The following is a 499332-nucleotide window of genomic DNA, read 5'->3' on the forward strand; positions in this document are numbered from 1 at the left end:
ACCACCACCACCCCTGCAAAGCAACAAAATAAAGGCCATGGCCGTAGGAAGCTGGGGAAGCTGTTCAAAGAAAGATGCTGGGCTACAAACGGGGTGGCAGTATGGATCTGTTAGGCCAGATGCCTTTTGAATGCCGGCCAAATGGTATTCGGGTTGCGCACAGAGAAGGGAGAAACAGCCTGCCCTTCACACTCCATACTTTCTGCACCCATATATTACGGTTTGCCACTAGATCCTAAACTGGCTCAGCGTGAGGAGAGCAAAGAGACCTGCAGCTCTTGACAGAGAAGAACTGTTGCAGCTATAAGTGTAAAATGTGGTTCCAGGTTTGGAAGAGCAGAGCGAGGGGGAGAAGTTCTTGGGTTAGTTCTTCGAAAAGGAGAGGGAAAGGCAAATTGGGATTCATCAGTGGAAGGCAAGTTCAAGTGTGGGACGGCGGAAGATTGTGAGCCGGGTCGAAAAGATGTGCGTTGAGGTGTCACCAGTACACAGATGATACCCAGCTTTATCTCTCTTTCCCATCAGATGCAGGTCAGGCTGTGGATGTTTTGGAGCGCGGCTTGGGTGCGGTAATGCGCTGGATGAGGGTGAATAAACTAAGACCTAACCCAGAAAAGATGGAGGTACTGTTAGTGGGTGGTTTGTCTTCCCCCCACCCCAGGTGAGTGGCATTCAGCCTGTTCTGAAAGAGGTTGCACTCCCCCTAAAAGGATCAAGTTCGGGCTCTTTATTGATCCAGCGCTGTCGTTCGGGGGTTAAGCAGTCTCTGTGGTTAGAAGTGCCTTTTATCAGCTTCCACAGATACGCCAACTGCGACCATACCGAGATGGGAACTGTGGCCAAGCTATCGCCCACACTCTGGTAACCTCCCCCTTGGACACTGGATATGGGGCTGCATTTAAAAACAACCCGGAAACTGCAATTGGTCCAAAATAGGGCTGCAAGATTACTAACTGGAACTGAGTGTTCTTCGATCATATCGCTCAAGTGCTTATCAGCTCCATTGGTTCCCAGTTTATCTCAGGGCCCAATTTGAAGAGCTGGTTTGAACCTTTACGGTCCTTACTGGCTTGGGACCAGGTTACCTGACAGACCGCCTTCTCCTGCATATACCCACCCAAACCTTTGGGGGCCTGTTCAATGTGTGGTGAGGCGGGTGGCTACTAGGGAGAAGGCTTTCTTGATGGTGGCACTGTGACCTGAAAGGCTCACCTGGTGTCTTCTTTGTGGTCTTTTTGGCAATAGGTGAAGACCCTTTTATTCACACAGACCTTTAAATGAACTTAAGTTCCCCAGTAGTATATTGGACACCTTCCGACCTGAGGGGCTCATCTTCCGGCGTCATCTCTTTTAGCCTTGTGATACGTTCCATGGGGTTTTCTTGGCAAGGATACTGGAGTGGGTTGTCATTTCCTTCTCCAGCGGACCACATTTTGTCAGAACTCTCCGCCACGACCTGTCCGTCTTGGGTGGCCCTGCACGGCATAGCTTATGGCTTCACTGAGTTACGCAAGCCCCTTCGCCACAACAAGGCAGTGATCCACGAAGGGGAAGTTTCAATATTCCCCCCCCCCAATTAAGACTCTCAACAGATGAGTTGTGTTTTATTTTAATAACCTGAGCTGAAAATGTGGTTTTATTTTCCTCTCCTAGAAAGAAAAGGCTTTTATGCTGCATTCTGTCATATTTCTTGCTGCATTTTAATTATTGTCCTTTAACATTATATTTTGTATTTTAATATGTATTTTCTTCTTTGTTCTGTGAGTTGCTCAGACAGCATATGGGCAGCCATACAAATTTAGTAAAGTAATAAACAAACCAAACGGAGGAAGACAAGAGCATGAAGGATTGAAGCATTTGGCCTAGGTGTAGGAAAACTGCTTCCATGTGTGAAATAACACCCAGGAATTAGAACTTTGGTCAGGAAAATCCAAAGGCCAGGTGAATCAGAAGGCTGCGGTTCATACAGAATGTAAGTGTGTTCTCAAAGGTGCCAGTGAAGAAAATCAGGGACAATCTGATGGTGTAAGAGAGACAGCCACTATCTTTAGAAGCAGGCTTAGCGTTTTCCTAGAATTTGGATATGTAAGATTGCCCCTGAAGCAGAAGCTCTTCATTGGATTTTTAAAAAAATCTTCATTGGCACCTTTGAGAACACTTTCTCCTTTTGCATTCAGTCTGGTTTTGGTGCTCCCCTTCTGGGTTTTGTGGCCGTTCATGCAAGCAAAGCAGTGAACTATATTAAAGATTCTGGCAGGAATTATTCAGAAGTGAAACACTTTGATCGCATTCACATGTGCAGGAATACACACTATCTGCAAATTTGTGTGTATTTCAAAAGAATAATGTGTGTATTTTATGTGTGTATTTTAAAAGAAGAATGCATACCTCAAGTGTGTGAATAAAGTGAAGGACAGACACTGTTAATCTGACCAGAGCTGCTGCATTGAGAGAACCAGTGTTCTCGTCTCGTGCCGTCTGTGAACCTCTGGAGCTACTAACTACTCTCATGTTTCTTCTCTGAACAGGTTTGTTTTTGTACCTAGTACATACAGACTAGTATGTAGCCAGGCTACAGTTCTCTTCAGCAGGGCTGGGTAGAAGGTAGATTGGGATCTACTGGTAGATCTCTGGGTGATTTGCAGTAGATGAGCCAGGGCTTTCTGACTCCCAATCATTCAACAAGAGGAACAACAGAAAGTCTGAGGTTGGGTGGGAAAGGAAAGGTAGGAAAGGTTCCTCCTGTGCAAACACCGAGTCATTGCTGACTCCCAGAGGGACACTGCTTTCGCTGGCGTTTTCATGGCAGACTATAGCGGGGTGGTTTGCCATTGCCTTCCCCAGTTGTGGCTACCTTTCCCCCAGCAAGCTTGGTACTCATTTTACCGACCTCAGAAGGATGGAGGGCTGAGTCGACCTGAGCCGGCTACCTGGGACCCAGCTTCTGCTGGGATTGAACTCAGGTCGTGGGGAGAGTTTTGGTTGCAGTACTGCCACCTACCACACGAGGTTGGGTGGGGCAGAGGCTAAATTAGGCTACTAAAATCACTAAAACTAGTGGGAGGAGAGAGCAGGATTTGGATTCGGGGGTGAAAGGGTTGTGAGCTCAGTTCATAAAATCTGTTTCTCGGGCCAAGCATGTGCTCAGAGACACTCATGTTCTAAATGTATGTCCTCTCCAACCCTTGCACCACTATTTTGCCCTTGGCTTTTGTCAGACCTTGGGGTTGTAGTAAAAAAATGAAGTAGATCCTAAAGTCTGTCTGCTCCAGCTCTACAGTACATTCAAGACAAAGGGACAGGTAATATTCAGAGAAGGAAGGCTGATTCGTAAAGCAGAGGGCTGGGAGGTCTGACCTGTATGACCTAGGCCAAGTCACATGATCTCTCTAGGTTCCCGTTCTTTCAAAGGGAGAGGGTGATGATGCCAGAAGGAAGGAAGGGGTTAATGTACATAAAGAGCTAATGCTGAGAATTACACATTGCTGTATGATACTAGTGCATGGAGAGTCCCCTAGCGTAGGAGGTCCTCTGGCTAGTCATCTCATTCTTCTCTGACTGTACTTCCAACCTCGGGGACAGAGGTGACACTGGGTCTCTGACACACAACCTGAGCCCATGATCATATGAACCAGAGAAAAAGCGAACAGCCGCATCCCATGATGCAATGGGAGGTCTTTAACAAATGAACCTGAGACAAGTCTGTACCACCTCCTGGTTTAATTCCCTATTCCTGCCACCCCATTCTCCACCCCATCCCCTCCTCTTAGCTGAAAGGAGTGGGAGCGGTTGATCCCCTCCCTTGTTCTGCTAGCTTTGAGGAGCAGAACCTGCAGCACAAGCGCCCTCTGGTGTCTAGCTGAAATTGCTGACGTACAAAGCGCTGTTGACATTTCGCTCCCTTCCTCTTTTTACCATAAATCTCATTTAAATCCTCGCATGTGCCCTGCCTAGAACCACTGGCACAAAAACGTATAACTCAAGTTTTTGTTGACACGCTGTGGTGTGACCATCCAGCACTCTTGTTGTCTTGAGATCAGTTAGGATAGGAAACTTTCAGTTTAGTACTGCTTCTGCCTTGGGGCCCTCCTGCACTACTAAAGCCTTATTTTACCACAGTCGGGTGGATGTGGCATTAAGAAGGTGGTTCCATGCAGCACTTAATATAGCACTATTTTCCTCATTAAAAAAAAATCTATTAATGCCCATCCCCATGGACAAGATCCATTATATCTTTATTCCCATTCAGCAAAGGTCCCATTTCTCCTCACAACCATCCCTTTAATTAGGCGCTTCCTCCTTTCTTTTAAAGCGGCAAATTAGTTGCATCCAGTATACTCAGAGGACATTCCTAAAATGTTCCTTAATTCCTCTTCCCTGCACAGTGGGGGTGGGGGTGTCATTAATTAATAGAATTGCTCACTAACTTTTTAATTTTTTTAGTTTTGTAATTACAAAACTTAACGGGACCAGACTGCAACAATTTAAATTTGAAACTGAACTTGGAGTGAATGGAAAGAATAGCTGCTTTAAAACGAAGAGGCGGCAAGGATCAGTAGCCCTGAGAAACCGAAATAGGACCTTACCAGTCCACAATGGACAAGGTGGTGCTGCAAATGCAAGACCAGTAAAAATAAAAATCAAATCAAATCACAGATCGAGTCTGAGGGGGGAGAGCAAAAGAGAATATGCCAGAATGCAGTGAGTTGGCAATGACACAATGTGGATTGCGCACAAAAACTGAGTAAATGAAGGATGCCCGTTCCAGATTAAACGGCTGGTGGAAGCAACTGTAGTATCTACGCAGTAGAATTTAATATTTTAAAAGCAACTGTAGTATGTTGTTATTGTTGTTGTTCAGTTGTTAAGTCATGCCCGACTCTTCAGGACCCCATGGACCATAGCACGCCAGGCCTTCCTGTCCTCCGCTCTCTCCCAGAGTGTGCTCAAGTTCATATTCACTGCATCGGTGATGCTATCTAGCCATCTCATCCTCTGCCGTCCCCTTCTCCTTTTGCCTTCAGTCCTTCCCAGCATCAGGGTCTTTTCCAGGGCGTTTTCTCTTCGCATTAGGTGGCCAAAATATTTCAGCTTCAGCTTCAGTATCTGTCCTTCCAATGAGCACTCAGGGTTGATTTCCTTTGGGACTGACTGATTTGACCTCCTTGCAGTCCACTCGTAAGAGTCTTCTCCAGCACCACAGTTCGAAAGCATCAATTCTTCGGCGCTCAGCCTTCCTTACAGTCCAGCTCTCACAGCCATACATTACTACTGGGAAAACCATAGCTTTGATTAGACGGACCTTTGTCGGCAAGGTGATGTCTCTGCTTCTTACTATGCTGTCTAGGTTGGCCATAGCTTTCCTCCCAAGGAGCAAGCGTCTTTTAATTTCATGGCTGCAGTCACCGTCTGCGGTGATCTTGGAGCCCAAGAAAATAAAATCTGTCACTGCTTCCATTTCTTCCCCTTCTATATGCCAGGAAGTGATGGGGCCAGATGCCATGATCTTAATTTTTGTAATGTTGCGTTTCAAACCGGCTTTTGCACTCTCCACTTTCATCCTCAACAAGAGGCTCTTTAGCTCCTCTTCGCTTTCTGCCATTAGGGTGGTATCGTCTGCATATCTCAGGTTGTTGATAATTCTCCCAGCAATCTTAATTCCGACCTGTGATTCATCCAACCCGGCGTTTCTCATGATGTACTCTGCATATAAGTTAAATAAGCAGGGTAACAATATACAGCCTTGTCGTACTCCTTTCCCAATTTTGAACCAATCGGTTGTTCCATATCTGGTTCTTACTGTTGCTTCATGACCCTCGTACAGGTTTCTCAGGAGACAGGTAAGGTGGTCTGGTACCCCCATCTCTTTCAGAATTTGCCACAGTTTGTTGTGATCCACACAATCAAAGGCTTTAGCGTAGTCAATGAAGCAGAAATAGACGTTTTTCTGGAATTTTCTTGCTTTCTCCATGATCCAGCGAATGTTGGCGATTTGATCTCTAGTTCCTCTGCCTCTTTGAAACCCAGCTTGTACTTCGAAACCCAGCTTGCTAAATGGCCTTATTAGGCAAACTACACTTCTCTTCTTCAGTTCTCCATCTGCATTATGGGGATAATAGTTCTCGGTTCTCGATTCACATGATGCTGAAGCCTAGCTTGTAGGATTTTGAGCATAACCTTGCTGGCATGGTTATGAAATGAGCGCAATTGTACGGTAGTTTGAACACTCTTTGGTGTTGCCCTTCTTTGGAATTGGAATGTAAACTGACCTTTTCCAGTCTTGTGGCCACTGTTGAGTGTTCCAAATTTGTTGGCATATTGAGTGCAGCACTTTAACAGCATCATCTTTTAGGATTTTAAATAGCTCAGCTGGAATACTGTCATCTCCGCTAGCTTTGTAGTTACTAATGCTTCCTAAGGCCCACTTGACTTCACTCTCTAGGATGTCGGGCTCAAGTTCAGTGACCGCACTATCATGGCTATCAGGGACATTCAGATCTTTCCTGTATAGTTCTTCTGTGTATTTTTTCCATCTCTTCTTAATCTCATCTGCTTCTGTGAGGTCCCTGCCTTCTTTGTCCTTTATCATGCCCGTCTTTGCACAAAACATTCCCTTGAGATCTCCGATTTTCTTGAAGAGATCTCTAGTCTTTCCCATTCTGTTGTTTTCCTCGATTTCTTTTCATTGTTCATTTAAGAAGGCCTTCTTGTCTCTCCGTGCTATTCTCTGGAACTCTGCATTCAGTTGGGTATATCTTCCCCTTTCTCCCTTGCTTTTCGCTTCCCTTCTTTCCTCAGCTACTTGTAAAGCCTCATCAGACAGCCACTTTGCTTTCTTGCTTTTCTTTTTCTTTGGGATGGATTGAGTTGCTGCCTCCTGAACAATGTTACAGACCTCCGTCCATAGTTCCTCAGGCACTCTGTCTGTCAGGTCTAATCCCTTACATCTATTCCTCACCTCCACTGTATATTCATAAGGGATATGATTTAGGTCATACCTGAATGGTTTAGTGGTTTTCTCTACATTCTTCAATTTAAGCTGAAATTTTGCAACAAGAAGCTCATGATCTGAGCCACAGTCAGCTCCAGGTCTTGTTTTTACTGACTGTATAGAGCTTCTCCATCTTTGTCTGCAAAGGACATAATCAATCTGATTTCGATATTGACCATCTGGTGATGTCCATGTGTAAAGTCACCTCTTGTGCTGTTGGAAAAGAGTGTTTGCTATGATCAGCGTGTTCTCTTGGCAAAACTCTATTAGCCTTTGTCCTGCTTCATTTTGTACACCAAGGCCATGCTTGCCTGTTATCCCGGTGATTTCTTGACTTCCTACTTTAGCATTCCAATCTCCTATGACGAAGAGGACATCTTTTTTTGGTGTTAGTTCTAGAAGGTGTGGTAGGTCTTCATAGAACCGATCAACCTCTGCTTCTTGGACCTCAGTGGTTGGGGCATAGACTTGAATTACCGTGATGTTGAATGGTTTGCCTTGGATTCGTACTGAGATCATTCTATCGTTTTTGAGATTGTACCCCAGTACTGCTTTTCCCACCCTTTTGTTGACTATGAGTGCTACTCCATTTCTTCTAAGGGATTCTTGCCCACAGTGGTAGATACGATGGTCACCTGAATTAAATTCGCCCATGCTTGTCCATTTTGGTTCACCGATTCCCAAGACATCGATGTTCAATCTTGCCATCTCATGTTTGATCACCTCCAGCTTACCTTGATTCATTGATCTTACATTCCAGGTTCCTAAACAATATTGTTCTTTACAGCATCAGGCTTTCTTTTCACCACCAGACACATCCACCGCTGAGTGTCCTTTCGGCTTTGGCCCAGCCGCTTCACTCTTTCTGGCGCTACTTGGAAATACCCTCTGCTCTTCCCCAGTAGTATATTGGACACCTTCCGACCTGAGGGGCTCATCTTCCGGCGTCATCGCTTTTAGCCTTGTGATACGTTCCATGGGGTTTTCTTGGCAAGAATACTGGAGTGGGTTGCCATTTCCTTCTCCAGTGGACCACATTTTGTCAGAACTCTCCACCATGACCTGTCCGTCTTGGGTGGCCCTGCACGGCATAGCTTATGGCTTCACTGAGTTACGCAAGCCCCTTCAGTATAAGCAGTAGTATTTTATATTTTATAAGCAATTGTAGCATCCAAACAGCGAGCTGGGACACCTCTAGGTCAAATCTCACTTCCGCCGTGAACTCACTAAGGGCAAAATCTTATGCATGTTTAGACAGAAAAATGTCCTACAACTCCATGCTGGGAGTTGTAGGGTGTTCTTCTGTCTAAATACGCATAGGATTGTGTGCTAAATGGCCTTATTAGGCAAACTACATTTCTCTTCTTCAGTTCTCCATCTGCATTATGGGGATGATAATAATACTGACCTACCTTTACAGGGCTGTTGTAAGATTTACTGAGATTATGTCAGACTCTTTGAATATTTGAAATGGGCTTTATAAATGTTGGAAGCATTATTATGAGGCTGAAACCCACCGATAAAAACCAACATGTTTTCTTACACTAAAAATACTTTTAGCTGCATTGACTGCCATGAGACTAAACCAGCTTAAGTGTAGTAATGTGGATTGCAGCCTCAGGCAAAGAAGCCATCCCCTACAGCTACAGCAATAGGAGTAAGTATCTGTAGGGATTGCATGGGGTGGGGGCAGAAGGGGGGATAAAGATCCAAAGCTTTTCTGTCTTAGTGTTTCAAAGTGAAAGCTTCTCATCACCAGCTAGATTCTCCATCAATTTGTTGTTTGATGATGAAAGAACAAATCATACACTGAGCCAACCCCTCCCTACCCTTTCATCCAGTTTCCTCCTCATTCCTTCCTCCAAACTTCCTCCCTTTCCTCTCCCCTCACCCCAAGGATGTATTCCACTCACATATTCAGAAAACTTTGTAGGCTGGTTGACTGGAGGTCAAAAACAGGCTGACAGGAGCCTTTCTCGTGGGATGTGACAAAAGTTCAGCCTGCCTCAGGACAGGTTGCAGAGAGCAAAAGTCCTCAGCCACTGGAGGCCTGACCCTACGGTCCACAGGAGAAACGGGTTTTTGTGTACTTGTCAAATTAATACTTTTAAACATTTAGGGCATGGCAGCTGGGGTGTCTGTTCAGTGGAGCTGGGATGCTCTGGCTTTAAAGAGACATGCAGTACCGTTTGCCCCTGCAGTGGGCTTCCAGAATTTAGAGGTGCCGAGCTAATGATAAGCCCGATCCAGGTTTGCTTACGAGGAGTCTTGATTGAATATTTATTTATTTATTTCATTTCTATACCGCCTAATAGCCGAAGCTCTCTGGGCGGTTCACAAAAATTAAAACCAAAGAGCCCACGATAAAACAATGCAAAATATATAAAACCTTAAAACCACAGTAAACAATACAACCAGAATAAAACCTAGCAGCAGTGCAGGGATTTAAAACGCAGATTTAAAACAGCAACGCTAAACGTCTAAAGAGCTAAAATGCTAAAATGCCTGGGAAATGCCTTACAGCGCACAGGCGTACCCAGTGGTTGGATCAGACAGCTTCTGTGACCACAGAGCCGAGGGGTACAATGGGTCTTATACCATACATGTGAGCAGTGAGGCAGCATGACAGCAGCACGCGTTAATTAGCGTTCATCTGTAACTTTCCCAGCGTAGGCTAACAGCCCCACGTCAGGGGGGAGGCAGTCAGAACGTTCCCAGCCCAGACACCTGTAAACAAGTACAAATAGGGGATATCTGGGACTTTACTTTTTCCCAGAAGAGCCAGACCTGTCTTGTGGTGGCTGCACTTTCACTCCAAGCCTGAAACGTTAGGGAAGTGGAGCTCAAATCTGCCAGGAAGTTGCACCCGCTCCCCTGGAAGCCCTTATTTGCAATCCCAGTTGTATTTGGGCTGGTTGTGATTATTCGGTTGTGACGAGCACTCTGCCCATGTTTAAAAGCTCTCAGCCATTCCAGAGCTGAGCCCCCACATTCTGAGCCTCGGGCGAGTCTCAGCTCAGATTACGCTCTGCTGAAGACCTTATCTTAGCCCTGCCACAAATAATTACACAACACAAAAGATGAGAGTCGCTCACCGTTTGGCTGATTTCATTGGGCTCTCTGCTTTAGTGGCAGATTGGGAAGAGCTAGGGAAACATTTTAGGCGTCACAGAAGGTGCAGGAAGAGTGATGTGGAAACTTGGCGCATAGAAGACGAAATCAGGAAGAGACCAGAACTGAAAATGGGCTACATCACTGTGGCCAGAAAATCAACAGAAGTAGAATTAAAAGAAGACTCTGTCTACATTGGCTGCAATGAAATCCCCCTGTCCCCTATTCCAGCCTTGCAGTCTGCTAAGGGCCAATTTAAAATATTTCATGGTCCCCACACAAAGGCAAATGATAATACTAAACAGAGTGTTCAAAGCAGTTCACATACTGGGTTCACACAGCACAACAACCCAGAGTATGGGTTGTCATTGAATCGTGGGTTGTTGTGTTGTGTGAACCCAGCCGTGCTATCAAACCATGGTTTGTTAACCACTAACAAGCCAGAGTTCACAACCCAACAAACGATGGGTTTTCTTGATGGGGTGTTTGTGGTTAACAAACCATGGGCTTGTTAGTGTGGCTGGGTCCACAAAACAACCCACGATTCAACGACAACCCGTGTGAAAAAGTCCTTACAACAAGCCAGTATTATTAGCCTGCTTACTGCAGATGGGCAGGCAGGGGAGACGGGCTAAGAGACTACAGCTTGCCTAAGGCCACCTTCATAGCTAAGGCAAGATTTGAATAGGGCGTTTTTTGGTTTGTAACTCACGCTCTTAGTAATGCTACACCAGCTCTCTAAAATGAAAATAAATACAAAAAACAGCATTTGATACCATATTAATTTGACCATACACGTCAGTGCAATCACATAGAAAATCATGCCAGTGTCGCCCATTCTTGGCAGTGGCTTCTGCTGTCGGGGAATCTCTCCATGTGGTTGGGCCAGGGCACGTGATAAATGAGAGGTTCCAAATGCAGCAGAAACAAATCTGAAATGGAGAATGTGAATTTAAATTTGAAAATGAAAAAAAAAAAAATCCAATTTCAAAAACTGAGAAATGAATCCTAAACCGGGCAAGAATGGCAGCCTTCAGCTTTCTGCAGTGAAGTGCACGATGAAGAGAAAGTGCTAGAATCCAACACAGAAGTTGAAGGTGCCTTAGAGATCATCTAGTCCAGCCTTCCTCAACTTGGTGCCCTCCAGATGTGTTGGACTACAATTACCTTTTCCAGACATGTCTTGTGGCTACTGGCTGGGAATGATGGGAATTGTATTCCAACACATCAGGTTGGGGCGTGGATGTATAGTTTGAAGAACATAAGAAGACTTCTGCTGTTGGATCAGACCAAAAGCCCGTCTAATTCAGCATTCTGCTTTCAAAAGTGGCCAACCAGCTGCCTTTGGGGAAACCCACAAGCAGGACATGAAGGCAACCGCCCTCTCTGAGCTAGCAGCCATCAGCACATCTTGTGGCAATGAATTTCATAAATAAATCATAAAGTACTTTATCCAGCCTGTCCCGAATCTACTGCCAGTCAATTCTATGCGAAAAATTAAAGTGGCACATGAAACGACCCAAGCACAAACATTAGCGATATTTACAACAAGGCATTCAATTTTTACTTCACGTAGAAGATACATGGCCCAGACTGGGTTCAAGTTCTTCTTTCTGCATATGAAGCAATTTACACTTGTATTTGCTTTCAGAATATAAAGAAGAAAAAGTCTAAAATTCCAGCAGGCATTCTTTCTAGGGAGGTAATCACCTGGGATACCTAGGGATTAAATGGTGGTGGGGATGCTTGCAAAAGAGTGTATTTTAAGGGGTATGTGTGTAAAGTTAATGCTTCATTTTAAATCAGAAGCGTTCTACGGAGCTTGAGTGTAGCTCGGCCTTTGGCTGAAAAGAGGCATAAAAACAGACTGAGAGCACAATCCTATGTGTGCTTAGACAGAAACAAATCTTACAATTCCCACCATTCCCTAGCCAGCCGTGCTGGCTGAGGAAAGCTGGGAGTTGTAGGGCTTTTTTTCTGTCTGAACAGGCACAGGATTGCGCCCTAACCGCCCCTTATTTCTGATTCTTTTGAATGGCTCCATGTTATTTTTTTTAATGTATTCGTTTTATATGCTCGTGTCTCCCCCCCCCCCATGTTGTAAACTGCTTTGCACACACGCTAGAAAAGGGGGATATACATATTTATTTATTTTTTTATTTATTAAATTTATTAATCGCCCATCTGACTGGTCACCCAGCCACTCTGGGCGATGTACAACCCCCCATCAAACAATTTAAAACAATAAAATTTTACCATAATTTTTTTTTTTTTTAAATACCCTAACCCACCCCAAATGCCTGCCTGAACAACCACGTTTTTAATGCACGGCGGAAGCTCATTAAAGAGGGGGCATGACGGAGTTCCCTAGGGAGGGAGTTCCACAGAGTGGGGGCCACCACAGAAAAGGCCCTCTCCCTCGTCCCCATATTTACAATAAATATTTAAGAAATACTGGATTAATCAACCAGTTGTCCTTTATTTCAAGGCATCGCACGGCACCGAAGTGCCCGGTATGTAAAAGGTGTGTTTTGTGCTGAATTCGACGGCTGAGAAAGGAAAGGCAAGGGCCACTCTGAGGGGGGACGCGCTTGGGCGCCATATGGTCCTCTCGCACTGAGGTAAAGGCGCCGTGCCTCGCTCCGGCCACGCCAGCCAATCAGCGCCAAGGAAACTTCGCCCTAACGGTCGTCCCCAAGCGCGAGGCCGGCGGCCGTTGCAGGGCGAAGGATGAAGAGACCTCTCGGAACGCTACAGCGCGCGCGCACGCGCGCTGATGTCCTCGGTTGATGGTTTAAAAAAAAAAAATCTTCCACACTTTCCCGCCCTTTCCATCCCCCCTCCCCCCCTTTTCCATCCTTTTAATTCTCTTCTTCTCGTCCCCGCCTTCTAAAGCTAAACTACCGCCCCCCTCCCTTCCTCTGCGCACGCGCTCCAGAAGCCTCGTTTCCCTACCTTCCGCCCTCTCCCCTGCCCACATCCGGCGCTGCGCATGCGCGGGCGCGCCCCTCCCCTCTCCGCTCCCCTTTAGATGTTTCCCACCTCCACGCTTGTGCGTCAGGTGCTGTTTGGCTGTCCTTTTCTTCCCCGCCGTTTGGGACCCTGCGCAGGCGCAGTAGCGACTCTTCCCCCCTTCTCCCTTTCGCCCCCCCCCGCGCTCTGAGGATCTCTGAGGAGGCTGTGGGGGGGCTCGTAGTCGTCATCACCATGGGAGTGAGTAAGGCCGAGACTCCCCGAGAAGGGGGTCTAGGGAATGAGGGGCGCACGTTTTCTGAGGGGGGGGACTGAAGCAGGAGGGGAAATATGTTTGGGGGGAGGAAAGTTTTGTATTGGAGGGGGGGAAATGAGAGGGGTCAGTGGTGGGGGGTGCCAATGCAGTTATGACAAGGGGGCTATTTGGGGTGAGGTGAGGAGGCTTAGAGGTAACACTGAGGGGGATGGAAAGCAGGAGGGGAGATATTTTTGGGGGGTGGGAGGAAAGCTTTGTATTGGAGGGGGAAAAATAAGAGGGAGTTGGGGGTCATGCGGGGGCTTAATGTAATTATGATAAGGGATATTTGGACTGAAAGCAGGAGGGGAGATTTTTGTGGGGGGAGGAAAGCTTTGTATTGGAGGGGGAAAAATAAAAGGGGTCAGTGGTCTCAATGCAGTTATGACAAGGGGGCTATTTGGGGTGAGGTGAGGAGGCTTAGAGGTAACACTGAGGGGGATGGAAAGCAGGAGGGGAGATATTTTTGTGGGGTGGGAGGAAAGTTTTGTATTGGAGGGGGAAAAATAAGGGGAGTTGGGTCATGTGGGGGGTTAATGTATTTATCATAAGGGGACTACGTGGGGTAAGGTGGGGGGCGTAGAAGCAATGTGGGGTAGTGGAAAATTTGGTTTTGGGGGAAGAAAAATAAGTGGGAGAAAGCTGGGAGGGTCAATATTAGTAATATTAAGGTAGCTATGGGGTTATGCGTGTGTGGTGTGTGTTGTCTAGATTAATGTAGCCCCAGTGTCAAGTTAGTGGGATGGGATTAAGGAGAGGGGTTTGGGCGGGGGGCATGGCTACCATGGGGAGGATGAAAAGTTTGGAGGGAGGGAATTAAGTATGGGAGGGACTCTCGTGGTGTATTAAGGGAATTATGCAGGTGGGGGAAGAGCTGATGTGTGGGGGCTCATAGTTAAAATGAGGGTGGTGGAAAGTGGGGATAGTGTGGGAGGGCTCCAATATCGATGGTGTTAAGACAATTACGAAGATTTTTAAGAATTGAGAATGAGTGTGTGTGTGTGTGTGTGTGTGTGTGAGAAGTTTAGTATAACTAGAGTCAGGCTGGAGGGGGTGGGATTAGGGAGGCAAGTGCTAATATAGGGGAATAGAAAGTTTGGAGGGAGGAAAGTCAGTCGTGTGGGAAACTTGTATTATGCACACAGAGAGAGAGAGAGAGGAAGATTTGGAGTGGGGAGGGAAGAATATATAGATAGAGAATTTGTCAGAGGGAGAGTGAAAAATAGGTCAACATTAAAAGTATTACGCTGTGAGGGGAAGGTCTGGGGTCAAATTGTGGAGGTTTGAATTGTGCGGGATGTAAGAGGAGATTAGAAGGAAGTGTGAAAAGGGTTGAAGGCGTGTGTTAAAAATTAATGCCAGGAGATCTGGCATCTGGGATTTGAGGGTGAGGAGGAGTATGGGGAGGAAGGTTAAGGTCAATTTGAGGGAAGGAAGAAATGAGTAATTGGGGTAAAGAAAAGGAAAAATATTGGGGAGCTTATAATTAATTATCCTGGAAGGGCAAAGATTGGGGGTTGAAAAAGAATTAGGAAGGAGGATCAGTGGCAGGTCAACTTTTCACAGTGATTATCCACATTTTACCAGAAGATGTTTAATTTTTATTTAGAAAGGGTTTTACATATAGAACATAACAAATAATGGTGTCTTTTTTTAATGCATATCATTATCCTAACAAATGAAATGTGCCCGTTTCCTCCCATTTGGATACCATGGAGTTCCTCTTCGCTAATAGAACCAGCATCTTTTTGAACCAGGACACTTCTCACACCTGGATCCTGCCCTCCCATGCTTTCTGGATCCAGATGGCACATTAGGGGCTTGACATTGACACAGATGCATGTGAAAGCAACTATTGTCTGTGAAGCTTTGGTGTTTCTAGCTTGTTGGTGTGAATTTTCCTTGTTTCAGTAGCTGGATGACTCCAAGAGTTTGGAACACAGAACCAAGGTTTGGGGGCAGGGGGGGGATTAGATATTAACATACAAAACATAGTATGATTTTTTTAGGAATCAAAAAACAACTTTTTAGATGCCATGATTGGGCAGGGATAAGAGAGGCTGTAGCAGCTAAAATTCCATTACCTTTCTTGGCTCCTAAAGGTGTAGGAGCCCTGTCTTGAAACATGCCATAGCTCAAGTTTGCCATCACTTCTTGCCTATCTCCCTGTGGTGCATAAGAGTTGCCTGCAGACGACTGTTGGGTTTTTTTGGGAGTGAGGAGGAGCGAGTTTTCCTCTCAGGCTGCTGGCATACCGCAAATTACATCCATTGGTATGTGTGAGCAGACTGGCTGGTACCTCTTTTGTGCACTTACATTGCAAGACTGCAGTAGGTGAAAGAGAGTTCATGTCAATCAAATGCTCTCTCACCCTGTCCTCCAAGCAAGCTGGAGTAACCGCCTCCTTACACGCGGAGAGTAGCACCTGCAAGGGATCTTTTTAACCAAATATATTGTGCACGCATGTTGATTCAAGCCAGAAGACATACACAATTTATGTTCTAATTTGGCGAGGGCGGGGGGAGAATGGGGCTTCAGGTCCTGTTTGTGCCAGAGCGATGCAGGCACTGTATTCTGCTCCCATCTGCTTGTGCGTCTCTCTGGCTGTCACTCTTCCTGCCCCACTTTTTCCCTGGTAGGATCAGACTCTGAATTGGCTTCCTAGCCAGCCTCGCTTGGTGGGGGGGGCATCCTTGCTTGAACTTTAGCGGGGGTGGAAGGCTGCGTTGAGGTTAAGCTCACGTTTTTGGCTCGGAACTGCTGGTATTCACTGACTCACCAGCCTGGCAAAACTTTACAGCACTTCAGAAGCAAGTCTTTTTTTAAAAAAATGGTAATACTTCCAAGTCAGATTTTTGTTGGCTTACTGCAGTGAAGGTGGGAAAAACTGGCACAGTTTGGAATGCTGTTTCCTGAAGTGGGAGGCCTGTGTTCTGTTCTTCTGGGGTTTGGTTCCCTGTGGCTCTCAAGGCTGCATTACACACTTTTTAAAATTTCCTAGGCAGGAGCAATCTTAATATAGGACAAACTGTAACACAACCTTCCCCAACCTGGTGCCCTCTAGCTGTGTTGGACCACAGCTCCCATCATTCCCATGAAATGATAGTAGCTGCAGTCCTCACACATCTGAGAGAGTACCAGGTTGGGGAAGGCTGCTGTAACACTTGATGAAGCCCTCGGTCACCAGTCAGCTGGATGTTCTTGGCTTTGCCCAGTGTTCCTAAGCAGCGCTCTTGTGGACTTGCCAAGACAGTGCTTAGTTAGGAAGCACAGCATGAAGTATTCACCCGTTCATTCACAACTTTTTAAATTATGTCTGCAAGTCTTAATTGGCTTAATTGACAAAAGGTTTAGTTGATGAAGCAGTGGGGTTGCAGATCAAGGCCACCTTTGTCTATTTTACTCTGTTGTCTTGCTCTAATAGGGAATAGCTTTCCCTGTTTGACAACATCATCTGGTTTGGCATAATCCATGGGTCGGCCCAGGTGCATCCTGCTGTAGAGTCAGTGTTGTGTACACCTCCTGTTCTGTCCCTGTTGTTGCTTGCAGCGTACAGAACCCACCTTGCACGACATAAAGCAGTGCTTGCTGGGATGTGTAGTCCCCGTGGAGGAAGTCCCACTTAATGCTGAAATGAGTACATTTCAGCTGTGTTACATGTCTTGATTCAACATCTCAATCCCTCATATTTCAGAGGAAGTCAAGTAAAGGCAAGGAGAAGAAACAGAAGCGACTGGAGGAACGGGCAGCCATGGATGCTGTTTGTGCCAAAGTGGAAGCTGCAAATAAAGTGAGCCTTGTTTTCTCCTTCCCCCACACCAACTTATTGGGAGAGCTGGCATGGTGTAGTGGTTAGAATGTTGGATTACGTTCAAGGATACCCAGGTTTAAATCCCTACTCAACCATGAAGTTAATTGGGTAGCCTTGACACAATCAATTGTATAAACAACCTCATAAGGTTGTTGTGAAGATATAAATGGTGTGTGTGAGAGAGAGTGAGATGTATGCTGCCTTGAGGCTTCTTGGAGAAAGGGCAAGATCAACATGTAATAAAATACTCTTGCTTTAATTTATTTTCATTTATTAACATTTATATACAGCCTTATCAGCTAAAAAGCCATCAAGGTGGTGTACAACAACAGAAAACAATAAAACCTTGCAACAAGAAAAACAAGCATGTTAAAAAATAGTAAAAACATTTAAAACACATTAAAACCCCATTTAATGGGTAAATACAAAGGAACTCCCTAAAAGGAGGGTAGCTGCTCCATATAGACTGGCTGGGAACAAAATTTTCGCAATCTTAAACTTTATTTCCCCCTTCTGACATTTTAAAAATGCAACTCCAACACATTTTGAGTTGCAGCCTTGCTTGGGATTTACAATTTTTGCTTTAAGCTCCACAACATTTAAACAAGAAACTTCACTTCTGGATGCACTTTTTTTCCTTGGCAAGCTAAAATAGGTCTCTCGCTCAATCTCTCTCAAGAAGAGCAAGTGACAGTTCTTGTATAAAAGTGTGTTGTGGAAAGTCATATTTAATATGAAAGAAAAAAGACTATAATCAACAGCTATGGGTTATTATATTTCCCCCCTAAAATCATAACACACAGCTTTTGTGAAACTTCCTTGTCTAGACACTTGGAGGTGGTTATTACTTGCCATGGGCAGCGAGTATGATATATGATAATGCAGGGAAGAGCAGAAGATCAGGTTCTACTGGTAGATCTCTTAATGACTTGCGGTAGATCAGCAAGGGTTTCCTACTCCTAAATTAGGCCGCTGAAATCAAGAATGTGTGGAGGTGGGCAAATAGAAGCAGCCCGTGGGTTACTGGAGGGTTGTTTTCCTCTCCAACAAGCCATGCCACCCAGTTCAGGAGGGCACAACAAGCTGCACCTGGGTGGTGATTATGGATATTGTGCCTGGCACATGTGTGTGTGTATGTGTGTGCGCGCGCCGCTCTCACCCATTACAAAATTGTGAGCAAGGGATTGGCTACAGCAGAAAACCATGTTCCACAGTGAGGGCTAAGATAAGGGAATGTGGTGGCTGGGGTGTAAGCCACTCTGAGGCTCTGATGGTTGAAAAGCAGGCTATAAAACAAAGAATACAAATAAGGAAATATTTCCAAAACAGAAAATACTAGGAGAACATTCCAGGTAAGAAACTCTTTCAGGAGAAACCATCCCTACAACCAAGTAAAATAGATCTGCTCATCCTCTTGTTACTCATAGCGGAAAAAACACACGTTTTGACGTCTAAGATAAGGCAATAGAGCTTCCCAATATGACTTGAGTTAATATAACTGGTTGAAACAGTTGTATTTTCTTCAGCCCCTTTTTGTCTACTTAACAGCCAAACACTTTCTCTCCTTCCCACTTTGTATTCATGGTGGACTAAAAGAGAGAGACCTTGTTCCAAAGCATTTTGCCGAAGTGAAACTTCAAAATCTCTTTGCCTGCCTGCTCTGCAGGCACCAGTCTCTGCTTTCTCTAGTGATTGCCTCTCTTTCTGTAGCTTGGAGATCCCTTAGAAGCCTTTCCAGTGTTCAAGAAATATGACAGGAATGGGTAAGTAAAATGTCCTGTGCTATTGTTTGAGGCCAGAGGGATTTAGACCCAGATCTTCCTGGTCCATGCGTAACGGTGCAATCCTATGCACGCTTGGACAGAAGGGCTCCCTACAACTCCCAGCATCTTTCCAGGCAGCCATGCTGGGAATTGTAGGACTTTTTTCTCTCTTAAACATGCATAGGATCGCACCCTTACTCTTTAGCCTCTGTTCTCTGTGATAAGTAGCTTGCAAGAGCCACCTTTCATACCCATGGCTCACTGCTCCCCAATACAAGTTGTACCTGGCACCTCCTGCTTCACAGCTGAGGGATTCAGCCAGCAAGCAAATTTTTCCACTGCTCCTGGTCCTAATCGCATCTCTTTTCCTTCCCTCTTGTATTGTTGCAGGTTAAATGTCTCCATCGAGTGTAAACGAGTCTCCAGCTTGGACCCGGCCACACTCGACTGGGCTTTCGAACTAACTAAAACAAACATGCAGACCTTGTAAGGCCCGAGGGGTACTTTGGGGTAGCGGGAGGCAGTGCGGCGTCATCACTAGCAGATTGGGAGATGGGCAGGAGTGGAACATGGGTCCTCCCACCCCCTAACAGAGCACATGCTTTGTACAAAGAAGGTTCCAGGTTCAATCCTTGCCATCTTCAGCTAAAATGGTTCAGCTGCTGGGAAGGAGTATCTGTCTGAGAGACCTTGAAGATCAGCTGCCTGTCAGTGCGGGCAAGACTGGGCTAGATGGACCAGTCGTGTGATGCGATATAAGGCAGCTTCACTATGTTCTGTGGGAGCTCCCATCATAAGCTGCTGCAAGATCTTCCCCCCTGGAATTGAGTCTGAGTAGCTTTTCATGACTCCTTCTTTGATAAGGATGTGGGTGAAAAGAGGGGGAACTGAATAAGCCAGGCAGCCTGCAGAGCACAGCAGGAGACGGTGCGTCTGTGTCCGTTGCAGTACAAATGCAGGTGCAAGGCATCCAAAGTAGTTTCTTGTCCCTCTAACAGCTATATAGTTGGGTCTACCTTAGACTTTGCCCAGTAGCAATCCAGATAGCCCAGATGGAGAAGGGGAAAGGGTTCCGAACATGGCCCAGTACACAGTGGTTTCTTACTTCTCCTAGGTAGCAATGCAGGCCACTTATTATGGTGAGTACTGTCTCCAAGTGGCTGACCTCTTCTTGAAAGAGGGGGTTGCAAAGCTGCCATTTCTCCCCACTCTTCTTGTGCTTTCTTCCACTCCCGAAGGTACGAGCAGAGCGAGTGGGGCTGGAAAGACCGGGAGAAACGGGATGAGATGACAGATGACCGTGCTTGGTACCTAATTGCTGTGGAAGAGGGCTCCCTTCCTGTGGCTTTCTCGCACTTCCGCTTTGATGTGGAATGTGGGGATGAGGTCCTCTATTGGTATGTCATCCCACTTGGCATGTTAACACTTCTTTTCAGTGTGGGGTGGGTGGAGAAACAGGATTGTCAGAGTGCCATAGAGTTCCGCAGTCAGGAACGCCTAGTGGACCATAGCTGAGTGACAGAGCACGCAAGTTGGAGTATGTAGTGGTTCTGTTTGGTGTGCCAGCCAGCAGTGCCTTCTCTTGGAATATTTCATTCCTCACCCACCCCAAACACCCAGCATTCTGCGACTGTTATTTTGAGGTCTTCTCCCCTTTATTTTTTTTTTTAAGACTTTCTTCTACTATGCCAAACCTTGGGGTTCTCTAGAGTATGGTGATGTCTCCCTCTTGTTTCTCGTTAGCCCTGTTTTGGCTACATGGCTATCATAATTCAGCTCCTGAGTTTGCTATTAGTATAGATGATGCTTTGCGTACAGAAGGCCCAGTTTCAATCCCTCGCATTTCCAACTAAAAGCATCAGGTAGCCAATGATAGGGAAAGTCCCTTCTCTGTCTGAGACTTTGGAGAGCCACTGCCAGTCAGATTGGTAGGCCTGGTATAAGAGAGCTTCCTATGTTTCTAAATCAATTATAGAAATTAGTTTTGCTTGCATAAATGACTGTATTTCTTTCAGGTGCAAAACTTGGAGGATTCCAGAATTTCGGTTTCTGGATCCAGGGTGCTGTCGCGCTCATTTAAATTTCAGCGTGTTCAATTTCAACACGTTCATTTTCAGGGTGTTTTTGCACACGTGTCCTGCTTGTGGGTTTCCTGTGGGCAGCTGGTTGACCACTGTGTGAACAGAATGCTGGACTAGATGGACCCTTGGTTTAAAATAAAGACAGTTTTCAAGAAGAACTTCATGGCAAAGGGAAGACTAACCTGGCCCCGACCATCAGCCAGTGAAGAGTCAGCTGTTCCAGTAGTTGCTTTCCTCTTCCCTCCCATTCCTTTTTGCACCATGTCTATTGAATTGTGAGGTTGCAGGCACAAGCTCTCTTACCTTTCATTATCTGTGCAGTGGTTAGAAAACTTCATGTGTTCTACAAGTGTTAAATAATAATGTATATAGTTCTTGAGTGTTTGAAAGCTCTTCGTATATATTATGGATAGAGCTTGGTTGAAGCTGTAAGGAAGTACTGAGCTGGGAAAACTTCCCAGTTTGGAATATTACAGTTCAAAGCAAAACAGCAAATATCATGGAAGGGTTTCAAGTCTGGGGCATGGTTGAATGGTATGTATGGTGATGTTCACACTTCTCTCCCCTCCACTAGTTATGAAGTGCAGCTGGAAAGCAAAGTGAGAAGGAAAGGTCTAGGCAAATTTCTTATACAGATACTGCAGCTCGTGGCAAATGGGTAAGTGCAGCACTCATGTTCTTTCTGGAGTACAAATCCCTCTGGGTCTAAGAGCGCAGTCCCAAGCCTGCTTACTTGGAGCAGATTGCATGGGCATTGACAGGCTAGGTTCCCAAGTCGAAAAGTTATTGGAAACCAGGCCAGGCATTACATATTCAATGTAATCTCAACTGTGAGAGCACCCATAAGATTTCCCTTTTTTGTTCATTTTGCTTTGTTTCTTTATATGAAAACCGCCCAGAGAGCTTCGGCTATTGGGTGGTATAGAAATGAAATAAATAAATAAATAAATAAATAAAAACTTACACCTCTTCCTTCTGGTGCCTATGCACCACTCAGGGCAGCTTACAATGTGTATAAACAGCTAAATCACCTGTGAAATACAACATTCCGCTTATGAAATAGGATTGCAAGTGTTAACCATACTTGGAAGCCCCAAAACTGCATGGCCCATCGCATACTGCTCAGCCTCAAATTCAGAACCCTGCATTCTGTGTCTTAAATTATATTTACCTTGGATACATATATTTATAAATTCAGATGCAAGCTATAAAGGATTCTGCATGGACCAGATCATGACTCCTCTGAAGGTCCTGGGTTGAGAGATGGGTTCCTGAGTAGCAACAGCCCTTCTTGTCCCCTATTTCTGACCCTTAACTGGGCACTGCTGACACATTTCTAATCTCTTTCTTTTTGCAGTCATAAGGACTAGAGACTTGCTTCTTAAACCAAAAAATGCACATGCTCATTAACATACAACAAGTATACATGAACACAAGATAATTGCTTCCAAATGCACACAACAACCATACACTGCCCTGTTGGCTTGCTGTGCTGTCATTGAGAATGTCTGAACTTCAAAACTTCGATTTTGTACTCCATTTTGCCTATTTAATTAGTGCTGAATTGGCTTTGCTGAAACCTGCTAAAACTCTGGGGGGTAAAATTCTGTGCCAACAGCGCTTGTATCGTCCATGTAAAGGAAAGACAGCCAATCCTGATCATATAGGCATGTGTGTGTGTAATAACCTCCCTTTTTACATAGAATTAGAAATTAATACAAATGATTGATCTTCTAGAGAAGTGAGAGAAACTTTGAGCTTTTTTCTTCCTGTGTCTTGCATGTATGAAGTTGACCTTGGCCTCTCCCTGACTTCTCTTAGCACACAGATGAAGAAAGTCATGTTAACAGTATTTAAACACAACCACGGGGCCTATCAGTTCTTCAGAGAAGCTTTACAGTAAGAATTGGGCTTAATTCTTTTCCTCCCCCAAATTAAGAGGTGGGAAAGAGGTGGTTGGGGAGATGGGATGGGAAGGAAAGGTTGTCTCTTTGCTGCCGGTGAGAGCTCACTCCTAAGCTGCTCACTAACTTAACCATATTGTAGGCTAAGGCAGGGATGGGGAACCTGGGCTCCCCAAGCCCCACCCACTGTGGAGGCTGATGTCGGGGCAGGGCCAGGCTGCAGAGGGCTGGGTGGGGAGCTATATAGCCCCGCCCCAAAGATGTTCCCCACCCCTAGGCTAAGGAGTGTGTGGCATGTTGCTTAAAAAATAACTTCAGTCAAAAAATAGCTGCCCACACTGAGGTGCTGTTCTGAAACACCCCCAGCTTTGGACTCTGCTGCACATCCAGGGAGAAAGGAGTTCGTGAAATGCGGCACCTTCTCCTTACCGTAACTCAGCACTTTGACGCCAGGCAGACGAGCGGGGAAAAAATGGGAATGGGGAAAGTGGAAGTGATAAGCGGCCCTGAGTTCGTAAACTACGAGCAGTGTAAAGGACCAGTTGCTCATGTTTCTTCATCAATTGGAAGCTGGTGGGGACACCTTGGTACCTTAATTTGAACTGGGGCGCCGTCCTGGGATGTGTGAAACGGCAGCAGTTGCCTGTGAGCAAGAGTGCCCTTCCACCTTGTGTTGTGTAATCACAGCCAGTACTGTGGGGCTGTGGAACAGAGCATCCAAAAGTCCGAGGGCCCTGGCACATCTCCACTCCCTGTATCAAGTTAATTTCTAAGAACAGAAGTGAAGCTTGTTGAGGAGGGGAAGGGACATTGGCTGTCAGGAGAACCTTTCAGCATGGGGATGTGGCAGGGGAAGGTGTGGCCTAGCACTTGCTGTGGTAGTCATCTTGTGTCTAGGCTGTACCACTTTAGACTGCGGATGGGGGCTCGCATGACGTAATGATCCTCCACACTGCTAAAACAAAATTTCTGCACAGAGAAGACAAGCGGGTCACAGAGAAGGCTAGACTAGAACTCTTCCCCCTGACATGCTAGTATTCTGCATGTGTGTGTTTTCTTTATTTGTTTAATTGCATGGAGGAGCTTTCAAACATGAGCCCTCGCCTCTGGACTGAAGTGGTACACAGGTTTGCCCACCTCAGTAAAGCTGTCTGTTGTTTGGCTCTTGAACATACCAACACCTTTGTATGCCAGCCTTGGGCTTCAAAAGCTTTGCCCACTCCTCCTGCATGCTAAGAGCAGGGTGGAACATGAAACCAAGCACAGAGGTTGCTATTGCTTATGAAGCTCTGCCAGTGCCCATTTCCAGCCACATGAACAGATTGATACTGGAGGCCCTTCTTTATATGCCCCCCCCCCCCGCACCCACATGGAGTTTGAAGTATGGTGAATGGGCTTTCAGATTAGGGCTTTTCTCAGACAGCACCACAACCACAGAATGCTGACTTGAGGGAATCCCACCTGCCTCTGTCAGTACTGCATAATGGAAGGCAAGGAAAGATGCAACTCTTCTGCAGGGCATTTGGTGGAGGGCCTGTCAGGTGATTCTGTTCTGCTGGCTTATGCGAGGTTTACTGTGCTGTGTATCCCCAGCCTTCCTCAACCAGGTGCCCTCCAGATGTTGGACTAAAACTCCCAGAATCCCTAGCTGGAGGATTCTGGGAATTGTAGTCCAACACACCTAGAGGGCAACAGGTTGTGGAAGGCTGATGTGTCCTGTTCTTGAGTTGTGCTAAGAGTGGATTAGCAGCTGCCTCAGGGGTCTTTAATATAGAAAGAAGAGATTTTGTTCAGTCGTTCAGTCGTGTCCGACTCTTCGTGACAGACGCATGTGCTATCCTTGCATGAGCAGCGCAGCATCAGATTTCAGCTTGCTTGTTCGTAGAAGGTGAGTTTGCTCTCCTGACATTGCTCTGTCCCAGCAAGTAGACCACTCATGTGAGCAGTTACTTGTGGTGATTAGCTGGCCCAGTTGCTCAACAGTGTTGTATGTGATGTGGCTGCATTTCTGGCACTGATGAAATACCAGCTGATGGTCTCTGTATGGTCTACCATTTTTTCCCTGACCTTGTAGGTTTGAAATCGACGATTCCTCGCCTAGCATGTCTGGATGCTGTGGGGATGACTGCACCTACGAAATCCTCAGCCGAAGAACAAAATTTGGTGAGAGCCAACATGCTCATCTGGGCAGTCACTGTGGAGGCTGCTGCCATTGAGGTTGTCTGTTGCGCTCCATAAGAACCCGGGTCTCTCTCCACGTAAGCCTGTCTTTCTCCTTGATTTTTCTCTGCCTCATCCTGCCCCTGCCTTCTACTTTTTGCTACACTCCCAATCCAGGACATGCGGACTCCTCTATTGCATCCTGAATCCCAGGATGAACGATCTTCCTCCGTATGGGAGGTTCTGGAAACTGAAGTCAAGCCTAATCCTCGGGTCTAGTTCTAGATCTTGCTTACCTGTGGCCTTGAACTGAAGGTATGAATCCAGGCAGCAGGGTTTTTTTTTCTAAAGTTCACATTTCTGCAGCTAAGGAAATGGTTCTTGCTTAAAGCGAGTGGCAGGGATAACTCGCTCTACAAGCTTAAGGGTGGATGAAGAATTGGCTTTTTGTGAGTTTTACAGGATTGTTATTGGAGTGGCAGATCCAGATATGTGACTTCTCTGCACTGATCTGTGCCTCTCTCTTTCTCTCTTCCTTGATCATTGCAATGACTGGGACTGCTGCTTTGCCAGAGAACTACAGTGTGTAGTTAATTGGGCATGATTCCGTGTGTGGGGTAGCTGGGAAAACCTTGTCTGATTCCAGCCTGTTTGGATTTCTCGTGGATGTGTGTTGAGACCAGCTCTTGCAGTAGGATGGGGTAGCAGGGAGCACTTCATACAGATTTTTAGAAGCAGATCCTGTGTAACGTTCTGCGTCCATATGATGACTCCTGGGGCTTTTTCCCTTTGTCACGTCTATGTGGGGGAAAGCATTGATGCAAACGGTTTGCCCGTGCAGCTTGCTCCTAGTGAATCCCCAAGTCTGCACCATTACGGGATTTTACAAGTTGAATTAAGCAAGCTGCACAGATGACCTCTGTATCCGTCCACAACCGGGAGCAAACTGCTTGCACATATCAGAAGCAATATGTCAGAACTTGCTGTTATGGTGTTTTGCTCTGGAAAGGCCCAGTTGAAGGTGTGCAAGAGCAAGTTCACACACCATGAATTCTTTGTTCAGTATGCCCTGCAGCATCTTTGGTCCGCATTTGAAAGGTACCTAGCTGGGGTGGCATGTATAGGTCTGTATATTACGAGGCAAGTGGGGTGTGTGTGTGTGGTTTTTTTAAAGATGTTTTTCTGAAACGTTGGCTTTACACTGCCCTGAAGCTTCTTTGGAGGCGGGGGCTGCCCCTTAGACCAGTTGCTCCATTGAAGCCCTTGCCCTTCAGTGGGGCATGGCATTCTCTTCCCACCTCTGCGAGATGCATAACGATGACATCTTACTCCCCTTTTCGCCTCGGTAAGGTGCACTGAGGTACAAGCTCCATTTGGGGCCCAGCCACCAGGTCTGAGACCTGCTGTTTGGGATTAACACCAGCAGATGTGTCCTGCTGTTACCGCTGCCCCATCAGCTGGACATCTCTGGCTAGCTAGTCCTTGCCATGCCCTTCTCACCAAGCTTCCCAGCAGAGCCACGTTCTACCTTCCAACACAGAAGCAGTTTAGGAGCATGTCTGTTTGCTGCCAGCCAATCGCCAGTTGTTTTCTTCTCTCAGCACAAGGACTTCTGGGAGTTCTGACTAGCTACGTGGCCCACCAAACCCCGCCAACAGCTGTCCAGGTCACGTTTACTGATGGTGGTCCTGCTCAGTTTGAAGTGATGCTGGCAGTGAGACTGACCTCCTGTAACCCCTCTTCCCTAAACCGAGTCTTTTCCACCAGCCACAACCTCAGGATCTTACTTCCATCTCAGGGTGTGTCTCTTTGCCTTTGCCATTCCCTCTAAATGGAGGCAAAATGGGTGCTCCTTGTCTGGCATCACAGTTTGCCCAAGTTTTTTTGTGGGTGAATGTAAATGCCAGCTAACCTTGCCCCTGTGCTGTTTGCTCCTTTCAATACCTAAAGCCTTTAAAAAAAAAATCATGGCCCTGGTGGTTGAATTGCATCTCAACAAATACAGAGTGTCTTTTCCCCCCCCTCCTTGACGATTGGAGCCCCACAAGTTTGGACTTAGGATTTTTATAAGAATTCATGTCTAGGGCTAAGGAGGGATGGGGGGACTTCTTCTATGGATGGCTTTTCATTTGGGATTCAAGGGAGAGGGGTTGCTGAGCTAGCTGGAGCAGGGATGGCCAACATCTTGAGCCACTGGGGATCAGATTCTGCATGGGGGCTGGATCTCCCCACCCCTGGCCCTACATCGTCATTGTTGTCTTCCCTCTCCTCATTGCTAGCTCCAGAAATTGACAGGGAAGAGATTGCTCGCAAGGTGAGAAATGGGGTCAGTGGAGAGTCACCTGCTGCTACTTAGCTTGCAGGAGTCCCTCCCTTGAGAAGTAAGGGCTCTTATGTTGCTCTCAGCTGTCGGCACTGTGGAAAGGCTGAGGACTGATGCCGACTTCAGAAGCAGCACATGAGATTGCTTTGCAAGGGCCACTTCCGTTCTGCCTGGCATCCCAACCTCAGGAAGAGCAGGTTGCTCAGTAGGCCTCTGAATTATCCCAGAAGTTCCTGGGGCAAACTCTTGTTTCTCAAGAGAGGGCAGCTCCAGGTTAGGAAGTGTTGGGCAACTCTCACAGACCCTTCACCGATGGCACCTTCCGGGAAATTTGGTGCATCTTCCAGGCATGAAATGGTGCTAAGAAAAGTCAGATTAGCTGGTCCAAATGCTGCCTCTGGGTTAGACCACCCTGACAGGCTGGGCACCCATAATAACGGACACTCGCCCTACAGCGCATGAATCTGAGCCCTTGCTATTTCCAGCACAGTTGGCTCTGTGTGTGGATTGGCACCACACCCCAGAATTTTCTGCTACATCACAGTTGGAGGTTCTTTAGTGTGCTGTCAGTTTGTACAGGGACATCCCTGCCCAGCATAGGCCAGCAGGAAACCTGGAGCCCAGCCTTATGTGACTTGCTCTTAATTTGGTCTGCTTCTGCTGCAAATAGGACCAAGCTGAGGCAAAGGGAGTCTTGTATGGGGCATCTGCTCATCTTGGGTGTCTTTTTTCCCCCTCAAATTAAGCCTGTAGACCAGCCTTCCCCAGCCTGGTTCTCTCCAGATATGTGGGACTGCAACTCCCATCATTCCCAGCCAGTATTGGCCATGCTGGTTGGGAATGATGGAAGCTGGAGGGCAACAGATTGGGGAAGGCCGCTTTAGATGGTTGCCTTTTATTTTCTCACCAAGAGCCAAGAACCACCGCTTCATCCAGACCCCGCTCCACAGCCTGTGACAGGGTATGGAAACAACTGGACCCCACTTAAAATGCATGTGACCAGGTCACTTTTTTGTTCTTAATGTATCACTGAATTTTTTTTAATGAGTTTTCTTAAGTAAACCTGTTGCTTTATTACCAGGGCAATATTGCTGTTGGTTTTGTATTTTTCTTTGAAATGCTAGGATGGTCTTTGAAGCTTCCAGCTCAGTCATTTGAACTGTGGCTAAACTAAGAGTTCTGGACATTTGCCCCCATACTAAATATTCTTTGAACTAGCAATTTGATTTATCAACCTTTAGGACTTTTAGTGTTCCTATAAATGGATTCCCCGTCCCACCAAATAAATCAAGAAAAGGTGGTTTAGCATGGCTGACTCACCTGTATTTTTATCCCCTCCCTCCCCCCAATCTGGCATGCTTAGTACTTTATATTTTTGTTGTAATAATTCTGCATTGTATACAATTGCGCATTGTATGTGTGTGTTTTTCCTTCATCTACCCTCTTTGGTTTGCATTTTTTGTTGGGTTTTTCTCCATTTTTTTAAGAATACACTTTAAGGTATTTATCTTTCTTAGCAAATACTTTCACTGGAATCAAAGGGAACAAGCTGACTTTTTAAAAATGTTTTTGTTTTATTCGTCAGTTAAAAATAAACACTTCGTTCAATCTCTAGCAGGTCATGTGTGTATGTGTATATTAAGTGCAGTTGTGTTTGTAGTGTCACTCTCTGCCTGTCTTAGGATATTAGAATCAACTTGGGCTCTTTTGAAAATTAAAAAAAAAGTAATTTTATAGCATACTCATTAGTTCAACAATCCGAGCAGTTTCCAATCTTTCCCAGTTTTCATAGTATGGACTCTGCACTTAAAGACAGTTTGAATTCCAAGTCAAGAACGGCAAATTCTGCAAAATTGTTCACTCCATGCCTAACTTAGAACAGCCTTCCCCATGCTAGCTAAGGATGATGGAAGTTGCTATCTGACATATCTGAAGGGCACCAGGTTGGGGAAGGCTGACGTAGCATTTTGCATAATTCATTCTCTGCCCGTAGTGCGAAGACGCAAGGAGCATTGCACCCTATCCCATCCCCTCCTAGAATTCGAATTCTGTAGCTCCTTTGCCTTTTTGATTTTTTTACTGGGCATTAACCCAGAGGTGGGTCAAAAGGCCTCACTCCGTCCAGGGTAAGCTGTCCAGGACTACATGCTGGTGGTGGGTGAAGCCATATGTTGGTGACAGGCAGCAGGGAGGCCCACCCATTTTCTCTCACTCTCTGCCAAAAGCTTGTACAAAGCTTTTGAAATCAGGCCAAGGTTGCCCACCCACTCTTGTTATTTCCTAGCGTATCATCACTTACTTTAAAAATGTATGCTCTGCTTTTACATCACGTGATTCTCCAAAACCGTTTGCAAAGGACTTAAAATGATGCAACAAGTGCAGCTCCCCATCTTGGCAGTACAACAGAAAAGAAAAGCAGCAAGCTTCTCCCCACCTCAGTTTTTCCTTTTGCTGCTCTTACACAGTCCACCTTCTTGGCAGCTATATGAAAAGGAGAGTAGGGGCTGGCTTGTTTGAATGAGGGGTTGTTTGTTTGAATGAGGGCTGTTACCCTGGTTAAAGATGTGCTTTTTAGTTGGCTAAACCTGCATGTGGATAAAAGCAAAAGTTCTGAAATGCGCTTTCTGCGTCTTTAGATGACGATCCCTGCTATGACTTGAGCATGCATCTTAAAAGAGGCATGTCCCATTCTGAGGGAGAAGGGGGAATGCCTGAAGATGGTGTTTGCCATCTATTTTTTAAAAAACACTTATATTAAAAAATATATAAATTAAGGATCTACTGCTGAATTGAGGGGACTGTTTTAGTTGATCTATGTGATCATTGGAATCCTTAAAAAGTGTGTGTGTGTGTGTGTGTGTGTGTGTGTAAGTAAGCCAACACTTGCTGGATGTTCATAGGGGACTGAAGCTGTGGCCCCTTGGAAAACTACTTTTGGCCCCTTGGAAAACTACTACTGTGTGTTTTTCCTAAACACACAGACACACACCCCTCCTCCCTCCTGAGATTACCATATGTTACGGGTGGGGAACATTTTTCCTATGCAGGGTCATTGACCCATGGGAGAAGGAAAGCAGGGGCAGCAAGTAACAGTAGACAGAGCCAGAATCAAAAGTGGATGGTGTTTGCAGCTTTGCAAAGCTCTTACTCTCTCTGTGCCACCTCATCCCTTCTCTCCCCTCCCCCTCTCCCTCTCCCCTCTCCCTCTCCCAGTCTCTCTCCTTCCCCCCCTCCCAGTCTCTCTCCCTCCCCCTCTCCCAGTCTCTCTCCCCCCTTCCCCCCCCCCACACACACGTGTGTGTGTGTGTGTGTGTCATACACATTCCCGAGCAGGAAGAGGAAGCAGTTCCCAGAGCGGTGGTCCAGAGTGCAAGTGTGGGCCTGATGTCAAGGGCTGTAGTTCCCCATCCCAACAGTAGGCCTTGCTGCCACCCCACAAGCCTGTCTTCACTTTCATAGGGACCAGAACCTTGCTTACTTTAACAGAAAGCAGAGATTCTTGGGTTTTTGTATTCTGTGGATTTTCCGCTTGCGTGTGGAATTGCATAGCCCTGGCTATGTCATGCACTAGTAATCTCTTGCTGTAAGTTGTTCGACATGTCAAAGTGACCTGGAATCTTGTGTGAGCCATGAAACAGAATTTCCTCATGTACTATTCTGCTGTAAAATCTCTCCTCTTTTATTTAAGGTTTCATGTAAGGGAGGGGGGGCAAACATTTTAAAGCTCAATTTTTAAAAAGACGCACAAAAGAATATTGGAGAGTCTGTGTCCGTTGTATGCAGAGGCAGCATCCCTGCAGTAGAAATAAGTCCCTGAAAAATACCTTCTGCAAATTTTTTTAGTTATGAGGACATTTCCTAACGAGGGGTTTTGGTGGGGCAGAGGACGAGTGACTCTTGCATCATGAGCTGATTTGGGGGAGGGAGAGAAGGTAGCTGGAGCATGAAATGAGAAGCGGAACAGTGAAGATAACATTTAGAAGCACTTCCTGTGAACAATGGATGGTCCTGCTTCATCGTACTCCTGCTTGCTGATCCACATTTGCTGGAAGGTGGAGAGAGAAGCCAAGATGGAGCCCCCGATCCACACGGAGTACTTCCGTTCAGGAGGAGCAATAATCTGAAGTGGGAGAGAAGTTACAAAAGATACATACAAACACGATCATCAGACAAGGTGCTCATGATGGTTCTACACGGACCCGTGGTACGTGTCTGTAGGATTGCACTGTTAATTTATGAGATGGAGTAATTTAAGATTGGTTGACACTGGCCAGTTCGTACAATTGCAGGGTGATTAATAAGCCATGGTGTCTTGTTAACTACCCTGTGTGTGTCAGCTGGATTTACATAATTACCCTCACTGATGTGGCTTGTTGTGATGTCTGAACCTGGTGAGGGGGGGAGTTCAGGTGGGGTTAACAGACTACCCAGCAACCCTAAAACAGGCCATCGTTTCCGGGTAGTTTGTTACCCACCCCAACCAGCACTTGCCAGGTTCGAGCCACGCTGCCTCAGGCAATTATGTAAAATCTGTTGGCACACACAGGATGGCTATCAAGCTAATGTGGCTTATTAACCATCCTGTGATTGTGTGAACCAGGTCATTAACCGAATGGACTGAAATTTGTGAGGAAACCCTTTAAAAAGAAAAAAATGTGTTTTAAGCACTTCGGGGAATGTCTTGATGTTTTGATTGTGTACAGAATTTTAACATTTTCTGTCAATGTCTACTGTGTTTGTTGGATAGCCCTTAATAAGACCTAAAATGGAGGGTGTGTTCTGCTGCCCTTCTGAAGTCCACTCAGAGCAGAGCCTTCAGTCTACTGGCTCCATCCGTGTGGAACTCCCTGCCTGTTAATGTCAGGCAGGCACTGCCATTTTGTTTGCAGCACCTGACTGAAGACATTTTTATTCCAACAAGCCTTCCCTCATTGACCAGCCATGGTTATATTGGTATAATTTGATTTTAAATACTTCAATTCCATATTTTTGTCTTCTTTTTACCGTTCACTGCTCGGGAATCTGTTAGATATAGAGTGGTATATAAATCCTGTAAAGAGAGAGGGGGGTGTAGGCGCAAAACTGCCCAACAGCAAAGTAACAAGGAAGCTCTGGATCCACTGTGGATGCAGTCTTAAGGTAAAATATATAAGAAAGAAAGACTTAACAGAGTATTTAAAAAAATAGACTTTGAGCTAAATGTTTCATGCACTTCCGCTAATGTGGTTTATTTAACTGAATGTAAAAAAATGGATGTCGTAGGGAAAACTACAACGGACCTAAGAACAAGATTCAGTAACCACAAATCTGCAATTCTTACCAAAAAAAAAACCTGGAGCAGCCTGTTGCAAGACATCTCAACTCACCTGCACAGTCTCTCTGATTTACAGTTGCTTCCAAAAGAACAAACGAAAGACACTGATAAGCTTGACAAAAGGGGAAACCTCTGGATCTACAGCCTCAGAACTCTTAGCCCAAATGGCCTTAATCTGGAGGACAATTCGTAAGCATTGCACCAGTCATATCTCTGTCGTCCCCCCCCCCGTCCCCCCCCAAGGAACATTCATCTCTAGGCATTCCAAACTGCTACTCTTGGTATCTATTTAACAGCAGAGCTGCTGATGAGGGCAGAAGCCGAAACGTTCAGCTCAAAATATATTGCTTATATATATCAACACGTATATACTACCTCTCTGACCTAGTGGTCAGGCCTGGTTATCTCCCCTGGAGTTTATTTCCAAGCAAGTGCGCACTTGGGATCACAGCCTTAGGGTGCTAGCAGACAAATGCTTCCATGGTAGCACCGCTAGGCCAGGGCCTTGGGTGACCTTGACTGACTTGAGACCTAGAGTGTGTTATTTAACCTTGGCTCCCTGATGCCAGTTGGTGGGGCTTGCCTGGAGGTTGGAGGGCCCATAGATCACTGGTCAAGCACGTGCTTGGTATGCAAAAGGTCCTAGGTGTCACATTCCTTCATCCTCTCCTTTTCCAGTCAACATACTTGAGGAAACAAGGCTTCAGGCTACACTATTTTTTCATGACTAGCTTCTTTACAAATGCAGATTCTAGGAAACTCTCAGTCTGCATAGAACCAACTAATCCACACATGTACAAATATCAATAGAGGAGATGAAGTGGAAGTTACAGAAGTTGGCAGCAGTCTGGGCATAAGCTTCACTGCCAGACTTGCTTTGCAGGGATGCCCCTCCCTTAGGGTGGCTCCCCCCCTACGTCTGCTTCCACGAGTGGCCAACCTGGTGGAGCATCTGCGCCCTGCCCCTAACTTTTTTGGCTTCTCTCTGCCACAGACCCTAGCATCCCTCGAGTCATGCCCCTTGCCCTCCTCCTCCTCCTCTCCCTCCGAAATGTGAGCTCTCATGGTGGAGGAATGGGGGAGCCGTTCAGGCTGGGCCATCTGTGTGTCGAGATCTTGGGAAGAAAGTCTGGCTGTATCTGGGCTCACTAGGTGGGGTGCCTCCTCCTGTTCTTGCTGTTCCCAGTCTGAGCTGCCAGAATCTCCACACGCTCAGATTCATTCCTGACCTGGCATGTCCAGTCAAAAATGAGAGCCTCTCCACCTGAGACCATGGGAGCTGATGCCTGCCAGAGTAGACAATACTGGGTTAGATGGGCAAATAAGCTGACCAGCTATTAAGGTTGGAACCAAAAGGTCCTGTTAACCAAGCAAGGGTGAAAGGCCCAGTAAATCAGGCTTCTTACTGACTACCAATAGAAAGAGCATGTGCATGTGTTTTGAACAATCCTATTCCTTTCTGTGCCCGTAGAGCAGTGGTCCCCAACCCCCAGGCTGCGGACTGGTACTGATCCGTGGCTTGTTAGGGACTGGGCTGCAGTAGGGGTGTGGGAACCCCCCCTTACCTTGGGTCCGTGGGGGCAGAGAGGCGATCTGTCCCTCCTCCCCCTCTGGAATCCTTGCTGGCCCTGGCCGGCTCTGCGGCGAGTCCGCGGAGCTGCTGGCCGGCTCCAGCCACTGGGACGCAAATGGCATCCGCGTACGTCCCTGTTCAAGTAATAGACTACGTAAATCTTTATGCAGCCTATTACTGCAAAGAACAGGGATGCAAATGGCGTCCCAGTGGCCGGAAGTCCGCCCCCAGCCAGAGCTGGCCGGCAGCTCTGTGGACTTGCCGCGGAGCTGGCCAGGGCCGGCGAGGATTCCAGGGGGGAGGAGGGATGGATCGCCTCCCCCCCCCCACAGACCCAAGGTAAGGGGGGTTCCCACACCCCTACTGTGGCCCGGCCCTATCCCCCCCCGTCCATGGAAAAATTGTCTTCCATGGACCAGTCCCTGGTCCCAAAAAGGTTGGGGACTGCTGCCGTAGAGGACAATAGCCTCATGTTTAGCCCACTGAATGGCTTTATCAGCACATTTATATAGCTTGGGAAAAAGGAGTAAGGGGAGACATGATCAAGGTATACAGAATTATTCATAATGTGGAGAGGGAGACATTTTTCTCCCTCTCTCAAAATACTAGAGACTGGGGTCATCCCATGAAGCTGTTTGGTGGGAGATTCAGGACAGATAAAATACTAGTTCACACTGCATAGTTAAACTATGGAATTCACTACTGCATGATGTAGCGATGGCCACCAATTTGGATGGCTTAAAAATGGGGTTAGACAAATTCCTGGAGGAAAAGGCTATCAATGGCTACTAGTCTTGATGCCTGTGTGCCACCTCCAAAAGCAGAGGCAGTTGAGCCTGTGTACACCAGTTGCTAGGGAACATGGGTGGAAGGGTGCTGTTGCACTCATGTCCTGCCTGTGGGTTCCTGGTCGGCCACTGTGCGAACAGAGTGCTGGACTAGATGGACCCTTGGTCTGATCCAGCAGGGATCTTCTTATATTCTTATTAAACAAGAGAAAACTGGTGCCTAAAGATACATGGAGAGGAACTGCCCTGGGGTGTAGAGTTCCAGCATCAGTGCCATCCCTGAGGAGGCCCTGTCTGACATACCAAACTGGGCTTGCTGCTTTTCAAAAGAGTACAGCGGGAACTTGGAGGAGGCAATCTGTCAGATTACAAACAGTTCAGCCTTGCTGAGATAATTCAAGCTACCAAAGTCCTGCTGGTGTAAAACAGTGTATGAAACTGCACAAAACAGCGCGTGCGCGCACACACGCACACACACAGGTAATTTCTGCATTTCTAGTACAGCGCAGCTCGCTTTCAGAACTCCAGCAGTTACAATTTGACCATCTGTTGGTCAATCTCACCTTGATCTTCATGGTGCTGGGGGCCAAGGCAGTAATTTCCTTCTGCATACGGTCAGCGATGCCAGGATACATGGTGGTGCCACCAGACAGGACATTGTTGGCGTACAGGTCCTTACGGATGTCGATGTCACACTTCATGATGGAGTTGTAGGTGGTTTCGTGGATTCCCGCAGATTCCATGCCTGGGCGGAAGGTAAGATCGTGAAATCAATTATGACATTTTATGAAGAATTTCATGCTAAATGTCTGGTATGCAAAGCAAACGGAAGCGTGATTGTATCCATTCAGAACCCCTGCTGTTAAGCCTTGGTAGGCTAGTAAAAAACAACAACACACAGTTCAGGCTAGTAACTTCTGGTCTTACATACAAGGCTGTTCTTGTTGATGAAAAACAATTGTAGGTAATCATGTTGGTTCATAGGGGGGAAAAAATCCCCAAAACACAGTCTGGTAAAAGCTTTCTTAAGACCAACCAAAATGCTGTGAAGTTTTGGGCTTCTGCTGTCTGCCGGTATAAGGGACCCAAAGGTTCCAATTAGGGCTGGAGACAGAACCAAATCAGTCCTATGGAAATATATATATATATATATATATATATATATATATATATATATATATATAAAAATAAATAAATATAAATATAAATATATATGTGAAAAATAGCAGACACCCAGTATTGCTTCTTTGCCCCATTACCCTCAGCAGGGGATGCATCTTGCAGTATACCATGCACCTCCCAAAGTTAATCCAATTGCGTCTGTATATCTCTTCCTGCATTCAACCTTAAAACACTTAGAAACAGCAGACTTTGGGGTGACAACATGAACGTCCAGCTTTCTCTCTTTCCCACCTCCCTTATTTTGTTTCACATCCTACCGGGTGAAGAGTTCTGGAGACCTCCAAACCTTGTTCATGACTGTCATGTTTTGGTTGGTCCTCTTGTTGATGAGCATTAAGAAATGGGGTGCAATGGTACCTGTTGCGCACTGTTGCTAGTCCTAGATGCAGACTAGCTCCTGATCCAGTAAGAAGGCCTTCTTGCCTTGTGGCTCTTGTCCCTGAGTTTGCGCATCATGGTAACCCATGGTTTATTTAACCCCGGGCTTGTTGTCCTACCCAGGGTTTGGCAGATGATCAAACAACCCGCGGGGATGAGGAAGAAGTGAACCTTCTTTTTCTATCTTGTGTTGCTACCCAACCATCATTCTTCCCATATTTCGTAAATCTTTGGCCAGACCCCAATTCTCTTTCCACTAGCATTCACATGTCTCTGTGGAGTGACTCCTCCTTGACCATACAAGGTTGCTGCAATGGGTGAAGGACTTTGAAGAAAGAAAGGTGCCCCCCCCCCCGAGGCCAATAAATCTTTAAAAGGAAGGAGATTCACAGAGAATCCTTCACCGAGGGCAAAAGCCAAAGGATTTGGTGGCAGCCTCGGGTTACAGCAGCCGCCAAAAGGAGGTAGTGCTTCCCCCTCTCTTTAGGAGAAGATGTCCTTCCACTGTCCTGGAATTTACAGCCTCCTTGCCTATTTTGGCAAGAAAAGGAGAAGCAAAGAACCTCAGCTGTCTCTCCACCCACTGTCAAAACCTCAGACCTGATCCATAAGTGGAATGTCTACCTGATACCCCTCTGGTCAAGCCTAGTCTCCCACTCTGTTGGATTTCCCTACAATTCTTGATGTGTGTCATTTCAGTTTCAGCTGCCAGTGCAAACCTGTGGCATTTTTGGCAGCCCTGGCAGAGGATGTTGACCTTTCTGCTGCCACTGGTGTATCTTATCTCTTGCACCTCTTCTAATTGCCACCCCAGTTGGCAAACATCCGTTAGTTGACACTTCCATAGAAGACAGCTTCCCTCATAAAGATATTGACTGGAATGATGCCAGTCAAGGTACAAATTGTTGGGGGGAGGGGGGATTTAGCCTGAGAGGAGCAAATGATGGGTAAAGAGAAAAGCATGGAAGGGTTCTGTGTTTGTTATTTGTTTTTGTTTGGTTTTTTGTGGGCCCCACTGCTGCTGCCACCAAATTTGCCATGGCACCAAAAACAGCAGCAATTTTACTTCAAAATAAAGTGTGTGAGGAGCACACAGCCTATATGGAAGCAAAATCGTGCTCCCATTGCACCTTTTTTTGAAGCAGAATCGCTGCATCTTTGCTGCTGCTGAATTTTGGCAGCAAATGGTGGGGCGGGGGGGCAATGTGGCCTCCCGACCCCAAGAAGTTGTCCATACCTGATTTAAATCATGTGTAGAGTTGGGGAGAGGAGGAAACCAAATGTATTCCTTACCTTCAAAAGTACAAAAACTGTTGAAAGTATCTGTTGAAATTGACAAGCAGCTGGCTTCACCACAAACAAGCAAGAGCAACAAGAAACCCTTCAGGCTATGTTTAACCTGGGGCACTCTTTGCCACAGGATGTTCTGATGGCCAATAGCTTGAATTCCAGAAGCATTAGATACATTAGTCTGTTACAAGCCAAAAAACCCCAAGGTCTTGTGGCACCTTATAGATAGGTTCGTTGAGGCATAAGCTTTCATGGACTAGAGAAGCCTTCCCTGATATGTTTTGGATTACAGCTTCCATTAGCCTCAGGCAGCATGGCCAATCATTGAGGACTGTGAGAGTTGTAGGCCAAAAGATCTGGAGGGACCCAGAGTGGGGAAGTCTGAACTAGAACATAAGAGCAGTCCTGCTGGAACAGATTGGAGTGAATCCATCTAGTCTAGCATTTTGCTTCCAAAAGTGGCCAACCAGGTACCCCTTAGAAGCCCACAAGCAGGACATGAAGGCAACTGCCCCCCGGAGCTCATAGCCAGCAGTACCTCTGGCAACATGGAATTCCATAAATGTAATCACACGCTGTGCAAAGAAGTCCTTCCTTTTGCTACATCCAGTATTAGAGGCAGTCTGCCTATGTACACAAGTTGCTGGGGAACATGGGCGGAAGGGGGCAGTTGCACTCTTGTCCTGCTTGTGGGTTTCTTGTGGGCAGCTGGCTGGCCACTGTGTCAACAGAGTGCTGCACTAGATGGACCCTTTGGTCTGATCCAGCATGGCTCATCTTATGTTCTTTTGTCTGTCCTGAGTCAAAGGCCAATCAGTTTAATTGGAGGATCCCAAGTTCTAATACAATGCAAGACATCTGCCTGCTTTATCCGCACCATTTATTGTTTTATGAACTTCTGCTGTTTTCCCCACCCCACCACCCTCCAGCTACAACTCCCAGCCAGAAGAGCCAGTGGTCCAGGGATGATGGAAGTTGTAGTCCAACAGCCTCTGGAGGGCCACAGGTTCCCCACCCCTGCTGTGTAAATAATACTGGACTAAACAGACTTGGTACAACTCAGCTTCTGATGGTCCTGTGAAGTTTGGGCAATTGACTTCTGAGGCTTCAACCACTTGTTCTTCTAGAACAAGTCCTACAGTTGCTCTAAACACCCCGTCCCACCTATAAGCCCACCCCCTCAGTTCTATATCTAAAGACCTCCTCTCTTACCAATAAAAGAGGGTTGGAAGAGGGTCTCTGGGCACCGGAAACGCTCATTGCCAATGGTGATCACTTGCCCATCAGGTAGTTCATAGCTCTTCTCCAGGGAAGAGGAGGAAGCAGCAGTGGCCATCTCGTTCTCAAAGTCCAAAGCCACGTAGCCCAGCTTCTCCTTGATGTCGCGCACGATCTCCCGCTCGGCTGCAGGAAGAAGGAAAAGCACTGACCTGTTAAGTCATTGCCTGGCTGTCAGAAGAAGGGAGCCTCTGGGTTCTATCGCAAACAGCGGAGCTCAGCTAGAGTTATTTTAACCCCCTTACCGGTGGTGACGAAGGAATAGCCGCGTTCAGTTAGGATTTTCATCAGGTAGTCAGTAAGGTCGCGGCCAGCCAGATCCAAGCGCTGGATGGCATGAGGCAAGGCATAGCCCTCATAGATGGGCACGTTGTGGGTGACACCGTCCCCAGAATCCAGTACAATCCCTACAGGAGAGGACACCCTAGTTAGTAGAGAGCTGGGGAAGGAGCTGGAGAACAATATAAAAGGTAGACAGAATGGAAAGACTGCCAGATGACCCAGAGGAGTCAGCTTCATGGGGCGGGGGTTTCTCCTACATCCTCAGATGGCCCTATTCAGTGGCACTGATCTTTTTATCAGGGCAAGGTAGCCACCACTTTACATTTCCCAGTGTCCCAAAGCAATGTTACATCACGTGCACTGGGGAATTGTGGGATATTTAAAATGGCTTGCAGCAGCCTGTTACCTGGCGGTGCAAGCATCAGTACCAGCCTCAACAGCCAAAGCCTGTCTACCTAAAGTTTCTCCTTCCACATTGTTTGGAAGGAGAGTCAGTCTGGTGCAGTCATTAGACGTTTGGACTGGGAAGACCTGGGTTCTAGTTCCCACTTGGCTGTGAAGCTCCCTGGGTGACTGGGCCAGTCACTGATTCTCAGCCTAACCTACCTCACAGGGTTGCTGTTAGGATAAAATGGAGAGGAGGATCATGTAAGCCTCCTTGGACTCCTTGGAGGAAAAGGTGGGATATTAATGCAACAAACAAACACAATCCTGTCCCTTGGCCTACTAATCTCACCTCGCTTCAAACTATGGACTGCAAGCTATGCACTGGTTAGGGAAGCCCGCCCTTAGTGGCAGAGGATGTTACTGCAGGTTTCAGCCATGCAGACACATTTAAATTAATTGAAATTAATGTATGTTTAAAACAAAATAACCCTGAAGTGCACGCCTGTAGGGCCCCCTTGGTTTCAGGTGTCTGAGTTTCACAGTCTTGGTGCTAAAGCACAGACAGACACACATCCCTTTTATTATTCTAAATTAAAATATTCAAAACATGCTTCTTAGTCCCAGAATGAACTACCCAACTCTGCAGATTCTACCCCCACCCTGCACTTACCAGTGGTACGGCCAGAGGCGTACAGGGACAGCACGGCCTGGATGGCCACGTACATGGCGGGTACGTTGAAGGTTTCAAACATGATCTGGGTCATCTTCTCCCGGTTGGCTTTGGGGTTGAGGGGGGCCTCGGTCAACAGGGTGGGGTGCTCCTCAGGGGCCACACGCAGCTCGTTGTAGAAGGTGTGGTGCCAGATCTTCTCCATGTCATCCCAGTTGGTGATGATGCCGTGCTCGATAGGGTATTTCAGGGTCAAGATCCCCCTCTTGCTCTGGGCCTCATCTCCCACATACGAGTCTTTCTGACCCATGCCCACCATGACGCCCTGGAAACAAGCAGGAACAGTTGAGGCACCTCCATGCGGTGCTGGCTCCAGGATTGTGAGGGCCCTTCGGCTGGGTTCCCTCCCTGAGTCTACCTTCCTGCTGCCATGGTCACCGGCTTCTCTTGCTCCTCATTTTCATCATGGCTGCCACTTGCTTGCTTGACAGGCAGAGAGCCAGGGAAGCAATGAAGCAGCGGCATCTCCCGCTCCTCTGCACCACCTCCGTTGTCTGGGCCAGAGCGAGAGGCAGGCAAACAAGCGGGTTGCAAGGATGAAGAAGAGGAGCAACTCCAGGGGGCTGTTGTCAGTTGGGGCCTGGGTCCCCGGCAGCTGCCCGATCGTGCCTGTCCTTGACGCCGACCCTGCCTTCATATTATTCTGTGCTTCATTTGTAGCAAAAGAGGTGTTGGGGCTCCAGTGTGTTTGAAAGCGTTGCCCTCCTATCTGGAAGCTGTTCCCCCGATCCCCGATGTGTGGACGCTCCTTGTTACTCAGTGGTAAGCGAAATACACTCTGCACCTCCTCAGGGACACTTTTCTTGGACCTTCACATTTGTTTCAGTGTTGACACCCGGCACTGCAATCAGATGTCAGGGTCCGGAGTCTTCATATCTAACAGAGGAAGCTGCCTTATACAGAGTCAGGCCGCTGGTCCGTCTAGCACAGTTTTGCCTACTCCATCTGGATGTATGGTAGCTTCCTGGCTGATTTGCAGCAGTCTGGCAAGGATTTATGACTCCAATTATTTAACAATAAACAGCGAAATTATTTCCTACCCACCTACCCTAAATTATACTGTTGAAGTGAAGAAAGGTTGGAGTATTTGGGAGCGGATTTCTGTGAGGAAGGACTGTGGGCGGCATATGTGTTCAGTACCAAAACTGAAGGTGGCGTGCAGCCCTTCTACTCAGAATTCCAAGTCATTCCTGGGCTCAGAATTCTTTCATTCTAAGCATGTATCTTTTGCACGAGGCACTAGTTGGTAGATTTCAGGGATTGGGGAGGGGGGGAGTAGATCCTGCAAGCCTGAAGTCCACCCACCACTGCTCTACTCTGTTGTCAGTGTTTTTTGTAAGTTCTTGTATTTCAGCATAAACCTAAAAAAAACCCAAAACAATAACCTCTAAACACTTTGCCCTGTTCACAGTCAGGGTGGTTAAAAGTTTCTAAAAGGATGGGCACCTTCACCCCCCCCACACACCCTTTGATGGCATGCTTATTGCCAAGCGGAGCTACCAAGAAATCACATCAGACTTTGAAGCTTTGGGAAGGAAATTCAAGAACTTTGGGGCCCAGATAGTTTTCTCATCCATCCTTCCAGTACTTAGAAGAAGGATAGAAAGGGAAAGAAAAATACTCCGGGTGAATGACTGGCTCTGAAGGTGGTGCTGACGAGAGAGATTTGGATTCTGGGACCACGGGCTATACTTCCTAGAAGATGGACTGTTGGCAAGGGATGGGTTGCACCTCACAAAGGCTGGGAAGAATGTGTTTGGCCACAGCATGAAGAACTTTATCAGGAGGGCTTTAAACTGAATGCTCCGGGGAAGGGAGACATAAAGTTGGGGGTAACAATGGATGAAGGCTCATGCACCGCAACGGAGAGAACAACTCTAATAGTGCCCAATAATAGTCTTCACAAACATGTAGGAAGAAAGCAGACTATGAAGCACATGGTCTTTGATGCCTATATACCAATGCCCAGAGTATGGGAAACAAACAGAACGAACTTGAACTCTTAATACAGGAGGGAAATTATGACTTGATAGGTGTAACTGAGACTTGGTGGGATGACTCTCATGACTACAATACAGCAATTGAAGGACTTGTTCAAAAAGAAGAGGAGGAACAGAAAGGGAGGTGGGGTTGCACTATATGTGAAAAATACATATCTCTGTACAGAAATACAGGAGGATGAGCTTGGTAGCCCCATCGAGAGCATCTGGGTTAAAATAAATGGAGCAAAGAATAAAAGGAACCTGGTGATCGGAGTCTGCTACTGGCCACCCAATCAAGGAGAAGGCAAGGATGAAACTTTTGAAAAGCAAATAGTCAATGTTTCAAGGAAGCATAATGTAGTAGTAATTTGTTGTTCAGTCATTCAGTCGTGTCCAACTCTTCGTGACCCCATGGACCATAGCACGCCAGGCCTTCCTGTCCTGCGCTCTCTCCCGGAGCGTGCTCAAGTTCATATTCATTGCATCGGTAATGCTATCTAGCCATCTCATCCTCTGCCGTCCCCTTCTCCTTCGATGTTCAATCTTGCCATCTCATGTTTGATCACCTCCAGCTTACCTTGATTCATTGATCTGACATTCCAGGTTCCTAAACAATATTGTTCTTTACAGCATCGGATTTTCTTTTCACCACCAGACACATCCACAGCTGAGTGTCCTTTCGGCTTTGGCCCAGCCGCTTCACTCTTTCTGGCGCTACTTGGAAATACCCTCTGCTCTTCCCCAGTAGTATATTGGACACCTTCCGACCTGAGGGGCTCATCTTCCGGCGTCATCTCTTTTAGCCTTGTGATACGTTCCATGGGGTTTTCTTGGCAAGAATACTGGAGTGGGTTGCCATTTCCTTCTCCAGTGGACCACATTTTGTCAGAACTCTCTGCCATGACCTGTCCGTCTTGGGTGGCCCTGCACGGCATAGCTTATGGCTTCACTGAGTTACGCAAGCCCCTTCGCCACAACAAGGCAGTGATCCATGAAGGGGTAGTAGTAATGGGGGACTTCAATTTCCCCGATATTTGTTGGGAGACAAATTCTGCAAAACACGGCCCCTCCAGGAAATTCCTGACTTGTGTGGCGGATAACTTCCTCCTACAGAAAGTAGAGGAAGGAACTAGAGGATCAGCTATCCTTGACTTGATCCTAACCAACAGAGATGACTTAGTGGATAAAGTAGCAGTTACAGGAACTCTGGGGGAAAGTGACCATGTTATACTTGAGTTCTTGGTTCTAAAGGAAGCAAAAGCCGAGTGTAGCCAAATGCGTACCCTGGATTTTAGGAAAGCCGATTTTAATAAACTCAGAATAATAATAAGTAAGGTCCCATGGCAAGCGACTCTAACGAGAAAAGGAGTCCAAGATGGGTGGGAGTTTTTCAAAAAGGAAATTCTCAAGGCACAATTACAAACCATTCCAACAAGAAAAAAAGGTGGAAGACAACAGAAGAAGCCAATGTGGCTTCACAAGAAGCTTAGAGATGACCTGAAAACAAAAAAGCACACATCTAGGAAGTGGAAGGAAGGCCAAGCTACAAAGGAAGAGTACAGGTGGGTAGCACAGAATTGCGGGGATGGTGTCAGGAAAGCTAAAGCTGAGAATGAGCTGAGGTTAGCAAGGGATGCTTAAAGCAACAAAAAGGCTTTCTTCAGCTACGTGCATAGTAAAAGACAGAGGAAAGAAATGGTGGTTTAACTATTAAATAAGGATGGCAAAATGATAACAGATGACAAAGAAAAGATAGAAATGCTCAATTCCTACTTTGGCTCAGTCTTCTCCCAAAAGAGGGTCTATGACCCCCCCCCCCCAGCAAAGGTGAAGTACAGGCTGAAGGGACAGGATTGCAGCTTGAGATTGATAGGTGTATGGTCAAGGAACACCTAATTACTTTGAATTAGTTCAAATCTCCAGGGCCAGATGAACTGCATCCTAGAGTAATAAAGGAACTGGCAGAACAGCTCTCAGAACCACTGTCTATTATCTTTGAGAAATCATGGAGGACGGGGGAAGTGCCAGATGACTGGAGGAGGGCTAACGTTGTCCCTATCTTCAAAAAGGGTAAAAAGGAGGAACCTGGGAACTACAGACCAGTCAGTCTGACATCAATCCCTTGGAAAATTCTGGAGCAGATGATAAAGGAATCCACCTGGAAGCACCTTGACAACAATGCAGTGATTACTCGAAGCCAACATGGATTTGTCAAGAACAAATCCTGCCAGACGAATTTGATCTCATTTTTTTGATCAGGTAACCTCCCTTGTGGACTCTGGGAATGCTGTGGACGTAATATACCTTGACTTCAGCAAAGCTTTCGACAAAGTGCCCCATGATATCCTGATGAGCAAACTAGCTCAAAGTGGGCTAGATGAAACAATGATCTGGTGGATCCACAGTTGGCTACAGAATCGGCCTCAAAGAGTGCTTATCAATGGGATCTTCTCAAACTGGGGAGAGGTAACAAGCGGGGTACCGCAGGGCTCAGTCCTGCACCCAGTGCTCTTCAACATTTTTATTAATGACTTGGAGGAGGAGGTGCAGGGAATACTGATCAAATTTGCAGATGACACCAAATTAGGCGGGATAGCTAATACCTTGGAAGACAGAAACAAAATTCAAAGTGATCTGGATAGACTGGAGTGCTGGGCTGAAAACAACAGAATGACATTTAACAGGGATAAATGCCAAGTTCTGTACCTAGGAAAAAGAAACCAAATGCACAGTTACAAGATGGGGGATACTTGGCTCAACAACACTACAAGTGAGAAGGATCTTGGAATTGTTATCGATCACAAGCTGAATATGAGCCAACAATGTGATGTGGCTGCAAAAAAAGCCAATGCTATTTGGGGCTGCATTAATAGAAGCATAGCTTCCAAATCCCGGGAAGTACTAGTTCCCCTCTACTCAGCACTGGCTAGGCCTCATCTGGAGTACTGTGTCCAGTTCTGGGCACCACACTTTTAAGAAGGATGCAGACAAGCTGGAGAGGGTTCAGAGGAGGGCAACAAAGATGATCAGGGGACTAGAAACAAAGCCCTATGAAGAGAGACTGAAAGAACTGGGCATGTTTAGCCTTGAGAAGAGAAGACTGAGGGGAGAGAGGATCGCGTTCTTCAAGTACTTGAAAGGTTGTCACAGAGAGGAAGGTCAGGATCACTTGTCGATCCTCCCAGAGTGCAGGACACAGAATAATGGGCTCAAGTGACAGGAAGCCAGATTCCGGCTGAACATCAGGAAAAACCTCCTGACAGTTAGAGCAATACGACAATGCAGCCAAATCCCTAGGGAGGTAGTGGGCTCTCCCACACTAGAGGCATTCAAGTCGAGGCTGGACAGCCACCTGTCAGGGATGCTTTGACTTGGATTCCTGCATTGAGCAGGGGGCTGGACTCAATAGCCTTGTAGGCCCCTTCCAACCCTACTATTCTATGATTCTCTGATTATTGGCTGGAGCTGGAAATTTTAATCTGCAGCTCATCACTTTGAGAACTGGGAGGTGATGGAATCATATTTGTGGCACGCAAATGTGAGTGTGTCTCACCTGAGCAAAGAATTGTGGGGTAGTCAAATTATTTTTAGAAAGGGAAATCTTTGGGCAAATTATTTTCAGGGGTAACTAACTTGGAAGCCCTGCCACAGTAGAGGGGGATGACATGAAATGAGAACAAAAGTGGATGTTGTTTGTTTGTTTTTGTTTATTTAGGTTTATATACTCTGACACAACAAGTGCTCCCAAGATATGTCGCAATAAATGAATAAAACTATCCAATAACCTCATAAAATCATTAAACAGTAATATAAAACAACAAGACATTAGCCTTCTATGTTTAAGTGACATAACACTTAAAACTGTGGTTAATTTTAACTACGGTTAGTGAAAACAAACCCGCTTTCATAAACTATGGTTTGAACTTGGTGCTTCCACCACCAACTTTAGTTAAGATGAGCCTCTGTTTCCTCAAGTTTGGATAACATGGCAAGCGAAAAGCAAACACTTTCGAACTGCCTCATGGTGGGGAGGGGAGGGGCAGGGCAGGGGAGCATGGAAAGCCAAGGGTCCCTGTGGCATATTCTCGGAAAGCTAAACCAGGTGTGGGCAACTCGTAGTCCAAAATATCTGGAGGGCCACAAGTTGCCCAGGCAAGTCATGGGCAACTTGTGGCCCTCCAGATGTTTTGACCTACAAGTTGCCCACACCTGGTTTTTCCACATCCTTCCCCAAACTGGTGCTCTCCAGATGTTTTGGACTTCAATTCCCATTAGTCCTAGCCAGCATGACCAATGGTCAGGAATGCTGGGAGTTGTAGTCTTAAAACTTCTGGAGGGCACCACGTTGGGGAAAGCTGGTTTAGCATTATATCTGATACCAGTTCAATAAAATACAGCAGATCTATGGCCAAAATGGTTTTAAAAGTCTTAATAGGCTTGTAAAGGCTTTATTGTTAACTGCTGAATCCTGGGCCATATGGAAACAGATTCTTTACCAGGGTGAAAATATATTCGTGTCTGGAATTTGTGGGGGCACAGCAGCAGGAATGCTGTTTCTATGTAAGGATTTCTTGCTGCTGCTTATAGTAGAAGCCACCTCTGGGGTGGAGCACAAGGGATGTATATAATTATCTCTCTTCCCCACACCCACCCCTATGCCCCACTTCCAAAGTGGCTGTTGGCTTTTAAAGTATGGCCTAGCTGGGAGCAGCTGTTTAAGAGCATAACTTTACCTCAGGGGAAACGTGATCCCCTCAGAATGCAAAGAGGCAAGTTATCTCTTAATTACCCTGCTTGGAATTTCTCAGGGCCACCCCCTGCTGTTGTGGGGCTGATCTTTACTGGCCTCCCCGGCCCTTCAAGGACATAACTTGGCCAGCGTGGAGAGGCCAAGGCAATTGGTCGCATCCGTCTTTTGTGTTCCCACCACTGTCACCTGGCAGGAAGGAGTTTGGGTGGCAGGCTCTTCACAACTTTTGAAAAACAAGGAAAAGTGGTGGAGCTGAGCGGTCGTGGTGCCAATGCGACTCTTGAAGCTGCATGTAGTGATCCTTGAGGGGCTTAGTTGCAAAATAGAGAGGTGTTCAAGCCACCCCCTTTTACCCCTCCCTCCCTCCCCTTCCGCATCCAGTGCCCTGCTGGGAGAAGCACAAATCACTCCTGCCAGAGGTCTGAACTGATCACTTGCAGAGGGCTTTTGAAATGAGGCAGAGGGCAACATAAAATTAGGCTGATGGCCACAGGTTGCCTACCTCTTATCTAGGACCCCTGGCCTAGATCAGCTCACAAGAACTGCCTTGCCAGAGCAGACCAAGTGTCTGCTTTAGCCCAGCACTCTGCATATGCTCCAACTCTCCCAGTTTACCTGGGACAGCCCCCAATTGGTAAATCTCGGTCCCTGTTTTGCCTGGTTTTTGCCTGTTGGGGATGCCTCATTAAATACATATTGTTGCGAGTTGTGAGCATTATCCTTTTTCAGGTTCCAGCTCCTTCCTCCAAAGTCTCTAGAGGTTAAACCTCAGCGTTAACAGGGGGTGCACACTGTCGCTAGTGCACAACGCATATAATGCATGCGTGTGAACTCGAAGGCACCGCACGGTGCATAGCCTAGTACGCTGCAGCTACCTAGGTCTGCTTTGAACAGGACAAAATTTTGAAAGACAATTCGTTTGTCTTGTAATTATTTAGTACTATAGATAATGTACTGTAGTACACTGGTACACAACGCGGCACCTGTGGACATCATTGCGACCTCAGGCACATTTCTTGGTGCCTGTGGAGGTGCCCTACCCCTCCCACTTTTTTCTTTATTTAAAAAAAAATGTGTCTCACTGCCAATTAATACAGTCAATCATCCATCAAAAAAGCAATATAAGTTAGTAAAATTACAACATAGGCGTACAAGATACTTCTAAAAAAATACTTCCCAAGCTCAATGATTAAAGAGTGCTCTCACCACAAACTTAGGGGCTAGAGACCTGAACAGGCCATAAGAGACTCGCACAAAAACATCTTACCCCCACTAGAAGAATGAATTGGTGCTTCACCATCCTCCCATTCTAACTATTCAGAGGTTCAGGGTGAACAAGCAATTGGTCTAAATAACTGACTGGGTGTGTGGAGGCTGGTTGTCACTATGGTATGGTGCTCTGTACATGCCTGGTCTTTCTAAGGTTGGCCCTGGCTCTGCATATAGTCTCTGAACCTCTGCACTGACCGGTGCAATTCAGGGATAGCCCTATGGACCAGCATGTGCAACCAGTCGCCCTTGCTTTGATGCATTTCAGTGGCCCCTGGATATCATTGCTTTCAGTCCATCCCTCCACTTAAGCCCTGCTGCAGCCATGGCTCCCTTACCTGGTGTCTTGGGCGTCCAACGATGGAGGGGAAGACAGCACGGGGGGCATCGTCACCAGCAAAGCCAGCCTTCACCAAACCGGAGCCATTGTCACAGACTAAGGCGGTGGTCTCCTCGTCATCACACATGGTGTCGGCTCACTGGGGATAAGAGACCAGAAGTTAGGGTTGCATCCCAGAAGTGACCCATGCTGGCCTCACCTGGCTCTGTTTTCCTTCCCTGACAGAGCTCCCTCTGTCCCATGTCACATGTGAATATGGGATGCAAGGAGAAGAGGGTAAGGACAACTGCCCAGTGGTAGAGCACCTGCTTTGCTTGCCAGAGATCCCCCTTGCCGGAGATCCCACTTGCTTGCCGGAGATCCCACTTTCAATCCCCATCAGCTCCAGTTAAAAAAAGGATTGGGTAGCAGATGATGGGGAAGAATTTTGGAGATAGGCAATCTAGTGCCCTCCCGATGTGCTTGACTACAACTCCCATCAGCCTACCCCACATGGCCAGTGATAATGGGTTATGGGGCTTGTAGTCCAAGACAACTGAAAGGCACCAGGTTACCTACCCCATAGATCAGGGGTGTCAACCCTCTTTCAGTCTGAGGGCCATATTTGATTTCAGAGAAGCTGTTTGGGGCTGCATTCCAGTGGTGGGTGGGGTCAAAATAGCAGTATATTTTAGCTTAAAGCTTTTACTTCCCGTAAAAGCCTTCAGAGATGCCTTTCAACCTGTGGGGGGAATGTGCCAAAGCCAGGAAACCTGCAAAAGACTGGCGGTAGAACAGTAACGCTGGAGTAAAACAATGAAATAATGTCTTGCCGATCATTCCCCATTTTAAAAATGAGTGAACAAAAAGAAAGCAGTTCTGGAACAAACTGCAACTAGTGCAGAAGCAACCATGTGAAATGCCGGCTGTTAACTGCAAAACTCTTTTGAACCATCACACATACACCAGCTAATGTGTTTTAACAATCCAGATTCTGACAAACTGTTGTGACTACAGATTCTCTGTCTCTCTGCTCCCACTTTCAAGGCACATTTACAAATGAGGTGTGTGTGTGGGGAGGTGGCGGGGGGATTAGTGAGGATGAGTACAAAACCTCTGTGCTTGGTAGTTATTTCAGATTAATTAACAGAACAGAGTGATTTGGAGGGACACTGCCCATTGTTCTGTTCCCCCCGTTATGCAGTCTCTGCCCCAAAGAGCTTACAATCAAATCGAAGTCAAGTGTACTCACCAACTCCCGCTGCAGCCCAGGGATAGGAAGAAGAAGGTAGCTGGGGTTTGGCTGCCTTTCAGTGATTTATAACCCTGACCTCCCTGCAACCCTGATACTCCTCAATCCCTCCCTGCTTTCCCCCCATGGCTACTCCCACACCCTGCCTGCCCCTCCAGGGGTTGAGGGACACTTCACACATTCCATATTTGGACACGTTCCAGGCCACCTGTCAGTTGTGCCTTTCATGGGCATTCATGGCTGAACTGTCAGAGAAGCCAGAACCCACCCACCCAGCTCCCTGCAGTCTTAGCCCTCTCCTCCCCCCGCCACCAATTCCTTATTTTGCAGGCCCTTGTAAGGCCAAAAGGGGAGACCCCCTCCTTGAAGTAACCATGGCAAAAGCCATTCTTCAGCCATATACAGCAGTGACACCCTTGCCTGGGAATTTGCCTGCATCCAGACAAGCCCCAAAGGATCATCGGCTTTCTTCCGCTTGTGGGAGATGGAGAAGAAGCAGCTGAGGTCAGGGTTTTCGTTCTTAAGACAAGAGAGTAGTACAAGAGTTCTAGCACTGGGGCTTGTATATCAGGATGCATGAAGGACACACTGTTAATTAATAATAATTCCATTGGTATTAGAGCAAGAAGGATGCACTGCTAACCGTCCTGGTGTTCTATTGTGTGTGAGAAGAAGGAAAGAGAGGTTTCTGCCCCCTAAGAGCTTGCAGTCTCTAAATGCTGACAACAGAGTATAAGGAGGAGAAAGAGGAACATTAAGATGGATAAGCAAATAAAGTATGTCCTTAGACATGTTTACAATTGGGGGATGAGAATTAAGGGAACATCCCATGCCTGGGGAGTGTGTGGCTTCCAGATGTGGGACTCCAACTGTTATCCCTAACCACTGCCCAAGCTAGCTGTTGCTGATAGGAGTTAGAGTCTAGCAACATCTGGAGGACCACAGGCTCCCCAGCCCTGGGCTAAACCAAACATTTGGGCGAAAGGGATCTGAAAAAGAGATGGGTTGCCCCTATGCCCGGAAGGCGAGGGAAGGGCTTCCGGGCATGATGCCTGCTTCCAATCACCAGATTTACATTCCTTACCTTGTTTGCCCTCATGATAGCCCTGCAACGTAGGCATCTGTCTTACAGATGGGTAACTGAGTATGTGAAGGACAGTAAACTTAGACTGTGGTGGGGTAGCAACAGCTGCTTGCTTTTTCAAGAAAGGTTTAGACAAATGAACAGAGGATGTCTATCGGTGGCTATTAATTGTAACAGCTACAAACTGCCGAGTCACAGTATAACTTGGTTCACACGTAACGACAACCCAGAGTATGGGTTGTTGTTCAATCATGGGTTATTGTTATGTGCGAAACCCTGCACTATGGTTTAACTATAGGCTGTTAGCCATGAACAAAACCATGGTTTGTTGTTGGGTTGTGAACTCTGGGTTGTTTGTGGTTAACAAACCATAGTTAAATCATAGTGCAGAGTTTTGCATGTAACAACCACCCACGGTTCAGCTATGCAGTTGAGTTTCCCGCATATGGGGAAATCGCAGGGGTCAGCACACTATACCTCCGATCAGATGGTGTGCAGGGGGGGAAGGGCTGTCCCCATCAGGCCCTGTTTCTGAATTTCCCAGGATGCACAAGGCTGGCCAGAGTTGGAGAAAAAATGCTGCACTAGATGGATTTTGGATCTAAGCCAGTAAGGCTACTAGGATATTTTTTTATTATTTATCAGTTCTGCCCAGTGCATATATAATATTTGAAAAAATCTTTGAAAGGGTTAGGGGAAGCCACTGTCATGGGTGGGGACCCACAAGCAGCACACACACCCTAGTTAAGGCGGAAAAGAGGATAGCTGCACAATGTCTTTTGACTGGTGGTGCCAGGACCTGTTTGTCTGGACCAGCCTTCCCCAACTTGTGCCCTCCAGCTGTTTGGGACTACAACCCCCAGCATTCCTGACCATTGGCCAGGCTGGCTGGGGCTGATGGGAGTTGAAATGCAAAACATCTGGAGGGCAGCAGGTTGGGGACTGGTCTGGATGCACCCACAGACATAACTTCACTTTGGGGAGAAGGCATTATTTGCATGTTTTCTTCACAAAACAAAACATAACAAGCCATCTGTCTTCTTTTCAGAGTGCGGGAACTGGGTTGCTGACAGAATACAGTTTGAGGCATGATGACCTGAATGGAAGCTTAGGCACAGCTGCTTGGAACGTCATCTGGTACAGAAGGCACAATATGGCCTGGATGTTGATGCACCTCCACGTTTCGCTGCTCTCCTTGCCTACCCGATGTTGATCACATCAGTTGGAACCAGAGCTGTATCCCTTTCCCCCTAGATGTGGAGGTGGGTCACGGACAGGGCAGGCATCAAGGGTAGGCATGGTTGGGCACCTGCCGAGGGCCCACACCCCAGCAGGGGCCCACTGACAAGAGCCCCCTGGACTTGCTCCTCCTCTTCACCACTGCATCATTCTTGCATTTTTTCCTCTCGCCCTGGCCCAGACAACGGTGGTGGTGGTGAGAAGGAGGAGAAGCAGATGCCCCTGCCTGCTTGCTCCCTGGCTCTCTGCCTGTCAAGCAGGCAAGTGGCAGCAATGATGAGAAAGAGGAGGGGGAGCAGCTGGTGACCATGGTGGTGAGATGGTAAACTCACTGAGGGAGCGGCCCGTTGAGGGTGTCTTGCCCAAGGGCCCTTCGAAACCTAGAGCCCTGAGAAAGCTCTCCCCTCCTAGATGTTTGGCTGGGCCTAGGTGAAAGTCTCTCAAGAACTGTTAATCCCGCTCTTTTCATCAAGGGATGCCTCGGCTGGTCAGCTGGCCTGGGCTTCTGCTGTGCCAGCATTTTTTAAAAGAGCAGAATGGGGAGAGAACAGAGCCTGAGAAATGCAGCATCCACAAGGCCTGCTGTGCAAGCAGTGTTTACATGGGCCGCAGCCAATGCTACGGCCGCCAGCTGGTGCCAAGGAATGCATGGGCTCAGCTGCAAGGTTCTCTTCTGCCCCCAAAGGGGGTGCAGCAAATCGGTTACCTCCCACTGCACCTAGTAGGGAGGCGGGGGGAGGTTGTGCGGAGACACACAGAACAAATGGCTGAGGGTGAAAAGCCAAGATAGTTGCCTGGAGTGTCCCAGTGAAACCAATGGCAGAGAACAAACCAGGAATAGCTAAGGGGCCTCAATGAGATCCAGCCCTTATGTGGACAAGCGTTAGGGTGGCCACTTTTACATGTGGATGGACAACTTCAAGGCCTCCGCTCTGCTGTGTCTTGTTATGGTTCATTGACTTTAAACCAGACTTGGACTGGACATCCGATCAAATAGAGGACACCTTCAAATAGAGGACTGTCCTCTGCCAACTCTCCAAAATAGAGGATTGTCCTCTGTAAAGTAGGTCATCTGTCCACCCTAGGCTGGCTGGGGCTTACAGGAGTACGACGTCTGGAATGTCACAGGTTCCCCACTCCTAGGTTAGCGTGTCAAACTATGACTGGGAGGCCTGCGTTCAAATTCCGACTCAGCCATTAAGCTCTTACTAGACCAGTCACAACCTCTCGGTTTAACCTACCTTACAGGGTTGTTGTGAAGAAAAAATGGAGTAAGAATCAATCACCCATCTAATTCAGCATCCTGTGTCTGTCAGGGCCAGATGTCCCTCTGGGAAACTCACACTCAAGGCATGATTACCCAGAACACACTTAGAATACTGCGTACAGTTCTGGTCACTGCACCTAAAAAATGATACTGTCGAGTTGGAAAAAGTGCAGAAAAGGGCAACGAAACTGGTCAAGGGGCTGGAGCAACTTCCCTTATGAGGGAAGGTTACAGCGGCTGGGATTGTTTGGCTTGGAGAAAAGGCGGGTCGGGGAAGACATGATAAGAGATGTACAAAATTATGCATGGTGTGGATAGGGAGACATTTTTCTCCCTCTCTCATAATGCTGAAACCCAGGAAGCTTGAATGGTGGGGATTCAGGATAGATAAAAGGAAATACTTCTTCACAGAGCGCATAGTTAAACTGTGGAATTCACTTCCACAGGGTAGTGTGATGGCCACCACTTTGGATGGCTTTAAAAGGGGATATTGAGGAAAAGGCCACCAATTACTACTAGTCCTGATGGCTAGTCAGGGGCAGTTTGCCTATGTACACCAGTTGCTAGGGAACATGGGTGAGAGGGTGCTGTTGCAATTCTGTCCTGCTTGTGGATTTCCCATTGGGGCAGCTGGTTGGCCACTGTGTGAACAGAATGCTGGACTAGACGGGCCTTGGTCTGATCCAGCATTGCTCTTCTTATATTCTTATGAGTGTCTGGTGACCATGCGGTAGACTTTTTAATAGAGAGGCTCAGTTTTTTGCTATCGGGATAGCAGCCATGATAAGATCTCTCCTCTATGAATGTTTGTGTTAAAATAGTGATGTGGCAATTAAGGCCGCAGTCCTTATACATACTTACTTGGGAATAACTCAGTGGGGTTACTTCTGAGTAGACACAAATAGGATTGCATTGTAATTCCATGATAGTTTTGTGCTGCATTTCCAAAATTCTACAGCAAAGTCAAAATTACTCAATATAGCGTAATTTCCAGTGAATTCTGTCAGAGGCCTTTTCACCGTACAAAGAAGCAATAGCAGGCTGGTCCACTCCATCAGTGTTGAAAGCTGTCAGATAAACAACTAACCCAAGGTTATCTGCCCCCTGTCTATGTTTAATAAATCCCACCTGATCTGCTCGAACCAGTGTTGTGATAACATGTTGCAATCTATTGGCCAGAATTGCCTTTAGTATTTTAACATGCTGCATGAAGGAAGGTTTTCCTTGTTTTTCCTCTTACCTGGTGGTGAGCTGCTGAGTTCTAGGTCACAATCCAATGCAAATTCACCGCAGATTTAGGCTAACTGCTTCATATGCATGTGTGTATCCAATGCAATGCATTATGGGTAGGAGGCAGAGGAGAAGTGTCAGCTTTGGCCATGTGCAGGTTTACACAACTCCAGTACATTTTGGGATTGCAAAGGAAGAGAGTGGCCACCTCGAAGGACCTTCTGCAACCAGGTGCCCTCCAGATGTTCTTGCCTACAACTCTCGTCATCCTTGACCATTGGCCATGCTGGCTGGGTCTGCTGGGTCTTGTAGTCCAATACATCTGGAGTGCACCAGGATGGAGAAGCCTGGTCTAAACACTGACTGAACAAGACCTTAACCACTCAGATCCCAGGCAAGTCCAACCTGGAAGTGGCATCGCTTTTCCAGTCCCCGTTGAAGCTGTCCTGCCACTTCCACCCTTCTCTTTCCCAATTATTAGCCACAAGGGGGCGCAATCCCACCACAGTCCTGGTCTGGAATTCATAGAATCATAGAATGGTAGGGTTGGAAGGGGCCTACAAGGCCATCCAGTCCAGCCCCCTGCTCAATGCAGGAATCCAGGTCAGAGCATCCCTGACAGATGGCTGTCCAGCCTCGTCTTGAACACCTCCAGTGTGGGAGAGCCCGCTCAAGGGCTCCTTGGAGGGCTCTCTCAGTCTAATCCAGTAGCCAAGTCCAGACACAGACAAAGGGATTCTTTTCAAAGCTTTATTCTTCTTTTACAATTTAACAACTCTACAGGTAGTAACTAGATCTGAGCAGCAGCATCCCTACGCCCTAAGTTGGAACAGTTGGTCCCCGTTTGAAAGGCAATTACTGGCAGACCCCTGCATATAAGGACTAGGGAGAACCCCTCCCCTTTTCCCTTGGATCCTCTGGGCGCAACCGTTCTTTGAGCGCGAACCAGGCGCTACGCCTCCTTTCCGCGCCCTCCATTTGGCACCGCTCTCTGCGTCTGCGCCGCGCATCCACCCAGTCTGCTATCTGTGCTGGGTCACTCCCTGGACTGCTTTCTAAACTAGGAATGTGGGTGGGAGGAATCTCCGTCAGCTGTTGGTCCTGGGAAAGAGGAGCACGCTCCTATCCCAGGAGCGACTGCTCTTCCTCAGCATCAGAACTACTCTGGGATTCTATGGGCTCAGTGTCCACCCTGACACCCGCCACCTCCCTAGGGAATTGGTTCCATTGTCGTATTGCTCTGACAGTCAGGAAGCTATTCTTGATGTTCAGCCGGAATCTGGCTTCCTGTCACTTGAGCCCATTATTCCGTGTCCTGCACTCTGGGAGGATCGAGAGGAGATCCTGGCCTTCCTCTCTGTGACAACCTTTCAAGTACTTGAAGAGCGCTATCCTCTCTCCCCTCAGTCTTCTCTTCTCAAGGCTAAACATGCCCAGTTCTTTCAGTCTCTCTTCATAGGGCTTTGTTTCTAGTCCCCTGATCATCTTTGTTGCCCTCCTCTGAACCCTCTCCAGCTTGTCTGCATCCTTCTTCAAGTGTGGTGCCCAGAACTGGACACAGTACTCCAGATGAGGCCTAACCAGTGCTGAGAAGAGGGGAACTAGTACTTCCCGGGATTTGGAAGCTATGCTTCTATTAATGCAGCCCAAAATAGCATTGGCCCTTTTTGCCGCCACATCACATTGTTGGCTCATATTCAGCTTGTGATCGACAACAATTCCAAGATCCTTCTCGCTTGTAGTGTTGTTGAGCCACGTATCCCCCATCTTGTAACTGTGCATTTGGTTTCTTTTTCCTAGGTGCAGAACTTGGCATTTATCCCTGTTAAATGTCATTCTGTTTGTTGAATGGTTTTTTTTTCCCCCACCCGGTTTACCAATGCAAAGTTATAGAAAGATACTTGTGGAGGAGGGGGGGGGGTGGAGAAAGAGGAGGAGGTCACCATAGAGATGCGAAGTGTTAGAGCGGTGCTACCCTGCCTGTCCACATGGCTACGACGGCGAAGTTCCAATTTTATCGGAAGTTGTGTTTGCGCGTGTCACTCTGTACTTCTCGTATCTCTGCGGCATCATCACTTTGGCCAGCGGCGGCTCTCGCTCGGATTTATAACGGAAGCTCAGGCGTTCTTGTGCGCTCTCTATGGTTTGTCGGCTCGGCCTACTTCCGGCTCTTAGCCGCCATCTTGTTCCGGCTGACCAGCGGAGGAGGAGGAGGGAGGTGACGTCCTTTGCCCCCATCCGCATCATGTCCTTGCTGTTGCTGAGGAAGGCGCTGAGGCTGCCCAGCGTGGCCGCCTGCCCCGCCAGGGGCATTGTTTCCAAGCCGGCCCGGGATCCTACAGGGCCGATGGTAAGGGAGGGAAGGGCATATGGGGCGGTGGGCTGATGGGGCGGGAGGGAGACGCGGGGCGGGAGGGGGCTGGAGCTGGGGCCTGGTGCTGAGTTGAGAGGAGGGAGGCTGAGGTGGGTTGTGGGGCAGGAATGCTCTGGCGGTGGGGCGGGTGTCCATGAAATCTGGGGTATAGGGCCGTTGAGGGCTCTTCAATGGGGGAGGAGGGGTGCAGACCCTAGGTGGGTGGCGGAAATGCCAAAGGGAGGACAAAGCGTATTGATGGGGCCAAAGGAATGGGGATGCTGGGGGCTGGCTTAGGGCGCTGCGGGGTTGTCTTGGGCAGGGAACAGATTTGGCCTTAGGAATGATGCGAAGTTGAGCAAGGGGTTGTGGCTGGGGGTGGGCAGATACCCCTCGTGGGCTATGACATAAGGGGATTGCAGGCCCCTGGGCATCTAAAGGCCAGGGTGGGAACAGAGGGAGCTCACCTTCACCGGATGCTTATTTATTTATTAGATTTCTGTGCCGCCCAACAGCCAAAGCTTTCATTTGAGAGGAGAGCTTCTATAGAAAGCCCTTATGGAGAGCCTTTTGAGGCTACAAAGTAATCCAGTAATGGTTTACACAGCCCTGCTTCCCACACCGAGCGAGCCTGTGTGCCAGTTCTCTATTGTGACTTGTAGCTGGGGCAGGATGTGTGCGTGCGTGTGTGTGTGTGTAATTTGGCGTGTGATGACTCCAGCTGAATGGCTCTTTTGCTTCTGGGTTAGGCATTTTGGGGATCAGGTTTTGTCTAGGAGCTTTTGTTTGCTAACCCCTAGCTAAGAGTCTTGGGGCCGGCTGAGTGTTACTGCTTTGTCTCATCTTTTGTACAGGAGTCTGTCATTGGCCTAACAGCCTTCTTTGTGGTGTTCTTAGCACCATCTGGCTGGATCCTGGCGAACCTGGAAAGCTACAAGAACAGAGAATGAGAAGGACAGAGGGGACCCATCCTCAGCCTGATGTGCAGGCACAACCTCCTCCCAGATGCATGACTTCCTCCATTCCAGGGAAGGGGTCTCTCCCATGCCCCCACTCCATGAGGACCAGTGTCCTGAAATATATTCTATGCTGCTTCCTAGACCACAGAGGATATAGTTCATGACAGAAGCTCCTGGGAGACTTTAAACAATCTGTTACAATAAATTGTGTTATGAACATGTACTTCTGGCTGGTGTCTTCCTTTTTATTTACCCTTCAGGACACATGTAATGATACACTGAAAATCCCGCCCCCAGCAGCAGTGTTTATTGAAGTTTTTCCATATGTTTCATCTGAAGAACTCAGCTAAACTTAGCATTTCTATATCACCACCCCGGGTTCCAAATGCTTCATCGTATCTGTGATCCCTATAACAGTCATGTAAGACAGGCTAGCATTTATTATATCTATATCCCAGTTTCCCCCAAGGAACTCAGGGTGGCATAAATGGTCTCCCTTGTTTTATTCTCGCAAGGATCCTGTGAGGTATGCTTGGCAGAGAGAGACATCTAAAGTGACCTTGGGCCTGAGTGGGGATTTGAACCTGGTCTCCCTGGTCCTAGTCTAACACTATGGAAACAGAGAATTGTGGTTTGCTCCTAAGGCAACCTTGTAGGATTTTGTTGCTATTGAAACAACTGGAAACTGAAAACCCAGGCAGATCTACTCCAAGTCACTACCAGTATATCCCAATCTCCCTCTTGCCAATCCCCTGCTTTAAACTCCTGTATACTTATGTAACCCCACTTTATTATTTATTTGGAGAATTTTTACCCTGGTCTTCAGCTGAAAAGATTCCTGAGCAGCTTACATAAGACAGTACTGCCTGCAGGCTTCCAATCAGAGAGAACACCAAAGGAAAAAGGGATGATGAGGGAAAAGGAAAACAAACTCAGGCACCAATGTTACACATAATAGCTCTTTTAATGAGTAGCCCAGATGTTCTGGCCTACAGTTCCCATCCTTCTCCATTAGTTATGCTGGCTAGGAATGATGAACTTGTAGGCCAAAACATCTGACAGGCCATGTTGCCCACTTGTGGACTACCTGGAATGGAACAGTCTAGGGAGAGGAGCCAAATGGAGCTGGTGTCTCAGCAGAGCAGATGGGTGGTACTACCTCCCATCCTTTCATCTGTTGCAGCCTGATGGAATGTTTGGTGCCAGATGAAATTGAGGGTGAGGGGAGTCCAATGGAACAGGCCCTGGTTTCCATCTCTCCTGCTGTAGCCACTTTGCTGTAGTGATGTAAAATCAAATTTGGGTTCAATTAGGGGTAACAGCAGCATGAGCTGTATGGCACAGTGGGCTGTAGTCCATGAATGCCTATGTTGCAATAGTCTTTTAATGTGTCACAAGATTCTCTTGTCCTTGGTATGAAAATGTATCTCTTCTACAAAGGCTGACCTTTCCAGACTTCTGCCCCTCTGGTCCTAACTATCACTTCACCACCATTCTACACTTTCAACCTCTCTTTTTTGGTGGAATCCAACAGGTCAATTTATTCTGCAATCCTGTACACACTTCCCTGGGAGTAAGTGCCATTGAACTAGAGAAGGCTTACCTCTGGCTAGATGCATAGGACTGCAGTAGTGGTTAAGACACTGAACTGCAGACCGGAAGGTCGGCAGGACAGCAGTTCGAGACCCGAGTGCTGCGTGACGGAGTGAGCTCCCGTCTTCAGTCCCAGCTTCTGCCAACCTAGCAGTTTGAAAGCAAGAAATTGCAAGTAGATAAATAGGTACCGCCTCGGCAGGAAAGGTAACAGCGTTCCATGCACCTCGGTGTTCAGTCATGCCGGCCACATGACCACGGAAGCGTCTTCGGACAGCGCTGGCTCTTTGGCTTAGAAACGGGGATGAGCACCGCACCCTAGAGTCGGACACGACTGGTTGGGGACACCTTTACCTTTACCTTTTTATTTTACCTATATGCCTGGAAAATCTGATGCATGCATTCTTTTAGGCGTATGCTGCAGAAAACAGTAGAGGACCAGTATTTCCTCATGTGTGGAAGATCCACTCACTGTCCGTACTGTGCTTTTGATGTATTATGATTGTGTTTCCTGTTTATTGCTTTGCATTGTATTGCATATTATTTTTTCACATTATGTAATCTGCCCAGATAACTTCTGTTATTGGGCAGTTTAAAAATACAATCAATAAATATTTGGGAGTAGATCTGTTGAAATCAGTGGGACTTAAGTTGGCCCAACCTATTATTCTGAAGTCCTATTGATTTTGATGGAGCTAACTTTCAATTAAGCATACTCAGGACTGCTTAGGATATATTGACTGATTGTCAAAAAGAGAGTAATACTTTCAAGAAACAGTAATGGAAGACAGGTGGAACCATTTGTATACGGGAGAGGCACTTGGCACTACCAATGCATATTTGTTTGCTGGGATATTTGAGCAACTACTTCAGGTAATGAAGAAATGGTATACTATTTCATACTCAGCACTCTTTGGTGGGGAAATGAACGACTTTCGTTCCCACAGTAAAACTACCAATAAAGAGCTATTCTGGGATTGCAGCTGTTGGATCATAACCTTAAATGCAGGAGTGCCGTATTTTGAGTGTTTTGGGTCCTGCCTGTTTTAGCACTTGACCCTGCCCCCTGTTGTATTCAGCCCCACCCACCACTGGAATGTGGCCTCCAAAAACTTCTCTGAATAGAGTTCAGCCCTCCAGCTGAAAGGGATTCTGCACCCCTGCATCAATGGCTCTACAAATAATTTAATCCCCACCTGACCTAATATCAGGATGAACCCATAGCCTAGCTTTTTCTCTGCTCCACCCCTCTGCATCAAGTGCTAGGCCCCTACCAGACTCCATCTATGGGGCAGGAAGTAATCAAACGATCCAAGGCAAAGCCAAGCTGATTTGACCTTCTTTCCAATTGGTAGGGCAACGGCAGTGTGGATCTGATTGGCTGGCTAGTTAATAAAAACAAGCTGGGCATCACACCTTAATGCTATTTAAACAGTGTTTGAATACGCAGCTTTGTTGAAGAAGTGTGGATTCTAACGTAATTTGTGGTAGGTGTTTTGTTTGTGTCTAATGTTCCCCCACCCCCTTTTTTCTCCCTTTAATTTTTGTTTATAGTTTCTACTAGCTGAAGACAGACCTTTTCTTTGAGGGCTACATTCCCTCCAACTACTAGGTAATGTTACCTAATGTGGCTAATATTTTCTCTCTCTTAATTTAAGGTGGCATACTACATAATCTACAGCTTTGTTAATATAAAAACTGCCTGGTTTCTCTGTGCTTCTGGTGTCCATCTACCAAGGAATCTCAGTGTTTTGCCTAAGGGTGGACACAGGGACAAAGTAACAGCTGGATTTTATTTTCTCAAAAATTGGGCTATGAAGTATTGCATGTGTCTCTATTCCAGCAGCTTGAGGGGCATTCTTAGGTACAATGAGAAACCCACATAGTACCTGGCAGACTAGCAACTATTCAGGCTTTCCCCTCCCATGGTCCATTGTAAGACTGTGGCTAAGTTCTATTTATTTAATACATTTCTTGGCCACCTTTCAGGGCAGAAGCCCTCCCAAGGTGGCTGACAGCAATAAAATGCATAAAAACAGTTAAAATATTAAAAGTGATAAAAACAACAATAAAACCAGCAACAACGATAAATGCAGACAATGTGATTTCAAGATCTAGCCAACTTTTCTCCCACCATGCTTCTGGGGTGGGGAGCCTTTTTTTAAACATCAGCCAGTCTTAACAGTTTTGGAGAACTCAAAGGCTTGCACGCTACTTTGATATTTGGTTCCTCCTAATAAAGGAATTGTTGAACTGTGGACTTGATATTCTCCATCCATTCCCTGATTAATACAGCATCTTTCGCTTTTTGTTCTTGTGCTTCTCTTACATACATTTAAGTTTTTACAAAGGATGACTGGGGATTGTAATTTTTGCATTTTACACAGCTGTTTGGGCCCAGCCTTTCACATTGCCCTCCCTTCTGTACCTGTGTGTATGAATTTTCCAACGGATGATAATGCTTAATTATCTGTGGACACTTTTGCCATAATTACATCTGTTAATCTTTTAAGCTGCTGTTAAGACCCTCTCTTCCTTTTTGCTGCAACAGATTTAACAGTTACCCTGCCCCCCTCTGGAGGTTAATCAGTGGTGGAATAAGGGATATTTTTTCCTCTTCTTTGCGACATTTGGGAGTTTAAAAGAAATAAGGAACAGGGGATATGGCCAGATGACCTTCATGATAGCCCTCTGCTCTTCTAAATCTAAGTATTTTGCAGGGCAGGCTTGGAAACCTTCAGTGAAAGAAGTGTAAAACACACTCTGCAGGCCTTTTGGATGGAGAAGCAGCTGCTTGTACTGTGTCTTGTCTCTTAAAAGTTAAAATCAGTTAAACTTCTTGGAAGTGCCTTGTGTCTTTAATTGGCAGCAGGCGGTGCTGTTGCCTTGCTCCTTGGCATAAGGAACAACATCAGCTTTGCTTAGTGGGCACAAATCTGTTAATACCTGTTAATGTCTGCAGTGCCGGCTGCAGGTCTTTGAGGGCCCTCCGTGGGTATACACCCTCAGGGAGTCTGCCTTCTCGATACCATGGTCACCAGCAGCTCTTGCTCTTCTTCTTCCTCATTACTCCCGCTTGCTTGCTTGAGAGGCAGAGAGCCAGGGAGCAAGTTGCCAGTGGTCTCTCCCCCTCCTCCTCCCCACCACCGTTGTCTGGGCTGGAGCGAGAGGCAGGCGAACAAGCAGGTTGCAGTAGTGAAAAAGAGGAGCAACTCCAGGGGGCTCTTATCAGTGGGCCCCTGCTGGGGTGCGGGCCCTTGGCAGCTGCCCGACCAGGCCTACCCTTGACGCCAGAGGCCCTGAATGTCTGTTTAGGATTTATTACACTTTATATTCTATCTTTCTTCCATTATGGAGCTCAAGGCAGGGTCTGTGGTGTTCCCAGGCAGCCTTCCATCTAGGGAGATGGGACCCAGACCCAAAGTTTGCTGTTTCATGTCCTTTTCAGATCCTATCCCTGGGATCTAGTCTCTTTACAGCAGGGTGGTGTAGCAGGCAGAAATCTTCCTGGCTTTTGCATGTGGGCTAAGGGTGCCTTAGCATACGCTCTTTCTGTCCTGCTTTAAGAGAAGGTCCCTTGTGGCCTTGCAGGCCCTGCCCGTTCCGTATGACAAGGTATTAACTCCACTTTCTCTTCTCTCCCCCCCTCCCCCCCTCTCTCCCCCCCTCCCCCCCTCTCTCCCCCCCTCCCCCCCTCTCTCCCCCCCTCTCTCCCCCCCCCCTCCTTTTAGAAAGCGTATGGTCTCTCTTTCCTGGCAACAGTGGTGGCAGATTTCTAGTGCAGCGATCAAGATGGTAAGTCACTCCTGTGCTGGTGATCAAAGGGTGAGAGCCCTGCTAACTCCTATTGCAAATGGTATATCACAGGAAAGTCCCATTTCCTTGTGCTATACAATACCCTGGTTTGGTGAGTTCCCCATGTTAATACGTTCATTGGTGTTGATTCTTTTTCCTTTTCTGTGGATACTATTGCCCTTTCCTGCTCCGTTAAGGGGAAGGCAAAGATACTAAATGTTCACTTACCTTCCTTCTTGTTTCCTCCCACTTTACCCTCTTCCCAAGGATGCGATTTTGGGAGCTGGTGCTTTGGTCCACGACATCCCAGATAGTCTTAAAGTGATCCGGACGCCTCTGAGAAGCCATAAAGAGAAGGGGACCATAGAAGAAAGACTGGGAGTGTTCAGCCCTCTGCCTAAGAGGCGGGAACGCCTTGGGTTCTATATGGCCCGGTCTGTCCCTTCCAAAGTAGATTGTTTCTGGAAGAAGAGGCCTGTGGACTGACTCGCTTCTCCTGGTCTGTTGGGAAATTTCAAAGGTATGGAAGTTTCAGCAGGTGTTGCCGTGAACTGAGATGGTTTGGATAGATGCAGCCTTAAGTCTCTCTTACTCCCAAGGATGGTTCTGCTCGGAGCAAAGGGTGCGTCTGAGAGACTTCAGGCTGCAACCCCATGCACTTGGGAGTTAGCTCCCTTGAGCAGTGGAAACAGTTCACTGGGTTGTGCTGTAAATCAAACTGAAGTAGATGAATTGATGAACGAACTTGTGTGTTCCACCCCAGTGGAATCCAGAGTTCAAAATGGGATCCGAGAGATTTTTGTCTGGTGTACCAACTGGCTAGATGAGTAGCACCGTCCTGCGGTGGTGTAGTGGAGTCGGAGTTCATTGGGATGCAGTGCCAGCACTTCTTGGTTAGTGGGGGCGCTGGCGTATTCTGTCATGCACGCACATGCACCCTTCAGATTACCCTGCTCCCTCTAAATTTAGCTGCAAGCCTCACAGCAGCTACGGCAAATAAATTCTCCCAGGTAACAGTATCTTGTTCCATGCTGTAATGCAAAGTATTTGGGGGTGGCTTTGTCTTGAGTGGGCAGTTCAGACCCATTTGCTTGACAAAAGACCTGCTCCACCTGGAACTGGTTTGTTGATACGGATTGACACAGCTGCCTGGATTTTTGGACCTTCCTGGGGGGCATGGCTATGGGGACTGAAATGACGAACGCCTGTGCTTTGAAAAAGGTTCCACTACACTGCTGCCTCTGTGTAGATCATGCCCCCTGAAGGATCTAGAGAAGACCATCTCCTGTACAAGCCTCACTCGGTCTTGTGGCCATCAGAGGCGCGTTTAGGGGGGAGATGAGAAAAGCAGTGGAGGCTGGTGGCTCCGATGTCAGTGGAGCAGTAAATCCGCTCCGGGTTTCAGTTAGAACCCCTTTGAATGTTTTTAAGCAGGAGTTAAGGACTATTTTTCCTGCAGGCCTTCCCTTTTTAGAACTCTTGTTCCTTTGGTTAAGACGCTGAACTGCAGACCGGAAGGTTGGCAGGTCAGCAGTTTGAGACCCGAGTGCTGCGTGACGGAGTGAGCTCCCATCTTCAGTCCCAGCTTCTGCCAACCTAGCAGTTGGAAAGCAAGAAATTGCAAGTAGATAAATAGGTACCGCCTCGGCGGGAAAGGTAACAGCGTTCCGTGCACCTCGGTGTTCAGTCACGCCGGCCACATGACCACGGAAGCGTCTTCGGACAGCGCTGGCTCTTTGGCTTAGAAATGGAGATGAGCACCATACCCTAGAGTCAGGCACGACTGGCTGGGGACACCTTTACATTTTATACTGTTTTTAAGCTGTGCTGTTTTATTGTTGGATTTTTTCTCTTTTAGTTCAAAAGTTGTTTTTAGTTTGTGTGCTTTTCTGTAAATGGCTTTTAAACGTTGTCTATTGTATTTCAGTGTTTTAACTTTTGTAAACCGCCAAGAGAGCTTTGGCTATGGGGCAGTATAGAAATGTAATTAATAATAATAGTGACATTTAGAGCAGGTTTTAGGGCACAAAAAGAATTGCTATAAACGGGGCGTGATTGAGACAGCCCCACTGTTGGCCCAAGTGGGGCAGTCACCTCAAGTGACAGAGGCAGGGAGTGACGGTGAGGTGTTAGAGGAGAGAGATGTATGTGAACCTCACAACCTGCCCTGTGTCCCCTAAACCAGCTGTCCTGTTGAGTAGTGGAGGCATACAGCCCTGACGGAAAATTCAATTCCCAGTCTGGTCTGCTTTTGTATATGGCAGGGCTGGGCAGAAAGTAGATCTCCAGATGTTTTAGACTTCAACTCCAGCATTCCTGAACATTGGCCATGCTGACAGGGACTGCTGGGAGTTGAAATCCAAAACATCTGACAATCTACTTTCTGCCCATCCCTGGTATATGCAATATAGAGATGTCCCATTTTGATCTTCACTTCAGGCAGCAAAATGCCTTGGGCTGGCCCTAGCTTGAGAGCAGAGGGAGAGGGGTTCAGGGGTGGGGCGATGGAGCAAGTCACGGTAAGAGAGGGAGGGTGAATGGGAAATAAAGACCTCATGGAAGCACTTATCCTGGGACTTCAGGTTTTGGTGAGGGCCTTTAAGGTGACAAAACTTGGTTAAAAGGTCGGCAAACAGTAGGGAGAAACAGAAGAAAGAATTCCAGCTGAGTCATGGACCATTTGGGAAACTGATAGGGGTTCTTAAGTCTGCGCAGCTTGAGCTTGATGCATTGTAGGCAATAAAAAGCAGCAGCAAAAAATCGAGTTCGCAAAATTTCTCTTCCAGCATCCAAGGGAAGGTTCCTTGGAGAAGAAGATTCTTAAAAATCAGAAGGTTGTAGCCCTCTTTTTATTCCTGTTCCTGGCTTTAATGAGCTATATCTAATTAGGGATGTGCATCTGGTTCAGCCGACGCTGAATCAGGCCCCTCAGACCATTTCTGGCGCTTCCGAAGCGGGCTTCCCTCCAAAGTGCCTAGAACTGAAGCTGGACCCTGCACAAGGCTTTGTTTGGAATATGGCTTCAGAAAGGCAGAACGTCTGCCTCCAAAAACAGTGTCTTTTGTTTTCGTTTCTGTAAATGCTGGTGAGGCAGGGAGTGGGGCTGAGTGAGTGACAAATCTGCCTTCTAATCACAGCATACTTTTCACCAGGGGCATTCCAATCACAGTGCTTTAGGGGAGGGCAAGGACGGGACCGTGAAATGGCCATTCTTCCAAAGCTACTGGGCTTTGCTATGAAAAAAAGCTTTAAGTTGTTTTTCGGTCATCATAATTCTCTATTCCCTGCCCCTATCCTTTGGCAACTTTGCAGTGTTCATTCTTGTAGATGCCTACAGGAACACTGAGGGATAGCACAACCAGGACACGGAATAATGGGCTCAAGTTACGGGAAGCCAGATTCCGGCTGAACATCAGGAAAAACTTCCTGACTGTTAGAGCAATACGACAATGGAGCCAGTGACCTAGGGAGGTGGGGGGCTCTCCCACACTGGAGGCATTCAAGATGAGGCCATCTGTCAGGGATGCTTTGACCTGGATTCCTGCATTGAGCAGGGGGCTGGACTTAATGGTCTTGTAGGCCGCTTCCAACCCTACTATTCTATGATTCTATGAAGGCCTGCTTTTTGCACAAAAATTCCTGCATCTAGTCATCTTAAACTTGGCAAGCTCGATCCCCTCAGAAAGGGCAAATTTCCCCTGTAAATTTTATTTAATTCTGCCATAAAGTTCTCAGCAATTCCCTTAAAAAAAAAACAAACTTCAAAATATAAAGGTGCGTAGCACAAAAACCATTGCAACCTATTTTTCTGACGTTTGGCAAGCATAATCCCCTCCTTTGGAGCTACCATGCCTGCAAATTTCATCTGCGTTTGGCAAGCAGAAAAAATTATAGCCATTTTAAAATTTCTTTGCATAGTCAGAATGGGAGCCTTGGAATTTTGAAGCCTGACTTGGGTTTGGTTACCCAAGTTGAAGCAGGCTTCCTCCAAATCAAGCAGAATGAGGCCATTTTCCAAAGCACTGAACGGGGGCAATGCTGAATCTTGTGGTCGATGCACACCTCTAGAGTGAGTGTGTGTGTGTCTCCATTTCCTTACATATTATTGGATCTTTGATTAGAATGTGGAAAAGGATTAAAAGAGTGTCATCTGAAGGGGAAACTGACCTTGTGGTTCTTTAAGTCTTGGTATTGATTAGAGAGAGGGGGATTTCTATTCACATATAAGCAGAATCTGTTCCCAACCAGGCGATTTCTCCATTGGAGGGACCATGTTCAGGGCATGCTTGACTTTTTCTTTTTTTAGTAAGTACCATTACTTATGGGGAAAGGAATGATGTAGCCAATTAAGCACGGAGAGGTAAACAACAGCCAGATCTAGCCAGAAGGTGGTGCAAAACGTGTACACAAAGCATAGAGTCTCGTGTGCGATTTCGGAACCTTTGCAAATGCAATGGAAAGCTTCTCTTTGCCTTTTTGAGACCGGACTGGAGTTTCTTAGTTCAGGGCCTTGTTCCCAGTTCAGAAACAATAGGGGTGGATGGGTAGGGGGTTGGTACATTTGGCAACAAAAGTGAAGATCCTAATCCATATTTCTCCAGTGTGGAAGGGTGATTTATCATTAGGTTGCTTCCCTGGGGGCACGAGTGTGTGCACGCATACAACTTGGACTGCCAGAGATTGGAGATAGGGGAATGAGTGTTTACTATAGGGAACTCTGCAGTGACTTATGACTGCCTCCCCCAACTTGAACTACAACTCAGATGGGAACTGTAGTCCAAAACTTTTGGAATGCACCAGGCTAGGGAAGGCAGACTTATGATCGTGCTACTTACTGTATGACTACATATTTTAGCAATAGCATACTCCCTATTTTCATTTTTTTTTCTAAGTGAATGAGATGGTTACCACCTTCTGGGAGCTTTGTCAGCTACTGAGCAGGCCAGGCAAACTTTATTACATTTTATTTTGGCTCTCTGTCCCTAATTCCTAGTTAACCTCTCTGGATTTTGACATGCTGCATTTGCTTGTTTTGAAATGCGTTTTGTTTGTTTTTGTGACGTGTTGTGGTAAAAATCCAAACTGGACTTGGAGGTCCGTGCCCATTTGCCCCCCAGTTAAGCTCTAGACATGCGGGTAAGATTCAACTCGAGTTTATTCGTGTACAACGAAGGCAACTCTGTCAACCCAGAGGCAGCCCAGATCAACACTCACCAGTTACATTTATAATCATAATGTGGCTAAATAAGTGACATCAGCCAAGCCTAGTGCGCATGTCTGCTCATTATCAATTACACTTTTACTGGACCATCACTCCCAGCCCCTTCTCTCAGCACCCTGTAACTTTTTGCAAGGACGACGATTCATAGGCCTGGGGTGAGTTGCTGTGGAAACAGGATAACTTATCTCTACTGTCCTAACAGTTTCTTCTTCAGTTCAGAAGGAACAAAGACAACAGTTCTGGGCTTTTGAGGAATCTGCCACATTTGCACAAAGAAGCCGATCAACATGGCCTTGCCTTAGTTATTTTCCACAGTGTCTGGGAAGTGTGATTCATGTATCTGGGTTGAGCAGGGAGTGCCTTCAAATATTTATTTGAAGACATTTTTATGCCGCTTCTCAGCCAAAAAGATTCCCAAAGCGGCTTACGTATAATCAGTTAAACAAGACAGTCCCTGCCTTGCAGGCTTCCAATCTTAAAAAGTCGTGACACACAAGGAAAAAGAAAGGGGAAGGGAAGAGGGGAAACAATAGTATTTCAGCAGCGCTGGTGGAATGGCTCTGCTTGCCCTCTCATCTCCCCCAGCTCACCCCAAGAGAAGACTGAAAACTCTCTGAAAAGTAGGAGATATGGCCACCCTAACAGCTTGTCCCGAGTGGCCATAGGAGTTCATGGCTGCCATGACAACCATGGGGCTGTCCAGTTTGACTTTGGTCCAACACATGATTATGATTTAATAGATCTATATCCCGCTTACCCTATTTTTAAAAATGTCTCCTAAAATATCTCTGCCACAAACATATGTGGGAGGTCACACTCCTGACCTGGTATTTGTCTGAGTAGGTAGTTAGTGATTTGGCTATAGAGGCGTTTTCACTGATCGGCATGATCAGGTTGTGTCCTAATAAGGCTTAGACTTAATGGTGGCTTCTTCCCATCATAGTGGTGGTGGACGTTCAGAATGGTCCGTTCCTGGAGGTTGATGGAATCTGAGGGATTCCCGAAACTTCCAGGTTCCAGTTTAATTTTATGTATTTAAGGGATGTATTGGTTGCCTGTTCAGAAGGTAGTATTTTCCCAAAGTGGCATACCAAGTATATAGTGAAATTAATTTTAAAAATATAACATTAAAAATAACACCACAATGCTGAGCAGAAAAAGGAATAAACTCAGACCATTTCATTCAATTTTCATTTCATTTATGTTAAGCATTTTTACCCCACTTTTCAACAGAAATAAGTCTTGCTCTTAGGGCAGCTCATAAAGAAATGCAATGTGACACTCCCTGCTGTTGGGACTGGGGGCTTCATCACACGGAGTTTTTATCCTGCGATGGAGATTGCTCTGTCAATGGAAGTTTGCGGGCTCTTTACATGATGCCGTGACCCTCCTGCACTAAATGCCCTCTGTTCAGTTTTTAAATAGATCGCAGATCATGAGCCATCAACTTACCCCGGTTATGTTCCACTTCAGTTTCCTCCGTGAAAAGGGTTAAAGTGGCAAGAAAAGGAGCGAGATCAATTAAAGATATGGAAGACTCAGATACAGGGAGGGAGGGAGGGGAAAGGGGAAAGGAAGCACGTGTGAAGGGAGTGAGTTGTGATCCTGCATTTAAAACGGAAGCAGAAGGCCCCATTTTAAATGCAAGATTTTAGGCTGGTGTACAAATGCCCTTATCAGGGTTGGCGGAAGATAGATCTCCAGATGTTTTGGACTTCACCTCCCAGAAGCCCCTGCCAGCATGGTCAGTGGAATTGTTGTTGTTCAGTCATTCAGTCGTGTCCGACTCTTCGTGACCCCATGGACCATAGCACGCCAGGCCTTCCTGTCCTGCGCTGTCTCCCGGAGCGTGCTCAAGTCCATATTCATTGCATCAGTGATGCTATCTAGCCATCTCATCCTCTGCCGTCCCCTTCTCCTTTTGCCTTCAGTCTTTCCCAGTAGAATACTGGGAGCTGAAGTCCAAAATATCTGGAGATCTACTTTCTGCCCACCCCTGATCTAAAAGATATGACACAAGAGGAAAAGGAATTGGGAGGAAGGTGGGGAAAACGATTGAGCAGGCATTAGTTCTTAGTTTCAAAGACTAAAATTTGAAACAGCAACAAAAATCACCAGGAGTGCATCCAGATGAGAGTTTTATCCTGCGATTGCCAGTGGTTTCATGGAGCCAGTACTCGGCGGGGCACTTCTTGATTAGCAAGGATGCTGTCGCCACTCGCCTTCACAGTTCCCTGCCCCCCCGAGCTTAGCTGCAATCCTCACAGTAGCTGGGGGGTTCGGGGAATCAATTTCCCCAGAAACAATGTATTACATTGCATTGCATTGTTCCTTTTTTAATTTATTTCATTTCTATACCACCCAATAGCCGAAGTTCTCTGGGCGGTTCACAAAAATTAAAACCGCAAAGCGCAGCATAAAGCAATATAAAATATGAAAACTTAAAACCACTATATAACAGTACAACCAGAATAAAACCTAGCAGCAATGCAGAGATTTAAAATACTGACTTAAAACACCAGAGCTAAAAGATTAGGAAGCTAAAATGCTAAAATAGTGGGAGAATAAAGAGGTCTTCACCTGGTGCGGAAGGAGAACAATGTAGGCGCCAGGTGAACCTCTCTAGGGAACTCATTCCACAGCTGGGGGTGCCACAGCAGAAAAGCCCCTCTTCCTGGTAGCCACCCGCCCCACTTCCTTTGGCAGGGGCTCGCAGAGAAGAACCCCTGAGGAAGATCTTAGGGTCTGGGCAGGCACATATGGGAGGAAGCGATCCTTCAGATGCAAAGTATTTTGGGGTGGCTTGGTCTTGAAGGGTATTTATGTCCCATTCACTTGACCAAAGACACGCTCCCAGTGAAGATGAAAATGGCTAGAAGTGGTTTGTTGATATGGATCCGCACAGCTGCTTGCGTTTTTGGACTCTCCTCGGGGGTGTGGCTGTGGGGAATGTTGCGATGAGCGCCCGCACCTCAAAATTTACCACCATCCCACTTGCAATCTCCCTGATTCGAACGCAGAATGTTTGTGGAGGGGCCCAGCCGTCATCGCCTTCCATTTGTAACCTTCCCGGGTTTCCGGACTGTTTCTTCTGTCGCTCTTTTTGCTGTTGAAAATCTGTTAAGGAGCGAGGGATCCAAAATGCCTGCGCGATCTCTTGTGAACCCCTTCCATCGTAGTCAGCGAAAAGGAAAACAGAAAAATCTGCCTCCCCCATCACCGCCACCTGCGCTGGCTGCAGTAAAACGGCGGGGCGCAAGATGCGGTAGATATTGCAGCAGCAGACCTCTTCAGAACATGAGAAGTGCCCTGCTGGATCAGGCCAAGGGTCCATCTAGTCCAGCATTCTGTTCACACAGTGCCCAACCAGCTGCCCCAATGGGAAACCCACAAGCAGGACAGGAGTGCACGACTGACTCCCTGGCCGAGGTGCTTGAGGTGGTCTCTGATGTGCGTGTACAGTCCCCTAACTTACTGGTGTTGGGGGACTTCAACGTACATTCGGAGGCCATCCTCACAGGAGCACCTCGGGACTTCATGGAGACCATGGCCTCCTGGGAGCTGCACCATATTCTAACTGGGCCCACCCATGTACTCGGTCATGCACTAGACCTTGTGTTTGTTTCTGGAGAAGCGGGGAGTGATCTGGAAGTCGGGGGTATATCCACCACCCCCTTGTCATGGTCAGATCACTATCTGGTGACGTTGGACTTCTCGGTTCCACAACCCCTCCGCAGGGGTGGAGGACCCATTAAAATGGTCCGCCCCAGGCGTCTTATGGATCCAAATGGATTCCTGAACGCGCTTGGGGATTCTCTGGGGCATGCCAACAGCCGCTCGGTCGAGACCCTGGTGGGTGGCTGGAATGCCGCAATCACTGGGGCATTAGATCGGGCGGCTCCGAAACGCCCTCTCCCCCTGAACAGGGCTTGGACTGCACCATGGTTCAATCCGCAGTTACGAGCCCTGAAACAGGAGGCGAGACGGCTAGAGTGCCGGTGGCGGAAGTCTCGCTCCAAAGACGATCAGACACGGGCTAGAGCTGTATCTTCAGCCTATCACGTGGCCGTGAAGGCAGCAAAAAAGGAATATTATGCTGCCTCTATCGCGTCCGCAGAGTGCTGTCCCAGGAGGCTGTTCCAAGTGGTCCGGAGCCTGGTCGGTCCAGTTGCTCCGGAACCGCTGGAGCATTCTAAGGCCTCCTGTGAGGCCTTGGCAAGGCACTTTGCAGATAAAATTGATCAGATTAGGTGTGTTACTCTGCACGCTGTGGATACAATTAGTGAGCAAGAGGCGGCCTGTGGCAAACCGGTTTTGTGGGATCGGTTGCAGCTTCTTCCTCCTGATGAAGTGGACAAGGTGCTTTCATCGGTACGGCCGACCACCTGCTTACTTGATCCTTGCCCATCTTGGCTCATTATGAGCTGCAGAGAGAGACTGGGTGAGGGGATCAAGGCGGTGGTGAACGCCTCCCTTGAGGAGGGAGTGATGCCATCAGCCCTCAAGGAGGCAGTGATAAGACCGCTCTTAAAGAAGCCCTCCTTGGATCCTCAAGTTCTGAACAACTTTCGCCCAGTCTCAAATCTGCCATTTTTGGGCAAGGTGATTGAGCGAGTGGTGGCGGTGCAGTTGAAGGCACACTTGGAAGAAACTGATTATCTAGACCCATTTCAATCGGACTTCAGGCCTGGGCATGGGACAGAAACGGCCTTGGTCGCCTTGGTGGATGATATGAGGAGGGCTCTGGATAGGGGTGAATGCTCCTTCCTTGTTCTCCTCAACCTCTCAGTGGCTTTTGATACCGTTGACCACGGTATCCTCCTGGACCGCCTGGAGGGGTTGGGCATTGGAGACACTGTATTGCGGTGGTTCCGGTCCTTCCTCTCCGGCAGGTACCAGAGGGTAGCACTGGGAGAGGAGGTTTCGGACCTGTGGCCACTTACTTGTGGGGTGCCACAGGGTTCCATCCTCTCCCCAATGCTATTTAACATCTATGTGAAGCCGCTGGGGGCTATCATCAGGAGGTTTGGGGTGCAGTGTCATCAATATGTGGATGACACGCAGCTCTACCTCTCATTCAAATCTTCACCAAGGTTGGCCGTAGAATCCCTGTCCAAATGTCTGGAGACGGTGAGTGGCTGGATGGGGAGGAATAAGCTGAAGCTGAACCCTGACAAGACCGAGGTACTTTTGGTGGGAGACAAGAGGAGGTTGGGGGATGTTGACCTGGTGTTGAATGGGGTACGGCTACCCTTGAAAGACCAGGTCCACAGCCTGGGGGTCATTTTGGACTCCCAGCTGTCCATGGAGGCTCAGGTGTCAGCTGTGAGCCAGACAGCGCTGTATCAACTCCATCTGATATGGCGGCTGCGTCCCTTCCTTCCCGACCATCTGCCCCCTTCGGTAGTACATGCCCTGGTCTCCTCTCGTTTAGACTACTGTAATGTGCTCTACGTGGGGTTACCCTTGACGACGGTTCGGAAGCTGCAGCTGGTACAGAACGCGGCGGCTCGCCTGATTAAAGGCAGCCGCCGGCGAGATCACATCACTCCAGTGCTGAAGGAGTTGCACTGGTTACCAGTTGTTTTCCGGGCCAAATTCAAGGTGTTGGTTTTGACCTTTAAAACCCTATATGGTTCCGGCCCAGCCTATCTTAAGGAGCACCTCCAGCAACACCAGACAGGCCGCTTAACAAGATCAGCCTCGGATGGCCTTCTCTCTATCCCATCAGCCAGGACAGCTAGACTGGTGGGGACAAGGGAGAGGGCCTTTTCTGTGGTGGCCCCCACTCTGTGGAACTCCCTCCCTAGGGAACTCCGCCATGCCCCCTCTTTAATGAGCTTCCGCCATGTATTAAAAACGTGGTTGTTCAGGCAGGCATTTGGGGTGGGTTAGGGTATTTTAAAAAAAAAATTATGGTAGAATTTTATTGTTTTAAATTGTTTTATGGTATGTTGTACATTGCCCAGAGTGGCTGGGTGACCAGCCAGATGGGCGATTAATAAATTTAATAATAAATAAAATAATAAATAAAAGGAGTGCAACAGCACCCTCTCCCCCATGTTCCCCAGCAACTGGTGTACCTAGGCAGACTGCCTCTAATACTGGAGTTTTTGTCTGCAGTCCTATTCATACTTACCTGGAAGTAAGTTCTACTGAACCGGCGGTGCTTACTCCTGAATGCAAAGACTCTTCTCCAGGCAGCTGAAATCCAGTAAGTGTATCATTTTAAATTGACTGCGTGAAGTGGGGGTCGCATCAATTAGGGGAAAATGGCTGTCCATTCTGTCAGCGACTGCAGTGGCCATGGACTAAAAAAGAAGAATCAAATTCCACCTTCTGTTCCCCCAGCCCTGTTTTTAATTTGGATTCTTTGCTCCAGTTCTTTAGCACAGTTGATGGCAGAGCAAGCCTTCTTCCTTCAAGCCTTCTTCCTTCAGAGAGGCTAGCTTGATTCCCTCTTTCTCCACACCTTTTGAATTTGAACTAATCCCTCAGAAACCATAGTAAAACGCCAGTTTCCTGTGGCACCTTAAAGGCTAATTCACTTATTTCAGGGTAAGCTTTCACAGACACTGTCCCACTTCACCAGATGCATGAACTATTAACCTCAAATTGGCCGGTATATACATATACTGGGGTAGGGAGAATGTAAACTCTGTTGTCAGAAGAAATTGAAATGCAAAAAGTACAGACAGTGCTGATTATCTTAATGGGTCACAGATATCATTGCAACAGTGAGCCAAATAACATATGTCATGTGATATATATATTTTAAAAAACTTGTCTTTATTCAAGCTTCAGGAACTAGATTTGAATCTCTAGATGAATTGTACTTCAGCAAGTTTGTGTTGATATCTGCCTTTGAAGTTCCTTTGTTCAAGGATGGCCACCTTAAGCTCATTCACACTGTCCTGGGAAGTTGAAATGTTCCCCTACTGCTTTCTCATGGTTGCCCCTCCTGATGTCACATTTGTGACTTTTATTCTTTTGCAAAGAGACTGGCCTTTTGGTCCTACGTAGAATGCAGTACAGGGGGTAGATCTCCAGATGTTTTAGAAGGCCCTGCCATTGTGACCAATGGTCAAGAATGCTGGGAGTTAAAGTCCAAAACATCTGGAGATTTACTTTCAGCCCACCCCTGCAGTAGAGCATTGCTGACAAATAATGGCATATATCACACTGGAAGATGAGCATATGTATGAACCTCTGATGATGTGGATGCCATTATTAGGTCCTATAATAGTGTTGCCAGAGTACATATGGGGACAGCGTTAGCATCTGTGTCTGCCCCAGGGTCTGTATCTCAAAATGTAAAAGCCCTATGATCGCCTCATTCACGATTCACTCGCCAGAGGAGAGGGCGGGGCGAATTACTGTAACCCTCCTGGTGCAGGGATGTTGAAGCCCTTTCAGCCTGAGGGCTGAATTGCATTTCAGACACACTCTCGGGGGGCTGCGTTCCAGTGGTGGACGGGGCTGAAGGCAAAAGTGGCAGGGACAAAAATACCAGCACATTTGAGCGCAAAGCTGTTATTGCCGGTAGCTAAGCCTTAGGGGAAGCATTTCAACCTTTTTGGATGGGGGAAAACTGCACAAAAGCCAGGAACGGTCGGTTGGGGTAAAGGCAGTGGGGCCAGGGGCAGGGGGCATGGCCGCCTGGGCCCCTGGAGCGGGTCAGATTTGGCCCCTGGGGCAGGGCGGAGTGGCTTTGTTGCAACGTGCTGTATTTTAATTCCCAAAATCCACAGCCATGCAATACCTTTATTGGGACCAGCCAACTACATACAAAATTGTGCTCAAGCCTTTGAGACCTTCAGATCTCTTCATCCGGCAAGATGTACAACAGGAAGCTTGACCCCGGCAGCCGGGGAGAGGAGGGGGAAATGGCTGACTCGATGTTGGAGCCAAGGAGTCTGCATGGTCCGTCTTAAAATGGAACGGGGGAAGAGTCGTAGACTTCAGTGGATCAGCTCTACAAAGTGTAATGAGCTGGCTCCAAGTCTTGGAGCGCCCTTGGGCAAGACGCGCCCAATGGGCCCCCTGCCTCAGTGAGTCCACCTCCCCGCCGTGGTCCCCAGCGGCTTTTCCTCCTCCTCCTTCTCGCTCGCTTGCTTGGCAGGCGCAGAGCCAGGAAGCAAGCAGGCCGTGGCATCTCCTGCTCCTCCTCACCAGTGCTGGTGTGGGAGGCAGGTGAACAAGCAGGCTGCAAGGGTGGAGAGGAGTGGGAAGTCCAGGGGGGTCTTGTCAGTGGGCCCCCCACTGGGATATGGCCACTCGATAAGTGCCCAAGCATGCTACCCTTGACACCAGCCCTGACAACGACAATGTCCTGGTTGTGTAGGTGTTTGATTTCGGGCAGCGCAAAACTTTCTTCGGGGTGCACATGTCTGCTTTATAACCATTCTGCAGACAGCGGCCGTATCCCAAGATGATGGGCAAACTGTGGGGTATAAAATTCTGGCAACCTAGATTGCAAAAAAAATTCAGCATTTTTTTTCCATTGAGAAACACCCAGTTGCCATCAACACCCTTGCAAAAAAACCTTCACTGGATTTTCTAGAGGTTTTCTTCTCCAGATGAGTGACTTTTCAATTTTTTAAAAATTGCTCAGTGCCTATGGAGTAACTGCTGTATTGATCTTTGTCTTGAAATGTCAGTTTCCCTAAGTGTCCTTGTAAAGAAGTCTCCCACCCCGCTTAATTATTATGTTTGGTTACATGTTTGCTGTGATACTAAAGAGGCAGGATTTTAAAAATCTTTTAGATCTAATGCAGATTAATAATTTATCTGACCTTAATAGCAACACTTACATGGTGTTTGCACGTATCTTTCATCCTTACTTCCATTTTTCACTCGAGTGTTGCTTTAAAACAGATTGCCTAAAAACAAATGGTAAACAACCAATTTATGTACAAAGTGATGGGAGGTGGGGATGGGAAAAGGGTATGAGCATGACAATCTGAATAAATGTTTACTAATTACAGATAACTCTGCATTAGTTTCGTCTGACCCCCCGGTTAATATGAAGAAAAAAAAAACCATTTTGCACGGCTTCGAGTTGGCTGTGAATAAGCAAATTAATGAGTGCTAATGAAGGCTCTGATCTGTTGCAAAACCAATTAACACAGATCGGAACGTTGTTAAAATCATTTTTTGGAGGGGGGAAGGAAAACCCTGAGCCGCCTTATCTGTTTCGTGAAGCAAAAATGGGCGTTCATGCCTTTTGGAAAATGGCAGATATTGAGCTGCTTCATACGTTTCCCCCAGCATCGGATGTTGCGGGTCAAATTATTGGCATGGGGTGAATGGTTGTGATGAATTGTAATTGACTTTGTCATTTTTTTTAATGAAGTAACAGCAGTAAATCAAAAGGGCAAGCCACAAATGATTTAGTATTGGAACAAGAAACTGATCTGGTGATGGGACGATCAGGGCAGCAAAGCACTGTGACCCGTGGGCCAGCTGTTAATCTGCATACTGTTTAGGACCATGTCTCTTTAACCACATATTGCAGACAGATTAGGAAGAGGTGCCTGGTAGACATGGCTGCAGCTGTTTCCTACTTATGAGTGCAGGAGTAGGCAACTTGGTGCTCTCCAGACGTTGGACTACAATTCCCACAAGCCCTTACCACTGGCCATGCTGTCTGGGGCTTATGGGAGCTATAGTCCAAAACACCTGGAGGGCACCTGGTTGCCACCCCCTTTAGTAGTGGTTAGTGTGTTGGACTCAGACTGCAGAGACCTGAGTTCAAGTCCCCCCTTGGCTGTGGAGCTCACCAGGTGATTGTGGCCTGTCACCATTTCTCACCCTAGCCTACCTCGCAGGGATGTTGTGAGGGTAAAATGGATGTTGAAGGCCACATTCCCTCAGGGGCCATCTGTTGAGAGCTGTATGTCAGCAGTGGGTGGAGCTGAAGCCAGCAGTGACTGGAGTTAGAGCCAAAAGTGGGTGGGGTTACACCCTCTTTTCTCTCTCTCTCTCTCTCCCCTTTTTGCCACCCCCTTTTCTCTCTCTCTCTGCCACCCCCCCTTTTCTCTCTCTCTCTCTCTGCCACCCCCCCTTTTCTCTCTCTCTCTCTGCCACCCCCTTTTTTTCTTTCTCTCTCTCTCTGCCACCCCTTTTTTTCTCTCTCTCTCTGCCACCCTTTTTTTTTCTCTCTCTCTGCCACCCCCCCTTTCTCTCTCTCTCTCTCTCTCTTTGCCACCCCCCCTTTCTTTCTCTCTCTCTCTCTTTGCCACCCCCCCTTTCTTTCTCTCTCTCTCTCTCTGCCACCCCCCTTTCTCTCTCTCTTTCTCTGCCACCCCCCCTTTCTCTCTCTCTCTGCCACCCCCCCTTTCTCTCTCTCTCTCTCTCTCTGCCACCCCCCCTTTCTCTCTCTCTCTCTCTCTCTGCCACCCCCCCTTTCTCTCTCTCTCTCTCTCTGCCACCCCCCCTTCTCTCTCTCTCTCTCTCTGCCACCCCCCCTTCTCTCTCTCTCTCTCTCTGCCACCCCCCCTTCTCTCTCTCTCTCTCTCTGCCACCCCCCCTTTCTCTCTCTCTCTCTCTCTGCCACCCCCTTCTTTCTCTCTCTCTCTCTCTGCCACCCCCCCTTTCTTTCTCTCTCTCTCTCTGCCACCCCCCTTTCTCTCTCTCTCTCTCTGCCACCCCCCCTTTCTCTCTCTCTCTCTCTGCCACCCCCCCTTTCTCTCTCTCTCTCTCTGCCACCCCCCCTTTCTTTCTCTCTCTCTCTCTCTCTGCCACCCCCCTTTCTTTCTCTCTCTCTCTCTCTCTGCCACCCCCCTTTCTTTCTCTCTCTCTCTCTCTCTGCCACCCCCCTTTCTTTCTCTCTCTCTCTCTGCCACCCCCCCTTTCTTTCTCTCTCTCTCTCTCTCTCTCTCTCTCTGCCACCCCCCCTTTTTCTTTCTTTCAGCCACCCGCTCTTTCTTTCTCCTTCCTCGCAGAGTGGGCTGCTGGGGAAGAGGCAGCGCACTCTTACCAGAGACGTGAGCCAATTGCTTACAGAGGGCTTTTGAAACTGGGCCGCAGGTACTAGATGAAAAACTTAAAATTAAGTAAGCTGGAGATTGTTCTTAAGGAATGTCTGCTTTCTGAAAAGGGACCGCTGTTAGAAAGCTGTATGTGTGTGTGAGAGAATTCTGCAGAGTGTCTCCTGCTAAACTGTTGCCATCTTTCTCTTGTAGTTCTGTTCTGTGACAGGCTGTGGTGCAATCTATCCATTCATGAAGCAAGCATTATCCTCGTTGTGATAACAATGGTTGGCTTATCCAGAGACTGCTGCTCGGATGTTTTGCCACATTTGGGAGCATCAGCTGGACTGTGTTTCTTATGTCTACCAGGTTGCTGTTGTCTCCTCCCTGTACCATACTTTGCATCTTGCTCTTCTTAAAAAAAAAATAAAAATGAAAAAATTAGGGGGCGAAACCAAGAAAAGAAAAACGTAGAGAAATGGTTCTAACCCTAACGGCACAAACTCTCATGCTGGCAAGAAGTATTAAGTTGGGGATGGATATGACTTCTGCTGTAAAATAATCCTCCCTCCGTTTGTCTTGAGCTTTAACACTTACATTTGTAATAAAGGATGTGAAACTTCTTTCGGCGTTTTGTTTAACCTTCTCTCTCCCTTTTGTTGTTGCGGTGAGAGAATTAAGGGTTCGTCTTTATACTGCAGTCTCATTAGGCTCATATACCACAGTTCAATGACAATGATCAGGCTGACCTACTATGAGAATCGAATGTCTCACAAAAACATGATGAACAGCAGAATAAAAACCAAATTAGATTGCAGACTAAAACCAGTTTTAAAATGTCAGCTATTAAAAGCCTGGGCCTTAAAAGATAACATAGGTGTCAGGAGAGCCATGCAGAGAAGAGAGTTCCATAAATGGGATACCATCACAGCGAAGGCCCAAGTGCTCTCTGGGTATCAACCAGCCCTACGTTCACGTAATGGTAGGATTGTCTCATATCCTAGCTTGTCCACAAGGTCCCCTGCAATATATTTATTAAGTTGGTATAATGTGGGCTACACATTTGACTCGGTTCACCAAACACGGGCAGCCAGCCATGGTGGGTTGTCGTGTTGTCTGAACCCAGCACGTTTTCCGCAGGGTGGCTTATCTTTCTTGAACCAGTGAGAATCCCTGGCTTGTTGTAGGGTTGTTCATACCCACGGTGGCTTGTCATGTTGTCCAAACTCAAGAGGGCGCTCTTAGTGTGGGTTGCTACAGAGCTGCTTGGCAAGAGTGGCAAAAAAGCCTGTGGCTAGAGGACTGAGGTGGAGAACAAGCCACGGCAAGCCCACTCTTGTCATGGGTTGTTCTTATCCCCTTATCCGCATGGTGGCTTAGCATGTTGTGTGAATCCAGACAGAGCTGTTAGGTGAATTTATATTTGGCTGACATATATCTAAACAGTGTTCATCGACGTTTCCCTCTAAGGTGGAAAAACCGTGTAGTGCAGCAGGATTCTGTCCTGGGCTCGGTGTGTCGTTCAGCATATTTATAAATGTTGAAGAAGTAGAGGAGTGGCTCATTAAATCGGGAAAGGTGGTTAATGCCTTAGAAAAGGAGTGGGGAAACTTTTTCCGCCTGAGGGCCAAATTCCAATCTGGGAAAGGTCTTGGGAGTAGCATTCCATCTGTAGGAGGGGCTAAAATGATTATTATCAATTTTAAGCGTATTCGGAAGTAAGCAGGCTTGGATCACTCAGTGGCACTTTCAAATAGCATCTCAAATACCAAGCTGCTGCATGTCTACTCACAAATAAGCAGGCCTGAATCACTCAGCAGCTCCCTTCCCAGGCCCTGCCTTTTCTCCTCTGTAGGGAAAAGATCTCATCTCCCATCAGCAGCTGTTCTGCACCCCTGAGTTAGAGTTGGTTGGTTAGTTGGTATGGTATGACAGAAGGACTGAGAAGGTGGATAGCTGATCCTGGAATATTAAGCTGTTCATTGTGTGATAACCATATGTTGCTGGTGAAGATCAGGAGTAGTGAGCAAGAGCCTATGTTATTCTAGGAGGCAGCCCTATGTACAGATCTTACCAAAAGAAAGTTACACAAGTAGGCATTAAAACCAGATAAACTATCCAAGCAGCCAATAGTAAGTACGCTAGGAGGACCTTTGGCATCAGAGAAAAACTGTACCCAAGAGTTGGACCTGGCTGTGTCTGAATTTGGCTGGGGTGGAGGTTTAGGGAATTTGGCTTCAGGTAAAAAAAAAAAAAGTAATTAAGGGTGCAATCCTATGCATGTTTAGACAGAAAAACATCCTACACCTTCCAGCATGCCCCAGCCAGCATGGCTGGGAGTTGTAGGGTGTTTTTCTGTCTAAACATGGATAGGATTGCACCCTAAAAGGCTTGTATCAGCAACAGTGTCTTTCAGTCTTTAAGAATCTTCGGTAAGCATTTTTTTAAACCCCAAAGTAAATATCAGTATTATCTTACGTACAAAGTATCCCTTTAATAAATCAGCTCGTTTAACAGTTCAGACTTGACTCTAGTATCGGTGCCCACCTCATGCTGAAGCTTCTTATACCAAACTACTAGGAGGCTTGTAATGCAGGAGTGCAGAACCCCCTCAACCCAAAGGCTGAATCCCATTTTGGAAAAGCTCTCAGGGGGCCCATTCCAATGGTGGTGGGGCTAAAGGTAAAGGGGTGTGGCTAAAAATGTCAGCATATTTTAGCTTAAAGCTCTTATTGCCTGTAATAAAAGCCTTAGGAGAGATATTTCAGTCTTTTAGAATGGGGGTGCACAAAAGCTGGGAAACTACGAAAAGACTGTTGGTTAGGGGAAAGGGGGTGGCCTTCTGGGGAACCTTGGAGGGCCGGATTTTGATCCCTGGAGGGCTGGATTTAGCTTCCTGGCTTGAGGTTCTGCACCTCTGTTTTAAAGTATTCTAAGAGAATTGGTCGTGTTAGAGGAAAAACTCCTTTCCCTCTTGAAGAACAATGCTTCAAAATATTGTAGGTTTGAGCGAATGTTTATTGCTTAAGACACCAAGATGTGGTGCAGTCAGGAGTGACTAACATGGGCCCTCTGGACTGAACCCAGAACAATAGGTGACTTTGGTGTGTATACAAACAAGTCAACAAGGGGGAGAAACTTCCTTACAGGGTTTTTTTCCGGTTTTCAGAGACAAGGGTGCTGATAGGCATTGTGACTCATGTGCAGTAAGTTAATCAGCCAGTAAGATAATCAGCCACCGTCCTCTTTCCTACGTGACTCTCAGCATGCAATATACTAAAAGGCATTTTTCAGTGGCAGCAGAAAAGGCTTGCCCTGTGGAACTCTTAAGTTATAGTGGCAGGGAATTCCTTAGGCCCTGAAATATAAAAATTGCTAAAAACAGAAAGAAACCCCATAGGTGGGATTGTTGTCCCCACAGCTGGTGGATGTTAATAGTGAGATACCCAAGTGAAGGGTGAAGCCAGCTCCCCGCAATTAACAATGGGGAAATTGTGGTCATGTTACTGTCTATTACAAATTTGTTGTTGTTCAGTCGTTCAGTCGTGTCCGACTCTTCGTGACCCCATGGACCAGAGCACGCCAGGCCTTCCTGTCCTGCGCACTCTCCCAGAGTGTGCTCAAGTTCATATTCATTGCATCGGTGATGCTATGTAGCCATCTCATCCTCTGCCGTCCCCTTCTCCTTTTGCCTTCAATCTTTCCCAGCATCAGGGTCTTTTCCAGGGAGTTTTCTCTTCGCATTAGGTGGCCAAAATATTTGAGCTTCAGCTTCAGTATCTGTCCTTCCAGTGAGCACGCTAACTCTTTCACTGGTTTAAACTTCAGAAAAGAAAATGGACCGAAAAAATTTTCCGTTCTGATTTAAAGCCATTTCTGTTTGGGAGTTGATCTAACAAAGAAAACCGGTGATGCGAGTTTCGGAACGGTACAGAATGTAATGTTTCAGCAAGTTTTGGCCAACAGTTCCCTCAAGTTCCGTGGGAGTATTTGTGTTCGCCACCGCTCCACAGGAATTGGTGTATACTCCATCCCTGCTGCCCTGTCGAGCATAGAATGACCACATCTGTATTTCTTCTTAGAACAGCAAGGGGCATTTGCCATTGAGGTTCTTTGTTCTTTGCGGCAACGTGGAAGAAACAGGCACCTGATCCCACCGCGGTATTTTTGTCACATGAAAACAAGTGACCTGGCGTAGGGATGACATCGGCACTACGAGGGCAGCATTATCGGTCGTGCGCCCTACTGGCCCCCGAGCCTTTTTACAGCCTTTTCATTACGAACTGCCACGCCCCCCGAGGGGAGGGAGAACGCGCCTCGCGGAATAATGCGCAAGCTTCTGGGTTCCGGGGGACGCTTCTTCACGTGGGCCGTTCGGCGGGGAAATCCAGCCTGCGGAAGAGCGTCGGCCCTTTGGGGAGCGGGAGCGCCTGTATGCCGCGGTGGAGGCGCCCTTCCCGCGGGCCCTTCCGCTTCCCCTGCTGCCCCGCACAGCCAGCCAGCCAGCCGTGCAAGCGCGCCTTTATCGCAGCCCAGCCGGAAGAGCGGAGCGCTGCGCTGCGCTGCGCAGGCCGCGGAGCGACGGAGGCGAGGCTCCGGCCGAGGCGGTGACGTCACGGCCCCGCGCACGTGCTGCCCGCGTTGTGGTGACGCCACAGCCGGCGGGGTGACGCTGCGGGCCGCGTTTTGGGGGGGCGGCGGGCGGGCGAAGGCGAGCGGCCCCCCCCCGCATGTGTGTGAGTGTGTGTGTGTGTGTACGTGGAGGGGTGGGGGAGCGCAGTTGCTAAGGAGGGGGAGAGCGGTTGCTAGGGGGGCGAGAGGGGGGGACCAATGCGCTTCCGGCGCGCCCGGCCGCAACCCGGAAGCGCTTCCCCGCGGAGTCGCGAGCGCGAAGATGGCGGCGGAAGAGCCTCAGCAGCAGCCGGAGCCCCTCGGCGGGGACACGGATGGTAACGGCGGGGCGCGGCCCTGGCGGTGGGTGGGGGGGGGCGGGGCGCGCGCGCGCCGGGTTCTGTCTCCGTGGCGACCCCCGCCCCCGGCCGGGAGCCGTTAGTCTCCATGGGAACGGCCCCCTCGCCCCACCGGCCCCCTCGCCCGGGCAGGAGGGAACGCGCCCCCGGCCCCGCCCGCCCCCGCCTGCCGGGCCGCGCGGTCTCCTTGGCAACGGCGCCCGCGCGCCTCCCAGCGGGCCCGGCCCTGCGCCCCCTGCCGCCGTGGAGACGCCCCCGGCCCTCGCTGGCCGCGCCCTCCGCCGCCCCCTGGGGAGGCGGCGGCGAAGGCCCGGCCCGGCCCGCCCCCCCATCCAGGCCTCCACGGAAGCGGCCCCCCCATCCGCCCCCCCAGGAAGGCGCCCTGAAGGAAAGGGGGCGCCTCCGCTTCGAGGATTTAAAAACAACGCGGCTCCTGAGCCCCCCAGTGCAGACAGGCCCCCCCTTTCCGCGCCGGACGATGTTCCCTCACATCCCTCTCTCATCCGTCGTCGTCGTCGTCTTTATTAATAATAATAATAATAACAATAACAACAACAACAACAGCGCCCTCGGTGCATATACGCATTCAAAGAATGCAGGACGCGTGAAGTTTGCCATCCGAGGCAAACTTTCCTAGTGGTGAGCCCCGCTGAAAATAGTGGGGCTGACCACTGAGGGAGTGTGCATAGGATTTTGCAGTGTGAGAGTCCAGTTGCACCAGTAAGGCTAACCAAAAGTGAGTTTAATTGAAAAAGCTGGAGGTTAGGATTGTCCTGAGAGGATGTGGACCGTTGAACTGAGCGGGTGTTATTCTTTGAGTGCTTAGGATTGTGCTGGGAGGTGTATTTGTCATGGTTCCATTGCCATCCATGCACACATTAAGGCTAGATGTCCTAAACAAACTTTCGAGGGAGGCAGCCCCCACTGAACATAGCGGGACTGGCTTCTGACGAGACATATGTGGGAGTGTGCTGTGCGAGAGATCAGTTGCACCAGTAAGACTAGCCAAAAATGTTAATTGAAAAAGCCAGAGCTTTCGTAGGTGGTTACCTACTTCATCAGATGTGGCCATGTGGATTTGTTCCAGCAAAATCAACAAAGGACCTTGAATATTTATTGTGCACAATGCTTAGTGTTGACACGTTGACATGAAGTGTTATCCTCAATTGGCAAATGGGTAAATGTGAATGAATAAAAATTGTAAACGGTGGAGTCAAATAGCCGTGAAATGTGATGGGAATAGTTTGCGATGTTTCTTTGTAAAGCTGAAATACAAGTTGACCATTCATAATCATGCAATCACTAGTCTTCTTAGTTTTGTTACACTAATTTACCACTGTTAGTGACAGATAATCCTGGTCTTGATTGAGCCCTGGACAAATAGAATCAAACTTGCTGGCTTCTGGACTCTCCCCTCCCCTTTAGTCTGTTTAAAAAAAAATCAAGACTAGCATGACCACCTTCATGTAATTTGTTGATGTTCATAGTGCTAGACAAGTTTTTAATAAAGAAAATAGAGGTCTGTGGTCCTCTAGAACTTACAGTCTACGTTTTGACAATGGAGAGGGCAACAGAGACAGGGTACACACTCCACCAATTTTTTCCCAATAGGGCTGCAGCCTATCTCTCTCCCCCCGCCCCCCAGCCTTTCTTCTGTGCCTTTAACAGCAGCCTGATGTAAGCAGAAATGTTGGAGACGAAGCCCCCCCCCCCCCAACACTTTAGCTCCATTCCAGGAAAAGCTTTACCTGCTTATTTTCTGCCGCACCAGCCACTGATGGATGGCAATCTGACCAACAAATAAACCCCACCCCACTAACCTTTTTTTAAAATCCCTGGGCGGGCTCTGCCTCCTCCATCCAACTTTCCATCCTGAGTTGGGCAGGCTCTGACTTAACCCCTCTACATGCATGCACATACTCCATTAAAACTGCAGCAACCCTTGTAATTTCTCACCACGCTCTGATCCATGGATCTTGCATCACCAGATTCCAGCAGTTAAAACAACAACTGCCCCTCTGTTGAAGACCTCTAAACTTTCCTCCTGCCTTTTTCCGAAGATGATCTAGGGGAAAGTTCCAGCTAACATTCCCCTGCAAAAGAGGGCTCCTTTTGTCCATGAGCATACTTTGTCCCACTTTGTACTGCCCCTTCCTGTGTTCCCTTTGCTACTCTAGGGGAAGGGTTCTCTCTTGTGTTGCTGGCTCAGGAATACCTCTTTCCCAGTGGAGAACGTGTCCCAGTGAGTAGAGAGACTTTCAGAGTTGTGTATACTTCCACCTAGTGTGTGTGATCCTTCTGTGCCGAGCACTCTTTAATGTGTGCAACTGTTGTCTCTAGGGTAACAATGTCCCGTTTGCAATGTTAAGTACTTGCACAGTATGGTAGAATACATTTGTATGGTGGCGGCGATGGGGCACTGACAAAGGACCTAATGAAGAATTGGTGCCTTGTGTTGAACTAAATTGGCATCACATTGGCATCCCAGCCTCCTCTGCTGTATGGAGACATTCCAGTGTCTTTAAAAACAAACAAACATGCACACAACTAATGAAATACACAGGCTGCTGTGTTTGAGAGCATCTGATGGAATCCCAGCCTGATGGATTTTACTTACTTTTTATTTAAAGTGTTCTTTAGCCACTTGTACCACACAGCCAATCACAGATTCAATTGAAGGTAGCTTGAAACAGAAAGGTATTTACTGCCTACCCGAATGCCTGCACAGAAGGAGCTAGGCTCATGTCAACAGGAAAGGAGTTCCACGGTGTTGGCTACTTTCAGGCACTGCCAGCTAACGGGCACCACGTTTAACTTGATGCTGCCTTTTCTGCAGTAGTCTCCCAGAGTGATGCTCCCTCTCCCAGTAATAAACTTTCCTCTTTATCCTCCAGTTGCTTTTATGGTTCCTTTTGATGTTTCTCCCCCCCTGCCCCCTCCCTGTTTAGTGTACCTGCCTTTCCCATCTTTAAAAGCGGAATTTTGATTTGATTGCATTTTAATATATTTTGTGTAAAGTGCCTGAACTGGCAGTTAAGCCTGGGGCTGGTTGCCAACCTTTTAATAGCCCTGCTCCTGTGCTTCTAAGTGGCCCTAATACTCAGAAATTAAGCAACCCCAGCTTTCCCCATCATTTTTTATCTCTGTGCTAGGAAAAGCTTCACCTGCAAAATCTCTTTCTGTCAGGGATGCATTTGAAAGTGCCTGAGTAGGGGCCAGTAAAAAGGTTTGCAACCCTAAGTGGTGGTTTTGGGAGAGGGGGCTTTCTACTGGTGTGGATGTGCCTGTGTTGTGGGCTGCTTTGTTTCTTTATTCTGTTTGTGCCTCACTGACTGTAAATAAAAACCGGAATGTTGCCTGCTAAAAGCTCTGTGTGCGTGTGGAAAAAGGCCTTGAACCTCCCAGCTTCTTCCTCCTGGGTCTCAGAGGCTCCTGCCCATCAAGGAGTAGCAAGCCTTTTTCAGGCCCTAGATCAGCCTTCCTCAACTTGAACTTGGTGCCATCTAGATGTCTTGGACTACAACTCCCATTATGAGGGGAGTTGTAGTCCAACACATTTAGAGGGCACAAGGTTGGGGAAACCTGCACTAGAAATATTTGGCTATTCTTCCCTGCTACTATATTGGACTGCCACCTGGCATTGCGGTGTCAACTGTGTCTGACCTAGTTTCATGCTAAAATACATTGTCATCCCCCCTTTCTTAAAGGAGTCTTGCACGTAACTCCTGTGCTTTGAGGATACTTTAATGCATCTTTAGCCAAGAATCTGGGCTGAGTGTTGGCCGGTCCAGTTGTGGAGGGAAGTCCCGGGTGGAGTAGGTTCAATTTCTCCACCCTTCTGTTCCCTGGGAGGGAGGGAAGTGTGTGTTTGTGTGTGCGGGGTGCAGCCTACAGTCCTAACTGCAGGAGAGGAAGTTGCAGTTGTCTGTTCCTGCCTCACTGCGGTAGCATCCCAGCAGGCTGGGCTTCAGGACACCTCTCTGCTGATGATGTATGATATGGAACGGCCCCAGGTCAGGTTTCTCGGTTTTCTGCAGCGTTGGCAGCTGCCGTGAGCGAATGATGCCAGAGGAAGTGTGCGAGAACCGGCGTTGGTCTGTGTTGCAAAGCAAAAACACTTGCATGCGGGCTGTGTTTCTGTGTGCATGGTGCGCATATGTGTGCTTGGTTTCTGCAGTAGCCAAGTCCGGATCTTCAGATGGATCCTCCCCTGGAGCCCTGCTGTAAAAGGGCAGCAGTGTCCGTTGTTACAAAAGCATTGTACCCAGCGCAGCTTGTCATGCTAATACAGCGGGGGTGGGACGCTTGTTCAGCATGGGGGGCTCAGTGCCCTAAACGTGGCTGCAGGCACAAGCGCTGCAGCAGAGGTGCGACTTATTCAATGTCCTCAAATATAACTGGCGTCGCTTTCTTTTTCTTTTTTTCCCTTTTTTGGCGAGGCCAAGCTTGGGAATTGATGATTAAGCTGTGTTTTTCATTTTCGAAATGGTGGCCTTCAAAGGTTTAAAGCATATATGAGATGATGTGTTCATGATTGTAAAGTGCTCTGTATGATGAAAGAAGCTCTATATTGAACAATAAAATTAAGAATGCTTTACATATTTCAAAATCAATTAGAGCTGAAAACTAATGGATTTGCGCCTGCTTTTTAAAATTGTCATTTGCTGCCTTGTTTCTGATCCTCTGGTTTTGCTGCCACTATATTTTTCAAGCCTTATGGACTAAGAAGCTAAGTTTCATTTTGTCTAGAAGAGCAAGTTTATCCCTAGGTTTTAGTGCTGGGAGACCATTGTAAATAATGTCAAGATCAAGCTGGTGCAACGGGACGTTTCTCTCAACAGCATTGTTCTCTTCTCTTTCAGGAGTGAATTGCTTGGCCTACGATGAAGCCATAATGGCCCAGCAGGATCGAATTCAGCAGGAGGTGAGCGCTGGGAAATGCAGAGGTTGGTCTGCATGTCTGCTGCTGCATGAGACTAGCAAGGAACCATCAAAACTGCACCTATTTATTTTAATTTGCCTAAAGATTCTGACCAAGTATACAGATGCTCCAGAATTCATTGTACTGCCTCCATTGTTCCATCCTAGGACAGGTAAGCAACTTGGTGCCCTCCAGATGTTTTGGACTGCAACTCCCATGAGCTCCAGTCAGCATGGCCAGGGGTCAGGAATCATGGGAAGTATAGACCGAAACATCTGCAGGGCCCAGAGTTGCCTACCCTTCCAGAAAGCCCATATCTTCGTAATGTGGCGATCCCTGTGTCCCCTGGGCTATCCCTGCCTGAAATGAAGGGCTGGTTCTCACGTGGGTGGGCATTCTTTGATTTCTCAATACTTGATAACTGTGGGACTGACTGCCCTCTAAAAGTGTTGCATGTGAGGCAATTTCCCAAGCTCTGCCTGTGCCGTTGCACCTGGGATGGCCCGTTCTCATGTTGCAAGCAGGGACAATGGATTGATTCAAGCCACTAAGATGAAGGGCTGATCTTAAATTAGTAATTTAAATCAAATTTCCACCTTCCTATTTCACGTTTCCTGAACAAGCGTGCCCAGGGCTGGTTGCTTTAACAGCTGAATCATATTTGTTTGCCACGAAATTGAGCCCAAGTGTGTAGTCCAGAATCTTTGGCTCTGCCTTTTTCACTGTTGAAGAAGAAGATCCATGCTGGGTCATGCTTATCTAGTCCAGCATTCTGTTCCCACAGTGGCCAACCAGATGCTCCAGGAAGCTCACAAGCAGGACTTGAGTGCAATATCAGTTTTCACTCATGTTCCCAGCAACTAGTCTTCAGAGGCATATTGGATAATAGTCCTCATGATGTGTAGCTATTGATAGCCATGAATGTAATCTCCTTTTAAATATGTCCAAGCTGGTAGCCATCACTATGTCCTGAGGTAGCGAATTCCACGGTTTGACTCTGTGCTGTGTGAAGAAGTCCGTCCTTTTTCCTCTCCTGAATCATTCTGTTCAGCTTCATGGGGTGACCTCTTCAAATTCTAGCATTATGTGAGAGGGAGAAAAATCTCTCCTCCACTTTCTCCAAGGTATATATCATTTTATGTGTAAGTTTAGGAGAGCAAATGTGAAATTAAGGGTTTCTATTTGATTACTTCCTTGAAACGTGATCCCAGAACTCTCCAGCAACAGGGACTGGTACTTACTAGTTGGAACACAGTTTCTCTTTGATGGGAAAATGAATGTCCTTGCTGTTTGGGTTCACTTAGGGAACAATCCTATGCATGTTTAGACTGAAAAACATCCTACAACTCCCAGCATTCCTCAGCCAGCATGGCTGGCTGGGGAATGCTGGGAGTTGTAGGACTTCTTTGTGTCTAAACATGCATAGGATTGCACCCGAATCTATAATTTGAGCAGTAATAAATTATATGCATTGGGTCATATTTGTAATGCTTGATCTTAAAAGTTCTCTAGTTTTGCTCCTGGTTCACTGTTTTCCATGGAAAAGCAGGCTTCAGCTCAACGTGTTCGGTAGAGCGGTCTGTATTCAGAGACTATGGGTGCAGCCCTATCGATTGGGTCCTAGGGGACTGGAAGCCCCCAAACCCGAAGGCATCCAGTCATTCGCCTTCCCACCCTCCTGCCCTGCAGATTTTGCTGGATGGGCTTTTTAGCCTGTCTAGCGAGGGCGTTTTGAATGGGGAGGAAAGGAGGTTGGAAGAGGCTCAGGATAACTCGCATTGTGGCCTGTCCGGTCTCCTCCCCTTTCTGCCCAGCAAGACGCCACTTTTCTTCCTCCAAGATCACTGTTCCAACTTTGGAGGGCAGCTGTTGCGGTTTTTTCTGTGCCAGCTGCCGGGGTGGGGGAGGTCAGGTCGCTGACTTCTGAGGTTGGAAAGAGGCATCCCCAGTATCCCATAGCCCCTCAGACAATGCTTAGGGACCATAGGATTGCCCCCTCCATGTGTAGGACTTAAATTCAGTTTCCAGCCTTGCTAATACAAAGACTACCATGTTTTTCTTCACTTCTTTTCTCTGCCTCTGAACGGACCCCTGTGAGTTCTGATTAGGGCCGGAGCCAGAATCCAATAACAAACAGATGGACACTTCCCCTATGTCGCACCCTCCAGATGTGTTGGACTACAACTCCCATCAGCCCCAGCCAGCATGGTCAGGGATGATGGGAGTTCGGAGTCCAACAACACCTGGTGGGGCCACATTGGGGGAGGATGTCCTAGATTCTACATTTTCAAGGTAGAACAGCAGTTCTTGTTTCTGTGTCCCTTGGTGCATCCTGCAATATACCTTGCACTTAGCGAGGCTAACCCAGTTACGTCTCCATAACTCCTCCTGTGTTCTATCTTAAGACTGCTAACTAACTGCAGGCTCTCGGGCGGGAACAGCCTGCCTGGCTTCTCTCCCCTGCGCCCCCATTCAACATCCAGCCTGATGAAGCATTCTGGAGAGCTCGGAAGCTTGCTCATGACTTTGGTTGGTACTAAAAAAGGATTTACCCCACTTGTGGCTCTCCTGTGTTTACCTTACCTTCAACTAGCTTTTAAAAATACTTCTTTGTTTAAGGAACACTTGACAAATGAACTGATTTTTTAAAAAAGTGTAAGGAAAATCTGTGTTAATAGATGATTTAAAAAATAGTTTTTATCCACCCTGAGTTCAAGGCATCGCTTGATGTTGTAGTCCTCAGTTGACAAGCATGTGTGTGTCAACCAGTGTTACGCTGTCAGTCATTTCTTAAAATTGCTAGTTCTTCATTGTAACGTCTGTCATCTCCCTGCTCCACCCTGTAGAAAAGTCACAGTTATGTGCAAACAGACCTATAGCTGAGGGCTGCAGGGAAAGATGGAAATTCCGTGGCAGGCTCCCTGGACTGGGCAGTGGCAGGGGCTCCTTCCCGTTCTCAGAACTCACACATGTTCCTTTGCAGATCGCCGTTCAGAACCCGTTAGTCTCCGAAAGGATGGAATTGTCGGTCCTGTACAAGGAGTATGCTGACGACGACCACGTCTATCAGCAGAAGATCAAGGTGAGTGCGAAGGCGGAGTTGCTTGTTTTCAGCAGCCTGTATTGCGAAGGGCAGCTGAGTGGACACAAGGACTGGAGCAGGCCCCAGTGCCAGCTCCAGGATTTGGAGGGCCCTTGGGCACGGCGCCCGCAGCGGGCCAGCTCCATCAGGGAGCCCAGCTTCTCCCTGCCACGGTCACCAGCTGCTCTGGCTCCTCTCCCTCTTCCTTGTCATGGCCACCGCTTGCATGCCGGACAGGCAGAGAGCTGGCGAGCAAGTCACCAGTGGCAACTGCTGCTCCTTGCCACCACAGCAGTCTGGGCCAGAGCGAGAGGCAGGCGGACACGCATGTTGCCATGGGGAAGAGGAGGAGGAAGTCCAGGAAGTTCTTGTCAGTGGGCCCTGCTGGGGAGTGGGCCCTTGGCAGGTGCCCAGTCATGCCGACCCTTGATGCCGGCCCTGCAGGCTTCCCCACCTGGGCACCCTCCAGATGTGCTGGACAACGGCTCCCATCATCCTCGGCCAGTGTGGCATGACGTAGGTGGGATCAGCAGGAGGAGAAGCCTGTCGGAGGCTCTTGGCCATAAAGGTGAAATGGTACCTCCCGGTTCAGAGGCTGCTTTTCTCTGAATACCAGCTGCTGGAGGGTGGGCACAAGCTGGGGGGGGGGGGGGCGTGGCACTCATGCCCTGCGCCTGGGCTTCCTGGAGGCATCTGGTTGGCCGCTGTGGGAAACAGGATGCTGGACTAGATGGGACTTTGGTCTGACCCAGACAGCCCACCTCTTACATTGTGAGGTTGGGGGTGGGACGAGAAGGAAGCAGTGTGCAGAGCAAACTGGGAGAGTGCTCCGGAGAGCGGCGTGCCCCCCCCTGCTGCCAGGGGAACACTGCCACCATCTTCAGGTTATCCAGCTGCTGGTTCGTGAGATCCGCCCCTCCTGAAGCTCTGCGGGGTATGGAGTGCTCTTGACTTTTCATACAAATAAAGGGTGGACAGACTATAGCTTGGGAGCTGACTGGTTTCAGTGTTGTTCCAGATGTTAACGTGCCCCCCTCAGGCCACACGGAGAAGGAGTTGGGGAACTGAGAAGCCAAGATCAGGTTAGGGGAGCACGGCAAGAGCTGTGTGATCGGGGCTTTCTTCTTAAAATAGGAAATGCACAGATGGATTATATGAACTGACTTGGGTCTGTGCCGGGCAAGTCTTACCATGCAGGCATAGGAAGGCATCATTTTCTGTTTCCAGCGATTGGCCACCAAACCAACTGGATGCTAACCCACCTCCTCCGTTCTCCTCCTTTCCCCTGCACAGGATCTGCTGAAGAAGTATTCATACATCCGGAAGACGAGGCCGGATGGCAACTGTTTCTATCGGGCGTTTGGCTTTTCCCACCTTGAGGCTCTCCTGGAGGACGGCAAGGAGCTGCAGCGGTAGGCATGGAAGGCGGGAGATGGAGGAGGATAAGGGAGTGTGGGACTCCATCTTCCCAAATAGAGTGGTGGGACGTTGGGTGTTCTCAGCCCATTACTGAAGTTTGGGCTCCTTGGTGTTTGCAGTGGAGTGATTCTGGCGGTGTTTTTGTTTTGTTTTGCTGCACGTAGCTTCAAAGACGTGGCTGCCAAAAGCAAGGAAGTGTTGGTGTCACAGGGCTTCACGGAATTCACCATCGAGGACTTCCACAACACGGTAAGACCTGCTCCCACCCAGTGACACCTTCGGGCAGCCTTCTCCAACTCCCAGGAAGGATGGGTTGTTTGAAGGGAAGACGGGGTAGAGGAGATTTGAGGGCAGGAACCCTGGGAGACATCTTGAGGGCGGAAGAGTCAGGGAATAAGGACGACTTTTGAAAATGCAATTCCTATGTTTTAGTCAAAGCCCAGGAATCAGTTTTTTTGTGATAGGCAGTGTATAAATATTTTCAAAACAGAGACCTATTGCTGTCATACTGAAGCACTCAGAACCATTCTTTCTATTGCTGAAAGGAATGTGGTTTTGGAAGCTGTTGGGTCTCATGTCCTTTCCCCTTACCGGGTGCTCTTTGTGCCTATATTGCACCCCTGTTGTTGTCCAGGATGCATGTCCTTTGCAGCATGTGATCCCTGTGGAATAATACCCAAGTTATCAAAGACGTGGGCACAGTGCTGAGATAATTTTTCTGACCTCTTAAACATGGCGAAGAGCTCAGGGGCTCCTTTCAGCTGCTTGAACTCCCCCCTCTCCCTCCCTTTCCGGCACCAACTATAGTCAGCGCAGGCAGAGTGTGGAGTTGAATACTAACTGTAGCAGGTCCCAAACTCTTCTTTTAAGGATGACTGGGGATGGTATTAAAGACGCACAGACATAACCCTTAACAAAGGGCACACTGCAGGGTGCACTGAAAAAGGAATGGAGGACAGCAGGCACTTGAGCAGGGCTCAGAGCCTGGGAAACGTCACATCTGCACAAAGCGAAAGCCCCTGCTCATGTGTCAGTGTAACGAACCACATAAAAAGGATGTTAAAAAGCCGTAGTAGTCAGGAACATCTCGTCAATGGCAAAGCGGGACCCAGTTTCATGACATTCCCCTTGTCATGAAACTGGATAAAGGGTGTGAAGAGAGGGGTTTATAAAGTGATGCACCATGTGGAGAAAATGCATAGGGAGATTTTTACCCCATCACTAAAACATGGTGTTGCCCAGTGAAATTTATTGGTAGTAGATTCACGACAGACTGCCCCGCAAGCAGGGCGGGAAGGCAAATAGTCCTTTCCTGCTGTTGTTCCCCAACAGCTGCTATTCAGAGGTAGACTGCCTCTGAATCTGACGGTTCTATACAGCTGCCCTGGCTAATGGCCCTTGATGGACCCTGCCCCCCCCCGTCCTGCATGAGTTTGCCTAATTTGCCTTTAAAGCCCTCTAAGCCATCATCTTATGGCAGTGAATTCTGTAAATGAATCATGTTTCGTGTGACGAAGTACTTCCTTTGTGGCTGTTCTGCACCTGCTACCAGCCACTGGGTCAGCCCCATGAGTTGGAGAGAACTTCTCCCCCCCCCCACTTTCTCTGTACCATACACCTTTAATAACTGCCCTTTTTCTAAAAAAACAACAACAACAACCCCCCAAAACAAAACACCAACCCATTTAGCCTTCCCTCACAGGAAATGGCACGTAAACGAGCCTTCTGGTTAGTGGCACCCACTGTCCGGCTCTGCCACATGTGGTCTAAAAAGTGGCAACTGTGGCGAGCGTTAAATGTCCCTTGAAGACTTACCTGTTTACTTATCTGTTTACCTGGCTTGTAATCAGACTGCAATATTCTGGTTGTAACATTTCCCTGGGGAATGCTGGGAGTTGCAGGACTTTTTTCTGTGTTTCTTCAGTCTGCACATGCATAGGATTGTGCCCTTGACGTATTTGTTCTTTTGTATTGCTTTTACATTGGTTTTTATATTGTATCTTTTTTGTAAACCGCTTAGAGATCTTGGGATATCAAGCGGTCTATGAGTAGTTAAAATAAACTATATTTGTTAAAAAATAGGGAAGGTGCTCCAATCCCGTGATCTTTTTGGTTTCCCTTTTCTGTGCCTTTTTCGGTGAAATTATTGGTTCTTAAATGCACGCGTGCCTCCAAATGCCTGCCCGTCCTCCCTGGTCCTGTTTGTTCCTGGCAGTCAGTGGCTCCTGGTCATCTGCCGTTTCAAACTTTTGCAGTGCCCCAGAGTGACATGACCCCAGGGCATTCTGGGGAAATTGCTGTGGCAGCTTATTGCCACCTCTTGTAGATTGCTGCACTGCTCTTGCTACCACCAAGCTGGCGGGAGGGCCGGCAGGCATCGAGCAGACCAGCAGATGGCACTTTACTGGGCCGGAGGTGGGGGGGGGGGGTGGCGTGGCCCTGCCTGCAGAGATGTGAACGATTTACATGGCTCACCACTGACACCTTGTCCTTTTATCCCAACAGTTCATGGACCTGATAGAACAAGTGGAGAAGCAGATCACAGTTTCAGAGCTGCTGGCCTCCTTCAACGACCAGAGCACCTCGGATTACCTGGTGGTGTACCTGCGGCTGCTCACCTCCGGGTACCTGCAGCGCGAGAACAAGTTTTTTGAGCACTTCATTGAGGGAGGACGCAGTGTAAAGGAGTTCTGCCAGCAGGTCAGGAGTGTGGCGCTGGGGTGTGGTGGCGCGGCAAATCTATCACCAGGGTGGGATGGGTACGTGGCGGGGGGCTCCTAGTCTCCTCCCTTGGCTTTTCCTTGGCTCTGAAAGTGGCCATTCCGATTTGGACAAATAGGCCATTCCCACCAGCATCTGGAAGTCTTCATAACTTCAGTTTCCGTCTGACTGGCGTCTCCAGTGTGGCGCCTGTGGGCTCCAGTGTGCCCGTGAACACTTCTCTTGAAGATCACCCCACTCCCTGCCCCTCCTGATTTTTATTTTATTTTTTAAGGATTCTTTAATTAAAAAAATAGCTGGCATGCTGCTAAGCAAGATGCAGCCCTCCAGCACCATCTTTATTTGGTTTGCAAAGAGTGGCTTTGTGCTTGGGCGCGTAGACTCCCACTTTTCTCGTGTACTTAGCTTCTCAGGCAAGTTACTTTTCTTCCAGCTTCACCAGTTTGTTCTCTGCGGAATAAATGTTCTGTGACTGGTTGTGACCCCCATGGCAGCCATCTTCTGAGAGCGCCCACAGCACTTCCTCAGAATTCCAAATGTGCCCACCGACCCCCCAAAGTTGGGGACCCCTGCCATATGAAATCTTTAAACATTTCAGCGTTCCTTTTCCAGAGTTTCTAGTCCTGATTACATAAAGAAGGGCAAGAAAATTTGGCCGATGTCCACTGAAGGGAAGAACCTTAGGCAGGGTTTACTGGTGCTGAAGGGTCAGAGCCTTCTGTATGCACACGCTGACTCTCCTCAGCCCCTTGTTCCTTGAATGCTTCTCCACTCCTTTCTTGCCTTCTTCCAGTCTTAGGCTACATGGTTTGGGAATCCCAATATTCTAGGGGAGGGGTGGGCAGAAGGTAGATCTCCAGGTGTTTGGGACTTTAATTCCCAGAAGCCTCTGCCACCATGTCCAGTGGTCAGGAATGCTGGGAGTTGAAGTCCAAAACATCTGGCGATCTACTTTCTGCCCACCCCTGTTCTAGGGGTCCTCAGACATGGCAATAGCGAGCTCCCAAAGGAAAGATGGCAACTGTTTTGGCCTAGAGAATTGTTTGGTGTTGCTTGCCCTCTTTACAAAGAGCAGCTCCGAAGAGGCAGGCGTTACACCTCAGGCAAGGCTAGGAAGCAGCCTCTGCCTGTGGTGACTACCCTCCCGTTTTTCAGTCACAGAGTATGTGTGCACAGAAGGCTTGCCTCTTCAGCACCAGGCAGTCCTGCCCAAGGCTTTTCCCTTTAGCAGACTTTGCCCACATCCGCCCCCTGCATCCCTGAGGCCAGAGGCCTGTGGCTCATAATGCCAAGGCTATGAGTTCAAGCCCCACACCACCCCATCTAGAAGCAGGTGAGGGCCTCTCATTTCCTCCTTTAGGGAAGGACCATAACTCAGTGGCGGAGCCCCTGCTTTGCATGCCGAAGGCCCCTGGCTCGATCCCCGGCATCTCCAGGTAGGGCTGGAAAAATTCCTGCCTGAAACCCTGGAGAGCCGCTGCTGCCAGTCAGTGTCGACAACACTGGGCTAGATGGATCAATGGACTGACTCAGTCTGGGGCAGCTTCTTATGTTCCTATGAGTCCTGTTGTGTTGAGTATAACGATGCTGCTTCACATAAATACACTCTCTGTCCAAATCCTCCTAACTTTGCATAACAGAAACTGCGTAGCTTTACTTATTCAGCGTAGACATGAAAGCGGCTCAGTGGTTGTGTTTAGCACAGAGTCTATCCAGCCTTTGCCAAGGGAGGGCCTCTGGTGTTCACCGCAGCTTGCTACCTGGCTCAAAGAGTAGGGGGAAAGCTCGCCTATACACAGCGCCCAGAGGGATTAGCACCAAGCATAGAGTCAGCTACCTGGTGGTCACACTTGGCAACCTAGGAATCTCCGCGTGAGCTGTTTTTGGCCCCCGTGATTACTGGGGTGCACGGGCCAAGACTGACAGAGAATTCGAAGTTCAGAGCACGGGGCTGGTGGGCAGGCTGGGGGCGGCTGGCACTTCCGAGCCTCGCGCGGCTCCTCTTTCTCGCGCGGCTCTTTCTGCGGAGGATAATGCTGCCTGTGCCTCCCGTCTCTTTTCCAGGAGGTGGAGCCCATGTGCAAAGAAAGCGACCACATCCACATCATTGCACTGGCCCAAGCCCTGCACGTCTCCATCCAGGTGGAGTACATGGACCGGGGCGAGGGCGGCACCACCAACCCCCACATCTTCCCCGAGGGCTCGGAGCCCAAAGTGTATCTACTGTACAGACCGGGACACTACGACATCCTGTACAAATAGAGGAGGGGCAGCCTGGCCGGCGAGCCAAGCACCCTCCCCTCTCTCGCGCGCGGTCTCCGTCTCGCCCACGTCCCCCGCCCACCCGCCGGGCAGTGTCGTCTGTGGTTGTAAATGGTGATCGCTCTTGCTGCCAATCTCGCTCACTTGGTTTGTTATAATATTTTCCCCCCCTCTCTTCTTTTGTTGTTACGCTCACACTCGTCTGTGTTTTATTAAAGGGGATGCCGGTGAAACAGTCTCCCTCACTTGTCGCCTCTCTCTGGTGCTTCTGGGGGCGGAACCCTTCTCCTTCCCTGCCCCTGCCAAGCAGAGCGTGTGATCAGTGATGCGTGTTGTCATGAATACCCACCACCCCTAAAAAGTATGCAAGCGAGCGATGGACTTTTTAAAGAGTCAGCGTAAGGAGTCAGCATCACAGTGCAGAGTCTGGCAGCCAGTGGCAAGACCCTAGCCCTCACGGTTGCGTTGAGTAAATTTTAGGGAAGATATAGGCAGCGCCTGAAAAAGACTTGGAAATCGGGAGGGCGGGATAGATGGATGGGCTAATCAGGAGTCACCCATTTAAGTGCTTTTGCAAAGGTTAGTCTTCCTCTTGGGTGTAACGTGGCTCCCCCAACCCTCCCTTGTTGCATCGAACTCCGTGCCGTTTTTTTAAATGAATCTGCATCTATTTTACCAGAAATGGACTGAACTGTCAGATTTTTTTTCAGCTCAGGATTTGGATTCCCTGGCACGGAGCCCTGCCCTTTTTAATGTTTAACGTGACGACTGAGGTTTGTCGGCAGGGCTGGGCATTGGATCCTGTTTAGACGGGTGACCCAGAACAGCAGCTGCCGCTGTTGCGAAGGGCTCAGTTGGGGCCCCCCACAGCCAGCCTCAGCAGCTGGCTTGGTGCTTCGTTAAGCGACTCCAAACGGAGCTTCTCATTGCAGGATCGGGGAGCTCCCCCACCCCCCGCCCTTGCGTCTGGTGCTGTGCTTGCTTGCTTGGCAGGGAGAGGAGCGAAGAGAAGAGGGTTCCCCACTGCGGCGTTTTGCAGCTGCCTTGGGGAGTGGATCAGGAGCGGGCACATCGGAGCGTTTGCACGCGTGCGCCTCTTGGCCTGATGGGGCGCAAATGTGTAAGAGCCAGGAGCAGCTGTGTGTGGCCCAAGCGTTCAGAAAGACTGCATCGGGGAATGCTTCCTGGACTGTATTACTCCAGACCTTGTGGGTGTTGTATTAAAAGTCTAACTCCCATATCGGGAAGAGGATTTGGCTAGGAATTTTTCTTCTGATGTGGGAAATCACAGACCTTAGGAGTACTTTCTTTCCTGACTAGATGGAGCGTGGCACCGCTCTAGCCCTGCTCTTCCACTTTCTCTGCTTTGTGAACTGCCAGTAGGTGCCTGTGCTCTACAAATGCCCCCTGCAATTTCTGCATGTTGCATGCGCTCCCTCCCCCCACACACTTCTCCCTCCCAGCTGCACTCTTAAGTTGATCCATATTCTATCCATGTCTCTTCCTGCTGCTAGTCTCTCTGCGGAGCCGTGTGTGACAAGGCATTGCTGTTTGGATCCTCCTGAAGAGATAATGGAGGAATTAATTAATACAGCCCTGCTCAGAGGCAGCCGGGGGGCGTATGCCTGTGGTTTGCCTTTTCCCTGCTGTCACGTTGCAGCCCAGGCAGACACACTCGCGGTTACTCTTGCATCATTCCCCTGGTGCCCTCGTTTGGCTGGTTGCCAAAGGGCCCTGAAGCCAGGGTCCTAGAAAGCGACCGGCGCTCTTTTGTGCTGTGCAGGCCACTGGCTTGAGCAGAAAACCTCCACTTCTGTTCTTTCTACTTTTGTTTTTAAAGAAGGAAAAGGTGGTTTCCAATCTCCTAGGGGACAGATAGCAGCATCCAACAGCATTGACAATTTTCTGCAAAAGAAAAGGTTGTGGAAAATATGATGGTGATGATGACGCAGTTGGTTGGTCTTAAGCGGCTAGACTTAAGTCATGTTATGACTATCAGCCCCCAGCCCATGTTCTCCATCTCCCTCAGAACTCCCTTGTAGTGTCTCCCACCGTTTCATGTGTGTGTGTGTGGGGGGCTTGCCAAAGGCAAGTCCAAATTCCTCCCAGACAAGTAGCATCCCAGCCTCGCTACTCAAGCTTCCCTCATGCCCATGGAGGTTTTGTGCAGTCAGGTAAGTGGGCTGGTGTATTTTGTTTGTGTTTTCTCTGCGAGGCTCTCGACACCCCCGCTCTTTACACTCCCCATCTCCCCGACAAGTCTCACAAGGTGTGCGACTGGATTGCGTTTGCCTGGTTTTATTCCAGAACACAGTCGTTTTTGGATGGCGTGCTCTCCGTCGGCTTTTCCCAGCTCCTCCTCCACATGCGCACGGTGTCCCTGGTGTCTTGTGTTTGCAGGGGTGGGATGGTCAACAAGTCAGCGAGCTCAGAGACGTGAGGGTGGGGGCCCCCCGCAGGCATCTGGTGGGAAGAAAGACAAAAAAGTCAGAGCTGTCAGACAGAGGCTGCCCCCCCCCCCCCCCCCGGTCATGAGCATGATCCACATTGCCTGCAGTATCTCCGTGAAAAGCGCGTCTTTTGAAGCGTGTGCTGGGACAGCTTACCCCCACCTGGCGTCCACCAGCTGTGTTGGACTACGACACCCAGCACTCCCCAGCCAGGGATGCTGGGTGCTGTAGTCCAACACACCCGGAGAGGGCCAGGCTGGGGAAGGCTGTGCTTGCGGTATGGTTGGCAATGTGCTGGGTGGGGGAGTGGGGCTGAGAAAGATGGATGCAGAGGAGAACTTTGCCAGTGCTCCGTGATGGAGGAGCACGCGCCAGACCCCCCACCGCCAAGCCTTTGGTTAGCTCAGAGGGGAGAGGGTCGGCCTGCCCTCCCCCCATCCATCTCCTGGGCTTCCAGGTCTGGGTTGCGTTGATGCTCCTGCCTCCTCAGTTCCCTGCCTTGGCTGCACGCAGGCGTTTCAGGCCTTCTCTGATTGCCCTTGCCTTGCAGTTTTGCAGCCGTTATGAGCTACGTTCCTCCCTGAGGGCTTCCTCTAGCTTCCGCTTGTACACGATGGTCCCCTGCCTCTACGCTCTTCTGCAGAAAGCCTGCCCTCTCCCAGCCAAGAGTAGCTTAGGGCACAGTCCTGTGCAGGTTTAGACAGAAAAATGCTCTACAATTCCCAGCATTCCCCAGCCAACATGCTGGCTGGGGAATGCTGGGAATTGTAGGGCTTTTTTCAGTCTAACCATGCATAGGGTTGTGCTCTAGGTCTCCTGAATCCCCACCTCACCTTCCAGGGCTGCAAGTACTTGCCTCTCCCTGCATCCCCCTCTGATCCTGAGTGGCGCTTTTCTTCTAGGGTAGGAAGGAAGCCAGGCAGCCTGACTCGCTGCCGCTTCCCTTTGTGGCTTTCCAAAGCTCCAGTCACTGCTTTGCACTGCTTTCCCGGGACAGTGAAGAGGACCCAGGTGTCCTGGCTGGGACAGCCTCTTAACCTTGGAGGGCTCGTGGAAGCGTGTGTGTGTGTAAGGGCCACAGTACGCAAGTCGTGGGAGATCTGTGATCGGATCTCCCGATCTTTCCATTCTTACTTAAAAGCAGACTTGTGGGAGAGGAGGGGGGTGCATCTGTGTGTGTTTTCATGGATGGGATGCACCTCCACCGAATGGTATTTCCCATGCTTGGGAAAACATACAATGACTGACCTGTATTCATATTCTCTCCCCCCTCCCCCAATAGTAGCTTCGGGGGGTGTGCATGTATATGATGGGGAATTCAGAAAAATATACAGAGAAGAAGGGTTTAGCATGCCACCCCTCCAACTCCGAGCCACCGCTCCATTCAGAGCTGGAGCCCTCCACGGCTGCTTCAAAATGGGGAAAAAACTAACATCAGGAGAGCTGCTGGCCGATCTCCTACATCACGTGCAATTTGGCCCTGAGTAAATGGGCATTTAGCGACCGAGGGACAGGTTAGTAAGTGTTGGCTGTTGCAAAAGCAGCACATGCGGACGCCCTGCATCCCTTTTGCACTGCACACGGTGCTGGGCAGCTCTTACCCCTTTCAGAGCCTGAGAAGTGTGGGTCAAGCTGGAAACAAGAGGAGGGAGAGGTGAGAATCCCTGCGAAGAGCTTTTCCCTCTCAGCCTGCCGACACCCCAAATAGCTGGAGCTCTGCGGAAGGCCACAAGAGGCTTAGCGGAAGCATCCACCTTTCTGGAAAAGGCCCATGGGAGATGCTGCCAGGGACTCACCGACGGGGAAGAACTGGGGCAGCTTCTCCTTGTAGATCTCATCATCCTTCTCCAGGAAGACACAGATGATGAGTCGGTCGACCTGCCAGGGAGACGAGTGGAATAGCTGAGGTCATGTCCGCACTGCTGAATTTTCTGTGACTTGTTCTTCTTGCAGCGGGTGTGCCCCACCCTTAAGAATGTATCCCAGCATTCCCCCAGCTAGTGCCCTCCAGATGTGTTTGGACTACAGCTCCCAGCATGCTCCAGCCAGCCATGCTGGGGCGAAGTTTGGGGAGGCTGCTGTATCCTGTCCTCAGCTCTACTGCTGGCTCTCTTTAGCTTTTCCTTCCAGCTGAGCCTTCGTTCTGTCCCTCTTTCACCATCTTTGTCGGGGCTTTATAAATACCTTTTCTTTGGAGCTGGTTGTGCATACACCCAACCTATTGCCCGCTCTTAAATGTTTATTTTTTAAAAGTTTTGTTTAAAGCCATGCGGAACTTGTGCATGCCTGCCTATTCTGCAGTTTGTTAAAGAGGTACCTTGTTTCTCCCCAGGGTTTCTCCCCCTCGGCTCTTGCAATTTTTAAAAACTCCAACAAGGTGAGCAAAGCTGGTCATGCTGCACTGGGAAAACCTGAGCTCTGGCTAGTAAAGCCAAAAACGCCCGATGCCTGGCTTTCCGGCATGCGAGAAGTAATGCAGAGCGCAAAGTGAGGTGCTCGGCAGCAACCAAACCTAGTAGCCCACCAGCCCCAGCTGGGCATGCCTTCTCCCCTCACCTTCTCCTTATTTTGTTCTAGCCACACGTGCAATGTTTTGAGCACAACTTCAGCAGCGGCATCATTTGGGTAGCCTATGGAAAATGGAAGAAGGGTGGGACGTTGCAGAACGGACTCCACTCTGTTTCTTTCCATGCTGAAGGATCGAGCCCTCTTCTCCCCCTTCCCACTGGCTACTTACCAAATACACCTGTGGAAATGCAGGGGAAGGCCTGGGGGGCACAGAAAAAAGGGCGTTAGGGAGGGTCTCCAGGTGTGAGTGTGCGTTGAGCTCTCGGTGCTTAGTTTGCGCAACAAGAGGCCTGGGGCCTGCTGAAATTCCCTCTCCCTGTTCAGGAGCCCTGTCCCCTTTTTGCACATGGCCACCCTAGCTTCAAGACGCGTGGCTGTGGAGGTGAAGAGGGCTTATGCGCAATGGTGATGAGGAATGAACTCTGCGCTTGCTCAGGGGCCTCTGCTGTAGTCAACTGCGCGAGGGTAGAGAAGAACGAGTCTGGTTAATGCAAGAAGCAGAGAGGCCCCATGGCCCGGCGAACCTTAGTGCTTAAATTTTGCTAAAGTGCTGCTTTTTTAAAGGTTCGCTCAGGTTGGGCAGAGAGCCATCCCAGAGGACTGCATGCCTTGACCCTCACGTAGCTGACAGGCATAGAGACCCCTGCCTGAAAGCGCCCCATCATCTGACCTAATACAAGGGTGCACAGAAGGTAAATCGGCGGACATTTTAGACGACAACTCCCAGCACTCCTGACCACTGGCTTCTGGGAGTTGAAGTCCAAAACGTGGGGAACTACCTTCTGCCCACCCCTGTCCTAACAGCCGCTTTTTCTGGGCTCTCCCTCACAGGGTGACCAGAGGCGATGAAGGGCAGCTGTGCTCTTGCACCTTCAGGAGTCTGGGATGGGAGAATTTGAGCAGGTGTTGCTGCAGGAGCGGGAGGGAAGCAGCTGCTAACATTTCGCTCTTCTACACAAATGTATTAAAGACATAACCAGGCAAGTCTGCTCTTTCATCTGGCCCTTCTCTCTCTCCTTGGTCAGACCCTTTCCCCTCCTCAGAAATGCCACCCCAGGCCCACCTACCCCAGTATCCTGTCTCTGCCAGTGGCCAGCTCAGTGGCCCAGGAAAGCAAGAGCTCTTTCTAGCCACCCTGTGTTCACTGCTCTGAAACTGCACAGGACCGTGGGGATTGAATCTTGGCTATTGTAGCTAATAGGTAAGCTAGGCAGGTAATTAAATTAATTTGCTTTAGCCACAGGTCTTGGCGATAATGACTGATATAGGTAATACAATTACAAAGCAAGGGAAGTCATACAATCAAAATATAAAATCCTTCTTTGTAAAATCCTATTCAAGCCAAAGTCGCTGTTAAATTAAATTACCCTTTATGCGCTTAAGCTCTTGTTTCGGAATCACTAAGAGGACGACAGCCTTCCCCTCGTGTTTATCAAAACCACTTTGGGTAGTGCCTCGGACAACACGGAGGTCTCAATTTTAGCTGCTGTGGCTCATAGGCCTTGGCACATCTACTGTCCAGGAACTGAGCCAGGGTTTGGCCAAGACATTTTGCTGCCTGAAGCAAGGAGAGGCGGCCCCTGCCTGCCCATCCTGTGTATGGAAGGCTGGCAGCTGAATCTTACTTCAGCACTGGAGAACAGGGCAGCATCCACCACCACACCCAGTGGCAGCAGGACAGCCGAAGGGGTGGTGGACAGGCTGCGTGGCACGTGCAGGTTTGTCTTCCAGCGCCTTGCCACCGCCCTGCCTAATGGTAAGGCCAGGCCTGATTGAGGCAGCTCTTCTTCAGCTGTCCATCCTAAGGTCCTGGAAGCATCCCCTGGCAAAGGCTTCTGTCTGCTGGGTTCTTATGCCTCGTGTAATGAAGAACTCAAACCTATGTTCCAATCACTTTCATTGGGTGGGGCCAACATTCAAGTGCTTTGACAGAGAGTAGATAATTCCCCTCCATTAGTGCTCGGAGCTTTATCAATCTCCCTCTCCTCTCTTGCACTTTTCAGCTGCAATTAAATTGAAGGTTGCCAACTTTTAGCTGTGCCTTTATCAGTAACTGTTTATCTTTGTGCAGTGAAAAAGTCACCTGACTTCTGCACATAACGTTGGTGTCAGTGGCACAAGAGCAGGCCAGAGAGCCCTCTTCTGGTCAGTTGGCAACCCAAGTAAGACCCTAGCTACTTGAGTGTCTTCTTCATAAGGAAGATGCTCTGTCCCTCCTGCAGTTCCAGCCTCCTGCAACCTGCTACTTCATGGGCAAAAAATTGAGCAAATTTGCATAATTTTTCATAACTAAATTTGGGTTTTGCCAATTATGGGGGTGAGGCAAGCCTCTGAATGACAGGAAACCTTGCTCAGTTACTCTTGTGGCTTTTGAGACTTCAGCAGGCCCATTCTTGCACCCATAAGGACTAATAACTTGCTATTTTTTTAAAAAAGAAATGCTTTTGAAATTGTCAGGAAACTCTTTGGCAAGCTGCTCTTTTTTTCTCTCTACTGAAAAGTTGACCCAGCTCTGCCCAATTACCGTGGAGGAACACGCATGGAAAAATGGCACTGGAATGGGACATTCACGCGGATTTTGCAAGACAAAGCAAGGGGCATCAGCCAGAATCTCTCATCTTCCATATGGATTTTTTCCTGTGAAATCTACAAGTCCCTTCCATTCCAATAAGACTAATTTCAAAATACTCTTTGTAAAAGGGTAAAAAAACCAATACATTGTCAGCAGCTCTACAATACGTTGTCAGCGGTGCTCAGGAAAAGTGCTAGCTGGCTTTGAAGAAGGATCTCCCTTTAAAAAACAGCAATCAACAACTATCTTTGTGTAAATTCAATAATTTCTTACATGGCTATTCCCACAGCTGCTCACCTCTCCCCCAAATCCCACAGCCCTCTTTGCTGCCCACTCACCACAGTCCGCAGCTTGTTCTCTGCCACAAGTTTCAGGGTGTTTTTGTAGCAGTTGCTGAGTTCGGTCTCTTGCGCAGCGCTGGGTTCCCCCTGTGCAATCGGCCCCACTGTGTGAATGACAACTGAAAGAGAGGGGGGAGAGACAGAGACATGAGGGAAACGGCAGGGAAAGTTCTCTCCACTTAGTTCTCTTGTAACCTAGTTGAGAGACACTTGCAAGAGCTGCGCTGCTGGACTTCAACCAGAACTCTTTCCTGCTAATTCTCTGAAACAAGATTGTCTGGCAAGCTGATTCCTTCCAAAGACAGCAGAGCCAGGATTATTTTGAGACTGTAATCCAGGTGCATTTATAAATTATTAAGTGACGATAACTTATTTTTCTTTATTTGTTTTAAATGTACACTGCTGCCCTTTGGCTATAGTGAGGATCCCCAGGTAGTATACTCAGAATGATTCATGTTAGTATATCACCCTAGTGTCACTTTTTTTTTGGTCATTAGGAAATAAAAACCTAACGAGAAATTACCCGTGGCCATTAGCGTATCTTCTGCCATGTCAGAGAAAACGGGGGGACTTCGGTGCGATGCCCCTATTGTTCTAGCCTGGATAACTTTGGGAGCTACCCCACAACTGAAGCATTGTTGAAGGCTTTGCTGTACCTGGTCTTCACTTTGCTTCGCACCCATTTAAAAGCCAAGGGTTGTTTTTTTTCTTGTGGAGAGAGAGATGAAAAACAATGTATGTTTTCCATATATATTTATGAAAAACCAAACTATCCCACCACCTGTTATCATATTTGTTATTCAAATATATATTGAAACAGGGTGTGAGTGAGTGAGTGAGGGAAGGAAGGAAAGAAGGAAGGAAGGAAGGAAGGAAGGAGAGAGAGAAATGGCAGGTTGGTCTATTTAGTGTACATGCACATACACTGATACGCATGTGCGCTTGAGACGCGATGCATTAATTCCCGTCTTTGTGATCTGACTTCTAATGATCGGGGGTGGGGGGGTGCGTAATTAAATGAATATGCAAATATTCAAATGGGTCCAGATTTATTGGGGTCAGCTCCTGCCAAGATCAGGGATGGCAAGCATGAGAGGGACTGCGGGGGGCTTTGCAGGGGGTGTAGAAGAGGAGGGGGAGCTGGGGGGGGCAAGCCTGCAAAGGCCATTTGAGGCCCTCCCTCTGCATTTTCAGTAGAAGCCCCTGCTGCTCATAGGCGCCCACTATACATACCAGGATGAGTCGCAGCCACCAGGGGGTGATGTTGAGCCAGCAATCATTGTGCGTAAGGGCTGGGAGCTGTCGGCGCACGCCCTGCACATTCGGCTGCAGGCGGTCATTTGAGCCTGGCCTTGCCGTGCAGCCACTTCCCAGAGCCTGAGTGCAGCCACTTCCCAGAGCCTGAGCCCGTGGAGATGACACAGCGTGGGCTGCTAGGTCGTGGCACTGATACCTTGTGCAAGCGGAAGCCCGTCTCCCAGCCCCTGCCAGAGCTTTGCCCAGGTCTTGCTGTCCTGAGCTTTACGGGGGATCAGCGCAGGCAGGGTCAGCGCTGCCAGGCATCTGTCAAGGCCCACACCTCAGCAGAGGGGCCCACCAGCAGAGCCCCTTGGTGCCTGCTTGCCCCGCCGCGAGCTAGCGAGTGGGGGCAGAAGCGAGGTGAGGGCAGTGCTGCACCCCCCACTGGCCTCCCCGCCTGCCGGGCAGCACTGAAGACTGGGCTCAGGGGGGCAGGGAAATCGGGGTGGCAACCTCAGGGGGTCCAGGAACCAATTTCTGACCTGTGAAACCCACCAGCAGCCATCCCCAACCACTGAAGCAGCCGCTGAAATTCTGCAATTCGACAGTGTCAAAAAAGCCGCATTTTCACTTTATAACAATTGCGCTCCTGGAAGCCCCAGGGGAGCGCAAATTTGCATTAAAACAAGGCACGCAGGGTGCTTTTAAACTGAAAAGGCGTCTTTTACTTAGTCTGTATTATGATGGTGCATATATTCGGCTTCTCTTACAAACATCACAAACTGGTATACAATCTCAAAGATTATAATAGTGTACAATGCATGTGCATCTCCCCCCCCCCCGTCCCCGCCTCCTCCAATCACTCCATTAAAACAGCTTGCACCATTAAGGCAAACGAGCAATTCAGTTTTACGGATTAAAAAGCTTTTGCCTTACAGGAAGGTTGCCGGCCTGCCCCCCCGAGCCTGTTGCAGTGGGAAGGACACCCCGGTTGCTGTCAGCCGGTGCGGGTGGCAGGCGGCTCACACATCAGCACAAAACACCTTGATGCAAGTCGCCCGACACGTTTTAGTCAAACGATTCAATTTAAGTATGAATTCATGAACATTTAATTTAAAGAAAATTGGAACCTAAGTGGCTAAAGAAATAGGTGGAACGTGAGATTGCAAGTCTATCACCCAAGGGCCTTTGCGCCCATTGGCCCGCATGCTGAGGGCGGGAGCAGGTTGACTTGTCGGGGTCAAGCGGGAGGAGGCACAGGGGACATGGGGCTGCGCCTCTGGCCGCTCCCGTGTTTCACTCAGCACAGCCTGGATGGGGGACTAGGGTCAGGACAGAGGTGCTAGGGAGGGGCGTTTCAGCTCTTTTCCTCTGCCCCCCTTTTCCAGTCTCAATTACAACGCCCACCCCAGGCTATTTGCCTTGCTGGGCAAAGCACAAGGTGATCTGCGTCTGGTCTAGTTGTGCCCTTACTAAGCAACTGGGTGGAAGCCTCTTGTAAATACTTCACACGGCATCCAGTACAGGGCCTCGAACGTTTCGGGGCTCTGCTGCTCTTCAGGGCCCCACAAAATATTTCCCCCTGCCAACGTTTGGTAACAAGGTTTATGCAATCATGGAGTCGGTGGCGGCCACGTAGGCCGTCTAGTCCAGGGCTGCAGAACCTACTTCCATTTCAGAGAAGCTCTTGGGGGGGGGGGTGTTGCATTCCTGTGGTGGGCGGGGCCAAAGGCAAAAGAGGCAGGGCCAAAAAGACCACCCTGTTTTAGCTTAAAGGTTTTACTGCTGGGAACAAACCTTAGGAGAGGCATCTCCACCTTTCAGGACGGGGGGGGGGGGAAGAATGGCAAAAAAGCTCGGAAACCACTAAATGATCTGGGGTCAGCAGAAAGGGGGGTGGCCCTTTGGGGACCCCGGAGGACCGGATGTGGCCCCCAGGCATGCCAGGCTTGTCCCCTGGAGCTGTGTGCCCCTGGGGCTGTGTGCCCCTGGGGCTGTGTGCCCCTGACCTAGTCTATCCCCGTGCTCAGTGCAGGAAATCCAGCCTCCGTCTCAAGACCTCTAGCAAGGGAGAGCCCACCATCTCTCTAGGGCCCAGAGCCTAGGAAATTGTGGCCCTTACAGCCAAGACATTCCTCCTCCTCTTCAACTGAAATTCCCCTCCTGTAACTTTAGCCCCTGAGATCTAGTGCTGCCCTCTGGGACAGCAGCAGGGAACAGGCCTTTGCCCGCTCCTATTTGACAGCCCTTTGGGGATTCGGAAAGTGCTATCAAGGCGGCGAGGGAGGAGGAGCTTTACGCCAAAGCAGAGGTGGTGAAATCCAGGGGATGGCATTTATTCCGGCTCAATCCAGATTTGATTGGGGGGGGTGTCAAAGAAGTGTGATGTCTTCAGCCGCCCAGCCCCTCTCCCAAAGGACTGAGGAGTCCTGCCTTGGTGCCCCCGCCTCTTCCAGCCCTCACATGCTGCCAATTGCTGCTTCAGCAACTTGGCAGCCAGATGCCACCTAAACTCCGTGAGTGACTCACTGACCCAGGGGATGGCTTGGCTTTCTTTTAGTGCCCGGAGGCAGTTTGCTGGCGCACGGCCCGCCCGCCCGGCTCCCGGGGCGAAAGCCCTCGTCCTGCTGTTAGAAGCAATCTGGAGTCCCTGCTCTGCGTTCGCTCAATAAACAGGCGATTCCCTGCCAACATTTCAGGTTTGGAAGAGGCTCAACGGGGGTGTTTTGCTCTGATCTCCACACCGCTCCCTCCATCATGCTCCTTTCTGTGTTTGGAAGGAGGACGCAGATCAATGGGGGAGAGCACCAGAGTTACTGCAGAAGGTTCTGGGGTTCAAACTCCAGGAAAAGGGATCAACGGTGGCAGGCAGGACTGAGAAAGACACCCTCCCCCCTTTGCCTGGGACCCCTGCAGAACTGCTTTCGGTCAGAGGCAGCTTTGTATGATATGGGCCTGGAAAATCATATGTGCAACAAGCCAGCAGGCAGCTCTTATTGGCCCAGTTTTCGTTGACTGAAAGGGTATGCAAGTTTTCAGGTTATGCAGAGCTCCTAAGCCTAAGTGGAAAGACGGGGGTATGGATATCCCAGAATCCTATGCAATCCAAAATGTAGCTCTGAGCGGCAGATACCTTGGGTTGGGTGGCAGCAGAAAATTGTGGTCCCCCGCCCCATCAGGCCATTTTCTGGGTGACACAGCACCCCCTAATGGAATGGTGAGGGTACAACAGCTAGTCAAAGAGAAAACCAAACCCCGTTTCCAGTGGGATGCTTCCATTTCCCTAGCCTCAGCTTTGCCTGAGTGCAGAAGCAGCAGGAGGGTCCTACATCCTCTCCGGGGAAATGCAATCAAAATGCAAATCTCCCACTGACATGCCGGCGCTGGCCCTGGTAATAAAGACAAATCGGTCGTGCAAACGCCACGGAGCTGCCTGCCATAAATCAACTTTCCCTGGTAACCTGCACAAGGGGGTTTCTGCTCACCCGCTTCTGGGGCTGCCCCATGGAGGAGGAGTTATCATTTCCCCCACGGGCCCGGCCCTCTCGTTGAGCAGAGCGATCTGGCCCGCCTCAGGCAGCGTGAGGGCTTAAGAAGAACCCTGATGGATGCGACCAAAACAGGGTTCAGCATGGTCAACGGTTGGCATGTTGGGCACCTGTCAAGGGCCCTCAACCTGCTTGTTCAGCTGCCTCTTGCCCAGATAATGGTGGTGGTGAGAAGGAGCAGCAGTCCATGCCTCTGCCTACCCACTCCCTGGCCCTCTGCCCATCAAGGAAGCAAGTGGGAGCCATGATGAGAAAGAGGCAGGGTACAAGAGCAACCGGTGACCATGGCCATGGGAAAGTAGATCCATTGCAGGAGGGGGCCACGGAGGGGACCTTGCCCAAGGACTCTCCAAAACCTGGAGCTGGCACTGGACCACAGGCCCATTTAGGCCAGCATTCTGTTTCTGACACTGGCATCAGCTGGCTGCTTCCAGGAAGCCCAGAAGCAGGGCATGAAGGCAACATCCCCACTCTGTTGTGGGCAGGCAGAGTGCTATGGCAGCTGCTCAGAACTCCTGGGCCTTTAGTTAAAAGTTTCCCGTTTACAGGTCCTGCCTCTTTTCTCATTTCCTGTTGATTGTGCCTGGGGGATTAGTGCTGAATGGTTTCTTAACTGCCCCTTCAATAGCCTCTCTTCATTGCCCTAAGGTCAGTTTCTGTTCCTGTTGGAACAGGAAGCCTCCCCCTCCCCCTTCCCCTCCCCCTTCCCCTCACCACCTTGACTTTACTGGTTTCCTTGCCTTTTTTTCTTTTCATTTTTTTAAATGAAAACTGTGCTGTTTCACTATTTAAAAAAAACGAAAGGGGGAAATGCAAGGAAATCGATCATTAAAATATTCCTCTCCCCTTTCATCTGGAATTGAAACTGATATTGGAGCAACAAAGGAGGAATTCATCACTAACCTCCGCCTCCCCCGCCCCCCCCCCACTAATATCAACAGGAAGCAATAAAACAGGCAGGACCTGGAAGCAGGACTTGGAAAGGACCTTTTCATTCTAGGTCTGGTGCTCTCCTCACACCTTGCTTACACTGGGCAATGTGCACATATTTGGGGCACAGGGGAGTGGATTAGATAGCCTCTGTGTTCTTCCCAGCGTGCTACAGATGATTTCTTTCACAAATCAAGACTTCAATCCCATCCCTGGGTGGAGAGAGAGAAACCTTCAGAATGATGCTGTTGGCTGTGCTTGCTTATCGCTCTTGGAGAGCTGCGATAAGAAAGAAAGAAAGAAAGAAAGAAAGAAAGAAAGAAAGAAAGAAAGAAAGTCCCAATTAAAAAATCCGTCTCGTTGATCCGCCGCTTGTGAGCGAATCGATTTAATCATGTAGATTGCTGTAGCCGCCGCAGCACTGGCTTCCAGAGAGCACGCGAAGATGGAAGGTAGAACAAAACAGAAAAGAAATCCCCCCTCTGCTGTCTTGCAGCGGGAGAGAGAGAGACAGAGAGAGAGAAAAGAAATTCGCAGCCAAAACGTTAGTCAGAGGCGGGCACCCAGCCTGGCGTGAAATTCAATCACAAGGCAGGTAGGTGGAAATGTGAGGGGCCTCAGGAAGGCAAAGGCACGGCTCGGAAGCAGATCTAGCAAGGAGTTAAAATTGAGCAGAGAGCAAGATGCGGGGAGTAAACGTGGGCTCCTTCTGGGCCCAGGCTCTGCCCCAGCGTGTTTTCAGTTCCAGGGCTTAACCCTGAAACATGCAAGGCAAGCATAAATGGCAGTGCCCCTGAGCAAGTGCAGCGTGCATTTTTCTCAAGGCAGAGCGAGAGAGAGAGTCCCCACACAGCTGGAATTAGGGGAAGCATACTGCTGAGCCATGAGAAGCAGCACTGTCCTATTCGGATTTGGGTTTTCGTTGGATGAGGGCACACTGGGGACCCGGGGCATCCTCACATTTGCTTTGCATGCGCACACGGAGACAGCCTCTCCCCTGAGCTGGGGGATGGCGAGAGGATCGCCTCCCCCAAGCTCAGATCCAGCCTCCCTCAACCTGGGGCCCTCCAGTGGTGTTGGGCTACAATTCCCATCACCCCCAGCCAAATGTGGCTGATGTGGGCTGGGGATTATGGGAATCGGAGCCCAATACATCTGAAGGGTTCTAGATTGCGGGTGCGGGGCTTCTCACTTAAAAACACAAGGAGATTCCCAACTACCTACTAACCATTGCTATTAACCAGCAACGTGCCTAAGGAAGCACAACCCAACAGTGGGAATAATGTGAACAGATGGAATGGCCCTGAGTGCAGGGGCACAGAGGGAGCAGAGAGGGGGAGGGCACAGAGAGAGGGAGAAAGAGGAGAGCAGGGGGCGAGGGAGGGAGAGAGGGCAGAGAGGGAGAAAAGGCTGAGAAAGAGGGGAGAGAGAGGGCAGAGAGGAGGGAGAGGGTACAGAGGGAGTCCTGACATGTCAGGAATCTGGAGGGTTCCAGGTCAAGGGGCTCAGGTATGTTGTTGTTCTCTGGGGAGCGGCAAGAGAGTTGCTTGGGAATTTCTAATGGAGAATTCTCTGCAACCTCGCCAGACCACAAGTCCCGGCATTCTCCGAGGAAGCCACGGCAGAGAGACCAATCCTGGCTTGTAGCATGGGCTGGCCAGATCAGGAGGGCAGCCGGTGGCCCTGCAGATGTTGGTGGACTGAGTCTCCCATCAGCCGTAGCCAGCGTAGCCAATGGCGAGGCATGATGGGAGCTGCAGTCCAACCACATCTGGAGGGCCACCAGTTGCCCACCACCGGCCCAGACGATCAAAGAGTGGAGATGGTCTGAGAAACACACGAGCCTCCTGCAGAGAAGGGCTCCCCCCACTTCGGCTGACCCTAAAAACCTGATGGGGCCCTGTGCTGCAAGACCTAGACAGTGAGTCCTGGCAGTGGCTGACCGTCACAGAGGGACATGTTAGTGGTGGTGACTGTGGAGGCTTGGAGAATGCCATCTTGATCAATTCAGCGCCCCTCGGGTGGACGTGTGTACCAGAATGAAGTGACCTGCTGGGTGTTGCGCTCGTCTGCACACTGCGCTGCCGCTCTCGGCCGCTTCCGCCAGCCTCCGCCACCTGGTGCCCTCCAGGTATCCTGGACAGCAGCTCTCCTCTTCACCACCCCCGGGACACTTCGATGCACCAAGCGGCTTGTGCGCTTGTCTTGCTGCGACACGGAAGAGCCGAGGCGCCCCACAGCCCCTCGTCTGGGTGATTTATGGCTGCTCGCCTGGCCGTGATCACCGCTCTGTGTCCGATTTGCTCGCAGGCTGTCGATAGTGGACGCGCCTCCGTCCCTGCCCTCTGCCGAATGATTTAGAGAGAGCTGGCATTTGCCGTTAAAGAGGTGGTTTCTCTATTAGAGCCAGGCGCATGCGGGGGGGGTGGTGGAATCGACTCCCGCGGATGTGATTTACAGCGGGACGGGCCCCTGGCATCCGGCAGCTCTTATTGACGCCTGCCCCGTGCCGTCCTTCTCCCCTGACAGCCCGATCAATAGTGCTTTGCATTTGCCGTCTGAATCTATAATATCGGCATGATAAACGGCAGCCTCTGAATGCCCAGGTTGGTGCTGCAGCCCGGGCTCTGGGTTCCGTCCCAGGTGGGCTGGGGTGGTGTCAGAAGGCTGGATGCAGCCGCCTGTGCACTGGCCCATGCTGAGGGCAGCGGAACTCCCTGTACCTCTCCAGAGGTGGCTCAGGTCGCCTTTTGGCGTGTATGTGTGTGTGCATCTAAATATCAGGGGTGCATGGCCCGGGAGTCAAATCCAGTCCCCCTGGGGCCCCAATCCAGCCCCCAGGGGTGGGCCAGATGGCAATGCCCACTTGCCTTGACTTCACCCCTTTCCCCAGCCACCAACTGTTTGGTAGTTTCACGGCTTCTGTGCAGTTCTAGAAAGTTGGAATGCCTCTGCTAAGGCTTAGATGTGGGCAAGAAAAGCCTGAAGCTCAAACTGGCTGGCATTCTTGGCCCTGCCCCTTTGGCCCCGCCCACCGCTGGAATGTGGCCCCCAAGAGCTTCTTCGAAACGGAACCACGACATGGGAAGTCCTCTGAGCCCGGCTGGTGCCGGGCCTGCAGGAGTGAGGCAGAGTCCTGTCATACCCCAGCATGGGGCCCGCGCAAGACCTCCCACTGGTCCCTTAGCACCACCGCAGAGTGACCAGCCAAGGAAGGCCGCTAATTGCCCAGGAGAGACCCTCTCCCGGCTCGGCCCCTCCGCCCTCCGCCGCAGTTTGACCTGCAGAGATCATCAGGGGAGGCTTTTCACGGTGCAGAGAGAACAGGCCGATCCCTTGCTTGTTGTCCTTAGAGCTGCTCTTAAAGGAACAGCAGCAGCGGCCAGTAAAAAGGGGGAGCGCGAAAGGCCAGTCCCGACAGGCAGAGGGAGGTGCCTTGTGGCAGTGGAAGCTGGGAGCTCCGGCGTCAGCAGGGCAAGGGATCTGCTCTGGGTTTCAGTCAGAACCAGGCGCTCACCTTGGATAGCTCCTTTAGAGTTCTGGCTGGTTCTGGAGCCACCAGCCTCCACTGACTTGTGGCCCTCCAGAAATGGTTGGAATACAACTCCCACCATCCCTGACTATTGACCATGCTGGCTGGGGCTGATGGGGGTTGGAGTCCACAGGCCGCCCATCTCCAAACTGTTCTGCTGCACCTGTCTAATTGCTTCCAGCCCGCTCCTACAAGGGAGGAAGTCCCACTGCGTCCCTCCTGGGCCGGTTTACAATCTCTTCTCGGCATATAACCGTTTACTGCAGGGGTGTTGAACCTCTTGCACCCAAAGGGCTGGATTCCATTCCGGAAAAGCTCTCGGGGGCCGCAATCCAGTGGTGGGCAGGGCCAAAGGGAAAAGGGGGCAGGGCCAACATCCCAGAACGCCAGCATATTGTAGCGTAAGGGTCTTACTGCCATGAACTAAACCTCAAGGGAGGGGCATCTCAACCCTTTAGAATGGCGAAGAAACGTCATAAAAGCCAGGAAACCCCCAGACAATCGGTGGAGGGGAGAAATGGGGTGGGGCAAGGGAAGGGGGCGTGGCCATCCAGGGAACCTGAGGGCTTTATTGGGGTCACCAGCGGGCCAGATCAGAGCTTGAGGCCCTGCACCCCTGAGTGATTGGTATGCACCAACCTCATATCAAACCCTGCTACCTGAATGGTACAGCCTGTGCACGAGGCCAGAGCCTGAGGAAGGGTGGTTCCAGGTTCGGAGAGGCCCTCAGCGAGTTGCCATTTGGTGTCCCCCTCCACCAGGAAGCGTGGTGGCGAGGGACTGGGGGGCTGATCTCCAGGGAGAGGGCAGTCCTGCTGCCACCCAAAGAGAAAGAAAAGGACACACAGAGAGAGCACAGATGGTGACAGCAGCTGCTACACAGCAGCAGGTCAGGGGTGATCAGTGGGCCCTCCTAGGATGCTTGCGCCTTGGCAGTTGCCCGAGGATGCCCACCCTTGATGCCGGCCCTCGCCTGGAGGCCAAACGAAGGGGGCCGCTTCATCATCATAATGACTGAGGACTCACAGGAGGAGATGCCCACCGTTCCTTGTGCCCGTGTCGGAACCAACGTTGTCATCAGATTGCACCCATGCTAGAAAAGCTCACCTCTGTGAGATGCATTCCCTGAGAAGCTGAACTCTTGCACTGGCCTGTGGCTGGTATGGGGTTTGTGTTCACCAGTTGGGAGTGAAGGAAACCTAAGAAGAGCCCTGCTGGATCAGACCAAGGGCCCTTCTAGTCCAGCATTCTGTTCACACAGTAGCCCACGGGAAACCCACAAGCAGGACATGAGTGCAACCGCACCCTCTGGCCCATGTTCCCCAGCAACTGGTGCATGTAGGCAGACTCCCTCTGATACTGCAGGTAGCATATAGCCATCAGGACTAGTAGCCATTGATAGCCTTCTCCTCCAGGAATTTCTTAGAATGGGAATCAAAGGCACATCAGAGCGACCGCACGAAGCAGAGGCTGAGAGAAGGGATGTCTGGCCAGTTGCTAATACCAGGGGCAGTGGAAGTAAGTTCCACTATGTCCAGAGAAGTGTGCACAGGATTGCAGCCAGCCTGACGGTGAAAGCTCCCCATCACATCTGTACGTCTGATAGCTATTCAGGCGACCTCCTAAATAAGCCCACCAAGGTTCCTAGTCTGCCGCTCTGGGAGACAAGCATTGTCTGGGAAAGCGGGATAAAAATGCAGGAAATAAATAACAAAAGGTTCTGTTTATTTTTTCCAGCTTATCACAAAAAGCCAAAAGGCCATTGTGAATTAAGAGTAGACCCTGCGATGGAATTGTCCTCTCCAGAGCCTTTTCAGGTTCAGTGTTATAAGGTGGTGATTACTGGAGTGGAGTCTGTATGGCAGAACAAGCTTACAGCTGATGGAGCCATGCAAGGCTTGGGAAATTTCCTAGCTCCAGAACGTTTTCTGCCCAGGCATATGGTCCCTTTGCCGCTGCTCCTTCACCCGTCTGAAAGACCAGGCAAGTCTCGGGGGAGCGGCTGTGGAGCAGGGCGAGCTACAGAGCTGCCCAACTGTCCTTTGGGGCACGGAGGGTTCTAATCCTGGTGAGTTCCCAGCTGGAACCTGAACCGTCTCCACAGAGTATGGATGGACGGTGCAGCCTTTTTCTGGTCCATGGTCCTCCCTAAATCTGTTCCATCCCATTTCTGCATTGATCTGAGATTTAGTTTTAAAATTTAAAAAAGGCACCACAAAACAATGAAAACGACAAAGTGAGCGCCACAATAAAAACTAGCCAAAGGATATGAGAGGTCGATTAAAAGCCTAGGGGGAACAGAAACGTTTTTGCCTGCCACCTGAAAGAACAGAGAGTGGTGCCAGCGGGGCAGGACTTTGGGGCAGAAGGATGAGCAGGAGGGCTCAGAGGAGGCTGGAGACTGGTGCTGTGCACCTTGGAGAGCTCCTTTAGAGTTCTGACTGGTTCTCACTGAAACCCAAAGCGGATCCACTGCCCCACTGACATCGGAGCTGCCAGCCTCTACTGGGAGGCTCCCCAAAGTGTGACGTAATACACATTCCTAACTAATGGGGGTGGGGGCAGCATAAGACCATTTAATCCAGAGTCTAAAAAAATTACCCAACCTCACGACTGAGAACAGAGCTGGCGTCAAGCGTGCTTCTGAAAAAGCCCGCTCCTGGTCACCATCCGCCGTATATCTGATGGAGGGCGAACCCAGAGGAGAGCCTCCATGGCAGATCTCCACATCTAGGCAGGCTGAATGTGGGCGTGAGCGTTCCTTAGGCGTCGATACCTGATTCCCGAGCTGTGCATTACGATGATGGTGATTGCTAGGTTCATATGGCCGCCCATCAGCATATGTTCCCTGGGCGGCTTTAAAGGTCAGAACCAGCAGCTTGAATTGGGCTAAACGAAGAAGAAAGAACTGGTAGTCAGCGAAGCTCTTTCAGAACAGGCAAGATACTGTTAACCCAGGCAGAATCCAAGCAGCCGCATTTGGAACCAGCTGCAGTTTCTGAACCGTCTTCAAGGGCAGTCCCGCTGCAGTAGCCCAAACAGGAGGCTACAGATCATGGATCACTACAGCAGGAGTAGGATACTGGCATGCCAGATACATCTAACAAGAAGGCGTGGCAGAATGCTGTAATGACCCAACCACACCGGCTCACACGTGCTTTCTCTTCAACTCCATCACTCTTCCCATTAGAACGGGACAAGTGGCAAAACGGTACAGTGTAGTGTGCTCCTGTTCTGGTTCCAGCCAGCCATGCCCTCGTCTAGAATACGCCACTGCCGACCCCCGTGGTTTTCTGAGTTTTCACTCCATCACCAATGGGCAGTTTGTGGGGAGAGTTGCCCCCTTAAGTTGAGTTTTCTAAATATTTTTTGTATTTGGTGGTGGTGGTCTCCCTTTTGTTTCTCGGTGGTCCCTTTTGGGCTACAATCCCGTCGACCCTCACCACGTGAGTTTGCTATTAGATGGAGCGATTTCCTGTTCAGAGAGACCACCTGAGGGTTCCGTGAGACTTCTCTCCAGCCCCCCCCTCCCCTGGCTCCCACTCCACGCTCTTTCCCTTGCCCACAAGGCAGCAGTGGTGACTTCTTGAAGCTGCTGTTGGAGGAAACTGCTGCTGCTTGTGGTGAATGCTAAGCAGCTGCTTAGGATGTGACTTGAATACCACATTAAGAGAGGAGGGGAGCACGGGGGAGACGGGCGTGTGCCAGGCACGCTCTCCCAAAGATCAGCATTCCTGGAACAGAACCATGGGCCTAGTTGTTGAGGCAGGAAGACTCCCCCCTGGCGGGGGGGGGGGGGAAGGTTTGTGCCCCTCCAAGAGCGGGAGCGAACTTTCTCCATGCTTCATATTTAGGGCCTGGGAATCGTTAGGCCTTCTGCGGGGGAAAAGAGACTCTCCGGCCTGCGTTCACTGTTAGATTTCTTGAAGGGGAACAGGAGGGGGGCAGGATAGGAGAAACAGAATTTACCAATGTTTAAAAGTCCAAATGTTTTTAACGTAGAGCCCTTCCACTGCAGCTCTTTCGATTTGCCTTTCTTGAGCCAGCACACCATAGTGGTAAAGAGCATGAGATGTGCGTTGGGTGTCTTTGGTTCAAAGCTCAACTGAGGATCCAATGAGATGGGACGGTGGTACGCCTGACCTTCTTTTCAAGCATCCATCCTATTCAGCAGTTCATTAAGAACCTTGTAACTAAGAGCTAGTGCCCGAGTTTGCCTTTCTCCTCTTCCCTCCTCTTCCCTTTTCCTTTTGTGTTGTGTCTTTTTATATTGTAAGCCTGAGGGCAGTGGCTGTCTAGTTTTGTTTTTTTAATATCTAAACCACTCTGGGGGCCTTTCTTGCTTGGCTGAAGAGCAAGGTAAAAATAATTTCAATCAATAAAGGCGCACACAAGGAGGAAGGGTAAGTGGGTGAGCAGATTTTACTTCGAAGAGTAAAAGCAATGCGTTGGAGAGGGGATGCCAAACCCTTCCTCCTCCTGTCCCAGACAGCCACTTCACCATTCCCAGCTTGCTCCTGAAATCAGAGCTGGGAATGGGGAAAAGTGGAGCATGTAGGGAGGTCAGGCATGGACGGGGAGAAGGGGGGGGGTTCAGCCTCCCCTCTCCAGAACACTGCTTCCAGCCCTGAAGTTAAATCAGCCTCCACTCCACTTCATACGTGACTGTCACATCCTGACAGTCCCTTCCGTAGCCATGAACATGCTGGGTTCCCTTTCCCTTTTCATAAGGTTATTGGTGGCTACTAGTCCCGATATGCCTCTCAGCGCCAGTTGCTGGGGAACGCGAACAGGAGGGTGCAGCTGCACTCATGCCCTGCTTGTGGGCTTCCCTTTGGGGCCCCTGGGAACAGAACGCTGGACTTTGGCCTGGTCCAGCACGGCTCTTCTTAGGCGCTTAAGTTTGCTCACTCACTTTACTCACCTGTTGTTGTTTTTAACCTTGTTGTTAATTAACTTTTGGCCATGGTCCAATTTTGGAGGGGGGAGAGGAGTCTTACCCCACCCCATACCTTTTGTCACAGCCCTATTTTTAGAAGGCCAGAGGAGCGGGATATGATTTGGGTAAAATAATCCGAGCACTGATTTGGGGTAATAATTTTTCAACAATGCAAGCAATGAAACCTAGCCATCAAGAGAGCATCACGAGTAGAGATCCCAAACAGGAACAATGGGATATAATGGGAGCTGTAGTCTAACACATTCAGATAGAGACTCAGGAGAGGGAGCTAAGCCCTGATGAATTATTGCACTGCCAACTCACACTAATACAGTTTTAACAAGGCATCTGCCAAAAGATAAAAAGAGGGAACAAACAGGACCAGTGATCAGAAAACAGAGTTGGAGCTTATGTGTAGCACAGATTTTTAAAATTCCATGAATGAGGCAGGGCGAATGCACTATAAAAAGCCTCATCTGGAACCATGGAATAGTTTGACCACTCTAAACTACTAGGGCCTTTCTGGTGGTGGCTCACCAGCTCTGGAATAATTACCCCAGTGAGGCTCACCAGGCACCTATGTTTTGGTCCTTTTGGCACCAGGCAAAGACCTTTTCATTTTCCCAGGCGTTTTAAGATAAGACCTCTTAAATCTTTTTAAATCTGTTATTTTGGTTTTATAGTTGATTGTTGTGTTTTTTTATATATATGTGCTGTAAGCCAGTCAAAGATAATTCTTTTGGGTGGAATATAAATAAATAAATGGTAAATAAATGAATAAAATAATTATGCATTATTTATGTATGTCTATACACACCCTGGGGCTTTTTTCCTTTTCTTATAGGCTACCGCAAATGGCTAGGCTTTATTAGCCCCATATTACAGGTGAGAGGGCTGAAGCTAAGAGGCAGAGGCTTGCCTTTTAGCAGGGGTGGGCAACCTTTTTTGTTGGTGTTGGGGTCTGCATGCCGGCACTAGGTGGGGTGAAAGCTAGCAGTGGGCAGAGCCAGAGCCAAAAATGGGCAGGGACTTTCCTTTTCTCTCTCTTTTGCCACCCCATCTCTTTCTCTTTCTTTGTGATTCCCCTTTCTCTCTCTCTCTTTCTTTCTGACACCCCTTCTCTCTCTCTCTCTCTCTCTCTCTGCCTTCTACCCAGCAAGCTTCCAGGAAAGGGACAGGTTGCTCTTGCCAGAGATTTGAACTTATCACTTGCAGGGGCCTTTTTGAAATTGGGTTGAGGGCTGCAGGTTGCCCACTCTTGTCTTATACTCTTCTGGTGAGTTTAGGGGTGATGTAAGATTTGGATAGGGAACTTTCCATCTCACCTTTTTAGCCACTACTCTGCATGAACTCTCTTATCTATGAAGTGCAGTTCAGACAGCAGACACGAAAAGAAGAACTGGCGTTGATCTGGGGGTTAGACTGGATGACCTTTGAGGTCCCTTCCAACTCTATGATTCTAAGAGAGAAGGCTCTAAGGAGGCAGAAAGGGCCTAATTCGTAGTTCATAACAGATGTTACTTATGGCAGAGTTTAATCAGTTTAGAAATCAGGCAAACATGAAGCAAATCCCAGTCACTGTCTGTCTTCCATCCATCCAACTATACATTTGTCTGGGATCCGCTGTTTCTCTAACAGATGAAGCCATTCTCCATTTCCTCACTTAGCGATTGATGAGCTAAGAGCTGTATTTATGGGCCTTTGATTAATATGCCACTGTTTTGTTTGCTTAATTATTTTTTATTAAGAAACGCTAATTTTGAAGAGAGAGTGTGCCAACTGTAAGTTTTTAAAGGAAAATGCAGTGGGAGAGCTGGTGGGGTGGCAGAAGGACTTTTATTTGCCCCCTTTTACTTTTCTGACATTCTGTCAATGGCCTTAAGGTGGCCATTCTAGAACAAAGCAGTTTCAAAGACAGATATCAATGAGGAAACTGCTGAAGTAGCATTCATCAAGAAATTCAACTCTATTTCGTGTGGTCTGAATAAGAACAAAGGTTTTATTTATCATACTATATATATCAATCGGCAAACCATTGGAATCGTGCCTGTGTTACCACACAGCAAGGTTTTCATCACTGTCTGTACTTTTCGCATTTCAATTCCCTCTGACAACACAGTGCACAATCTCCCCACCTCTGCATATATATATAAACCTGCCAATCTGAGGTTAATACTTCATGCATCTGATGAAGTGGACACTGTCTCTGAAAGCTTTGGAGTCTTTAAGATTCCACAGACTCTTTGTTGTTTATGTTTCTTTAAAACGGTAGTGATTGCAATAAGCAGATATAGGCTTTGGATTTAATTGTGGGTTGCTGTGATGTTTGGTATCTTTTTGTTTGATGGTTTGATTTGTAACCTGCCCTGTGGCACAGAAATATTTTAAATCAACAAATAGGGGCCAGTGTCATGGGGCTGAATCGCAACAAAGCTAGGAGAAAGTATTGCCAGTTTCACCAGAGAACAGAAAAGGAAGGGACAGTGAAGGAAGTGGGCATACCTGGGAACAGACCTGGTTTCCTCGCTCTTGCCAGTTTCACTGAAGAGCAGAGTTGGTGAAGGAACACTGCATCCATGAAACTGACAAGGTTTACACCCTACATTTCCATACAATAGTTAAAACAGGGTGGGAAAGCCATTCCTAAAAGTGTACAGAACTATGTAAGAAAATGGCAGGTGAAAGATTAGAAATGCATCTGTTCACAGGTGATACACACCATTACTGAGGTAACATACACATCAATTTTTTTAAAGTCTGATGTAAGTGCATTTAAAACCGCATTCCTGTCTTTCTGACGTGCACACCGAGTGTGTGAATGATCCTAAAAACAACTTTCGGTGGCATGTGTGAAATCCTTCTAAGTTTCCAAAATAAAAGTGGCAGTGCTAAGCATGCTTTTCCAAAAGTATGCTTAATGTAATGTGTAGTTTGACTCTAAGAATGACTTTCTTCTGGTTTCTGCACTTTTAAAGACGGTGTTGCATGCATGCTTCCAAGTCTATCTTTGCAGGCATATAAGGTCTAGAAATGTGCTTTTTAAAAAAGGAAAGGAAGTAGAGGACCTCAAGATGTTAAGGTTTTTTTTGCCACCCCCACATCTTGCATTGCATGTGTGCAGACCGCATGCGGCCCTGAATGTTCCCCCCAAATCCATCAAAAAGAGCCGCCTACCCAGACCCTCACCCATATCCACCGCAGCAAAATGTGTCTCTCCGCCCGCCGCCTCTTTTCTCTGCTCCTCTAAGTGTCACATTTGCACGTTATTGTTCTCGACGCGTCCTCCACGGCTGAATTATCAGCCTGCATGTGTGAGAGCAAGGGCTGCGCTCTCCCATGGCAGGTTTCATTAACACACTCCATTCCCTCCCAGACAAGCGTATTGGGGAGGGCGTAGCAGGGAAGAGAGAGGCGTAGGGGAAGGAAAGAAAATTGCAGATATTTTGGGGAGGGGGCAGGAAGGAAGACGGGATGTGAATTCCACTTTTCCCTTCACTGTGGAGATTAAACCAGGCAATAACTAACCATTGGGTGGAGAGCACAGTTTTCTCAGAGTTTGGAATGGGGGAGGGACGCATGTCCCAATCAACCCTGTTTTTCTTTATTCAGGCAGGGAAGTTTAAAAAGAACGCAGTGTTACATTTATTCATCCCTTCTTCGGAGGGAGCTCTACAAGCCTTGTGGTGACCCTGTGGAGCGATGTGGGGGGCTGCCCCACTGCCCAGGCACTTGAGCACTTAGGCATGGAGACACCATGATGAGAAAAAAAACAAACAACCTTCACCTGTTGAATGTATGCCTGCTAGGAAGGGGTTGAGGCAGGCTTCGTCAACCTGGCGCCCTCCAGATGAGTTGGACTATAAGTCCCATCATCCTCAGCCATGGTGGGGGACGGCTGTGTTAAGGGCATGGAGCAGTTGTATAGTGGGTTGGACCGTTGGTCTATGCAGTCTGTTCTGTTGGTCTTTGTCTGTTCTGGCTGGCATGGCCATTCCAGGATTCTCCTACCCGAATTTTTTAACTGGAGATGCCAAGGACTGAATCTGCCGCCTTCTGCATGCAAAGCATGCGCTCTACCACCTGGTGATGCACCTCCTGCTCAATTAGGCAAATATAATGTTGATGCAAAACCTCCTAGAAGCTGATCCCATTGGCTGAGCTCCCCATGAACCCTTGCTACCAACCCTGCCATAACTTGGCAGCCAGATCTTACTTACATTTGGCCGGGAGACGGTACCCACAGCTGATTTTGGCTTTCCCGGTCTCGCAACCGTTCAGGGCCCGGCATTCCTCTTTGAGCAATGGCCCCGCAGCTCGATGGATGCACCCGTCCACTGCAAAACGGATTTAAAAAGCACCCGTCAATGGAATGTTCAGAATGGGACTTAAAGGTACATACGGTGCGGCACGTGCCTTGTAGCACGTTTATCCATCCATCTAGCCTGCTATCTACCTGACTGCCACCAGCTCCCCTGCTGCCTGATCCATTATTATACGTTATTATTCAAACATAATAAATAAATCAGATAAAATGCATCGGAAATCACATCTACATGACCAATGTTATTATTTATTTACAAGATTTATATACCGCTCTACATCCAGTAAAATACCTGAGCACTGAACAATCAAAAGGATGACAAAAAGAGCCTTTCTACAGAAGGCTTTTATTGTGCACTCGTGACTGCTCACTCATGGTAGTTTGCAGGTAGTTTCCGTGGTGACACCATCCTCCAGAGCCTCTCCCATGTTTTGCAACCATTAATGCTTCCCCCGTGCCCAAGGAAAGTCTAGTATTATTTAGAAATGGCAGAATGAGAGTCTTGTGTAATTGCACAATTCCGCTATACCACAGTGCCATCTAGTGGTTGTATAATGAAACATAGAGAAAGGCAGAGAAAGAAACCCCCCGGAAAAAAGTACATGTAAAGGAGCCAAGCTTAATTCTGCAAAGAATCCAGAAGCAGAAGGCTCGGTAAAGGTGTGGGATAAAAGCCTCATGTAAATATACCCAAAGAATCCAAACAAAAGAGTTAAAATCTTTAAAATCAAATTATGCTAATATAACTGTGGCTGGTTAGTCAGGGGAAGCCTTGTTTAAATTAAATTATCTTCAGCAGGTGCCAAAAATGAAATGACGTCGGTTCCTGCCAGACATCAACAGACAGGGAGTCCCACAGAGAGGGAGCCAATGCACTGGAGGCTCTACTCCAAATGGACGCCAAATGGGCCTCAGAATACACACTTCATTTTAAGCTCCATTAAGTCTATCCAACAAATACAGTAGACATGATTTTTGACATGAAATGTTAGCATTCTTCACACCAACAAAACATTAAGACATCCCTCCAAAATGTTATACTTATTTAAGACATATTTATTTGTTTGCTTCTAAAGGGTTTCCTTGCAAATCTCAAACCATCCAGTTAAAGTTAACCAATCCTAAACTACCTAGTCTCATAAAATAACAGTGTAATCCTATATGTATCTACTGAGAAGTCAGTCCTACTGAATTAGATGGGGCTTACTCAAAGGTAAGTGGGAAAAGGATCACAACCTAAGGGTGCAATCCTATGCATATTTAGACAGGAAAAAGTCCAGAACTCCCAGCATTCCCCAGCCAGCTGGCTGGGGAATGCTGGGAGTTGTAGGACTTTTTTTCTGTCTAAACATGCATAGGATTGCACCCTGCATCTTAAAACACAGAAATGTTGACGGGCAGAGCAATGCTAAGTGGGGCTGAGGACGAGTAGAGGGGCAGATAACCGCTGCAGCATCCCAAGTCCTTTTGGCTCACACTGCCAGGGTGGAAGGCGCAAGGAGGCAATTTTGCCAGGCTCTCCAGCCTGGTGGATCTTTGCATTTTAAATCCACCCTATTAAAAGCAATGGGGGTGGGGAGGGAGTAGCTACACCAGCTTGATGAACAGGGGAGGACCAGAGTGGCTTTGGAGTCATTAGATGCAAAGCTGGCTCCTCTATGCTCCACCACTGGGATGCCCCATTTGGGGGGCTTACATCAGCAGGGATACCAACAGCAGTCGCTTTTTGCCCACTGAGCTCTCAGCCTTCATTAACTAAACAAAGGGCAAAAGCCAGACTCTTGTCTTTTCTTTCCAGTTACAGAAAAGGAGAAAAAATATGACTACAATCTTCGTTTGGCCTGGTACTCCACAAACCTTTAAAGTGTCGGCATTCTTCTTTAGATGTATTTATTTTACATCTCCCTGTTTTACCCAAAGGAGCCATACAATTTTAATCAATGCTGCTAAGTCCCATAACTTAGCGTACTATTCAAGGAATTTATTTGAGGAACTGGTTTTTGTTTCCAGTGTTTAGCGTACAGGAGACGTCCTTTAAAACACACACACACGGTTTGAACCTGGGACACTCTGCTGGCAAAGCTGTGCCCTTTCCTATAGAACACTGCCCCTGCGAAGTCTAATGCTTGCTTCTTACGTCCTGGAGCTCAAAACAAATTCTGTGACTGAGCCCCCGGTAAGCTCTAACTCAGATTAATTTCTAGAAATCTCTTCCTCACTTGTATTTCTTGGAGGAAAATGTATATATCCACTGCCATGCCAGCACAATTGATGTTCAATGCAGCTTACAAAGGTTAAAAAACCCCAATGGCAAGAAGCGCAGCAGGGTAAAAAGATCCCAGATCAAACAGCAGAACTCAAGGGGACGGAACCCCTCGTGACAAGAACCCGCCCAAAACTTTGCTAAATGAAATAGTTTTAACTGGCCTCCTAATGAAAGTTAAGATGGTGCCAGGCATATATGCTTGGGGAGAGCATAGTACAGTAGCGGTGCCACCTCAGAGAAGGCTCTGCCCTTTATGGCCCCTCTCTGAACTTCCAGAGACCAGGGCATCTGCCGATTATCTCAACAAATGGGCAGATTTATGGAGGAGAAGGCAGTTCTTCAGACATCCATGTCCAGGCTGTTTAGGACATGAGAGGACACAACTTTCGGCTGGCAGACTGGACTGGAGAACAGAAAGGCCGGGCAACCAAGAGCCATGGGAGGCTGTGCCCTCTGCTTCCCAGGAAGAACAGCATGAAATAGGGGAGACCATCCAGACCCTATCCATTGGCCAGAGAATGAGCAGCTGGAGGGAGCTCACTTCCCACTCCCTTGCCAGTGTGACACAGGACCAATATGAAGTCATTGGTACTATGGAACAATGGCCAAAGAGGAGGGAAAGGGAAAACCCTGGCAACAGTTGCTAGGGGGATGGAAATTTGAGAGGAGGGTGGTTAAAAAAGGGCCCCTAGAAAAGGGAGAGGAAAGAAAAGGGAGAGGGAGGAAACGAGAGGAGGGATAGGGTTGTCTTTCTGAAGAGGGAGTTCAACCGTCACAGCCGATAGACTGGGCCTCATCATCAAGAGACAGGACGGTTGCGAGGGGCAGGCACGGCGCAGGAGGCCTGCGAAGCGGAGGGCACCAGAGATGCCCAGCAGCTGCAGTATGTCATCATCTTATTCCAGCTATGCCATCGTGTGCATACAGAAGGACTAGAATAAGGAACCGACAAGAAGGGATAAAAGAGTGACATAATTTTTAAACCGAGGGTAGGAAGGAAATTTAATGTGATTGAGTTTCAAATAGATAAAACATTGTTGTTTTATCCAGGTGTTTGTTTGGATGCTTTAATGCCATCTCAGATTGCTGTTTACACCAGGGGTGGGTAACACGCCATGCCCCAAAATTAATGATAGATAGATAGATAGATAGATAGATAAATAGATAGATAGATAGATAATGCTATGGAACAACTAGGCAGCACTAAAATGGACAAATGGAGCTTGTTTGTTAGTGAAATGTGTCTATTTTAGTGCTCCATGGTTGCTGCGGAGTGCTAAAACGGTTAAATTTAGCTCACAAAGCCAAATTTAACCTCTTTCACGCTACTGAGTGCTCCGGAGCGGTCTGCTGCTGAATTTCAGTGGCATATTGGTAATGAAAAATAAAAAAGAACATGCGCGTTTTGTTTTAATCTGTGCAGTCCCCGGACCGCCCTTGCAAAAATGGCCCCTGGACCTCCCACAGTTGCCCACCTCAGGTTTAAACAAACCTGTGGTGGTTCCAGCTGCCACAATCAGCTTCAACTGCCAGTTGGAATTGGGACTGTGGAGAAGAAAGGAAGCATGCTGGGTGATGCAGCTAGGTCATTTTAGACCCTGGACATACTGGCATTACAGGGGCGGCATGTATTACTTCAACTGTGACGCACACAACATTTCTCTGCTTTGCTTTCCTCCTGCCATTCCACACTTAATAACTGTTCTATATTCCTGATATGTCCAAACAATAATGACAGACTGTTTGCCAGCTCTGATTAAAACAAAGCAAAAAAATTTATTAATTATTTATTTGCAGCATTTATATACCGCTCCACATCTAAACCGATTGTGGAGCAGTGAACAATAAAGGACAAAAGGGCACAAAGATTAAAGAAAGAAAACACCATATTAAAATGGTTATTTTTAAAAAATGAAGTGCCAGTAAAAACCGTAGCTGGTCACTCAAGGAAGGCTCCCAGGAATGACAGTGTTTTCAGGAAAGGGGGCCACCACACTGAAGGCCCTTTTCTGGGTGGGCTCCAAGCAGGCCATAGGTCTATGTGGAGCCACCAGGAGCATGCCATCTCATGACCCCAGTGACCGGGCAGGTTGATAAGGCAGAACTCAGGTATCCTGGTCCCAAGTTGTTTAGGGCTTTATACACTAGTATCAAAACCTTAAAGGCGGCTTGGTGGTGAATAGGCAGCCAGTGCTGTTTCCTCAGCCATGGAGTTGCATGCTGGAAAGGGGCAGCTCCCGACCACAGCTGAGCTGCCGCATTCTGCACTAGCTCCAGCTTCCGGAGTAGCCTGAAGGGCAGCCCCACACATTGTTATTATTATTTATTACCTTTCTATACTGGCTCAGAGCCAAAGCTCTCGAGGCAGTTTACAGAAGTTAAAATATTAAAATACAATATACAAAGATGATGATGATTAATTACATTGCAGTAATAACAGAGTTCCTCCAAGCTAGGCTTCAGCAGCATGCGAGCTGAGAACTACCGGAAGTACAAGCTGGGTTTCGAAGAGGCAGAGGAACTAGAGATCAAATCGCCAACATTCGCTGCATCATGGAGAAAGCAAGAGAATTCCAGAAAAACGTCTATTTCTGCTTCATTGACTACGCTAAAGCCTTTGATTGTGTGGATCACAACAAACTGTGGCAAATTCTGAAAGAGATGGGAGTACCAGACCGCCTTTCCTGTCTCCTGAGAAACCTGTACGAGGGTCAAGAAGCAACAGTAAGAACCAGAGATGGAACAACCGAGTGGTTCAAAATTGGGAAAGGAGTATGACAAGGCTGCATATTGTCACCCTGCTTATTTAACTTATATGCAGAGTACATCATGAGAAACGCCGGGCTGGATGAATCACAGGTCGGAATTAAGATTGCCAGAAGAATTATCAACAACCTGAGATACGCAGACGATACCACCCTAATGGAAGAAAGCGAAGAGGAGCTAAAGAGCCTCTTGTTGAGGGTGAAAGTGGAAAGTGCAAAAGCTGGTTTGAAACTCAACATTAAAAAAACTAAGATCATGGCATCTGGCCCCATCACTTCCTGGCATATAGAAGGGGAAGAAATGGAAGCAGTGACAGATTTTACTTTCTTGGGCTCCAAGATCACCGCAGACGGTGACTGTAGCCATGAAATTAAAAGACGCTTGCTCCTTGGGAGGAAAGCTATGGCACACCTAGACAGCATAGTAAGAAGCAGAGACATCACCTTGCTGACAAAGGTCCATATAATCAAAGCCATGGTTTTCCCAGTAGTAATGTATGGCTGTGAGAGGTGGACTATAAGGAAGGCTGAGTGCCGAAGAATTGATGCTTTCGAACTGTGGTGCTGGAGAAGACTCTTACGAGTCCCCTGGACTGCAAGGAGGTCAAATCAGTCCATCCTAAAGGAAATCAACCCTGAGTGCTCATTGGAAGGACAGACACTGAAGCTGAAGCTCCAATATTTTGGCCACCCAATGCGAAGAGAAAACTCCCTGGAAAAGACCCTGATGCTGGGAAAGACTGAAGGCCAAAGGAGAAGGGGACGGCAGAGGATGAGATGGCTAGATAGCATCACCGATGCAATGAACATGGACTTGAGCACGCTCCGGGAGAGAGCGCAGGACAGGAAGGCCTGGCGTGCTATGGTCCATGGGGTCACGAAGAGTCGGACACGACTGAACGACTGAATGACTGAACAACCAAATAATAGAGCGCATTGCAGTAATCTAGCCTTGAGGTTACCAGCACCTGTACCACTGTCAATATGTATACTCTCAGCATGTGCAGTTTTGCACTTTAAACTCAAATCACAGCATCATCATGCCTACAGAAATGAAATGGAGTTTGCTTCCACTGCCCTTATCACTTACCACTCTCTGTGGGGCGGGGGCCATTTGGGGGGTGGGGTGGTGGGTTTCCAGGGCCCTGGACTTTGTAGCTGCACCGCTGCCAGCCAGGGGTCTCCGGGCTCCTGGCTTATGCATGCATGTGTGTGAGTATTTCTTTTGGGGTTTCCCAATTAAAAATGGTTTTGAGTTGGGATTTGGCAGAGACAAAAGGAAATATTTCTCGTTAGGGATGCACACAGATTTTGTTCAGGCCACATTTTTAAAAGAGCTGCCTGATTTTCACTTCCTGGACTAATACGTGGATCAGAATCCAGTTATCCATTGGTTTCCCCATATTTCTGAATGTTGCAATGTAGTGTTATTTTGTACTGTCCCGTCATTTATTCTTTTAACCATTTGTACTGTATTTTAATCTTTTAACCATTTGTAAAGCCCAAAGAGCTTTTGTTATTCAACAGATTAAAAGTACAATACATAAATAAACTTCTTGTCTCAAAACCATTTTGTGTACCAAAATGTGCATATTTTAAGTTAAAATGCATTCAAAGATGTACATTTTATGATAAAATGCATATAAAATGTGTATTTTGGGAAAAACATATGTTCACAAATGCATGCATTTGTGTGTGTGTTAAAAAGTTTATTTATTACTTATTAGCAATATTTATATACTGCTTCTTGTTTGACACAAATCCCAAAGCATAAAAACAAGTCAACAAACAAAACATACACATGTCATGTGGCTGGTACAAAGACAGCTAGCTCATGGCTGGAGGGAAGCCAAAACAAACTGATATGTTTTCAATAAATTCCTAAAATACCCAGTGTTGAGGCCTGACATCAGAGGGGAGATTATTCCACTGGGTGGGTGCCACTGCAAGAGAGGCCCTGTCTCCATGTTGCTGCCAAACAGTAGGCTTAGGCATGGAGAACAGGGCCTTCCCTGAATATCACAGTGGCCTGGGAGGTTGTTACTGTTGGGAATATTGCAACCTCGTCTGCAAGTGACTGGAAGGGGGCAGTGCTGTAGTTAGTTAACGCATGGGAATTTGGGGCATAGCTAGCCTGAGGATCTCTACAGCCTAAAGCATGGTTTCCTGTGCTCCTCCCCTCCCTCCCTCTCTGACTTCCACTATTGCTCGGAGCGCACCGGTTTGCTCTCTCTTTCTCTCCTGCCAGTGTTATGGAACAAAAAGCAATGGACTGAACAAACCTCTTTTGAAACCCGACACTGTACTTGCACATGCATGCAAGAATATGTTTGAGTAAACTCTTTTTCCTCTACTTCACTGAAGAAGAATGGGGTCTCTCATTGTTCTAAGACAGCCTGTGTGTACATGTGGGACTGGTAAACACTCTGTTTTGCCTTTTGTTTTTCTCTGCTAACTGCCTTTTTAACAGGAGGGAGTAATACCAAATAATCCCATCAATTATAGGGGGAGATGTTCCTTGCAGGTTGATGTGGATGCAGGACAGAAGAAATGAATGCATAGGAAACTGACAGGACCAGATACAGAGTGATCCATCCCAAGCAGTTTTCAGGTCCTTATGTGAAGAAGGAGGGGAGGGGAGAAGAGGGACATGTCCTGTGCTCTTGGACCTGAAGGGGATGCGTGATTTGCTGTCCACTCTCAAGTCCATTAGGGAGAGGCATTGATCAGGAGGGTCCATTATTAGCTCATTTTCAGTCCATCTCCTAATCCATAAAACAATATTTTACCAGCCGTGCTCTGAGGGGAGTCAATACAAACCATAGAGGCAATGGGCAATTTTTTGACCATTCAGAGCTGGCCCCACTGGCCTGTTCCTACATGCGCACAAATGAGAGGAAGAGGTGAAAATGCACATATTAACTGTGGTAAACAGACAGCGAACCCAGATAATAAACCTAGTGGGTAGACAGTAGATTGGGGAGCGTAGTTAGGACTGGAACTTGGGCCTTCTCACATGACCACCCAGAGAGTGGCCGGTGGTGAGAGCAAGAGCAGCAAACTCCATTTTATTCCTGCCATCATGATGGTGCTATGATTTAAGGGAGTTTAACCTGCAAAACTGCACATGCTCAGAGGTTTTTTGTTTAATCAGGGTTGGCGAACAGGTTTGTTGTTGTTCTAACATATCTGGAATGTAGAAGCAGTTTTAAAGCATAGAATATTAATTAATTAATTAATTAATTATTACATTCGTATCCTGCCCTTTTCCTCCTTAAGGAACCCGAGGCAGCGTACGTAATCCTCCTCCTCTCCATTTTTTCCTCACAACAACCCTGTGAGGTAGGCTGGGCTGAGAGTCTGTGACTGGCCCAAAATCACCCAGTGAGCTTCCACGGCTGAGTGGGGACTAGAACCTGGGTCTCCTGTCTCCCAATCCAACACTCTCACCACTACGCCACAGTGGAACAGAGGCTGGAGGGGGAGAAGAGAAAGGTTAGTTGTGTGCTTCATGACTGATGTAATACATGTGGCCAGCTAAAGGCCCAAAAGACCGTTACATCCAGGGTCTAAAGTGACCTAGCTACATCAGTGGGTGCAGGGTGGGAGTGCACAGGGACTACTTTCTAAAAACTTTCATGGGGAGCTGTGAGAATCAAGGCCTAGTCCAAGTCTCCCTCGTGAGTTCATAAAAAGGTAAAGGTGTCCCCAACCAGTCGTGTCCGACTCTAGGGTGCGGTGCTCATCCCCGTTTCTAAGCCGAAGAGCCAGCGCTGTCCGAAGACGCTTCCGTGGTCATGTGGCCGGCATGACTGAACACCGAGGTGCACGGAACGCTGTTACCTTTCCCGCCGAGGCGGTACCTGTTTATCTACTTGCAATTTCTTGCTTTCGAACTGCTAGGTTGGCAGGGGCTGGGACTGAAGACGGGAGCTCACTCCGTCACGCGGCACTCGGGTCTCGAACTGCTGTCCTGCTGACCTTCTGGTCTGCAGTTCAGCATCTTAACCACTAAGCCGCCGCGGCCCTGTGAGTTCATGATCAGCATTAAATTTGAGCCAGGGATATTTGGGGCTCAGGACGCACACTCTTGTGGCCAAATTAGATGTGGCGTCGAACTCCTGGCTTGGCATTGTATCCCATATTAGTCCTACTTAGAGTAGACCAATTGAAATGAATGGGACTTAAGTTAAACTAACAGGGGATATAACCCTATATATCTTTTTGGAACTGTAAACAGCAGACCAACCAGGATCGAGGAATGGGGTTTAAGCCTTCCCCTCTGTGCCAAATAGCAGCTTTTGTGTGTGTGGGGGAGGTTGTTAGGATGCCAGTGCAAAAACAACCGGACTCCCCATGTCTGTGCATTGAGGTCCAGAACATGACACCCAGCCCCCCAGGTGGCTGCTAGTTACAGTTCTAAAAAAGACATGCACAACACTTGACATTGCATGTTAGTTTGGTCCTTTGCCTCAGCATTATATCAGCACCCGACTGAGCAGATTTGGCATTTGTCAGTGTTTGCTCCAGAAACAGCCTCCAGCATTTTTCTCTATGTTGTTTTTTTTCCTAGGGCTGCTGCATCTAGTTGATTCATCAGCTAGATGGGTCGATTAAAAGAACCTTTTGATCAACTGAAGTGCTGCCCCAGTTACTTGGACAGATTTTTTAAAAATAATTAATTATTTTTAAAACCACGAATGGCGGATGCCTTCTTAGAAGAGCCCTCCCTCCCCGTTCCCTCTCACACATGTAAAGGAATGCCTCTTGTAAGATGGAGGTGTGCATCTATCTAAAAGCATACCTTGCTGTTGACAATTGGAACTTATCATGGGTAATTCACTGTCCTTGCATTCTTGCTATTTTTCACCTTTTGGAAATGTTAGTATTTTTAGGGTGAGTAGTTACAAGAGTCGTGTTTCTTCAGCTCCGCTGCCTAACATCTCAAGAAGTTCAATCTCCAAGAAGGGAATGGAGCCAGCTTGACTCTAAAGTGCCTCGTCTCTTAATATGCCAGGTACATCAACGTTATTCAGTGCAAAACCTGCAATCTCGTACCCAGCAGTCGCCGAGGTCTATTTTGAAACATTGAGCACCCATTGTAGGACAATTTGATCTCCCTCGCCTATTTTTTTTAACAACCTTCTAAATTGTTAGGAAGGCAGGCTGCAGAATGAATGAAGGCAGCATAAAACAGATGGAGCAGAACCTCTGGAAATGTGAAATGCATGTCTGTGGCGGGTGGAGGGAATCAGGGAATCTTTGTTGGCATGAGAAGTGTAGCATGACAAGAATGCCCGTTTTTGCGACAAGGCTGCATATTGTCGCCCTGCTTATTTAACTTATAGGCAGAGTACATCATGAGAAACGCCGGGTTGGATGAATCACAGGTCGGAATTAAGATTGCCGGGAGAATTATCAATGACCTCAGATACACAGATGATACCACCCTAATGGCAGAAAGCGAGGAGGATCTAAAGAGCCTCTTGTTGAGGGTGAAAGAGGAGAGTGCAAAAGCTGGTTTGAAACTCAACATTAACAAAATGAAGATCATGGCACCCGGCCCCATCACTTCCTGGCATATGGAAGGGGAAGAAATGGAAGCAGTGACAGATTTTATTTTCTTGGGCTCCAAGATCACCGCAGACGGTGACTGTAGCCATGACATTAAAAGACTCTTGCTCCTTGGGAGGAAAGCTATGGCAAACCTAGACAGCATAGTAAGAAGCAGAGACATCACCTTGCCGACAAAGGTCCGTCTAATCAAAGCTATGGTTTTCCCAGTAGCAATGTATGGCTGTGAGAGCTGGACTATAAGGAAGGCTGAGCGCCGAAGAATTGATGCTTTCGAACTGTGGTGCTGGAGAAGACTCTTACGAGTCCCCTGGACTGCAAGGAGGTCAAATCAGTCCATCCTAAAGGAAATCAACCCTGAGTGCTCATTGGAAGGACAGATACTGAAGCTGAAGCTCAAATATTTTGGCTACCTAATGCGAAGAGAAAACTCTCTGGAAAAGACCCTGATGCTGGGAAAGACTGAAGGCAAAAGCAGAAGGGGACGGCAGAGGATGAGATGGCTAGATAGCATCACTGATGCAATGAATATGGACTTGAGCACGCTCCGGGAGAGAGCGCAGGACAGGAAGGCCTGGCGTGCTATGGTCCATGGGGTCGCGAAGAGTCGGACACGACTGAACGACTGAACAACAACGTTACTTACATCTCTTAAATAGGAGTGTGTGCGGGGGGAGGGAGGGAAGGGAATAAGGACCACCAGAAGGAATGCTGTGACCAGTAGGCTTCAGTGCCGATGCTACAGTTCAGAATGGAGCCCAGGAATTGACAGGGTGAGATGATGCTGTCAGGGCAAACTGCCCTGACAGTTCATAACAATAGGAGAAGGAAGGCAGTGTGTGTGTGTGTGCACGCACATGTGTGTGTATGTTTGTGTCTGGGCTATTTCTGGCATTTTACAAAGCAGGGAGCCTCTGGGGAGGCACCTGTCATTTCCGTTCAGCACAAGAGAGATTGTGCCCAAGGTTAGTGGCTCCCATCCATCCCCCCAACCCCAGTGACTCCCCTTCTTCGAAGCTTACTTCAGTGCTGTCTTTGACAGGCCCGAGGGCTGAGGCCTCCACAGCGGGGAAACCGGGCAGTAGGCAAGCTGCAATTCCCACACTTTGCTTCGTCTACCCTCAGAAGACCATAAGCCCCTTCTCCCCTTGCCAAGCCTGGCTGGAGGGTAATTACTGGAGAGACACCATGTGTAGCTGCCCACTTCAAAGCAGGGCTGCCAGCTGAGAGGATCATTGACTGGCCCAGCCCAAATTTCCTCCGGGCCAGTTGTCAAGACAGGAGGATGCAAAAGCTAGGAAAAATATTTCTCTATGTGTCTGGTGGTGGTGGTGGTCGTCGTCCTGGTTTTTGCATTTTTCTGCTTTTTATAAGGCATGTTTTTATTAAAGAAAGAAAGGAAGACTTGTATCTTTCAAAGAGGGCACTCGACACAGGGTGAAGAGCACTGTTTCGAAAAGTAATTTCTTCTCAGAACAAAAAGATGCTTGAAATTATCAAGCTCAAAAGCTTAAAAAAACCCCCAGAAGGCAACAAATGTTTGTTCTGCTCAAGAAAAAAACAACATTCTGCATATGCTCAGAGGGACTCGGCTGAACTGTGGACCCTATTTCCAATTAAAAATGTAAACATACTCTGTGTGTAAACACTGTGATGAATGTATACATCAGTTTTTCCAGGTGTAATAGGCTCTGTTCTGAAGTTTGACCCTGGCAGATGGAAATACCCATCCCTGTATCCTCCTCTCTCCCTAAACCATGTCTACTCAGCCTACTTACCAATCTCCTTTCAGAGGTGGTTGTGGAGGAACCCATACAGTTGCCAAGCAACCACATCCCAGAGCCACTGGGCCTACTCAGGCCAGGGCTGAAGCTCTGATTAGGGATAGGCGGATCTGTCAAGTCCGTTTCCACAGACCTTTTCCCACCTCCAAGTCTTTTCCGAGCTGATTGTGTCCCAGGATTTATTTATTTTTATTGGGGGGAAATCCGTATGTTTCTTTTTTTGCGCAACGTTTCAAACGGATGCATTAATGGCTACATCGACTAAAGCATGTTTGTGCACATTTTAGAAATGTGCCCAGTGATTTTAGATCATTTTTCACACGTGGGCATGTTGTTGAACGTATTTTTTTCCTGTCGCGGGACACGTTGCAAGCCTGGAAATGTAGCGATTTCCGACTGCAAATTGTGTTTGATTCCGGAGGTGCAGATCAGATAAGTCTGTAAAAAAAACCGACGAAGGAGCAAATTTCTCACCCATCTCTAGCTCTGATGGGTGAAGGGCCCTTGGCCTGGGACAAATGCTCCATTTGTCCTGTCTCCCACTCCCCACCCCTCACAGAACCTGACAGCTCTCAAATGTACCCTCCATTTCTCCCTAGCCCATCCCAGCCTGGCCTGGCCTTGGCCTCTGCATCAGCTGTTTTCCCACCCCGGCACCCATCTCGTGAGTTTTGCCATCACGCATGGTTCCCCATCCCTTTCCCCCTGCCGACGCTCCCACGCAGAGTTGCTGTGAGATAACAAGCAAAAATGACATCTTTCAAGGAGAAGGAGACCCAGAAAGGGCAGAGGACTGGCATGGGTGGGGTGAAGAGAAACCTCCAGTCCAGGAGGTCTTCCTATCTTCCTAGCAGCAGCAAGAAGAGGAGGCAGAAGTTTATCAGTGGCACATCCAGGCACCAACAGAGACGCCGGGAGGTCCCCGGCTATTAATTGTCATTACAAAGGCTGTCGTCTGATTGCAGAAATCCTAGCTGATTAATTGTATTAGTTTAAGTTGATTAAATCTGCATAAATTTGCATATCAGGCACACACACAAAAGAGCAACCATATTTCTGGAATCAAACGGCATACTTTGCATGTGTTCAGATGCCACATGCCTGACGTTGCATGGAAATAATTTCAGAAGAGGCCTTCCCTGACACACAGAAGGGAAGGCCTCTTCCACAATGGCCATGGCCTGCTGCAATTTGCAAAAGTATTATTAAAAAAATAATGCGAATATCTGCAGCAACTTCTCAGTTGATCAAAATGTTTTAAATCAGCAGGCAGAGCAATTCTAAGGTGGCGGCAGCGGAGAGGACTGTGGCAGAGGAACCATCATTCCCTAAGTCCTACCCACTTATGCTGGCCAGGGCAGAAGGTGATGGTGGGGAGATTTTCCCCCCTCTCCTCCCTGGTGTAGTTTTTGCCCCTGTTTGGGAGCACATCAGGGGAACATATCAGATCAGATTTATTTATTTGGATATAGTCACACCATCAAAACACAAACATTTAACAAAAGATACTAGATATCAACACAAAGATAACATATTTATGTTAACCCAAACCCATATCATATAAAATAAACTTAAACTCTCTAGCTGAAATAAGTAACTTTTACATAAAAACTATATAAAATCACTCATGAACTTAAAAGTTCTGGCAAGGCCTAGCATTCTCCTTTAAGAATTTCCCCCAACACTTTCTGTAGATAGAAAGCATGTAATCTTTGCAGTTAGATAGTCATGGAGACAAGAGGGCTTAAGATCCTGTTGATCCTCAGCCAACCTCAACATGCCCTCCCAAACTTTCATGTTTTCGGGCCCACCACTGGACCCTGGAATGCCATTCAAAGAACCATCGGATTGACCCTAAGCCATTATGACTCTTGCTGAACGCATTACTTTTAATGACAGCAGGCTCTTATGACTCTCATCTGACTTTCCCCCGCTTCTCTACTTTATTCCTAGTCACTGGTATTTAGGGTTGTGTTAGAATTCTGTTTGGGGGGTGAAAACTTGACCGATTTTTCTGCTTCGACCCTGTGGATTTTGTTCCGTCTCCCCGTGCTGAAATCAACTCAGTCTGCAGAAGTCAAGCCAATATGCGGATTCTGTGTTGTTTTTTTAATGGCGGCAATTCGCATAATGGGGGGGGGGGATTTTGAAATTTGCACAAATGGTGTCGTAACTTTTTTTAAAAAAATGTTTTTATTGGTGATCTTGTGCAAGAACACACAATCATAAGTCCATCTGTCTGTTATGTAGCCCCACAGAGGCGTATTCCCCTCTCGTCAAAATCCTTGTCTGTTTCATCCTCTCCACACACTACTTCATTTAGGCCAGCAGACCCATATTCCATACTTGTCAAAGAACTTGTCCATTTCATGCCCCCCTGCTGGGAAGTGCCCATGAGGAGGGGCTACATAATGGACGGGCGGACTTGCAATTGTGCACACTTGTGCAAGATCACCAATTAAAATTTTTTTTTTAATTATACCATTTGTACAAATTTCAAGACCCCCCCACCCGCAATGTGCACAAATTACAATTTGTGCAAATGGTGGAACCTGGAAAAAATGAGCAAAATATTTCCAGAATCGGGGGGGGGGGGGAATTCGCTACAGTCCACTGCCGCTTACTGGAACAGAAACGTTGTGGAATCCTGTTGGGCTTAAAAGGAATGGAATTCCCAGTGTCACACATTCCTACTGGCATCCCCATTGGGTGGCCATTTGTCTTCTTCTACAGAGGACAGTCCTCTATTTGAAGGGGTGCCAGGGGACTGTTGTGTGTTCTGAAGACAGCCTCCATTTGAAGGGCTGATCGGTCCAAGTCTGGTTTAAAGAGAAAGAACCACAAGACAAGAATGGATCTGCTACATTTTCCTTGAACTCTCTGAAAAATGATGGTCTTTCCTCTCACCCCTAGGAACGGGGGTGATCTGGACTGCTCCCCCAAAGCACTAGGGGGCACTGCACTGCAGAGAGTGGGGAAAACAGGACCAGCATTCATCCCACCCTCCACCCCCCTCATACATGGCTTTCTGCCAGGGCAAAGTGCCCCTCCTCCTTATCCAAAGGACAATGAAGGAGCTGGCTGAGCACTGGTGCTTCCTCCTCCAATAGGCTCAGTCCACCCAAATCCATTCACAGAACTAGAAGACACTACCATGCTCTAAGCCCCCTTCCCAAGAAGGACCAGACTGCCCCCCCTCCCCCCCGCCCAGATCACCTTCACACAATCTGGAACATCCAAAGTCAGACAGCAGATGTAGCACAGAAGGGCTTTGCAGAGCAAATAGCATCAGACGCCTCTAATAAGAGGGATAAGAGGGAAGGGTCTCTCCCTCACTGGCAGCCTAACTCTTACTCCTGATGCTTTTAAATTTCTTTTTTATGTTACTTTCTTTTGATTTTTGGGCCCACAAAAAAAGAAGAAGAGCACAAATCCAAATGGAACAATCATATGCAATACTTACAAAAGGGAAAAAAGAACAGAAGATTGTTGAATGCCACCACCCTGAAATTTATCACCGTGACTCAACAAGCCATAATGTAAAACATCCAACTAGTTCGGCTATGGAGAGATGCAAAGATTTGCAGGCAGAGGGGAGAGATAACAAGGTTCATCTGTTGCATTTCGGAGAGCCATCCATCCCATAAAGAAACAGGGGGCCCGGCATATGGTAATCTTCATAGGGGAAGGAATATATGCACACACAAAAAGCTTAGTATTCCTTCCAGCCCATAATATGGCAATCCAACACTAAACCTGAACACAATCCATCAAATAAATCTCCCCAAAGGATATTTTATTGGGCGGTGGGGGGCGGGGAGCACAGCAACTTCACAAGTCATTTTTTATCATATAGATTAACAGCCACCTCATTCTCTTGCATGCTGTGGCTTAGTAGCCAAAATGGCACCAACCACAAGCAAGAGGGAGGCATCAGCAGGCTTGCAGGAACTCCAAGGTTTGCAGAAGTACAAAACATCTTCATGGAGGGGAGGGGAAATACTTCCACTTACAGCTTTTCTACACGAGGGTGTTAATCAGCTGTTATTCCATTGTATCTACTTTCGGTTTCATCACGAAACTGAGATCTGAGCACTACACAAAGAGTGTTTCCTTTCCTGCTTCCCACCACATAACCTTTAGGTGGCACTGTGGTATAGCAGAATAGCACAGATACAGAAGAGGAAATCACACTTTCTTTTGCTTTCACAAATGACACATTTTCCCTGTTCTAAAGATACTGGCTGAAAGTGCTGGTTAGATATAGAAGTGAAACTGGAGGGTCACGACGTTGCCTAAAGAACCTGTAAACAACCGTGAGTAGGGGATGATGAGTGCATGATAAATGCCTTGTGTAGAAATGCCCCTACATTCCCAGGGTGGTATAGGAAAGATGGAAAGAATTAAAATGTATAAAAAAGTAAAAAGGTAAAGGTGTCCCCAACCAGTCGTGTCCGACTCTAGGGTGCGGTGCTCATCCCTGTTTCTAAGCCGAAGAGCCAGCGCTGTCCGAAGACGCTTCCGTGGTCATGTGGCCGGCATGACTGAACACCGAGGTGTACGGAACGCTGTTACCTTTCCCGCCGAGGCGGTACCTATTTATCTACTTGCAATTTCTTGCTTTCGAACTGCTAGGTTGGCAGGAGCTGGGACTGAAGATGGGAGCTCACTCCGTCACGCGGCACTCAGGTCTCGAACTGCTGTCCTGCCGACCTTCCAGTCTGCAGTTCAGCGTGGTAAGCTAAAACCCACAAAACCATAAAAGCAGAATGCAACTGCCTGTGTCTTTCTCCCAGATATGGGAACGTATGCTACAAGTGGCAACCTAAAAACAAATTCATTCTGCCATAATCCTAGTCTTAGATATTCTTAGTCTGGCATATTCCTAGTCTTTAAGATGCCACTCTAAACTTCAGGACAGACATGCAAGCAACCTCGCTTTTAGGCTGCGATCCTATGTGCGTTTACCTTGGAGCAAACCCCACTGAACACAACAAGACTTACTTCAAGTCAACAGAGTTATTTGATGCTGCATTTCCAGGAAGGTCTTCAGAATGGGATACAGCCCTTTCTTCCAGGTCAGGGATATACAATACTGTGTAACGGAATCCACTGCAAAGTTTGCATTTCCAAGCTATAAAGATCTGTACTGCAGAATAGTTCAGCAGTACTTCGTTTGTTTGAATTCTGTCTTCATCTTGTTTAAATGTCTCATAATGAAAAATAAAGGGTTCTTAGCAGGCTTTCTTGTCCTTTTGGAATTCCCCCTCATTGTACAGAATCAAATATTTCTTGTTGGAATATGAAGGCCTGTGGACGATTAATAAATGTGATACTGATACAGGTAAACATGCACTGGATTGCGCTGTTATGTTCCTATGTTCTCAGGGGGACCACAGCAGCCCTGCATACACCTTAGCCCCGCAATAAGGTCCCCATTTTCTGACCTGCAGTCCTTATTCCTGCTCTCCCCACCCCTCCCCTGGGACTTATCTTTGCATCCACCACAACCCATCCTAAACCAGCCTGATGAAAGCAACCAGCTCCTGTCCCCCGCTCCGCATCTGTGCGTAGGCCTCTAATCCCCTCTCAAGGGCAGTGCAATGGGATAGCGCTGTAATCCACTTTCTCTGAGATCTCCTTACATAAAGAGGGCACCCGCTGGGCCCATCTGTCGGGCCTGGGAATTATCCCCTCCAATCTCATCAGGGTCCGTTCCGTACCTCTCTTCCCTGCCTGCGGCCGGAGCTCCGAGGCCTTGTAGCTGAAGGTGTGCAGAGGAGAGGAAGCCGACCCGTCATGACATGCGGCTGGGATTGGGGTGTGGAAAGCAAACCTTTCAACCCCAAGTGGTAAATCCTCCCACCAAATAAATACTCTTCTCTCCATGTCAAATGAGCCTCAGATCCTGACATTTCCGACAGGAGTGTCTGAAGATGGGGACTGGTAGTCCTGCCTTCCCCACGAATGATGCCGCCAGGTTGGAAACATACGACAGCTTTCCCAACGAAGCCGTGATAAAGCCATGGTCGTTCACAGCATGTGCACTCATCTCACTCTGCCTCTGGTCAAACAGGTGTTGCAGGTTTTCATGAAGCTTCCAAAACCTGTTTGCCCAAAGATGACGGTGGGATAAAATGAATATATGTGTGTGCTACAGATGGCATTTCCTCTGATGCAAGTCTGGACAACCTTTTTTCTGGGCCACATACCTGTGGTGGGCAGGGCTGAAACAAGCTGTGGGTGGGTCCAGAGCAAAATGTGGGGAGTGCCACCCCTTTTCTCTCTCTTTGCTATCTCTCTTTTTCTCTCTCTCTCTCACACACCATCCACCTTTCCCCCTCTTTCTTTCCAACACCCCCTTCTCTCTTTTCCTCTCCCCCCCTCTTCCTCCCCACTGAGCAGGCTGCTAGAGAACAGACAGATTGCTCCTGCAAGAGGTCTGAACTGCTTGTAGAGGGCTTCTGAAATTAGGCTGAGGGACATATGGGAGAGCCATTGCGGTGCATCGGTTAGAGTGTTGGACTGGTAGGACAGTGTATGTATCACATGCTGGAGAGGGTTCCTGGTTCAAATCCAGGGTGCATCCATGACAGCCAGTGTGGCATAGCAGTTAGAGTGTTGGACCGGTACTCGGGAGACCCGGGTTCTAGTCCCCACTCAGCCATGAAGCTCCCTGGGTGACTTTGGGCCAGTCACTGACTGTCAGCCTAGCCTACCCCACAGGGGTGTTGTGAGGGTAAAATGGAGAGGACGATAATGTAAGCCACCTTGGGTTCTTTGGAACCCAAGTTGGCCTGTGCTGTGCCCCACAGTAGAGCTCACACCTTGGGCCAAGTTGACCTATCCACAACTGGACGGTCACCGAGCCAACAAGACCCAGCCACACCTGGACAGGCGTTGATTCTCTCCTTGGCGAAGAAATAGTCAGAAAAGCCAGAGCTTCAAAACCCTCTTCTAGATGTTCTTCTGAACCGAGGAGGAGGAGGAGCGGCTCCAGGTGGCAGTCTGTGCCAGTAAAACCATTTGAGGTTAGCTGCATTTCGTGCACAAAGGGGCTGCTGAGGTTTGCTTTGAACTGCTGAGAACAGAATGTAGGACTGTTTGGGTTTTCAAGAAAGCAAACCAAAGGAACAAACATCCCCCTGGTTCTTGAGTCAGCGGAGGACATTTACAGATGTACATCCTGCGCTCCAGCATTTCCAGGGGAGCTCGCAGCCAAGCGGTAAAGAACATTTTTAGCAATGTGTAATAGTAGAACAGTCGAGAATACAGGAAATAACAGAGGGAGCTGCCTTATTATTTCCCCACCTAGCCTGGAGTTGCCTGCTGGCTGGCAACAGCTGTACAGGACCAAAGGCAGGGAAGAGTCTTTCGCCGCCCCGGATCTCTTCAGATGGAGCCGGTGGGGACTGAGCCTGGGACCTTCTGCCAAGCAGGTGCCCTGCTCCTCAGCTGTGGTCTGTGGCATGGGCAGTGGGGGATTAGAAGCATGCACCTTTTCGTGCCTGTGAAATACTATAGCAAGGGCTGAATTCAGCTCCAGAGAAGCTGGGGAAGGGGGGCAGATGGGGAGGGGGAGGTTCGACATGCCTGTGTTGTAAGGCCCAGTGGCTGCCACAGCCTCTTCCCCTCTGTGGTCTTCCGTCAAATGTACATGATCTGGGGGAAGCCCCACAATATCTCAGACCCTGAAAACAGCCGAACTCTAAAGCTCACCACCACCACTACCACCACCACCACCACACCCCATTGCACCATTAAGGGAAGAGGGGCTGCTTTGGGTCCTCTGGGCAAGGTTGTTGTTGTTCAGTCGTTCAGTCGTGTCCGACTCTTCGTGACCCCATGGACCATAGCACGCCAGGCCTTCCTGTCCTGCGCTCTCTCCCGGAGTGTGCTCAAGTTCATATTCATTGCATCGGTGATGCTATCTATCCATCTCATCCTCTGCCGTCCCCTTCTCCTTTTGCCTTCAGTCTTTCCCAGCATCAGAGTCTTTTCCAGAGAGTTTTCTCTTCGCATTAGGTGGCCAAAATATTTGAGCTTCAGCTTCAGGATCTGTCCTTCCAATGAGCAGTCAGGGTTGATTTCCTTTAGGATGGACTGATTTGACCTCCTTGCAGTCCAGGGGACTCGTAAGAGTCTTGATCTTGGAGCCCAAGAAAGTAAAATCTGTCACTGCTTCCGTTTCTTCCCCTTCTATATGCCAGGAAGTGATGGGGCCAGATGCCATGATCTTCGTTTTTGTAATGTTGAGTTTCAAACCAGCTTTTGCACTCTCCTCTTTCACCCTCAACAAGAGGCTCTTTAGCTCCTCTTCGCTTTCTGCCGCTAGGGTGGTATCGTCTGCATATCTCAGGTTGTTGATAATTCTCCCAGCAATCTTAATTTCGACCTGTGATTCATCCAACCCGGCGTTTCTCATGATGTACTCTGCATATAAGTTAAATAAGCAGGGCGACAATATGCAGCCTTGTCATACTCCTTTCCCAATTTTGAACCACTCGGTTGTTCCATGTCTGGTTCTTACTGTTGCTTCTTGACCCTCGTACAGGTTTCTCAGGAGACAGGTAAGGTGGTCTGGTACTCCCATCTCTTTCAGAATTTGCCACAGTTTGTTGTGATCCACACAATCAAAGGCTTTAGCGTAGTCAATGAAGCAGAAATAGACTTTTTCTGGAATTCTCTTGCTTTCTCCATGATCCAGCGAATGTTGGCGATTTGATCTCTAGTTCCTCTGCCTCTTCGAAACCCAGCTTGTACTTCCGGTAGTTCTCGGTTCGCATACTGCTGAAGCCTAGCTTGTAGGATTTTGAGCATCACCTTGCTGGGCAAGGAGGAACCAGCAAGTCCAGGCCAAAAGCATGGGAGTGAGAAGCCTCGCTCCCTCAGCCGCAATCTGCCTCGTCTGTGTATCTTGCTCGCCAGAGGGCTGGGTGCACTCGCCCCTGGCGAGCCGACTAGGAGCTTTTTGGATGTCTGTATATGACTGCCACAGGGCCCAATATATGCCCGTGCCTGGCACACCTCCAGAAAGTTGCTTTCCACTCCAGTCCTAGCAATGTTTCGGTGGAAGTAGGCACTGCTAAATACAGTGGGACTTTTGGGTTTCAGATGGCAGAGGGATACGTTCGCTCACTTGGCACATGCTTTGGTGGAGGCAAAACCCTGAAGCGCAACGTCTTTTGCAAAAGCTTTTCCATCCTAGATTGGGCGAGGGTGGGGGGGAGGCAATGCAAAGTTGCAATGTGTGTTTTGCTCCCCCCGCCCCGAATTCTAATTAAAGATCAACGCCTGTGTGTTAAAAGCGGGCATTCCCCAGTTGGGCTCACAAATTTGTATCTCCTAATAGCCACATATAGGCTGCAGGCAAAAGCACTTAGCAGCAGGGTCTGTAGGTAAGGCTGTGGGAGAAAGAGGGCGGCAGTCGCGGCTAATGGCTGGGCCCATCTGCAGCAAAGGCAGCCACTAATCAGTCTGCCAACATGGCTTCTTCATTCCTCCCCCACTCCCCCAGGCGTTAATTAAGTCTCAGCGGCTGCATCCACCATGGGCCTCCTTGGCACAGATCCGGGGCGTGATCAGCAAGGCTCTTTTAGCTTCCGGCAAACGAGGGTGGAGACTCCAATGGAAATGAAAGGTGTAGCAAAGGGCTTTCGATATACCCGGTGCTAACACACTCACACGCATGCACAGAGCAAAATTCTGGGCCCCCACCACCATTCTGTTCAACCTGCACTCTGGCTTTTGAGACTTCATCAGGCATTTCCCACGCTCTCAAGCTTATCTTCGCAATCATGAGAGCTAGAAACTTGTGTTTAAAAAAAAATTAAGCTCTACACATCTGAAGAATGAAAGAACTCAACATTTTGCATGCTTCATCCATTTTTTTTTAAATGAGCACCTAAACAGTGTCAGCCTAGGATAGGGGAAGATCCAGGTTCCAATACCCACTGGGACATGAAGCTCATTAGGTGACCTCAGGCCAGTCTCCCTCTCTCAGCCTAACCTACCTAACAGGGTTGTTGTGATGTTAAAATGGAGGGGGGAGCATCATGTATGTTGCCTTGAGTTGGATGGAAAGCTAGATATACATGTAAATGGAGGATGGAGGGATGGCTTGTATTGGGCCACCCAAAAAGCTGTGCATCTAAGCTTCCCTTCATCAAACCCAACACGTTACTAGCCAGCTTTGGGGCAGGGGGTGCTTAGGCATCACTGCCCACCCCCTTGCCTCCTCTGACATCATAAGCAGAGGTGTACTGGAACCAGGGCTGACAGGTTCAAAGTGCCAGGACTTTTTGATCAGCAGAGATCCTGAAGTCATCTGCCAGCCCCCCTCAGACTTCCTGTTCCCTCTGAGCATAGCTGCAATCTTCACGGTAGCTGGGGGGAAATAATTTTCCTCAACAATATATTGCCCCCTGTTGTAATGCAAAGGATTTGTGGTGGCTTGTTCTTGAATGGGCAGTTAAAACCCATTCCCTTTACAAAAGCTTCAGCTAGAATGGGTTTGTTGATGTGGATCAACACAGCTCCTACATTTTTGTACTTTCCTTGGGGGTGTGGCTATGGGGACTGTCAGTGGACCTGAAATTTGCCACTACACCACTGATCATAACAGCAATAAAAACTAGCTTTCAAAAACCCAAACATAGACTAAAGCAACTTTTTGGTTAAGCTTTTTTTAAAAAACTGAGAAGTGTGTATATTTTAATTCACATTTGGCAAATAAAGACTTGAAATCTAGGGTTCTGCAGCAATGCAGTGTGAAAACAGATGGCCAGCTCTATGGTGCTTAGGGTGCAGGATATTTCTTGAAGATGCGTGGTTTAACCAGGTGGCTCCCCCTGCTGGAGGGAGGCTTTCATAAAACAAGGATCAAACAATTCCGCGCAGCCCAAAGCCACAGTGCAAGAGACATGAATTATATACAAGTCCCAGGTTACATAAGAGAGCTAAATAATAGATAAATAATAGTTAATAAATAATAGATCAGGCTGAGACTTACACAGTGCTCCACGCTGCACAAAAGGAAAGGAAGAAGAACATACGACAGGAGGGAAAATGGCTTTCTCGGGCTCCCAGAGGTGTGGCCGCCTTCAGTGTGCATTTATGCATGAAGGAACGTGGCACATTCAAGATGGTGAGTGGCCGAATGTGCACCTGTGCATTTGCACCACTCTGGGAGGATCACCACCTTTTGCACTGGCACCTGCCTCGGAGCATGTGCAGAGTGTCTTTTGTCCAACAAGCGGAACAAAGGGACTGAAGGGGAACATGCCTCTGAACATGATGTAGATAAAGTGGGCAGAGAGAAACTTGGTCTCGCCCAATGAAACTGACCGGCAGTAAATAAATCCAGGGTGGGCCAAAAGGAAACCCTTCTTCCACATCTCTGATTTATGGAAATTGCTGTCATTAGAGGCAATGACGGCCACGGGCTTGGATCAGAGAAATGTGCAGACGAGGAGAGGTGTATCCATGTACGCCATGTGCTATGGCGCCTTTATGTTCAGAGGCAGATTGTGGAAGAAGCACCATAGCTCTGTGGTAGAGCATGGGCTTTGCACACAGAAGGTCCCAGGTTCAATCCAGGCAAAGATCCCCCTGTCCAAACCCTGCAAAGCTGCTGCCAGTGTAGACAATAATAAGTTAGCTGGGCCAAGGATCAGACCCAGTATACAGGAGCTTCTTATGTTCCTATTTAAATTAGCTTTTATTTAGAACCAAGAAGACTGGAATGTTACTTGTTAGGGCAGGGGCAGGAAACTTGTGGCCCTCCAGAAGGTTTGGCCTACAACTCTGTGATCCCTCATTGGCTATGTTGACAAGGACTGATGCGAGTTATAGGCCAAAACACCCGGAGGGCCATAAGTTGCCCACCCCTATTTTAGGGGAAGGGCCATAGCTCAGTGCATGCTTTGCAAGCAACACATCCCCGGTCCGACCCCTGGCATTTCTAGATCAGGCTGGGGAAGACTCTTGTCCGAAACCTGGAAAACTGCTGCCTGGCAGTGGAGGCAGTACTGATGTAGATGGACCAATGGTCCAACCATGTACAAGGCAGCTTCCTCTGTTCCCGTAATGCCAGTTGCTGGGAAGCCTCCGTTCCAGCCCTGCTTGTGGGCTTCCCAGAAGCTCCTGGCTGTCCATTGTTGGAGACAGGATGCTGGGGACTTGAGGGAGCTTTGATTTGACCCAGCAGAGCTCTTGTGAGCATAGATAGAATTCCTCTCCCTTCTGATAGAGGATGTTGCTTTAGGGTGCAATCCTATGCATGTTTAGACAGAAAAGGGTCCCACAGAATGCTGAGAGTTGTGATGTTTTTCTGTCTAAACATGCATAGGATTGCCCCGTTCGGCATGAGGACAAGCCGGCTTTTAGCATATGCCAAGTGCCTTTTTTTAATCCAAATTTGCTCTGGAGGCCAGAAAGAGGTGGGATAAGGGAAAGAGTGGATTAATCAATGTCACATCACACATTCCTACCCATCCCAATCCCTTGGAATCGGCCTGCAATACAAGTTAGATAAAGCTATTAAATAAAATGAACAGGGGAGGAGCCGGGGGGGGAGCTGCCATGTAAACTGGAATGATTTTTTTTGTAAAGTGGTAACCAAAATAAAATGATTATGCACAGCCCTTTAACCCAGAAAGCACATCCATTCACATCTGGATTCTGCACATTGGTAGGCATTGATCCTTAGGGACACAGGTGTTCCTGTGTCTGGGCCCCCAGATGTATTCCCCAGAGACCTGAGTGTCCATTGGTGCGGATGGAAGGTTTCCCCCACCCCCCTCCCAGCTTCATTGCCATGCAGGGAGCAATTTTCAAGAGGCATTGCAGATGAGGTGGGAACGGTTAACCCTCTCCTTCCCACATGTTATAATAACCCCCCACCTAAATACCTCCCCTCCCCCATAGCAATTAAGCTTAGAAGAAAATGCTTCCATTGGTACCAATGGGGAGGGATTTTTTTAAAGCTTAATTGCCAATCAGGGTGGATTTCCAGGGGGATATGTACATCTTCCACAGCTTTCTGTCCTAGGGGCTGAACCCTGAATCTTTTAAGTGCCTAGCAACCCCCCTGTTTAGGGGGTTGAAAGCTCCACTCTTCAGATACTCGAAAGTTCAGGGTTTCAAATTTCACCATCAAAGTGGTGACATCCAGTTCCCGACAGACAGCATTGCTGGGTCTAGCCAGCTAGGTCTAGTGGTTAGGGAAGTGTGCTGGTACAAGGTCTGTGTATTCAGAACAAGCGAACAGGTGAGAAAAACACATCTGGTATCTATTAAGTAGGTTTACTCAGAGGATTTGCCAGAGCTGTCACAGGAAGCAGGCCGTGGTACAATGTCAACGGTCTGCCTTATCCCCTCCCGTGTGGATTTTGGGGTGGGGGTGGGCCTTCTGTGCTGGAAGAAGCCCTCTCCGCACCCCTTTCCACGGCTAAGCCCTGCTTACGCTGGCTTCACGCTCACACTTCCACGAGGGCCTCTGCAGAATCAATTTCAAGGTGCAAATTGCAAACTCCATGCTAGGAAACAAATCCTGTGTCCGGAACCAGCGTGGGGGCAGGGGTGCCAGGCGCGCGTGTGAGTTGTGTGTAAAAGAGAGTCGCGCAATGCGCTGCAGATATGGCAGGGACCCCTTCCCTTATTTATACTCCTGCCCTAATCAGGGCATGACCAAGAAACATGGGAGCTGTCTTCAAATATCAGAAGGGCTGTCAGGCAGCAGACGGAGCAGACTTGGTCCCTGTGGCTCCAGGGGGCAGGACTAGAAGCAACAGGTGGAAATTGCAGGGAAACGGATTTCGGCTAATCATTAGGAGACACTTCCTAAGGGTGTTTCTATGCTCCATGTTGCTGTAATACCTTTTATTAGGCCAATCAAAAGATCAGCAAAAAAGAAAAGAAAAGAAGATTTTTTGTGATGTTTTGCTTGGCTTTGTAATGGTATTACAGCAACATAGATTTTGGAAAAGTTCTTATGGTCAACATGGCTACCTTAGCTTTTCTCTGACCCTTAAGGGTAAGAGCTGTTCAACAAAGGAACAAATTGCCTTGGGAGGTGACAGGCTCTCCTTTGCTGAGGTGTTTAAGCACAGGCTGGACAGCTACCTTTCAGGCAGTCACATCTTGCAGGGCAGATTCGTCACTGAGTAGGGGGCTGAACTAAATCAGGGGTGGGCAGACATCAGGGGTGCGGGACCTATTTTGTTTTTGACAAGAACCCCAAGATCAACCAACTGGAGCTAAAAGAATTCCAAGCCCTTGGGATGGACAAACCTGTCAGTTTTGCTTTCTCTAGTTCACATTTTTAAATCCCAAATCCTTTCTGCCTCATTTAGGAAGGACTTTGGGAATTCTTGGAAAATTCTTATCAAAAAGGAACCAAACGACATTCTTCTCACCCATCTGCACATTCAAACGGATAAAGCTATTTCCAGCATGGAAAAGACCACGTTGTTCCTGCCTGTTGTGTAGCAGTTAAAGATGAGGAGCCAGTCCGAAAAAAAGAGGTGGCAACCCTAATTCAGCACCCCAAGCATGGCTGAATGCACAGGGATCCAAAGCCAGACTTTGAAGAGCAAAGCTTTCAAAGCCCTCTGCCTGGATGGACGAATCTGTCAGTTTTACTTTATCCCACATTCCATTTTGTTCTAATCACATGTTTTCCCCATCTCATTTATGAAAAAATGTATGCATTTTATTCATTCTAAACATGCAATTCTTGCATGTTGGCTCAGAAGGAAGTGTCACTCTGCTCAATGGGCCATGAGCACAGTGACTTTGCTGCCTAAGTATCCTATGGTTTTGATGCCTTGTCTTGTCTTTTTTTAAAAAAGGATTTTCTGATTCTAATTGTTTGACTCAATTTTCTAACCTCTTTGCCTCACCCTTAGAGCCCTGTGCCTTTCCTGTATATCATTTCTCTTCTTCCATCCCCCTCCACTCCAGCACCCTCCGTGTTCCAGGGCGAGTTAAACTCAGTCTAGTTAGGGGCTTGTTATCTCAGCCACAGTTTAATTAAAGCTTGTTTATCCACAACCTCTGATCGGCCCCATGGGAGACAGGAAGGTAAAGCTGGGAAGCCCTTGGGAACCAGGGGACCTACAAAACAATCCTGCATCCTACAACCTGAAAAGGAGCATTTGCTTTCATGCTCAGATATCTGTCTCTCTTCACCAACTCACACTCACCCACAGATAGAAAGCTGCTATTTGAGCCGTGCACAGCCCAACACAACTTGACTGCTAGAAAGGTCTGGAACTGACAATGAAGACACAAATCTCTCTCCCTTGAAAATCAGGAAAACAGCAACAAAGGGTTGATACATCCCTAAGGATGGATGTGTCTGTCAGTTTCACTTGCTTCAACACTCGGCTTTTTTAAAAAATCTCAAGTTCTTTCCATCTCCTTTTCAAATAAATGTGCTACTTTTGGTAAGTTCTTATTCAAAACAACAACCAAGAACTAAACTAAAATGTCACCCATCACTGCCGGCCAAATGCAACAGACTCAGCAACTGCCAGCATGGAGAGGACCGTCTTGTTACCTGCCGGGCAGGTAGCTATTCAAGATGGGGAGCCTGTCAGAAAAAAAGAGGTTGCAACCTAATTCACCAACACAAAAGTGGCTGAATAGACAGGGATCCAAACCCTTAAGAGCTAAACACCCAAAGCCTTCTGGTCAGTTTCACTTTTTTCCAACATTCATTGACGTTTCTTTTTTAATCTCATATTCTTTCTGTCCCCTTTGTGAAGGAATTTGTGAATTGCAGTCAGTTCTTTTCAAAGGACAAACCAAACGAAATTCTCACACATCCCTCATTTGAATGCCATTCTGTTTCTTTTCAGGCAGACCTAAAACCACCCCACTTTTTTTCAGTAGAGTCTGGCTGGATTTGAAACCAAACAATCCCACTTTCTTTCCCCCTCTCCCAACTTTGAGCACTGGGTAGCATCCAGGAATGTATCTATGATCATGGAATGCAAGCTGCCACACTGACATCTGATGGAAGAAGCAAAGTGAAGTTGGACTGAGAAATATGAAATTATCTTCAATAATCTTCCATATACAAGCGTGAGCAGCTTGCAGCCCTCCAGATGTTTTGGCCTACAACTCCCATCAGCCCTAGCCAGCATAGCCAATGATCAGGGCTGCTGGGAGTTGTCAGCCCAAACATCTGGAGGGGATGCCTTCAATCAGAGGACAAGTCTTCTGTAAAGAACTGGAATAGCTCAGTCACAGTGGTACAGGCACTAGTAACCTCAAGGTTGGATTACTGCAATGCACTCTATGGGGGGCTGCCCTTAAGGCTACTCCAGAAGCTGGAGTTAGTACAGAACGCAGCCAGGAGATGCCCCTTTTCAGCATGCAACTCCTTTGCTGCGGGAACTGCACTGGCTGCCTATTTGCTACCGGCCAGGTTTAAGGTTTTGGTACTACTGTATAAAGCCCTAAACAACTTGGGACCTGGATACCTGAGAGAGCACCTTCTCCCTTATCGACCTGCCCGGTCACTGAGGTCATCAGAGGGCGTGCTCCTGGTAGTTCTGCATGGCCCTATGGCCTGACTGAAGCCCATCCAGAGAAGAGCCTTCAGTGTGGTGGCCCCCTGTCTATGGAACTCCCTGCTTCTGGAGATCAGGCAGGCACCAACACTGTGTTGCTTCTGGCGCCTCCTGAAAACATCTTTATTCCAGGAAGCCTTCCTTGACTGACCTGCCACAGTTTCATCAATACTCTGTTTTTAAATATAACCCGTTTTAATATGGTGTTTTGTTTCTTTTATCTTTCTATCATTTTATCTTTTATTGTTCACTGCTCCGGAATCCGTTTAGCTGTGGAGCGGTATATAAATGCCGTAAATAAATAAAAATAAATAAAAATAAATAAGACACATCGCCCCTTACTCAAGGCCTCTGGTAGAAAATGTTCCAGCCTTGCTATCAGTGATACTTTTAAACGGGAGATTCCTCAGGCTGAACATGGAACATGCACAGCATGCGTTCTACATCTCCGTTGTTGGCCTTCCCCAGTGGTAATAGATGATCACAAATACACACACACACACCCTGTCCACCCCCATCCCCTCCTCAGCCATAAAAGAATTTTAAACGTCCTCGTATTCTAGAAGTCTCCGGTGGGAGCGATTTTAATAAAAACCATTTTAGCAATCTGTTCCGGAGATATTTAGGGTCCTTGTAATATTCATGAAGGGGAGATTAAATATTGAAATTTATGCCGATAATAATAAAAAAATTAAACAAACCAAGAAGGGGGCAAAGCAGGGTGTGAAGACGCGCACGTCAGTTTATGCTAAACAAGCACATCAGCATGCTCGGTCGTTAATACTTTACGAGAGTAAAAGAAGTTTTTTTAAAAAAATCCCTTAATAGCTAGAGGCCTTGTATGACATGAAGGAAAAAGTAAATCAGCACATAGATAGATCTTTTTTTTTTATGGTGCAGTTCTCCAGCTACTGTAAATCAGCCTAGCCCTATCAGACTGTAAACCCTGTGGGCAGTGACTTCGTCACACACGTATGTTCTGTACAGCTCCAAGCAAGAATTGTTGTGGCTTCCACTAAACCAGGGGTGGGAAACTCTTTCAGCCCAGGCCAAATTCCAAATTCCATTTCAGAGAAGCTCGGGGGGGGGGGGGGTGCGCGCGCGCGTGTGCGATTCATTCCAGTGGTGGGCAGGGCCAAAGGGAAACAGGGCAAGACCAAAAATTGTTGTTGCTGTTGTTCAGTCGTTCAGTCGTGCCCGACTCTTCGCGGCCCCGTGGACCACAGCACGCCAGGCCTTCCTGTCCTGCGCTCTCTCCCGGAGCGTGCTCAAGTCCATATTCATTGCATCGGTGATGCTATCTAGCCATCTCATCCTCTGCCGTCCCCTTCTCCTTTTGCCTTCAGTCTTTCCCAGCATCAGGGTCTTTTCCAGGGAGTTTTCTCTTCGCGTTAGGTGGCCAAAATATTTGAGCTTCAGCGTCAGTATCTGTCCTTCCAATGAGCAGTCAGGGTTGATTTCCTTTAGGATGGACTGATTTGACCAAAAATACACAAATTCAAAAAATACATATTGTAGCTTAAGGCTGGTGATTAAGACTTAAGAGAGGAATTTCAATGTTTTTGAATGGGGGGGGGACTGCACAAAAGAGTCAGAAAACACTAAATAATCGGTGGTTGGGGAAGGGGTGGGGCCATGGGAAAGGGGTGTGGTCACTGGGGGAACCCCCAGGGGGCCTCCCACCCTTGCCCTAAACAAACAAACAAAACCTGTGAATTGCACTTTACTAAGCATGCTGTGGATTCTTTGGTTTCTTTCTTTCTTTCTTTCTTTCTTTCTTTCTTTCTTTCTTTCTTTCTTTCTAATTTATCTGTCACGCTTACATACTGCCTGTTGTCATATTAGAGTTCTAACATAAAAGATCAGTACAACAAAACACAAATAAAAAACACACTCGTACAAAAACCACAATCAGCAGCATATAAGAACCTTAAAACAAACTAAGTACTCCTGGCTCAATTTAAAAAAGTTAAAATCTGTTAGAAAACCAGGGAAAATAAAAATGCCTGAAGGATAAGGATCTGACCCTTTATTGCAGCAGGGTCGGTGCTGAGAAACTGTGACAGTCATACCAGTTTGAATCTGGTTTAAATGTGCAGTGTAGACACATCCATTGCGGCAGACCTAATGTCTAGAGGGAGTGCGTGCATGTGTGTGAATTTCCTGGTCCGAAAGGTGCCCAATTATGGCCCGATTCACGGACGCAACCGTTGGCATGGGGTATGTGAGAAGCTGTACAAAGTGGTACCAGAATAACTTGGGGAAGGGAGGGGAAGAAAGGGGAGGGTGAAGTCTCCCCTCCCCGTTAATCAATTCCCCATTAGAAGCCTGCATTTTATATGGGTTAGTTGGCTCCTATTACATAGCCATGGGGACTTTACTCATGTGGATTAAATGGATTTCTCCCTCCCCAATTAAGATTAACCCGGTTTGCAAAGGGATTAAGCTTAACTCAGAAAAGGGATTTAATGTGTATTAAGAGCACCCGAGGTTTGCAGGTGGGGGAAGGAAGGGGAGAGGAGAGTTAATCAGTATGGTCTTGCTCCTATTAAACCCACACTCCCCGTTGTAATAGATTAAGGTGGTGACCTCAAATGCACTTACAAGTGAGTAAATCCCATGGATTTTCAATAAGATTTGCTCATCAATAAATGCACTTAGAACAAGGGGTGGGGAGTGGGGAGTGGAGGATCTGTCTGATGTGGATTGGTATTAACCCCAATGATTTTGATTGCAGGGATATCCAGCTATTAAATATTTTTGACATTGGTTAAACATCTAATGTTTAGCGGAGGAAAAACAGGGGGACATGCCTGAAATACCCCACTTAGCACACCAAAGATCCTTTGACGTGCCTGTCCAGGATCACTGCGGCACATTGCTTTATCACTCCAGCCTTCCCCAACCTGGAACCCACCTGATGTGTTGGATTAGAACTCCCAGAATCCACAGCTGGCATGCTGGGAGTTGTAGTCCAACATATTGGAAGGGCACCAGGCTGGGGAAGGCTGATTCAAAGCTACCTTGAATTTAATTAATTTCTTCTTACATTTATATCCTGCCTTTTTCCCTCTTGCAAGGAGCCCAAGGCAGCTTACATGGACCTGCTCCTCCTCTCCGTTTCATCCTCACCACAACCTTGTGAGGTAGGCTAGGCTGAGAGTCTGCGACTGGCCCAAAGTCATGCAGCGAGCTTCCATGGCCAAGTGGGGACTAGAAACTGGATATCCAGGGTCCTAGTCCAACACCACAACCACTACATCACACTGGCTCTTTCTGTCTCCATCTGCTTTCTAATGCTATGCTGTTTCCATTTGCTTTGTAACAGCATGTCCTCCGCTGATTTAAAACCCAAGGCTGTTTGTTCTCTTGGCTAAAATACAGATTAGAAAAGCAATTGGCCCAACAGTGTGTCATCAGCAGTTCAAAACACATCTCAGCAACTGCAGAGTGTATGAAATGGAAGGCTGCGCGCTGGATGGTGCCTTGGCAGCATGGGCAGACATTTGCATGCGTGTGAGCCAGAGAAAGATGCACCCGCCCAGAGATCTGGCTTACAGATTGAACTCCAAAACCCATCTTTCCCAGGAAGCCTTGGGCACGCCCCCCAGTCCCTCCCCACGCCCTACTCCATGAAGGCTCCTCACTCACTTGACCTTCTCTCCTCCTCTTCCTCAGCATGGCTCCCACTTGCTTGCTTGAGAGGCAGAGAGCCAGGGAGCAAGCAGGCCATGGCGTCTCCTGCTCCTCCTTCTTGCCACCACTGTTGTCTGGGCCAGAGCGAGAGGCAGGCGAACAAAGCAGGCTGCAACAGTGAAGAGAGGGAGCAATTCCAGGCTGTTCTTGTCGGTGGGTCCCTGCAGGGGTGTGGCCCTTGGCAGGTGCCCAATCATGCCTACCCTTGACTCTAGCCCTGCTCGAAGGAACTCACACTAGTTAAACATTCCATCATAAAACACAGACATCCAAAAACAAAGAAACCACGAAAAGAATCTCATAATTCACGTTTTAAGGTGCAATGGCTGCATTCTAGGCATGGAAGTACCCTCCTCTGAACGCTGCTTAGCTCCTTTTTAGAGGAGTCCTCTGAACTCCTGACTTCATGGGTTCAATGTGTAAAACACACCGAGTTTAGCAAAAGACCCACAGCTGGTTGAAATGCAAGCATTTGCTTTTAATTAGAAATGCAAACCATCTTGCCAAGAAATGTGATCATTTGAACTGAGAGCATGAAGCAGGAAACCCATCAAAGAAAAGGAAAGACATGCCCGGCCTCAGATTATTTCCCTCCTCATCCTTTGACTTTGTTCCATGCTAACCTTTCGCAAGCAATAGTAAAACTTGAACGCTTCGATATCACCTCATTCACCATCCAGACCAAGGAGGGTCGGCAATTCCCCTGGGTGCTCTGGCAGACGATGTCATCACTGCTGCTCTGAATAAAGTCCCAGAGCTGCACTCCCCTGCATTCCCTGTCCACTACACCCATGGACCTCTCCTCTTATACATTAGAGCAGGAGTGGGCAACTTGCGGCCCTCCAGATGTTTTGGCCTACAGCATCGTCACCCCTAGCCAGCATAGCCAATTCATAAGAATTGTAGGTCAAAAAATCTGGAGGGCTACAAGGTGCCCACCCCTGCTTTAGAGAGGGTTGTTTGAGGGTTGCTGCCACTCCAACAAGCCATGCTGCCAAGGTTCGCATAACACAACAATCCACTGTAACTAAGGGAATTAAGGACATCGTGCTGGCATACACGGCGGGGGAAATGAGCCACCATGGCTTATTTCCCCCGGTATGATTGCAAGAACCTGGTCAAAGAGAGAGAGTGACTGAGACCCAGAGGAGGGAGCAGCTGAACGCTGAAGGACGACACTAGCAAGTGACACTAGCAACATTTTAACAGGGCATCTCTAATAGGGAAGCACTGGGACAGAAGCAGAAAATTGGGGGTTTCTCTGATAAATAGGGGCAGTTGTAGCATATAGCATTGTTCTTAAGATGGGTTTGGAGTTATCGGCTCTGGTGGGTGACAGCAGACATGAACTCAATTTTCCCCAAAAAAACTTGGGGCAGGGGGAATCATAAACTGTCTACCTATACATGTAAGATGAACCAAAAAGGGCAAACCTATGTTAGTCTGCAGTAAAAATTAGGGATGTCGGAGGAATCCATCTGGGGGTGGAGCTCGGTGCGTTTTCGCTGGCTTGGCCCCTCACCTGCAAGCTAGCTTGACTCAGGGTGTGATGAGTTGGGACAGCTCGCAGATTTTTCGGGGGGGGGGGATTTGTACAAATTGTGATTTGTGCAAAATCGCAGCCATAAACAGCAGAATGTGTGCACAATCGCAGGCATAAATGGTCTAATTTGCACAAATTAACAATTTACGCGTGCACTTTTGCGCAAATTGCACTATTTGTGGCCACGTTTTTGCGCAAATCACAATTCGCACCCCTCCCCCATAAAGTTCCTGGGTTTGGGGAACTAACCCAGGGCTCAGCTCGCAAAGGCAAGCCGAGCTGGGGGTGTCGCAGAGATCTCTCAGGCCCCCAAAGGGCCACATTTCCCCACAATGGTCAATCCTAGTAAAAATCCAGTACATGGGCACTGAAATTCTTTTGGTAAAAGACATCGAGAGAATAGCTGATTTTGCTTTATTGGAATTGTTAGGAAGGCTGTTGAGAAATTGTTAACTCACCTCCCTAAAAACAATACAAGATGTCTTGTTATAAAATGCCAAGTGAAAAGCAATTGAAAATGCTTAATAAGATATAATTAACAATGTAAATAAGTAGAAAACAGTGACTGTATTAAAGGGAAGACACAGAAAGACACAAAGGCAGGTTCACAATGAATTGTCAGTAATGTATGAAAATTAATTGGAAAGAAAACCTGGAAGGTATCCAAAGAAAGAGTGTAGGATGGTAAAGCCCTATCATTTGGATCAAAGAGTTATTCCAGCTATGAAGAAGTATGAGACTGTATTATTCAAGGTCAAAGGTGTATTTAAAGTTTCATTTATCAATTAATGAGCAAGAAATGTTGGGCTTGTCTATCTATTTTCAGTTTTGTTGCAGAATTGAGATCCAAGCTACACAAGGAACATTTCCTTTCCTGCTTTTCCACTACATAACCTCTAGGTGGCAAAGTGGTATAGCGGAATAGCACAAATACACAAGAGGAAATTGCATTTTCTTTTGATTTCAGAAATAATACCCCATTTCCCCTGCTCTAAAAAAACTTGTGGAAAGTGCTGTTTACACACATAAGCAAAACTGGAGGGTCACGACATCGTCTAAAGAACCTGTAAATAACTGTGAATAGGGAATGACGAGCGCAGAACAAAAGCATCGTGTTGAAAAGCTCATTGTATGAGGTATAAACATCAAAACGTTTGATATACAGATGTCTAGAAAAATGTATATACTTAGGTTTAATCAGCACATTTTGAGTATGGAGTTGTTTTCTCAAATATATCACTCAAAACTAATTATATCAGGCCTGAAATCCGTATGTTTATGCTTTTTCTGTGTGGTTTACTTTTATATGGATGTTTAGTAACTATAAGATAATTAAGACACTGAGCCCTAATTTAGGGGACAGCAAGATATTAGCTATGCGGTAATCTCTGCACAAAAAAGGTGTAAGTATGTTGTGATTTTGGAATGAGGTAGCTTCTTACCATCTAGAAGTTCGCCAGTCCTGTGTACTTGTCAGCTGAACAGCCTATAAGAGCTAAATAGGAAACGTGATACTTAGATGAAACCAGGAGTGGGCAACTTGTAGCCCTCCAAAACTCATTGGACTGCAATTCCCATCAGCCCTAGCCAGTATAGCCAATGGTGAGGGATGATGGGAGTTGCATTCCAACAACATCTGGAGGGCCACAAGTTGCCCACCCCTGTTTTGAACAAGGGTAAAATCCAACATAAGTCCTACTTGGAGTAAACCCACTGAAATGAATGGGACTTAAGTATATCATGACTAATGCAATCCCACTCATTTCAATGGGTTTACTTTAAGTAGGGCTTATGCTGGATTTACCCTAAGACTTGAAATCCTTAATGACCAGATGTGTTTAGGAAATATTATTTCCTGTTAAACTATTAAGATCTTAAAAGCTTTAGCAATGCTCTGCCTTGGAATAACATTTTAAAAAAATCTTACGCAATGTGTTTTATTTCAATGCTATGCTTTACTAAAAGTGTATAAATTTTTTAAATAAAAATGAAAAATGAATCCAAAGGTTTTCCCCTGACTACATATTATTATTAAATCACTAAAGCCAAAGACTGAACTCCACCAAAAGCAATCTTTGTTGCATCCAGCCTTTCCCATCATGGAGCCCTCCAGATGTGTTAGACTACAACTCCCAGCATTCCCAGCCAGCTGTCCAACACATCTGGAGGGCCCCAAGATGGGGAAGGTTAGGGTATCCTTAAGTGTATTATTCAGCTATGTTAACTGGGAGCCAAAGGCTTCCTGAATACTGGAACAATAGTCATTAAAGGCTCAATCCTATACATATTTAGACAGAAAAAGGTTCTACAATTCCCAGCATGCCCCAGCCAGCCATGCTGGCTGGGGCATGCTGGGAGTTGTAGGACTTTTTTCTGTCTAAATATGCATAGGATTGTGCCCTCCTAACACTCGACCAGGTGGACCAATGGTCTGGCTCAGTGTAAGGCAGCTTCTGATGTTCCTAACGAAGGCACCAGCAAGTCCCGCCGGGTTTTGAGGCAGGGCACTTTCCACCTTGCAAAAATAAGAACCGTTCTATCTGATACAGTGGTTCAAGTTTACCCTTCTCAAACCTCAGGCTTTCTTATACCAGCTTGGGGATCCTGGATCAGGTTGTATCCTTGAGTTCGGCTTCATAAGACCACTTTTTAAGCGGGATCTATAGCAGAGGGAGAATTATCAACAACCTCGGATACGCAGACGATGCCACCCTAATGGCAGAAAGCGAGGAGGATCTCAAGAGCCTCTTGTTGAGGGTGAAAGCGGAGAGTGCAAAAGCTGGTTTGAAACTCAGCATTACAAAAACGAAGATCATGGCATCTGGCCCCATCACTTCCTGGCATATAGAAGGGGAAGAAATGGAAGCAGTGACAGATTTTACTTTCTTGGGCTCCAAGATCACCGCAGACGGTGACTGTAGCCATGAAATTAAAAGACGCTTGCTCCTTGGGAGGAAAGCTATGGCCAACCTAGACAGCATAGTAAGAAGCAGAGACATCACCTTGCCGACAAAGGTCCGTCTAATCAAAGCTATGGTTTTCCCAGTAGTAATGTATGGCTGTGAGAGGTGGACTATAAGGAAGGCTGAGCGCCGAAGAATTGATGCTTTCGAACTGTGGTGCCGGAGAAGACTCTTACGAGTCCCCTGGACTGCAAGGAGGTAAAATCAGTCAATCCGAAAGGAAATCAGCCCTGACTGCTCATTGGAAGGACAGATACTGAAGCTGAAGCTCAAATATTTTGGCCACCTAATGCAAAGAGAAAACTCCCTGGAAAAGACCCTGATGCTGGGAAAGATTGAAGGCAAAAGCAGAAGGGGACGGCAGCGGATGAGATGGCTAGATAGCATCACTGATGCAATGAATATGAACTTGAGCATGCTCTGGGAGAGAGCGGAGGACAGGAAGGCCTGGCAATATGGTCCATGGGGTCACGAAGAGTCGGACACGACTTAAGGACTGAACAACAACAACAACAGCAGCAGAGGGATGACTGAAAGTTGCCCTCCCTGTCCTTCCTTCTGCCCCTGCCTTACCTGCCTGCAGCTACATATGCAGAAGCTCTCTCACAAAGTGCTGTCTTTCCCCTGGGTAGCCCTCTGTCTGCCCCATAACTAGTGCACACTTGCATTGCTAATGAGAGGCCTCGCAGCAGTTTGAGCTATATTGAAGCAGGGGAACATTCATGCCTCAGTAACTCACCGTTGTTGTGTGTGCTTTTGAAAGTGGGCTTTGCCCTCTCCCCCTTGCTCTTGTCTCACAGGACAGATTCATCTGGCCCAGGGTGCTGGTGGTTCAGACAGATATTTACGCTCCTTCCAGCAGTGGTACTGCCACGGTAGGACTCTGGGGCAGAAGTCCAAGGCCCTGCCAAGCAGGTGGGGCCCCCAAACACAGCAGCACGACATTTCGGCATCAGGGCATTTTGACCACATTGTGACATAAGCGAGCAAGCAAATAAGGCAGTAGATAAACGTTTATAATAAAACAAATAAATAAACAAATCAGCACTAATATAAAGGAAGCACAATACAAAGTTCTCAGTAGGTGGTACATTACTCCTACAAGGCTTCACCTAATATATTCAAATTATAGTCAATATTGTTGGAAAGGGCGAGGGCAGACTGGTTCATACTTTCATCTTTGGTGGGGATGTTCTACAGTGCGGGAGTTTTGCAACCTGGTTGCTGGTTACTGTCAGGAATTTCTTCATGTTAGACGCTGACAACTCCTAAAGCTAAGCTTCTTCATCTTTTTGAACCTAACGATCTTGGATTCCTGCATAATGACCTTCTTAAGCAATTGTATACAGCTGCAAAGTCATGTATCCCCTGTAATTGGAAATCTCCAAAGCAACCAACTAAAGAGTAGCGGGTTGATAAAATTTGGAAGGCTATGACTATGTATAAAATTACTTAGCAAGTGCAGCAGGCAAGGAATCCTAACTTTAGGAAAGACACTATGGCACCATGGTTCCCATTTATTTCCTAGGCTGGAGCTCTTCCAACTCCAGCCAAGTACAGTTATCTATATTTTTTCTGACTAATGCACACAAAACAATAAGCACATGCACCTTTTATATGTTGTATAAATTGTGTTTTTACACTTTCATTAGGTATTGATCTCCTACTTAGGCTGTTGCACTGTAGCTGTTCCATAAGCATATCGGTTATACACAAGAATTATAATTAGTGAAGTTGGACTTGATGGTCTTATAGGCCCCTTCCAACCCTAGTATTCTATGATTCTATGATTCTGAGTCCTTTGTTTCTTTAGTGATCTTGATTTATGTGTGTTCATCTTCTTTTTGTTGCCTTTATTTTGTTAACTTTGTTTCAAAATAAAATAAAATGTCATGGAAAAGATAAAGAAATAATACATATTACCATCGAAAGAGGCATCTCTACCTCCATCCTGCCTGCCCCTGTAAGTCCAGTAAGACTAGCATCTAAAATACCTAACTACACCATGGGATTCTGGAGCCTGTCCCTAGTCAAGAAATCACTGGTCTCTGGCGAGTAAGGGGAGACAAGATATGAGGCCTATAAAATTATGCATGGTGTGGAGAAAGTGGATTTGATCCTGCTCTCATAATAACAGAACCATGAAGCTGACTGATGGGAGATTCAGGACAGATAAGAGGAAGAACTTCTTCACGTAGTGCATAGTTAAACTATGGAATATGCTACCACTACCTGTTTTGGACTACAAGTCCCAGCTTTCCTGACCATTGGCCTTGCCGAAAACATGTGGGCAGTGGAAGCCCAAAACATCTGGAAGGCAGATTGGGGAAGGCTGCTGTAATATATAGGCCCAACCATCTAATCAAAAAGCTTGTTGAAAAATGATTGTTTTTACCTGGCACGGAAAGCTGACCAATGTTAGCGTCAGACTAACCTCTAGGGGGACAACATTCTACAGTCAAGGTGTCACCACTGAGAAGCCTTTTGTAAAACTTCCAGAAGTCCGGACTTTGTTAGGTGATGGCATAAACAAAAGGTCCTCCCTAGTAGATCTCAATTCATTGGCAGGATGATACAGGAAGAGGGACACCTTTAGAATGACAACTCCCAGTACTTAATTCCTAAAATGAGAGTTACAAGGGCTCAGACCAGCTGGGAAGTCATATACCCCCCAGCCTTTCCCCCTGCCTCACTGAAGCAAGACTTTGCCCATGGCATTTCATCACAATTGTCCAGGTTCCTCTCTAACCCCTTACAACCCACCAGGTTCCACTCTGTCAATCCCAGCACCCACCAGTTTCTAATTCGGCTGCACCCACAATCTGCCGGGTTCTGCTCTGGCCCCTCCCACAATCTGCCAAGTTTTGGTCTGGGCTGTCATAATTTCTGAAAGAATGGTCCCAGGGGATGGTGTGAACACATATGATGCAGCCGCCCTGCTGAAGCTAAGCAGGAATGGGTCTGGTCAGTGCTTGGAGGGGAAACTACCTGGGAACCACATGTAGCCCACCTTGAGTTCCTCGAAGGAAGAAAGGGGGGATATAAATGAAATAAATAAATAAATAAATAAAGCTCTGCCAAATCCGAACAGGCCCTTTCTCGCCTCCCTGCATTCTGCATCGACAGAAAGAGCCCACGGGGAAAGAAAGTCGGAGTTTGCCAAGTTCAGTGAAAAACAGCCCCTTGCAAATGCTCCAGCCGCACACATTTATTCACAACTCCAGCGTGATGTGTGTTATTGAAAACACGCTTTATAACGGCAGGAGCGGCCGCCGTGGCCGGCCCTGGACACTTCTCCTCCGCCCACTTGGCTGCCGTTCCTGTCATCCTCCCTGCCGGCCTCCTCTCCTCCCCTCTTCCACCCCAACTCTCCAACTGCTGTTTGTTTTGTTCAAGGAAATGTGTTCTAAATGCCAGGCTCGGCAGTTTTGAGTCCATGAATCACTACCACATGTCAGCCCTTGTAGCTGCACTATATCAGCAGCAAAAAAAAAAAAGCCAGAGAGCGCCAGGCTCTGATGGAAATTAACGGGCTCTGCATCGATTGCATATGCGTGCACGCAAGCGGAGAATCCCGTCGCCCCGCACCCATGCAATGCAAAGAGAGCCCAGGCTGCTGGCTATGAGTTGCTGCTGCTACCAATCTTTGAAAATTCCTTAGAGCGGTCAATTTCAGAGGGGGTGGGGGGGACACGCTGTGCAACAGGTTTAAAATCCAGAATTTATGGTTGCCATAGGATGGCCAGTTATGAATCGCCAAAAGAGAGAGGAAATGCATCGCCCAAAAAAGAGGACAAGAGAGGACAGCAATTTGCATGAAATGTGCATGTGCTAATTTATATGTATAGATGCAAATTTCAAAATAATTATTCTAATTTAAATAGGAATACAGGACAGCTCACCATAGTGTGGAAAACTATGACCAGGCAACCTGTGTGCCTTGCTCAGTCTGCTGATGGGCAGCCTTAAGGTCCAACTCTTCCTTCTGATGGTTCTTTATCTTTAAACTGGACTTGGACTGAACAGCCCTTCAAATAGAGGATTGCCTCTTCCCATATACACCTGCCTGGACCCTAAGGTCATATTCAGTGATCCTTCTACGGGAATCCCTGCCAAAGGAAGTTAGGTGGGTTGCTACTAAAAAAAGGGCCTTTTCTGTTGTGGTACCCTGGTTCTGGAATTAACTTTCAGTGTCCGTTGTTTTCAATCTGTTACTGTATTTCAAATCTTTGCGCTGCACCTAGGTTTTATTTTGGTTTTTAATCTTCATTTCATACTGTAGTTTTAAACGTTTATATTGCATTTTATCCCGCTGTATGTTACGGTTTTCATTGCTGTGAACTGCCTGGAGAGCTTTGGCTATTGGGCGGTATAGAAACGGAATAAGTAAATGAACGTGTTGCTTCAGGGCTCCAAAATTCAGGAACACAGGAAGCGGCTGCCTTAAAGCGAGCCACGCCACTGGTCCCTCTAACACAGTGTTCCTTATTCTGACTTGCAGAAGATCACTCGGAAGAAGCTCTTTCTTATCACCTGCTACTTGATCGTTCTAACAGGAGATGCCTTGGACTGAACCCGGGGCTTTCTGCATGCAAAGCAGGTGCTTGTCCGCTAAGCTGCGGCCCCCCCAACTTTAAAGCCCCTCTCCCTAATTTGACAGATTGAAATAGGGATATGCTGGGAACAGGTGGCCAAATGACTAGACTAAATGGTCTTTTGGTCTGTATTATATTCTTATTACGAACACTGGTTATTACTGATGCAGTCATTTGAGTATTAACCTTGTGGATTCGCTTCAGCTGGACCTAGCTGCGTGTAAGTAAATGTGATGGTATTTGCCAAGGTTTCAGTAATGAAGATGACAGCGGTGGGGGAGGGAGATGCCACAAACACTGAAAACGAAATTATTAGAGTAGATGGATGTCAGGGAAGGGCTGTAGCTCAGTAGTGGAGTGCCTGCTCTGCGTGCAAAAGGTCCCAGGTAAGGTCTCCAGGTGAGGCTGGGAACGATGCCCTGTCTGAAATTCTAGAGAGCCGCTGCCAAGTCAACGTAGCCCAACCTTGCCCAACCTGGTGCCCTCCAGAAGCACATCTGCAGGGCACCAGGGGAAGACTAGCGTAGGCAATACTACACTAGACGAATCAAGGTTCCGACCCAGTATAAGACGGCTTTCTACGTTGGTCTGATCCAATCTTATTATGAATGCTGGTTATTCCTAATTCAGTCATTCTTGCATTAACCGTGTCAATCTGGCTCAATAATAGAGCCCCTGCTTTGCATGCAGAAGGTGTGGAAGCACCTTGGATAGCTCCTTTAGAGTTCTAACTGGTTCTGGCTGAAACCTGGAGTGGATTCACTGCCCCGCTGACATCAGAACCACCAGTCTTCACTGGCTAACTGGACCAAGGGTCTGAATATAAGGCAGCTTCCTATGTAATTGGACCAACCCTGATTTTAAGCAGGGTTGAGAGTGTTTCTCGGAGTTTTTAAATAAAAGGGACAGTGGGGTGCCAAAGCCACAAACATGTGGGGAGGGGGCTCGCTGAGGCCACCCCGACACCCAGAGATCCAAAGCGGAAGACAGATGAATGCCACCATTCGTCAGCGTGCAATTCCGGGGCCATTATGAAGAGTGATCAGCTTCCTCAATGGATATTTGAAAACATTACGCTTTCATAATGGGCGCGCAGCGACGGCTCCTCATTCATCATCACATACAATAATTTCCTTTATTAAAAAAGCCCCGATGCACTCCGGCGGCATTGCCACCAATCAGGGCCCCCAACTCCCAAGCACAGAAAGACTGTCCTATTCATTACAGACAAGGGTTCCTGGAAGAGGGGCGGGCAGAGCTAGCCAAGATGACAGGACGTATCGGGCCAGTTTGGGGTCAGGGGAAGGCAGAGCCGCCTGTTCAACAGAATGCAAGAGTCTTCCTGGAATATGTGGGTGTTATGGGCAGGGGGGTGGGGAGGGCGTGCCTTAGAATTTGCTCTGCGTGAGAAAGAGGGAGCTTTCCCAAGAGGCAAAGCAAGGGCTTCCTGAGGGCAAGGACAGCAGAAGACGCTCTGGTGCCTGAGGCAGAAACTCCTCATGTGGTAAAAAATGTAATGGCGACGTAAGCTCCAAGAATTCACCCTTGCAAACAGGGACGTGCCTGCAACAGCCCATTGCACAACGCCTAAGGGAGCATCGCTCAGTGATAAAACACATGCTTTGTATGCCAAATGTCCCAGGTTCAATTCTTGGTATGTCCCCTTTTTAAAAAAAATTATGAGAAAGAACTCTCTGCCTGAGACCTTGGAGAGGCACTGCCTGTCACAGTAGGCAATACTGGGCTGGTGTCATGGTCCCAAACCCTTGTCCTAAGAGAATCCTGACCCCTTGTCCTCTGAAGCAGAGGCTCCAGAGTTAACAGTACAGGGAGAAGATTCGGTCATGGAGAGGCTTCCACCTCCCCAAAACCCAGTTCCCCCAAAAGATCCCAGGGGTTGGCCCCCCTGTGTCCAGAGGAGGTTGCCTTGCTGTCTTTGGACTCTGGCCACAAGGACACTCACATGCCACAGCCACTCCCACGTTGTTACAGCTTAAGGCTGCTAAAACAGGTCCCTTTAAGAGACAAAGCCACAGTCAGTGTGGAGGTGGAGCCAACCAGCCTAATGCAATCAAACTCGGACTTAAAGCTCAGTCCTGATCTGCTTCTTGTTGGAGCAATGTGCAGACAACCTTGTCTGACCTCCAGCCCTAGCCCCACTTGGAGCTTTCTGCAGTTCTGATCTTTTTGTGACTTGCTTCCCTGAAAAACCTAACGTGACCCCTGCTAAAGATCTGACCCATAGAAGAACCCTGCAACCCTGGTTACAGCACAGAACTTCGACTGAGTCCATGGCCTGAAATGGTACAGCCAGATGGACTGATTGTCTAACTTGGTATAAGACAACCTCTGGTGTTTCAGGGGAAGGACTACAGCTCAATGGTGGAGCACCTCCTTTGCATGCAGCAGGTCGAATTCTTGTCATCTCCAGTTAAAAAAAAAAGAAAAAAAGGATCAGGTAGCAGGTGACATGAAAGACACTTCTCCCTCTGGGACCTTAATGAGCCACTGCCAGTCAGAAGGGTGGGCCGAAGGTAGATCTGGATCTACTGGTAGATTTCTAGTTAATTCTGGTCAGCTAGGATTTCAGACTCCCAATTGTTTAAAAATAGTAGCAACAAAATGACTCCCTCACCTCCAAAATTATACTGCTGAAATGAAGAAAAGCTGGGGGTAACCAGCAATGTGTGTGTGTGGGGGGGGTAGGTGGAAGGACTGTGAGCTCCATTCTGTTCTTCTACTTGAAACAAATTCCTGGGTTCAGAATTCTTCTAAATGTTTGTCTCACCCATACTCCAGGGGGTGGATCTTGGATAGGGATGTCCATTGCTGTGAAATCTGGCCCTTTGGGGGTCTGATGGACTCCGACTGAGCACCTAACTCTGCTAGCATTTGCAGGCCGAGCCACATGGCTTTTCCCGAAATCTGGGAATGTTTCCGTTAAAAAAAAAAAGTGCATAAAAAGAAATTTGCACAAACTGCAGCTGCAATTTGCGTAATTTATGCAATTTGCAGCCACAATCTGCGCAACTTATGGCTGAAATTTGCATACGTTGTGGCTCCAATTTGCACACATTCTGTGTAAATTACAGCTGCAGTTGGTGCAAATTTCTTTTTATGTAAAATGGAAAAAAAAGAGGAAAATCTGCAAGCTGGCCCAACTCAATGTAGATTGAGTCATGCCAGCTCGCACGGAAACAAGCCGAAGTCTGGGGAGCTGAACTGATGAAAGCTCAGCGAGCCAACATCCCTAATCTTGGGGTTCTAGTAAAAAATAAAGAGATCTTAGAAGCCTGAAGTCTGCCCAGCCCTGGTGTAGACAATATTGGTGGTGGTGCCATCAGGGCAGGACTTCGGGGCAGAAGTCAAGGGTCCCACACAGCGTGTCAGCGTAACCAGCATCCCCCTTTCCCTTCCCTCTGAGGTCATCTTTGCTACATTGGAGAGGCAACCAGTGTGGTTCTCTCCATGCTGGATGCAAGGGAGCAGGGGATGGGGCGGGGAGCTTGGACTCCTGGGTCCGCAGTTGAGGCCCTGTCACCAACCTCTGATCCAGGAATCCAAACTATCCTATGGCCCCCCAGCCTCTGTCTAGGGGCCATAGGATTGCTCTCTTAATTGCCTAAAGGGAGCTGAACCTTGAAGAACGGCAATGCGAGTGACGCTGCACACACTAACAACATCTCAAGAAGGCATCGCCACAGGCAAGGATGGGGACAAGGATTTACCAGGGAAAGCTACCGGACAGCTGGAGCATAAGTAATAAACTAAATAATTGACAATGGGATGGCCTTTAATGGTCCCCACAAATCTCTAGCCTAAGGCAGGCCGTCTACCCTTGCAAGCGTTTTGGTTCTTCCGTAGCTAACTCTGCTGGGAGCGAGGAAAGCAATGCAGAATCACAGAGCTGAAGGGGACCTTTGAGGTCATTTAGTCCAGCCTCCTGCTTGATGTGGGAAATAAAGCAGGACCATCCCCAACAGACAGCTGCCCAGCTGTTGTTTAAAGATACCTGGTGAGGGAGAGACACCCACCCATTTCAGTAATTGGTTCCAATGTTTAACTGTTCTTACCATTAAAAAGCTTCCCCTTGATGAAGGCTGGTGGCTCCGATGTCAAGGGGGCAGTGAATCCACTCCGGGTTTCAGTCAGAACTCTAAAGGAGCTATCCAAGGTGTGAAGCTCCTTTAGCGTTCTGACTGCAACCCGGCGTGGATTCACCGCCCCACTGACATTGGAACTATCAGCCTCCACTGCTTCTTTTAACATGTAGCCAACATCTAGCCTTCCGTAACTCAAACCCATTCAATCTAGTGCTGCCCTCTGGGACAGCAGCTGAGAACAAGTCTTTGTCCTCTTCTACACAACAGCCTCTCAAGGATTTGACAACTGCCATCACGTTCTCCCTCGGCCTTCTCTTCTCCAAGCTAAACATGCCAGGTATTTAATGTGCCCGGTGAGGGCAGGTTCACACGGGCATTTAAACCACTGGAATTTCTCAACTTGTGATTACTGTATGCAATTGATGAACTGCCAGTCAAACATGTGAATGACCCTGGCTGCAAACATGTTTCGTGTCGAGAGATGTGGGCATTCTTAATTGCAGCATGCTACAGCCATGATCACATGGCTGAGACACATTGGATGTCATGGTTATCGAGTGACAAATATGGGAACCAAACCAGACAACTTTGTGAACCAGGCCCAGGTGCTGAGCGTACAAGGAACACTGGAACTTTTGGGCTGGTTCACAAACAGGTGTAGACTCTTGATTTTTTATCCCCCTTGATGATTAAAGCAGGGCCATAGCTCGGTGGTAGAGCCCCTGCTTTGCACACAGAAGGTCCCAGGTTCGATCCCCGGCATCTCCAGGTAGGGCTGGAAAAACTCCTGCCTGAAACCCTGGAGAGCCGCTGCTGCCAGTCAGTGTCGACAATACTGGGCTAGATGGACCAAAGGTCAGACTCGGTATAAGGCAGCTTCCTATGTTCATTTTCAACACTGGCTGACCCCCAGTTGCATGTGCGAACCGAACCTACTGCAAAGGTTTCTACTGTGTCTTGAGGGGATACGGGATTTCCCATCTGAGGAGTTTGATCCAGGATGGCTCCATTCACACAAGCAAACCGGTGCTCGGCGTTGCCATGCATCAAGGGACCACGTGCATTTGTGAACCATCCCCTAAGCCCAAACCAGGGGGAGGCGGGAGGGCGCTGACTCTGGCAAGGTGGAAGCACTTTACATGTAAGGATAAAAGAGGAGCCCCATTGGATCAGACTAAAGGCCTCTCTAGTGCATCATCCTGCTTCTTGCAGTGTGTTTTTGGGAAGCCCAGACGCAGGGCACAAAGGCCACAGTCTGTCTCCAGCGTCTAGTTCTCAGAGATGTCCTCCAAACATGGGGGATCCATTGGGCCCATCGTGATCCATAGCCATGGATACACATGTGGAGAGACATTCAAAGCTGTAGTTCAGGGGTGGGGAAGCTCAGGCCCAGGGGCCAAATATGGCCCTCCTGGGGTCCCAATCCAGCCCTCTGGTGTTTCCCAGATGGCCCCACCCCCTTCCCCCAGCACCAATCATTTGGTGGGTTCCCGGCTTTTGTGAAGCCCCCCCCCCCCGTTCTAAAAGGTTGAAATGTCTCTCTTAAGGCTTCACTATTGGCAGTAAGTGCTTTAAACTACAACATGCTGGTATTTTTGTTATTTTAGGCCCCGCACCTTTGTTTTTGGCCCCACCCCTTTCCCCCACTGGAGTACAGCCCGTGAGAGCTTCCCCCAAACTAAATTCTGCCCTTGGGCTGAAAGAGGTTCCCCACTTCTGCTGTAGATGTTCCCCTCAGTTTGATTGCAGTTGGGGGGGTATGGGGGGGCCATGCCTCCTGGATCCTACCCCAGCTTTTTGGAGGAGGAGAATTCAGGTCAGCATTTCTTTCAGCCAGCGCATGCACCGGCGTAGCCCAGCAACGTGAAGACCGAGCCGTGAGTCAGGGAGTCTCCAGCCCAAATCTCACCTCTGCAACCAACTGACTAGTTAATCCTTGGGGAAACCACCATACTATCCATCTCAGACCTACACCCATAACCTGAAGACAATAATACTGGCCTTCCTTGCAGGGGTCGGAAAGTTCACACCAACAAGACAGTGCACGTGAAGCTCAAAGAAGGTTCTAGACAACTGCAAAGTCTTTGTCATGCTCTGCCTTTAACAGCAGCCAGAAATTCAGCAAGCAAAGCTTTTCCTGGCATGTAGATAGAAGTGACGGGGTGGTGGTGGTGGTGGAAAGCTCTACTTGTTGAACTTCTGCCTGTATCAAGATGCTGCAAAAGGCCCAGGAAGCAGGGCCAGTAAAAAAAAGAAGAAGGAAAGATGGAACCTTCCCGGGCCTATTTTGCTTACACTCAGTGGACCCCTCCTTTGAAAGCAGGGTGAAAAACACCAGGGAGCCGTGATTCCGAAGTCCATCTGCCACCGCACAATCAATACCTCCTGTCTCAAGCTAAGAGAGGTATCCAAAGAGGAACCGATCCAACCACCAGCCTCTTAACCCTATCCAAGAGGTTCCCATGCACTTCGAACTTTGGCACACAATCACCTTTTTCTTTTGGAGGCGCCCAAGCAAAGGAGGGCTTTGCCGTCTGAGAGCCTTGGGAGGAACATAAACAGGCCAGCCATGAATGCCCCTCATTCATGCCCCCAAATCAGCGGAGGCGCCATTCCCAGAGTGCACGGGAGGTTATTATTAAAGGGAGGGTGGGGGGAATGAATCCTTCCCTTGTCCCCAGCTAAGGCGCTGGTGGAGGAGGCCGCAGCGGAATGCCTCGCGGGACAGAAAGGGTCTGTTTCTTTGCCGCACCAAAGCTCCCTGCGGGCTAGGGCAGGGGGCAGAGAGAGCTAGTCTTGCGCCTGCACGGGGAGGAGTTGCCAAATCAGCACAGGCCAGGGCAGGGTGATGCAGTCGGCAAGGCTGAAACGCATTGCAGGGGGTATGCCTTGCTGCTCACTTAGAAACGTGCGGACTGCCTTGCTGGATCAGACCGAGGTCCATCTAGCCCAGAATTCTGCCCGACCACAGCCCCCAGATGCCTTTTGCAAGCACACAAGCAAGGCGTGTGACACTGGCTGCCCTGTTACCTGTCAGAGTCACACTGGCTCTGTACATGAAGTTGCACTAGACGAAGGCGTCAGACATTAGGCCCGCGGGCCAAATCCGGGAACCTCAGGCCTGCGATTCGATTCTGACCCACCTGGGCTCCCCAATCTGACCCTCCACGCCCACGTCCCAGGGCCTCACCCCCTTTCGCCCAAACACCAGTCATTTGGTGGGTTCCCAGCTCCCCCTCCAAAAAAAGATTGAAATGCCTCAGCTAAGGCTTAAGAGCTTTAAAAGCTACAATATACTTATCTTTTTGGTATTTTTGGCTCCACCCCTTCTGCCTTCGATCCTGCTCACCACTGGAATGCGGCCCCCAAGAGCGTCTGTGAAATTGAATTTGGCCCTTGGGCTGAAAGAGATTCGACACCCTTGCAACTGGCCTAGCTAGGAATGTATCGGATCTTTTGCATTTTAAACCTCCCCTCCCTGTGATCTCCCCACCCCATGCTGCTCAGCTGATTGGGAAACAGGGAGAGGGAGACGTGCATTGCCTGATGGAGCCAGCTTTCCCCTTCCCTCCCCTTAGGGGTGGGGCTTCAGGGAGGGCCTCAGTGGGATGTATGGGGAGACCTGGCAGGCCGCATCTGGCCTGCGGGCCAGAAATCCCCCACTGCTGCTTAAAAAGAAGCAAAAAAAAAAAGCTAATTGATCATCACCACATCTTGTGGAAGTGAGTTCTATAAGTTAATTTACAGATTGTGTGAGGAGGCGTGCATCCTTTTGTTAGTCCTGGACGAACTGCCAGTCGTTAGGAAATCTCTTCTAGAGTGATGGGAGAGGTGTCCGTCCTGGTACTCCATTGACATGTTGATGAAATCCTACCAGGTCTCCTGCCCTCTGTTAAACTGCACTTTTGGGAAGGGTTTTTGTTTTGTTCTGTTTAGAAATTGCAATCCTATACCCGTTTCCCTGAGAGTAAGCCCAGCTGAAATCAAGGAGATTCACATCCTAGTAGACAGGTATAGGATTGCGCTGTGAGTCACCTTCCTTTCCAGCTAGATTGTAGCCAGGTTGCAGCTGTAACACTTTTTGTGTGCGTGATACCTGTGATTGTAAGGGAAATAAATACACCTGAGGTATATATTCTTCTATATACTGGCTGTGTAATAATTTATAACCTCTTTGCCAAACATCCAGTAATAAAGTTACAATACCAGCATTAAGCCACTAGTTATAAATCAAAGAAACAAAGGCACACACACACACACACACCTTTTTTTTCAAAGTTAGATAAGAACAAAATAGTCTGGTAAATCTTGTACTTTCCCTATTGAGCTGAACAACAAATTTACCCGGCTTTTTCCAAACAAAAGAGCTCCAGGTAAAGAGGGAGGGGGGATTATGGTTCAGTATTCGGGAGGACCTCAGCGAGGGGATTAGCTCCCTGTTTGGGTTCATGGGGCTGCTTTATTAGTCAAATTTCTTTTAAAAAACCCCTTCCCCAAAGTGAGTTGTCTTAGCTTTGCTGGGGCTACCATCATTCCAAAGCGCCCCCACCCCTTTTCAACACGCTAATCTCAAACTGAATAGTTTCAAAATCCCCTGGAAAACCAACAGGGTCTCTTAGGCAGGTTAATGCTGATTGAGAGAAAGGACCTTTTTCAATCATGGGGCTGCCAGGGGTGGGGTGGGGGAGGGATGAGAAAATTAGAAAAGGGGAAAAGCCGCTACCTAGATAAATAGTTAAAACCACACATAATCTCTCATACACACTCCTAAATCCTCCCTGCTTCCCTTCTGTGCCTCCCACATCTTTTTCTATGGGGGTCAGACCTTCAGATGGTTTGAAAGGAAGAGTCTATACTCCAGCTGAACTTTTTTTTGGAGGAGGGGGAGAGAGACGCAGCTAGGTCTTAACTGGGAAGGAGATGAAGATGGTTTATACAATTCTGAGCCCTAACAAGGCGTGAAGGCAGCTTACATTTCAAATACAGTAAGAGTCCGCAAAATATAGCCCTAAAACAACTGGCAAGATTTTTTTTAAAAACCCTGGCTGAATCGGCAGAGAAGGATCAGAGATTTAAACCACAAAAGCAAATCAGCAGATAAAAGACCATTTAAACTAAAGAGATCTCAGATACCACTAAAAGCACAAGAAATAACATTTCACGTTCAGCTGGTTCCATGCTGGCTGGGGAATGCTGGTAGTTGTAGGACTATTTTCTGTCTAAACATGCGTAGTATTGCATCTTAAGAGAACAAGAAAGAACATTCTACCCACACTGCAGAATGAGGTGGGAACTGGTAGAGATCTGAAGGGGCAGAATGGTTGTGGCACTTCAGGCCACAGGTGGGGGAACCATTCTTGGATGTTCTCCTCTGCAGAAAACGAATACCGCAAGGAGTGGGCTAACACTGATTTCACGATGTGGTCGTTTCTCCTGTTTTATTTAAAGGAATTATTACTATTATTTTACACGGTGGAACAAGCCTAAATGCCTTTTACTCCCCCTCATACACACACACACACACACAGTCTACTCTGTGCCACCTTTGCTGGTGGCCGGGCATCCTCTTTTACAGAGGGCAGTTCTCTATTTGAAAGGCCTGTCCTGGAGGCTGGTGGCTCCAATGTGAGTGGGGCAGTGAATCTGGTCCAGGTTTCAGTCAGAACCCTAAAGGAGCACTTTGGATAGCTTCTTTAGAGTTCTGACTGAAACCTGGAGCGGATTTAATGCCCCACTGCCTCCACTGGCCTGTCCACTCCAATTCCGCTTTAAAGCTAAAGAGCCATAAGAACTCTGGCCCATCCACAGACCGCAGCTCCCAGACAGCAGACGAAGGTCTCCTGGTCACAATCTTCCCCACAGATCTGCTGTATTTCGGCTTAAATTATCATAACTCTTTCTAAATTTGCATCTATGCATATATATCAGCACATGCTAACTTTATGCAAATAGATCTCCTCTTCCGTCCTCTCTTTTGGCTATGCATTTCCTCCGTTTTAGTGATGTGTAAGTGACCATCCTATACCCCAAATTACTATTTTTTTTTAAAGCAAATTGTTTACTGCAACGTAACTTCTGTGTGCATTGCATTAACAAAACCGGCACACCTGGGTCTTCCGCAGGAGGAATCACAGCTTAAGTGGAAAAAAGCTGAAAACGAGGGGAAGGAAGAAACGAAAGAAGAGGAGAGAAAACTAAAACTAAGAGACTCTTGAATTAAACTGTCAACGGTGTACAGCAGCAGCAGGAGCAGCGGCCATGGCGCGTCCGTGATTTAGATGAATAATTGAAACGCTCCGATACATTTATTATCCCTTTAGTGCAAAAGTGGCAGAGAAAGACGAGTGGTAATTGAAAAATAGAACACAAATCTCCCGGTGAAAGCGCCGTTTCTTATCGCAGAGTAAACATGTCAGGCCTAATAAACAAGAGCGAGACGCGAGCCGGGCCGTGCGCGTTGATTTAGCGCCTGATTTAAAGCCCCTGCCCTGGCTTTCGTGGTGCGTGATGAGGAAAGAGTCCAGCGTCGTTTTTATTGTTTGGGGGTGTGGGGGTTATAATCATAATAATACTAATAAAAACAGAAGGCCCTTCACTCCCCGCTTTTATCGACCTAGTAAAAAGCCTTTTACGGTTGGCCTGGAAGAACGTTCGGTGCAAAGCAAAGCTCTTGGCAGTGCCCACAGTAGGGGCCCTATTCAACCTTGGCACCGCTCTGTTCTTCCAGCGCCAGCCGCATCGGACATGAGCTCAGCAGGGTTGAGCCTGCTTGCAGAATGGATAGGAGCAGGGGTGCTGTGAGGCCTGGGCACACGGTGCTCAGCCTCAGAGCTATTACCCAGAGACCTGAGTGTCCATTGGTGGCAATGAAAGGGTATTTTCTTTGCAGCTTAATGTCCAAGCAGGGGGCGATTTTCAAGGGGTATTGCGGCTGCAGAGGGAGGAGTGAAGCTTTGAAGGAAATGCTTCCATTAGTACCAATGGGGAGGCTTTGAAAAAAGCTCAGTTGCTAATCTGGGTTGATTTCCAAGGGGATATGCACATTTTATGCAGATTTCTATCTTATGGGCTGGACCCTGAATCTTTTAAGTGCCTAGCAACACTCCTGGATGGGAGATATTTGGAGGCAAGATGTGTCCATGTCTTGTGGGCTTGGGGGGCGGGGGAGATATTTGCTGGTATGAGGGGCTCAGCGAGATATGCACTTTGAGTTCCTAGTGCTGACAGGGAGAGGGGTTCTGAGATCCCCCTGCCCCCAGAAGAGCGCATCTGCATTATGAACAGCAGATGCAAGATTGCAGCACTCGCCGCATGTGAGAAAACGCAGTGGAATCAGTAAACACATCAGCTCAGTGCAAAAGAAAAGGGACCCCCCCAAAGAAGATGACAATATGTTAGATACTCACACTGTTCAGAAAGGAATATAAGATAATAAGTGAAATATGCTGGTGGCATTATGAAATTCAGATATATTTTGTGCATGCGTGCATATATTGCTGAACAGGAGGATCTTAATATCTGGTGCAGAATGCAACCACCTGAGAATCTCCGTTTTCCAGCCTTCCCCTCCAAATTAATTAATTTATTTGTTACATTTGCCTTCCACCTTTCCTCCAAGGAGCCCAAGGCGGTGTGCATGATTCTCCTCCTCCTCCTCTCCATTTTATCCTCACAACAACTCTGTGAGGTCAGCTATGCTGAGAGTCAAGGACTGGCCCAAAGTCACTCGGTGAGCTTCATGGCTGAGAGGGGACTTGAAGCTGGGTCTCCTAAGGCCCGGTTCAACACTGTAACCACTACACCACACTGGCTCTCGGAAGAGCTAATTACACGTCTTCAAAGCTGCAGATCAGAGTTTGGAAACAGGGATGTGTGTGGACTGAATTGAAGATTCTCATTTATCCTTGACGGCAGGCCCAAGGTTTTGGTGCCGGAACAAAACATGTTCCCCCACCTCCCACTAAGTTTCATGGGGCACAACCCACTGCGACGGCCACTCATGCAAATACCACTGAAATGAACAGGAGCTTTGCAAGCCTGTGGCTTGTGCTCCATGGATTACATCTGTCTCCATTCCTTGATAAAGCCATTAGTTTTTATGTTATTTTACACATCTATACCCTGCCTTTTAAAAATGTTTTCTTCAAAAGGTGGCTTACAATGAGAAACATTTTTTATGAGAAGCAGAGTAGAAAACAAACAAGCCAGACAGCATCTAACAGAAATGAATCATTAAAAAATCCTCCTGGAATAAAAATGTTTTCTTGGAGCATGCTTCAAAGTGCAAAGAGGGGGAGCCTGGGAGATTTTCTCAGGGACGGGATTCTACAGTCTTGAACTCTGCTGTCTTTTCATAACACCTTGATGACAGACCCAAAGCTGCTAACTCACCTTTTCACTATATATTTTACACTTTAAGTGACATTTTTAATAAACTGTAATCAGCTAAAGGTAGCACCCATAGCAACATAGGAAGCTGTCTTATACTGAGTGAGAGCATTGGTCCAGTATTGTCAACACTGACTGACAGGGCCTTTCCTGGGTTTCAGGCAGGAATTTTCCCAGCTGTACCTGGAGATGCCAGGGATTGAACCTGCGACCTTCTGTATGCAAAGCAAGTGCTCTGCCACTGAGACTCGAACCCACCACAGGAGGGGTGAGCAGACTTACAGAATCTCCTTTGATGATTCTTCGAACCCGAAGATTGACCAACCTGGTGCAAAAGACGTTAACCGCATTTCCCATAGCACTCTGGTAACATATGAATTGTGCCCTAAATGTATTTAGCATGTGGGTACAAGCTCAGGGATGTCTCTTTGCAAGATCTCCTTGGCTGGGTTTTTTTTTACATGCATGAGATCAGCCAACCAGAGTTTGATGCAAAAGACATACACTTAGAATGAAAGAATTCTGAGCCCAGGAATTTGTTTCGAGGACCAGAACTGAATAGAGCTCGTTACTCTTCTATACAAAATCCACTCCTGGCTACCCCGAGCTTTCTTTGTTTCAGCTGTATAATTTAGGCTGGAGTGGGGTGTCAGTTTGTTGCTTCTGTTGTTAAATAACTGGGAGTCAGAAATCCTGGCTGATCTATTGCAAATCATTCAGAGAACTAGCGGTATATCCAGATCTAGCTTCTGCCCAGCTCTGTTCTACAGGATATCCAACATGGGTCCCTATCACTGGGTTGCCCCCAGGCAAGCAAAAGCAGGGGGAATGCCCCTGAGCATGTACAAAGTCCTTCCCAGCCAGCCTCAAAACATCCAAAATGAAGGCAAGGGGCTTCCCGGGGAAAGACTGCCACCACCCACTTCAGAGAGTTGTGAAATCTATTCCTGCAGATGGCATCAAGGGTTCCTGCTGCTAGTGTTCAGCCTGGGTGCAGGGGCCATCTGCGATGGAGGTAGACGGTGGTCCCTGGAAGGTGCCTCGCCTCGTACAGTACTAGTCCCAGCCTGGCCCCTCTCGATGTCCCAGCTAGAACCCGGCCAAACAGGGCTGGCACCAAAGCTCGGCATGGCCAGGGGCCTCCCGAGGGCCCACACCCCAGCAGGGGCCCGCTGACAAGAGCCCCGCTGGACTTGCCTCTCCTCTTCACCATTACAACCTGCTTGTTCACCTGCCTCTTGCTTTGGCCCTGATCATGGTGGGGATGAGAAAGAGAAGCAGCTGATGCCACTGCCAACTTGCTCACTGGCTCTCTGCCTGGCAGGCAAGGAAGTGGTACCCAGGATGAGAAAGAGGAGAGCAGCAAGAGCAGCTGGTGACCGTGGCGGCGAGGGAGTAGACTCACTAAGGGAGGGGACCCATTGAGCCCAAAGGGGCCCTCCGCTGTTGCCAAAGGTCTGTTGAAAAACTGTGCCAAAAGAGGTCTGCTCTCTATCTCTATCGGCCCCCACACACTGCTGCCCCCCGATAATCGGCCTCCATCAATAAACACCCGACCTTAAGAGAAGCAAATGTGTGTGGGGGGAGCAACCATAACCTTCCTCCGCAGCAAGTAACGACCCCTGTCCCAGTAACCCTGTCATCTCTGTGGGTTCCCGTGCATTTACATGTCAAGGGCTCCCTGGAGGGCTCTCTCAGTCTAATCCAGTAGCCAAGTCCAGACACAGACGAAGGGATTCTTTTCAAAGCTTTATTCTTCTTTTATAACTTAACCACTATACTGTTTGCAACTAGATCTGAGCAGCACCGAACGTATGCCCTAAGTTGGAACAGTTGGTCCCCGTTTGAAAGGGAATTGCTGGCAGACCCCTGAACTTAAGGACTAGGGAGAGTCCCTCCCCTTTTCCCTTGGATCCTCTGGGCGCAGCCGTTGTTTGCGCGCCAACCGGGCACTCCGCCTCCTTTCCGCGCCCTCCATCTGGCGCCGCTCCCTGCGTCGGCGTCGCGCATCCACCACGTCTGCTTCTGTCACTCCCTGGACTGCTATCAAAGCTAGGAATGCCGGTGGGAGGAATCTCCGTCAGCTGTTGGCCCTGGGAAAGAGGAGTGCACTCCCCTCCCAGGAGCAACTGCTCTTCCTCAGAATCAGAACTACTCTGGGATGCTATGGGCTCAGTGTCCACCCTGACATTACAGACAGGGCTCCTTAGCTGCGTAGGCCTCTCTGTTGCTCTGCTTTTTGAAGCCACGGGCATCCACTTAGCGCACTTTCTGAGGGAAGCAATTTTTGCTTCAGAAAAATTAGACTCTCTCTTCTCTCTGCCCGCCTGACCCCCGCCCCCCCCCCCCAGACTGCAAACCCAAGGGAAGACAATGGAGCAGAAATTCTTAAAGAAACTGATTATTCTCCCCGAGGGACAGCGGTGTGTGTGTGTGGTGGCGGCGGTGGCGGTGGGGCATAAAAGGCTGGCTCCTTATGAAGTGGTTGCAAAAGGGAAGCAGGAATTCCTTTCTAGCTTGCTGAGACGCCAAGGGCCTCTGGGGAGCTCTAGGCCGAGTTGCGCGTTCGCTGGCTTGTTTATGCCTGCCTGGATGTTGTAGTTGGCAGGATGGAGAAAACAAACAGCGCATACAAAACATGAAACCCAACTGCCACGCACAAACCCCATCCCAATGCCGACATGCCCCACTGATCCTGCCGGGGCCCTTTTTGCCATTTAAAAGGGGAGCTTGGGGCGGCGCGGGGGAAGCGAGGAGAGGATCAATTTGGTTGTCAACACACACAGAGACAGAAAGACACACACAACACACGCATAAATTCAAACACACACTGCGGTACATAGATAGATAAAGCACTGGCAAGACAGAAAGCAATAGGGCGAAAGAGCCAAACGAGGCCTGAGGTCTTGTCTTTCTGGGTGGTCCCCACGGTCTCCTGGTTTGAAGAGTGTTCTGCTGGAGGTGGATGTAGATGACTATTAGCAAACAAAATGCCCATTGTCATGAGTGGGGTGTGTCTGTGTGTGTGCACGCAAGGACCCTGGGGGAGCGGTATGTTTCTGTGCGAAGGCGTACTGCGCATAAACACTCAGGCCTTATGATCCGTATCAGAGCGGGCAAGCCACTCAGCATCAGAGACAGAGGGCAGAGGCCATCGCAGAGTCCCCTACGGCAGGGCTTTACTTTTCCCTGCAAGAGTGAATGGCAGCCGTTTGCGTATATGGGAGAAATTAGTGGGCAGTCCCTGGTGACAGCAATCGCTGAGATTCAAACCTGTTTGCAAATTTCCACCCCTTTCACTGACACAGCCCCATGCTGATGTCTTTCTTAGGTCACGTTAGAGCAGACTTTGCCAACTTGGTGCCTTCCAGATGTGTGGGACTGCAGCTTCCATCATTGCCAGCCACCCTCCAGTCCAACACATCTGGAGGGCACCCGGTTGGAAAAGGCTGCACTAGAGTGTGACAGGATGTTGCAAACTGATTATATATCGTGAGAGAGAGAGAGAGAGAGAGAGAGAGAGAGAGAGATGTTACAAAACTACAGTTCCCAGAGTTCCCTTGGGAGAGGAAGTAATATTAATCCAGTTGAGAGTCCAAGGTCTAGATATGCCTTCAGTTGGAAACTTGACCATTTGTTCGTTTGTTCATTCATTCATTCATTCTTTATTTGATTTATATTCGGCCCTTCAACAGCCGGCCAGGGCAGCTTACAAAATGAAACATGCAGCGAAATGTCCATTGCAGCCGACCCCAGGAGACCAGGGAGAATACAGAACATGGTGTTCAACATGCCCTCCAACAGTTTCCAGATGATAATGGGGTCTCACCTGATTCCCAGCCGCATTTACTCTGCAATAGCCTGTCCTGCTGTATGTTAAAAACCGAGAACGTATTTGTTCTTTTGGATAAAGATCAGTGCGGGCTCCAGGTTTAGAAAGGCCCTTGGGCAAGGCCCCCTCACTGGGCGCCCTCCATCAGCGAGTCAGCCTTCTCACCGCCATAGTCACCAGCTGTTGCCCTCTTACCGCTGCTACGGCTCGTTCGCTTGGCAAAGAGCAATAGCGAGTGAGTAGGCCATGGCATCTGCTGCTCCTCCTTCTCACCACCTCCATTACCTGGGCCAGAGCGAGAGGCGGGTGAACAAGCAGGTTGTGAGGAGGACGACGAGGAGCAAGTCCAGGGGGCTCTGGTCAGTGGGCCCCTGCTGGGGAGGGGGCCCTTGGCAGGGGCTCGACCAGGCCTACCCTTGACACTGGTCCTGATAAAGATACAAATGAAAAAAAAATGTAATTGTCCTACAATGCGCTATCAACAGTTCAAAAATCAAAATGTATCCCGGCTGCTGCAGTGTGTGTCTATGCACTTCATAGTGCCAAACCCAATTCAAATTGCTGGCGCTACTTTTACAGTCCTAAATGGCTTGGGATGCAAATAACTGAAGGAGCGTCTCCTCCCATACCATCCTGCCTGTTCATGAGAGCTCTGGATGAGGCCTTTCTCTGAGTACCATCAGTTGGTGAAGTCCATTATGGCTGTACAGAAGAGAAAGTCTTCCCTTCCCTAAGGAAGTTCAGCTGGTACTGACGTGACAATCTGTTCAGTGCTGGGTTAAAACATTGTTATTTGCCCAGGCTTTTAAAATTGGTTTTATTGCCTCTATCTGCATTTTTGGGGGCTTAATGGTTTTTTGCCTCTCAGTTTTCTCGTTATGCGAAGAATGACGTGATGTGTCGTTTTTAGGATATTGTATTTGTATTATTTCACGCCCCCATCAGGATGAAGGGAGGTTTAGAAATTCTTTCCTGCCTGCTCCTGGATTCAGCATGAGCTCCTTGAAAGCCTTCCGAAACCTTCTCCCCGCTTAGCTCTCCGCTATTGTATCCTGAAACTTCTTTGCTCCTCTCGCTCTACCACCAGCTGGGATGGCTACTTACACATCGCCAAAAAAGACGGCAAAAGGGGGCACAGATTTGCAAACAAATGCTTATGTATATGTATGTGGAAATAATTACTCTAACTTCAATAGAAACACAGTACATTTTACCATAGTGGACGACGTTGTCATCAGGTGACCTGTGCTCCTGCTCAGTCCGCTGTCCGTTTTCAACGTCCAGGCCCCTGCTCCCCCTTTTTCAGGGGGTCCTGCTCTTGAAACCAAACTTGGATTGGATAGCCCTTCAAATGGAGGATGGCTTCAAACAGGGGTCTCTTCTCTGTAAAGTAGGACATACGCCCACCCTACCACTTGGCCATCCAAGGGAGCAGTCCTATGTCCCCTAAACAGCATCTGGGGGACGTCGGGTATTTTGGATTCCTGGATCCAAGGCTGCAGACAGCGCTCTAGCCTTGCAGCCAGGAAACAGAGCTCCCCGCCCCCTCCCCTGCCCCCTTGCAGCCGGCGTGGAGAGAAACTCGCAAATGCGAGCTCATAGAGGGCTTAAAGGGGGCGTGTTGGTGGGAGGGGAGGGGAGGAGACTGGGGACGCAGGGATCTGAACTATCCCCAGCCATCTGCAGCCTCCTTCCCTCCCCCTCTGCTAGATGGGCTAAAATGCAGAGCGGAAGGCACAACGCACTGGATACACGTAAGCCTCCAAGTTTGGAGGCTTACGACTACCCAGGACGGATCCCATAGGACTGTGCCCCAAGGTTCTCTTCCTCCCTCACAAGGCCCTACCCTTTCTCCCTTGCTTCTCTATATGCTTGCAAATGCTTCCCAGAACATTTGTGTGATATCAGCAGCTAGGCAAATAGGGCTGGATCTTGGGGCTGAAATCCAGGGACTCGCAGCCCCAAGACCGTCCCAGATGACCTCCTGGAGAGCGGCAGATGATGGGGCAATGGCAAGCAGCCCCAGCGTCAGAACCTAAGGTTGGCATGGACATGCCAGGATATGCTGGGGGTGGCACCTGTTGCTGCAGCATCATTCCTTACTTATTTTTTAGAACCTTTCATAGATAAGGGACAGCTGGCCAGGCATGTACATGGTTACAGCTGCTCATTATATTATTTTATTTTAATCATATATTATCCTTTTCTGCAACAAAATGGTGCTTGTGCCAGGGAAAGCTGTTTAGCATCAGGGCAAGCAGAAGCGAACTCTGTTTTATTCCTGCGCTCATGACGGAACCATGATTTCAATGAGTTTAAAATGCAAAGCTTAACATACTCAAAGTATTTCTTTCTCTTTTTTTTAAGTCAAGTTTGGCAAACAGTGTGAGTTTTCTGCTTGTTTGCTTGTTGCTCTTAGGTACGGTACTACGTAAACAAACAAACAAAGCCTCTAGACCTTCTACTTGTGTCGACAAAAGAAAAGGGTGGCCATGTATGTATCGCCAAAGAAGACGAAATGCTTCACCCCAAAAGAGGACGGTGGATTCCTGCGTTGAGCAGGGGGTTGGACTCGATGGCCTTGTAGGCCCCTTCCAACCCTACTATTCTATGATTTGCATAAGATTTTCATATGCTAACTGATATGCATAGATTCACATTTAGAAATAATAATTACAATTTAAATAGAAATGCAGTACATCTCACCATAGTGTGGAGGTGACCTGTGTGTCTGCCTGTTCAGTCTGCTGGCCACTGTGGATGGTCAACAGTTCTTATGGTTAATTGTCTTTAAACCGGAATTAGACAGGACAGCCCTTCAAAGAGAGGACTGTCCTCTGTAAAAGGATACCCCACCTGGCGGCATTCCCCCCCAGTGGAGAGTAAGCATTTCCCCACCTTCCAGTGTTTGGCCCAGTGCATTCAAGGCCACTGGGATAAACAACCAGCTCCAGGCCCTTCGCTTTTACGTTTTACCCCGATTTAAATTGTAGTCATATTAAATCCCAGTAAATAACCTTAAACGTATCTGGCTACCTGTTCTGGCTTTTCTCAATGATGCCACTGCCCCTGCAGGTCCCCTCCACACTCAAAACCCCTGGCCACAGGCCTGCACGCCTTGGAGGGGAAAGCAATCACACAGCCAATGCTCAGCAGCCTGCAGCCACGTCCCTGCGCATCAACTCGCTTCTGGAAAACCGAAGGGGAGGGTGCAGCTCCACAATTCTGGCAGCTCTTTGGGGTTAAAATCCAGCTCTTTCACACACACATCCTCCAGTTGCTGCCATTGCTACTGTAAAGAGAACGTTAACAGGATAGTGGAAGCGGCTGGCCCCTTGCCTTTAAGAAGAAGTGGGGTGGGGGAGAAAGTACTCCCTTGACATCCGGTATGAGAAGATATAGGGGAGGCAGGGAGGGGCCCTCTGAAAGCTTCTCCTATTGACAGTTTGTTGTTCTCTTCATTAGCCTGGCTTGACAGAGATTTATGGGAGATTTTTGTGAAATAGCCGAGTTCCGAGGTCCAGCATCTTAACGCCACAGTGAGATTTATGGCACTTAGCGGTGCGAGAGTGCATTAGCGGAAGGGCAGCCTCCGCCCCTCCTCTTCCCGCCGCCACCTCTTTCTTCCTCTCTTTTTAATTTGATTGCAAAACAACTTTTAGAGGCAGGAAAATAAAATCCAAGGTAATGGGCTTAATTGTACTTCTGGACAAGGACGTCTGGGGAGTGACACTAGAGTGCCATGGATGGGAAGGAGAGGAAGACCGAATAGTGTGTATGTGTTCAAGCTACAAATGACAACCTACCAATGCTGGATTTACAAATAGGAGGAGGACAGAGGGAAAGTGACACAGTCCAGAGGAGAAGCTGTGTTAGTCCGTTACAGCAAGCGCCACACGCAGACACATGCACACACACAAAGAGCGTCTTGTTAAGGTGTCAGAAGTGTATCCTTTGTGTATCAGTCTTAGAGGGGGGTACATCTTTAGGGTGGCCACAGTCCACCACAAACTCACTGAACTGGGATAAAAGCTACTTCTCTGCTTTAAAATGGCCGCCGGGGTGGTGAATATAATGGCAGCCGTCCGTGACAGATAAAATGTATGGGTGGTGCTGGGTGGCATAACTCATGATAATGCTTAGCATGTATATAGTGCTCAGAGTGTTCAAAGCCCTGCATCATCCAGGACTGCTCCTGGGTATGTAGCCACCAGCCATCAGAAGTTATCAATGCTCACTTAAGCAAGCATCTTCTAGTGACCAAATGCCCACTGGGTAAACATCTTTAGGTGTACCAAAAGGCCATCTCTTATCTTTGCACAACCATAACCTTAATATCTATTCTTCCACCCTTTGTTTTTATAATATTTTACCCAGTTACGTGTGGTGGTTGTTTTTCTTTTAGTGTGAGTATACTTATCTGTCTACAATCCGGTTTTGTTTTTAAATGGTTCACCCTCGGGCTTCCCTGACCTCTCTCTCAGATCCTGCATGCTTTGCCATGGCAAACAACAACATGCAAACACTCAAGCTCATTCTATTTCCAGGTGTTAGCCAAACATCTGGATGAACACTCGCCTGCACAGATGTGCCCAACAGAAGCATTTCGCAAGAGCTATTTTTAGCCTCTTCAGTAGCAGCAAAAAGCATCCCCAGTTGTCAGGAGTATTGCTCTCCGTGGCATCAATCTTACCATGGATTTAAGTGAGTGCTGTCACTTCCTATTTAGGGGGAGATATACGCATATCCTCCTGGAGACGTAGAAATTGATTTTGTTCTCTTTCTTTTCTTTTTTTTAGTGCCGAGCTATTTTGCTGATTAGGAGTTTAATATTTCCCCCCCTCTTGTAGGCTGAATATCTTTTGGCTGTTCAAGGAAGAAGATCGCACAGCATTTGGCAAAGATGCTTTAATTGCAGGAACAATGCACTTAGCCTCTGCTCTGACTAGGGCCATGTTGAGGGCTCCATTGCGTGGGACCATTCCTATCAGGGACCATTCCTATATTCTGCTAGTTGTCCCCAGTCAATCACTGCTCTGACATGGTCCTGCTTTTGCTTTTAAAACCAGGAGGGAGGGAGCTAGCAGAAGGTGGGAACTATGGTTACAATCTGGAATAGTGTTAACACTTGGCACATAGCTCTGTGTGCCTTTGCAGGAAGGATCAAGGTGACAGTGGATGTGAAGTATGTCCAAGTCAACTTGTTCAAAACTCCTGTATCTGATTTTTTTTTAAAAAAAATATCTGGAAATTAACATTGTACAGAATTATGTTTGTTTGTTACTGTTTTGACAATTCTTCCTCCTCTTCCTCTTGTTTAGAGGTTCAGATCTCTGAAGGGCGAGGGATGCCTAGCCAAATTATAAAGGTTGCTGAATGCATTTTGAGTTGCAGCTATCCTGAAATAACAGCATCCCAGATCCTGGGCTGGTGTCAAGTCAAGGGTCGGCATGGTTGGGCACCTGCCGAGGGCCCACCCCGCAGCAGGGGCCCACTGACAAGAGCCCCCCAGACTTGCTCCTCCTCTTCACCGTTGCAACCTGCTTATTACCCTGCTTCTTGATCTGGCCCAGGCAACCGTGGTGGTGAGGAGGAGGAGCAGGAGATGCCCCTGCTGACTTGCTCACTGGCTGTCTGCCTGTCAAGCAAGCGAGTGGCGGCCATGACGAGAAAGAGGAGGGGAAGCAAGAGCAGCTGGTTACAGGGGTGGTGAGGAGGGGGACTCGGTGAAGGAGAGGGCCTGTTGAGGGTGTCTTGCCCAAGGACCCTCAGAAAGCTGGAGCCGGCACTGCCCAGATCCACTACGAGATTAAACTTTCTGAGTTTGTTTCTGTTTTAAAAAGAAAGCAGTTGAGGTTAATTGAGCAGCACAGCATTCACTAGTGGAGAAGTGTGTGTGCTGATGGGGGGTGGAGGGGTGGGTTTTAACCTTGAAAACCGTTAACAGTCTTGGGCAAAGTTATCCAAAAGCCCTTAACAGTTTTGGGCCAGGCCTGCATCCAGATGAACCTACCCCAGCCCAGAGATTGGCATCTGTGGCCCCGCTGTCTCAGAATCGCTGCTAATAAAGTTCAGGTTGGCAGGTACCCAGGGCATGGCCTTTTCAGTGGTGGTACCATGGCTGTGGAATTCCCTCCATGGGGAACTCTACTAAGTTCCTTCCCGTTCTGCTTCAAAGCAATCTGCGAAAATGTTTTTATTTTGCAGAAGAATTCTGGAGGGTTTTTCTGCTGGCTCTTGTACAAATTATTTATGCCAATGTGCCTCCTGTTTGTTTTGGCTGTGTTGTAACGTGTGTGTGTGTGTGTGTGTGATTGCTGTGTGGTTTGTTTGTTTTTTTAAAAAAACGTTTATTCCTTGTGGTTTTTGTTATGCAAAACCGTCTTGGGAAAAATTTCTTTTTTAAAGACGGAGGAGGTACAATGGACTAAAACAAGCAAAACTAATGTACATGTGATTTGGGAGCGATACAGTCTGGAAACCAACTCCTTTGAGGAATGGTTGAGAGAGCTGGGTATGTTTAGCCTGGGGAAGAGAAGATTAAGGGGAGACAGGAGAGTGGTTTTGGATAAACATTAGGAGAAACCTCCTAACATTAAGTACTGTTGAACAGTAGAACGTATTACCTTGGTATGTGGTGCGTTCTTTGTTGCTGGAGGTATTTAAGCAAAGGCTGGATGGTCTTATGTCGGGGTGCTGTGGCTGCACCTTGCAGTGCAGAGTCTGCATTGAGGAGGGGGCTGGAATAGATGATCTCTGAGGTCCCTTCCAACTCTATGATTCTATGATCCATTTTAGGGACTTAATCAAGGAAGCACCACCAGGGGGAGGAATGGTGGTGAATCCTTTCATCCCACGTTACACTCCCAATCAAAATCACACCTTAGCACCACCAAAGGTGCTACTCAGGAGTCAGACCATGGGCCCATCTAGTTCAGTACTGTCTCTATGCTGACAGGCAGTAGCTTTCCAGGGTTTCAGACCTAGCTGGAGATTATTATTATTTATTCAATTATGAATCGCCCTATAGCCAAAGCTCTCGGGGCAACATACATAATAAAAGCAAAAAAAAATACAACCAATGATAACAACTAATAATAAAACACATTAAAAAGTATTGTTTTAAAGCACCAACAAAAATTCAGCATTTAAAAGAGAAAAAAAACCAAAGCAAAGGAGATGATTTTAAAATGCAGCACTACACATATTAAAAATAAAGCAAGCAGCAGTTTAAAAGACTTGGGAGAATAAAAAGGTATTTGCCTGGCACTGAAAAGTCAAGAAAGCAAGCATCAGGCGGACCCCTCTAGGGAAGGCATTTCACAATTTGGGGGCCACCGCGGAAAAGGCCCGCTCACAAGCGGCCACCCAGCGAATCTCAGTGTGTGGTGGATGATGATCTCAGGGCACAGGCAGGAACGTATGGGAGGAGGAAGTCCTTTAGAGATGCTGAGGGTTGAACCTGGGATCTTCTGGATGTGTGCTCTACCACTGTGCTTCAGCCTGCCTTGCAGCAGTAGGGAAACATGCAGGCAGATAAGGGCACAGCTGGGTAAGCTCCAAATTTGAAGAAACAGATGAGCTGCTGCTCTATGGGGGAGCACCTCCAGTCCAAATGGACCAGATGTGTGGGCGGCCAGATGTGTGGTCCAGAGGGCTTCCTGCAGCAAAGTGTGCTGGCAATGGCAGCAGTGCGGTTTGGGGTGGTGGTGGTGGTAAGAACCCCTGCTTTTACCTTGGGTGTTGTTTGTGCTCTGAGTAGAGTACCTGGGAGCACTGGAAGCTACTAGGGATAAATGAATCTGTCCATTTCACTTTCTCTCAGTTCCTCATTTTCCCAATGTTAAATTTTGTTTGTCTCGAATCTAAAGAATTTCTCCAGTCTTCAGTTCGGTTTGTTCTAAACTTTGAGCATTAAAAAAAAAAGTCTGTATGAAAATTCACAAGCATTTTTATGCATGTTTCTCCAAATGCATGTGTTTTGGTGCAAAAATTGTATTTTTGCATAATGTACATATTCTCCCCCCCCATGCAATTTCCCAAATAAAATGCCTTTTTGAACTTTATTTTCCTTAATAGATGCATTTTTGCACACACTTTTTGATTGGAGGACTCCAGTGCAAAATTCGGAAAAGTGCAAAATCCAAAGGAGACCTGAGTTTCAGTTTGCAGAGTGGTTCAAATGTGCAAAATTCCTCCCCCATCCCTGCAGAATCTCTCCAGGCAGCTGCAAGCTTCCTCACATCCATCTATCATTCACCCAACACAGCCCGTTTTCGGTGGGGGAATACATTTTTGCAGCAGTTGCAAAGTGCTGTTTGGCCGTCACAGCAGAAAAGGTGCCTCTCCTAACGAAGAGGTGCCCTAGAGCACAACTGGGGTGGGTGGACACAGCCTGCACTGCAGCAGGCATAAGTTGCTCCATTGGGCAGTAGCTCAAGTTCCAAGCATTTCTGGTTTGACCAACACAGAGGCTTCGTACTGCCTGCTGATCAGAGGGGACGAAATGTTGTACATCTCTTAAGAATTCTTGCACATCTCTCCAGGCACAGAAAATTGGGTCTTCAGAGTAACCAGCAGCTGGCTCAGTAGGCTAAATCCTAGCCTCCTATTTCCCTGACACACTACCTGTATATTTCTCCCAGACCACGAGGACTAGATTCTTAGAATCTGCCCATTTTCTCTCAGACCATGAGGACTAGCGTCTTAGAAAACCAGATTCTTCTGAGAGCATTATTTCTGACCATAGGTTTCCCCAGGCAAGGCAGAGTTTCTGTGTCCAAGCCTGCTGCGCCTCCGCTCCATCCCTGCCCCCAATTTGCTGCTGTGTCTGCAGCAGTGGCGAGTGGGGGGAAGGGGTTGGTGGGTCGTTAGGGAGCCCACAGCTTCAGCGTTCGTTTGCGAGCTGCGAGATCACAGGTTAATGGACGGGAGGATAAATCCCAGTTGGTTCTTGTTTATCAACATACAAAAACACTGGCGACAGGTCCAGGACTTTAAGAGTGGGAATAAAATGGGATCACTCCGGGTCAGGCATAAATAAGGGACCCATTAACGTTGGCAGTGATGCTGCCGGGAGTGGGTGGCCTCGGGACGGGCCTTGTTTGTTTGCCTGACTCCTTCGTTTCCTTGCAATTTTCTTCTCCCGCTGGCTGGCTCCACTTCCAGGCGCCTGCCACCTCGGGCTTTGACTTTGCACCATCTCGGCTGAGCGAGGCCCGGCCACATTCACGGACAGGATACAAATGACAGAAGCGTGGTGGGAGGCCTGCAAAGAGCACCGCCGTCTCCAGGGGGTGCTGTGCTGCAGGTCAGAGTAGGCTTGGCCAGAGGGGTCGTCTGCAATCAGCGGCTGGGGGGGCCCTTGTTTCTCGGCCGTGTTGGGGTTGTCTCAGTGGCGTGTACTTGGGGTTGACTAGGAGGCTGTGCCAAAGGCTTTGTGGAAAAGGGGGGTCCTGAGGAAGGCCTTGAAGGAGGTGAGCGAAGTGGCATCAGGCAGGTGTTCTGGGAGGCTGTTCCAAGCATTTATTTATTACCCACCCATCTGGCCAGCTACCCGGCCACTCTAGGCGGCGTACAATACTAAGGCACGATAGTTTGAGGGAGCCAGAGATCTTTGGACAGCCGAGGGCAGAGGGAACTGTTAGCAACAGCAGCCATTCCAGCAGGTGGTATGGAGGGAGACGAGGGGGAGAGCAGGCTACTCCACCAGCTCTGCTGAAAGAATTAATTTCTCCCTCTTCCCTCCCCATTCCTTTTTCCTTGTGTGTCTTTTTTAACTGAAACCCTGTGGGCAGGGACCATCTTGTTTCATAGATTATATGTAAGCTGCCCTGGAAGCCTTTTTTGGCTGAGAAGCGGCATAAAAAGAATCATAGAATCATAGAATCTTAGGGTTGGAAGGGGCCTACAAGGCCATCAAGTCCAACCCCCTGCTCAATGCAGGAATCCAAGTCAGAGCATCCCCGACAGATGGCTGTCCAGCCTCGTCTTGAACGCCTCCAGTGTGGGAGAGCCCACTACCTCCCTAGGCAATTGGTTCCATTGTCGTATTGCTCTAACAGTCAGGAAGTTTTTCCTGATGTTCAGCCGGAATCTGGCTTCCTGTCACTTGAGCCCATTATTCCGTGTCCTGCACTCTGGGATGATCAAGAAGAGATCCTGGCCTTCCCTTCTGTGACAACCTTTGAAGTACTTGAATTCAAACAAATACATAAATAAATCCTAAGTGAGGGCCTTTTCCCTTTCTTGCTTCATTTTAAACCCACCCCACAGATCATTTCCAAACCTCGTCCTAATCATTTACCCGGTTGTTCTAAGTGGTGTTCATTCGAGGCTGGGAGATTTTTGTGCATTGTGAATTAACCCTGTTGCATTATTTTTTAAGATTACATTTTCATGGTGTTTCTTTTTATTTATATTATTGTGCTGATTATAGTTCATATTGATTTGGGCCTTTTTCCCCTGTTATATTAATCATGGATTTCTGTATTTGTGTGCATAAGTGGCTTCGAGACAGCTGTTGCAATGGGAAGCAGCCCAGAAATTTTCGTTGTCATCCACATGCTCTGAAAACCTTACTTCTAAAACAGAGCCCCACACCCCACCACATACTCACACACACACACAAACCTGTGCCAGGCTTGGTGGGTGAGGAGTTTGTTAACTATTCCAGGAGAGAATAGTTAGAAAAGGTATTGTAGAGTTGGAAAACATGCAGAGGAGGGCAACTAAAATGATCAGGGGGCTGGAGCAACTCCCCTATGAGGGAAGGTTACAAAGCTGGGATTGTTTAGCTTGGATAAAAGGCGCATAAGGGGAGTCATGGTAGAAGTATACAAAATTATGCATGGTGTGGAGAAAGTGGAGAGGGAGACACTTTTCTCCCCCTCTCATAACACTAGAACCCAGTGGGGGTCATCCCATGAAGTGGATTGGTGGGAGATTCAGGACAGATAAAAAGGATTTCTTCACACAGCGCAGTCAAACTATGGAATTCGCTACCACAAGATGTAGTGATGGCTACCAATTTTCATGGCTTTAAAAGACAAATTCCTGGAGGAGAAGTCTATCAATGGCTCCTAGTCCTGATGGCTCTATGTTACCTCCAGTATCAGAGGCAGTCTGCCTGTGTACACCAGTTGCTGGGGAACATGGGTGGGAGGGTGATGTTGCACTCAAGTCCTGCTTATGGGCTTCCCGTGAGCAGCTGGTTCGCCATTGTGTGAACAGAATGCTGGACTAGATGGACCCTTGGTCTGATCCAGCAGGGCTCTTCTCATGTTCTTAAGAGGGAGAGAGGCAAGCAAAAAAGACCTCAGGGCCTGCCCCAGCTGGACTCCCTGCCTCTCACCCACAGGGCCATCTACCTTCAACTGCCCTATGGGAAGAATTCCAGGAGAGAGAGGGAGACAGAGGAAGATAACACTAGACGCGTGCTTTGGTTCCAGCCGGACTCTCCTTGCTCCCAGGTCCATCTTCCACCAACTGACGATCTATTTATTTTTAAATTGTATTTACTTTTTACTTATTGTAAATATTGTTTATTGCAATGTGAGCCGCCTTTGTAGGGTTTGTATCCTGGAAGGCAGCATATGAAGAACTGCAGTAAATAGTGATATCATGATGAAATACCACAGTGGGGACCGGTACCCGAGTGCCCTTCTCCTTGCCATGGCTACAGTCCTAGAGCTCTGTGTGCAAGGGATCTGTGTTAAACAGCTGCTGTGGCCTCACCCCAAGAGACAGCTGCGTCTCACTGCCCGATTAGAGGATTCAGGAACCAGATCAGGAGCCATGTCAGCTCCTTAAAGAAAAAAAAAAAGAAAGAGATGTACAAGCTGCAGCAGTCTGGTGTGTCAGCTGACAGGGCATGTATCTGTCAACTTCCCGAGCGTGTGCGCGCAGCTGTGCATGCGTGCAAAACAATGCTGACCATAAACTGCAGCCAGGGAGGCTGGCCCGCAGCACAGGAAGCTGCAAACATCTCAGAGAGCCATGAGCTGTCACTGCCCCGCTTGCAGCTGGATCCTGGGAGCCGCTGGCCCGCCCAGGCACGGTGTCAAAAGCCAAGCGCAACCTGCTGCTTGCTCGGAGGACAGAGAATCTGGAAGCATTCACACAGGAGCCCCAGGGACCGCTCAGGCTTCTTACTTCTTATTCGGAGCACACAGTGCACTGAGACGTCCACTGTTTTGGAACAGAACATAATGTGCAGGGGAGCCCACTCATTCAGGATCAAACCCTGGACGGCCACAGGATTTTCTCATTGAACATTTGACAACGTCAGGCCAGGAGGCCGTCAATAAAGCGCCCTTGATTCCAGGTGAGAAAAGACTAGAGGGCATGGGCCTCTACATACACAGTCATCCCCTGCCTCTTCTGTAATGGCCAGTCTGCCTGCCTCTGTTTTATCTCTCTCTGCCCATCACTCTTTGAATGGCAGGGCCACCCTCCCTGCCTCCATAGCCCCAACCTTTAAACCACATCCCATTCACCTGGTGTGGCCACTTACGAATCACCCCCCAAAAGGCAATGCACCGCCACAAAAGAGGACAAAAGAAGCCACCGATCCGCATAAAATGTTCACATGCTAATTTATATGTATAGTTGCAAGTTTAAAAATTATTCTTATTATGTTTAATAGAAATACAGTATATCTCGCCATAGTGCTGAAGACCAGTGGCCTTGTGTGCCTAAGCTGTTCGGTCTGCAGCCCAGAGGCTACCTGTCGATGGGCAATTTCAAGGCCCAGCTCTAGCTTCTGATGGTTCATTATCCTTAAACCAGACTTGGACAGGGCAGCCCTTCAAACAGAGGACAACTTCAAATAGAAGACAGTCCTCTTGCAGCTCTCCGAACAGAGGACTGTCCTCTGTAACGAAGGACACATGGCCACCTTACTTGCCTCACCCAAGCTAAGCCCTGCCTGACAACCAAGGAGAGCAATAACAGGCTGTTTTGGATGACACTAGTTACTTGAATGGACGGCAGAGGATGAGATGGCTAGATAGCATCACGGATGCAATGAATATGAACTTGAGCACGCTCCGGGAGAGAGCGCAGGACAGGAAGGCCTGGCGTGCTATGGTCCATGGGGTCACGAAGAGTCGGACACGACTGAACGACTGAACAACAACAACAACAAGTTACTTGAATCTGTTTCCTTCCAGCTTTCAGCCCGGCTAGGGACTGAAACTGACCTTCGCTGGGAGATGGACAGAGGCACTGCAACCGTCTTGGTTCTCCTGGACCTCTCAGTGGCTTTTGACACCATCAGCCATGGGAACCTTCTGGACCATCTCTCCAGGATAAAACTTGGCATTATGGTCGCTCTGGTCCTTTCTGGTGGGGCGTTGCCAGAAGGTGGTGCGAGGAGACTTCTATTCCACTCATGCCCGTTGCCCTTTGGGTTGCCTCAGGGTACTGGCATGACACCCAGACTTTAAAGCATCTACATCAGGAGTGGAAAAGGCTGTGGGCCTCCAGACATTGCTGGACTTTTGGGGGCGGGAGGGGGCTGGTATATGATTTTATCTCCTGCGCTTCTTCCTATACATTATTTGTTCCGTTGTTTTGTTTTTAACATTTTTAATGGAAGCTGCTTTGTGAGGGCTGGCCTTAAAAAGAGGAGTTAAAATACAATAAAGAAACAACTAAATAACACACCAAGAGCTAAAGGTTGCCACAATATTCCTTCCAAATTGTTATTTCATTTTGTCCGGACAGGTGATGGTAAAAGACCTTTCTCTGCCTGCGACCCTGGAGACCACGACTGGCGTCAAGGCTAGGCCTAGTCGGGCACCTGACAAGGACCCACACTCCAGCAGGGGTCCACTGAAAAGAGCCCCCTGGAGTTGCTCTCCTCTTCACCTTTGCAACCGGCTTGTTCATTGGCCTCTTGTTCTGGCCCAGACAACGTTGGTGCTGAGAAGGAGGAGCAGGAGATGCCGCGGCCTCCATGCTCCCTGGCTCTCTGCCTGCCAAGCACGCAAGTGGGAGCCATGATGAGGAAGAGGAGCAAAAGCAGCTGGTGACAATGGGGGTGAGAGACTCACTAAGGGCGAGGGCCCGTTGCAGGGGTCTTGCCCAAGGGCCCCCAAAACCTGGAGCCAGTGCTGCCGCTGACGGTCAGAGCAGACAATACTGGGCTAGATGGATAAAGAGTTGGACCAGGTCTAAGGCAGCTTGTTGTGTTCCTGAAGTGCAGTGGAGGCTGGGGGCGCCGATTTCAGTGGGGCGGTGCACCCATCCTGGGTTTCCGTCAGAACCAGCCAGAACTCCAAAAGGTCTATCTCAAGTGCTGAACCCCATCCCCCAAATAGGTTCAGCACCCTGGATAGCTCCTCTGGCATCCTGGCTGGTTCTGCTGGAAACCGAGAATGGGTTCACAGCCCCACGGAAGTCGGCACCCCCAGTCTCCACCGCCTAGGTGCTATGTTCAAGCTGGATACTGGTAGCACTTCCCCACTAGCCCTTAGCTGAGATGGCTTTTTTTTAAAGGGGGGGTGGGGAAGGAGAGAAACACAGGCCTTTCGATTGCCATTTGGCATGACGACAACACGGAGCCGAGGCAGTAAGTATAGCTTTGAGTAACAGATAGCGGGGACAAGCAATAGGGCATGGTGTGCGGAAACTGGGCCCTCCAGATGTTGTTTGACTTCAGCTCCCATCAGCCCCAGCCAGTCAGGGATGATGGGGCTTATAGTCCAACGACATCTGGAGGTCTGCAGGTGGGGCGAGGACATCACTGTCTGCCCCTGCTGGAGAGCTCCCGGAGGCAACTGCCTGAACACAGCTGGAAACCCGGGTGCTGGCCGAGAGGTGTGCTTCCTATCCAGCCAGGCATTTTCTTGTGTTCTTTACGGCCACAGGACAAGCCATGAAGGAGTCAGCAAGTGCCTGCTCCCCCCCCCGCCCCCGCTGCCACATCCCGGGTCTCCCCCTCCCTCCCAAACCAGCGGAGATATTAATTTGAAAGCCGTGAAGAAAAAGGTATCAATTAGGAGACTCACCTCCGCCTCCTCCCAGCAGGGAACTGTTAGCTACAAAGAAAACACAGAGAAAAAGATGATGTTATTAAATTGCTGCCTGTTTTGGGAGCCATTTCAGTTCATTCACAAAAAAACAAAAATCCTCACTGCCGCACAATTTGCAACCCAAGGGCAGAGAGCGTTCCCTATGGGTTATGGGATGGCTTCCCCCCACCCCATCCCCCTCCTCCCTGCCTCTGCTTTGCACCACGTCCATCACCAGTGGAACATGGGTACTGAAAAAAAAAGCAGCCCATTTCCCCTCTCTGTCCAACCCAGCCTCCATTTTCCTCCCCTCCCTCTCTTATCTCCTGTGTGTTGGATTTTAGACTGGGAGCAAGGACCTGTCCTCTTGTCCTTCATAAAGCGCCATACACATTTGACGGATTTCTATATGTTAGGGGTCATCCGAGTTGAGTGGCTGATGTGCGTAACAACCAGCCGTTCTGCACATTCGCCACGCCTCATGGAGAATGTGACCACAATCTGTCTATGAAGAGGGAAGTCTGCACATTTCCAAGTCAATATCGATTCTCTCCAACAGGCCTTTGGGAATGTACATGTCTTGACAGTGTTTTGGACTGGATCACTGCCTGGAGTATGTTCAAATCAGTCAATCAATAAAAGCTAGCGGGCATCACCACATGGTGTGGACGTGAGTTCCACACCCTGCACCCCATCTTAATCTCAATTCTGAATCTAATCCATCGAGAGTCCTAGGGGCTGAAAGGGACTGCAAAAGCTGGGAAACCACCAGTTGATCGCAGGTCGGGGGGAAAGGCAGTGGGGCCAGAAGGAGGGGGTGGGGCTGTCTGGGAGTCCCAGAGGACCAGATTAGAAACCTAGGCAAGCCGGATTTGGCTCCCGGGCCTGAGTTTCTGCACCCCTGATGTAGGTAAAGCCATCCTTAGGCTTTGAAAGAGCTTGCAGACAGAGCTTCCATCATTCATCTCCCCCTGGCCCTCCCCTTCCCAGTTACAGCTGGACAGAAATGCAATTCCAGACTTCATTCATGCCCTAGCAGTTTGCTGAGAGTTTAGCACCTGTTACCGGGAGGTTACCTTGGCAACGGGAGCATCGCATACGCTTGCTGTCACCTCGGAAACACCCACTACGGAATCAGTCCCATATGCCCTGGGAAAGTGGCCAGGAGCTCCACATTAGCATGGCTTAAGCTGGGAGAAGCGAGGTGGGGAACAGGGGAGCGTGTGTGTGCGGCGAAACGCATGAAAGCTTCCCATCAGTCTGCACAGATTTGGGGGGGGGGGTGCAGGCACGCATGTGCATAAACAGACAACAGGCAGCATCCGGTGTGGGGCTCAGGATGACTGGAAAGAAGCACATCAAGGGAATTCAAATGTATGCGAAGTTGCTTATCAGGCCTCGCAGAATTTGCCTTTTTGTGACACAGAAGGAACAAAGGAAATTGCCTTAGACCCCGTCACGCTCTTTGTTCACTAAAGCCAACAGTGTTGACACCAGGCGTGGGGGCCCTCAGGCCTGCGGGGCAAATCTGGCCTTCCTGGGGTCCCAATCCAGCCCCCTGGGCTTCCCTGGATGGCCATGACACCTTCCTCTAGCCATAATCCCTTTCCCCGGATGGCCCACTGTTTGCCGATGTTTTGGCTTTTGCGCAGTTCCCTGCCGCCTCGCCATTCTAAAGGGCTGAAATACCTCTTCTAAGGCTTCATTACTGGCTTGAACAGTTTTACACTGAAATATGCTGGCGGTTTTGTGTGTGTCCAACCCCACCTCCTTTTGCCTAGCCCACCACTGGAATGCACCCACCCCGAGAGCTTCTCCATCCCACCTGGGGGATGCTGGGAGTTGTAGTCGAACACATCTGGAGGGTGCCAGGTTGGGGAAGGCTGCTCCAGAGTCTCAGGCAGAGAGAGGTTCTTTTCCTTTAAAAAGGAGATGGGGATCCTTAAACACACACACACACGCACCCCTGGAGGTGCTGGGGGAATTAAATCTAGATCCCTCTGCATGCCAAGCAAGTGCTCTGAAACTGAGCTATGGGTTTCTCAAGACCTCCTCAGAAGATCCTCCACAAGAAGATGAGGCCTGCTGAACAGGCTTTTTCGAAAAGACAGCTCACACTATCCCTGTTTAACAGAGGCTGCTCTTTTGACCTGGTATCTTTCCCTTGTGAATTACTGCCCTGATTATGGCCTTTTGGGGGTGGGGGGAGAAATATCTCGACAAAATTTTGTTATGAGTGAGCAGCTGGCGTTGTCACCCTTCAGGGTTCAGCTGCTCCCCTCCCCGCAGAAGTTAAATTTCTCAGTGGAGGAATGGATGCATCTCACGTCTTAGCGCACATGCGTGTCAATGCAAGAGCATGGATGCTAAGGCACACCTTGCTGTTTCACCAGCTGCTGGGGCTTCTTTCGCAGCTCTTGATAAACAGACTGTAAGGGAATTTTATGTCGTACAAATATATTCACTTTAAGGAAAGGAATTAATTCCCAGAGGGTTGGCCGCATTAGTCTGTTGTAGCAGAAAGAAATAAGAACCTTGTGGCACCTTTTAAGATGAACAAATTCATTGTGGCAGAAGCTTTTGTGGACTACAGTCCACTTTCCCAGATGCAAATCCTCTCAGCTTCTAAATCAGAGCAGGCCAGGCTACAATGGAATGAAAGGAGACAGCAAACGGCATGACAGTGTGAAGGGAAAGGGCTTAAGTAAAAACACAAGAGCCCTGCTGGATCAGACCAAGGGTCCATCTAGTCCAGCATTCTGTTCTGTTCTGTTCACACAGGGGCCAGCCCACTGTTTGTGGGAAGCCCACAAGTAAGGCATGAGCGCCCTCCCACCCATGATCTCCAGGGGCTAGTGTACAGAGGCAGACTGCCTCTAATTCTGAAGGTAATACATAGCCATCATGACTAGTAGGCATCGATTGCCTAATCCTCCATGAATGTGTCTAATACTCTCTTAAAGTTGGTAGCAATTGTTGGTATGATTATCTTCTGTAAAAAGTTCAGGGGTCTGACTTGCCCACCCACCATAAAGGTTCCACTGGCATATGTGCGGCTGCAATGTAATGCCGGGTGTGTTCTAGGGTGTGTTTTCCATTCCTGAAGAGAGGGGAAGTCATTTGTGAGCCTTCCTTGCTTCTGACCAAACAGGTTGCACAGGTTTAAAAATAAATCCCAAAACCTGCGCAACCTGTTTGACCACAGGGAACAATGGGAAGGATGCATTCACTCTGAGTGGTGATTCCCCTCTCAAGCCACCTTCATCTTTAAGAAAGGAAGGAAGGAAGGAAGGAAGATCTGAGTGTACACTATAGAAAATGCCCCAGAATCTTCTGGAATACTGTGTCCAGTTCTGGGCAACACATTTTAAGAAGGCCATAGACAAGCTAGAGCATGTACAGAGAAAGGCAATCAGGATGGTGAGGGATTTGGAAACCAAGTCCTGTGAGGAACGGTTGAAAGAGCTGGATATGTTTAGCCTGCAGAGATTATTCAGGGGAGACATGATAGCGGCCTTCAAACAACTGAAGGGCTGTCATACAGAAGATGGGGACAGAATTGTTCTTTGTTGCTCCAGAGGGCAGGACTACAACCAAGGGTTGGAAGCTGTAGAGAAGTTGATTTCAGCTAGATGTTGGGAGAAACGGTAAGAGCTGTTTTATAATGGAACGGATGTTTTGGGAGGTGGTGGGCTTTCCTTTGCTGGATGTATTTAAGCAGTGGCTGCATGGCCATCTGTCACAGGGGTGCTGTAGTTGCAAGACTGAGCAGGGGGTTGGACTAGATGCACTCCAACCTTCCTTTGCAGCTCTAAATTTCTATTATACTACAGCACAGAGAGGATCTGTGGGGGGGTTCCTCAGCAGACATGTCAACATGGAAAGGTTTCCTCGAAGGTAGACATTTTGAACACATAACATTCAAAAACATCTGGACGAGCAAGTATTACCACGTTGTTAATTATTTTTAAAACATATATGCCACATTTTCCAGCCTGCACTCAGAGCAGCTTGTAACAGGGGGTGGCAGGGGCGGGGGGGAATAAAATAAAACTACACTCATAAAATCAATATGCGAATTGCATATTGATTTCATGGCATAGCATAAAAGTTACATTCTCTTTGCCAAGGGAATTTACATTCCTCGTGCTCATCGTTTGGCTAAGGCGGCCTCTGTCCCGGTCTGTGGTTCCTTTAGGCTTGCAGGGGAAGCTGGTAGCATCTGATGGCAGGAAGGAAACAGGACCTTGGATAGCTCCAAATGGGTCCTGAGGGCTGAAACTCTCTCCTGCTACAACAATAGAAGAATGTTGTCTCAGCAGGGAGCTAAAGCCAGTTGAAGCTTTATGTAAGCTGACAAGACCTGTAGTGTGCTTAGCTCCACCTTTCTTGGAGGAGCTGACTGGTCTGTTAAAGGGCCTTTGCCTGATTTTGCAGCCTGAAATTTCTGTGAGGCTGGGGAGATTAAGGTTCTGCCGAGGACTCGTACTGTGAGCCAGAGGACAATGTCAAGGCTGCATCCTCTGGCCTGGAGAGTGCCCTGAATAAAGCACTGGCTGTCCTACCACTGAGGAAGTAACCAGTGCTTTACCTGCATTAGAATCCTCTGCTGCACACTGGAAAGTCTGAGGGCTGGGGGTCATAACACCCTTAAACGATGCCTTCAGTGTGTGACCCATCATGGGTCTAGCTCTCTGAGGCAGAACATCCACATGACCCAATGGTTCTCTCAAATGCAAATGCTTTTTATGGGGAGCCTGTTTACACACTCAACCATCCTACATCAAGGGATGAAAAAAACATGTGGACATTTGAGGCCGACACCAAGAGCTGGCATTGTCAGGCACTTGCCGAGGCCCAGAGCCAGGAGAGGGCTTGTGACAACCCATGGAGCACCCACCCTACCCTGCTGACTCTCCCCCTTGCTGGGGCTGACTTTGAGCTAGCAGCAACAGGAGAAAGGGGAAGGAGTTGCAGCCTCCACTCACCTCATTTTCTTGGTGGCAGGCAGCGACAACAGCAGAAAAGAAGTGAGTCCATTCAGAAAGCGGAGCCCACTGAGGGCATCTTGCCCAAGGGCCCTCCAAAACCTGGAGCTGGCCTTGAGGCTCACCCAGAATGAGTTCCGGGTCTGGCCAATCAGGGAGCCTGTTTCAGCCTTTACAATACCCGCAGCATTGGCATAACTTCTGCAACTTTGGGGAAGGACTACTGCACAGTGGGAGATAACATGCTTTGGATGCAGAAGGCCCTGATTTCAAACCCTGGCATCTCCAGGTAGGGCTGGGAAAGACTCCATCTGATATCCCAGAGTGCCTTGCCAATCAGCAGAGACTGTACCGAGCAAGATGGACTAGTGGTCAAACTCAGTATGAGGAAGTTTCCTATGTTTTGAAGCAGGGGGTGCAGAAGCTCTTTCAGCCCGAGGATCATATTCCATTTTGGAGAAGCTCTCGGGGGGGGGCTGCATTCCAGTGGTGGGCGGGGCCAAGGGCAAAAGAGGCGGAGCCAAAGGCAACAGAGCAGGGCCAGAATCACAAAAATGAAGTAATACCCCTGTCAGGGTGGATACTGAGCCCATAGAATCCCAGAGTAGTTCTGATTCTGAGGAAGAGCAGCCGCTCCTGGGAGAGGAGCGCGCTCATCCTTCCCAGGGCCAACAGCTGGCAGGGATTCCTCCCACCGGCTTTCCTAGCATAGATAGCAGTCCCGGGAGTGAGAGAGCGCGGGAAGCAGATTTGCTGGATGCACGACACCGACGCAGGGAGCGGCGCTAAATGGAGGGTGCGGAAAGGAGGCGTAGTGCCCGGTTGGTGCGCAAACAATGGTTGTGCCCAGAGGATCCAAGGGAAAAGGGGAGGGACTCTCCCTAGCCCATAAGTTCAGGGTCTGCCAGTGATTCCCTTTCAAATGGGGACCAACTGTTCCAACATAGGGCATAGGTACTCTGCTGCTCATATCTAGTTGCTAACAGTAGAGTCGTTAAGTTGTAAAAGAGGAATAAAGCTTTGAAAAGAATCCCTTTGTCTGTGTCTGGACTTGGCTACTGGATTAGACTGAGAGAGCCCTCCAAGGAGCCCTTGACAACCCCCAACGCCAGCATGTAGCTTAAATCTCTTCCTGCCAGTAACTAAACCTTGGAAGAGGCATTTCAACCTTTTAGAATGGGGGAAAGCTGCAGAAAAGCTGGGAAACCACTGAACCATCAGTGGTTGAGGGAAAGGGGTGGTGCTCCTTGCCCCCGAGGGAAGGGGGCATGGCATTCTAGGGAAGCCAGGAGGGCCGGACTGGGGCCCCTGGAGGTCATGATTGGGCCCCTGGGGCTGGGGTTCTGCACCCCTGTTCCAGAGTAAGACAATCCCCTCTGCAATGGAATTTGCGGTCAACATTTAGAGAAGGAGGAAGAGGGAGCCTCGAGTAAGAAGTACTGAATACAAAAAAAAAAACAGTGATGCATGCTTATGCTTTGCTTAAGCTAGGCTGATTTCTGGCAGGAAGGCAATGATCAATTTGATATTTACGCACAAGGAAAATATTGCAGAGCTGCTGCTTGGGGGGGTGGGGGGCAGGGGAGAAAGAGATTCCTGCTTTAGCCCCACAAATGGAGTTGTCAGAATCTCAGCCTGCCTGTCAGCACCACACAAGAGGCCTCAGCAACCATCTCCACCCCCCTTGCTGGCCCCCTCCCTTTGCAAGGCACACACACTGCCCACCCGTGCTGCCTCTCCCTGGGTCAGCATCTGACCCCTCCGTCAGACATCCAGACAGCCCATCTCTCCACGGACGCCTACACTTTCACCAGCTCCTGTCAATCAACCCAGCAAACGTTTAATCCACCGGCTCCCAGAGTGAGCCGGATCGAGCCGCAAAGCTAATTGAGGTTGTCAGTCTTTCCCCAGCTAGACGGTGTCCAGGTGGACGGCAGCCCAGGGAAGAAGTAAAAAAACCTCCCTGCTTTTCGACGGGCTTCTTCCGGAGGGCAACCCGGGTCCCTTTTTGCCACATTTCGTTTAGAAGAAGATCATGTGAAAAATAAATAAGAGAATTTCTCTCATGAGGACTGTTTCCCCACCTACTCAGCCACATTTCGCATGACATGAAGATTTGGCTGACACATTTCTTGCTGGCATCCAGATGCAGCCTCAAATGCAGTCGCTTTAACTCATCAGGCCTGGAAATCAGAGATGGCCCAACCAGGCCTGGGTCCGGGGTTAAAGGCCCCCCTCAGGTTTACCTGACAGTAGCAGCAGCCCCTCAAAGATGACTGAGAGCTGCCATTTTAATTTCCCACAATGCCTCAGAGTGCCTAATGTCGGGTGGCCACTTATGAATGACCGAAAAGGGGCAGTGATTTGCACGCTATTTGCATATGCCAATTTAGAAATAATTATTATAATTTAAATAGAAATATAGTACATCTCTCCATACTGTGGAAGGCTGTGACCAGGGGACCTGGTCTGCTCAGTCTCCTGTTCATGGGCAACAGTGGATGGGCAACAGTTCTTAGGGTTCTTTATCTTTAAACCAGAATTGGACGGGACAGCCTTCAAATAGAGGTCTTCCATCAGGGGTTCATGAGTCCCTGGCTCTACAGGGAAGAGTGGTTTCTTTTCCTGGTGGCAGATGGGTTCCTGGCTTTGCGGGGTGCCACATTATCTGCATCCTCACTGTTATCTCCAATCTGGGATCAGAGATAACAGTGGCAATTCTCTCTGGGAACCCCAGAAGGCTCTGCAGCCTGGATTAGGGAATCCAGCAGGCTGGATTAGGCCTACAGGCCAGGGGTTCTGCATCCCCGAATGAATGGGATAGAGACTTCTGAAAGAAAGACTGACACAGAGAGAAAGATGAAAATTCAGGGCAGAAGCCTAAAATGTCCCTGTGCATCACAGACAAATTGCCTCTCTAGATCAGACAAAAGAATTTGTAGCCAGCAGAGAATTCTAATCCGGAACAGGCTAGCCTAATGCCCTGAGAACCTCAGAAGGAGGTGGTAGCCAGTATGTTAGGTGGCTTAAGGGGGACAGAAGAGGAGAGGCTGTGATGGCTACATGGATCCTCCATGTGCAGAGCCAGTCTATCCCTGTATACCAGTTGCTGCAGGACAAACACCAGGCAGAGGGTTTGTCTTCATGTGTTCCTTGCAGGCTTCCCAGAAGCATTTGGCTGGCCACTGATGGTGGGAAGGAGGATGCCAGACTAGATGTATTCTCCTTGGTTTGATCCAGCAAGGCATGAAGTTTATGGCCGTTCCTTGTTGCTAATCTCTAGCTGGCATCTGGTCCTGAGAGGTAGGCTGCTTCCAGGCAAGGAAGCTTCCACTCAACTATCAGGGAAATGTCAACAGACCCCTTCTCCTTCTCCCCTTCCTCCTCCTCCCCATCCCCCCTCCTCCCTTTCCTCCTCTTCCACAAATCCCTTTCAAAAGCCATCTAAGCTTGTGGCAGTCAGTTCCATCTATAATACCTTATTATTTTTATATGATTCACTCTGAACTGGATTAGAGGTTTCAAACAAGCTAAGATTTAAAGTTTATTTTTTTTTACCCCTACAGATATTGTACTGGTGTATGGTCAGCCTTCCCTAACCTGGTGCATTCCAGGTGTGTTCAACTACAATTCCCATCAACCCTCAGCCAGCATGGCCAAGGTGGATCTAAAGTTACCTACCTCCACTATACTTTTTTAATCATATCTATCAGCCTCCTCCAACCTGGAGCCCACGAGATGTGTTGCATTGCAACTCCCATCATTCCCAGCCAGCTGGGAATGGGGTTGCAGTGCAACACATCTGGAGGGCCCCAGGTTGGGCTAAGGCTGGTGTTTGCAAACAAATGTCTGCATGTGAAATTGCCAGGGCACACATGTTGAACTGTATATTTATAATAAGCAGGGACACATATGGATGGATGGATGGATGGATGGATGTGTGTGTGTGTGTGATTGAGAGAGACTGAGAGACAGGGAGCGCCCATGGGTATACACCGAGCCAAAGCAAGCCACGTGTGAGCTGGCCTGCTCGATGTCTGCCCCGATCAAGGAAGCCACCTGGGACAAACTGAAAAGAGCTCCACAGAAATACAGGGAGAGTAAATGGGATTGGACAGGCAGAACGGCAGCAGGACCATGCGCAGGGCTCCTGGGAAGGAAGGCTACACAGATAGACAGATTAAATAGATAGTGAGAGATGGGGCTGACGGGAGAGGGAGGGAGGGAGGGAGACAGGAGTGTACAGGGAGGAGCAAGGGCCAGATGGATGGATGGACCCAGGTAAAAATAGTACTGTATGTCACTGTTCCACACAAGCACAGAACTGGCTGCAGTACTCAGCTGCCTGGAAATCTCAGCTCCCGTTCTTTTCTTCTTCGTCATCTTCTTTTTACAAAAGCAAGCTTCTAGCCCTTATTATTAGAATCATAGAATCACTAAGTTGGAAGTACCCTTAGATGTCATCTAGTCCACCCCTTTCACAATGGGGTAGGCAACCTAGTGCCCTCTAGACATTTTGTACTACAACTCCAATAAGCCCCAACCAGCATGGCCAGGGATTGTGGGGGTTGTAGCCCAAACCAGCTGGAGGGTACCAGTTGCTTACCTCTTATACCCTTAGGAAGTTTCTCCAAATGTTTAGCTGAAATCTGCTTCCCAGCCATTTCCACAAATTGGTTCTAGGTTCTGCCCTCTGCAGCAACAGAGAATGGGTCTGCTCTGTATTTGGCATGACAGCTGTTTTGATATTTGCAGACGGCTAGCATACCTCCAGAAAACTCACTGGAAAAGACCCTGATGCTGGGAAAGATTGAAGGCAAACGGAGAAGGGGGTGGCAAATGAACCAAATGAATTTCTCAACCATCCTTAGGCTGAAAAACAAACAAACCCAGAGCTCTTTGCTCTTCTTTGTGAGTAGCAAGTTGAGGAAATCATCATGCCGATATAACAACAGCACAAAGTGAGCAAAAACTAAGAACGCTGTGATTTTTTTTTCTGCATTAATTTGCATAATATATGCAAATCACATGATTTGTCACTGCAATTTTTAGGTTCTTTGTGCAAAGGAGAAAACTGCAATGAATGTACAGGATGAATAGACTATCCTTACAGGAAGATGATGTTTGTACAGAGCTATCAGTGTTCAGGGTGCTTTATAGAATGACACACAAGCCCCAAGCATACGGATATAAAGTTTGACCATCTAAAGGCAGCAAGGGGTGGTAGTGGGGTGATGGAGACGAAAGTAAACAGGGGAAGAATACACATTTCTTTCAGCTACACATACTGAGGCTTCATGACATGGCCATACTGGGTGGGGACAATGACAGCTATAGTCCAGCACATCTGGAGGGGACCAGGTTGGGAAAGGCTACGGGTTGGGATGAGAATGAAGATAAACACACAGGCAGTGGAGGCTGGTGCCTCCGATGTCAGGGGGCACTGAATCTGCTCTGGGTTTCAGTCAGAAGCAAGGATAGCTTCACACCTTGGGTAGCTCCTTTAGAGTTCTGACTGGTTCTGACTCAAACCCGGAGCGGATTCACCACCCCACTGACATTTTAGCCACCAGCCTCCACTGCAGGCGGAGAAGAAACATTGATACAGGTAACACTTTTAGACAGGACACCCCCCCCAAAAAAAAAAAAACCCTTCCTGTGTAGACAGATATAAGGAGGACTCCATTTGGAAGCTGGTGCTTCTGGGCTTGCAATGGTGGTGAGCCTTGGAGAATTTTATTCTATGGGTAATGTTTGCATAAGCTGTTTTTTCCCTGGATTTCTAGCCCAGGAAACTTCATGCAACTGAAGCAGTCTGCATCCTGGGACAGGTCTCTGATTAGTGTCTGGGCTTTTTGTCTGGGACAAACCAGTAGCTCATTAAAGAAGCACTAAGCATCTCCTACAAATGTTCCTTTTGATGTCTGGACAGAACATTCACTTTGACCTAGTAGCAACAGGTGTTTCCCAGGTGAGGAGAGGCTGAGGCAGTTATTTTTGCATCCTCTGGTCCCTGCACCTCCCGCAGGAGGGGAGCAAAACTGTTGCTCCTCATTACCTTCCTTGACTTCCAAAAAAAGAAAAATGGAGAAAGCACCTAAAGCCCTGGTCAGCAACTCTTGTTCCTGGAGGGTGGATGGGAAAGCGATGGGCTGGCGGCTTGCCCCTTGTGCCTGCCGACAAGTTCCACTATCATCACAGATGCTGCCTCCGGAGTGCTAGGCGGGGAACAGAGGAGGCTGCAGACCTCTTCATGGGCCAGATTTGGCCCTAGGCTGCTTAGTTGCCAACCCTCTAATCTAAATGATCACGCTGTCTCTGGAAGATAGATCATGCCAACTTTTGTCCATACACTCACCTCTTCATCCAGCCAACTCAGCAAACCAATACAGAGCATGCATTAACAAGCTCTTGACTTTTCGTTCTCCTCCGCCCAAACTCAACCTCCCCCCCACCCTTCTCTCTTTTTCTCTCTCCTGCTCTTTTTTCCTTTGACAGTCCTGCACTTGGGGAATAATTAATCTAGCAGGCTGCAAGCACAGGGGCTTTTATTTGCCAGATTAATATGAGGAGCTAATTAAGACGGAACACGCTGCTCCCAAACTGCAAAGGGGGAAGTGCAGAGGGGGCAGATTTGGGGAGGTGGGCTGGCCACCCCTAGCAAAGGGCTTTACCAAAAACACACAGAGACACAAGGACAGCTCCTCCGCCTTCATCCCAACCTGTCCTGCTGGTTGGCAGCCCTTCCTCCCTTCCAGTCTCTTGCCGTTAATTAAAACCACAGCAGTTAAGCTGGCAATGGGTGGGAAAAGAGCCTGTGCCAACCCGGCCTCGTGCGGAAGACGCCCTGACCTCCGCCTGCTTGAGCATCAGGTCCCTTTCAAAATGAGTCAGAAAGCGGACGAACGGCACCAACTCCTTTCAAGTAGCTAGGTGTTCTCTAACCACCTCTTTATCTGTCCTGGGCTGCAAACCCCTCCGTATATTCCTTGTTCTCCTTGTCCCAGGTGGGATCTCCTTTGTTGGAAGTATTTAAGCAGAGGCGAGCCAGCCATCTCCCAGGGATGCTGTAGCTGCATCCTACATTGCAGCTACATTGGGGTGGGGAACGTCTAGAGATTCCCAGGTCACCGCTTCCACCGACACATCAGGAAGGGCGGGGCTGCACAGCCCACCAGAACAACCCTCCAAGGCTGCCTGGCTGGTGCTGGTGCGACTCTTCCCCTGCCTAGCTCTTGGTTCTGTGCCTTAGCTCCAGGGCCGGCCCTGCCATTGGCCAGAGTGAAGCCGTCGCCTCAGGGGGGCGATGCTGGGAGGTGGCAGCAAAGTACTGGAGGAGAGAACTATGGGTGGTACTGCCTGCTCTGTGCCCTCTAAGTTCGCCTGCAGCCTTCAGGAACAATGGAGGACGCTGTCCCATTATCAGTGTTGAAGACAGATCCATCTACCATTCCAGTTGGCCTTTGCACATGGAATTGGGGGGGGGGGCACCGTCTTCTCCTTCCTTCAGGCAGCAAAAGGTCTTGGGCCGCCTCTGCTTAGCTCCCTTGTGGACGGCTGCCCTGCTGTCTCAGCAACTGGGTCCTGGCTCCAAACCTAGCCTTCCTTTGTAGCTGCACAGCCTCTCACCCTCCCAGGCCTGGGACTCCAGGCCCACTGGCTCCTGGGTGCCTCCAATTCATCGACTGATCTAAGGTTCCAAAATCTATATAGGTTTTGTTGGAAGGAAAACAACCCTCCAATAACCCCCCAACAAGCCACGCTGCCCGGGTTCAGACAACAAGACAAGCCTTCACCAACAGCCTTCACCAACCCGTCGCCCTCCAGATGTGTTCCACATGCCGGCTGGGGGTTGATGGGAGTTCTAGTCCAACACATCTGGAGGGCACCCGGTTGGGAAAGGTTTGTGCAATACCTTTATGAGACCAAATTAAAGATCACAAAAATGTGCAAGCTTTCGAGCTCTCCAGATCTCTTCATCAGGCAAGATGTTACAAAAATCGGGTTGCCTGGGGTGCGGGGGGGAGAGTGGCGGCGGGGGGACTGGAGAGGGCAAAGGATCACTGCATGTTGTAGTCAGGATGCCTGTACAGTCAGAGACCTTGTTAGCACGATCACCACAGCCCAGAGTAGCTTATTTAAGCTACGACAGGCTGTGCTGCATCCACGGCTGCCAGGTTGCCTATTCAGTCCCCAGCCACGGCTTGCTGTGTTGTCTGAACCCAGGCAGCCTGGCTTGTTGGAGGGTTATTGGAGGGTTGTTTCCCCTTCCAACAAGCCAGGCTGCCTGGGCTGGGATGACACAGCAAACTATGGCAGCCCCCCGCTGGGGGTTGAGTATTCAAAATGGCTGCTGGCACACACTGCAACCCACTGTGGCTTAAATAAGCCACACTGGGCTGCAGTGATTGTGCGAACCGGCCCAGAGTCTTAAGATGATATGGAGGGGGTGGATTTGCAGACATTCAAACTGGGCTCTGCCAGGTGATGTGATAGTTTCAGGTTTCAGTGCCCCATGGACCACGAGGAAGAAGAAAGTGGCGAACAACTGTAGATCCTCCATGTTTAAAAACCTAAGATCCAGCGGCTGATTCAAAACTGGCTACAACATCCAGTCAGCCTCCACCACCACCACCCCTGCTGATGCCGCCAACCTGCTTTTTCTACTGTCTTTCCTGATCAAGAGATCTGGAGATCTCGGAAGTTTGCACACTGATTTTTTGTGATCTTTGTGCTGGCCTAAGAAATGTATTACGCTCTGTGGGTTTTATCATTTTTCTTATGGTCAACATGGCTGCCTTTGTTTTTTGTTTGATCTAAAGTTGCTCTAATTGACTAGCTTGAATATGTTTAACGGTGGGGGTGCGATGGAGCGCTCCAGTCCTTATCCTGTCTCTACTCTCCTATTTCTCCTCAAACTGAAATATCATGTGCCGCCTGTCCCAAAAGGGCTCAGCTGGCTGGGGCATGCTGAGGATTCTTAGGACTTTTTTCTGTCTAAAGATGCATAGAATTGAACCCTAAGAGTCCTTATAATGAGCATAGAAACCATAGTCCCTATTGAGTCCCTGATTAACACCATCAAATTTATTTATTTATTTATTTATTTATAATACGTATATCCCACCCTTCACCTCAAAATGATTCCATGGCAGAGTTAGATTATTATTGTTGTATTTTAAGGATGCAATCCTATGGGCCTTAAGAGACTGAGCTATGACTCTGCTATGGCTTGAATCCTGCCTTAGGAAGGCCACAGCTCTGCAGTAGCACACCTGTGTTGCATGGCGAAGGTCCCAGGTTTAATCCCTGGCACCTATGCTTTAAATAAGATTGGGCCGGAGCTGATGAGAAGGACCTTTTTCTGCCTGGGAGACTAGAAAGCCTTCATCAGCAGACAGTACTGGGCTACATGGGCACATGGTCTGACCTGCTATAAGACTGCTTCCCTATGTTGCACAAATTCCCTTGGTGGCCTTAATCAAGCCACCCTCTCCCAGCCTCAGTTCTCCCATCTGCGATATGGGGATAATAATACTAACCTCCTTGACAGGATGGCAACAAGCCGCCTCCCCAATTAACCCTTGCTCCCTGGGGATGACGCGACTTGCAATCCAACACATCTGAGAAGCACCGGGCTGGGGAAGGCTACTCTAAGCACTACACCACACTGTCTCCTGCTTGCAAGTCCCCCACCCCACCCTGCAAATGCTGCTGTTCCTCTTTTTCTAGAGACAGAGCTGTATCCCACAGGCTGCGGATCTCAGCTGTCATTTAAAAAGGGAAAGAAAAGGAACACGTGTCTAGTCCTTATCGCTGGGAAGCCAAACTTGAAGTCTAAGACGCCACTGTCTCCCATCGTAGTGATTACACTCAGAGATGTTTTGGTAAACACACATCGCTTTCCTCCTTCCCCTCACCCAGCCAGGCGGTAAACTCTTTTTCAGAATAATCAGCTCAGTAAATGGGCGGGTGGTGGTTGTGTTTTAGCTGGTCTCTCTCAGCGTTCTCAAATCTGCCTCCTGAGGCAGGCCCAGTTCCAGTGACGGTGTTGCTACTTATTTAGCATTCCTCATTTACGATTAATAACGATCGTGGGAAGTAATGCTGCCGGCCGTAACAGGGGCCTGGCAACAGGGGAGCCGGAGGCTACGGGTCAACCTGCCGGGGAAAGCCGCAGGTCCCCTGGCAGCCAGCGTTTGCGCTTCCACAGTTGGTATTGATGTGTATACCGGCGTCTCTCTTTCTCTTCCCAAACCGCACAGTTTATGCTCCAGTGGTCGTATTAGAAACACCCATCCATCTCCTTGGCACCCGCCTCCCTTCTTCCACTTCTCGGCTTCCTTGGCATCAGGCATTTCTGTTGCTGGGCAACTGGTGCGCAAGGCTTTCCCTGTTACCGCTCTATCGTGCCGGATCAATTTCAGCAGACGTTTGCTCAAGCTGCAGCTCACCTGCACCCTGCAGCCTTTGCTCCACCCTGTCTGGGGACATGCAGCGGGGAGCGCCAACGCCACATGTTTCAAGTCCTCCTACCCCACACACACGTGACCAGGGAGCACGAGTAGAGATGGTGATGATGATGAAGAAACCAGCAACCTTGCCGGATTGCGACAGAACCTTACACAGAGCAACCGTGTCACCTCATCTTAGTGAGATGAACAGAACTAAAGGCAGGCTCTCACCAAGTATCTGAAAAGCAGTCACACCCAGGCTGTTTGCAGTTCAAAGACATAAAAGCCCCCTTCAGAGGTCATTCCTTACACAGGTTCCTCTGTGCGACAGGGAACCCCCTGGGATCAGGATTCCTGAACGTGTGGAAGAACCTATGTGCATACCGTGAAACATGCGCGGGTTCCCCCTTCGGACTTTCTGTTCAATGTGTGAAGGTCCAGGGTGGAGCCGGCAGGGACGAGGTTGTTGGAGTTGTGGCTGGCATATATGGCCCTGATCCCTCCCTGCGGGTTAAAGAAAATGTGGAGGAAACACTTCTGAAGAGGGCTAAAAAGCAAAGTTCATACCCAGAGGGGAGTACGTGATGCTTCCATTCCTGCATTCCTATGATGCAAAGAGACATCCTCCCATCATGCATTTAAAGTGCACGGCTTATGTAGCTCATGTAAATTAAACATGTTTGTATGCATTTGCTGGCAGGGTGGGGGAGAGATTCCAGGGGGCACCCCCCACACACACTTTGCCAAAGCCCCCAGATGCAGAAGCAGGGTTGGAAGAATGATAAATGTGTAAGGGTAAGAGGTGAGGAGCTCCATGGGGCAAGCAGCAGTTTGGTTAGGGAGGCAGCAGGCAGTCAGCTCCCTCCACTGGCCAGTTCCCTTAACTGTTAGAGGGGCCTTCCCATGAGTAATCGCCTGCTCATGAGTAAAGGCATGCTTGTGATCAAGGCTGGAGAGCCTGGGAGGAGAAGGAACCGGGTGGCAACAATCCCCTGCCCTCCTGTTGTGGCCAAGGGGGCCCGTGGCTTACCCACCTCCCCAACTGCATACTTTAATTTTATTCTGACACATGCAATGAGGGTCATGGAGTTATACAAAGCACTGAAAGCCTTGCTAGCTCCCCACATCTTGGTCCACCCATGCATCGCCTCTGCAGGCCTCTTAGAATTCAAGTTTGGCTTCCCAGTGCTGAGGACTAAACATATGTTCCTTTTCTTTCTCTTTTTAAATGAAAGCTGAGGTCTGCAGGCTGTGGGATACAGCTCTGTCATATCCCCATATCTCTCTAGAAAAAGAGGAACAGCGGGGGGGGGGGGTTGTAATCAGGGTTTGATAGGCTGTCCTCCTTTAGCAAAAGATACCGATGCAAATGAGCAAATGGCCCTCTTTGTCTAAGCCAGAGCTAAGCCCTGGCACTGAAAAAACAATTCCAGGCTCAGAATCTTCACCCAGCAGTTGGTTTAATATAGGTGCCCTGATGCACAGCTGGTTACCTGGATATATTAATACCAGCAGAGGGCAGCAGCACCCAGTACCAGTAGGTAGACCTCTCTGAGGGTCATCTGTAAACCAGCATAATCCACAACCAATTAAAACGTCAATCTTAAATTTCAACAACTGCGAAAGTTTTGGCTTCAGCACAGCAGGCCTTAAAGGTGTTAAAAAAATGCTTTTTAATCCTGTGGCGCACAGGAGTGCGCTGTGAGAGTGACTAGAGACGGGCACCCCAAAGGGAACGGTCTTCAGAGGTATAGTGCCTCTATGGCTTTTCAGAAACGTGAAAAAGAAGAGGAACACGGTTTGATCCCTGGTGTCTCTAGTTAGAAGGATCAGGTTGGACAGGGTAGCTAACACTTTGGAAGACAGAAACAAAATTCAAAGTGATCTTGGTAGACTGGAGTGCTGGGCAGAAAACAACAAAATGAAATTTAATAGGGATAAATGCCAAGTTCTGCACCTAGGAAAAAGGAACCTAATGCAGTTACAAGATGGGGGATATCTGGCTCAACAACACTACAAGGGAGAAGGATCTTGGAATTGTTGTACATCACAAGCTGAATATGAGCCAACAAGGTGATGTGGCTGTAAAAAAAGAAAATGCTATTTTGGGCTGCATTAATAGAAGCATAGCTTCCAAATCCCGGGAAGTACTAGTTCCCCTCTACTCAGCACTGGTTAGGCCTCATCAGGAGTACTGGGTCCAGTTCTGCATACCGCACTTGAAGAAGGATGCAGACAAGCTGGAGAGGGTTCAGAGGAGGGCAACGAAGATGATCAGGGGACTGGAAACAAAGCCCTATCAAGAGAGACTGAGGGAACTGGGCATGGTTAGCCTTGAGAAGAGAAGACTGTGGGGAGATATGATAGCGCTCTTCAAGTACCTGAAAGGTTGTCACAGAGAGGAAGGCCAGGATCTCTTCTCGATCATCCGTGCAGGACACGGAATAATGGGCTCAAGTGACAGGAAGCCAGATTCCAGCTGAACATCAGGAAAAACTTCCTGACTGTTAGAGCAACATGACCATGGAACCAATTGCCTAGGGAGGTGGTGGGCTCTCCCACACTGGAGTCATTCAAGATGAGGCTGTACAGCCATCTGTCAGGGATGCTCTGACTTGAATTCCTGCATTGAGCAGGGAGTTGGACTCGATAGTCTTGTAGGCCCCTTCCAACCCTACTATTCTATGATTCTAGGTAGCCAGTGATGCAAAAGGTCCTTTTCTACTGCCAGTCAAAGTGGGCAATACTAGGCCGCTATGGGAAGGCACCATGACTCAGTGTTACAGCACTTGCTTTGCACCTAGAAGTTCCCAGGTCCGATCCCTTATTTATTTTATTTATTATCCAAGATTTACAGACTGCTTTCCACAAAGGCATCAAAGGGGTGAACATAAAATACAACGGCATTAGAACAACAATAAATGTAACAACAAAAACAACACAATACAAATTAATTGGCAATACAACTGCACATTCTACTGTGTGCTACAACCCACAGCTGGCTGGGTCACACTTCAGGAAAAGTCTGTGTAAAGAGGCGAGTTTTAAGAAGATGTCTGAGTGTCGCAGCTGTAGGGGCCTGTCTAATGTCCATTGGTAAAGTGTTCCAGAGTGTGGGTGCTTCAACACTAAAGGAACAACCCCATGCATGTTTAGGCTGGGAGTCAGGGGACTTCTTTCTGTCTTTGCGTGCATAGAATTGTGCCCCAAACACTCCCTCTGATGATCACAGAGATGGGGCAAGGACAGAAGGGATGAGGCGGCCCCTAAGGCACCTCATCTCTGCCATCATCTGCCCTGTGGGAAGGAAGGCAGGAGGGAGGGAGACAGGAGCAAGCAAGTAGAAGATGAGGGCCTGTCCCACTCAGACTCAGCCCGCCCCCCAGTACCACCTGACATCAACTGCCCTGTAGGGAGCAACATCAGACGCTTGCTCCTGCTCTCACGTGGAGACGGTTGTGTTGTTAAACATCGGAAGCGGCCTTAGATGGAGTCAGACAGTTGGTCCATCTAGCCCAGTACTGCCAACACTGACTGGCAGCAGCGTCTCTCCAGGGTTTCAGGTAGGGGTTTTTCCAGCCCTACCTTGGAGATGCCAGGGATCGAACTTGGGACCTTCCGCACACAAAGCAGGGGCTCTACCGCTGAGCGACAGCCCCTTCTGTCGACTTGTTCAGTTTTGGTTTTTGAGCATGCGGTTCTTGCTGCGTCTGTTGCATTTTAGAAATATTGTAAGCCGCTTTGAGGACTCTAGTCGGAAAGCGGGACATAAATCTGCTAATTCGGCAAATGTGCGGGTGGTTCTGAGCCTTTGTGGCTCCTCAAGCTGAGTCCTCGAAAAGCTGAAACAAGCCCCTAGAATTGCAAGCAGGATTTGGTGCAAATGGGCCCGATTCTCATGGGTGCTCAGTGGGCAATGCCCATAATGAATAAAACTCACCCAATGTCCGGTGAACTGTTTTGGAACAATTTTTAAAGGTTTTTGTTTCAAACCTTCATAGCGATTTTAGTATGCAAAAGGACGGGTGTATATCTATGTAACTGAGGCACTTAAAACAGAAACTGTGTAGCCTTAAAAAAAGTAGTTTCCTTTAGGAATGAAACTATCTACCAGGGATGGGCGAAATGCAGTCCCCACCACCCCCAGCACCCCAATTTTCTTTTTAAACCATTTTTTAAAGGGGAAAATGGCATCCGTAGCACTACAGAGCACCAAAAGGGTCAAATTTAGCTTGCTTGCCAGCTAAATTTGACCCGTTTGGTGGTCCGTAGCAGCTACGGATACCGCTTTTTTTTTTCTAAACTTGTTTCTAGATGCTAGACCATAAACTGTTTGCAATCCAGTCTAGCCAATTTCACAACTCTGTCTGAAGTTCCACTGAAAAGTGTGGCGGGGTGTGTTGGGTGTGCGCTAGGGTGCACTCACAGTGTGCGCGAAGCAATGGTGAGCCACCCAAGAGACTGCCCCAGGATCCCGCATGAATTGGATGGGCATTCCAAAAAAACGTCCCAGAATCATCTGCAACGTACAGGGGCTCCTTGGCAGAGAAGTCAAGGCAGGGGGAGGGGGAAGCACCGTAGCTCAGAGGCAGAGCCCCTGTCTTGCATGTGGAAGGTCCCAGGTTCAATCCCTGGCAACTCCAGTTTAAAAAAAGGGGGTGACCCTCTCTCTGCCTGAAACCTTGGAGAGTTGCTGCCACAAAGAATGGACAATACTGGGGCCGGGCAGAGAAAAAGTCTGACCTGGTACAAGGCAGCTTCCTGTGTTCTCTGAAGGTGGAAAACTAATGGGCTAAGAGAAATAGCTGAGGTTAGGAAATGGGGAAACTGAAGCAAACGTCCCATCTCACCTGTGCCAAAGCCAGAATCCCCCCCGCCATCCCACCACATCCTCCGTGCTGCAGTAAAAGTATTGCAAAAACCCAGGTTGATTCTGATAGATAGATAAATAAACCATCTGTCAACAGCCTCAGTGCCATGGAGGGATGCAATCTAAAATGATAAGTTGCTGGGTCTCTGTCCCAGAACGCTTTTTCTAGCTACAAGCCGCCGTATGCCTGTTTGATCATATTACACCATGATTGCATCATCTCCCTGTTGGCTCTCCGCTTGTTTCTGGATCCATTTCAAGAGGTGGGTTCTCTTACCTTTAAGGCCTTGGACTACTTGGGGCTTGGATACCTCAAGGCAGCCTTTCCCAACATGGTGGCCTCCAGATGTTGGACTACAACTCCCAGCATCCCCAACCAGGTTGGGGAAGGCTGCCTTAAGGACTGTCTCCTCGAACACAACTATGTCTGCAGACTACAGTCACAAGAGGAGGCCTCGACTGCAGCCTCCATGTGCCTCTCCCAGCTGAAGGGCAGTGAACCCTTCATGATGGGACCGTCTCTTTGGTGGCACCTAGAGGGTGGAACTCTCTCCCCCATCAGATCCAGCCAAGCACTGCCTTCAAATGCATTCAGCCATCACCTGAAGGTGACCCTGTTTAGATTTTTTCACACACAAAAACCCTCCCCCAAATTTGATCTCTCTCTGTGGTTAACTTTGGCTGCGAGGCTGTGGTTCTACTGAAAGTTTTATGGTTTGCTGGTTTCATTGTCAGTTGCCCCGAGGTTCCCAAATGGAATGGAAGGCATGGGGTGTCTCTAACAGAGGGTGTTCCATCTCTCTCTCCCCTGTTTTTGTGGCGGGCAGTATAAAAGAAGCTGGTGTCACCTTTGGGTGGCATTGGAGCAGAAAGTGGTGAACAGTTCCTGGAGACGGAATGGCTGGTTTTTGTTATGCCCTATTTCGATAGAGCTCTCTGACTATCTTAACCTTGTTCCTCTGCATGCATATTAATGTGCTTTTTTGGCATTTAGTATATTCATATTGGGCTTTTCTTCACTAATTTATTATGTTTTTAAGGCTTATTTAATTGGAAATGTTGACAGCTTATCACAAAAATCAATGCTTACTATTTTTGAATCATCGATTGTCATGCTTTTGTATTCAACCACATTTAATTGTTTCTGCATTACTGATACGCGAGTGTGCTTTTGATATTATGTCGATATGGACACACACACTGGAATGTTATTTGCATGTTTTGATGCTTTGTTGTTCTTGTGAGCTACTTTGAACTCAGCTTTGGTCGTCTGGCCTTCGCCAACTTGATGCCCTCCAGATGTGTTGGACTGCAACTCCCATCATCTCCCACCACTGCCTGTGCTGGCTGGGGCAGATGGGTGTTGTGGTCTAAAACATCTGGAGGGCAGCAGGTTGGGGGAGGCTGCTATATCCAATACTCCTCCAGACCACACCCCATCAATGGTGCAACTTTACACCAGCCCCAGAGATGGTGCAAATAACTTCCCTCGCATTGAATTCAGTGGGAGGGGGGAAATGAGAAAACAGCTGCCCCCTGATCAACAACAGCCCTGCCCACATTGCCATGACGGCGCATAGGACATGGTGTAACTCAGCACCTAATCACAGCACACCACCACGAGGATGTAAAACCCCCAGAGGGAGACCGTAACTTGGATGGTAGGGTGTGGGGCAGGAGGCTGGGTCTCTCTGGTCCCTTGTGACATAGAGCCTGGCAAGTATGAGACATTCGTTTCAGTTTGTTTTTGAGCAGGATTTACCCAGTTTGCATCTTCAGAACTGAACACAGACTCAGATGCAATCTGCGGTCAAAGTCCATACATTTCAGAGTGTGGAATTCACATCCCAAAAAGCCGTGTTTGACAGCATGTGCACATTTGAAAAGCGTGCATGAAAAAATGCATACTTTCAAAAAATGCACGTTTCAAAGATGCACACAATTGATGCGTACATTTGGAATACTACGCATGAAAATACACACGGATTTCCAGGCGGAAAGAAAAAAACAAAGCTTGCAAACTAACACAGACTCAAGTTGGAACGAGTGTCAAGATGTAATTCAGAGGACTTTGGCGAGCTCGAGCCCCGCATATCCCTACTTAGAGATTACTGGTATGGGGAAACACGAAAAGGGGGCACTTTGCACAAACTGTGTCCAGAATACACAGGGGAACTCGAGCACTTTGCTAATGCTTCTCTGCCTACAGCCCTAACAGGTACCGCCATGATTGCACTAGGTGTCCTAAGGAAAGCCACTCTCTCCCAGGCTCAGTCCACCCATCTGAAATATGGGCATAATACCTTACAGGGTTTTGTAAGAATTACAGCAACAACCACAACATCACCACCTTCACAGGACCCATTTCTTAGCTGCCTTTTAAGACCACAGTCTTCCCAACACACCTTACAGCGTAAAAACAGTACAAACATATTGATAAAATCACAATAAATAGAAACAATTTTTTAAAGCCAGTCACAATACAATACAATTTCAAAATATCCATCAGTAGCAATACCATAAAACAATTCTATTAAAAGCCAGGGAGAATAGATGAGTTTTCAAACACCTCTTAAAAGCAACCACAGATGGTGCCAGTGTGTGTCTCTCAGGAGGGAATTCCATAGGGTAGGGGCTGCTACTGAGAATATTCTGTCTCCAGGGACCACCAACCTTACTGATCGTAGCAGTGGGCCAGTGAGTACATGAAGATGATCTTTAAATATAAGCAGGTTCATACGGGTGTATGCAGTTCTTCAAATAACCTGGACCCAAACGTTTAGGATCTCAAAGGTCAAAACCAGCACTTTGAAATGGGCCCAGAAACACCCAGTGGTACCCAGTGCAGCTGGCACAGGATTGGTGTAATATGCTCTGACCGTCTAGCCCCAACAAGGACTCCTGTGGCCAAATTGTGTACCAGCTGAATTTTCCAAGCCATCTTCAAGGGCAGCCCCATGTAGAGCACATTAAGGTAGTCCAGTCTGGATGTAAGTGGGGCATGCTTAACTGAGGCCAGGTCTGCCTTCCCTAGAGAGAGTCGCAGCTGACATACTAACCAAAGTTGATACAAGGCATTCCGGGCTACTGCCAGCCCCCGTGCTTCAACAGGAAGTGACGAGTCCAGAAGGACCCCCAAGTTATGAACTCGGTTCTTCAGGGGCAGCACCACCCCATCCACCACCAGTTGAATCCCTGCGTCCAAATTAGCAGATTTCCCACCCATATACGTTAAGCGCTTCGAAAACACGTAAGTGCTATACAGAATGTGAATTCTTCTGCCAGGAGTCGGGAGCCTCAGGCCTGCGGGCCAAATCTGGCCCCCCTAGAGTCCCAATTTGGCCCTCCAAGGTTCTCCAGGTGGCCCCACACCCTTCCCCTAGCCCCACCCCTTTCTCCCCGACTGCCAGTTGTTCGGTGGTTTCCCAGCTTTTCTGCAGTTCCCCCCCCCCCATCCTGAAAGTATGAAATGGCTCTCCTACAGCTTAGTTACTGACAGTAAGAGCTTTAAGCTAAAGCATGCTGGTATTTTGGATGTTTTTGGCCCTGCTCTTTTGGCCCCCAAGAGCTTCTCTGAAATTGCATTTGGCCCATGGGCTGAAAGAGGTTCTACACACTTGTCTTATTCATATAAATAAATAGAACACTGGAATCCCTCAGAAGGGGCTAATCCCAGATGGCACAATCAGTTTATGCAATCTGGGATTAGGGAGAAGGATTTTTTTTTTTAAAGGGGGTGATCTAACCACCAGGGTTTGCTGGTGCACTGGCATCTCTCATGGAAGGAACTGAGGATGTGCCGGGCCAGAGATCAACACGGGCGCCTGTGTAATTGAACGGGGTTTGTAGGCAGAAGGAGCCATTTGGTGAAACGCAAAATTTGGCAGGGAATATCAGAGTCTAATAAGGCCGCTTCATTAGTGCCGTGGAACAGGGGGAAATGACGAGGGATGGATAAATATTTATGATGTTTGCCATCGTTCCTCCTGGAATAGTTAGGCAAGGCGGAGCTGAAAGAGCTCCTTTTTTTTCAGTGTGAATGGGTGTGTGAAGTGCTAGAATAGCCCTCCAAAAGTGTTGGGCTACATCTCCCATCCTATCATGCGGTACACAGGAGTTGCTTCTCTTTGCTCCTCTCATGGCTCAGAGAGGGAAGGTAAATGATTAGGCAGCAACAGGGGAGGATTACGGGAGGAGGAGGAATAGCAGTAGGGCCAGGAAGCTGCAAGGATTGGCGGTGGAACCACCATTGGGGTGTGGGTCTCGGCAAGTGCCCAATGATGCTAACCTCTGGCACTGGCCCTGAAAGGTCCCCCCCCCCCCCGTGGTTGGATGGACGTCTTGGCTGAGATGGAGGGCTTTGTCAGCTGCTCAACCAACCCGAAGGTCAGGCCCTAGCCCTTAATTCTTAAAAGCAAAACGTTCCATGGGTCAAACCTTCTCCGAAGTCATGTACCTTCTCCCCCAGCAGCCTTTCCTCACAGGCCCCAATGCGCGTGGTGGATTGGGGACACTCTGCCCATGCTCAAGGACACTTAGCATTTAGCCCTTTAGCAAAGTTCAAAGCATTTCAGGCTAATTAATTAATATTTACATATCTGTATGCCTCTCCTTAAATGTGTGCTTGAAGTAGGATTTCAATTAAAGAAATCATCATCATATAAGATTTAGCCAATTAATTAATTAATTAATTACTTTTGCATCAATTTGCATCTGGGTACAAACAATAGTTCCGGAGCAAAAAGACGACACACACATGCATCCAGGAGGCAACAGCTTAGAAGAGGCCTCTTTCGTTCTCTCATCGAGGCAAGAATGCCTCTTCTAAGAGCCATAACTGTGTAGGTAGAGCCCCTACTTTGCATGCAGAAGGTTCCAGGTTCAGTCCTGGAAAGGGCTGGGAAAGATACCTGCCTGAAACCTGGAAGAGTCGCTTCCAGTTAGTGAAGGCAATACTTGAGCTGGGTGAGAAATTCATTGGGTTTGAACTTCGCACCTCCCGACCCTACGCACAAACGGGAACACAGCAATATTTGGGCTTTTCTGATGCTTGCAATGCTCTTTGCAAATGAAAAAACTTGCATAAAATGCATATAATAGGCTGAAATGTGCACAAAAATGCATATATTAGGATAAACTGCACACAAAAATGCATTATACAAGGGGGAATCACTTGCAAAACCCGGAAGCAATGGAGGGGAAATTTGGAACGGACAAAGGGCTTCTCTATGCAGTGCCTCAGTAGGAAAATAGAAATACTGGAAGCTGGCCTTTCACTGAGTCAGATGATTAGTCCATCTAGTCCAGTATTGTTGACACTGACTGGCAGCAGTGGCTCTCCAGGGTTTCAGGCAGCATTAGAACATTAGAATAGAAGAACTAAGAAGAGACCAAGGGTCAGTCAAGTCCAGCATTCTGTTCACACTGTAGCTGCCCAGCCGCCCAAGGGAAACCCACAAGCAGGACTTGAGTGCAACAGCACCCTCCCACCCATGTTCCTCAGCAACTGTCTCTGGTACTGGAGGTACCAGCTCCCTGTCTTTCTTTGGCATCTGACATTCACAGGTATACTGCCACTGTCAAGGTGGTTCCATTTTCCTATCACGGCAAGATAGCTTTTGATAGGCTTCCTCATGATTTCCTAAGAAAATCATGTCAGCCAAGGGGTATCTCATCACATCTCGTGGTAGGGAAAGTCCATAAGCGAATTATGCACTGTGTACATAAGAACATAAGAAGAGCCATGTGGATCAGACCACAGGTCCATCCAGTCCAGCATTCTGTTCACACAGTGGCCAACCAGCTGCCCCAGTGGGAAACCCACGGACAGGACATGAGTGCAACAGCATCCTTCCACCCATGTTCCCCAGCAACTGGTGTACATAGACAGACTGGTACGGGAGGCAGCATAGCGCCATCAGGATTGGGAGCCATTGATAACCTTCTCCTCCATGAATTTCTCCAATCCCCTTTGAATGCTATCCAAATTGGTGGCTGTCACTACACTTCGTGGTCGGGAATTCCATAGTTTTACTATGCACTGGGTAAAGAAGTCCTTCCTTTGATCTGTCCTGAATCTCCCACCCATCCGCTTCATGGGATGAACTCACTGGGTTCTAATATTACGAGAGAGGGAGAAAAATGTCTCCTTCTCCACTTTCTCCACACCATGCATAACTGTGTACACCTCTAGCATGTCTCCCCTGCAAAAATATTTGCCTTTTATTTTCCTAGCCCTGCTTCTTTCCTAGCCCTACCTGGAGCAGCTGGGAATCGAACCTGGGACCTTTTGCATTCAAAGCAGGTTCTCTACCACTGAGTTACAGCCCCTCCCTAACCCCCTCCCCTAATTAACCGATGGCATTCGCTGCCACACAATGGGGTTATGATGGCCATGGGTCCCCAAGAGCTTGGGTAGAGAGAGAGGGTCTTTCCCAGGTCTATTATTTGAGATCCTTTTAACTAGAGATGCTCAGAACTGAACATGCAATCTCCTGCAAACAAAGCACACACTTTACTTCTGGAGGTACAGGGCCAAAAATGTGTGTGTGTGTGTGGGGGGGAGCAACCGTTATTTGTTTGTTTCTGCTTCCCAACAACCCGTGAGAGACTCCCAGGTGCAACCGAAACCACCTCTCCACCTGGTAGAGACTATTTTGAATGCCTGTAGCCTCCTCCTACTTTCCATCTTAAGTCTGTAACCAAACACAGCCTCCATGCCTTGAACAACCACTATTTTCCTCCCTTGCCCCCACCCTGCTTTTTGTTTGTTTACCATTCTGCCTGATGAAGAGTTCTGGAGAACTCGAAAGCTTGCACAGTATTTTGTGACCTTTGGGTTGACCTAATACTAATAAAGGGATTACAGTGATACGGATATTCTGGAATTTTTCTTTTGACTCTCTTTGCTTTTTGTGGGACCTTCCTGGGTGCATATGTGGTTCAGCGGTTAGCACATGAGTTGCTGCCCTGTGAACTTTGGTTTCAACCTTCCAGCTCAGCCACAGAAAACCATCTCTCGGCCTCAGTTCCTCTTCCTCTAAAATGGGAGTAACAGCAGTCTACTGCGAGGCGTTGCTGTGAAGCTAAATAAGAAAAGGGTCTGGTGCTATGAGCTAACAAGTGTACAACAGGGGAATTACTTTTCATTGACTCGAAGCATATTTCTTCCTATATCCACTTGGACAATCTAATCCAGAGATTTCCTCACATCTGTCCCATGCAGTACAGTGATGAGCCATTTTATACCCAGCGATGCCCTGGCTCAATCTGTTTAACCATGTGAGACTTAAATTACACCAGCTGACTCTTCTTGATGTGCTTTACAGCATTGGGGAATTTACCTCTCTTCTCCCACCAGCTTGAATGAGAGAGTTGCACTTATTTTTTTTAATACCATCAATGTACCCAGCCATAGTGGATCTAAAAGAGGTGTGTGTGTGTGTGTGTGTTTGTGTGCGTGCGTGCGTGAGACACACAAAGCTCAGCTTTGTAGCACAGAGAGTTCAGGCGCTTTTCTGAACCTGGCCCCATCACCCAAACCTGCTCTCTGTCATCATTTGTACAGCTGCATCTCTTCTGCTCGGGAAGCCTCCCCACCCCCACCCCTGACATTTCAACCACCCTGCTGTCATGTTAGCTGTGTGCACATTGTGCCTGCGTGGCAGTCCGGGTAGGAGGATGCAGATCAAAGCAAACTTGCAAGGATGCTAAAGGCATAGCAGCTCCTTTCCTCATCCTGGACCAAATTGCCATCAACAGCAGCGGCAGCAGTTAGTACAAACCAACAGCGCTCTTGATCTCATCTGGCGTGTGCGTGTCACAGCATCCTCCCTTTCCGGAGTGTGGCACACGCGCGCACACACACGCGCGTACTCACTCACACACACATCTCCCTGCCTTCTGCTCCTTACAGGAACAATACCCTTGGCCTAATCTCTTTTATTTTCTCTCTCTCTCTTTCTTTTACATCTCAACCTCCCCTCCACTACGTGCCTGGCTCCCCTTCTCCACACCCCCCAATCATGTCATCTTCAATTCCCTTCTCCGCCGGTTATTTTGCTCTCGCCACTGGAATAAGCGACTGGCTGACACGATAAACTTTGCAAAGGGGAGAGGTCTGCGCTGACCAACACCCCCCCCCCCCCAGCAACTGTACAGCACCAACCCTCCGAGCAGGTAAGGCAATGTTGATTTTATCTTCTTACAAATGTTGCATTCGGAAGACTCAAGGATGCCCACATACGAAAAAGGCAGGGGACTTGGCCACCAGAATTAGTCAGCCAAGCGGGGCTGGCTAGATGGAGCCAGGGTTTTCCAAGTGCCTGGATTTTACTGTGTTTGCGTTGATTTTTAGAGAAACCAAAACAGACAAACCCAACAACGCGACAGTGCAAGCCAGGGAGAGATGAGTATTCATAGGAATATCTGTGGGCAGGTTTTGATCAAGCCACCCATTCTTCCCAACTGGCATTTAGTACCGGGGGGGGGGGTAAGGAATTGCTGGCTGGTTTGGCAAACAAGTAGTGAATTCCTAAAGCCATCAATACTTCCTGAGGAAAGAATATTCTTCCTTCTCCCTGTCCCCCTTCTTCTTCTTCTTCTTCTTCTTTTTAAGGCAATGGAACAAAAATGATGGTGATACTGCCCAGGTACACTTTTTAAATGTTTGTTGCTGTCACTGTTCTCAGATGTTTGTGATTTCACCCACATTGGGGGGATCATCCTTGGGGTGAGAGCTGCTGGTCCCTTGCAAATGTGGAATGCTGATGCACCTGCATAGAAACAGGGGGGCCGTGTGGCTTGATCAGTCCAGGGAGATAATTTTTGTTCGCCTTTTGCTCGCGCCGTTCTGGCTTGTGTTCTCGTCTGCCAGTCCCTTCGTGCATAGCCAATGCACAAACTGAGGCATTTCGGAAACACTGTACATCAACAAGGTGCAGGAAGGACACTCCTAAGGCTTTGCCACCCTTTCCAGACGATGGCTAAACATTCCATTTCTCAGTATGGGTGGCAAAGGGGCTAGATGGCTGGCAGCGCCAGAGAGTGTCGCAGGGGAACGGTTTGGCAAATTCAAGCTGTCTCATATATATAAAAGGGACATGTATAGAGTCTTTCCCCACCTCTCCACGCCACAAACAATTTGGCTTCCCAAGGAGCCCTCAGTAGGATGGCAAACGTCACAGCTAAGAGCCCAATTTGAAAAATTCAAATTGTATCATAGCAAATGAAAACTGATGTTTGGGGTTCAGGCCCTGGTTGTCGACAATGGGGTGTTCTTGTATTCCAGGGTAAATCAGCCTTCTGTGACAATTTTGCCGAATTTCTGCCGACCTGTGCAGCCCAAACAGGAGCATTTCCCAAAGAATAGGAATATGTGGATTTGAGTTGCAAATCGACGTTTTCCTAGCTCCAAGTTGGCATATGATGTATAGTTTATACAGAGCTGCAGACCTGTTTCTAGATTCTACTAGATGGAGGGGGGAGACCCTATCCATGTTCTCCCCCTTCCCCATTTGCAACTTCCCCAGAATTTTGAAATGCATTTTATTTTAAATGACACACAGCCAACAAGAAAGTTGGGATGCTTTAATTAATGTTTGTTTGCAAGGTGCTTAGGGTACCAGGTGGTGGAGAGAGGGAAAAGAGAGATTATTATATTAGTAAAGATTTTAATGTCATACTGCCAAGCCATTCCATCTCCACGGCACCGTTTCTCCATGAGGGCAGAACATCGATTTTAAGTAAACAAAGCATGATATATCAGACGAGCTCATAGCAGCCTCTGTCTTGGACTAAGAGAGCTGGGTGGGAAAACTCACATCACATCCATAACCAAACCCAAGACACCACTTACTAAATTCTGCAAAGTGCTTCTACCTCACAGATTCCAGAAAGCCGATTTGCCTGAAAGATACAAGATCACGAAGTTCTGAATGTCGGGCTTTCGGGGATGACATTTCTCCCCATATTTGAATGAAGCTTTGCATAGGCTTTCTCCCCAAGCTGGGTTTTCCAGGTGGATGACAAGGAACCGACATTTAGCCCCTATCAATTTGCTTGCATATGTTTTGCATCTGCTTTTGGTTTCAATTTTTGTCAAGTGTGTTAATGTTTGAGTTTGTTTGCTTTTCTCCCCCATTCCATGAGGTTTTTAAGAGGCCTGTCTTATGCACTTTCTTAAACTTGTGGCTTTAAGGTTTTCCCCATTTTGTCTTTCTGTATCTGTTCCCCCCACCACCACCTCAAAGTTTGCCTTTGTATTTTTTAGATGGACAGGACAATATCTAATATGCAGCATGAGAATAAAACCATCTTGCTGAAAACTGGCAGGAGAGAAAGGGAAAGGGTGGTTCAGGGGATGCAGGGGATGTAAGGATGTGTTGGAATTAACTCTGAAATCTTGAGTTGAATGTACTAGTGTCTGTTTTCCAACCCACAGTGTGTGATCCCCGGACTGTGCCTCTGACATAGCACAGGGATTGAACATGAAAAGAAGAAGCACAGTACAATATACCGGGAAATTCTCCTGCACTTGCCCTTTGAAATGAACATGGGCTACATGAAAGCACTGTTAATTTCAAAGTGGTTGGTGTAAGACAACTTCCAAGTTTGTGAAACTTGCCGTATAATTCAGGGATGGGCAGGAGGTAGATATGGATATACTGGTATATTTCTGGGTGATTTGCAGTAGATCAGCAAAGATTGCTGACTTCCAGTTGTTTGATACTAGCAACAACAAAATGACCCCCCCCCCCAATATATACTACTGAAATGAAGAAAGCTTGGGGTAACCAGGAGTGGATTTTTGTGTGGAAAGACGGCAAGCTTTGTTCCGTTCCAATACTCCAAATGAATTTCTGGGCTCAGAATTCGATGTGTGTGCCTTTTGCACCAGGCTCTGGTTGGAGGATGCTAGTAATAAACAGAGTAGATCGCAAAAGCCTGAAGTCTGCCCGGCCCTGCTTTATATATCAACCCATGGTTATCCTTGCTGCTTCAAAAGGTGTTCCTTTTAGATTACACATTTCCGTACTCCTTTTTTGTATATGGAATTCCAAACCTGGGGTTGACAGAGACATTTGCTCCAAAGAAGAGACCTAATTTACAAAGCTGCAATATCCTTGAGAAAGGGGACTGTTCGATTTTTTTGTTTTTCTAACAGAATACAAGCTTCAACCCTGGTTCTGATTTGTCCTAGGCAGAAGAGAACACAGGCCCAAGAAATCTAGCTGCTTGCAAGGTTTCTCCCAGATTTTGCAGATGTCTGGGTGTGGGGTGGAACTTTGCACACTATCAGGGGCCGGGGCGGGGGGAATTATGGGAACATGTCATTTTTGTAGCATTTATACCCAGGTTTATAAGAGAGGTGGGCTGCAGTTTACTACCTACAACCACACACAATGACAGAGAGTAAATTTTCATTGCTTACTTAGCATCTGTGCTTCAAAGCAGGCTTGTAACTACTCAGAACTAAACACAGGAGCCAAGGCATAAGACGTAAGGTTAGGGTAAGCCCCACGAGAGAGGGTGTGTGTATGTGTGCCTTCTCCTGCTCTGGGGTATTTCATCATCTGTCATCATCAGGGGCAGGCCTTGAGGAAACTTTCACAGGACTTGAAAAAGTGTCATCATAAGAAGGTACGAAGATGCGTTGTGTGAGCCGCCCAGGGAAGGGTTTGATTTGAGCGGAAACCCACTAAGGGTTAAGACTGAATCGATCAAAAGGTTGCTTTTAATTGATCGAGAGCACAGTCTTATGCATGTCTACTCAGAAGTAAGTCTCACTGAGTTCAAGGGGGCTTGCTCCTAGATAAAGAACAGCTGAATTGTCTACTTTTCAACTGATTCATCCAGCATTTCCCAACCTGGGCCCTCCAGATATTTCTGGGGCTACAATCCCAATTACACTCCGCCATCACGACCATTGGCTGTGCTGGCTGGGGATGATGGGTGCTGTAGTCCAAAGCAACTGGAGGGGGCCAGGTTGGGGAAGTCTGGTTTAATCAATTGATTAACATTACAGCCTCCCTAAAACTAAGCACCTTTTCCAGATTTTGAAGGTGTGAGAGAACTTAAGAAAGAAGAGTGGGCACTCACATCTAGAAAGCCATCCATAAATATTGCCTTTTTTTCTTTTTGGCTCTCTAGTACAAGTACCAAACTAGTCTCAAAAACAGGCAAGAGTGACCTTAACCCACAACTTCACCCATTAAAATTGTCCTCACCCCCATCAAGGGATAACTGAAAGCTTTAATTGATTTCTCTACCAATTAAAACTTGCAGCCTCGGTAACAAGGGTAGGGAGCTTCTGAGCATGCGCAAAGAACCTTTGCCTCACTGCTAAGGAATGGCAGCTAAAGCCACAGAGGACACAGAGAGGTGGAGTTTTCAAGGGAGGCACTGTCTTGAACTCAGGTGCCCTTTTGTAGGTGTGCAAACTAAACTCTAGGGCAAAGGATTTGGGGGGGGGGAGCAAAAGCTGTTCAGGCCATCAAGATCGAACAAATTAGTGCTTGAGACCAAAAGAGCAAGACAGAGGAGTATTTTTGTCTGGGTTTGATGGGCTAGGGTTGTGAAGGGACGCTCAACTGCCCTTTTATTCCACCTTGATCCAAATCCCCAGGGGATACAGTAAAAGATGGCAGGAAGAATAAAATATTTCAATTAGGAATGCTGTAACAGCAAATACGATAACTGTGCCAGGCAGCAAGAGAGACGGGTAAAACTGAAATGGACCCGTCCAACTGCATCTTTCATTAGACTTGCTGTACCAGTAGGGTAAGGTAGCAATCTTCCAGGTTGCACAGCTCTCTTAGTCATCGCCTCACAACTGTCATCAACCGCCCAACCTGTTTCCTCTGGGCGTTGTTCCTTCAGTCTCTGAACACACACTGCCTCTGCCTCTGCGACTGTGCGAGCAGCATGGAAAAATCCAACCTCTTTCCACTGCAGTTTGCAAAAGCTAGGAATGGGGGTGGTGCGGTGGCAGGCAGCACCCCGTCAAGCGCAGGTCCCCAAAATCAGGACCAGCAAATATCCAGACGTTTCAGCTTTTGCTTGAACATTTCCCCCCAGGGCCACAATAAAAGTGGGCGTGCACCAGATCCTGCGGGCAGGGTTCGAAGCTAGAAAAGTCTAGGACATTTGGGAAAGAGGTATGTATCTGTGTCAGCCTTCCCCACGCTGGCACCCTCCAGATGTAATTCCTTCCCTAATTCCAAGCCAGAATAGCCAATGCTCCGTGGGCCCCCTCCCTCAGGGAGCCTGCCTTTGCACTGCCACGGCCACCAGCTGCACTTGCTCCTCCACCCCTTCCTCCTCGTGGCTCCCGCTTGCTTGCTTGGCAGGCAGAAAGCTGGGGAGCAAGGAGGCCACGGCATCTCCTGCTCCCCCTTCTCAGCACCACCGTTGTCTGGGCCAGAGTGAGAGGCAGGCGAACAAGCCGGTTGTGGCGGTGAAGAGGAGGAGCAACTCCAGGGGGCTCTTGTCAGTGGACCCCTGCTGGGGGGTGGGCCCTCGGGAGGTGCCCAGCCATGCCTACCCTCGTCGCAGCTCTGCCTGCTGCTGTGGCGAAGGCTTTCTGGAAAGCCACCTGCAGGGTGGGCCTTGGGCCCTGCTGCCAAGGCACCAGCCAGCTGGGCATGCAGCAAAAGGCCCCAAAGATGGAGATGCCCAAGAGACTGCAGCTGGCTGCAGGTGGGAGTTAGCAAAGCTTAAGATGGGAGGACGGGGATTTATGCTGGCAGGGGTTTATGGGAGCTGAAGTCCAAGCATCGGGACCTCCTGCCCACCCCTGGTGTAGCAGTGGGCTGATCCAGTATTAGGCAGCTTCCAATGTCAATAAGAACATAAGGAGAGCCCTGCTGGACCGGACCAAGAGCCTATCTAGTCCAGTGTCCTATTTCCCACAATAGCCAACCAGATGCCTGTGGGAAGCCCATAAGCAGGACATGAGGGCAACAGCACCCTCCTGCCCATGTTCCCCAGCAACTGGCATACAGAAGCATACAGTGGAGGCTGGTGGCTCCGATTTCAGTAGGGCTGTGAATCCGTTCTGGGTTTCAGTCAGAACCAGCCAGAACTCTAAAGCAGCTATCCAAGGAGCTGAACCCTATCCCCCAAACAGGTCCAGCACCTTGGAAAGCTCCTTTAGAGTTCTGGCTGAAACCTGGAATGGATTCACAGTCCCACCGAAATCGGAGCCACCAGCCTCCGCTGGGATGATACAATCAGCAGCTCTTAGCTGTGATGCCTATAAGGAACTTCCATGTTCAGAGGCAGCATACCTCTGAATACTAAGGTGCAGCAGCAGGAGAGGGCTCTTCCCTTTATGCCTGGCTTGCGGGCTTCCCCAGAGACACCTGGCAGCTCCCTCTTGGCCGCCGGCTGCTAGGCTAGGTGGACTTTCGGTCAGATCCAGCAGGGCTCTTCTCATGGCCTTAGGAAAGGTTCATCATTTTCAAGATTTTCTTTCTCACTGGGGGATGAAAATACTCTCTCGGGGTGGGCCACCCACTTTGCACCCCACCAACCGGAATGGGCTTCTGCTGATTAATTGGCAGGCGCTTTCGCTGACTAATCCATCTTCTCGTTCACCCGACGAAAGCTTGCTGGCCCAGTATGCATTGGCTGGAGTCCCATGCGCCTGCTGCTCATAGGGCAACCCCCACCCCACCCCCTCTTTTCTCACTTACGCACACAGCTGACCTCGGAGAGATTTCATCACCCGCCACACCCTGCAAGTGCACACCCGGCGAATGGCAAGGGGGCAGCTGTGGCATGTTTTTATCTCCCCTCATGGTTTGGCAGGCTTCATTTTCCCAGAGGCCCCTACCCCGGCACTGCTACCAACCGCCCTTTTGCGTGGAGAGCCCCAGAAGGTCAGGAAGAATGATCCCCCCTTTTTTGTATGCCCCGCTTTTGTCTTTGGTATTAAAGAGAGGGCTTGGCGCGAGGGCTCCCCCAGATCTTGCCGATTGCTGGGCAACACGTCAGGTAGCTGAACAGCTAAGCCACCAAAAGGTTAGGCGTGCGCATGCGCGCGTGTGGCTGCGCGTGGATGTGCAGCAGTTGGTTGCCTGCCCTACAGAGCTTCTCTCCCTGCTGCATCTGTCCCGCAGCGCCCAGCAGAGCGCGAGGCTCCTGACACTGTCGCCTCAAATCACCTTCCTGGACTCCGGGAGATGGACGTGCTTCCCTCTGCTGCCTGTGGGTAAAGGGAGGCCTGGCAAGCTGCCATGCCACTACCAGGCAGGCAGCCTTCCCGCTGAAACGGGGGGGGTGATCCACCCCGATCAGCGCTTTTGGGGCGGTGGAGGGAGGCAATTAGGTCGGTACACTGGCATTTAGGGCAGGGTGGCAGCTACACTGTATTGCACCATGTCTTAGTCTTTGAGGGAGGCTGCAGCCGGCACGCTGGTGCTTCACATTCCAAAGACGTTTGCATTTGAACGTACCCAGAGCCCTGCTGGGTCAGGCCCCCCGGCCATCTACTCCAGCATCCTGTTTCCAACAGTCGCCAGCCAGATGCTCCTGGAAAGCGGGCAGGCTGCTGGCTGCCCTCCTCACCCACTGGTATTTAGTGGCGCACCGCCTCTGCACATGGTGCCTCTGCACATGGTGCCTCTGCACATGGTGCCTCTGCACATGGTGCCTCTGTCTGCCCAACAGCGACTCACAGGTCCCTCTAAGAACGCAAGAACGACCTTGCTGGATCAGACCCTGTAACCCAGGGGCGGCGAGGGAGCGTCAGGCTCAGGGCCTAAATCCAGCCCTCCTGGGCCCCAGGCCAGCCCCCTGTGGTTCTCCAGACGGCCACACCCCCTTCCACCGGCCCCACCGCCTTCCCCAAACCCCAAACCAACTGCTTTGGCGCAGTTGTTCCCCACTCTAAAAGGCTCTCGCAACGCTTAGTTAGCAGCAGGAAGAGCTTTAAGCTAGAACACGCTGGTATTTTTGGCTCCACCCCTTTTGCCTTTGGCCCTGCCCACTTTGCCTTTGGCTCCACCCGCCACTGGAATGTGGCCCACAAGAGCTTCTCTGAAATGGAATTTGCCCTCGGGCTGAAAGAAGTCCCCCAATCCTGCCCTAACTCATCATCTTGTCTCCCATAATGGCCAGCTCAAAACAAGCACTCAAGGTCCAAGAGACCTAACAGAACTGTCTCCCGTAATGGCCAGCCATCAGGACCAGAAGGCAACAGACTTCCCTTCTGTTGCTCCCAGCAATTAGACCCCTCCTCCTCCATAAATCTGTTCAGCTTCCTTTTAAATTCATCCATGGCCATCGCTGTATCTTATGGCAATGAATTCCAGCAGATAATTCTGCACAGGGTGGCCGTGTGTCCTACTTTACAGAGAACAGTCAGTCCTCTATCTGAAGGGCTGCTCAGACTAGGGATGGGTGAATCTGTCAGCTTTTCTTTCCTGCATATTCATTTTTTAAAATCCGAAATTCTTTATTTATTACATTTCTATACCACCCAATAGCCAAAGCGCTCTAGGTGGTTTGCAAAGATTAAAAACATTAAAAATAAAGTATACAGAGATTAACAGCCATTTACATTAAAAACACATGAACAGACAATATACACAAGAGAACATATATCTGAAACAACTTCAAACAAGCAATCTCAAAGCAAACAACCACAACCATAAGACAATCCAGGATCAATTAAAACTTAACATATGCTGCTGAATGCCTGGGAGAAGAGAAAGGTCTTAACCTGGAGCTGAAAAGACAACAATGTTGGCGCCAGGCAGGCCTCACTGGGGAGATCATTCCATAATTGGGGGGCCACCACTGAGAAGGCCCTCTCCCTTGTTGTTGTCTTCCGAGCTTCCCTCAGTGTAGGTAGCCGGAGGAGGGCCTTAGATGTTGAGCATAGCAAATGGGTAGGTTCGTGTCGCGAGAGGCGCTCTGTCAGGTATTGTGGTCCCAAGCCGTGTAAGGCTTTCTGTCCCACTTATGAAGAAATTTGTGGATTTGGGTTAATTCTTATCAAAAACAAACTGAACAAAATTCTCCAGCTGTCTACATGGGCTAAATTCAGTCGGTAAAGCTACTCCCCCAGCATGGAGAAGGCCACGCTGTGCCTGCCTGTCATGTGGCTGTTAAAGATGAGGAGCCTATCAGGAAAAAAAAAGAGGTGGCGACACTAACTCAGCACCTCAAATATGGCTGGATATCCAGGGATTCAGACCCAGGCTTTTGACAGCAAAGCAGATTTCCTGGATGGAACAACCCGTCAGTTTCGCTTTCTCCCACTTTTTTTTTTTAAATCTCAAGTTCTTTCCATCCCATTGATGAAGAAATGTGTGAATTTTGATTTCTTATCCAAAAATGAACTAAACAAAATTCTCACATGTCCCTACTCCAGTCCAAGCCCAGTTTCAAAAGAAAGAACCCTGAGAAGGAGCTCAGAGCAAGTGGCCTATAAGCTCCCCGTCCACAGTTGGCAGCAACAGGACAGCAGACTGAGCAGTCACACAGGTCACCTGAGGGCCGTCTTCCTCACTAGGGCGAGATGCACTGGATTTCCACTTAAATTACGGTAATTGTTTCCAAGTTTGCATCTGTAGGTGTAAATTATGCAAGTCCCTGCCCTCTTTTGCTCCCTAATAATTCTGCACTGTATGGACAAGTCCCATTTTGAACAAAGACCTTCAGCCTACTCTCTGGGAGAAGCGGAGACGTTATTAGCGTGTCTCTGGGTTTGTTCTCTTTTCAACAGAGAAGAACTTAGAAAGCTGCCAAGCAGGGCCAGCGCTGGGTTTTTGAAGGCCCCTGGGCAAGACCTCCTCAATGGGCCCCCTCCCTCAGTGAGTCTCCCCGCCATGGTCCCGAGCACCTCTTGCTCCTCCCCCTCCTCTTCCTCATCATGGCCGCCACTTGCTGGCTTGGCAGGCAGAGAGCCAGGGAGCAAGGAGGCCGCGGCATCTCCTGCCCCTCCTTCTCACCACCACCGTTGCTTGGGCCAGAGCGAGAGGCAGCTGAACAAACAGGTTGCAGCGGTGAAGAGGAGGAGCAACTCTGGGGAGCCCTTGTCAGTGGGCCCCTGCTGGGGTGTGAGCCCTCAGCAAATGCCTGACAATGCCTACCCTTGATGCTGGCCCAGCTGCCAGAGGAAATGAGGGGCCGGGAATAATGAGGGGCCGGGAGTAAGGGTCTCAGGGAATGGCCCTCCTGGAACAAGCCAAAAGCCCACTTAGCAGCCCAGTATCATAAGAACTACTGGGGCCGCGGTGGCTTAGTGGTTAAGATGCTGAACTGCAGACTGGAAGGTCGGCAGGTCAGCAGTTCGAGACCCGAGAGCTGCGTGACGGAGTGAGCTCCCGTCTTCAGTCCCAGCTTCTGCCAACCTAGCAGGTCGAAAGCAAGAAATTGCAAGTAGATAAATAGGCACCGCTTCGGCGGGAAAGGTGACAGCGTTCCGTGCACCTCGGTGTTCAGTCCTGCCGGCCACATGACCACGGAAGCGTCTTCGGACAGCGCTGGCTCTTCGGCTTAGAAACGGGGATGAGCACCGCACCCTAGAGTCGGACACGACTGGTTGGGGACACCTTTACCTTTATCATAAGAACTAAGAAGGGCCCTGGTGGATCAGACTAAGGGTCCGTCTAGTCCAGCATTCTGTCTGCATAGTGGCCATCCAGCTGCCCACAGGAAACCCACAAGCAGGACATGAGTGCAACCGCACCCTCCAGCCCATGTTCCCCAGTGACTGGTGTACATAGGCGGACTGCCTCTGATACTGGAGGTGGCACATAGCCATCAGGACTAGTAGCCATCGATAGCCTTCTCCTCCAGGAATTTGTCTAACCTGCTTTGAAAGCGAGGGCTTCAAAGTGGTGGCCATCACTACATCTTGTGGAAGTGAATTCTATAGCTTAACTATGTGCATCCTGTTTCCAACTCTGGCCAGCCAGATGCCTCCAAGTAGCCCACAAGCAACGGCCTCCCCCACTGTCTTTCCCCAGCTATCTGGTATTTTGAGGGGGAATGCCACTGCCCATGGAGGCTCCATTTTTTTTTTGCTAGCATGGCTAACCCCACCTGTTTTTAGTAGCCAGCCCCCCACAGCAGCCATTATGTGACTAGCCACATCCTCTGTGGGAGCCATTTTGTACTGCTGCCCACAGCAGCTTCTCCAATTCCCAAATGTGCCCACGGGACAAAAAAGGTTGGGGACCCCTGCCGTAAGTTGTTCTTTTTCCTTTCCTCTCCTTCTGAAACATCCCTGTATAGCGGAGGAGGAAGGTGTGTTTTTTTAACCCCATGGCGTGCATCCTTCACCCCACAATGCTAATCTGCATCTCCAGTATACTCACTATAGGCTGATAGGGGCTGAGCATGCCAATTCCCTCTCTTCCCCCTGCTCTCCACTTTCCTTTCTTCTCCTTCTCCTTTTAACAGACACCCTCCTATTCTGAATCTCAACTTCTCTAACCATACAGAGACTCAACTGCCATCAATATTCTGCAAGCCCTGGGACCTCACAAGTGCTTATTGGAAGATTTTGTGTTTGCTTGTAATTCCCTTTCCTTTTAATTTACAAACTTCTATATTTCTGTGAAGGGAGTCCTCTGAGCATGTAAAACCATTGCCTTGTTTTTGGATTCCAACCTGATAGTCACTCCATCCCTTGAGTTTGTTGTTAGAGGGAACAAGTTGGACCTGCAACAAAATGTTGCGGTGTATCCTCATGTTCTAGCAAGATCGCTCCTGTTCAGGGTTCCAGCTAGCCATGCCCTCCTCCAGCAGGGCATTCCATCCCCGCTTCCAGCTTTCCATTTTGCTTTTCCAACTGACAGTCAACACTCTGTGTCTACTGGGCATGCTCAGTCCTCACTGGGTTGTTTTTGGTGGTTTTTCCCCCCTCTTAGGGCTTTTTTAAATGTACTTCTGCAAGTCCCGGGATTCTCCTGAGCATGCTGATACTTCCTTCCTGTTCCTCCGTGGCCCAGTTTGGGCTACAATCCTGTCAGCACTCACTACCTGAATTTGCTGTTAGAAGGAGCGATGAAGGTCATTGGGTCTAAGGGGAGAAGTCTATCAGGGAGAAGGTATCAGGGAAAGGTCTAAGCAGAACCCTGCTTCCTGACATGTTAAATTTTGAATGTTGGTGAGCATTTTAAAATGGCGGCCGGGGGGGGGAAGTGTTCACACTGGTGATTTCCCCTCCCTCTCACCCACAGCCTCAAGTGGTACAGTCCCAGAAAAGCTGTTCCACTGGATTCTACTGAATGTTGAAATGGGCCCTAAGATTCTGAGTAGCAGAGAGGTCTCGTGGATGCGTTCTGTGGCCCAAAACCTTCTGTGAAGAAGAAAGAGAGAGAAAGAGAGAGAGAGAGAGGCAGTGGCAGCCATGTGTGCCCGCAAGCAACGGCACAGGCATGTTTACTTCTCCTTGCTACCCCATCAGAGCCGCTCGGGACTTTGTGGCTGATGTAACGGTGGGGTGGAGTGGCATCAGGGCCTCTGCGCCGCTTGGGTCCCACCTCTGCTGCGGTGTGAGATCATATAATAAGCAGGTTGGGAGTTTGATTTCCCCAGCCCTGAGCCAACTCCCGGCTGCTGCTGTGAGCCACCGAGGGTACTCCTCCAGCAACGACAGCAGAAATGGGAATGTTTTGCCAATTCCAACAAGAAAATCTGCAAGGCTGAATGGATTTAGACATCTTGGTTAACACTGCAATGATGCCGTTTTGTCGGTGCCGATAAGTCTTCAAATGATAAATAGGCCAAGCTGTAGCTTTTGCATCCATCAGAGTGCTAACAGTGTAGGAAGTGTGGATCTGGGGGCCGTGCTGGAGCAGAAAAGAAAACATAGCGGGATTTTTTCCCCTTTCCGTCTCATATGATAACACAGCTTCCCCCCAACTCTGTGCCCTCCAGATGTGTTGGACTGCGTCTCCAGTATGGTGTAGTGGTTAGAGTGGACTGGGACAGGGGAAACCTGTGTTCTAGTCCTCCCTCTGCCATGAAGCTCACTTTGGGCCAGTCATTGACTTCCAGCCTAACCTACCTCACAGGGTTGTTGTGAGGATAAAATGGAGAAGAGGGGGATCATGTACGCCTCCTTGGGCTCCTCGGAGAAAAGGAGGCATATCAATGTAACAAACAAACAAAACAAAATAAAAATAACTCCTAGCTGGGAATTATGGGAGTTGCAGTTGAACACACCTGGACGGCTGTAGTAGTAGAATTCAGGGATCACCTGGAGAAGTTTGATTGGCAGCATAGTGCAGGACAAACTAAAATACAGTACTTGTTTGCTTAAGGCGAAATTGACTTGGTGGAACTTGCTACAACAATGTGCAGGCCGCTGCCCTAGACAGCTTTTTTTTTTTAAGGATTCAGCAAATGGATGAATAACAGGTCTATCAAAGGCTCTTAGGCATGATAGCAGAATGGACTTCCATGTCCAGACGTAGCTTACCTTTGAATGCCAAATGCCAGGGACAACGGAGAAGGCTGTCAGCTCCGTGGCCTGCTTCTGGGCTTCCCCCAAGGCATCTGGCTGAGGCCACTGTGGGAAACAAGGTGCTGGACTGGATGGTTCCAGTTACAGCTGTTCAAACAGTCAAAGCTATCTGGCAGTCATTGCTTGCTGTCCTGGGAGCCTTTCCCCTTGGTCTCAGACTGTGTTGGTGGTGAGGGGAAAAGGCACTCTGTGCATGCTCAGAAAGTCATGGAGGGAAAGGCTATCAATGGCTACTAGTCCTGATGGCTATGAAGCTGATTGGTGGGAGGTTTAGGACAGACAAAAATAAGTACTTCTTCACACAGCGCAGAGTTAAACAATGGGATTCATTTGGATGGCTTTAGAAGGGGTTAGGCAAATTCCTGGAGGAGAAGGCTATCAATGGCTACTTGTCCTGAAGGCTGAATGCTACCTCCAGAATCAGAGGCAATCTGCCTCTGTACCCCAGTTGCTGGGGAACATGGGCGGGAGGGTGCTGTTGCACTCCTGTCCTGCTTGTGGGTTTCCCATTGGGGCAGCTGGCTGACCACTGTGTGAACAGAATGCTGGACTAGATGGACCCTGGTCTGATCCAGCAGGACTCTTCTGATGTCCACCCATTTACTGTAGCCTGAGCTTTCATAGGCAAAGCACCTGATCACTGGTAAATTTTAGAAATACAGGCGCTCGTTGTGACACTTGCCACAGCCATTCCACTCCCCAGAGGAGAGTCCAACAATGCCGGGCAGGTGTGTTGATCCAGACCCTCTCCATCAGTGGATCTTTTGTAAACCTTTGTTGTTGTTCAGTCGTTAAGTCGTGTCCAGCTCTTCGTGACCCCATGGACCATAGCACGCCAGGCCTTCCCGTCCTCCGCTCTCTCCCGGAGTGTGCTCAAGTTCATATTCATTGCATCGGTGATGCTATCTAGCCATCTCATCCTCTGCCGTCCCCTTCTCCTTTTGCCTTCAGTCTTTCCCAGCATCAGGGTCTTTTCCAGGGAGTTTTATCTTCGCATTAGGTGGCCAAAATATTGGAGCTTCAGCTTCAGTATCTGTCCTTCCAATGAGCAGTCAGGGTTGATTTCCTTTAGGATGGACTGATTTGACCTCCTTGTAGTCCAGGGGACTGTGAGAGTCTTCTAATGGGTCTTAATTGCCCATTCAAGACCAAGCCACCCCAAAATACTTTGCATTACAACAGAGACAGCTTAAAAAATATATACTGTTGCTGGGAAACTGGGTTCGCCCACCCTGCAGCAATAGTGAGGATTGGGGCCAATGAGGGTGGGGCGTACCGCTAAGAGCATAGGAAAGCAACTTTTTCTAGACCAGCCTCTTTGCCCATCTTATCCAGTGTTGTCTGTTCTGACTGGCAGCAGTGCATAGGAACTTAGGAAGCTGCGCTAGACTGAGCTAGACACCTGGTCCATCTAGCCCAGTACTGTCAATACTGACTGGCAGCATCTCATCAGGTTTTCAGGCAGGAATCTTTCCTGCCCTACCTGGAGATCAAACCTGGGACCTTCTGCCTGCAAATATATGCTCTGTCCCTGAACTGTGGCCCTTCCCCTAAAAAAAGAGGAAGATTCCACTCCTCATGGTTCTGAATAAGGGGCTGGTTTAAATATGAACATAAGAAGCTGCCTTATACTGAGTGAGATCCTCAGTCCATCTAACCTGGTATTGTCGACACTGACTGGCAGCCGCGGCTCTCCAGGGTTTAAGGCAGGAGTTTTTCCAGCCCTGCTTGGAGATGCTGGGGATCAGACCTGGGATCTTCTTCATGCAAAGCAGGGGCTCCCCCCGAGTGCTGATCCCTCCCCATGTTTTGAAACAGGAGCGGATGCATCCCTGAACCAGAGATGCCCAATACCCCGGCTTCCCCGCCCTCCTTGCTTGCAAATTAAACAGAGCACCCTAAACCAGTGCGTAAAGAACAGCCTCGGATACACCGGAGCGATGTCTGCTGACACGGAACGCAATTTGCGTCTAATAAATCAGACGGCGAGATTTGCGAGATCAAATAATCCTAATAACATTTGCATAATGTGCACACTTTGCATAAATTGTCACTGCCAGCAGCTAGCGTGCAGGAGTCTGGCCTCCCTGGGCTCTGACATGATTATTATTACTATTCTTTGGACTGGCAGGACGTGAAGGGGGCTGCCCTATGCTTGGTCAAGGGTAATGGCCAACACAGAGAGAGGCTATGACACTCTGGGGCATCATAGCACAGACAACCCTGCAGTGGCAGACCCGGCGGCAGCGCAGGCTCCAGGTTTGGGGGGGGCCTCACTGACAGCATCTTGCCCAAAGACACAGGCCCCCAAAAAACCACTGAGTATGCCCTCTTCCTTGCCACTGCTGCCTCTGCCCACTCACTAGCTGTAAAGGGGATTTTGTCTTTAAAAAAGCAAGTTTCTAGCCCCTGTGGGGGGCAAAAATATGCTTGATACTTTGGGAGCAATGCATGGTGAAAACACAGAGGTGGCTGAATAAGATTTCCAGTGGTCAGAGGGTGGAGCTTAATGGAGAGAACATGGGAATGTAGGTTAAATTATTTGGCTATCTGTCCCATTACCGCCCACTCTGACTGGCAAGGGAGAGATGCTACAGAGAAGGATCGAGCCTGGACTCTTCTGTGTGCAAAGCAGATGCTCTCCCAACTCTGCTATGGGTGCTCCACATTTGCCCCTCTCTGCCACTAGCAAAACCCAGAATTGTGCACCCCAAAGCACAGAATAAATTACAGAAGAGTTGGCATAATTCATGCCAGTCGGACTGAGAAGCCTGCTTTCCTTGGCAGGGAATCTGGAGGGCTTTGGTGCAGAACTTTACAGGTTCGAGCACTGAGGGAAGTTGCATAGTGCATTGTTAGCACAGGTGTAATCATATTAATAGCGGAGGAGTGTTGGCAAAGGTTGTGGCAACAGTGGTGGCGGCAGGAACAGGGGGATATTACCCACTTTGCATGCACGTCTTTCCCAGGAAGGTAAGCAGGGCTATTCCATCCACCCTGCTGAAAGTCTATGAAATTTTCCCCCCCTCTTCCTTCCCCATCTCTTTTTCCTTGTGTGCTGTGCCTTTTTCAGATTGAAAGCCTGCAGGCAGGGGCTGTCATGTTTACCGATTGATTGTAAGCCGCTCCCAGGAACCTTTTCTGGCTGAGGGCCGGGATAAAAATACTATCTATCTATCTATCTATCTATCTATCTATCTATCTATCTATCTATCTATCTACCTATCTATCTAAAATAAATATTACTCAGATGGGGCTCAATTGGAAGGGAGGCCTATCAGCAGCTGTTAGCCATGACTCTTACATGGAACCTCCATGTCCAGAAGCACTGTACCTCTCAATTCCAGGTCCTGGCGGACATGCGATAGGGGAGGGTGGTTCCCTTCATGCTGTTCCTGTGGGTTTCCCAGTAACATCTGGCTGTCCACTGCTGGAAACAGGATGGTTGGCCAAATTGGCCCCAAGTCTGACCCAGCATGGTTTTTCATTTGTCCTTATGTGGGACAGTGGGCCTCTGTCATTCCCTGCTCCAGTTTGGATACTGGATGAATATGGAGAGCCAGTCTATTGAGCAGTTGGCATATCACCAGTGTTGGAGCTGGGTTGTTTATAGCAGGGGTGGGCAGAAGGCAGATCTCCATATGTTTTGGACTTGAACTCCCAGAAGCCCATGCCAGCATGACCAATCGTCAGGAGTGCTGGGAGCTGAAGTCCAAAACATTCGGCAATCTACCTTCTGCCCACCCCTGGTTTTTAGCATTGGGAAGAATTCTGCCGCCATTCTACTGGGGTTTCTGACCAACAATAGATAGGAGGGAGGCGCCATCCTCTCCACCTGGGCAGGCTGCATGGACGACTGGCTCCCTTCGTGGCTGTGTGGCCCACTTGCCAGGCTATGTTACTACTCTGTAAACGTCTGTCTTGTATTCACCCAATAAATCTTAAAGGCTTCCGCTCTCAGATCCGGCCCAACGAGTCATTTCTAATGGCTATCGCCAGCTTGCGCATCCGCTGCAGTGTTAACGGGGCCATTAAATACCATCAGCTCTTCCTTCTCCCCCCCCCCCAGTCCTCTTCATTGCGATCCAGAGAAGTGGATTTTTCATGCTTAACAGCTGTAAAAGAAATCGCTGACTCTGAACTTGGACTAGGAATAACAAAAAGCAAGCACTGAGCAGGCTTCTGCCTGCTGCTGCTCCTTGGTTCTAATTCCTTCACCCCAGACCTCGCCCACCCAACCAAGAACTTCTCCCTCTCAGCCCCGGCCTGAGCTACACGCCTTTTTATTTCAGCAAACAAGACCCCTGAAAAGCCACAAATCATCCACTTCCCATCTTTCTCAGTGTGGACCGAGAACTGGCAAAGGGCCCTCATTCCTGACTAAGAAACCACCATCATCCACAGCACATCTGCTCAGGGCTAGCCCTGGCTAAAAGACTCTCGAGATGGGGACTGGATCAGCCCGATCTCATCTGATCTCAGAAGCTAAGCAGGGTCAGCCCTGCTTGGTACTTCGATGGGAGATCGTCTGGGAATTCAGGCTTCCTGCATTGAGCAGGGGGTTGGACTCGATGGTCTTGTAGGGCCCTTCCAACCCTAGGATTCTATGTCTATGTCGATGTGCCCTGCCCCCACCTCAGGGTGGCTACTTACTCATCGCCGAAAGGGAGGAAATACATCACCAAAAAAAACTTGGCATAAGGGGGTGTGGATTTGCAAAACAATTCCATTGCTAATTTATCTCTATAAAAGCATATTTAGAAATAGTTTTCTATCTATAGATGCACATTTAGAAAGAGTCATTATTTCTAAATATATCTCACCATAGCGGGGAAGACTGTGGCCAGTGTGCTTGCCTACTGAGTCTGCTGTCTAGGTGCTGCTAACTGTGGATGGGTAACTTCAAGGCCCCGGTCTGCTCTCCCTTCTTAGGGTTCTTTCTCTGTAAACCAGGCGTGGACTAGACAGCCCTTCAAATACAGGGCACTGTCCTTTGCAAAGTAGCATGCATACTACTTATACCTCATTGCTATATCTACCCACACCTTATTTAGGGAGGGGCCGTGGCTCAGTGGTAGAGCTCCTGCTTTGCATGCAAAAGGTCACAAGTTCGATCCCCAGCATCTCCAGGTAAGGCAGGAAAAACTCCTGCCCGAAACCCTGGAAAGCTGTTACTGCTGCTAGCCAATGTCAACAATATTGGGCTACATAGACCGATGGAATGACTCAGTATAAGGCAGCTCCCTACATTCATATGTTGCTGCAGTTCAATGCAACTTTCTCTCCTTCCATATTTAATATGCATGCTGGCTACATTACAGCCAACCATCTGTACCCGCCAAGAATATTGGGGTGGCGGTGGGAGGAGAAGGCATATTTCACTGGAATGAGCTGGATCTCATTCTTGCCAGCCTCTTATTGAGGGGTGGGAGTGGGGGGAGGAACATGCCATCTAGCCACTAGGCAAACTGTTCAAATTTGGTTCCTCTTGACCTAGTGCACCACCTAAAATTGAGCTCCAGCATTGCTAATATGAGGCCAGTCTGCCATGTTTTTTGTTGCTGCTGTTCTCCGAATCACGGGGGACGTGTCATGTGTGTTTTAAGTAGCGTTGGAGACTGATCCAAATTACTGATGGCTTTTATATTTTCAGCGGCCGCAGCGGCGGCAGAGGGCAGGGGGGAGGGAGCATCCACTGTTTCTCCCAGTAGCCTCTGGTGCAACCTGAGGTCTGTTTTGCACCAGCCACTATTTAACCTAATTAAGTCTGCATATCACCTCCTCTGTTCCATCTTACAAAGTGCAGACTGGGGCATTTTCATCATGCCCAAGAAGCATCTTTTTATCTCTCCTCTCCACCACTTTTTTCTTTTTCTTTGCTTAACTGTCGAAAGACCATTCTGGGGAAACTGAAAGCCCACTCACCACTTTATGATGTTTTAGTTGGTTCCTATAATGGTTATTACCCTACAGTTCCTTTTGGATTTCACCTTAATCCTGACAGGTCATCAGCTCCTGTGCTATCTGGGGCTTAATCTACGGTGTGGCTCAACAAGCCCTTAGCTCCAGAACCTGGTTTTTGTTTTTTGCTTTATTAAGGTTCAGCACCATGAACACAGACAAGTGTACGATTCGTGGTTTCTCATGTGTGCCTTTTGCTAAAGAAGGTGCGAGACAAACCCAAATCCAGACCTGAGCATGTTTTCTGTCCCTGGGTCCAGAACACCAGAAGAGCTGGATCAGACCAAAAGCCTATCGAGTCTAGGATTCTGTTCCCACAGGGGAAAACAGATACCTCTGGGAAGTCCACAAGTAGGACATGAATGCAATAGCACCTTCCCACTCAGGTTACCCTGCAACTGATATTCAGAAACGTCTTAATTAAAGTATTTTTTTTTTAATATCAGGATGGTCACGAACCCATGAGATTCATTTGTGAAGGCTGGAGCCTAAGTCAACCCGAAACTCAGTCACACACACATGGGCTGATCACAATTCCCCAGTTATGATGGGGCGGAAGGGAGGAAGTACTCTCTAAATCAGCCTTCTACAACTCTAAAGGAGCTATCCAAGGTGCAAAGCACCTTGAATCTGGGGAGTTTTTAAGCCCTGAAGCTTAGGTCCCCGGCTTTTTCTCTTGCACCAAAAGCCTCCACCCAGTAACGGCGGTGGAAGGATGAAGGTGTGAACAACGGGTCCCTCCCCACTCCACACCCCCACCACTACCACCTGGGTACTGCCTTGCCATGGTGTACAGATTGCATGTCTCGTCAGCTGTGCCTCGCACCCTCCATTAGCCTGCTTGGCCGGTCACAGGAGACGTGCTTCACCATCAGGCCTGGACACGCACACCCTCCATTTCCCTGTGGCTGATGGCAGCCAGGAAATAGGGAGACAGCAGTATTCACACTGCAAAAAGAGCACCAGAGTCTTTCCCCACACAGGGATATGCAATGCAGACTAGATCTGTGGTCTTCTTCCAGCGGGCACAGTGATTTCAGTGAATCGGCGGGTTGTGGGGGGGGGGGCGGTGGCAGCGTGCTCTGAGCTGTGGTGCTGAAGGACTGAATAGTGATTCGACAGAATAGGATGCTGAAAGCACAGACTCCTGCGTCTTTATTTTCGTGCTGAAGAGAGAGAGGGAAGGAATGCCCACAAAATCAAAATCAAAGGGGTGGGGACTGGGGAGCAGATCTGTTTCCAGCACCAGAGGGACTGAACAGCACGCAGGCTGCTAAACCAGCGTTCCTCTCTTTATTCTGTAATCTCTGAAGAGGTCTGTTGGCAGCTATTTGGAGCCAGATTAGCCCAAAGGGAGCCTCCATGAACAGATGCAGACTACCTTTTGTGTACCGAATGCTGAGGGTAAGGGAAGGCAAGGGATGTTTTAGGGTTATTCCCCTGGCCTTATTCCATTCTGAATCTCCCCCCTTCCTCTCCCTGAAGCAGCTCTGTTTACACGTACCTGCATGTAACAGGTAGTTAGCCAACTTCTAAATCTAGGGCAGCACATCTGGAGGATTATGGGTTCGGGGAGACTGGTCAAGGGGCTACCTTTAAAGCCAGCTTGGGACCCACGAGTCTCAAGGACTGCATACTCTTTTAACACAGTTGCCTGTTCTTTGATGCCATCCAAGGGGGCCTTCTTCAACTACACTCCCCCCCCCCCATACACATACACCTACTGTGGTTAGGTGTGTAGCGACTGAGGATCGAGCCCGTTTCTGCAGCAGCATCCCAGTTTGGGAACGTCTCCCCAGGAGTGCTTCTTATGAAATTTAATGCCAGGGGAAAAACAGTTTTATTTGCCCAGGCCTTTTAATTCAGGATATTGTGTTGTTTTCATTTGCCCGCTGCTCTTAGAATGATTTCGATTGATTGCTGCTTTACTCCCTTGCATTTAAATTGTTTTATATTATTACCGTGGATTTCATATTGGATACATTTTGTTCTTCTAATCTAAGCCATCTTATTCCTGATGCATAGAAAAGCAGGACAGAAACAGATTAAATATACAAACAAGAAAGTGAGTCTTCAAAGACAGACCTGGAAGCACTGCAAGCAATGCTGGGAGAAATCTTGGAAGCTATGCACAGTGGGCTAGGGGTTTGAATGGGCTCTTAAGGGGCCAAGGTGTGGGGTTTGCTTAGCTTCTTGGCCAGGCCATCACAGCTAGAAGCAAAATAAATTCTGAAGGGCAGAAAAGAAAATTTGCCTAGTTTCTATCACATGTTGCGGAACTCTGCGTTGCAGAATTCATCATCTCTTGATGAAGAATTCTGGCTCATTCAGTTTTGCACAGGACAATGCACTAAGATGAAGCCCCTACTAAAGTTTCTTCCAAGCAGTTCTTTCAGGCCTACTTGATTGTTTTAACCTCTGAGCCAGAATTATTTATTTATTCACTTAGTTATTTTCTAACTTATTGTATCTACAACTTGATTCAAGAAATGTTAATCAATTAATCCAGCCTTCCCTGCCCTGTTCAGTTACTTGATTAATCTATCAATTCAGTTTGCATACCAATATTTCTGGAGGAAGAAGTGCACCTCCTTTGTTTTTGAGATGATGCACACAGATGCTTTGTGTGGCAGGCAGTCACACAGAAGACGCATTCCCTCCTCTGTATGAGAGAAGGGAGAATGCCTCTTCTACAATGGTGCTTGCCCTCTGCAGTTTTTAGAAGGAGATGCTTATAAATAACCTTCCCCAACCTGGTGGTGGTGAAGGCATTCAATGGCTACTAGTCCTGATGGCTAAATGCTACCTCCAGTAACAAAGGCAGTCTGCCTCTGTACCCCAGTTGCTGGGGAGCATGGGCGGGAGGATGCTGTTGCACTCCTGTCCTGCTTGTGGGTTTCCTGTGGGCAGCTGGCTGGCCAATGTGTGAACAGAATGCTGGACTAAATGGACCCTTGGTCTGATCCAGCACAGCTCTTCTGTTCTAGAAGTGTTGGACTGCAACTCCCATCATTTCCAGCCAACTTCTATGATGTTTCAATACTTAGATGCTGGACCAGGCCTGCTGCTGCTGTAGCAGTAATGAAGATGCTGCTCAGGTTGATTTTGATAGATAAACCATCTGTCAATGGCTTCAGTGGCATGGAGGGACGCAATCTAAAATGACAAGTTGCCAGGCCTCATCCTCAGAACCCTTTGTCTTGTTACCAGGGTTCATCTGCCTGTTTGATCACATTGCACCACAATTGCATCATCTCTCTGTTGAGTTGATTCTCAGATTCTTTCTGGACCCAATTCAAGACGCTCTGAAGCCCTGGACTGTTTGGGGCTTGGATAACTTAGGGCTGCCTTCCCCAACCTGGTGCCCTCTGGATGTGTTGGACTACAACTCCCAGAACACCCCAGCCAGAACTGCTGTCTGGAAATGATGGGAATTGCAGTCCAACACATCTGGAGGGAACCAGGTTGGGGAAGGCTGGCTTATAAAGTAAGAATGTATTTCTAAGAAATTTAGCCATCAATGGCAGATTTTAAAAACAAATTATTCTAACTAATTATTCAAATGTTGCAGCCCTGATTATTTTAATTATTATTTCAATTTAAATAACAACAGCAACAACAAGTGAAAGCTGCAACAAAACACTGCAGTCTGTTCTCCCTCCTAAACGGAATGCTCCTGTTCAGGGTTACAGCCATTCCTTGGAAGAAGGAATGCTCTTCCATCTCCCTTCCGTTGTTCTTTTCCAGGTGTCACGCTACATTCCGTGGCTACTGCGCATGCTCATTCCTCATTGCGCTGGGTGGTGGTGGTTGTAGTAGTTTTTAGTTTTATACCCCTTCGGTTTCCTTTGCTTGAAGCTTTGCTGTACTTCCACAAACCTCAGGGTCACCCCCATCATACCGATACCTCCCCCTTTCGTGCCTCAGTGGCTCTGTTTTCGTACAATCCCGTCGGCACTCGCTATTCAAGTTTGCTATTATAGGGAGCGCTAATTTATTTTGATACAGCAGCCAAAAACGATTGAGCTGCATAATTTCCCCTCTCTCTGGTTCCATCCAACAATGTGACTGCGACCATCTCCTGACCCGCCGTGATGTAGGGGAGGCTGCTCAACTGGGTGCGTATAAATAGGTGCAGAATGTCCGCCTTGAGGAATTTTGCTAGACTTATGTACTCTCCAACGTTTCACAGATGCTTGGGAAATCTCAATTCTCAGACCACGGATCACTGCCCAAGCCCTGCTCTGCCCCGAACCATTATGCGTCACTGAAGGCTTTGTTCCACCTGCTGTATTTGTTTACTCTAAAACAGCCGCACACACCTTATGCTGATTTAGAAGCCAAGTGTTTGCTTGTTCCTTGGGTTAAATACATATTGGGGGAGGGGGACCTCCTACAATATATTCTCAACAATGTTCAAAACATGCCTCATTCCCTGCAAAGTGTGAAATGGCAGGCTGAGCACTGCATAGTGCCTTAGCATTCACGCGCATGCATTTACAAGCATGCGCAGTAGAGATATAACCTCAAGAGACCCTGCTAGGGAGGGAGCTGAACCCCAGGAAACAACAACCCTAGCAACTCACTGTCAGAATGTTTTAACAAGGCAGCTGCAAAAGACAAAAAGTGGTGCAAAAGAGGACAGTAGTAAATAGGGACAGTTCCTGGTAAACAGGGACCGTTGGAGCTGACAGTTTTAGTGAAACCGTTTTGCTTCTCCTTAGGAGTTCCTCAGATGCCTGAGCCACAGCAGGAAACCTCCAGACTCTTTCAGTGAAATCTGGTGGTGGCCATAAGCTAAGGTGGTCACTTACGCATTGACAAAAAAAGAAGAAATGCATCACACACACCCTGCCAAAATGAGACAGATTTGCATGAAACTTGCATATGCTCATTTAAATGTGTAGAGATGCAAATTTGGAAATAATCACTATAATATAAATAGATATATGATTCACCATGGTGGGGAAGACTGTGAACAGGTGACCTGTGTACCTGCGCAGTCTGCAGTCCAGGGGCTAACCATGGATGGACAACTTCAAGGCCCTTATTCTCCGCGTATGTATCTTTAAACTGGGCTTGGATTGGACAGCCTTTCAAACAGAGGCCTGTCCTCGGACAATGCTTCAAATAGAGGACTGTCTTCTGTAAAGACAGTCGGTCACCCTACCCACATCCTCCATCTTTTTGGCAGCAGCAGGAGATGGCTACACAGAGCAAGTCTCTGCTCACCACTCTGAAACCAGCTGAACTGTTGCAAACCGAGGAACTCTGGGAGATGTAGTTGTATGAGAGGAAAACAACAGAATAGCTTAGCAAAGAACTTGTAGCACCTTGCAGAACTTCAACTTCCGAGGGGTCTTGGTGCAAAGCAAAGATAATTAAAGTAGTTTCAAAACCAGTCCCCCCTGCACATATTTAAACAATAAATAGTTGCTCAGACAAAGAAAAAGTAACAAAACCCATCTTAAATATTCAGTCTGGATATACCCCATCCATTCTAGGCAGGACTATTATATTTCCAGATGGAGTTTCAATCAATTATTTTCTCATAAGCAGCAGAAATTTCCAGAACCCTCTCACCAAACCCAAAATGCCTTTGAACGGTTAGCATCAAAAACATACACTGCATTAAACATCTATTTCTAAATTCAGAAGCTTTTAGCCTCTTATAAGGAATGCCTTCCATAAATCAAGAAAAGATACCTTACGCCTCCTTTAAGTCCTCCACCATGCTCACAATCACAGGGAGTTTATTTCAGGATCATCAACAGGCAAACTAGACATGCTGCGGGAGATTCGTGAACATGGTACTAATAGGTTTTGCTCAGCAGGGCAAATCACAGCTTTGGGGGTGTGGGGCAAAGTTAATTGGGAATTGGCTGGGAATTATGGGAGCTGCAGTCCAACATAATTGGCCATGCTCTCCCCCAGCACCATGGTTCTGATCCGAATTGTCCACCCCTGTGGCGGCTGTCAACATTTTAGACCTTGCACTGAGTAGAGGATTGGACTAGATGGACCTCCATGGTTCCTTGGGAGGCACCAGCTGCTTCTGAATTCTTTAATTAGAACCTGTGTGTGTGTGTGTGTGTGTGTGTGTAGTCTAAAATGAAGCTCACATTGTTTCAGCAAAAATGTCACACATTTAAAAATTTGTTTGAAAAATTCTTAGGTGGAGACAATCACCCCCACCTGGGGAGCAGGGTTGTGGTTCACCCACTAGCCCCTCAGGGTACAGCCCTGCTCACCCACTCCCCAATTCCCACCAGCACCAAGGAACATGGTCTGCCATCAAATTGCTCCTTGAAAATGCAAGAAGTTTTCTCCCGTGTCGATTATTGCCAGTTCCTGCGACACCATCACACTTTGCCTTCAAATGCGTGTGTGTGTGTGTGTGTGTGTGTGTCTGTGTGTTGGTGGGAGGTGGGGAGAGGAGGAGAGAAATGGGGACTGCTAAAAGGCTTGTTTTTGCAGATAACAAAGAGAGAAGTTGGGAAAGAGAGGAGATGAGATGTTGTCTGAAAGCCTCTTTGAATTGTACTGTTAGGAGGAGCTCTCTGAGATCATTCAGACCCAACGCTTGCCCTAAGACATAATATCCTGTGCTTAAATTCTGTGTGTATATTTCGCCCCCATGACAAGCAGAAGCAAAATAACGTACACAATAGATGACAGATGGATGGACAGATGGATGGATGGACGGATGGATGGATGGACAGACAGACAGATAAATAGATAGATAGATGATAAATGTTTGCATGTAGTAGCAATTCTTAAGATTTTAGGAGGGCAGCAGTGGGAAACATTTCAGTCATTATGAGACTTGTTGCTCATATTTATATCCAAGCAAATATTCTTTACCAATATATGATGGTAATGATGTTTGGCTGCTTCCTGAAGGCATTTGGTTTGGCTTTCAGAGTGACTGGTATTTCCTATATTTCTCTCTTAAATGTTAAGAATTTAAGATCCTTTAATTCAGGTTGAAAGGCACATACGGGGGAGGGGGGGGGGACAATTCCACTCCCCAAGAGGTTCATTAAGATCCAAGCTGGAACCCTTTCTGGAAGAGCTGTCAAACTTTGAGTTGGGAGTTCAATGGCCAGGTATGGGGTAACTTTAACTTAACAGGGCATTTTGGTTTCTTTGGTGTTGCATTTTGTTTTCCTTTTAACCATTATGACCCTCCCCAAAGCTTTAGGAAGAGTCAGGAGCAAGATGAAATTGGTATTTAGTTTACATCATTTAGGGCAGCCTCCAACCTTCTAGTTGTTTTGGACTCCAACTTCCATCAGCCCCAGTCAGCATGGCCAATGGTCAGGAAAGCTGGGAATCATAATTCAAAACAGGTTGGGGAAGGCTGATTTAGGGTGTAAGCCAATAGTGAAGATCCACTGGCCGCGAAGCTGTATGATTCTGCGGAAGCCCATATGATGACGGCAGAAGGCCAGAAACGCCACCACCATGGAAGATGTGCTGGAGAAATTCCTTCCCTGACATGCTAGCACAGGCTCCCCCAACTTGGCACTCCCCAGATGTGTTGGACTCCAGCTCCCATGATCCCCAGCCAACATGGCCATTGGTCATGCTGGCTGAGAATTATGTTGAGTTGCACTCCAATTTTGTTGGACTGCAGCTCCCGTAATTCCCTTGCTGGCTGGGAATTATGGGAGCTGCAGTCTAACATAAAAGCCATGCTGGCTGGGAATTATGGGAGCTGTAGTCCAACATAAAAGCCATGTTGGCTGGGAATTATGGGAGCTGCAGTCCAACATAAAAGCCATGTTGGCTGGGAATTATGGGAGCTGCAGTCCAACATAATTGGCCATGCTGGCTGGGAATTATGGGAGCTGCACTCCAGCACATCTGGAGAGTGTCAGGTTGGTGAAATCTGTGCTGGCAGAATGGCTAAAATGGGGAAGGGCCATGGGTGGGAAGTGGGCAACTCAGGGAGGAGCGCATTTACGCCATGTCTAATACCACTTTAATACACACACACACACACCACGCCCCCAGCTGATGATGTAAATTGGCACCAGACTCAGACCTGGCACAAGGAATTTCTCTAGCATTATGTGTGATGGGGGAGAAAACAAGAAGAAACACGCCTCCACAGTCACAACCTGCCCATATCACCACAATCAAGCATGGGATATGGCACTATTCAGCACCCAATCACACCATACCTTCACCAGTATATAAATCCCACATCAGGCAACCCTAACTCAGTGGACAGGGTGCATATCTCTCTGGCCTGAGCACACTCAGAGTTCACAAGGGGGAACTTTGGTGATGGGAAACAATGAAAAGGGTACTTTGCACACAAAGGAAGAACTTAAGAGAAACACAGGACACATACTGAGTCAGACCTTTGGTCCATCTAGCCTAGTACTGCCGACACTGACTGGCAGTGGGTCTCCAAGGTTTCAGGCAGGAGTTTTTCCTGCCCTACTTGGAGATGCTGGGGATCGAACCTGGAACCTTCTCATGTAAAGCTGGGACTCTACCACTGAGCTATGGCCCCTCCCTTAGCCAGTCTATAGACCACACAGTGGAATATGAGTATGATTGCTAACACCTCTCCACCTAGAACCCTAACAGGTTCCTCTCCTTCGGACTCCAGATGCAAGCTGAACTGCACTCCAACAACTGGGGGTCCCTGGACAGAGCATCCCACCCAGGTAAGCAAGAGAAAGGTGAACACCTGCCGTAATATGTCCCCCTGCTGCAGCAGCTATCTCACATCTCTCCCCCACCCTTTGCCACACGCGAGCATTGCATCTTGTCTGAACTGTCTTGCTCTAACACCCTTTGCCTCCAGCAGCAGGGGGGAGTGCTTCCCCCAACACAAGGGAGGCACTCAGACCCACACCCAGGTAAGCTCCCTGTTGGCAAAGGCCCAACACTCCACTCCAGCCACGGCCATTGCTGGCCAAGCGCTCAGGAGCACGTTGACCTTGCAGCTCAGATGCACAGGGCAGAAGCTGACATTGCACATGCAGCGATCCACTACACCCCTGAAGAGGGAAGTAGACCCACGGCCCGTGAGATCTCCCCCTCCTCTGTGCATATGGGTGGGCGGGCTGAGGTGCCCCACTCCCTCCCTCCCTCGCAAACACCTCCCATGCATCCAGGTTCAGGGACTATACCAGAGGTGCAGAACTTCAGGCTCGGGGTGGGGGGCGAATCCAGCCCTCCTGGGGTCTCTGTCTGGCCCTCCAGAGTTCCCCAGATGGGGAACTCTTTCTGCTGACCACCAATCGTTTGGTGGTTTCCTGGCTTTGGGGCAGTTTTTCACCCCATTCTAAAATGTTGAAGCGCCTCTCCTAAGACTTAGTTACTGGAGGAAGAACTTTAAGCTAAAATATCCTGGTATATTGGCCACACCCCTTTGCCTCTGGCCACACCCCTTTGCCTCTGGCCACACCCCTTTGCCTTCTGCCCCACCCACAACTGGAATGCAGCCCCTGAGAGCTTCTCCAGAATGGAATTTGGCTGAAAGAGGATTACGTGCTCCAGCTGCTGACTAGATTGCTTCTTACTGTCGTTGTGTCCCTCTTTCCTCTCCCACAGGTGCAGGATTGGCAGGATCTGCCCCCTACCCTGTCCCAAGCAAACCAGCGGGGAGGCCCACCCATCACCAGCTGCAGGGACCAGCCTGCTTTCAGAAGCTTCCCCATGGGGCAGACAACCAGCTTCTTCCATGCAGGCTGCTGCACCCTTGCAAGCTCCACAACAGACAGTTATGCAACAGGTGAAGGGGTCCCCAGCATGGAGCTGGTGCCACGAGGGGTGGCAGACTTGTTGCCCTGCTGTCTGCTGAGTCCCTGTCTGAGGCGCAGGAGCCCTGCCGCACTGACTGGCTGGCAAACCCCCATGTGTCTTTCCCTTTTCAACGGTAATCAATAAAGGCTTTGGCGTGGTCACACGTGTTGTCCCTTTGTTGCTGGGGTGTGATACTTATGAATCCCTTGTCCCCACCCCAGCTGGATCTGGATGGGAGTCGGTAGGGGGGCCCAGGGCCAGCAGCCCCTCCTTCATCCACTCACTCTGGCTTCCTGGATTGTGAGGGGGCAGGCCTCGCGGGGGGCCCAAATGGGATGGGTGCTACTGCAGGGGTGTATGAGGTCAGTTGGGAGTGGGGAGGGAGGGGCATTTTGTCCTGCTGGGAAATGACCCGGCAGGGCTGACCTACTGAGCAGAATCCTAGGGTTGGAAAGGGCCTGCAAGACCATCAAGTCCAACCCCCTGCTCAACACAGGAAGCCTGATTCCCAGGCGGTCCCCCATCCAAGTACTAACCGGGGTGACCCTCCTTAGCTCCGAGATCAGACGAAGTCGGGCGCATCCAGCCCTGTGCTCGACATCATAGAATCATAGGGTTGGAAGGGGCCTGCAAGACCATCAAGTCCACCCCCCTGCTCAGTGCAGGAAGCCTGATTCCCAGGCGGTCCCCCATCCAAGTACTAACCGGGGCTGACCCTGCTTAGCTGCCGAGATCAGACGAGGTCGGGCGCATCCAGCCCTGTGCTCATGGAGGGGGTAGATTGTTCATGCAGGTTGCTATGGGGAGGGCCAGGCCAAAAGAGGGCCTGGCTATTATTTGTCCTTGCAGTGCTTCCTCCAGGTGTACTTTATCTGTGTATTTATTATTGCATCGCTATCCCGCCTTTTCCCCTCTTGCAAGGAACCCAAGGTGGCGTACATACATGGCCTCCTCCCCCCCATGTTATTCCAGCAACAACCCGGTGAGGCAGGTTAGGCTGAGAGGCAGTGCCCAGCCCAAAGTCACCCAGGGAGCTTCGTGGCCGAGTGGGGACGACAGCCCGGATCTCCCGAGTCCCAGTCCGGCACTGCTACGCCACACTGCCTCTCAGGGATGCACCCTGGATTTGAACCAGGAACCCTCTCCAGCACACGATACATAAGCTGTCCCACCAGAACAGAGCTCCTCCCCGCCGCTGTCTATCCCTGGGTGTTTGGGTTAGAGGCAGGGGCGAGAAGATGACACATACTGGGTCTGATTGCTGTTGCTGAATGGTTAAGGGGCTGATCGGAGGGCATTGGCAGTGTTGGGTTCTCCGAGGAGCTCCCTGTCTTTTTCCTCTGACACGGTGTTTCCCCCCTCAGGTATGCAAAAACTGAGGGGGGCACGTGTGTCCCCACTTCACCCTGGTGAGGCTTCAGCTCCCACCTCCACCTTCCCAGCCATAGACAGTGAGCTGCTGGAGGTGGCTACAGTCAGTGTGTGTCTGTGGGTTCCCTTGATGTGTATCCCCTTGGATGCTTGTCAAATGGGTCTTTCCTTCCCTGGATGGATCTCAAACCCTTTTCCCAGGGAGGGCAGCGTGTGCACTCTGTGAGGGCCCCCTGCCCAGGGAAGCCACGCAGGTGCTGTGTCTTTTCCTTCTTCCACCCTTGTGTGCATTGTGCTCATAAAACAGGGGCTATGAGAGGCATAAGGGGATTGGGACCCTTGACCCTGCAGGTTAGGGCTGATGGAGTGGGGGCTCTGTGGCGCTGGTTGCTGGGGGCATGTCCCCATTCTTGTGAGTTCATTGGCTGCCCCCTGTGTGGATAGTACATGGGTGGCATCGCCAGCACAGTCCCTGACTGGTCCCTGATTGCTTGGCACTGGCAGTGTTTCCAGGGACACTGGCGGGGTGTCTCCCCTTTTTAATGCAGTTTTTGCATTTTCTACTCACGTAATTTCCCCTCCCCATCCATGCACAGAATATGGCAGTCGTTCAACCAGCATAGCGGAGGCACATCTCCACTCCTGGCGTAAAGTGTGGGATTGCTTGCTGCACAGTTTAGGTTGACTGGCTGATTTTGCGTGCACAAATTCAGCCTGAGTTATAGGGTACCACAAGCGGAAGGGAGGAGAGATATCAAAGGACTTTGGAGTTTAGTGCGTCTGTGTTCTAGTACCAGCTTTAAGAGGTGAGTGAGGCCTAGTCCTCACTGAGATGCTAAAACTGTAACTGGAATGTTGAGATTGCAGGTGGGGGCTCAAGTGACCGAATGCGCCCCCAGACAATCAATTCCCTGCACCTAGAAAACTAGCATGTCAGGGAGAAGTGGTCCAATCCATTTCTCCCTGACATGCTAGCTTTCCATGTGTAGGGATCATCATCATTATTAGGACAATTCAGTCTTAGGAGGCCACATCTGCCTGATGCAATACCAGTGGTGTAGTGGTAAATTCTGGAGTGCAGGCACGCCTTGTGAAGGTCCTCATAGCCACACACACCCCAGGAGAATTTAAAAAAGCAGGCACCTGTGTTGATCCATACCAACAAACCAGTTCTAGCAGTTTTCATCACATCTTTTGTTCAGCGAATGGGTCTCAATTGCCCATTCAAGACAGGCCACCCCAAAATACTTTGCATTACAACAGGGAGCAATAGATTGTTGCTGGGAAAATCCATTTCCCTTCAGCTACTGTGAGGATTGCAGGTAAGCTCAGAGAGAATAGAGAAGTCTGGGGGGTGGGGGTGGCAGATGAGGTCAGCGTCCTGGCTAATACAAAAAGTGCTGGTATTCCTGCGAGCCCTGGTTCCATCACCCCTCTGAATACAGCCCGCACATGGGCAGCCTGCCTCAGTGAGAACTAGTGCTGAGATCTACCATTCAACCTGGGCAAGAGAAAGCCAGCACCCCCGGGGTCTAATGCCAGTACAGTAAGAAGAGGAGAGTTGGAGGTAGCGGCAGTGACCCAGGAGCCGTCCCTTCTGTTGCCAGGGCGGTGGCTGAGACCTGATGGGTTAGAGGGAGGAACAGTTCTAGGCTGGCTGCAGCGGGGTAGGAAGAATGTCCTCTCAAAACACCACCACCCCGGGTAAAATCCACCCCCTCCTTTACACGGACCTGCTCTGGGGTGGGCGAGTGTTGGGAAACCGCCAGGCTGCAAAGGTCACGCAGGAGTCCTGGGCAGCTGCTGACTCAAAACGGGGGTGGGGGGTGCGAGAGGAACCTGGCCCCTTTGTACCACCACGGACCCTGCAGCTGGGCGCCCTGGGCTCAGGAAGCGGCTCTTTGCGACAAGGCCAGACCGTGAGACAACTTGCTCATTCATGGCAGCGCTTTCCCCTCCCCGACCTCAAAGCCTCCATTGTGGCCAGGAGCGCACGGCCCACCAGCTTCAGGCGGGGGCTGCGTGTAGGGGGATGGGTTGACGGCCAGCTCTCTCCCTCCTGCACCCACCACTCTCACGGGCCCCTTTCGTTTTGAGAAATGAGCATCTTCAGCAAAGGAGCACCGGGAAATAGAATGGAGGCTATTATGTATTTATTTACAACATTTATATACCGCTCCACATCTAGACAGATTCTGAAGCGGTGAGCAATAAAAGATACAAGATATAATAAAGAATAAAACTCCATGTTAATAATAATAATAATAATAATAATAATAATAATAATAATAATTGTTTAAAACAAGAAACAGAATTCGGATAAAACCGTGGCTGGTCAGGCAAAGAAGGCTTCCTGAAACAGAGTTGTTTTCAGGAAGTGCCGGAAACAGCACAGTGTGGGTGCCTGCCTGACCTCCAGAGACAGGGAGTTCCATAGGAAGGGGGCCGCCACACTGAAGGCTTTTCTCCAGGTGGACTCCAGTTGGGCCATAGGTCCATGTGGAACCACCAGGAGCATGCCCTCTGATCAATCAAGCAGATTGATAAGGGAGCAGGCACTCTCTCAGGTATCCTGGTCCCAAGTTGTTTAGGGCTTTATAGGCTAGTACCAAAACCTTTGCGAAGAGAAAACTCCCTGGAAAAGACCCTGATGCTGGGAAAGATTGAAGGCAAAAGGAGAAGGGGGCAGCAGAGGATGAGATGGCTAGATAGCATCACCGATGCAATGAAGATGAACTTGAGCACACTCCGGGAGAGAGCGCAGGACAGGAAGGCCTGGTGTGCTATGGTCCATGGGGTCACGAAGAGTTGGACCCGACTGAATGACTGAACAAGAACAACAACAACCAAAACCTTAAACCTGGCCCGGAAGCGAATAGGCAGCCAGTGCCATTCCCTCAGCCATGGAGTTGCATGCTTGGAAAGGGGCAGCTCCCGACCACAGCTGAGTGGCTGCATTCTGCATTAGCTCCAGCTTCCAGAGCAGCCTGAAGGGCAGCCCCACATAAAGCGCATTTAATTAATTATTCGCTTCCAACCCTAGCATAGGAAGACAGGAGCCTGCCTTAGATCAGGCTAGGGCCATTTTCCCTTCCAGCCCAGGGTTGCCTATTCTGGATGGCTGTGGCTTTCCAGGGTCTTGGATGGAGTAGGGTCTCCCCACCCTCTGCTACCTGGCCCTTTTGGAACTGAAGATGCTGGGAATTGAACCTGGGATCTTCTGCATGCAAAGCGTGTGTTCTCGCACTGAAATCAATCTTGTCCTCTACCTCCCGGGGAAGTGGTGGACCATACTCCCATGACTGGCTGGGGAAGAGCCCTCTCTGCCTGAAACCCTGGAGGGCCGCTGCTAGACAGATTGGGCTAAATGGACCAGTGGCCGGCTTCCAGCTCCCTATAGATCGCTCGTCTTTCTTTCTTTCTTTCTTTCTTTCTTTCTTTCTTTCTTTCTTTCTTTTTTCCTTCCTTCCTTCCTTCCTTCCTTCCTTCCTTCCTTCCTTCCTTCCTTTCTTTCCACCCACTGGAAATCTCTCTTGGAAAGGAGAGGTGGGGACAGAAGGACCCCAGAGTCCTGGATCCCAGCCACACACACACACACACACACACACACACACACACACACACACCAGGCTCTGTTGTACCCTCTATGCCTCGTTCCTCTCCTAGACGTGGTGAGAATGGAGTCCAAGAGACTCACTGCCACAGAGAGCCGGACCAAGCTTGTCACCAGAGATGTTCTGTTGAGGGGATGGGGAATTATTATAGAACAGCCAGAACATAAATAGAAGCAGCCTAGTGCATTTAACGTTATTTAATCATATTACTTCTAAGCGTGCAATCAAGTAGAACCTTTTCCCTTCTGTCCCCATGAGTAAATGGGGCTAGAGACTCGCTTTTTAAAAAGTGGTAGATCGTACTTTTGCCGCTGGCTGGGGAAGACCCCTTTCCGGATGAAACCCTGAAGGGTCACTGCTAGTCAGACTAACTGGGCTAACTGGACTGGCTTCAGGATAAGGCATCTCCTTATAAGTTTATACAATTTAGGGAAAGGGTCTGGAATGTCCCTAGGTGGCCAGGACCTCACAACTTATTCCCCCATGGCTACAGCCCTGAACTAAATGCAAAAGCAAGCTGGAAACAACACAGGACAATCCCAGTTTCTTTGACCACTAAACTAGGTTGAACAGGTATTGGCTCCCTTGAACCAATACACAGAGGAGGGGATTTCCACAGGTACAGCTTTTCTCACCCCTGCATTGCCAGGGCATGACAAGCCACCAGGTGTCCTACATCCTGGCAACTCATAAAGACTGGTTTACAGATGTCAGTTTTAAAAAGGAGTTGCAGGGAGTAAGACAAGAGGCTTTGTCATCCAGGGCACACCTGCTCATTTTGTTTGTCCTGCAGGTCAAACAGGTCATGCAACAATGCTTCTCTCTATAATGCCTTCAATACTCTGGAAAAAAAACCCACCTTATCACCTCTTTCCTGTCAAAGATGCAGGGCCCCCTGTATATGCAATTAGTCCTCCTACAGCAGACCTCACTCCCTTCCCAGCACTGGAGATGTTGGTGGACATCATTTTGCTCCAGGAACCCTAGCGTCCTGACAGGGCCGGCGTCAAGAGTGGGCATGGTCGGGCATCTGCTGAGGGCCCACACTCCAGCAGGGGCCCACTAACAAGAGCCTCCTGGATTTGCTCCTCCTCTTTCCCCTTGCAACCTGCTTGTTCACCTGCCTCTCACTCTGGCCCAGAAAACAGTGGTGGTGAGAAGGAGGAGCAGCGGATGCTATAGCCTCCTTGCTCACCAGCTCTCTGCCTGTCAATCAAGCAAGTGGTACCCAGGATGAGAAAGAGGAGGAGGAGCAAGAACAGCTGTTGACCATGGCGGTATCACGGAGGCAGGGGGCCCACTGAGAGTGTCTTGCCTAAGAGCCCTTTAAAACCTGGAGCTCAAGAGCCCTTAAAACGTGGCACTGTGCCCTGGTTCCCATCCTAGTCCTCCCTTTCTCCCTCCCCTTTCTCTTCCCTCTTCCTTGCCATTCTCCTTTTGCAGCTGGAACTTGCACACTTCTCCCAGGCTGGCCTTAGAACCCAGGAGTCCTGGCCGCCTGCCTGCTTGCTTGGGTAGCCGGAATCAATACGCTGTGCCGCCACTATATTGGGAGAAGTGTGGGTGGATGGTGTTTTGCTGGATGGGCTGGAAAAACAGAAAATATTCCGTGATCACAAATGCTGACCTTGCTTTGTGGTACTTGCCTGGTTTGCGAGCAAATGTCTGAAGCTTTGTTGAACTGCTTTGGTTGGAAGGAGGGGAACCCATCACAGATACCCTACTAGGATCCTGTTGTCCATGGCACACACACACACCCCCTGCTGTGCTGTGCTGTGTGCTAGCGTGCAAACAGCAGTAACTAGAGGCAATTCTAGCTAAAGTTGCTCCTGCCTCTGAACCAGTCTTTGACTGGGGCAGGGCAGGGCTTGCACACCTGTGTCACTGTGATGAGTCTGCAGCGCCACCTTCTGGCCAGGGCAAAGCAGTGTCGCCTTCAACCATTTATCTTTGCGGGAGATCAGGGAAACGTCGCTCAAGAGCACGCATGGGTTGTTATTTGACGTCGCAATCAAATAGCACTTTTCTTTGCAAGCTGCTTCTGAATCATGCTTACAACAACTGTATAAGGCAGGTCTGTGTGTGTGTGTGTGTGTGTGTGTATGTGTATGTATGTTAAGACGCTGAACTGCAGACTGGAAGGTGGGCAGGACAGCAGTTCGAGACCCGAGTGCTGCATGACGGAGCGAGCTCCCGTCTTCAGTCCCAGCTTCTGCCAACCTAGCAGGTCGAAAGCAAGAAATTGCAAGTAGATAAATAGGTACCGCTTTGGCGGGAAAGGTAACAGCGTTCCGTGCACCTCGGTGTTCAGTCATGCCGGCCACATGACCACAGAAGCGTCTTCCGACAGCGCTGGCTCTTGGGCTTAGAAATGGAGATGAGCACCACACCCTAGAGTCGGACACGACTGGTTGGGGACACCTTTACCTTTTTATATATATATATGGGAGATGGTGGGGCTGAGGAAGGTTGCCAACTTTTTTGACCAGCCACCATAGCTGCGCCTTTAACAGCAGCTTGATGTGCAGACACGAGCGAGTGTTGATCTCCATGCTCTGAAAAGCCTCCCCTGTTGGTAGCTGCAAATCGAGGTGCTGCCTCAGTCAGAACAGCAGGCCAGGCCAGTTTATTTTCTGGTCAGTTGGCAACTTCCAAGCTTCTAGTCGCTTGCTAAAGGCCACCTGGTCAGTTTGTGGCTACGATAAGATTTGAACTTGAGATGTCCTTATTACAACGTAATACCACACCTCCATTTTCAACACCAGGTTCTTCCAAAATAATAATAATAATAATAATAATAATAATGCATCATTTACATACTTTGTAAACCACCTGTTAACAATAAAAATGGGTGATTAACAATCAACAAAATCCTAAAAATCAAACCAAACAAGCCAAACAAAAAACAACCCAAACACAGTACAAAACTGAATCACTTAAAACACCCTTTAACCACCCTAGCAATTTCACACTCGGTGGTAAAGCGCTGTCAATACATAACTTCGGTTAATGCATCCTTAATGCCTACATCTGCCTTGGCAACTGTAAAGTGAGGACTGCAGCCCTTAGCTGATTAACCCTGGAACCTTTTTATTTATAAATAAATAAATGTGGCCCTCAAGAGTTTCTCCACAATAGATGCTGGCCCTCAGGCTGAAAGAGATTCTGCACCCCTGGTGTATAGGATTGCAGCCTAGTTTACCTTGCAGGATTGCTGTAAGAAATACAGCTAGATAATGCACTTTGAGACACTCTGAACACTGAAAAGCAGTGGAGGCTGGTGGCTCTGATTTCGGTGGGGCTGTAAATCCACTCTGGGTTTCACTCAGAACAAGCCAGAGCTCTAAAGGAGCTAACCAAAGTGCTGAACCTATTTTGTGGGATAGGGTCAAGCACCTTGGACAGCTTCTTTAGAGTTCTGGCTGGTTCTGACTGAAACCCAGAGTGGATTCAAAGCCCCACTTAAATCGGAGATGCCAGCTTCCACGGCTCAAAAGTAATATCGTATTAATATTATGGTTGGTGTTTAGCGCACAGAGCTGTAAGGAACCTACTTTGATCTCTTCAGATGCACTGCAGAAATACTAATTAGTAGTAGATGGTATTATGTGTCGGACAGGACTAAATGAATGTACAACACTGTTGCAGTTACTGTTAGCTCTGAGGTCTTGCAGGAGCTAACCTAATGCACATATGGTTGGGACTGTGAAAAAAGGAAGAAAGAAAGAGCTATTGGAAATCAATATTGGGAATTATTACGAAGACAGTAGGGCATACTCTACCACAATCACCAATGTGTTGTTTATTGGGTTTGTTAAAAGATAACATGTGTTCAAGAGATGTCGATTGTGTTGGGAATTTAATAACAACTGCTAGAATATGTATAGCAAAAATAAAAATAAAAATAAAACATTGGAAGCCTTCAGCAAGAGAACGACTGCAAAAATCTCAGGAAACATTTATGAACAGATTGTTATTAAAATGAGTAAAAGAAACTTAAGTCTTGGGGGGGTAGGAAACTTGGACTCTTTTATTTATAATTGGAGTGTGTTTATAATAGGAAAGCAACAGACAAGTATGTGAAGCTTTGCCTTTGTTAGTGCATTAATGACTGCCAGCCAGTCGCTGTTGTGTCTTTCTAAGACTTTTACTGTGGTTTTAGTAATAAATACTTTGGTAATAAATAAACTGTAAATTAAGTACTAAGTATTATTATTAGTATTATTATTTTGCTGCCGTTTTCAGGCAGAGCTTCTGTGACTTGAACATATGCAGATCAGGAAGACATTCAGGAGGCGAAAGCTGTCAATGGCATGGAAAGGAAGCGTCAACAGTTGAATTTCTGTATTTAGCACAGGCCAAGTGTCCTCTTTTTCTAGAGGACAGTCCTCTCTTTGAAGGCTTCCTCTGTTGGAAGGGCTGTCCTGTCCAACTCTGGTTTGAAGATAAAAAAAAAAATAAGAACATTTGCCCATCAAGAGTTAGCACCTGGACAGCAGACCCAAAGGGCAAGGACACAGGCAACCAAGTCAAAGTCTTCCACACTATGGTGAGATGGACTGTATTTCTATTTAAATCATAATAATTATTTCTAAATGTGCATCTATACATATAAATTAGCAAATGCTATACAAATCACTATCTTCTTTTTGGGGGATGCATGTCCTCTTCTTGGGTGATTCATAAGTAGCCACCCTAGTTTTAAATAGCACAGGTCCCGTGTCCAGAGGGGAGAAAAGCTCTCATTCCCATGCTTACAAACTGTACATCTTGCTCGCTTCTCCTCCAATGTCACAAAATGTCGATGATACTCCACAGCCACAGACGAAGAAGGCGGGTGAATTCTCTACCGCAAAATACGGTGGTGGGTGCTAGCCCACGTGCGTGCCTGCACCTATTTGCAGTTGCTCAAATCCCCCCCTGAAGTTAAAAAACCAGTCTGCAAGTCTGTGGAATCCAGGCAACTCAGAAAACGCTGGTCTGCTGCAGAATTTGCAGAGGAGATTCACAGAAAACTGAACTCATTTGAATCCAGTGCAGATTTCTCCAACGTCCCCACGCTGTTCAGAGGGCATCTACCTCTGGGTACCAGCTGCTGGGGGGCAAAGAGTGAGGGGAAGAGCTACTGCCCTTGTCTCCTGCTTGTTGGCTTCCCAGAGGCCTCTGGTTAGCCACGGGACTAGATGGACCTGCAGTGTGATCCAGCAAGGCTCTTCTTAGCCTTTTTCTGGTCGCCACCACATCCCCTCTACAGTTCTGAGATGAAAATACATAGGAAACATAGGAAGCTTCCTTACACCAGGTCAGGCCACGGAGTCAACTCGCCCAGTATTGCTGGCACTGAGAAGCGGCAACTCTCCAGGGGCTCAGGCAGCAGTTTTCCCAGCTGTAGCTGGAGATGCCAGGGATCGAACCTGGGACCTTCGGCATGCAGCGTGTGTGTTCTAGCACTGACCTACAGGCCCCTCCTGCAGGGACACACTTATTTTTTTAATAACACCTATCCCGATGCTACAGGATTGCTACTTGAGCACACACACACCACGCTGCACACTTTGGAAGCATCTACTGTATGTTGCATTCCCTCGCCCTGCACAAGCTTCCAGAAGAAGGATATGTCAGTAAACTGACCTCATCCATTTCTTGCTTCTCCTTCTCTTCTTTTCTTTTTAAAAAAGGAAAAATTAATGTTTAATGCAATGTTCCAATGTTTAATCTCACAATGGATCTCGTTGCGCCCACTATGGAAGAGCTGGAGTAGAAGCCCATCTCGCGATATATTTACTATCTAGATTATATTTTCTGGAGAGGAAAGCATGACCCCCTTTGGAACAACACCCTCGTTCTAGAGTGGTCATGCGTCCTACTTTGCAGAGGACGGTCCTCCTATTGAAGAGCTGCCCAGTCCAACTCCGATTTAAAGAGCAAGGACCGTAAAAAGGGAGAGCAGAGCAGGGGCCTGTAAGCTGCCCATCCACAGTCAGCAGCATCTGGACAGCAGACTGAGAACCAGGCCACAGTTCATCTGGTCAGCCTTCTCCACCATGATTTCGGGATATACTGCATTCCTATTTAAATGGTAGCAGTTACTTCTAAAGTTGCACCTATACATATCAGTGAACACATGCAAACGTTATGTGTGTCTGTGTCTTCTTCTGTCCTCTTTTTTGGCCAATGCATTCCCTCTTCTTTTTTGTTTGTTTGTTGGCAATGGATAGGGGCCACCCTAGTGGGAAAGTAGAAGTGACGGCTTGCGGCAGTCAGAAAGAAAGCTGACTTGCACAGCTTTGTCTCCCCAACGTAGGCCGGTTGTGCTGCCTTGTTAAAGGCACAGCGGCCTCGCCTGCAAATGGGTGACAATCCTAGCAAAGAGAAGATGTAGCTAAGCAGAAATATGGCCCGATACCGACACCCTGTTTGTTCCCAGTTCTAATTAACTGCTTCAGCTCTTCCCCACTTAAGGCTTTTTTCCCTCCCCCCCACCCCCACCGCTCCCCCTTCCGATGTGCCAATTTTTGCAAGGAATCGCAAAAGCAGCTCATTAGCAGTCTCCCTCTGCCTGATTTATCCCAGAAGCGTCGGGGAGACGTGACGTATTTCAAATGGCAAGAATCGCAGGCGCTGTTCGCAGCAGGTGAGAAACTGCGCACACCCGAGATGGGGAACGCAGAGGGTGATGGAGGGGGCTTTGGGTAGGGCGGCCTTGCACCGGGGGGATAGTGGCACACCTACCACAGGTTGTCACAGTGACCACACCCCACCTCTGTTTCTGGGCTTCCCGTGGGCCCTCCCTTTCGCTTGGCTCCAACAGCCACGCACCTCCTTCTCTTGTTAGAAAATAAGGTTGACAGGCACCAATTTTCTTTCTGATGGGCTTAATTTTTTTTTAAACCTGTATTTGTACACCGCTTTTCTGCCAAAGCACTCTAAGGCAATTTGCAATTTAAGCTAATGGCTCAGAATGCGTTACAAAAGGAATTGAAAAGATAGAATTCAAAAGGGGGAAAACAAGAGACAGAGAAGGAACGGGGTGGGGGAGGAAATAAGCAAATGCAAAGGTACCAACTCTTTCCTGATGCTGTATAGAGTGAAGTTACATTATGTAACTCTGAGGAGAGCTTCAGCTATTGAGCAGTATAGAAATGTAATAAATAAATAAATAAACAAACCAACAGTCCAGGGAGGGGAGGAGCAGAATGGCACTTGGTTCCAGTCAGGCTGATGGAGTGGGCCTGACTGTCTCACCGCTCCCTCTGCTGCAGCCAGGTGGAAATGGCTGCTGATGGAGACAGTCCAGGGAGGGGAGGAGCAGAATGGCACTTGGTTCCAGTCAGGCTGATGGAGTGGGCCTGGCTGTCTCACCGCTCCCTCTGCTGCAGCCAGGTGGAAACGGCTGCTGATGGAGACAGTCCAGGGAGGGGAGGAGCAGAATGGCACTTGGTTCCAGTCAGGCTGATGGAGTGGGCCTGACTGTCTCACCGCTCCCTCTGCTGCAGCCAGGTGGAAATGGCTGCTGATGGAGACAGTCCAGGGAGGGGAGGAGCAGAATGGCACTTGGTTCCAGTCAGGCTGATGGAGTGGGCCTGACTGTCTCACCGCTCCCTCTGCTGCAGCCAGGTGGAAATGGCTGCTGATGGAGACAGTCCAGGGAGGGGAGGAGCAGAATGGCACTTGGTTCCAGTCAGGCTGATGGAGTGGGCCTGGCTGTCTCACCGCTCCCTCTGCTGCAGCCAGGTGGAAACGGCTGCTGATGGAGACAGTCCAGGGAGGGGAGGAGCAGAATGGCACTTGGTTCCAGTCAGGCTGATGGAGTGGGCCTGACTGTCTCACCGCTCCCTCTGCTGCAGCCAGGTGGAAATGGCTGCTGATGGAGACAGTCCAGGGAGGGGAGGAGCAGAATGGCACTTGGTTCCAGTCAGGCTGATGGAGTGGGCCTGGCTGTCTCACCGCTCCCTCTGCTGCAGCCAGGTGGAAACGGCTGCTGATGGAGACAGTCCAGGGAGGGGAGGAGCAGAATGGCACTTGGTTCCAGTCAGGCTGATGGAGTGGGCCTGACTGTCTCACCGCTCCCTCTGCTGCAGCCAGGTGGAAACGGCTGCTGATGGAGACAGTCCAGGGAGGGGAGGAGCAGAATGGCACTTGGTTCCAGTCAGGCTGATGGAGTGGGCCTGGCTGTCTCACCGCTCCCTCTGCTGCAGCCAGGTGGAAATGGCTGCTGATGGAGACAGTCCAGGGAGGGGAGGAGCAGAATGGCACTTGGTTCCAGTCAGGCTGATGGAGTGGGCCTGACTGTCTCACCGCTCCCTCTGCTGCAGCCAGGTGGAAATGGCTGCTGATGGAGACAGTCCAGGGAGGGGAGGAGCAGAATGGCACTTGGTTCCAGACAGGCTGATGGAGTGGGCCTGGCTGTCTCACCGCTCCCTCTGCTGCAGCCAGGTGGAAACGGCTGCTGATGGAGACAGTCCAGGGAGGGGAGGAGCAGAATGGCACTTGGTTCCAGTCAGGCTAATGGAATGGGCCTGACTGTCTCACCACTCCCTCTGCTGCAGCCAGGTGGAAACGGCTGCTGATGGAGACAGTCCAGGGAGGGGAGGAGCAGAATGGCACTTGGTTCCAGTCAGGCTGATGGAGTGGGCCTGGCTGTCTCACCGCTCCCTCTGCTGCAGCCAGGTGGAAACGGCTGCTGATGGAGACAGTCCAGGGAGGGGAGGGGCAGAATGGCACTTGGTTCCAGTCAGGCTGATGGAGTGGGCCTGACTGTCTCACCGCTCCCTCTGCTGCAGCCAGGTGGAAATGGCTGCTGATGGAGACAGTCCAGGGAGGGGAGGAGCAGAATGGCACTTGGTTCCAGTCAGGCTGATGGAGTGGGCCTGGCTGTCTCACTGCTCCCTCTGCTGCAGCCAGGTGGAAATGGCTGCTGATGGAGACAGTCCAGGGAGGGGAGGAGCAGAATGGCACTTGGTTCCAGTCAGGCTGATGGAGTGGGCCTGGGTGTGTCACCGCTCCCTCTGCTGCAGCCAGGTGGAAATGGCTGCTGATGGAGACAGTCCAGGGAGGGGAGAAGCAGAATGGCACTTGGTTCCAGTCAGGCTGATGGAGTGGGCCTGACTGTCTCACCCCTCCCTCTGCTGCAGCCAGGTGGAAATGGCTGCTGATGGAGACAGTCCAGGGAGGGGAGGAGCAGAATGGTACTTGCTTCTAGTCAGGCTGATGGAGTGGGCTTGGTGTCTCACCACTCCCTCTGCTGCAGCCAGGTGGAAACGGCTGCTGATGGAGACAGTCCAGGGAGGGGAGGAGCAGAATGGCACTTGGTTCCAGTCAGGCCGATGGAGTGGGCTTGGCTGTCTCACCGCTCCCTTGTATACGATTAGGTGAAATGGGTACTGGCAGTTCTGGAAGGGGAGGAGCCAACGGCACTTGATCCCAGGAGCTAGCCCGGCTGTAAGAAGGGGCCTCCGTGTCTCACCTCAGAGGCAGACAAGTGAACCAGTTGCTTTAACTGCTGCGCGTCAAGCAGAAATCCAGCAGAGGGCTCTTTCTCCTGGCATGGGGATACCACGATAAGTGGCAAAGCTTCCCTTTTTGAATCCTTTGTCTGCCAACCAGTTGTTAATGGCTGGGGAGCTCTGCCAGGGGAAAAAAATCACGGGCAATGCAGACCCTCTTCTCTCTTCCTCCAAAGCCATTTTCGGTGAAGCATTTGGCCTCTGCTCCCTTGAGTCTGATCCAATGTGGGTGACTCTCGCTGGTGGCAATACTCCAGGTCTCAGGCAGAGGTCTCCCCCAGCTCTCTTACCTGAGCTTCTCTAGCCTGGGAGCTTTGGCACGCAACGCACCTGCTCTCCCCCAAGCGATGCCTTCTGAAGATGCTGCTTGAAAACGTCCAGCTGCTTTGTGTAGCCATTTTAAAGGCTGAAATGCAGAGTTTTACGCCTTTTTATTAAATCCTGCTTTGGTTCTGTAGAGTGCAAGATAAGTGAATCAGCTGTTGTTGTTGTTCAGTCGTTCAGTCGTGTCCGACTCTTCGTGACCCCATGGACCATAGCACGCCAGGCCTTCCTGTCCTGCGCTCTCTCCCGGAGCGTGCTCAAGTTCATATTCATTGCATCAGTGATGCTATCTAGCCATCTCATCCTCTGCCGTCCCCTTCTCCTTTTGCCTTCAGTCTTTCCCAGCATCAGGGTCTTTTCCAGGGAGTTTTCTCTTCGCATTAGGTGGCCAAAATATTGGAGCTTCAGCTTCATTATCTGTCCTTCCAATGAGCACTCAGGGTTGATTTCCTTTAGGATGGACTGATTTGACCTCCTTGCAGTCCAGGGGACTCGTAAGAGTCTTCTCCAGCACCACAGTTCGAAAGCATCAATTCTTCGGCGCTCAGCCTTCCTTATAGTCCAGCTCTCACAGCCATACATTACTACTGGGAAAACCATAGCTTTGATTAGACGGACCTTTGTCGGCAAGGTGATGTCTCTGCTTCTTACTATGCTGTCTAGGTTGGCCATAGCTTTCCTCCCAAGGAGCAAGCGTCTTTTAATTTCATGGCTACAGTCACCGTCTGCGGTGATCTTGGAGCCCAAGAAAGTAAAATCTGTCACTGCTTCCATTTCTTCCCCTTCTATATGCCAGGAAGTGATAGGGCCAGATGACATGATCTTCGTTTTTTTAATGTTGAGTTTCAAACCAGCTTTTGCACTCTCCTCTTTCACCCTCAACAAGAGGCTCTTGAGATCCTCTTCGCTTTCTGCCATTAGGGTGGTATCGTCTGCATATCGAAGGTTGTTGATAATTCTCCCGGCAATCTTAATTCCGACCTCTGATTCATCCAACCCGGCATTTCTCATGATGTACTCTGCATATAAGTTAAATAAGCAGGGTGACAATATGCAGCCTTGTCGTACTCCTTTCCCAATTTTGAACCACTCGGTTGTTCCATGTCTGGTTTTTACTGTTGCTTCTTGACCCTCGTACAGGTTTCTCAGGAGACGGGTAAGGTGGTCTGGTACTCCCATCACTTTCAGAATTTGCCACAGTTTGTTGTGATCCACACAATCAAAGGCTTTAGCGTAGTCAATGAAGCAGAAATAGACGTTTTTCTGGAATTCTCTTGCTTTCTCCATGATGCAGCGAATGTTGGCGATTTGATCTCTAGTTCCTCTGCCTCTTCGAAACCCAGCTTGTACTTCCGGTAGTTCTCGGTTCGCATACTGCTGAAGCCTAGCTTGTAGGATTTTGAGCATCACCTTGCTGGCATGTGAAATGAGCGCAATTGTGCGGTAGTTTGAACACTCTTTGGCGTTGCCCTTCTTTGGAATTGGAATGTAAACTGACCTTTTCCAGTCTTGTGGCCACTGTTGAGTGTTCCAGATTTGTTGGCATATTGAATGCAGCACTTTAACAGCATCATCTTTTAGGATTTTAAATAGCTCGGCTGAAATACCGTCATCTCCGCTAGCTTTGTTGTTACTAATGCTTCCTAAGGCCCACTTGACTTCACTCTCTAGGATGTCTGGCTCAAGTTCAGTGACCGCACTATCATGGCTATCAGGGACATTCAGATCTTTCCTGTATAGTTCTTCTGTGTATTCTTGCCACCTCTTCTTAATCTCATCTGCTTCTGTTAGGTCCCTGCCTTCTTTGTCCTTTATCATGCCCGTCTTTGCACAAAACGTTCCCTTGAGATCTCCAATTTTCTTGAAGAGATCTCTAGTCTTTCCCATTCTGTTGTTTTCCTCGATTTCTTTGCATTGTTCATTTAAGAAGGCCTTCTTGTCTCTCCTTGCTATTCTCTGGAACTCTGCATTCAGTTGGGTATATCTTCCCCTTTCTCCCTTGCTTTTCGCTTCCCTTCTTTCCTCAGCTACTTGTAAAGCCTCCTCAGACAGCCACTTGGCTTTCTTGCATTTCTTTTTCTTTGGGACGGATTTTGTTGCTGCCTCCTGAACAATGTTACGGACCTCCGTCCATAGTTCCTCAGGCACTCTGTCTGTCAGGTCTAATCCCTGAAATCTATTCCTCACCTCCACTGTATATTCAGAAGGGATATGACTGAGGTCATACCTGAATGGTTTAGTGGTTTTCCCGACGTTCTTCAATTTAAGCCGAAATTTTGCAAGAAGCAGCTCATGATCTGAGCCACAGTCAGCTCCAGGTCTTGTTTTTACTGACTGTATGGAGCTTCTCCATCTTTGGCTGCAAAGGACATAATCAATCTGATTTCTATATTGACCATCTGGTGACGTCCATGTGTAGAGTCGCCTCTTGTGCTGTTGGAAAAGAGTGTTTGCTATGATCAGCATGTTCTCTTGGCAAAACTCTATTAGCTTTTGTCCTGCTTCATTTTGTACACCAAGGCCATGCCTGCCTGTTATCCCGGTGATTTCTTGACTTCCTACTTTAGCATTCCAATCCCCTATGATGAAGAGCTGTATCTAATACATATTGCAAAAGGGGGGGCTCTTACACAGGGTTCTGGTTTGATCAGATTGATCCATTCTCGCAAAGCTTATGATGCTTATCTAATTTGTTTCATTTGCTTTACTTAGAAGACTGGTACCCCAACTTTTCTTATTTGAACTCAAAGAGGCTTACGATACATTTGGCAAATAAGGATTTTTTGATGTAAAATGTACCGTCTGAAAGCGCAATCCTAAGCGTGTTTACTCAGAAGAAGGCCCCTCTACATCATTCTCTTGGTGCTCACTTGGGGCTGTGCACGTCTACCTGGGAAAGGGAGCAAGCCTCATTGAACACAGTGACCTGGTTCACACATAACGCTAACCCATTTATCCTGTGGTTAACCCATAGTTTTGTTTCCCTACCCAAGGTTTATCTGGCAGATGACAGAACTGCAGTTTGTTTTCATAATTCCTGGGTGGTTTGTTTCCCTCCTCATCCTCTGCCTGCTCCCTCCCTACATCCCAAATGCATTTGCGGTGCTGTAGTACTGGCATATAGAGCAGCTGGGTTTTTTTACCACTCTCGCCCGCCACCTCTTTAGCCTGGTGAAACAACCCACAAGCAACCCATGGTTCTGAGTTCACACATAACAACAACCCATGGTTTAAACAAGCCAAAGTTCACAACGCAACAACAAACCATCAGTTCTCTTTCTAGGTTGTTCATGGCTAACCATATTTTGTTAGAGTGGCTGGGTCCACACATCATGAAAACCCAGAATTCAACAACCCATGGGATAAGCAAACTATGAGTTTGCGTTAAGTGCGAGTCAAGTCAGTGAGACATAAAACATGCCTCAGATGGGGCTGTTAGCATTTCTTCTTTCTGTAACTCTGCCAACAGCTTCACTTGCATCTGTTGGTGCACCTCCATCTTAAATGGCTTTGCGGTCTTCCCAACTCTCCTCGTGCAATTATTTATTTACCCGGGGGTCAGCAGCCAAAGATTTAGCAGGTTATTTCAAGCGAAGACACAATTTTCACCTTAGGGAGGGGCCGTGGCTCAGTGGAAGGGCACAGACTTTGCCAACGGCTTCCCAGGTTCGATCTCCGGCATCTCCCAGGTAGGCCTGGAAAAAATCCTGCTTCCTATGTTCCTATGTACCTCAGCAGCTCCTCACCACCATTGTGCTGTACCATTCCGGCCTGATCCGGCAGGGCTCTTCTCATGTTCTTACTCCAGGAAAACTCTTATCCCACCTGACTGGGCTGGCTGTATAAATGTGGGTTCAAGAGCCAGTTCCTTCTTTTCCATGTGGGGCTTCCATCCACCCCATAGCCAACCAACACAGACCTTGAGTCCTTTTAGTATAATCTGTTTAATACAATGAGGACTTCTTTGTATTCTGCACAGCTTCACGCAGTTTTTGATGTCAGCAGAGGGGGCCAAAAAACCCTATCCTGCTCCCATGTAATTGTTAGCTGCAGACTACCATTTGCTCACCAAGCTCTTGGGAGCTGCGCCGGGAGACTTCTGTCTGTGTAGTAGCTCCTCACAGCTTTTGGCACCGCTAGAAAAATAACAGCCCTTTCAGTGATGACGCAATATTATTGCTAGGAGGTTTGGGACTCAGCACAAACAGTGGTGGAAAGATGATGATGATGATAATACCATCCAGCAATCTGACGGAAAACTTGCAAAGGGGAGATAATGACCATCATTGTTTCAACTTAACGTCCCGGGGTGAGCATCTCCCAAGTGCACTGCAAGTATTTACCTGTGCCCAGCTTTCGGAGGGTGGTTGCTTGCTGCAAGGGGGAAGAGGCGGATGCAGAGATGAGCTGGTCAGGGCAGTTGTTGTTGTTGTTGTTGTTCAGTCGTGTCCGGCTCTTCGTGACCCCATGGACCATAGCACGCCAGGCCTTCCTGTCCTGCGCACTCTCCCGGAGTGTGCTCAGGTTCATATTCATTGCATCGGTGATGCTATCTAGCCATCTCATCCTCTGCCGCCCCCTTCTCCTTTTGCCTTCAGTCTTTCCCAGCATCAGGGTCTTTTCCAGGGAGTTTTCTCTTCACATTAGGTGGCCAAAATATTTGAGCTTCAGCTTCAGTGTCTGTCCTTCCAATGAGCAGTCAGGGTTGATTTCCTTTAGGATGGACTGATTGGACCTCCTTGCAGTCCAGGGGACTCGTAAGAGTCTTCTCCAGCACCACAGTTCGAAAGCATCAATTCTTCGGCGCTCAGCCTTCCTTACAGTCCAGCTCTCACAGCCATATGTTGCTACTGGGAAAACCACAGCTTTGATTATATGGACCTTTGTCAGCAAGGTGATGTCTCTGCTTCTTACTATGCTGTCTAGGTTGGCCATAGCTTTCCTCCCAAGGAGCAAGAGTCTTTTAATTTCATGGCTACAGTCGCCGTCTGCAGTGATCTTGGAGCCCAAGAAAATAAAATCTGTCACTGCTTCCATTTCTTCCCCTTCTATATGCCAGGAAGTGATGGGGCCAGATGCCATGATCTTCGTTTTTTGAATGTTGAGTTTCAAATCAGCTAGAAATGGGCTGAGGGGCTAATTACAACAAATCCATTCACTCTTGAAGAATAAATAAGTGGAAATAATAATAATAATAATAATAATGATGATGATGTAACGGAATTAGATGTAACGGAAGCCCTGAGGCTACTACCGCATTGTCGGGTGTTTTTGAGAACTGCTAGATCAGAAATGATGGGAGTTAACAGTCCAACACATAAGAACATACCAAGAGACCTGCTGGATCAGGCCAAGGGTCCATCTAGTCCAGCATTCTGTTCACACAATGGCCCACCAGCTGCACACGGGAAACCCACAAGCCGGACACGAGTGTAACAGCACCCTCCCGCCCATGGTCCCCAGTAACTGGTGTACAGAGGCAGCCTGCCTCTGATACTGGAGGTAGGGTATAGCCATCAGGACTAGTAGCTGGTGATAGCCTTCTCCTCCAGGAATTTGTCCAATCCCCTTTTAAAGCTATCCAAAGTGGTGGCCATCACTACATCTTGTGGAAGTTAATTCCATAGCTTGACTATGTGCTGTGTGAAGGCATCCTTCCTTCCATCTGTCCTGAATCTCCTACCATCTGGGTTCTAGTATTATGAGAGTGGGAGAAAAATATCTCCCTATGTACTTTCTCCACACCGTGCATAGTTTTGTACACCTCTATCATGTCTCCCCTTATCTGGCTTTTCCCTATGCAAAACAGTCCCAGACTGGAGGGCACCAGGTTGGGGAAGGCAGTGCTAGATATATTGTTAGATATGGTCCCAGGGCACAGTCAGAAGGCACATGAGGCAGCCACCTTGCTGAAGCTAAGCAGGTCTGACTCTGGTCAGTGCTTGGAGGGGAGACCACCTGGGAATCCCAGGAATGTGTGACGTGGTCTACCAGGAATGTGGGCTGATTCTGCACCCTACTCCGTAAGGACCACACCTCTGTCTTCCTCAGCCCCGGAGGCATGCGGGGTGTTGAGCCTGAGACATCAGACATGAAAGCTGTGTATTCTGCCACTGAGCTACCTTGGCCCTTCCCTCTGGCTTTCTGTCCGACGTCTGGCCTCACAGCCAGAGCAGTCAAGACACGGGGGATTTGAGAAGATCCCTCCTGAGTTTTGAGCCAGAACTCCCAATGTATTTTTCTTTTACAAAGAGCAGCTGCAGGGAGTGCAGTGTAGACATACACATACCCTCCCCATATTTGCCATGACTGGGGGGGGGGGGGAAACGATACCGTCACCCAGGGCTGTGCTCACAAGTTTTCCAATTGGGGCAATTAGCAGGGGGTTTGAGGGGGGGGGAGTGATTTTCAGCAGGAAAACAGCACAGGAGGAGAGGGTTAAACCCCTGCTCTCCCAGCACTATGCTCCTAATTCAGGCTGGGACAGGGGACAACTGATCTGTGTAAAAGAAAAAGAAATCGGGAGTTCTGAAACTCTTATATCACTTCCAGTCCACCCCTTTGGGGAAGGCATTTGGCTAAGTTCTGTTATGCCACTGCATCTGGAGTAGTTGCTGTGCGTTATTTGTAACAGTATGGTTTTTTGGATCCGTTTTATTCAGTGATTTTATACAATTGTGCCTTTTAATATGCTGCAAGCTGCCTCAAGCCACAGGGAGGCGGGGTTTTTTTTTAAAGAAAGGTGTTTTTTCAAAGCAGAAACAGATAATAGATTAACAGCAGTGCTAAATAAATGACTGGTCTGGGTGGGAGAAAATTAAAAAAGAGCAGAAATGCAGTGAGAGCAGTGTCTCAGTGCTTGGCTCAGTGTTTTAACTGTTTTTGCTTTGTTTTATTCTGTACTTCTGGCCGAAACTGTATTGGAAGAGCAGTCTAAATAAACTTTAATAAAATAAATAATACTTGGTGTGCTGAACAGTTAGATTTTGTTGCCTATCAGGGCTATAGCAGGGATCACTTGTATAACTGAGGATCAATTAATTAATTGGGAATTAAAACAAAACTCGCAAGCAAGGCCACCCTTAGTCAGTGGACATCTACCCCGGCCCTTGCATACACATACGTCCACAGGGTCCTGCCTGCCTGTCTGTACATGTTGTGCACTGGCCCAGGGGCCAAATCCAGCCCTCCTGGGGTCCCAATCCAGCACTCCAGAGTTCCCCAAATGGCCATGCCCCCTCCCCCTGACCTCGCCCCCTCCCCCCCCAAATTTCCCTTCATTTTCATTGATTATATTTCTATACCACCCCACAGCCAAAGCTCCCTGGGCAGTTCACAAAAACTAAAAAACATTAAAATCCATTATATAAAATATATTTTAAAAAACCATTCACATAATGACATAAACAAATAACACACAACAACAACAACAACATATATCTAAAACAATTTAAAACGATCAGGCAGAGACGATCAAGAGATTCGTTATACACTGCCAAATGCCTGAGAGGGCAGTTTTAACCTGGTGCCAAAAAGAGGACAATGTTGGTGTCAGGCCGGCCTCATCAAGGAGATTATTCCATAAATGGGGAGCCACCACCGAAAAGGCCCTCTCCCTTGTTGCCACCCTCTGAGCCTCCCTCGGTTGTTTGGTGGTTTCCTGGCTTTTGTGCAGTCCCCCCCACCCCATTATAAAAGCTTGAAATGCCTCTCCTAAGGCTTAGTTCCTGGCTGGAAGAGCTTGAAGCTCAAATATGCTGGTATTTTTGGCCCTGCCCCTTTTGCCTTTGGGTTCACCTCCTTTGTCTTCGGCCATGCCCACCCCTGGAATGCACCCCTGAGAGCTTCCCCAAAATCGAATTTGGCTCTTGAGTTCAACCTCCCTGTTGTATGGAGTACTTGTGCTATAAATGCATGCGATTTACATGTATCCATCTTGCAATAGTGGAAAAATATGCCTTAGCCTGGCTTCCCACTTTCTCCTTTCAAAGTGAAAGTCATACATTTTCTCAGCCTGGTTTTCCATTTGCCTTGCAAAGACAGCCCTGGATGAGCAAACAAGTCACACTGGTGATGGTGAGAGGGCTTGTCCTGTCATCCCTAAGATATTTTACAAGCTGGCCCATCACTTCAATCTAGTTGTTAGCTAAGGCACTAGGATGAGAAACGGTTGGCCCACTGAATGTTATTGGACTGCAAATCCCATCAGCCCCAGCCAGCATAGCCAATGGGGAAGGATGATGGAAGTTACAATCCAAAAACATCTGGAGATACACACGTTCCCCATCTCTGCTCTAGAAGCCTGCTTTAATCTTGAAATAGTCACTTGTCTGATCGCCTATGGCAAGTCCATTCCTGCCACTAGGCAGGGAAGCTTTAGAAAAATTGGTTCTTTTTTTCCCTTCTTCCTTTAGGCAACAGAGGACTAACATAAGTAGGTGTGTGCACATGTGCCAGTAAATTCTGATGACTTATTTCCTAGGCTGTGTTAAACAAAAGCTGAGCTTTTTCTGCAGACAAATTCCATGCTTCAGGAAGAGTAGAACGCACCCAGCCCTTGGGTATGCATGCAAATGTTAGTCTTCCAATATATGCTCCTGGAGTTTTATAGTTTGTTTCTTAAGCAGCTGCTTTTAGCTATTGTGTGTTTAATACATGGTGTGTTTCTGTAGGTATCAGGGTGGGGGGAGAGGAGGAGGGATGAGGATACAAAGGAGGGGACCGACAGCTGTTTGCTGTGCCTAAATTTGCACTTCCTTTGACAGACGAGACCCGCTCATAGAAAGAAGACAGCAATTTGGGTGTCAGGAGCAAAGCTGATAACTGACAGCAGCGTTGGTGCGACACCTTTCTGCTTCTTGCTGCTCACACGCATGGGCCCTACAGTGTAGACAACTGCTTCTCCCCTACACACACAGGCAAATGCACACACACATACATGCACACACACTCCCCCTCCTCCGCTGTGGCTCATCTGAGCCTGGAGTAAAGTCAGGGTTTGAGTCATGCAATGTGAGGCCGGTGGATTTTGTTTCACCAGCAAATCACTTCTGGGGAATCCCTTTATGCTGCACCAAAAGGCGCCCGGTATCTGGGGATCCTTGGGGGATGCTCCTGTTACACAGCCTTGTCCCCGCAAAGGTCACAGCTTGGCTGGGGCGGGGTCCTCTCGTCAGCTAGCAGCAGGAAAAGGACTGCACTGTGGAAAGGAGAAATGTCTTTCGAAACAAGGTCTCACTTGCCACAGATCTGAACCACACGGCATGGAAAATGAAGAAAAGGCACCAAAGGCATGAAGCTGTGTATCTTACAGCGTGATCAGGGTCAGCTGAGGAGCCCCTGCTTTGCATGCAGAATGTCCCTGGTTCAATCCCCAGCAACGCCATGTAGGGCTGGGAAAGACCCCAGCCTGCAAACCCTAGAGGGCCTTTGTCAGTCAGAGCAGATGATACTAGGCTAAATGGACAAACAGTGTAAGACAGATGCTTATGTATGTCCTGTGTGTGTCTCCATGTGACTGTATGTTTCCTCTGCTACCAGGCAGGCTGCAGCTTAGTGGTGGAGCCCCTGCTCGGCATGCGGAAGGTCGCAGGTTCAATCCCCGGCATCTCCAGGGAGGGCTGGGAAAGTCTCCTGCCTGAAACCCTGGAGAACTGCTGCTGCCAGTCAGTGTTGACAATACTGGGCTAAACAGACCAAGGGTCTGACTCGATAAAATGCAGCTGCTGGCATTTTTCAGGGAGTCACAAGTGGTTCAAGAGGCATCCCTCCTCTTACTGCATCTTCCTATTTCCTTTGTCTGGCCGTCGCTTCTGGTCAAGCAGGTTTGATAGAGGGTGTTGTCGCTTGTAGCTGGTCCTACACTGATTTAAAAGCCGAGAGGGTGTTTGTTCTTTGGGTTAAAGATAGAGCTGGAACAATGCAAAGACCTGCACAACCTGTTTTGAGGGGATCTGAATGAAGAGAGAGGTGGCATCACATGGTTCCAAGCACAGCAGGCACCAGGGGAGAAAGGGTGGATTCTATTGAAGGAGCAGGTCTTCAATGGCCGTACTGGCTGGGGGATGATAGGAGCTGTAGTCCAACACATTGGGGAAGGCTGATGTACAGGGATATAAAAGCAGAGAGATATTGGGGGGGCGGTCATGGAGGTAAAGGCAAGGAGCTTGTATTTATTTATGTGTTTATGTATTATTACATTTCTAATCCACCCAATAACTAATTGTGTTGGATGCAGGATCAGACAGGAAGACAGCGTAAGGATTTAAGGAGGGGTGTCGAATGATCAGGTGAATGATTTTGGCCGCAGAGTGCTGGATAGTCATGCAGGGACCCGTTGCAAGGCAATGGAAGACCAGAGGGGAGAAGACTGCAGTAGTCTAGGTGAGAGATGACCAGGGACACGGGGACAGAGAGGAAGGGCCATATTTTTTCAACAATGACAAGGGAGAAGTAATGAGGTTTGGGGAGAGAGACTGCACACGAGGAACAAAAGAGGGAGAGGAGTCAAAGGTAAAGCCCAGGTGATGTCCCTGTTCAACAGGGTGGATGATGCTAAAGTTTTGTGAGCCTCCTTCTCCCACCATTATTTATGCATTGTTGAAGAGTCTTCAGTACCGGGTGCTGTCCTCTGCTGTAGCCTGTCCTCCATTGATTCAAAAGCCAAGAGAGTGTTTGTTCTTTTGGTTAAAGACAGAGCTGAAAAAATATAATTGTCCTACACTGTGCTGTTAACAGTTCAAAACACATCTCAACTAAAGATGGGTGAAGCTGGCATTTTCTGTTTCCTTCAGTTTCTCATTTCCCAATCTCAAGTTCAGTTCAGCCTGAACTTTGAAATTTTTTTAAAGTTCACATCAAAATTCGTACCAGTTTTTGTGCTAAGTTCTCCTAAGACATGCATCTTTCTATGTAATTTTGCCAAATATTCACATGTTTTTGTAAGCAATTTCCCTGATATAATGCATTTGTTTAAGGCTATTTTCCTTAATATACACATTTTTGTATGCATTTGTTTTATTCTTTGAGAACTCAATCGCAAAATTCAGAGAAGTGCAAATTTGGGAGGATAAGTGAGTTTTGGTTCATGTATCGGTTTGAAAGTGCAAAAGTATTAAGTAGGCTTGCATTCAAAATGTGAACTGAATAAATTTCTCCCCCATCCTTAAACCCAGCAGCTGCAGTGTGTGAAAAGGAAGGCCAGGCAGTGCATGGGACTTCGCATCCATGCACATACATTTATAAGCGTGGATGCTAAAGAGATGACAACTCTAGCAACTCACACTAACAAAATGTTAACAAGGCACGCACGCGCACCCCCCTCCCCCCCAAAGCAAGAATAAGGACAACATGGATGATTTCCTGGGAAGGGTTACTAGAATATAAGGGTTGCCCTTGGTAAATAGGTATTGTTGGAGATTATATTAGAAGATGTGGAAATATCCCCCCCCCCCCCAGTCTATGATGGTTGTTTGTGGCAAGTCATCAGTGACAGAAAGGCATCCTTTTTATTGTTACTTCACAAGATGTCCTGCAATGCTTTCTGGAACATGGATACTTTCTGCATCTTTCTAGAAAAAAACACCCTCCATGGTGGAGCACTGATTAGTAGAACGCCCACTTATACATTGCCCCCAAAAGAAGGAAGAAATTGCATCACCCAAAAAGATGATAAAAGAGGAGACCGGTTTGCATAACGTTTGCAAATGCAAATGTATATGCATAGGAGGAAGTTTAAAAACTAACTGTAATTTAAATAGAAATACAAGATATTTCACCATAGTGGAGAAGACTGGCCAGGGGAGCTGTGTGCCTGCTCAGTCCACTGGCCAGGTGCTAACTGCGGATGGGCAACATGAGACCTTGCTGGTCTCCGTTCCCTATGGTTCTTGCTGCTCCCTATGGTTCTTTGACTCTAAACCAGACTTGGGCAGGACACCTTCAAATAAAGGACTGCCCTCTGTAAAGTCGAACATCTGGCTGTCCTACGAGTGGCCAGCAACCGCACTGGGAAGCAAATTCCACCACTTCCGGTCCACCATGTGGACAGCCTGGTCCACCCATCACTGTTTCAGCCATGGAAGGCCACCCCATCAACGGTGCATATACCTGAAAGGGGAGAGGCACTCTCTGAGATACGCCTCGCCCAGGGACTGAAGATTTAAAGATTTCCCATACAATTCAGCCCAGTCCAACCCAACCCGAGACAACTGTAGAAGCTTCCACAGCACCAGTATTGTACCAACAATGCACAGTAGGAACTAAGGGTTCCATGCACAGCTGCAGAGAAGGAAACAGTTCTAGGGGCACCATGTAAAACAAAGACAACTAAGGTGGACATTTTATTATGTAAGGATGGCACAGAATTACAGGCAATGTTCGTTTCATACTCTAGTCTCCTGAGCATGCATCATTTTATAAAGTTTGCAGCCGCAGATGTTATGACCGAGGTCAGGAGGAGCCTTTCCTCTCCTTAGCACAAAGCTCCTGCATAAGCATTTAGCTGCCTCTCTCACATTAACGTCTCTTGCCTCTCCCATTCCTGTTCTTAGCTGCACATCTCTCCCTACCCTCCGTGATCCTCCTCTGCTCTGCACTTCCAAAATGTAGATTAGCTTTTTTTGCTTATGTTAACTTTGTACAGTGCCTTTGTACAGTGCCTACGAACGCTGAAAGTGGTATACAGATGATGGCGATTGTGATGGTGATCATGAGGTTTGAAGGCCCAGAAAAATACAGTGGGGGGAGGGGAGGAAGGGAAAAAACAGATTAAAAAAATTCCCCCTTTTTTTCTGAGCCTTCCCATTTCTATAACACATACATACACACCCGCCCTCACAGCAGATCCTTAATTTCTGCAGAAATACGAGCTGTGTAGTGGTGAGAGTGATGGACTGGGAGCCGGGAGATCCGGGTTCTAGTCCCCACTTGGCCATGGAAGCTCACTGGGTGACTTTGGGCCAGTCACAGACTCTCAGCCCAACCTACCTCACAGGGTTGTTGTTGTGAGGATACAACGGTGAGGAGGAGGAGAATGTAAGCCGCCTTGAGTTCCTTGCGAGAGGGAGAAAGGCGGGGTATAAATGCAATAAATAAATAAAATAAATACAAAAGAGTGACACTTAGGTATATTATGGTGGGACCTGAGATCTTTCCCCATGGCAGGGGGTGTGCATTAGGCTGAAAAGCCGCCTGCGGAATTGGAACAGATAAAGGAAGGGTCATAGGATTAAAAAGAAGAAAAGGTACACAAGAGGCCCAGGGAGAGGAAGGGTCACTGAATGTCAAAGGCCAACAGGAAGTTCAACGGCAGACCTCAGAAGAGATCTCAGATCCCAGAGATCAGCCCCAGGTCTCCATCCAGTTACCTCCTGACTGATCAATCTGCGTATATATCCTCCCACCCGAACAGATCTTAGCAAGGAAAGAGCCAATCGAGGCCGAAACAGACAACAGTGGGATTACACTTACATACACACGCACACACTTGGAAGTAGCATCATGAAGATACTGTCACCCACGGTGTGCTCATCCCACTATAGTTTCCATTCGTAGATCTTACAGGTGTTTTTGTAGTGCAGGGGTAGGCATGTGGCACCAGTGGGCCCCTGGACACCTTTCTTGGTGCCCACCAAAGTACCCTACCCTTTTCACTTAAAAAAAAATAAATCAGCAGATTTCCTTGCTGGCAGCTGGGATTGCTGTGAAATAGGTTTCTGTTGGTGCTGAAAACTGTGATTTCAAAGGAGTTGTTTAATGTGCTGGGGCTCAGACCCCCACCTCTGCCTTGGACTCAGTCTTTCGGGCAGGTTATGTGTTCATTCCCACACCTCCCATGGCAGCCATTTTGACAGTTTCTCAAATGGCCCCCAAAAATAGTGCTTCAGAAACCTGCAAAACCTCTGTGAGCAGAGACAAAAATACGGGGGGGGGGGGGCAGTGCAGACATGAGTGCCCAGCACACCACCATGTCTCTATCTTATCACCACTGATCACCGTGGGGAAAAAAACCACTATTTTCTGCCCCCTCCAGCCACCGATTCTCCAATCACGGTCTGCAGGAAGAGCCATGCTCCCAGATCCCAAGATCAAGAGGGGACCACTCGCGCCTGGATGTGCGCGCGCATACAAACGCAAACAAACAAGCAAACAAACCCTCCGTGGATTTTGTAGGGCTGAAATCAGACTACTAAGCCGCTCTCTGTAGCACGCTGCAGCGCCCATGCTGGTGAGCACACACAGTGGCACACTGCCGCTTCCACATTCTCTCCTGCCTGAGCAGATACCGTGCCAGAGGCTCAAACGCGTTTTAAAGTCTCCCCTGCGTGAAAACACATTTAGCAGCTCACACAGAGCGCGAGCCAGTGCTGTGTGTATATGTGTGTGTGTGGGGGGGAGGTGCGAAGTCAGTCAGCACCATCCAGCTGCCGTGTTTGGGGAACTTGCCTACCAAGACGTATGTGCGCGTGTGCGTGCGTGCGTGCGTGAGAGTGAGAGTGAGAGAGAGAGAGAGAGAGAGAGAGAAGAGAAAGGCTTCAACTCCTGGGACATAGGTAAGACTGAATAAGAGAGGGGAAAGTGTGCCTTCAGAACCAAATGTGAACCAAATGTGCCGAAATCTCAGGAGAGGAGGAGTGAACAAGACCATATTTCACACTGAAGTTTTGCTCTCCCACCCCCGCTGCCCTTCCAGCTCCTGTGCTAATCCAGCCCCCGCCCCTGCTGACCAGCTGCCCTCCTTGCTGCTCTGCCCTTGCCACTCAACTTGGGATCCGCCACAACCAAGGCCTGACCTAATCGTCGACCTCGCGCTGGCGAGGACCTGCTGGTGTTAATTATGTGCTCTGTAAATTTCACTCCAGCCCCAACAGCGGTTGGGAGGGGGGGAGGAGGATATAAATTAAATGCTTGAGCTCTGCCGGAGCGGCTGCAAGTGAAAAGGGAGATGACGCAGCAAAGTGAAAGGGCAAAGGGGCATACAAGTCTAGCCATGCGGAAGGACTGTGGCACAGGATGGATGACAAAGGAGAGGAAGGGTGGAGGGCAAGGATGGAAGAGGTGGCCAATAACGGAGGCCAGATTTTGCCAGGCCCCCGTGGACTACTGTCAGATGACGCTGTGGAACCAGACAGGCATGGATTCTGTTTCCAGACAAGGAGTTTAGGGGGCAGAAAGTGTGCATGTTGGTTTCTCCTCCCCTAAAGCAGATAACCCTTTCAATGCAGTGGCCAAACCCACTCTCTGTCCTGCCACCAGTTTCTCACGGTGGACACCAGCGTGCCTATCGCAGTGCGCCGTGCTTCCTTACAACACTGTGTGGGTGTGCCCACGTGGGCATGCACAGTACTGGAAAGAAACATGGCAGCCTGTGGGCAGCCAGACAGGGGTGTGGCAAGCAATGGCAATGTAAGGAGGAGGGAAGAGGCCGAAGCTTGAAGGGCTGGTTGTAAAGACTCAGCGGGTCTGGTGTGGAGTATTTCTTCACATGATGGGGCTGTCATCTGATTAAAGGAGAATCTCGGTCGATTAACTGTATAAGATGTAGTCCGTTCATCTATGAATTAAATCTGCATATGGCTGCATGAGAAAACAACAATAGTTCTGAAGCAAAAAAAAAGAGAGCGTACTACTTTTGTTTGCAGATGATCCGTGCATCCATCACAGCAGGCGTCACTTTAGAAGAGGCACTGTCACCCATGTGGAAACGCCTCTTCTAAGATGGGTCTTACCCTCTGCAGACTTTAAAAGCATTTGCATTTTTCAAAACTTAAAATGTAAACTCTGGTGGCCAATTAATCAACAGCACATTTTTGCTCAGTCAGACTGTTTTAAACCAACTGATCTAACCCGGGCTTGCTCAGCACCAGGTGTCTTGGAGTACAACTCCCTGGGCACATTCCTAGGTCCTGCTGCTGTTATTGGTGGGGTCAGAGTTATGGCAGGTCCAGGGGTGCTGCGGTGTGGCCACATCCTGGCATCCCATAAATACAAATTGCAGTCAAGGCTCCTCCTGCCTTCTCTCTGCTTGCTTTCAGGCTCGCCTGTTGTTGAGACAAAAGTTTCCGCCTCTCCCTCTTTTTTTTATCTGATGGAGGGAAGGATTTAGCAGTGTAATCCGCTTATCCTTCCACCTCTCTTCCCCTGCAGCTCAACCTTGATACACTTAATTACTGGTGGGCAGCAACCAGGGGCTTGCTTGGGTGGTTCCACTAGTATCGGTGGTGTCAGGATCATTCCCAACCCTGGGCCAAAACAATCGGCACCAAACAAAAGCCAAACAATTCCCACCACTGGCACCCCAGCGATTTTAACCACTTCCTAACGTTCCTGCCAGCACTGAGGACCGGACCTTTAGAGTTCTGTATCATACCTTTCCACCAGTACTTTAGAACAGGGGTTTGAAACCTCAGGCCTGGGGTACCGATCCAGCCCTCCAGGAAGGCCACACCTCTTTCCCTGGCCCCACCCCCTTCCCCCCCAACCACCAGTCATTGTGGTTTCTCAGCGTTTGTGCAGTTTTCCCCCCCATTCTAAAAGGTTGAAATGCTTCTGTTAAGGCTTAGTAACTGGCTTTAAGCTAGAACACGCCGGTACCCTTTGCATTTTGCCCCCGTTCCTTTTGCCTTCAGCCACGCCCCTTTTGCTCTCAGCTCCGCCCACCACTGGAAGTCGGCCCCGCGAGCTTCTATGACATGGAATTCAGTCCTCTGACCGAAACTGCACTGCTGAAGGTAATAATGCCAATCTCCCGACACGCGACCAGCAAGTGCAGGAGGGATGGGGCGGGGGGATAAACTGCCATGGCTTATTTCCCCTCTGTGATCATGCAAACTGGGCCAGTGAGTCAGATCACTGGTCTATCTAGCCCAGGGTTGTCGACACTGTCTGGCAGTGATTCTCCAGGGTTTCTGGCAGGATTCTTTCCTAGATGCTAGGGGTTGAGCCAGGGACTTTCTGCATGCAAAGCAGGCGCTCCACCACTGAACTGCAGTCTCTCTTGGTTTCTCTTATTTTGTTTCCCCTAAGGAGCAGTTCGATGCACGTTTAGACAGAAAAGTAATGTCCTACAACTCCCAGCATGCCCCAGCCAGCTGTGCTGGCTGGGGCATGCTGGGAGTTGTAGGACATTACTTTTCTGTCTAAACGTGCATAGGATTGTGCCCTTGTTTCTCTTATCTTGTTTTTCTTATTTGGTGTTACTGCTATTGCTATTTTATGAATTGCTGTGTCGACTCATATGGGAAAATAAAAAGTGGGATAGAAATATATATGATTTTAAACGGATGCACAATGACTCAATGATTCCCTAAGGACACGTTCATATCCCTTGGCATCTCAAAAGCCCTATATCCCTTGACTTGGAAACTTAAAGCAGAAAACCAATTTTAGACCGGAAGTGCCATAAGGACTGCATTGGGATTGTACCCCATTGGTTTTATGGCGCTGAAACTTCAGCCAGGGGGTTATTCGTCGTACGGGTCTCCCAGGACAGCTTGCCCGAGTAAGCAGACTTCCGAAAACTGAGCTAGCAGCTTGGAACCTTGTCAGCTTGCCAGGAGGCTTGCTAGAAATGCACAGGCGAGCAGGAAAATTGTTTGGCAGGCAGGGTGAAATGTGCCTTGTGGAAAAGAACTTTCTCGTGCTGCATTTAACGTCTCTATTGGTTCCGTTTCAAAGGCCGGAAGCGGAGGTACGGATAGGTGGTAGGTGACTGCCGGTTTAAAATGAGGGTCATCGGAGGAGCTTGTAGAGTGAATGCAGGCCAGGAAGGACAAAGGACTGTGAATTATAATAAAAGTGCATCGGAACCCAGAGCAGGAATTAACAGAGAGACGCTCTCGCGGCTGTCTCGGGCTGTCTCCGCTGCAGGAATGGAAACCAGAGCAGGAGGAAGAAAGGACACAGATGCTCCGGTCCTCCTCCCCCCACCCCCGGCCGCCCCATGGAGAGCCTCCATGCGAGAAGATGCACCGCAGCCACAAAGGACGTTTCACGGCGACCGATCCATTAACGTGTGCACGGGGTGGGGAAAGGGGAGGGGGGGGTTCCTCATGGCTCCCTGTGGGGCGACTAACAGACCAATTAAACTGCCAATAAAAAATTTAATCAAGTAATAATGCACCTTACTTTGTTTAATTAGTGTTCTGTCAAGTGAATGAATATTTAAGACGAGTGCCGTGGAGCCCGGTGCCAGGGCCGGCCCCCAGCAGGCAAGCGAGCGCAATAAGCGAGCTTGGCAGGCCTGCGGCCACATTTCAATTACACTGACAGCTTCCCCTCGATGAGGTAGTATTGATCGCGGGCAATTAGGCTACTGAAGGTGCTGGGACCCGGCAGCTCAGGGAAAAGGTGCGGGGATGAGCCCCGGGCCTGGCAGAGGGCATCCTGAACCGGGCACTCGGAAACCGTGTTTATTTTTACCTTTTTAATCCTGTTGTATTTTATCCCACCCGACTCAAGGAGGCGTGCAATGTTTCCCCCGTCCTTTTGCCCCCTTGACGGCCTGGTGAGGTACATTAGGCCGAGAGTGCCTGTGCCAAGTTCACCCAGTGAACTTTGTAGCTGAGCTGGGGGTTTGATACAGTGCCTGCTCCTGGTTTCGGAGGGCAAGGCACCCTCAATGGGCCCCCTCCCTCACTGAGTCCACCTTCTCACCGCCATTGTCACCAGTGGCTCCTTCTCCTTTTTCTCATCATTGCTACTACTTGCTTGCTTGACACAGAGCCAGTGAGCAAATGGCATCTCCTGCTTCTCCTTCTCATCACCGCTGTTGTCTTGGCCAGAGAGAGGCAGGGGAACGAGCAGGTGGAGATGGTGAAGAGGAGGAGCAACTCCAGGAGGTTCTTGTCAGTGGGCCCCTGCTGGAGCGTGGGCCCTCGGCAGGCGCCCAACTATGCCTACCCTTGATGCTGGCTCTGGGTGGGCCTCAAGCCTGGGCGTACTCTGTGAGTGGGTGAGAGCAGCTATAGCTCATCAGGGATGCCAGAGGGCCCTTGCTGGTGTCTGGGCCCACAACAGGTGCCTGATCATAGCCACATTTGATTCTGGCCCTGGATTTACATTGGCTCCCTGTTTCTAACCCAGCGCTCTAACCACTGCACCACACCAGCTACCTTTACACACCCCAAAGAAGACGCCACGCCAACCCACTTATGTGATAGCTCCACCACCACACACACACACACATGCACGCACAGAATCTGCTGCAATATGGGGCAACCAGCCAGACTACACGTGATGCAGGTGTATTTGTAAACTGAGGTACTATTCCAAAAGTTTTACAGTCGGTACAGCATAAAAACTTTATTTTACACTCTTTGGGCTCCTTCACACTGAGCTTTTAACCTGCGACTGAGATGGCTCCTTCACGGACGTTTGCGGGCTCTTTACATAACGCCGTGATAAGGAGTCTCTTGCACTAAATGCCATTTGTTCCGTTTTTAAATAGATCGCAGATCATGAGCTATCAAATTACTCTGTTGTGTTCCGCTTCAGTTTCCTCCATGAAAAGAGGGAAAAGTGGCAAGAAGAGGAGCAGAGATCGATGAAAGATAATGGAAGACTCAGATAACGGGGAGAAGGAGGGGAAGGGGGTGCGGGAAAAGGAAGCACATGAAAAGGGGAGTCGTTGTGATCCTGCATTTAAACGGAAGGAGAAAGCCCCGTTTTAAATGCAGGATTTTAGGCTGGTGAAGAGATGCCCTTTAGCAGCAGCAAGAGCAATAACTGCAACCCACTGGAAAAGTGGAATTCTCTATCAAGGCTTGGTTTTGGAAGCGTTGAGATCACTTATTAATGGACAATCTGAAATGTCTTTACGCAGGATGGCTCCCCATTTTTGTGGTATGTTGATCATACACCCTAGACCCAAGAGTCTCCAGCTCATTACAAATTTTTGCTGACCCACTAAGTTGGGACCCGGACGGCTGCCCAACGATGCTAGGCGCTGGCGCTAGCCCTGTGTGCTGAGGAGACACTTATCTTTCTAGGAGGATCCCTTGTCTACACAGGGCAACCCCTCCCTCTCTGTTTAGTAGGCAGAGCTTTAGTTTCTCACTTTGGTTTGCATACTGAATTCCTCCTTCCAGGAGGCTGCATCCTTCAGCAAACTGCTACACTTTTGCAGGTGACCCAAAGTGGCAGGGTCCCTATGAGCAGATTCAGCTCAGTTATACAGAATGTTCTTTTTGTGCAAAGTGCCCTATATATTGACAGTGCTACGGAAGAGGAAGAGCCAGTGTGGTGTAGTGGTTAAAGTGCTAGACTGGGACTCAGGAGATCTGGGTTCTAGTTCCCATTTGGGTTATAAAGCTCCCTGGGTGACTTTGGACCAGTCACTGTCTCTCAGCCTGACCTACCTCACAGGTTGTTGTGAGGATAAAAATGGAGAGGAGGAGAATTATGTAAGCCACCTAGGGCTCCTTAGAGCAAAAAAGGTGAGATATAATGTAATAATTAATCAATCAATCAATCATCCCTTAAGGAAAGCATACCCTTGCAAATTCACATTTCTTAAAAAGTATCCAATGCGCTCTAAGCATGTGAGCACAAAAGAGGAAAGGACGCTAGAGGAAAATAAAAACAGGAAAGGTCCAGCGAGAAAAACTTAGGGAAAACAGGAAGGGATATAAAATGTAAAACAAAATCATGGAGGAAACGAAACAGGCTGAAGTATCTTACACAGAGAGATTGTTTCAAGAGATGCCACCACCGCCGAAGTCAGAAAGGAACGGAACAATAAGGTCCCCGCCATGGCTCACTCAGCATGACACGCTCCACGCGTGTTAGTGCCAAAATGTTCCAGTGGCTGTGCTCTCAAACAGCTTTCCCCAACCTGGCACCTTCCAGAGGTCTTGGACTACAACTCCCTTCATTTCTCTGGCTAGAGCCTAATGGGAGTTGTGATCCAACACATCTGGAGGGTGCCAGGTTGGGGAAAGTTCTGAATGTTGCTCTGTGCAAGCACAGAACCCATATGTGAGACTGCACAGAGCCCATAAAGAACCAGCATTTCACAGATGCCTGATAGCTGAGGCGTGCTCCCCTGCCCCCAAATTAAAAATGAAAGCACACTCCATTCTTATACTCAGAATGATTTACTTTTCAAGTGTGTAAGCATTACCTGTCCCTAAGGTAACAGCCACTGTGTTTATGCATGAGTCACTATTCTGGACATGCCTTCTGATTGGAAGGATTCGAACCCAGAACATTGACTCTTTATTTATTTATAGTTCACCCCATAACAGACACTTCTCTGGGCAAAATAAATCAATGAATTAAAAATATACAACAAAACACAATAAAAACAACAACCATAGGATAAAATGCAGCATTAAAACGTCTCATGGAGAGATGTGGCAGGAAGACTCCTCTGTGGGAGGAGGAGTGGGGTGGGGTCTTCGAGAGCCTTTAATTCATTTCTTCAGGCACACACTTGCCTTTCTCTCATGGCACACAGTTTGGGAATTGCTGTGATAGATTAGATAGATAGACAGACAGACAGACAAGAGTGGTCATTTACAAATTGCCCCCAAAGAGGAAATGCATCACCGAAAAAGAGGGCACCAATTCACATAAGACTTGCATGGGCTAATTTACAGACATGCACGCGTGCACACACACAAATTTAGAAATTATAATTATAATTTAAATATAAATACAGTACATCTCACTACAGTGGAGAGGTCTGTGACCAGGTGACCGGTGTCCCTGCCTGTTCAGCTCTCCCTCCTTATGGTTCTTCGGCTTTAAACCAGATTTGAACTGGACCCCTCTTCAAATAGAGGACTCCTTCAATAGAGGACAGTCCTCTGCCAGCTCTCCAAAATAGAGGCTGTCCTCAGTAAAGTAGGACACCTGGCCAACCATAGATAGATAGATAGATAGATAGATACTACTAAAGACAGACAGACAGACAGGAAGACAGCTATCCTTTTGCCCTGCCTCTCCCAGCCCACCCACCGCCCACCACCCAGCCCTCGGAGCCCCGAGAAACGGCGTGGTCCCACAAGGCCTCCGATAATTGTTTGTTTCACTTGAGCTGTTTTGTGGCCAGGGTAGGGCGAGTCTTGTAATGAGTATGGATTTGCCAGTAAATAAGTCCCCTGCTCCTCAGCCCTGTAATAAATGCATTTGCAGTAATCTGGCTATCGCACAGTGTAATTGCTAGCTGTCAGCCCAAATTGATGCGGCGGGGCCTGACTTTGCTGCCGCCGTGCCCTTCCTTCACGCTGCAATTCCTTCCCCGCCCCATCTCCAATCTCACACATGCAGAGGCGCGCACACATACACACCTTATCCCCAGAGGGCCCCTGGGTGGCAGTCACTCGAGTGGGGCGATCACTGAGTGTCCTGCTGGAACGTGTTTGACCTGCCTGATGGTCCTGTCTCTGTGGCGAGGCAAAGAACTCAAGCATCCAGGGCTGACAAGGCCCTAACACGAGTCATGGAGAAGCTGTGGGTTTGGAGTGCCGCTAATGGTAACACAGGGGAAGATGCAACAGTGATGCCCGGGGGGGGGGGGGGGAATAAATGTACCAGGATGTTCTTTGCTCTCATAATGCTAGAATCCAGTGGGGTCCTCCCATGAAGCTGATTGGTGGGAGATTCAGGAGAGATAAAAAGGAGTTCTTCACACAGTGCATAGTCAAACTATGGAATTCATTCAGATGGCTTTAAAAGGGGGTTGGACACATTCCTGGAGGAGAAGGCTACACTGGCTACTAGTCCTGATGGCTCTATGCTACCTCCAGTACCAGAGGTGGTCTGCCTATGTACTCCAGTCGCTGGGGAAACATGGGTGGGAAGATGCTGTTGCACTCATGTCCTGCTTGTGGGTTGGGCAGCTGGCTGGCCACTGTGTGAACAGAATGCTGGACTAGATGGAGCCCTTGGTCTGATCCAGCAGGGATCTTCTTATGTTCTTAAGTAGACAGGAGCTGCTTAACAGCACAGCTGTTCACTTCAATGGACCATGCTTGGAATGGAAGGTGCTCCACACAAATTAGGGGAAAGCATGGGTGTTTTCACCTCAAGCACTGGATATTCTTGGGTTAACTGTGGGACAGAGTGTGGTCTAAAAGAAATACAGGGCTAGGCACCGAGGCAGAATTAGAGGCAAGGCCTGTTATAAACAGCTGCTCTGTCCGAGAAGCAGGAGGCATCTTTGATGAAATAGCTGCTTGGGGGGCCAGTGATCCTTGTGATAAGGGACCTCCTCTCCCTCGCTGTCCCCTTACATTGAGTGAGGGGAAACAGAACAAACTTTTTTCCCCCATGCCCATTTTTTTCTGGGCCTTACTTAGAACACCTTCCTTTCTCTTGCTTGCTTCAAATCCCTCCTCAAAAGCCACCTTTTCCGTGTTGCCTTTGGCATAATCATTTAGTTTAGGGTAGGCAACCTGGGCCCTCCAAATGCCTTGGATGACAGCTCTCATAATCCCTGGCTAAACTGGCTGGGGTTTATGGGAGTTATAATTCAAAACATCTGGAGGGTACCAGGCTTCCTGCCCCTGCCCTGAAATACATGTAAATTTTTCCCAAGGCCAGCCCGATATATTTTCTGAAGAACAAGATGGCACCCCCTCCCATTCCATGTTCAAAAGCCGAGTAGGCTGACCATTACAGCTTTCTTCAACACTGGTGATGCGGCAACATCCTTCGTCAGACTTGAAAGCAGCAGACTAGCTTAGGGGAAGTGGGGCAGGCTGTGCGCCACACAGCTCTGTCCTCCAACGCCTTGCTGCCACCCCTCAGCACCTGCCGCCTGAAACAATTGCCTCACTCAGCCTAATGATAGGGCCGGCCCTGATTCTTCCTCTTTTTACCTCTGCCTCCAATTCCCTCCCCTTCCTCTGTTGTCTCTGCTGTGTTGAAGCTAGGACTGTAAGCTCCTCAGGGCTGGGACCTGTCCGCCATGCTTATAACAAACAAACGAACAAACATGCTGTGCTTTCTGATCATACTCTGCTGCTCCTGCCACCATCCCGCATCATGCCAATCATCAAGTACTGGGTTTCAAATTAGGCATGCAAATGGGATATTATTATGCAAAACACAGGATCTTTGCATAACAATGTATTGATTGCGTCATTTATTTTGAGTGCCGAAAATTGAGAAGCCTTCATGGCGGAGTGCTATGAACGATCCCACGTGACACATAAATAGATGGAAAGAGAGGAAGGGAGCGTCAGGCGCAAAGAACCAGGGAGGTTTATGCAAAGCTAGCTCCATTTGCATAATGCAGCCTGAAGACAGAATTTGAAGTTTCTTGGTCAGCAGCAATGGGATGGCCCTGTGCAGTTCGAGATACAGTCAAACTTACTGATGAATCAATAGACAGATAACATGAAGCACGCAAATTGAGCATACTGGGAGAGAGCTGGCAGATTCACGTATCTTGCGCAGAATGGAATTTCAAGTCTGCAATGAGCACAGTTGTGTGGCAAAGGGAACAAAATTCAGCTTCAGAATAGGGTCAGCTGTCTTTCTTTGAAAAGCAAGCTTCTAGCCCTTATTAACAGTGGTGCTCTTAGAGAATTTTATACTCTGGATAGCAATGGGTGTTGCTTCATTTACTTTAAATGGTCTTGCGTTCTTCCCACCCACACTCTTTGGATGGCCACGTGTATTCCGTCGCTTACTTCGAAATGTGCTAAGCCAGTCCTGCTGCTGCATTTGGCGGCCCCTCCTGCTCATTCCCCCAAGTTGGATCCTGGACATCTGCCCCAAAGCCCTGTTCTAATGGCACCACTGCTTCACAATGCAAAGATTTGGCTTTAAAAGAATGGGAGGGCAATGCCAGGTGGAGTCTCAGAGGAGGTGCTCAGCACTCTTTCCAACAGTCTGAGGTGAGGTTCCACTACAAATAACCTTGCCCCTTCTCCATGATCAGCAGAAAGAAGTTATGCAAACTATTTAAAAACCAAACCATGCAGAGTAAGTTATTGCATATTTGCACACCTCTCTTAATTTGCATTCCGTGTGAAGATTGCAGAATTCTGCTTTCTTTATTGCAGAACATAGCTTCTTTTGCCTCAGGAGGGGGACTGGGGAACGGACTTTTTTGGCTCAGCTCCTGCCCGTGATTCTGGAGGTTGCGCTCAGATGGACAGGCTGGGGAAGCGAGAGGTACAGAGAAACACAAGAGTTTGTGCTGCTGCCAGATTTAGACTGCTTTTCCAAAGGGGCTGGAGGGCTCTCTCCCAGCACCGTTCTCTGTCTCCCTCTCTCCCCCTCTTGGCGCAATAAGGTTTTCTTGTCACGTGCAACAATTTGTAAAGCGCCGGGCTCTCCCGCTGACATGCCGCTGCGCCGTTCATTTCCCCGCAGCTGTCAAGCCGGCAATCACGTTTAATAAAGGCGCAGAAATTAGATAGCAGAACAAGGAATCTCTTTGGCCTAACAATGCAATTATTACAGACAATGCCTCTATGCTTCCCACCCCCCAGCCCCCTCCTCCTGTACAAAAAAAACACCCTCACCTGATTTGAAAAAAAAAGCGGGGGGGTGGGAATGACACGACACATGCATGCATGAGAATAAGCCCAGGGGGAACAACAGATCAATGGCATAGATTCGTTTGCTGGAAATGAGGGGACTGGAGGGTGGGTGGGTGTTGCAGTGTTTGTGCAACGCTTTTGTGTTTATTCACCCACAAGAAAAAACACAGAAAGTCTGGTTGTGTTTGTGTGCCCGCTAGCGTATGAGTTACAATGTGTGTGTATGTGTATGAGAGTGAGTGAGTGAGTGAGTGAGTGAGTGGTGCCTTTGGGTAATTTTAGACTCTGGATTTAATGGGGGCTCTTTAAATAGTAATGTCTATCGGTTCACTTCAGAACGTGGTAAGCCAGCCCTGCTGCTTTGCGGGATGCCCTTCTACTCATTCTGCTGACCGGGGCCTCTGACGTCTGCCCTGACAGCGCTACTGGTGTCGATACACAAATATGTGTGTATTCAGTGGTGGAAACAGGAAAAGAAAAAGCTCTTCCAGGTATGCTTGGCTCCACCTCCCCATCTCTCCTCCCTGAGTGACGTCCATGGAATTGCAATGAGCCGCTCCCTACCTGTGGCCAATGCCCTTCTCTTAAACAGATTTGAGATGTAGTCAAAGTACCTCTGGGCACACACAGAGTGCTTCCCCTCCACTACCTAATGAACGGCAGCTTTTCCTCCTCTACTTAGAATTCAAGAGCAGCGGAAGTCAGACTCCGCCATCCCCCCGATGGGGCTTTGCACTCCTGGTCCGTTGTGGCCACCAATGGAGCGTGCTTCGGGTCTGTCGCAAGGGGAGAGCAGCGGATCTGCTGCGCGCCGCCCCTGGCTCCGCCCCTGGCGACCAGCCCTCTGCCCTGCCAGCCTCAGGGGCCACCAGCTGCCACTGGAGCAGGGCTTCCTTCCACAGAAGCAGAGGGCTGGGGTCCCCTGCAGGCCTGAGCCCCAGAACCTTTCCAGCAAAAACAATGAGGCGCGATGAGTGTGTGTGTTTGTGGGTGCTCAGCTAGCTTTTGATGACTCTGGTGCCCTGGTGAAGCAGAGCAGAGGCTGAATGGTCTGGTGAAGGAAGGATGCCAAGATCAAGAATTCTTGGATGCTTTTTCCAGCTCTGGGGAGGAACTGGGCGGAAGGAGGGCTAGTGCTTGAATTACAAGGGGGCAGCAGAGATGCCCCAGCTGCCTTTTCTGACCGCTCCCTTCGCTACTGCTCTAGAAGGCCACAGGGGGAGGCACGGCTAAACTGCAGGAAATTTAGGGGGTGGATAGGCAATGGGGGCTTCATTAAGGGCCGTCTTTCCTTTCCCCTCATAATTCAACTCCTGGGGTTGGAGGCGGGCCTCTGTGGCGCTCTTCCCTCTCGCTGTGGGAGGGGGCGTGGTGCCTTGTAGTGGCCACGGGAGGCTGTGAGCTCTCGGGGAAAATCCAGCAGCCTGGAGAGATGACGAACGCTTCCCCACCCCTCCGGTTTCCTTTGCCTCAGCTCCCCAGCTGCTTGGCCCCAGCCGCCCGGTGCTTCCTGATTAATATTACCCTTCAGTCCTCTCCCCTCTATTAAGAATCCAAGCGTGTCCTTAACTACATTACTGCAGCGGGCAGGGGGGAGCTCCGTTCAAGCGGGGAATGGCAGAGGCCAGAAGGCCTTCCTCCCTGCCTGACCTCTCCGCCCGGCTGGCTGTGCTACAGCAGCAGCTCTGGCTAATGGCTCTGTGCCCCCCATCTCCTCCTCCTCCTCTTCCACTTCCCCTGCAAGGAAGATGGTGTGTGTGTGGGGGGGAGCTGCTGCTAATCAGGGAAGCTGGAACCCCCCACGGCACAACATGGCAGCTGAGCCAAGGCGACTTCGCAGAGCAGGCTGCGCCACGGATGCATCTCCACCATGGGGCCAGCTTGAGTTCTAATGCTGGCTCAGCGGGGAGCAGAGGCCTCCCAGTCGGCCAGGGTTTTGCAGTGTTCTATCGGGTAGCCAAAACCGGGGTCTAAAAAGCCAGCAAGCTCCATGGGGCTCCATTTATATCCTGCCTGTTTCCCTGTTGAGAGGAGCCTAAGGCAGCTTACATGGTCCCCCTCCTCCCCATTTTATCCTCACAACAACCCTGTGAGGTAGATTAGGCTGAGAGACAGTGAGCGACCCAAAGTCACCCAGTGAGCTCCACGGCAGAGTGGGGACTAGAACCCGGGTCTCCTGAATCCCAGTCCAACACTCTAACCACCACACCACGCTGGCTCTCAAATAACAACCCATAAATTGTTAGCCTCCTTCCAGGTTCCGATCTGGCTCCACCTCTGACCCGCCCGATTCTGCCTTAGCTCTGCCCCAATTCTCAAGTTTCGATCCTGGCTCCTATATGGCAGCAGATCCATTGCTCTCTATAAGGTCCCCACTGGGCACGTATGGGGATTTTGTCCCTGTTCACAAATCATGCAAACATGTCCTGTTTGCAACCCCAAACGCAAACACAAGCAGGAGCGTCATTTTCTGGGGAAATGTCTGCAGCTTCCTGAGCTTGTGTTTGTTTTCGAAAGTGCATCCTTGCTCAAGTGCGCAGGTCCTAAAATGCACATTTCCACCCCAAACCTGCAGTTCCATGCTTTAGCCTATGGGGTGCATTTGGGGTGCATGCTTGGAAAAGTGCATATTTCCTTGTTGGAAACTGTGCACGGTTCCTGTTCCTAGGGGGAGGGAGATGCTGAGAATGAGGTGAGCATCAAGGTAGAAAACGGAGAAGCCTGACATGCTCAAACATCACTCCTTCTTCCATCCCACAGAGAGATCTTGCACCACCAAGGTGCTTTACTTTCAGCCGACTTACAACTCTCTCTGCCCATTCAAAGCTGCTTAACTGCGTGGGTGCTCTCTCCCCCATCCCATCACACCCTCAGCAAAGCAGAGGTCTGAGAGACTCCATCTCTGCAGGAGAGATCCACCTACAAGGAACCATTCATACAGCCATTAGGGGGAACATTAATGTTCCTTTGTCAAAAACCTGAACTCTAAATCAGGCAACCCTAGAAGGCAGAATAGTATAATTATTCTGCTGAGAGAACTGTAACTGGCCTGCAAAAAGATGGGCAGCATAGAAGTGCAGGCTAATAATCCTCTCAACAGTTTAGTAAATTTTTTTGCAGGCTAGTAACTTTTGCAGGCTTGTTTACAATGCTTCTCTACCCCACCTAGGACACAGTGGAGGCTGGTGGCTCCGATGTCAGTGGGGCTGTGAAGCTGCTCTGGGTTTCAATCAGAACCAGCTAGAGCTCTAAAGGAGCTATGCAAGGTGCTGAATCCTATCCCCCAAATGGGTTCAGCACCTTGGACAGCGCCTTTAGAATTCTGAATAGTTCTGACTAAAGCTCAGAGAAGATTCACAGCCCCACTGACATCAGAGCCACCAGCCTCCACTGCTCATACATCTGCCATTAGCTGTATGATCTGCCAGCTTACTAGGAAAATGCAGCCTAGCCTGCTCCTGTGTCTTTAGCAGCAGCTTGCCCTGCAGAAATCAGCAGGTGATACTTTCCTTGGCACTGGGATAAACGCAACCTCCTGCTAATGTCTGCAGAACAAGGCACAGAAGCAAGTGCTGCTTTGAAAGTTGGCAATCCCATGCCTGCTGGGAGATGCTGGTAGATGTGTACATTTGAAATAGTCCGCACAAAAATGTGTATATGTCAAAAAAATGCACACAAATACACTTTATTCAACGGAAAAGTGAATTTCCCAAACATTCAGTGGAAATGTTTGGGGAAAGTGTGTGCAAGAATGCATTTTTAAAAAATGTGCATGAAAATACATACAAATTTTCATACAGACTAAAACACACACACATCACAATCCAATGCAGAATAGGGGAAAATGAGAACTTCAGTGAAATCAAGCTTGACGAATTCACCCATCACTAGACACTGGTATATTTTAAGTCAGAAGTTAGCAAGCCTACTTCCACCCTGTCTGTAAACCCCCTTCCCCAAACCCACCCTTTCCTTGTATGTTTGTGCATGGTAGGAGAGTAGGCCTGTAACCACTCTCCAAGACTGCCGTCCCAGGGGCCCTGCTGTTCTATAGATTAGCTCCACTTACAGCTAATGCAATCCCTGTTGAGCAAAGCAGAAGGAGCGAAGGAAGCAGAGGGAAGACGTCTTTAACTCACTTTTATTTGTCCTCAAAATTGCTATTGATCACGGGGCGCTTGATCTCTGCTCATTTATTTATTTATTTATTTTCCTTATAATAAGAAAATGATGTCAGCTTGAACTGAAAACTTTTCTGGGGCCAAGGACAGAGGACTGTGATTGATAGACTTGCAGTGGGAAGGCCTGGATTCAAATCCTCGCTCAGCTTGTGAAATGCCCTGCCCTGGATTGGCAATGTAATCTATCTTGCAGGGTTGTTGTGAGTGAGGGTAATGTGTGGCGATGGGGAGGGGGTGGGAGAGAAAGAAAAGGACACAGCCTGGGTTTCTTGGAGGGAGGATGTGATACAATCCCCCAGCCTGCTCCATGTTACCTTATCCCCTCCACACACTTTCTCGTTCCTACCCCCCAAGTGCAGTCTCATCCAGCACACCTGGTTTCTATCTAGAAGCTGAGCAAAGAGGACTCAGAAGTCCAAACCTCTATACCAGCCTTTCTCAACCTGGTGCCCTCCAGATGTGCTGCACTACAACTCCCAGAATCCTCCAGCCAGCACAGGAATCCAACATAGTAGTCCAACACATCTGGAGGGCACCAGATTGGGGAAAGCTGCTCTGTACTCTAACCACTGGCCCTCATTCCCTTGATGAAACAGACAGCCCTCCTACATTCCTTTCTAAGGTGGCCTCTTTGCCTATCTGCCCCCTTTCTCCCACCCCTGCCTCTCCAAAACAGCTCACTTGCCCGAGCAGCAGAATCCGCTCCTTCTCCCCGGCACGTCGCCGGGAGACCCCAGCTGTTTATGTCCATAACTCATTTTCGCATCAATATCCTTGATAACAGGGTTTTTATTCTCCTGGGAAGCTGCCGGCTGTGAATTAGACGAAGCCTTTCCATTTCTCTTCCCACCCGCCCTGACCCTCCCTGCATCTCTGTTCTTTCACACCAGCAACAGGCAGAGACGGAAAAGGAAATTAAAGGTCCCCAATTTGTAGCTGTCCCAGGGCACAACCCCCCTCTCCCAATATTTCATTCCAGCAATTTGCAAGGTCAGCAGGTAAAGAAATGCCCCGCTAGTGGGTCAAAATCAGGCTTTCATGCCCTTTAACGTTTCAGTGATGCAAATGGACCCACTGGCAATACCCCTATTCTGAAAGCTGAAGATCACTGCCCAACGCCCCAGTGCCCTGCCCCCATCGGATGTTGCTGCAGAATCACCTACACCTGAAATAGGCGGTGTTCACTTAGGACTAAACTACATGCTACATTAAATACACAGTGTGCAGCTGATCCTCACTGCTTTGGTTACCTTAGTGTAAGCACGAAGGGCCCAATCCAGATCTGGACCACCTCATGTGGGTTGGGGAGCTCTAAACCTTCCCAACCAGCCACTCCCCACACCCTGAATTCCCCCCGCCCCATGCAGCGGCTAAAAAAAGACAAATGCGCTATTGGAGTTTCTCTTCTTCTTCTTCTTTTAGTCCCTCAGTGGAGGGGGGAGAGGGAAATTGTTGGGGAGTGGCCAGGTGGGAAGCTCCCCAACCCACATACAGTGGTCCTGATCTGGATTTGTGCCTGCACGCTTGCACTGAGGTAAACAAAATGGTGAGGATCACTTGCACACTATGTATTTAACATAGCATGTAGTTTAGCCCTCAGTGGTGAAGAGACTGAGCTATGCATCGGTAAGTGCCTTATCAACCTGCCTGGTCAAGGAGGTCATCAGAGGGCATGTTCCTGGTGGTTCCACATGGACCCACGGCCCGGTTGGAGTCCACCAGGAAAAAAGCCTTCAGTGTGGTGGCCCCCTTCCTGTGGAATTCCCTGCCCTCAGAGGTCAGGCAGGGAACGTTGTGTTCCTTTCGGTGCCTCCTGAGGACGTTATTTCAAGAAGCCTTCCTTGCATAACCAACCGTGGTTTGTTAAATTCCACTTTTGGGGGGCTTGTCTTTTTTTAATGTTTTTAACTTTTTTAACCTGTTGTTTTATTCTTTTATCATGTTGTTCTCCACTCCGAAATCTTCTGATGTGGTTGTTGTTGTTCAGTCGTTCAGTCGTGTCCGACTCTTCGTGACCCCATGGACCATAGCACGCCAGGCCTTCCTGTCCTGCGCTCTCTCCCGGAGCGTGCTCAAGTTCATATTCATTGCATCCGTGATGCTATCTAGCCATCTCATCCTCTGCCGTCCCCTTCTCCTTTTGCCTTCAGTCTTTCCCAGCTGGCGCTACTTGGAAATACCCTCTGCTCTTCCCCAGTAGCATATTGGACACCTTCCGACCTGAGGGGCTCATCTTCCGGCGTCATATCTTTTAGCCTTGTGATACGTTCCATGGGGTTTTCTTGGCAAGAATACTGGAGTGGGTTGCCATTTCCTTCTCCAGTGGACCACATTTTGTCAGAACTCTCTGCCATGACCTGTCCGTCTTGGGTGGCCCTGCACGGCATAGCTTATGGCTTCACTGAGTTACGCAAGCCCCTTCGCCACAACAAGGCAGTGATCCATGAAGGGGATCTGATGTGGAGCAGTATATAAATATTGTAAATAAATAAATAAAGCGCCTAGTTCAAATCTCACCGCTGCCGTGAACTCACTAAGCTCACTTTCTGTTCCCCCATCTGCACTATGGGAAATAATAATATGGACTTGCCTTACAAGGTCCTTGTACAGATTACAACTAATCAAATAATGCAAATATCACTCCATAAACGTTAAGTATTATTCCCGTTATTGTTTTTATTATTGTTGTTGCCTCTCCTGGGGTAGAATCAAGACAAAGACCAACAAACAGGCTTCTTCTCACGATGCATAATTCACATGCAGGCGGCTTTGATCCTGTGGCATTTGGGACAGGGCCAGAGGCAAGCAAGCCACTCCCCACAGCCCTAGGCTCCTTCCCAAATGCAGCCATGTTTGCAGATGTGCGTATGTCGTCTACCCGAGAGTTGGAATATTGTGAAGGGGAATGTGACGGAGACAGTATGATCCATCGGGAGGGCACAGATAGATACAGAAATAGAGAGACATAATGAAAACAAGGGTGGGCTTTTTTCTACCAGATTTTTAGGTTTGCTCATTGGGTGGATGGATGGATGGATGAATAAATAAATAACATTAAAAAAATAAAATACATACATACATAAATAGCTGGCTTAGACTAGTCCAACCAGGTGTGGCTAGAGTTTATTTATTTATTTATTTATTTATTTAGGGGTGTTTTTACCCCACTCTTCAGCCGAAAAAGGCTCCCAGAGTGGCTTACAAAGATGAATATTAAGACAGTCCCTGCCCTCAAGCTTGCAATCTAAAAGACATGACACAAAAGGAAAAGGGATTGGGAGGAAAGAGGGGAAGGAAAGCAAATACACCAATGACTGATGTAAAGGACCAGGTTGGTCTCCCCCCTGCGATGATGTTCATCCTGGGAGGCAGGAGTGCTGGATTAGGAGTCGGGAGACCCAGGTTCTAGTCCCCACTCAGCCATGAAGCTCACTGGGTGACTTTGGGCCAGTCGCAGACTCCCAGCCCCACCCGCCTCACAGGGTTGTTGTTGTGACGATAAAATGGAGAGGAGGAGGATTATGTATGTTGGGTTCCTTAAAGAGGAAAAAAGGTGGGATATGAATGTAATAAATAAATAAAATAAAACCTGTTGCCCTCCATATGTGTTGGACTACAACTCCCAGGAACCACCAGCCAGCCATGCTGGCTGGGGATGCTAGGAGTTGTAGTCCAACACATCTGGAGGGTAACAGGTTGGGGGAGGTTGGCCTCGCCCAATCCCTGATGATGTTCAGGCTTTTATTCTGCCTGGCTTTTAATTATTTTTACCTTTAGAGGGGGAAGGTTTCAACTCTTGGTCTTCTCGTTCCATTTAACTCTGCTTTAATTTTGTTTTGTAAATACTTTGTTTTATTTTCATTTTGTTTTGTGCACTGCCTTTGAGGGGCAGGGCTTGCTAGTGCCAAAACATGGCATACAAATGATCAAATAAATGACATTATGGCAGGGGTGCAAAGCCTCTTTGTGCCCGAGGGCTGGATTCCATTTCAGAGAAACTCTCAGGGGCCGCATTCCAGTGGTGGGCGGGGCTGAAGAGGAAAGGGGCAGAGCCAAAAATGCCAGCAGAGTTTAGCTTAAAGCTCTTGCTGTCAGTAACTCAGCCTTAGGAAAGGCACTTCAGCTGTTTAGAATGGGGGGAAACCACTCAAAGCCGGGAGACCGGCGAATGATTGGTGGTTGGGGGAAAGGGGATGGGGCCAGGAGAAGGACACGTGGCCTTCCGAGGAACCACAAAGGGCCAGATAGCTACCCCGGGGCTGAGGTTTGCATCCCTGAATTATGGGGTATGCCACGTAGGGAGCTTTGCATTATGGGGCAGAGCTGAGGTCCTTATACCCTAGCAGATGTGGCCCCATACATATGTTCTATTCTGGCTCTGCTCCCAAGCATGGCACGTCAGAAGCAAGTTGCAGAGAGAGGTCTCTATACGTTGCTGTCAAGGTGATGCATGCCATATGCCAGCAAATTTGGAAAACACAAGAATGGCCGTCAGATTGGAAAAAATCAACTTATATCCCCATACCAAAAAAGGGAAACACTAAAGAATGTTCAAACTATTGAACAGTGGCACTTATTTCACATGCCAGTAAGGTAATGCTCAAGATCTTGTAAGGTAGACTCCAGCAATTCATGGAACGAGAATTGCCAGATGTACAAGCTGGGTTTAGAAAAGGCAGAGGAACTAGAGACCAAATTGCCAATATCCACTGGATACTGGAGAAAGCCAGGGAGTTTCAGAAAAACATCTATTTCTGTTTTACTGACTGCTATAAAGCTTTTGACTGTGTGGATCATAACACATTGTGGCAAGTTCTTGGTGGTATGGGGATACCAAGTCATCTTGTCTGCCTCCTGAGGAATCTGTATAACGACGAAGTAGCCACAGTAAGGACAGACCACGGAACAACAGACTGGTTTAAGATTGGGAAAGGAGTACGGCAGGGTTGTATACTCTCACCCTACCTATTCAACCTGTACGCAGAACACATCATGCGACGTGCTGGGCTTGATGAAGCCAAGGCTGGAGTTAAAATTGCTGGAAGAAACATTAACAATCTCCAATATGCAGATGATACCACTTTGATGGCTGAAAGCGAGGAGGAGCTGAGGAACCTCATGACGAAAGTGAAAGAAGAAAGTGCAAAAGCTGGGTTGCAGTTAAACCTAAAAAAAACCAAGATTATGGCAACCAGCTTGATTGATAACTGGCAAACAGAGGGAGAAAACATGGAGGCAGTGACAGACTTTGTATTTCTAGGTGCAAAGATCACTGCAGACGCTGACTGCAGCCAGGAAATCAGAAGACGTTTACTTCTTGGGAGAAGAGCAATGACAAATCTTGATAAAATAGTGAAGAGCAGAGACATCACACTGACAACAAAGGTCTGCATAGTTAAAGCAATGGTATTCCCCGTAGTAACCTATGGCTGCGAGAGCTGGACCATAAGGAAGGCTGAGCGAAAGAAGATAGATGCTTTTGAACTGTGGTGTTGGAGGAAAATTCTGAGAGTGCCTTGGACTGCAAGAAGATCAAACCAGTCCATGCTCCAGGAAATAAAGCCAGACTGCTCACTTGAGGGAATGATATGAAAGGCAAAACTGAAGTACTTTGGCCATATAATGAGAAGACAGGACACCCTGGAGAAGATGCTGATGCTAGGGAAAGCGGAAGGCCAAAGGAAGAGGGGCCGACCAAGGGCAAGATGGATGGATGATATTCTGGAGGTGACGGACTCGACCCTGGGGGAGCTGGGGGTGGCGACGGCCAACAGGAAGCTCTGGCGTGGGCTGGTCCGTGAAGTCAGAAAGAGTCGGAAGTGACTGAATGAATAAACAACAACAACAAGGTCGCTTCTGCCATTCAAACAAACGTAGACTGGGCTGGGAGCTGCTACTGCTGCTCTGCAAAGCCACCCCTTCACTGCTGTGTGTGGTGGTTCTACAAGAATAAATTGCCTGTAAAGGGCCCCACACACAGATCTTTAATGTGCCAGGGCTCCATAAAGTACACAGGAAAAGGCTCTGGATGCCTCAGAGACTCGGAAATTGCTCACTCTGATATTTACTGGGGTGTTGATGCGGTGTGACTCCTCTGTTATGACTCCCCTGTTACGACTGGCATCCAGAAAGGAGCAAACTCGTTTCATTTTAAATAGGCTCAAAATAAAATAAAATAAATCTGAGTGCCAGAGTCTTGCAGGGCAGGGGGCATTTCACACACCACCTGGTGGATAATACGTTAAAACTATCCACAAAGGCATGAGAGATCGACCAAAGCCAGCCTTTGCTGGCTGAGGGTGATGGGAGTTGTAGTCCGATACGTCTGGAGGGCACAAGATTGGGGAGGGGTGATCTCCGGAGGAGCAGGGAAGAAATGACACCAGCAACCTTGCCCTTTTCCTTCCCCGTCTCTCTACCCAGCACAGCTCCCTGGCTATTAATACTTGGTGTGCCTCCCTATTTGACCCAAATATGCCATCTAGGAAAAAAGACGTGCTGGTGCCCTTTCAGGCCATCTCAAGTTCCACAGCTATTACTCTGGAGCACAAGAGCCAAAGCCCATCTGCGAAGCGCACCGCTAAAGCAGAAGGTCCAGGCAATTTATATCCCAGAAAAGAGCTGCCGTAATTACACTGTGGCTGTGAGAGAGCGTGAGCCAGGACGTCTCCCGTTCAAATCTTAACGCAGGCCACAAAGAGGTGGCCTTTAAGCGCCAACCATCATTCTCTCAGCCTCGGCCTGAGAATGTGAAGCTTCTGAACGCTTGAAATGCCACGATCATCAGCATCTTGCGCACACTGCAGGCGGGGAAAGCGTGCCCCTTCTCCCGCACCTTACCTCCCTGCAGTTGGTTGCTCCAGCCCCTTTTCTCCCTTCTAGGGTGGCCATGTATGAATCACCAAAAAAGAGATGGACCACCAAGAAGAGAAAACAAAGTAGGACAGAGATCTGCATAACATGGGCATACATTAATTCATATGCATAGAAGCAAATTTAGAAATAATCATTGTAATTTACAAAGAAACAGAGTACATCTCACCCTAGAAGAGAAGACAGCGATGAGGTGACTTGTGTGCCTACCTGTCCAGGTGCTGCTAACTGCAGATAGGCAACACCTCTTACGGTTCTTTATCTTTAAAGTGGGATCGGACAGGACAGCCCTTCAGAGGACAGTCCTCTGTAAAAGAGTTCATCTGGCCACCCTAAGCCCCTTCCCGGTTCCGGTCCCAGAAGTGAGCCAGGAACAGAGAAAAGCAGCGGGGGCAAGAGAGCAAGAATAGGGAAGGCATGGAAGGGGGAAAGGTTCAGCGCCCCTCTGCCGCATGCTCCTTTTATACTTAAAAGTAAGGCCCTCTCTCGGAGCATTTCTACACGAGGCTTTTATTGCACGCTCATGATTGGTCACTCACAGAAGTTTGAGGGTCCGTCACATGATGTCATCAACAAACAAGGCATCTCCCACGCTTTCTGACCTTTATCCCGCTTTTAAAAAGATCGGAGATAACCTGCCTGATAAGGAACTTTAACCCGATATATCAGCTGTGTGCAATTGCACAGTTCTCCTATAACCACAGCGCCATCTAGTGGCTGTAAAACGAAACATACAGAACTTGCCAAGAAAGGAATTCTCCAATTCAAAGCATGTGTCTGCCCCTGTAAAGGAGCTGATCTTAATCCTGCAAAGACTTCGGAAGCAGAAACCCTAGAAAGGATGTGGGATTTTAGCCTTGTGTGGGTGAAGCTCTTAGTCTCTTCTTTACATGTGAGTGGGGCAGGCACATGATAAGAAACTTTGCCCACTACCGTCATGTCCATCTTAGCCCCAAGTTGGATACTTCTGTTCCAGAGGGCACAAAAACCGTCCATCCATTTGTAAGGCAGACAGCTGAGCCTGGCCCAGCACTAAACCCGAACCAGCCAAGCCAACCCAAGATTTGCAGCCAAGCGGCAGGATGGGTGAGCAGCTGAGATTCACCTTGTGCCACCCAGGCATTCCTTGTTATATATTCTTGTGCATGAGGCTCTCCGGGGTGGGGGGGATGTTTGAATCAGTGCTGGGAGCAGGCTGCCCTCAGTTCTTCTCATTACATTTAGCGGCTTTCATCTAGGCCTTTAAAGGGGTGATGAAAATAATTGCCATTGTGTTTTCCAAAAGGAGTATGGCTTTTTTGGGTGGCGGGGAGCTGGTGAAAAAGGTGGTTTTCAAGACGAGGCTGGACAGCCATCTGTCAGGGATGCTCTGACTTGGATTCCTGCATTGAGCAGGGGGTTGGGCTCGATGGCCTTGCAGGCCCCTCCCAGCCCTACTATTCTATGATTCTATTCTATGACCCCTTTCAAAATGCACCAGCCGATCCCAGGTCTCTGTTGCTGTCTCAAATGGTCATAAAATCTCAAGGAAGGAGGAATCAGTAGACTTCGTTGCGTCTCTCGCCTGGAGCCCACGGAAGAGGATGTAGGACAAGGTGTTCCAAACAGCAAAGCCCTTGGCAGTCCCTTGATTTTAATTACAAAAGGCAAGCTTGCTACAGGCAAACTTTAGTTGGGTCCAGAAGAGAGGACGGAGATGACCCTCAGCTTTTTAAAGTTGAGAGGGAGAGAGAAGCAGCAACAACAGTTTGAGGCAGGTACGGCGGCCACCAGGCCTAGGGGAGGGACCATAGCTCAGAGACCGATAAATATTAAAGTATTATAAATATTGTAAACAAATAAGGCAACCCAGTCCTAGTCAGACACCCTAACCAGCTTTTCCCCAACCTCGTGCCTTCCAGATGTGTTGGACTACGAGCCCCATTGCCCCTGCTAGCTGGGGATGGTGGGAGTTGTAGTCCAAAACATCTGGCACTTCCCCCACCAGGTTGGGGGAAAGCTGTCCTAACCACTTTAACAAATGTGCATGCCTGCCCTGCCTGACACAAAGGGCTGGATGTGCCTGATCTCGGAAGCTAAGCAGGGTCAGGTCAGCCCTGCTTAGTACTTGGATGGGAGACCACCTGGGAATCAGGCTTCCTGCACTGAGCAGGGGGTTGGACTCGATGGTCTTGCAGGCCCCTTCCAACCCTATCATTCTATGATTCTACCCACCTGCACCACTGATGGGGAGAGGCCAATGGGGACAGGCACCCTTTTCTGAGTCCCTGAAAAACCACCATCCTCCTTTTTGCCTTTGAGGGATGTCTTGTCAACACTATGTCAGCAAGAACCGCTAGCACTATCGTTCTTCAAGGCTCAACCCGTTCCCCAGAGTCTCTAGGAGTTAAGTCGCTGAATGGGGAATAGATGCTCACGCAGGTAGAACTCAACCTAAAAACTTCTCGGAAGATATTTCCAGAGAACATGTGTGATATTTTTCTTTTTCTCACCCACTCCTAGAAAGAGGAGGCCACTTTGCAGAATTTTCTGCAAACATTCTGCACCATTTTGGGGTGTGGCTGCTGCCCCTGCCCTCTCCAACAATGCCCCGGAAGAATGCGAGGTTGGGCGTTGTGCAGGACGCAAAATGGCCGCCCGACTGCCAACACAGTTTCTGCTGCTGCCATGTTTAGTGGCAGGAAAAGAAGGAAGGAAGAAAACCTTTGGTGAAAAAAAAGGAAGAAGTGGTGCTGCTGTTCCTGCTCGTGGTGAGCCCCAGCCCCAAGAAACTGTTGGAGAATCCCTCTTCCTGCTGTACAAATTTGATGAAAAGGTCCCTAGTTTCTCTTCCCCCAAAGAGGGTGGAGAATTTCAAGAGTCCACTTGCACGCAGCTCTATGTCTGAAGCATGCTCACGAAGGCCATGGCTGCAATACCGTGCATGCTTACATGGGAGTGAACCTTAGTGAACACAGTGGGACTTACCACCCAAGGAAATGTGCCTAGCTCAATGCAGGACACTGCCTACCCTTTCCCACCACGCAAGCTGACGAAGGGTAAGAGGGGGCGTTAGAAGCACAGTGCCATTTCCATCTATAAAATGCTAGAGGTTCAGCTCATGAGTAGCAACATCCCTGCTAACATACACACACACACACATTCACTCACTCATTCATTCATTCATTACATTTATATCCCGCCTTTCTTCCTCCTTGAGGAACCCAAGGCGGCATACATTATCCTCCTCCTCACCGTTGTATCCTCACAACAACAACCCTGTGAGGTGGGTTGGGCTGAGAGTCTGTGACTGGCCCAAAGTCACCCAGGAAGCTTCCATGGCTGAGTGGGAACTAGAACCCAGATCTCCCGGCTCCCAGTCCAACACTCTCGCCACTACAAACAAAACCAGGTGTACTCCCGTCACCAAGGATCACTCTCCAAGCCTCCCCTTCCCCGGTATGACACATCGCTGGAAGCTGCATTTTGCCTGCTGCCTGAGGTGAGGGACTAGATGGCGCCCCCTCCCCACACTACATACAGAAGCCAACCGGCCTGGTAGCTGACTCTTACCCTGGTGACGAGATAGTGTCCTCCACTGTACCAGAGGGTGGTACGCCCATGTAGGGGGCCCAGGACAGGCTGCGTGGCATGCCTCTGACCTTCAAGAGAGGAGAACAGTTGGGGGCTCAGGAGGAACAGCCAACCCCTCCCCCCACATCTGCTGTCTGAAGCGGTCGCTTCACTCTGCCTAATGGTAGGGCCGGTCCTGTCTGCTGCATACTGCCTTCGGTTACTCTGCCTGTTTTCCTCTCATTTAAAAGCCTGGTGGGTGTTTGGTCATTTGATTAAAAGATATACTAGAAAAATATAAATGCCCTGCGCACAATACGTCATCAACAGCTTGTAACTGTTTTATCGGCACTCTATTTTTTTAAAGAATAATTTTAATATCATGTTTCACTCTTCTTATCTTTTGTTCATTTTATCTCTTGGTGTTCATCGCTCTGGAATCTGTTTAGATGTGGAGCGGTATACAAATGTTGGAAATGAATGAATGAATGAATGAATGAATGAATGCAAGTTTAGGGCTGAAGCAAAAAAAAAAAAAAATCCCCCTCATTCTACTGCTCTATTAGACAGCCAAACTGGATACCCACTCTGGTGATTTTGAGTGTTGGGGGGGCCAGGATTATCCCCCAATTGCAGCTGCTGCTTTTGGCAGCTGCCAGGTGATTCCCCCCTCCTCTATGGGCAAAGCTAAGTCATCATGTGCATGCATTTACATCAGGAGCGGAAACCTATTTCTGTCGAGGGTGGCTTTTCCTTATGGGTAATCTGTCAGAGGCTGCATGCCAGTGGTGGGTGGAGCTGAAGTGGCCGTGGGCGGGGCCAGAGACAAAAGTGGGCAGGGCCACCCGCTCTCTCAGTCTTGGACACTCCCTCTTTTCTCCCTCTCTGTTTGACACTTCTTTCTTTCTTTCTTTCTTTCTCTCTCTCTCTCTCTCCCCCTCTCTCTCACACACACGCACACACATACCCTTCTCTCTCCATTTTCCTCCCCACACAGGGGGCTGCTGGGGAAAATACAGATCAGTCTTGCCAGAGGTCTGAACTGACAGCTTGCAGAAGACTTTTGGAAATTAGGCCTAGGCCAAGAGGGCCTACTGAAGACCCCAATTTAGGCCAACCTGAGGGCCGCAGTTTTTGCACCCCAGTTTACACGGATGTGCACTAGAGCAGGGGTTTTGAATCTCTTTCAGCCCGAGAGCCAAATTCCATTTTGGAAAAGCTCTCGGAAGGTGGTGGGCAGGGCCAAAGGAAAAAGGGGTGGCAAACCAGCCTATTTTAGCTGAAAGCTCTTACTGCCCAGTAACTAAGCTTTAGGAGAGGCATTTCAACTTTTAAAAATGGAGAAAAAAAACCATGTAAATCTGGGAAACCACCAAATGATTGGTGATCGGGGGAAAGGGAGTGGAGCCATCCAAGGAACCCCAGAGGGCTGGACTGGGACCCCAAGTGGTCTAGATTTGGCCCAGGGACCTGAAATTCAACCCCCTGCACTAGAAGCAAAATTCCCAACTCAACCCAAACTTCTGAGGATGCTGGGTGTTGAATCCTGAAAGGAGGACAACTCTAGCAGCTCACATTAACAAAACGTTAACAAAGGATCCTCCAAAGGGCAAAAACAGAGACAGTGATGGATGAGGGTCCAAGTAGAATGGGGACAACTGGATGAGCCTATGTACCGAACAGTGACAGAAAGAAGAAACGAAAGGCAATGAAATTCTGGGAATGGCAAGAGGTTACTTGGATGTGGATGGGAAAGAGTCAGAATTCCCAGGGGGATCATGGACAGTTCTTGGGTGGCAAGAAACCGTCAGGATTCTTCAGTGTCATCCAAGCACTCACTGAAATTGTGGTCCCTGCATCATCAGAGTGTGCTGGGCTTGCCCTTGGCCATATTGCAGTTAATCAGATTCCCAGCTGTGCAAGACTGGGGCAGTCCAGGGAGGACTGGCATAATTTAATAGGCTTTTCATTCCTCTCTTCGCCAACGCCAAGCTACATTGCAAACAACCTCTATTTCACTATGGAGTTGTGGGGCGGGGGGGAGAGAAAGAGAGCAAGCAAGCTGTGAATTGGAGTGTAACAATAGCGCAAATAACTGAAGTGAAACTGAGGCTGCAATCCTATGAGTATTTTCCTAGGAGTTATCCCCAATGAACTACCGTGAGACTGACTTCTGGGTAAATGCACATAGGATTGTGCTGCAAGTTCTGTACAGCCCCATTCTGTGCATGTTTACTTGGAAGTAAGTTCCACAGTAATTCAATGGGGATTGTTCATAGGAAAGGATGCACAGGGTTGCGAGCCTTAGCCAAACCCAGGAGAAATATCAAGTGTTCTCAAGTAGGTTGCTTCCAGGCAAAGCTTTTATCATGTCATCACCCTGCCTCAAATATGGAATTTTACAGGGGTTCCAGATTTCTTCTTCCATTTGTAAGGCTCCTGTGTTTTCCCACTGCTCCTTCCCTCTTTTTTCTTCCCATAAAAAGTCCGTTAAGGAGAGAAAGACAGAATAGCTGCACATTTGGTCTAGATTTGTAGCGCCAGGAGCTGTCCATCTGAAAGCACTAGGCCTACCCAGGCCTGCTTACATCTTGTGCACATGCACACTCACAGGCAAAGGGTGCCTTCAGGGGTGATATGGAACCAGGCATATTATCTGAGGGGTGGTTTAAACATGCATGTCCATCCCTTGGTTTCTCATCAATTGATTACAGCATTTGATGACTAACTGGTTGTGTGAATCAACTCCACGGAACAGCATTCGGTGATACAAAACTTCCTCAATCCTTGAATAAAATAAATGTGTGCAGGATCCAACCATAAAAACTGGGCCTGCACACCATTTTTAGATGCATGTAAACATTATGTGGGAGGTATAGCTGCTTGCCAAGTACTAGGTCCTTGGTGGAAGGATGAGATACAAAGGAATGAAATTAAACAAACACAGACCCTCACCACAGCTCCATAAAACTTAAAATAAGAGCACTCAGCATTCCTCAAAGTCTCTCTTCTCCTTATTCCCTTTTTCACTTTAGAGAAAACTCGAGAATATTGCACCCCTCAGGCCCAGCATCCTGTCTTCAGGGCTGGCTTGACAGCACTGTGATGCTTTTCAAAGGCAACTGAAGACACCCCTTGGTGGACAGGTACAGGAACCTAACTCCCTTAAGGAAAGGTTGCTCCTCCCTCAAAGGTTTATCCAGGGGTGGGCAACTTGTGGCCCTCCAGATGTTTTCGTAGGAAGCCCAATCTACTGGCGACGGATGCAGGACACAATCTTTTGCTGAAAAAATTCTACAGACTTTTTTCTCTACCCCTGAAGAAGGCCTAAAAATAAGAAAAAGGCTGAAATACATTGGGCTTCCTACAATAAATTTATTTTCGCATCTTGAGAACCCGTTTCTCTTCTTTGCTATCTACTTTAGATGCTCACCTCCTTCTCTTTTCTTGCTTTTCCTCCAGATGTTTTCGCCTACAGCTCCCATGATCCCTTGGCATTGGTTATGCTGGCTAGGGCTGATGGATGCTGTAGGCCAAAACATCTGGAGGGCCACCCCCGGACTTCATACATATGAGTGCTTCTTTATCAATTTGCCAATATTTTATCAGGGCTCCTCCAATTTCCTTTCCGTTCCAGCCAATGCTACTGATCGTTTCTCTGAAATTATGCTGCACAGGCAGGAAGCTTAATAATACTCCTGGTGGGGGGAAAATGTATCCATTAGTAGCCCCAGAACTACTACTAAGCTAGTTCTCCTTTATAAATGCATGCACCAGAAATGTATATATGTATGTATATATATTTCCAATGTGCTTGTTTGACAATATTTTCTCAGGCTCAGCCAAATAACAAAAATAATACTAATATTAATGGTAATAATAGTGAAGCGAAAATCTGTTCTCCCCATTAACCTCGTGCTTGTGGAGTAAGCCCATTGACACAGCCGTGGCTATTATTATTATGCTGTTTTGATCTGATTAAATTCCCCAGCCTGGCACGGCACGTCTGAGAACCTAATCAGGCAGTTAAAAGGCAAAAGGGGGTGGGGGTGGGGGGAGAGAACCCATACATTGCTATGTTAATAATAATGCAATCAGGTGTTGGTGTGTGAGAGCTTCACAGAAGAGATTAGCTTGCAATGAGAACAAAAGAAGAGCTGCATGGATCCGCCTAGGCTGTATCCCACAGTGACCGAGCGAGCAGAGCATGAAGGAAATAGCCTTCATCCGCTGTTGCCCCCTGAAACTGGAATTTAGCAGCATGGTGCCTCTGAACATGGCAGGTTCCGTTTAACCATCACGGCTAATAATAGCTGATAGGCCTCTACTCCTCCAAGATAGGGTCTAATTTTTATTTAGGTATTTATTATTACAATTATGTCCCACCTTTTTGCCTCTTGCACGCAACCCAAGGCGACTTACACCGTCGTCCTCCTCTCCATTGTGAGGTAAGTTAGGCCCAAAGTTACCCAGTGAACATCGTATCTGAATAGGGATTAGAACTCAGATCTCCTAACGGTGTTGTGGCACCCTAACCACAACACCGCACTGGCTCTCCTGTTACTGCTGTTGTTGCTGGCTTGAAGGACCTGCCCAGGCCCTAAGGATGGCCACCCTCTTCGTGTGCCTGCCAGTAAGATCTATTAAGTTGATGGGCACAACAGATAGGGCCGTTTCTGTGGTGACCCCATACTTAGGAACATAGGAAGCTGCCTTATACTGAGTTGGACCGTTGTTCCATCCAGCCCAGTATAGTCAACACTTCATGTTTTCAGCAGGATTCTTTCCAGGCCCTATTTGGAGACACCAGAAATTGAACCTGGGGGCTTTCTGTGTGCAAAACAGGCACTGTACTGTGGGAATACACTATCATGGGAAATGTACATGGCTTTCTCCCTTGACTATTTCTAAATGGGCCTTAAAGAATGGAAGCTCATATTTATTTTATAAATTAGAGTGTTTACTGTTGTTGTTTTAAATGTTTTATGCTGCAGTTTTAGTTAACTGTATTTCATATTTTATTGGTTTAAAATTTTATCTCGTAAATCACCTTGAGGAGGCTTTACCTTGAGGAGGCTTCACCTTGAAAGGTGGTATCAAAGTACTTAAATAAAATAAAATAAATAAGCCATCTAAGGTAGTGACCATCACATTATCTTGTGGCACTGAGTTCTGGAAGTAAATTATGCACTAGGGAGCACTACTCCGTTTTGTCAGTCCTGAATCATCAACATATTGCCCTTTGATTTCATTGAGTGATCCCATAGTTCTAGAATTGGGGGGGGACCTCTCTCCCCACTTTCTCTGCACCAAACATGCTTTTATAAGCCTTCGTCACTTCTCTCCTTTATTCTCCTTCTTTTCCTAGACTGAAGAGCCCCAAATGCTTTAGCTTTTCCAAGTAGGGGCAACGTGAGATGAAAAGGCAGAAGTCATTAAAAGGAAAAAAAAATACTTAAATATGTTTTATGGGTATTGTTATTACTGGACTTGTTCCATCGTATTGTCCAGCGCGGGCAGCTTTTAACATTGCTTGGCAGCTTTTAGAGGTCCTGTTTTGCGTGCTTTTTCGTTCGGCATGCCGCTTTAGGTGCCATCGTCCAAAATTAAAAGCGGCATGGGTTCAAGGTGGGTTGCGGCCATTCCGAAAGTGCTAAAAATGGCCGTATAAGGGAAGGGAGATGGTAAGGGAGGGGCAACGGGAGGCCAGGACCCTCCTGCTTTCCATTTGCAGCTGTGCCCGTCACAGAGACGGAGGGGGACTAAACGCCCTTTCAGATCTGAGGCCCTCTTGGCGTTCCTGTCCTGCTTCTCTCTCCCTCTCTCTCTCTCTCTCTCTCTGTCTCTCTGTCTCCTGCTCAGAGATGACATTGGGCTGGGAGTGTATTAACACTCCATATAAGCTGCTCAGGGCAAATAAACAGAGGAGTAAATAAATCAAAGGCAGCGAGTCCCTTTCTCCTCTAGAAGAGCAAGGCCAACCCCAGCGAGCACCGGGCCCTGCGATGTGGAGATAACAGGGGACAAAAATAGCCATGTCAGTGGACACAAATGGAAGAGGCCCATTGTGTCTTCTGTAAGAGCTGCTTTTCAGCCCCGGAGATATTGCAAGCTATTTCTTTTATTGAGAACAAGGGTTAATCACTGGTGGGGGCGGGGGGGGAGAGTGCATAGGGCTGTGGTGGGAGAGAGGGATATGTGTGGAGGAAGGCATTCAAAGGACCAGAGGATCTTTAATCCACACCGTCGTCATTTCAATAATGGCAGGTACAATGGAGTCCTGTGGGGCAACTGCTGTGGATCAGGAAGAAACTGGGAAATGAACTCTTGGGCTAAGTTAGGAACATAGGAAGCAGGTGAGACAGACCCTTGGTCCGTCCACCCCAGTACTGTCGACACTGACTGACAACAGCCCTCCAGGGCAGGGGTCCCCAGCCTTTTTGGGCCCCTGGGCACTTTAGAGAACTTGAAAAACTGCTGTGGGCATCCCCACAAAATGCCTCCCATGGTGGATGTGGATAGACACATAATGGCTGCCATGGGGTCCTGGCTAGCCAGAAGTAAGCTAGAGAGGAAGTGGAGAGAAATCGTGAGGCTAGAGGCTGTAGAGGAAATAGCAAGGCAAAGGGGCAGAGGGGAGAGAAAGAGAAAGGCTAGAGGCTGGGAGGGGGAGAAACAGCAAGGAAGAGCTAGGGAAAGGAACAGCAAAGCTAGAGGCTGAGGGAAAGGGGAAACAGCAAGAAAAAGGGGCGGAGAAAGGGCAAGACTATAGGCTAGGAGGGAGAGAAACAGTGAACTGAAGAGGTGGGGTAGGAAATAGCGAGGCAAACAGGTAGAGCGGAGAGCAAGAGCAACAGCAAGGCTAGAGGACGGGAGGGGGAGAAAAAATGAGGTAAAGAGCTAGGAAAGGGCTTGTTGGGGAGAGAATTAGTGAGTCTACAGACTGGGAGTGGGGAGGGAGAGAGAGAGAGAGCGCGCAAAGGGGAAAGGTCTGTGTGGGCGGAGGAAGCTTGTGTGGATCCAGGAAGCAATGCCTTGCTTTTCTGCCTGCCTGCTTGCCAGACAACTGATCTGCAGCAGGTTCAGGATCAGGAAGGAGGATCCAGTGCCCTAACAAAAACTGACAACTCATGCATAGGCTGCATTTTTTCAAGGCTTTTGTTTAAAAAACAACAACATTCTTTTTAAAGGAGCAGGGAGTGAAGAGCGTCATGGGTGCCATTGGAGGCCCCCATGGGTGTCATGGTGCCCGTGGGCGCCACACTGGAGATGCATGCTCCATGGTGTCAGGCAGGAATTTTTCACTCCCTACCTGGAGATGCCAAGGATCAAACCTAGGACCTTTTGCAGGCAAAGCGTGTGCTCTACCAGTGAGATGCTGCCCCTCTCTCTGGAAGATTGGGGAGTGGGATTAATTCCAGCAGTTGATGTGTGCTGTAAGAGCCAGGGCTCCTGGGTTCTTCACTTCACTGATCTCTGAGAAGGCAGTGGAGCTCAATGGTGTCAGCAGAGAGAGCAGGGACGGGAAGCCAGTGCCTCTGTCTTCAGTTCAGGGAAGGCCTGGTGGCCAGACCAAGATGCTTGACCCCAGGACCTGTGGGTTCTGTTCTCATCTTTGGACGGTCAGGGCAAATGGGGGAGATTCTAAAAGTTATGAGGCTGGAAGCCAAGGCTCCTGTTTCGATTTTCTCAAAACGTTCTCTCGCAGTTGGTAACGTCTCTATTCTGTACCAAGAGCCGCAAAACAAAGCTGTGTGCCACCATCAAGGGGATTAATTAGGCATTGTTTTTCAAACAAATGCAGCTATTAATTGCTGTTTATATTAAGCGTGCAAAGCTTTCCACTTGGCTCCAACCTTCTGGGGGAATCTCCCTCCACCCTTTACACACACAAGGTGCTCCCAATTTGGATTTTGTGTGCCCCGGAGCAGGTGAGAATAGGCCGACATCCCTCGGGTCTTTGTCTTGGTTCAGGGAAGGCTATCTAATTTGCTGGTGGTGGTGGTGCGGGGTGAGGGATTAAGGATGTACCGGAACATTTATTTATTTTAGTGACCTCATTCCACATGCTATCCAGTGCAGGACAACCAGTCCTGCTGTGCTGTATGGTTCACAAGTCTCTGAACTGTAAACTTTCATTCCAATTTATCTGGCCCCACTCCTTATAGGATAAAGTTGCTTCTGGCTGCTGGCTGCACTGGGCCTATTGGCAGCCACACCAGAAAACGCACCTGCATATACTCCAGCTGTCCCAGTTAATCAGGTCCAAGGTACATCATGGCTCCTTTTTTTTGCCTTCTAGGGATGCCTTGTAAAAACGTTGGTGTACGTTGCCAGCATTGTCATCCTTCAGAGTCCAGCTCCTTCCCCAGCAGGGTCTCTAGATGTTAAATATCTCCGTGGGGAATGGAGGCATCATGTCCCTAGTGCATCTATAGGGTAAATGCATGTGCAAGGGAGGGGCTGTAGCTCAGTGGCAGAGCACCAGCTTTGCATGCAGAAGCTCCCAGGCTCAATCCCTGGCTTCTCCAGGTAGGGCTAGGAAAGAAACATGCCCGAAACCCTGGAGAGCCGCTGCCAGTCAGTGTCATCAGTACTGGGCTAGATGGATGGAGAGTCTCACGAACTATAAGGCAGCTTATAAAGCAGCTTCCTATGTTCTTAATAATAAGGCAGCATGTAGAAGCCGGCAAAGTGAGCCTTGGCACAACAGTAAGAATGTGACAGGCTTGTCCCCATTTTCATCTCTGAAAGGTTGGAAGGTAAATCCAGGGATTCGGCTCCACTGGCCAAGCAAAGGCAGGAGTCCCCCAACCCCCAAACATTTATGCCTGGCTGACCTGTCCAATCCAAAGGCTTCATACTGCTTAACAACAGCAGGAGTTAATTTTACGCATCTAGGGTGACCAGTTACTCATCATCAAAACGCAGGAAATGCATTTCCTCCCCCTGCAAAAAAAGAGGAGGAAAAAAGACACCGATTTGCAAAACATGTGCATATGCTAATTTATATATGGACGGATGCAAATTTAGAAATAATTACTATAATTTAGATAGACGTACAATCCATCTCAGCCTGCCTATTCAGTCTACTGCCCAGGTGCTAACTGTTGATAGCAACTTCAAGGCCCAGCTCTCCTTTCTGATGGTTCTTTATCTTTAAACCGGACAATTCTTCAAATAGAGGACTGTCCTCTCACAGATTGCAAATAGCCCACAGCTTCAAATAGAGGAAAGTCCTCTGTAAAGTAGACCAAATGTCCACCTTATAGCACTTCCTTACTGTCTTCAGTGCCCAAAGGGAGGTTGGAGGGAGAGGCGCGACCACACACTGTCCTGGATAGCCCGCCCTCAGACTATTAACTCCTGGAACCCATGACAGCAGCCGTCACTTTTATAAAGCAAAAGCTTTTAAAAAAACAGAAACAGAAACTTACAATGTATGGACTGATGCATACATACTTCATTCAATGAACACCACTAGATTAAAAAAAACACCAACCCCAGCATTTCTGTAGCACACGTCAAAGTACTTCGTAATCGCATTCGTTAGCTCTGCAATCCTTACAACACCTCTGTAGGGTGGTGGGTCCATCTGGCTGTGGATGGGAACAAAGACAAGAGTGGTTTGCTCATGCTGCTTCCTCATTGTGTGTGTCTGCTTCTCTTCCCCAGCCCCAGACATTTGAGGATGGGCTGCAGCTATTTAGTCAGTAGCGATTAAGAGTGATGTGCATGTTCAGAGACCTTAGATGCAGGGCTGGTGTCAAGGGTAGGCATGGTTGGGCACCTGCCGAGGGCCCACACCCCAGCAGGGGCCCGCTGAGAAGGGCCCCCTGGACTTTCTCCTCCTCTTCAGCATTGCAGTCTGTATGTTCACCTGCCTCTCCCTCCAGCCCAGACGACGGTGGTGGTGGGGAGGAGGAGCAGGAGATGCCCCTGGCTGTGTGCTCCCTGGCTCTCTGCCTGTCAAGCAAGCAAGTGGGAGCCATGATGAGAAAGAGGATAAAGAGTAGGAGCAGCTGGTAACAATGGCAGTGAGAAGGCAAACTCACTGAGGGAGGGGGACTAGGGAGGGTGTCTTGCCCAAGGGCCCTCCAAAACCTGGAGCCAGCACTGCTTAGATACCCCAGGACTCAGCCCTGATGCGAACACCTAGCTAAGGTCTAGCACACAGTGCAATACCCCATTTGGTTGGGAAGGGAACCTCACAAAGCCCAGCACTCTCCCTTCCAGCTTTAACTATTTGACCTTACTTCCCTTTGTCAAAGAGATGCTGGTGGGCATGAATCATATGGCCACAGCAGCAACCCTCCCCTGTGCCATTTGCTCTTCCTCTCCCTCATTCTCAGCGAGGAAGCTGCATGGCTGACCTGCAAGCTCACTATGTTTATCCCTTCTCAGCATGTTCCAGATGTGTGTTAATCTGTTCTCTGTACACGGCAGGAGACAGCCTTCCCTTTGCCCCTGGCTAGGCTGTCCCAATCCTTGGCCAAGCCCTCCTCCTTTACCGCAGTGCCCTCAGAGGGATGTGTCGGCCAGGCCAGGCCTAGCTGATACCGGCTCCAGAGGTGCCAAGAGGGGCAAAGATGCACATTTGGGTCTGTCGGCAAGCAGGCCTGAGACACTGTGGTGCCGGAAACAGATGATCCAAAACACACCCTGCTCCCCTTGACTGTTTATTAATTAGCAATATTTATCTACCACTTCCCATTTGAAACAAATCCCCAAACAGTTTACAAAAGAATAAAAACAAAGAAAACAAAACAAGCAAACAAAAAAGACGACACACACACGTATCATGAGGCTGGTGCAAAGGTAGTACAAGGCTGGCAGATAGCCAAAGCAAACACATACATTTTCAATGAATACCTAAAACGTGCCAGTGTTGAAATCTAATGTACCTTAGCGGGGAGATCATTCCACAGGGGGAGCGCCACTGCAGAGAAGGCCCATCTCCGTGGCACTGCCAAATGGAAATCCGTAGGGCATGGCACAGACAACAGGGCCTCTCGGGAAGAGCGTTGTGGCCTGGGAGGTTGGTATAGGGGGAGAGGTTCCTGGCCCTGAGATGTACCGGGCTGCATGGAGTATGACCCTTAGGGACATTCTCCTGAGAAAGTCCCAAATGGGCTCCGATGTAATACCCAGGATCTGGTGCCCCACTTTGCCTCATGATGGCAGGGCCCCCTCTGTTTTGGGTGAGCAGAGACTGTGCCCCCTGGGCCAGATCTGCCACTTCCCACGCTGACACCCCCTAACAGCGCCGCAAAATCCGCTGCCTCACATGGCCAGGCCTCACAGTAAGGTCCGCCTGTGCTCGGCAAAGGGAGGCAAGGGGCCATTTTGATGGCTGCCGTTCTGCCTGACAGGTCACTCTCTCTCTCTTTCCTCCTGTGGAGTCGCTTTCCGAGAGATGCTATCGGCTCCCTGCCTTGATGTTTGCTGACGATGCTGTGGGAATCGTAACGAGGCAGCACCAGAGGAGACAGCTACTCCAGCTGCTTTTGTGGCCTGCAAAGGAAGCGGCAGGGCCTGGGCAAAGGAAGCAGGGAAGTCTCAGTTCCAAGGAAAGGCTCTGCCTCTTGGACCTCAATGGAATATGGCTATCTATTAAGACTATATCTTCTCTACATGTCAGTCAGGCTGGAAAGAGACAGATAAGGTGTCCAGGCCAGGTGCATGCCAGACTATTGCAGCAGCATTAAGTAAGCTACCTCGAACCACGGAGGGAACCCACACGCCGAGGGCTTGATTCCTAAAACTAAAAGATTGGAGGGTCATCAAGCAAATCTGGATGCTGTAACCCTAAATCCCAGAAGTGTAGTCTCTGGTTGTGGAGCGAAGCCACTCTGCACATGGTCAGGAATACCATCATGACTTTGCCAAAAACAGAAACAAAAAAACAGAGCCCAGGTATTGAAAGGTTCTGAAGCCTAGGTGAGCTGCACTTCAGATTAAGCTGTATGCATTTTCACACATGGGAATAATAAAAGTATGGCCGTGTGTTACGTTAAGCGTGTGAGAATAAGCAAGCAAGTGACATCACTCCGTTTCTAAGACACTGTGAAATGATTACTCCCTCTTCCCTTTCCTAACCCTTCATAGTCAAACTCCTCTCACCCTCCTTTGAACCCTCTCCTTGCCTAAGCATATTGGACTCCCAAAAGAACCACCTTTTCCCAGTGCAGACAAAACTTTGACAAATGTATGAATGACACAAAACTGGGTTGAACTGCACACATTTCAAAGGACAGGCTAAACATTAAATTACAGTATATCTCATGCATCTTGCCAAGGCCTTTCTTACACCCCAGCCTATTCCCAAATACATTCCAACAGGGCCCCTTGCTGAGGTAGGCTCTCAGCTTGCCCTCTTCCTTTCTCTCCAAGCCTTGATGGACAAACTACATGGGATGTTGGCAATTCTGTCTTTTTGAACACAACGGCCCCAATTACATTAAAGGGTGCATGTGTGGTTTCTATTTTAAAAGCAAAAGGGGTGAATGGCTGAAGAATGCAGAACTTTCCCCTTGCCCATTTCTCTCCCAGCCTCTCTCTCCAGGCATTTTTCTCCTCACCAGGGCTAAGGCCATAATATAAAAAGAGCTGTGTTGGATCAGCGCAAAGATCTGTCAAGTCCAGCATCCTGTTTCCGACAGCGGCCAACCAGATGCTGTCAGGAAGCCCACAAGCAGGACACGAGGGTAACGGGTAATTCAGTGGCATGCTGACCCGGAACCAGTGATGGGGGATGCGTGCATTGGGTTTGCATTTTAATATGAACTGACCTAATTCACGCAGACTGAACTAATACAGGAACTGGAGTGCAACTGTCCTTCAGTTTTCACACTTCTCTGAATGGCATGATGCAGTTTTCCAATCAAAAAATGAATACGTTATAGAAAATTGGGTATATAAATGTGTACTTCCAGGGAAAATTGCATGCAAAAATGCATATATTGCACACACACACACAAAAAGTGTATCTAAGGGGGAAATATAGAATGCAACTGAGGGACTGGGGGGCATTCAGGGTGTCTTACACAAGGGCCCTCTAAAACCTGGAGCCAGCATCGCTCTCACCTACCTTACTGCAGCCGGCGGGCATTTTTCCCTTCTACTGGGGCCCTTTGTTGCCTCCCTGTAGCAAGGCCTTCAAGCCTCACCTTGCCTCCACCAGAACGAAACACACATGTGCCAAGGCAGTGCTGGGAAGGGAGAGCATCTCCCACCAGCTTCTGGAGTTGCAGCTGCTATAGGTGATCACCTTAGCTCATATGGTAGTAACGACTGCACCACTGTGTAAGGCTTGGCAGGGGGCATGACTGTGCGCCCTCTCTGCCCCATCTACCCTGCCAGGACTGATTTCTTGTTCCAGCCCCATATGCAGCCCTGGAAGCCATTTTTGTAGAATGCCAACAACTGAGCCTTTCCTGCTTGCGTGAGAATATATAATCTTTTACCACAAGTTATTGCAACCACAGAGGCAGATACATTGAAGAAAATCAATCCAATTACATCAGCAAACAAGACAAGCTGCTTAATTTGGTTATTCTGCCCAGCCCACCCACACCTCAAATGTGCAGTTCTGGTGGAATAAATGCTTATTAAAATACCCACCCTTTAGTCTAGCCTTCAGTGAAGAGAAGGTGTAGGAGGGAAGAAGCGGGGGGGGGGGATGCGGGGAGAGGAAGATAAAGCCACCAAGAGCTTCACGTCTATTGTCAATGCGACAACCTGTGAAACACAGACAGGAGGGCCGATGCTTCCGGAGTACAGATTCTGCTAAGGTGTAGCAGGCTGCCAGTGCACAGTTGGTTTGCACACAGGAGAATGTGCTGTGGTGGTAAGAAAGAACCCCAACCAGAAAAGGGATGGAGCTCACCATGTCCCACCAAGTGCCTTACAGGTAGGGGGAGACCTGTAATGGCCAGTGGAGGAGCCATAGCTTAGCACCAAAGCACATCTTTTGCATGTAACAAGTCTTTTTAGCAGCTTCAATTCATATGCACCAGCTGGCCCTATTTACCTAGAAGTCAGAAAAAGAGCCAAAGTTTCAAAATAATGCTGAAAGTTTGAGGGTTTGTTTTTTAACTGGAAGATGAAAAACGCCCCCTACTGTGTTCCACTGAGAAGCCTTCTTCAGGGCAAAGGGATTCAGTTTCTTGTGGAATGTTGTCGCCAGCAGAAGGCATCATGCCAAAACGCACTGGGCATTTTGTATCTTCCAATGAAAGATCTCCAGGTCTGAGCATCGTTTTGAGGACTGGCTTCCTTTCCTGGCTCGCAGTTGCTCTCTCATTTCCTGGTGCTCTCTTCTTTTGTCTGGCTATAGACCTATATATCTCAGTGATTCTGGGAGTTGGGGGGGGGGGATGATTTCTTCTAGGATGCCAACCTTTTAACTGTACACTGTAGCTGTGACTTAAACAACAGCTTGATGTAGAGACATTAGCAGGTGATCAGGTCTTTATCTCTGTGGGGTGAAAAGCTTTCCCTGCTGATTTCTGCACAACTGTGCTGCTCTTAAAGACAGAAGAGCAGACCGTGGCAGTTGCCTTGGGACAGTTGGCAACCCTCATCTCATTCTGCCTTAAAAGCAACAAAAGCAGGTGCCTGGGAAGCTCCCGAGAAGACGCAGCCCTTATCTAATCCATCTGCCCAGCTCGTGTAGGCCTGCCCCCCCCACACCTCTTTCATGCTCTCCTTTCGCTTATCTATCAGATAGACTCTAAATCTAATCTGGAGATAGCACAGGAAGGATTCTTGAAGCCTTGCACAGCCTTTTAGGGTGATTCGCTTGCCGTTCCCACAGGAAGTAGGCAGAAGGCGAGGGTCTGCTTTGATGCCAACTCCATGAAGCTCATAAGAGGGGCAACATGAGTCACACTGGCAGCAGGCAGCTTGAAGGAACCACTGCTTTTTCTGTCACGTCGGAGTCTAGCTTCAGTTTGGCTGTTTTGCTCGCCCTAGGTGAGGATCTGCACTGTTTCGTCTGCCCCTGCCCAGGCGAGCCATAAACAAAGACCAGCCATCTTGCAAGAGCTGGTACGATGAGCACCACCGCCCTGGAGAGTTGTTGCAAGCCAGAGTAAACCCGCTAGGGTAGAGGGACAAATAGCTTTATCGGGCCTAAGGCTGCTTCCTGCATTCTAAGGAAGGAACCCGTGGAAGCTGGTGGCTCCGATTTCGGTGGGGCTTTGCATCTGTTCTGGGTTTCAGTCGGAACTCTAAAGGAGTTGTCCAAGGTGCTATACCCATTTTGGAGATAGGATTCAGCACTTCTGGTAGCTCCTTCGGAGTTCTGATTGAAACCCAGAATGGGTTCACAACCCTACCGGCTGAGATGGACAAATAACCTGCTCTAAGAAAACTGCCTATGTTTGCTTGCTGGTCTGAGCAACTAGGAGGCTCTGCTGGTCTGGATACAAGTGAGAAAACAAGCAGAGCCCTGCTGGATCAGCCTGAAGGCCTTTCTAGTCCCACAGCGGCCAACCAGATGCCCCAGTGGGAAGCCTACAAGCAGAACATGAGTGCAGCAGCACATTCCCACTTGTGTTCCTCAGAAATTGGCATGTGCACTTGCCCTCCCCACCCATTGCCTCCTCCCCAATGGTGGCTGAAATATTTGACAGCTGTACATCAGCTCTCGATTCCCTTGTAAGCACCAAGTGAGGGTGCTGCCTTCCTCTCCTGTACCCCCCACACTGCTGCAGATTTCCACCCTCTGTGGCTCATCCACCTTCCGATAAACACTGGTCCTCCTCCCGCCCCAAGCCACGGCCATGTAAAGGGCGTGCTCCCTTCAGCCAACAGTGGAGCCTTAATGGAAGCTGGGAAGCCGCTCGCACAGATTTTACAAGGAGGTGCTTCTCTTCAGAGAAACATCCTTTGATCAGATGAGTTCTGTGGTGGTTACTGTCCCTCGCCCACCACCGCTTCCCTTAGAAGCTTTCCCCCCCCCTGCCCTTGGGAAAAACACACACACACACACACAATTCTTAAGAAACAGGAGAGCAGCGCTGGGGAGCCCCATTAAATATTTAACCAGATGCAACCCTGCTGGTGATTCACAACATCTTGTTCACTTTCAGAAACTGGCAGCAGCGCTCCAAACACAGAGCAGCTCTCAAGGCAGCTAGAGGGCTGGTGAATGGGCCAAGTCACACCAGGTGGAAGACAGAACATCCTAGTGGAGGGGAGGATCTCAGGCTCCCTTGGAGAGGGAAAGAAGGCTTAGAGAGAACAAGGCTTATTTCTGATCCCTGCTTATTTCAGTCCACCTTGGTTTACTTCAAGCCCAGCCTTAGGGAAGCTAGTTATTATTATATTATATTATATTATATTATTATTAAATGTATTAATCACCCATCTGGTTGGTCACCCAGCCACTCTGGGCGATGTACAACATATAATAAAACAGTTTAAAACTATAAAATTCTACAATAAAAACATTTTCTAAAATACCCTAACCCACCCCAAATGCCTGCCTGAACAACCACGTTTTTAACACATGGCAGAAGCTCATTAAAGAGGGGGCATGGCGGAGTTCCCTAGGGAGGGAGTTCCACAGAGTGGGGGCCACCACAGAAAAGGCCCTCTCCCTCATCCCCACCAGTCTAGCTGTCCTGGCTGATGGGACAGAGAGAAGGCCATCCGAGGCTGATCTTGTTAAGCGGCCTGTCTGGTGTTGCTGGAGGCGCTCCTTAAGATAGTTGAACTTAGTTGCACTTTAAGTTGTGTGAATCTTTTGATACCAATGCAAATAGCAGCCATGGGAGGGAGGGAGGGCTGTCAGGATCTGGACCACGGGGAGTGGGGATGTAGGGATTGAGTAAAATCCACTCCACCTGTGTTTTGCGGATTATTGGGCACCTTTTGTTCTGTCATCCACTCACAGACAGATCTGAATTTTTTTCACCATGCAGAAAAATATGCAAATAATTCCATAAGAGGGCTCGCAACAATTTACATAATTTACCTTAGTACATAACATTTCGTGTATTGTCCCCCATTCCATTCAACTTTCTCCACATATATTTACCAGCAGAAACTTGCGCATTCTCCTATGAATAGGTATGCGTACATTTTGGGAAACTAAAAAAAAAGATCTGACAATCCGTGGACTCCACGTGGCCTGAGGAAGTCAGTCTGCAGTGGATTCCGCAGGTCGGATTCTTAGAAATCCGAGCTCATCTTAGTCCATCTTGAATTTCTCCAGCATCACTCATGGGAAGAGGGATAACCTTTTCTTATCCCTCATGGTCCAAATAGAAATCCCTTTCTGAAGCTGCTATTTGTATTGGAAGGGAAGATCCCAATGGGAGCTGCCTTCCTGATGTAAACAGCCGCTTCAGGAGGGCAATTTTAATAAGGACCGTGGATGGGAGGAAAGGGATTACACACATTATGGTCCCAGTCCAGGTCACCCATCCCCCACTGGCTGCCATTTGCAACTGTATAAAGCAAAGAGTGGAGAAAGTGTGGCCCTCCAGATGTTGTTGGATTGCAATTTCCATCAGCTCTGATCAGCATAACTAGAGGGATGACAGTAGTTGGAGTCCAACAATATCTGGAGGGCCACACGTTCCCCATCCCTGGTATAGAGCTTAATGCAATTTCAATAAACACAATTAGTGTCATGTATAATTTGGCCCTTATATCTACAGCTTTTCTCTAGGACGTGACTGGAAGCCTTTAAGTTGGCCGTGTTCAGTAAGGTGGAGCCAGCTGGATGCCAAAGCATCTGCTGCCTCCGTCTCAGTTCAAACTGTAAGCTCTTTGGGGCAGGGAGCTGTCTTTTAGTTTGTAATGCCCCACACTGCCACACACACCTATGGCATAGATAAGTGTCTCGTGCCTGTACTGATCATGCAAGTGTGTATATGCGGATGTGCCGGTGAACAGAGATGGCTGAGAAATTCACCTGGTTCATTTCTGATGAGAAATTGCCACAATCTGCGGATTTGAATGTGGGAGAAAGCCGAACGGAGAGAATTGCCCATCGAGGAAGAGGCCTTTGAGCGCTTAGCTCAGCCTTCCCCAGCGTGGGGCCCTCCAGATGTGATGGACTGCAACTCCCATCATTCCCGGCCCAGTGATGGACTGCAGCTCCCACCATCACCCAGACAGAAGGGTCAACATCACATCCAGAAGGGCCTCAAGTCGGCTTAGATGCCTGGGTTTGAATCCCTCGGCATTCGTAGCACTCACTTGCTCTCTCGCCTTTCCCGGTGGGAAAAGAGCCTTCGGGAGCTGTGGCTTCAAGGCGCCAGGAGTGCCTCTATTTGTGTGTGGACGTGGTGGGTGTGGGTATGTGTGGCTTTGCCCCATCCACCTGTGACTTTGGCCCAGAAAGCCTGCCCTCCAGGGTAGACAATACTGGGCAAGAAGGGCAAACAGCCTGTCCTGGCCTTAGCTCCTATGATTCCATGTTCGCTCAGAGAGACGGCCCAAGGCATTTTGTGCCCAAGGCTGAAAATCCAAACTGCACCCCTAAACACACGCACGCACGCACATGCACACCACTGTGGAGGTTAAATGGTGCTACCCTTTAGCGATACCCCAGGTTCTGCTGCACAAGGTGGGGTACCACCCTGTGCTTTAATGGATCTTCCCACTGTCTCCGTCTTCCTCGACTATTTATTTATTTGTTACATTTCTATCCCGCCTTTCCTCCAAGGAGCCGAAGGCGGGGTACACGACCCTCTTCCTCTCCATTTCATCCTCAGAACAACCCTGTGAGGTAGGCTAGGCTGAGAGGCAGTGGCTGGCCCAAAGTCACCCAGGGAGCTTCATGGCTGAGGGGGGACTAGAACCCAGATCTCCCAGCTCCCAGTCCACCACTCTACCCGTTGAACCACACTGGCTGTCAATCAAATTCAGAGGAGTAGGCTGACTTCTTCAGAGTGCAGGTTGCCAGCCTGAGCCTTCTGCCCAAACCTAGCTCACGTATGGCAGCCCAGAGCATTCTGGGGGATCCTGCTGTGGCTCACCGTTGACACCAACACCTGTGCATATATTATTATCCACAAGGGTAGAAGGTGGCGATGGGTAAGACCAAAAGATTCCTGAGCCAGAGAAAGGGAAACTTGCAAGTTTCACTTGCTTCCACTAGTTGAACATCTGGTTTGCTGCGCCACTGGATGCAACCCAGATGCTAAATATTTCTATCCTGCTAACTGGCGGGAGTCTAATGGGGAGGGAGGCTGGGACGGTGCTAGATTAATGGGAGGGCACTCCCAGCTGGAGCACTCCAGCAGTGAACAGTGTAAGCTGGCAACGTAAGTGAGATTGATAGCCCTGGAAGGAGCCTGAGAGTACATTTGGCTTTGTGATTCAGAACAGCTCGGACAGAGACCTACGGAGAATTAACTAGCAGAGAGGGGAGGTGTGCTAAGCGTTGTCCCGAGACACGGTGAAGGTGGCTTCTGCCCAGCATCAACAGCTGTTTTGTGACTCCAAGGAAAGGAATGAAGCCTGGGAGAAGGGACAACGCCCAGCATGGGATAGTGGGGGGTTACCAGCTAACAAGTCTGTTTGCAATGATGATAGATGAGCATAGGTCAGGTGACAAGGAGTTCATTAAGACCATAGAAACAGGTAGGGATGGCTGTCGCGGGGAAATCGTGTTCGTTTTTGGCTTGATGGATCCCTGTGATGCCCCCGACTCAGCATGCATTTGCAAGCCAAGCAGTGGGTCAGTTCCCAAAACTTGGGAACTTTTCCACCTCTTTTTTTTCATATACGTGTGAGTCACAATTTGTGCAAAATTGCAGGTAAATCATGATTTGTGCAAAATCACATCCATAAATAGTGCAATTTGTGCAACATTGCAGGTGTAAATGGTCAACTTAGGCCATTTACAACTGCGATTTTGCGCAAATTGTGTTATTTATGGCGGTGATTTTGCGCAAATCGCAATTTCTGTAAACAGTTATGCCCATGATTTTGCACAAATCGTGGCTTGCCTGTATAAGGGGAAAAAGCAGAAAACCATGAGCTGGCCCAACTCAACACATGACAAGTCAGGCAAGCTCGGGGATCCATGAGCCAGAGTCCAGGGGGCCGAGCTAGCGAAAACTCACCAAGCTCTACCCCCCAACCGGATTCCTCTGACATCCCAAGAAACATGTGGGATGAGACAGGAGGGCAGACTCTGGTTAAACATTAGCAGAAACTTCTTGAATGCCAAGAACAGTTTGACAATGAACCATCTACCGGGGCAGAGGGGGGGGGGGTGTGTGGACAGACTCCTTAGCTGGAGGACTTGAAGCAGAGGCTAGACATCTGCCTGTTAGGCATGTTATAGTTCTGGTTTTTCTGCATTAAGTATGGGATTGGGCCAAAGGACCTAACTGGCCTCCTCCAACTCTACAATTCTAAGACCTGTAGCGAAGGAGTCAGGGCCAAGCTAGTTTGCACGTGAGAGCTGGCTCAATCAGCCCCAGTATCTTTTCCTATGCAGGTGGGCAGTGGTGCAGCTAGATAGTTTTAGACCCTGGGTTTAATGTTCCTAGTGGAGGTAGCCCTCTTAGATTGCCATCTGGCCATGGCACTTCCGTGGTGAAGAAACTAACATTTCTCTTCTCCCCTCCCTGCCATTCCATGCTTCACAATGGGTTGGACATTCCTGATACATTATAGCGAAAAGAAAACAAAAAGAAACTGTTTGCCAAAAAGAAATACTCTGGGCATGTGGAGTTTTGCATTTTAAACTCACTTAAATCATGGCAGCATCATGACTACGGGAATAAAATGGAGTTTGCGTCTGCTGCCCTGATGCTAATCACATTTCCTCGGGAACAAGCATAATTTTGTTGTAGAAAAGGATAATATACATTTAAAGTAAAAATAACATGAGCATCTGTAACCGTGTACTTGCCCAGTCAGCTGCCTAACTCTAAAATAAGAAGAAAGGGAGGGTGGGTGGGGGTCCCAGGAACCGACAAGGGCACAGGAAGTGAGACTTCATGGCTGGGGAGCATAGAACATAATAAGGGCCCTGCTGGATCAGAGCAAAGGACTACCTAATCCAGCATCCTGTTGCCCACAATAGCCAAAGAGATGCTTCCAGGGGGCAGGGCATGACAGCATTTCACCTTCCCAGATGTTTTTCCTCCAGCAGCTGGCATTAAAAAGTAGACTATCTTTGAACATGGAGGTTCCAATTTGCAATCCTATGTACCAAACTTTCCCAAGCTGGTCCCCTCCAGATGTTTTGGACTTCAACTCCCATCAGCCCCAGCAAACACAGTCAGTAGTCAGAAATACTGGGAGTTGTAGTCTATAACATCTGGAGGGGACCAGGACATCACATCTTCTGGCAGTAAATTCCAAAAATTAATCAAGCATTTTGTTATTAAAGAAAAAAGTACCGTCCAATAGTATCTCAGAATTGCAAATTTGTCTACTCACCTACAATGATTAAAAATGGCCTATGTCTGAGCAAGGTGGAAAGCGTCTGTGAACTGGGTGAGAATAAGTTATCTTCTTATATTTAGGTTGTTTCTGATATGGCACTTCATTATGCTTTAGGGTAGGGAAGCTAGTAGGAAAACACTGAGGGCTAGAAACTTGCATGGAACTATTTGCGTAGCTGAAATATCTAATCAGTTTAGAAGGGGCAGGGATTGCAATTGAATAAAGGTTTGATCTTCAGCTCCGTGTCGCTTCTCAGACAATCTCAAGCTTTGTAGCTCCCTATTCTATTATCCCCAATTTGAATTTTCCTTTGCTGGATGCCAAGTGGTTGCGGGGGTGGTGGGTGGTGGTGAGGGCAATATAAACTGCTCAGAGAAAAGGAGCAATTAATCTTATTCAGGAGCATCGTAGCCACATGAGCCCTGCCACCCAAATTAAATTTTAACTTGTCTCATAAATCTTCCCCTTAAACTCCCCTTCTCACAACCAGCTGTGCTGGCAGATGGACTGGAAATGTCCTTGAAACTCGGGGGACTGGAGCTGAAACAGAGCTCGGCTCCCCTGGTCTCCGCCCCCCCGCCCTGGTTCAAGGTAGCAGGTTGTGGGGTGAGCAGAGCAGGGCGGCTGCTTCAGCGGCAAGCTGGGGAGGCGGGAGGTGGAGGAGAACCTGGGGATGGCAACCCTCGCTGTAATCATTAAAAGAACCGCCAGCTTTTTTGGCAGAGCTGAGATTCTTGCTCCCGGTGCCCTGGATTTTATCCAGCTCAGGTAATTAAAATCCTGGTCTCTTTCAGCCCCACTGCTCATTGCGAAAGCATGCATTCGTTGCTCCCTTTGCGGCTCGGGTGTAAACAACGCCAGTGGGCCCTGCCACAGAGGCCGCTTCATCTCAGCGACCCAAGAACCTCCGCAACCTCCCAGAGACAGCTGCCTCTCGGGGAGGTGGGGGGAGTGCTAATATTATTACCCAGATCACCCCCCTTTGTGTACCACTTTCCACAGCATTAAAGAGTTTTAACTTGGGGTTGTTGTTTATTCGGTCAGTCGCTTCCGGCCCCATGCAAAAACCGCAGCTGCCCTAGAAACAGCCTCGTTTCCTGAAAGAAGAATCGGTGTCTACGCAGCTGCTTTGGCCCAAGAGTGATCAGTCTTTTGGGACCACTTTGGTATCCCACTCATCCTCAGGGTGGGGCATATCAGGCTTGTTCCATGCCTAGTTAGTGTAAGGCGCCTGGGGTGGGGCAGGGCAGGTCTCAAACTGGAGCTCCTAGTGGCCAGGTTCTGGCAGCTGACCTCCTGCTCTGTTGCAAGCGCCAGCCTGCCCGGCAGACTGAGCTCTGTGCTTTGGAGGGCGCCACCTAGGCAGCAGCACCAGCATGCCTCAGCTGATCCCTGAGGCCCAATCCCTAGCCACCAGCCCCTATAAAGCCCCAGCCACAGAGCTTTCTCCTCTATCTGAGTAACTTGCCCCTGGTGTGAGGACACGGCCAAAGCTCCTACTACAAGGGTAGGCAATGTTCCCCCAGACACCCTTCTTGGTACCCAACCCTCCCACTTATTTCTTTTAAATTAACACATTTTATTACCAGGAGCTCTGATTGCTGTGAAATAGGCTTCTCTTGGTGCTGAAAACTGTGGGTTCAAAGGAGTTGTTTAGTGCTTTGGGTTCAGACCCCACCTCTGCCTTGGACTCAGTCTTTGGGGCAGGTGACTTGTCCTTTGCCATGCCTCCCATGGCAGCCATTTTGTGGTGGTGCCTGGGACAGTTTCTCACATTGTCAAATGTGCCCAAGGCTCAAAACGTTTGCCTACCCCTGTCCTACTCTCTTGGAGCTTGACCCTGGCTGGCGGTGAGTACATACCTTCCTCCAGCCCCTCTGATCTTTGATCGCTGCTCTGGGACTTGGCCCCTGACTGGTTTTGCATCTGGCCCCTTGGACCAGGGATGAGAATTTCATTTCAGTTAATTTTTGATAAGCATTTACCAAAATTTGCAAAGTTCTGAATACTGGGGAAAAAAGAATTCGAGATGGTTTAAAAAAATTGAATGTGGGAGGAACCTAAATTGCAAGATTCGTCCATCCAGGCCCAGGGCTTTGAGTGCTTAGCTCTTAAAAGTCTGGGTTTGAATCCCTCTGTATTTAACCTTGTTAGTGCTTAATGAGGGTCACCACCTCTTTTTCTGAATGACCGCTCTATGGCAAGCAGGCACACCTTGGTCCTCTCCATGCTGGGCATAGCTGTACCTACTGAACATGGCTGATGCAGATGGGTGAGAATTTTGTTTGTTCATTTTGGACATAAAATTACCAACATTTGCAGAATTCACATTCAGGAGAGTTGGGACTGGAAAAAACGCAGGAGAAAGCAAAACTGACAAGATTCATCTGTCCTGAGCTTGGACTGAAAGTTACCTTTCCCAGCAGCCTGGAGCATGACCATGCAGAGCAGTGGTATAGTGGTAAATTTTGGAAGTACAGGCTCTCATCATGGTGGTACCCTGCCATGCTGCGAAGTCCAAAAATCCAAGCCACTGTGTTGATCCATATCAATAAACCAGTTCTGGCAGTTTTATCTCCAGCTGGAGCAGATCTTTTGTCAAGTGAATGGGTCTTAGTTGCCCATTCAGGCCACACCAAAATATTTTGCATTACAACAGGGAACACTATAATGTTGCTGAGAAAATTCACCTCCGCCCCGAAGCTAATGTGAGGATTGCAGCTAGAGGGAACAGGGAATTCCGATGGGGGTGACATCCGCATCTCTGCTCATAAAAAGGTGCTGGTGCTGAGTCCCTGTGAGCCCTGGCTCCGTTACACCGCTGCTGCAGAGGCCTGGCAATGAGGCTGAAGAGACAAACCATAGCTGGCCCGTGGTTTAGCCGATAAATGTCAAGGCGAAGCAGGGATTTGAAGCCAAGTCTCCTAAGTCCAAGACCAACAAGCCTGTCCAGCAACAGTGCTGGTGCATGGGGGGGGGGCATATCTGGCGCGATGGATCCTGTGCCAGCCTTTTGCGATGGGCTCAAGCCTTTGAAATCAAATGCCACATTTCCCACACTACTGGAAAACTGCCTGAAGCGGGAGCCTCGGCAGCAACGCCCTCAGAATTGTCGGCGTGTCAGGGCCGGCAGACAGTCAAGATATATTCGAGTAGCAAGTCGTAACAGAATGGGCAGGAGGGCAAGGCAAGGCAGGCACAGGGCAGGTAAGTAAGAAGGGCAGACAGTTAGTCAACAGTTCAGCCCTTACGGCAAAGAAAAAAACTAGAGAGCTGGGTCAGATTCTGGGGATTTATAGGGGAAAGTGAAACTCCACTAGTCCTTTGTGGGCCACTTGACCCATCAGTGACCCTCTGGGTGACCTGGGCATGTCAGCAATGGGGAGAGGCCATAACTCCATGGTAGAGCCCCCGCTTTGCATGCAGAAGGTCCCAGGTTCAATCGCGGCATCTCCAGTTAGGGCTGGGAAAGGATCTTGCCTGAAACCTGTGTCGACAATATTGGGCTAGATGGACCCAGGGTCGGATTCCATCTAAGGCAGCTGCCTGTGTTCCTGCGGTACTTCCTTCAGGCCAGCTGCACGCATTGAAGGAACTGTCCAAATTTAGACTGTAGACTGCTTGGGAGTGGGAGCTGCCCATTGTGTTCATTTTACTGGCTAAAGCAAATTAGAATCGTAGAGTCGGTGGGGGGAATTATAGGCCATCTAGTCTGACCCTCTGCCAGATGTAGAAAATCCAGAACTTGGGCATCTCCAATAGATAGATGGCTGTCCAGCCCCAGCGTGAAGACCTCCAGCGAGGGAGAGACCATTACCACCCCTAGATAATTGGTTCCACTGTTAAACCGCTCTTACCGTCAAGAAGTTTCTCCTAATGTTCAACTGAAACATTAGACGCTGATGATCCTGTATAATAATGATATATTCTCTTACCTTGAGTGTGCTGGCAACATTATGAACATTTATACTAATTTAACTTATTTCCAGTATTGCCAATTATGTTGGATTTACTATTATTTATTACATTTTTATTCTCTGAGGAGTTCGGCGCACGGTACGTGGTTTTCTGTCCCACCCGCTGCTGCCCATTTTATCCTCGTGACAACCTTGTGAGGTAGGCTAAGAGAGAGCAATTGGCCCAAACTCAGCCAGAGGGCATCATGTCTAGCACTCTAACCCTATGCCACACTGACTCTCTCTAGAAAAGAGAGAAATTGAGTGGAAAACATATTGAATTTAGTATAGCAACTGGTAACGTTATTGCCTTAAAAGTCATCAATACGAGTTAAAGTTTAAAGGGTACTTTTAAGTACCCATCACATTTCAAAATCAACATCTGAAAAGGTTTGGTCCTCCAAGTCAAATTTAAATCCCACTGAATTTGAATTTGTGCAATGGTTTGTTTCATAATGTCCTTCTACTCTAGCCTGCTCCCTGATGTGCTAGTCTTCTCCATGCAGGGAGGCATTTGTGTTTTTTAAACAATCCCACCCTCCCCCTTGCAATATGAAGTGGTACAAGCCCAGGACTCAACCACAATGATTTTGCTGAAGGTATAGATCAGGCACCTCTGGGGTGGGATCGTGGAAGAGAGCAAGATGTGAGCTGTTCACGCTGGAGACAAAAAGAGCCATCTATTGCGTGGCCTTTGCAACAGGAGCATCTGGGGCCTGCCCAGGAGCACAGAGTAACATTCAGAACCAACAGATGGCAAAAGGGGGCTAAAAGGGAAAGTGAGAGACAGGGGGATGCGGGCAGAAGTCTGTGCAAATGTTTACAGGGAACTACAGGCAGCGTGTGGGAGGCTGTGGAGGCAGAGGCCCTGTGGAGGTTGGCAGGGTCGTGACCGGGCCAACAGCTCAGCACGGAACAGGGAGAGAAGGCCCCAGAGGGGTCCAGCTGGGACTCTGTCTGTCCCGATTGTGTCTCCCTCTTGCTGCAACACATGCTCATTTCATGGGAAGAAAGAACAGCCTAAAAGCCGGGGACAAGTGAGGGAAGGAGGCTTGACTTCTGCAGCACGCACCCCCCACCCACTTTATGTTTTTGACACCCTTGGTGAAACTGTTCCCCTCCCTGCAAAAGTAATCCACACTTTTACAAACTAGGATTGCAGATCTTGTGGTGTTCTTTCTCCCTTCCCTTCATACTCAGGTTCAAATCTACACATGCAGCAGAATGAGGTGGTAGAGTCCTGCAGTGGCAGAGCGTGATGGGCGGGGTGACGCTTTCAGATGGCAGGCAGGGGATAGTGTTTTTGAATGCTCCCTCACAATTAAAACAAAAACATTTCCTGCAAGCAGAAAAGTAGCACATCAAGGGAGAAAAGCTGAGAGCACAGTCCAGTTCTGCAGCAGAAGCCCCAGTGAAATTAATGGAATACCACTTATGTGCGCTCCGGGAGAGAGTGGAGGACAAGAAGGCCTGGCGTGCTATGGTCCATGGGGTCATGAAGAGTCGGGCACAACTGAATGACTGAACAACAACAAGAAGCTCCCGTTCATGGGGCTCAGGAGGAAAAACATGCTGCTTGCACTCCTGCAACACTATCTTAGGTTACTGGACAGGGCTATTGTAAATAGGCTTGAATGTTCCCCTGGGAACTTGCGTTTCCAGGAAGCACCACGTTTAGGCTGGCTTTTAAATGCCCACAGTGAACTGCAAGTGCAGGAGATTAAACACAGTCTTGCATTTTAGTAATATGGAAAACGCAAAGGGCATTTTACGTGTGTTATTTGTGTGCGTGTGTTTTCAAGGTTGGGTTGCTGTTGTTTTAAGTGGTGTTCTCTCGCTCCGAGTAATACGTAATTACATCTCAAAGCAAAGGTCAGGTATGTATGTTCTCCCACCCAAAGTCGTGGCAAAAGAACCACAGATGTTGGGGAAGAAGGGCACTAGTCAGGGTGACCTTCTTGGAGGCAGATCAACAGGGTTCCCAAGCGGGCCTAGCTCTGATCTCGGCTACAGTGGCCCTGCCACTATCAAGAAGAGAATGTGGTACTTCTGGACCCCTGGCTGGACCCAGAATGGCTGTTTCCAGCATTCAACTAGTCCGTTCCTTCCGACACTAAGATCCCCCCTCTACCTGCTGCCCCGTTAATGCTCCTTTATTGACGCTCTCTTCCCTTCCCTGTTGGCCTCCAAACGCCCACTGCCCACAGAAGGGGGCAGTGTAACCACACACCTGTCCAGCATCGGCCCTCCCTCATCTGGTGTGGTGTGATTAGTATGTGCTGCCACAGGGCCCACGTGTGCTGGCACTAATGGGGGGGAGGGAAGGCGAGCGGCAGCCGAAACAATGCCCTCGGAGGCATTAAAATAAATTATTCCGGCTGCTAAGATCCGGTGCATCGTTTGCATATTGACAGTAATGCCCTCCCTACTCCCCCTCTCCCCATTCCAACCACAGCTGCTGGAAACATGCCCAGCAACACACAAGGCGATAAAATCCTATGTTTTATTTAACTTCCTAAGTATACGGATCTCATTTTATACACAGAATATATATTGTCCGTAATTATAAACGTTTCAAGATTTAATGGGGTGTGTGTGAGAGTGTGTGTGTATAAATAAGTGAAATGGCTTAGAGGGCCAGCAAATGTCCTTGTGGGACACACACATCTATAATTTTTCACTGGGAAGAAAAAAGTGAATACCCCCCCATCTGACATTAAACCATCAATTCCACCTCAGTTAGACAGTACAATTTGGACAATGAGAAATGGTTGCTGGAGCTATGGCAAGTTATCTGCTCTTAAACATTTACAGCAGGAATATGGTTCTCAAAAAGGTAGTGTTTATACATGCATATAATACTTTGCTGCAGTAAGCAGTAGCAGCCAGTCAGGGGGTGAATCCCTTTTCCTGTTAATGGCATCTGCTTCCTTGCCTTGACAATGGTTCTATGATCGGTGTAGAGTCAGGCAAGGTGCTGTGCGCCACACTGACGCCCCCTAAGGTTGTTTTAATTTGTCTTTGAATGTGCAGTTGTATAGTTTTTATATTGGATTTATTTGTCTGAATCTTGTGGACACTGCCCTGGGTTCCCTTGTGGATGAAAAAGAAAAAGAAACCAAATGCACAGTTACAAGATGGGGGATACGTGGCTCAACAACACTACAAGGGAGAAGGATCTTGGAATTGTTGTCGATCACAAGCTGAATATGAGCCAACAATGTGATGTGGCTGCAAAAAAGGCACATGCTATTTTGGGCTGCATTAATAGAAGCATAGATTCCAAATTCCACGAAGTACTAGTTCCCCTCTATTCAGCACTGGTTAGGCCTCATCTGGAGTACTGTGTCCAGTTCTGGGCACCACCTTTTAAGAAGGATGCAGGCAAGCTGGAGAGGGTTCAGAGGAGGGCAACAAAGATGATCAGGGGACTGGAAACAAAGCCCTATGAGGAGAGACTGAAAGAACTGGGCATGTTTAGCCTTGAGAAGAGAAGACTGAGGGGAGACAGGATAGTGCTGTTCAAGGACTTGAAAGGCTGTCACAGAGAGGAAGGCCAGGATCTCTTCTCAATCATCCCAGAGTGCAGGACATGGAATAATGGGCTCAAGTGACAGGAAGCCAGATTTCGGCTGAACATCAGGGAAAACTTCCTGACTGTTAGAGCAATACAACAATGGAACCAACTCCCTAGGGAGGTGGTGGGCTCTCCCACACTGGAGGCATTCAAGATGAGGCTGGACAGCCATCTGTCAGGGATGCTCCGACTTAGATTCCTGCATTGAGCAGGAGGTTGGACTCGATGGTCTTGTAGGCCCCCTCGAACTATTCTACTATTACTGGAATAGTAATAGTAGAATAATAGTAGAATAGTTCTACAACTACTATTCTATGATTCTATGGAGGGTGGTTTATAAATGTTAGAAAGAAAATGAAATAAAATGAAATGAAATAAATGAAGGCATGGTAAAGGCCAAGAGAAAATGGCTTCCGAGAATATTCCATTCTATTTGCAGATGGTGAAATCAAGGGCATTATTGCTATATATATTCCTTGGAGAGAGGCAGAACTCTTCGACAGTTTGAGGGTCGGGTGAAAAATACAGTTCTCGGAACATTTCTCAGAAAATTCTCTTCTGAGAAATATGGGCTCAGTTAATACTGAATGAAACTTTTTAGTTCATGGTGGGGACAGAAGAAGCAGTGAGCTAAGAGAGGAGGTCCGGAAGGAGTAAGGCCCAGGCCACGCCTTCTTTCAACAATATTAAAATATACTGAGTTGGATTCACACTTGCACCCTAAATTATCCACCTTATCTGCAGGCAGAAAAGATGGGTATTTCACTTAACGTTCTTGTGGAGGACTGAAATTCTCTTAATGGGGGGGGGGAGGCCCTAAATAAAATTCTCAGAGAATTTCTCCAAAAAAATATTTGCGGAGAAATTATTTGCTGAGAAACGCCTGGGCCTTGGGTTTGACACCTCCAATCAAAACTGGTCGGACAAAAGCAAGTGGTCAGAAATCCATCCAGCGTTTTAAAAGTGGGCTTTGAAAGAGAAATAAACATGGACATATGTCCCCATGCCTGTGTCCATCTACATCCCAAGCTGTGTGCATTCTGTGACCGTGGAGCTATTGCACTAGTCTGATCATTAGTCTCTTGCAAGGAATTTGGCATCTCTTGAGAATCCCCGATTCCTTCTTTTTTAAAAGGCACCTTTCCAATCATCATCATGGTAGCTGTGATGAGATGCAGCAAGTGTCTGAACTGCCAGAGCTATGATCGTACTGTGCAAAGGCACAAAACTAGCAACGGTGTTTAGCTTTTTCAAAAGAAGACAGCATGTTTCTAGCCCTTAAGGCGGAGAAAATAGGGTTGAGAGCTGAGAAAACCAGGAAGGGAGGAAGAGGCTGAGCAGGATATCCGGTGGGAAAGGATGAGGCTTACTAAGAAGGCATGAGTGTTAGAGGGTATACCAGCAGGCAGTAGCTTGTTTGCAAGGCTGTGTTGGGTTTGGGAGCTGTGGAGTTCTCACAGAAACCTGGCAGGATGGTTGGGGAGGGCAACCTGATTTGGAAAGAGGATGCTATTTTAATATTTAATTTACAGCACCAATAACGCCTAAAGTTTGGCCCTGGGGCGGATGACCTTCCACATCCTTTCTAGCTACACGGACAAAGGATACGTACTGCTGGTAACTGAGAATGGCTGGAGGACATGCGTGTGCAGCCTTCTCCCTCCATAGGTATCAGAAAGGCAGAAAGAAAATAATTATCTGTGAGATTCTTGTTTACTTGGAAGCAACAATATAAAGCTGCATATCCCAGAGAATATTTGGGGGGGGGGGTCAGGACATCCAAATATGCAACGACTCCCTTTATTTCACCAATGCAATTATCCCAAGCTGTTCGCTGCAACGGCACAATGTGGATTTATTACCTTCTCCACTTTCCGGGGGAGTGAGAGAGAGAGTTTAATCACCAGGACGAAAATCCTGGCAGCTTTTGGATTTTAAAGACAAGCCGGGCTAACTCTCTGAGGCCCAGCACCTTATACAGATGCACATGGCTGAACACAACCATGGACTAATGTGGTGGTGGTGGGGAAATCTGTGCTTAAAATTAATTGTGCACCATTCGCAAGGCACCAACATGCTCCATTCTAATTGCAATATTTGCTTCTCCACCCCCACCCCCCAAAAACCCCTGAAATATTTTGGTAAAGATTATGGTGCTAAAATGACTCTGAATGGAGACAGAGAGAGAGAGAGAGAGGGAGGGAGGAAGTCAGGGCTGAATCCTACTCATTTTCAGCAGTTCTGAAATGGGTTTAATAACCATCACAGACAGTATCTTGAGACGGCACTGAGAATTCTTTATTAGAAAGCTGCAGAACTACAATTCCCAGAGCCCTTTGGTTCACAGTCATGATAGCATTTCAGGCTTGAAAGCTGGTCTCAATTTGTAGCATACACACGCCCTTAGAAGCCATAGCTATCCATGCAGCAAACTGGGGAAGTGCAAGAAGCAGCACATGAAAGACAGATACAACATGGCACAACTTTGCTGTATATGTCGGTCACGCACACTAGCCATATCATCGTTCCTGTGTAAAACATTCCACGTGCACACAATCCATCATTCCCCACATCAGCTGTGTACAGATGGCTGCGGGGATAAAACTTGCAAGGTGCTGTGTCGTTTGCCTGGGCAGGTTAGAGCTGTAGCTAAGTGGCCAAGCACCTGCTTTGCCTGCAGAAGGTCCTAGATTCAATCAGCACCTGCCATTTAAAAGGATCATTTAGCAGGTGATGGGGAAGGCCCCAGAGAGCTGCTGCCAGTCTGAGTAGGCAATACTAGACTACATGGACCAAAGGTCAGACTCATAGAATCATAGAATAGGAGGGCTGAAAGGGGTCTACAAGGCCATCGAGTCCAACCCCCTGCTCAATGCAGGAATCCAAGTCAGAGCATCCCCGACAGATGGCTGTCCAGCCTCGTCTTGAACGCCTCCAGGGTGGGAGAGCCCACCACCTCCCTAGGACATTGGTGCCATTGTCATATTGCTCTAACAGTCAGGACGTTTTCCCTGATGTTCAGCCAGAATCTGGCTTCCTGTCACTTGAGCCCATTATTCCATGTCCTGCACTCTGGGATGATTGAGAAGAGATCCTGGCCTTCCTCTCTGTGACAACCTTTCAATTACTTGAAGAGCGCTATCCTGTCTCCCCTCAGTCTTCTCTTCTCAAGGCTAAACATGCCCAGTTCTTTCAGTCTCTCCTCATAGGGCTTTGTTTCCAGTCCCCTGATCATCTTTGTTGCCCTCCTCTGAACCCTCTCCAGCTTGTCTGCATCCTTCTTAAAGGGTGGTGCCCAGAACTGGACACAGTACTCCAGATGAGGCCTAACCAGTGCTGAATAGAGGGGAACTAGTACTTCGTGGGATTTGGAATCTATGCTTCTATTAATGCAGCCCAAAATAGCATTGGCCTTTTCTGCAGCCACATCACATTGTTGGCTCATATTCAGCTTGTGATCGGCAACAATTCCAAGATTCTTCTCCCTTGTAGTGTTGTTGAGCCATGTATCCCCCATCTTGTAACCTTACTCAAAATAAGGTGAATGAATATTGTGTGTGTGTGTACACACAGAGATCTGGTGCATTGGAAGAATACATCCAAGACCCATGAAGTGCTGCATGTCCTTAGAACAGCGAGGGTAGGCATGGTCGGGCACCCCCCAAGGCCCCACACCGCAGCAGGGGCCCACTGACAAGAGTCCCCTGGAGTTGCTCCTCCTCTTCACCCTTGCCATCTGCTTGTTCCCCTGCCTCTCGCTCTGACCCAGACAATGGTGGTGGTGAGACGGAGCAGCAGCTGCCGCTGCCTACTGGCTCACTGGCTCTCAAGCAAGCGAGTGGTGGCCATGCTGACAAAGAGGATGAGGACAATGGTGCTCATTGGTGACAATGGTGACAATGGTGGTGAGGAGGCAGATTGTGAGGGAGGGGGCCCATTAAGGGCATCTTGCCCAAGGGCCCTCCAAAACCTGGAGCTGGCACTGCCTCAGAGCCTCTATGGGTGGGGAACCTGCGGCCCTCCAGATGTAATCCGTTGGACTACAGCCCCCATCATCCCTGACCACTGGCCACACTGGTTGGAGCAGATGGGAGTTGGAGTCCAGCAACATCTGGAGGGCCAGAGGTTCCCCACTACGGCTCTAAGATGACAAAAGGCAGAATGGCATAGAAGAGATGAAGGACACTTTCCAACCAATACAACATTATCCATTCTCTGTAGACATGACTGCTAGGGGTCTTGCACTGGAGGACCCCAGCCCCTTATTCCCCAGCATCAGCTTGCCAAAATTTCTGTGCCTTAAGCTGTTATTCAGTACTGCTGATACAGCTGGCTGAAAAGGTGCTATCAGACACACCCTGGCTAACTCAGCTGTTGGTCAATTAATCCACGAGGGACCACTAGGGTCTTACTTTGGCCTTAAATCCCCAGGACCTGGCTTGGCTCTTCAGAGCAACTTGTCTCCATGGTAAGGGATGAGATTCTGCTCAGCCCATTACCTTCTGCCTGCCTTTTGGATACTGTCCTCAGCTATGAGCTGGTGTTTGCCTTCCTGGTTGCACTGCACTTACACAAATCTCTCCAAGGCACAGGACAACTGGCCAGTTGTTGCTTTTGATGTTGAAGAACTGCTGTTCCGCAGCATTTAAACCAGCACATTGGACTAGAAAAGGAGTGGGCAACTGATGGCCCTCCAGATGTCGCTGGACTGCAATTCCATCAGCATAGCCAATGATGAATTGCAATCCAACAACATCTGGAGGGCCACCACTGGACTAGAGCTAGGGAGACTCACGATCAAATCCCCACTGAGCCATGAAGCTCACTGGGTGTGACCTTGGCCCAGTCACTCAGTTTCTCAGCCTGATCTACTTCACAGTGTTTCTAGGATGATAAAATTAGGTGGGGGCAGAGAAAGAGAGAACCATGTATACTGCCTTGAGCTCCTTGGAAGGAAGGTAGAACATGTATGTAATGAAGAAGTAAAATAGATGCAGTTGCAATAGGAAAAGCTATGTTGGTTGCCATTGCAACCTCTTTCCTCGCGGTGATGAATTCCACAGGCTAGTTTCACATTGTCCGAAGGGAAGGCGTCTTCCTTCCTTCTATATGTAAACCTACTAACTCTTCCTTGCCACTTCACCCAGGGACAAAATAGTGCCTAACTAAATAGTGCTTAACACCAAAACCTGTGGCACAATCAATGTGTCCATCTTAAAGATGCCACAGGACTCTCCTGCTTCTGCTCAATATAAACCTGCTGCAAATCAGTTTTGTCGCATGACCTTAGTTCGCACACATTGAAAAAGAGTGAATTATTCCACCACCGGCCGCCTTCCTTCTCCTGCTTGCTCTTTCCACACCAGCCGCAGAGGGCCTTGAATGACTCCATTATTTTTAACGGCTTTCTTCTCCTATTAAGGAGGGCTGAAAAACAGCCCTAGCAGCAGCTAGGGACTTAAATGAGCAGTTCCCCATTTAAAACAACCTCAATATGTTTAGCTTAAAGGAGCAGAGCTGATGGTGGTGTTTAACCGAATTTGTGGATAGAAACAAAAAGTGCTAGATCAGGTTGAGAAGAACACAAGAAGGGCCCAGCTGAATCCGAATGAAGGGCCGTCTAGCCCAGCTTCCTGTTCCCAGGGGCGGCCAGACAGATGTTTCTGGGAAGCCCAAATGTGAGGCATGATGGCAAGAGCCCCTCTTGAAGGTTGCTCCCGGTATCAGGAGTTCACAGATATACGGCCTCCAGACATGGAGCTGCTAACCAATGGATCTGGATGCTACAGAGCATCATAGGAGTACCTAATTCCAGGCCCTGGTCACAGTTCCTTTAAAGCAGGCGTGCTGAGCCGCAGACCAAATCCGGTGCTCCTGGAATCCCAGCCTTCCAGTGTTTGTCAAATGGCCCCAACCCCTTCCCTGGCCCCACACTTTCCACCAACCAGTGATCATTTGGTGGTTTCTCCGCTTCTGCAAAGTTTTCCCCCCATTCTAAAATAATGAAATGCCTCTCCTAAGCTTAGCTACTGGTAGTCAGAGCTGTAAGTTAAGATATGCTGGTATTTTGGGCCCTGCCCCTTTTGCCTTCTGCCCCATCCACCCCTGGAATGCAGCCCCTGACAGTGTCTCCAAAACTGAACTTGGCCCTCAGGCAGAACGAGGTCCAACACCCTTACTTTAAACCCTGCCCAAACTCCAATAAGGCTTGGGGCTTGGAGCAGCCGCTGAAGTCTGTTCTCAGATACAAGACTTTAAGACGAGCTCTGTAGTTTGCTGGAGTAACTTGGCTGTGGTCCCTTGGAGCTGTCCAAGTTCTGACTTGAGACTCTGGCCTTGTTCATTGAGGCGGTAAAACTGTGCTTGAGTTCTATCGCTTCAGACTGCCAATGGGAGCCCCACGCGACTGACTGGGTCATGGGGACCTTGTAGGCTGCAAGCCTGGCCGGACAACGGTCAGCTGACCTCATGAGCCAATGGAGACACACCAGGACCTATAAAAACCTTTCCAGCCAAGTCAGTACCCTCGGTCTGAGCGACCCATTGCACCAAGTAACACAGATGGCCTGCTCTCACCTGCTCTGACCTGATATCTGACCCCCAGACTGTGTGTAATTGCAGCTCCTGCCATTGGCCCATTTTTGAATGTATTTTTACACAGAATACACATTTCTAAATCTGATTTATCTAAACGTCCACATTTAAAGTGCATTTTGTTTGTTTCTCTTTTTCTGGGCTGAGAACTGCATCACAAAACTCGGAGAAGTGCGAAAAAACAATTATAATTACATTCCAGTCTGCACATTAAACCAAGAGGTTCAGATCAGTTTGCACTGGAATTCACCAGGATTCCATTCCTCAGGCATTCCTATCTGAGAACCGTGGATCATTTGCTCCTGTGCCCAGTCAAGCTTCAGTGGATGCATCCTGCATCCTTGGGGTGCAATTGCCTCAAACAAGGCAATTAGCAGAGACATTTATTATTTATTACACTGATGCACACCTTGCTTCCATGATGGAACTCCTGGTAGCATAAATCGTGGGTGGGGTGGGGTGGGGGTTGTCCCATGGTGGTCTCCCCTCCAGGTGCTGACCAAACCCAGCCCTGCTTAGCTTCAGCAAGGTGGCTGCATCAGAATCAGCCTTCAGACCATGCTCAGTGTCCATCCCACCCTATCATGCTGCCTACAGCCCAGGACCTCCATTTCTCAAGCTGAAGAACACAGGTTAAGCAACCTCCAGGTTGCTACTCCTTATCTGTTCCCCATGCATAGCCTCTCTGCTTCCAAGATGTCTCTGTGGAAAGCCAGATGGGTTTTTCCCCCTGCCCACCCTCTGAGAATCCTAATTTCTAAGAAGCATAAATTTAGAAAAAGGAAGAAAGGGGAAAAAAACAAACCTTGGGCCGAGGCCATTTCTCTTTCTTTCGCCTGAGACAAGAGGCCAAGGGACAGGGCAGGAGCCCAAGAGGGAACTATGTGTCAGTGTGGATTCCTAGATCATCCCAGCAGTGGCGAGATGCTGCCGGAAGAAACCTGCGGGCTGCCTCGTCATTCCCCCTGCCATCTTGGAATCCTTCTTTTCCTTTTTGCCAAAGTATGAAAAAAGGATTTCAAAGCAAAAAGGGAAATTATCAGCACCCAGTGGGAGGTGGAGGTTAACAAAACCAGACAAGGCACTGCCCAGAGTTTACATACAGCTGACAACATCCAGGCGCCGCGCTGGCCCTGCTTGAGACCTCAGCTGCACGCTACAGCAGGAAAACAGAGGACAACTCATGGATCTGCCAACATGGGAAAGGCTTAGAGTAGTTTTGAGGATGATGCACAAAAAAACCCTCTGCCTATGACCTTCACTTGTCCAGCTCCACCTCTTCCAGCTGTCCAAATGCCTCCTGCTCCTCCACTCTTTCTCCCTTGCTGCCCTTTATGCTTGGAACCACCTCCCAGAAAGCCTCTGTGAGACCATCTCTCTTACTTCCTTCAAACCCCTCTATCCCCGCCTTTTCTGTGAAGCCTTTGGAACAACCCCCTTTAATATCTTACTGTAACTAAGCTGAAGTATATGTAACTGCAATGATCACATATTCTTTCCCTGTTTATCTCTGCCTCCACTTCCCTCCTTTCTTCTGTTGCTAGATTGTAAGCCCCTTGGGGCAGAGACCTGTCCTCTCATTCTTTGTAAAGCACCATGTACATGGATGGTTAATAATAACAACAGCAACATTTTTCTAAGCTGTTTGGCACTGTTTAGCTTAGAAAAAGGAGAGTATCAAGAGGCATAACAGAGGTGCACAAAATTATGCATGGTGTAGAAAAGTGGATAGGGAGACATTTTTCTCCTTCTCATAATAGTAGAACCCAGTGGGGTCACCCACGAAGCTGATTGGCTGGAGATTCAGGACAGATTAAAGGAAGGACTTCTTCACACAGCACATAGTTAAACTGTGGAACTCGGTACCACAAGATGTAGTGGTGGCTACTAATTTGGACAGCTTTAAAAGGGGCTTAGAGAAGTCATAGAGGAGAAGGCTGTCAATGGCTACAAGTCCTGATGGCTTTGTGCCACCTCCAGTAGCAGAGGCAGTCTGCCTATGTATACCAGTTGCTGGGAAACATGGGCAGGAGAGTGCTGCTGCACTCCTGTCCTGCTTGTGGCTTTCCCATGGGCAGCTGGTTAGCCACTGTGTGAACAGAATGCTGGACTAGATGGACCCTTGGTCTGATCCAGCAGGGCTCTTCTTATGTTCTTAAGTTTGCATGCCTTCACGAAGATGACACTTGGGCATTCGGCAGGCCATTTATGCTCAGTGGAACTCAGACCCCTAAGATCAGCCCCCATTCAGCCCACCACCCTGAACACCAGTCTGCAATATGTAACTAATACCAGTCCCACCTTGCAGGGTTGTTGTTATAGTTAATGAAATAAGGGGTGTGACGTGCTCTAGAGAGCCAGTGTGGTGTAGTGGTTATAGCAGGGGTGGGCAACCTGGTGCCCTGCAGATGTTTTGAACTACAACTCCCAGCATTCCTGACCAATAGCCATGCTGGCTAATGTAAGAATGTGTATTATTACGAAGCAAGCCACACACACACACACACACACACACACACACACCCTCCGCATCCCAAATCCTTAGTCATCCCATTCCAAATGGGAGTTAAAATACTTTAGAGGAATGTCCATATCAGAATATCCAAAGCCCTGTGAACACAATGACTGATGTCAGTTTCAGCACATTATTAGTTCTACAGCACTGCTAATTAGAACCACACAGAGCGCCCCACATTTAAAAAAAAAAATCACACTAGGCCCCTCCACCTCATGTCAGAAAAGAATTATGAGAGTTCAGTAGGATATCTAGCAGTGTGCATGACTCAAGAGAATAATCAAAGCACCTCTCTGTTTCTTTGCTATTAAATGAGAAGAAAGCTCCAATCATAACATCAAAGATGGGGAATTAAGCCGAGTCTCTGAGCTCAGCAGAGGAAGAGCACATTCATACACACACGCTTTTATTTTATACATATATTTCCATATCTATCCCATGGGAAAGAAGGAATTATACTCCCCGTTTGTTCTTGGGGCCCTGTGTAATGGCCGCTTCTCCTTTCATTAAGCAGATCGCCTTGCAGCTCCAAAATAAACCATTAGTGGATTAATTAATAAGGGAGCACTTGAAAGTGCTGCTTGCTAGGCCTGGTGAGGACTGGCAGGACGTTTCGGGGGGCTGGCAAGAGACCGTTAGTGAACCCTCTCAACTAGCAAGGAGGAGCAAGGGATCAATCATGCAAACTGAGAGCGCACCCAGGCGACTTGTGCGAGTAAGCCAAGCTACATGCCAAATTCTTTTTGAAAAATGTCATCGGCAGGCACTGGGGGGTAGCTATGGGGCAGCTTTACCATTCTCCATCCCAGTGCTGTCCTTCTGTCGCAGTGCTAGGTGAAGCCAAGGGGTATCAGGGCATGGCATGGGCCAGGCTCCAAGCAGTCAGGTTCTAGGAACAGGCAGCTGCCAACCCAAGTAGGCCAGAAGCGGGTCCAAAACATTCAAGGGTCAATTTCAGAGCAGCACTCAAGATGAGGAGCAGGGTGTTCAGCCATATGCTTGTACTGGAGAGTTGCTTAGAGTAAGGAGCAAGCTGGGAGGCTGGGGCTTTATAGGGCCTGGTAGGCAGAGATTGGTCCTTGGTGATCAGCTGACGGAATGCGCAAGCAGGCTGGTACTGCAGCCTAGGTGGCGCCCTTGAAGCACAGAGCTTACTCTGCCGACCTTGCATCATCGTCATCTCCTCCTCCTCCTCCTCTATTACTACTACTATTACTATTGCTAGCGAACAGACCTGGCTTGGCACAGGTTGGAATTGCCCTTCGTTTGATACAGCAAAGCCTATAAGCTGTCAAAACTGGACACATTTTGCTCACCCTGTCTGAGTGAAGCCACTGGCCCCCCAAGGCACAGCCCCTGCCATTCCACCACCATAGCCCCCTGAGGTCTGTCCACTCCATTCCCCTGAAGGGGGCAGCCCCACAGCAGAAGGCAGAAACAGGCATATAACTGTCCCTCAGCCTACTACTTTCCCCGGCTTCAAACTGTATTTATTTATTTGTTTGTTTATTTTATTACATTTTGATACCACCCAATAGCCAAAGCTCTCTGGATTGCAAAGCTATGTGCTTGTTAGGTAAATCTCCCCTAGTGAATGAAGATGTTACTGCAGGCTTTTACCATATGAACACATTTAAATTAATTAACGTTAATTAATGTGTTTTAAAAACAAAATAACCCTGAGGTGCATACCTCTAGGGTCTCCTTAGTATGTATACCAAGTTTCAGGTTTTTAGGTTTCACGGCCTTGATGTTATGGCGCTAACAGACGGATGGACAGACACATCCTAGTAGCAGCATTATATAATCATAAGGAGGTTATATCCCAGAGCTTAACTTCTGGGAACCTGGTTCAAGACTCCCCCTCCCCTGTGCCTTGAAAGACACCATGATGTCTTGGCTTGAACGTTAACTCAGCTTCCACAGATTTGTTCAGTGGGCCTCCTGACATGCTCAGGGCCCTGTCATCTGCCCCTTCATGCCACCTTCTGGAGACAGCCACAGGCCTTTACTAGGCAATGAAATCTGACAGGTTACTCCCCCGTAGAGTCCACACCCTTGTGACCCTGCCTTGGGCCCCAGCTGCACCCTGACGCTGAAAAACAGACATGGATGTGCCAGCACGGGGAAAGCCAAATTTTGCAGGTTTAGGGTGTTTCCAAGGATGGTGCAAGAACAACCTTTCACTTGAATTTTGCATGACTTCAGAATGGCATCACATCTCATCCATACGATTCTCAGGTCCCAGTCTCCAGAGACCTCAAAGACTCTGAGGCAGCCTCTGGCTCAGGGCTGGGCTGGGGCAGCCTCATCTAGCTTGGCTTTGGCCAGTGCTTCACAAGTTGTTGTTTTTAAAGGTATTATTATTATTATTTACATTTATATCCCCCCTTTCTTCCACTGTGGAACTCAAGGTGGCTACTTGTGGTTCCCAGGCGGTCTCCCCTCCAAGCACTGACCAGACCTGCTTAGCTTCAGCAAGGCGGCTGCCTCCTGTGCCTTCAGACCAGGCCCTAGAAGCTTTAAGCTCTGCCTCCTAACCCCAAAGCCTAACCTCCTAACACCAGAAACACAGGTGTGCAGAACAGACAGATGCCCACCCAATGAGAAATCCCATTCACTTAAAGGAAAACTCTCTCTCTCACACACACACACACACACACGCACCATTCCTCAGAGTTTTTCTTTTCTACAGATATCTCTCACTCTGGCAGGTAGGCATCGGGTTTTGGAGGACTCTTGGGCAAATCACCCTCGGTGGCCTCCCTCCTTCCCTCATTGAGTCTACCTTCTCAGTGCCATTATCACCAACTGCTGCTTTCCCTCCTCCTCTTTCCCATTATTGCTGCCACTTGCTTGCTTGACAGGAAGAGAGCTGGTGAGCCGGTAAGCAGTGGCATCTCCTACTCCTCCTTCTCACCACCATCGCCTGGGCCAAAGGAAAAGGCAGGTAAACACGCAGGTTGCAATGGTAATGAGGAGAAGCAACTCCGTAGGGCTTTTGTCAGTGGGCCCCTGCTGCGATGTGGGCTCTTGGCATGTGCCTACCCTTGACGCCAGCCCTGTAGGTAACTCTGATCAGAGTCTTTTAAAAACAAGCCAACAGTGAAATTCAGCCAGCGTGCCATTTTGTTTTATTCTCCTGTCCTGCCTCCAGGCTCCAAGTTCATTGCGGCCTTCCTAGCCCCACCAACATGGGGACAATATTTCTGAAATCAAAAGCTGGCAACCCTGTTCCTTCCGTGGGAAGCCAGCGGCACCAACGATGCCTGCCCCTGTCAGTCATGTGGGTACTCCCTTCCCAAAATAAAGGAAGAGGGAAGTGATAGGAGGGATGTAGGATCAGGCAGCTGGGCTAAACAGCTTCAGAATCCTCATAATGAAAGGCAATCTAACTGTCTGTAGCATGGGGTTCTTACAAATTGGCTTGAAATTTCCCGGCTGCTTATGCAACGGGAGGCATAGAGAGAAGGCCTCCCTCGCCTGGCACCTTTGTCTGTAGCAGCAAGGAGTGTCGGCTCTTCTGTTATGGAAATGGGAATCCGGAAGTGGGGGCTTCCAATTAATTCCAGGCAAAGGAGGGAAATTTGCGGCCAACCACTGTGCAATCCAGATTGGGTCCCAACCTCCTTTTGTCTCTTGCTCCCGTCCCCTCTCTCCCTGCTCACAAATTAATCCAAAGGCCCCGCCGTAGCATGGGTGGGTTTGCACCATGCTGTGAAAAGGATACTTTGGCAGTGGCGACATCTTAGACTTGCACGAAGCGCCATCCATCAGATAGCATCCCTGAAAACAAATTAAGAGAAATGCTGGACCTAAATTCACATGTTTTGGTTTTTTACAGCAGCTGAGGGCAGAGCTACCTGTTGTCCTACCTGTTAACAAGGACAACTGGCTGCTCCTGAAAATGGAAGCCCTGTGCAGAGTTCCCTCCTCCCGATATACTAATAGTGAATTTGTTCTCCAAATGTGGCTATTTAGGTTGCCAAAATGGCATCATCCATGCACAAGAGGGAGGCATCAACAGGGTTGGGCAAACCCCAGTGTTTGCAGAAGTACACAAAAACTTTAGTGGGGGGGAGAGGACCCAAAGGGATGGGAACCCAAAATCAGCTCAGTAAGGACTGAGCATACTCAGTAGGAATGGAATAGAAAACTGGGGGGAGGAGAATGAAATCGAGTGTCTTGGAAAAGGATATGGCTGGCTGGAATTCTCAACAGGAGCAACATTTTTGTCGCAGGTTCCACTTGCAATGTCTAATTCAGCTTATATATGTCCTCAGACTACACAATGCAGTTCTCCCACTCCTGCCAGTAGCAGCCAATTACGTGGAAGGGGAGGCATGGAAACATTACAGAGAGAGGAACTCAACACAGAACTGCCATGTTCAGCAACAGTTCTGTGTTCCCTATAATATTAGCTCCACCCATCACTTGAGTGACTGTTTTTAGAAGGCAATTGGGGTGGGGGTGGGGAATGATTTGACTAATATTGGAGATGAAGAGCGACAGGAGGTGTGGCTTGAGGATTTCATGAAGGAAACCCCCTACTTTTTACCCCATAATTTGAGCACTGGAGTTCCACCCTGTTTCATTCATGCTTAACATTGGCTCTGAGTAGTATTGTCTAACTGCATACATGAAATGTATGTCTGCATAAAGGATATCCTAGTCAGTATTATCCTTGCATTATTTATTTGGAAAAGTTATGCCCTACCTTCCTGCTAAAAGCATTCAAGGCTTATCTATTTCCATTGTTGAGGTACAAGCACTGTTGCTTATGTAGCCAAAACAGCAGGCATCATCCACACCCAAGAAGGAGGTATCAGCAGGCTTGAGGAAACCTCAAGGTCTGAAGAAGTACAAAAAAACATTAAGAAAAACAACCGGGGGGAGGAAACCCAGAAACAGCTCAATGAGGACTGAGCATGCTCACTGGTCGCAGAATGTTGACTGACTGTTTGGGGAGGACACACCAGGAAACCAAGTGGGAAGAGGAATGAAATGGAATATCCTGAACAAGGGCATTCACGCTGCAACATTCTGTCACACGCACATTTGTTTACATAGGGTCATTTAAGCACAAACACCAATTTAAGCCTCACATGTGAGAACACCCTACCAGGAGAGGGGGAATAGGCACTCCTGAATCTGAATACATACTCCTGTATCTCAGGAGGTGTATCAGGAATTCCTCACTGGCAAGATACACAATGGCAGACCAGCTTCTGTGACAGCTGGCTCACTTGGCCCTTGTTGTTGTTCAGTCGTTAAGTCGTGTCCGACTCTTCGCGACCCCATGGACCATAGCACGCCAGGCCTTCCTGTTCTCCATTCTCTCCTGGAGTGTGCTCAAGTTCATATTCACTGCATTGGTGATGCTATCTAGCCATCTCATCCTCTGCCGTCCCCTTCTCCTTTTGCCTTCAATCTTTCCCAGCATCAGGGTCTTTTCCAGTGATTTTTCTCTTCACATTAGGTGGCCAAAATATTTGAGCTTCAGCTTCAGTATCTGTCCTTCCAATGAGCACTCAGGGTTGATTTCCTTTAGAATTGACTGATTTGACCTCCTTGCAGTCCAGGGGACTCGTAAGAGTCTTCTCCAGCACCACAGTTTGAAAGCATCAATTCTTCGGCGCTCAGCCTTCCTTATAGTCCAGCTCTCACAGCCATATGTTACTACTGGGAAAACCATAGCTTTGATTAGATGGACCTTTGTCGGCAAGGTGATGTCTCTGCTTCTTACTATGCTGTCTAGGTTGGCCATAGCTTTCCTCCCAAGGAGCAAGCGTCTTTTAATTTCATGGCTACAGTCACCGTCTGCAGTGATCTTGGAGCCCAAGAAAATAAAATCTGTCACTGCTTCCATTTCTTCCCCTTCTATATGCCAGGAAGTGATGGGGCCAGATGCCATGATCTTCGTTTTTGTAATGCTGAGTTTCAAACCAGCTTTTGCACTCTCCACTCTCACCCTCAACAAGAAGCTCTTTAGCTCCTCTTCGCTTTCTGCCATTAGGGTAGTATTGTCTGCGTATCTGAGGTTGTTGATAATTCTCCCGGCACTCTTAATTCCGACCTGTGATTCATCCAACCCGGCGTTTCTCATGATGTACTCTGCATATAAGTTAAATAAGCAGGGCAACAATATACAGCCTTGTCGTACTCCTTTCCCAATTTTGAACCAGTTGGTTTCACTTGGCCCTACTGATCTTCTATATCAGCATTCCCCGATCTGGTGCCCTCCAGGTGTGCTGCACTACAAATCCCACCATCCCCAGCCAGCGTACTGATGGGGGATTATGGGATTTGTAGTCTGACACATCCAGGGGCCGCTCTACAGTGTGCAGATGGATGGAGGCACTGGCTGTATTCTAGAGCAGGCGCTCAGTTCACGCAAGTTGATGGTGAGGCCCGACAGGCAGTGTTTGGAGTGCCTGCTGTGGATCAGGGCCCAGAGAGCTCTGCACCATGCAGGAGTTCTGTGGTCAACAAAGGCTGGGTCTATCCCACTTGCTCACATGCTCTGGGCATGACAGCCACTGCTGGGGATGCGGATCCTGACCAGTTGCGTCCCCCTTTGGGGTGAATATCTGTACCAGGCAGAACGCGATTCTTCATTCCTCCTAGAAACTTCAGGGCATCCATGCTATGTATCTGGTTGGATCCCAGCTGACTGGACCCACCCACCCACCCACCCACAATCAGAAGGCATGGCTAGCGAGGGCATTTTTATTCGCAAAACACGTAACACTCATGCACTGGAAGTGTAAGCCCCTGCTGGAATCACGACAGATAGGTTGAAGAAATGTGAACACAAGAAGCAGCCTCAGAATGGTCAACTTGCAGGAGGCAAGAAAATCTGGAGAATTTTTAAAGTGTTTGGGATGGGTTCTCTTGGGCGCTGCGTATTGGGTGTGGGCAGAAGGTAGATCTCAATATGGCCAGGGTGTGGGCAGCAGGTAGGTCTCAATCGGACCAGGATTTCTGACTCCCAATTGTCTTACCAATAGCAACAACAAAAATGCTTTCCCCCCACCTCTAAATTAAGTTGCTAAAAAAAGAAGGCTTTGGGGTAAAACTAGGAATGGATTTTTGTCTGAAAGGACATGAGGGGTTAGTTCTGGTACTGGTCACAAATTTCTGAGCTAAGCATGTCTTCAAAAGCACCCTGTTCCTTAATTCTTATTATTTTTGCACCTGGCTCCAGTTAGTGGATCTCAGACTTTTAATAAAAAAAACCCCAAAGTAGATCTTGCAAGCCTGAAATCTGCCCACCCTGGTTGATGGATGATCATGATAGACAGATAGATGATATATGCATATATTTATTCATTTCATTTCTATACTGCCCAATAGCTGAAGCTCTCCGGGTGGCATACATACGTACATATAGGTTTTCAAAATTTGTATTTTTGTAATCTATGTAAAGGGAGGTGGGAGGGCTGAGGGGAAAGCAGTCAAATGGAGATTGTACATGTGTAAAATAAAATAAAATAAAATAAAATCTTTCAATAACATTTTTGAAAAGGCTGTGTCTACACATGTGGCAGAAGGAGGTGATAGAATGGACAACAGCACCTCAGATTACAAGTGGAAGATGCCACCTTTGACCGCACCGCCATGTAAAAAACACCCCCCACCCCCGCAAATCAAAAACTAGCAGGTCGGGGAGGGAAAAGGATCTAAACTAGCCCTTTGCCTGCTGTGTCAGTTTCCTGTTCGCATGGAGTTTTTAAATGCAGGGAAGCTGTCAAAACAATGATGCTCTCTCCCTCCCCTAGCCCCCCGCCACTGCAGACCAAAGTGGTCCAGCCCATGCTACTACCTCCACATCCTACCTCATTCTCCTGCATGTGTAGACAACCAGGCCAGAAAAAAAATTACTGACAAAATCATATCCTCAAGGCAGAGCATTCGAAAACAACTGCCCGAAAGCACCTAAAGGCCGCCCGCAGTTGTTTGTGCGTGTGTAAAGTGGGAGAGCGCAAAATGAGGCTGCCGGTGTGTCCTTTGCGGCTCAGCGGTCTGAGCATTTGTCAGTCAGTGGCTGCCTTTGATCCGTCAGGCTTGGCAGGGCCGCAAGCAGGAACCCTGGCATGCACAATTGCTGCTGGGCGGTGGGGAGTAGTTCCCCTGCCTTTTGCCATCTCACTGTGACTTTAACAGCCTTTCAAATGACTTTTGCAGGTTTGAGAAGTTGCTGCCGCCACCGCCACTGCCTTGCGCCAATTCTATCAGCGTTCTGGTGTTGCTGGGAAGGATTTACCCCACTGCTGGCTCATGGAAGGAATACTTTGATCCTTCGGTGGTTATTGTTGCTGTTGGTCCATGGTTTTTTGGAGAAGAAAAGGCAACCTTTTCATAACGTTAAACAACAGGCCCACCCACCCTTGACAAGCCAGAGCTGTGTGCTGAGGAGACCACTTCTGCTCTTCATTCTTAGCCAAATCCTGAAAAACACCCCAGGGGCACGTCGGGGTGTGTGTGTGTGTGTGTGTGTGTGAAAGAGAGCGAGAGAGAGAGAGAGAGAGAGAGAGAGAGAGAGAGAAAGAAAGAAAGAAAGAAAGAAAGAAAGAAAGAAAGAAAGAAAGATGCTCCCTCTGTCATCTGCTTGGAGCTCGCTCGGAGATTTGCAACTCTGCTTCTGCTAAGTAGGACTGTTGCTGGATGTAAGTTCTGGAAGCTTCTGGAGAAAGCAAGAAAAGGCAAGAGGGAGCTTTAAAAACAAATGTCAAGAAAGTTGAGCCGGGACTGCTTTTGAGCTGTGCTATCCCAAATGATCAAATTCAAGGGAAGACACCGGTTTTCTGTTAGGATGGGATCACAAAGCGGCACCAAATCAGACCATCGGATCTGAAAGCAAAACAAGAGAGAGGGGGAGAAAGCGATCCCTTTCTTGCAAGAGAACCATTTTCTTGAGCCACCTTGGCGTGGCCTATGGTGGCCCAGAAGGCACACTTGGATTTTATCTGTGCAAAGAAAGGAGCCAAGGAGAGGATACCAGTGGGCAGCATCCCACAGGATGTAAAACGGCTCCTTTCAGCTTGCAAGAGGTGTTGAGGCCTTCGGGAAAGTCGATGGGAAAAAGAGAAAGAGGAGGAGGAGCTGGGGGAAAGCCACAATAAAAAAACCCACAGAAATCTGAGAAGAGGGGAATCTGATCTCCACGGGCCACTTCTCTGAATCCAAGAAACAGGTAAAGATTATTCACTGAAGCACTCTGAATTCACAGCTACGTCCTAAACCAGTGTGCTGGTCTCCCATCAGCTGCTGCAAAGCTCCATTAATTCAATCCATCCTTTAAATAAAGGGAGAAATGGAAGAATGGAGGTGCTGGAAAGAGCTGATAGAAAAATAATAAACATGGATGGATAGTAAGCAACAGCAGGCTAGAAAGAGAGCATGGAGTTCCAGTCATAGCTCTTGGCTGGGAACAGGGCATAGTAGTTATGGCAGGTAATAGTCAGACAGAACCCCTCCTAAGTTCAGTACCAGAGGGCCTATTTTTACAATCTGTGGACTCCATAAATAAGGCTTTTACTGGACTGTACCATTTCAACCTGCAAGTATAGAACTGCATGTATGAATGTTACCGCAAAGGGGGAGGGCAGGAAGAGACACCTCCCTGTATATAGAAAAACAGCAGTGTGAAGTTTAGGCCTGAGCCTTTCCCTCTGACATGCTTGATTTCTATATGCAAGGACTTCCTAAAAAAAAAAGGAGAAATATTCAAACATGCAGCCCTGCCATCATTTGCAGCCTGGAACAATCCCATCCAGCAAAAGCTTTTTCCTCTCAATTTCGACTGGTTGTATAAACGAGCTGTAAATCGAGGATATAAAACCTATTTCTATTCATATTAGAGAATGTATTCAATTACTAGAGGCCTGCGGTTAAAGAACTGGCCTGTTCTTTAAAAACACAGTGTTAAATGAAGTTCTTGTAACAGTTCTTTGGCTTGCCTCACCTTTCTCCTTAAGAACATAGAAAATGCTAGAAAAAGTTCTGCTGAATCAGTACAAAATCAGCTCAGGACCCAGATTCTCACAGTGATCAATAAGACGTCTCTGGGAAATCTGCACCAGATCACGGAGGCACTGCTGCAGTGTTGGGGGCACTGGACCTTGGTGCCAAAGTCCTGTGCCCCCAAAGCCCAGGGAGCCCCCAAATAACCAACCAGGGTATCAAGGTGGCGTGGCAAGTGATAAGGGCACCAAGGCAGAAGCGCCAACTCCATTTGATTCCTGCAGTCATGATGGCGCTATGATTTAACTGAGTTTATCATGCAAAACTGCACATGCTGAGAGTATTTCTGTTTTAGGGCTTTTCTACATGATGCTTTTAACCCACACCTTTACCAAGGCTTCTGCTTTCGGATTCTTTGAAGGATTACGCTTGGCTCCTTTACATGTGTTTTTCCCCAGGGTGTTTCTTTCTCTGCCTTTCTATATGGTCCATTCCGCAATCACTAGGTGGCACTGTGATATAGTGGAATTGTGCAAATACACAAGGATTCTATAATGCCTTTCAGAAAAATACCAGACTTTCCTCATTAGGAAAAAAAAAAAAACCATGATAATGGTTGCAAAGCATGGGAGAGGCTCTGGAGGATGACAATGTCAGGTAAAGGACCTGCAAACTATCATGAGTTTAGTTTGCAGTAGAAAGGCTCTAAATCAGGGTTGGCAAACAGTTGTTGTAGTTCCTCTAACATATCAGGAATGTTGAAACAGTTGTAAAGCATGGAATGGAACAAGGAGGAGGGGAAAGAAATGGTAGTTGTGTGGTTCACCATATGGCTGTCTAATAGCAGGGAGGGCATAAGACCAATACATCCAGGCGCTGCAATTATCTAGCTGTATAGCCCTCCTGTGCTGTTGATCTGCAGAAATGGGTACTAAGAGGCATCCTGCCCCAGAATCTGAAGGGTGCATATAACCAATGTGACTATTAGCCATTCTGTAGCTCTCTCTTGGCCTCCCCACCATCCAGCCATGGTACATAGCCCCTTCTGGCCCAAAGCCATGACGTTGCTCCCCAGTCCACCTCCTTCCCAGAACTCCCTGCCTCCTCCAGCCAGCATATACCCATCCAACATTTTGTACATTAAAACTGGGATATACCTTGCTCACACCCAGTTTCTTATTCCAAAGATCACTTTGCGAGCCACAGTCCTCCTATTACATGGTGCTCTACGTAGTGTATTAATTTACTCGGCAACAGCCTGGCTTCCACGGATTTAAGAACCAGGAGTGGGGGGGTGTTGTTCTTTTGGTTATACTTTCAAAAACAAATCTGGCCTGCAATCTGTTATCAACACTTCAAAACAAACCTCCGCAGCTGCGCTGCATGTGAAATGGCGGGCATTGCAGCGCATGGCACATTAGTGCCCATGCACATGCATTTATATGCATCTGTGCTAGAGACAAGATGCACCCATTCCCTGCTTAGAGACTGAAGGTGCTTCCAGGCGAGACCTTTATCATGCCTCATTCACAGAATTTTACAGCGGATCCAGACGAGGTTGTCTTCCATTTGAAAACTTCCTGTGTTTTCCCACTGCTTCTTTGTTTTTCTTAACATAAAATATATGTGAAGGAGGGAAAAAGAGAATAGCTCTGCACAGTGCCTGGAAGCGTCCTTAAATTCAGGGGTCCGCAATCTTTTTAGGTCAGTGGGCACATTTGGAATTAGGGGAGAGAGAGATGGGTGTTCTCACACAATGGCTGCAATAAGTGGGGAGGAGTTTTCCCATTCATAAAATGATTGCCATGATGGGCATGGGTGGTCACAAAACACCCATTTCCCAGAAGGTAAACTAGTAGAACTAAAAGAAAAGTAAGTTGCCCAAGAGCCCAACTATAAGACAGAGGTGGGGGTCTGAGCTCCAAAACACAAAATCCCTTTTGAGCCCAAACAGAAATGGTGCTGAAGGGCAGCCCTTCACTTTGCAGCATGCCAGTCACCCAGCTTTTTTTTTTTTTTAAGTATTAAAATCCTAAGAAATAAAATAAAAATCAGGCATGGCAGGGAACCTGGCAGGGGCCAAAAGAGGTGTCTGACGGTACCATGTTGGAGACCCTCAGTTCTAGAGATTCGGGGGGGGGAGCAGAATGCTGAAGGATAACAACACTTGCAACTCACGCTAACGACGCTTTAACAAGGCGTCTCCAAACCTAGAGACAACATTGAGATGGTTCTTTATTTACCAGGCAGAGAGATTTATTTGGAATTAAGAGTATTTATACCCCAGCTACTAACCAAAGTTCTTGAGGCAGCTTGCCACACATTTAAAATATAACGAAACAGACAACAGCTGTTAGGGAGGTGCAAAGGTGTGTGCAACTTTTTCTCCAGACGTCAGATGGTCCTGCTGCTTCTCCGCTTCTGAAGCTCTGGGCCTCAAAGGGAATGGCAGCGGCAGCTGTCAAATGCTAGTCCTGCACAGGGCAAGGTTTCCTCGCTCCCATTGCTGCTATCTTGCGGCTTTGGCTCCCGGTGGCAGAGGCGACAGGCACTGGGTGAAGCAAAGGTGTTTACCAGCCTTCCGTATCTTTGGGCCTCCACAACTCTTGCGGGAGAATAACCCCAGCCTGGAAATGGCTGTCAGAGCAGCAGGCAGCCTTCCTCAACTGGGTATTATCGGGCAGCCTTCCTCAACTGGGTACCTTCCAGATAATGTCCCATCCTCCCCAGCCAGCATGGCCATTGTAGCTCAACAGGTCTAGTTGAGGAAGGCCAACACAGGGACCATATCCCCAATCAGGGCCAGTGTCAAGGGTAGGCATGGTCGGGCACCTGCTGAGGGCCCACATCCCAGTACTGAGGGAGGAGGCCCCATGGGGGGCTTGCCCCAAAGCCCTCAAAACCCTGGAGGGACTGATAAACAAGGGCTGTTTGAGCATAGGCCTTGATTGTTCCTTCAGGTCCCCGCTTCTCAGCCCTCTGCCCAACTCCAGCCTACTTTCTTTCCTATCCAGGTTCCTCCTGGCTCCTCTTCTCAGTTTACTTGCCAGCCTTTCTAGTACCCTAAGTCTTTTGCTGACACATAGGGAGAATGACCCCATTTCTGAGACACTTCAGCCCCTGAGATGGAAAATTTGAATAGCATCTCCCCCAGCCCACAACACACATGTGCTAAAACATGTGGCAAAACCTGTCAGGAAGTTATCTTCTGTAAGATTGAAATGGGTGGGATATGCATAAGGCTTAGATGGTCAGAAAGAGAGCAAGAGGAATAGGTGGAATCAACCACGGCAGAACTAATGGACAAACTTTGTTGGTCACAATGCAGACATGGGTCTAGATTAGGGATGGAAGATTCTCTCCATTTCGGTTTCTCTCAGTTTCTCATGTCTCCAAGCTTCGGTTCATCTCAAACTTTGAGAATTTTTCCAAAATTAAGTTTGGTTTGTCCTGAACTTTGAGAATGTTTTTCAAAGTTTGCATGAAAATATGTATGCATTTTTGTGTGCATTTCTCTTAATACATGGATTTTTGTATGCAATATTTTTATTATGTTATGTTGCACTGAGAGCTTTGGCAATAGGGCAACTCATAAATTGAAGTAATAATAATGATGATGCCTAAACTGCGCACATTTTGCAAGCAATTTCTCTAATATAACATTGTTGAACATTATTTTCACTATTATATGGATTTTTCCTGTGCGCACATTCTGGTACATATGTTTTGATTAGAGAACTCCTTTGCAAAATTTGGAGATGCATCAAACCTGACGGAAGATTCAGTTCCAATCTACACAGGTTCGGGAGGTTCGGACAATGTCAGTTCGCACTGGAACTCACAAAGACCGAATTCCTCAAACATCCCAAACCCCAGGCCACCTTGTGTCTGTGGTATGAGGAACCAGCTTCAGCCTCATAACACTGAACCGAGGGACCAGCAAAGGCAGCACTTTCAAGCCCCAACAGCGGATTTCCCGCCAGGTCGTGGCGCCAGCTCCTCCTGCTGGATTTATCTGCTTTCATAATCAATAACAATTACCCCGTCCAGAGGGAATCTTTCATGGCTGTGGGGCTTGCAACAAAGCCATTAATGCCTCGACAAGCCAGGCGTTTAGGGCTTCATCCGGATGGGTCCTGGCATCTGCACTCCCCCTCCCCTCCGCCCTTGCTCTCAGAGGCCATGGTGGGAACAGAGGCCTTGTCAATGCCACACCGTGAGTAATGATCAAGGGCTCAAAGCGCCGATAAATCAAAGGCTTATTAATCTAGCAGTCTCATTTTCGGGTGCTGTAATGAATCGGCTGCTAGTGAGCCCACTCCGCCCCCTGCCCCTTCCCACCATTGATTACCAGTTTATTAACTAACTTCCCTCTCTCTCTCTGTCTGTCTCTGTCTCTCTCTCTCTCTCACACACACACACACACACACACACACACGCCTGTCAACATCTGAAAATCCAAAAAGGGTCTCCGAAGAGAGCTGGCGTAATCTAGTGGCCCAGAGCATGAGCAGCAAGCCACAAAGTTCCTGGTGGCAAGCTGCCATGTTTTCAGATTCAGCCCCACCCCACAACTTGCAATATGCAATGTGGAAATAACAACAAACAGGATGGTTGTAAGCAATACTAAGATCATTTGTGTGAAGCAATTTGCACACCCTGAAATGCTAGATAGATGCTAATGGTTATGAAGTTCACCAGCTGACCTTGGGGGCTACTCATTCTCTCTCTCTCAGTCTTTCCTCTCCAGCAGTCCTTGTTTACCAAAGGCAGCCAGGTACACGTCCTTTATAGATTAAACCCTTATTTTGGCCTTTTGCAGGAGGCCTTGTTAACATGTGGCTCACGCAGAGTTTCCCGCACGATTGTCCTTCAGGGTGAGGCTCCCTCCCCAGCAGGTTCCCTAGAACACAGCGTGTCGCTTCTAAATTTTTCTTATCTCTATGGTGATACTGTGCTTCACACCTGTCACAGAGCTAGAGCACGCAACAGGTTAAATCAGCTGTCCCCAAGCTGGTGCCCTCTAGATGTGTTGCACTACAACTCCCATCTTCCCCAGCCATGATGGGAGTTGCAGTCCAAGACAACTGGAAGGCACCAGATCGGAGAAAGCTGGGTTAAAGTGTAGAAACCGGGTATGGTCTGCAATTCCGTTTCCATCCTTTGTTTCACACAGACCCACCCCACCTGCCATGGCAACAGTGGATGGTGTCCATCAATGGGTGACTTTCATTTCACCCATGCCCAATATCCTAAAGCAGGAGCGGGCAGACTTCAGGATAGTGAGACTTACTTTCATAGAATCATAGAATAGTAGGGTTGGAAGGGGCCTACAAGGCCATCGAGTCCAACCCCTGGCTCAATGCTTTGTTTTTCATTAAACTCCTGAGATTAACTGACTGGAGCCTGTTGTGCAAACGACATTTATTTATTTAAAACACTTGTATCCCGCCCTATATCATTAAGATCTCAGGGCGGTGTACAGATAAAATCAATTTAAACAGTATAAAACATTAAATAATTTAAACACCTAAAAACGTATTAAACCATTAAACAAGCTAATACCAACTGACATCTAAAACAATAAAACAGTTTGAACAGTGTGCTACTTTAGGGAACACATTTAGCCCTCAAAGGCTTTGGTAAAGCCTTTTTACTTGGCGCCGAAATGAAACCAATGTCTGCACCAATCAGGCCTCCAAGGGGAGGGCGTGCCACAGCAGAGACGGCCCTCTCCCACGTCCCACTATAGCGTATGTCTCTCACATTCACAATTGAAGAATTCTGAGGCCAGGAATTTGTTCTGAGTACCAAAACTGAATGGAGCTCACACTTCTTCCAAGCTTTCTTTATTTCAGCAGCATAATTTCGGGTGGGGCTGAGAAGTCGCCTTGTTGCTGCTATTGTTAAATGACTGTCACTCAGAAAGCCTTACTGATCTACTGCAAATCACTCAGAGATCTATCAGTCCATCAAGATCTGTCTTCTGTCCACCCAAGTGCTAATGCAGGTCATGCTACTTTGCAGCATTTTGCAGTAATGGCCCTATAAATATGCAACCTAGTCTGCCGGTAAGGGTAAAGACCATAACTCAGTGGCAGAATACCTGCTTTGGAGGCAGAAGGTACCAAATACAATTCCCGGCACCCCCAGGTAGGACTGGGGATGACGCGTCTCTGAAACCCAGATCGTTGCTGTCAGTCAGCGTAGAGGCAATACTGAGCTCATGGACCAAGGGCCTGACTCAAGATAAGGCAGCCTCCTCTGTTCCTATGTTTTCATTGAAATAAGAAGGTAGGTTTGGGGTTTTCTAACTGCTGGCTGTCATGAACAACGCAGCATGCTAGTGCATGCTGCCCAATTGCTCCCGCTGCATGTGGCAGGGCTAAACAACCCAGGGACGCTCTGTCCCTGGGTTGTTTAGCGTTGTCTCCAAACCCAGACTTCTGGCTTGTCTTTCCCCCGACAAACCAGGGGTCCAGGTTCAGACACAGTGCCAAACAACCAAGGTATGGAGCGTTCTTGGGTGGTTTAGCCCCAACGCATACCGCAGCAGCAATCGGGCACCACCTCATTCACAACTAGCTGGGGGTTGTCATAACATGTGAACTAGACGTGTGTGTGTGTGTGTGTGTGTGTGTGTGTGTAGTGTGGAGGATTGTAGGAACCCAGCAGTCTGCATCCAATAATGTATCTGTTTTGGAGAGATGGCACAGAAAGCCTCTCTTAAGTTTGGGAAAGCTGTGGTTCCATAAACAGCCTCAATCCAATGGGCCACACTGGCCTCACCTGACCCATCTCCTGGGAATGCTAGGTTCCCCCATCTGTCATATGCAAGCTCCCTTGTATATCTAGCAGCAGGAGGCAGTTACCTCGGACATCAATCATTTCAATAGCACCTTAAACCAAAAGTCTCCACCTTTTCAGCCTCGGGACTTACCTTTAGCCATCACCTGCAACATTATTGTTTACTGAGATTTATTTGCCTCTTTGGGGGGTCTTTTTAAGGACAAAAACAATGCTTTATAAGTTTTTTTAAATAGAGAAATAAAATAGAAACCTACTTGTTAACTTTTTACCTCGTAATATTTTTTCTTCTTCTTTTCTCTGGTTTCTTCTCCTGCTCCTCCTCTTCCTTCTCCTCCTCCTCCTCCCTCTGTCTCTTTCTCCCTCACCCCCTTTTCCTACTTTATTTCTTCCTTTTCCTTCACTTCCGAAAATGTTAAATGCAATTTTAAACAAAGAATTGGTAGCAGTACTACCAAAACAGCTCATTTCAGGTCAGGGTGCAATCCAGTTTATTTATTTAATTCATTTATATCCCACCTTTCATTCAAGGAACTCATGGCAGAAGTAGATGGTAAATTCCCAACCTACCTTTCATCTTTACAACAACCCTGTGATGGAGTTTAGGTTGGGAGTGACTGCTCTAAGGTCACCTTGGAGCAGTGAGCTTCAGAACTGAGTGGGGATTTGAACCCAGGTCTCGCCGGTCCTAGTTCAACACTTCAAACTGCTGCATCACACTGGCTCTCAGCTGTGGATCCTGGCCCACCAGTTGAAGGCCAGTGCTTCAGGGCATTCAGAGTGTTGGTAATCTTTACAACAGCCTTTCCTTTACAATAGCCCTCTGGATGTTTTCAACTTCAACTCCCATCATCCCCAGCCAGCATAGCCAATGATCTGGAATGCTGGGAGTCATAGTGTAAAACATCTGGAAGGCACCAAGTTGTGGGGGGGAGGCTGCTTCACAACAACCTGGCGAGGTAGGTTAGTATCATTATCTCCATATTGCAGACACTTGGGCCAAGGCTGATGGAATCACAGCTTGCTGAGGGCCCGCTAGTGAACTCATGCCAAAGGCAATGTTTGAACCCAGGGTTTCCTGGTTCCACAGCTGTCTGTCCTGATCCAGAGCTGCAGGGACCAAAGTGCTCCTTAAAGGATTGAGACAGTGATCCAACCTGCTTAGTGTGCAAGAACTGCCAGGGAAAAGATATTATCGTGATGTGAGCCTCAAGCCAGCTAGAACCTGGACCAACCAAGCGTCTGTCTGATATTTATCTGGAGGTGTCTTTTTATAGAAATGGCAGCCATTGCGATTCTCTCTTCCTTTTTTCCCCCAAATAAAAGGAGTCAAAAGTTAATTATTTTGCCAATTTCAGGCTGCATTCATTATGCATCTCCCCTTATCTCTGCTGTAATTGCAGGCAGGTATGTAAATTATTATGAATATATATATATATATATATAGAGAGAGAGAGAGAGAGTGAGAGAGAGAGAGAAATTGGGGTGCATCCCCCCCCCCCGGTTGAAAAACTAGTGGAGTTAATACAAAACGCCGTGCTTTATAGGTGGAGAATGAGAAAGGATTTCAAACTTGTGTCTTGGGAGGTTAATTATATCGATAGCAACATCTGATATGAAAATATTTTTGCTGGGAAAAGGAGGATAGGGAAATAAAGGAATTGAAGGCTGCAATTTTGAGCACGCCTTCATTCGGAGATACACATTTTCTCCTTCCTGTGTTGGGAGCCATTGCAATGAGATTGGGGATTATGCCAGGGCTGTGTGTGTAATGTGTATATGGCTTCTTTTCTTTTTTATAGTTGTAATTTTCTCATATTCTGTTACAAGAAAGACTGGGAGCAGCAAGTTATATATATGAACACAAGTTGTGGCATGGTGCCTGCCTTGAGTACTTGTGGGATTTGGTCTCTTTAACAGCATGGATACATGTGCTTTCTTATGTGTAGTTCACTCATCCATTAGCATATGCCAGACAACTTCGGAATCTAATTTTCTGTGGCAGGATTCGGCATCCCATTTAAAATCCAAGGTACTAGACCTTATGGGTGCAGAGAAGAGCTAGGGAACATGTGGCAGAGCCTAATGAAGTCTTAGAATCTAGGTACAGTTTGGGAATAAAGGAGAGGTGCTTCAGTATTCTTTTGAAAATCACTATCAATCTCCCTTGATGGTCCCTTGATATCTAGTAGAATAGCCCTAACACTTGGAACTTTACTGAAACTGACAGGATGAAATAACAAGTAAAATGTGAAATATTGTATGAAATATACGAGAGATGGTAGATCTACATAACAATATATTTACCTCAAGCTGTTCATTCTTTGCATGTTATTGGAGTAAGATTCACACCAGGCAGGCAATGGACTTATATTCTTCCTGTTTTTGACTTCTTTTTACATTTATTTTTATATTTCTTTTGTTTGAATTAGTAATTATATTACAAAATTAAGCAGGATTTCAAAAATAGTATTTGAGGAAGGACTGAATAGTAGACAGAGGGTAATGGAGAGAGGGAATTAAGTTAAACTTTATAATCCACCCAAGGAATATTGGTTTGGGGGTGGGTTTAATTAATTAATTAACTCCCATTTCCATGCCATCCTGTCCCGCTGTTCCTCTCCATCAACTTTTGATTCGTGCGCAAACACTTCAAATTCTATGTAAACCTGAATTTAGGGAGCAGACCTAAATGGTTCGGTTTCTAGAGACTATCAGTCAAATGAAACATGGCAGGTTCCTACATTACACAGCTTGTTATCAAACTTCACAAGTCTGGGTTGTTTGTTTTTTTATGTGCTAGAGAAAGATGCTAGCATTCCCTGCTAAAGTGTACTGTGATACGGAGACCAATTCTGTGCGATTTTACTGAGAAGTCAGCCTCACAGTGTTCAATGGAGCTTACACCCAAGTAAGAGTGGTTAGGACTGTAGCCTTAGGATGCAGATGGAAACAAATGATCATGTTAAAAAGAGCTGAAGGCAATATGACAGAGGCATGGCTTTCTGCAAAACCCACACATATTTCTTTTGTCCCTCTGTTGCTTCTGGGCAAATAGGTTTTGCAGGGTTTGGAAACAATACAAAAACCTAGCACACCTATCTAACCAGAGGCAGAAGTGAAAACAGTGTAAACACCATGAGCCTCTGCATGTCTACTTTCCATTCTGTCCACTGTGTTGCTTGCAAGCCTGCAGTCGATGGCATAAAACAGACTGCCTAACCATTATATATAATCTACACATTTTTCAATAATGGCCTCATGAGGCCTAGAAACTTGTTTTTTAAAAAGAAAGAAAAAGAAAAGAAAAAGCCTGAAGGCAAAGCCTTCGTCAGGCATCATGCACACATCAGCCCAATGCAAAAATTGCCATGCATCAGCAGTCCAGCCAGAAGGGTCTTCCCCACCCCTGGCCGTCACATGGGGCGAGTGCACAGTATGGCAACCATGGAGGGAGATCAAGGGGCACCTGAGTCTCTGGATTAAATAAAGACTCAGCACAAGCCTCCTTTGCTCCCCAGAGCCAGTGTCACTTTTAATAACAGCTACAGTACAAAAGCCCCAAGCAAGCCACAGCCAGGGTAATTATGGTCTGCCATCCAGCCCGTTCTTGAGAGATGAAAAGGGCACCCCCCCCCCAGTTATTATTTACTTCAAACAGCAGTTAGAAATTAACTTAATGGAGGCTTGCCACCTCTGCCAGGGGGAGAATTATGCTTCTCACCTACTTTTAGAGTTGTGGAAAAGGAGTCACGGGAAAAGGAAGATGGCTCCAAACCAAGGCAGAGCATCTGTGGCAAACTGGAGAACAGGGGTCATATTGCAGGCCAGGAGCAAGCAAAGCTGGCTTCAGTGCCCAACCTCATCAGGGCTTGAATTACTGGGGGCGGGGGGCAGAGGGACCGTGGCTCCCTTATGCTTTGTGACGGCCCCTTAGCTAGTTTTTGGTAGGGTACAGGGGCCCATGGTTTCGATAAAATGGGAGTGGGGAGGACATGGGTTGGAGCTTGTGGGTTTCATAAAGTGTCCCTCTTTCTCCCCACATAATGTGAGCACTGCCCCAAATCCCCTCCCAGTGCACAACAGAACTGAGCTTTCTTGACTCCCTCAGTGCCTGTTTAAAGGAGACCCGCCGTCTGCCCACACTTGGTTTAATTTGCAGTAGTTCGAAAGGAAAATGTAGGAAGTTGACTGTCTGAACACTACCCTCCCCCTGCCAAAAAAAAAAAAAAAATCCTCTTGAAGCTTCCTATAGTGGCCCAGTAGGATCCTAGAGGTCCCTGGTTCAGGTGGCTTTAGGGTAGTAGTCTCCAAACTTTAGCCACAACTTGCAACATGAGACCCACTTTAAAATTATCATCATCACCATCATCCCTATGCTTCTTCCACTCTCTTTTCCTCCTCCACTTTCTCCCTACCACCACACACACACACACACACACACACACACATCTATTGCTCTTTTTTCCCTTTTATCCTTCTCTCTAGCCTGGTTTACACATGCAGCAGAATCAGGTGATGGAATGGACTGTGCTACTTTAAACTGCGAGTGTGTGTCATATTTTTGCATTCCCCCCCCCCCAGGTTAAAAACTCCTTGAAAACAGAAAAACAGCACAGCAGGCAAAGATGAGGGATGAACACCCTTTCTCCCTGCTCTGCAAGTTTTCTGTCATGAAGAGTTTTTTCTGTGTCCGTTGCACGGAGGAGCATTCAAAACTGGAATCCACCATCCATGGTCTGAAGTGGTACAATCCACTTTATCGCCTCATTCTCCTCCATGCGCAGACCAGGTCTTTTTCTCCCCTTCAGACCTATGTCTCTCTTCTGTCTACATCACCCTTCCGCAACCTTCCTCCAGTTGTGTTAGACTACAACTCCCTGCATCCCTGAGTCAACGTGGCTGGCTGAGGGATGCTAGAAATTGTAATCCAACACCGCTACACATATTTCTTTCTTTTCCCTTTGCTTAAACAAATTCTGGTGGGTAAGGGGGAACGGGGTCCTGCCACGGGTACAACCCATATTTTGTGTCTCATCCCACCCGTTCAAGACCAATGCTCGTTAGGGCAATCTATTATCTTCCAGCCTCGGCACTTCCCCCACAGCCACCCCAGCCTTTAATTTGGAGATAATAAGTCTGATCTACCTTCCAAGACTGTTGTAATGATTACGGAATGAGAAACTCTTTAGATGCTGGCTGTGTTCGCACAAATTCCAGAGAACCCCACGTTATTGTTCATCTTGGTGCACACTGTCCAATTGTCTCCTGCTAAATCCATCCACCAGCAGGCATGGATTTAGAAACCAGGAGCTCCGCAGCAGGAAAAAGCTTAGTGTTATGTTCAAACTAGTCACCTAGTTTGTTGCTTCCCTAGCAAGCCAGAGTCTGAAGCCAGAGTTTGAGTTGGTTTCGGATTCCTGGCTTGTTTGGGAGCAACAAGCCAAGAGTTCTGGTTTGGATGTAACACTAAAAGCGTCCCCTTGTGTGTTCCTGATTACTCAAGTTGCTCCCGCCGGCTCCCGTCTGGCTTACTGTTTTGTGTGAACACGGCCACTCTATAAGAATACTATTATAAGCATTAGCCCAATTAAAGCCATCTTTGTTTCTCTATCATGTGAATTCTACTGATTAAATCTAAAAAAAAGCCAAGCAAATAAAATGGAAAGGAAAATAAAGCTCTGGTTTTAGCCAATGAATGTGTTGGAACAGGCATCATCTTAGGAGATGTCAGAGAGAAGGGGGAATGCCTCTTCTAAAATGTGAGAAAGAAGTAGGAATGCCTCTTTTAAGATGTGTGAGAAAGAAGTAGGAATGCCTCTTTTAAGATGTGTGAGAGATGGGGGAATGCCTCTTGTAAGGTGCGTGAGAGACGGGGGAATGCCTCTTGTAAGGTGCGTGAGAGACGGGGGAATGCCTCTTGTAAGGTGCGTGAGAGACGGGGGAATGCCTCTTTCAAGAAATCACCAGTCACCATGTTTTTCTTTGTAAGCGTTTGCATTAAAACTAATTTAAACATTTTTTACCATTAAAAAATCTGGCACCTGATTATGCAGAGGCAGCTTTTTAATTTATCAAAAGATTTTTAATCAATTCATCTAACAGATTAATCGACTAGAGCTGCAGTCCCATATTCACTTACCTGGGAGTAAGTCCCGTTGAACTCAGTGGGGCTTAATTCTGAGTGGGCATGTATGGGCTTGCACTGTAAATCTGAATCCTATGCACACTTAGCTGAGAGGAAGCCCCACTAAGCACACAGGGCCTCCCTCCAAATAAAAGATGACTAGGACTGGGCTGCACACGTTATAGATGTAATTACTGTTAACGTGCATGTCCCAACTTTTTCAGGCACTGAGCTATTCAAAGACAATATATAAAATGACTCAAAACCCTTGTTTGTCGAACATTTCTGACTGTAAATAATGGGCTTAATTTGGGCCTAAAAACAACAACAAAACAACCACGTTTACGTGTGGGCCAACACACACCCCCTTTCATTTTCACAAAGATAGCACCGTGGTCAAGTCAGGGTGGGGCCCCGTTGGCATCAGCAGATGTAGCGTGAGAGAGCTGGGTCCTGACTGCTGAGAAGACACCAGAGGAGTCAAGCGTAAGAATTGAGGGACTTGCCCATGGCTGCAAGGCGAGTGTGCAGCAGAGTCAGGGAGCTGAAGACGCCTTTGCCGAATCCCAGCTGGGTGTCTTCCCCCACAGGCCAAGGCTGCGTCTTCTGACATGTTTGTTCATCTCACTCCAGGCATTTTGGTGCACCCAGCGAACATGTTTTAATTAAAAGAAAAAATTGTAATACTTTCCCCCATTGCCAGGGAATTAAGAAAATGACTCGCTCCTTTCAGACTCTGCTAGGGGCTGTAAGGTGCCATCCACCCAGTCCGGCTCCACACTCCTCATCTGGAGTTCACTCCTCTGGTGTCAGCTGCTCTTTGGGATGACCCAGGGGTTTGACAGATGGCCTACTGAGTCTTCTCTTCAATTGGTGTCAGATCCAGACAGACCCTCAGCCAAAACCTTTGTGAAGTGGGACTAGGGGTACAACTGAAGAAGGCTACTGTAAGTCACTGCAGAACAGCAAAAACACCTAAACAGACTAAAGGCACGATCCTATGCCTATATCCTATGCATGCCCCAGCACGGCTAGGGCATGCTAGGTGTTGTAGGACTTTTTTCTGTCTAAACTTGCATAGGATTGTGCCCTTAATTTATTATTTTTTAAAAGTAAAATACAATTTTAGTTATTATTTTTTATGTGGCACTCCACTGAATGCTGAAAAGGCAGGAGGCAGCTTGCTTCTTACTGAACAATTGGGTAGGATACTGCCTGCGTACTTTTCTTTACATCGTTGTAAATAAAAGTGGTTATAGATTTCCTTGCCTTTTCTCTTCTTAAAAAATAAAAGCTGAAAACTCAGGGAAGGGAGCCTGAAACATCCCTTGGGACCAACGGAAACTTTTTTCAGAATTCAGGCAGTGGGATTACAGGTTTGACCACTCCTCCATGCCAGACACAGCTTGCCTATGGAAAGCTAGTCTTTAAGGGAACATAGAGGAAGCTGCCTTATACCGAGCCTAACTCCATATTGTCTACTGACTGGCAGCAGCTCCCCAGGTTTTCAGACAAGGGGTCTTTCCCAGCGCTACCTGCAGAAGACAAAAAAAACATTCCAACAGAGCTTGCATACATGTGTATTTAGGTCTGAGGCCCCAGCAACAGAGACAGCTCTGCTGGGAGCCAGCGAGGTGGGAACATGACCCTCCTCTGACTCCCAGTCAGTTGTACCTTAAAGAGGATACCTCCCCCTCCTGCTAAAATTGAGTAGGTTGCCCCCATCTGCTGTGATGGAAGCCTAGAGAGATCCTGACACCCCCTCTGTGCAAGGAAGCTGAGCTTGACATCTGCTGGCTGTGGGGTGGGGAAGAGGTTGGAGGGTGAGTGGGTTGGTGCCTTCTGGCAAGAATACCGGGACAAAAGTGGAAAGGACAGAAGGGGGAACAGGGATCTAAGCCAGACTGTAACTCTACGGGTGCGTACTTGGGAGCAAATCTCATTTACTCATTTAACCGAGTGGGGCTCACTTCTGAGTACATAGGCATAGGATCCGGCTGCAGTCTTAGGCAGGCAGATCGCTCTAGAGTAAGCCCTGCTGAGCTCAAGAGGGCTTACTTCTGAGTAAACATGCAGAGGATTGGGGTGTGCATGCTTATGTGGGATTCTCTGCTCACATGGAAGTAAATTTCACTCATCTCAGTGCGGCTCACTTCCAAGGAAATGAGCAAGCATAGGACTATTGCCTTACTTGTGAGTAAGGACTCTTGACTTCTGGGACTCAGCCTGAACAAAGGTGCCTAGGGATCAAGGGTGCTTCCAGACAGAGGGCTCCTAGTGCTGGCAACCAGGAGGCACTGTGCAGCTCTTCCATCATTTTCTCCTTAACAGATTTTCTGCACTAAAGAAAACAATGGAAGGAATGGTAAGAAAACATGGGAGGGTCATGAGACCACTGTAAACTTCTGCGAGTGAGGCAAGGCGATGGTGCCATCAAAGCCTGGTCTGGAAGCAGGCCTGCACTCCAGTCCAACCCCAACTGAACTCTACCTGAATGCTTCTGAGTAAACATGCCCAGAGCAGCCGATCTTGAGGGTTGCAAGTTATGTCCCATGCGCCCTTTCTTGGGAGTAAATCCCATGATGGAACTTAGCCCCAAATCATGGGGACTGCAATCTGCTTATTGTGCATTAAGGATTGGGGTGGGGGGCGGGAGAGGGCAGAAGGGGACAGCCAGTTTAACCTTTCCCCCCATATGAAACTCCACTCAGAACCCACCCACCCCCGAACTGGCCTCGTATTAAATTATTCTTTGCATCTGAACTGGTGGGAAAGGATGGGTGAGGGAGGAAAAGGGATGCGGTGTGATGTATATATGTGCGGGGAGCGGGGGGGGGGGTGTCTTCAGGAGCATCGCAAGACGTTAAGAGATACCACGATGCAAGCGAAGCTCCCCTCCCGCCAGGAATCGCTTCGTAGCACCGCCTCCGCCGCCGCCGCCTCCTCCTCCCCTCCATTCCTTCCCTCCTCCTCCTCTCCCTGCAACGGGCCTTTTGCACAACACACACTAGGACGCATGCAGCTGCACGCAGCCATCGTTCCGTTTGCACGGCTGCTCCAGATGGGTCCCCGGAGAGCGGGATGAAGAATCCGGAGCAGCGGAAAGGGAGGGAAGCGCTGTAAATCAAAAGCCAGGAGGGTCGCGATCCGGGCGCGGCGGCGGCATGGCACCGCAATGCCGCCAGGGCGAGGAGTGTTAGGTGCCCGCTGCTGGAGATCGCGCCGCCGCCGCCGCGGTTGCAGAGGGAGAGAGCGAGAGCCAAGCGCGCCCGGATTTGACAGAGCTCGCTCGCTTTCCTTGCTCCCTCAACCCATCCCCAAACCGGGGGGCGGGGGGAACACCGAGAGAGAGAGAGAGAGAGGCGCACACGCACAAACTCACACGCGTGGCCACAGAGGGAGCCGGCGGCAGCAGGAGCATCTCCGGCGATGCCAAGGCGCAGTAAGTAAGCTCCGAGGCGAGGCAGCAGGAGAAAAAGTTTGCAAGGAAGGGCGAGGAGGGATCTCCCGGCCTGCGGCGGGGGTCTGTGGCGTAGGCGGGGATCTAGTCCCCTGCTTGCTGTAGATCAGCCTGGATCCCTTGGCGCTGCTGGCCGTGGGGGCTGGCTCCAAGAACCCGAGCTTCCCAGAGGCATCTTCTGACTAGCCTCCGTTGGAACCAGGATACTGGGCGAGCTGGACCTGGGTCTGAGGCGGGAGGAGAGACTGGTGGCCAGAGGGAAATGGAACCTGCCTGGGCAGAAGCCGTCTACCTTGCCTGCATCGGGTTCTTCAAAGGGTTTGGTGGTGGTGCTAACTCTTTTACGCTTTGCTTCTTAATGCAGCCTTCCTCAAATCCGGCATCCTCCAGAAGTGTTGGACTACAGCTCCCATCATACCCAGCCACATAGCCATGGCGATGATGGAGCTTGCAGTCAAATGCATCTGGCGGGCGTGGGGTTGGGGAACCCTGTCTTAATGGTTAAAAAAAAAAAAAGCATAAGCCACCCTGAGGGTTGTGATTGCGATGGAAAGACGGGATATACGTTTTTCTAAATAAATACATACATATAGCCAGGTCCTGAAGAAGGATCTTGCCTCCAGGCACTACTGGTGAACTTCTCCCATGGGAGAAGTTGGTAACCAGATGCTGGACAAGATGGACCTTTTGGTCAGATGGAGTAGGCCCCTCCTGTGTTCTTACTGGAGCACCATCTGACTTTTCAGTTGTCATCTCAAGGGGCAAGTGAGGCATATGGAGAGAAAGGTAGCTGTGTCCACGGGACACCACAGTGGCCATCCCCAGGAGAGGTAGGAAAAGGACGCCTCTCCACTAAAACTCCTTGTGGACTGGGCAACAGAATATTGGGACCGGGCTAGAGAAAGCTGAATGCCCCTGTTCAACCATGAAGTTATTTTGGCAGCCTTAACAAGTCACTAGCACTCAGCCTGACGTACCACATAGGGTTGGTTGTGAGCTTTTTGTTTAAACTTCATTCTGAGTGCCTTGGAAGATGGGTGGGATGCAAATATAATAACCAGAGACATTCCAACCGTGATAAGAATCTGGCTGCAAGTAAGCCTGGCTCCTTCTGGCAGAAAATGTGCCTAGATCCTCCAACTGCAGTGGGTCAAGTCTGGAGCCAACGGAACTCGATACCTACTTGCTCTAGATCAGCTTTGATCCACCACTAGAAACAGGTGAACCTGACATTTGGTCAACTGACGGGAGGGCCAAGCTCAATCTTGTCAACAGACTGCAGTCAAATATTATTGTAAACCAGTGGGTGGGGAACCTGTGGACCTCCAGATGTTTTAGAACTCCAACCAGCCCTAGCCAGCATGCCCAGTGGTCAGGCATGATGAGATGCTCTGTTGTACACTAATCTAAGAATGCTACTCTGTAGACGGCAGCTTATGCTCTTGTGTTAATTTCATTATGGTGCCATTTGTTAGCAAGGGCAGGCCTCCGGAGGGCAGCTCGTCCCCTAGCCCTGCAGTAGTCAGGGGCAATCCTAGCAGCAACACAAAGCTGCTTTCACTGGCTACTTGCTATAATTGCAGGCATCTCTAAACAGGAACAGGAACAGCCATCAGCAGCAGCAAAGGCCATGGCCTTAAAGCAATCTTCCCCAACCTGGGGCCCTTCCAGATATGTTGGGCTGCAGTCGCATGTGTTGACATGGTGGCAGGGAATGATGGGAGTTGTAGTCCAAGACTTCTGGAAGGCACCAGGTTGGGGGAAGCTGGTAGAGTGCTGGAGGAGTTCAAATGGGTTCAAATCACTTGGGTTCAAATCCTCACTCAGCCATGAAGCTCCTGAGGTGATGTTGGGCCAATCACACACTCTAAGCCTAACGTTCCTCACAGGATTGTTTATCCAGATAAACTGAGGAAGGGAATTGCATATAAGAATACATGATACAAAGAATAAGAATGCAAAGAAGGGCAGACCAAAAGTCTAATCAAATTAATTCATTACTATTGTTTCTTAAAGTCAGCTGTTATTGTGAAACATTGACATTGTCTGGTTGCTGTTGTTTTGCAATTAGTATACGTATCAAACCTGTTGATGATTATCTCTTCCGTTGATCTCACAACATTAATGCTTTGAATATGCTTGTTCATTACTGGACTGAACAATCAACTAAAATCTTTTTTTTTTTAGCTGGCCAAATCCCTAACCTTAGTCTGATTAGAACACCCACTTAACGTAATTATCAGATTTACTCCACTGCAGTTGGTCCGCTGCATTCCCACTTCCCGTCAATCCAGTGCCATCCACTGGAGCTGAAATTAAATCCCAACTTGCTTCTGACCAGCCTTTGTCCTATTGGAATTAATCGAACTGATCACCATTTGCTGTAGCATTGGTTCTTTTGAAGCGAATGGGAGCAGAGCCTCACGTGCTGTGGACGCAGTCGAGCCAGATCACAATTTGGTGTAGGTCTGCCTTGAACCACTGGAAAAAGAATGACCCAGTTTGCACGGCCCGGCGGGTCATCATGGATTAAATACTCCACAATGGATGTGTGTGGCCGCCAATTTGAATATGCAACCCCCAGTCGGGCCAATCGGAGGTTGAGCCGTGTCATATGAATCTGGCCAGCAAGAGTTAAACAACCCTCGATTAGTAGTAGGATTGCGCAAGGGTTGTTTAGCCTTTGGATAACCAACACTGGCCAGGTTTGCATGACACAACCCAACGCCCAATCGCCCCGATCTGGGGTTGCGTATTCAAAATTGCAGCTGCACGTGCCCAGCATGCGCCACGGCTCATCGTTGGTCATTTAACCCAAGATGACCCAACTGTATCGTGTAAACTGGCCCAATGCCTCAATACATTGGCCCACAACCCTACTTTGGATCTGTCTTGATTGGTTGGGATGAATACCCAGTTGGTATACATCAACAAAATACTGATCCAATGGAGTTAGGAAGATCAGATTCCCATCCTGTAAAATCAGCTGCAGTTCACAGATTGGTTCCTCAACTGTACCCCCTTCTCCCTGTTGTAGCTTTGGAGCCAGAATTCCAAGAGTTATTACTATTATTAATAATATTTTTTTTCAAGGCCAGAAAGATGGCCTTTCTCCAGGTCTTTATACCAAGCGAAGGTCTAGCCCTTTCTGAAGAGAGAGAGGGCTTTGTAGAGAGAGTCAACATCCCAAGTTTACTTTTCCTTCCTCTGCTCAACTAATGTTCTTTGCTTTGAATGCAGCCAAGCCTGATGGAAACTTTAAAGACACAAGAGCCGATTTTAATATTTAAACATGTGTTTCTTCAGGCAAAAAGAGAAGGAAGGGGGAAGAGGATTTACGAACTTGGGGGCTGTGGGTAGGGATTTGGCAGAGTTATGAATTATTAGGCAGATTAAAGACTCCACCAGGAATTGGGTTGTTTTTCCCTTTTTTTCTTTTTTGGTTATGTGGTGAATGGAAGTTGAACTACTCAGATGCATTGCTCAACAGCACCCCCACCCCACCCGCTCCATCCCCTGCATGGGTGAATTTCATCCTCAGGCATCCCTAGTAGCTGCCTAATCTTCCAAGGTGCTCTGCTCCCAAATTTTACCAGCCCGCTTTTCAGCAAGGGATCATAAAGGGGTTCATAAGACCCTATGTGAGCCAGCATCCTGCTTCCAATAGCAGCCAGCCAAATGCTCCTGGGAAGACCACAAGCGGGGCATGAAGTCAATGGCCCTCCCCTGCTGTTTGCCCCCCTGCAAGCAATATTTAGAGGCATCCTGCCTCTGGATATGGAGGCTCCATTTAGCCACCATGGCCAATAGCCTATGATAAGGCTCCTCTCCATAAGAACATGAGTTGCCTTGCTAGATCAGACCAAAGTTCCATCTAGCCTGTCATCCTGTTTCCAACAGTGGACAGCTAAATCAGCGACCTTCACTATTTTTCCAAGCACAAGCCACTTTGACTGCAGACACTGCCACTGAGGCCACTCCCAGCACAGGTTCGCATTGCTCACTCTCTCTCGCCTGTGCATTCCATTTCCCCTCCATCCCCAGCGGCTGCACCGTGCATCACTGCAGGCAACCAATCATGTTGCTCTTAGGCTCCTCTCCCAACCCAGCTAATTGGCCAACTGCTTCCATGTTCTCCTCTCATCCCACCCCCTCACCAGCCACCTTACAGCTGTCGAGAGGCAGATCTCCCGACTCCCCACCCCTGAAGCTTCCGCCGGTGGCCCAGATCACAGCAGCCAGCCCACCACTAAAGCAAACAAGGCAATGCTTCAGAGCCCCTGCTGAGAATGAGCAGTTACCACAAAGAGCGGGGGGGGGGGGCAGAGGGCCGCACCTGAGGCAACTGGGAGCCGCCAGCAATCCTCTGGCCTTGCATTAAAGAACACTGAGCTAGATGCTTCTAGGAAGCTCAGAAGCAAGACATGGAGGAAACAGCCCTCCCCTTTCATTGATCTATGTGGTGTTCAGGGCTTATACTGAGACTGCAGTCCTACACATGTCTACCTGGGACTAAGTCCCATTGAATTCCGTGAGTCTCGACAGAGAGGTCCTAATTAGCTGCTGTGGCAAATAGCCACAGGTAGTCCTATCCTCCATCTCGAACCTATCCAACTCTAATCCTTTTCTCAAGCCCTGTAAGCTAGCGGCCACATCAAGTGGCAGGGAGTTCTATAATGTTCATTTTGTGCATTTTATGAAGAAGAATTTCAGTTTCTTGCCTGCCTTGAACTTGCTGCTGATCAACTTCAGTAGCCAACCCTCTGCGTTCCAGTATTAGAGGGATGGGTGTGGGGAGGATATCTCTTAAAACAGTGGGAGATGGGCATTCTCTGAAGAATGAGGCTGCCTGGCTCATCTACCTCTTTAAAAAATTCAGGGTGGGGAGCTAGTTTCGATGGCCAAGTGCTAAAAGTCTAGCTGCATGTAGAAAAACACACACACACACACACACACACACACACACACACACACAGTAGAAGCAGATGGATGCTGATTCCTTCTGGGAAAAATAACATTAGTAGTTTACATCTGATCAACCTCATCTACAGTGACAACATCTGGGCTTCAGTGCAGCGCAGTTTTCCCATGCTGAAAAATTGCTGTCGGGTTGGAGAGAGGTAGATTTCATCATCCTAATTTACCTTCTTTTTTGGGGGAAGTGTGCGTGTAGCTGGAAATCTTAAGAATTGGACTGTTGCCTTTGGGTTGGGCCTGTTGAATCTTTGTTAATTATTTTTTGTTCTCTGCTGCTTCAGTGTGCCTTCCCACAGCAAGTGTATTTGCAGGTGGGGGAACCTCAATTGTTTAGGAGACTATTATGCCCATAGCCTGTGCAGCCAGCAGTGGGTGAGCAAGCAAAGGTGTCTCTCTCACGCACACCCTCTGCCTGCCATTGGCTGAGCTGCTGTGATGTCATAAAACAGGTTGGGTAGCCTAGGGTTTGGCACTTGAGTGCTAACAGAGGAACTAGGCAGGGCCTTTAATTTGGTATTGTAAGGTTAACAAGCAACTTTTTTTATGCCATTACCTGTACTGTCTACAAGTCAATTGAGTAGTTTCAGAGCCTTGTAACAAACAGTGACTTGCAGAAAGACTAGTGAACTGCCATCATTACGGGCAGGTGTACGAAGGGTCTGAATATTGCAGGAATGTGTGTGTGAGCATATATGCTCTTGTGCAGAATGAGTTTGCTCTTTTAGGGTGCAATCCTATGCATGTTTAGACTGAAAACATGCTGGCTGGGGAATGCTGGGAGTTGTAGGACTTCTTTCTGTCTAAACGTGCATAAGATTGCACCCTTAAACTGTTTCTAACGGAGAGCACGTCACTATAATGGCAAGCTGGTGTTTACAGCCCCATCCAAAACAGGGACCTAGAGACCTAGTGTGATGTAGCAGCTGCAGGACTGAGTGAGACCCAGATGCAAATTCCTGCTTGGCCATAAAGCTCAATGGGGTGACCTTGGGGCCAGTCACTCTCCATCTCACAGGGTTGTACTCAGGATAAAATGGGGGAGGGGAACTACATATGCTACCCTGACCTTGCCTCATTCATTTGCCCTTCTCCCTCTCCTTATCAACAGCCCAGCTATCCCAGAACACCATACCCGGCATTGCTTGAAATTCCGAGAGAAATCACTACCTCTCCACCACCATCCCTATCAACTCGCCTCCTCTCACTATGCATTGACTCATGATTAAAGCCACAAAAATGGGGGTAGATGCTTGCATTTATTTAGATCCCATGCATATGGCAACAAGCAGCAACGTAACCAGAAAATAATGCATTGCAAGTACTGTTCACCTTGCTCATCCTTGCTCCTGGCTGGCCTAAATGGATGGACTGTAGGCTTCATTGTGTAGATAGGAAGCTGCCTTCAATCAGTTCAGGCTATTTCTCCATCTAGCTTGGTACTGTCTACTCTGACAGGCACTGGCTCTTTCCAGGGTCTCAGGCAGAGGCCTTTCTGCATCATCTGATCCTTTTTTAACTGGAGTTCCCAGGGCTTGAACCAAAGAAGTTCTACATGTGCTTTACCACTGAGCAATGGCTCCTTCCCAGTGGCATATGCAGCTGCCTTATATGCAGTCAGACTGTTGGTCCAGGTTTCATGCAGAGAAACCCTGCCATCACCTACCACCTAAGATCCTTCTAACTGGAGACACCAGGGATTGAACGCAAGACCTTCTGCGTGCAAAACAAGCGCTCCGCCACTCAGCTACAGCCCCTCCTCTCCCCTCCTTGATTCACACCCATCTTCTTCTAATAACGCTGATATGGAGTAGTATTAACATTAAATCAAAGTATCTCTGAGCATGTGCAGAAGCTGCCTTTCCCGCTGCTTTGAGGACATACAGCCTGTCCCCCACACTTAGACTGAAGGAGGAAAGTTTCCTTTTAGGGCAGGGGTGGGCAACATCCATGTGTCCAAGGACCACCACCACCCCGTGGCAAATTTGGCCCATATGTTGCCCACCTGTATTCTACTGGCTGGGTTCTCATGGGCACCTCTCTTAAAAATTAAATTAAACCCTGCACCAAACCCCCTTTGACAACACTCTGAAAAGATATTTTAAAACTTTTAAACATTATAGAACATAAGAAGAGCTATGCTGAATCATATTAAAAACCTACCTAATCCATCATTCTCTTTGTACAGTGGCCAACCAGATGCTTCTGGGAAACCCACAGGCAGGACATGAGCACAATAGCACCCTCCTGCCCATGTTCTCTAGCAACTGGTGTACAGAGGCAGATTGCCTCTGATACTGGAGGTAGCATATAACCATCAGGACTAGTAGCCGTTGATAGCCTTCTCCTCCATGAATTTGCCCAATCCCCTTTAAAGCTATCAAAATTGGTGACCATCCCTACATTTTGTAGCAGCAAATTCCATGGTTTAACTATGTGCTGTGTGAAGAAATACTTCCTTTTATCTGCCCTGAATCTACTACCTTACAGTAGTACTCACATACCATCACCATGCCTTGCGACTGTGTTCTGCACTAAACTGTACCCACTCATTTCCATGACTGGATACAAGCAGAAGCACGGATTGCTTTGCAGAGACATGTTTCCTGGCTCCATAAGTAGATTTAACTCTCTTTTTCCCCCCTTTTCTTTTCTCCTCTGTCAGTAAAATGAGTACAGTATCTGCCTCAACATGTGCTTGCAAGTTCGTAGACCTGAGCAATCTAGCAGTGCAAAGCAGCAAAGTTTATCTTAACTTGAAGACATTAAAAACCCACTTTACTGGTTTAGACCCAAGGTCCATTTTAGTCCAGTATCCTGTTTCTTACAATGGCCAGCGAGATGCATCTGAAAGCTCGCAAACAGGGCCCTCCCATGAAGCAGAGTGAGGCGCCTGTATCAGGCAGTCGAGCAAAAAGAGTGGCGAATTGCGCCACTACCCCCACGCTCCAGGAGGGCCCACCACCTCCAGCAGGTACTCTGCATTGCCCAGCCAGCTGCCGTCCCATTGTGGCATTTGCTGCTGGAAGAGCAGCCAGGGGGGCTCTCTAGAACCCATTCTCAGTTTGCCTCACCACGGAGAGAGCCACACAGCTGTGAGAAGTGGCTGCAGGGCTCTCGTGCCGCTTCTTCCGACCACACAGCTCTCCATGTGACAAGGCAAACAGTGGGTGGGGGTAGCAGCAGCAAAGGTAAAAGGGGGGGCGTGAAATGGGGGAAGGGGGCAGAAGGGGGCAGTGGCAAGACAGCTGGTGCCAGGGCAAACAGGGCTTGAGGGCTTACAGCCATTATCTTTTTGTCCCCAGGAAACTGCTTCTGGCTTATGGTGTAGCTCAGGGGTGCTTCCAGACAGAGGACCCATAGTGCTAGCAGTCAGAAGGCACTGTGCAGCAATTCCATCTTTTCCTCCTTAACGGGTTTTCAGTGGTAAGAAAAAAAACCGAAACAGCGGTGGGAAAACATGGGAGGGTTATGAATAGAAGACGACACTGTCTGGACCTGCCATAAAATTCCATGAATGAGACAGGGAAATGGTATGATAAAAGACACATCTGGAAACACCCAAAGTTGTACCTGCGTTCATCTTAATTGCTCAAGTTCTGCCATGCTTTTTAAGGCTTCCAGTGTGCTAAGTCAAAGCTAGGTGACTTGTTTGCAGAGAAGCCGGAAGGGGTTGCAAAATCGAGAAGGGCAATTATCTTGCAGAGGAGCTGATCATATATACTGCTGTTTGTTTGTTTTTAAATCTAGTAAATTTGGCTCTTGGATGGCTTAATTGCGAGTAACTTTGTCAAGCAAACTTGAGAGAAAAGAACAAGGGGGCCAAAAGAAAAGGCAAAATCAGGCCATCAGATCTCAAAAGCGGGAGAGATGGCAGATGCAGAGCAACACACTGAAGTGAGGACGCAGGATGTGTTTCTAATACAAGAGCGTTGAGAGTGCCAAAGCAAATGACCAGATAACAAGAGCACTCTGCAGAATGCAGAAATAGCCGGATGGCAGATAGAAATGAATTAATGCATACCAATTGGTACCCAAGGGGATACTTGCCAGAAAATGTGTTATTCTAAACATTCAAAATAGGTTCATCTGAAATCAATCCTACCCCCCATCCCACCATCCCCTGCCTACCCACTCCCCCCTGAATTCTGGGCTAAGAAGTGTCTGTTTGCCAGTCTTAGCATCATATGAGAACACCCAGGGCAGAGATATGTAGATGAAGGGGCGGAGCGATGCAGAAACACGCCAGGCCAGTTCTGAGCATTTCCCACTGAATTTTCTGGGGCAAAATCTTAGGAAGCTGCCTTGTACTAAGTCAGACCGCGGGTTTATCTAGCACAGTGTTGTCGACACTGACTGGCAGCGGCTGTTCTCCAGGGTTTCGGGCAGGATTCTTTCCTAACCCTTCCTGGAGATGCCGGGGATCGAACCTAGGACCTTCTACATGCAATGCAGCTGCTCTACCACTGAGCCACAGTCTCCCCTTTAAGTCTGGGTGATCCGGAACAATGCTGGGGAAGGGGGACATCTGACCGTCTCCACCTGACAGATACTGGAGACATGTGGAACAAGTTTAGCGCCCACCACTATCATGTCCCCAAATGTAGCCCCTTGACTTTCTCCTCTGCTACTCAGACTCCACCCACAATAATTATATTGGCCTCCCTTACAATTGGGAGGCCAATACAATAATAATATTGTATTCCCTTACATTGTTAGAAAGATCACTGAGATAACATGGAGCACTTTGAACCCCCTAAAGTGCTATATAAATATCAAAGATTATTATTAAGTAAATGGCTGTCACATATTAAGAGCCTCGTGTGGCGCAGAGGCGGCAGTATTGCAACCGAAACTCTCCCCACGACCTGAGTTTGATCCCAGCGGAAGCTGGGTCCCAGGTAGCCGGCTCAGGTCAACTCAGCCCTCCATCCTTCCGAGGTCGGTAAAATGAGTACCCAGCTGGGGGAAAGACAGCCATGACCGGGGAAGGCAATGGCAAACCACCCCGCTATAGTCTGCCATGAAAATGCCAGCGAAAGCGGCATCCCTCTAGGAGTCAGCAATGACTCGGTGCTTGCACAGGAGGAACCTTTCCTTTCCTGTCACATATTGACTCATCAGGGGGAAAATTAAACAGTGCACTTAGGGGAAATGTTGCAGTGGGAGGAGAAACCCAACGACCACCCCTGATGGCAGCTGGCCTCCAACAGGTTATCCTATGGGTGCAGCAGATGTTTCTATCTCTGCTGGAGAAGTGGTAGAGAAGGAACATTGGAAGGTGACTTGTACCAGGTCAGACTATTTGTCCATCCAGCGCAGTATTGGCTACTCAGTCTAGCAGCCACCTGATACCACTGGGCAGGGCTTGTCAGGGATTTGAGCCCAGTACCTCTCTCACCCTCAGCAAAAATCATACCCCTAAGACCAACAAGCCAAACATACTGCAGGATTCTACAATATACAGGCCCCCCACCATACTGCTCTGTCATTAACAACAGGCATTTTGCTAGTCTCTAATCAGGCCTAGAAGCAGCTCTGCATAAATTGGTGCCCATGTTTAAGATTGCTTGATACAGATTAATTTCCCAACAGCTTGCTTGAAACGTCGCTTTGTATGCATATCCAGTGTGCTTGGATTAAAGGACATTTTTCCCCCTCTCATTTTTGAGTGCACTTTCATGGAAGTGTTCACACACTCCTCTATGTTTCTGTCTTCCACATTAACCAGTCCAGACTGCTTTCACAATTGGTGGTGTGTGGATTAGAATTGCCTCCTTTTCCCCTCTTTAAAATGCTCTTCAGAAGACTGGAAGGAGCCTAATCCTTTAAAGCTATTTAATAATAACCTCAACAATGCAAGTGGTGGCATGACATGAGTGTGGTAGCTAATCTATTTGTGAACCATGGCCTAGCAGATCCTGAGCAGATCCAGATTACAGCAGTAACTGAATTTACTCCCTTCAAAAAAAAAAAAAAAAAACAGGAAAAATGCCTTATACTGACTTTCAGAATTTATTTTGGGTCAGGGATGTGCTAGATACAAAACCTGCAAATTTGTCATTATGGATAACTGTCCTAAAGAGATAACAGGTTTGAAATCATCATCACTGGATTTGTGGGGTTGGGAAAGGTGAGGAGAAAGCAGCAGTCACATGTGAATGTGTTTCATATTTAAAAGTTGATAGTGCAACAATGATTTAGTTCTGCATTACTTTGCTTAGACTAGGGGTGACCAACTTGTAGGTAACACTGATTCATCGAATGGGTTCACACAACACACTAACTCACACTCAGTGGTTGAGTGTGGATTGTTGTTGAACTGTGGGTTGTTTGTTGAACTGTGGGTTAGTGTGTTGAACTGTGGGTTAGTGTGTTGAACTGTGGGTTAGTGTGTTGTCTCAACCCAGGACATTTTCTGCAGGGTGGCTCATTAACCATGCAATGTGGCTTGTTAACCACCCTGAACAACCCAACAACAAATCATGGGATCTCAAGGTGAGGTGACTTGTTCAAGAAAAATAAGCCACACTGCATGGTTAACAAGCCAACCTGCAGAAAATGTCCTGGGTTTGGACAACACACTAACCCACGGTTCAACAAACAGCCCACACTCCACCACTGAGTGTGGGTTAGCATGTTGTGCGAACAGCCCCAATATGTATTGTAAAAACTGGCTCTCAATCTGTTCGTGCCAAGAAATATCCTGAAGTTGGTGTGCCCCAAGGTGGGAAGTGTGTGTAGAAATAAAGGGAAGGGTTTTGCACACCCTTAAATTCTGAGCATAAAACCTGAGCTTTCGAGATAAAGAACATGGGTTGCCTTAGTGCAGGTTTTTAAAAAATCTATCTGACTTTGATGTGGAGTGTAAAGAGCCTGCAATTATGGCTATTTTAATGATGGCAGGAAATGGAGGCTGATCCAGACCCACCTGCTGAATCTATATGCAACTGGTCCAGATAGAAACCTACAGTCTTTCTACTCATTCCATTTAATATTTACTAAGCAGTAATAGGGTGCTGGCTTGTTGTTGTTGTTCAGTCGTTCAGTCGTGTCCGACTCTTCGTGACCCCATGGACCATAGCACGCCAGGCCTTCCTGTCCTGCGCTCTCTCCCGGAGCGTGCTCAAGTTCATATTCATTGCATCCGTGATGCTATCTAGCCATCTCATCCTCTGCCCTCCCCTTCTCCTTTTGCCTTCAGTCTTTCCCAGCATCAGGGTCTTTTCCAGAGAGTTTTCTCGTCGCATTAGGTGGCCAAAATATTGGAGCTTCAGCTTCATTATCTGTCCTTCCAATGAGCACTCAGGGTTGATTTCCTTTAGGATGGACTGATTTGACCTCCTTGCAGTCCAGGGGACTCGTAAGAGTCTTCTCCAGCACCACAGTTCGAAAGCATCAATTCTTCGGCGCTCAGCCTTCCTTATAGTCCAGCTCTCACAGCCATACATTACTACTGGGAAAACCATAGCTTTGATTAGACGGACCTTTGTCGGCAAGGTGATGTCTCTGCTTCTTACTATGCTGTCTAGGTTGGCCATAGCTTTCCTCCCAAGGAGCAAGCGTCTTTTAATTTCATGGCTACAGTCACCGTCTGCGGTGATCTTGGAGCCCAAGAAAGTAAAATCTGTCACTGCTTCCATTTCTTCCCCTTCTATATGCCAGGAAGTGATGGGGCCAGATGCCATGATCTTCGTTTTTTTAATGTTGAGTTTCAAACCAGCTTTTGCACTCTCCTCTTTCACCCTCAACAAGAGGCTCTTTAGATCCTCTTCGCTTTCTGCCATTAGGGTGGTGTCGTCTGCATATCGGAGGTTGTTGATAATTCTCCCAGCAATCTTAATTCCGACCTCTGATTCATCCAACCCGGCATTTCTCATGATGTACTCTGCATATAAGTTAAATAAGCAGGGTGACAATATGCAGCCTTGTCGTACTCCTTTCCGAATTTTGAACCAATCGGTTGTTCCATGTCTGGTTCTTACTGTTGCTTCTTGACCCTCGTACAGGTTTCTCAGGAGACAGGTAAGGTGGTCTGGTACTCCCATCACTTTAAGAATTTGCCACAGTTTGTTGTGATCCACACAATCAAAGGCTTTAGCGTAGTCAATGAAGCAGAAATAGACGTTTTTCTGGAATTCTCTTGCTTTCTCCATGACGCAGCAAATGTTGGCGATTTGATCTCTAGTTCCTCTGCCTCTTCGAAACCCAGCTTGTACTTCCGGTAGTTCTCGGTTCGCATACTGCTGAAGCCTAGCTTGTAGGATTTTGAGCATCACCTTGCTGGCATGTGAAATGAGCGCAATGGTGCGGTAGTTTGAACACTCTTTGGCGTTGCCCTTCTTTGGAATTGGAATGTAAACTGACCTTTTCCAGTCTTGTGGCCACTGTTGAGTGTTCCAGATTTGTTGGCATATTGAATGCAGCACTTTAACAGCATCATCTTTTAGGATTTTAAATAACTCAGCTGGAAGACTGTCATCTCCGCTAGCTTTGTTGTTAGTAATGCTTCCTAAGGCCCACTTGACTTCACTCTCGAGGATGTCCGGCTCAAGTTCAGTGACCGCACTATCATGGCTATCAGGGACATTCAGATCTTTCCTGTATAGTTCTTCTGTGTATTCTTGCCACCTCTTCTTAATCTCATCTGCTTCTGTTAGGTCCCTGCCTTCTTTGTCCTTTATCATGCCCGTCTTTGCACAAAACGTTCCCTTGAGATCTCCAATTTTCTTGAAGAGATCTCTCGTCTTTCCCATTCTGTTGTTTTCCTCGATTTCTTTGCATTGTTCATTTAAGAAGGCCTTCTTGTCTCCCCTTGCTATTCTCTGGAACTCTGCATTCAGTTGGGTATATCTTCCCCTTTCTCCCTTGCTTTTCGCTTCCCTTCTTTCGTGAGCTACTTGTAAAGCCTCATCAGACAGCCACTTGGCTTTCTTGCATTTCTTTTTCTTTGGGATGGATTTCGTTGCTGGCTACCACTTGTGAAAAACAGAAAAGTGACACAACCCCTGACCAAAAGGCTGAAAGTCTAAGTAAGACAGGCAAGACAAAGATGAAGGACTGGTTGGGAGAGGGGGAGAAGAGACGTGCTTTGGCAAAGCAATGGGGCTTGGGATGATTAATTGGTAGCAGAGAGCACCAAAAGCTTGAGGCTGTTGCCAAGTCAAGGAGGTAAAACATTGGGCGAGGCTGGGTGCAGTGCAGAAGGGTAAAGGTGAGACACAGGTAGGTCTGTTGCAAGGGGAAAGAGGGTGGATGAGAGAGGAGAGAGAGTTAGAGCAGAGAGAAGCATATTGCCTTTAAAGGGCAGCTCAGAAAGCAACAGGGTGCCAAAGAAGGGTGGGGGATCAGGGCTAGCTCTAGCAGGTGCCAAGGTCATAAGAACAGCTGGGCAAGGTCAGACCTGAAGTCCATCTAGCCAAGTAGTCTGTTACTGGGAAAACCACGAGCAGGGCATGAGGACATAGCCGTCCCCTATCACTGGCCTTCACCACGTGCTATTCCTAAGTATACTGCCTCCGTACACTTAGCTAGTGTGGCTAATAGCTGCTGATAGACCCATCATCCAGGAACAAATCTACAGCCATTTAAGTTGGTGAGCATCACCACATGGCAACAGAATCCTGCAAGTTAATTGCATGCTGTGTGAAGAAGGACTTCCTTTGTTTGGAACATAAGAAGAGCCGTACTGGATCAGACCATCTAGTCCAGGGGCTTTAAACCTCTTTTAGCCTGAGGGCCGAATTCCATTTTGGAGAAGTTCTTGGGGGCTGCATTCCACTGATGGGTGGGGCTAAAGGCAAAAGGGGAGGGGCCAAAATACAAAAAATACCAGCATATTTTAGCTTAAAGCTCTTATTCCGAATAACTAAGCCTTAAGAGCAGCATTCCAACCTTTTAGAAGGGGAGGGGGATGCTGTACAAAAGCCAGGAAACCACCAAACAATCAGTGGTTGAGGAAAAGAGTGTGCAGCTATCTAAAGAATCCTGGGGGTCCAAACTGAGACCCCGGGAGGGCTGTATCTGGCCCCCAGGTTCCTCACCCCTGATCTAGTCCAACATCCTGTTTCCAACACCAGCAAGCTAGATGGCCTCCAGGGAACCATGAAGGCAATTCCCCTTTTGCTCATCCCCAGCAGGGGAAGCCCAAGACATTTTGCTGCCAGAGGCGAAGGACAAGATGGCGCCCCCTCCTCCATCCTGGATACAAAAGCCAACTGGCCTGGCAGTTGAATCTTCCTTCAATACTGGCAATATGACTCGCTCAATCTCCGCACCTGAAGTCAGCGAGCTAACTTAGGAAGCAGACAGCTGGCCACACGGCACACAGACCTTTCCCCTAATATCTTGCTGCTGCTTCCCAGTATCTGCCGCCTGAGGCAGCTGCTTCACTCTGTCTAATGATAGGGTCAGCCCTGGTCTCCAGCATTCAGAGGTATACTGTTTCTGGACATGGAGGTTCTGTTTACCTATCACGGCTAATGCCCTCTGATAGACCTCTGCTCCACAAGTGTGCCTCATCAGCATTTGCTGGGGTGGGGGTGACATAGGTAAATGTCCCAGTGGGCCAACAGGGCTGCCTTTCCCATTTTGCATGGGGTAAGCTGAGGGAATGGTTGGATTGCACGTCTGTCCTGTCTTTTCTTGGTTCAAGTGGCCCTCTTCCAGAGGGTCTTGGCTGAAGTCTGCCCTTTGCAATCTTTGAGCCGAGACTGAGCAAGATAATCATGGCGTTGTAAGAGGGTGGAAGCTGCCCTCCACTCATCACTCGCTGAGTTCACATAGACAGCTAGCCTTGTCTTCCTCTCTAATAACCCCATCTTAATACAGCCAAATATGGATTGCATTGGCCTGTTTAGCAGCAGTATCATGCTGTGGGGCTCACAGCCACTCCTGGAAAAGTTAAAAATATTGTCTACAGCAATTGAGGTAGCTTTGAATGGGAGTGGGGGGAGATCCCACAGTTACTTATTTTAGTGGGATTTGCAGCAATGGTTGCCGAGAGATTGGAAACTGCGTCCAGTTGGTCTCTCTTATTTGACACCATGAAATATTGGGCTATAAAGGATTTTATGTCCCATTACGGAAGATATGGCCAAAGTAAGAATAAGCCAGAGGGAGACAGAAAAGTGGGGGTGAGAAGAAGGGGGTGGTGGAAATAGACAGTGGTAAGAGAAAGAAAAAGGAAATGTAAAATTTATAGAGGAATTGAATGCATAATGAACTCAAGGCAAGCGAGTGGTTTCTAGTGATTTAATGGGTACTGGCCCAGCAAGACACCTTGCCGACTCAAATCTTCCATGAAAAGGGCCTTGTAAAAAATAACATTGGAAGGAGTTTAACTCAGCCGAGGTTAAAAGGGATACACAGGAGCCCTGTAAAGCGTAGCCTCCTGTAGTGGAAGCTGCTAACGTCCCGCATGAACGAGTGCCTGGCTCGGATAAGGAGGGACGAAAAGTCAACCCTGGAAGGAAGGGCAGTGCAACCATATGGTTTGGGGGAGGGGTGGGGGGGAGATAACAGCTTGGGGAGGGGGCAAGGGTGATAGATTAGAAAGTGGGCGAAGCGAGGGGGTGAATTAATGGAGAGAGAATGGATGAGAAGCCTGACATACAAAACTTTTAGAGATGATGACTGTTTAGAGATGATTATTTATTTATTTATTGGGTACATTCTAACTACTGCGAGGTGCAATTCTTGCACCCATTACGTAGAATCGGGACTGGAAGAGTGTTTTACATTTCCTCCGGAGCCAAAAGCAAAAAAATAAATAAAAAAAATAGGAAGCTATATCATTTTTAAAGAATTGCACGGCAAAAAAGGTGGTGGGGAGAGGACATAATTACAAAGTCACAGCAAAGCCTGCAAAGATGGCAGTGGCAGGGGGGATGCTATCAGCAGTGATGTCAGGGTAGGGTTCTGGGGCACAAGTTCAAGGCACGAGGCCTGGGATGACCGGAGGGCCTCTCAATGGTTTACCATATTATCATCTAAAGAGCCCCCCCTCAACCCTGCAAGACCATTAAGTCTGAAATTACCTAACCACAGCACCATGTGCTTGGCACCAGGAATACACCTGGGCTAAGACCTCCTTTGCCCCTGCTTGCCTTGGATTTACTCTCCCCTCTGCCACACACAGCCGCTCCTTCCTCCCTTTGTTTCTCTTTCTTTCTTCCAGTTCTCCACGAGATCCAAGAGAATAAAAACTGAGGCCATAAAGCAAAGCGATTTACTGGCCTTAATTTGATAGGCTACATAAACCGTGTAATATAAACAACAGGGGCATAAAGGAGCAGCCAAAAGAGGTGGTTAAAGCGACAGGCGCCCTTTCAGGCCTCCATCTCCAAAGCCAGGCCTTTTCTCCCCCTCGCTCCAAAGGTCTTTTGTGCCGCGTAATTGGGACTCTGACCAGAGGCAGCAAGGAAGCCACAGGGCGGGGGGGGGGGGGCTGGAGCAGAGGCAGAAAGCAGGGGCACTGGACTTCACTCCCCTGCCAGACCAGCAATGCGGCTGCTGCATTTTCCAACTCACCACGTTCAGAAAAAAGGGACCTGTTCAGGCCAGCTCAGAGAACTCTGGCTGCAGACAGTGCCAAACAGCTAGGGTTCTATATACCCCACTTCCCCTTCCCCCCCCAAATCCCAAAATTTGGGTAGCCCAAATTCAGCATTATTCAGAAATCTCACGCATGTAGACCAGAAATGTTGCTAGGTGCTTACAAGATTTGGGGGCCCAATCTTTCCATTGGCATCAGTGGAAGTTTTTTTTCTAAGCCTAATTGTCACGAGGAGGGGAGAGTTGGGGGGGGCACACTGCACAAGGCAAAGAGGGCTAAATCTGCCCTCCCCAACTATGATCCCCCTAGAAACCTCCTCTCCCCACCACATGACAGCTAAGCTTAGGAAAAACCTCTGACTGGTACCAATGGATACTTGGGTCTCTGGGGAATAGGCCCAGGTGGGGAATATTGGGAATATTTTTTTTCTAACCTGAATTGCCTTGCATGGAGGAGGGGAGAGGTTAACCCTTCTCCCCGCAGCTGCAATCCCCCTTGAAAATTTCCCCCCACAATGCAATTAAGCTGAGGGAAAAATCTTCCATTGGCACCAATGCAGAGGTGGTTCTACATCTAGGGCAAATGGGGCAGTGGCCCCCTGTCTGTCCCCCACCCACTGGTGGCAGAGAGACCCCCCACAACCAGGTATATTTGCTCCACTGCTTCCAAGTGCCACTCGTGGTCTTCTGTACTCCTCTGGAAACCTCAGTAGAATACTGAGCATCTGCCTTGTCCTCCGCCCCACCAGCCCCAATGGACACCAGTACTTAGGACTCTTGGGCATAGATCCGGGGGTGTGGGACAGAGATCTGGGAATGGGGCCGTAGGAGCACAGACCGAGCAACACCCCTGGTGTTAGACCAGGAGGAGACAACCTTGGGTTGGGGACCACACACATGCACATTCATGCACACTGTGGACAACGTTGTGCCCATTTGCAAAAAGCACTACAGAGGCTGGAAGAGCCATCTAGAAGCACCAGAGCAGCCTTGAGATACAGCTTTATAAGGAACAACACCACCCAAGTGAAATGGCAGGAATCGTGGAATGGGTTCACGGGTCAGGCAGTAGTGGCTGGTGCCCGCTGGGGCTCGTGGGTGGAGAGTAAGGCAGCTAACGGTAGGCAGCGCCAAGGCAGCGACCCACTACACAGAAAGAGAAACTGAAGCAAATTAATCCTGGTGTGGAGAGAGGGAGATCCAGACGTCGACACCCAGAAGCAGCCTTTTGAATTTAACGTCAAGATCTTGGGTGGGGGAAGGAGAAGAGAGTCACGCTCCTGTACGACTCACATTCTTCTGTTCTAGCAACAACCCCCGTTACACAGAAAAAGGAAACCGAGGCAAAAAACCTGGCGTGCTTGCTTACTAAACAAGTGATGTGCTGGGGAGGGGGCCAGGTCGTTCTGAGTTGGGCTTGGAGAGCCAGGAAGAGAAGCAGGTGGGCGCTGTCCTCCCTGCACATAATATAGTTCCACTGCTGGGCTCAGGTGATGCCAGGACATCAGAACGACATTATGCAAGGAGGTTCCCATCGGACCCACACACACTCGTGCCCAATAATGCTACCCACTTGAGAGAGCATGGTGGCAAGAGCCAGCGCATGAATCCTTCCATATCATGGTCATAGAATCCTAGGGTTGGAAGGGCCCTACAAGACCATCGATTCCAACCCCCTCTCCATGCAGGAAGCCTGATTCCCAGGCGGTCTCCCATCCAAGTACTAACCAGGGCTGACCCTGCTTAGCTTCCGAGATCAGATGAGATCAGGCGCATCCAGCCCTTTGGTCTTCCCTGGGAAACACATTGGGTCATGAGTGGGTGTACGGGAGAGGGGGCGGAGGGAAGTGCGGGGAGGCCAACAGGTTTCACATCCCTGTTGCCATGTTTTGCATCTTAATGTATGCAGTGTTGTGGCTGCAGTTCCCCGGTGGCTGGGGTTGTTGCACATCAGCTTACCCGCTCCTGAAGTTCTTTTTAAGAGGGATTTATAATGTCGGCTGCAAACCCTTTCTGTGGTTTGACAGATGCTGCCTGAAGGTTTAAGTGCTGGGAGTACAGGAGGCAATGGAGTTGGCTATGGCTGCTTTTGGATTGGGTGGGCTGGTGAGTTTTTTCTGGGGAGATTGCTCTCTTTTTAATCTGGCAGTAGAAATACAGAGGCCTCACAGCCCACATATAGGAAAAAAAACACCGGGATGCAAGATCTGGCTACAGCTGTACTGCTTACACTAAAGTGTCCACAAAGGGAACATGGATAAAGTTGCTTTTGTCTTTTGTTTCCATGGGGCGGGCGGGGAGAAAAGAAGATAATGTCTAAATTCCTTCTTCAAACTGCATTCTCCTGCTATATCATTTTTTAAGCACTGAAAGCCTTTCCCCTTGTAGTAACTCCCTGCCATTTTATCAGGATTTGTTTGTGTTTGTTTTGTTGTTGTTAAAAGTTTGTATTGTTTCATCACATGAAATTTTTAAAAGGAACATCGAAGAATAGCTGTGGTAGTGAACACAGCCTTGCATTTAAGCTCTCACCTGGTCGCTACAGATATCAAGGAAGTCTGTACAGGCGAGTGAGAGGGCAGGTGGAGGAGGGATGGGGGTGCCTCGTCCCTCCTCTGTGCCCCCATAGGAACCAAATGGGCTTCCAAAGAAAGGAAGACCCCTCCTTTGCACCTGGCATAGAAATACAAGCAGCTGCTGCAGGAAGGAGGGAGCTTTTTGTCCCTCCTCTGCCAGCCCCCAGCAGGCCAGTAACATTTTTTTCAAGGAAGTAACTTTTGTGGGTTTATTTACAAGGCTGGGTTAACAAATCCCACTCCCCTCGTTTCCTTGGGCCAAGATCCTCCCTATTCCCATCCTACCCACAACCCAAGAAAAGTACAGGAGAGTTCACTGAAACGCCAAATCATGGTGCTGGCATACTCCAAAAAGGCCTGCCAAATTTCTTCAAACTTCTCAATATTCCTTCAATTAGTGCGTACCACGGATGCTTTGCTGCTCGATCCAATAAATCCCCAACCCATTGATCAGTGTGCCCCCAGCACTGCAGTTCCAAATGCTGGGCTGCTTCTGTGGCTCTCATCAACCAAACTCTCCAAGTGGGTGATGTGCTTCACGCCCTGGCAGCCTATTCCAATCACACACATAAAAAGTTGAAATACATCCAGTGCGCTAAGGGCCACATTAACCCTAAAAACGGGGAAACCACAGCTAGGCCCAGCATCAAGGGTCGGCATGGCTAGGCAACTGCCAGAGACCCACCACCCTGCAGGGGCCCCTGAGAAGAGCCCCCCTTAGTTGTTCCTCCTCATCACCACTGCAAGCTGCTTGTTCACCTGTCTCTCGCTCTGGCCCAGACGACGCTGGTGGTGAGAAGGAGGAGCAGGACATGCCATGGCCTGCTTGCTCAGTGGCTCTCTGCCTGTCAATCAAGCAAGTGGTACCCAGGATGAGAAAGAGGAGGAGGAGCAGAGCAGCCGGTGATAATGGGACTGATAAAGTAGACTCACTGAGAGAGAGGGCCCATGGAGGGTGTCTTGCTCAAGGGCCTTCAAAAACCTGGAGCCGGCACTGACCACAGCACTCTCCCATAAGACGACAGACCAAGCTCACCCCCATTTTGTCAGATGCTTAAGGGGAGGGGGCAAAACAGCAGGATGGGGAACCCTCTCTGCTATCTTCATGACAGACAGACAGACAGACAGACAGAGTAGAGAGAAAAGAGAGGTCTATTGAAGTTTATGGCACAGCAGCAACTAGGCCAGATTGCAGAATGCTCTAGTCTCATTGCAAGGGCAGGAGAATTCTTTCATCAGCAACTTGTTCTCAATATTCCAGACAGTCTTAAAAAAAGGACAGGCAACCATCAGAGCTCAAGAACCCGAATAAAGCTCATAGATCAGCCCAGAACAGAAGCTAAGTTTAGAGCAGAGAACTGGGTATGCAGAAAGGCCTGTTGCGCACTTTAGAATCGTGGACACTCCACCAAAGTAAATTGCAGGAGCATCATACAAAGGCCTGGATGAGATGACAGCACAGAAAGGCCCATCAAATCCGTCTCCAACCTGGCATCCTCCAAACATATTCCACTACAACCACCATCATGGCCACACTGGCTGAAGCTGATGGGGGTTGCATTCCAACACATCTAGAGGGTACCAGGCTGGGAAAGGCTGGTCTAGATGACCCCATGGATCCCCTGATGATTTGGTGACTTTAAAACACGTGCATAGGTTTCCCTGTGACAATGCCACTAGCCCCTAAATCCTTTCAAGGGGTAGAGAAGGGAACAGCTCTGATTAAAATCCAATTAAAAATCCGATCAATGCTTTCTCACTAATTAAACTTGTTGTTTTAAAAGGCGTTCAAACCTCTGAGGTGCTGAGCTATCAGGTCTGGTGCTTCCTAATGGGATGAACAAGATGGCAGACAGACACGCAGCCTCCCAATTAAATCTATTGTCTCACCAGTTGTCTGCATGTACCAGATCTGTACACCTTAGTGGGGCCTTTCTTCCAAGTGTACCTATCCAGCTAGAAGAATACCAGATGCCAAATTTAAGGGATAATTCAAGCTTGCAAAAATAACCCTTCCCAGACTGTACCACTTCAGCTGGCAGTTTTGGGAAACTGTATGCTTGGATGCTCCCTTGCAAGTGGAAGAAAACCTTTTCCATGCACTTGGAAATCCAACTTCTCAGGGAAAAGGGTTTCTTTCAACTTAGCCATCTCCTTGACGTGGCGGCTTTTCTCATTCAGGGAATATTGACAGGGTGGGAAAAGAATTCAAGGATGCAACTCTTCAGCTGTAGCCTAAAGTGGTATAGTCTATGGAGAGCAAAACCACATGCTGTTTCTGCACAAAGTTCAGCCCAGTCTAATTCCACATACACAGGTGCTGTTTGTGGTCTCTGCTGTGCTGAGGAAAAGGCATTTTGCAAATAAATGCTCACTCCTCACTGCTACACCTCGCTGGCTCTCAGTTTAAATATCAGCTCGTGCTTTACATATCCTGGGGCTGAACCCTGGCTTTGAAAACAGGTTCTGGAGCTAAGCTCCGGTTGAGTTAAATCCTAACTTGGCAGTTTTTGGCTGAGCGGGAGAGATTCACATGTTTAATGACATGGCAGGGGTGTCAGGTTTGCTTTTTATCTCCTCTCTTTTCACCCTCAGACCTTGCAAAAAGGGTGAAAACAAATCCAGAGTTAAAAACATAAAAATATTCCCTCTGCAGGTTCCAAAGGCCTAACCCCAGGACAGCCTAGCACCCCACGCACCATGGCGACCACCTCGCCGACAGCTGCCGTGGTGACGGCCACCGTGGTGACAACAGCAGCTGCCATGGACTTGCGTGATTGGCTCTTCCTCTGCTATGGCCTGGTGGCCTTCCTGAGCGAGGTGATTGACAGCACCACCTGCCCGTCAGTCTGTCGCTGTGACAACGGCTTCATCTATTGCAACGACCGGGGCCTAACCTCCATCCCGCCTGACATCCCAGATGACGCCACCACCCTGTACCTGCAGAACAATCAGATCAACAATGCCGGCATCCCCTCCAGCTTGAAGAAAAAGCTCAATGTTCAGGTTGTACGAGTGGGGGAATTTGCTGGAAAGAGGGCATCTGGTCTTCATTAAATGAGCTAATCCTGAATGTAGTCTAACCCCCTTTTTCTCCCCTTCAAGATTTTAAAGAGTAACAACAGGACAGGTCTTTCCCCATTTCTTCAAAAACAGTGTTTAAAAGTTGGAAGGGTGTTTTATGAAACTGAGATGATGGATGCAAATATTTCCAAGTATTTAACTAATGCCAAGAGGTGTTCGACAGATTTCAATGACATAGGAACATAGCAACGTAGGATGCTGTCTTATACTTGGTCTGTCTAGCCCAGTATTGTCAACACTGTCTGGCAGCAGCTCTCCAGGGTTTCAGGCAGGATTCTTTCCTACCCCACATGGAGATAACCGGAGACTGAAGTGGGGGCCTTCTGCATGCAAAACAAGCGTTCTACCACTGAGCTACAGCCCCAGCCTAAATGGCTGTGGTGTCTTCAACCACAGTCTAATGAATACTTCCAGAATCCAGAGCACTCTTTTGAACACTCGTGCCTGTGAAGACTGGCCACATCCCACTTTTTTTCTTGATTCTATAAGATCTCCAGGACCTGGCAGTTTGGTACTTGGACGAGCATCAAAAGGTTCATGAGACCAGGTTGACATGCCAAACTTAATCAGGAAACACAACAACACAGGAAGCCAGAAAGGCCCAGTATTATCTCCTTGGACTGGCAGCCGCTCTCTAGGGTCTCTTGGGCAGAGGCCCTGGAGAGACATCACTTGCTACCTGATCTTTTTAAACTGGAAATGCCCGGGATTGAACCTTTTCTGCATGCACTGTCCATTGAGCTATGGTTGCTCATGTTGAGCTCACCATTAAAAAAAAACCCAGCCTTTACAGCCAGAGGGCAGGGTCCATGCTCAGTGGTAGAGTACACGCTTTGCCTGCAGACAATCCAGGTTTAATCACTAACATCTCCAGTTAAAAGGCGCTCCAGTTAAAAGGAAGACCCTGTATCTGCCCCAAGGTCTTAAACAGCCATTTCTAATCAGAATAAAACCATCCTTCCCCAATCTGGTGCCCTCCAGACAGATTGTGCTACAACACCCATAATCCCCAGCCAGCAGGGCTCAATGCATCTGGAGGGCACCTGGTTGGGGAAGGATGGAAGTGGCTCTACTGGGCTAGGTGTACCAGACGTTTGACCCCAATAAAGCCTGATTGCATGGTGCATCAGTTAGTCTACAGAAACTAGGTCTCTTCTGCCTAACAACATTTTAGGCAAGTAGAGATTAACCAGATTTTTAGATTTTAAATTTCTGCAGCCACATTAAACCCATTTTGGAATTGAAAATATTGTGTTCCAGCTCTAGGTTCCAAATTGAGTTTTCATTTTGGAGAGGATGTGGGGATGTAACATACTTGAATTTTTAGCACAAGCCTGGAATTTCCACACACAAATTGTAGCAGTTTGAAATTCCCCTACCGTTTAATGCCAGTTCCAGGGGACAATGATAGCATGGTCAGTTAAAGCTCTTTTCCCCAAGATAAGTTTATAATTTCTAGGGTGATGAAAGGTATGCTAGTATTGACAAACTAGAACCAACCCCCCCCACCCCGTGATTCTGGAACCCTAACCCAGTTTTGAAATTTATGTGCAATTTTCACTTTCTACTCCTGCCCTGTTGATTTCCTCTTAATCCAATTCCCATCAGGTCATCTACCTCTACGAAAATGACCTGGATGAATTCCCAGTCAATCTGCCCCATTCGCTTAAGGAGCTTCACCTCCAGGACAACAACGTCCGCACCATCGCCCGTGACTCCCTGGCGCGCATCCCTCTCCTGGAGAAGCTGCACCTGGATGACAACTCTGTCTCCACCGTCAGCATCGAAGACGACGCCTTCGCAGACAGCACCCGCCTGAAACTGCTCTTCCTCTCCCGCAACCACCTCAGCAGCATCCCCTCCGGCCTGCCCCGCACCCTGGAGGAGCTGAGGCTAGATGACAACCGCATCTCCACCATCCCGCTCCACGCCTTCAAGGGGCTGAACAGTCTACGGCGCCTGGTCCTGGACGGCAACCTCTTGGCCAACCAGCGCATTGCCGACGACACCTTCAGCCGCCTGCAGAACCTCAGCGAGCTCTCGCTCGTGCGGAACTCCTTGGCGGCTCCGCCTCTCAACCTGCCCAGCGTCCACCTGCAGAAGCTGTACCTCCAAGACAATGCCATCAGCCACATCCCCTACAACACCCTTTCCAAAATGAGGGAGTTGGAGAAACTGGATCTGTCCAACAACAACCTGACCACCCTGCCCAAGGGTCTCTTCGATGACCTGGACAGCCTCTCTCAGCTGCTGCTGAGGAACAACCCCTGGTACTGCGGCTGCAACCTGATGTGGCTGAGGGACTGGGTCAAGGCCCGGGCTGCTGTGGTGAACGTCAGGGGGCTCATGTGCCAAGGGCCCGATAAGGTCAGAGGCATGGCCATCAAGGACATCACCAACGAGATGGACGAGTGCTTTGAAGGGGGCCCGCAGAGCAATTCAGGGGTGGCAGTGGCAGCCAAGACGACTGCCAGCAATGCTGCCGTCACGACCCCACAGGGCTCCCTTTTCACCCTGAAGGCCAAGCGGCCGGGCATCCAGCTACCCGATTCCAATGTTGACTACCCGATGGCCACTGGAGGTGGAGCCAAAGCGCTGATTCTGCATGTCAAGCCGCTGACCGCCGACAGCATCCGCATCAGCTGGAAGGCCATGCTCCCGGCAGCCTCTTTTCGCCTCAGCTGGCTACGCCTGGGCCACAGCCCAGCTCTGGGCTCCATCACAGAGACCCTCGTGCAAGGCGACAAGACGGAGTACTTGCTGACGGCCCTGGAGCCCAAGTCTACCTACATCATCTGCATGGTCACCATGGAGACGGGCAGCACCTACGTGCCTGACGAGACCCCGGTGTGCGCCAAGGCCGAGACGGCGGACATGTACAGCCCCACCACCACCCTCAATCACGAGCAAAACATGGACCCGATGGCCGGGCTGCCATTAGCTGGGATCATTGGGGGGGCAGTTGCAATGGTCTTCCTCTTTCTGGTCTTGGCCGCCATTTGCTGGTATGTCCACCGGACGGGAGAGCTGCTAACGCGAGAACGAGGCAGCCGGAAGAAAGACGACTATGTGGAGTCAGGCACCAAGAAAGATAATTCCATCCTGGAAATCAGAGGCCCGGGCCTGCAGATGCTACCGATCAACCCGCACCGGGCAAAGGAGGAGTACGTCATCCATACCATATTCCCTTCCAATGGAACCAGTCTTTACAAAAGCACCCACACCATCGGCTACGGCACAACTCGTGGGTACAGAGACGGGGGAATTCCAGACATAGACTATTCGTATACATGATGCAAAATTCCCCCCTCCTCCCACATACATCCCCCTCCACCCCCGCCCAAACACTTCCCTGTTTTTAAGCCCCCTCCCCATCACACCCCCCAGGGTTGTTGTTTTTTTCTTTGGTTTTTTTTGCCAAGATGGAAAAAAATTGCGGAACGAGAACTATTTTCCAAGCAGAACCAGGTGGAACAAAAGGGAGGGGAGGGGAAGGAAATTTTACAAAACAAAACAAACAAACCTATTTTGTAGAAAAACACAAACAAAAAAAAGTTTTAAAAAAGTAGACATGGAGGGGGAAAAGACATAATTTATATTTAATATACAAGATTAAAACAAAACACCCAGCTCAGACCATCAAGGAACATTGGGTTGTTGATGTTGTTGTTGTTATACCCCCCGAAGGGCGGAGGGGGGAGTAGAGGGAAGACCTGGAAGAGGGGGAAAAATGAAAAACAAAAATGCTACCTGTTTATCTTTCTTCCTGTATAAATCTTCTATTTTGTTCAGGGGTTAGATTATAAAAAACAAAAGAAAACATCAAAATGTCTTTCCTGGGGGCTAAACTGTTGACTGTATCGGGTAGAGGACTTGTGTGAATCTACTTCCAGTTCTCCTTTTGAGTCCCATAACTCTGCTTTCCTTACAGGTTCCAAATTTATCATGCAAAGTTGAGCAACAACAAGTAACTGTTTGCAGGGGGTGGGGGGATTTTTTTTTTAGTTCTGAAACAAGACCCTAATCACGGCCCTCTGCACTTGACTCAATTCCCCCCACCCCTTCCCCCTTCTGCAATGCTCCGAATCCATCAGAGCTTTGTTCTTCTGCTCAACACTGACTGATCATAGGAATCGCCCTTTGGTTACCTCCTTCTCCTCATACAACTATCCTTTGGGACAATCATTCAAGATTATTCTCTTCGTAGGAATAATTCGACACGTGGCTCTTACCTTTTTAGCAAAAAAAATCACAAAACCCACACACACAAAAACTGACGTGGAGACGAGCTGGGCCAACGTCTTCCAACCAGCAAGATGTTCCTTCCGAGGTGGGGGTTCCGGAATCCTAAATGATTCTCAGGTTCACATAGGATGTGAATGATTTTGAGATGTTAAGGAAGGAGAGAGAAGCAGGGTTTTGGTTCAAGCCTTTTAAATCAACTCAAAGACAACAAGCTAGGCTGTTATCAATAGCTCATCATCAAGATGGGACGGGGGTTTGTTTCGTTTACTTCTCTATACACTATTTTTGCCTCTTTTCCCATGGGATACGTTTAGATGTCCCAACTGTAGATCTATGGATCTTTACAGGTGCCAGATCTGTGGATGTGCCCTCAAGGCAGCACTCATATAAAGTCCCACCACCGAGGCTCCAGTGCAAGTCTCCACAACTTGTGACCCACCAAGCCAAAAGGCAACCCCACCATCCATGTACCATGGCCTGCCAGGTGTTTGATACCCCTCCTGTTTTTGCATTCCCAGGCAAGGAGCAAAAGCAGGTGGTTTGTTGAGCCCCTGGTGGGTGGCCGCCACCTGTGGCTGGTGGGCTGCATTCATCTTGGTTGTACAGGCCAATCTGGGTGTATCTCAATGGCTCCATGTGTGGTCTGGTTTTCCTCCAGGGCAAATCCGAGGGACTCAACGTTGCAGATGCAGCAGGAAAATAACGATTATCCCAGCTCAGTCAGGAGGCTTAAAAGCAAACTACATTCAAACATGCGTCCGCCATGTGAGGAAAAGCTTTCCAGTGACTGGGCAGCTATGGAGATGAAAAAGCTCGCAAGGGTCACGCTGGAACTGGCAGACGTTGAGAGCAGACAAGGAATGGATCCATCTCCACATGCACATGGACTGTTGCTGCTTGTCACAGCCAGGACAGTACGGCAATGTGTAGGTTGGCTTGATCTAGCGTGTTGGATCTTGTACACCACTGCTGGAATGACCTCCAGGAAACGTGCTGTGGAGTGGCAATGCACACCACATCGCACCCGCGTGAGACTCCTGGATTTGACCCCTCACATGGCCAGTGGCACTGAGGAACCCTGGGAGGGCCATGTTTGAGACTGGATGGCAGTCCAACGGACCAGTGATCTGAGTCTGTATGAGAGAGCTCAACATTTCCATAGGGTGTCACCCTTGCACATGTTTGTTGCTACTAAGCTCTAAAGATGTCGATACTATAGATTAAAGAGGTCCCCAAGCTTTTGGGGATGGATGGCTGAAGCAGAGTAGAGTAGAAAATGACAATGAAAGGGTCTTCAAAGCTCAGAAGGAACAAACATTCACACAACGGATGGAGAATAAGTCTATCAAGAGCTGCTAGCTATTTGGAACCTCCATGTGCAATGGCAGTGTATCTGCGAGGATCAGAGGCTAGGAACAAATGGGACGGGCTGTTATCTTCATGCTTCTAGCATCTAGCTGGCCACCATTACAAACACCATGTCAGTCCTTGCTCTAATCCAGCAAGGCAGTTCTTATGTTCTCAAATTTCTAAACAAAAGTTCAGGAAAGAGAGTCCCATTGTTCTGTTCCCCAACAACCCCTTTTTTTCTCCTTCTAGGAGCCCTCTCTGTTCTTACTGTTCTTACTCTGCTCTTATTTCCCTTCCTGTCATTAATATTAAAACTATTTCTTAAAAACCCAGCAAGGGATGCCCTTCCCCGCAAATATTAAGAATGATCAGGCTGGGCATAATGAAATGCAGTTCTCTGTCTCCGAATAGAAGGAACTAGGAATGCTTCCTGCTTAAATTCACTGTTGGAAAGATAAGCCCATAACATTCTAGGCCAGGCTTGAACAGCTCTGCACCACAAGCAGTCCTGAAGCCGCGTATTGTGGTCTGCCAGTTTCTTGAAACCTTCCCCCCACATTTGTGGAGTCCAAAGCAAGCAGCAAAAACAGATGTACAGAGCTACTGTCTGTGGCTGGTAGGCTGCGTCTGTCTTGCTCAGTCACATGTTGTTCAGGGCTACTCTAAGCAGGCTTGGGATATATTGGCAGCATCTCCCCAAACAGGACTCCCCAAACCCCTCCCCAAACAGGACTCCAATCATCTCCACCCGAAGGAGCTAATTAGAAGTCACTTAGAAGTCACTCAGTCATTCAACATACAGTCTCTTTCTCGCTCGCACGCTCTTTTTTGCACGCCTTCTGATATCTTTACGAATCCACAACACTTCAACCCCTTAATTTCCGCAAATGGCAATAAATGGGATTAGCTGGCTAACTGCAGAGCAAGGCAATAAACGCGCCATTAGAAGCATCTTTCCGAGGAGTTCTCTCTTTGCCAACGGGGCTCTCTGACAGGACTGCATTCCTTAATAGCGACAATAACAACCATTCAGAAAAATGCATTTTAAGCGGCTTGTGACAGAACAAAGTGACGGGGAAGGTGGAGGGAAGCGAATAGACAAAAAAGGAACAAAACTTAAAAGCCTGGCCAATCACCACAAAAATGGCAGAACAAGCATTTGGTGCCCATCAACTCTCCAACAAGCAGCATGTCCCTCTCTAGATTACAATTTGTATCCCACAATGCCACTGACTGCCTTCTTTCATACAAGGAGGCAAGTCCCAACACAAGTCCCTTATTGACATTTCCCATATCAGATTGAATTAGTTTCCCCTCTGCATTGTCAATGCTACACATACAAGAGTTTCACCACAGATGTGCAGGGACAGAGAGTCGGCAGCTTTTAACACTGGACAGCCAGGCGGTGCAGGCTTCTAGCGTTAGTCTGTTTCTAAGCTGTCATGTCACAGGTTATTTGGAAGACTGACAGAAGACACCCGTCAAGACTACAGCATGCTAGGAACAATATGTCCAAGAAAGCCTGTGGTTTGTTGTTTGTTTTTTAGTTTATGCCTAGCTGAGTAAAGGGCACTCAAGTGCTCATAAAGCACTTCTAAAAGAATATAGGCATGCCTTTCTTCCGTTGCGGGTCCCAGCCCTCTATGTATGTTGTACAAGTTGCATCTGACTTAGTGGAACACAACTCTCCAGACATGGACTGAGGCCTGGCAGGTGTTCAACAACCTCCCTGTTTTTGCAGTCCATGTTCGGCTGTCAAAAAAGAGGAAAGAGATTGAATCCAGCCCCTTGCTGGCCACAACACATGGCTGGTGAGCTGTGTTCATGGCTATCAAGTTGCACAGGACCTCTCATTGAGTGATCACACTGCAGTTGTAGGGAATGCATACAGGCTGCACCTTGGGGTGCTTCCAGATGGATACTTAGCACTACCAATCAAGAGGCATTGTGCAGCTATGCCATCTTTTCCTCCTCAACGGGTTTTTTGTGGAGAGAGAGAAAAAAGAAGAGATGGGAAAAGAGGGGAGGGTTACAAATGGAAGATGCCGACAACGGCTAAACCCCTGTAAAATTCTGTGAACGAGGCAGGGTGACGATGTGATAAAGGCCTCATCTGGAAGCATCCATGGAGAAAACAGCTTGGTGCAGCAGGACAGGAGATCACACAAGTGCAATGCCTCCTTCTGTCCACTTGTTCTGGGACAACATTCAAAGCCCACTTGCTACAACAGGCCGGGCAGGACAGCAAGTGGAAGGGCAGGGCAGCCTCGCTGCATTGTTAAATGTTCCCGGACAAAAGTCAGCTACTCTGGGTTGTAATCTGCCAACTGAGTCGCAATCAGCTGCCTTGAAAATGTTTTAAATAAGGGGGATAATGGGGGGGTCATGGAAGAAAAGTATAATGGTAGCCTTTTTAAAGGGCAACACAACTTGCCATGTGATAATTTAGCTATGCGCTTTACTAAGGTAGGCATGTACTTAAAAAATACAGTCCACCCTGGGGTATAGTTTGTTCTTAGCATTTGCTGTCTTGGAAAGTGTCTTCTGTCTTTTTTTTTTTGGAAGAAAAAGTAAAAGCTGGAGCACCCACGAGTAAATCTACTTGGCAAGGGTCAGCCAGGCTTGGATTTCCAAGCAACGGAGCAGACATTCTGTCTCCCAGTAGTCTCATTTCTCCTGTGTGGAATTCCTCACAAGTCAGTTGTGCCAAGATCAGCACAGGGAACCAAGAGGAACGGTACCAGACTGAAGGGCAAACTGGAACCCCCCCCCCCCCGTCCCCCGGAAGGAGAAACAAAGCGGAATGCAAGAAGGAACGAGGAAACCGTTGATTTCTGGGAAATAGCCAAATGGCTGACAGCTTAGGCAGGGCTTAACAAGTCAAGTGGCTGGGCAGTCAAGACTGTAGGTGAGAGAAGCCATCTTTCTGGAATGTATTCAGGGCCTCTGGTCTCCCTGAAGAAGCATGCATCCATGGCTCTGCATAAAACACACCTTTCTCTAACTATTCATCCCCGACTTTTGGTTCTCAGTATGCAAATTTATACAGCTCATTAGCAGAGCACAGAAATAACTAGTGGGGCGGGGGGGGTGAGGTGGTGGGGGGACAAGTTTCCATGGAAGTCATTTTGGAAATGAGCAGTGCGGGTGGCTGGTTTGTTTCCTTCCTATTAAACACCATCAACAAGGAAAACGCAAACAAGAAGGAAAAAAACGCATGAGAGAGAGACAACGCTCCAGGCCAGCTAATATTTATACACTAAACATCACTTTACACAATCCAGGCCTCGGACCCGATGCGTCAGTCTCGCCTCCTGTGAAGTGTAATTTTATTAAGTGTTTAACTCTATATACAGTACTTCACAAACAGAGCTAATGTGAGCAGGCTCTTGGGGAGGATGCGTTTAGCACAATGCAAAAAAAAAAAATGCACATAAAAACCTGCCTCTCCCTGCTGCTCATTAATTCAGGTGATCCGAGGGTTGTTTGCTGTGCGCCGTCGCGGCACACACGCATGCAGAGTTTGCGGTAACAAGCAATTTGCAGCTCAGCTTGCAAAGTTCTTATTTAGGAGAGCGCGCTTTTTCAACAACGAAAAAGGTATGGAGAAGGAGGAAGAGCGAGAGAGGGCAGAGGGGGAAACCGGGGATAAGCCTTTTAAGTCTGGCTTTCTCCCCACTTCTTTAAAGTCTGGCAACAGAGCTCAGCTGCTGGAGACAGAAGGGTGGGTGATCTTCTGTTGTCCTACTGTGCTTCTCGCCAACTTTGAGGCTCGAACCAGGATCCTCGCTAGTAAAGACTTAGGCCCTGTCAGGTGTTTGAAACTACCATTCCCATCGTCCCTGACCACTGGCCAAGCTGGCTGGGACTGATAGGAGTTGTAGTCCAAAGCACCTGGAGAGACTTGGGTTGGGAAAGGCTGGTTTAGCACAAACAACTACAGGGGGATGTCTGTGCTCCAACCTCCGAGACCTCTTCAGGCATAGAAGGGAACAGAAGTATGCAATTCCAGGCCATGTGACTGGCAGGCCACGCAAACTGCCTGGATTGGCCAGGCCTGCTATAAATACTAGAAGCCTGCATGCTACTGCACAGACCCTGGTTCAAGCACCATCCCATGTTCCAGCAATGGACAGCAGGGTCCCCCAGTGGGAAACTGTCCCTTCCCATTCCAGGTCTGAATCCAGAGACAGCTCTCCATGGCTCCAGCGTGATCCTGACAGTGCCTTCCTCCACCATGTGAATTGCTGAAGCCTCCTTTTATTTATATAAGCGTTCACTGCCACAGCCAGCTTCCCTCCCTGTTCAGCCCTTTGTGGTACGTTCACACTGGAGGTGCTTCTTGTTGCATTCCTTTTCATCTCAGTTTGACTGGGGGTGGGGGGTGTCCTTTTGAGGTGGAGACAGCGGAAAGAAATGTCAAAAGCAGCACAGCCAAGGCTTCTGGCTTTCGTGTTTGTACACACTCACAATACCAACATTCCCTCTCCCTTCCAAGATACAAACAAGAGGAGTCATGGTAATGCGCCATGTTCAGTTACCAATGTGTAACTGTTGCTGTTCGAACTGGAATGGTCGATTATCCCAAACCTTATGTCTGATTCTAGCTCATTTACTTTCTGTCAGGGGGTGGGGGAATAACCGAGGGCTAGATTTGTGCAAACTCTTGCACGAGCTAGAGGCTGAATGAAAATCAGAGCACCCATCCGGGCACAGATATCTGCCAGCACTGCATTACTGGCCAACATGCATGCACCCACCCATTACTATAATGCACATTTATTTGTGCAACTGCTTTGTCAGGGGGAGGGGGGAACAAAGAGAGAGAAAACGTGTGCTTAAGTTGCTCAGAAATGCAAAGATAAATTGGAGATACTTTCCAGGGAGGAAAAGTAGAGAACTCCATGGAAATCGAGAGGAAGGTTTTTGCGCATCCTTAGTTAAAACCCAAACATTCCATCCTCCAAGCACGATCTTGAGTCAAGATCTTAGAAGCTGGGGCCAAAACACAAAGTATCTGCAAAAGTCAGTCTGGTCAATGATCCCTTGGTGCACCTTCCAATTCATCCTCCTCCCTAAAAGGCAGCGTTACATGCTCAGCTATCTGTTCTGTCCATCCCATGCTCGGCTATTTGTTCTGTCCATCCCATCTGACTTGACAGCTGCCTTGGGCTCTCTGCTTGCTTGGCGAAAGAGCACTTAACTCTTCTGTGAGCAAGCCATGCTTGCTCTTAATTTTTCACTTCATCCCACTGCTTCCCTATCCCAGAGACATCTTAAAACCACCGGATCTAGAGGATCTTTTTCTACTGGTTTCCCCCTTCCTCCAAACCACTTTCCCATTTGCTGTCTACTTCTACCCTAGTCTTCAATATTTATGACCCAAAACCTACTTGTAAATCCCAAAGTGTATCATGGGATCCACCTTTTCCTTCTTTCGCCACATTTTTCTCTTTCTTCTCTTAAAAATAATGCTCCATCTTAGACTGGGAAACAACCCTAGTAGTTCCAGTAGTACAGTCTATATTAGTATGATCCATCTTAGACTAGGATATGATCTAGTTGTGGGTCCGAGAGTCACCAGTTAAAAACCAATAGTCTAGACTACCATAAACTCATCTCTTTGTTGGCTTTCCTTGGGGGAGGGGGGTCATATCTCCACTCTTCAGCCATCATAGAAGTGTCTCCATGAAATTGATATTCCAATCCTGCTGCAATGATCTCTTAAGTCTGGCACATGGTGTGCAATAAGCTCAGTAAAGGGCCTTGAGACATTGGTTGCTTTTTTAAAAAGGAGCCTCCATTGCATTTTGCTTCCTTAGCACAGTAATCTTGGCAAGCTCCAAACAAACATCATTACCCTTCTGCTATGGAGAAGCTGCTTTGCTGCAGAGGGTTAGCCTTGCTGCTGTTTGCAACTATTTTTTTTTAAAAATGGGTCTAGGGGAGCACCCAAATGCTGGCCTACCCAACCAGGGGAATGCACAACCACTGAGGTCATTTTAGAAAGGAAAGGTTGTATAGAGGGCTAGCAACGTGCTTTTTCTAAAAGAAAAGCTGAGACATGTAGGAAGCCTCGCCAGGTAACAGGTTTTGTATCAGATCCGCCATATGAAATCCTACATGCATGTAACCACAGGATTCTCAAGTCCTGACTATAATGGCAACACAAGAAGTAGAACATCAGGCTCCCTAAGCCTTGATCAGGCATACAGAATTGCTGCTTCTCGTCCATCCCGTGGCTTCAGATAATGCTGTCTGCAGGATTTCCCACTTTGCAAGAGATAATTTGTATATTGGAAGTGAATACTGAGGAGTGTTTGGCGTAATCTTTTGAGTGCTTCCATCATGCAGGCATGTCTCTGGATTAATCCAGTTAACAACAGCCATGAAAGAGGGGAGAGATCCCCCAACAGTGAACGCCATCCCTGCCACTGTGCGAACCCGTTGCAAAATTGGCATGTCAAGACATTGCCAGGAGAGGGTAGTATGGTGTGAGAATAGAAGGTCTTCAGGCAACCCTGCCACGCATCAGCTCAGGTCACGGTTCCCTCCATCCCAGCATTGTCTGCTCCAGAGACCTAGGCAGAGGCCTTTCCCAACCTTGCAACTAAGATCTTTTGACTGGAGATGTCAGGGGTTGAACCCAGGACCTTACTGGCCATCAAGCATGTTCTCTGTCCATTGAGTGATGGCCCCAAACAAAACATGAAGCCAAAAGGTTTGTCCTTGTGGGTTTTGTACAGGAGCTGGAACATGTCGCTTTGGAAAGAAGGAGAGGGCTGAAATGTACCAAGATGACAAAAGGACTCCTCTGTTCTTTTATAGGTAATGGTGAGAAAGTGCTCATAACACAATTGCCTCATATGGCAATAGGGTGTAGGGGCTAGTGATGTGATGCATTGTAGATATTTTATTTTCCTGGATCAAAGAGGCCTAGCAATTTAGTTCCTCAGCCCTGTCTTTGCTTTAAATTCAGAACTGATATATTGGTACATGCTATGCTACCCCCAACCCTCTAGGGGTCACCCTTAAAGGCCAGATGACATTGGGATAGATCAGGACCTGGCCACCTAATGCCCTCTCTTGCCACCACTGGCAATCAGTTGCCTACTCTGGCCATTTTGTCAGGTTGGGAGAAGAAAGCAAGGTGAATGTCAGGACACTGGAGTTGCTGAGCAACCACTGGATATGTTCCCTAGCTGTCTTGAAAGAGGAAGAGGGCCCAACCCAGCTTTGTCCAAGGCACATGCATGGGCCAGCCTTAATCACTGCCACATCCTGTGCCATCTCGAATATGTGTTTTCTCGGTGTTGACACCAGTTCCCTGCTTTGTCAAGGGGAGGGGAAGTCGTTAAGGAGAGGAAACACAAGGGAGAGGTCAGGAGGTTGAACCGACAGGGGATCTGGAAGTTGATAGCCAGCTGGGTCTGAAGAGCCCCCAAACCTGTCTGTTTTAGAGGAGAGGCAGGTTCCACCATTCTGCAGGCCAAAAGCCAACGCTGAGACTTGGGAGGGAGGGAGGCTGAGGAAAACCCTTCTCACATGGTAGACCTGGCTCCCTGGCAACAGATGACTGCTGATCTGACACAGAAGAGGGTAAATAAGCGATGGGCTCCCAGTCTAATAGGAAAGCCAGTCTGGGAGCCAACGGAAGCGTAGGAGAACCTGGTACAACAAAGAAAGTCAGGAAAGTTCAGTGCTTGCCCCACTGCCTGCCTGCCCGCCCCTCCGCACTGGCTGGCTGGTTAAGATCTAGGCTGAAAGACTTGTGTTTTAGGCTCATAACGGGGCTAGGCTCTAGCTATACGGGCATCGCAAGCCAGTGTAGAAAGTTGACACATGAACAGGAGACTAACAGGGCTAGTTGTGAAACCCAAGTCTTCAAGATAGTTCTTTCTTCTCTTTTCTTAATGGCTGGGTTCCAAGACAACAACTCCCTCCCACCATCTTTCTGGGGGGGGGGAGGCATCTGAGCTCTCTAACAACAAGCCAAACACAACAACCTCCAACAAACAGGGAAGGAAACAAGCTGCCTCCCAACGTTCCTGTCGCCCACATCTATAGAATGGCGAAAACGTCCGTCGCCAATGATTACAGTGGGATTAAATCATTGATCAGTGCCAGGGGAAGGCCAAGGGAGAAGAAGAGATACAATCAGTGGCCACGATCCTATAATGAGTGCGGGGCGGCGGCGTAGGGGATAGAGAGAAACTCGCCACACTGCATTTACTTAGCTGTTAAGGAAATGCTTTACAAAAACTGACAAGGATCAAGCTCGTCTGTATCTGTTGAAAGACAATTTCGAACAAACCAAACTTTGTTCTTTGCACCGCAATCTTCTTTTCCTCCAGCCACCTCTGCACCAGCTCTCTGCTTCTACGTGCAGATGAAAGACCAGAATCCCCACCCTGGGCTCTCTCCACCAAAATAAGGGTGTTTTCTGTTCTCCCTTTTTTTGTCTCCAGAGAAACCAAAGTGCTCTCTTTTGCGTGCCCTTTGGCCTCCTTCTCGTTTTAGGTGCCTTGAAAATTTTCAAACGTTTCGAAATGAATGTGTCGCAAGTTCCCTTAGTCCTTTTTTTTCTTCTGTTTTTCATAGAAAAAACAAAAACATAAAAAGTACAAGTTTGAAAAAATGATAATTATTAAAAACAAAACAAAAAAATCTTTCCTTGCCCTTTCTTGGAATAAAATAGAAAAGATTTAACTTTGACAGCAGTCTTGGTAGTGTCACTTGGTGGTGGTGGTGAGAGTGATGATGGGGACACATGAAATACACTAGACAGAAATTCACCTGGTCTACATCAGGGGTGGGGAAACTGTGGCCCTCCCAGTGTTGCTGGACTATATCTGCCATCCCTGACCATTGGCCATACTGGCTTGGGTTGCTGCAGGTTAGACTGCAACAACTTCTGGGGGCCCAACATTATTAAGGGGAGATGTGGGAGGGGTGAGATTTTTGGGGATGGGACAAGGAAAGAAGTTACATAGTTATTCAGAGCAAAGTGTCAGCCGGTTATATCAAAAACAAATGACTGCAATAATAATAATAACAACAACAATAACGAAACATCTGGCAGGGTTTGCTTGCACAATCAAGATTCAGAAATGTTCTGCCCAGGCTTGTTAACCCTGAGATGAAAATGAGGGTTTCAACCTGATTAAAGGGGTTTTTGAAGTGATTAATAGTATGAGTTTTAGTCTACTAAAATTTGCATGTGGGGAAAAGCAATATTTCTGAAACAGGAAGCCTATTTTCCTCGGTTTTAGATAATGCACACACATGTTGTAGCAGGCATCTTCTGAGAAGAGGCATTCCTCATGTGAGAAAGAAGGGAGAATGCCTCCTCAGGGTAGGACTTGCCAACAAGCGACTGTATTAAAAATACAGGTTGTTCGTTTTGTTTTTTAACCAAATCTGCTGTTCAGTTAATCGAGGCCACCTTTTTAGTCACTTAAAAGCTTTTAACTGATTAATGATTGGTGAAACATTGTATCCCTAATTAAAACCCACATCTAAAATCAGGATTATGACTCCGGAACCATCCCTTGCTATCTATCTTGGATGTTTCTCTACAGCAGGGCTGGGGAACCTATGGCCCTCCACATGCTGTTGGACTCCAACTCCCAGCAGCCCAAGCAAGCATCACCATTGGTCCTCAAACCAAGGCCCTCATCACAAGAGATGAGACTTGAACCAAGGAACTCAGTTGCTTAGCCCAGCTCTCGTGCCATATAGACTTCACCATTTTCTCCTGGTGAAAAGAGAGTAAGCAAGGGCTGCTCTCCCACACCCACAACACTCTCCTGCACACCCCTAGGCTACCTTAGCCTGCCTGCCTCTCGGCCTATCATACTCCCCGGGGGAAATTATTTTCTGTCACTTGTAATAGTGGTTTCTGCTAAATTTAACATAAAACCAGAGCTCATTACTTCCGCATTAGACAGGCTCCGGCGTCTGCCCGCAGGTTAATGGATTTCTCCTGGGGACAGAGGTGCCATTTTTCAGCCTGCGGATACAACAGAGTGGTAGGGGGGGGGGGTGTTGCGGATTGTAAAGGCAGGCTTGGGGTTCAGAGGCTGGTGGGGTCTCCAGGTTTCTGTCTGCAAGGCCAGAAAATCTAGTTAGGGTTAAGAAACAAACTCATTCAAACAGGCGTGCGCAAAAGGGATCATCAAAGCTCCTCTGTAGCCACCGAACATCCAAGCCTAGGGGGGAAAAAAATTAATGCCCTGAGCATCCAGGCATGCGCAGCGAGAGCAGGCCTTTGCTCACATTCATCAACCTGGCCGTCGTCCTCCCGCTAGGGAAGATGTACAGATTCACGCAGGGAACAAGAGAAATTGCAATTGATCAATGTCACTAGAACCAAGGATCGCAAATATCTCGGGGAGACTCCTTCCCCCTTCCTTCAAAAAGGCTTGTGAAGGAAAAAACAGAAGCTGCATGGCCACGGGGGCAGTGTGCATGAGGAGAAAGGATGGAGACTAACCCAGATATTAGAATTCCAGTGCCTTTAAGGTGCCCTTGCCCAGCTCCTATTCATATCAATGAGGCTTGTGGAGGAAAAATCTCCCAGTGGATTGTTTTCCATGCTAATTGGGGGGGGGGGGGACAGGGAACCCCTTGGGATTCCCTCACCTCAGTCACCCAAATGTCTAGCTGTACCTAACAGGACAAGACTTCACTGCATAAGAACATCATCATGTCTACAGCGGAACCCTCAGAGCCTAGGCACATGTCCCTGGAATGATCACATAGGCTTGCCCCGGTTCACCCCCTACCTCCCCTTTACCTGTTGTTTCCTTTGTGTGAATTTTAGAGTGTAAGCTCCTCGGGGCAGGGACCTGGCCTCAAGTACTCCGTCAAGCACCATGAATGCAGACGGTATTCTATTAAGTGACAACAACATCTGGAACCTCCACATTCAGAGGCAATATACCTCTGCACACTGGATGTCAGGGGCAACCAAGAAGAGTAGGACCACCACTTCCATGCCTGACTCATGGCATCCCGGAAGGCTTCTGGCTGGCCACATCTGGAATCGACAAGCTAGGCTAAGTGGATCTTCTTACCTGCCCTTCTTACGTCCAACACTTGTGCGCTCATTAAACAAGCTTGCAAACAGGCTTTCCACACAACGTAGTTAACCTGTCCCCTCCGTTGTTTAATGTAGGAGGCTGCCTTAGGCCAGGTCAGAATATCTGCCCATCCAGCCCAGCATCATCTGCTCAGACTGGCAGTGACTCTCCAGGGTTCCAGGCAGAGAGAGCTTCCCCCCGCCCCAACACGTGTAACCTCATCCTTTTCTTTAAATGAGGGATTGAACCTGGGGTGTTCTGCCTGCAAGTACGTGTTCCGCCACTCAGGCTGCACTTCCTCCTGTGCTTGGGGACAGGATACTGGGCCATGAGCAATGGGCTGAATAATCTGGGTTTGGGCATATATATTTGGGGGAGATCTAAAAAGGCCCTTGAGCTCTTCATTCTTCTTCCCTCTCTGTTCCACCTGCTCTATTGGCTGCCTGTCTATTACAGCCTCCCCCAACCAGCACTCTCCAGATGTATTGACTACAACTACCATCCTCCACAGACACCATGGCTACATCTGGAGGACAGCAGGTTGGGGGGAGGTCGATTCTTTAGATGAATTTTCCTAAATGTTGTTGGCCCCAAAGATGGATATGAAAGCTCTTTTGCAAAAGCTCAGTCAGGGCCAAATGGAGCATAACTATCCTACCCTGTGACTTCTACACAATCTAGCTATTGACAACGGCCAAGATGGCAGGTGAGTTTTCCTTCCAGCAGCAAACCCCTGCCCCTGACACACACATTATGGCCAGGTCCCATTCAGAGTCCTTTTAAATGCTCAGCCAATAATACCTCATTATTCTCCTCCCCACCACCTCAACCCCTTTCTTCTTCTGTACTCTGATTTTCCTTGCTTGTGGGTAAACTCTTACCCATTTGCTTTTTTATAAAACCTTGCCTTTATTGAGAAACATCACTAAACCCATATTTATTGACCTACATCAGCCCTTCGCGGATTGAAGGAAGAGGCTGGGAACATTTCATGAAATGCCATTTTTAAAAACTCTATTTAAACGGGGGCAGGGGGAGAGAATGGATCTCGGAAAGATAATCAGTTATGTATAAAAAGGAGATATATAGCATGTTCGCTCTGTCTTATTTGAATTGTAAAATCTGGGTTCCTTAGTTCAGTACAGAGACTCGATTTAACACGTGCACGCGCACACACACAGAGAGCAGGAGCATATACAGTCCTGTTAATAACCCTGGAAAATCAAAGGTCACCTCTCAAGGTCTAAGAGAAGATGGACTCATCCCACACTGTGGCACAGCCAAAAAAAGCTCTAGGGCAGCCTACACCACTGGGGTGGATGGCAAGCGTCTTCTTAAAAGACTAATGCACAGGCTGCTCAGGGAGCGGGAAAGGTCAAGTGTTAACCAGTGGAAGTGCCGGAAAGATACTTTCCAGTAGGAGGTGTACTGGCTGCACTGCACACAGAGACACAGATGCTGGTCGATCAGCCGGCCAGCTTAAAGTCAGAGCACTGAAGTTCAAGTCAGCTGTGTCCCAGCTACGATGGAGCTGAAGTCGGGTTAATGTGCCCTGAACTGCTTGTCCTCCTGAGTTTTACCATTCTGGTTTGCTCCCAATTGGTAAGTTTCAAAGCTATTTTTTCAAACAGCTGTGCATCCATGTTAACTTGCCCGTGCCTGCTGTGCAGAGAATGATCAGAAGAATGATGCCTGCACTATAAATGTCAGCTGGACTGACAAAGCAACCCCAGGGAACACTGAGAAGCGTAGTTCTGGGACTGGGGAGGCCCAGGTTCAAATCCCCACTCAGCCAGGAAGCTTGCTGGGTGACTTTGAGCTAGTCAGTACCTCTCAGACTAACCTACCTCACAGGGATGTTGAGAAGATAAAAGACAGAGCAGGCAGGAGAATGCTGTATCTTGAGCTCTGTGGGGGAAGGCTGGAATATAAATGTAGTAAATAAACTAAAAAGTGCTTAACACATAAAACAAAGATTTTATTCTTTCTTCCTGACTCTGAAGTTAAAACCCTGACGTCAGCCCTCCAAGAAACTGGCAACTTTACTTGCATAGCCCCTCAAAACGGGCCCAACATCGTCCAAGGGCAGATGTGTGTGGCCCTAGGAAAGCCAGCTTCATTCATCTCTTTAGGTTGTAAAGAATTACTGCTATACAACATGACCCTAAGCTGTGCTCTAGAGTTATAAGTGGTCCCCACACAGGTGGTTCATGCCGCAGCCATAATAACATTTCTAAACCAGATGCCTCCTGTCTCCTCCTTCCATTTTTAACCTGCCTTATTTCTACCGCCATGGTATGAAATATTACGCATACATGCAACCCACAGCTAGTTCCAGCAGTGTACGAGCCATATGCTGAGCATATGGCTGAGTATTCAGTGTGGACTGAGGGTGGGATGGTGGTACACAGTTTGGCTATCGCTGCTGCAACCTCTAAAACGGTGACACATTTTAAAATAGCAACAGCAACAGAAGTTCAGAGTAGGGCAGGGGGGTGTTTTTGTTCTAAAACCACAAGGGCTAGAACAGGGGTAGACAACCAATGCACTCCCAAACAACTTCTTGGCACACCCACCAAGGTGCCCAACCCCTCCCACTTATTTTCAAAAATTAACTAATTTTCTTACTGGCAGGTGGAACTGCTGTGAAATAGGTTTCTGTTGATGCTGAGAACTGTGGGTTCAAAGGAGTTGCTTAGTGTGTTGGGGCTCAGAGCCCACCTGTGCCTTGGACTCAGTCTTTTGGGCAGGTGACTTGTCCTTAGCCACAAGTCTCATGGCAGCTATTTTGTGGTGGCGCCCAGGACAGTTTCTGAAATTGTCACATGCACCCAAGACTCAAAATGTTTGCCTGCTCCTGGGATAGATCCTCAACTTATTTATTTAACAATATTTATGGATCTCTTATATTAAAGAGATTTCTAAGTGATGTACAAAAAAAAAACTAGCTTTCACAGAGAGGACAAGATTGTCTTTCTGGGAATGCCTGTTGGAAAAACTGTATTTTCTGCAGGCGCCGAAAACACAGAAAGGGTGGTGTCTGCCTCATCTGTAGTGGTAGGGAGTTCCAGAGAGTGGGCACTACGACACTAAGGCCGTATTCTGAGCCATGATGAACCAGGCCTCCAAAATCTGGATACCACCAGGAAGGTATTTTCTCATGGAATCTGACATTTCCACTATTTCTAATCAAGAGAGTGTCATCTTAGAACAGAAGGAGGGAGACTTTGTAATTTGACACATGAGCACTGAGCTGGTGTAAGCACATGTTTATTAAGTTAGTGTAGCAGAAAGGCTAAGAAACCCAGGCTGGATCAGACAATCGTTTTAACGAGAAGTGGGAGCATTTTGATGAGAGGTTTCCCTTTCATGGTTTACACACATTATTTCCTTTGTCCAAGGGTTGTCTCTGGCTGTCAACAGGTTTCGTGGGCTTTGGGGGAGACTATCCCAAATGTACAAATAGGAATCACAAGCGGTGATCTCGCCTTCAAATCCACAGCCAGGACTGGGGTTGGCATCACTGCGCAGATGTCTGCCAGAGGGCCCTGCCAATTCACCAAAAGCACTCTGATCCTACTGCTACTTCTCTTTCTGGTCTCTGCCTGGTCACTTGCCCTCTCTAAGAGAGCAAGCAGTGATAGGAGCAAGGAAAAGGAGAAGCAGCAGCAGCTTCTATCTGCTTTGCCCTCTCCCTCTGGGTGGTGGTATGGATTGGGCCCAGAAGGAGAGCGCAAGTGAATCAGTAGCAGCAACAGAGATGAGGAAGAAATGGGGCTCCTTAGGGAGCTCCAGCCATTTAGACCAAGGGCTCCCAAAACCTAGACTGTTCAAACCCACTCTCCGAGAAGACCACTGCCTGTGAAGTTGTCTTATCCTGATCGCAAGGCATGACAGACGCCAGACGTGGCCAGCTAGCAGGCAAAGCCTGGCTGGAGATGCAGGACCTTGGACAGCTCCACGCAGGCCATTTGCTCCAACCAGGGCTGGGAGTCGAGGGAAGCCTTTTTTCTTTCTTGGCCCATGTTCCTCCGCCCCTTTCCTGAAGAGTGGAGAACCTTAGAGGGGCCATTCCTTGGGCTGGAGTCTAGCATCCCATCATCACCTCTTCATCCTTGAGAAGAGAAGACTGAGTGGAGATAGGATCGCACTCTTCAAGGACTTGAAAGGTTGTCACAGAGAGGAAGGCCAGCATTTCTTCTCGATCATCCCAGAGCGCAGGACACGGAATCATGGGCTCAAGTGACAGGAAGCCAAATTCCGGCTGAACAGCAGGAAAAAATTCTTGACTGTTAGAGCAATACGACAATGGAACCAATTACCTAGGGAGGTGGTGGGCTCTCCCACCCTGGAGGCATTCAAGACGAGGCTGGACAGCCATCTGCCAGGGATGCTTTGACTTGGATTCCTGCACTGAGCAGGGGGTTGGACTCAATGATCTTGTAGGCCCCTTCCAACCTTCTTTCCTATGATCAGCTCCTGATTTATGCTTTGTCTAAGCCAGCAACGAAGCACTGGGGAGTTTGAAGCCCCTGGAATAGCAGAAGGCAGGATAATCGGGGGGTCCCAGTTAAAGAGGCTCCGACTCTGGCTCGGCGTTGGGGCCCGAATTCAGCATCTCGCACTGCTGGCCCCCCTGCTCCAACCAGCTCCCCCCCCATGTCAAAGTCCTGAACGTTCCTTGGCAACGTGCCGGTCACCGGCCCGAATTGTGAAGCAGGAAGTCCCTGGTTTGAAACATACCTCTCCCGTGAGTGCATCAGGTAGCCTGAGGCAAGCCACTATTGTCCCAGCCTCACCTGCCCTTGTGTCTGTAATATGGGGAATACTACCACCTCTGTGCCTGCCTCTATTCAATAGAGGCAACGCCTGCCACTTGCTTTGGATGTTCTAAAGCCGGGGTGCGGAACTTCCCTTCAGTCGGAGGGCCGTATTCCAGTGGTGGGTGGGGCCAAACCCACCCAAAACTGCCAGCCTGTTTTAGCTGAAAGCTTTTACTGTTGGTAACTGTGCCTTACAAGAGGCATTCCAACTTTTCTGAATGGGGGGAAAACCACACAAAAACTGGGAAACCACCAAGCGACTGGTGGCCAGGGGAAATGTGGTAGGGCCAGGAGAAAGGGTCACGGCCATTGGGGGAACCCTGGAGGGCCAAATTTGGCCTCCAGGGCTAAGGGGTTGCACCCCTGCTCTAAAATATAAAATGCTTCACTTCTGGCTACACGTTTCCCACCTGCCGCCATTACTCTTCAGCTAGCATCAGCACCATATACTACGGCTCAGCAAGGAGCACAGCAATTCAGCGGCCCGATGGACAATCACGTCACCACCAGCTGCAAACAAGGAGCTGCTAAGCGGAGGCTTGGGGAGTGTTAAGCCAGCTGTCAGGCGTGGTTCCGTTTAGCAACACCAAAGCGGGCCTGACGGGGGCTTCTCAGATGCATTTTGTCGCTGCCAGACTGCAGCAGCCTGATGCACAGACAAAGAGACCCTGCTGGTTTTTTGCAAGGAGGTCTTGCATATGGTGCCTGTCTCCAAGGATATCTGGCTTGAGGAAGTGTTGGGTTTAAAATTAAAAAAAAACAAACCTGGCAGTTCCTTCTTTCCTCAAATGTAGGCGCTTGCAGGCTCTCCAGGTATTTCCAAACCAATCCCTAAAATCTTCTCCCGAGGCTTTTGTTGGTGTGGAGGTCTTTATCGCAATTGCTGGAGCAGCAGCAGAGAGGGACAGACCACAAGGTTTTTTTCTCTCCCACAAATCTACCTTGGCACTGAAACTGGGTAAAATGAAAGCCTCAAAAACAGCTCATCAGCGCACAACATGGGGAAGGAAGGTTCCGGCTCCTATTTTTAGAAGTGGGTGTCAGCATCGTGACAGCCACAACATATAGGGGCAAACATCCAGGCGTGGGTCAGAGGATGAGCTAAGGTTGAAGTGCAGGAGATGCAAAGGAAAGAGGACTACGCCCCCCCCCCCCCCACACACACACACACACATGAGGAAATGCTCCTCCAAACGCACAGGGTTTTTAAAAAGCAAAAATGTATTCAGTTCTGTAAAGAATCTGGTTCTTTTTTTAAAGAAAGAAATTTGTTTTGATAACTTCAATTAGCCTGATTTGGCAGACTTGAAATCTTTTCAAGGAGCTATGGGGGGTGACCAAAGAATGCTCTGTGCTTGTGGCACACTCTAGTTGGATTGAAAGGACCAGACATCTGCAGATGAGAAGGAGGTCAGGCTGGAATTGACTAGGGGTGTTTCCAGATGAGGCTTTTATCAGGCAATCACCCTGCCTCATTCACGGAATGTTATGGGGGCTCGAGATGACATCATCTTCCATTTGTAACCCTCCTGCGTTTTCTCACCGCTTGTTCCAGCTTTTTTCTTCTCATTAAAAAAAAATGTTGAGGGGAAGATGGAATAGCTGCACGATGCCTTTCAGTTAGTAGCTGCCCATTGGAAGCATCCTTGGAATGTGTAGAGATGACATGAGAACATTTGCTACTCTAACAGAAATGCTTTTGTTGTTGTTCAGTCATGTCCGACTCTTCGTGACCCCATGGACCATAGCACGCCAGGCCTTCCTGTCCTGCGCTCTCTCCCAGAGTGTGCACAAGTCCATATTCATTGCATCGGTGATGCTATCTAGCCATCTCATCCTCTGCTGTCCCCTTCTCCTTTTGCCTTCCCTAGAAATTCCTTGCCCATTCCACCTGAGCAAAAACTTCCAAATGCATTCCAAAATTTCGCTGCAGATGAAAGTCAAACAGAAATTCTCTTGGGCCTCACCAACTCTACCCACTGATCGAAAAGACTTTCCACTCCATTTCCCACCCCCCAAAACAACGCTCTGGCGCTGCAGAGAGACATGTGACACCCCCACAGCACAGCTTTGACTTGGAACCCTGCATTCGTGCTTTCAATGAGGTAGGAAGGCATGGGATCCCCCTTTTAAAAAAATCATAATCGTCTCGTCTTTCTTCTCCCACCCTAAATTCCACAGATATTTCTGCAGAGTGGGAATCTCGAAATTCACCTCGAAATATTGCTTTGGGTGAAACGTGGCAGCATCTCTAGAACAGACTTCTGTTTCCTCCTGGCTTGGATTCTACAGGGGCTTGTCCAAGGAACACTCAGAATGGCTGGGAAGAACCTGAAGTGCGCCAGTTTGCTCGTAGGCTCAGAGAAATTGACATTCACCAACACTCGCCAATATGCCAACCGAGTCACCCGAGGGCTGTTGCTGAGATGCTTGGCAGCCCTACTGACAGATTTCAACATTCCTCCTGGAGGAAGGGCTGTAGTTCAGTGGTAGAGCACCTCTTTGGCATACAGAAGGCCCCAAGTGTGATCCCTGGTAGGGCTGGAAAAAACCCTGCCTGAAACCCTGGAGAGCCGCTGCTGCCAGTCAGTGTCGACAACACTGGGCTCGATGGACCAATGGACTGACTCAGTATAAGGCAGCTCCCTGTGTTCCTCACAGCGGCCACCCCTCAGAAAGCAGCCACGAAGAGGTTTAACTATCTTCCAAATCCTCCCTGTGAAATATAGCCCAGCGGTGACAATAAAAGGGAGTTGAGACAAGAGCCATCTGGTGGGGAAGTGTTCCCGACTTAGCCATGCAGAAGGCCGCTGCAAATCTCTATTTTTATGGCAATTTTTATAGCCAAAAGGTGGAAAGAGACTGGAGGGGAGGAGGGGATAAAGAAAACAGGGATGGCACTGCCCAGACATACAGGGAAAACAGGGATGGCACTGCCCAGACATACAGGGAAAACAGGGATGGCACTGCCCAGACATACAGGGAAAACAGGGATGGCACTGCCCAGACATACAGGGAAAACAGGGATGGCACTGCCCAGACATACAGGGAAAACAGGGATGGCACTGCCCAGACATACAGGGAAAACAGGGATGGCACTGCCCAGACATACAGGGAAAACAGGGATGGCACTGCCCAGACATACAGGGAAAACAGGGATGGCACTGCCCAGACATACAGGGAAAACAGGGATGGCACTGCCCAGACATACAGGGAAAACAGGGATGGCACTGCCCAGACATACAGGGAAAACAGGGATGGCACTGCCCAGACATACAGGGAAAACAGGGATGGCACTGCCCAGACATACAGGGAAAACAGGGATGGCACTGCCCAGACATACAGGGAAAACAGGGATGGCACTGCCCAGACATACTTGTTGCAGCTTGTCAGAGATAGGAACAAGAAGCCGAACCGCGTTAGAGGGAATCTCTTGGAAGGGGGCAGGGCTCCTGGGCTCACTCCAGCTATGGGCAAGGAGTGGCTTAGTCACAGGACACTGACTGGTGGGGGGAGGTGGCGCTTCCCAGAGTTGATCCGAAGTGGCCACCATCGCTGCACACGGGTTACGTGTATGTAGCTGTGCTATGCAGGTCCAGACTTTGGTACTGGGTGTGGAGTAGCTCAGCTTCCATCTTGTAAGAAAATGAATGAGGAAATGTTCCCAGGGTTTCTAGTCCTTACACTAAGAAGAGAAAGAGTTGCATAATACTTGGTAAAATCCAGTGCCATGGCTCCCCCAGCTACGCCGTCTTCAGCTGCCCAAATGGCTCCTGCTGTCTTAAACAGCTTTACCCATTGTCCCTTGTGGCTTCCTATGCCTGGCCTCTCACCCACCCTGGCAATACCAACACAATGCAACCGCCTCCCACCCTACAAGAACTCCAAGGAGCTTCCTAACTTCTTTGTCCCTCTCAGTGGATAATCCACTCCTGACCTGACAGTCCATTACCACGCTCTTCCATTCCTCGAAAGTCAGGAGTGGGCAACCAGCGGCTACTCCGTCAGCCCCAGCCAACACATTGAGGGTCATGGATGATGGGAGTTGTTGTCCAACATCATCGGGAAGGCCAGAGGTTACCTGTCCCTGCCATAAGTCCTTGGAAAGGACATACACAAAGCTATAAAGCCTGTTTGTAGTGACTCCAACCGTTGGCCCATGTAGCTTAGGGCTATTAACTGGATCTCCAGGGACTTGGGGGGGGGTAGTGTCTTGCCCAGCCCTGCCATCCAAGATCCTTCAAACTGGAGCCAGAAGGGACTGATCTCAGGACCATCTGCACACAAACCATGTGCTCTACTCTCAACCTATTGGCCCTTTTCCATACGTATACAAAGCCGCCTCATCCTGAGCCAGACAAAAGATATGTCTAGCCCAGTATTGTGTTTTCTGACTGGCAGGAGCAATCAGGTGTGGGGGGGTCTTTTTTAGCCCTGCTACCTGGAGGTCCTTTAACGGAAGATCGAACCTTGTGCATACAACCTTGTGCTCTGTCATTCAGTTATGGGCCCACCCTTTATTTATTATTTATTTCATCTTTATACAGCAATAGCAGAAGCTCTTTGGGCAGTTCACAAAAATTACGGGGTTCACCCTTTTCAAAATATCCCTATGATTTAGAAGCCCAGATCCCCAAAACAGAATATTGCTCTCCAAAACCCACCTTCCCATGAAGGGTTGGGCTAGGGGTACAGAACCTCTTTCATGCAGAGGGCCAAATTCCATTTCAGAGAAGCTCTCGGGGGGCCACATTCCAGTGATGGGTGGGGCAAAAGGCACAGGGCCAAAAATGCCAACCGATTTGAGCTTGAAGCTCTCGCTGCAGTAGCAAAGCCTTAGGAGAGGCATTGCAACCTTTTAGAATGGGGAAAAACTGCTTTAAAGCCAGGAAGCCACCCAACAATTGGTGGTTGGAGGAAAGGGGGTGGGATCGGAGGAAGGGGGCGTGGCCATCTGGGGAATCCTGGAGGGCCAGAGTTGGTCCCCGGGGTCTCAGGTTCTGTACCCCTGACTTGCACCTTATACATCCTCAGCAGGCACGAAGCTCGACATTCATCCCCTGCCATTACCCAAGCTTCTTTCATTCTTCCCTTACAGGTCTGAAGGGGTCCTGCCCTAACCAGTGCCTGCCCGCCCACTTATCCACCCACCAGCTGCAGACTTAGCTGGCAGCAGTAGCACAGTCTGGAAAGACACCCGCTATTTCCTGCAGCACCTTGGAAGAGAACCTATGGAGCATTGTGGGTAATTTGAAATGGCCGTCCCACATCCAGTGGCTGCTGTCAGATACTACTCACGGCCAGGAGATCAGGTAGGTGGAAAAGCAAGCCTCAGCACCACTGGGACCCGCTGGTGCACTTTGGCCTCCGCAGCAGCCTGAGGGTTCTGAGTACGAATGCCGGCTTCGCTGCCTCCCCTCCCTTTCTGCCATCTCCCCCTTATTCAAACATATACCGTGGTACATTTGACGCAGCTATAAGGGGGGGCTGAAGCTCAGTGGCAGAGCCCCTGCTTTGCATGCAAAAGGTCCCAAGTTCGATCCCTGGCATCTCCAGGTAGGGCTGGAAAGACCCCTACCTGAATCCTTGGAGAGCCGCTGCTGCCAGTCAGTGTCGACAATACTGGGCTAGATGGACCACGGGTCTGGCTCAGTAAAAGGCAGCTTTCTGTGTTCCTAGTCTCCTCTTCTGATGAGGAGCCTGTCGGAGTGGTGTTGCTTGTGCTGATAGCCCTCCACTCTGCCTTAAAGAATATTCTGCTATAATTAGCTTTTGCGGGCCAAAGCACAGTGATAGAGCCCCTCCTGGGCATGCAGAAGGCTCCAGGTTCGATCCCCTGCTTCTCCAGTTAGGGCTGGAAAAAGTCCTACCTGAAACCCACGACAGCTGCTGCCAGTTGGTGTCAGCAACACTGGGCTAGATGGACCAAGGGCCTGACTTGGTATAAGGCAACTTTCTACGTTCCACCCCCTGGAACACTGGCCATAGGGCAGGAAGGAGGTAACATCTATAGTTCCTTTGAATACCCCATTTCCCTCTTGCTGTCCCACCCAGCTATAACACATCCTCCTCACGGTGCAGAAATCCCTTCCCTCTTCCAAGAATGCAGTCCAGCTCACTTGCCCGTTGACAGCACTCCTTAAAGAGAACAAAAGCTCAAATGCCACCAAGGTTGCTGACACGACTCCTGCTCTCCAAACAGAGAGAAAAGCCCAAGCGTTGTTACGGCCTTGTGAAAAACAGAGAAGAAAGGGAGGAAGAGACAGAAATTAAGAAAAAGCTTAGGAACCCAAGGCGGAAATTATTTCGCTCTGGCTGGGGAGGGCTGGGGGCTGAGTAGTCCAGGCTTTTTCCGATCCTTTGATGGGGGCAAAACAGCACCGTTAACGAAGGCAGAACCACTCACTTTTGTCCATCAAACACCCAGCAAAACATAACACAAGGAAAGCCCTGCGGCATCAGACCACAGGGGTCCACAGAGTCCAGCTTCTTGCATTCCACAATGGGTCTTTCCAGAGGCATCTGGAAAGACCAGCAGCAGGTCATGAAGGGAACAGCCCTCTCTCCCCCTGCTGCTTCACAGCAACTGGAATTCAGAGACAGACCACCTCTGAACATGGAGGTTCCATTTTGATATCATGGCTAGTAGCCAGTGATCAACCTAGCCTTCTCCCTAGGTCTAACCCCCTTTGGAAGCCATCTAAGCCAGCGGCCATAGCTAAACCCTGCGGCAGTCAATTCCATAAGTTAATTATGCCTTGTGCAAAGTAGTATTTTATCTTGTCTGCCCAGCCCTGAAATTACTGCCAATATCATTGGCTGGTCCTGAATCCTAGTATTACAAGGGAATGAGAGAGAAAACCTTTTCTCCTTCCATTTTCTCCACACCATGCATCACTCCTTCTAACAGCAAACTCGGATGGTGAGTGCCAATAGAAATGGAGCCAAACAAGAGCAAGCAACCGGCTTGCTTTGGAGAAGCCCGAGGTCTGCAGGAAATATTTTTAAATAAACTCCTAGGGGGCAGAAATCCTCCCAAAAGAGCCCAATGATGACCAAGAACGTAGCCAGGAAATGTTGACAGGCAGTTGGAAAAGGGGAGAGCTGTCTCACACCCTGAACAGGAGCACTCCTGTTAGGAAGGAGGATATACTACAGTGACCATGTGTCCTGTTTTATAGAGGACAGTCCTCTATTTGGAAGGCTGTCAGAGGACAGTCCTCTGTTCGAAAGCTTCTTCTGTTTGAAGGGCTGTCCTGTCATGAGAACATAAGAAGCACCCTGCTGAATCAGACCAAAGGCCTATTTGCATTTGGGCTGAAGGAGATGAGAGGGGGAAGCGGGGCCATTACATCAGCCCTGCTGAAATATGTTTTTCCCCCCTCTTCCCTCCCTTTCCCTACTTCCTTGCATGCCATGTATTTTAGATTGTAAGCCTGTGGCAGGAACTGTCTTTCACTGATTATTTGTAAGCCATTCCAGGAGGCTTTTTGGTTGAGGAGCGGCATAAAAGTACTCTAAATAAATGAACAGTCCAGCATTCTGTTCACACAGCGGCCAACCAGGTGCCTGTGGGAAGCCCACAAGTGGGACACGAAAGCAAGAGCAGCTTCCCACTTGTGTTCCCCAGATACAGAGGCATCCCGCTGTCCATGTCTGGTTTAAAGATAAAGAGCCATAAGAAGGGAGCGCAGGAAGGAACTTGCACCCAAGCAGCAGACTGAGTTGGCACACGGTTCGCCCTCACACACATTATGGAAAGGCTGCCTTCTCCCATACAAGCCTGCCTGGCTCTTTGGATCTTTAGGAGAGACCCTTCTTTCAAGGTCGCGACCTTCAGAGGCGTATTGGGTGGCAACATGAAAGAGGGCCTTCTCGGAGGCCACTCCCAAGTTGTGGAACTCCCTGCTGAGGGAGGCTAAGATTGCTCTCTCTCTGCTGTCCTTCTGCCGGCAGGAAAATACCTTTTTATTCAAACCGGCCTTTGGTGTGTAAGTGGGTCTGTTGGGCTAGATGCTGTTTTTATTCTGTTGTGTTTTTAATTGCATTTTAATGCATTTTTTATCATTGTTTTAATCAAGTTTTATTTAGGATTGTAAGCCGCCTTGAGTGCCATTTCTTTTGTTAGAAAATCGGGGTACAAATCAAATAAATAAATTTTATTTCTGTTTAAATGATTGTAAGTCTTTCTGTTTGCATCTATGCATACAACTTAGCACATGAACATTTTTATGTAGATCGGTGTGCTCTTTTTTTTTTGGCAATGTGTAAGCGGCTGCCCTAACTGCGATGTTTCGGTGTAGGTCCCCCTTGCAATTTTGTCATCATCTCTCTTACCCCCTCCTCCTCACACCCTGTTTTCCCAAACTGAAAACCCCTCATAAGCTTCTGAAGAACCTCAGGAATGCAACTGGGAAAACCACTGCTCCAGATAAATAGTTATCCGCTCACGGACTAAGTTCCTTCTCGCTTAAGTCTTGAGGACTGCAGAATTCTGGCAAATCTCTACAAACCTAGAGATGGCCCCCGTCCTCCTCTGTTATGCCCCATCCCAGTTCTTTATAGCTTTCTTTTGAAATACGACTCTTGTCATCTTCATTCAGGACATTCCAGAAAGCTCTCAGAGGTACTGCAATAAGTAGGTTTAATTAATCAAATCCAGAAACGCTAGACAGATAATCTATTAAGAGATCTTTTTAAGAGTTGACAGTCTTAGGTGGATTTGAAAAACGAAGTTAAAAGTAATAAATATTTCTCCCAGTGGAAAGCAAGGCCCTAGAATGTAAGGGGGCGGGAAAGCCACACAGTAAAAAAGCCAGTTTCTAAACAAGCACATGAAGAACAGGTTTTTGACCTTGGTTGCACAGCCAGCAGGGTCCAGGGAGCAGGGTCTTGCAAGAGCTGTAGGAACATAAAGAGCTAGTGGTTTTATTTGCCAAGTCAGAAAGCCGCTTAAAATTATTCAGTGCCATAAAAAAAGGAGATAAAAGTTGTCCATTAAAACTCCATGCTGGAGCCCCCAACCCGCACCATCAGATTGGCACTTTATAACATCTCTTCGCAATGTAGACAGAACGAGTCTCCCACTCCAGAACCGCTCCGAGGAAAAGAGAGTCTGTAAAGAACAGTGCAGAGTAAAGGACATAACAGAGACTGATCGGCCTGAACATCGGGCTTATTATGCAGGAACGGCAGAAGAGGAGTGCCAGGCCAGAAGGCAGGGAGTTTCCCAGAAATTGGGAATCCAGCAGACTCCAGATCAGCTTTTAGAAAAACATGAGAGATCCCATTCTTCAGACATGAATAGATGAGGCTAGATTTAAACAGGCAGAAGGAGGAGGTTGAGAGCAGATCACACATTTCACACTGGGTGTATCAGATACCATCTTTTTAGTATTCTCCATCTTTAACAAAACTAAACCACTAACTCCCTGCAAACAGAAAACTAGCACAGCAGGGAGAGGACTGGCTTAGAATCTCTCTTCCTGCATGCTTCTTTTCTTCTCCTGAGGAGGTGGCTGTTGTGTTTTAATATGAGGGGTGTTCAAAAATGGTATTTCCCTCCCCCCCTCCGCCCACCTGCGGTCTGAAATATCATCCATTCTACCACCTCATTATGTTGCCTGTGTAGACCGGACCTCCATCATAGCTTGAAGTCTAAAACAAAGAAAGCTGCCTGTGGCTACTGCCAAGCCAGACCCTTGGTCCATCCAGCTCAATATTTTCCACCCTGACTGCCAGTGGCTCTCTAGGGTTTCGTTCAGACAAGGGTCTTTGGCCTGGGATGTCAGGGACTGAAGTTAGGACCTTCTGCATACAAAACATGAGCTCTACCACTAAGCTGCAGCCCCTCCCCAGGAACTGATCCAGAGGTTCTCTCTGATGCAGCTGTTTGGGAAGCAGAATCCAGCAGGGTAGGCTGACCAATATACCGAGCTGTCAAAAGTGAGAAAACCAGAAGACTGTACTCCCATTACACACACACACTTGTGCAAATAAGCATATTTTGTACCACTTCTGCCCATGCTGCATTCTAGACCAATTTTTTTTTTAACTTCACACACTTCAGGATGTTGGGAGAAGGGAGAGCAAGTTGTAATAGGAGCAGAAGGGGAAAGAATCATGACTGGTGGTAGCAATGGGGGCATTTCATTTCTCCACCCATCTGGGATGGCCATGTGCCCTACTTCATGTCTGGTCCATGTCTGGTTTAAAGATGAAGAGCCAGACAAAGGGAGAACAGGGGCCTTGGAGTTGCCCATCGACAGCTAGGACCACCTGGACAGCAGGCACACAGATCATCAGGTCAGAGTGTTCCCTGCTGTGGTGAAATATATTGTATTGCAATTTAAATTATAGTAAATTACTTCCACATTTGCATCTATACATAACAATTAGTATACGCAAATATGTGTGTTTTTGTCCTCTTTTTTGGCAATGTGTAAGTTGCTACCCTGCTGCCATAGCAAGAAATCAATCTCTCTCTCTCTCTCTCTCTCTCTCTCACACACACACACACACACACTCAATCTTGTAGTTAAAGATCAACCTTTGGAACATTTCACACTTAACTTCTCCCTTTTTAAGCAGTAATAAAGACTCTACTCCAAGGAAAACCATCAGGATTCTGAGCTGGAAATGTGACCATGCACTGATTCTCAGCACACAATTGCGTCCACTTCTAGACTTACCCTCACACACATACACACGCACACGCCCAAGGTTACTTGGAAGGTTTGCTGCAAAAGAAAGCTTCCCAAACCAGGGTGCTGGCTAAATTCCTTTTCCTCTGAGTGGCAGCGAGCATCCACGAGCAATCCGACTGCCAGAGTGACAGGTGAAGCGATTTACACTGACAATCCGGCATTGTAATATCTGCCTGGAGCTTTGTCTCCTGCACTTCGCGGTCCCATAACTATTGTCATTATAAGGCGGCGATTCATAATACCAAGGATACACACAACAGCTCGCTCCATTCATCTCCATAAAACACCCAGCTAAGAGAAGGACGCTCTGAATTCTTCCAGCAGCTGCCTGTAATTCCTTCTCCCTTAAAATAAAGCAGAGAACCCAGGAATCCCCCACCCTGAAGCAAAAAGCATGCTACACGAGACCAGAAAGGCTTCAGGCTCCCTCCCTGTTTATGAGGAAAAGTGGGGGGGGGGGATGGCAAGAAGACCAAGCAGTTCCAGGACAAGGAGTGGACTGTTCATAGACTGTCTCTCTCGCACACAGATTTCTACTTCTTGGAGAAGCATATTGCTGAACCCACATCAAAAAAATGGGGAGCCAAAGCTTCAGGGTTCTCACTGCTTTCCTGAACTACTCCCATCATTCACAGCCACTCTTCCAACATGTCTGGAGGGGACCATGTTGGTGGGCTAGCCCTTTTAAGATCTTCTTCAGAGGCCCTGCTTGGTGTCTCCCCATTTTCTGAGGTGAGGTGGGTGACAACAAGAGACGGGGCCTTTTCAGTTGTGGCACCTTGCCTGTGGAACTCCTTCCCCTCTGCCCATTTGCCAGGCTCCCTCCTTGATTATTTTTTAAAGGGAAAACTGAGAATACTGGGTTTTGCAATTGGTTGGTTTTCTCCTGGGTTTTTAACGGGATCCAATGCTTACTGCTACTACCAGATCAATCTGATGACTGTTTTGTTCGTTTACACCAGGGGTGCAGAACTTCAGACCTGGGGGCCAAATCCAGCCCAGTAAGAGTTCCCCAGATGGCCATTCCCCCTTCTGCTGGCCCCACCCCCTTTCCCCCAACTACCAATCGTTTGGTGGTTTCCCAGCTTTTGTGCAGTTTTTCCCCCATTCTAAAAGGATGAAATGCCTCTCCTAAGGCTTAGTTCCTGGCAGGAAGAGCTTTCAGCTAAAACATGTGGATATTTTTGGCCCTGCCCCGTTTGCCTTCAGCTCCACCTACTACTGGGATGCAACCCCTGAGAGCTTTTCCAAAACGCAACTCAGCCCTTGAGCTAAAAGAGGTTCACTAGGGCAGTTTTGGACATTTTGCTGGGTTTCATGGTGGCAATTTTGTTTTCTTGTATATCATCATGAGCCATGTCAGGACCCCTTGAGATTGAGAGTCAGGACAAAATCATAGAACTGGATCATCTACTCCTACCCCCTGCTCAAGGCAGGTACCTTGCAACTGCAGCATGCTCACAGATCAGCACCCAAACTGTTTAAAAACCTCTACGGAAGGAGAGCTCACTACTCAGCCTCTTCCATAAATATTTTAAACTTACAAATAGTACAGGGTTGGGGTAGTCAAGGAGGGGGACAGGACTGGCTCATCCTTTAGTCAGCAGGAACTCCAGTTGTGTCTTCTCCCATGTATACCTACTCTATCCATAAGATCCTCTTCAGAGACCCTGCTCAAAGTGCCCCCACCAAATGAAGAGAGACAAGTGGCTGCTAAGGATAAGGCCTTCCCTGTAGTGGCACCCCAGCTGTGGAACAGCATCCCCAGAATGGCTTGCCTGGTGCCTCCTTTATCATCTTTTCAGGACCAGGTAAAGGCCTTTGGGGGCATATCTACAGTACAGACTTAGTCCGCCACGTTACCGCAACTTCTGTTTCCAGAGTCTTTGCAGGATTAAGATTGGCTGCTTTACACATGTTTTTTTCAGGAGTGTTCTTTATCTTCCTTTCTAGTGTAATAGAAATGGCGGAATTGCACGATTACACTAGGCATTATCCTGCCATTCACAATTATTACCAGACTTTCCTCCTTAGAACCCCTTCCCCCCCCTCGCTAAAATAGTTGCAGAGCACAGGAGAGGCCCTGGAGGATGACAATCTTGTGTAAAGGACCCACAAACTACCATAAGTGAAGAATCACGAGCACACAATAAATGCCTCGTGTAGAAAGGCTCTTTATTTACTCAGGCCTTGTTCAACAATCCCCACTTTGGGATGATTCTATAATGAAAAGCGGTTAAGGCCGGAATCCTTTGCGAGTTTAGAAAGAAAAAAGTCCTACAACTCCTAGCATGCCCCAGCCAGCATACATTTCATCAATAAATAAAATACCCCCCCTTTTTTTAACGATCTGGGATTTTCAGTTAGGATTTGTGTTTTATTGTGTATCTGCAATACCTATTGCTTTTATTTATTTACTGGAAAGAACAGTTTTTATGCTGCTTTCTACTGTTCTGAAATTTTTGATATTGTATTTTATAATGCAATATTGCATCTTATTCTTTTAAATACAAAATAAAAATGTTAATATCCATATTTTCCTCCATAACGGGGGGAGGGGTGTGGAAAGAAAGAAAAAAGACAGAAGGAGGGGTGGGAAAACACAGGAGGGTTACAAGTGGAAGATGTTGTCATCTGGACACCCCCCCCCCCATATAATCCATGAATAAGGATCCATAAATAAGGTTGCACTATAAAACTTTCTCCGGAAGCATCCTCTAACAAAAAGGAACGCTGCTGCATGTACAAAATGAGTACACTGGAGAGAGGACAAGCTAGGCTAGAAACCTAACTTTTTGCATACTTCTAAACCTTAATGACTGTTAAAATGAGGATAACAATAAAAACCAGAGGCTTCTCATTACTTGCCTTCTGCTTTCCACATTCCTAGCCCACATTCCCACTCCTAACAAGAACCACAGAAATGGAAGGGGACCGCTTTGCAGATTAGGGTAGGGAAGGGTAACATTTTTGGGAATGCTCCTGCATATAAAATACAACCCACCCACAATGAAGTAAACTAGCAAATCAGCAAGAGAGTTTCTGGCCTGGTCCTCTCTGGTTTCTCCTTTGTATACAAAGGCAAAGTCTTCTCTTCTCTAAGGCTTAATTATTGGCAGTAAGAGATTTACGCTAAAATATGTGGATATTTTAGTATTTTTCGCCCTGCCCCTTGTGCATAAAAGTGACACAAGCAACACAGTTCAGTCGTTCAGTCGTGTCCGACTCTTCGTGACCCCATGGACCATAGCACGCCAGGCCTTCCTGTCCTCCACTCTTTTCTGTCTTTTCCTGTCCTGTTTCCCGTCTTTTCCAGGGAGTTTTCTCTTCGCATTAGGTGGCCAAAATATTGGAGCTTCAGCTTCAGTATCTGTCCTTCCAATGAGCACTCAGGGTTGATTTCCTTTAGGATGGACTGATTTGGCCTCCTTGCAGTCCAGGGGACTCGTAAGAGTCTTCTCCAGCACCACAGTTCGAAAGCATCAATTCTTCGGCGCTCAGCCTTCCTTATAGTCCAGCTCTCACAGCCATACGTTGCTACTGGGAAAACCATAGCTTTGATTAGATGGACCTTTGTCGGCAAGGTGATGTCTCTGCTCCTTACTATGCTGTCTAGGTTGGCCATAGCTTTCCTCCCAAGGAGCAAGCGTCTTTTAATTTCATGGCTACAGTCACCGTCTGCGGTGATCTTGGAGCCCAAGAAAATAAAATCTGTCACTGCTTCCATTTCTTCCCCTTCTATATGCCAGGAAGTGATGGGGCCAGATGCCATGATCTTCGTTTTTTTAATGTTGAGTTTCAAACCAGCTTTTGCACTCTCACCCTCAACAAGAGGCTCTTTAGATCCTCTTCGCTTTCTGCCATTAGGGTGGTATCGTCTGCGTATCTGAGGTTGTTGATAATTCTCCCGGCAATCTTAATTCCAACCTGTGATTCATCCAACCCGGCGTTTCTCATGATGTACTCTGCATATAAGTTAAATAAGCAGGGTGACAGTATGCAGCCTTGTCATACTCCTTTCCCAATTTTGAACCAATCGGTTGTTCCATGTCTGGTTCTTACTGTTGCTTCTTGACCCTCATACAGGTTTCTCAGGAGACAGGTAAGGTGGTCTGGTACTCCCATCACTTTAAGAATTTGCCACAGTTTGTTGTGATCCACACAATCAAAGGCTTTAGCGTAGTCAATGAAGCAGAAATAGACTTTTTCTGGAATTCTCTTGCTTTCTCCATGATCCAGCGAATGTTTGCGATTTGATCTCTAGTTCTTCTGCCTCTTCGAAACCCAGCTTGTACTTCCGGTAGTTCTCGGTTCGCATACTGCTGAAGCCTAGCTTGTAGGATTTTGAGCATCACCTTGCTGGCATGTGAAATGAGCGCAATTGTGCGGTAGTTTGAACACTCTCTGGCATTGCCCTTCTTTGGAAATGGAATGTAAACTGACCTTTTCCAGTCTTGTGGCCACTGCTGAGTGTTCCAAATTTGTTGGCATATTGAGTGCAGCACTTTAACAGCATCATCTTTTAGGATTTTAAATAGCTCAGCTGGAAGACTGTCATCTCCGCTAGCTTTGTTGTTACTAAGGCTTCCTAAGGCCCACTTGACTTCACTCTCTAGGATGTCCGGCTCAAGTTCAGTGACCGCACTATCATGGCTATCAGGGACATTCAGATCTTTCCTGTATAGTTCTTCTGTGTATTCTTTCCACCTCTTCTTAATCTCATCTGCTTCTGTTAGGTCCCTGCCTTCTTTGTCCTTTATCACGCCCGTCTTTGCACAAAACGTTCCCTTGAGATCTCCGTTTTTCTTGAAGAGATCTCTAGTCTTTCCCATTCTGTTGTTTTCCTCGATTTCTTGGCATTGTTCATTTAAGAAGGCCTTCTTGTCTCTCCTTGCTATTCTCTGGAACTCTGCATTCAGTTGGATATATCTTCCCCTTTCTCCCTTGCTTTTCACTTCCCTTCTTTCCTCAGCTACTTGTAAAGCCTCATCAGACAGCCACTTTGCTTTCTTGCATTTCTTTTTCTTTGGGATGGATTTCGTTGCTGCCTCCTGAACAATGTTACGGACCTCCGTCCATAGTTCCTCCGGCACTCTGTCTGTCAGGTCTAAATCCCTTAAATCTATTCCTCACCTCCACTGTATATTCATAAGGGATATGATTTAGGTCTTACCTGAATGGTTTAGTGGTTTTCCCTATGTTCTTCAATTTCAGCCGAAATTTTACCACAAGAAGCTCATGATCTGAGCCACAGTTAGCTCCAGGTCTTGTTTTTACTGACTGCATAGAGCTTCTCCATCTTTGGCTGCAAAGTACATAATCAATCTGATTTCGATATTGACCATCTGATGATGTCCATGTGTAGAGTCGCCTCTTGTGCTGTTGGAAAAGAGTGTTTGCTATGATCCACGTGTTCTCTTGGCAAAACTCTATTAGCCTTTGTCCTTCTTCATTTTGTACACCAAGGCCATGCCTGCCTGTTATCCCGGTTATTTCTTGACTTCCTACTTTGGCATCCCAATCCTCTATGATGAAAAGGACATCTTTTTTTGGTGTTAGTTTTAGAAGGTGTTGTAGGTCTTCATAGAACCGATCAACCTCAGCTTCTTCGGCTTCAGTGGTTGAGGCATAGACTTGAATTACTGTGATGTTGAATAGTTTGCCTTGGATTCGTACTGAGATCATTCTATCATTTTTGAGATTGTACCCCAGTACTGCCTTTCCCACCCTTTTGTTGACTATGAGTGCTACTCCATTTCTTCTAAGGGATTCTTGCCCACAGTAGTAGATATGATGGTCACCTGAATTAAATTCGCCCATGCTTGTCCATTTCAGTTCGCTGATTCCCAAGATGTCGATGTTCAATCTTGCCATCTCATGTTGGACCACCTCCAGCTTTCCTTGATTCATTGATCTTACATTCCGGGTTCCTAAACAATATTGTTCTTTACAGCATCGGATTTTCTTTTCACCTGTTTGGAGACACTTTCCAGGTGTCAGGGCCAGCCGAAGGGCAAATGGTGCTCCATGGGAGAAGCATCTTTAGTGCCTCTTTCCATCCCTTCAACTTCTGAACACCTTGCTGTTGTTTTTTTAATTGAATTTGTGGCCCACGTCATGACTTTGATGCACAAGCGGCACGCATGATTTATCCCTGTCATACAGGACAATATTTTTGCACATATGAATATGATCACAATCACATTGTTTGCTGAACAGCCACAGAGGTTGTCTATTTCCTCATGAATTTTATTTATATAGATATAGATATATAAACTAACATCAGGCCAATGCAGGCCATGCAGGTGAATATGGATAGTTTTAGGGCTACTTCACACAGAGATTTTATCCTGCTGTTGAGACTGCTCACTCACAGAAGTTTGTGGGCCCTTTAGATGATGTTTATTTTGTGGGCCCTTTAGATGAAGTTTATGTATTTATTTACAATATTTCTATACCGCTCCACATCAGAAGATTTCGGAGTGGTGAACAACATGATAAAAGAATAAAACAAACAGGTTAAAAGAGCTAAAACATTTTTTTTAAGACAAACCCCAACAAAGTGGAATTTAACAAACCACGGCTGGTCATGCAAAGAAGGCCTCTTGAAATAGCAATGTGCTGGAGGTGCTGGAAGGAACACAGTGTTGGTGCCTGCCTGACCTCTAAAGGCAGGGAATTCCACAGGAAGGGGGCCACCACACTTAAGGCTCTTTTCCTGGTGGACTCCATCCGGGCCATGGGTCCATGTGGAAACACCAGGAACATGCCCTCTGATGACCTCAGTGTCCAGGCAGGTGGGTAAGGAAGGGGGCGCTCTCTCAGGTATCCTGGTCCCAAGTTGTTTAGGGCTTTGTACACTAGTAGTAATAACAATGGTATTCCCCGTAGTAACCTATGGCTGCGAGAGCTGGACCATAAGGAAAGCTCAGCGAAGGAAGATAGATGCTTTTGAACTGTGGTGCTGGAGGAAAATTCTGAGAGTGCCTTGGACTGCAAGAAGATCAAACCAGTCCATACTCCAGAAAATAAAGCCAGACTGCTCGCTTGAGGGAATGATATTAAAGGCAAAACTGAAGTACTTTGGCCACATACTGAGAAGACAGGACACGCCGGAGAAGATGCTGATGCTAGGGACAGTGGAAGGCAAAAGGAAGAGGGGCCGACCAAGGGCAAGATGGATGGATGATATTCTGGAGGTGACGGACTCGACCTTGGGGGAGCTGAGGGTGGCGACGGCCGACAGGAAGCTCTGGCGTGGGCTGGTCCATGAAGTCACGAAGAGTCGGAAGTGACTGACCGAATAAACAACAAAAACTAATACCTTAAACCTGGCCCGGTAGCAAATAGGCAGCCAGTGCAGTTCCCTCAGCAAAGGAGCTACACGCTGAAAAGGGGCAGCTCCCAACAATAGCTGAGCTGCTGCATTCTGCACTAGCGCCAGCTTCCAGACCAGCCTTAAGGGCAGCTCCACATGGAGCACATTGCAGTAATCTAGTCTTGAGGTTACTGATGCCTGTACCACCGTGGTCAACCTGTCCAGGAGAGGCCATAGCTGGCGAACCAGCCGAAGCGGGTAAAAGGCACTCCGAGCCGCCACAACTACTTGGGCCTCCAGTGACAATGATGGATCTAGGAGTACCCCCAGACTACAGACCTGATCTTTCAGAGGGAGTGCAACCCCATCCAGAACAGGCAATAAGCCTATCTCCCAGATCCAGGAACCACTCACCCACAGGGCTTCCATCTTGCCAGGATTCAACTTCAGTTTATTGGCCCTCATCCAGCCCATTACTGAGTCTAGGCACTGATTCAAGACTTGCACAGCCTCTCCTGATTCAGGTGTCACAGGGAGATAGAGCTGCGTGTCATCAGCATACTGACAGCACTTAGCTCCAAATCCCCTAATGACCGCTCCCAGCAGCTTCATATAGATGTTAAGCAACATTGGGGACAAGGTGGTCCCCTGCGGCAGCCCACAGCTCAATTGCCAAGGGGCCGAGGAATAGTCACCCAATGTTGCTCTCTGAAATCGGCCCCGTAGGTAGGACCAGAACCACTGTACCACAGTGCCTCCGATACCCATCCCACGGAGTCAATCCAGGAGGATACCGTGGTCGATGGTATTAAAAGCCGATGAGAGATCAAGCAGAATTAACAGGGTTGTACTCCCCTGTCCCTCTCTCAATAAAGGTCATCCATCAGGGTGACCAAAGCTGATTCAGTCCCGTAACCAGGATGAAACCCAGATTGAAATGGGTCTAGATAATCAGTATCCTCCAAGAGTGCCAGCAGTTGGTCCACCACGACCCTCTCAAGTTGTTGTTGTTCAGTCATTCAGCCGTGTCCGACTCTTCGTGACCCCATGGACCATAGCACACCAGGCCTTCCTGTCCTCTGCTCTCTCCCGGAGTGTGCTCAAGCCCGTATTCATTGTATCGGTGATGCTATCTAGCCATCTCATCCTCTGCTGTCCCCTTCTCCTTTTGCCTTCAATCTTTCCCAGCATCAGGATCTTTTCCAGGGAGTTTTCTCTTCGCATTGGGTGGCCAAAATATTTGAGCTTCAGCTTCAGTATCTGTCCTTCCAGTGAGCAGTCAGGGTTGATTTCCTTTATGATTGACTGATCTGACCTCCTTGCAGTCCAGGGGACTCATGAGAGTCTTCTCCAGCACTCAAGTACCTTCCCTAGAAAAGGGGTATTTGCGACTGGGCAGTAGTTGTCTATCACCGTTGGGTCCAGAGTAGGCTTCTTCAGGAGTGGCTGCGCTACTGCCTCAAGGACAACAGGGACCACCCCTTCCCGTAAGGAAGCATTTATCACTCCCTGGACCCACCCAGTCACACCCCCTCGGCTAGCTTTTATTAGCCAGGAGGGACAGGGATCAAGAGGGCACATGGTCGGTCACGTTATTGCAAGCATCTTGGAACTGATCCCACAAAATCGGGCAGATGGTGGCATCAGACACCTCGACTGGTACTGCACCAACAACAGCATCAAGGTCGCTGCAGAGACAAGCGATTTTGTCCGCAAAGTGGATGCAAAAAGGTCACAGCGGGTCCTTGACAGGGCCAGGGCCCCATTTACTGGGGAAGACGTTAGCAACTGCCGGACCACCTGGAAGAGCTCCGCTGGACGGCTACTTGAGGACGCAACGGAGGCAAAAAAATAGATCTTCTTTGCTGCCCGCACTGCCACGCAGTAGGCACGATTATGCACTCTAGAGCGTGCTCAGTCGTCTTCACTTCGAGTCTTGCGCCATTTGTGCTCTAGCCGACATCCAGCCTGTTTCATTGACTGCAGCTCCCCAGTATACCAGGGAGCAGAACGGGCTCTACAGTGCTGGTGAGGGCTGTCAGGTGCAATCAAGTCGATGGCCCTCCTCATCTCACTGTTCCACAGTGAGGCTAGGGCCTCAGCTGGATCACCAGCTCTCTCTACTGGAAAATCCCCAAGAGCATTCATAAATCCATTGGATTCCATCAGTCTCCTGATGCTGTGAATCTCCAGGGCATCTCCTGCATTAAATGACCTTTATTCCATTCTTAAATAGATCGGACATAATGAGCTATCAAATTACCCCACTTGTGTTCTGCTTCAGTTCCCTCTGTGAAAAGGGAAAAGCCGCAAGAAGAGGAGCTGGATGCATGAAACATATGGAAGACTCAGATAAGGGGGAGAAGGAGGGGGAGAAGGAAGCACGTATCAGGGGAGTCCGTTGTGATGCTGCATTTAAAGCAGAAAGCCCCACCTTAAATGCGGGGTTTTAAGGAGGTGTAGAGATGCTCTTAGAAGTGAAGATGATCCCTTTGTGCCATTCGTTTCAGCTGCTGAGTGAGGCACTGAATAGATTGCACAGGAGTCCAGAAACTCAGGTGCCTAGACCCCCTCTAGGGGTCCCAATCCAGCCATGCCCCCTTACCCTGGCCCCACCACCTTTCTCCCAAACACTGATGGTTTGTGGGCCACCCAGCTTTTGTGCAGGCTTTTTCGCCATTCTAAAAGGCTGAAATGCCTCTCCGACGGCTGGGTTATTGGCAGTGAGAGCTTTCAGCCAAAACAAGCTTGTTATCTTTGGTATTCTGGCTCCTTTTGCTTTCAGCTCCACCCACCACTGGAATGCGGACCACAGGAGCACCTCCGAAACGGAATCCAGCCCTTAGGCTGAAAACGGTTCAACACGCCTGAGCTAGCACGTGGCAGGCAACAACTACATCATCCAGAGCTCAGCACCTCGGGCAATCACCCGATTGTCTGGCCCAGAATCTAGTCCTGGGGCTCCTTCACACTGGGCTTTTATCCTGCAATTGAGATAGCTCCTTCACAGAAGTTTGCGGGTTCTTTACATGACGTCACAGTCATCCAGGGTGTCTCCTGCACTAAATGGAAGACTCAGCAATGGGGGAGAAGGAGGGGGGAAGGGGTGGGGGAAAAGGAAGCATGTGGAAAAGGGAGTCGTTGTGATCCTGCATTTAAAATGGAAGCAGAGAGCCCTGTTCTAAATGCAGGACTTTTGGCTGGTGTAGAGATGCCTCTGGTGTGCCCATGCCCCATGGTCAAGTCTATCACCCCTTCTACCAGAGTCCCACCATCCGCCCTCCCATAGTGTCCGTGCCTGTTGCTGACATCAATGCTACAAATAATGTCCGTCAAGCGTGCCTTGGTCACACTTGATTCCTGCCATGGTATTTAACAGGAAATAAATGCTCTGTCAGTTCTCCTCGCCCGCATGACACAGACCACCCTGCCTTTCTCAAGACGCACAACACCATCCCCAGCCCGGTGTGCATGGTGCTACAACAGCAGGAAACAGCTCGTGGCCTCAATCCGCGCAGGTAATTACTCACAGCTCATGATAATTATCGGGTCTCCTAGAATTTAATGGACATGTATTATAGCACCACTTCCAACTTCACATATGAATTAAGCACATATGGGCTTCATGATGCACAGAAGCAAGATTTATGAAGCGCCAACAAAATCTCTTGTTAGCAAAGATTTTTATTCCGCTAATAAACAGCTTGATTTATCCAGGTAAGAAAATTAATACTGGGACCGGCCCGAAACCATGAAGCTTTGCCGCCCTCTAGTGTATGTGGCAGGGGATGACAACTAGGCCTTGATATCTCAACTTTCCTAGCTTAGGGTTTGTACAAACAGAATTTAAAAGCAGACATGCCACTTGTTTCGTTTCCCCTAATTCCCATGACCTTAGATGGTAATTGAAACAATTACATATTCTTTACCTGTTTACTGCTCCCTTTAATTCCCTCCACTTCCTCGGTTTCCCCTGTCTTGAATGTTAAGAGTGTAAGCCCTTTGGGACAGGGCCCTGTCCTCTTGTACTCTATCCTATGCACACTGATGGTGCTATATCAGTAAATAATGTGGCAGACATACATGCCAGTGGTTCAAAGGCTGACTCAGCCTTCCATCTTGCACGTCCTGATTCTCCAAATGGGCCGGCTACCATCTCTTCAGCTCACACACCCAATTTTAAAGGACCTCTTGTAAGTTTATTTAACTGACGCTCGTTTCATCATCTTATTTAAAAAAAATAATAAAACGAAACAGATTTTCTTAAGTTGAAAACCTGCTCTAAAGAGGGGAGCTGAATGTCTGTTCAGGATTCACAGCCGCTAACCAAACAGTGCTATGCAGAACCATGTGCTGCTACTGGAAACATAAAGAGCCGTTCCGCCTTGATCCTTGAACAAAATGCAAAGATCCTCCATAGCAGCCCCATGACTGAAATTATGTGCATTTGTACACATCTTAGAGCTACATACATACATCCCTGTGAATATTTTTCCCTCCATGGTTTCCTATCTGTTCTTAACCTAGTCCCTGCAACACTACCAAATGCTGAATCCAATGTACATAGACACCTATTTAAGCTCACCTACTCTTTGGATTTACAGAACATTCGACTTAAACAGGTCAAGGCCAGGCCAGAGTTGCGAAGTTTTTCCCTCCTCTGTGTATTTTTGTCATCCAAGGCAGTCTCCTGTACACAGAACCGTTTTCCAAGCAAAACTGGAAGTTCACACTCAGCATTTTTTTACCTTAGTTGGTGCTCTAAAGCTGGAGACAGACTTTAAGAGCATTTTAAATTGGATAGCAAGAGGGGCATCTCTCCCCATTACGTACACCCCAATTTTTTTTCACTACTGCCTCCAGTCAACCCAGTTTTGAAAAAATACAAAAACTTGTTTACCAGCAGCTGAAGCAGTATGTGTGTGTACCCCACACTCAGTGACCATCATTTCAAGCTGACTTGGATTCCTGCATTGAGCAGGGGGTTGGACTCGATGGTCTTATAGGCCCCTTCCAGCCCTGCTATTCTATGATTCTATAAGCTACCTTCAACTCTCTAGAAACCAACAATGCTACTATCTCTCTCCGGCCTAAATGATAACAGTCATTCTGTGGGATCAACAATGCAACCAGGATTGAAGACAGTCTGTTTTTAAGCGTACGTTGAAGGAGTGTGTTACGATGGAGGCATTATTGCCAGTGGTGTACGACTCATTCCGTTTGTTCCACTATCAAACAGGGACGGGAACAATGACAAAAATGTGTGAGACTTGTGCAATTCCCCCACCGTTTTTAGTTTTCCCGAATCCTGGCATGGAGGCTCCCATATAGTGATGAACTTGTCTTGCTCCCCCAATAAGCCAAAAGCAATCCCAGCCCAAGTAGCAGGGAGTCAAACTCACCAGCGTTAACGACCGCATCCACCTCCAGCTTGGTGATATCACCACGGAAGAGAGAGATCTTCTCATTCAGATGATTGTCCTTGGGGAAAACAGCCTCTTCAGGCTGCTTGACCCGGGCACCTGGCATCGATGAGACAAGGGGAGGAAAGGATGGCATGCCTTATACCACGTCAGGCCAACATAAGAACCACCTTGCTGAATTAGACCAATGGCCTATCTAGTCCAGTGTCCTATTTCCCGAAGCGGTCAACTGGATGCCCCAACAGGAAGCCCATAAGCAGGACATGAAGCCAACAGGACCCTCCTCTCGTATTCCCAGGAGGCTGGCACACAGAGGCACACTGCCTCTGATACTGGAGGTGGCATATACCCATCAGGACTAGTAGCCATTGATGGCCTTATCCTCCATGAATCTGTCTAATCCCCTTCCAAAACCATCCAAATTGGTGGTCGTCACTACAACTTGTGGCAGAGAATTCCATAATTTTCTGACTCTGCCAGTCAGAATAAACAAAACTGAGCTAGATGGACCAATGGCTTAGCTCAGTATAAGGCAGCTTCGTATGTTCACAGCCCCACAACGCCCATTTCCCTGGTATCCCCATGAAACACACACACACACCATGCAAATGTCCTGGAGGATAAAGAGCTTTAAGAACAGCATTTGAAAGACTCACTTTTGGCCATTTCTTTCCATGACGGTATTTGCTTCAGCTTGATGAAATCCCTGGTGAAATAATGCTCTCGCCTCTGCTTGTTATTCAAGCCTTTCAGAAATGCTGAGCAGCAAATAAAGGGGCAGGGAGGAGAGAAATAATACCTGTTAGTGGGACATAGAGAAACATGGGTCTAAATTTGGGAGAAGAACGCGGAAATAATTCTTCCAGGAGAAGGACTTTGAAGCAGGAACAAGAATTGGCTTGGTCATATGAACTGTTAATGGAAAGCTGTGTACCCCAGACCAGTGTAGTGGCAAAAAAAAAAACCCAACATTTTTCAGCAAGTGTGCTGCGAGTCAAGTGCAAAGAACAAGAGTGTGCCATTCTACTGTGTATTACAGTACTTATGCACACCCATGCCTTGGGGTGGTTTCGCTTGTAGGAGCCCTCAGACCCTCCTACCCAGGCATGTTACAAATTCCTGCTACCTGTGCCTCTTGGTTATCTATATTCCAGATGTCCGGAAGAATCTCCCTTTTTAATACGTGCCCAGATTGCGATTAAGGAGTACAAGTCAGCTCTCCAAATATGTCTTGCATGTCTGCAGTCATGCCACCAACTGTGGGATATGGTCTCCAATGCCAGAATCTGATGCAAAAATTTAAGTTCCTAGCCCTCATGATCGCCAAGCAAACACAGGACAAGATCAACAAAATTTCTTTATTCACGTGCGTACCACAGTCATGTACAAACCCTATTGCTTCAAACACTTGTCTCTCTAGCCCAGCTCCTTATGCCAGACTTCATCTATTGCACTGGCAACCCAGTCATGTATGGGCTCATTTCAAAGCCTGGGTCATAACCTTTGAAGCCCTGCCTTCAATATTTTTCTGGGTTCCCCCACTGTTGGTGACGAGATGGGTAGCAACCAGGGAAAGGAATTCTCAGTGGTGATGTCCCTGTTTTCCTCAAGGAGGCTTGTCTGGTGCCCACTCTGATGTCTTTTGGCACCAGGCAAAGGCCTTTCAATAATTTTTTTTACCAGGTTTTTCAAAATACAAAATTTTTCTGTCTAAACATGCATAGGATTGTGCCCTAAGATAGGTGTTTCGTGGCACAATTCTAGGCATGTCTACTTAGAAGCAAGCTCCATTATGTAGTTCAAATTTCCAGGGCCAGATGAACTGCATCTGAGTTCAAATCTCCAGGGCCAGATGAACTGCATCCTAGAGTAATAAAGGAACTGGCAGAAGAACTCTCAGAACCACTGTCTATTCTCTTTGAGAAATCATGGAGGACAGATGAAGTGCCAGATGACTGGAAGAGGGCTAACGTTGTCCCTATCTTCAAAAAGGGTAAAAAGGAGGAAACTGGGAACTACAGACCAGTCAGTCTGACATCAATCCTTGGGAAAATTCTGGAGCAGATTATCAAGCAATCCATCTATAAGCACCTAGAAAACAATGCAGTGATTACTCGAAGCCAACATGGATTTGTCAAGAACAAATCCTGCCAGATGAATCTGATCTCATTTTTTGATCAAGTAACCTCCCTTGTGGACTGTGGAAATGCTGTAGACATAATATACCACGACTTCAGCAAAGCTTTCAAAAAAGTGCCCCATGATATCCTGATGAGCAAACTAGCTCAAAGTGGGCTAGATGAAACAACGATCCGGTGGATCCACAGCTGGCTACAGAATCGGACTCAAAGAGTGCTTATCAATGGGACCTTCTCAAGCTGGGGAGAGATAACAAGCGGGGCACCGCAGGGCTCAGTCCTGAGCCCAGTGCTCTTCAACATTTTTATTAATGACCTGGAGGAGGAAGTGGAGGGAACGCCGATCAAATTTGCAGATGACACAAAATTGGGCGGGATAGCTAATACTTTGGAAGACAGAAACAAAATTCAAAGTGATCTGGATAGACTGGAGCGCTGGGCAGAAAACAGAATAACATTTAATAGGGATAAATGCCAAGTTCTGCACCTAGGAACAAGAAACCAAATGCACAGTTACAAGATGGGGGATACGTGGCTCAACAACACTACAAGGGAGAAGGATCTTGGAACTGTTGCCGATCACAAGCTGAATATGAGCCAACAAAGTGATGTGGCTGCAAAAAAGGCACATGCTATTTTGGGCTGCATTAATAGAAGCATAGCTTCCAAATCCCGAGAAGTACTAGTTCCCCTCTACTCAGCACTGGTTAGGCCTCATCTGGAGTACCGTGTCCAGTTCTGGGCACCACATTTTAAGAAGGATGCAGACAAACTGGAGAGGGTTCAGAGGAGGGCAACAAAGATGATCAGGGGGCTGGGAACAAAGCCCTATGAAGAGAGACTGAAAGAACTGGGCTTGTTTAGCCTTGAGAAGAGAAGACTGAGGGGAGATATGATCGTGCTCTTCAAGTACTTGAAAGGTTGTCACAGAGAGGAAGGCCAGGATCTCTTCTTGATCATCCCAGACTGCAGGACATGGAAAAATGGGCTCAAGTTACAGGAAGCCAGATTCCAGCTGAACATCGGGAAAAACTTCCTGTTGTATTGCTCTAATACAACAATGGCACCAATGTCCTAGGGAGGTGGTGGGCTCTCCCACCCTGGAGGCATTCAAGGCGAGGCAGGACAGCCGTCTGTCAGGGATGCTCTGACTTGGATTCCTGCATTGAGCAGGGGGTTGGACTCGATGGCCTTGTAGGCCCCTTCCAACCCTACTATTCTATGATTCTACGTACAATAGGATTTACTCCAAAATAAGTGGTACAGGATTGCAACCTTAATGAGCATTTATTTGATCACACTTCTAAAAATATGCTAAGATGGTTAAGGTCAGCGCCTACTTATAGGTGAAGTGAGGCAGGCACCATTAAAAGGCATACAATTATCAGTTATTTAGGGTCAAACTAGACACAACGGCTAAAAGTTTTGTGTGCCTAACTTTAGACACAGAGGAACTGCCCCAAACTACGTAGAAAATAGGCTTTTAACAGCAAAAGGGGCATAAAGGTGATAAGTGCCAAACCCTCTCCTCACAAAATCTCTCCCTGAGCATTTTCATCTCAGTGAGCTAAGAAATAAGCTCCGTTCAGAGAAAGCACTTAGGGAGAAATACACAGAGGGTGGGATGTGGGTTCAGCACTCCTCACCTACATGCCTGTTTTGCAGTTAGACCCCTCACCCCCTCTTTCTACATGACTGGGGAAGTTCCACATTTAAACACAGGGAATTACTGCCATCGCCTACAGTTTGGCCCTCAATTAAGTGCTATATTTTCACTGGGGGTGGAGGAGCACCGTGTAGAGTTTCTTCTTCAGGCTTCGAACAGCCTAGCTTATAAAATGGCTTATATTAAAACTAGCTTTAAAGCCACAGATTTACGTCTGTGGTGTTCTGCTGCTGGCGAGTTCCACATTCAGCGAAAAGAGCACCTGGCCTCTTGCAAGGTCTGTCTCGCAAATGCGACTGCTCTCTGGCAGGGTTTCTTAAGGCTTCGCCAACAGAGCCTGTAGTGCTCCAGCACCCACCCTCCCTCTAGGCCCAAAGTTAGGCCCAGACATAGGCCCAAAGAGTCCAGAGCACTCTGCCACAAGCATCTGGGGATGGTTGCTATGCAACCAAGGCCTGTACCATTGCACTCTCCTTTAGCACTAGCTGGACTGCCACCCTCTAGAGAAGCCAAAAAGCTGAGGCATCCTTGCCCTCTAGTAAAGTGTTGCTAGGACCCACAGCATCCAGCATCCTTTTGACACATCACACAGAAGGCCCATAGCACGGCCAGCCTCTAGTAGCTGTTACTACGCCTCACAAAACCTAGTGGGGTGGGGTGGGCTGGGGTGACCCCCCACCATCAACAGAGCTAATATTCTCCCTAGAGTTGCCAATTTTTTCCCTGACAGGATTCCTGTGCCTTTTATCAGCAGCATGACAGGCAGGAATTCAACAGACATTGTATCCTGCAGCACCTTCCTCCTAATTCCCTTCACAAAGCAAAAAAAATACTCTGGGCATGCTCAGACACTTTGTCCTTAAGGTTTGTTAACTTAAAAAAAAAAAAAAACTGGGGCAGGCACACATTTGGAGGTGCCAGCATTTTTTAAAAAGCAGAAGTTGGCAACCCCTGTAGTGTCACGATATCACTCTTCAGCAGTGGTTATTATGTTCTGTTCAATTTTATTGCATTGACAAACAAGTCATTTGCAAAACAGTGAACCAGATCATAAAGCTAAAACATATTTGACTAAAATACAGCCACTGGTTACATCCAGAAATACAACAACCCATAAAATTTAGTATTTAAAACCTAAGTCAAAACCATCTTGGCTTGTTTTACATTGAACTAAACAAAATTTGGGGTTTGAATTCAAAGCCCCTTGCCTCACTTTCAGAGCAGAATTAATATATTTTGTCATTCTAAAAGCAGCATAATAATCCAATCCATTTAATAACATAAGCACCTTATTATTTTCCTCATACAGCATTCAGCCAGGCCTGCTAAAAGACAGCTTCATTTTTTCCTCTTCCCTACCCATCCCTTTTTCCTGCTGTGCCATGTCTTTTTAAATTGTATGCCTGTTAGGCAAGAACCATCTTATTTGAGTAAGTGTTTGCAAGCCCTCGAGGAGCCTTTTTGGCTGAGGAACGGGCTAAAATACTATAAATATATAAATATAAAAATATAAATCTAAATACATAAATAAATATAAGTATAAATATATATATATAAATATATATATATATTATATATATATATATATATATATAAATATATATAAATACACACACACACACACACATATATATATATATACACACACACACACACACACACACACGCGTTCTGCGCCCTCTGGGAACTTCAGCATGCAAAGGCCTGCAGGCCCTGTAACGCAATGCTTTTCAAACCGTATTATTCTAGGAAATCCACAGTTCCTTATCAGGGGTTATGTTCCTCCACAATTCAAAGTCCACGGCACACAGCCATCTTAAAAGGCAGCTCGCCCTCCGTGTCAGATCACCCCCTGCAGCATACAGCTTCAAGGCAAAGCTGGACATGCTCCAAAACAACTGCCTTCCCCACCCTGGTGCCCTCGGGATGTGTTGGACTACAGTTCCCAGCACCCCCCACCCATCACAGCCAATGGTGAGGGATCTGGGGAGCTACAGTCCAAAACATCTGGAGAGCACCAGGTTGGGGAAGCTGTTCTAATGTTCTCCATTCACACAGCGCAACGGCTAGGCCCAAAAAGCCTGGCTCGTGCCAGATCCGGCAAACTAAGGGTACAGCCCTTGGAACACAACCCGGAAGAACCCTCCACAGATGTGCAGAAATTCAACAGCCAATGCACAAGGAAAGCATCCACCACTGATATGGAAAGCATTCTGGATCCTCATCCTTCCTTAAAAATCTCTGCTCTAGAGGTGTACGCGCATAGATTAATGTGTGCTTTCCAGTGGTTAAGGCCAGGTTTGGAGCTGACCCTAAGGCTGCCGCCTTCTTCTGCTAGCTGTGCTCCTGTGCTTTTAACAAGCAGCCCGACACACACAAATTGAGCAGGGGATGCTTATCCCACAATTTACTTTAGAGCAAGGACGAGCATCACACCGTTCCCATCTTGAAGGCACAGGAGCATGGCTAGTTTTTAAAGGCTGGGCACCTTATTCATGGGGGCACATGCCCACCAGGACGCAGCCTGGCAGATGCATCCCAGCACCAATTTGGAGCTGCTGCCCTTGGCAGAGTCCCCCGTTTCTTTATCGAGAGCGCTTTGCTTCCCTAGGCCTTTGGGAAACATATGGCTGCCATAGCCGGTCTCCTAGGATACCATTTAGGTTTCCCATGATGCATGGCGGGACGTCTGCCCACAAACAGGGCGAGCTCAACAGGGGAGCTAAACTCCCCACAATCCACTGCACAGACCCAGAGACAGTCCTTGGTTCAGTAAACGCACAGAGGCAATTCCCAAAATATCTAGCCCTCGGTCGCGTGCCAAGGTTTTCGGCTCCCCGTCTAGAAACTCAGAGTTTGCCACCTGCCACCGTGAACAGAGCAGGGCCGCTAGAAATAACGAGACAAGGGACACCGTTAATTTCAGCCAACACCAGGCACATATGTGCTATTTGGAGGGAAGCGGGGGGGGGTGCACTCAAAGTAAAAAGGTAAAGGTGTCCCCAACCAGTCGTGTCCGACTCTAGGGTGCGGCGCTCATCCCCGTTTCCAAGCCGAAGAGCCAGCGCTGTCTGAAGACGCTTCCGTGGTCATGCGGCCGGCGTGACTGAACACCGAGGTGCACGGAACGCTGTCACCTTTCCCGCCGAAGCGGTGCCTATTTATCTACTTGCAATTTCTTGCTTTCGAACTGCTAGATTGGCAGGGGCTGGGACCGAAGGCGGGAGCTCACTCCGTCACGCGGCACTCGGGTCTCGAACTGCTGTCCTGCCGACCTCCCGGTCTGCGGTTCAGCGTCTTCACCGCTAAGCCACCGCGGCTTAGCCCTAGCCAAAGACAGCTGTGCCAGGTGACCAGCGGAGCGGCACCGTGGAAAAGTGAGGCATAACCGGGCACGAGCGCACTGGGACACGACAGACGCGCACAGACACACACCCTAGCCCCCACATCTCCCCCTCTCACTTACATTTAGCCTCTTTCCAGTCGGTGGATGTGGTCAAATCCACCTTGGCTGCCATCGCCAACGGAGGAGCCGCGGCCCAGCTGCGGAGGCCCCTTGTGAACACCCAGTGAGTGGGCACTCCGCAGGCGGGGGCCCTGCCTCTGCCACACACACCCTTCCCGCCCCCACCGTGCACTGTTACAGGGCACCTGGCCCAGGCGCTCAGCAACCTCCCAAGGGCTCCAGGCAGCCTGCTTTGCAGGGACATGAGCCCTGGCATGGTTACAAGGCCGGGCTGGGTAACAGGGAGGGGGGTGCACAGAGCTCTCAGCCTGCTGCCCTGGTTGGTCCCCAGCAGGCGAGAGAAATTCTTCTCCCTTATTTATAACACCTGGTATTTAGGTGGGAGAGTGGGACAAGCCTGCCAGCTCCTGCAGCTGCTGCCACAACACACATGATTAGGGCCCTTGACTTCCAAGCCTCTTTGCTCCCTCCCGCCCTCGCTCTCCAGACGCAAGGGCATCTGGGAAACGTAGTTCCACATAGGCTCGTTCCCTGGGCTTTTTCTGCAACCGTGCCGCAGCACAGTGCGGCATCCTGGGCCTGCCTAGAAGGGGGCTTCCACTCGGCGAAAAATAAAACCGCCAGGGCTAAGAATACCCGCTCCTGTTGCTCACACCTTCAGAAATTTATGCATTTTGCTAAAAATATATTACCCCCACCACATCTTGCATGTGCCCCATGCTCACGCTCACATTTCTCTCTCTCTCTCTCTCTCTCTCTCTCCCCCTCTCTCACATACATACTGTCAGGGGCTCCTTGGAGGGCTCTCTCAGTCTAATCCAGTAGCCAAGTCCAGACGCAGACAAAGGGATTCTTTTCAAAGCTTTATTCTTCTTTTACAACTTACAACTCTACAGGTAGCAACTAGATCTGAGCAGCAGCATCCCTATGCCCTAAGTTGGAACAGTTGGTCCCCGTTTGAAAGGCAATTACTGGCAGACCCCTGCATATAAGGACTAGGGAGAATCCCTCCCCTTTTCCCTTGGATCCTCTGGGCGCAACCGTTCTTTGAGCGCCAACCGGGCGCTACGCCTCCTTTCCGCGCTCTCCATTTGGCGCCGCTCTCTGCGTCTGCGCCGCACAGTCTGCTATCAGTCTGCTATCGGTGCTGGGTCACTCCCTGGACTGCTTTTTAATCTAGGAATGTGGGTGGGAGGAATCTCCGTCAGCTGCGGGCCCTGGGAAAAAGGGGCGCGCTCCTCTCCCAGAAGCGACCGCTCTTCCTCCGAATCAGAACTACTCTGGGATTCTATGGGCTCAGTGTCCACCCTGACACATACACACACACACACATGCATACGTGAGGCCAGCCCTCTACAGTTTTAGGTTTCACCCACACCACTTCTTCAATGCAGGATTTTATTTTATTCTTAATATGGGGATAATATTGGCAGGGGACACAATAGACCTTGGGGGAATCTAGTGATCTCCTTCTAACACGGGCGTTGAACCTCTTTCATACCAAGGGCCGAATTCCATTTTGGAGAACTTCTTGGCGACCACAGTGGTAAGCAGGGCCAAAGGCCAATGGGACAGGGCCAAACTTACAAAAGCATCTGCTTATTTTAACGTCAAGTTCTTATTGCCAGTAACTATGCCTTAGGAGAGGCCTTTCAACCTTTTAGAAGGGGGAAAAATAAACAAAATCTGGGAAACAACCAAATAATCAGTGGTTGGGGAAAGGAGGCCGGACAAGGGGAAGAGGGAACACCAGGGGACTCGGTTGGGACCCCACGTGGGCCGGATTTGACTCTGGGGCTGAGGTTCTGCACCCTGTAAACATTTTGACTACTGTAATAGGCTCTATGTGGGGCTGCCCTAACTGTCCAGAAGTTGCAGTTAGTGCAGAATGCAGTGGTGAGATTATCGTATGTTGCTTCTAGGCACTGCTACATAACACCACTGTTGAAAGAACTGCACTGGCTGCCAATTTGTTACCAGGACACATGTAAGATTTTAGAATTATTCTATAAGGCCCTAAACAGCTTGGGAACGGGATACCTGAGAGAAGGCCTTCTCGTATATAGACCTGCCCAGCTGCTGCGATCATCCTCAAAGGCCCTCCTAGTTGTGCGACAACCTGCAGGTGACCATCTGGTGACAACCAGGAAGAGGGCCTTTTCTGTGGTGACAACCAGGAAGAGGGCCTTTTCTGTGGTGGCCCCCACTCTCTGGAATACACTCCCCCCGAAACAAAACATGCCCCAATTCTGACATTCAGGCACATGCTGAAGACTTTTTTTATTATTATTCACGTCAACTTTTAATGGTATGTAATGTCACTTTGATTTTCTGTTTGTTTGCTTTCTGATGGCTGAGTATGTTTCAGTATGTTTTAGTTATACTGTATATTTGTATTTTTATGTTTTAATCTTGTACACCGCCTGGATATGTTTTACAAGACAGGCAGTATTAAAATATTTTAAAATGAACATAGCTCTGCCGGTTCACCTAGCAGCTTCTTGGTCCCTTATCACCCTCCTCTTTCCCTTGATACATTATGGCAAGGGTGACCAACATCGGGGCAACCAGGAGTAATTTTTGACATACGACCCAGACATGCCTGGAAGCAATGCCCTATGTGCCGCACTCCTGCTGCTGCATGCTGAATTTGGGGCAGCAAGGGAATCAGCATGTTTGTTCTGCTGCAAATTTAGGTGGCAAGCAACAGGGACTGCAACAGGAAGGGGGGAGCATTGCAAGATCCATGCAGCCCATGTGTTGCCCATCCCTGCATTACGGCCCAGTGCCCGTTTCTTAGGAGCAAACCACAAGTTATATGCAAATGCGTGTATCAAAGAAAAAAGGCAAGAAGTTTTTTAGATGCAATTTGGGGGGGGGGGCAGTGACTCAACCTCTTCCTTGTCAGCTGTACACAAAATCACAGCCCCACAGCTGCTCCCCCTTCCATGTAAGTGTTTATGAGGGTAATACAAACACTCTTTACCATAGACAACACAATTCCAGAAGCAGGGAGAAGAGGAAATAAGAATGCAATCAAGGCACCTGAATTGGCCTACTGGAATTGGCGTACAGACTGTTCCTCGGTTGCTTCCCAGCACGACCAGTCAAAAGGCACTGTGCAACTATTCCATCTTTTCCTCTTTAATAATGTTTTGGGGAAAGAAAAAGGATGGAAGAAGCTGTGGGAAAACATAGGAGAGTTGCAAGTGAGAGCTGCATCCGAACCCCCATAAAATTCCTTGAAGGAAGTTGGCAACTGTACAATGAGAGATTCACCAAGAAGCAACTTATATTTCTAGGCAGGGATACGAAACCTGTGGCCCTTGGGTGTTCTTGGACTCCAGCTGCCATCAGGCCCAGCCAGCATGGCCGATGGGCATGAATGATGGGAGAGTGTTAGTCCAACAACATCTGGAGGGCCACCAATTGCCCATGCCTGTTTTGTTTATTTATTTGAGGGCTGGTGGAATGGCTCTGCGCTCTCGCTCTCTCTCTCTCTCATCTCCCTCAGCGCAGCACAGCCTGCTAGAATAGCTGCTGCTGGTGACAGATGAGGGAGAAGGAGCCTTCATGAGGGCAGTCCTTCAGCAGGGCTGGTGGAACGGAAAAAACATTTTAAGGAACAGTTTCTTATTTATCAATACTCAATTGTAATTCTAAATAAGGAGCTGTTCTTTGGAATAAGGGACAGCTGGCAAATCTACCTATCTGGCAAACTCGAAGCTTTGAAAAGCAGTGCAATATAATTCTGATTTATTATTATTAATTTAAGGCATTGTTATCCACCTCCTTAGCCAATGATGAGAGAGCTGTGACATCCAAGCTCATCAATTCTGTTCCAAGATGGCTTTGGAAGGGGAAGAATACTCCTCCCTCACCCTAATGGACCCCTTTCCCCTTTGTTTAGGTGCCATGAATGACAGGGCTAATTTTAGGCAGGTTGCCAAGGCACCACAGGCCAAGTCAGAAGCCAAGCTTCTAATTATAGCGGTGAAAACTAATCTTGCAGCTTTCTCTCTACTGCACAGAGCAGTAGCAGCAATGTGAGCAAAACAGAACTTAGATAGTAGCCCAAGCCCCTCAAGACAGGTTACACCGTGAAATTCTAAAATAAAACATAAGAGAAGGCACAGCTGCAGGGAGCTTGTTTTCACCCTTCCCTGTCAGAAAGAACAGCTATAAGAATTTTGAAACTAAGAACTGGTGCTGGAATTTTGCTTGTTTCTTTCTCCCTCCAAATCCTTTTTCCTTTTGCATTGTGTCTTTTAGAGCTTCTCTTTGTTGTTGTTGTTTATTTGGTCAGTCACTTCCGACTCCTTCTGACTTCATGGACCAGCCCACGCCAGAGCTTCCTGTCGGCCATCGCCACCCCCAGCTCCCCCAAGGTCGAGTCCATCACCTCCAGAATATCATCCATCCACCTTGCCCTTGGTCGGCCCCTCTTCCTTTGGCCTTCCGCTTTCCCTAGCATCAGCATCTTCTCCACGGTGTCCTGTCTTCTCATTATATGGCCAAAGTACTTCAGTTTTGCCTTTCATATCATTCCCTCAAGTGAGCAGTCTGGCTTTATCTCCTGGAGTATGGACTGGTTTGATCTTCTTGCAGTCCAAGGCACTCTCAGAATTTTCCTCCAGCTCCACAGTTCAAAAGCATCTATCTTCTTTCGCTCAGCCTTCCTTATGGTCCAGCTCTCGCAGCCATAGGTTACTACAGGGAATACCATTGCTTTAACTATGCGGACCTTTGTTGTCTGTGTGATGTCTCTGCTCTTCACTATTTTATCAAGATTTGTCATTGCTCTCCTCCCAAGAAGTAAACGTCTTCTGATTTCCTGGCTGCAGTCAGCATCTGCAGTAATCTTTGTGCCTAGAAAGACAAAGTCTGTCACTGCCTCGACGTTTTCTCCCTCTATTTGCCAGTTATCAATCAAGCTGGTTGCCATAATCTTGGTTTTTTTGAGGTTGAACTGCAACCCAGCTTTTGCAATTTCTTCTTTCACCTTCGTCATGAGGTTCCTCAGCTCCTCCTTACTTTCAGAGCTTCTCTACATTAAGCAAAAACCCCACATCCTTACCAGGGCTTTCTGCTTTCAGTTTCATTGCAGAATTACAGTGGCCTCGTTTACATAGCAGACATATGGTTTGAATCAAGGAAAGTCCTTCCTCAGCAAGTACCATGTTTCTGCGTGTTTCAATTTACAGCCACAAGATGGTGCTGTCATTATAGTGCATTATAGAGCTACATCGACATTTCACACGGCGGATAAATCAGAATAATGTCTGTTTTCATGTTATTTCTGATCTTTTGGAAAGCAGAATTAACAGGGGAAAGTGCGGGAAACATCCTGGAGTTTGACCATGTCATGTAAAGGACCTGCTAACTTCTGTAAGTGACCATCAGGAGTGTGCAATAAATCACTTGTGTAGAGCAGCTCTTAGACTGCAAGCCTGAGGACAAGGACTGACTCATTATTAATCTTTGCAAGCTGCTCTGGAGACTGTTTTTGGCTGAAGAGTAGGATAAAAGTACTGTAAATAAATAAATAGCCCTCTACTTCTAAGTAGAAGTAAATAATAGCTAAGGATCACAACTCCATGTCCTTACAAGCTAATTATCAAATGTTATCCCATGTAGGCCTCTTATTAACCCTAATATTTATTGTTTAATCCTTTTATTTATTGCTTGCCCGCTACACCCATAAGATTAGGAAGCTGCCTTATACTGAGCCAGACCCTTGGTCCATCTCGCCCGGTACTGTCGACACTGACCAGCAGTAGCTCTCCAGTTTCGGGCAGGAATATTTCCAGCCTTACCTGGAAATGCTGGTTGATTAAACCTGGTAATACTGTAAATGATTAAACCTGGGACCTCCTTGCATGTATTCTACCACTGAGCCATATCCCCTTATTAACTTTACAGTATTTTCTTTCTGCCTTAGGTTAATCGTCTTGGATGAGTCTGAATAATACTAGTTGCCAATTTAATAAATATGGGAAGTATATCCTACTTTCCCTGTCTCCATGCTAAGTTTTCCAAGCATGGAGAGGTAGCCAGTGCAGTTCTCTCCAGACCAGCTACAGAGGGAGGGGGTGGCAAGCTCGGATTCCTGGGTCCATGGTAACAGCCCTGTCTCCAATCTCAGAGCCAGGAAACCGAAATATCCTATGCCCCCCCCCCCCCAGGCTGTCTGAGGGGAATAGGATTGCTCCCTCCCTGATATCACAAAAAGAGAATAGGACAATGGTAGAGCATCTGCTTTGCCTACAGAAGGTCCCAAGTTCAATTCCCGGCATTTTCAACTATTATTGAAATTAATTAATATTTATATTAATATATTAATATTTATATTTCAACTATTATGAATAATTTTCAATTATTCAAAAAGATGAATAGCTCTGGCAGCAGGTGATGGGAACAACCCTTCTCTGCCTGAGACCTGCTGTCAGTCAGTGTAGACAACACTAGGCTAACACTGGACCAAGAATCTGATCTGACATAAGGCAGCCTCCTATATTCAAGGAAAACACCATAGCTCAGTGGTATAGTACCTGCTTTGCACACAGAAGGTTGTCAGTTCAATCCCTGACATCTCCAGTTAGGAAAGGATCAGGTAGCAGGAAATTGGGAAGACCCTTGCCTGTAACAGATGGCAGAGAACTACTGCCAGTCACAGCGAACAATACAGGAATAGGTGGATAAACAGGCATAACAGCCATTCTGAATCAGACTGAGGGTCCATCTAGTCCAGCATTCTGTTCACACAGCAGCCAACCAACTGCCCACAGGTAACCCACAAGCAGGACATGAGTGCAGAACCACCCTCCTACCCATGGTCCCCAGCAACTGGTGTATATAGGCAGACTGCCTCTGGTACTGGAGGTAGCACATAGCCATCAGGACTGGTAGTCATTGGTAGCCTTCCCCTCCAGGAATTTGTCCAATCCCCTTTTAAAGCCATCCAAGTTTGTTGTTGTTGTTGTTGAGTCGTTCAGTCGTGTCCGACTCTTCGTGACCCCATGGACCATAGCACGCCAGGCCTTCCTGTCCTGAGCTCTCTCCCAGAGTGTGCTCAGGTTCATATTCATTGCATCGGTGATGCTATCTAGCCATCTCATCCTCTGTCGTCCCCTTCTCCTTTTGCCTTCGGTCTTTCCCAGCATCAGGGTCTTTTCCAGAGAGTTTTCTCTTCGCATTAGGTGGCCAAAATATTTGAGCTTCAGCTGCAGTATCTGTCCTTCCAATGAGCACTCAGGGTTGATTTCCTTTAGGATGGACTGATTTGACCTCCTTGCAGTCCAGGGGACTCGTAAGAGTCTTCTCCAGCACCACAGTTCGAAAGCATCAATTCTTCGGCGCTCAGCCTTCCTTATAGTCCAGCTCTCACAGCCATACATTACTGCTGGGAAAACCATAGCTTTGATTAGACGGACCTTTGTCGGCAAGGTGATGTCTCTGCTTCTTACTATGCTGTCTAGGTTTGCCATAGCTTTCCTCCCAAGGAGCAAGCGTCTTTTAATTTCATGGCTACAGTCACCGTCTGCGGTGATCTTGGAGCCCAAGAAAGTAAAATCTGTCACTGCTTCCATTTCTTCCCCTTCTATAAGCCAGGAAGTGATGGGGCCAGATGCCATGATCTTAGTTTTTTTTTATGTTGAGTTTCAAACCAGCTTTTACACTCTCCTCTTTCACCCTCAACAAGAGGCTCTTTAGATCCTCTTCGCTTTCTGCCATTAGGGTGGTATCGTCTGCATATCGGAGGTTGTTGATAATTCTCCCAGCAATCTTAATTCCGACCTCTGATTCATCCAACCCGGCATTTCTCATGATGTACTCTGCATATAAGTTAAATAAGCAGGGTGACAATATGCAGCCCTGTCGTACTCCTTTCCCAATTTTGAACCACTCGGTTGTTCCATGTCCGGTTCTTACTGTTGCTTCTTGACCCTCGTACAGGTTTCTCAGGAGACAGGTAAGGTGGTCTGGTACTCCCATCACTTTAAGATTTTGCCACAGTTTGTTGTGATCCACACAATCAAAGGCTTTAGCATAGTCAATGAAGCAGAAATAGACGTTTTTCTGGAATTCTCTTGCTTTCTCCATGATGCAGCGAATGTTGGCGATTTGATCTCTAGTTCCTCTGCCTCTTCGAAACCCAGCTTGTACTTCTGGTAGTTCTCGGTTCGCATGCAGCTGAAGCCTAGCTTGTAGGATTTTGAGCATCACCTTGCTGGCATGTGAAATGAGCGCAATTGTGCGGTAGTTTGAACACTCTTTGGCGTTGCCCTTCTTTGGAATTGGAATGTAAACTGACCTTTTCCAGTCTTGCGGCCATTGCTGAGTGTTCCAAATTTGTTAGCATATTGAATGCAGCACTTTAACAGCATCATCTTTTAGGATTTTAAATAGCTCAGCTGGAAGACTGTCATCTCTGCTAGCTTTGTTGTTACTAATGCTTCCTAAGGCCCACTTGACTTCACTCTCTAGGATGTCCGGCTCAAGTTCAGTGACCGCACTATCATGGTTATCAAGGACATTACTATCATGGCTATCAAGGACATTAAGATCTTTCCTGTATAGTTCTTCTGTGTATTCTTGCCACCTCTTCTTAATCTCATCTGCTTCTGTGAGGTCCCTGCCTTCTTTGTCCTTTATCATGCCCGTCTTTGCACAAAACATTCCCTTGAGATCTCCAGTTTTCTTGAAGAGATCTCTAGTCTTTCCCATTCTGTTGTTTTCCTCGATTTCCTTGCATTGTTCATTTAAGAAGGCCTTCTTGTCTCTCCTTGCTATTCTCTGGAACTCTGCATTCAGTTGGATATATCTTCCCCTTTCTCTCTTGCTTTTTGCTTCCCTTCTTTCCTCAGCTACTTGTAAAGCCTCATCAGACAGCCACTTGGCTTTCTTGCATTTCTTTTTCTTTGGGATGGATTGAGTTGCTGCCTCCTGAACAATGTTACGGACCTCCGTCCATAGTTCCTCAGGCACTCTGTCTATCAGGTCTAATCCCTGAAATCTATTCCTCACCTCCACTGTATATTCATAAGGGATATGATTTAGGTCTTACCTGAATGGTTTAGTGGTTTTCCCTACGTTCTTCAATTTCAGCCGAAATTTTGCAAGAAGCAGCTCATGATCTGAGCCACAGTCAGCTCCAGGTCTTGTTTTTACTGACTGTATGGAGCTTCTCCATCTTTGGCTGCAAAGGACATAATCAATCTGATTTCGATATTGACCATCTGGTGATGTCCATGTGTAGAGTCGTCTCTTGTGCTGTTGGAAAAGAGTGTTTGCTATGATCAGCGTGTTCTCTTGGCAAAACTCTATTAGCTTTTGTCCTGCTTCATTTTGTACACCAAGGCCATGCCTGCCTGTTGTCCCAGTGATTTTTTGACTTCCTACTTTAGCATTCCAGTCCCCTATGATGAAGAGGACATCTTTTTTTGGTGTTAGTTCTAGAAGGTGTTGTAGGTCTTCATAGAACCGATCAACCTCAGCTTCTTTGGCCTCAGTGGTTGGGGCATAGACTTGAATTACTGTGATGTTGAATGGTTTGCCTTGGATTCGTACTGAGATCATTCTATCATTTTTAAGATTGTACCCCAGTACTGCTTTTCCCGCCCTTTTGTTGACTATGAGTGCTACTCCATTTCTTCTAAGGGATTCTTGCCCACAATAGTAGATATGATGGTCACCTGAATTAAATTCGCCCATTCCTGTCCATTTTAGTTCGCTGATTCCCAAGATGTCGATGTTCAATCTTGCCATCTCATGTTTGACCACCTCCAGCTTACTTTGATTCATTGATCTGACATTCCAGGTTCCTAAACAATATTGTTCTTTACAGCATCGGATTTTCTTTTCACCACCAGACACATCCACAGCTGAGTGTCCTTTCGGCTTTGGCCCAGCCGCTTCACTCTTTCTGGCACTACTTGGGAATTCCCTCTGCTCTTCCCCAGTAGTATATTGGACACCTTCCGACCTGAGGGGCTCATCTTCTGGCGTCATCTCTTTTAGCCTTGTAATACGTTCCATGGGGTTTTTTTGGCAAGAATACTGGAGTGGGTTGCCATTTCCTTCTCCAGTGGACCACTTTTTGTCAGAACTCTCCGCCACGACCTGTCTGTCTTGGGTGGCCCTGCACGGCATAGCTTATGGCTTCACTGAGTTACGCAAGCCCCTTCGCCACAACAAGGCAGTGATCCATGAAGGGGCCATCCAAGTTAGTGGGCATCATTTCTTCTCATGGAAGTGAATTCCAGGGTTTAACTATGTGCAGTGTGAAGAAGTCCTTCCTTGTATATGTTCTGAATCTGCTACCAATCAGCTTCCCCAATTGGGTTCTAGCATTATGAGACAGGGCGAAAAACGTCTCCCTCTCCACTTTCTCCACACCATGCATAATTTTGAACACCTCTGTTATGTCTCTCCTTACTCACCTTTTTTCTAAGCTAAACAATCCCAGATGTTGTAACCTTTCCACCCAGGGGAGTTGCTCCAGCCCCCAAACCGACCACAGGTTCCCATGTCTCAAGTTTGCACAAAGCTTGTAATGACGACGCAGCCAGGATGCAATAATATGAGCCTCTTGCAAGAGCGCCCAGGACTGGACTATGCTAGCTCCCTGCATATACACAACTAGAATTATTCATAACCCACTGTGATCAAAAATTTAAAGAGGTAAAAGCAGCTTTAAAAATGTAATTCAATGAAATGTTTTATTTTGCAGAAGTTGGGAAAAACAATTAAAAAAAAGGACTTGGAAAAGTGTATTAAGATTCCATTACATCATACCTTGAGAAAAAATCAGAGGGAGAAAAAACTGGCTTCCGGTCACCCATTTTTTTAAAGGCATGGCGCTGACGTCACTTTCTTTCTTTTTTACCCATTGAAGGACCTCCCACAAGGAGAAATCCAGGTAGCCAATGAGAAAGAACTGAAAAAACCCTCCAGCCAATGAGCGCAGCCTCCGATGACGCCTGAAGCCACCACTGACCAATAAGAGCGCAGCGTAGCTTTGCTCAATGAAACCTGAAGGCAGGTCCTTGGATAAGAAAGGAGGCCGCTTCCAAGCGCGGCTCCCTGTTGCCGTTCTTCAAGCCCCGCCCCCTTTCAGTCTGTCAAGCGTGACGGCCAATGCCGGATAACCTATCACGCGCCGCGGGGGCGGGAATTGAGGCGGAGCCAGGAAGGACAGAGATGCTCGCCAATGCGGCCGAGGAAAGGGCGTGGTTTCAGAGAGAGAGACTGAGCGTTCTGGGGCGGGAGAGCGCTTTTGTGGGGAGGGCTGGCCTATCAGCGCGCGGGAGGGAGAGGAGGGGCGCGGTCGCGCGCGAGGCGGGAGCCAATCAGGGGGGCGGGGCGGGAGCGTTCTAGCAGGTTCCAGAAGGGAAAAGGAAAGGCGGGTGCAGGAAGGAGAGAGGAGCGAGCGAAGAGAGGCTTAAATAGAAGAGGCGGCGGTAGCAGCAGCAGTGGCGCGGAGACCCGGTCGGCGCCATGGAGAAGGTGGGCGATTATGGCGGGAGGCGAGGCCAGCTAGGCCTCGCGCAGGGGCTCATGGGAACGGGGAGGTCAATGGAGCGGGGGTCTTGAGGGAAGAAATGCGTGGCGTAACGCTGTGTCCTTGCAAGGGATTCTGGGAAGGGGCCTGGCGGGGGGACGACTGCTATTGCCAGGCGCGGCCCGTTGGCGGGGTGGGGGGCCTTAAAAATAACGTGGCTGAAGGGGCAAAGGATTATGGGAAGTTGCGTGTGGTGTTCTGAGTTGGGCAGAGTTTGCGGGGTCTTGAGGGGACACTGGGGAGGAAGGGGCATAACTTGGCAAGGCATCATGGGAAGGCCTGGAGGGGGTCTTGAGGGAAGGCTGCATGGATATAAAACCGTATCTGTGCAAAGGATTATGGGAAGGTGGGGTTTGACATGGGGAGAGTTTCGGGGTCCTTAGGGGACAAGCGTGGACGGATATAAGACCATATCTGCACGAGGGATTATGGGAGGTTGTGTGTGGGCTTCTGAAATGGACAGAGTTTGGGGCGTCTTGAGGGGACAGTGTGTGGAGAAAGGGGTATAACTGCAAGGCATCATGGGAAGGTCTGAAGGGGGTCTTGAAGGAAGGTTGTTTGAATAGAAGACCATATCTGCGTATAGTTTTATGGGAAGGTGGGAGGGGTCTGAAGTGGGGAGGGTTTGGGGGTACTGAGGGAATAACGTGAAGAAAGGGTTAGATGCAGTGTATTGTGGGAAGGTCTGAAGTAGGTCACACCTTGGGATTCTTCAAAGAAGAATGTACGGGAATAAAATATCTCTGCAGGGCATTTATGGGAACATGGGGGTCAGGGTTAGGGAGTACTAAGTCCCCTACTTAGTGCCCCCTGGCTGTCTTGGACTACAGTCCCCATCACCCCAGGCAGCATGGTGCCCATGGTGGCAGGGGATGATGGGGTTGTAGTCCAACACAGCCAGAAGGCACCAGAAGGGGGAATGCTGCAGGAGATGGTGCTTGCAGTGGTGGTCACGATGGGGTAAGATAGTAAGAGGAGGGAATGTTTGAGGTAAATGGGGGGCGGTCTGAAGAGGGGATTGCAGCATTCCCAACCCGGTCTCCTCCAGATGTTTTGGGCTACAACTCCCAGCATCCCTGATCATGGACTGTGCTGCCTGGGGCTGATGGGAGTTGAAGGCCAAAACATCTGGTGGGCAACAGGTTAGGGAAAGCTGCAGTTATAGTTTGAAGTAGACCTGAGGAAATCATGTGTGAAAATAAAGCTATATCTGTGCACAACAGTACAGGAAGGTGGGAGCCTTGTGGTAATAATGTGTGGTATTAGAGCTATAACAGGGTGAGAGATTATGGGGAGGTGGGCCTTGGGAGTACAGGAGATCATGGGAAGGTGGAGGGTGGGATAGGAGGTGATGCACTGAGGGAATGATGTAGTAGTGTGTGCGGCAGAGGGCCTAGGTCTTTGTGAGGGATTATGAGAAGGTGGACTTGAGGAGAAGGTTTATGGTGGGGGTACTGGGGGAATAATGTAGATGGAGGGGCTATATATTTGCAGGAGATCATGGGAATGTGAGTTAGAAGGAGACATAGTTTTAGGGTGGGATGTTAAGGTAGGGGTTGGTCCTAGAAGCAATAATAGCAAAAAATTGGCAGTACCAGAAATCATGTCAGTGTTGACCTTTCATATAGCAGGTTTTGAATGTTCTAAGTGACTTGCATATATATATGTTATCCCATCCATTCTTACAACAGTTTAACTGCTATTCTCTTGCCCCTAGTCCTTGAGGTGAGGTCCTAGAGGGAAGGCATGGGAAGGGGTGTCTAAAGACATTTTTAGATTAGACGCAACATCTTGATGGGATTTTGGTTAGTAAGGCAACCTGTAAGGGTTGGGGGGTCAGTAGTATTGCACAAATGCCAAAGCTCAACCTTATCCTGGAAGTTTGGTCTTTCATGTTTGTGGGGGGCTTGACTTGGCCTTGTGATTCTAGTGCTCTAGATTATGGCAAGAAACATCTGTGGAGGAGTGCATGGTGCACATAGCGATGGTCAGACTGGAGGGTTAGTCTAGGGAACAGCTAGAAGTGGTGGAAGGACTGTAGCTCCGTGTTAGAGCACAATGCTTGGCCTGAAGAAGGTTCCAGGTTCCATCCTTGGCAGCTGAGAAAGGTGGCCAGTCTGAAACCCTGGAGAACTGTGGCCAGTTGATGTAGACCAGCCTTCCCTGACCTGGTGCTCTCTAGATGTGTTGGACTACAATTTCCATCATCCCCAACCAGCATGGCCATCTGGAGGGCACAAGGTTGGAGAAGGCTGGCCTAGACAATACAGAACTAGATGGACTGTTGTCCTGACTTGGTAAAGGGCAGCTCCTAGGTGAATGGAATCATATCTGTGGTTTGAATTAAGCGCTTTGGAGACAGTTTCCCCAATGTTTTATGTTTGGGAGGCAGGTTAGCCTTTTGCATGAGTGGGAAAGGTGCTTTGGGTATGGATGCTGCAGCTTGAGAGATGAGACAAAAGCCGGGCTGCTTTGGTTACCTGGACAAACAGCAGTGGAGCCTTCCAGCTTCTAAAAGCATGTTTGTTTACTGAGGGAGCATTCTGGACCTACCAACCACAGCCTGCCCATTGCAGCATGTTTGGCGACTACTGCAGGGAAACTTTGAGGAAGGCATTTCAGTTGCACTCCTAAGCAATAGGTAAGGGCTGTAGCTCAGTGGCAGAGCTAAATGCTGTGTGTGCAAAAGTCCCAAGTTCAATCCTTGACATCCCCAGATAGGGCAGGAAAGGACCCCAGTGTGAAACCCTGGAGAGGCACTGCAGTACTGAGCTAGATGGGCTGATGCTCTGGCTTGGTATAAGACAGCTATGCCTGGCAGCTGCTTCTCTGCGATCTCTAGCAGAAAGAGGTCTTTCCTGATCCTGCTACTAGGGATATGTAGTGAACTGAACCTGGAACCTTCTGCATACATTGCAACCTTTTACCACTGAGCAATGGTCCTGCCGGGCCACCTCCCACTAATCATAAGAGCTACCTCCCCACACTAATTATATCTTTGTCTTGTGTGGGAAAAGGAGTGTGGGAAGCAATTGTCTTTTAACAAGAGATGCCAAAACTCTAGGAAGGTGGTGTTTTCCAGCTTTCAAGTGAAAAACAGGGCCTGTAGGGCAGACAGAAGAGAGTGAAACTGCCAAGGTTATACCATGGCAACCTGGCCGTAGTCCACCTGCATCACTTCATAAAACTATGGCTTCAGCTTTCGTTCTCTCGCCTCCCGAAAGTGTGGTATGTGTAAAGGGTAAAGGCCTTCTCTGAGAGAAGGCAGGCCACCTCTAGTCTGCAGAGTTTTGCCCTTCATTGGCTTATGTGTTAAAACTTGCCATGTCTTATCGTGCATCTGTGTCTCCTCTAAAACTAAGATAGGGAGGACCTGTGTCTTTACATACATAGCATGAATGTTTGTCCCAAATCAATGCTGCTAAAAGTGGAGATTATTCTCCTCTTGGTCATCTGTAATTTCAGCCATCAATCCCCATCTGAATGGAGCTGTGATTCAGAAGGAGCTGCCTCCGGCTTGCCAATCCCCCCGGGAGCAGCCTCAGATGCAACAGGGACACTGCTCTGTTTGCATCGGCAGATTGTGGGGCTGCAAATTCATGCAGGCTGCAGAAACTGTGGCCTTGATTCTGCTTCCTCTGGAGCTCCTTAACAGGAGTTGCTACCTGTGGAAGCCGTGAGTCACGCCTGAGGACCTTTCAGTCCCTCGGCGTGCTGCATTTCATCCAAGAGGGAAGCAATTTCTGGGATTATCTTAACACCAGGAGTGGTCAACCAGTTGCTGACAGCTGGCTCTGGCCCCTTGGAGGCCCTACAAAATGTTAGTTGAGGTTTAGAAGAAAGCATGCCCACCATTGTCATTCATAAAAAGGAAAAATGTTTTCAGCGTGTGTGTGTGTGTGTGAGAGAGAGAGAGAGAGGTCCTATACTTTCACCAAAATCACCAAAGTGTAACATGTTCTTTACGTATAGATTTCTTCCCTCTGTAAGCTCTTGCTGCTAAATACAGCTACTTGATTTTCGAGCCCGACAGCTTGTGAGAGGCTCAGCTGGTGAAGTAAAATGCACTTCCAGTCCCACCACCCCCAGGCTTCTATCTGGAGATTGGAGTGAATCCTCAAAATGTAGCAGTTGTTGTCTAAAGGCAGGGCTGGCTATTTGAGTTGTACATTTTGGAGCACAGGAAGCACATACCCAGACCACTTCACGATGCCACTGCGCTGTACAAACTCATTGGTTGAAGTCCATATCCTTTGGGGAACTGGTGTAGTCTAGTAGTTAAGAGACTGAGCTATGAATCAGGAAGTCCTTGGTTTTAATCTCATCTCTGCCCTGAACTCGCTTGGTGCATTAGCCTCAGTCTTTCCATCTGCAATATGGGAATGATAATACTGGCTTACCGAGGGTGTTTGTTTGGACTGGAGCTCAATAATATAGTGAGGCACTCTGAATAATTGAAAGCACTACACAAATGTTAAGGTTTTATTATCATCATCATCTTGGTTTGTGTTGCTTGCTACCTTGCATATTGGGTAAGCAACTGTGCAAGCATGTGTATGATAAGCCTAGGAAGGCCATCATCTTACTAATTTTTTGAAGCTCTGAAAGGAGGTCTATGAGGGGGAGCAGAGGCCATTCTTCTGGCTCAACACCAGTACTCCCTGGTGGTGAGCCATAGTAAAATGTCTCGCTCTAAGATTATGGCAACAGTGAGGTATATGATAGGGAGTAACTCACCCAGGGCGTTTGGTAAGAAGTAGTTCAGTGGATAAATAGGTTACGTTACTGTGTTACTAGCACAAAGAATTCTCAGTAAGCCTTTGACACACTTTATTATGATTCTCATCAGGTGAACGAATTGAAGGAGAAGGGTAACAAGGCCCTGAGCTCAGGCAACACAGCTGAAGCGGTCAAACACTACTCAGAGGCCATCAGATTGGATTCTACCAACCATGTGCTCTACAGCAACAGGTCTGCTGCCTACGCCAAGAAAGGCGAATATCAGAAAGCCCTGGAAGATGCTTGTAAGACCATTGAGCTCAAGCCAGAGTGGGGCAAGGTGAGAAGCCCATTTGGTCAGGCAGTCCTGACACAGCAGTGGGGACCTCCCCATTCCCCACATCACTTCTGGTCCTGCAGGGTCCCAAGCATTGCCCTGCCTCCATTCGCAGTGCCCAAGAGAAAGGTGCATCGCGTCTCTTGCAAAAAGCTCCTACAAGGCAGCTTCAAGCCTTCCGACAGCATTTTTATCCTGCCTTTCCTCCGAGGAGCTCAGAGCAGCATATATGGCTCACCCCACGTTTTACCCTCTCAAAAACACCGTGAAGTAGGTCAGGCTGAGGGAGAACAACTGGCCCGAAATCATGCAGTAACTCCACGGCTGAATTTGAATCTAGGTCTCCCTGGCCCTAGCCTAGCATTCTAACCACTACTCTAGAGTGCCTACATGCTATCCATTACATTGTTCATTGATTTCCTATGCAGGCTGCTTAGCCACCAGAAGTGACCATTATGTATAAGAGATCTTCAGGCTAAATGGGAATTGCTCATCCTTGCAAATAGCACCTCCCCACCCCCAAATGTCTAGACTACCTGATATGCCTACAGTAGTGATTTTTAGCACCCATAGAGACTAAAAGAAAGAACAAACAGATTCAATGGTGCAGTTAGGTAATTCTAGACCGGGGATGGGAACCGTGTGGCCCTCCAGTTGTTGTTGGACTCCTACTCCCTTCATCCCTCTTCATTGGCTATGCTGGCTAGAGCTGATGGGTGTTGCAGTCCAAGAACACCTGGAAGCCCACACATTCCCCACCCCTGTTCTGGACTCCTATGCGGCCTCTGTCCCCCTAGACTTAATGGGCTTACAGGCCCTCTCCTCTGGACTTAATGGCTTTATATGGGTGGGGAGGGCTTTAGATAGTAATATGCATTACTGTGCTCACTTCAAAATGTGGTAAGTCAGCCCTGCTGCTGTCTTGGGGGGGCCCTGCTGCTCATTCTGCTGAGAGGGGCCTTGGACATTTGCCCCAAATTATTGCCCCAAGTGCACCGCTGAACAGCCTTCATCCAATGTGCACAATTTGGTGACCTGAAAATTATTTATGTATTTATTTAGAAATGCGTCTCTTTCTGGCCAAGTCTGGCTCCTGGTCTCTCTTACAATTAAAATCCATACAAAGATAGAGTCTCATAAGAAAATGCTGGTATGTGTGGCAGGTTTTTCTGGCCCAGCTAGTTGGTGAAGCAGTCAGGGTTCCTGGGCTCTTCCTTCCAGAGGGACAGGGTAGAAAAAACTGCAGGTGGACTTGGGAACTGGCTGATAGTAAATACGGCAACCCACAGCAGCAGGCCCTTCTGTTGGCCTGCAACATCTTCTAACCCCTGGCAGCTGGCACAGTCGACCAGGCAAGTAGATATCTGCAAGCCTGAAGGAACTAGAGGGTTCATTGTTACCGTCGCCAATTTCTGTGGCGATGGAGGATGGACCCTTAGCCTCACTGCCTTCTCTCCAAATATACCCACTGACCTGGCTCTTTTCTTGTTCTTTGCAGGGCTACTCCCGGAAGGCAGCTGCCTTGGAATTCTTGAACCGCTTTGAGGAGGCCAAGAAGACATATGCGGAAGGGCTGAAGCATGAGCCGGGCAATGCGCAACTGAAGGAAGGGCTGCAAAACATGGAGTCCAGGCTGGCAGGTTAGGGGAGCTGTCGCTCCAGTGGCTTCCTTCCTTATCTCTCAAAACTTGTTTGCACTTGTGCTAGTTCTGTGTTTCACTTGAAGTGGGAGGTTGAGACATTATCCGTGATGGGAATCCAAGACGTCATTTTCTTTTTTCAAGGAAAAAAAAAGAATGATGCTACACTGAGAGCTGTCCTGCAGTTGCGGAGCTCTGAGTGCATTGGTGCCTCCTGTTGGTAGCAGAAGCATAGGTCTGGAGCACGGGGTGCAATGCACATTGCAGGAGTCAAATGGGATTTGACAGGTGGATTTGAGTCGATTGCTAGAAGGCCCAGTCCTAAAGGAGCAGTCATCCCGTGATCGTCCTACGACAACACACAGCATTCTTGGTGGTGATTTGTCAGTTGTGGGGGCTCCACCTCAGCATAATTCCGGAAGTTTTAAAAGATCTGGGTTGGGAGAAAGAACTGCAGGTGGACTTGGGAACAGTTTGAGTGGCCCAGGCTGAGGTAGAAGAGTGCAGGAGCTTGAAATGCAGTGATGTCACTTTACAAGCCCCCTGCATGAGAAAGAGCAGAGCCCTCTTTGGTGAACTCTTGCATGCTACATAAAATGGATCTGAAAAGCATCCAGGTATGACTGTCAGGATTCCCCTGTTGCCTACTGAATACTCCAGTAGCCAAATCAACTCTCAGACAAAAGGGCTGCTTTCCAAGGGTTTAATTCCATTTACCCTAATGAGGCATACAGATGCTAATTGCTAGAGACTCGGAGAACTACAAAGGAACGGCCATCTGGGGGTTCAAAGGGAAAGTAAGTCAGTTGATCTCCAGTAGGGAAAAGGGCCGCAATTCTATGAACTTAAGGGGTGGGAGGGGAAGATCTCCCCCTTTCCCATGATGCTTCTGGGCTCAGTTGTTGATGTCGAGCCAATTGGGCTGAGCGCCAAAGCTTGGCCCCTGCGATCTCTCGCTTGTGCCTGCGTCTGCGCCTCGCATCTAAAAGTTCAGGTTGTCCTCCCCTTTCCACCCCTAGTTCGCTGTCACTCCCAGGGATGTATGTGAGAAGGGGGGGGGCTCCCCCTCCAGCTGCACCTCTGAAGTCTGAGAAAGTTCCTCCCCCACGCGTTGCCTCTCTTCCTCAGAATCAGAGCTGCTTTGGGACTCTGTGGGCTCAGATACAACCCTGACAATGACAGAGCCCATGTTTTGCAAACCTAATGCGGAAAGCAGGGCTGCTGGAGAGCCCGTGTGGTGCAGCTAGCCTTGGACTGGGACTCGGAAGATCTGGATGCTAATCCCAGCCATGAAACTCACTGGGTGACTTTGGACCAGTCACTCATTCTAAAGTCTGACCTACCTCACAGGGTTGTTGTGAGGCGTGCGCTCTCTCTCTCTCTCTCTCTCTCTCTCAAACATTATGTAAAACAATGAACATGAAAACAGCGTGTTCAAACGAGTACCTAAAACAGCACTGAGGGGGTTCTACCCTTAAAGGAAGCCTAAACATAATTTACTTAACTCCTGAAAAAATACCTGCTACAGCTCTTGTGCATGATCTGAAGCAAAAACAAAGTATGCTTCTTGCTTCAAATTATTACTTTGCTCACATGGAAATTAAATGTATATATTGGCTAAAACCCACAGGATTGATCAAGCCTAGCAGAAAAGCAAGAGCTTTTTCCAAAGAAGCCAGATGGACGGGCGTTTCCTCACAGTGAGCATGTGGTGGGCCTGTTTGCGGTTTTAGCTAGCTATGAAGAAGAGCTGGAATCTGACAATACAATCCTATGCACATCTAATGGGAAGTAAGTCCCATGGAGTTCAATGGGACTTGCTCCCTGGTAAATGTGTTTGGATTTCAACTTCGGTGGCCTTCTGCTTGTCAGAAGAACCACAGAGCTACGGGTTCAACAAGCCTCTCTGGGTGCCCAGTGCTGTGATGCCTCCTGATAGGTGTGAACATGCTCGAGCTGAGGGAAAGGGGAAGTGCTCTGACCTCAGCTGGCAGAACTTCTGTAAGACATTCTGACTTGGAGGTGAGAAATCCTGAAATTAGCAAGTCTCTGGGATTGTAGTATCTTGGATCAAGGAGGGATTAAAACCTCTCTTACGAAATGTGAAATGGATGTGTTGATGAGGCCTTTTCTAGAGCGCTGGTTCCTTTCTGTGTTGCCTGGCTCCGAGAGCTGTGTAGGCACACTGGCTGCAGACACCTATTACTGAACGAAGGAGGGATCCTGCAGATAGATGGGTTTCAGCCCTTTGGTAGTGCGAGTCAGAACTGTAGGGCTGGGCCTTCCCGGCTTCTTAGGCTCCAGAGCTTTCAGCCTTTGGCAGAGCTAGTATTTCAGCGTGGGCTGGCTCTTGAAGGATGTGAGCTGTGCAGGCAGGTAACAGCAAGCGCCTCATGCCCTGCATGAGGTAATCCGCCTTCTGCATTTCCCCAGAGGTTGTAGCTGCAGATGACAGAGGACAACCTGTTATCAAAGTTCCTGCTGTGTATCACTGGAAGTAACCATTTCTTCTCTCTTCCCCCAACCCCCCAGAAAGGAATCTCATGAACCCTTTCAACATGCCTAACCTCTACCAGAAGCTGGAGAACGACCCCCGCACGAGAGGCTTGCTGAACGATCCAAGCTACAGAGAGTTGATTGAGCAGCTCCGCAACAAGCCTTCAGAGCTGGGGACGTAAGTGCCGAGCTCAGTGGGATCCGGATTCATGTGACATAGTTGTCTTGCTGGGTCAGACCAAAGGGTCACCTAGTCCAGACATCTGGCACAGCTGTCCAGACTCTGGGCCCTAATTCTGGCATGCAGCCTCTGACAGACTTCCCCTAGGGGAATAATTATGCATGTTGTGGAGAAAGTGGAGAGGGAGACATTTTTCTCCCTCTCTCATAATACTGGAACCCAGTGGGGTCCTCCCATGAAGCTGATTGGTGGGAGATTCAGGACAGATAAAAGGAAGGACTTCTTCACACAGTCCAACTGTGGAATTCACTTCCTCAAGAGGTAGCGATGGCCACCAATTTGGATGGCTTTAAATTGGCCCAATTCGTGGAGGATAACCCTTTCAATGGCTCCTAGCCCAGATGGCTTTAAAAGAGGATTGGCCAAATTCATGGAGGATATCCCTTTCAATGGCTCCTAGCCCAGATGGCTACATGCTGCCTCCAGTATCAGAGGCAGTCTGCCTGTGTACAACAGCTGCTGGGGATCATGGGTGGGAGGGTGCTGTTGCACTCATGTCCTGCTGGTAGGTTCCCGGTCAACAGCTGGTTGGCCACTGTGTGAACAGAATGCTGGACTAGATGGACCCTTGGTCTGATCCAGCACAACTCTTCTTATGTTCTCAATGTGGCCCTTGGGGCTGTGGGATGTTTCAGCACCCATGTGGTAAAGCACAGGAAGTACCATCAAAAGATAACAGGGCAGGCATTTGAATGAGTCATTGCTACCACGGAGGCATAAGTGCTCTGCAGGCTTGGGCAGGACAAACCACTTCAACAGCCTGAGTTCCCTTTATTCTGATTTTCTTCTTAAAATATTCATTTTTTGAAGTGTGCAGAGATACAGAAAGAAATCAAGTAAAGAAATAAAACGTTCAAACAACAGGAAGGAGAGCACAGCAGTAGACTTCATCCCATTTGGCTAGGCAAGGCAGTTGTGTGGGCTGGAGAGCCATTTCTGTATGGTTGAGCATTACATGCAAATCCCAGTTCAGAGACCTAAGTTATAGTGCATAAAGATGACGTGCTCGGTAGATAATCATGAACGCAAGTCTCATTGCTTTTACTGACGGTTCTGTTTTCCCTCAAAGACAAGGGAATTGCCCATTCAAAAAAGTGGTTCATTCATCCTGGTAAAAGTTTGTGAAACAATTTAATCAATAACAAGCACGTCCCGGATTTTGCCAAACCATCACTGAATTAGGAGATATGTGTGTGTGTGTGTGTGTGTGTGTGTGCGCGTGCGCATGCGATATATGTGTTCACTGCAACCAGGAAAAAACAGAATCTGGGAGTTATGTTATGCCTGTGAAGTTTGGCAGAAGTGTTTTCAGGTTCATGAGACAATTGTAGCAGAAACAACAAAGAGCCCTGCAGCACTTTTATAGGCGAACAGGTGTGTTACAGTATAAGCTTCGCAGACTAGATAAAGGGAACTCTAGTCCATGAAAGCTTATGCCATACTCTGTTGCAGGGAAAAACAAACAGACATGGCCACCACAGGAGCTTTGGATCTGTTGGTGACAGCTATATAGAGGGTCTGTGGCAGAGGTAGACAAACCCAGGCCTCTAGCACTTAGTCCACCAGGCTGCACGTATGTGTGCACGCGACCCATTTGTGGCCTGCTTCCATTGCAGGAAACTGAAGGACCCACGGGTGATGACAACCCTAGGAGTGCTGCTTGGAGTCGACTTAGCCGGTGCGGACGATGACGACGAGGCAATGTCTCCGCCCCCTCCTCCGCCCCCCAAGAAGGAGCCCAAGCCAGAGCCCATGGAGGAAGACCTGCCAGAGAATAAGAAGCAGGTACTACCTGCTAGCCATTGGCCAGGAGACTGGGCTGCATCAGAGTGCTTAGCACCACAAGCTCCCACTGGCACATGCTCCCCTGAATTTTATTTATGTACTTATTCAAAAGGCTTACACTGTGCCTTTATTTTCTTTGAAACTTTTTAATGGTCATCACAGTCTTATAAATTAAGTATTTTATCTACCTTACCTTCTGCTAGCAAAATATCCAAGGCATACAAAACCCATATTGTCAAAACAGTCTAAAATACATCACAAATCAATTATTTCAAATACAAAGCCAAACCAAGCCTCAGTTGATTAAAAACAGTTTCCCGCAGTGCTGAAAGGACACTGAGATCTGCCTAGGGAGGATCTCTCCCCAGCCGGGACACCACAACCAAGAGAGCCCTGTCTCTAGTAGCCACTCACTTAACTTCTGAAGTGCAGGGCCTCTTCTGATGAACTCAAATACTGGGCAAATTCATATGTAGGCAGGTGATCCATCAGATGCCCTGGTCCCAACTCTAAAATGGTGAGGCTAAAAAGCCATGAGGATGAGAAGCTGCCTCATACCAGGGCAGAGACCCCTTGGCTAAATTTTTTGAGGACCATGCCTTGCTGTTCTAGCATATCTGTCAATAAAGATGCATCGGTCTCCTTTCAGGCTATTAAGGAGAAAGAGCTGGGGAACGAGGCTTACAAGAAGAAAGACTTCGAGACAGCCCTGAAGCATTACGACAAAGCAAAGGAGCTGGATCCAAGCAACATGACCTATATCACTAATCAAGCAGGTGAGGTGATGATGGGGAGACCCTTCTTCCCACCCCAGGCAGAGTTGATGCACGTAGCAGTCTGTGGCAGTGTAAAAGACAAGCAAAAAGGGGTGGCAGGGTACTTGGGCTGCAGATGAGCCAGGTCAGTAAAGTTACTTTAAAATATTGTGGGCAATCAAGCAGTGTTTCATATCCTGGGAAGAAGGAAACTCAACAGATGGCTGTTTAGATCTTCGTGCAGAGTGCTTCGGTGTAGTCCTGACTCATAGTAAATTGCTTGGTTTTTAGTGTTCGGGATGCTTTACATACATTCTCAGATATCCTTGGCATAACTCTGTGAGGCAGCTTTTCCCAACCTCCTCCCCTCCATATGTTTTGGACTACAACTCGCAACTTTCCTGGCCATTGGTCTGCTCACTGGGGCTGATGGGAATTTAAGTCGAAAACATCTGGAGGGCACCAGATGCTGGGCAAGGCTGCTAAGAGATGGTGGCTTGCCTGTGGCCTGCTGGGAAGTTTGTGGTGGAGGTGAAATTTAACCAGGGTCTTTCCAGCTGTTATTCCTAGCTGCTATTCTCTTCTACAAGGTTCTCTGGGCAGTTCACAAATGGAAAGTGAAACCATGAAATATAAAAATAGAGCACGTACATAACATCTTAAACAAGTTAAAATAGCATTAGAGAAACAGTAGTGCAAAGAAGTGAAAAAGCACTCAAACGCAGAAGCCTGGCAGAATTAAAAAGGACTTCACCTCGCACCAAAAAGGACACAACAGAGGTGCCAGGCCAGCCTTTATGGAGGGCATGCCACGACCAGGGTGTCACCACCAAAAAGGCCCTCCCTCACAGCCACATGGCTCACCTCTTCTGGCAGGGGCACCTGGAGAAGGGCCTCAGAAGATGAACTTAAGGGCCTGGGCAGGTATATATAGAGGGAGACAATCCCCCAGAGAGATCCACTTCGTTGTTCATAGCTCACCCAGTCTTGGGAAATCAGGAGTTCACTTCTGCGTATGTGTGTGTTTCTTTTCCTCTAGCGGTGTATTTTGAGAAAGGAGATTACAGCAAGTGCCGAGAGCTGTGCCAGCAGGCCATCGAGGTAGGGCGTGAGAACCGGGAGGATTACCGGCAGATTGCCAAGTAAGTGGCAAGCGCTGCCATCGCAGCAAACCCCTCTTGAAAACAACTCCCCTGCCCTAAGTCCACTGGAGTGGCATTGGGGGTTTCTTGAAGAGCCCAGCCTTTTCACCTGCTCTTATCTGATGCCACTGTGCTATAAAACCACTACATTTGTTAGCTTCTCTAGCAAAACAAAATGAGAGCAGCCCTGCGGCATCAAACTGTCCAGCGTCCTGTTCCTCACAGTCGCCAACCCAGTGCCTCTGGCTTGGCCACTGTCAGAAACAGGATGCTGGGTGAGGCCGACCTTCAGTTTGACCCGGCAGGGCTGCTCTCATTTTTTTTCTGGTGCCCCTGGGAAGCCCACAAGAAGATCGTGAGGGCAGTAGACTTCTCCCACTGTTGTTCCAACAGCTGGTATCCGAGGGTATGGTGCCTCTGATCCTGGAAGTAGCATATAGCCATTCTGCCACACAGGCATTCTGACTAGTAGCCATTGATGGCCATATCCTCCATGAATTTGTCTAATCTTCTAATGCGATCTAAGTTTGTGGCCAGCACCACATCTTTTGTTATCTAATTCCACAGTTCTTCTATGTGCTGTGTGAAGAAGTACTTCCTTTTGTTTATCCTTCGTTCAGCTTCATTGGATTCTAGTGTTATGGGAAGGAAGACCTATCCATTTTCTCCACACGATGCATGGTTCTGTACACCTCTGTTGTGTCCCTCCCTTACTCACCTTTTTTCTAAACTTAAAAAGCCCTAGATGGTGTGGGCTTTACTGACAGAGGACGTGCTTGAGCATCCTAATCATTTTAGTTGCTCTTTTCTGCACCTTCTCCAGCACCACAATACCCTTTCTGGGATGTGGCAACCCGAACTGCACAAAATTCCAAGTAGCCCCCTTGCGTGCCATTTTTTGGTAGAAAGACGGGGTCTAAATCAGATTTTAAAGTATGACTGTGCCATAGATTTGCATCAAGGCATGGCAATACTATTTTCAGTCCCTTTCCTCATGATCCCTAGCATGGAATGTGCCTCTTTCACAGCTTTCACATGTGCCCATCCCTGACAACCAAACCTCATGGGAGTTGTGGGTCAGGAGTCTTCCCCTGTTCGGTGCTTACCAGCTCCCCATTCTAGGCATGTTCTCTTGCATCTAGAGCTTACGCCCGGGTCGGCAACTCTTACTTCAAGGAGGAGAAGTACAAGGAAGCCATTCAGTTTTACAACAAGTCTTTGGCTGAGCACAGGATTCCGGATGTGTTGAAAAAGTGTCAGCAGGCAAGTGTTTGGTTCCAAGAGCCTCGATGCAGCATTGAAAGTTGGACTGTGTAGCTCTTCCCTCCCTCCCTCCCCCCCCAATCCAGATGCTCCAGCAGCACCTGCGATCTCAGGCTCTCTCAAGCAGTGCTGCTCTCCCCCTTCCACCACCATCAGTTTTCCCAGCCTCGCATCACAGGAAACTGTCTTTACCCTAGGGACGTTGGAAGGGTTCAGATGACACACTAACCCACTGTGGTTCGCATTCAGGAGTGACCCACAGTGGGTCGGAGTGTCATGGGGGGAGCGTTTTTCCCGCTCACGATCGGTAAGTTACCCATCCTCGTTACCCACCCTCTGCAGAGCGGGTAGGGGGCCCCAGCGTGACTTACCATGTCGTCTGTTGGATGCTCCATCGGTATATTCGGCCACTCTGTGGTGAAATTGTGGCAGCCATAGAGACAGCCTCCTAGAGCACCCGGAACGTCCAGCGATGCTCTAGCCCGCGCGGCCAAACACTATGGTTGCGTAGTGATGGCTGGAGTAGCCAACACAACCCTGTTCCCACTGTGGCGGCGGCTGGAATACGCAGCCGCAGCGGCGGGAGGACAACGAAGGAACCACGGAGCAGGGATGGGCAAGGGAACCACCCTGCCCTGTGTGGTTCCTCAGTCATGGGGGGGGGCGCGTGTGTCATGGTTTTCCTACCTCTCCCTGCAGTGTGATTCTGCCACCCCCACCCCTGTGATCATGTGAACTGGCCTACTGAGTCAAACCCTTGGTCCATCTAGCCCAGTATTGTCAACATTGACTGGCAGCAGTGGCTCTCCGGGGTTTCAGGCAGGAGTTTTTCCAGCCCTCCCTGGAGAAGCTGGGGATTGAACCTGGGACTTTCTGTGTGCAAAGCAGGGGCCCTACCACCGAGCCGCAGTCCTTCCCATTTGGCCCTTCGTTCATTATTGTCTACACCAGCCTTCCCCAACCTGGTGCCCTCCAAATGTTTTGGACTGCAACTCCCAGCATGCCCCAGCCATCCACACATCTGGAGGGCACCAGGTTGGAGAAGGCTGGTGTATGCTGGCTAGCAGTGGCTGTCCAGGGTCTCAGGCCGAGAAGGGGCTCTCCCATCACCGGCTGCTTTAACTAAAGTTTCCATGGGTTGAGCCAGGAGCTCTGGACATGCAGAGCTGTCGGTTAAGCTGTGGCTCCTCTCCAGGCACATGGGAAACTTCCTTATACCAGCTCAGAGTATTTGTCCACTGTCTGCTCTGACTGGCAGGGGTTCTCCAGGGTGTCAAGGAGAGATCTTTCATGCCACCCTGTCTGATCCTTTTTTAAAAACCTGGAGATGCCAGGAATCGAACCTGGGACTTTCTGCATGCATAGCAGGTTTTCTGCAGCCCTTCTCCATCAGACCCGACAGGCAGTCTGTCCAATTTAAATATGTCAGTGCTCTGGAGCTGCTGCAGAAATTGCTAACTCAGAGCGACTGCAGAAGTCCACAAAGCCAACAGTGTCCCCGGCTTCCTTAAGAACTGAGAAGCTGCAGATTTGGAGCTTTATGTCTTAAGGGGGATAAATATTTTCCAGAATAAATAATATTATATTTGGGGTTTGGGCTGAAGGGCAGGACTAGAACCTCTCTGTCCGGGGGGGGGGGGGGGTGTCATTCTATTAAATGATAACCTCAGTGCACTCGAATACACACCTGCCTGCCATACAATGAGGCTTGGCTGCACCATAACCACCCCCACATCTGCCAGGGCTTCCAGAAATTGGAGGAGCTGATAATGTTCAATCCTACTTCCTTTTTCAGGCTGAGAAAATATTGAAAGAACAGGAAAGGGTAGCCTATATCAATCCTGAGCTGGCTCTGGAGGAGAAGAACAAAGGCAACGAGTGTTTCCAGAAAGGTGAGGGTTTGTGCTTGGTGTGTGTGTTGTTGCTGTGTGTGCTGACAGGTACCCATTGCAAAGAGCATAGGGGGCTTCCTTGTGAGCTTCAGAGGACTACTTTGGAAATGCCAGGAGCATAGCTACATTTCATCTGTTACTGCAGAAATTGTCCTGTGACACCTGGAGGCTACTGATCCATCCAGTGGAAAATGGGTTTGTGCGAGACTTAATAAGTTGGGACACTGCTGCCGACTGGCACGTTAGGTCATGCAATAAACATAATTTGCTCAGCACTTTGAACCAAACCACCAGTTGGGGAACCAGACCTAGTTTAAATCTGCTTGGCCAAAAACATATGTAGGTGGGCCTACATAAGCCACTGTTCTGCAGTACGGGACTGATAGTGATGGTGCTCACACCTTGCATTGTGAGTAATGTAAAAGAAGCCCTGCTGAATCAAATCCAAGATCCATCTCATCCAGCATCCTGTGTTTCCCCACAGCAGGCAACCTGCTTCCCCTGACAAATCCCACAAGCAGGGTGGGAAGACAACTTCCTTCTCCATTCTTCCCCAGCAACTGTTTTTCAGTGGTCTGCTGCCTCTGAACAAGGAGACTCTACTTACCTCTTATCCCTCGTCAGTCTGTTGGGAGAGTCAGGTTGGTCTGCTGGTTGTTGTTGTTGTTCAGTCGTTAGGTCGTGTCCGACTCTTCGTGACCCCATGGACCATAGCACGCCAGGCCTTCCTGTCCTGCGCTCTCTCCTGGAGCGTGCTCAAGTCCATATTCATTGCATCGGTGATGCTATCTAGCCATCTCATCCTCTGCCATCCCCTTCTCCTTTTGCCTTCAGTCTTTCCCAGCATCAGGGTCTTTTCCAGAGAGTTTTCTCTTCGCATTAGGTGGCCAAAATATTTGAGCTTCAGCTTCAGTATCTGTCCTTCCAATGAGCACTCAGGGTTGATTTCCTTTAGGATGGACTGATTTGACCTCCTTGCAGTCCAGGGGACTCGTAAGAGTCTTCTCCAGCACCACAGTTCGAAAGCATCAATTCTTCGGTGCTCAGCCTTCCTTATAGTCCAGCTCTCACAGCCATACGTTACAACTGGAAAAACCATAGCTTTGATTAGACAGACCTTTGTCGGCAAGGTGATGTCTCTGCTTCTTACTATGCTGTCTAGGTTGGCCATAGCTTTATTCCCAAGGAGCAAGCGTCTTTTAATTTCATGGCTACAGTCACCGTCTGCGGTGATCATGGAGCCCAAGAAAATAAAATCTGTCACTGCTTCCATTTCTTCCCCTTCTATATGCCAGGAAGTGATGGGGCCAGATGCCATGATCTTAGTTTTTTTAATGTTGAGTTTCAAACCAGCTTTTGCACTCTCCTCTTTCACCCTCAACAAGAGGCTCTTTAGCTCCTCTTCCCTTTCTGCCATTAGGGTGGTATCGTCTGCGTCTCTGAGGTTGATAATTCTCCCGGCAATCTTAATTCCGACCTGTGATTCATCCAACCCGGCGTTTCTCATGATGTACTCTGCATATAAGTTAAATAAGCAGGGTGACAATATGCAGCCTTGTTGTACTCCTTTCCCAATTTTGAACCAATCAGTTGTTCCATGTTTGGTTCTTACTGTTGCTTCTTGATCCTCGTACAGGTTTCTCAGGAGACAGGTAAGGTGGTCTGGTACCCCCATCTCTTTCAGAATTTGCCACAGTTTGTTGTGATCCAGAAGGACTAGGAGAAAACTGAGTATAAAGTGAATAGCTAAGGCCTGAATATTAAGCTATTTTTCTCTGTGGGATAACCATTCGTGGCTGGTGAAGAACAGGAGTAGGGAGCAGGTGGCTGCATTGTGCCAGGAAGCTGCCCTAAGATCCTGCTAGAAGGTTACACAAGCAGGCATTAAAACCTAGAGAAGCGGTCCAGGTATCCAGAAGTACAACCAGAGGAGCTTTGGGAGTCAGAGGAAGACTGTACATGAGAGATGGACCTGGTTGTGTGTGAATTTGGCTGGGTTAGGGAATTTGGCCTCAGGTGTAAAAGACGTCATTAAAAGGCTTGTATTGGCAAAAGCGTCTCTTGAGTCCTTAAGAAGTATCAGCAAGCATTCTTTTGAAAACCCCAAAGTAAATATTAGTATTTCCTTATGTACAAAATATCCCTTTAATAAACCAACTTGTTTAATATTTCATCTTGTTTCTAGTGGCGCTGGTGCCCATCTCACACCTAAGCCTCTTGCACCAAGCTACTAGGTGGTTTTAAAATATTCTGACTTAACAGCTTCCTAGTAGAAACCTCTGCTCTTTCTTGCAGGGGACTATCCACAAGCAATGAAACACTACACAGAAGCCATCAAACGCAACCCCAACGATGCCAAACTCTACAGCAACAGGGCTGCCTGCTACACCAAATTACTGGAATTCCAGCTAGCACTAAAGGTAATATGTTCCAGGGGAGCTGCTCCCCCCCCCATAAGCTTATCAGGGGTTCCCCAATTAGATGAGTCCTGGTGGACAAGCTTCCCTGGAAGAGGGCTTTTTCCACCAGCCAGTGCCTTCCTTCTCCCACAATGCACAGCTGCAGAGGACTTTTGGCCCATGTCCAAGGGTATGCTCTCTTCATGCGAGGCAATAGCCCAGGAGGCTTGGCCAGTGCTCTGAGAACTGAGCGTGCCTTCGGAATGTGCCCAGAATCCCTTGCAAAGTGCTGTGGTTCAGTGGCAGACAAGTCCAATGCTGAAAGGGCCTCCTGGAGTTAGACTCATAGAGTTCGAAGGGGCTTTGTTGGCAGTCTGCTCCAAGACCCTGCTCAATGCAGGAAATTGAGTATCCCCCAACAGATGGCCAGACGGCCTCTGCTTGAAGAACTCCAACAAGGAGGTTCCTCCTCTAGGTAATTGGTTCCATTGTCTCTTGGCTCTTACCACCAAGATGTTTCTCCTAATATTCAACCAAAATCAATCCTTCTGTAACAAGCCCATTAGAATCTAGTCTTGCCCTCTGGGATGCAGCAGAGAACAAGCCTTTGCCATCTTCTACATGACAGCCCTTCAGGCATTTGAAGATTACCTAAAAATAGTTTTGAAACTGTTGTCCAAGAGCAGTATTTTCTCCCTGTAAGCATGTGTCTGGCTCATGGCCTCGGAGTGATTTCTGCAGTCTTTCTACTTCCTCTATATCATGTAGAGGATTATCTAATTTGGCTAACCTGGATTACCAGAAGCCTTTTTGCTCTGCAGAGGCCTTTAATATGGGAGACCCTGTCACTTGGTGTGCCTGGCAGTGTTCTCCCACCATTAAACAAATGTTGATTTGAGCACTCACTTTTTTTAAAACAAACCTCCCTCCTGATTTTTCTGCCAGTTCAGCACCTGATCCTGAACACCAAGTGCCTAACTTTGTTTCTGGGCGAAGACAATCTGGGGACTTCCTTGTTTTCAAAACCAGCTGGCTGTCGTATCTGTGTTTTTAAGACCTTGGGAATTAACAATACCTGGCTGCTTACAGAATAATTGAACTGAATAGAAATTGAGGCGTAGTTCACATGAAAAACCAAGTGTTTCTGGATCATCACACTTAAGATTGCAGTTTGAGGATCCTGTAGTTGAATGCTTTCAGATGTAAAAATGAAACCTAGTATGTCTGGGGAAAATGCTACGCTAAAGGGAATCCTTCTCCTTGACATCTAGTTTTCTGTGTGTAGGGCATTGTTTTCGGTGCATCTTTCAGCCATGCGATTCCCCATCCCACCCACCTTACGATTTAGGTCCAGAGCCAGGTTTAGCACAGTGTCTGCTATTTATGTGAACTAGGCCTTAGAGGCAAGTGCTTGAAATGTCCTCGGGTCCTTTGGCACAACAAGGCCTAGCTGGCACTGTACACTTAAACCTCTAATCTACTTACATCTGGTTATATGACACACCACAGCAGGCATGGATGGTTCAAGGTGAACTTCTTGGGCTTAGTGATGTGATGGTTCCCTGCAGGGAGTTGTCTTGACCATCAGCTCAGATTCTCTGGTACTGCTAAATGAGCTGAGCCCACCTGCTGGGCTTACAAGGTAATTCCACCCCAAGGCAGGCTTAACTGGGGATTCAGACCCACTCCCAGAGTGGCAGTCTGAAAGCAGGGGATGGAGACACCCAGAGCTGTACACTGGCGATTTGGAAGGCTGGAGAATGACCAGGTGGGAGGAGAGAAAAACTTGTGCTCTTTCCTGAGAATGTGATCTTTAAAAAATAGCTTCTCCTCCTCCTTTTGCAGGACTGTGAAGAGTGTATCCATCTAGAACCCTCATTCAGTAAGTACCTGGACTTGAGCATGCTAACTTTGAGCAGTGGGGGGATTGAGGACGTTAAAAGGGGAAGAAGAGCATAGAGACACACATCAGATGAGGGACAGGGATTTACAGGATAGCAGGAGGTGGGAGATGGGGATTTAAACTTAACAACAGGTTGTCTAAAAGTCCCTCAAGGCACAGTTTGACCCTTGAGTTGCATTTGGGCTGAGAAGGTACAGCTTCCAGCCAGTCAGCTTAAAGAGCTCGCCTGCGCTTAAGCAGGACCCCTGTTGAATTAAAGAAGAATAGAAAGAAGACCCGGATTTTATGAAGTTGGGGGTGGGGGTGCAGCTACATAATTGCCACGTTCAGAGCACTGATGGCTTGCTCTTTGCTTTCAGTCAAGGGCTACACACGCAAGGCAGCAGCCCTGGAAGCAATGAAAGATTATACTAAAGCCATGGACGTCTATCAGAAAGCCCTTGAGCTGGACTCCAACTGCAAGGTGAGTGCTTGCTGGGTACACTGCTATTGCAGGGGAAGGGGGAAAGAGCTGGCTTCCCTTACAGAGGCAGGAAACAGGAAGAGGATAGAGGTGGGGGGGGGGGTTGGGGAGAGTTCCCTTCTACCCCACCCTCCCGCAAGATAAAACTGAGCCTGATCATGGATGAAGGCCATTCCTAGGGAAATCCAGCCTTTGAGGCGACATCAGTTATTCCTCCTGGGGAAGTTCTTAAAGATTTTAAGTTCATCTGCACATTCCTGTGCTCCTAACTGCATGTGCACACACCCATCCAGCTATCAATGTATGCCAAAAACATAAGAGGCCTGCTGGATAAGACTTTGGGAACCCCCACCCCACACCTTTGCTTTGCCGCTGAGTTTTCCGCCAAAATTTGGCGGCAGCAAGAATCCCTGCGATTCTGCAGTAAAACATGCCTTGTTTGGGGGCAAAAACTGGGGGGATGGCTGGGGACAGCCTACAGCCTGCGTGTTACCCACCCTGATCTAGTTTTGCATCTTGTGTCCCACAGTGGCTAACCAGATGCCTCCAGGTAGCCTACAAGCAGGGCCTGAAACAGCCTCCCTCCCCTGCTCTTTGTCCTCCTGCAACTGGTATTCAGGGGTTTTCTGCCTCTGAGCATGGAGGTTCATAGAATCATGGAATAGTAGAGTTGGAAGGGGCCTATAAGACTGTCGAGTCCAACCCCCTGCTCAGTGCAGGTTCCATTTAGTCATTATTTAATTAACAGCTGCTGCCAGACCTCCCATCCTTGAATTTGTCTGATTTAAAGATGGCTCAATTTAAACCCATCTTAGCCAGTGGCCATCACTACTTGGGACAGCAGATTCTGCAAGTTAATGATGCATTGTGCAGAGGGCCACTTCCTTGTGTCTGTCCAGAATCTACTGTTCATCAGTGTCATTGAAGAACTCAAAGGAGATATAGTATTATGGGAGAACGGAAAAAAGTTCTGATTGTCTGTATCATGCCAAGCCACCTTTACACCCTTCATGCCCTCAAGGAATAAGTGGTCTTCCAGCCCATTCCAGTTGAGGCTAGATGATATTGCAGAGAAATTGGGAATTTGGTGAGCGTTGCCCAGAACATGCTGCCATTGGACAAAAATAATGGAGGGGGTGGGAGACGCCTGTTTCCAAGCTCCCTCATAGTGCTGTCTTCTCCAGGAAGCTGCAGAGGGTTACCAGCGCTGCCTCATGTCCCAGTATAATCGCAACGACAACCCTGAGGATGTGAAGCGTCGTGCCATGGCAGACCCTGAAGTGCAGCAGATCATGAGTGACCCGGCCATGAGGCTGATCCTGGAACAGATGCAGAAAGACCCGCAAGCACTAAGCGAGTGAGTGAGGGCAGGGCAGGGAAGGAGGGAGCTGTAGGCCTGGGCCAGTCTGGTTGGCGTGGGTGGGGGTGGGTCGGTTGATCCGAGATAGGCCAGCCCCGCTCGTGTGTGTCTTGAGAAGAGATGAAGTTCCAGTTTCAAGCAGTGTTCACTATTAAGACAGAGGTACGAATGCCATTAAGACACAGAGCAATTCGCAGTCTGCTGGAATAAATACAGGTCAGCACATATGCTAACTTTTGTGTTTAATTTTGCATGCTCTTTTGGATTCAGCTTTTCAGTACATAAGCATTCAGAATTGTTAAAAGCTTCTTAATTTGGAGTGTAGTGGCATGAGAAGAGGTGTGGAGAGGGGACAGGTAAGACCCGTGGCAACGCAGAGGCAAGCAAAAGAGCCCGTGTGGTATAATGGTTAGAGTGTTGGGCTAGGAACCGGGTTCTAGTTCCCACTCTGCCATGATATTCACTTGGGTGACTTTGGGTCAATAATTGACTCTCAGCCTAACCTTTCTCACAGGGTTGTGAGGATAAAACAGAGAAGAGGACAGTCATGCACATCACCTTGGGTTCCTTGGAGGAAAAGGCAGGATATAAACAAAGAAGCTCTGTTCTTTGAAGCCTTTTGCAGAAGCTGCCTCTGTTTCAGAAATATCTCCACATCCAAGGGACTAGAAATCTGTGTTGGCTTTGCCCTTGGCAGTGCCTGATTGTGCTTTTTTGCTTAAATAGTTCATTGCCCAGTAGCTTTTGAAGCCCCCACCAGGCCAATTGCTTGTAGGAAGGTGCTAATAGAGAGATCCATTATGGCTGTAGGAACACCATACCATGGTTCAGTCCTTTTTGTGCAGAGGGGCAAAGGTCCTGACAAATCCCTTCTCCCTCCTTTCTGTAGACACTTGAAGAATCCTGTTATCGCTCAGAAAATTCAGAAGCTCATGGATGTTGGTTTGATTGCAATTCGGTGATGATTTTGACTCTGCGCCCTCCCTCCTTCCACGGTTGAAAGTTCAGCTGGGACTTCTGGATGCTGGCAGTGGCAGCGCAGTCCAAGGGCGCGTCCCCCTCTGTCAGAGGCAGAGACTTGTACAGTTGAGTGGTGTGTCGGTCTCTTCCACACGCGTGCGCGCGCACACCAAGCCACCCTGCCAGCACAGGGGCTGGTTTATCGATCGTCGTGGCCAATCGCTCTGTCTCTCAGCAGTTATTTCCATTTGTGAGCTGCCTTCCTCTTCTTCTCCCTCTCCCTTTTGCAGTTTTTAATTCTCTTTGCCAGCAGCTATGGTGCGAGGAGCGCTCATCACTCGTTTGTTGTCTGGTTTCTTTCAGCTGTGAGGCTGCATTTTTTGTCTGCTGCACACCCAATAAAAGAGCAAACTTGGCTGCCTTGGCTTCCTGAGTCGCCTCCCTTTGTCTTAAGGTGCTAGCCTGTCTGATCCAGAGTGATAAAACAATTGGGATAGGCAAACTGGTGAAGATATTAAAAAAATACAGAAATATCTGATAGTATTTATCTATGCAGGCTAAAAGCTTACATTAAAAGACAGTAGAGGAAAATGCAGTACTGCTGTGCTGTAATATCCAGCAATACCAGAAGTAACTAGTACCAAGCAAAACCAAACATGTTTCGACCTAAAGTCTTCGTCAGCGGTATAGCACATACGAATGGTCTAGTATGTAAAAAGGTATGTAAGAAGATAAAAAGGCTTATATATACATACACATTTTACAATTCAAGTTCCTCACAATTATAAACAATATAGGACACTGCAGTGTCTCCACCTGTGAATATACAAACAATTATTCTTTTAAAAAAGCTATGTCCTAAATATACATTCAGACTACAAATATGTGTTAAAAACCCACCAATTCATGGACCTCACCAAAACTAAAGTGGTATAAGCACATGCCCTGGCATGTGCTTATATCAGAGTAATGGAAAACTGAAAAGGGACAGTGGGCTCCACTATAAATATCTAGTTCTGGGAAAGGCAAGGAACTGCCTTTCCTGAAAACAATTTCATAGAAAAAAGTAAATCAATGTCAAGCACATTAAAATACATAATTTTCCAGGTGTAAAAGCTACATACATATATCAAAAGTTAACCTGAAAGTGAATGGAATCATTCAAGAGGTTACCTTGCAGGAATCTTCAAGCTGTCCACAAAAGCTGAGACAATCCCTGGATCCCTCTGAATGCTAGGCTGCAAATCAGAGGTGTGGAGGATGGAGCCTTCTGGAACTGCAGTTAGTTCCTCAAAGGGCACCCACCCAAGAGAGACTGTTATCAAAGTTACTTACAGACATGTCATCAGTTTTTCTATACAAAATAACACAGCCAAACATTAAAAATATATACCTGGCACTGTTAGTGGTTTATTTTAAAACATAACCATCCAGTCCATCTCTCTATTTAAACTGACCAGAGATTTAGTATTTAGGGTGTAGATCCAAAACAATTCTTTTTGCAGGAGTTTACAGTGCAGTTGTCGTCCCTGACCTTCAACCTTTTCCAATCGGCGAAACGTCAGACCGTTTAGATTGTGTCCACATTCCAGGAAACGCTTTACAAGAGGGGCTTGCTTCCTCTGGTTTCTTATGTAGCTTGTATGTTCACTGATCCTGATTTTAATAGGTCTTGTCACTCCCACATATACTTTTTAATAGGGGGCATGTGATAACATATATAACTCGTCTAGCTACAGTTGAAGAAACGTCGATAGAAATATTGTGCGCGTTATCTGTACGGTTAACAAAGTTCTTCCCTCTATAGCAGTTAACACATATACTGCAATGACCACAGGGAAAGTTCCCTTTTACTTCTCCTCCTAAAATGATTCTTGTCAGTCAACTTGGGCTTAGGTCTGCAAGAATTATGCACCAATATATCTCTAAGGTCCTGTTTCTATTTATATGCAAACAAAGGACCACCCTGACATCCAGGTATATCTTTCAAGAGGTGCCAGTATCTATTAATAACGTCCTGAATTTTACTAGTATATCATATGTTAAAGGGACCACTATCCTATCAACTCTCTGTTGAGTCTTGGGAAACAATAAGCTCATTCCTGTTACGAATCAGGGCTGTATACATGCCCCCTCTTAACAGTTTCATTGGGTAACCTCTCTTACTTAACTGAGTTATAAGTATTTTTGCCTGTTTACGAAAATCTTGTGTGCTCCTGCAGTTTCTTTGTAGTCTTAAGCACCTGTGAGTAAGGCAAATTACATTTCATGTGGACAGGGTGGTAGTTGTCATACTTCAAAAAAGAATTTGCATCTGTATTTTTCCGATACAGATCAGTAGTGAGAGACCCATTCTGAATGATGGCTACAACATCTAAGAAGTTCAGCCTGAATTTGTTATAATTGATTTCAAAGTTGACGATTTTATGTTTGGTATTTATGTATTAGAGAAACTCGTGAATAGTTTCCTCAGTCCCTCTCTATAACAGAAAGCGGGATTAGATGGACCCTTGGTCTGATCCAGAACAGCTCTTACGTTCTAGAAAAAGACTACTAATCTACCGCGTGCACCCAGTCAACATTGCCCATGACTAATAACATCCAAGTCTATGTGGATTCCGTGCTAAACATAGACATATATGTGTCCTATATAGCAGCCTGGGCTATGCTGGCCGGGGGTGATTGGAGTTGTTGTCCAACATATCCAGTGGTTGTGTGGAATGATGTTCTATACCAGCAAAGTCACTATTGGAATGCCGATCTTGGGTGGCCAGAAAGGCGTCTTTCCTGTATGAAGAAGGAAGTATCAGCAAACCTCAAGGTTTCCAGGAGTATTCATTTATTTATTACTTATTACTAACACTTAATATACCGCCTTATCTGCTAAAAAGCCATCAAGGAGGTGTCCAACAACTTAAAACAAGCTTCTGAGATTTCTCCGAAGCACTGCCCAAACACTTCCAGGCGTTGAGGGCTAGAAACCTGCAGAAGTCTTTCTAAATCGAAGTGGAATCCTGCACCACATACTGCATTCTCCACATCTGTAGAACCAGATCGTGCATGCAGCCCATTGATCCTCAGTGCTAGACATGAGTGGAGAAATATATTGTCTCGCATTTCCCTGTTCTCTGCCCAAACTGGATCCAGAAAGTAGCATCAACTTGACCTTACTCTCTCTCGCATTACACATGGCTGTGTTCCTCTCCTTTCGTACAGATGTGGATGAGGCAAATGGCTTGTTTTTAAGGCACCTTAAAGCAGGCTTTGTGCTGTCAGGTGCTATATTCCCTTCTCTTTTTTGGCCTAATTTTCCAGCTTCCTTTTCTTCAGGGAAAGTAGCCAACCCCCCCCCCCCCCCAGCTCCCCGTATCCACAGTTACACTTGGAAGGGAAACTCTGGAACCCCAGGTTATCTCTCCGGGAGGACTCGGTTCTCACCAGCCTGCCAGAGGTCAGTAAGGTGTGAGGTTGATATACTTGGTACCAGTCTTCTGGCAGCTGCTGCTTTGCCAGCCTGACTTGTTTGCATAAGCTGCATATCAAAATGCTGTCTCTGATTATCTCCAAAGCCGTTCCTTCTGGTGGGAGTGTTAGGGGCAGGCTGAGTATGAGAGAAGACTGGCTTCCATAAGATTATTCTGTGAATTCCCAGCCAATAGTAAGATTTGAATCAGTAATTTCCTAGTTCGACCTCTTCGTCGCGACACAGAAATGTCTCTTCTAAAATCCTGTGCGTTTCTGATGGTGCTGAGTCAAAAGCTCTGCCCTGTTCACTGAATGTGAAGCTTGACAGGAGATTGAACAGGGGCAAAGTGTGGGTGAACATAACCAGGGGTAACTATCAGGTTCCAGTATCAATAGGGATCAGAAAAAAACAGCTGCAAGGCTGGAAACCAGAATCAAAAAAGGAAGACGAAAGGGAGAGGGAATCCTCCAGAAAAGTATCCAAGAGTTTTTCCTTTGATAAAGACCCGTGTCAAAAGGCATTGGGAATTCAAGTGGTACAGCTGTTCCTTTTTTGATTTTGGTAAAAATCAGGTTCCTAGTTGCTGGTACTCATCTTCGTTCTCTCCCCTGACCCCAATTCTGTGGAGTGAGGGGAAAAAGTATCTTTCTCACTCTATGCTGGTGCCATCTGATGATACTTCATTGTCACAAAGCCAATTCCGAGTGAAGGTACTTATAAAGAAGGCATCTTTGTAAACCACCCAGAGAGCTTCGGCTACGAGGCAGTATAGAGATGATAATAGTGATACTGCCTTTTAATCTTGCGCGAAACAAAATGGAAAGCTGTTGCTGCTGCCATCCAGTCCGAATGTAGCAAAAAAGTTGAGCAAGAGCGCTACTTTTGAGCAAAACGTTCCGTTTCTTGCTGCAGCTAATGGTTCGCCTAACTCTGATGGCCCCCTGTTTTAACCAGCAGGTCCCGCCAAAAGAGGACAGTGAAGTCATCATAGGCAGGACTCTGACAAGGGTGAGGTGCCATTCTTGCAGAGACCTCCATGTCTGTGATCAGAGTGGGCAGATGTCTGTCAGCAGTGGCAGTCTGACGTTGGCAGTTCATGTGTTCCAGGCCTGGGATGATTCAGTCGGAGGTTCTGCTGGTAGCTTTTTGCAACGCTTCCCCTTTGCCCCTCACTCGCTCTTCTTAATGCAGCTAGAGAAGTTCTTATTGCAACAGTGAGGGGTGGGGGATTTCAGCTGCTCTGTTGATGGGACAGGCAGGTGGGCCATTAGGGTGCTTCACCCTTTCCCCTGAAGGGAACCGTGATTAACCATCTGTCCTGCCTTCTGCCCTAGAATAGCAGGGGTGGGATAAAGGCCACAGAGGCATTCCTGCCTTGAGCAGGGGGTTGGACTCAGTGGTCTTGTAGGCCCCTTCCAACCCTACTCTTCTATGATTCTATGAGGACTTTGGATGAACCATGTCTTGGGAGAACCAGGAGGAAGGGCTGCATCACCATGCTCATTAAAACTAGATAACTGGATTCCCAGCAATAGGAAATGTTGAATTGTGGCTTCTCATTTATTCATTTCATTTATTGCATATCTATACTGCCCCATAGCCGAAGCTCTCTACCTGGTTCACAAAGATTAGAAACCATTAAACATACATAATACAAAATATAAAGCCATTTACATCAAAACATTTAAGTAGACAGTACACACGCAGGCAACATATATATCAAAAACAATTTTTTTAACAACCAACCAAAGGCAATCCAGGACCTCTTTAAAAACTCATATGCTGCCAAATGCCTGAGAGAAGAGGACAGTTTTAGCCTGCCACCAAAAAGGTAGCAGTGTTGGCCCCAGGCAGGCCTCATCAGGGAGATCATTGGATAAAGGGGGCCCCCACCAAGAAGGTCCTGTCCCTTGTTGCTGCCCTTCGGAGGAGGCACCTGGAAGAGGGCCTTGGATGCAGAGTGTAGTGTTCAGGTGGGTTCATGCCAGGAGAAGCAGACCATTAGGTATTTGCAGTCCCAAGCCATGTAAGGCTTTATAGGTCAAAGCCAGCAAGTTGAATTGAGCTCAGAAACATACAGGCAGGCAGTGTAAGCGGGCCAGAATCGCTGTTGTATTCTGTAAATGTAAATTCAACAGAGCTGGCAAATCTTTGCACATGTTTAAGTAGAGCAAGACTTAAAAGTGGCTGAGCTTTACAACATAAAGGCTATGCTTAACCTAGTTTAAGTCACGGGCGTCCTGCTGGGCCTATACACTCCAGCCATCCCTCCTACACAGTTTCTGATTTTATTTTGTTTATTTAGAGGGCAAGGTGGTGCTAGGAAAGGGGATTTGGTTATTGCTTTACCCTCCCAAGTGTCTTAAGAAACCCAAGCTGGCTTTATAAATAGCAAACCTACATTCTGGTTACAGCAAGAGGAAGTGGAAGCTCCCATTTCAGATGCGGAACCACAGCCCTAGCTGCTACTTTCGCCCCCACCCCACCCCCTGCCTCTTTGAAAGCTGCACAGCTCTGATACGTGAGTGGCAGCTGGGACTGTGTGTGAATTGGCCAAAGCACCAGTGCAACCTAATCCTCTGCCCTCGCAAAACACTTCAAAGAATAGGGTTGCATGTATGATAGTGCACTTTAAAAAGAAGCCCAAATTTTGCAACCAAAAAAGCCTCTCTTTTTTTGCATGCTGTGATTCTGCAGCTTCTAATTATTTTGTGTGTAAAATTGGCTCTCCTTCTGCTGGCTGCAGGAAAAGAATGCAGCACGCTAAAGCCACGGCTTTCTGACAGCTGGCTATATAAAGCTGTGCCGTCATGAAGACTAGAAACTTGTGCTTGTTTGGTTTTTAAAAAATAGCACTGTATTCTGCACCAAGAACACATTTGCTGGCTCTTGGATGTGGGCACACAGCCCTGAAAGACTGACTTCTAAATTGCGTCAGCATTACCTTTTGTTTCGGAAGCATCAGTGAAACAGGCTCCTACAGAGACCTTTGGCTATTGGGTGGTATAGAAATGATTTTTTTAAAAAAAATTAAATAGACTTCCACCACCACAGCTGCCTTCCTGACAAAACGACTACGGATATCTAGGGAAAGATCATCTAGAAATGTTGGGGGGAGCTTAAAAAATAGATCTAAATTGTGCAAACATATTGCTATCTTGAAAGAATTGGGCTTGTACGCCTACGGTAAAAAGCCAGATCTGAGCTCTTCCCCACCCCTTTTGCTTTTAACTGGGTGAACCATGTCAGAAGCTGGTATTTATTTGCTGCAGAATTTTATTTATTTATTTATTTATTTATTGCATTTATACCCCGCCTTTCTCCCTCTCGCAAGGAACTCAAGGCGGCTTACATTATCCTCCTCCTCACCGTTGTATCCTCACAACAACAACCCTGTGAGGTAGGTTGGGCTGAGAGTCTGTGACTGGCCCAAAATCACCCAGTGAGCTTCCATGGCCGAGTGGGGACTAGAACCCGGATCTCCCGGCTCCCAGTCCGTCACTCTCACCACTACACTACACTGGCTCTCCCAAGCAGCTGTGGCAGCTATTGGCAGCTTTTGGCAGCTGTGACTCAGTGGTAGGGCTCATGGTTTGTATGCAGAAGGCCTCAAGTTTGATTCCCCTGGCATCGCCAGGTAGGGCAGGAAGAACTCCTGCCTGAAACTCTGGCGAGCCGCTGCTGCCAGTCAGTGTCAATAATACTGGGCTAGATGGACCAATGGACTGACTCTGTATAAGGCAGTTTCCTATGTTTGTTTTTTTTAAAAAAGCATGTTTATAGCCCTTATAGTTTCAAAAATATGCTTGTGGGCAAGGAGGAGTAATATGGTGAAATCACAAAGGATGGGAGGGCGGGCTGGTGAACAGTGTTTCACAATTTGAGATTGCAGACCTATTCGCACTTCCCTGAGAGTAAGCCCCACTGAACAAAGTGGGACTTATTTCTGAGTAAACATGGATAGGATTGTGCTGCAGGGATTCATTGCCCAGAGTAGCTTTCTTCCTCATTCTGCCTATCAGCAGAAATAAATGATGTACAGTAATTGGATAACTGTAGATTTTCTTAACTTTCCCACTCTGTGTTTTGCTGGCTGCTGATCTCAGTTTTCCTGGTTATGGAATTTGGGTTACTGTGCGGCCCACAATTTATTTTTTATTCTGTATTAACATTTATATACCACCTTATTTGCTAAAAAGCCTTCAAGGCAATATAGAACAATTTAGGACGATAAAACCGTAACAAGAAGAACATTAAAAACAAGAAAACATTAAAGCAACTGCATAGTTTAAAAGACTAAATTAAAAAGATACGCCTTCATACCCTTTCCAAAAGCCCAGAGAGTGGGGGTCAATCGTTGTTCTTGAGGGAGTGCATTGCATAGTTTGGGAGCAACACAGGAAAAAGCGCTTTTGCTTATGCCAGACGAACAGGCCTCTGCAGGTAATGATGCCCTCAAAAGAGCTTCTGCAATATTAGTACTTGGGCAGGTTCATAGTGCGACAGATGGTCCCTCAGATACTCAGGTCCTAAGCTGTCTAGGTCTTTAAAGGTTAAAAACCAAGGGTCCCAACCTTTTTTGGGTTGGTGGGCACATTCGGAATTTTAAGTGAGTGTCGTGAGGCACTCTCACAAAATGGCTGCCATGAAGATCATGGCCAGTCACGAAACATCTATTTCCCAGAAGGCAAACTGAAAAGTCACTTGCCCAAGAATCTAAAGGTGCTTCCAGACATGGCATTTACTGTGTGATAGCCATGCCTTGTTCATTCACGTTTAACAGGGTATCCACATGCCCTTGTTACCCTACTGTTTTCTTACTGTGTGTTCAGGTATGTTTCCTAACGCAGATCATCCGCTAAGGAGGGAAAGAGCAGAATAGCAGTGCAATCTCATTCAAGGTGTGGACAAGAAATTGTGGAACATAGGCAGGATAGGAGGAGAGGTCCCTGGGAAAAATGGAAGACATTAGTTTATGCCTCCCCTTTCTTGAGCGCTTGTGGTTCCAGGGCCGTCGTCAAGGGTAGGCATGGTTGGGCACCTGCCAGGGCCCACTAACAAGAGCCCACTAACAAGAGCCCCCCTGGACTTGCGTCACCATTCCAACCTGCGTATTCACCTGCCCCTCGCTCTGGCCGAGACAACCGTGGTGGTGAGGAGAAGAGCAGGAGGCCGCACTGCTGACTTGCTCACTGGCTCTCTGCCTAGCGAGCAAGTGGTAGCAAAAGCAGCTGCTGATGATGCTGGTGAGAAGGGAGACCCATTGAGGGAGGGGCCCATTGAGGGTGCCTGGCCCAAGGCCTGGCCCAAGGCTCCTCAAAAACCTGGAGCTGGCACTGAGTGGAATACTGCAGAAAGGTTTCTGGCAACAATCTGGGAAGCTGTGATAGGCCTGTGTGTGTATGTGGGCATGTCTGAATATAGGGGCACAGAGTTGCATTAATGCCACCTGCCAGGGATGCTCTGACCTGGATTCCTGCATCGAGCAGGCGGCTGGACTCGATGGTCTTGTAGGCCCCTTCCATCTTCTATGATGCTATGAACCAGGAGTCCTGTGGCACCCTAGCCTATTGTAGCAGAAACGTTTGTGGACTAGAACCAACTTCACGAGATCTTTGAAATGCTGCCCTTTGTTGGCAGAGTGACAAAAAGACACACGCAGCAGTACAAGGAGAGAAAAATTGTTAACAGCGAGGCCAAAAAGCCATGTAACGCTCGAGTCAGCATCCTCTCAGCAGCGGTAATAGGTGTGAACATGATTTAGCTCTGCGGTGCCACTTCATTTCCTGTTGCGGAAATGTGCCTCGTTTCTTTGTGCCTTGACTCTTTTCCCAGCAAGTTTTGCCTTTAATCAAATAATTTCTTCGTTCTTATTTTAAAAAGCAGAATACAACTTCCAGGTCCTACTTTTGGCTCCATGCCGGCAAGACCGGCCATTTAATCGCTTCCCGAATTTGTTTCCTTCTGTTGCCCCCCAGCGCTTGTCTAGCCCCACCACTGAAAGTCCCCATTTAATAACCAGCCCCACTTTTGCAGTTTGCATAATCTTGTTTTAAAGAAAAAAGATAAATTGTGAGCACGATGTTGATGAAAAAGGACCGCGCAAATGCTATTTAAAATTGTTAAAATGAAATTAAAGAAAATTAACTAAATAAGAGATTGTGTTGCTGCACACACACAAAAATGCCCTGGTGCTTGTTTTTGAAAGGGGCGTGTGGCTGTTCTAAACTTCAGGTGCCCCGTAATGCTTCTCCCCTAGTTGGTCTGCTTGCATCAAGCCTCTTGGTTGGCATTCCCGACTCTGGGAATAAAAGGGAGTTTGCGTCTGCAGCCCTTATGCAGAACACATTGACTTGGGAATAAGTGCTATTTCGCTTGCTTGACAGGCAGAGAGCCAGTGAGCAAGTAAGCCGTGGCATCTCCTGCTGCTCCTTCTCACCACCACCACCATTGTCTGGGACGGACAAGAGGCAGGTAAACAAGCAGGTTGCAATGGTGAAGAGGAGGAGCAAGTCCGGGGGCTCTTGTGAGTAGACCCCTGCTGGGGTGTGGGCCCTTGGCAGGTGCCCAACCATGTCTACCCTTGACTCCAGCCCTGTCAGTATCCATGTCAGCCACTCCCTAGGGCACCCGTTCTCTCTCGCTCGCAGTGTATGTGTCTAGTCCTAGCTGCACCACATCTCGCCTTCCCAGCCGATCTATCCCCTCAGTTCTCAGAGTCCAAAGAATCATAGAATAGTAGGGTTGGAAGGGGCCTACAAGACCATCAAGTCCAACCCCCTGCGCAATGCAGGAATCCAGGTCAGAGCATCCCTGACAAGTGGCTGTCCAGCCTCATCTTGAATGCCTCCAGTGTGGGAGAGCCCGCCACCTCCCTGGGTAATTGGTTCCATTGCCATAGTGCTCTAACAGTCAAGATATTTTTCCTGATGTTCAGCTGGAATCTGGCTTTCTGTAAGTCGAGCCCATTATTCCGTGTCCTGCACTCTGGGATGATCGAGAAGAGATCCTGGCCTTCCTCTCTGTGACAACCTTTCAAGTCCTTGAAGAGCGCTACCCTATCTCCCCTCAGTCTTCTCTTCTCAAGGCTAACCATGCCCAGTTCTTTCAGTCTCTCCTCATAGGGCTTTGTTTCCAGTCCCCTGATCATCTTTGTTGCCCTCCTCTGAACCCTCTCCAGCTTGTCTGCATCCTTCTTCAAGTATGGCGCCCAGAAAAGGACACAGTACTCCAGATGAGGCCTAACCAGTGCTGAGTAGAGGGGAACTAGTACCTCATGTGATCTGGAAACTATGCTTCTATTAATGCAGCCCAAAAGAGCATTTGCCTTTTTTGCAGCCACATCACATTGTTGGCTCATATTCAGCTTGTGATCTACAACAATTCCAAGATCTTTCCATTTAAAGCAAATCTTTAATTTGTGCTGATGTATCTACTTACTCTTTAAAAAAAATACAAAAAAATCTCATGGACACAACATTGTAGAAGTGAAATTGAGCAAGCTAAACTTTTGTTTTTAAAGAGAAATGGGAAGTCATTAACAGTGCGGTGGGGGAGGAGGCCGTTGCTTTCAGCAAATCACAGGACCATGGGAAGGAGGAACCATCTTTAGCAAACCAAGGGCCTGTTTAAGGCACACAACTGACTCTTACTTCTCCACAGCCTCTGCACCTCCCATACATATCTGGGGTGTTCCACCTGCCCAGCACCTGGTCGGAGCTGAAGAGTGTTTGGGCGGGAGTCCTGCCCCCACCCAGAGCACATACCCTCATGGGCAGCTCCTGCTTTTGCCAGTCCCTCTTCAATCGCCGAGGCGGACACATTGCAAGGACTGTTTGCTTAGCCTCCTAGAAGCCATCAGGAGACTGATCTGTTGAGCAACACTTTCTTCCTTGGTTTAAGCCTTCCTTTCCCTCACACTTCCTCCTTTATTAATTTTGGCGAGCTTCTTTTCATCAGTAATCCCTTGTCACCTCTGGCCTTATGACCCCGAGGACGCCCTTTTGGAAATGCGCACACACTGTGGTGGTAAGCTACCGCCCTTCAACGAGCACTCCTCCTCTGCCTTTTGTGCCAGACTAGATGGACCTTGGTCTGATCCAGCATGGCTCTTCTTATGATGTTCTTATGTTCCCAAAAACTTCAGATTCGACCGTCCCTACAGTACCATTCAACTGGGCTCTACTCCTCCACCATCAGGGCTCAGCAAACGACCCCTCCGACACCCGGAAGGTCTGAAGGCACCAGATCATCAAAGAAATCCCAAGTCCAAACACGAGGCTTCTCCTGCATTGGAACTGGAGAAAACAAAGAGGCCATCTAAGCACAAGTCATCTAAAAGAAATTAGCCATATCCTCCAACAGATACGCCACCAGCAACAAACTCCCAACCTCTGTCTCCTGTTACTCGGGTCCCTTTTTTAGGTTCAAGTGCAGGGAACAGAGGGCTTGTTTTTAAAAAGCCATAGGATAGGATAGGAGTGAAATTTGAGCTGGCCTGTCTTTCCTTGAGGGCAGAAATTTTTTGCTGCCTGGAGTCTGAGATTCCAGGCAGCAAAAACCACTCATATCATGCATACATTTCCACATTACTTCTGCATATAATGTTATTTTGCATTTACTTTACTTATCTTAAGACTTCCTGTGCAACGTGTTTTCATTTGTTAGACAAGTTAAAAGGGTGTTCACTGTTTTCCTGCTTCAGTCTGAAAAATATTTTTTCAAACGTATTAAATTTTTAAATAGCCTTAAAATAGCTGTGGTTATACTCTCTTGCCCATTGGGGCAAAGTCAGAACCTCATTTACATCTTGGAATTAATTTTTTTGTAATAAAAAAAACCCTTAATTTTTTTAACAAATCAAGGAGCTTGGCAGGGGCTAAGAGAGGCCCCCACAGGCACCATATTGCAGACTCCAGGTTAATACCAGCACCTTGAATTCAGCCTGGAAAGCAACAGGCAGCCAGTACAGATCTTCCAAGACAGGCATAAACTGGACCCGATACCATGCACCTGTTAGCAGCCTAGCTGTTGCATTTTGCGCCAATTGATGCTTCAGGGGAAGCCCATGTGTGCACATTGCAGTAGTCTAAATGTGATGTAGGAAGGAAGGAAAGGTTCCTCCTGTGCAAGCACCGAATCATTGCTGCTGTATGTTGTCAACACCTTCACATGATCTCAGCCTCAATGTAAGCATGCAGCAGAACATGGCGGTAACTTCGCCTGCGGGGGAAGGAGGAGACACCTTTTTGAGGAGATACCTTTTTCACACCTTATGTGAAGAATAACACCTTTTGAATTTGTAAAAGTAGCACATCAGCCCTCTGCCTGATCGGCTAGTTTTCTGTTTGCAGGGAGGGGTGCATGTTTGTTATGCACAGGCACGTTAAAAATTGCAGTATACAGGAATTCTGTTTATGTTGACAAATTCTGCGAACATGTCCCATCCGTGAACGCGAGCAGGAGCACATATTCTCCAAAAACATTCGCAAATTTCCGAGCTTGTGTCCGCATTAGAAAAACGCACATTTTTGCAAAAATCTCATTTTTATGGTCTACTCTATGGGGAGGAAAAGTGCACGTTTGTGTGTGCTTTTTTTTTAATGCATTTTTCTCATTTGAAACGTGCACCTTTCTCGTTCGAATGAAAAAAAGAGTGCAATTGAACACAGGAAAGAAGGTAAGCCAAGCTTCAAGGTGGTGTTCAGAGAATCACGAAGCAGCACCAGGTAGCTGGATGAAGCCACTTTTTCCCACAATGCCCCAACCTAGCACTGGTCCAGTAGAGGTTGGCAACTCCCAGCGGGGCAGTGAATCCACTCTGGGTTTCAGCCAGAACTCTAA

The 499332-nt window shown here is 48.2% G+C and overlaps 6 protein-coding genes and 3 long non-coding RNA genes across 16 annotated transcripts; 7 read left to right on the forward strand and 2 right to left on the reverse strand.

Annotated features, from left to right (window-relative positions):
* Nucleotides 1-13097: 13097 nt before the first annotated feature.
* NAA40 (N-alpha-acetyltransferase 40, NatD catalytic subunit) lies at nucleotides 13098-29026 on the forward strand. The gene is made up of 8 exons (XM_084824844.1): nucleotides 13098-13315; nucleotides 17065-17160; nucleotides 18892-18944; nucleotides 19335-19430; nucleotides 20183-20341; nucleotides 21600-21683; nucleotides 22847-22924; nucleotides 25004-29026. Exons 1-8 carry the CDS (start codon nucleotides 13310-13312, stop codon nucleotides 25143-25145), a joined length of 714 nt encoding a protein of 237 aa, XP_084680970.1. The 5' UTR covers nucleotides 13098-13309; the 3' UTR covers nucleotides 25146-29026.
* A 2043-nt stretch (nucleotides 29027-31069) lies between these two features.
* On the reverse strand, nucleotides 31070-50337 carry LOC146334380 (actin, alpha cardiac muscle 1-like). Its single transcript, XM_084824843.1, has 7 exons — nucleotides 50187-50337; nucleotides 48954-49094; nucleotides 40555-40879; nucleotides 39461-39622; nucleotides 39150-39341; nucleotides 35651-35832; nucleotides 31070-31532 (listed from the first exon to the last, which is right to left on the reverse strand). Exons 2-7 carry the CDS (start codon nucleotides 49080-49082, stop codon nucleotides 31389-31391), a joined length of 1134 nt encoding a protein of 377 aa, XP_084680969.1. The 5' UTR covers nucleotides 49083-49094; nucleotides 50187-50337; the 3' UTR covers nucleotides 31070-31388.
* LOC146334381 (uncharacterized) lies at nucleotides 40431-52532 on the forward strand. The gene is made up of 3 exons (XR_014786366.1): nucleotides 40431-40614; nucleotides 41275-41376; nucleotides 52319-52532. It is a non-coding gene; the product is annotated as an uncharacterized LOC146334381 (long non-coding RNA).
* A 4681-nt stretch (nucleotides 52533-57213) lies between these two features.
* LOC146334382 (uncharacterized) lies at nucleotides 57214-58541 on the forward strand. The gene is made up of 2 exons (XR_014786365.1): nucleotides 57214-57356; nucleotides 58214-58541. It is a non-coding gene; the product is annotated as an uncharacterized LOC146334382 (long non-coding RNA).
* Nucleotides 58542-83980: 25439 nt separating this feature from the next.
* OTUB1 (OTU deubiquitinase, ubiquitin aldehyde binding 1) lies at nucleotides 83981-154979 on the forward strand. Of its 7 annotated transcripts, none has more exons than XM_084824851.1 (7): nucleotides 83981-84061; nucleotides 89733-89794; nucleotides 92775-92873; nucleotides 94167-94285; nucleotides 94457-94541; nucleotides 96798-96992; nucleotides 99078-99513. In XM_084824851.1, the coding sequence occupies exons 2-7, from the start codon at nucleotides 89765-89767 to the stop codon at nucleotides 99273-99275; spliced, it is 726 nt and encodes a 241-aa protein (XP_084680977.1). In that variant the 5' UTR covers nucleotides 83981-84061; nucleotides 89733-89764; the 3' UTR covers nucleotides 99276-99513. The 7 variants fall into 7 exon arrangements, with proteins under 7 accessions (XP_084680977.1, XP_084680978.1, XP_084680974.1 ...); XM_084824852.1 differs by lacking the exon at nucleotides 83981-84061 and adding an exon at nucleotides 84311-84636; XM_084824848.1 differs by lacking the exons at nucleotides 83981-84061; nucleotides 99078-99513 and adding exons at nucleotides 84771-84849; nucleotides 152459-154979.
* MACROD1 (mono-ADP ribosylhydrolase 1) lies at nucleotides 101112-451596 on the reverse strand. Its single transcript, XM_084824853.1, has 10 exons — nucleotides 451106-451596; nucleotides 444492-444593; nucleotides 443815-443934; nucleotides 198819-198848; nucleotides 125612-125728; nucleotides 107204-107325; nucleotides 104463-104493; nucleotides 104282-104355; nucleotides 103522-103603; nucleotides 101112-101738 (listed from the first exon to the last, which is right to left on the reverse strand). Exons 1-10 carry the CDS (start codon nucleotides 451359-451361, stop codon nucleotides 101704-101706), a joined length of 969 nt encoding a protein of 322 aa, XP_084680979.1. The 5' UTR covers nucleotides 451362-451596; the 3' UTR covers nucleotides 101112-101703.
* LOC146334385 (uncharacterized) lies at nucleotides 285644-289275 on the forward strand. The gene is made up of 3 exons (XR_014786217.1): nucleotides 285644-285716; nucleotides 287793-287894; nucleotides 289033-289275. It is a non-coding gene; the product is annotated as an uncharacterized LOC146334385 (long non-coding RNA).
* Nucleotides 375214-402690, forward strand: FLRT1 (fibronectin leucine rich transmembrane protein 1). 2 transcript variants are annotated; one of them, XM_084824875.1, is made up of 4 exons: nucleotides 375219-375679; nucleotides 383977-384097; nucleotides 398459-398808; nucleotides 400495-402684. In XM_084824875.1, exons 3-4 carry the CDS (start codon nucleotides 398503-398505, stop codon nucleotides 402178-402180), a joined length of 1992 nt encoding a protein of 663 aa, XP_084681001.1. In that variant the 5' UTR covers nucleotides 375219-375679; nucleotides 383977-384097; nucleotides 398459-398502; the 3' UTR covers nucleotides 402181-402684. The 2 variants fall into 2 exon arrangements, with proteins under 2 accessions (XP_084680999.1, XP_084681001.1); XM_084824873.1 differs by lacking the exon at nucleotides 383977-384097 and having other exon boundaries at nucleotides 375214-375679; nucleotides 400495-402690.
* Nucleotides 451597-462485: 10889 nt separating the features above from the next.
* STIP1 (stress induced phosphoprotein 1) lies at nucleotides 462486-486447 on the forward strand. Its single transcript, XM_084823592.1, has 14 exons — nucleotides 462486-462613; nucleotides 467518-467727; nucleotides 469223-469364; nucleotides 471897-472038; nucleotides 473718-473886; nucleotides 474536-474662; nucleotides 475681-475783; nucleotides 476926-477046; nucleotides 478842-478938; nucleotides 481234-481358; nucleotides 483183-483219; nucleotides 483600-483703; nucleotides 484888-485060; nucleotides 485953-486447. The coding sequence occupies exons 1-14, from the start codon at nucleotides 462605-462607 to the stop codon at nucleotides 486023-486025; spliced, it is 1632 nt and encodes a 543-aa protein (XP_084679718.1). The 5' UTR covers nucleotides 462486-462604; the 3' UTR covers nucleotides 486026-486447.
* The last annotated feature ends 12885 nt before the right edge of the window (nucleotides 486448-499332 follow it).

This window comes from Heloderma suspectum, chromosome 17 (assembly GCF_057233095.1).
Source record: "Heloderma suspectum isolate Gila_16-S chromosome 17, 16-S_ref, whole genome shotgun sequence".
Classification (NCBI taxonomy): Eukaryota; Metazoa; Chordata; class Lepidosauria; order Squamata; family Helodermatidae; genus Heloderma; species Heloderma suspectum.

Bases quoted from the DNA above. Each gene is read 5' to 3' on its own strand.
- OTUB1 (XM_084824845.1), top strand. From the start codon at position 84,795: ATGGCGGCGGAAGAGCCTCAGCAGCAGCCGGAGCCCCTCGGCGGGGAC. The intron at 92,874-94,166 runs GTGAGTGCGAAG...TCCCCTGCACAG, and splicing joins TCTATCAGCAGAAGATCAAG to GATCTGCTGAAGAAGTATTC. The intron at 94,286-94,456 runs GTAGGCATGGAA...TGCTGCACGTAG, and splicing joins GACGGCAAGGAGCTGCAGCG to CTTCAAAGACGTGGCTGCCA.
- MACROD1 (XM_084824853.1), bottom strand. From the start codon at position 451,361: ATGCCAGGGCTCATGTCCCTGCAAAGCAGGCTGCCTGGAGCCCTTGGG. The intron at 125,729-198,818 runs GTGAGTCTCCTA...TCCGTTTTGCAG, and splicing joins CCTGCTGGGAGGAGGCGGAG to TGGACGGGTGCATCCATCGA. The intron at 101,739-103,521 runs GTGAGTCCCTGG...TCTTCCCACCAG, and splicing joins GCCCCAGTTCTTCCCCGTCG to ATGCCTGCGGGGGGCCCCCA.
- NAA40 (XM_084824844.1), top strand. The intron at 18,945-19,334 runs GTAAGTAAAATG...GTATTGTTGCAG, and splicing joins AAGAAATATGACAGGAATGG to GTTAAATGTCTCCATCGAGT. The intron at 22,925-25,003 runs GTAAGAATTGGG...CTGACCTTGTAG, and splicing joins TTCTTCAGAGAAGCTTTACA to GTTTGAAATCGACGATTCCT.
- STIP1 (XM_084823592.1), top strand. The intron at 474,663-475,680 runs GTGAGGTGATGA...CTTTTCCTCTAG, and splicing joins CTATATCACTAATCAAGCAG to CGGTGTATTTTGAGAAAGGA. The intron at 481,359-483,182 runs GTAATATGTTCC...CTCCTTTTGCAG, and splicing joins AATTCCAGCTAGCACTAAAG to GACTGTGAAGAGTGTATCCA.
- FLRT1 (XM_084824873.1), top strand. The intron at 398,809-400,494 runs GTTGTACGAGTG...AATTCCCATCAG, and splicing joins AGAAAAAGCTCAATGTTCAG to GTCATCTACCTCTACGAAAA.
- LOC146334380 (XM_084824843.1), bottom strand. From the start codon at position 49,082: ATGTGTGATGACGAGGAGACCACCGCCTTAGTCTGTGACAATGGCTCC. The intron at 39,623-40,554 runs GTAAGTGCAGGG...CCTCTCCTGTAG, and splicing joins CGCCTCTGGCCGTACCACTG to GGATTGTACTGGATTCTGGG. The intron at 39,342-39,460 runs GTAAGGGGGTTA...TTCTTCCTGCAG, and splicing joins CTATTCCTTCGTCACCACCG to CCGAGCGGGAGATCGTGCGC.